The following is a 559,717-nucleotide window of genomic DNA, read 5'->3' on the forward strand; positions in this document are numbered from 1 at the left end:
TTACATGGGTAAATTGCATGTCTCAGGACTTTGGTGTACAGTTTATTTTGTCACTCAGATAATGAGCATAGTACCCGATAGGTGGGTTTTTGATCCTCACTCTCTTCCTGCTGTCCATCCTGAAAACTTTTAAAGTAAATTTAGTGTAGCCTAAGTGTACAGTGTTTATAAAGTCTACAGTAGTGTACAGTCACATCCTAGGCCTTCACATTCACTCACCACTCACTCGCTGACTCACTCAGAATAACTTCTAGTTCTGCAAGCTTTGTTCATGGTAAGTACCCTATACAGGTGGACAGTTTTGAGCTTTCATGCCATATTTTTACTGTAGCTTTTCTGTTTTCATGTTTAGATCCATAAATATTTACCACTATGTTGCAGTTGCCTACAGTATTCAGGACGGTCACATGCTGTACAGGTTTGGTAGCTAGGAGCAATAGGCTACACCATATAGCTTGGGCGTGTAGTTGGCTATACTAGCTAGGTTTGTGTAACTTACACTCCATGTTGCTTGCACAAGGATGAAATCCCCTAATGATGCGTTTCTCAGAAGAGTATCCTGGTGGTTAAGCAACACATGACTGTATATGTAACCTGAAGCTCTCAGAGCTTCCCTGTCTTCATCTATCAGCCCAGGGAGAGGAATCAGTGGTTTTCCAAAAGCTGTACCTCTTTCCATAAATACAAGGATGAAGGGCTGAGATGATGGCAGTTAGAATTATATTGAGAAATGGTAGCGGGATCTGAGAAAGCAAGGCCATGAGTTGAAAGCAGAGAGAAGGCGGTTCGAGTGGAGCCCTGATGAAGTTCATGCTCATGGTTGCCCAGCCATTAACACGGGCTCATCACATCTGTTTCCAGATTGCTTCTAGAACTTAGCTACCCTCGTTCTATAAGATGGAATGAAAATGCGTACTACATACAGATCATGAAAAGACGCAAAGAAAATGCATCTTCACATTGCAGGTACTCAATTAGATTTATTTCTAATACTCAGCGCCACCCACAATTGGAAGGAAAGAAGGGCTAGAACATTAAAGTTTCTATTTGTGCTGAGACTGCAACTTAGCTATTTAGAAGTTATTTTAACAGACTTCCCTCCAGTGGAAAAACAAAACAGGGATAACTAGTTTGACTTGGTCTTTTTTATCTCTTTCCATTTAAACACAGATATCCTGTTGTGATAACCTTTGACACTTTATTACATGGCCGCAGTAAATAATAACTGCCCTTATTTTGTAATGTTAGCCCTGGTTACACAGCACCATTAATTACTGAACATAAAAGTTGAAGTTTTTGTGAATAGAAGGAAATGTTATTTGAATTCCTTTGCTGGGTTCACTAAGTTTATCTGAGGGCTTGGGTGGTATAAATGGCGAAGAGAGAATCATTGAGTTGTGTGTTTGTCACAGAGAAGTGCCCCCGCACCAAAAATAAGAACCAGCCAATCTGGGGCCAGTGGGAAAATGTTGACAGACTTGCAGAACTTCACTGGAAATCTGAGTTTGAGTCACGATGAAATTAAGAAATCAACTTCCAAACACCCTCAAGTTACCTTAATTGCTTAGAGAATGTATCTTTAGTTACCTTTCTCACTATAAAACAGTACTTTTTGTTATTGAAATAGCGTTTAAGGACTTGCAAAGGAATGACTTAAAAATCACTAAAAATCATGTCCATGTCTTTGGAAAAAGTCTTGGAAATGTTTTGCCATCAATTTCCATATTGATCAGGACACTGAGTTGGAGATTTTGTCACTTTTCTTCTTTGACAGTTGTCATCCTTTGTCAATATTTCTTTTCTTTCCTTTATTTTTTTTTTTATTTTTTGAGACGGAGTTTTGTTCTTGTCACCCAGGCTGTAGTGCAATGGCGTGATCTCGACTCACTGCAACTTCTGCCTCCCAGGTTCAAGCGATTCTCCTGCCTCAGCCTCCCGAGTAGCTGGGATTATAGGCACCTACCACAATGTCGGGCTAATTTTTGTATTTTTAGTACAGACGGGGTTTCACCATGTTGGTCAGGCTGGTCTCGAACTCCTGACCCCAGGTGATCCAGCCACTTTGGCCTCGCAAAGAGCTGGGATTACAGGAGTGAGCCACCATGCCCGGCCTGTCAATATTTCTTAAATAAGGAAAAGCCTGGTTTTATAAAGTTCAAATTTTACTGAAAATTGTTTTTAATTTTGTTTTTGTATTATCAACTTTTAATTAACTTACATTTGAATTTCAGAAATGTTTTTAACTTTGTTTCAGGGCGATTTTCAATTTACTCCTAATCTTTCTGAAACTTAGCTTTAGTAAAATATAAACATTGTAATACGTTACATGCTCAAATCCTACAGTTGTAGAATTTGAAGCGGCCTTAAAGTTCATGTATTCCATCTCTCCAATTAGTTAATCACAGTATTACAGAATCATTAATGTTGGCAATATTTTAATGTGAACAATTGTTAATTGTGAACAATTGGCTGGGTACAGTGGCTCATGCCTGTATTCTAAGCACTTTGGGAGGCCAAGGCAGGTAGATTGCTTGAGCTCACGAGTTTGAGACCAGACTGGGCAACAAAGTGAGACCTATTCTTTACCAAAAATAAAAAATTAGGTGGGCATGGTGGCATGTACTTGTAATCTCAGCTACTTGGGAGGCTAAAGTGGGAGGATCTCTCTTGAGCCTGGGAGGTTGAGGCTTCAGTGAGCCCTGATGGCACCACTGCACTCCAGCCTGGGTAACAGAGCAAAACCCTGTCTCAATAAAAAAATAAAGTAAAAAGGTAAGTTTTACAGATCCAGTCTTAACATAAGTATAAGGCAAAATTTAAGACTTTGGAATAAATAAAAGAGATATTCTTTTGGAATATTCACATTGGATATTCTTTCAATGAAATACCTGTCTTTAGAGACCACGTAATCCTACAGGGATATACATCTTGGTCTTTGGCTAAGCTATTTTACAAGTCTGTTGAGATAGAAGTTAACTTGAAAAGTGTTTTACTATAGATTTCTGTATTGATCACAACAATTCAGAAATTGATGATAAAACTAATAGTAATGCAAATATTTCTTGTTCATAATCATGCAAGGAAATTCTGTCCTGCGGACAGTCAACTGATTTTCCTCTCTTATTGTGGAAATAAACAGTTTTGTGTCTACTTGCAAATTTATTTCAGTGTTCCCATCTATATATGTATCTGCTGTTGGACTTCTCCTTTGAATGAATGATAACATTTCGGTGGTTCACTCATTAGTAATGAGTTAAATAAAATGTATTCCAGATGTTCATTTTATGTCTATATGATAGTCATGATTTTACCTTTTTGGGAAAATTATCCTTTAACCTAAGATACACAAATGGCCAGTTTATAATTAAAAACTACTTATCACTCTCCATTGGCCTATAGATGAAGACATTGAAGTTTGGAGAAAAACAGGGTGAGCATGTAATAAATAGCTTAGCTGGATTTGAATCCATGTCTATTTCATTTCTAAAATGGTATTCTAACTCATTGCACTGTCTCGTCACTAAGAAATAACATTTTTGTATTTTAAAAGATGGCTTTTAGTTTCATGTTCCAGTTGATGCTTATATTTCCAAAACAATCATGGTAGTGAAATTTGATTTATACATTCTTTCACCTAAGCTCTGGCTTTCAGCCGCTAGGTTTCTCTCTTCTGCTTTGACTGGGATATTTCTCTTGGCTTTGCATCAAGTAGTACTGTGTTTTCAAAGCCTCCATGTCATTTACAGTATGCATTAAATTGTATACAAAGCTTTTCCCTTTCAGGACTTGTTAAGACCTTCTGTTTATTTCAAGAAGAAAGCCTCAGTGAGGTGCTATGTCCCTCTCATACTTGCTAGTCTCCCTTTCATAACAAAGAGAGAGCTTAACAAAGAGAGTTGGAGCTTCCTCAACAATAGTATATAAATTTTTGTTTTTATTTTGCTTACTTTATGGTTATCTCTTATTTATTGAAAATAATTCTGATTTGCATTTATGATAATAGCACAAAGCTTCTTTTAAAATAAAGTTCAGTTAAAAATCAGTTGAGATAAAGGAAATCATTAATTAAATAGCTTGACTAATAGATGTGAGCTCTTTCCTGCCACCTTTTCCACCATGTGAGGATGCCATGAGAAATCACCATCTATGGAACAGACCTTCACCAAACACCAAATCTACCTATGCTGTGATTTTCTTTCTTTTTTTTTTTTTTTTTTTTGAGATGGAGTTTTGCTCTTGTCGCCCGAGCTGGAGTGCAATGGCGCGATCTCAAACTCTGCTCACTGCAACCTCTGCCTCCCAGGTTCAAGCAATTCTTCTGCCTCAGCCTCCCGAGTAGCTGGGATTACAGGGGCCTGCCACCAGGCCTGGGTAATTTCTTGTATTTTTAGTAGAGACAGGGTTTCACCATGTTGGCCAAGATGGTCTCAAACTCCTGACCACAGGGGATCCACCATCCTTGGCCTCCCAAAGTGCTGGGATTACAGGCATGAACAACCACACCCAGCCCCACACTATGATCTTGAACATCCCAACCTGCAGAACTGTGAGAAAAAAAATTCTATAGTTTATGAATTACCTAGTTGGTGGTATTTTGTGAGACCAGCAGGAATGGCCTAAGACACTCATAGAGTCATTGTGAGAAGGGAATAAGATGCTCTGTGTGACTGTGAGCTTCCTGAGGTCAGAGTGTGTCTAACTCATCTTGTTATCCCCCAACTCCTAATACAGTTCCTAGCACCTAGGACTCCATAAGAGCTTGTTTTCTTCTTTCCTTTGCAAAGCTAGTTAGTATAGTCACATGAACATTTTCTTTTTTCTTTTTTTTGTTTTTTGAGACAGTGTCGCTCTGTCACCCAGGCTGGAGTGCAGTAGCCCAATCTTGGCTCTCTGCCACCTCTGCCTCCCAGGTTCAAGCGATTCTCCCACCTCAGCCTCCAGAGCAGCTGGGATTACAGGCGTGCATTACCACACCCAGCTAATTTTTGTATTTTTAGTAGAGACGGGGTTTCACTATGTTGGCCAGGTTGGTCTCGAACTCCTGACCTCAAGTGATCCACCCGCCTCAGCCTCCCAAAGTGCTGGGATTACAGGCATGAGCCACCATGATCGGCCCACATGAACATTTTCTATGGCATTATTAAACAGAGAGTATTGCATGTGAACACGTAAAATAAACATGGGCATTTATAATGTTTTATTTTTCCTATGGTGATCAAAGCTGTTCAATGTATACATCGTATACAATGTATACATCTGAAGTATGGAAATATGCAATGAAGGAAGAAAAAAATCATCCCACAAATCTCACCCCCCTTCAGACACATCACACTCCAGGGCAACCATTCTTAATTTGATAAATTTCTCTTTTTTTCTATAATTAAAAATATTATACACTTGAGATCCTAGTACACATGCAATTTTGCAACCTGTTATTTTCTCCTAAGGTTAGATTTTGCTTGGCACTCAAAATCCATCCAGCATGATTTTTATTGTTTGACCTACATTGGGGCCTTTCTTTCCCATCTGTCATGGGGTTGGCCAACAGAATGTCAACCTGTGAATTCTCTGGTAAAATGTTTCCAAATGACAAATCAGACAATTTGGTGGGAGGATTGATGCAGGGGGAGGGGGGGTAGGGATGTATTGGGGTAGGGGAAGAGGGAGATGAAGGGAAGCAGTTAAGGAAGGAGGCATGGGAGAGAGCCAGAGGTTCCTCTTCACAAACCGTATTGGGAGGTCCTGGATACGGGCATCGGTTCCTTGGCAAAGCTTGGAAGCCACCCATTAATCTTGTACTCCCTCTGCTGGCTTTGCTGAGCACAGCCACTGTGTGATTAATGTGAATAGTAATGGTCCTGAGTCCACTGAAATCCCCCGTGATGAACAGGAAAGACAAACAGTCATTCTTTTTGAGATTCTTTTTTATAAGATCCAAGTTCACACTAACAGGAGTAGATTGATTGATTACTTATTCAGTTGAAACGAATTCAAATTGCTGCCCCACCCCTCCTGTCCTCCTCCCCTCCCCATCCTCTTTTCCTCTGCCCCAGGAGAATGAAATTCTAAAGTTCTCAGCTTTTCCTTTCAAGATTCTTATGATTCTCCTGATGATCTCACTTCTCTTTACTGTATTTTGCTGTTGCTTTTCTCTGTTTCACCTTCTGTGCCACCCCGCCCACCTCCTTGATAGTGCCATTTGTGAATAAAAAAGGAATGGTGAAACCCTGCCTTTGCTTTGCAAAGCAGGGTTGCATTAGCTTCTCTAATTCTGCAGCCTCTTATTTCTCCATTTTTGCTTAATTCAAAGTTGTTAAAAGCTTTTCAAAATAGGTGTATGCTCTACTTGACAGTTGTGAGAAAACAATGCCTCCAATAAAAAGAAAGCAAGATACATTTGCAATTTCCTTTTCCATAATTTATAGTGATTTAGCTCCCCCCTATCAGGAGATAAAAATTTCTTTGGGAACAAGTTTCTTTTAATAGCATCATCTGAAGCAGCACACATTTCTTTCGCGGTCATTAGAGCTCCTAGCCTACAAAACAGTGACTGAAGATTGAATTAGATTTAGAGGGAGGCTGCCTGTATCACATAAATAAACAGGGCCCTGGCCATTTCATTACAGAACTTAGATAAGCAGTACAGATGGTCGGCTGCAGTGTTACACATGCATAACCTATTTAAAAGATGACATTATAGGGTCAGAAGCATTAATGTACTCACAGTGTCATTTGTTTACTCTACTTGAGTTACTTCTTTCACACTAAGCGCTAAAGCCGTGGGTCAGGCAAATTATTGCAGGCAGTAATGCAGACTAGATGAAAAGATAAGGGAATTATTGAATGATGAGAGCATAAACACTAAATTAGTTTAAGGATTTATGGCCCCAAGCTTAACCTAATAGATGTTATTTGCTATTGATCCTTCTCAAGGTGTTGTAGGTGACAAAAAACCCAAAAACCTCATTCGTTTAAGCACATCAAGAAAGGTAATTAACTTACTAACTTACTGGCTCATGGAACTGAGAGATCAGAGCTTCAGGTATGGCTGGTTCTAGTGCTCAGAATGGCTGTCAGGTCTGTTCTCTTTCATGGTGGCTTCATTTGCAGGATGCTCTCATTACTGGTGTTCAGATGCTCCATGCCTATGTATTAACACTTGCAAGTACAATGGAAAGAGGTTCTTTGTTATTCTAGCAAAAGATCAGGAATTACATCTCTTGACCAATTTTGGATATGCGCCTTTTCTGAACCAATGATTAGAGGTGGAAGAATGGAATGTGTATTCCGTTGAGTCATGTGCTCATCCTGTGAGCCCTGAGTTTAGGGCAGGGGTTGGTGGAGTTTGTGGATAGCATCACCAAGACAGCTAGACTAGGAGAGGGTGGCTCCTCAAAGAAAAAATCCACATGCTACTAACACAGGAAGGTGGTGTGGAAGCCAGGTAGGCAAAATGGGATTTCTAATCCTTCAACCAGTGCACTTCAGAAAGGATCATTCACTAGAACCTTCGAATGAATTCAACTAACATACAGGATGCACGCTGAGGTAAAAACTAGAAAATGTCCGTAAATCTGTTCATTCACCTGAGGTTTCTGTTCCAAGTTAAATCTATTAGCAGGCAGGACTAGCAAATATTCTTCATAAGTAAAACTACCTTATCGGCACCTGTCTTTTTAATGCTACCACTCTATGTTTACACTTTCAAATTTCCCAGTTTCTCAGATGACAGAAGGAATTCTTACTGTATCACATCCCTCCATCTGTTGAATTAAACAAAATGCATGCCAGCCCTTTTAACAACTGCAGTACTAAAAGGGTCAAGTGAATGTCAAAGGCATGATTGAACTAACAGGTTCCGGACTGCCAAGTCCCTTGCAAGACTTTAGAAATGTTTCTTGCTTTTAACTTCTGCTCTGGGTCACTTACTTGTGGTTACTGTGGTGGTGCCACCAGCTCTCTGAAATTTCTTACTAGTCAACAGACTACAGTACTGAAAGGAGCTATTGTTACACTTCAGTATAGAAACAGGACACACACACACACACACACACGCAAATGAGCACGTGTAAAACAGTGAAATCCAAATGAGGTAGACAGATTGTATTTATGTCAATTTCTTTGTTGCCATAGTATTCTATAGTGTTGCAAGTTGTTAGCATTGGGGGAAACAGGGTGAAGGGCACACGAGATCTCTCTGTATAATTCTTTATAATTACATGTACATCTTCAATAATTACCAAATATTTTTTTCTAATTTTCTCGAGCTGGGGTCTTGCTGCATATGTGGTCTGGCCTCGAGGGCTCAAGAAATATGTCTGCCTCAGCCTCCCAAGTAACTGCGACTACAGCCATGTACCACCACACTCAACTCCTACCAAAGAAAGTTTTCAAATAATTGCATAAGACAAAAAACTAATAGAAATAGGATTGTCATGAGGATGATAATGATGTCCTGTGTCATCTTGATGAAAGCAAATCTTTGAAATAGTGTGAATTTTTTTTTTTTTTTGAGACAGAGTCTTATTCTGTCACCCAGGCTACAGTGCAGTGGCATGATCTTGGCTCCCTGCAGCCTCCACTTCCTGGGTTCAAGTGATTCTCCTACGTCAGCCACCCGAGTAGCTGGGATTACAGGCATATGCCACCACACCCAGCTGATTTTTGTATTTTTTATTAGAGACAGGGTTTCACCATGTTGGCCAGGCTGGTTTCGAACTCCCGACCTCAACTTGATCTGCCTACCTTGGCCTCCCAAAGTACTGGATTACAGGCGTGGGCCACTGCGCCGGTCTTGAATGTATTCTTTTCTTCCTGCAGACTCAAAGCTGTGGATGGAAGTTGTTGAAGCCCTAGGCTGGATTAAGAATACTTTAGATTTAGTCATGGCAGAGAGTTCTGAAACAAGTTCTATCAATATGTAGTTCAACAAATATTTATTTATTTTCACTTTCCTTTATTTAAATTGAGATGAAACTTGCATAACACAAATTAACCATTTCAAAGTGAACAAGTCAGTGGCATTTGGTGCATTTACAATATTGTGCAGCCACTGTCTTCAATTCTGAAACATTTTCATCACTCCAAAATTAAACCCCATACCTATTTGGCAGTTACTCCCCAACCCCACTCCAGCCTCTGGGTGACTCCCAATCTGCTTTCTGCTTCTCTAGATTTACCTATTCTGCACACTTCATGTAAATAAAATCATGGAAGATATGATCTTTTGTGTCTGGCTTCTTTCACTTAGTGTAATGTTTTTGAGGTTCATCCAGGCCATCGCATGTATCAGTATCAGTACTTCATTCTGATGGTGTTCAGGACCCACTACCCTAAAATATGGCACCTTGGCATTTGAGAACACTGCAGAAGCAGGAAGTTCTCTCTGACCTTCCTCCCACCCTTCACCTTTGAAGTAGACTATAAAAGAATTTTTTTTTATCTTCTCCTGAAGTAGGGCATAAGGCCCTCATTCCAGAGATGGCCACACTATACTCAGAGAAAAATGCCCTGTCTCTAAGGACACAGGAACTCGGAGAAGAACCTGAACAAACAGGCCTTGCTAAATTCTCCCTAGTTGATTACTATCAGTTTACACCCCTTTTGTCCAATGGTACTGCTGCCTGACTATCCATTTGTCATCAAACCTAAGCACAAAAATGCATAGGTTTCCCTGTTTTTTTGGTTTTTCATTTAAAAAGTCTCCCATATCACATAAAATTTGTATGCTATTCTCTTGTTAAGCTGTTTTTTCTCTTTTTTTGAGACAGGGTCTGCCTCTGTCACCCAGGCTGGAGTACAGTGGTGTGATCTTAGCTTGCTGTAACCCCAAATTCCTGGGCTCAAGCAGTCCTCCCACCTCAGCCTCCTGAGTAGCTGGGATTACAGGCAGCACCACTATGCCTGGCCAATCTTTCTTTTTATTTTTTGTAGAGATGGGATCTCACTATGTTGACCAGGCCAGTCATGAACTCCTGGCCTCAGGCGATCTTCCTGCCTCAGCCTCCCAAAGTGCTGAGATTAAGATGTGAGCCACTGTGCCCAGCCTAAGCTGTCTTTTATTGCAAGCGCCTCAGCTATGAACCTAGCAATGGGTTAGAAAATAAATCTCTCCTCTCCTACAATTTTCTTTCATGGCTGAATAATAAAAAAAAAAAAATTGCCATTATCCATTATATCCATTGTATGAACATAACACAATTTGTCTATCTATTCATTTGTTGATGGACATTTAAGTTGTTTCTACCTTTTGGCTATCGTGAATAGTGCTGGTATAACATTTGTGTACAGGTATGGTTTTCACCACCTGTTTCCAATTATTTTGGGTATATACCTATGAGCAAAATTGCTGGGTCATGTGACAATTCTGTTGAACTTAACAAATACTTACTGAGCAACTGCAGTGTTCCCTGTAGTGCTCTACGTGCTGGCAACACAATTATTGAGCCAAAAGTTCAGATCCCTCCTTTTCTGGAACTTAATTTCTAATATCAAAGAGAAAGGCAATAAACAATAAGCAGGAATGGTACCTAATTTGTGATGCAAAATGCAAATGAGGTCCCTCGTTTAAAAAAAAAATTATTGGCTGGGAACAGTGGTTCACGCCTGTAATCCCAGGACTTTGGGAGGCCAAGGTGGGTAGATTGCTTGAGACCAGGAGTTCGAGACCAGTCTGGACAACATAGCAAAACTTCATGTCTACAAAAAATACAAAAATTAGCTGGGGGTGGTGGTACACACCTGTAGTCCCAGCTATTCAGGCTGAGATAGGAGGGTTGCTTGAGCTTGGGAGGCAGAGGCTGCAGTGAGCTGAGATCGTGCCAGTGCACTCCAGCCTGGGCAACAGAGTAAGACCCTGTCTCAAAAACAAAATTAATAACTTTAAGATGAGAACAGCAAAGCCTTAAACCAAGTGGGGAGTCCTTCTAAGTAGGCACAGTGTCCTGAGAGACTGCACACTTTGTTGGCCTGTGAAGCTAACACTGACAATAAGAAAATACAGTAATTTCAGATGTTAATCACACATGAATACACAAAGTGGGGTAATATGATAGAGAACAAATATAAGTGGGTGAGCTACTTTCAATAGTTAGGAAAGGCCTCTATGAGAAGCTCATATTCAAGCTGAGACCTGAATGATAACAAGGAACCAACTGTATCAAGATCTCTGGGCAGCGTATCCAAGCAGAGGGAAGAGACTGAGCCAAGACTGCAAGCCTGCAAGTTCAGGAACCAAAACAATGTCACTGTGGCTGGAACTGGGTTATCTTTAGCCTGAGTGTAAGTACAGTTTCTAACACCACAATCCTGGAGGAAGATTTGGGCCTCTTTTTTGGAATAAAGACAGTGAAAATCAGTCTTGGTAACATCAAACTCTAGACCCGTGGTTGTCAGTGAGCATGATATAGCACACTGGTGTTCCCCAAGCACTTCTCAGTTAGGGCCTAGATTTTGCCCACTGGGTACAATTTATTTTGCATCAACTGAGAACACAGAGTATCTGTCAGAATGCTGAGCTGAGGATTAGCTGGTTGTGGTGTGTGTGGAGTACAATTTGGTACTAACGAGTGGTAAGAAGCATACCATAATGCCAAAGATTGTCTACTGGGATGTATGCAGAATGTGAGGTTTCTGAGAGCCAAGTCCTGGAAGTAAAGGAGGTTGCACCGAGGCTGAGAAAATAGAGTGATCATTGTGCACACGTTCATGGACCCCACCAGATGTTAGACTGACTGGAGTAGACAGTGCATTGCAATCATTGCTAACTCATTGAGTGTCTTTTTATTTCTTTAAGCATGACTTCAAAACTCTAATAATCATAAAGTTCTGAGAAAATGTGGAGATCATGACTCTAGACAACATTTACAAGAACTGCATAGGTGAAAGAGTCAGATGTCTGGCTGACCTAGCAGTTCTCTTTGCAACTGAGGAAGGCCACGCCAAAGAAGTAAGGTTTACATCCAGGCTGAGACTTTTTCAGAGCCACGAGGGAGTGGTGGGTGAGTCAGAGAAATGATGCATGCCAGAAGAAATCCCTTAAGAATTACTGTAAAATCAATGGATTGGAAAACTGAATTAATGGGGCTGGGGACTGTTTATTAACAATGAAAAAAAAATCTATATTTCCCCTGTCTTCTCTGAGCAATATTAGAAGCTATGAGAGAGGAGCAATGAATATCATGTGAAAGGAGAAAGTGAAGACACCAGATCACATAAATGATTACATGGAGTCTGAACGGCTCATAAGGTTTGCATGAGTGAATGTTCCCAGTCGTTCTGGTGGATAAACACTTTGTTATCCTAGATCACTCTGAATAACTTGGGCCAATAAAGGCAGTCATACTTATTTCAAAGGACACCATATCAGGTTCTAAAGTGGCCTTCAAATTTATTGCATTTGTGGAAGTACCAACTGGTGAGAATAGCATTTGTGATTGGTTTCAGCCATGCAAGGGAGTCTAGTTACAAGATAATTCTTGATAGGGGACAGGGTCCCAAATCCTTCTGCTTTGTTTAAAAAGCATTGCTGAATCAGCATTTGATTCAGAGTGTACAATATATAACTTTTGTTTTTTTTTAAATACTAATCAGTATTGGCAACTTTTTAAAGTTATAAAAAGTGAAGTGCCTAGGAAAAATTTTGTATTCTCATTTAAAGCTAAATAAACAGATGGAAATAGAAATTAGAAGGTGTTCCATCTTATTTCAATTTTCTTTTTTCCCCACTATTATGACAGTTAAAGAAAATCGCTGAAAACTAGTCAAATCCAAAAATATTCCTCACATTTATTTTTCCTCGCCTGAGTAAAATTTCAGAGTGTTTTGTTTACAAATGAAAACTTTAAAAGTAATTATTTTGTAATTGTTTTGAAAAAAAGCAAATAACTAATAATAACGTTCTACAAACATAAAGTTAACTTTTGTGTGATTAAAGTTTAATCTAAAAACATTAACTTTCTATTACCTGTTTAACATGAAAGTAGACCGTTTTTACACATATTTTATTTTTGAGAATTTTCCGTTTAAAAATCTAATAATTGGCTGGGCGCAGTGGCTCACACCTGTAATCCCAGCACTTTGGGAGGCTGAGGCTGGTGGATCACCTGAGGTCAGGAGTTCAAGACCAGCCTGGCCAAAATAGTGAAACCCTGTCTTTACCAAAAATACAAAAATTAGCCGGGTGTGGTGGCAGGCACCTGTAACCTCAGCTACTTGGGAGGCTAAGGCAGGAGAATCGCTTGAACCCGGGAGACAGAGGTTGCAGTGAGCCAAGGTCACTCCACTGCACTCCAGCCTGGGTGACAGAGCGAGATTCAGTCTCAAAAAAAAAAAAAAGATAAAAATCTAATAATTATTCCACTTTTGCTATATAAAAAAACCTGTGTGTATATGTATTTACACACAAAGAATATAATATGGAAAGTTATATCCCAAAATGTGAGTAATCATCACATCTAGGTGGTAAGATTCTGCTTTTTTTATATTTTCATATTTTTTCTATATGAATATGTATTATTTGTACATATGGGGGGAAGAGAAAACTAATATAAGCAAAGCATTAGTTTTCTAATGTAACTGTAATGACATTAATTCAAATTCTAATAAATTACATTAGTTCTAATTAATGGGTCAAAGTCTTGGCTATAAACAGATGGCACATTCAGGATTTTTTTAAAAATTTCAATAGCTTTGGGGTTGTAATGGTTTTTGGTTACATGGACGAATTTTGTAGTGGCGAATTCTGAGATTTTAATGCACTCATCACCCAAGCAGTGTACATTGTACTCACTATGTAGTCTTTTATCCCTCACTCACCTCCCACTCTCCCCACTATAGTCCATTACATCAGTCTTATGCTTTTGCGGCCTAGTAGCTTAGCTCCCACTTATAAGTGAGAACATACAGTATTTGGTTTTCCATTCCTGAGTCACTTCACTTAGAATAATGGCTTCCAGCTCCATCCAAGTTGCTGCAAATGACATTGTTTCATTCCCTTTTATGGCTGAGAAGTATTCCACGATGTATCTTCCCTTCCCTTCCCTTCCCTCCCCTTCCCTTCCCTCCCCTCCCCTCCCCTCCCCTCCCCTCCCCTCCCCTCCCCTCCCCTCCCTTCCCCTGCCCTCCCCGTCCCTCTTTTCTTTTCTTTTCTCTTTTCTTTTTTTCAGAACAGAGTCTTGCTCTGTCTCCCAGGCTAGAGTACAGTGGCATGATGTCAGCTCACTGCAACCTCAACCTCCTGGGTTCAAGCGATCCTCCCGCCTCATCCTCCCAAGTAGCTGGGACTACAGGCACTCACCACCACGTCCAGATAATTTTTTATTTTTTGTAGAGATGGGGTTTTACCATGTTGGCCAGGCTGGTCTCGAACTCCTGGCTTCGAGTGATCCACTCACCTCAGCCTCCCAAAGTGCTGGGATTACAGGTGTGAGGCACCATGCTCAACCCACATTTTCTTTATTCACTCGTTGGTTGATGGACACTCAGGTTGGTTTTATATCTTTGCACTTGTGGACTGTGCGGCTATAAATGTGTGTGCATGTGTCCTTTTAAATATAATGATATCTTTTTCATTTGAGTAGATACCTAGTAGTGGGATTGCTGGATCGAATGATAGATCTACTTTTAGTTCTTTGAGGAATCTCCATACTGTTTTTCACAGAGGTTGTACTAATTTACATTCCCACCAGCAATGTAAAAGCCTTCCCTTTGCACCACATACACACTAACATCTATTGTTTTTTGACTTTTTCTTTTTTTTGAGACAGAGCCTTGCTCTGTCACCCAGGCTGGAGTACAGTGGCACGATCTCAGTTCACTGCAACCTCCGCCTCCTGGGTTCAAGCCATTTTCCTGCCTCAGCCTCCCCAGTAGCTGGGATTACAGGCGTGTACCACCATGCCCAGCTAATTTTTGTATTTTTAGTAGAGATGGGGTTTCACCCTGTCGGCCAGGCTGGTCTGGAACTCCTGACCTCGTGATCCGCCCACCTCAGCCTCCCAAAGTGTTGGGATTATAGGCGTGAGCCACCATGCCCGGCTGTTTTTTGACTTTTAAATTATGGCCATTCTTGCAGGACTGAGGTGGTATGTCACTGTGGTTTTAACTTCCATTTCTCTGATGATTAATGATGTTGAGCATTTTTTCATATGTTTGTTCTTCATTTGTATATCTTCTTTTGAGAAATGTCTATTCATTTCCTTTGCCCACTTTTTGATGGGGACACTCAAGATTTTTAAAAAAGGAGAGTCAAATGGAATTTAACATTTGTGGAGAGAAGTGAGCAGGGTTAAGGAACCACCAGGGCATGATAAAGCACCCAGGGGCTAGGAACTGGGAAGCTGTTACCACCCGTAGACACAAAGGCAAAAGGAATGGGAACATGTTTCCAGAGCCTGGGGAAAGCTTGGGGCTGACAGGACCATGGCGAGGATGGAGGGCTGAGGACAGAGGGGAAGCACCCTAGCTTTCCTTTCTCCCTCCTAGTCTCAACCCAGTGAAAGCCTTAGGCCCTCCTAAGAGGCTGGCCTTGACTCACTGGGCATGGTGAAGAGCAAAGGACAATGAATGTGTTGGATAAATGGAGAATAAGCTGTGCTGACAGCACATTGTGAAGATACATTCTCAGCTGTGAGTTACCTCTCATACCTTTCTACCATATTGAAAAAGGAATTAGTTTCCTTTTATTCCTTCATTTTCTTCTTCCTGGTTCTTTATAGAATTGATCTTCTAAAATGTAGAGATGTTGCCCAGGCTGGTCTCGAACTCCTGGGCTTAAGTGATCTTCCTGTGTCAGTCTCACAAAGTGTTAGGATTACAAGCATGAGCCACTGTGCCTGGACAAAATAAACTTTACGTGTCTACCAGAGACCACTTTCTCAACATAGGAGCATTAGGGTTTGAATGCATCTTAACAATCATTTGTCAAGGACAGACATGGTAGCCATCTGTTAGTTTTTAAAAATCTATCCTTTATTCCTTCTGGGGAACCTTCTCTCCCCAACACTGTAGGATGTAATCAAGAGCACCTGCTTCCTTTGCTGTGGGGTGCGGTGTGACTCAGGCTGGATAAACAACATGCCCCATCTCTGTGGACATGGGGATAAGTGGGTCCATGACCCATTGGGGCCACTCAGAGTTTTTTTTCCAAGGAGTGACATGGACTCTAGAAAATAAAGTATCTCTTTATTTATCAGGAACTGTCAGGATTATGTTAAGTCTGGAGCTTTCAGGAGCTGGAGTTAGGCAGCTTAGGAGTGCCTAACTTTTTCACCCTGGACAGCCTTTTGGTGAATATTGCCAGCATGGAGGGAAAAAGAACTGAAAGATGGAAGAAAAACACAGGTTAGGGATGACATAATTCAAGCACCTGACCCTAGCAGCCAGAAGCTAGCAAAACCCCAGACATCTGTTTTATGTGCCAACAAATTTTCTTTGCCTCATATGTTACTTTGAGGTATATTTCTCACAATTGAAACTGACAGTCCTGACTAATAGAACCTCCCATGTGGAGGCTGAGGGTAATAGCAGTTAGAGTTCATTGTGCTCTTACGTGTTTTGTTTTCATTTATTCCTATAATAACCCTTAGAAGAAAATAACATATGATTATTGCCATTGTCCAGGTAAACAAACTGAGGTACAGAGAGGTCAAGTAATGACACTAAGGGACTAAATTGTCATTCAAATCAAACCTTTGCTCAACTGTAAAATGTGTGCTCCTAATAAGATAACTATATAATTTATCCTCTAGATTGGGGCAATTTGATAATGACACCAGGATAACAGGCACAGTCTTGGACTGTCTGAGGCACACTGCAAGTCACTTAGCTCTTCACCATTCCACCATGACTCTTGTGATCCTTGTTTTCCTGTTGAGGAAACTGAGATATGGACAGGTTAAGTAATTTATCCAAGGTCATATGACAGAGTCCATGGGTGGGGAGGAGAAAGATTAGGGAAGGTGCTGCTTGGCCAACCTATGTTTATTCTGTGACCAAACGTGGGGCTTTTCAAGGTTCATAGGCTCCTAATGCATGGATCAATACAAAGACACAGAAGATGGAAATTCTGGCCATGTCAAAGTCCTGTCTCAAAGCTCCCAAACCAGAAGATCTAAAGGTACAAAGGTGACTTTATTAAAAGGTAGTGATTGAGCCACTAGAACAACAAAAGTATTAACTTTAAAAAATATATAACATAGGCCGGGCATGGTGGCACACACCTTTAATCCCAGTACTTTGGGAGGCCAAGGAGGGCAGATCTCATGAGGTCAGGAGTTCAAGACCAGCCTGGCCAACATGATGAAATCCTGTCTTTACTAAAAATACAAAAATTAGCTGGGCATGCTGGTGGGCACCTGTAATCCCAGCTACTCAGGAGGCTGAGGCATGAGAATGGCTTGAACCTGGGAGGCGGAGGTTGCAGTGAGCTGAGATTACCCCAGTGCACTCTAGCCTGGGCAACAGAGCAAGACTCTATCTCAAGACAAAAAAATATATATATATAATGATATATATATATATATATATAAAATATATATAATGATATATATAAAAATATATATATCATGATATATATATGTAATGAGATATATATATATATATATATATATATATATATATATATATATATATATATATCATGGCACTTGGAGGAGCAGTAATTAACAGGATGAGTTTGGGCTGTATTAGAAGCTATGAGATAATAGTAAATGAAGTAGCTTGTCCCCTGGACTGGCTGGACATTAGAAGTATAAGAAGTAGTAAATGAAGACATCTCTTCATCCATTCACAAAATCATCTGGATTTTTCAGGACTTATTGGATATTTGATAGACCCTCTGTTTTAGATTGCAGAGGCTGGTAGTGGGAACCCAGCTGCTCCTACTGTCTTTCCTTTGGGGTCCCTTTTGGGTGTCTGTGCCTGTATGGAATGGGGGACACATGGGGCAGGTGCCTAGCACTGTGCTATGTACTTACATAGTCACGTTCTAATGCCACACCGGGAAGCAGGTACTGTCCTTATGCTATTCTACAGACAAGGAAGCTGAGCCTCACTAAAGTTAAGGAACCTAGGCTAGGCTATTCACCCAACACATATTTTTTCACATCCTTCTCTGGGCCAGGGAATGCTGTGGAGTGCTGAGTGCAGAGTGATGACGATGTTACATGTAGTTCCTGCCATTGTGGCACTCATAGCAAAGAAGGTATGTGCCAAGTCAGCCTTACTCCACTACTCCATTCTGCCTACCACCTCCAATAACAAGCGGGCTGTGGGCATGCTAAGCAAAGCTGGTCTACTCTGCTAGGTTACGAGGGAAGCAGGGGGCAGGGAGTGGGGGAGATAAGAACAAAAGGCATTGGGAGCCCAGCTCAGGTTGTGTCTCACTACCAAGAGACGAGCTGGGCCATGCTAGCAAGCAATGTATTTAAATGCATCACTTGCTTTCTATTAGTTTGCGGTTCAAGGGAAAAAAATAACTCTAACTTGGCTTGTAATGTGTTACACAGCCTGACCCTTAGCCACCCCTTTAAGCTCATCATGAAGTTCCATGCCCAACTCTCTGCACCCCATGCTCTCTGTTCTTGTGGCAGCTCACTGGGTTAATCCTGCTCCTTTCTCCATGGAGGGACTTACACATCATCCTCTCCTTCTGACTTGGGTACTTTCCTCTTTACCATCCCCATCCTTCCAACACACCCTTCTGGTCTTCCTGGGGTAACTGTGCCTGACCACCCTGATCAGGCCTCATGTACCTCTCCAGTGTAGTAGTTACATAATTGGCACTTAACATTTATTTATGTGAATAAGTGATAACTGTCTCCTCAAATAGACAGTGAGCTTTTTAAGAATAGGGACTATTCCCCTCTCTCTTTTTTTGCTCACTTTTAAATATTTTAAATTTTGTTAAATTTATAAATGTAGTGCTAAATATATCTTTGTAGAATGAGTGAAAGAATGAATGGATGGATGAAATAGAGGTGTTACTGAGTATGTAACAGGGCATCTAATCAAATTAGGGAAGCCAATAACGATGTCCAGCTTTTGCTTATCATTGTCTCCCTATCACCTAGCCCAGTGCTTGAGAGATCCGTTATCTAAGCAGGTACTTCTAAAATTTTGATGTTTGTACCAGTCCTCGAAAATCTTGTTACAATGCAGCTTCTGATTCAGTAGATCTGGAGAGGAGCCTGAGATTCTTCATTTTAAACTGCTACCATGTGATTTTGAGGCTGCTGGCCCAAGGGCTACACTTTGAGTAGCAAGACTCTTAGCAATATAACATAGTTGCAAGAGGATATTAGCTTCGAGCAATACATCAATGAGGATGCTTTTGGTTGCAAGTAAGGGAAACCCCAGATCAAAATGACTTACTTAAAAAATAAGGGTGATTTATTTTGCAAATGAAGAGGCCTGTGACAGATTGGAATTCAGACACAATTTCACCAAGTCTCCAGCTCTGTTTCTCTGTGATTCTCTTGGTGCTGCCCTCCTTGGAGTGTCCTTTTCATTTTTTGGCTGACTTCCTTGATGGTGGCAAAATGATATCAGCTTTTCCAGCTGTCACATCTCCATATGGTATCATCTAGTGGAAATAAAATCATCTATTCCCCCAGCCGTCAAGAAAAGGTCTAGTCTTAACTACAATTTGACTAACTTAGGTTATATCTGGGGTAGGGTGGGAGGGAATTTGTAATTTATTTGGCTGACGTTGTCTATTTGCTAGCTTCAGAAGTGGTAGCTTATATTGTCCTAGCTGGGTCCTGATGGTACACAGGTGCTCAAGTAATCCCATCTTGTGCCTTGGGTGTTTGTACATTCCATGAAATCACAAACACATACATGGACCCTTGCCTTCAAGCATCCACCTAGGGCAGTGGTTCTCAACTCTGGCCGTTTAGAATTACCTGGGAAATTTTTACAAATATAGATGTCTAGATTTGTAAAATAAGTTTCCTGGGGCAGGACCCCAATGATCCAAGTTTTTAAAAGACCCTTGAGGGTTTCTAATGTGTAGTTAAGGCTAGGAGCCATTTACCTAAAACATACTTCTCACTCCCCAGAGGAGGGGATTTTCTGTTCCCCAGGGGCCATTTATCAATGCAATGCTTGGAGCTATTTTTGGTCGTCACGACCAAAAATTACTACTGATAACTTTTGGTGTTACTACTGATATCTAGTGGAATGGTGCTAAACATCTCATAATGCACAGAAAAATCTCTTTTCCCCTACACAAAGAATCACTGGGCTTAAAATGTTGATAGCATTGAGGTTGAGAACACTTGATCTAGAGGGACAAGATGTTAGAACCAGTTATTTATGTGCAATGTATTCGGGCATACTGATAGGAAAACACACAGTATAGAACCATGGTTTTCGAGCTTTATTGCCCTTAAGAATTAACAGGAGTGCCTGTTTAAAACGAAGTTTCCTGAAGCTTGACTCCCTGAAGTATAGATTCTTCCAGCCTGGAGTGGGGTCCAGTCATCTAGATGTTTAATCTGATAAAGTCGCTGCTGATGCAGGTGGCTCTGCAGACCGCGCTTTGAGAAACACAACCGCAGAATGCGCAGAATTTCTTTTAATGTGTGCTTTCAGGTGTGAACCCAGGCAAAGTCCAGAAATAGCATCACGAAAGGCAACATCTTGAGCCAGGAATGCAAGTCTCCTGGTGGAATTTCAGGCACCAGCAGTGGGTGTGGAGATATTTCGGGCTGCTAAAGCCCTGGCAGCTCTTCCCCTTGCTCCTTGCTGGGCTTGGTCTTGTAAAGCCAAATGAAAACCCCAGCTAGTTCACGATCTTGTCTTCTTCCGAGGAAAGATTTGTCTGAAGACAGTGTTACTGCTTCCAAAGCACCGAGGGAGCTCTGGGGGTTTTATTGACATTCGTTTTCACAGCTCTGAGAAGGTTATTTCTATCCTTTCTGTCCGTAATGTGAGATGATAGGGGAGGAAAATAAGATTCCGTCAGGAGTGCGTGGTTTAGCCGAGTCCTTTCACGTAATCGTGAGCTGTGATGAGCTTGGTTGATTCTGGTCTGAGCGTCTGGGAAGCTCTGTGACCAGGCTGTTTATCGTTTCACTGCAGTGCCTGAATATAAAACTCGGGCACCAGACCCTGGCTGTCTGGGCAATTTGGGTATGAGACCGCAGATCTCACAAACTTCAGCCATCCACCCTGTCTCCCTGCGAGACCCCGGGCATTTATACAGCACTGCAGATAGACCCGCTGAGACCCACACTGTAGTAGCTTCAGCAGAGGGAGCTGATTAAATTCCTCTTTCCTTTGCTGCTTGCATTGTTTTGGCAGAGATTATCCTAAAAATAGCACAGCCCAGTCCTGCCTGGATGCCTTCTGCCTCATTTCTGCAGGGTTGTACGATGTGTATTATTCTTCCACACTTACTGTCTCATGGAAGAGGCAATATTCTGTGGAGGAGGAAAATGAAAAACCCTGGGCTTTGGAGACAGAAGACTGCCTTTCAATTCTGGCTCTGCCTCTGTCCAACCTCGTTTTCTTTTTTTCTTTTTTTTTTTTTTTTTTGGTGACAGTCTTGTTCTGTCACCCAGACTGAGTGCAGTGACGCCATCACAGCTCACTGCATCCTCAACTACCCACACCATGCCTAGTTAATTTTTGTTATTTTTAGTAGAGATGGGGTTTCATCATGTTGCCCAGGCTCATCTCAAACTGCTGGCTCAAGCGATCCACCCGCCACGGCCTCCCAAAGTGCTGGGATTACAGGCATAAGCCACAGCGCCCGGCGGGCCTTGTTTACTTTGGATAAGTCACTTAACCCTGGCGAGGCCTAGTTTTACTAGCTTGCCTATAAAATGGGCATATTCTAAAACCAATCTCATGGAATCATTTTGAAGGTAAAATCAGATAAAGTATGTATCAGCTCTTCAATAAACAATATTATGAGTATTCCCTATTCTGAGCAGACCATGCTGTCCATCATCTCAATTATGGCTTAGGTGTCTTTGTTTAGCCCAACACCATTCCTGGTACATAGTAGGCAGCATGTGCTACAAAGTTAAATTCATTATGTCTCTTCTTGTCTTTATTTGATTAATAGCTGTCATTCCTGCTAGAATTCCACAAGGGCAGGACAGTGTCTAGTTTTTGCATATCTGTGTCCCTTTACCTTTTAGCCCAGAGACCAGCTCAATAAATACTTGCTAAATTAACAAATGAATGAGTGAAATATGTGGCCGGGCGTGGTGGCTCATGCCTGTAATCCCAATACTTTGGGAGGCCAAAGCAGGAGGATCACTTGAGCCCGGGAGTTCGAAACTAGCCTGGGCAATGTAGTGAGACCCTGTCTCTACATAAAAAAATAAAAAAATTAGCCAGATGTGGTGGTGTGTGCCTGTAGTCCCAGCTACTCAGGAGGCTGAGGCAGAAGGATCACTTGAGCCCAGGAGGTTGAGGCTACAGTGAGCCACTGTGATTGTGCCACTGCACTCCAGCCTGGGCGACTGAGCAAGACCCTGTCTCCAAAAAAAGGAAAGAAAGAAAAGGGAAGAAAAAAGAAAAATGCATTCAAGTCAGCAAATATTTTGAGGATGGCTCCTATGTGGTAGGATTTTGTCATTAGACATTATTTGTTTGCAAGAAATAGAAACCAACCAAACTAATGTGAATTGAAAGAAATAGCCAAGTCTGGAAGTATGTCTGGAAGAGTACAGCCAGGTCTCCAGGGACTAGGTGAAAAACTGAAAAACCAGCACACTCAAATCAGCAAGTTCACTTGCCCAGACTCTCTCGCTCTCTCCCTACTTCCCTCTTCTCCTCTCATCTCCTCACATCCTCTCTGCAGTTAGTTTTATTCTTCTCTTCAGTTGCATACAGGCTCCTCTGCTTTGATCATACATGAGACCAGACCACTCCACTCTCTCATTTTAAGCACTGACTTCGACTTAGGAACCAGAGTCTCTGAGTCCCAAACCCAAATTTCTAAAAAAATGATGAATGTCTTAGCATAGGGGAAGAGTCAATTCCAGGTACAAGTAGATGATGTTGGGGAGATAGGGAGGTCCTCTGATCTGCCCCTCACTGTTCAGGGGCTCCAGAAGCAGGGGCTCAGAGGGAAAGCCAGGATACAAATTCCAACAGGGAGGATTGGAGACTGAGAGGTGATCATTGGCAAAAGCCCATCAACAGCAAGGGCACAGTGCTGAGCACTGGGGTACCATTCATTTATTCCAGAAATGTTCACTGGGTGCCTACTGTGTAACAGGCACTGTTCCAGATGCTGGGGTTACAGCAGTAACAAGGAAGATGACAAGGATCCTGCCCTCCTGGAGCCCTTATTCTACAATGCAAACAAGTCAACATTCCAACAAACAAGTATATGAGCAACAGAGCTTCATTTCTCCAATGAAGAAGATTTTCTTCAAAGCGGAGAAATTAGCAACATGATATAGGGTGATAGGGCCAGGGGTGGGAAGGGTTATTTTGATTGCCACTTAGTGTCCTGTTCTGTCATACTGGCCAAAAGTACTAAAAACAGTGCCAAGATTTGGTTCTTCTGCTTATAAAGAAGGGCATAAGAGTAGAGTCCAGAATGTTCCTTGCAATTCTCCTTATGCTTGTCATGATGTAGGGGATAATTGGAGGCAAACTATCTATCTTGGGACTGGAGAAGAGACAACCAGGCTCTGGGGCCACCCTTTGTAACTCTTTTTTTGGAACCTATCAAAAAAGCTCTGAGTGGCTCAGAACATGCCACACTCCGAGATCCACCTGCCTCTGATTGGGCTGGGGCCTGCCTAACACAGGCTTTGGGGAAAGTAGAGGGAATGTAGTGGGTGAAGAGAGCTCACCTGTTCACTTCAACTTTAGGCCTCTTAGACTTTTCCCAACAGGCTTCCATGGAAAGGATGCAACTAACTTCAGGGCAGTTCCGTCACCATCCTCAGAAACAACAACTGGCCGGGCATGGTAGCTCACAGCTGTAATCCCAGCACTTTGGGATGCTGAGACAGGAAGGTCTCTTGAGCTCAGGAGTTCAAGACCAGCCTGGACAACATAGTGAGACCCCATCTCCACAAAAAATAAATAAAAATTAGCCAAGTGTGGTGGCATACAACTGCCGCCCCAGCTGCTTGGAGGCTGAGGTGGGAGGATCACTTGGGCCTGGGAGGTCGAGGCTTCAGTGAGCCATGATGGCCCCACTGCACTCCATTTTAGGTGACAGAGTGAGACCCTGTCTCAAAAGAGAAGAAAAGAAAAAACAACAACTAATGCTTAATATATGCTAGGCAATGTTCTAAAAGCTTTGCTTGCAGGCTGGGGGCAGTGGCTCATGCCTGTAATCCTAGCACTTTGGAAGGCCAGTGTGAGAGGATCACTTGAGCTCAAGAGTTCCAGACCAGTCTAGGCAACACAGTGAGACTCCATCTCTATTAAAAAAGGAAAAAGCAAAGCTTTGTATGCATTAATTCACTTAACTTCTACAATTATACTATGAGGTAGGTACTATTGTTATCCCCATTTTACAAGTGAAGAAATCACACATAAAGCTTCTATAACTTGCTCAAAGTCATGTGTAGAAGTGGACTTCAAATCTAGACATTTCAGCTCCAAAATCCATTTATTTTTTCTTATCAATAATGCCTTTTTCCAGGTGACTCTGAGCCCTATCTCTTGTACATAGAGGCTTCCAACAAAATTTTGAACAATTAAATGACTACATCACACTTACAAGTTTCATTGCATTTTCTACTACATGCCACATGCATATCTGGTATCCTTCATTTTAAACATTTATTTAAAAAAATTTTTTTGAGACAGGGTCTCGCTCTGTTGTCCAGGCTGGAGTGCAGTGGTGCAACATGTCTGATGTCTTTCAAACTTTCTATTCAAATTCAGAAAAGGAGAGTAAACAACCTCTGATTTCAGGTCAAATGCAGAATTTCTTTCTGTTTTTGTTTTTGTTTTTGCAACTCTTCCATCAAACCATTATAGTCTGACACCTATTGAAGGGAGAATGCGTTGTGTTATACTAGTCTTCATTTAGAGACAAGATTGGTTGCAGAGAGTACCCCTTGAATGTGGAAGGTGAGAGCAAACTATTAAACTACTTAGCCAAAAATCCAACTCCACAGTGGAATTTCAGGCATCAGAAAGTAGGTGGGAAGTATTTGAGAGTACGGCAGCCTTTTTGAGGCTTCAATATTGTTTGATGCACAATATGTGGCCTTTATGCCTGGCTTCTTTAACTTAGCATAATATGTTTAAGTTTCATCTATGTTGTAGCATGTATTATTCTTTTTTATAGCTTAATAATATTCCGTTGTATGCATATACACCATTTTATTTACCTGTTCATCAACTGATGGAAATTTGGGTTCTTTCATTTTTTGGCTATTATGAATAACGCTGTTATAAACATGTTGTACAAGTTTTAGTGTGGATGTTACGTTTTGAATTTTCTTGGGTATGTCTGCAGGAATTGAATTGCTGGGTCATACATTAACTCTATGTTGAATATTTTGAGAAACTGCCAACCTGTTTTCCGAAGTGGCTGCACCATTTTACATTTGCAGCAGTGTAGGAGAGTTCCAATTTCTCTATAGCCTCGCCAACACTTGCTATTGTCCCTCTTTTTGGTTATGGGCTGGTTATTCACGCAGGCATTGAGTTCATAGATTGTTATACAAAGTGGCTTTCGTTTTATTGGCTGAAGGAAAATAGGATTTATTAATCTGTTTGTTTGTAGAGGGGCAGAGGGAAGAAGGGAGATATGAGGACAATCATGAGTGTTGTCACCCAACCTTGTTTAAGGAATTGGTCTTGAGTCTCAGAGAAGAGAGGAGATATAGTAAAGCCCAAGAAGTTCCTGAAGCCTGCTAAGAGTCTGCACACAAGCAGGATGCACTGGGATCCAAGTGACCAGGTTCAACAGCGTAGGGGACCTTCCCCCATACTGTGGGACAGCATGCAGGGGGAGGTGCTGAGGGACATCAGCACATCAGGGACAGCATTGCCACATGCCCACAGAAGCATGGGGAGGATGTAGAGTCTGGGAGCCCTCATCAAATAGCTACTAGGCAGTGGCTTCCAAGAAGAGGCCATGATGCAAGAACACATGGCAACACGGTGGGCCCGTGTCCTGCTTTAGGAGCTGGGTCAGCAGGCGAGGGATGTGAACCTCTGACCCACAGGCCGGCAAACACTGGGACAGTGTACATAAGCCTTATCTTGAAGGCCCTGTGCAAACCAGTGTTTTAATGTTATTTGTTCCTTCTAGGGAATGCTAGGCCTGACAATTACATGGAATTTCAACCCTAATGAAGAAAGGGGTGATATACTCATCCATGACCTATTAAATCCTCATTTTCCCACCAAGCCTGGTGTTTTTCATTACTGTTTTACAGACTGGAAGAAAATAGATTTTGTGCCATGTAAATTATGTTGAGTTTATGGTCTCTTGTGGGAAAGCCAGGGCTGATTCCTCAGAGGATGTTTTATGCCAGTCCATTAGCATGAGGGCCTTATTGATGAACCAATAAAGCATGTCCTGCCACATTCTTGGAATGGAACCTCCTAATTCATCATTAATATTCAGGTAAAGCACCACTACATTCATCTGATTTTCCTCCCGTGGTAATTGCTGTTTAATTTCTATTTTATTAGCCAGATTAGTAAATCTTGGGAGATACTTGTTCCAGGCATGTACTCGAAAAGCCTGATAGATCTTTTGGTGTTTGTAAGCTAATGATAGCTTCCCGTGAACAGCAAAGCCTATAGTAACTTTTGGTGCATTTTGAACCCTAAGGAAAGCCCTGCCACTATCTCATTCAGGTCCCAGGCAACCCTGAAAGGTAGGACTAGGCAGCTGTCTTTCATGACACCCCACTGTAACTACATGAGGAAACTGAGGCTTGAGAAGGGTAGTAAGTGATGAAAAAATGGGTCTTGGCCCTGATTCGCTCAACTCTAAGAAAGACCTGCGCTGCATTAATAAAATACTAATAATGAATCTTTTTTTTTCTTTTTTGGGACAGTCTTGCTCTGTCACCCAGGCTGGAGTGCAGTGGTGCAATCTGGGCTCACTGCAACCTCTGCCTCTCAGGCTCAAGTGATTCTCATGCCTCAGCCTCCCAAGTAGCTGGGATTACAGTCATGCGCCACCACACCTGGTTAATTTTTTAATGGGGTTTCACCATATTGGACAGGCTGGTCTCGAGCACCTGACCTCAGGTGATCTGCCTGCCTCAGCATGCCAAAGTGCTGGGATTACAGGTGTGAGCCACCACACCCAGCCTAATAATGAATCTTGTCAGATGGCTTTATTGACTTGATTTGTCAAATCAGTTCTGTCCCCCATTTCACCACCACTCCAAACAGCCAGTGGGTAAAAATACTGCTTCAGAAGCTAATGTTCAGAGCCAAAACACTGTCAAGATGACTGATCAATTCCGTTAAAATAAAGTTCTGCTCAAGGAAAGCAGTTTTAAAAGTCAGATGTGAATGTGTGAAGGGGATGCATCTATTCCCAATACACCTGGCCTTTCCTCCCCTACAATATTGCAAAATGAATTATTCTATGTGCACAATAATGTGTGACAAAACTTTAATTGACATATTGGCTTAATACACAATTATGAAAATTACTAGTAATTAAAGGATCTGGGGATGATGGCTCATGCCTGTAATCCCAGCACTTTGGGAGGCTGAGGCAGGTGGATCACTGAATGTCAGGGGTTCGAGACCAGCCTGGCCAACATGATGAAACCCCGTCTCTACTAAAAACACAAAAATTAGCTGGATGTGGTGGTACACACCTGTAATCCCAGCTACTCGAGAGGCTGAGGCAGGAGAATTGCTTGAACCTGGTTGGCAGGGGTTGTAGTGAGCTGAGATCATACCACTGCACTCCAGCCTGGGCAACAGAGCAAGACTCTGTCTCAAAAAAAAAATGTAATTAAAGGGAACACTTAGCTGACAGAGTTTACAAAACTGAATGTATTCAAGAGCTCTTCATTTTCTTTCCCCTCCTAATTGTTCCCTCTGGCTGTCACAGCTTTTAATGGTTTGTTATCCATATATTAAATAAGCCGATTCAGTCTAGATATTATTGGGTGGTTGCAATTACCAAAAGGATAGAAAAGGATTCAATTTTTCGGTTGTTGTTGTAAAAAAAAAAAAAAAGAACTTCTTTAATCTTGGACTTGTTTCTTGAAACTGTCAATTTGCTCTATGACTGATGGTTGCCTGAAAAGTGGTGACCAACTTTTTCCCCATGGAATCAGCATAAACTGGATCTGGGCTGTAGCAGGAGAGCCAAGGTTAGATATCTGAAATTTTCCTGATTGCAGACTGCTACCTTATGTAAAGAATCTTCTTCCTTTTTTTCTTCCCTCTTTCCCTCTCACCAATCTTGACCCTGAGTCCCCTGGGAAATGTGATCCAGAAATGGTGAGCCACAGAAGCAAGAGAAATAATGGGAAACCCACTAGAAATGTTTCTCTGACTGCTAATGAATCCAGGGTCAAGTATGGGAAATGTTCGGAATCTGTGACTGCGTAGGTCTCATGAGGTGTAGATACTTCTATTCGAAGTTAGCGAGTTCAGGTAAACTAGGAAAATGCGACTCCAAATTCATGTCTTTTCTTCAGTGAGAGAGTTTTTGTTTGCCTGAATTATCTGGATGACTGACATAATATTTTTTCATTCATATCTATGCATTCATCTATGGGCAACATACATTTGCCTTTGATATCCCAGGTATTCAGGTAAATATTCATGGTGCAGAGAGACACACAGTCCCTGACTTCAGGACCTTCCATTGTTCACCCCTCAAGCCACCTCACCAACTCACACACTAAGATGAAGACAGACCCAGAAAGGAGACAATTCCATATGATAGCTGTTTTGAAAAGAAAAATGAACGATGGTGTGAGAGTGTCACAGCTGGTCTCGGGGAATTCATGGAAGACTTCCAGAGCATGTTAGTATGCTTGGGCTGCCATAACAAAGTACTGCAGACCTGGTGGCTTCAACAAGAGAAATTGATTTTCTCACAGTTCTGGAGCCTAGAAGTCGGAGATCAAGACATTGGCAGGACTGGTTTCTCCTAAGGCCTCTTACCTTGCCTTCCAGATGGCCATCTTCTCCCTGTGTCTTCACGTGGTCTTCCCTCTGTGAATGTCTGTGTTCATCCAAATCTCCTCTTATTATCAGGACATGAGTCACATGGGATTAGGGACCACACATATGACCTCATTTTACCTTACTTACCTCTTTAAAGGCCCCGTCTCCAAATAGAGTCACATTCTGAGGTCCTGGGGGAGAGGACTTCAACATGGATTTTTTTTTCTTTTTTTTTTTTTTTTGTGGTTGGGCGGGGGAGGGGGGTGCACAACTGAGCCAAAAACACAGGAGAAGTGACTTCTAAGCTGGGGCATCGAAAAAAAGCAGAATTTAGTGTTCCAAAGCACCCATGTATCAAGGCCTAGAAGTGAGAAAAAGTGGTCCATGCAGCAAACTGCAAGTATTTTGAAATGGCTAGAGTCTAGATGTGATGTAGAAAGCAAGAAGACTTGAGACTAGAGCTCTGGGAAGGGCTGAATCATGGAGGTCTTTGTCATCTGAGTTAAAGATGGGACAATAGGCACATGGAGGAATTTTAGGCAAGAGGATCATACTTAAATTAACATGATATCTAAAGACCACTGCTGGGCGCATGAATGCTTAGCATGAGTCCTGCAGATGCAGTCTCTTGGCTGTCATCACTCATACAGGGACATGAATTGTGGAGGTGGTGAGGATAATAAGATTCCCTGCACATGGAGGTGAAGTTATGAAAACTCTTTTGTATAGATGCTCCCATTTCATCCTCACAAATTAACTCCAGTTCACAGCTGAGAAAGCTTAGGCTCAGAGAGATAGAGGAACTTGCTTCATTAAGGCCACAGAGCGAGCAAAGGGTCAGCCTGGATTGGAACTCTGGCCTTATTTCACCTTTCACCCTGGCTCTTTCTAGGAAATCAGCCTCCTTTCTGAGGAGTGAACCGCATCTCTAGCTTGTCTTCCAAGAAGCCCTGCAGTGCATATTTCTTTGTGGTGTCCTCGACATCCTTGTTAAAATGTTCACTCTTTTAAAGAGGAAAAAAGCTGCTATTTGAGAGGCATTTACTGCCATAATTACAGCCATGATTTGGTGAAGTTGAATGAGAAAACCCCAGTGACTTAAAAGACAAACCACGTTCCATATGCCACAATCTGTCAGGGGCCAGCATTTGACGGGAAACAGTTTGATGGAAACTTTTCTGTTGTCGTTTCAAGAGATAGACGTGTTGCAGAGAACCACTCTGCAAGATTGATATATTTTTCTCATTATTGGGTTGTTTTTCCAACCACTTTCATGTGCTATCTTCTCATCTTTTTTCCCCGGTCCTTTGTCATAACCTTTCTCCCAAAGGGCTAGGGGCTGTCTGGACTCTGGATACCATTGACAAGATCACATTTATTTCATCTCTGTTGTCTGCACCTTTGCAGTCCCCAGAACTATTTTGTCTAAGACAGATCAAGAAATCATTCTCATTATGCTCTCATGACTTCTACATTTCAATTAGGACCAGAAGAGATGTTAGTGATTCTCTCTAGGCCTGGCCAGCCTGAGACAGAGCTCAGATTGCTACAGTGCCCGCCTCCTCTTCACTGTCTTTATAGTTCTGTCTCACTTCTCAACCCACTGTCTCCAAGTTCTCTCTGCCTTGACCAAAGTCTGATTGAGCCCCAAGATGAATCTGAAGTTTTGCATGACAATTTATGGTAGAAATTAATATCCTAATAATCATTTATTTAGACTAGTGGTTCTCACCTGGGGATGATTTTGTGCCCCAGGGGGATATTTGGAAGTCCCTGGAAACATTTTGTTTGTTACATCTGTGGGAAAGAGATGTTAGTAACATCTAGTGGGTAAAGGCCAGGGATGCTGCTAAACATCCTTTAATGTACAGGGAAGCCCCTATAGTAAAAAAGTTATCTGGCCCAAAATGTCAATAGTGTTGGGGTTGAGAAACTCTGATTTAAACAATTAATACTTAAAACTTCATTATATTCCAGGCCTATTGTAGAAATAGAAGATTTTGTAATCAACAGGACCTTTGCTCTCTAAAATTTTATTATCTAGAGGGAGCATATATCATTTAGAATTTTTCCAGCTGCAATTAACAAGATACTCAAAGAATTTCCTAAAGATACTTGAAATTTTCTCTTGTAACAAACATCTGGAAGTTATTTTAGGATTGTTTAATTGGACAACTCAACAAGGTCAGATATCTGGGTGAGCTTCCCCAGAATATTTTTTGCTTTTCCCTCATGGTTGCAAAATAGCTGCCATAGCTCCATTCTCACAAATAACTCCCAAAGCAGGATGGATGAAAGGCATAAGGGATCTCTTCTGATATATCAGTTTTTTTTTTAATGAGGGAGAAAAATCCTTTCCAGAAGCCCCCCAATGCCCAATAGGCTTTCTCTTATATCCTACAGGCCAGACTTGGGATACCTTCCCATTCTTAAACCATTAAGGGCAAGTTTAAAATAGGATTACCGTCAATGACTTGGACTAGGGATCAGCAAACATTTTCTGTAAAGGGCCACATAGCAAATATTTTAGGCCTTGTATGTAATATATGATCTGTGTTGCACATTCTTCTTCTGTCAATTTTTACAACCTTTAAAAATGTAAAATCTATTCTTAGCTAATGGGCTATGTAAAAACAGGCTGTGGGCCATAGTTTGCTGACCCCTGGAGAAAGGGCTTTCTAACACCTGCACAAAATCAGGGTTCTCTTCACAACCCAGTTATCATGGTGGTAACTGGATCTGCCACAGAAGGGTGCACAAGTGAATGGTAATTATAACGCAGTGGGACAAGTGCGATGACAAGGATGCATGGAAGAAGCTGTGGTAGCCAGCCTTCAAGATGCCCCCAATGATCCATGCCTCTAGCATTCATGCCTTTGAATCAGGTTGGTTTCTTGGACTAATAGAAGTGACAGTATGTGACCTCAGAGACTGTATCCTGAAAAACATTGCTACCTCTACCCCAGTCTTGAGGATTGCCCATTCTAGGGGAAGGTGGCTGTCATATTGTGATGACACTTAAGTGGCCTCTCCACAGGCGACACAGTGAGAAACTAAGGCTTTTCACCAACACCCACCTTCAACTTGCCAGTCATGCGAGTGAGCCGCCCTGGAAGTAGATTCTCTAGCCCTAGGCAAGCTTTCAGTTGACTGCAATGCTGGCTGATATCTTGACTGCAACCTCATGAGAAACTTTGAGCCTGAGCTACTCAGCTAAGCTGCTTTTGAATTCTTGACTCACAGGAACTATGAGATAATACAGATCTATTACATTAAGCTCCTTAGTTTTAAGGGTGATTTTTAATGCAGCCATAGATAATGAATACAGAGGTTTCTAAGAGAGTGGGAATGCCTTAGTTTCCAGGCTCTTAGAATGGCATCTTTAGATACTAGTAAGATGGTGAGGTCTAGGGGTGGGGGTGATGAGGGAAACAGCTGGCTAGGATTCGGGAAGCCTGGAACCTCTAGTTCATTTGTGAACGTGAAACAAACTAACTCACTTCTTTGGACATCATAAGCAAATCCTGGGAATGAGAGGATGAATAACTGTCAGAAAAATGAAAACTATCAAAAGCATATGGAATAACCTATATACTGTGATATAAGGCTCAATTCTTTGTTCTCTGAAGTAGTATATAATTTGCCTTTTCCCCCCATCAATCTTGAAAAACAAAATACGGAAAAAATCCATAGTGCCTGGAGAGGTTAGACAGGAGTCCAGGTGTCCAACATTAGGAAACACAACATGCAAGGAGTGGTAATTCAGGACCAAGGACAGCAACCTAATTCCCTACCCCCACCACCCCACCTCTCCCCACCACCCCCATCCCAACCCCACAGACAGTTTTGGGCTTGGTATACACTTTCTGGCATCCAGAAATATATTCTCTGATATATAAAATTAGAACAGTTGAATTTTATTGTATTTAAAACTCAGCTTTGATATTCTGTAAATTCTTGATTCTGGCTTATTTGCTCTGCTCTCAAATCTCTATCAAACGCCTTCAGTTTCTGCCAACGTGGAAGGTCAGTCCTATCTATCAGATGAACATAGAATTGAAGGTGACATACTGATCTGACATCAGTTTACTAGGAAAAGAAGACAAGCAAAGGGTGCTAATTTATTTCTTTTTATTTGGCTCCCTTTATTGCTGTGTGCTATCATTTGCCAAGCCCTGCAGGAGATAAAGAAGAGGAAGTAGCAGATTTTTCCTTCAGAAAGTTTGCAGCCTAGAGAAAGAATGACAAAGACTCAAACAACTCTCCTTGCTGCATTTCTTTTTCCTCCTTTAGTTAGACACTGTATTTGTCCCCTAAATAAGACAGACTCTCAGAGAAGGATCTTGTAACAGATAGTTTTACTTCGATGTGAATTTAATTCATTGTGTTACTGTACAATTTACACCTTATCTGTCTTTTGGAATGGAAGGCTTAATCTTCGGGTAGAGATTTGAGGCATTAACAGATAATTTTTAATTTGGTTAAGTTCACCATTAAAGTTTCTTCATCTGCAAAATAGGGCTAACCATATTGGCACTGTCTATTTGTAGCTTTTGTCAGCTTAGCACTCCCTTTTCCATTGCTGAGTGAGTACCCCCAACCCTAATTCCATATGGCTGTGGTTGGACTGTCAATCATATCCAGTGCCTGGCCACTGGAATGGCCACAGACATGAGCCTCGTCAATGATGATATAGTTTGGCTCTATCTCCACCCAAAACTCATCTTGAATGGTAGCTCCCACAATTCCCACGTGTTGTGGGAGGGACCCAGTTGTGGGAGGTAATTGAATCATGGGGGCGGGTATTTCCTGTGCTGTTCTCATGATATTGAATAAGTCTCACGAGATCTGATGGTTTTATAAAGGTGAGTTTCCCTACACAGGTTCTCTTCTCTTGTCTGCCACCATGTGAGATGTGCCTTTCACCTTCCACCATGATTGTGAGGCCTCCCCAGCCACGTGGAGCTGTGACTCCATTAAATCTCTTTTTCCTTATAAATTACTCAGGCTCGGGTATTAGTCCATTTATCACCAGTGTGAAAATGGACTAATACAGATGGTAAAGGGTTCCATTGTTCATAGAGATTGGTTCGAGGAAAGGGTACATGGCCAAAGTAGGGCCACTTAGACTTTCCACACGATCTGACGTCCACTTCATCTGGACTTGCAATCTGCAAGGATGATGTAAGCTTTAGCTGCCTGTGGGAAATAATCTGCAACAGGAGAAAATGACACTAACATGTTAAATTTAACAGAAAAAATGAAGCCAAGACATAGGGAAAGGAACAATAGAGAATGAGAGAGAATAGTAAGAGAGGTAGTTTGGCTTCTGGATCTAGCCAGACCTGAATGCATCACACTTTATATAAGCCAATAAATTCCCTTTTATGCTTATGCAGGTTTAAGACATGCTTCTTTGACTTACAACCACAAAGACTAATATGATAACTATAATAGTTATTATAAGGGCCAAGTAAAATAAAATTTTTGAAAGCCCTACACAAAAGATGCAGTAATGTTCTCTGGGAGCTAACACTTTAATCTTTCAACATGTCTCTAAGTGCTTAATAAATATTATTTCATTCAATTCTGTCCTGCAGGCTTAATGCCCTGATGATGGGGAAAACCTTCCATTTTCTTTCCCTTGACATTAAGCTAATGCATTTCATCTAGTAAATTTCTCAATAAACTAGATAATAAACGGAAAGATCTCTGTGTTATTTCAATATGGGTTAAAAATATATAGCTACTCTGGCTGGGTGCAGTGGCTCATGCCTGTAATCCCAGCACTTTGGGAGGCCGAGGCGGGCGGATCACCTGAGGTTGGGAGTTCGAGGCCAGCCTGACCAACATGGAGAAAGCCCGTCTCTACTAAAAATACAAAATTAGCCAGGCATGGTGGCACATGCCTGTAATCCCAGCTACTCATGAGGCCGAGGCAGGAAAATAGCTTGAACCCGGGAGAGAGAGGTTGCAGTGAGCTAAGATCGTGCCATCGCACTCCAGACTGGGCAACAAGAGCAAAACTCAGTCTCAAAAAAAATATATATATATATATGTGTGTGTGTATATATATATATATACACACACACACACACATATATATCTACTCAAAGTTGAATGCCACCAGCTTTTTACATTACTTTATAGGAAGAATCTTCAGGGAACCACTACTTTGGTGATGTTTTGTTAAATGGCAGTGAAATGGCTGCTGTTGCGGGTGATAGAAAACTCTATTGCTGTCCTCGACTTCATCTGCACTAAGATGAATCCATTATAGCAGCATTCCTGAAATTCTGAGGCAGGATAAAAACTTTTGCAGTTTTTAAATTAATGTTTTCCTTCTTTTTTGGTTCTTTAGAAAGTCTTGCCTTTGTAAGGCATTTTTAGAAAGTCTTGGAGTTTTGACTTATGGTCAGAACTGTAATTACTTTTATTTTTTTCCCCAAACTTGAAATATGCCTACTAGAAACATGAGACTTTGTCTTTCTTCCAAAAATAAGCTTGTGTTTGGAATATAATTTAGAGATGTTGAAGATTTACTGCTTTAAGTAAAAGCAGGGACTGAGGCAGGATCTAAAAGATGGGTGCATGTAAGCTTCCAGCTCATAGAGGTAGTTTGGGGCTGTCCCCCAAGGAAGAATTTAGTTCAGCAATTTCTTAAAAATTGATCGATAGCCATGCAGGTTTTCCTGATAGGGTATTTGATAATTGAAAAAATGGCCAGATATGGTGGCTCACGCCTGTAATCCCAGCCCTTTGGAAGGCCAAGGAGGGAGGATGGCTTGAGCCTAGGAGTTCAAGACCCGATTGAGCAACATAGCAAGACCTGGTCTATACAAAACATTTTTTAAAAATTAGCTTGGCATGGTGGTGTGTGCCTGTAGTCCCAACTACTTGGGAGGCTGAGGCAGGAAGATTACTTGAGCCCAGGTGTTCGAGGCTGCAGTGAGCTATGATCGCATTACTGCTATCCATCCTGGGTGACAGAGCAAGACCCTGTGTCTAAAAGAAAAGAAAATCCTCGTTCTTTCTTGACATCTTTTGGCTTCCTAGATTTTCATTATTATGCAGGACCAGAGTGTTCTTAAAAATCTATTAAGTACTTACTAAGTAGTTATTAGTACTTGCTCAAATTAAATATCCAGAAACTGAACTTAGTGCAGTATTAGATTTACTGAAGCCTTAAATTCAGTATTAATTTACTACACTGGTCCTGCCTCGGTTTCTCAGTTAGACCAATCCCTTACCTGTTAGGGCTTTGCACTTGCCATTTCCTCTGCCTTGAAGTGCCGTTTCTGAGTGCTTCACACTGTTGACTCCGTCCCCTCACTTAGGTATCAGCTCAGCTGACTCTCCAGGGATGCCTTCCTTGTCCCACCCCATCTAAAATAGCCACCAGCCATTCTTGGTTACCTTACCCTGTTTTATTTCGTATGTTGCTTTTTCATGTTTATTGTAGGTTTCGCCCTTAGAATTTCAGCTCCATGACAAGGGCCTGGTTTATCTTGTTCATATCTATGTCACCAGTGCCTAGAAACAATGTCAAATGTATACTAGGCACTCGATAAATATTTGTTGGATGAAAAAATCTGGCTTCTATGCAACTTCACATACTAGCATGCAGATATTAGTTTTTTACTGAACATTAGGAGGAACTATGGTGTGATGCTGAATCAAAAAATGATTGCAGATTTAAAAAACTATTTTAGAGTCACTAATCAAGAAGAGGGGATATTCACTTGGAATTTACAGATATCTTTACATGTCCATGAACCCTCTGAAATTATATGTATATTTTTCTGGGGAGAAGAGCAATAATTTTCCTCATACTTCCAGTGGGATGGGTGGCACTGGCTGAGGCTGACTTGCTGCTAATCTAGACTGACTCTAACCCGATTCTGCTCCATAAAATCACACACTTGGGCAACCAGTATTTTTGCTTTGCAAGCTCGGGCACCCTGCATTCAGGTTCTAAGCAAGTTCCAAATTAAGCACTTGTATTGCCTTTGTGGTTTTACTAATAATCTATTAAAGAAATACTTGAAACTACTTAGGTATCTAAGCAGTTTGTGTAAGATATGCAAAAATGGAGCAGGAAATATATTTTGAAAATTGTGCTAATTTCTCTGTTGTCCAAAACTGTGCACGGCTTTACACCTCAGGTATGACTGAGGCACTTCAACATAATTTGCTTCTAATGTCAATCCTGTAGATGCCTAAGATTTCAGAGTATGGAATCAGATAGATTTCTATTTGAATCTAGGACCAACCACTTTGTGTTACTATGCACAGGACACTAATGCTCACTGGACCTTAGTTTCAGCATCATAAAATGTCACACCACACTTATAGAATTGTGATGAAGAGCGCATGGTACTATATGCCAAGCACTGTTGTAGCTACTTTATATATACTAACTCAATTTTAATACAATCCTCCTAAGAATGTATGAGGTATGTCATCTAAGAATCATTGCCATTTTATAAATTGAGAAACTGAGGTACTGAGGAGTTCAGTCACTTAACTAAAGACACACACCTGTTAAATATCCCTGCAGAACTCTGCTATTCCATCCATCTATAATCCCACAGTGCCTGACACACATAGTGCCGGACACATGTAGTGCCTGAAGCCCAGCACACAGCAAACATTTAATAGATGTGATTATTGTTTTTTTTTTTTTTTTTTTTTTTTTTTTTTGAGACGGAGTCTCGCTCTGTCGCCCAGGCTGGAGTGCAGTGGCGGGATCTCGGCTCACTGCAAGCTCCGCCTCCCGGGTTCACGCCATTCTCCTGCCTCAGCCTCCCAAGTAGCTGGGACTACAGGCGCCCGCCACTACGCCCGGCTAATTTTTTGTATTTTTAGTAGAGACGGGGTTTCACCGTTTTAGCCGGGATGGTCTCGATCTCCTGACCTCGTGATCCGCCCGCCTCGGCCTCCCAAAGTGCTGGGATTACAGGCGTGAGCCACCGCGCCCGGCCGTGATTATTGTTTCATTGAAAACATTACTTTGTGTTAGAAGAGTTGGCAGCAGAGCTATCCCCAACATGGTCTAATCCCTGAAGACATTATGAATATTTTACATTTGTGGACCAGAATGTAGCATGGGTAAACTGAGATTGGAATGCAATGTTTTTGTAAAAAATTTCTCTTAGTCCTTGGTAACAGTGACAAATGTGAGTGGAGTCCTCACATCTGGTTTTGTGGCATGATTTTGGTTATGATGCTGGCTGCTCGTTCTAGTCGGGTTCTCCAGCCATCCCTAGCAGTTATTTGGTCTCTTCAACAATAACCTTTTAATAAACCTTCCCCTACTTTTTTTGTTCTCTTAAACATGTTCTATTGCTTGCAATGAAGGACCCTGAGATTTTTCTTTTCTTTTTTTTTGAGCAGAGTCTTGCTCTATCACCCAGGATGTGGTGCAGTGGTGCAATCTTTGCTCACTGCAACCTCGGCCTCTCAGGCTTAAGTATTTCTCATGCCTCAGCCTCCCAAGTAGCTGGGACTACAGGCACACATCACCATGCCTGGCTACTTTCTGTATTTTTAGTAGAGATGGGGTTTCACCATGTTGCTCAGGCTGGTCTCAAACTCCTGGCCTCAAGTGAGCTGCCTGCCTTAGCCTCCCAAAGTGCTGGGATTACAGGCGTGAGCCACTGCACCCGGCCCTGAGATGTTCATTTCAATTGTTCTTTAAATGTTTGTAGAGCAGCTTACTATGTGCCAGGAACTGGAAATACAGAAAGGAATCACACAGAAGACATCCCTTCTCTCATGGAGCTTATGTGAAGATGGTGCTACTCTTCCTTACCCCCTTTCCTGTAAAGTTGTCTTTTTGCTGGTTAAATATTCCCAGCTCCCTCAACCTTTCCTAGGTGACACAGTCTTATTCCATCAACATCCTGCGCTCCCCTCCTCTGATGCTTGTAGGTTAATGGAGTATTTGTGAGGAATCTTATGTAGCAAATGCTAGAAACTCAATCAAATTGGATTAAGTTTTAAAAAAATGTCAGGCACAGCAGTTCACACCTGTAATCTTAGCACTTTAGAAGGTGGAGGCAGGAGGATCACTTGAGCCCAGAAGTTCAAGACCAGCCTGAGCAACACGGCAAAACCCTGTCTCTACAAAAAATACAAAAATTAGCCAGGTATGGTGTCATGCACCTGAAGTCCCAGCTATTCAAGAGGCTGAGGTGGAAGGATTGCTTGGGCCCAGGAGGCTGAGGCTGCAGTGAGCCATGTTTGCACCATTGTACTCCAGCCTGGGCCAGAGAGTGATACCTGTAAAGAAAAAAAAAAAAAAAAAAAAGGAAAAGAAAGAGGGAGAAAGAGAGAAAGAAAGAAAAAAATAAATTTTCAGTTCAGGAAACTAAAAATTCTAGGGTAAGCCTCCTTCAGGCAAGACTGGTCGGGGCTGTATATTAGTGTGCTGGGGCTGTCATAGCAAAGTGCCATAGCCACAGCCTGGCTGGTTTAAACAACAGAAATATATTGTCTCAAAGTTCTAGAGTCCAGAGATCAAGTGTCACCAGGGTTGGTTTCTTTTGAAGCTGTGAGGGATAATCTGTTTTTGCTTCTCTTCCTGGCTTCTGGTAGTTTGCTGACAATTTTTGTTCTGGTAGTTTGCTGGCAATTTTTGGTGTTCCCTCACATGCAGCATCCTCCAAGTTCTGCCTTCATGTTCACATGGTGCTCTTCCTGGATGCATGTCTCTGTGTCCAAATTTCCCCTTTTTATGAGGACACCAGTCATAATGGATGAGGGGCCCACCCTAGGCACCTCATCTTAACTAATTACATCTACAAGGAACCGATTTCCAAATAAGGTCACATTCTGAGGAACAGAAGGTTAGGGCTTCAACATATGAATTTGGAGGCGGACACATTTCAACCCCAACAGGCTTCAACAGTGTTTTCAGAAATCTTTCTCTCCATCTGTTGGCCCTGCTCTCTGTGTTTACTTCATTATTGTTCAGGCGCTTTCCAAATTGTGATAAGCTACCAGGAGCTCCATAATCGGAAAGATGCATTTTTTGTCCAGTTGTAAGAAAAAGTCTTAGAATTGTCTGTGGTTGTCCTGACTTGGATCACATACCTGTCACCAACCCGATGCCTGTCTGGGGATTGGAAGATTCAGATTTGCCATTCCTGGGTCACATGCTTTCCCCGGGAGCTAGAGTTTAGGTCAGCTCTAATGGTATAATGCAGATTGAGAGTAGAGGTAGGGTGAGGGTCCACAGAAGAAAAATAGGGTACTGGTACCAGCAGAGGCCTCACATAAGTGGACAAGACCTGACCACTACAGTCTTGTAGGTAATGCTGTTCTGCTAGCTTGGTGCCATCCAGGTTCATAAGCCGGGAGTGGATGTTTAAGCTTGCTAGGCTTCCTTTGTCTTCACTTACTTGAACTTACATCATCTGTAAGGTGCCTTGCAGATGTGGAATTTTCTGATTCTCTTTGATGACTTACTTAAACTTCCTTTCCCCTCCTTGAGTAGCATTTGATCCAAATAAAGACCAATTATATAAAAGAACATAATTGCCTTTGGTTAAAATGGAGTGAGTTTTACTGGGGTTTGATTTGCATTCCTCATAGTGACACAGTGTCTGCCACCTGGCACTGTGTGTTGATTAGAATAACATGAAAGCTGGCTGGGTGCAGTGGCTCACACCTGTAATCCCTGCACTTTGGGAGGCCAAGGTGGGTGGATCACAAGGTCAGGAATTCGAGACCAGCCTGGCCAATATGGTGTAACCCTGTCTCTACTAAAAACACAAAAAAATTAGCTGGGCGTGGTGGCGCATGCCTGTAATCCCAGCTACTTGGGAGGCTGAGGCAGGAGAATCATTTGAACCCAGGAGATGGAGGTTGCAGTGAGCCGAGATCGTGCCACTGCGCTCCAGCCTAGGTGACAGAGCAAGATTCCGTCTCAAAAAAGAAAAAAAAAAAACATGAAAGTCTAACAAAACCATTGGTAGAATGGGCTTGCTTTAAAATATTAAGTAGCAGAAAACAGATAGGATGCTCCTGTTCAGTATTCCTCCAAACAAGACTTATTTAATTCTTCTATGACAGATAGTTCCTGAACAGCTCTCTCCAGAAAATTCAGAGTTCCCTCCAACTCCTTACCAGAGATAAGCAGTAGCTTGGGAAGTTGTACCTAAGTTTACAGAGCTTAGAACACCCATATCCCCCCACTTTTGCATTTATATGCACATTTCCATTTTGCACCAAACTTTCTAGAAGCTCACTTACTCATTTGACAAGGCTCTCATGAGAAAAGAGACATTGTGCCTTAAGCACTTATTAATACTCATCATTATTTCTAAATGAAGGCCAAAATGAAATGATGTCAGGCTTATGAAAATGCTCTATGAGGCTAGGCGTGGTGGCTCAGGCCTGTAATCCCAGCACTTCGGGAGGCCGAGGTGGGCGGATCACGAGGTCAGGAAATCGAGACCATCCTGGCTAACACGGTGAAACCCCGTCTCTACTTAAAAAAAACACAGAAAAAATTAGCTGGGCATGGTGGCGGGCGCCTGTAGTCCCACCTACTCGGGAGGCTGAGGCAGGAGAATGACGTGAACCCGGGAGGTGGAGCTTGCAGTGAGCCGAGATCGCGCCACTGCACTCCAGCCTGGGCTACAAAGCAAGACTCCGAGACTCCGTCTCAAAAAGAAAAAAAAAAAAAGAAAAAAAAAATGCGCTATGAAAAGTCACAAAATATTGCTATGCAGAGGATGCCACTTGAAGCTCTAGAGATGTAGTCAGTACAGCTTGGTCCAGCTGGCACCACACCTTCATTAATCCAGAAAATGAGTAGAATTGCATGTGGACTTACATGTTAAATGAAGCCCAACTGGTACACTGGGCATAATGGTGGTTTGCAAACTTGACTTTTAGATTCCTGCTGTATTAGGGATTGGTCAGGATTCTCCAGAGATACAGAACCAACAGGACATTATATGTATATGTATATGTGTGTGTGTATATATATATATATATATATATATATATATACACACACACACACACACACATTATATGTATATATACACATACATATATATACACACACACACAGATTTACTATATAAAGGTTTATTTATTTATTTACTTTTGAGATGGAGTCTTGCTGTGTCACCTAGGCTGAACTGTTGTGGCATGATCTTGGCTCATTGAAACCTCCATCTCCCAGGTTCAAGTGATTCTCCTGCCTCAGCCTCCTGAGTAGCTGGGATTACAAGTGCATGCCACCATGCCCAGCTAATTTTTGTATTTTTGGTAGAGACACAGTTTCGCCATGTTGCCCGGGCTCGTCTCAAACTCCTGACCTCAGGTGATTCACCCGCCTCGGCCTCCCAAAGTGCTGGGATTACAGGCATGAGCCACCACACCCAGCTATAAAGGTTTATTATTAAAAAATGGCACATGTGATTATGGAAATGGGAAGTCCGAAGATCTGCAGGGTGTGTCAGCAAGCTGGAGAATTAGGAAAGCCAATGTTGTAAGTTGTAGTCTGCAGGCTGGCAGGCTTGAGACCTAGGAAACACTGACATTTTCACTGAAGTCCAAAGGCAGGAAAAAACCCAGTGTCTCAGATAAAAGGCAGCGAGGCAGAAGGAATTCTCTCTTACTCTAGGGAGGGCTAACCTTCTGTTCTATTCAGGCCTTCAACTGATTGCATGAGGCCCACACACATTAGGGCGGACTATCTGTTTCACTCAGTGCACTGGTTTAAATGTTAACCTCATCTGAGAATACTGTTTGACCAAATATCTGGGCATCCATGGCCCTGCCAAGTTGACACATAAAATTAATTATCACCCATACAGACATGGCATAATATCTATCAACAGGAACCACTCAGCAAAACAGTAATGGTTGTTAAATTAAAAAAAAAATTTCCTTTAATAATTAGAAAACCATCAATGCACTTGATCCTTTTGCTTGAACATGATGTTTGGAAAAATGGAATCTTTGAAAAAACACACCTGGCTAATGCTTTTAATCTTGAAATTGGTACCCTACCCAGTTGTTAGGGTAGTGTTTCATTGTATGTTTGGTATGGAGTACAAGAATAAGCTACATCTCTAATTAATTGTTTTGAAAAGCCATCTATGCATATCTATAGCACAGAGTTCTTTAAGAAAAAAATATTCTGGTGTCTTCCATCGAAACTAAGAAAGTGTTGAGATGTTATATAAGCATAAAGAACTAGGAATGATGAACGCTCTTGTAGCCAGAAGGGGGAAAACACAGAGGAAGTGTGTGGATGGTGGCATCCTTTAGAAGTGACAGTCCTTGCTTCCTATAATGCTCAGCTCTAATATAAATGCAGTGTATGCCTCGCAGCCTAGTAAATCAAAAATACATTTGAACCTTATTGATTAACTAAAAAAAATCAAATCAGTCTTCTAAAACCTATTTGCAGTTACAGGATATTACCTAAAAATTGAGACTATTGAGGGGAAAAAACGGTAGCCAGAAAACAGGGTGTTAGAGTTTAGCAAGTCTCAGACTTTTGTGTTTACTTGACTCATGGTTTGAAAGTCTAACATCAGATCATACCTAACCAATAACATAAAAGGTATTATTTGTGGATGGGACGCAAAAGACACCTCATATTGTTATTTCTCCTAAGGGTCCTCTCCTGATTTGTAGAATCCGATGAGTGTTTTATTTTTGGTTGCCTTAATTGGGGAAGGGGTGAAAGGTGGTGAGATGAAAAGGGAAGGCCCTGGGAAATCGACCTTCTTCCCAGAGACAGCATGAAAGGGTAGAGGGATCTAGTCTCTATTTCTAACAGATAATTAAGCCTGTTATCCTGATGATAAATAACCTTCGTAGGTCTTTTTCTGGCCCTATAGAGTAAAGTCTCCCTCTAGCTACAAAGGCAATTAAGGTAAACAAAATCACACTTAGGCAAAAGTGAGATTATGGCTGGAGTCTTCCAGAAAATAACTATCATCCTCTGTCTCCCTTTGGCATTGGAAGCCTCATATGTTTAATCAAAAGAAAGGCCATCTGGGTTGAGGGAATGGGCAGTTAACTGGGTTCACTGAGAACTGCAAATACGCTGGGCACCACAGTGAAGTCAGCTGACATGTTCTCTGCCCTGCAGAATGTTGGCAATGCTGACATAGTTGGACTGAACACAATAGATTATCATGTAAGTTTAAGCAATCTGAGTGACAATGACAAGTAACAAGAAGGCTCTGAATATAGAAATTATTCCAGAGAGATGACTGGAAAGAATGGAGTTTTGCACATAAAGAGAATCACAGCAGACTCCTAGCAATTGTGAAGATACGGAAAGTTTTCATCAGCAACAACCCACAACACTTCCTAGTTTCTCCCACTCACCCTTTGAGCTACTGACCTCTTCCTTACCAACTCCTTGTTCCCCCTCCACCTCACATTAAATCCCCACTGTTGCCTTTTGCCCTATGTAGAGCCTATGCTGTGGGTCCCTTTATTTCTCACAACACACCCATCGTCTGTCCTGTGACTGCCCAGGGGATGGGAAGGAGTGAGATAAATAAGGGACCTGAACACTGTATGAAACCACCTTAGGTTGTGGACTCATCCTTTGAAGAGTAATGCAAAGTAAAGCTGACTTTTTAGATATGAAGTAGGAGTCAACACTTTACCGTAAATTTACTGAGCATCTACTATGCGCTGGAATTTTAGAAATACATGTGGCTCATTCCCTTGAACTGTAATCTGGTATAGGCCACCCAGAAAGGTGTTGACTTTTTCATGCTGCTGGGCAGCTGCTCTTTTATTCTACATACAGAAAAGAATGTGGAAAGATGAATGGCGTAAATAGCATTGATATTGTGTGTGTGTTTGTTTGGGGCTGTAAGAGATGGGTGACTTCAAAGATGGCGACCCCTTGTTTGGAATTTTCTAACTGAGACAGCTCGTGGGAATTGGAAAACTTACTCTCCCCATCATTCGTTGAATTTCAGGAAGCAGGGCAGCACTACTCCATATAGTCAAGTCAGATTCATGTGTAAGGAAGACAGAGGCCTGCTACTAGCTGTTGTCCAGCTTCAATGGTCCTAGCTGGAGGCCAGGTTCAGATGGCCCAACAGTTCTAGGTGGGTGACTGAGCCCCAGGGAAGTGTGCACTGTGTTTCTTTCCTGTTTTCCTTCAGCACCTGTTCTGAAGCCTTCCTGGCTCATGGAAGGGATAGTCTGAAGTGTGGGGAAGTCAGTGCCCTGAGGCCATCTTCAACCAATGGGGAAGAGGAGCTGGCAGATGAAGGTTCCATCCCCGCCTCCTGGGGCAGCGTTTCTGGGCAGCGTTTGGTGCACTTTTCGTGAGGTACTGACAGACGTTGTCCCTTGTTGTCCAAGCTCAGTAGCAGTTTCAGTAATGTACATTTATATTGGCTTCCACTGCCCACCGCCCCACTTCCCTCACTCTTACTTTCTGGGTTCTCCTGATAGACTAAGAGCATACAAGTCCTTATCTTAGGGAGTCCCAAACTGAGACATCGAGGGAGTAGCATTCCCTGATAACATTCTGTAAGGTGTTGAGATTCTAGATGTCTCTCAGTTACTTTGATTTGTTAACGTTATGAATCATCTTGTCCTGCTAATTAAAGAGATGGAAATTGTTTTAAAAATTAAAAATTTTTAAACGCCAGCAAGTAACATAGAAAGAAAACCTTCAAGAAAGTATAATGCAGAAGGAAAAATTAAGTTGAAGAATGATACCGTCAGGTATGTATATAATTGTTTAAAGACACACAAAGCAATATCTTACGTTATCAATGGCTGCTCATATTTGTGGTCAAAGGATGTTTTCCAAATTCCTGGTGGTGGTGGCTTTGGGGAGGCAGACAGGAACATGAGGCTTGCAAGCAGCATAGAGAGGATTTCAGCTTTATCTGTACGTTTTGTCATATATTTGAAAGCAAAGATTGAAAGGACAGCTGAAAAAATTGTTAACATTAGCTTGTTTTAGTTGGGAGATACAAGAACATTTGTCATATTTTTCTCTCTTACGCGTTTTAAAGTTTTCCCAAATTAGATAAAAAGTTAAAGCAGCTTTAAATGTTTTTAAATGAAATTTGGCAAGTTCAAAGCTTTGAAAAAAATTAAGATGACCTATAAATGTAGCATCAAGCTCCAAGCAAAATTGCCGATTTGATATTGATATGTTTCTCCAGATGTTTTTTCTAATTTAATGTGTGTTGATTTGAAATGCAACTATGCGTTAGTCTTGCTGTATCTTCAGACACTCAGAAGTCTCCTTGTTGACTATGGCAACATTATGAAACGTTTCCCCCTCAAATTCATAAGGCAATGTAAGTCCAGCTAACAGAGAAATTTAAAGAGTATATCTAATTTATTTTCCGAAAATGTAAGATTAGCACTGTGAGAGTAAATATGGGATATGACTTAGTTCACAGTCACATAGATAAGGTTCTCAAAGTAAAGAATTTCTGTTCTTTCCAATGCAGAATTTTTACTGGGAATAAATCAAGTTCAACTATACTTCTATATTTCCTCTATCGTCCCTCTATAGAACTATAACATATACGCTTTAGTTTATCTTCCATAAGAACTTCTTGTTACTGGGCTTTTTTTTTTCTTGTTATGATTACAAATAGCCTTCATTACATTTGCAAACTAAATCCAGAGTTTGGAGTCTTGTGCATGGCTGCAACTTGGTATTATTTAGTATTATTGTTATTAATATACATGCTGGGAGACAAGAGAACATTTTGATAAATATTCATAAAATGTGCCAGATTGATGCATAGTTACAGTATCTATTTGCACAAAGCAATGCCATGAACATATGACTCACAAGTTCTGAAGTCTGATACTGTTAGATAGATTGATGCTGGTAATTTATCATGTGCCGCCAGGAATAGGGAGATGCATTGCAAAACCCTTTACTGGCTTCTGGCATCCAGGCAACAAACTCCTCTTGCCTTTCTCTCTTTGCCCTCAGATTCATCAGCATCTCTGTGAAGTAGGATTCAAGGATGAAGTCAACCTAAAACTTTTTCTCTAGGTTTCCAGGAACAGACTGGGAGGCGTAGTTATGAGCAGACCTAAACAGAAAACACTACGGGGATACAACCACAATTTATTTTCCTCTGAGGCTTTTTTAAAAAAAAGAACCCACACTTTTGCATGCTGCAAATCTTTCTTTCTCTGTCTCCCTTTGACCCCAACCCCTACCACATGGGAACCAGAAATAATAAGTTTCTAATGGCCTAGGAGAAGCCAATGCAGGGGCAGGGAACATGCCGCAGAGCAACGGAAGTGATTTCAAAACTCTTGACTCCTTCAGACCCACCAGCATCAGAAACTATAAATAGGAATGGCTGGCAAGAGGGAAAGGTGGGACAGATCTTTCCACTTCTTCAGAATGCTCTTGAGCAGGAGGCAGAGAACAGAAACATGTTCAATGTTTTGCACAAAACTTGCTTCGTTCCTTCACAGCAGAGCTGCTTGGCATTATGGGAGAGCAAGTTATCTGGGCAGAAGTCAGAGCTGAAAAATTTTGCTGCAGTGCCTGTTGTTGACCTGATGAGATTTTTTTAAAAAATCCTTCACTGGGGGCGGGGTGGGGGACAGAGAGGGGAAGTAGACAAACTTTTTATTTTTTGGAGTATTTATCTATTGCTTGTCTGTTATGGAATGAAACGTGTCCCCCTCAGATTCATGTGTTGAAGCCCTAACCCCCAGTGTGACTGTATTTGGAGACAGGGCCATAAGGATGTAATTAAGGTTTAATGAGCTTGCAAGAGTGGGGACCTAATCCAATAGGACTGGTGTCCTTATAAGAAGAGAAAGAGACACCAGGAGTGTACATACACAGGAAAAAGGCCATGGGAGGACACAAGGAGAGGGCAGCTGTCTGCAAGCCAGGAAGAGAGCCTTCACCAGAAACCAACCCTGCTGGTACCTTGATCTTGGACTTGCAGCCTTCAGTACTGTGAAAAAATAAATTTCTGTTCTTTAAGCTGCTTGGTCTGTGGTATTCTGTTTGGCAGTTCTAGGCAACTAATACAATGTCTTTTAACACTGAAAGGCAGATTGAAGTTCACTTGTGTATGTGACAAGGCATTGGATACATATTAAGGCCTAGCAGGTAGTGGAGTGGTTAAAAGAATTGGCTGCTGGACTAAGGTAGGCCTGGTTCAAATCCCAGTTGATCACTTACTAGTAGTGTGACCTCCAGCAAATTACTTTGTGTCTTTATGTTTCCTCATCTGTAGGAGAGTAACAATAACAGCTTATATCTGCAAGATTGTTGTGAGGTTAAATACTTTAATGTATACAGAGCATGTCGTAGTTACTGGCAAACGGCACCCTAAAAAATGCTAGCTACGACACTGAGCACCTCATTTGTTTATAGTAGTTTCAGTTTACAAAGTACTTCCATAGCTATTATTTCATTTGATTTTTACAGCAATCTTATGAGATTAGTTGGGAAGGAAATCTTACACCCACTCAAGGGAGGAAGAAACCAAAATTCAGAGAGGAAAGGAACTTGTCCAAGCTCAAATTTCTAAGAAAAGTAGAGCCAGGCTTCAAATCCAGATCCCCTGACTCCAACTTCAGTGCTTTCCTCACTAAATTTGCAGTCCCTCTGAATTCCTCCTTCCCTGATCCCCTCCCCTTGTCTTTTTTTTTTTTTTTTTTTTTTTCACCAAACATGTATTGAGTTTCTATCACATTCCAGGCATTTCCTCTTCTTTCCCTGGACCTGCGTGTCTTTTCTCTTGTTCGTTTGGACCTGGATGTTGTGTGTGTGTGCATGAGCAAGCCTGCCTGGGAGCGTGCCCGTGTGCCCACATTTGGGCATTGAGGGCTCTCATTCTCCCTAAGGGTGGCCTTGCCTTGTTTTAGCTCAAAGACAGCACTTGGCTTTCAAGGATATATTATAAATAGAGCCTTGACAGCACTCTCTTTTCTTATCTGAAAACTGACACGAAGCACAGGCAACTAGGACAAAAAGAAAGAGAACAGGGTCCGTGGTGGAGCAGATAATCAATATCTTTAAATGATTCGAGAGCAGAAATTCCCAAATGGGAGGTGAGAAGAGACCTGAAAATGACAGCCTGAGGAAGTTTGTTGGGCTCTCCTAGGGAGTGAGTGGTAGGGCGCGGTGTTTGAAAAAGCAGATTTCATATTGCAATTTGTTATTTAGAAAAATGTCCCCCAAAAGCTGTTATTCTCATAGTACAAACTATAGAAATTAAAGCTGTCCAGAACCTTTTTGACCTTTGGGATTATGTAAGAGTTATGGCAATTCCCAATGAAACGGGAGGCGGCCTCTGAATTGTGAGAGCTGAGATCATCACCGTGTATTTTTAGCCATTAGGGATTTGAATCTAAAAAGCTGGAAAACACTGTTTCATAGAGTCTTCAGAAAAGAAGCAAGGCCTAAAAGTTGCAAGGAGTCAATGCTTGAAAGGTTCCCATAGAGTTTGAAAAGGCCATAAAACCTAACTCCCCTATTTTACAGATGAGGCAACAAGAGAAGTCGCTGGCACAAGATCTAATGCTTATAACAGGATTGGCTGAGCCCAGCATCGGCCTCAACCTGCAGTGGGCGGCGGGGGGGGGGGGTGGGGTATCAGTAGAAAAGACCAGGGAATCTCTGACAAGTCGTCCTCTGCTCCTAATAAAGAGAATTAAAATGTGCCTTTAGGAGGCTGGGACCAACCCCAGGTCACTAGCTCAATGAGCCTGAAGGATGCAACTGGGGAGGCATTTGGAACACAAAAGCAGATACTCCTGCTGTTCTAGATGGCTTCCTAAGAGCCAGGGTTCTTCAGGTCGGTCTTTCCAAGGACCTAAAGTAGTAGGTTGGACAGCAGGGGATGCGGAGGATCAATGAAGCAGCTGTTGGCTTTCGGTGCATATAAATAATGCACCTCTAAGGCCTAGGGTGTGTTTTGGTTATTCTATACAACAAATACCCAAAAAGTGTTGGTGACCCTTGGCCTTGCATTTCCCCAGACTCTGACCCACACCCTGACCTTGACCTGACCCTCAGCCTGAAGCTGACCCTGAACCTAATCCTTTCGCTGACCCTGACCCTGATTTTGAGCCTCCTGTTGAACCATAGCCTCAGCCTGGCCTGCCATTCACTCTGACACAGGACATGACCTTGTCCTTCATCCTGTTTCTCACACTACCATGACTCTCAGCTATGCTCACCCAGACTCTGACCCTGACATGGACTCAGATTCTCACCCTCACAATGAACTTGTCTATAGGCAGACTCTAACTCTGAGGCTAACCCTATGCTCACCCTGAATCTGATCCTAATCTTGAACCTGACTCTCACCGTGTCCCCGAACATATGGCCCTCACGCTGACTCTGACCCTCACACTTACCCTCTCAATTTAACCCTACCCCTTACCCTGATGCTGACATTGACCTTTATCGTGATGTTGACCCTGGACATATACCTCACACTCCTTCTGAATCTGACCTTAATCCTCACCATGACATTCACAATTACTCAGATCCTGAATCTGACCTTCATCACGATCTTGACCCTGACCTTGATCTAGATACTCACATGACTCTCTTCCTGACTGAACTCTGACCCTTAACCTGAACCTCACACTGATTCTCACCATGACCTGAGCTTGACACTGAACGTGATGCTAAATAAGCACCTGACCCTGAACTTGGCTCTTACCCTGATTCTACCTTCATCCTCACCCTCACCCTGAGCTTTGTCTGACCCTTACCTTAATTTTTTCCCAAACCTTAATTTGAACCTGACACTTATCTAATGTTGACTCTGACCCTTACCCCTAACCTACTAGACACTCAGTCTGACACTAATTTTCATTCTCACACTGGTGTTGACCCATACTCTTACCCTTACCCTTTCACACTCACCTTGAACCTGACCATAAATCTGGCCCTGTCTCTGAACCCCACCCTAAACTTTAACCTTCAGAAGACCCTGCTCCACACCCTCCCCGTGACTGAGACCCTGAATCTGCCACTGTCTCTCAATTTCTCATCCTCACTCTTACCACAGCTCTAATACTTATTCTGACCCTTACCCTCACTCTGAATTTGTCCCTAACCCAAAACCTGTCTCTGACACTGACTTTCACCCTGAACCTCACCATAACTCTGACCCTTGGACTTTCCCACCCTCATCATGACCCTGATGAAGCTATGACCCTGACTGTAGCCCTTACCCTCACCCTGATATGAACAGTGACTCAATCCCGACCCTGACCCAGACCATCACCCTATCATACTGGTCTTAAATTCATCCTCACCCTGAACCTGACCCAAATTCTGACCCTTATCCTTGTCCTGATCATCACTATGACCTTGAAAAGACCCTGACACTCACAGTGACCATCAAATGATTCTACTTCACCACTACCCTAACACTTTAGCTGGGCCAGACACTCATCCTCATCAGGACCGTTATGTTCACCTGACTCTGCTCACCTTGAGTTTACTATGTATTACATGCTCAACCAAATCCTCACTCTAAACCTGACCCTGACCTTTATTCTGATGTTCACCCTAAAATTGGCCCTCATCTGGCCCTCCCTCTTGCTCTCATCTTGTGTCCATGATCCTGCCCCTAAAAGTATCTCTGACTCTGATATCATGCTGACATTGACTCTAACCATCCCACCCCTCTAAAGTTACCCTAAACTTAAATTTCAACCTGTCCCTGGTCGTGACCCTGACCAACAACTCAACTTTGACCCTGATCCTGACCGTCAACCTGACACTGACTCTCACCAAGACTCTGACATTCACACTGATCATCAAACTGACTATACTGAGTCTGGCTTTAAAAAGTTGTGGTAAAATAAATGTAATATAAAATTTACCATCTTAAACATTTTAAAGTATACAGTTCAGTGGCACTAAGTACATTCACGTTGTTGTGCAACCAATCTCCAGAACTCTTTTCATCTCACAAAACTGAAACTCTGTACCCGTTAAATAACAACTCCCTCTTTTTTCCTTTCCCAGACCCTGGCAACCACCATCATAGTTTCTGTCTCTATAATTTTGAGTAATCTAAGTATATAGGTGGAATCATACAGTATTTGTCCTTTGGTGACTGGATCATTTCACTTAGTATAATAACCTTGAGATTCATCCATGTAGTAGCATGTGTCAGAATTCCCTTCCTTTTTAAGGCTGAATAATATTCGGTATATACCACATTTTATTTATCCATTCATCTGTCCATGGACACTTGGGTTGCTTCTACCTTTTGCCTGTTGTGAATAATGCTTCTATAAACATGAGCGTTCAAGTATCTCTTTGAGACCCTACTTTCAATTCTTCTGTATATATACCTAGAAGTAGAATTGCTGGATCATCTAGTAATTTTTAATTTTTTGAGGAACCAACCATATTGTTTTCCATAGCGGCTGTGACCCTATCTTTTATGCTGAACTTTACCTGACCCTGTCCTACATCCTGACCTTAACAATGACCTTCTACCTGATTTTTAACCTGAACTTCACCCTGAATGTGACTATCATGCTGACCCTAACCATGGCACTGTCTTGACTTTTACCATGTCCTTACACTGTGCTAGAGCCTGACCGTGGCCCATACTATTAACCTCACACTGACCCTGACTCTGTATTTTATACATATACTTACATTCACCCTGACTCTCACCTCTCTTTGACCATGACTTAGACCCTGAAATTAACCCCTACCCTGTATCTAAATTTGAACTAGACTTTTACTTTGATCTTTTTCAGACCTTTACCATGAATCAGACCTCAACTTAACCCTTACCTCACCATGATTTTACCTTCACATTCACCCTGATGTCAAGACTAAAGCTGACCCTTATCCTCACACAGAACATGACCCTGACCCTCACCATGACCCTGTCCATGATTCTGACCCTGACACGCATCCTGACACCGATTCTGATTCTCACCCTCACAATAAGCCTGATACTAACCAAGACCCTGATGCATACCTGACCCTATTCTTCATTCTGGCCACCCGATACTTACTCTGATCCTTAACCTAAACCCGCGTGATATTGACCCTCTATCTTGTCCCTTATCCTAAACATGACCCTCACACTGACCCTGATTTCCACCCTTATGAAGACCCTGACCCTCAACCTTTCATACTGACTGTCATCATCATGATATTATCTCACTCTGACCCTGACCCTAAACTGGACTCTGAATCTGACCCTCAACTTGTTCCTGACCATTATCTTCCCTTTCTCCATTGACCTTAAATGAAATCTGACCATGATGACACCTTGAAACTGACTGACCTCCCTGCTGCTGAACTTGACCTTTATCTTATYCCTCAACCTCACCTTAATCATCACTCTGACCCTGACCAGCACTCTGACATTGATCCTGAACCTTACCTGACCCTAACCTTTACCCTGACACTGACCCTTAACCTGATCCTTATCCTAAACCTGACCATAAATTTGAACTTGACCATCAATCTGACCCAGATCATAAATATGAAAACAATTGGGACCCTCACCATATCCCCAAACCTGAGCTGACTGAACTTGATACTGACCATAACCCTGACCACCTTCATCCTTACTCTTACCCTGAGTCATATCATGACTCTCACTCTTACCCTGACCCTGACCTTCACACTGAACTGACACTCAACCTGACTTTGAGTCTCACCATGGCCCTGAGCCTGACTTTGACTTTATCCATGACACTCAGCAAGACTCTGATATTCACTCTAACCTTAACCCTGACCTGACCATGTCCCTGAGCTTGCTTGTGAACTTTAACCTCTACCTGATCCTCACCCTCTACTTGGCCCTAACCTTATCATGATCCTGGCCCTGATTATCACCCTGACCTGACCAACATCTTGACCTGATTCTGACACTCAAGCTGACCATGATATGGATACTATTCTCACATCAGCCCTGATCCTCAACTTCACCCAGAGCCTTGGCCAACTCCAATCTTAATCTTGACCCTGACCCTGATCCTCAACCAGATACTTTTCTGACCTTACCCTGAACTGTTTTGCATCTTGACCTTGACCCTGACCCTCACCATGACACCATCCATGATCCTTATCATGTCGCTGAACCTGATCTTGAGTGTGATCTTCACCTTCACCTTGACCTTCACACACAGCCTTACCCTTCCCCTGACCCTCACCTGAAAGTGATTCTGACCTTGGATCAAATCGTATACTCACCCAGGCCTCATCCAGAATTGGACCTTTATGATGACTCTTATTCTCACTCTGAACCTGACTTGCACCTAACTCTCATCTTTACCCTTACTCGGATTTGGCCATCACCCTGCATATGACCCACATCTTGAAACTTACCCTTATCCTTATAGTAATCCTCACTCTGATAGTGACTCACACAAAGACCCTGATATTCATGCTATCACCCTGACTCTACCCTTACCCTGGCCCTGAACTTTACCCTGAACCTTAACTGACCCTGACAGTCAACCTAATCTTTCCTCTGAAACCCTCATGCAAACCTTGACCCTAACTGTACCAATGACATTCTCATCAATCCTTCTATTTCCATATAACTTGACCCTGACCATAACCCCTACACTCACACACACCCACACCCTGACCAACACCTTGACTATGAACTGGACCTTGTCCCTGAGACTCATCCTGATCATGGCCCTTATGCTGACCCTCACAATGACCCTGACCCTCACTTTGACCCTCAATCTAATATTAACCCTTATCTTGAGAATGAAAAGACTCTGAAGCTGAAGCTTACCCTGAACATCGTCATGACGCAACCCAGACTCTAACTTTTATTCTCACCCTGAACCTATCCCTCACCACATACCTGATATTGGCTGCCATGCTGACTATGACCCTCCTCACTATTACCATGTCTCTGACCTTGACTTAGAACCCTATCCTCATGATCATCTTGACCCTGAGACTCAGCTAACACTGAACGTCACTCTAATCCTCTCACTCACTGTAATCTTGATACAAACCCTAACCTGAACCCTCAAATGTATCATGACCTCACCATGTCCTTGATCCCGTGCTTGACCTTGTCCCTACCTTCATCCTGACTTTACTCCTCACCATGATCCTGATGCTGATCTTCACCTGCAACCCCAAACTTTCTCTGACCCAGACCCTTATATTTATCAAGTTTCTGACTACAATGATTTGAAAGTTTGTCTCCTCCAAACCTCATTTTGAAATTTGATCCTCAGTGTTGGAGGTGGGGTCTAGTGTAGGTTGTTTTGGTCATGGGGGTAAATCCCTCATGAACAGATTAATGCCCTTCCTGGAGTATGCAGAGGGAAGGAGGGGAATGAGTGAGTTCTTGCTCTATTAGTTCCCATGAGATCTGGTTGTTAAAAGGAGCCCGGTACCTCCCCTTCTACTCTCCCTCACTCCCTCTCTCTCCATGTGATCTCTGCACATGTGACTCCCCTTTGCCTTCTTCTATGAGTGGAGGCAGCCTGAGGCTCTTGCCAGAAGCAGATGCTAGTGCCATGTTTTTTGTATAGTCTGCGGAACTGTGAGCCAATTAAACCCCTTTTCTTTATAAATTACCCAGCCCTCAGGTTTTCGTTTATAACAACACAAAATGGACTAAGACACTGACCTGGTACTTAGCCCCACCCCCACCACGATTAACACCCTGGCACTGTATCTGACTCCCTTACTCTTCAAACATTACTGTCCTTGATAATCAACCTGACCAGACCCTGTTCGTCACGCTGAACCTGATGCCCTAGCCTTGACCTTTACACCACCCTTACCTTGAACCTGACCCTCACCCTATTGTGATGCCTGATCCTTACAATGACCCTAATCTTTAATTCTTACCTCACAACGATGCTGAACCTGATTGGATTCCTCATCCCAACTCACATCTGGATACTCCTCATCTAGATACACACATCATTTCTCCCCTGAACAATGACTGTGCCTGTGCCTCATCTTCACTTTCACCTTGATCCTGATCCTAAACCTCACCTGGCCTTGAACTTCATTCATACACTGACCCTTATTTGACCTCATTCTTACTCCAACCCTCATACTGACCCTTATGTTGACCCTGACCCTGACCTTAACCATCACCCTGACACTGACTCTGAAATATACACCCACTCTCACTCTGACCCTGTACCAGACCCTCTGCACCTCACCCTATCACTAACCCCCTCACTGACCCTGACCCCCAACTTGATCCCCAAATACACCCTCAGATGCTGATCCTAATACTGATTGTGATACTGCTCCTGACACTTACCATATCCTAAAGCTCACCATCATCATGACATTTACGCTTAACCTCTCCCTGTCTGTGACCCCCTCTCTCTGACCCTTATTGTCACCCTGACCCTTATAATGATTCTGACTCTAATAATGACCTAACCATCACCAAGTTGAGTTTGAACATGAAATCTTATACACTCACACTCTAGTTTCTTTTGGATTTCTTACTGTTCTCAATAAGAATGTGCTTTTGAGAACTAATTCTCAACTTGTTTACACATGTACTGTGTGCTTTCTTTTCTTTTCTCTTTTCTTTTCAGACAGGATCTTGCTCTGTTGCCCAAGTGGGAGTGCATTGGTATGATCATGGCTCACTGCAGCCTCAACCTCCTGGGCTCAAGCGACTTTCCCTCCTCAGCCTCCTGAGTGGCTGGGACTACAGGCATGCACCACCACTCCTAGGTAATTAATTTTTTTTTTTAAATAGAGACAAGGTCTTACCATGTTGCCCAGGCTGGTCTGGAACTCCTCAGTTCAAGTGATCCTCTCACCTCAGCTTCTCAAAGTACTGGGATTACAGGAGTGAGCCACTGCACCCAGCCTACTGTATTTTTCAAATATGCTGCTTTGATATGTGGTCTCCCTCAAAGTAAGAAACTACAGTTGAGGCTGGGTGCAGTGGCTCAGGCCTGGAATCCCGGCACTTTGGGAGGCCGAGGCAGGTGGATTGCTTGAGTCCAGAAGTTTGAGACCAGGCTGGGCAACATGGTGAAAAGCCATCTACAAAAACTAATTTTAAAAAATTAGCCAAATATGGCGGCATAAACCTGTAGTTCCAGCTACTTGGGAGGCTGAAGTGGGAGGATAGATTGAGCTTGGGAGGTAAAGGTTGCAGTGAGCTGAGATTGCACCACTGCACTCCAGCCTGGACAACAGAGTGAAACCCTGTCAAAAAAAAAAAAAGAAAAAAAGAAAAGAAAGAAACTGCAGTTGAGAAAAATGTGTAGTTCTTATTGATTTGCCTCAGGTAAAGCATAGGTTAATGCTAACAGTTAAGAATTTTATCTATTTTATTTATTTTTTTGAGATGGAGTATCACTCCGTCACCCAGGCTAGAGTGCAGTGGCACAGTCTCGGCTCACTACAACCTCTGCCTCCTGGGTTCCAGTGATTTTCCTGCCTCAGCCTCCCAAGTAGCTGGGATTACAGGTGTGCACACCCGCACCTGGTTAATTTTTGTATTTTTAGTAGAGATGGGGTTTCACCATGTTGGCCAGGCTGGTCTCAAACTCCTGGCCTCAGGTGATTGACCCGCCTCAGCCTCCCAAAATGCTGGGATTACAGGCATGAGCCACTGTGCCTGACCAGAATTTTCTTTAGAGACAAGTGTCTGATTTTTTCTTTAATGCTAGTCTGTTCACATAAATACAATTTTCAATGATATCTGCTTTAACTCGCAAGAAATTACTGTTGAGGACAGTGTGTAAATATGAACTCATTTTCACATATATAGCATAGGTTCCTCTTATCTTGTTCTGATTCACAGGAAGAAATTGTAATCAAGATGAATATGAGTTTCTGAGTTTTTTGGAGTCAAATAAATCTTAAATACATCTTGGTTTAGGCAAACAGAGGTAGCATTGAAAACAATCTGTATTAGTGCATATAAGCTCAGTTTCAGACATTCCTCTCAAAAGAAACTTTATTGCTTCTTAGGGTAAACTGAGATGGACATAAGCACATATGAGTATGTGTCATTCATTGCAAAGGCACAGCCCTACTGTAAGGGACAATAATAAGGACGAGTCTAAGCAGAAGTACTGAAAAGAATCCACTGGCCTGGGCAATGTGGCGAAACYCCATCTCTACAAAAATACAAAAAACTAGCCAGGTATGGTAACACACACCTGTAGTTCCAGCTACTCAGGAGTCTGAGGCGGGAGTATTGACTGAATCCAGGAGGTTGAGGCTGCAGTGAGCTGTGACTGTGCCACTGCACTCCAGCCTGGGTGACAGAATGAGTCCCTGACACACACAGACACACACGCACACAGAATCTGTATTAGCATCAGCAAACTCAGTTTTAGACATTCCTCTCAAAAATATCTCCTTATTGTTTCCTGCAGTAAACTAAGATGAATGTAAGAAGAACAACACATATCCATCTAAAAGGTGTATTCTTTTTTTTCAAGGTAGGTATAGACTGAATGTTTGTGTTCCCCCCAAATTTGTAAGTTAAAATCCTGGCTGGCTGCAGTACCTCATGCCTGTAATCCCAGCACTTTGGGAGGGTGAGGTGGGTGGATCATTTGAGGTCAGGAGTTCAAGACCAGACTGGCCAACATGGTGAAACTCCATCTCTACTAAAAATACAGAAATTAGCCAGGCAGTAGTGGCACGTGCCTGTAATCCTAGCTACTTGGGAGGCTGAGGCAAGATAATTGCTTGAGCCCAGGAGGTGGAGGTTGCGGTGAGCGGAGGTTGTGGTGAGCCAAGATTGTGCTACTGCACTCCAGCCTGGGTGACAGAGCAAGACTCTGTCTCAAATAATAAAAAAAAAAAGTTAAAATTCTAACCCCCAATCTGATGGTATTAGGAAATGGGGCCTCTAGGTCCTGAAAGTGGAGCCTTCCTGAATGGGTTTAGTGCCTTTATAAAAAGAGATTCCAATAGGCCAGGTGCAATGGCTCACGCCTGTAATCCCAGCACTTTGAGAGGCCGAGGCAGGCAGATCACGAGGTCAGGAGTTCGAGACCAGCATGTCCAGTAATGGTTAAACCCCATCTCTACTAAAAATACAAAAATTAGCTGGGTGTGGTGGTGGGTGCCTGTAATCCCAGCTACTCAGGAGGCTGAGGCAGGAGAATCGCTTGCACCTGGGAGGCGGAGGTTGCAGTGAGCCGAGATTGCACCACTGCACTCCAGCCTAGGCAACAGAGCAAGACTCCATGTCACAAAAAAAAAAAAAAAAAAGAGAGAGAAATTGCAGAATTTGCTCCCTCTCTCGACCCTCCAGCATGCGAGGGTATGAGAAGACAGTTACCTGTAAGCAAGGTAGAGGGCTTTCTCCAGATACGGGATCTGCTGGTGCATTGATTTTGGACTTCCCAGCCTCCAGAACTGTGAGAAATAAATGTCTGTTGTTTCAGCCACTCAGTCTACGGTATTCTGTTATAGCAGCCCAATTGACTAACGCAACAGAGCAAAGGAGAATGAATCTAAGTAGTAGTATTAAAAAGAATTTGTAGTAGTACAATCAGGCTCGGCCTCAGACATTCCTATTAGAAGTCCTTATTGCTTCTCAGAGTAAAGCAAGATAAATGATAAGACAGTAAAATACATATCAAAGGCACATTCTTACTAGAAAGAAAAAAGATAAAAATACACTGTTTATTAAACCTCATTTTAATTGTCTCTTCCTTCTTAAAATGTCAGTGGGTTAACAAAATATGTAAATGCCTTTGGATAATAAGACATATTTGTGTATATTTGCCTTCTCAAAGCTTTTAATTAACATGAGATAAATGCTCATGAAAAATTACCTAGGCAGTTTTTTACTTTCTATCCTGTAGATGTCTCCTATGTCTGGAGGAAAAAAAAAGAAAGAAAAGAAATATTCCCTTAATTAGAGATAGTAATTAACAAAGACAGTTCGTTATACTAGGTACAAGGATTGCAGAGAGATACAGGTATGTATATATAGGATTTTCTGTTTGTATATTTTTAAAAGTTGTGTAGTTCACTCATATAATAAATTTAATATAATACATACTGCTTTATTTAGTATACTGACAATTATGCTTTAAAGCTATAGTTTAAAACTTTAAATTATTACCTATTTATATTTGTATGTCTTGATGCATACAAAAAGGGAATATATCCTTTACTACAATTTGTTATATAAATAATATACCAAAAGAATAAAATTAGAATTTAGGTCTTTTGCATGAGGTGACTTATTTTATGCCCAGGTCAACAGAGGTTCCTTTTTTTGTCAACAAATTGTTCTACTGCTTTTGTATTCTCTACAACTATCATCAGAGATTCCCTTGGATAACCTTGACCTAATTTTATTTGATCAAAGTTAAAATGCTATCATGGAGTGAAATTCACCCTTAAAACATAGACAACTTCCAGAAATTAAATCAGTTCAGATAACTAACATCATTGTCCTTATCTGGGCTTGGCAGCTCACAAATAAATAAATAAGCAATTATTTATGCTGATAGTAAATGTGTTTTGGGGGTAGTCCACAAATTCAGAATTGTTTAGAAACAGAGATGTTTCTAACCTTGAAAAAAAAAACTTACACCAATTAAATGACAAATTAAAGAACTTTTAGATGCTTTGCTATTACCTAAGAAAACAGCTATCATAAAAACACAGTCATTGAAAAGACAAGACCTAGAAACTCATGGTAATGCTTTGGCTGGCCCCTATGCTAAACAAACAATATTAACCTAGATAAACAGTCCTATCATCACACGGACAAGAAAAGTCTTGGAGAAATTCAGAGAGGCTGTTCCTAACTGTCAGAAACAAGTCTCTAATTCAATTTAGGATGATCATTAGATGATCACCAGGATGGTCAACTGAGCGTGCCTCAACACTTGAAAATGGAGCTTAACGAAAATTCTTCATGATGTAACCATAAAGGAACGATAAGTTGACAACAATATTAGACCAACACTGGTGGCTTAATTTTAGATGTAGCTGCCAAGGATGTGTTTGAAAATGTGTCTTATCTGCCAGTGACACATCCTGATAAACTGCCAAGGTGGGCTCATGGACAGGAATCAAAGCCTCTATGCCCCTTTAAATACCTCCAAATGGACTTCATACAAATACCTTTTACAATGAATTATAAATATGTTTTGCTCATTGTGTATTTATTCTCAGGGTGGACTGAAGTTTTTCCTTGCTGGAAAGCTATTCCATGCTGGGTTGGGGGTTGAAAGGGTTCAGGGGATGGCTTGGTTTTGTTTTCCCACCTGGGGAATTCCCATTTATCTCTCCAATGACAGAGGTGCTCATTTTACTAGAACTGCACTGAAGTACTTTTACACAGAAACTTCACTGTCCTTATCATCTGTAGTCCTCAAGATGAACAGAGAGAACGAATGGAATTTTATAACTAAAATTAGCAAAGCTCTCAAAACCTCTTAAACTCCCATGGCAGAAAGCATTACTATTAGCTTTCATATCTAAAATCAACCCTCTCTAGGGTCCTTATTCTGCAAGGATGAAAACTCTTTTTTTGAGACGGAGTTACGCTCTTGTCGCCCAGGCTGGAGTGCAATGGCACGATCTCGGCTCATCGCAACCTCCGCGCCCGTTCAAGTGATTCTCCTGAGTCAGCCTCCCGCATAGCTGGGATTACAGGCATGCGCCACCACGCCCAGCTAATTTTGTATTTTTAGTAGAGACGGGGTTTCTTCGTGTTGGCCAGGCTGGTCTCGGACTCCCGACCCCAGGTGATCCGCCCTCCTCGGCCTCCCAAAGTGCTGGGATTACAGGCGTGAGACACCGCGCCGGGCCCAAAACTTGCTTAAAGGAACGGGTGGTTGGACCCTGTGGTCTACCTGGGGTCCCCACCCAGCCACTCACCCACTCCTCCCCTTGGTGGGGAAGGGAGGGAGGTGAAACAGAGCTGTCTGCCCACCCCAATCCCACCTCCTTTACCAGTGACCCAGTCACGGATTTCAAGTTTAATGCACCCGGAATCCTGCAATTTAGTTCTTTTGGCATAAGTCACCTTCCCACTGCTCCCCAACGCATGCTCGCAATTATGCTGTACTGCCACTCTTGGCAAAGTTTTCAGAGAGTAGCCTCCGCCCCATACCCCCTACCCAGAATCTGCAGTGGGCAGGACTCACCGTTGCTAGGAAACACCCGCTGTAATCCCTTTGACCCTGTCCTGTGCTGATCTTTGGGGGAAAAGCCCCCTGCCCAACTATTGAGCATGCACAGACTATTCCAGGTGCAGCTGCTGCCAAATTGCTGTTCTCCAGGAACCCGCGGTAGGGAGCCATCCGCAGCCCCGGGAGTGCCTGCTGCAACGGCCTGACAAGGATTAGGGATTAACGGGGAGATCTGCTGCATCCTCTTCTTTCCTCAGTAGGAAGAACGACACAGGAGGCAGGGTTGGAGGCTCAGCTAAAAACCAGATTCCCACCACCTGTTCCTTCAAGCAAGTGCGCTTGCGCCGGGCAGGCCCTCGGGCTAGCGTCTGGCTGATGGGTGGTGCTGCCGAGCGAGGAGCGCACGCGCTCGGCGTCTCCATCTTCTGGTTGTGTGGTCCGTATTTTAGGGGTGTATTACAGTAGGTGCCGGCATTTTAAAATATGAACAAATAAAATTAGGTCAACACTATCCAAAGGAGTCTCAAAAGAATGGTTGAAGAATATGCAAAAAGCATTGAGAATTAACAGAATAATTTGGTGACAAAAGAAACCTCTATTGATCTGGGGATAAAAATATTTGGTAAATTTACATGGAAGACCTAAATTCTAATTATTCACTTGGCAAATTATTTATGTAACAAATTGTAGTAAAGGAACTATTGATATTGCTTGTCCGCCTTTTGGCTAAGATCAAGCGTAGGAGCTATTGATATACATTTATTTGTATGAATTTAGGCAGACACACGTGTACAAACATAAAAATAGGTTTCTGACTATTGAAAATACATTTATCCTCTGCATAGACTTTTATCTCTGCAATCTTTATACTCAGTTTAATCAATATCTACATTAATTACTATCTTTAAGTAAGTAATCAGTCTGTTTTTTTTCTCTAGACATAAGGAAAACCCAGGGGACAGAAAGTTTAAAACCATCCAACTTATTTGTTCATAAGAATTTATCTTCCAGTATTTTAAAATTTTGAAAAGGCAAAAACAAGGGATCCAGCCCTGGTCATGCTGACTTCGCAGCTTCTGTGCGTATCTATGCACTCAACTTGTCAGTGTCCTTGTGTCAAAGACCCCCTAGGCACATACCTGAGATGAATAAATTGGGCTTATTATGGCTTGCATTGGGGGAGAATGCACACCACTGGGAACTACAGGGTGTCTCAGTAAAAAGGCGTCAGAAAGTACCTGTTATAGAATGTAATCTTTTGTTGGGTGACTTGGGGAAGGGTCTAAGGAAGTGAGGGTTTTGCTCTAGATTTGGTATTGTTAGAAAGTGGAGCTAATTCTAGATTAGCTATTTTGTGGATATACAACACATTATTAAATAATAAAGTGTTTAACTATAGCCTTAAAATAGAATTTATCAGTATATTAAATAAAACAATCTATATCAAATTAAATTATTATGTGAATTAACTGCAATAACTTTAAAAAAACTAATAAGAAATCAATTAGAAACTCTTTCTGTAATTCTTATACCCTATATAATCAACCATCTACATTAATTATTATCTTGAATTAATCAGCCTTTTCTTTCTTTTTCTGTAGACATAAGAGACACCTAGAGGACAGAAAGTTAAAAACCATCTGGGTCATTTTTTAATAAGCATTATCTTATATTAATTAAAAGTTTTGAGAAGGCAAATACAAGCATATATGTATTATCATCCAAGGCATATTTTGTTAATTCACTGATAATTTAATAAATAAGGGTCAGTTAAAATATGGCTTATATGTGGTCTTTTGTATATTTTTTTATTTTAGTAAGAATGCGCCTTTGAAAGTAGTATGTTTTGCTGTCCTTATGTTTATGTCAGTTTACTCTAAAAAGCAATAAGAAGTTTCATTTGAGAGTAATGTGTAAGAAGGCTGAGCTGGTTTGCCCCAATATGAATTTTTTTCAATATTACTTCTGTTTGCCAACCTAAACTCAGATATATATATATACATTGTGTACCTGACCTTACACAATGAGTATCGGTCAGATTCAGGGTGAAGGTCAGTGTCAGAGTCTGTATGAGGATAGGCATCAGGGACATAGTGACGGATAAGTTCAGGGTAAGGGTGAGTGTCAAGGTTGGGTCATGGTGAAATTCAGAGTAAGTTTCAATATAAGGATCAGCATCAAGTGGAGTGTTACAATGAAAGGATCAGGATAAGTCTCAGGCTCAGCTTCAAGGTCAGATCAACATCAGGTGAGGGTCAGTATCAACATTAGAAAAGATCAGGGATGGGGTCAGGGTCAGGGTTAGGTTAAGGATAAGGATGAGGATTGAAATAATTGTCAGGCTAAGTAAGCAAGGGTCAAGGTCAATGTGAGAATAGGATGAGTGGTAATGTCAAATGCAGGGTGAACTTGAGTGTCTGGTTTAGAGAAAGAGTAGGAATTAGGGGTCAGAGGTGGGTGAGTTTGCGTGTCAGGTTCATGGTCAGAAGTAAAGTCAGTGTGAGGCTGAAGGTCAAGGTCAGAGTCAGGTGCAAGACAGGGTTATTGTGAGATGAGAGGGAGATTCTGAGTCAGTATATGTGTAAGGGTAAGGCTCACAGTTATAAAAATGGTGAATCTGACAATAAAATTCAGGGAGAAAATCAGGGTTAGATTCAGGGTAAAGTCAGCTCAGAGTCAGCATGAGGATCAGAGGAAGGGCCAAGGACAAGTGATGGTCATAGACAGGATCAGGGTCAGAGAGCATCAGGATAAGCATAAGGATAAGGTTAAGGGTGAGTGTATATGTCAGAGAAAGTGTCAGCTTGATAGTCAGGGTCAGCGTCAGGCTGACGGTCAAGGTCAGCCAGCATCATGGTGAAGGTCAGAGTGAAGGTTAGGGTCAGGAAAAGTCCAGAGTCAAGTGCAGGATTAGGGTCAGTGTAAGAGTATTATCTGGGTCAGAGTCAGCTTCAGGATCACTGTCTAGGTCAGGGTGTTTTCAGAACAGGATGATAATTGAGGTTCTGGGCACAGTCAGGGTCAAGTTGACCCCTCAAACTTAACCTGACACTCAGCCTGACACTGAGCCTGAAACTCATGTCTGTTAACATGACTCTTGCCCTAATGGTAGCTCTCATCCTCACCAAGACACTGCAGTTCATGAACGGAGTGAATGTCAGGGACATAGTGGTCATATGTCCATTTACTCTTGACCCTCATGTGCGTCTGACCTTCATAGTGACCCTCACTAGGACCTTGCCTTGACCTAGAATTTTGCCCTCATGCTGTCCATCCTGACCCTGCACCTGACCCTGATGCTCACCCACACCAAGACTCTATTCCCCACCATGACCCTGAGGCTGATCCCACCCACACCCTCTACATTACTCTCACCCAGACACTCACCCTCACCATGTCCCTGACACCTCACTTGACCTCAACCCACATCCTAACTCCGGCACTCACTGTGACACTCACCCTGACACTGAATCCGACCCGCATCTTCACCTTAACCTTAACCTGTCCTTTACCCTCATCTTTACCATCAGCCTAACCCTGATCCTCATCCTCACACTAACTCTTACCCTCACGTTCCCAGTGGCACACTTTGACCCTGACCCTTACCTTGACTCTCTTCTCACTCTGACCTTCACACGCGTTTTGACCCTGACCCATTCCCTGACTGATCTTGACCTTGATCTGTATCTTGACCCTCACCCTGACCCTGATCTTGACCTTGACCTGACTTGGCACTGACCCTCCATGTGACCCCAACCCTAACCATGGCCGTGACTCTGACCTTTGTTCTGAGATCTTGAGCCTGACCCTTACTCTGATCTTGATACTCATCCTCCCCCTTCTCATGATCCTTACCCTCAAATCTGACTCAAACCTGATGTCACCCTGACACTGTCTCTCATCCCCCAACCCTTGTACCTTACTTGACCCTGCCCTACCTCTGACCATCACCCTGACTTTGATCCTGATGCTGACTCTGACCCTGACACTACCCCTACCCTGAACCTGACTCTCACCCTACCTTTACCCTGACCATGACCTTGACTGTGATCTAAATCACACATGGACTCTTACCTCATGTTGACACTGAAACTGACTCTGACCCTCATCCTGACTTGGACTCTCACCCCTACCCTTCCCTGAACAATGACTCTTATCCTAAACCTCACTGTCACTCTCATGTTGACTATGATCCTAACCCTTATCCTGGCCCTGACACTGACTTTCAGCCTCCTTTGAACGTTGACTCTTACTTGTCCCCATTGACCATGACCCTGACAGTGACCTCAATCCTCAACCTGACCCTGTCCCTGGCACTGACAACTATACTAAAACTGACCCTGAAATGTACACTGGCCTTCATCTTGACTCTGACCTTAACCCTCTGATACTGATCCTGAATCTGTACCTGACCCTTCTTTACCTTCATTGTGACACTAAACCCTTCACTGGCCTCAACTTCATCCTGACCCTCATCATGAAATTGAAGCTTACTCTCACCATGATATTGATCCTGACCCCCAGCTGCACCCTGTCATGACCCTTTCCCTGACCCTCATCATGACCCTGAGTTGAATCTTACTTTTACCCTACACCTGACACCTGATCCTTATGCAGAGTTGATCCTAACCCTGACCAGAGCTGCATTGACTCTGATTGTGACCTTCAACTACACCCTAACCATGACATGCACCCTCATCACTAAGCTGAGTATGACCATGATCTATGCACACACATTCTAGTTTCATCTAGATCTTTTGTAACTTGCAATATGAAAATAATTTTCAGAATTATGGACATTTACCAACTTGCCTAAACTTTTGCTGCTTATTTTCAAATATACTGCTTTGATTCATGTTAATATGATCTATTACAATGAGGTAAAAAATATAAACAAATATATAGTGGCTATTACTACTCTTTTTTGTTACTTTGGCAAATTATCCCTATGGCAGTCGATGAATTAGAGGGCTAAAAATGTAAACTTTCCCAGGATTCCAAACTGATTCTAGCACCCTAAAAGGGCCTCCTGGCTGGCCAAGGAGACTGCTGTTGTGCTTGGCTGCACCTACTGCCTCTCGTCTTTACTACCTTTTCCCTGGCAGGTGCCGGGTGGGGTAAGCCAGCTGGCTGCACAATCCAGGCAGTGAAGAATGGTGGGTGGCACAGCATACAGACCACAAGGATGTGGTCACAGTTCTTGGCTCATGGCTCACAGCTATGGATCCAAGTGTCATGGCCATCACAATGGATCCTTTTAGCATCATTTTCTTAAATAAAAGGTATTACAAAGACTATACACTGGTTACTGCTTATTGTGGTTGCTCTGCCAATGGATCTCCATAGAGAATGACCATACACATATTAGCCATACCTTATAAGAGCAAAAGAGATAAATGATCAGGGTACTTTCATGGTCTCCCACAGAAGAAAGCTAGCAAGCAAACCTGTACTTATGTTTTCAGTAGCTATTTTCATAAAAGCTATTTTTAGCAATTGGAAAATTGGTTTTATAGGCCACAGAGTTATGTATCTTATAAAATAGAAATCAAAATCAGAAATTACTTACAGAGGTGGTATAAACCTTTGAGAGTTCATGTTGGATAAGGTTTTCATTGGTAACTGCTTCCCGAGAAAATGCCACTGAACTAAACAAGCAACTGACTAAGTGGGGGAAATATCCCTAAGATTACAGAGTACTCCCTATGTGCCAGACACAGCCCCAGGGTGCTGTGGCACAAAGGAGTTAGTCTAGTACCGTATAATCACTATGAGAAAAAGACTGATATTTCTGCATGCAGCAATTCACAAGAAGAGGCAATGGTAAGGGTGGAAGAAAGACAATGGACTGACTGTTCTTTGTCATAATCATTGTTTCTTGACTGCACTCCTTTTTCCTCCTTACCAGGGGAAATGAGACCAGTAAGAAATGAGGCAAATAAGTTAAGAAATTAGGACAAAGGAAAAGAAATGGTAATGATTGTTTATATATATATTTTATATATACACTTCATATATAATATGTAGTTACATATAGTTATATATTATATTGTTATACATACCTTAACAAAATATATGTTGATATATATAAAGATTGTTTATATACATATGTGTGTATATATAATTTTTTTTAAAGACAGGGTCTGTCACCCAGGCTGGAGTGCAGTGGTGCAATAACATCTCACTACAGCCTCAGTCTCCCCAGGCTCAGGTGATCCTACCACCTCAGCCTCCCAAGTAGCTGTGACTATGGGCACGTGCCACTATACCTGGCTAATTTTTTATTTTTTTAAATAGAGATGGGGTTTCACCACGTTGTTCAGGCTGGTCTAAAACTCCTGGGCCCAATCGAGCTGTCCACTTCACCCTCCCAAAATCCTAAGGTTATAGGTGTAATGATTTGTTTTTAAAAGGAACCTTTTCTAGATAGATAGACTCTGTTTTAAACTTGTCAAGTGAGTTAACAATTTTTAATCCTTCACTACAAATACTGTGCCTGCATGTTGCATATAAGGAATTGATGTTGCTGAGACATTTCTGAGTTGGTTTTAAGCTCTATCATCAACAAAATAAATGACTATTTCTTTTGCAACCATAAGCACCATAGCTCTGAATGGGCAAGACAGAGAGTTTCACGATTAAACTACCAAAACCTAAGAAAGACAGATGCAATATAGAGTACTTTACGCTACATAGGACAAAAGAGTGAAAGCAGAAGTAAATGAAAACTGCTACAAAGCCATGAAATCAAGGAAGCTGCCAACAAAAGATCATTTAAGAAAGAAAAAAATGATATACCCAAAGGATTATAAATCATTCTACTATAAAGACACACACATGTATGTTTATTGCAGCACTATTTACAATAGCAAAGACTTGGAACCAACCCAAATGCCCCTCAGTGATAGACTGGATAAAGAAAATGTGGCATATATATACCTTGGAAACTGTGCAGCTATAAAAAAGAATGAATTCATGTCCTTTGCAGGGACATGGATAAAGCTGGAAGCCATCATTCTCAGTAAACTAACACAGGAACAGAAAACCAAACACCACATGTTCTCACTCATAAGTGGGAGTTGAACAATGAGAAGACATGCATATAGGGAGGGGTACATCACACACTGGGGCCTGTCATGGGGGTGCGGGTGCAAGGGGACGGATAGCATTAGAAGAAATACCAAATGCATGTGGGGCTTAAAACCTAGATGATGGCTTCATGGGTGCAGCAAATGACCACAGCATGTGTATACCTATGTAACAAACCTGCATATTCTACACATGTATCCGAGAACTTAAAGTAAAATGAAAAAAAAAAAAAAAAAGGAAAGAAAAAAATCTATTGGCAAAGTTGACCTTAACAAGGGTAGATGTCCCAAGCTTGCTTCGTTGTAAGAATTACTGGAGACACTTGTTCAACAGCGAGAACTCCCACACATCTTGGAATAATTCTAATTTCACTCCATATGTGATCTACACACATCAGCAGCTCTAAGAACTCCCATTTTAAAAAAAACATTTTAAAATGAAAAAAGAGACAAAAGAAGGAATTCTGCTAAGTTACACTGGGTTCACCACTTAAATAACTGGTGGCAAGTGTCTGAGTGTGAATCCTGAAGTTTGACATCACTCAGTCTTGAAAAATTAGTTTACCATAACAAAAGCTTGACACATTATTTTGCTTTGTTCAAGACCAAATTTAAAACGTAAAATTATACATGTATTACGTTGTTTTTAACTAAATGACATAGCAGTGGTTGTCTTCTTAAATGGTTAAGTTTTATAATATTTTATATTAATATAATTCGTAAAGATTTAATATATTAACTTAATTGTAATTTCTAGATTCGTAACTAACTTTTGAAACTTAGTTCTGGCTGGGTGCAGTGGCTAACACCTGTAATCCCAACACTTTGGGAGGCCGAGGCGGGAGGATCTCTTGAGCCCAGGAGTTTGAGACCAGTCTCAGCAACATGGCAAAACCTTGTTTCTATAAATAATTAAAAAATTAGCCAGGCATGGTGCCATGTGTCTGTAGTTCCAGCTACTTGGGAGGCTGAGGTGGGAGGATCACCTGAGCCCAGGAATTTGTGGCTGCAGTGAGTGGTGATCGTGCCACTGCACTCCAGCCTGGGTGATGAGAGTGAGACCCTGTCTCAAAAAAAGGAAAAAAAAAAACTTAAGCCCAATTCAATTAATAAATTACCCTTAAATGCTTGTAATTTCTAAAAGAAAAAATACAAAAACTGCTGACTAAATATAATTTTAACTTACCCTTATTAAAACATCAGTAGACTAATAAAATATAAAAATACCTTTGGGTGCTAATACATAGATGTTTGATTTTGCGTTTTTAAATTTTTAAAATAATGGGAGATAAATGCTCATTAAAAATTAGAGCATGGTTTTTAACTGTTTCCCCTTTGGGTGTCCCTTATGTCTAGAGAAAAAAAGAAAAGACTGCTTACTTTAAAGATGCTAATTATTTTGGTATAGTTCATAAAAGTAATCCATTACATCCAGAATATTTACTGCAACAATTCTACAATGAATTGATTACATTCTAGGGTCTGCTTGTTGAGCTGACACAGTGAGTTCAGGTCCTAGTACTCTATAGGATTACTTTGAGTTCATCTGCTTATGTTTCTACCTCCCTCATTACACTATGAGCCTCACAATGGCAGAGAATGAAATTATCTTTGTATTCCCTATTCCAAATTTAGCCCCGATACACAGTAGGCACTCAGTATTGTATAATGGAAAGAGGCAAAGAGAAGAATGGAATATTCTATGCAGTTTATTTACCTTCTTCCCCTAGGCATGAAGTTTTATTAATAATGAGATAATTGACCTAATGATGCAATGCTAGAATTGCTGGACTTACTTATAGGAGGAAACTTGCATGAAAATCACGAGAATGGGCCGGGCGCGGTGGCTCACGCCTGTAATCCCAGCACTTTGGGAGGCCGAGATGGGCGGATCACGAGGTCAGGAGATCGAGACCATCCTGGCTAACACGGTGAAACCCCGTCTCTGCTTAAAATACAAAAAAATTAGCCGGGCGTAGTGGCGGTCGCCTGTAGTCCCAGCTACTCGGGAGGCTGAGGCAGGAGAATGGAGTGAACCCGGGAGGCGGAGCTTGCAGTGAGCCGAGATCGCGCCACTGCACTCCAGCCTGGGCGACTGAGTGATACTCCGTCTCAAAAAAAAAAAAAAGAAAAAAAGAAAAAAGAAAGAAAAAGAAAAAAGAAAATAATGAGAATGGCTATTTGATAGAAGTATGAAATCTAAAATGCCAATATCATCAACTCCTGGAGGTTTATCCTTTCGGATTTTCAGTTTTCTGTTTTAAAAGCATTAATTAGAATGCTAGCACCCCAGAAAAAGCAAGAACATTGTCTATCTTGTTCATCTATATTCCTAGAGTCAGAACATTGACAGGAACATGTATAAGTTCGGCAAAGATTAGTTGAGAAATGACTTTGTTGCACCAATTCTGATTGCCGATGGAGGCTGGCAGCACTTTACCGAGTACAATATCATTTCAGTGATAGATTATCAATGTCTGCCGTGTGTACAGTAGGCAAAGTTAGGGTGCCTGTAACATGTTTGCCATGAATGTTAAACCACTCTTCTTGCCTTAGCTATCAGTCAACATTTTAAACAGCTGACTGCAAAGAAGACTATGGAACTAGCAGGTAGGGAAGGGTATTGACTGGGAGGGCTAATGGGGCTCTGAGATGGAAACGTGAATCTCGGAAAACAGATTCTGCTGATTCCATGTTTGGCTAAGAACATTGACTTTCTTATTTGTTAGTTATTTGTTTTATTTGGGTTTTCCTGATACTGAAAGATTAAGTTGTGCAACACAGCAGTGTTTTAACATTTCACTAATTGAATGAAGCCTGCAATGTGCAACAAAAAGATTTTTGTGTTTATTTATTGAGATTGTGCATGTACTATATTAATTTCACACTCCTTGAACATGCATTCTTCTTCCAATTAGAAAGAAAAAAGCGTGGTGGAGGCTCAGAGTTTATTCCTTTATGGAATGATTTTAAATAACAAATAAATGAATTAAAAATTTCCTGTCCCCAGAGTCTTACATCTTTCTCTGGTTAGGAAGCAGATGCACTCATAGGTGTAGCTATTGTTCCAAAGCTAGATTATCTTAAGTTTTTGAGTCTAGGATTGGAATGGGGGTGCTTGCAGGTAATTGACTAAAATAATGAAGATAATTTGAGATATGGAGGGAGATATTTTGCAGCATAAACGCAAGGGTCTTGTGTCTACCCGCACTCAGAATTGCAATATCAACTATGCCAGTGCTATATAAAATAGGATTCATTCATATTTGGACTGATGCATACTTTATTGCATAGCTGGGAGGCAGTTCAATTTTCTATCACTTTGTCACACATGCAGTTTGAAGTATGAGAACTCACAACTTAGCTCTTTTTGCCTCTCCTCTTCCTGATAAGTGGAGGCAGCCCCTTGACCCTGTGGAAGAATTATTTGTTTATTCAGTTAACAAATATCTAGCCATGGGCCAACATTCAAGCTTACATCCAACTAAGGCCATTTGTTCATAGGGCATCTGTCTTAATTTGGATCTCCTCTACCATGGACCCTGAGAGAAGGACTTGGGTGCAGGTAGCTTCTGCAGGGAGAAAATCCCTGGAAGCACAAATAAGAAAGTTAAAAAAGTGAGGCAGAAAAAGGGAAAAAATTGATAAAGTATGCGTAATAGAGCAGGTTAGTGCTGTAAGCAACTATGTCTCAATCTTCCTGGGAACCTCTGAGAAACTACTGGAAACATATACAAAATATCCCCATCAGAGGGAAGGCTGGGATATTTATGAGTATACACCCACATAGCTCAGTTGTGCCTGCAAACTTCCCATGGTGCAAGAGAGAGGGCTCAGGTAGAGAAAACAAGAGACACTAATTCCTATGTTGGGATGTTTTCAGTGTGCCAGGGACTGTCCGCCATAACTGTACGTCAATGCAGGCGAGCCAAGCAGATACGGGGCAGTGTATCTGCAACATCTACTAAAAAATCCTACTTTCTCTACCTCGAGGCAGGGTCCATTTTGGAACCAACAAACTTCATACTGAGGTAGATCCAGGGCTGCCACATATGGCTATTTAGGATTAGCCAGTTGTGCACCATTTAAGCCCAAAGACTGCCAAGTACATAGACTGTATTGTAATTATTACTGCCTGGAGCTGGGCAATGAAAAATCTGTAGCACATTCACAGGGATGTCTGTATAATTGGCATCCCTTGGAGCCATGTAATGCACAATCTGCAAGGCTGTACATACTGTTTCTTTTATAAGAAAATCCTCTTTTGAAGGGTAGGTATTATTTTTTGGGAGAGTAAGTAAATTATTATAAAGCATTAGACAGAGGACATTTCAGAATAAAGAAGATTTCAGTTAACATATTTGCATCGCTCAGCAAGCAGTACTTACAGGTTCTTTTTTTTTTTTTTTTAGACAGAGTCTTGCTGTATTGCATAGGCTGGGGTGTAGTGGCATGCACTCCAGTAGTCATTGTAACCTCCACCTCTTGGCCTCAAGCAATCCTCCCATCCTTCCACTTCAGCCTCTCAAGTAGCTGGGACTGCAGGCATGCACTACCACCCCTGGCTAATTTTTCTTTCTTTCTTTTTTTTTTTTTTTTTTTTTAACACGGAGTTTTGCCATGTTGCCTGGCGGGGGAGGTGCTGGTCTTGAACTCCTGGGCTCAAGTCATCTGTCTGCCTTGGCCTCCCACAGTGCTGGCATTACAGGTGTGAGTCACCTCACCTGGCCTAGTTACAGGTTCTATGTGGCGATCAGACTCAAAAGACTCGGTAGGCTTTAAAACCTAATACGATATTTTCTTAGCTTTTTAGATGGATACAGGACCACATGTATGGTATCTGTGCCTTGTTAGGAGACCCAAATGCTACCCAAGTACCCGCCTCACCTACGTAAGTCATGTCTAGCTGCCTCAAACAAGGTATGGTGTGTCACTTTAACACAGAGAAGCTACAGCCTCAGTTATCCCCCCCATCCTTTAGACCATACTAGTCCAGTTCATGGGTCTTCCACTCTTGGTGCAGTTCCAACAATTAGGGGTTTCACGGCAAACAAGCCAGGTATAACCATCCACATATATCTTAATCTCCATTTGATCATTGTATTATATATTAAGATAATCTTAATTTCCAATGAGACAGTATTATGGGAAGACAGACTCCAAACTTGTTTTAAAGGCAAGTCTTTGTTCAGCCCAGGCCTGATTGATTTTACTCACAACATTGTATATAAATTTGGATGAAAAAGAATACAATGCTTATGAAACAATGGACCTCATCTCTAAATTCCTGCCCAAAGTAACTGACAAATGCTATAAATTTTAATGTAAACAAATGCATAGTTAAAACTAAATTATTTTCTCATTACAAAGTAGTCTTAATTGTAGAATACTTGAGAGACAAGATAGGCACACAGTATATATTTTAGAAATGTATTTCTCAACTTTAAATCTTTCTTGTAACGCTTGTGCCAATTTTCTTGCCCATCTAATCTTTCTTTTACAGGAAATTGCAGAAATTAAGAAATAGAAGTGGAAAAGAAAGGTGGTATAATAGACAATGTACTATTGCTATTACCCAATTGTTGAGACAGTTTATCAGCAAGATAGAGGTAGCATTCTTGTGGGTTAAATATCCATTATACACTAGAACAAAGTAAACTGTGAGCACTTATGCAAGCACAGTGTTCTCTAAATACTAACTGATGGCAACTTATATATTGCATGGAAAAAGACTTTATATAGTTAAATTGCTACAGAAAAATGACTCCATTTCCAAGCGATTAGTCAATGGTATTCTCACGTTTTGGAAACTTTTATTTTTAATCATTCTCTCTTAAGCTTTACTAAAATAAAAATCTAGATTTTTTTTAAATCTTCCTATTTTACTTCTGCAAGCACCATAGAGTTTCATTGTTCATCATAATGACTTTTAAAAAGAGAGATGATTTTCTGCTCTTGTGAAATGGCCAATTTATTGCCAACTGGATCACAACAGAACTGATTTATCATTGCTCTAGTTGGAATCAGTTATGTCTCTGAGAGAACCTTTTTTTTTAAAGGAAATCATGGCAGGCCAATGTCAGTGAACTCGGGAAAAGGCCCTGATCAGGGAAATTAGGAAAGAGATTGCCACATGGATTTCACATGCCCTCTTGCCAGAAAAACATTCAAGTTGACATTCTTTGTGTTTTGTCTGTCAAAAATATAGGAGCAGGACAACCCACTTTTCCGGGACCCTCCCTGTAGCAGAGAGCTATTCTGCTTCTTTCGCCTATTTAATTTCTGCTCTAAACCTCAAAAAAAGTATATAGATATATATATAATATATATACACACACACCTTTATATGGGTATATATATATATATACACATTTATATGGGTATATATATATACACATTTATATGGGTATATATATATACACATTTATATGGGTGTATATATATATTTATATGGGTGTATATATATATATGGGTATATATATACACACCTTTACATGGGTATATATATATACCTTTATATGGGTGTACATATATATATATACCTTTATATGGGTGTGTGTATATATATATATATACACCTTTATATGGGTATATATATATAAATGTGTATATATACATACACATATATATACATTTATATATATATACCCATATAAAGGTGTGTATATATATATATATTTATGTACCCATATAAAGGTATATATATATATACACACCCATATAAAGGTGTATATATATATATATATATATATATACACACACACACCCATATAAAGATGTATATATATATATATATATATATACACAAAAAGATATATATACCTTTTATATATATATATACCTATACTTTTATAGGTATATAAAGATATATATATATATAACTTCTATATTTTGACAGACAAAACACAAAGAATATATAACGATATACCCATATAAAGGTGTATATATATGTGTGTATATATGTATGTATATATAATATATAGCTATATGTATGTATATATACATATATATCTATATGTATGTATATATACATATGTATATATATCTGTATGTATATATATACATATGTACATGTATCTATATGTATGTATATGTGTATATGTATATATATCTATATATAGTCACATAAAGATATATATATAAAGGTGTATATATATATAAAGGTGTATACATATACTTTTATATGGGTATATAGTTATATATTCTTTGTGTTTTGTCTATCAAAATATAGAAGGTATATATATATACCTTTTATATACGTATAAAAGTATAGGCATATATATATAAAAGGTATATATATACACACCTATATATCTATTTTATATATATATACCTTTTATAGATATATATAAATATATATATTTTATAGGTATATATAGGTATATATAAATATATAGATATATATATTTTATAGGTATATATTGGTATGGATATATATATACAACTTTTATAGGTATATCTATAAAGGTATATATATATATACACACCTATATAAAGGTGTATCTATACACACACACACACCTTATATATAGAGAGAGGTGTGTATACACACACATATATATATACTCCTCTCTCTCTCTCTCTATTTATATATATATATATATATATATATATATATATATATATATATATATATGCAGTAGTTTCCTGGGGGAAAGAGTACCCTGAAGATGTCTATAGCAATACCAATCCCCTAGCATAGGCTTTTAGGAGTTTCGGATGCCTATTGGACCTTCCTGATGCACATCAGCTTTGTTATGGAGCTAAAGATGCAACTATGTATGGCCTCCTTCACTTCCTCCTTCCTCCCTCCTTCTCCCTTTTCTATTCCAGCAATTGAGCCTATATGATGTATCTGGGACTGAGTATTCGGTGGCAAACTTGATAGACATTGTCTCTGTCTTCACACATTTTTATAATCTAGTGGTGGAGACAGATATTAATAACATCAGCCCACAAATCTAGAATTATAGATTGCAATAAGTTCTGGGGAAAAAATATGATGCTATGGGACAAAAGCTGGAGTGGGGTGATGTGAAGGAAAAGACAATCTCCCTTAGGAAGCCACATTAAGTTGAACTGGAAAAGACAGTCTCCCTTAGGAAACCACATTAAGTTGAACTGTCAGTGAAGGATAATGAGAAATGTGGGAGTGGGGGTTGGCATATGCAAATGTCCTGAGGCTGAAGGTATGGACAACTGTGACTCTTTTTTTTTTCTTGAGATGGGGGTCTCACTCTGTCACTAGGCTGGAGTGCAGTGGTGTGATCTTTGCTCACTGCAGCCTTGACCTCCAGCTCAAGCAATCCTCCTACCTCTGTCTCTCGAGTAGTTGGGGCTATAGAAGCAGGCCAACATGCGAGGCTAATTTTTGTATTTATTTGTAAAGATGGGCTTTTGCCATGTTTCCCAGGCTGGTCTTGAACTCTGGGGCTCAAGCAACCCTCCCACCTCAGCCTCCCAAAATGCTGGGATTACAAGCGCAAGCTACTGCGCCCGGCCTCGACTCATCTGAGTTAGCAAAAAGCTGAGTATCGCCAAAGGTTTGTCAGCAAGGAGACGTGACTGGCGAGCTATGAAGGTGAGGCAACAGTCAGGGGCCAGATCACTCAGGCTAAAAGCAAACATATGTCTACTGAGAAATAAAACATGTGAATAGCACAGAACTAAAAATTAATAGAGGCTGTGGCACTGCACCTGCATGGCACATTACTGGACAGCTGGTAACATGACCATGTCCTCTTGTAATTATTTGGGGAATGGTGGCTATTTTGCTATATCAGCACCATTGGATCTGAGAAATGACAAAACAAATGTATTCACTCATCTTTTACAAGAGATCCTTGAACTCTAAGAGGGGATTCACCTGGGGACAGTTCAAGAATATTGATGTTCGACCTGTAGCATTAAGCGGACTGTGTTCATTTAGGACACACAATGGTAGCTCAGAAGAATAGAGGGGTTGTGCCCTTTGGAGTGGAGGCCTGCTGTTTGTTTGACAGAAGGTAATAAACAAAAAGACCACAGTGCCCTGAAGCTCTTTGGAAGGTTTGCAATGAGAAAGGTAAAAAATGGCAAACAGCCTGAAAGTGGCACGTAATCGTGAGGGAGCCGGTGAATGGAAATTCAAATCCCTATTATTCTTTTAAACTTTTCCGTACTGGGAAATTACCTGGGGTCTTGCGGCTCTTAATATAGCTTGCACTTATTGCTGCCTCCCCCGGTCTTTCCATCCAGAAACTCTTACTTAACAAAACAAAATGGCATTGAAGGGGGAGGAGAGAGCTTTGATTATTGGTTGATTAAGGAATGTTGCTGTGATGTGACCAGTTGAGAGAAAAAATTAAAAATAGAAAAAAAGTAAGAACATTGCATATGTCAGCTTTTCTGTGAGACTGAGAAATTTCACAAATGTTTCACAAGCATTTCATTTTTGAAATCAAATATTTTAAATGCATTCCATCTCTTCTGAAGAAAAAGTATGTCTTTTATTGTTGTAAAATATAACATAAAAATGACCATTTTAACCATTTTTAAGCGTACAGTTCAGTAGCATTAAGTACATTTGCTGCTCAATGTACATGAGCAACCATCACTACTATAGATCTCAAGAATTTTTTCATCTTCCCCAACTGATACTCTGTAACAATCTCCCCTTATCTGCAGTTTCACTTTCTGTGATTTCAGTTACCGAGTGAACCGAACCGCAGTCCAAAAATGTTAGGGTATTTTTAGAGAGTGAGTGAGTGAGAGACTACATTCACATAACTTTTGTTACAGTATATTGTTATGATTGTCCTACTTATTGTTATTATTTTTTGGAGACTGGGTGTCCTGTTGTCCAGGCTGGAGTGCACTGGTGCAATCATAGTTAACCGCAGCCTGAAACTCCTGGGCTCAAGTGATCCTCCCACCTCAGCCTCCTGAGGAGCTGGGACTACAGGTGCACACCACCATGCCTGGTTAATAAATTTTTTTTTTTTTCATAGAGACAAGGCCTTGCTTTATTGCCCAAGCTGGCCTCAGACTCCTGGCTTGAAGTAGTCCTCCCATCTCGGCCTCCCAAAGTGCCAGGATTACAAATGCAAGCCAATGTGCCAATTCATATTTTATTATTCATTATTGTTGTGCCTAATTTATAAATTAAGCTTCATAATCAGTATATATGTATAGGAAAAAAACCTAGTATACATAGGGTTCAGTACTTTCTGAGGTTTCAGGCATCACCCACTGGGAATCTTGAAATGTATCCCCCATGGATAAGGGGGATATACTGTATCCATTGAACAATTCAATGAACAATTCAATACTGTATCCATTGAATTCTCCATTTCCCCCTCCCCTAAGCTCCTGGCAACCACCATGCTACTTTTATCTCTATAAATTTGACTACTCTGGACATCTCACCTAAATGGAATCATATAATATTGGTCTTTTTGTGACTGGCTTATTTTGCTTAGCATAATGTCTTCAAGTTTCATCCACATTGTAGCATGTGCCAGGATCTTCTTCCTTTTTAAGGGTAAACAATACTCTACCATATGTATAAATGTACATTCCATATTTTGTGTACCCATTCATTTGCCGATTGACATTCGGTTGTAGAAAAAGTATCTGTTAAACATGGAGCAGAGGGACACAATCTTTTCCTTTTCTTAAATCATCTTACTTTTATTTTTTCCTTTTACTGTCCTTTCCTTCTTTCCTTCTATCCTTTCCTTTCCTCTATCCTCCCTGGATAAAAGGAGGATAAAACGTGACTAAGGAATGTTACCATTGGGAATTTCAAGAACTAGGCCTGGCGCAGCCCAGGCGCGGTGGCTCACGCCTGTAATCCCAGCACTTTGGGAGGCCGAGGTGGGTGGATCACCTGAGGTCAGGAGTTCAAGACCAGCTTGGCCAACGTGGTGAAACCCCATCTCTACTAAAAATACAAAAATTAGCCAGGTGTGGTAGCCCATACCTGTAATCCCAGCTACTAGGGAGGCTGAGGCAGGAGAATCACTTGCACCCAGAAGGTGGAGGTGGCAATGAGCCAAGATCATGCCACTGCACTCCACCCTGGGAAACAGAGCAAGACTCTGTCTCAAAAAAAAAAAAAAAAAAAAAAAAAAAGCCTAGTAAAATGACTTTCTTTTAAAATATATATATTTAATGTAATTTTTTTTAGAGAAATTTTATAGTCACAGCAAAATTGAGCAGAAAGTACGGAGATTTCTCATATATCCTCTGCCCCCATACATGCACAGCCTATGACATTATCAATATTCTTTACCAGAGGGGTATATTTGTTACAATCAATGGACCTGCATTGAAACATCATTACCCCAAATCCACAGTTTACATTAGGTTAATCACTCTTGGTGTAGTACTTTCTATGGATTTGGACAAACATATAATAACATGTGTCCACCCTTATAGCATCATACAAAATAGTTTAACTGCCAAAAAATTCTCTGTGCTTCACCTGTTCATTGCTCCTACCCACAATATCTGTAGTCCTAACTATTTGGGAGGCTGAGGCAGGAGAATCACTTGAACCCAGGAGGCAGAGGTTGCAGTGAGCTGAGGTCTTAACGCTGCACTCCAATCTGGGTAACAGAGTGACACTCCATCTCAAAAAAAAGGTAATTATTCATTAAAAATGATCATCTGTCTCAAAAAAAAGTAATTATTCATTAAAAATGATCAGTAATGCAAAAATCCCCAGAAATGTCAGAGTTTACGGTTTGATATGGTCTGGATGTTTGTCCCTTCCCAATCTCATGTTGAAATGTGATTCCCAGTGTTGGAGGTTGAGCCTGGTGGGAGGTGTTTGGGTCATGGGGGTGGATCCCTCTTGAATGGCTTGGCCCCATCTCCACAGTAATGAGTTCACATGAGAGCTGGTTGTTAAAAAGAGCCTGGCAGCTATCTTTCTACCTCTCTCACCATGTGACATGCCTACCCCCACCCCACCTTCTGCCATGAATAAAAGCTTCCTGAGGTCTCACTAGAAGCCAAGCAGATGCTGGTGCCATACTTGTACAGCCTGCAGAACCGTGAGCCAAATAAACCTCTTTTCTTTATATGTTACACAACCTAAAGTATTCCTTTATAACGATGCAAAACTGACTCACATTAAGATTTTATTACATATGGCCACATTGCTCACCAGAAAAGTTGCTCCAACTCTCCCTCTAGAAAAAAATCCTTGCCTATTTAAAATGTTAAAAAATATGCTTTGTTGGTGTTTTAATTTTCATTTCGATGTTACTAATGAATTGAAAAATATTTTTTAACATGTTCATTATCTATTTGTATTTCTACTTTTGTGATCTTTACTCATTTTTTTCTATTGGTATTAGTGTTTTTCTGTTGAGTTATGGGAACTATTTACACTTAAAAATTTGATGTGATTATATACATTGCACATATTTTCCCTGTCAAATTTATTTTAATTTTAATTTTTAATAACAAAGCTATTAACTGAAATTTTTTTTTTGAGACATAGAAGATGTTTCTTTATCTCAAGAATAGAAAAATGTTTACCTTGGTCAGGCACGGTGGCTCATGCCTGTAATCCCAGCACTTTGGGAAGCTGAGGTGGGCGGATGGCTTGAGGCCTGGAGTTCCAGACCAGCCTGGCCAACGTGCTGAAATTCCATCTCTACTAAAAATACAAAAATTCGGGCATGGTGGCAGGTGCCTGTAATCCCAGCTACTTGGGAGGCTGAGGAAGGAGAATCACTTGAACCTGGGAGGCAGAGGTTGCAGTGAGCCTAGAGAGCGCCACTACATTCCCGCCTGGGTGAGAGATACTCTGTCTCAAAAACAAACAAACAAACAAAAAACAAAAACAAAAATGTAAAATGTTTACCTTTTTGTTCTATTATTATTATTAATTTTAAAATTTATTTTTATTTTTTGAGACAGGGTCTTGCTTTGTCACCCAGGCTGGAATGCAGTGTCATGAATACGGTTCACTACAGCCTTGACCTCTTATCTCAAATGATTGTCCTGCTTCAGCCTCCCGACTAGCTGGGACCACAGGCATGTGCCACTGTGCATGACTAATTATTTTATTTTTTGTAGAAACAAGGTCTCCCCATGTTGCCCAGGCTGGTCTTGAATTCCTGGACTCAAGTGATCCTCCTACCTCAGTCTCACACAGTTCTGTGATTCAGTACTATTTTAATAGTTTAATTATATCAATGAAAAAATATGTAACCGTTTTAGGAGGCAAAGCGTAAGATGGAGATCAAACATTATTTTCTTCTAAATGGTTAGCTGATAGTCCCAAAAGCATTTATTGAAAGAGTCATCTTTTTCTCTCTCACTAATTTTAAATGCAAACATAAAGCCATATGACTGGTACTCTGTTGATTCTATCACTTAAAGGAAAACTGACTTTTCAAACAGGCCTTTAAAATTTTTTCATTTGACTTTCTTTCCATTTTATATATTTACTACCCTTTGCAGATGGATTGAAATAGTTCCAGGAATATTTTTATTGAAAATGATTCTAACTGTTGTCTTAATCCATTTGTGCTGCTATAACAACATACCACTGACTAGTTAATTTGTAAAGAACAGAAATGTATTGCTCAAAATTCTGGAGGCTGGGAAGTCCAAGGTCAAGGTATTGGCAGATTCGGTGTCTGGGGAGGGCCCAGTTCCTGCTTCCAAGATGGTACTTTTGAACAGTATCCTTACGTGCTCAGGTGGCAAAAGGTGGAAGGGAAAAAAGGCTGATTGAATACTTTGTGAAGCTTCTTTTACGAAGACTTTAGTCATATTCACAAGGGAGGAGCCATCATGACCTAATTGCCTCCTAAAAGCCCCACCTCTTATCACACTGGCGATTAAGTTTCTACACATGAATTTTGGGGGACACATTCAGATCTTAACAAATACTATCGTATTTTTCAATAAAAATCAGTAACATGGAATGGGGCGCAGTGGCTCCCACTTATAATTCTAGGCTGAGGTGGGTGGATCGCTTGAGCTCAGGAGTTCAAGACAAGCTTGGGCAACATGGTGAAACCCCATCTCTACTAAAAATACAAAAATTAGCTAGGTGTTGTGGCATGCCTCTGTAGTCCCACCTACTTGAGGAGCTGAGGCAGGAAGATTGCTTGAACCCGGAGGTTGAGGCTGCAGTGAGTCGAGATGGCACCACTGCATTCCAGCCTGGGCAACAGGACAAGAACCTGTCTTAAAACAAACAAACAAATAAACAAAAAACAACAACAACAAACAAAACAGTAACGGGGCTTGGAACTTAAGCCTAGTCCTGGTTGAAGATTATGTCCTTGTTTTTTGTTTTTGTTTTTTTTTTTGTGCTAGGCTTAAATTATTTTTTGAGCTATGTCTTTGGTTTCTTGCTAATTTTTATAAATACTATTAAGATTTTAGAGCTTGTTTAAAAGAAAACTTGGCTTACAGTGATAGATTTAAGTGAGAAAGACAGGATTATTATAATATCACATGTGTAATGCAAATCAGTGCTTACCACATTGCCTGTATCTTTTAAAATGAAAGATTTGAGAACATATGCTGCCTGCAATGTGGTGATAATGATGATGCATTGAAATACTCCATTTAAAAAGCATGCACAAGTAGTAATGAGTCTTTCTGCTAGCATTTCATGAAAAGGAAGCCCTAGGTCATGTTTGTAATATCTGTATTTCCTAAAAGGATTCCAGTGGTATCATGAAATACCTGGTAAAGCCTTTACCTTGCATAAAAGGAGAGACTATGTATTTCTTCTTGATTCTGAAAGATACCTGATAAATTACATTTCCCTCCAAGTTACCAGAAAATGACATCAACACAATTTTTTCTTGCAAAGTTAAAGACAACCATTGCATTGAAGAGGAAAGGAATTTTTTTCTTAATTTTACTTCAAAGGATGTATTAAATCAAAATTAAAGGTATAAGTCTAGGTTAAATTTTCTCTTAGGGAAGGAATTACATCAAAAACTTCCAGGAACATTAGTAGCTAGAAATAAGATTTATTTTCACTTAGGAGGCTATAGTAGTATGTATCACAAAGTACTTATGCACCTTGATAACTTATCAGTCTCTCATTCATAATATTCAGAATCTCTAACTTAAATAGGAAAATACGGAATAAACCGAATATTTCTATATGACAAGCACTGGACTAAAACTTTCTGTGCATATATTATTTATTCCTCATCATCCTGCGAGATAGTAATATTTTAATCAACTTTATTGAGCTATAATTTACATATACTTTTTTTTTTTTTGAGATGGAGTCTTGCTCTTGTCACCCAGGCTGGAGTGCTGTGGCACAATCTCAGCTCACCGCAACCTCCACCGCTCGGGTTCAAGCGATTCTCCTGCCTCAGCCTTCTGAGTAGTTGGGACTCCAGGCGCGCATCACCACACTCAGCTAATTTTTTCTATTTTTAGTAGAGACAGGGCTTCACTGTGTTGGCCAGGCTGGTCTCAAACTTCTGACCTCAGGTGATCCGTCCACCTTGGCCTCCCAAAGTGCTGAGATTACAGGTATGAGCCACGGCGCCCAGCCTTATAGTTTATATATACTAAGTACAACCATTCTAATTGTGCAAGTCAATGCGTTTTAGTAAATGTACACACCCATGCGACTACTACCACAATAATAACAAGAGAATATCTTCATCATTGCAAACTATTGTTTTGTGCCCACTTCATAGTCAATACTTTGCCTCTACCTCCACCGCCTGGAAAGCATTTATATACTTTCTGTCACTATAATTTTGTCTTTTCCAGAATTTCACGTAAGTGGAATCACAATACATGTGGTCTTTTTTTTTTCACATAGCATAATGCTTTCAGATTAATCCATGTTGTTTCATATATCAGTAATTCATGTCCGTTTATTGTTGAGTGATGTTCCATTATAAAGATGTATCATAATATGTTTATACCACCAGTTGATAGACATTCAGGTTGTTTTCAGTTTTTGACTATTATGGATAAAGCTGCTTTGAAATATAATGTAAAAGTATTTGTATAAATGTTTAGTTCTCTCGGGTAAATACCTAAGTGTGGCATTGGATTTTATAATGGTTGTACCATATAAAATTCGAAACAGCAATGTATGAGATTTCCAGTTGCTTCTCATCCTTGTCAACACTTGGCTTTTTAATTTTAGCCACTCTAGTGAGTTCTAGTGTATTCATATCTCATTGTGGTGTTCACCGGCATTTCCCTGATGTGGTAACCAGTTTCCAAGATGGCACCCAGTGATCCTCATCTTCCGGTATTTAGGCTTTTGGGTAGTCCAGCCCCATAATAAATGTCGATTACCTGTGTAAACAATAGACTATTGCTGGAATGACAACTGAGTAATTTATGAGAACAGGTCATGAGAGACTTTGTAGTTTCTGTCTTGTTCTCTTTCAGACCACTTACTCTAGGAACAACCAGCTACTATATCATGAAGACACTCAAGCAGTACTATGGAGAGATGTATGCCATGAGGGATTAAGGCTACCTGCCAATAGCTAGCACTAATCTGCCAGTTATGGGAGTGAGCCATCTTGGAATTGGATCCTGCGGTCATGATCAAGTTTTATGATATGGCCCTGGCCACCATCTTGACTGTAGTGTCATGAAAATTTCTGAGTCTTAAACACCCAGCTAAATGACTCCTTGATTCTTGACGTATGAAAACTGTGTGAGGTAATAGAAGTTTATCGTTGCTTTAGTCTGTTAAATTTTGGGGGTAATTTGTTACGCAGAAATAGACAAATAATACAGATTTTGGTACTTGGAGGTGGGCGCTACTGTAATTCCTAAACTGTGGGAGTGCCATTGGCACCAGGCAGTAGGTGAAAGGTGGGAAGACTGTGAGGGAAATGTCAGTGAAAGCTTATTAATAGAAACTTGATGGCCTTTGAGGAGGCTGCCGGTGAGGGTTTATAGGAATGTGAAGTAGGCAGGATTCTAAGGTGGCCCTCAAGATTCCTGGCCCCTAATGTGTTTTGCATAATCACCCCACTGATTGTGAGCAGGACCTGTGAGTATGACAGAACATTACCACCATGATTATGTTGTCACGTATGGCAAAAGGAATTTTTCAGATATAATTAAGGTCTCTAATCAGTTGACTTTGAGTTAATAAAAATGGAGATTATCCTGGGTAGGCCTGACCAAAGCACATGAGACTTTGAAAGACATTAATAGCAGCAACAGAGATTCTTCTGCTGGCATTGACAAAGTGAACTAGCATGTTTTGAGAGGGCCTACAGGCAGCTTAGGGAAAGGTATTCTGGGTAGAGAGAACAACATGGGCAAAATTAGGAGGCTTGGAAGTGTATAGTCTGTCTGTGTGTAGTCCGGCTAGTGGGAAGAGTGACAGGAGACACCAGCTGAGAGGTGTATACCATGCTAGGGAGCTGGACTGTCTCCATTGGCAGCAGAGGGGAGTTGTAAGCAGGGAAATAACATTACCATCACCTTTAGAGAGTACTTTCTATGAGCCAGGAACTAGGCTAAGAACTTGAGTGCATTATCTCATTTAATCTATTAATATAATAGTACCGCATGACAAAGTGACTATCATTATCGCCACTTTACAGGGGAGAAAACTTAATCTTGGAAAACTTATCCCCAAACCCAGCAGGTGATAGAATTTGAATTCCATCTAACACCTAAAGCTATTCTGCGTATCATTTCTAGATCATTTTACCTAGAAGAGAATAAGAATAATTATAAGAATAATTCTAGCAGTGTTATAGAATAGGGATTGAAGAAAGGCCAGGCAAGGAGCCTGCTCAGGTTATTATAACGGTTTTGAGGAAAGATGATGAGGGCATTAAGTATATTTTCAGTGCTTGCTCTGCTGTGTTCTCTGTAGCCACATTGAGTCGGTTACTTGTTGGAGCATCAGGAGCCTCTGTAAAATGAGGACACTAGTGTTGCTGACATCATAGGGTTGGTGAAAGGATTAAATGAAAAAATGTCTGTCAATCACTTAGCACCACGTCTGAGATGTAGTTGGCCCTTAATATATACAGAAGTTTACAAGGTATTTGTTTGTTTAATAAAGACAGGTCCACTCCAAGAAATGTTATTAAGTACTTAATAACGTGTGCTTTGAGGTGTACACATGAGTACAACAGCGAACAACATGAGCAGGTAAATAACTGAACAAACAAATAATTTTAAATGCAGTAACTCTGTAAAGAGAAATGGAGGATGCTAATTTTTAACTCCGGTCAGGAAACTTCTGATGTATTTTTCTATATCTTTATTTAATAATCTTCTGATAATGAGTTAATTTAATATAAACTCAGATAAAATTTTTTGACAAAACTAAGAGATAAACCAAAATGAAATATCCGATTAGGATCCCGAATCGCGCCTCCCGAGGTTAGTACTACCCCTCACGACTCCTCCCTCCGCCACAGCCACGCCTCTTCTGGGTTTACAGTTCAGAATCACGCCGGCCTCATTCTACCGCTGCTCTCTCCTGGATCTCGGCCACGGATCTTTTGCTCGCGAAAGTTCCTCCGTCTAGCTGCACACAACGCTGCTGCAGGAAACCGAGGTAAGGGATTTGCCGAGACTTAGCTCCACCACACTCCCCGAGGCCCCGCCCCTCCTCTCTGGCCCTCCCCTAGGCCCAGGTGTCTCGCGTTGCACGTGCAGTTGTTGTGGTTCTACGTCACGTGGTCCCGGAAGTTCAAGACAGACCCGCCTCAAACATGGCGGCGCCCAGCGCGCGAGGACGTGATCCGCTTCTGCTCCGGCTTGGATTGTAGCCTTGACGAGGTCTGAGCGACCATGGACCGGCCGGGGTTCGTGGCAGCGCTGGTGGTGAGTGCGGGGCGGTGGGGTGGGTTGCTCAGAGTGCCGGCGTCCGGCATTGGAGCCCGCGGGCGTTCTCTGCACTGGTTTTCTTCCGGTTTTGCGGGCTGGACTGTCCTCGGGTTACTGGCAGCCAGGTCTGAGAGGGAGCACGAGGCTCCCAGGCCACCGGCGGGCCAGGTGTTAAGGCTATGTCTGTACTGCCAGGTCATAAGAGCCAGGTGGGGGAAGGAAGGTGAGTCATTGTCTTTTGCACCCTCATTTACTTAAAAAAGAGCTTCTATTATACACTGTTAACTACTCTTTCATTAAATAGTGTAACTACTCTAGAGATCTTGGGAATTAAAGAAATGTATGTAACACAACAACAAAAACCTTACTCACATCGCTCCCAGCCCTTCTATTCAATACTACGTTTCTCATTTTGCTGCATCTCTTTTCAGTCTTAGAAAATGACATGTCCTTCTGTTCATTCAATACATAATCTGCTATTTCTGCTCCAAGCCTAGGCTTTGGAGAAATATTGGTGAGCACACATAGCTCATCGGGAACGCTGCGGAGTCAATAAACAGGCTTAGTATTTAATTCCGTAGCAGAAAACTACGAGAATCAACATGAATTAACAGAAAAAAAAGTCCTTTACCAAATATTTTGGAGCGTCTGGTAGAGGATACTAGATACAGCAGTTAACAAAACAGAGTTTGGCTGCCTACGTTTTCATTGTGTGGAATGGGCAGAGACAGACAAATAATTTTTAAAATGATTTTCATAGGGAAAATGGAGGCCCACAGTGATTTAGTCACTTAATTATCGAATTTTGGTGTTGCAGGTGTTGAGGATAACATGGTGAACAAGATAGACCTGCTCCTAAGGGTCAGGTGTTAGAGACAAAATAGTAAAATGACTGTTGGGATAAATAACAGGTGGGCTAGGTTCAGGGTGTTAGGGGAATATATGGAAGTAGGGATGTCTTAGCCAGACTTGTAGGATGATAGCTTTAAATCTAGATTTGTTGAAACTTGTATAAGGTAGGTCTTAGAAATATAAAGAAATAATGTTACTGATTTTTTTTTTTTTTTTTGAGAAGGAGTCTCACTCTTCGCCCAGGCTGGAGTGTGGTGGCGCCATCTCGGCTCACTGCAGGCTCCACCTCTCGGGTTCACGCCATTCTCCTGCCTCAGCCTCCCGAGTAGCTGGGACTGCAGGTGCCCGCCACTACGCCCAGCTAATTTTTTGGGTTTTTAGTGGAGACGGGGTTTCACCGTGTTAGCCAGGATGGTCTCGATCTCCTGACCTCGTGATCCCGCCCGCCTCGGCCTCCCAAAGTGCTGGGACTACAGGCGTGAGCCACGGCGCCTGGCCAATGTTACCGCTTTTAAGGAGCTTTCCTGTCTAGCTGGTGACACAGCAGCAGTAGTTTGTCAGCTAACATTCCTGTGCCAGGAACTGGGGTAAGCTCTTTACATACATTATCCCATTTAATTCTCACAATAATTGAACTCTTATCCTAATTTTCCAAATGAGGGAAGTGGGATACCAAGAGATTAGATAACTAGTTCAAAATCACACAAGTGAGATCCATTTCGTCTGTGTAAGTATTGGAGCTCATATTCCAACCCAGGTGATGTCACCTGGGAGTCGTGCCCTTATCTGCTTCTTGATACTCTCCGAAGTCAGCAAAGGTTGCAATTGCTAAAACACAGGTGAGTGCTGCAGTTAACAAAAGAATGGATTTAGTATATACTTAATTAAAGTATGATACACATGCAGTAAAGTATACTTTTTTCCCAATGTATTTATAGAGGGTAAAATTAGAATCAATAGGTGGAAGTTTCAAGAAACTAGATTTCATTCCAGGTAAAGGAAAAACATTTTATTTATGCATTCAGCACACAATTTTTCTTCCATCTATTCTGCCCACTGGGTATTGTGGTAGGCTTTGTAGATACAGTGGCAGATAACCCCATTTCAAGTAGGGAAGAAAGGCCAGCAGATAAAACAGTTGCAATGAATAAGTGCTATGAAAGAAATGAACTGAAGATGCGACAGAGTAGGCAAATATTGGTGAACCTCTTAGATGGAGTGACCAAGGAAAGCCACGAAGTGGTAACATTTCAGCTAAGACCTAAAAGATAGGAAGGGGCTTGAATTTTTGATGATCAGAGTGGGAGGTTCAGTCATGGGGAATGGCTCAAGTGGAAAGAGCTTAGAGTTTTCAAGTGGTGAGGCCTAATGGGTAAGGATAGCATGGCAGGGGTTGGTATGGGAGGGGTAGGCAAAGCCAGCTGAGGTGGGGCTTTATGGGCTAGGGAAAATAATTTGGATTTCATTTGTAGTGTAATGGAAGCCATTGAAATGTTTTATTATCAGAGTAGTACGGAAATGGAGTGGCTACTTTTTAATGTCTTGGAGTGCGTTTGAGACACAGTGAACACTCCTGAGGGAGTTTGGTTTTGCTTACTACTCTTTTACCAGTACCTGGCACTAGGTAAGCACTCAGTACTACTTTGAATGAAAAGCCTAGATGATTGCTGAAGTCTTGAAACTTGGATTTGAAGAATTAAATGAGGTAACATTAAACACACAGAGCAGAGCCTGGCAAGTAGCAGACATTGAAATGCTCCCTTCCTAAAGCTTCATGAAGAGGATTGAATAAGTGGAGAGCCTCTGGGATGTTAGTTATCATTTGGAGCACAGAGTGGGGTATCCAGAAACAAAATCCTCAAAGAGTACATTGATCAGTGCATACTTTTAGGAAAGCAACTGGAACTATGTATTAGCAACCTAAAGATATTTATATAAATAACATTTAACTCAGTGAAGACAGTAAGAAGCTGCTAAAACATGGGACAGAGGGGAAGAATTAGACAAACAATGGGAAACCCATTTCTTGGACTAGTCTGCAGCCATAAAAAATAGTGCTTGTGAAGAGAATGTACTATAATTACATGGAAAATGCTTATGAGATAAAATTAAGAGAAAAACATTGCATGTATGTATATTTGCTTGTACCTAATTAAAGCTATGTTAAAACCTATTCCATTCATGGGGAAAAAAAGCCAGATTGAAATACTCCAAAATAGCACTAAGTATTTTTGGTGGTAGGATTACATCGTGTTAGTCTGTTCTCATGCTGCTAACAAAGATACCTGAGACTGGGTAATTTATAAAGGAAAGAGTCTTAATTGACTTACAGTTCCATTTGGCTGGGGAGGCCTCACAGTTGTGTGGAAGGCAAAGGAAGAGCAAGTCATGTCTTACATAGTGGCAGACAAGAGAGCATGTGCTGCAGGGGAACTCCCCTTTATAAAACCATCAGATCCTGTGAGACTTACTCACTATTACCAGAAGAGCAAGGGAAAGACCTGCCCCCATGATTCAGTTACCTTCTACCAGGTCCCTCCCACAACACATTGGAATTATGAGAGTTACAATTCAAGATGAGATTTGGGTGGGGACACAGAGCCAAACCATATCATTCCACCCCTGGCCTCTCCCAAATCTCCTATCCTCACATTTCAAAACCAATCATGCCTTCTCAACAGTCCCCAAAGTCTTAACTCATTTTAGCATTAATTCAAAAGTCCACAGTCCAAAGTCTTATCTGAGACAAAGCAAGTCCCTTCTGCCTATGAGCCTGTAAAATGAAAAGCAAGTTAATTACTTCCTAGATACAATGGGGTTACAGGTATTGGGTAAATACACCCATTGCAAATGGGAGAGATTGGCCAAAATGAAGGGGCTGTAGGCCCCATGCAAGTCTGAAATCCAACAGGGTAGTCACATCTTAAAGCTCTGAAATCATCTCCTTTGACTCCATGTCTTACATCCAGGTCACGCTGCTGTAAGAGGTGGGTTCCCATGGTGGCTTTGTGGGATACAGCTCCCCTCCTGGCTGTTTTCATGGGCTGGCATTCAGTGTCTGTAGCTTTTCCAGGCACAGGGTTCAAGCTGTCAGTGGATCTACCATTCTGGGGTCTGGAGGACAGTGGCCCTCTTCTCACAGCTCCACCAGGTGGTGACCTGGTGGGGACTCCTTACTGGGGCAGCCACATTTCCCTTCCACACTGCCCCAGTAGAGGTTCTCTAGGAGAGCCCCACCCCTGCAGCACACCTCGGCCTGGACATCCCGACGTTTCCGTACATCATCTGAAATCTAGGCAGAGGTTCCCAAAGCTCAGTTCTTGTCTTCTGCACACCCACAGTACCAACACCATGTGGAAGCTGCCAAGGCTTGGGGCTTGCATCCTTCGAAGCCATAGCCTGAGCTCTACCTTGGCCCCTTCTAGCCACGGCTGTAATGGCTGGGACACAGGGCACCAAGTCCTGAGGCTGCACACAGCAAGGGGGCCCTGGACCCAGTCCAGGAAATCATTTTTTCCCTCCTAGGCCTCCAGAGCCTGTGATGGGAGGGGCTGCCATGAAGGTCTCTGACATGCCCTGAAGACATTTTCCCCACTGTCTTGTCAGTTAACATTTGACTCCTGGTTATTTATGCAAATTTCTGCAGCCAGCTTGAATTTTTCTCCAGAAAATGGGTTTTTCTTTTTTACCGCATCATCAGGCTGCAAATTTTCCAAACTTTTATGCTTTGTCACCTCTAGGATGCTTTGCCACTTAGAAATTTCTTCTGTCGGATACTGTAAATCATCTCTCTCAAGTTCAAAATTTCACAGATCTCTAGGGCAGGGGCAAAATGCTGCCAGTCTCTTTGCATAGCAAGAGTGGCCTTTACTCCAGTTACCAAGAAGTTCCTCATCTCCATCTGAGTCCACTTCAGCCTGGATTTTATTGTCCATCTCACTGTCAGCATTTTGGTCAAAGCCATTCAACAAGTCTCTAGGAAGTTCCAAACTTTCCCACATCTTCCTGTCTTCTGAGCCCTTCAAACTGTTCCAACCCCTGCTTGTTACCCATTCTGAAGTCGCTTCCACATTTTCAGGTATCTTTATAGTAGCACCCTACTGTGGGTACCAATTTCCTGTATTAGTCTGTTCTCACACTGCTGATAAAGACATACCCAAGACTGGGTAATTTATAAAGGGAAGAGGTTTAATGGACTAACAGTTCCACATGGCTGGCAGAGGGGCCTCACAATCATGGTAGAAGGCAAAGGAGGAGCAAAGTCACGTCTTACATGGCTGCAGATGAGAGCGTATGCAGGAGAACTCCCCTTTATGAGATCATCAGATCTTGTGAGACTTATTCACTATCACCAGAACAGAATGGGAAAGACCTGCCACCATGATTCAATTACCTCCCACCAGGCCCCTCCCACAACATGTGGGAATTATGGGAGCTACAATTCAAGATGAGATTTGGTTGGGGACCCAGAGCCAAACCATTTCATGTGCGTTCTTTTCTTTTTTTTTTGAGACAAGGTCTTCCTCTGTTGCCCAGGCTGGAGTGCAGTGGTGCTGTCTCTGCTCAAGTGATCCTCCCACCTCAGCCTCCTGAGTAGCTGGGACTAGAGGCATGCACCAACCACGCCTGGCTAATTTTTTAATTAAAAATTTTCTTGTTTTGTAGAGACAGGGTCTTGCTGTGTTGCCAGGGCTGGTTTTGAAGTACTGGCCTCAAGCAATCCTCCTGACTCAGCTTCAAAGTGCTGAGATTACAGGCATGAGCCACTGAGCCCAGCCCATGTTGTTCTTACAGTTTTTAGAAAATTTTTTTTGTAGAAAGAGGTGTCACAGGTATGAGCCACCACACCTGGCCCACCCTAAGAATTTTTGTCAAAACATTAAAAACGCTTTGGTTGTAATATATAGGGGAAAAATTGCAAAGCTGATGTTTATTTAGTACACTGTAATTAAAAACATTAGAAACATTAATAACTTAATTTTTTGGACAAAACCTTATCAACAGTAGTTTGAACATTTGCTTGTGTTCTCATTATGTATTATAGAAGAAGCATCTTTTTATGCCTTGGCAAGTTGTCATACTGCTTTCTCAGTTTGGATCAACTTCTAACATTTTATTTTTTGTGCTTTCAATGTTGTGAGTTCGTTTAATGCGAAGACTTGCTGACATAACTTAGTCTGGGACATTTTCATCCTTTTCATCACAACTACTTTCCTTATTTATGTTAAATTTGCTCTCACTTATTTTTTCTAGTTACTTATCTAGATTAATGACAGCAGTGTGAATATTTCCATGGCCAGCTGTTTGTTCTCTAATACCATTTATGTCTGATTTTTGTTTAACTTTGTGTTACCACTTTTCATTTTTTTTGCATTTTCATCTTTGTTCATCAGTTTTCTGTCTATTTTTATAAAATGTCGTGTGCATTTATTACTGGGAGATGAGGTAACAACTATTTGCTGTCTGTGCGTAAACTGAGTAATAGGCAGTGATTTCTGTTAATTGTATTGTGATTTGTGGACTGAACAAGTGGTGAAGTTTACACTTTATCCAGTTACTCATAGTTAATATGCTGTGGTAACTGAAATTTGACCTGGGTCATTGGGAGATTCATGTTATTTAAGTAAATCATGGTAACTGAAATTCATGTATGTAGGTACCATGCAAAGTGAGGACCGCTTGTAGTTTTTGTTTTCCTGTTTTTAGTGAGGTGATTTTTGGCTGGTGCTGTCATCTGGGGAGCTTTTTCGTGATACTTGGGTGTCTTCTCACTGGACCTGCCCTTCTGCTGAGAACCACCTTACAGGCAGTAGGATACTTGAGGGGAACAATGTGGGTTATGATGGCAGGGGTTCTTGGGTGGAGTGAAGAAAGGTAATACGAATGAAGTATTGGGTATACTATTAAAAGAGGTTTTCTGTTTTGTTGTTTTTCTTGTTTTGCCTCTTATCTTTTCTGGATAGTGACCTCCTAGTTTTCAATTTGGAGTAAAGGGCATCTTTAAAGATTATCTCCAAATTTATAAAAAATTGAGAATTATGCTTCTCTTTCTCAGGACTTGTGTGACTTGTTTATTTTTGGCATTTACGTCAGAGTGAGCAGGTCTTCCCTTTTTGCTTGCTTTTGTGTTGAGCAAGAAATTATCTAAACACAAGTATATTCCAAATTTTGCTCAGCCCGTGGAGCATGCAAAGCACTGCTTGGAGAGCACCAATCATGCAAGGACCACAACTGATAACCACCACTGTGATGGAGGCATTTTTTTGTGCATCTCTACTACCCACAGATGGGACTACCTTTCTTTTTTCATTTTTCTTTCTGTTTAAGAAAGGCATACTTGGAAAGTTTTAGTATTTGATAACTTAGCTGTAAGTGACTTGTTAATGTGGTTTTGTTACCACTTCCAAACCCTACTACTACATGTTGAAAGTTGCTCTAAATATTAAATCTTTTGTAATACAGACAAAATTTGGGTAACATTAATTAAATTCCAAATAAAGGAAAGATAAAAGTTACACCCACAGTTATCTCACCTCCCCAAATCAGGTGTCTTTTACATGCTTAACCAGATACATTTGTTGGCCTTTGCTGTGTTATTTGGGGTTGAATGCCTGAAAAATATGGTCCCCCACCTTCAGGGATTTAGAGTCTAGTAGGAGGCAGATGCTAAACGAAACTTAATTATATAATTCCAAGTGGTGGTAACACTTAACTGTTTACTGAGCACTTTAAAAGTGCTTATGCAACTTTTTCATAGCTGAGGTCATATAGGTATAATTTTATATTCTACTTTAAAAAATTAACATGTAAGTTTGAATTCAAGAATCATAAAGCAATTTGAACACTTATATTTCTCTTTAAGTTTTTGAAGTTGATGCTGAATGTTCCTGTCATGCATCACATGATTTGGTTTCTGTTGAGTCAGTTCACTGGGGATTCTTGTCCAGAGAGCAGAATTTGAGAAGAGCTTTTAATTCATTATTGCTAGTGAAAAACTTGAATTTACAGATTTTAATATATGAATTTGTCAGTTGAGTTGAATATAGGAATGTCATCTTCAGTGTTTGGTAAAGTACTCTTTAGGCTTTTGCGTGGTTTTTAGTATTTGCATGTCAGTATTGGTACCAGCAAACTTTGAAGGATGTTTATAGTAATATAATTCTAAAAATAGTAGTTTATTGATAATTGATTAAGGCCTAGGCATTTTGCTAACCATATAACAGGTTCATCTGATTGTGTTTAGTTCTCATTTATTTTATTTAATTCTCAAAAACTCTATGAAGTATAGGTACTCTTTTCCCTGTTTCATGTGTCAAGAAACAAAGGCTTAGAGAGGTTAGTTTCCCTAAGAAGACTGATATGGTTTGGCTGGGTCCCCACCCAAAATTTCATCTTGAATTGTAATCCCCATAATCCCCATGTGTCAAGGACGAACCAAAGGTGGAGGTAATTGGATCGTGGGGACAGTTCCCCCATGCTGTTCTCCTGATGGTGAGTGAGTCTCATGAGATCTGATGGTTTTATAAGTGTCTCGCATTTCCCCTCTTGCACTCTCTGTGTCCTGCCGCCCTGTGAAGAAGGTGCCTGCTTCACCTTTGCCCTCTGGCATGATTGTAAGTTTCCTGAGGTCTCCCCAGCAGTGCGGAGCTGTGAGTCAACTAAACCTCTTTTCTTTATACATGACCCTGTCTCAGGTATTTCTTCATAGCTGTGTGAGAACAGACTAATACAAAGACCAAGTTGAAACCGAAGCTAAATCTGTTTGATGGCAAAGCTGTGTTCTTAGGCAATACTTAATTTGAAAGAATTCCTGGAGAAATGGAAGAATAATCGAGTCAGATTCTAGAACCATTATTATTGTATTCTTGAGAATAGCCTCACTAAAAAAAAAACTGAATGTACACAGTTCTTTCCATTAGGAGGTAATATTAAGCAGAGATTTCTGGAGAAGTCCCCCTGAGTATTCCACAAAGTGGTCATGGTGGCTGAGGAATGCTGCGAAGAATAGCAGCAGATAGCTGACCCTGACTTTTGATTGTCACACATGCTGTGGCAGACCAGAACAGGGACCACCAAGCAGTGCTTGACTGCAAGATTTTTTCTGAACATTTCCTCTTTTTACAAAGTGTTATCTCATCATCCCACGTTTCTATTTTAGCACCCCTGCTATATAAGAAACACTCGGTTAGATATTTAGGAAGGCAGGTGACTGATCTGGTTTCTACTCTGAAGGATCTAAACGTCAGACATGATGGTTAGTACCAAAAGGAAATATAAACAACATTATATACTAGAGTGATGGTTAGTACCAAAAGTGAAATATAAACAACATTATATACTAGAGTCAAGGACATAGCATTTAATTCTGACTGGAAAATTGGGAAAGGCTTTATGAGGAATGTGGCATTGGGTTGCAGCTTTAAGAACGGAGAGGATTTTGTCAGGGGTGTGTGTGTGCATGTATGTATGTAGGGGGGTGGAGGCGATGGTGGTTTGCTGGCTGCAATAGGCAGGAGACAAGGATAAGAAGGGAATTTTAGGCCGGGCGTGGTGGCTTATGCCTGTAATCCCAGCACTTTGGGAGGCTGAGGTGGGCGGATCACCTGAGGTTTGGAGTTCAAGACCAGCCTGATCAACATGGAGAAACCCTGTCTCTACTAAAAATACAAAAAATTAGCCGGGCATGGTGGCTCACGCCTGTAATCCCAGCTACTTGGTAGGCTGAGGCGGGAGAATCAATTGAACCTGGGAGGTGAAGGTTGCAGTGAGCCGAGATCGTGCCATTGTACTCCAGCCTGGGCAACAAGAGCAAAACTCTGTCTCAAAAAAAAAAAAAACAAAAAAAAACCAGAATTTTAGACTGAGAGAAAAACCTAAGCAGAAGCACAGGAATGAGAAGTTTTAGGAAACAACTGGGTGCAGTGGCTTATGCCTGTAATCCCAGCACTTTGGAAGGCCAAGGCTGGTGGATCACCTGAGGTCAGGAGTTCAAAACCAGCCTCGCCAACAGGGTGAAACTCTGCTTCTGCTAAAAATATAAAAATTAGCCAGTCATGGTGGCATGTGCCTGTAGTCTCAGCTACTCCGGAGGCTGAGTCAGGAGAATCGCTTGAACCTGGGAGGCAGAGGTTGCATTGAGCTGAGATTGTGCCACTGCACTCCAGATGGGGTGACAGAGTGAGACTCCATCTCAAAAAATAAATTGTTTCAGGACGTGTTTGAGATGTTCGAGTAGTCAGATTGGTTGAACACTCCAAGGTCTATAGAGGGTGAAGCTTCATGAAGCTGCAGAGGAGGTAGCTTAGGGTCAGTAGGTTGAGGTTCTTAGTTACCGTTTGCTGAGTGGCTTCTATATATCAAGTACAACCAGTAAATTAGAGATTTTTTTTTTCCCCAGGGGAAGCATGAATTTTGAATGGCTTAGCTTTTATATATTTGTAATATTCATTACAAAACTTGAGCAAATAAAAAATTAACAAGGTTGTTTAAAAAATTAATAATTCTTGTTATTTAAAATTGTTAAAAATTATTTAAAAATTAATTGTTAAAAAATTAACAAGAAATATTATTAACAGTAGTATTTCTCATCCTGAATCTCTTTCCACAGAGGCAATAATTTCTAGCAATTTACTGTTTATGTTCCAGACTTCTAATTATGCATATACAAATAGTTACACATTTTAAAAGATGGGATTATATAGCATATATTGTTTTATAGCTAATTTGATTAATTTAAGAATATAGTGTATGTTTCTGTGCCAATAAGTATGGGTTTACCTCATTTTTTTTTTTTTTTTGATTAGAGACAGGATCTTGCTCTGTTGCCCAAGCTAGAGTGCAGGGCAGTGGCGTGATCATAGCTTACTGCAACCTCAAACTCCTGGGCCCAAGTGAGCATCCCACCTCAGCCTCCCAGCAGCTAGGACTACAGACATGAGCCACTGCACCCAGCCTACCTTGTTGTTTTAAAGGCTATGTAGCAATTCATTATTTGTGTATAGCTTAATTTACTTAACAGGGCCCCAGTGGATGGACTTTTAGGTTGTTTTCAATTTTTTATTATTACAGAAATGCTGTAGTAGACATTCTTGTATATTTGTGCATTTATTTCTGTGGAAGAAATGCTTAGTAATAACTGGATCAAAGGTTTGATAATTTAAAATGTTCATTTTGCCAAATTGTCCTCCAGTAGATTATGGTAATGTTTTCGTTAACAGTGCCTGTACCCATTCTTCATATTTTTAATTTTTTTCTAATTGGGAAAACATTTTGTTTTTATTTGATAATGACAGAGAATCATATTTTCATATTTTTGTTAGTCATTTATATTTTTCTTTTGGGAATTGCCTGGTCCTGTCTTTTGCTATTTTTGAAAAAAATTCAGTGTACCTTTTTAAGGTTGATTTGTAGTGCCTTCTAAAATATAGATAGTAACCCTTTATTAGAGCCATTGAATGCCTCCTATTAATATGTGCTGGTGCTGGAAACATATTAGTAAACAAAACAGATATAGATCTTGTGGTTTAATTGGACTGGTACTGAACAAATGGTCAGAGGCAAAACTATGTAATTAAAATTGTGTTCAGTGCTTGGAAACAACAAGATCTAAACCTGAACTGGAGATTAGGGGGCATCTGTACAAACTCCTTGAAATGAGGAAGATCAGATGATTTAGAGGAAAAGATCCAGGTGGAAAGAAAGGACTGAACAAAGGGCACATAGTGCGAGTTTTGGGAGTTGGAGGGGCTCCAGAACCTCCAGAGCCTGGAAGGCTGTGCTAGGATTTTCTTCTTCATCCTCGGGGCTGTTGGAAAGTTTGGAAGATTTATAGGCTGGAGAGTGGCAAGATGAAATTTGGATTTTATGAAAATGATTAGTACAGAGAGGCAGCGAGCACTGCAGGGAGAATGAATGGGAAGTGGGGAAGACGACAGGTATGTCAGAAAGCAGAGGTGGCAGTTCTGCAGTGAGGAAGATGGTGGTTCAAGTCATGGGTGGCAACTTCATGGTGGAGGAAACCGAGACTGTCGGGAATGTTTCCCTTGAGAAGCCATGTTAATGTTATGGCTGGCTCTTCTTAGCTGTCGTTTAGGCCAGTGGCCTCTATTAATTTTGCTTAGTTACATTACACAGATGGTTTGGTTTTGCCCTAGAGGGGAGCAGCAATGCTGTTTTTATGGTGTGCCCTCCTCCTTTTGAGAAAAAAAGTTTTATAGCATGTAATTCTGACCTATAACTTCTCAGAGTAATTGCAGAGCACTAATTGGGCACTTCCTCTCTACAGTCTGCCAACACTTCATACGTTTATTAACTTAAGGTAGAGACATGTATTTTATCTATAAGATATTGAGGTCTCGATACATTGTGATGCTGTAGCAAGGTTTGCTGGTTATCTGGGTTATGTCCTATTTCTTTGGATTTTTTTCTAGTTAGAACTTTTCGGTATAAGCTACCATAAATTATGAAATGAATCACTTGCCTGATAACTTTCTGATAGATGATTATAGCAAAATAACATTTTCAGGCTAAAGAATAAAAGAGTTTGATGGAGTTCTTTATAATTAGGTTGTTACTGGCTTATATATTTTTTACATAATTACATACAAAACAATATTGATATAGGCATTCCTTAAGGATTTTGTTTAAATCTGAAATATGTGGTTGTGTGGATAAATATATAGGTATTCTTATTCTTCAGGTTCTCTGTTAGCTGTTTTTCTTTTTTTTCAGTCGCATGAATTTAAATGACATTTGAGTTATATAGAAGTTTGAAATCGATAGAAGCGTTTAGTAATCCTTGAGTGATGTTTTACCAGACAAGTAAATTGAATCTGGTCATTTTTTTCCTCAGAAGATAATAATTGTGATGAAAGAAGGGTTAGAGAATCAATACATGTAAGGTAGCCAACTAGATTGAAAGAGTAATTATTGATTAAAATTTAGCAGTAGATAGCACTTCTCTGAATTCTCTCCTAAGATTAAAGAGAAAATTAGAGTGAAGTGCAGCATGTTTTTAAATAATCTAGTCGCACGAGACATTTTCGCCAGGGTTCTATTCTCTCTGTATTTTGAGAAAACGAGGAGGCATGCAAAATATTTGCCTACCAAATTATTATTAGAGATGAGTCTCCCTGTGTTGCCCAGGCAGGAGCGTGGTGGCTATTCATGGGCATAATCATAGCTCACTGTAATCTCAAATTCCTGGGCTCAAGCGATCCTCCTGCCTCAGCCTCCCAGGTAGCTGGGATTACAGGTACATACCACCATGCCCGGCTCTACTTACTGAATTTTATAAAAATCCTGAAACAAGAATTAAGAAGAGTTTTGACAATTGGCCTTTTTACTTTCCTACATTACTTGTGAACTTTTTCCCATGACTTAGGGAAGGCCACCTTTATATCCAGAAAGAAATCCCACGTTATTGGATATTCTTTTGGTACTACTTGGTTTCTCTACTGGCACATCTCTGTGCCCTTTTGGGTGACGTCTTCTTAGGTAATTTGCAGATTAGAACTTCAGGGTCTTTGGGCTTCTTTAATGTCTTTGGGCTGATCATGAAGTATAGTATTACTATTTATAGTAATGTACTTGTCTAGTGTAAATTAATTTTTAATAATTAACCTGTGCTAGTTAATTTGAAAATAGGTATTGGATTTATCATTAAAGTATTTCATTTTTCAAGTTAACTCCTGGGATGGTTTTATGGTGAGCGGTAAGTAAAGCAGATAGTATTTGCTAGGTACCAAGCTTTGTAGCATTGCACATTTTGTAAACTCGAAGGATGGAAACAATCAGTTTGAAGTTCAATTGTATGTTTGAATAATACTGATGATCTTTTTTTCCTTTGTCATGAAATGTATAGTTTAAAAATGTGTATTTTTACTTTTTGAATAGGTAATGTATTTACATGGTTCTGATTTCAAAATATAGCAAAAAATAGCAATTTAGTTAAAAAATTACTATGTAGGAAAGTTTCCTCTTTATAATGCCTCTGCCTGCCTGCTGTAAACTGACTTTGACTCACATCTTTAAATGATGCCTTTAGATCTGGGTGATCTTTTCGTATCAGAACAAACGTTATGTTTTTGTCTTTTTCACTAGTAAGTAGTGCATCTGTATTGACATTTTTGAGACCCACATTTTGAAACAACTAATGATCCTTGTGAATCTAGATCTGTATTTTAATAATCACACATGTAAGGATTCATATGTATTAGCCTTTCTTTGATGCTCTTCGTGTTCATATTTTGTCAATTTCTGTTTTCTTTGACTAAGGTGTAACGAGTTTAAAAATATTCTACATATTTGTCACTATAATCATGAGGTACAGAGTTAGTTCTTAATCAGTTTTTTCCCCCCAAAATCCATTTAGCAGAAATTAATCAGTTTTTAAAGTACAGCTTCCCCAAAGCAACATGGTATCTCTTGGGAGATGACTAGTTTGGGCCAGATTTTAATTTCCTTTAGGAATTTAGCTCTTAAAAAAATCAATTTATTCACTTGATTTAAAAATTATCAAGGAATTTTCAAATACATTTAAAGCAAAGAGAATACTGTATGAGTCCTTAGATGTGTGATTATTAAAATACAGATCCAGATTCACAGAGATTATAAGCTGTTTCAAAATTCCAGTCTGAAAGGAGTCAATTCGGATTCACTGCTTATTAGTTAAGACAACAATATAACATTTGGTCTGACGTGAAAAGATAAATCGTTAAAAAAAGTACAGAATAGTGCATATTGTACATCATCTTTTCTTTTTAAAGAAAATGAGACTATATGTTCATACATGCTTATATATGTTTAAAGTAACTTTGGAAGGATACAGCAAGAAACCAATAAAAGTGGTTTACCTGAGTTATTAGGAACAAGATTGGAAGGAGACTTTGAGCTCTTTACCTTTTTTCTGAAGTTTATTTGTTGTTCTTGTTGGCTATTTATTTTTAAGAGACAGGGTCTTGCTCTGTCACCTGTGCTGGAGTGCAGTGGTGGGATCACATCTCACTGAACCCTTGAACTCCTAGGCTCAAGTTATCCTTGTTCCTCAGCCTTCCAAGTAGCTGGACCTACAGGCATGTGCCACCATGCCCAGCTTAATTTTTTATTTTTTGTAGTGATGATGTCTCACTGTGTTGCACAGGCTGGTATTGAACTCCTGGCCTCAAGTGATCCTCCCACCTCTGCCTCCCATACTGCTGGGAGGCATGAGCCACCACATCTGGACTTTTTTTTTTTTTTTTTTTTTTTTTTTGGCTTTTTGAACCATGTGAGTACTATATTAACAATGAATTTAAATTTTGTTTAAAAATTTTTTTATTAAAAATTGATTTAAAAAGAAAATATAAAATTTACAACTTAAAAATATAGCACAATAATGGCTATTTTCCCAGGAAAACTTGTAGATTTAGGCTGACGGTCCTTTGTGCCGCAGAAGTTGTGGACTGAAAGGAATGAGAAATGTGCTTTAAAGACTGTCTTCCTATCTTCGCCCCCAAGTGGCCGAGAGCTTATTTTGTTGTAACCTTTTTTTTTTCTTTTTCTTCCCTCTTTTTTTTTCAAAGGCTGGTGGGGTAGCAGGTGTTTCTGTTGACTTGATATTATTTCCTCTGGATACCATTAAAACCAGGCTGCAGAGTCCCCAAGGATTTAGTAAGGCTGGTGGTTTTCATGGAATATATGCTGGCGTTCCTTCTGCTGCTATTGGATCCTTTCCTAATGGTAAAAAATTATATTCTCACTTCTGTAAAGCCAAGATAAGATGGGATTTTCAGAATGGTGTGTGGTCTTACCCCCATAGAATTCCTTGTGTGTTGAAGCTTATCTTCTGAATTTCCTTCTTTAACCTGGTGTCATTATTATTTTTTATTTATTTTAGTCACGGTCTCACTTTGTCGCCCAGGTGGGAATGCAGTGGTGAGATAATAGCTAACTGCAACCTTGACCTCCTGGGCTCAAGAAATCCTCTTGCCTCAGCCCCCTAAGTAGCTGGGACTACAGGCGTGCACCACCATGCCCAGCTAATTTTTGTACTTTTTGTAGAGAATGGGTTTTGCCATGTTGTCTAGGCTGGTCTTGAACTCCTAGGCTCAAGCAATCTGCCCATCTTGGGCTCCCCAAAGTGCTGGGATTATAGTCGGCATGAGCCACTGTGCTGGGCCTAACCCATTATTTTTGAATCAGATAGTGTTATAGATTCCATTTCAATATATTTGTAGTAGGGAAAAAAAAAGCAATCTTTTAAAAATTGTTTCTGTTGTTAAAATTTCCAACTAGAATCCTTAAAGTGTTATTTTAATGCTGTGATTCTTCAGAACAATCATTCTCAACTTTGCCTGCACATTAGAATCTACTGGGAAGCCTTAAAAAATACTGATGTCCTGTGTCATCCTAGAAGTTTAATTGGTCTAGGCTTCGCCTGGGTATTAGGAGTTTTAATAACTTCCAAGGTGACTCCGCTGTGAAGCCAAGTTTGATAATAGCTGCTTTGGAGCATCTTAGAGAGCAGGTGAACCTAAGAGGCATTACACATTTCTATCCTAATTAAATTGCTCTTACATGATGCAAGTGTTTCTCACTAATGTTCTCCTGGATACTGTCCTTCCAATGTCTTTTGTTTTGGTTCTGAAGTCATGTGACTTATGACGCTCTTACTCTTTAGTCAATGTAATCTGTTTTGTTTAATCTGCTTCTTGGTATACTGTTTGCAGATACTTATTTTAATTGTTTACTGTTGGATGCCTCTAGTGGCATTTGAAAGTAAACTAAAGCAACAAAACAAAAAATCACCATATATAAGACACACCCACAAAACCACAGCTCTAGAAGATTCTTAAATTCTGGGGATTGCTTTTGTTTTTCGCAGGATGATTCATGAGAATTTTTTTCTCTTACGTTAACCTGACATTTAAATGTTCATTCTGTGAGCATAGCATTCACATAAAGGTTTGTAGTGCAAAGAGAAAAACAGTATTTCTGTTTCTTTTTTTCTCCTGCCCTTCCCCATCCCCCAGCCATCATTAGAATGGCAAACTGTTTTGGTCATCTTTCGATTTTTGTGTATGTTAATACTCTGAGTAATTGTAACAAGTTGTTAAGTGAGCATCCACTCCATGCCAAGCATAGTTTTAAGTACGTGAGAGGGGCATGGGTTCCCCAATTTGTCCACTTTGGAATCACCTGATTACTGAAGAGCTTAAACAAATACAGTTGACCCTCGAACAATTTGGCAGTTAGGGGTGTCGATCCCCTGTGCAGTCAAAAATCAGAATATAACTTTTGACTCCCCCAAAACTTAACTACTGATAGCCTGCTGCTGTCTTAATGATAGCATAAACAGTTGATTAACACATACTTTGTGTGTTAAGATATGTATTAACACATGTTTATGTGTTTTATTATTATTATTATTATTTTTTGAGATGGAGTCTTGCTGTGTCACCCCCCAGGCTGGAGTGCAGTGGCGCCATCTCTGGTCACTGCAGCCTCCACCTCCTGGGTTCAAGCAATTCTCCTGCTTCAGCCTCCTGAGTAGCTGGGATTACAGGCACACGCCACCACACCTGGCTAATTTTTTTATTTTTAGTAGAGACGGGGTTTCACCATGTTATCCCGACGTCACGTGATCTGCCTGCCTTGGCCTCCCAAAGTGCTGGGATTACAGGTGTGAGCCACTGCGCCTGGCAAATGTTTTATATACTGTATTCTTACAATCAGGTAAGCCAGAGAAAAAATACTAAGAAAATCATAAGGAAGAGAAAACGTATATTCAGTAAGTGGAAGTGGATCATCATAAGGTCTTCATGTTGAGTAGGCTGAGGAGGAGGAGGAAAAAGAGGACTTGGTTTTGGTGTCTCGGGTGGCAGAGGCAGAAGAAGTAGAGGAGGTGGAAGGGGAGGCAAGAGAAGCAGGCTCACATAGTGTAACTTTATGGAAATTTATCATAGTTTCTGTCTCACCTTTTTGCTGTTTCATTTCTCTAAAAATGATTCTTTATGGTACCAATCCTTTCACCATTTGCTTTAGTTTCAATGCCCATATTGTATAGAAGGGTCCTTGTCATAAAGGAAGTCAAAAGCAGTCTTTAATAATCAGAACCTTTCTGCTCGATTGTCTGATGTCATTTTCTTTTCTGGCATTCCTTCTTCTACATCTTCTCCCTTGTCATTTGACACTGGTTTGGAAGCACTCATCTCCACCAAGTTGTCTTCTGTTAATTCCTCTGGTGTGGTGTCTGTTAGCTCTTGAATTTAAGATCTATGTTTTGAAACCCTTCATCCCCAACCTTTTTTTTTTTTTGCCACATCCACAATCTCTTTTATGGTTTTCTTGATTGGCTCTGTCATGAATACTGTGAAGGATTTGCCTACTTCTCTTCTTACTGATAAATGTCCTTGGTGACATTTTTCTTTTCCCAGAACAGGGCACTCTCATCTACATTAGAAATCTATTCAGGCAGATGTCCTTTCTGCTCAATAATTTACTTAATGGCAGCTGGGAACTTGTTTACTGACTCATGGATGGCAGAAGCTGCTTCTCCTGTTATCTTGACATTTTAAAGCCAAATCTTTTTCTAAAATTATCAAACCATCCTTGGCTGGCATTAACTTCTTCAGCTTTAGATCTTTCACCTTCCTTTTGTTTGATCTTGTCATGAAATGACTTTGCTGTTTCTCAAATCATTTTAGAGACAGTAAGTATGCCTTTATTATAGCAACCCTTTACCCACATGAAAGCTGCATTTTCAAAACAAGAAAAAAGGTACTTTGCAGGAAGTGTGAAGTTTTCATGCCTGCTGGCATAGCTGCAGCGATGGGTTAATGAGTTTCCTTTCTTTCTTTTTTTTTTTTTTTTTTTTTTTTAACAGTGGATTAAGCTGGATTCATTCATCTTGAAATGGCTGGCAGCCACAGCTTCAGGTTTCAGTCTGTGGTACCTAACAAGCAATTTGACTCTCTCTTGTAATGTCATGACTCCTTTCTGCTTCTTAGGAGCTTTCTTGAAATGTCATCACTTCCAGCATCACTAGTGGCACTTCATCTGGGTCCTGTGGTGTTATTCAAAGTTTGTGGTATGGCACTAACCACGACAAAAAATACATAAGAACTGGGAGAGATCCTTTTGCTCTGTGATAGGCAATTTATTGCGGCCATGAACTGCTCCTGTGGAGATAATTAGTGTCACGTGGCATTTTAAGTGGATACTCCGCAACACCTGAACTCACTATAATAGCAAGAGGAGGTGGCAAAGAGGTTACTACAGTAGTATAGTATGTGCTACAGTTAATTTTGTGCAGTTATGATTTAACACTATACATTTTTTTCCCCCTGAGACCAGGTCTCACTCCGTTGCCCAGACTGGAGTGCAGTGGCATGACGTTGGCCCACTGCAACCTCAACCTCCCAGGCTCAGGTGATCCTCCCACCTCAGTCCCAAGTAGCTGGGATTACAGGTGTGGGCAACCACACCTGGCTAATTATTTATTTTTTTGTAGAGATGGACTTTCTCCATGTTGTCCAGTCTGGTCTTGAACTCCTGAGCTTAAGCCTCAGCCTCCCAAAGTGCTGGGATTACTGATGTGGGCCACTGTGCCTGGCCCATCTTTACATTTGTTTACATTTCTCTTAACTATGAATGATGTGCTATATGGTTTGTGTTTGTAAGTTTTGATGAATTTTAACTTTTTATATTTTATGTTAGTAAATGATAAAATAGGCTAGTATCTAAATATATTTTATGTATTCATGACAGGGCTAGCCTTTTCTTTTCTTTTTTTTTTTTTTTTGAGACAGAGTCTCACTCTTTCACCCAGGCTGGAGTGCAGTGGTGCGATCTTGGCTCACTGCAAGCTCCGCCTCCTGGGTTCATGCCATTCTCCTGCCTCAGCCTCCTGAGTAGCTGGGACTACAGGCACCCGCCACCACACCCGGCTAATTTTTTTGTATTTTTAGTAGAGACGGGGTTTCACTGTGTTAGCCAAGGATGGTCTCGATCTCCTGACCTCGTGATCCACCTGCCTCGTCCTCCCAAAGTGCTGGGAATACAGGCGTGAGCCACCGTACCTGGCCACCTTTTCTTAATTTTTTGGTATTTCTAGGCTATGTGGTTCATCTATAAGTTTGTTCAAATTATCACGAATCTCCAAAAATTTTTCCAGTATATTTATTGAAAAAAAGCCATGTGTAAGTGGACCTGTGCGTTTAAACCCGTGTTCAAGGATCACCTGTACTGCTGCTTGTCACCCAACCCTACACATTGTGACTTAATTGGTCTGAGGTGTGGATTGGGCATTGGATGTTATAAAAAAAATCCCAGGATGATTCTTAAATTCAGACAAGTTTGAGAACCTCTGAACTAGGGAATTGCAAAGAAACATGTCACAAAGTCCCTATCTTTTGGTCACCATTTTTTATGGTGTCTCTACACTCATTCTTCTAAAGATCCTTTTATCTTACATATTGCATAGAAAGATTATTTTGGGAAGATGTACAATTAGCTGTAGTGCGTAGGTTACATAGTGATGTCATTAAGATCACAGGTTTTACATTCTTCCCTCGGGAGTTTACATATATAATGTGGTTTTGAATTATTAGTATTATTTTTGCCATCCATGAAACTTCAGTGAATGGGAGATGCTAGGGAAAAGTCAGAGTACCAGGGTTCAAAAATAGCCTTGTTTTACTGCCAAGTTTGAAAGAATTGGACTTTTGTGTGTGGTGTCTTTTTTCTTTTGCTATTGGTTACGGTTTTAATCTAAGTACAGAACTTCACTGTAGTTGATCATCAGTGGATGTGGATGTTTTTGTAAACCTATGCTGCAGGAGTGAGGGGTTGGGGTGGGGCTAGAGGGAAACAAAGATGGAAAGAGGTGAAGAGAAGACCATGTTTAGGAGCCTTAGTCCCTATTTTGAAGGGAATGTAGAGAAAGCATAGCTTTTTTTTTTTTTAAAGAGCCAGAAGGAACTATAGGCATCAGCTAGCCCAGCCCCTATTCTTTGCTTTAACTTGTTCAGCCCCCAACTTGGAACCTGACTGTACTGACATTTGCAGTTAGTAGAGGCCTTCTTGGATGCCACCTGGAGGGTGGAGGGAGGTTTGGAACTTATATTCTTAAAGAACCTTTTATGTTACAAAAGAAGCCATAAAGTCAGATGAAGTTGAGGTGGTTAACCATGAAATGGAGGAAGTTTTACCACTGTCTCTCTCCCTTTTCTTGGGGGTTAGGAGGGTAGGATGTAGAGTGGCAGAACTTAACAGCTGAATGCAATTAGAGGTATTATAGCTGCACATTTATTAAGTGGGCTGAAGTGGGAAAAATCACATGAAGAAACACAAATGGGAATAGACTTGTGTTAACCAGGTAAAACTACCTGAACTGGTCATTATTCATTCATGGACAGAGTGCCTCTTCATTTAGCCTAGTGTATATTTGTTAGCACGTGAAGATCCTTTACAAGCTTTTGTTGACTTTGGAGAACTGATTTTCACCATCAAGCTGTTTTCCTTAGTGTTTCAGAGTTAGTGACATGTTCAGATGCCCTTCAGAAGATGAATTTGTCATTCCTTTATCTCTTGTGCCTTATCTTTTATCCAACTGATAAACATTTTTTGGTTAACAGTACATAGAAAGTTTTAAAGCCGTCATATGCAGCTATGATTAGTTCATTGTGATAGGGGTAGCTTTTTAGAGGTTTTTAGAGATTTTAATTAAATGGCTGATTGTTTTCTTGATGTAAAAGTGAATTCATGCAGTAAAAAATAGCCATGATTATTTTGAGTAACCAGTAATAAAACATTATAGAATAGACATTTTCTTTAAAGTATGTTTGCAATTTTAACCTGTTTATTCATCAATGTAGTTGATTGTTTTATGGCCATCCATAATGATATTTTGGATCACAGAAATTCATATCCTTTTCTAAAGTTGACTTTAAAAATGTATAAGTAATTTGTCAGTACAACACGGTAAGTGCTAGATTAGCACTTGTGCTCCTTCAGGGTAGGTGTTATATTTTCTGCATTTTTGTAAGTCTAAGATCAGGCATATACCATGGCGTCAGTAAACTCTGAAAGAGTGGGGGTAGGAAGAAAAGATATGTGCTTATCACCTTTTCTCTTATCTCATAATTTAATAATTATTGTCATACTTTTTGAGAAACATGTTTCTTAACAGTGTGAATATATGTTTAAACTTTGTGAAAGACTGGCTTGTTTTAAATTTCAGCTGCTGCATTTTTTATCACCTATGAATATGTGAAGTGGTTTTTGCATGCTGATTCATCTTCATATTTGACACCTATGAAACATATGTTGGCTGCCTCTGCTGGAGAAGTGGTAAGTAACAAGTTTTGTGTATAAAATACTTCAGAAATGCACATCATGCATATATTTTCAGTACATATTTATTTCATTTTTTAAAAATTATTTTTAAATTATGAAAGTCATAAATGGCAATAAATGTAAATGGATTAAATATGACAGTTCGAAGATAGAGCCTGACAACTAAAAGACAGAGCCTTATATAGGACAGAAGAAGAATTCTAGCTATGTGTAATTTACAAGAGACAGATGTAAAACATAATTATATGGAAAAAAGACAAAGAGTGGAAGAAAATATCCATTCGAATTGTGACAGCTTTGTATTGTGTCGGTACAACTGAGCTGGAACTACTTTTCCGAGAATTTCCTTTCCGAAATAGTTTCAGTTTGGGTCAGCCACAAGAGAAATTTGCATGTTCTTTGTAAGGTAGAAGTGAAGAGCTGTATTTCTGCTCAGAAGGTTGGTATATGGTCAGGCACTGTTGCAGCTCACACACCCTGTCACTGACTTGGCTGTATCACCATGTTGACGTTTGGCTTCCAGCTCCTCCAGCTCCCACTGGTTCTTTTCCATCAGCTTCTCCAAATTCTAGGTCAGATTTGTGGGCTCTGTCATGAAGGGTGCCAGCTTATACTGCAAATTCTCTGTCACAGATTGGTGAGAAATAAATGTGACTTCCAGTCTGTCCTTGTTCTTCCCCAACTTCACATCCATCTTTCCTTCCCTGTTGCCTGCCCTTTGATTTCTATCCCAACACTAGATGGAGAAGCAACAGCCCTATACAAACTGCTTAATTAGCTCCCATAATTACTGGTCAAATCTCTATAATCCTTATCACTCATAGTGGTTTTGCTTCTGTGATGAAACCCTAATACTAATTGAAAAATAGTTTGTGGAATAATATTAATATTAGGAAAAAATACGTAAGGCAAAAAACAAAGAGACCAGTGCACAATGATACTGGAACAGTTCTTTCAGGAGATGTAACAAGCCCGAACCTGCACTGAATAACATAGTCTCAAAACATATAAAGCAAAAACTGACAGAATTTTATGGAGAAATGAAGAAAACTGTAGTCTTAGTTGGAGATAGTCACATCTCTCTCTCGAAGTAGGCATAAACTTACTAAGGCCATAGAAGATTTGAACAACACAATGACAAGATTGGTCTGTTGATACATGTAAAACTTTGCACCCAACAAGTAAAGAAGATAGACTTTTTCAAGCATAATTGGAACTTAATAACAATAGCCCACAGGGCCAGTTTTAGTGAATACTGCAGAGACATTGTCATTACAGATCATTAGTTGTGTCATTATAATGAAGTAAAATTGGCAACAGTGACAAAAAATAGGCAGTCTGTTCCTACCATGTGTTTAAAAACCAAACTCTTGGCCGGGCACGGTGGCTCACGCCTGTAATCCCAGCACTTTGGGAGGTCAAGGTGGGTGGATCATGAGGTCAGGAGATCGAGAGCATCCTGGCTAACACCGTGAAACCCCGTCTCTACTGAAAATACAAAAAAAAAAATTAGCCGGGTGTGGTGGTGGGTGCCTGTAGTCCCAGCTACTTGGGAGGCTGAGGCAGGAGAATGGCATGAACCCGGGAGGCAGAGCTTGCAGTGAGCCGAGATCAAGCCGCTGCACTCCAGCCTAGGCGACAGAGCGAGACTCTGTCTCAAAAAAACAAAAAACAAACAAAAAACTCTTTTGTAAATAATTTCAGTCAAAGTAGAACACAGTACTGTAAGTGGTAAGTGTAAGTGATATTTATTTTTTGTTTCTATTTTTGAAGAGATGGGGGTCTCTTTATGTTTTCCAGACTGGTCTCGAACTCCTGGTCTCATGTAGTCCTCCTGACTCAGCCTCCCAAAGTACTGGGATCATAGGCATGACCCACTGTGCCTGGCCAAAATTGATATTTTAAACCGAAATCGTAAACACAGTTATGATTAAAAAAAAAAAAAAAAACAAAACCTCAAAACTAATGCAGAGGAGAAATGTATAATACAAATAAAAGTTTCTTCATTCCCCTCATTAACTTATCTTTCTCCCTACCCCTTCTGCACAATGCTGAGGGACAGCCTTTTATGTTGCTTATTAGTGTTATTTTCAAATCACACAGCCTGGTATTCATGCAGTCTTATTAAACCCCCATCCTTGTGATGGGCATAATAGAAATGGACAACACAGTGAAGATAAAGGTCTTAAGTTTGTAAGCCTTTTATCAAATCACACTTTTCTTTGTAATTAGAAAAGTAATGGCATATGTTTACATAGGAAACTTGGGAAATGAATTAACCTTTATAACATTTACATTAAAAATTGTGTTATATTGTGAATTTGTTTTTGATGCACTTTTTTTCTTTAGGAAGTTTGAACAAGAATCTACAAACTGTTTAGTAACCTAATATTCCTTGTTTAAGAATAAGTGAACTGGGGATATGGAAAGAGAGGTAACACAAAAGTAAAAGTTAACATGAAGAAGATTTTTTTTTAAAGAAACCAGCTTTATTGAGATACAGTTCACATACCATACAGTTCACCCCTTTAAAGTGTACAATTCAGTGGTTTACACCATATTCACAGAGTTGTACAACCTTTGCCAGCGTCCATTTTAAAACATCTCTCCCCAAAGGAAGCTCTTACCCATTGCAGTCACAATCCCCATTTCACCCCAACCCTCCCCACTCCTAGGCAACCACTGGTCTACTTTCTATCTCTATGAATTTGCCTATTTTGGACATTTGATATAAATGGAATCCTACAATATGTGGTCTTTTGTTACTGACTTTTTTCAGCTAGTGTAGTGTTTTCCAGGTTCATCCGTGTTGTAGCATCTGTTAGTAGTTGGTTTCTTTTTAAAATTAATTTAGGTGATTATGTCCTGACACACAGTCTCGTTACATGCAGTTAGTCTGGAGTATGTATACTTACATTTGTTGGTACATTGTTGAGAGCAAGCAACAAAAAAAGAACCTGGCCACTTCATTTCACCTGGGGCCATCTTGCCTGAAAGTTATTTTGCCATGTTGAAGGGCAGGCTTTCCTCAGTTTATAAACTTTCAGTCCAAAAAAATAGAAAGTGATATAATAGGTAGGGCATATAGTAGCTATTAGATTTCTCATGTTAATCATACATCTTTTTATTTGTAGAAAGTCGTTTATATTCTGATGCTCCTAGTATCTGTAACTAATATTTTTAAAAAATTGGAGCCTTGGAAAAGGCTCTAAGTTTCTAAGATTTACAAATATTATGTCATAACATTTGATATGTGGACTGTTAGGCATGGGAGGTGGGGTAGGTAGATTTTAGAATTAGGAAACAAGTATCCATGAGACTGGAGATACAACAGATAAGGACATTCTTACCTACATTGTGTCTTTTGGGGGTTCTGTGGTCCCTGAGCTGGTAAGGCCAATTATCAAACACCTATTTATAGTTGCTATGGAGCTGGGCTCTTGGTAATTTGCCCATGTTGGCTTCAGACTCTTGGCCTCAAGAGATCCTCAGTAGCTGAGACTACTGGTGTGCGCCACCAGGCCTGGCAATTCCTAGAGAATCTTTGTTTTTATTTTGTTTAAGACGGAGTCTTGCTCTTTCGCCCATGCTGGAGTGCAGTGGCGCGATCTCGGCTCACTGCAACCTCTGCCTCCCAGGTTCACGCCATTCTCTTGCCTCAGCCTCCCGAGTCGCTGGGACTACAGGCACCCGCCACCACACCCGGCTAATTTTTTTTTGTATTTTTAGTAGAGACGGGGTTTCACCATGTTAGCCAGGATGGTCTTGATCTCCTGACTTCGTGATCCGCCCACCTCAGCCTCCTAAAGTGCTGGGATTACAGGTGTCAGCCACCGCGCCAGGCCCCTAGAGAATCTTAAGAGGACAATTGGTCAGCAGTGGGTACATAGATTTAGGACTTTACACATGAAATACTTCTTGATGTTGGCTATTTAAATATAAATATAAATATATATATATATGCACACACACACACAAATGCACACACACATATTTACAAATGAATGAATGATGGGGTCTCACTCTGTCAACCAGGCTGAAGAGCAGTGATGTGGTCATAGCTGCTGTAGCCTGTAACTTCTGGGCTCACGTGATCCTCTCACTTTAGCCTCCTGAGTAGCTGGGACTGTAGGCAGGTGCCACTATGCCTGGCTAATTTTTTAAAACAATTTTGTAAAGATGGGGTCTTACTATGTTGCCCAGGCTAGTCTTGAACTCCTGGCTTCAAGCAGTTCTTCCACTGTGGCCTTCCAAAGTGCTGTAATCCAGACATGAGACACTGCACCCTGCCAATATTGACCTTAAATGGACTTTAAATTCAGTTATGGTTTAGTATGCTGAGAAGTTTGCCAAATTTATGAAGTTTGTGGAAATATTGGTTCTGATGCTCTAATAATCTTTGATCTTAAACTTCCTGAAGCCATTCAGTATGAATTTTCTCAATAAATGCTTATATACATATTACGCCTTTCTTTTTTTAGTAACCTGTTTTAGTCTCATAGAAGATAAACTTTTGATTTCAGATTCATGGAAGTATGGTTGCCAAGATTAAGAGAAACCAACAGGTGAATTTAGAGGACATAAATTTTCATTTGTAAAATAAAAAGAAATAGGAATAGAAAACATTTATAGCTGTCAATGGTCAGAAAGGTATAGTAACCTAGAGATTATAAGAAATACTTTAGTGCAATCATTATTCTGTAACACATTTGCTTTGATAGATTATTATGTTAGACAGATTGGTTAGAAACAATAACATATTTTGTTTGTGTTGAATATAGCCACAGTTACTTTCTTGTAGCAACTATTAAGGAAACTTAGAAACAAAAGAACAGTGCCAAAATAATAACCATTCCCTGTAGCAACAGCTTGATTAAAACTTAATGATGAATCAGTGAAACTATAATTACAACCTTCTACCTTATGTTTGCAATTTAGAATACAGTAAAATCAGTCAAATAAGATTTAACATGTAACAATAGCAAGAGGGGTCCTGCTTGTGCCGTTTTTATTAGGAAGATTGCTGTGCCAAATCTCTAAATCTCTACCTCAATAATTTTCCAGCTCAGTTTTCATCACACACAGAAAAAGCCCTTTGGGAAGTAGAATCTGTAATTAGATCAAAGGTTGGGGCAGGTTTACTTTAACGGTACATATGCTATAACATTCTAATGGTAGTGATTTTCTTTTCTTCAAAGGTTTTAAGATTTGACGTGTTGTATCTTATCCTACTTTTGTCTTTATTCATATTGTCAGAAATGAAAAAAACATTGAAATTTCTTCACCCTTGAAAGCAGCAACACTGTGAATGTAATGTATGTTCATAGGTGACATGTACATGTCCTCATACACTTAGATGCTGGTAGAGTGTCCTTTTCAAGTGTCCTTTATGGTCCTGTTCTGACTTGGGATTGAAAAAGCTAGGAAATAAATGATATCATGTTTTGTAAATGTTTTTCTGACAGCCTCTAACAGTACTTCCCCAAGAAGGCCCGATGAGCATCTCCCCATACTTCACCATCAGTTGCGTAGGTAGCTAGTTACAAATGGGGATTTTTGGAGATGACACTAGGGTTCCTGTATTTTAAACACAATCTCTAGATGATTGTGCAACTCACCAATATTTAATGCCACTGATCTAGGCACATAAAACATCTGAACTTACACCCCAGTAGTAAATATTTTTACTGAATTGGCTCAGTAATTCCCTACATAATATTTTAGTAGGTGCACAACACTGGGTGTGGTGTACCACTTGTAGATCAAATGTGTTATTCTTTCTGTTCTCCTCAAAATGACATATTTTAGACCTAAAAAGGCTAGTTTAATAAACTGGTTATTTTTGAGTGTGACAATGAACTCAGACATGTAGATTTGGATTTAACTGGAGTTAGAATGAGGTTTTCTCCAAGGCCCATGCTGTCATAGAGCCTCGTAGGCAAAGGCAGCTTGTTTTATGGTTTAGCTCCTTTAGTAACTGACAAGGCCGTTGGACCCCCTTTGTACCACAGTCCATTCCAGGGTCTCCTTTGGTATCAGCATATGGGGCAAACATGTTCTTATTCAGCTTTCCCACTGGTTAAAGGATTGGACGCATAGATGCTGTGTGGTGTTTTTCAGCTCCAGAGCATGGTGCACATTTTACTGAGTTTTTCCCTAGTTGTGGCTTAAGCTGTTTTGTTTATCTACTTAATATCATGCTTTAAAAATGAGTACGTAGTATTCTTCATGATCTTCACTGGCCTTTTCTAAGAAGAACCACTGAGCAAGATAATAGAAGAAAGGTTGACAACTTTTGAAATGTATTTTATCTTTTGAATTAATCATGCTTTTGAAATATTCATCGATCAATACAGATTATCTCTCCCTTGCAGCTGGAATATTTTGCCACATCTCTGCACAGTTGTATAAGTGAGTCGTGGGGGATAGGTGAAGTAGAAGATAACATGGCTGCCCTGAGCCACAGTGAAATGTAGCTGATGATGGCAATTGCTTGTATATAAAGATGAATGAAGGTTCATCAATAGTGTATGACTATTACCAGGAAACACAGAAGCTGAAACAGAACTGTCAGATACCTGAGTGCACTCAAACAAACACTTTTTTTGTGTGATGTGTCTAAGCACATCCATGTATTATGGGACCTTTCACCCTATTTTCCTGTCTGTTGACTTTTTCAAAGTGTGTCTGGGAGTCTTCCTTCAGGGCATTAAATACATAAGGCAGGCAGACTTTTAAATTCCTTCTTAGCAACCCTAAACCATAAGAATTACACAAAAAATTATCTCAACCATATAAAAAGCAGTTTGTTTTCCAGACTCCTTTTATTTTGTATTATTTCCTCACTTGTACATCTTTGATTCTTTTTTGTAATAGGTTGCTTTTGTTCAGCTCATCTTAGATTCCTTCACCACTTCTATGGTCCTTACCTAGTGATGTGGATTTAGATCTGAAGTTCCTAATACGTTCCAGGCATTGAGGATGAAATGACAGGATAAGATACTGCCTTTTAGAGGCTTGCTGTAAGTGCACTAAAGTGTTACAGGCATTTTTAAGAAAAGGAACTATAGACGGTCCGTGACTTACGATGGTTCTACTTAAATGACTTTACAATGGTGCAAGAGTGAGATGCATTCAGTAGAAACTGTATTTCAGATTTTGCATTTTGATCTTTTCCGGGCTAGTGATAGGTGATAAGATGCTCTCTGGCAATGGTGGGCAGTGCATGTCCCAGTCAGCTGTGCTGGTGTAAGTATTCTGAGCAATTTTAGGGAGGCAAGGCTAAAGCAATGATGTTCCGTAGGTTGGGGGGTATCACATGCGTTTTCAACTTATGATGGGTTTATTGGGACATAACCCTGTCATAAATTGAGGGTCATCTGTACAAGGTAGAGTGAGAGACTGAAGGGAAGGAGGGGTTGGTTTTCTCCGGACTGGGGTAGATGGATGGGTGTTAATTCAGAAAAAGCCTCACAGAATAGCCAGGCTTTAAGCTGCATTTAATTTAATTCATTAAAAAAATTGTGCATCTATTTAAGGTATCAACACAATGTGGGATACGTATAGATAGTAAAATGGTTGCCACAGTGAAGTAAGTCAACATATCCATCATTTAACATAATTAGTCTTTTTGTTTTGTGTTTGTGGCAGGGCAGCTAAAATCTGATTTAGCAGGAGTCTCAGTTATAGTACAATTTTATTATCTTGCATTTAGAATAGGATGGTTTGTTAGGTGGGTGGGTGCAAGGAGGGGTGTTAGAGTTCTGAAAAGACCTTGTTAGGTAGTTTTAAGTTCCATATGTTTGGAGCACAGTATGATAGGGTCACCCTGAGGCGAAGCAGGGGCTGAGAGCTATAGGGCCTTGCCTGCTATAGTAAGGAGTTGGGACTTTTTTGATCAGACTTGTAATTTTAAGAAAGTCCCCTGGCAGCTGTGTGGAGATAAGGAGACTATTAAAGGAATCCCCAGGAGAGAACCACAGCTGGGGCAGAGGGATGCAGAGGGAGAGAGTGAGTTCAAGAGATGTTAAAGAGGTAGAGCTGGTGGAAAGATGATCATTCTTTCAGGAGCCCTTCCAGCGACATCCTTCAGTGCGTTTTTCATCATGGATGCCTTTTAGTTTGTTGTGTCTATGTGTGTTGTGCACCTACTTGAATTCTCCAATGGAGTCTACCGAGCTAAGTTGAATAAGCATGCCCCATCTTGCCAGTGGGCCCAGCCATCTGAGTCTGAGCTAACACGCAGAGAGGGAAAGAAGACGAAAGAGAGAGAGGGTCAGAACGGGAGGGTCAGGGCTTCCCCTGGCTTGGCATTATCTGTGTGTGGTTATGACCTTGCTTGTAGTTATTCATCTATAGTACAGGCATGAATGTGCTGAAGAGATTTATCAGTGAGGCCTGTAGAAAGGAACATTGTACCCCATCTGCATCCTCACCCCCAGTTTCTCGATGAGTTCCTTTTCTAACATATTTCAGATTGTTTTCTGTTGTATGGATTTTCTTTTTCTAATATAGTATGCAGTGTTAGTTCAGATGGTATTGATTCATGACCTGGGAGAGTATATTTCATTGATTTTTTTATTTAGTTAGTGGACAAAAAGGAAGGGAAGCTCTGTTAACTTTTTATTTAAGAGCTGCATGAGTTTATAGAACACAATTAAGTTGAGCTTTATAGGCACAGTATGATTTTCATATAGGTTGATGAAGTTGAAGAAACGATTCTGAGCCACAGGAGTGTAACTTGGTCAGTTATTGCCACTGCATTGTAAATGGAAAGACTGAATACTACTCTCAAAGGACCAAAATACCAAAGGAGGTTAGGATTGGCCACTTCCAAGCGAGCCTGAACTCTGTCAGTGACAAACCTTTATTTCCTAAAATATTGCCTTGTTAAGATTAGGGTTCTTGAATTAAATGCAACTGTCACTTATTTGCTTTGGTTTGTGATTGTGTGCTTTTCAATATTTGAGTTGTATAGCTAATACTATTAATAGGTGCTAAGAGACACCGAATAAGAAATTTGATCCCCGTTTTTGAGGAGCATATAAGTAAGTTGGATCCATCTGTTAAATAACTAGGGAGTATTTGAGGATGTCTGTAGGGAGGTAGCAAGGTATGGACCATGGGCTGTCAAGTTACACAGATCGGGGTCAGATTTGTGACTTGTCCACTTATTTGTCTGTAGGCCATTTACTTGCCTTCACTGAAATGCTCTTTTCCTCATCTTGAAAAAATAGGATTAATGCCATCCCAGTCACAGTTCTTACAAGGATGAAATTATACAGCACTTAACAAAGTGTCCAGCCTAGCATCTGACACACAAAATATTGAATAAACATTGGGTCTAGCCCCATTTCACACAAGTTGCTGAATGCGGCACGTTTTTAGAATTTCCTAGTTTTGGGAAAGGTATCTATTCAGAAGGTGAAAAAATTGAAATTCAAAGAAGTTTAGTGATGTGCTCCAAGTTTCCCAGCTATTATTATTCCCAGCTAATAATAAAACACCACTGTAGAATAAGTAATTAGATAAATATTTCTCTGTATACTTCCAGGAGCACCTCTGTTTTCTTTTTCATGTAGTATTTAAAAAATGGCAGAAGTAGCGGTAAGTATACTACTTGTGCAGTAAGGATTCACATCACTGGTTTCTTAAAAGGTCAGGTTCCAAAATTTGCCGTTGGTTACTGTGATAGGCAAAATAATGCCCCCCCCCCCCCATAAATATGTCCTAGTCCCCAAATCTCTGAATGTGTTTCTTCACACGGGAAAGAGATTTGGCAGATAATATTAAGAATGTTGAGATGGGGGCCGGGCGCAGTGGCTCATGCCTGTAATCCCAGCACTTTGGGAGGCTAAGGCGGGCGGATCGTGAGGTCAGGAGATCAAGACCGTCCTGGCTAACACGGTGAAAGCTTGTCTCTAAAAAAAAAAGCAAAAAAAAGTTAGTCGGGCATGGTGGTGGACGCCTGTAGTCCCAGCTACTCGGGAGGCTGAGGCAGGAGAATGGGGTGAACTTGGGAGGTGGAGCTTGCAGATCGCGCCACTGCACTCCAGCCTGGGTGACAGAGTGAGACTCCATCTCAAAAAAAAAAAAAAAATGTTGAGGTGGAAAGAGTTTTCTGGATTATCCACGTGGGCCCAGTCTAATCAGTAGGGTCCTTAGGAGAGGGGAGCGGGGGTCAGAGAGCTGAAGATGGTATACTGCTGGTCCAAAGATAGAGCGAGGGGCCACAAACCAAGGAGTGCAGGGGAGCCCTAGAAAGCAGGAAGTCAACATTCCCTTGCAGCTTCCAGAAGGCATACTGCCTGACTGACATCTCTCGGTCTTAGCTCAGGAAGACCCATTTTGGAATTCATACCTTCAGAATTATAGATAATAAGCTTATGTTTTAAGCCACTAAATGTGTGGTGATTTGTCAGAGCAGCAGTAGGAAGCAAATACAGTCACCATTGCCACCTCCTCAACGTTCAGATTTTTGTATTGGTGGGAATCTATAAATCCATCCATGGGATGTTTGTCACCTCCTGTGAAATCATGGCTCATTTCTGTTATGGAAAAATACAAAAGCAAAAAAGCCATTTGAGGCTTATCTTTTGGGTTGTATAAAATTCTGTGAACAAATTGTAGACACAGGGACTAAGTGTTGATAGAGTTATTTTCTTTGAGAAGACTTCCTTGTGTAGTCTGTATTACCCGTGACAGCAGTCTTGTCAGGCGAGGGAAGACTAATACCTACAACGATTGAACTTATTTGCGTGATTGGAAAGAGTCTTATAAGGGGGAAAGGTTTGATGAACATAGGTCCCAATGCAAGTAGGTAAAAATTAAAATCTAAGGAGTGTAAGTTAGGATTTGTAAATTGGTTTTGTCAACAGCTGTAATTCCATTTATCAACAGAAGATGGCAGACTTGACACACAAATGAACTGTTGTAGAGGTTTTTGATTTTTTAAATGATGGTATAGAAAGAGATGTAAAATATTCTTAATTGGAAACCTGCTTTCTAAAGAGAATTTTGGGAATTACAAAGAGAATGTGGAAATGAAATACACGTAAGCAAATTGCATTTCAAAAATCTTCATAGTTTCCAGGGGTCTCTCCCTGACCCCCTGTCTTACTAATTTGCCACTTTGAGTTTGCTCTGGAAAGTCCAAAGCAGCTTTTGCTTTGAATACGATGAAGCTTTGAGTGGCTCTGTTCAGTGTATTGTTAAATTTCTGTTGAATTGGTTATAGAGTTGCCTGTTGAAACATGAAGCATTAGCTGAAATTAAACCTTGAACCTCTAAGTGCATTAGATGTGTGTAAGTATGACATCTTTATTGAAAAATAATTCTGGAGATGATAGTCAGAACACTTGGGTTTCACCCATGCTTCCTGAGCTAAGTAGCTCTCTGACCTTCAGCAACTTCTATGATCTCAGATTGATTTATATATAAAATGGTGACATAATTAGCTTCTAATATCAGAGGAATATTTGCAGGTAGTTGATGGAGTTTCTTGGAGAAAAATCTTAAATCAGAATTTTTTTTGTGAACTATGTTGAAATAGTTGCGAAGAAGATGTAATGTTAATAAAAGGTATTATTGGGGATACTTAGGGACTTTGAAGAGCATTTCCAGAACTAGAGGACAGGGTGCAGTTGTAAAACCCTGGTGGTGATGTGTTGAAGGAAGGGAACTTGGCTGTGGCAATGAAAGAACCAGGGGTTTTAGCAGCATCCATCTCTCTTTTCCTCCACTCAGTACCTAAAGTGAGGCCGAAGTTCACTGGAATTTTTTCCCTTTCAAATGTTTAGTTTTATGATTTGTAGTCTTGCATCTTGGGTTTTTGTTTTTGTTTAAAGAGACAGGATCTCATAGGTGGCCTAGGCTGGCTCCAAACTTGTGACCTCAAGTTATCCTCCTGTCTTCACCTCCCTGAGTAGCAGGGGCAGCATGCATGTGCACCTGGTTCTTGGTGTTTCATTTAATAAATATCAAAAGGAAACATTCAGTCCTTAGCTGCAGCAGTCAATTAAAAACAACAGAAAATATTTTATTTATGCCAAAGGAAGAAAAATCTTGGTAGCAGCATCATGATTTAATCAACATTTTAATCTAAGGTTTCATATTTTGGCATATTTAAGGAGGCCAGCATTGCATTTTGATTTTGATAAAGTATGGAGGGAGCATGTTTTTTTTTTTTTTCCTTTATGGAAAACCTTAGTAGTTCTTGTTTTTAGATAGAACTTTAACATTTAAAACATTCTTGGATTTAGTGAAAATGCCACCATTCCTGTGTCATGGATTCATACTGAACCTCAGATTTATAAGGAAAGAATGCTTTACAGAATGGATTTACCAAGAGACCCACAGATGACATTCTGTTTCCTTTCATAGAACCATAATACTGTAACATGTTTTTGTTCTTGTGCAGTGAAATACTTTGTTGTAGCTCAAATTCAAATCTAAGAAGGATCAGAGTTAATAGAAAACCAAATGGAAGGCTCCGGAGGTACTGGAGGAAGCAGAAGCATTACTTTGTAGCATCTCTCATGCCACAGTTGTCACCCAGCAGAAGTCAGGAAGCCATGCTGGGTGCTTTGTACCCCTCAGCTAGTTAGATTGATTTTTTATCGGAGAGGCTTTTCAAAGTTTTTCTTCTGCATCTGTATTTTTAAGAACTAAAAACACAATAGTAAGAACTTGGAGGGTTATGAAGCATGAAGTTCCATAAATATTTATACCAAACCACAGAAGTAGACAGTTCCTATTTTCTTCACATATTGGGGTCGGATTTCACTCTTGACCTCTTGAATTGAAAAATACAAGGAGTTAGTATACCCTTTTCTTTCTCTTATTTTTTCTTATTTATTTATTTTCAGTTCTTTAATGAGTTTTAGATGCTGGGAGCTGTCCTGTTAGGTTCATGTAGGTTTCGTTGGACTTATACCCAATTTTAGGCCTTACTGGTAAGCTGTTTAATCTGTTTTTGTGGATTTATTGCTACTAAATTTATAATATGTCCTTTTTATCAAGGCTGATAGGTTGCCATCTAAAAGCATATTTTAAATTAGCCCTTTTATTTTATTTTTCTTCCTCACTTAAAATCTTTGGTCCATAATAAATACTTTTTTCCTTTGAAATTATGTTAAAAACTTGTGAAATAATAATAAATGTGAATTGTAGAGAATTTAGAAAATATAGGTAGGTAGAAAAGAAACACCTGTAATTCTACTCTGTTTTTTCCCTACTCTTTACATAAGTATATGTATAGGCAATAAATATATGTAGAGGCAAAACAAAAAAAATTAGGCTGGACATGGTGGCTCTCGCTTGTAATTCCAGTGCTTTGGGAGGTTGAGGCAGGTGGATCATTTGAGGCCAGGAGTTTGGGACCAGCCTGGGCAACATAGCAAGATCCTTTCTCTACTAAAAGATGAAAAAATTAGCAGGGTGTGGTGGCACACCCGTAGTCCCAGCTCCGCAAGAGGCTGAGATGGGAGGATCACTTGGGCCCAGGACTGAGGCTGCAGTGAGCTTTGACCATGCCACCTTACTGTAGTCTGAGTGACAGAACGATACCCTGTTTCTATGTATATTTATATGTAAATTCTAAAGTATGGAGAAGTCATTTCTGTGGAATTGATGATTATTTTTTTGCTGATTCATTTCCTCCTGGCTAGTTTCATTTGTTTTCAACATAAAATAATACACCAGCTGATTAGTAAGTTTGGTGCATACCATCTTCTTGCTGTCAGGGTGCTTACAATTTAGTAGAAGAGGAAATATATTTCACAAACTATATGGTGTAAGCTAGTAAGTAAAAAACGTCAGATAAGAAAGCTTATTTGGGAATTAAGAATACAGAGGGAGGGAATCTTTTGAGGTTAGATAAGGTATAATTTTGGAAAATTAAGAATTATAGAAATAAGGACCTAAAAAGATACCATAAAGATTTCTGGTCCAAGTCAAGTAAGAAAAATTATACATATATGCATCTAATTGCATAAATATATACATTATTATTTGTCAATTTTCTTCATTTTAAAATGAATTAAAAAAAAAGAAAAGACTCTGGAAGGCCAGGGAAACACCTGGGAATTCACTTGCAGAACTGGGGCCACAGTCTAGGGCCGCAGACCCTCAGCCAGACCACTGCTCATTCCTCCCTGGAGTTGAGCCCTGAACCAAAGATCCAGGTTTGATGCAGGAGTGACCCCGAGGCTGAGGGATGGGCCTGGTAAAGGGAGGTAGTCATAGACGGAGAGTCATGGGCTCGGGCCTCTGACTCTACCTTTTTTCATTTCCTGTGGGGTCTTCATGTATTATTTCACTTCTTTGCTAGATTATCAGCCTTTCTCTTGCTGATAGCACTTTCCCCCATCGTATGTGCAAATATTGACTGTGTTAAAACCACACTATTCCTTGACCCTGTGGCCCTCTTAACTCTGAATCCATCTCCTAACACCTAGCCATCTTCACACGACGGTAGTGTACACTTGCTCATCTCCCTCAATCCCTTATGAATTGACCGTAATGGATCTCCCACCCCAGCCACTCTATGGAAGCAATACCGGTGAACTCTGTAAACCTTCATATGTGCGCTGCTCGAGACTCTTGATGCGTTGCTCTGCCAGTCTCCATTTGAGGCTTCTGGCCCCCTTGCACATCAAGTAGGGTGCTTGGTTGCTTGCCATCAACATTGATCCTGGCTAACTTATGGAATGAAGAATATTTTTTGGAAGATTGGCAGACACTGTTGCCTTCCACTTCTCCTTTGCCCACAGAATACTGATTTGGTTTGTGTCTCATGTTCCTAACGCTTTGCTAGATCTAGATATCCTCCACCTCCCTAACAAGGGGTGGCCATGTCACACAACTCTGGCCAACACATGCAAGGAGATGTCTGCGGGGGAAATCTGAGAAAAGGGAGGAGGCCTGTTCTCCTTGCCTTCAACTCTGTTGTGTGATAGGGTGGTGCTGGAGGACGTAAGAGCTGTCTTTTATCTGAGAGTCAGGATGCCCAGGATGAGAGGCCAGGAAGCTGGGTGGCTGGGTAGAAGGATAGGAAGAGCCTGGCATCTTGTTCACTTTGAAGTTCTGGACTAAAATTTGAACTGCCTGTCACCAAATAACTTAAGTGACTTAATGTCATTTGTAGTCATGGTCCTGGCACTTGCATCTAAAAAAGCAATTATTTCTGTAAATGAATGTTCAGCTCTCCCGCTTGCTCCAAACAGCACTGTTCAATGGAGATATAATGTAAGATGCAGGTGAAATTTTATATTTTCTAATAGCCACATTAAAAAAGGTGAAAACATCTGCTGGGATGAATTTTAATAACATATTTTATTAAACCACACACATCCATGGTATTTAGATTTCACTGTATAATTAATGTAAAATAATTATTAATTGGGCATGGTGGCACCACCTACTCAGGAGGCCAAGGTGGGAGAATTGCCTGAGCCCAGGAGTTCAGGGCTAGCCTGGGCAACATAGTGAGCCCTCATCTCTCTCTTTTTTCTTCTCTTTCCTTTTCTTTTTTTTTTTTTTTAATTATTAACAGGATATTTTACATTAATTTTTTATACCAAGTTTTCAAAATCTGTCATTTTAACACTTACAGAACATCTCAGTTGTACTAGCCACTTTTCAAGTGCTCCATAGCTGCATGGGCTAGTGGCCTGCATATTTGCCAGCATAGCTCTAGAATCAGACCCCTGGACGGGAGTGTTTGATTAGCCAGACCTAACTCACCTGATTGTGGTCCTCCTGCCAGGGTAGGAGGGGAGAGACTGACTCCCTTTGTTTTTCCTAACTGGGAAGCCCCCCACACGTGAGAGTCGGAAGCTGGGCTGCCAGAGAAGGCAGGTGTGCCCTGCAACATTATGTACCGCCTTCCAGTGTTGCTTGCTCTTTAGAAATTTATGTTCCCAGGGTTCCATTATTGGCTTTGATCTTCCTTTTTGGTTCTCTCTTTGGGTGTTACTATCTGGTTTTAGCGATCACCTGTATGCTGATGACTTCCATATCTGTATTCACATCCAAGAAAAAGTTACTTTCTAGTTTTATAGCCATATATTCATTTCTTGACTGGACATAGCCCCTTACCTGTCCCCCAGACTTCAACTCAGCCTTGCCTAGTCTGAACTTACCTCCCTTCTTCCCTGGACTGCTAATCTCATGTTTTGGGACCACCATATGCCTATTATCCAAACCAGAAACAGAAGCATCTTACTGTCTCCCTACTTCTTCACTCCTTAACCTCCTGTCAGTGACCAGGTCCGGTGCATTTTACTCCTTTTTCCTCAGATTTGACCTTCTCTGAGCCATATTCATTTCCAGATGTCTTTTATAGAACTGCTATAGCAGTCTCGTAACCCATCTTTTGCCTTCTGGCTCGTGGTCCCCCTTTGCTTCTTGCCTTCCTCCCCACCCTCCAGCTGTCCTGTGCATTGCAGCCAGAGTGATCTCCCTAAGCACACGTCATTCCTCTGCTTCAGCTTTTTCAAGTGTTCCCACTGACTATGGAATGAAGTTTCAGCCCCTTAGCATGGTATACAGGGCCTTGTCTGTCCAGTCTTACTTGTCATTACTCCTGACCTTGCACTTGCTGCTTTGGTAATACGGAATGGTGTGGGCAGCTGCCAGCTTTGGAATACTGTGTTGGTGGGACTGCCGCTGATTCCCCTGAACACCCTGCTTTTGTATTTATGTACTTCCTTTTATTGTTCATTCTTCCCACTGTGCCCTTTCCACCTTTCTTGCCAGCTCATTCCGGCTCATCCAGAAGGTTCTATAATGGTGTAATCTTGGGCAGTTTCTCTGAATCTGGGGGTTGGACTAAATACCCCTCCTCCACATTTCCCATAATCTTTGTCCATGCGCCCCACCCCCCTTTTGGCCATGTTTTATTGAAATTATTTATATGTATTTGCGGGTTCTTTGAAGCCAGGGCATCATCTTAGTCTTCTTTATCATGGAGTGGCTTGTGTGGTATCTGGCTCCATATGTATTTCTTGAACTGAATTAGATAAGTTTGAAGGGAGACTGGGTGGAAAAATATGTTGGCCCAAGTTACAGACAGCTTTATACATAAGAAGCATTCAAATGTTCAGTGAATGAAGAAATGGAAATCAGATGATATCGTTTTGTAAATCTTGTCAGTTTTGGTAGAAAAATAACTTCAGGTTATGAATCCTTTGTTAACATAACCATACCCTTTGTTGTAATGCATCGGTATGAAGCATTGTTACTTCTTAGCTTTAGAGGCAATATGCCCGTGTTAGCTGACTTCATGACATCTAAAATCACATCACATGGTGTCTTTGTCCCACTTGTCATGGGGTGCTCGGGCTTATATCTGTTCTGTGCCCAGTCTGCTCTTGCCAAGGCTAATTCCCTTGGAGTAGGAGTTGGCAAGCTGTCACCTGTTTTTGTAAATATAGTTTTATTGGAACATAGGCAAACTTTTAATTTATATATTATTATGTATAGATGCTTTTGTGCTAAAACAGCATAGTTGAACAATTGTGACAGAGACCATGTGGCTTGCAAACTGTAAAATATTTCCTATTTGGTCTTTTACATTATAAATTTGCTGTAGAGCCTTGCCTTAGAACCATTTAATTTTGGACAGGCAAAGCCTTATGTGATATCCAAATTGAGTACTGATCTCTGATTAGGAATCAGGAGAATACGGATCATAAAGGGCAAACCTCTTTGAGTTGTGTACTCTATTTGGTGGAATGGTTTTCTTACATTTCTTGCAGGCTGGTCTTGAACTCCAGGGCTCAAGCGACCTTCCTGTCTCGGCTTCCCGAGTGCCATAACTTTCATGTTCAAGGTTACATATGTGAAATCTAAGTTGCAGAAAAAGTTTGTATATTTGCAGACTGCTAGGTGCATAGCGGCTTAAATACAGGACTTTCATTAAAATGTTTAAAATATTTTTACACATCTCCCTCCCTGTACCTTGCCACCCCTTCTCCAACCTTGCCTTCTTTGCTTTTGTGGGCAGAGTTCCTTTGGGTTTGACTAATTCTTTATTGTTTCTATTTCTGAAAATAAGTAAATTACCTTAATATAGGGTAAGGTAAAATCCTGGCAGTGTGGATTTGAGATGACATATACCCGGCCTCAGCATGTCACCAAGGGTGATATTAGAATCATATATTGGCTGGTAGCTGTGAGGATGACTCAAGTCTGCTGGAATGCTGGAGGAGAGTGTATGAGAGTGCTGGGAGTCCCTTTTCAGTTGCTGCATGATCAAGAGGTCTAGGGGCTGGAGTTGGTGAAGGGTGGAAGGCTGGGTACCAGCTGATGGTCAGCTTGCCTCTACGGATGTATGCATTACTTCCAGTAAAGCAGAGGTTCCTCTGGTTCATTTTTCATCACACATGTTTGAAATGTCATGTGCCAGTTGCAGTTCTGGGCGTTGGGGATTCGAAATGAGTAAATGTGCTTCTTGCCGTTGGGAGGCTTGTAGACAGATGTTCTTGGAACATCTGGCGGGAGGTGGCAGGATCTATATAGGACAAGCCAGGAAAGGTTCTGGGCTGACAAAACAATGTACATGCTTTAAGGGTCCAAGAGTTTTAGGTTAAAAAAAAAAAAAGAAACTTTTTGACATCTTGCAGTAAGCCTACATATTATACCTTTTTACTACAATTTTTGCTTACCAAAAAATTTCAATTTTTATAGCAGTTATTTACTTTTTAGGATATAATCAAATTTGTCTTTTAGGTTGCCTGCCTGATTCGAGTTCCATCTGAAGTGGTTAAGCAGAGGGCACAGGTATCTGCTTCTACAAGAACATTTCAGATTTTCTCTAACATCTTATATGAAGAGGTGAGATGGGTTTTTTAAGCTCTTCTTTTCTTTATTAAGATTTTATAGTAGCTAATACGAACACTGTGGATTTCATCCTAAGAGCCTTAGAGAAAACTTTAGAGCTAAATTTAATGTCCAGTTATAGTAAATTTTTGCTAAGATTATCTTTGCCTTTTATTGGTTTTTGAATATTTTCATTTACATGTTTTTCAAATTTCTGAGCATAACATTGAGTGTCCTGAATTGTAATCTTCCTGCAGTTCTTCTGGAATCAGATGTGAAACAAATTTTAAATATGTAAAATGAAGAAAGATATTATATTAAAACATCAGTATAGTATTTTAGGTCCATGGAAGAGATTTAGTACTGGACTGATAACAGTGACCAATGTCATAACGTTTATACCAAAATGTAGCTTCTTTTACAGATGTATTTGAAGCTGTCAGTCAGAAATTATTCTTCCTGACCATGTGACTAGAGAGCATTTAGCTGCTTTCCTTTATAGTTTTTATGGAAGCCTTTTTTTAAAAAGACATGAGAATCAATCACATGGGAATTTTCAAAGAGTCTTGATTTTAGAAAAGTTATTTGTAATGGTGTGTTACATAGGTGAGGAGACATTGAATATCTAATTGTACAAATGAGATGAAGCTAGTATAACTTCCCCGTTGAACTATGTGGATGGTTAATCCAGGGTTGTCTGGAAATACTGACCACTAGTTTGAGAGATTATGAATGAATTTCTGATGTTTGAGGCTATAAATATAATTGTTTTTATACAAAAGGATAATTGGCATTTGTAGGCATTTGCTTTTGGAAATGTATTTAAAGCATCTCAAATGTTCTTTTCAAGAGAACACATGTTAGAGCAATTAAGTACTATATAATTAATATTTAGTAGAATAACAGCAACTAAAACTAAGTAAATATGTAGTCAGTTTTATTGTTAGAGATGTTCCTGTTTCAAAGAGAGCTAATCTGAGCTCCCTTAGGAGCTAGTTATAGAGGTATATAAGTTATATAAGGTATAGTTATGTACCTTAGGACAGTTTAGAATCATTAACCTCTTAGAGAAGTGTGGCAATTGTGAATGTTCTAGAACTCAAACAAGAGCAGGTAGATCTGCTGTATACAGAATGTCCTTCAGAAATCTCTGCCATTCTTTCTGAACTCTCGGCTGTGTGTTTGTTTCAGGGTATCCAAGGGTTGTATCGAGGCTATAAAAGCACAGTTTTAAGAGAGGTAAGTCACTTACTTTCCAATATTGAAGTACGAAAGAATGATGTCCTTTGTTCAGTAAATTTATACTACTTAACAATTAGAAATATATTTGGAGAAACTTGGTTTAAAAAATCAAAAAGGGAAATTATCGTCACTCTTCTGTTAAATTTTCTGAGTTTTTATATTTAAAAGAATGAGTAGAATGGGTTTGCCGGAAGAGCAATTTCAGTGGTCAGAATGACCCATGTTGTTACTGACTTGTTATTCTAGGGTGGCTAAATGTCTCTTATAGTTGAAGTATTTTTTGTTTGTTTTTTTGAAATGCAGTCTCGCTCTGTCACCCAGGCTGGCGTGCAGTGGCGCGATCTCGGCTCACTGCAACCTCCGCCTCCCAGGTTCACGCCATTCTCCTGCGTCAGCCTCCCGAGTAGCTGGGACCACGGGTGCCCACCAGCACGCCCAGTTGATTTTTTGTATTTTTAGTAGAGATGGGGTTTCACCATGTTAGCCAGGATGGTCTCAATCTCCTGACCTCATGATCCTCCCGCCTCGGCCTCCCAAAGTGCTGGGATTACAGGCGTGAGTCGCCGCGCCCGGCCTCCCGGCCTCTTATAGTTGAAGTATTAAGAAGTAACTTCGGGTCAGGCGTGGTAGCTCACGCCTGTAATCCCAACAGTTTGGGAGGCCGAGGCAGAAAGATCACCTGAGGCAAGTTCGAAACCAACCTGGCCAACATGACGAAACCTCGTCTCTACTAAAAATATAAAAATTAGCCAAGTGGTGGGCACCTGTAATCCCAGTTACTCGGGAGGCTGAGGCAGGAGAATTGCTTGAACTTGGGAGGTGGAGGTTGCAGTGAGCCAAGATCGTGCCACTGGATTCCAGCCTGGGCAACAGGGCAACAAGAGCGACTCTGTCTCCAAAAAAAAAGAAATAACTACTAAGGGTAAGATATCAAGTTTATTACTGAATTTTGAGGAACTAATGAAAAATTGGTAATGAAATAAGCCTTCTAAGACAGGGACCCCAACCCCAGGGCCGTGGACGTGTACTGGTCCGTGGCCTGGTACTAGTCTGTGGCCTGTTAGGAACTGAGCCACACAGCAGGAGGTGAGCAGCAGGTGAGTGAGCATTACCACCTGAGCTCTGCCTCCTGTCAGATCAGCAGCAGCATCAGATTCTCATAGGAACACGAACCCTATTATGAACTGCGCATGTGAGGGATTTAGGTTGTGTGTTCCTTATGAGAATCTAATGCATGATGATCGGAGGTGGAACATCTTAGGTGGAACAGTTTCATCCTGAAACCACCCACCCCACCACTGGTCCATGGAAAATTTTCTTCCACAAAACCTGTCCCTGGTGCCAAAAAGGTTGGGGACCGCTGGTTTAAGAGGTGGATGTCTCAGAAGTCTGTATCAGGCAGTGAGCCCTTGGCTTCTTGATAACAAAATATGAGCTGGGAAGTTCAGTCTGGACTGGAGTCCTGGCACTGCAGGTGATTCACAGAGCAGTGTATCCCAGGGGAAGCCACTTCACCTCTCTTTGCCTTCTAACTCTAAATTTCTGTGATTCAACACATGGGAAATTTTCTTTTGTTCTGTTTGGTTGAAAGAGCAAAAGTTTACCATCACTAAGTAGTTTCAGTATATTACTGCAAGAACATGGTATGGGCCAGGCATGGTGACTCAAGCCTGTAATCCCAGCATTTTGGTAGGTGGAGGTGGGTGGTTTGTTTGAGCCTAGGAGTTCAAGACCAGCCTGGGCAACATTGTGAGACCCTGTCTCTATAACATACGAAAACTAGCTGGGCATGGTGGTGCCTGTAATCCCAGCTACTTGGGAGGCCGAGGTGGGAGGACTGCTTGAGCCTGGGATGTCGAGGCTGCAGTGAGCTGTGATTGTGCCACTGCACTCCAGCCTGGGTGACAGAGAGACCCTGTCTCAAAAAAGAAAAAAAATAAAAATAAAAAGAAGCATGTTATAATCTTTGCTTCACATAGAAGAGACTATCTTGAAAAAGTTAGTTTTTTCTAAGTTCAAAAGTTCGTTTTCAGATAGGTGAGATATAAGAGAAGTCTGGTTTGGGACACAATTCTCTGTTAAAGAAAATACAAGTGAGAACCTGCATACATCTGCTCTGCATCTGCGTTTTCTATTTGGAGGTTCTGGTATACTGAAACATAATAGTTAAATATTGCCGTATTTGACCGAATACTGAAATTCATTGAAATCCCAAATTTTATTCTCAGGTAGTTTTTTGTTTTTAACTAGAGATAACAATCTTCTTTATGACATACCAACACTGTTACTTGTGACTTAAAGCTTTGGTTTTCATAGCAACCTAGTTGGTGTAGATCTTTGAAGAACTTCTTTTTAAGGCAAACTTAATGTTTCAAAATTAGTTAATTGTGTGGAGATGACTTGTGCCTTTCAGAAATAGCACCCATACTGTATATTCACTCTGTACTTAGTTTCTGACTCACTAAACATGTGTTCCTTACTCAGATTTCACCTGGGTGCAGGACAAAGAGAGGCAATAAGCCTTTTTTATTTTTCTGAGAGATGCTGAATAAATGAATATTTACATGCCGGAGAATACTGGTTTTACATACAAACAGATAAAACACATGGTCGCAACTGCTTTCTGTTCTTTAAAAAATTTGTTTTGACATATGTCCTGCTAGTAATTAATTTGTAGCCTGCAATCCTTGAAAGTAGTGTGACCTCACTGAGATGACTTTGTTTACTCAAAATGGCAGCGTTTTGTTGGAGATTTAATTGAGGTCTTCTGCATTATGCATATTTATTCAGAGTTGATTTTAGTTGAGGTATTGCTTTTGTACAGATTCTGTGATAGAATGAGAGAAGAATTATTGCCGAATGAAACATAGCTTCTTCTCAAAATGAGAAAAATAAGAAGTGATACATCTGCTTTAAGCAGAATTTTATGCATTATAAATAGTTTAGATTCTTACTTTATTCTGGCACCAATATAAAATCTTTTTGCCAAGAGCGTGTCTGTTGTTTCAATAAGAAAATACATCAAAATCTTAGTGAGAATCACCTGGAAACGTATACATTTATTCTGTATGCAATTTTTTCTTTAAACTGGTTTTATCTCCCTAGCAGTTGCCCATTAGAATGAGATTGAAGTTTGAGTCCATGCATTATAAGATAGATTCGGTGTTCTTTAGATTGTGTGAATGTTGTCACACTTTTTTTTTTTTTTTTTTTTTACTGCATTTGATGTTTGTGGAGATTGCATGCTTATCCCTTACATTCTCTGAAATTATTTTAGTTACTGTGAATTTTAGATGGAGTCTAAACAAGGTCAGCAGATTACACTACCTCATCCTTTTAGTGTTCATTTTTCTCATGATCTTTGCCAAATGAGATGTGGTCAAGCATGCTGGTGCAGTGATATTACTGCAGTAAGATGAAAGTGGGGAGCAAAATCATAGATGCTTTCATATCCAGGATGATTTGAGATGCTATTGGCCTGAAAATTTTATGGAGAGCAGCCTCATACTCTTGGATGTGAATTAGAAGGACTTTTTATAGAGGAAGAAAGCAGAGTAAAGCAGATTGTTTCAAAAGAAGTGGGAATTAGTTAAACTTAGCAGATGTCTTTTGTCCACAAATTTCACTCAGCTGTCCTTTCTGGAGTGCCTACTGGGTCTTGGGGCACTACAAGGAACATTTCTGCCCTGAAGCATTCACTTTCTGGCGGGGAAACAAACAGGGAAGTAGACACTTTACAGTGCAGTGTCATAAGCACTGTAATGATAAGTATATACAAGATGCAGGTGGGGTTACAGACGAAGCAATGCTTGAGTGGTGCTCAGTTAGCATAAAACGATTCTTAATTGTTGAAGGAGTGGCAGTTAGAAGTAGTTAAGGTTATAGGCAGATGGAACAGCAAGAGCAAAGCCATAAGGGTGTGAAAGTACATGTGTGTAGCTTGCTTATTGAAGCAGAATTGGGGTTTTCATGACCATAGAAGAGAGTGCAAGCCAAGGGAGGGCCTTCAAGAGAGCACGAAGTGGGGTGTTTGCCTGGAGGAGAAGTTGAACTTCTTGCCCTCAGCTGTTTGCCAGGGACTGGAGTGGAGAATTTGGGAAAAGCCCTTGAAAGAGCCTGACATGTGTCCCCTGGAGTCTGGAGGATAACTTGCTGGTATCTGACTCCTGTCTGCAGAAACCTGAAGGTGAGAAGCTGGTTGGAGCTGTCCCAATGGCAAGATGTAGCCATTTTAATAACAAATAACTCCTGGTTTCTTTTCGGTAGATGCTAGTAAAGAGATTTGAGATAGGTGAGGGTTATTCTCCCCACCCTAGTTTTGCTGTAAGCAGTCAACATGCCAAACAAGTAATTCAATCTGTTCAGTAAGTTCATTGAAGCCCCCAGTCTTTAGGTGCAAAAATCATCACTCTTAGTAGTTTATTCAAAAGTGGATATGGCAGCTTTTCAGACTTGTTTTCCCTTAATATCCATGTTAGGCAGTGGGGATTCCCCTAAATCCAGTGGCTGGAAACGGGAACCTTCAGCGATCAAGCGTCAAGGACTGCCCTCCAAAGTCTCCTTCCCAGTTCTGCTGTCTGCCTACTCAGTGCCTTTCCCCCGAACACTCATGTTATATAAGTCTCCTTAGTGTTTTTCCAGAGACACTCTATCCTAGATCTTCTGTATTTTTTGTTGCTGCTTTCTAACCTACTTTGTTTTGGAGATCATTTATATCACTTCATTAAGAGCACTATCTTTTATAATGATTGCATAGTAGTCCATTGTATAAACAAACCATTGTTTATTTAACATTTCCCAGTTGGTGGACATTACAGACATGCTGCAGTGAGTGATGCTGTTCCTGTGTTATTTTATACATGGTTGAATGTTTGCAGGTTACATACCACAAGTAGAATTACTTCGTGAAAAGTATCGGCATTTGTAATTTTGGTAGATAATGCCAAATTGCTCTTTAGGGAAGTACCAATTGACACTTGCCAACAATGTAGGAGCCTTCTGTTTTCCCCTGCCTCACCTATGGACTAGCAGTCTTAAAGACAAAACATGATGTCATTGTAGTTCTAATTTTAATTACAAGTAAGACTGGACATAATAACATATATCTGAGAACAGTTTTATTTACTTTCCTGTGAACTGATGATTTGAAACTTCCCCCAAATTCTTGTGAGGATTAAATGAGGGGATCCAGGCGAAGTGCCTTCTGTAATGCCTGTCACACAGTACGTGCTCAGGAAATGTTAACTAGGATGATTGGTACTCTGGTAACTGAAAGAGCTTTAACAGTGAAGGACACCTGATATGGTTTGGCTCTGTGTCCCCACCTAAATCTCATCTTGAATTGTAATCCCCACGTGGCAGGGGAGGGACCTGATGGGAGGTGATTGCATGGGTGGTTTCCCTCATGCTCTTGAGACTGAGAGAGTTCTCACAAGAGCTGATGGTTTTAAAAGTGTTTGCAGTTCCCCCTTTGTGCTCTCTCTCTCCTTCTGCCATGTAAGACGTGCCTTGCTTTCCCTTTGCCTTCTGCCATGATTGTAAGTTGCCTGAGGCTCCCCAGCCATGCAAACTGTGAGCCAAACCTCTTTCCTTTATAAATTACTCAGTCTCAGGTAGTATCTTTATAGCAGTGTGAGAATGGACTGATAAAACACCCAAGTGTGGAATGCAGCTCTGTCCCTTACCAGCCATCTGCTCCTGACAAGTTTACTTAATCTGAGTCCAGGTTTGCCCATTTGTGCTAGGAACTTTGCATAGACTCTTCTCGTTGATACCTTTATACCTTTACAGCAGTTCTAAAAGGCGGCTGTGATAGCAGTATAGCCTGCTAGGAGATTCGGAAATTAAACCTGCTTTTAGGTTGTTGGGTTCTTTAACAGGGCTGCAACCTTGATATGTCTGCATTCAGACATGTTGATGACTAACAATTGCTGTGTTTGAATGAGAGGCCAGACAACTGTTACTGCTTGTAAAGCTCTTCAGCTATAATGAGAGTGTTATATCCAGATGTCTTATTGAGAGACATCTTTATAATAGTAAAAAAATTGCAACCTGCAGTTGATTTTGTATTCACTGGCTACTTATGTAGGAAAAACAGCATATTGGTATAAAAAGTAAAGTTACCCTAATTGATGATTGAGCTGATCAAGATTCCTAATGGAAGTGTGTTGGGAAAATTCCATGATTGTTCATTTTTGGCTTATTCTTATGGAGATTGCACCAGTTGGATGTTTTCCACTGAAAAATGTTACCAAGCAACTATCGCCAGAACTTCTGTTGCATCTTTACTGTCCTTAAGGCTCTATATACTATTTCCTGCTTATCATGATTGTAAAAGAGAAAAAAAATAGTCCTAGCTCATAAGGGAGAATTTTCCCCCTTCTTGTATCAGTGCTGTGTATCTGTCTCTGTGTATGTTTGTGTGAAATTGTTTTCTTTGATTTACCTTGTTCTCTTTCAGTTTGTCCTTATAGTTGGGTTGTTCCTTATCTTTCCAGATAGCGTGTAAATCCTCTTGAAAACAGCCACTGGGTTTTTACCTCCTTGTAGGATGCCCAGGCTCTAGCATAATATCTTCTACACAGTGAGCACTCAGTGAATACTTGTCGTTTTTCACTGCTTTAAGTTTGACTTATTTTTGTTCAGATGCTGCCTGACGTCATGATCATTTCAGAAAGGTGAGGGAGCTCTAAGGGGGCTTGGAGTTATGTAGGGTAGTGAATCAGGCTTTTGATATACTACATTACTATGATCTTTGCATGAGACAGGTGATGAAATACCAAAGCGTATATACTTTTCTAAGATTTCAGTCTTCTTAAACCTTGAAAAAGTAGTTTTTATAAGTCTGGTTTTATTGGAAAAGCAGTAAGTGCTATAATTATTCATTTACTTTCTTCATCTTAGCACTTCTACTGAAAAGGAAAAAAAATGATTCAAAATCTTTCCAAACTTCTAATGTGAAATTGTTTTTCAGTTAAAATCCAATGCAAACATATTGAACCCTATTTTAATCCTACATAATTCATTTTATTAACTATGACCAAATAGAACATCTGTTAAAATTCCATAATGCTAGCTTCATGGGAAAAGAAAAAAATCCCTGTTTGCTCTTGGAAGTTGTCCATTGTTTTATTATTCAGGCTTTCAGTAAATGTGTAATGAGACATTCTTTTTGATGGAAATATTAAACAAATGAAAATGAAATTTCCTCTTTTATCATAGAGGTTTATAAAATGAGTCACTTAATTGCATTTACATTATTATAACTTTACCGTAGAGATGTTCTATGAAGAATGAATGCTGGTTCATTTGATTCATTCTTTAATTCAAGAACCTAAAATTATTACTCCTCAAACCTGGACTTTAGCCTTTAGTTTTTCATCATCTCTTAAATAAGCAAATATTTTTAGGAAGAACAATTGAGTAAAATTATCTTAATGTGGAAGTATTACTCTAGCCCTTCAGTGCATAGTTTCTCATGTTTCGTTTACATGAAACCAGCTGCTATTTACTTTTTTCATTCCTTGGACAAATTTCATTTACGCTGTGAAGTGACTTGAAAATGCTACATATTTCCATTGTTGCATGTTGGCCATGTTGTCCTGAAGGGGCACCAGTTCCTGTGTGTATGGTTTATGGGATGTAAATGCAATAATATGATGCTTCACTGTAAACACATTGGAAGCTATTGGATACAGGTGGAAATTATCTGTTAATTCTTTATTTAAACGTTGTGACCATAAACCATAGTGTTGAAGTAGCTCTTTGTTGTTGTTCCTTTGTGGTTTTCATCCCATGTGAAATGTCATCTTTCTTCGTCTTCGTGAGTCCATTTGGATTGCATTTAGGCTTCAAATAACAGAAAATTTGACTACAATGGTTTCACCAAAAAAGTTTTCTGTTTTTCCCTTTTGTAACAAGAAATCTGAAGATGATCATTCTAAGGCTGGTGTACTGGTTAGATGAGGGCAAGGAGAATCCAGTCTCTTTCATTTTGCCTGGCTAACTTTAATGCTCTGGCTAATTGACTCATGGTCACAAAATGGCTGTTCTGCTTTCAGGCATCATAGTTCTATTCCAGAACTATGAAGAAGGGGAAGGGCATGAGGCAGTACTAACTTTATCTGTCCTTTTGTTTATCTCGAAAACAAAAACTTTCCTGGGACAGATGGTATCTCAGGGCCTTTATGAGTTGCGTGGGGATTGGGAAGTTGAGTATGTAGCTTTTCACTGTAGTAGATGAAGTCAGGCAAAGGGTGGACTGGGGGCAGTGGTACTACCGTTACTGAGTCACCCCATAGGATCTGCCGTATTCTGTCCCTTCAAACCCTTCCAGCTAAAGTTTCATCTCTTCAGAAAGAAGACCATTTCATACATCTCTAGCTTCAGCCCACATGTGGGCATCCATCGTTGTTAAGATCCATGAGTAATTGTCTGTACCACTATTTTTTTTTTTGGTCATTCTCCTCTGTAAATGGAAATGTCTGTTCGTTTTCTTTTTCTGCCACCTTTGTTCTTTTGGGCACTAGTGTAGAAACTCATCTTTAAAAATTATTTGGTGGTCTCACTGAAATTGAAGACATGAATTTACTTCTGATTTATTTACTTTTATATGTAGTTTTGATTTTAAAGTTAAAATCTGAGAATACTTCTTATATTGATATATTCATATGTAAACACCTAAAAAATGTGTGTCATTTTAGATGGAAATAAACTGTTTACATTTACCAAGTACTTAAAATGTTCCAGTCACTGTGCTAAGTTGTTTACATACATTATTTCACATAATCCTCACAGCAGCCCAAAATGCGATCCCTACTTGACAGAAACTAAAGCTTGGTAAGTTTGTGGTTGGCCCAGGGTCTCATACCAGTAAGGGAGAGATCAGAGGACTCCAGAATCCATGAACTTAACCTTTATGGTGAGCTGTGTATTTTACATTTTATAAACAGATAAATTTTTTCTGGGGAGGAAAATATGTATTTAAAATGAGTAATCCATATTTATATCTGTAGTCTTTAAGCCTTTAGATAGGCGTTAGTGCCAGGAGTTTGGGGAAACTGGAAGTCTACATGATATTAAAAATAAATTAATTAGAGGAAATAAGCAAGTGTAAGGAATCTGTGTTGATGGAAGTGTTCATGAAGAACTGTGGCTTGTAAGTGCATATTATCACGTTTGCGTGATTTTCCTTTATCTAGGTGTTAGTTTACATGCCCCTTCTCTGAGGGACCTCCTGTGATCACTCCAGCTAAAATAGACCTACCCCATCCCTGATCACTCACCTGTTACCTTTGCATGCACTGATGTTTGAAATTACCTTCATTTCTTGTTCAAAAATTAATTACTGCTGCAAACAGGGACAATTTGACTTCCTCTCTTCCTATTTGAATACCCTTTATTTGTTTCTCTTGCCTAATTGCCCTGGCCAGAACTTCCAACACTGTGTTGAATAGGAGTGGTGAGAGAGGGCATCGCTGTCTTGTGCCAGTTTTCAAAGGGAGTGCTTCCAGTTTTTGCCCATTCAGTATGATATTGGCTGTGGGTTTGTCATAGATAGCTCTTATTATTTTGAGATAAGTCCCATCAATACCTAATTTATTGAGAGTTTTTAGCATGAAGGGTTTTTGAATCTTGTCAAAGGCCTTTTCTGCATCTGTTGAGATAACCATGTGGTTTTTGTCTTTGGTTCTGTTTATATGCTGGATTACATTTATTGATTTGTGTATATTGGAGCAGCCTTGCATCCCAGGGATGAAGCCCACTTGATCATGGTGGATAAGCTTTTTGGTGTGCTGCTGGATTCGGTTTGCCAGTATTTTATTGAGGATTTTTGCGTCAATGTGCATCAAGGATATTGGTCTAAAATTCTCTTTTCTGGTTGTATCTCTGCCTGGCTTTGGTATCAGGATGATGCTGGCCTCATAAAATGAGTTAGGGAGGATTCCCTTTTTCTATTGATTGGAATAGTTTCAGAAGGAATGGTACCAGTTCCTCCTTGTACCTCTGGTAGAATTCGGCTGTGAATCCATCTGGTCCTGGACTCTTTTTGGTTGGTAAGCTATTATTGCCACAATTTCAGATCCTGTTATTGGTCGACATGATTGTATATCTAGAAAACCCCATTGTCTCAGCCCAAAGTCTCCTTAAGCTGATAAGCAACTTCAGCAAAGTCTCAGGATACAAAATCAATGTACAAAAATCACAAGCATTCTTATACACCAATAATAGACAGAGAGCCAAATCATGAGTGAACTCCCATTCACAATTGCTTCAAAGAGAATAAAATACTTAGGAATCTAGCTTACAAGGGACGTGAAGGACCTCTTCAAGGAGAACTACAAAGCACTGCTCAATGAAATAAAAGAGGATACAAACGAATGGAAGAACATTCCATGCTCATGGATAGGAAGAATCAATATCGTGAAAATGGCCATACTGCCCAAGGTAATTTTTAGATTCAATGCCATCCCCATCAAGCTACCAATGACTTTCTTCACAGAATTGGAAAAAACTACTTTAAAGTTCATATGGAACCAAAAAAGAGCCCGCATCGCCAAGTCAGTCCTAAGCCAAAAGAACAAAGCTGGAGGCATCACACTACCTGACTTCAAACTATACTACAAGGCTTCAGTAACCAAAACAGCATGGTACTGGTACCAAAACAGAGATATAGATCAGTGGAACAGAACAGAGCCCTCAGAAATAAGGCCGCATATCTACAACTATCTGATCTTTGACAAACCTGAGAAAAACAAGCAATGGGGAAAGGATTCCCTATTTAATAAATGGTGCTGGGAAAACTGGCTAGCCATATGTAGAAAGCTGAAACTGGATCCCTTCCTTACACCTTATACAAAAATTAATTCAAGATGGGTTAAAGACTTAAACGTTAGACCTAAAACCATAAAAACCCTAGAAGAAAACCTAGGCAATACCATTCAGGACATAGGCATGGGCAAGGACTTCATGTCTAAAACACCAAAAGCAATGGCAACAAAAGCCAAAATTGACAAATGGGATCTAATTAAACTAAAGAGCTTCTGCACAGCAAAAGAAACTACCATCAGAGTGAACAGGCAACCTACAAAATGGGAGAAAATTGTTGCAACCTACTTATCTGACAAAGGGCTAATATCCGGAATCTACAATGAACTCAAACAAATTTACAAGAAAAAAACAAACAACCCCATCAAAAAGTAGGCAAAGGATATGAACAGACACTTCTCCAGAGAAGACATTTATGCAGCCAAAAGACACATGAAAAAATGCTCATCATCACTGGCCATCAGATAAATGCAAATCAAAACCACAATGAGATACCATCTCACACCAGTTAGAATGGCGATCATTAAAAAGTCAGGAAACAACAGGTGCTGGAGAGGATGTGGAGAAATAGGAACACTTTTACACTGTTGGTGGGGCTGTAAACTAGTTCAACCATTGTGGAAGTCAGTGTGGCGATTCCTCAGGGATCTAGAACTAGAAATACCATTTGACCCAGCCATCCCATTACTAGGTATATACCCAAAGGACTATAAATCATGCTGCTATAAAGACACATGCAAACGTATGTTTATTGCGGCACTATTCACAATAGCAAAGACTTGGAACCAAGCCAAATGTCCAACAATGATAGACTGGATTAAGAAAATGTGGCACATATACACCATGGAATACTACGCAGCCATAAAAAATGATGAGTTAATGTCCTTTGTAGGGACATGGATGAAATTGGAAATCATCATTCTCAGTAAACTATCGCAAGGACAAAAAACCAAACACGGCATGTTCTCACTCATAGATGGGAATTGAACAATGAGAACACATGGACACAGGAAGGGGAACATCACACTCTGGGGATGTTGTGGGGTGGGGGGCGGGAGGAGGGATAGCATTAGGAGATACATCTAATGCTAAATGATGAGTTAATGGTTGCAGCACACCAGCATGGCACATGTATACATATGTAACTAACCTGCACATTGTGCACATGTACCCTAAAACTTAAAGTATAATAATAGTAAAAAAAAAAATTAATTACTGCTGTCTTCCCTTCACTAGAATGTATGCATCAGGAGGGCAGATGCCTCCCGTTTTGTTCCCTACTATTAATCTAACACCTAGAAGAGTGTGGCACATAGCACACTCAGAAAATATTTAACAAACCAATGACTTAATCATACTTGCTTCTCAAAAGCAGACCAGTTTTAAGTACTTAGGTATTAAGATCTCCAGATACATTTAGCAAGAATTATGGAGTTCTCACTAAATTCCTAGGCAAGCTAATGGTTTTCTGCCAGATAAACTGTCTGTACTTCCATTGAGATTAATTTTCTTATCATATTTACTGCTGTCTACATATAGCTCTTATTTTAATTTTGTCTTTTCTAGTTACAGTTACTCCTGTAACTATTTCATATATTCAAAACAGTTTTTGAAGTGACACATGAAAATAATAAAACTTATGAAGAAGATCCTTCATTAGGTGTGTGCGAATTATCTCCAGTGAATACCGTGTGGGTCAAGAATTACCCTTGATGTTCTCATTACTGTATACTGTCTTATTGTCTGAATAAACACCATCTTATATGGAGTATTAAGAGACTATATATGTAAGAAAACTAAATTTGAAGGTCAAATGTAGTTTTTTAGATGTGTAATTAAAAAATAGCAATTGGAATCATTCAAAGGAAATTAAAATGTTTATCTGTGGGTTCGACTACCTGGCTACAGATTACTTTGGGATCACATAATGAAAATAGTTAAAATTTGAATACTAATTATGATTGTTAACTTTACATATATTTTCCTAATCCTTAAACTGTAAGACATCAGCCTGTTTGTACAGATCATAAGCAGAGGCTTAGAAAAATTAAGTAATACAACTAGGAGGTGGCAGGACTGGAATTGGAGGTCAAGTTTGTATAATTCCAAATCCTGTGATTCTTATTACACTTTGCTTCCTGTTTGTGTCTTGCAGATAAATTCACTGATAGAATTTTTCAGTAAATCCTAAGAAAATAATGTGATGGGGGATCTACAAGACTTGAACCAAATCTTGACCTGAGTGAGAGTGGAGCACAATTTCTGAGTGTTAGAGGATTCTAAAGGATAGAAATGGAACTGTTTGTATGGGCAGAACACAATGAGATGCTTCTAAAACAGCCATTAATATTGATTTCAGCATCCTTTTTCGTCTGGCCTTTGTGAGGGGTGCTTAAAAATGTTTTGACTGATTGTAGTCTGTCCTTTTTTGTTCCCTGTGCTGCATCATATGTTCTGAGAAACAGTAGAGTAGGTGGGAAAAGGTTGATAATCTTTGGCCTTGAAGTGGTTTTGGTATACATAGCCAAGTAACTAGCAGATAATTTATTGACTAGTGGAGAAGCAGAAATTTTTGTGAGGATTTTTTTTTTTCCCTTTTTGAATATACTCTGCTTTTTGTTATTCAACTTGTCAGTGCAAAACTGACATTATAGAAGAACGCACTAGAGGGCGCACAATGCCTGTATTTTAAATGTTGGTGGCAAAAACCTCAGCATGAACTTGGAAGCTGCTTCCTGGCACTGTTTGAAAAAAAAAAAAAAAGGTTCAAATTAGAAAATGTAAATTTAAGCATAATAGTGTTTTCCGATCAAGATACCTGAATGGATAAATTTGTGTTATCTTTTGATACATATGTACATGGAGTTGTATTTATTTGGGTTCTAATTTTTTAAAACTTTTACCATGGAAAAATTTAAAGACACACAAAAAAGATTACTAAAATGAATCCCTGTAGTCTCATCAATTACCAGCTCTTGAGCAGTATTGTTCCATCTATACCAAACCCTGCTTCCCACATGTCTGTATGATATTGAAGCAAATACCAGACATTCTGATTTCATCCAGAAATACGTCACTATGCATCTCTAAAAGATAACTGTAAATATGTATAATGTATCAAAAATGAGTGTCATAACAGAAAGACAAATATTGTATTATATGTGTAAACTAAGAAAGTAAAATTCATAGAAGCAGAGAGTAGAACCATGGTTCTCGGGTGTTAGGGGGTGGGTAAATGGGGAGATGTTGTTCAAAGGGTACAAATTGTCAGTTATAGGATCAGCAGGTTCTGGGTATTTAAGGTACAGCATGAAAAGTGATGGATGTGTTAATTAATTTGATTGTGGTAATCATTACACATTGTGTATCAAATCATCACATTGCTCACTTTAATATATATAATCTTTATTTGTCATTTATTTTAAAAAACGAATATCATAGTCTAGAAGTATTTCCCCAAAGCTATTTATCACTTACAAAGGGGAAAATAGTAATTTTACAGTTGGAAAGACTGGCAGTCACTATTTTATCCAAGTGATCAAGATTAGCATCACCAGTAATAAGATTATATTAACATCATACATCTCTAATATAATGCACCAAGAAGGACACAATGTCACTTCTTTGGTCTTCTTGCCAAAGATGCATAATCTCAGTGTGATCATGAGAAAACATCACACAAACCGAGATTGAGAGACATTGTACAGAATTGTCAAAGTTATGATAAAGAAAGATGAAAGAACTGCCACAAATAAGAGAAGACTAAGGAGACACAACAAGTAAATGCAGTGTAGGATCCTGGATTTGATCCTGGAACAGAAAAGATTTTGGGAAAAACTGGTAACATTCAAAATCTGTAATTTAGCTATTAGCATTGCAGCAAAACTGGTAGCTGGTTTTGATAAGTGTACTGTAGTTAATTTATTAACATTAGAGAAGCCAGCATATATGTGAACTCTGCTATTTATGCAACTTTTATGAGAGTTTGTTTTTAAAAAACAAACTAAAATGCCACATTTGGACATTGTATGAAGTACTTGTTTTTAGAGTCATCTTCTAAAATAATGACAAGTTAAATTTAAAATTTAATTTCTTTTATTGTTAACTTGTATTAAAATAATATATGCAATTAGTAACAACCCAAATAATGTAGAAGGACTTAAGATGAAAAACAACAGTCTCCTGCCCATCCCTCTCCATTCTGGTTCCACTCTCTAGAGGTAGCCTTTATTTTTTATTTTTTAAAATTTTAACTGTTTTATTTTTAGTTCTTATTTCATCGGTGCTTTCAGATAATATATTATTTAAATGTCTGTTTTAAAATTTGTCAGTAGATAAAGTTTGTTGAGTCTTTGGGATGGAAGATGTGATTAAGCTCACATTATGTTCTTCCCCAACCCTGTCTCATCCTAGCATTCCAGTTATATAAATTTCATTCCTCTGTTCATTTTAGAAACTTTAAGTTATATATTCGTTTCTTTATTTCTTATCCTACGAACTTTCTGCATCTTACAACTTTCTCTTGACATGATGAGGCTGTTGCTTTCTTTTTGCCACCTTGTCCTCCTTAACCTGCAAATTTCACTTTCTGGAAAGACTTCTCTCAACTATACTTTCATTGTACATTGTCAAGAGGGTTGACAATTTCATCCTGTCTTTTACCCTCAGTCACTTCTTTCATAGCTCTTCTGTATTGATTCTAAAAGTGGAGTACCGGTGAACTAGTGTTTGTATTATTGAGAAGACTTCATGAATGATCAGACCATGTAGTGTGCTAAGGCTGTATTTTTTTTTGTGTGTGGGACTTACACCCTGAGAGATGGTTTCAGCATCAGAATCAAATAGACCTTCTTGCACTCTATCAGTTGCTAAAATTTAATTTCCAACATTTGGGGCATGAGCTTGTCTTTTTTTCTTGGAGTTTCTAATTGCCTTTTCTGTATGAAAAAGGCATTATTTGCATTATTTTTAGGTATGACAACTTTGAAAACATACTGTCTTTTGTCCTGAGTCCCCTTTTACCCTGGGAATCTTGGAATCTTTCATTCTCCTGTTCTAATCCTGTGTTAATATTCACTGTGTTTGGGCTTCTATTCTTGGGTCAGATTTGCTGTTTCCTGAAGGCCGCATAGCATAGTGGTTCAGACCAGGGCTTTGTGGTCAGGCAGCCCAGGTTTTGCCAACAGCTCTGCCTCTGTTAAACTTACACCTGGTGCTACAGTGTCCTCATTGAATGAAAATGCTTTCAGATATGAAAAATATAAGAATTTAGTCCATTTGTTTGAAGGCTTTTATTTGATTCTGATTTTTTTGGGGAGGTGGGGTCAGGTAATTATCTTTCTCTAGTGCCTATTATTTTACAAATATCTCATTAAAGACAGCCGATGATAACCATTCTCATGATTCTTTGGCCTCAAATGTGTTTCACTGGTTTGTTTTTTATAGTAGGAAGGAATTATGTTAATGTTATGATTCTTAGAAAAGTATTTTGATCTTATTAGTTTAGTGTGTATCCTGATTATGTTTTGGAAATAAGTGGTTAAATTGATCTGTGGGAGTCTTACAAACTGATTACCAAGTTTCTGATACAGCTTGCCTGTGTCTTGATCCACGTATTGTAAGTCTTTCCTATTATCAGTGAATTTTTCCATACTTCTGTTTCAGAGAATGGAATGATGACTAAGTTAAAAATCACTTCGGGACAAAATTTATTATCCTTCACAGGGTAAATGACAAACATGTCATTTACCTGGTAGAGGATACCAATAGTATCTGTGTTCACAGTCAGCTATGCTATGTTTCATGTTGACTAACAAAGATCTTGTGATAATTAGACTCTGCTGATTTATCTTTTTGTTCACACAATGGTTTTCCAAGGTTTTCTCATCCTTTTAGACATTTAATATTAGTTTGAAAAAGTAGTGAGAACAACACATCTCAATCATTAAGTTTTGATGAAGTGAAGACACCAAAGGTCTGGTATATAGTTGCCTCTTGGTAAGTGATAAGTTCTTACCACATTATTTTTCTGTATTTGAAGGAGAAAGTAGGTTGAATTTATCCAGCATCTGCCATATGCCAGATGAGGTACTTTTCATATATATTTTTTTCATTTAATCTTCACAGTAATTCTCAATCATTATTGCCAACTGAGTAATTGGAAAGTAAGTACCTCTTGAATACCTTGTCATGATTCCCAGTCAATCTGTAATGTTCATCTACCTTGTAAACCATTTTATATGCTAACAGACATTTCTCTGTTTAATACCAGTGAGAAAGCTGACCTTTGGTGGTGTAACTTGATCTACATAAAGCACGAAACACTGTTAGTGGAAGGCAGAGTTGGTCTCTGAATTCTTTGAACTCTTAACGCTCGTCTAGTAACAGCATATTTATTTCCTTTCTACTCTTTGAGGTATGAGTGAGGAAGTTTGAAATGCATAGTAACACCACCTTTTTCTTTTTTTTCTGCCTTTCCAGCTTTTTTGAAAAATTACAATTTATAGAAAAGGTAAAACGTGTATTTTTTTTCCCCAGGATTCACCAGTTAACATTTTGCTTAATCTGCTCTGCTCCTCTTTCTTCCTCTTTTTTTTCCTGAAATATTTTAAGTAAGTAGCAGACAATTTGACACTTATCATTTAGTATTTCAGCATGTCTCCTAAGAATGGAGTCCTACTTCTCATAACTACAATGCCATTATCACACCCAAGAAATTTAATATTCACTAACTAATATTATCTAATATGTGGTCAATTTCCCTGATGTCCCAGTGATAAAAGCCTTACAGCTTCTTTCTCTACTCAGGATACAAGTGAACAAATACATTGCATTTGGTTGTCAGGGTCCCCAACCTTTTTTATTTCCTCCATGACATAGACTTTTGTAGAGTCCGAGATATTTATCCTGTAAACGGTCCCATAATCTGGATTATCTGAGTTCCTTATGATTAGACTCAGGTTAATTGGTTTTTTTATATGAATACCTAAGTATTTTGGGGTGTTTCTCATTGAGTTATACCAGGAGGCACAAAAAGTCTTACACTTGGTGAGTTTAATGGTTTGATTAAGTTGTTTTCGTTTGTTATACACTAAAGGTTCAATTATCCTTTGATGTTAAGAGGCAATCTATGCGGTAATATTTTGAGAACAAGTGATTATCCCATTCCCCAATAAATAGTTTTAACATCTGTGGATACTTCTTGTCTGAAGCATTTGTTACATTGGTGATTGCAAAATAATGATTTTCCTAATACTGTCATTTTTCTATGAATTTGTTAGCTGGCATTCTTCTGTAGGGAAGAGTTTCCTCCCTTGCCCTCCAGATCCTTTTTAAAAAATCCCCATGGACTCATGGATTTTAAAAAAATAGCCTAATTGAGTTAGAATTCATGTACCAGACAGTTTACTCGTTTAAAGTGACAGTTCAAGGGATTTTACTATATTCATAAGTGTGTGCAATCACCACCATAGTCATGGATTCTTTTTTTGTTCGGTAATTATAGTCTATTACCATTAGTATTATTCTTTTGATACTTAAACTGTCCCATATTTGTCCAGTGGGGAGCCTCTTCAGCCTACTTCTGTGTTCATGTGACATTTCCCCGTTAGTCCTTTTTTTTTTTTTTTTTTGAGATGGAGTGTCATTCTGTTGCCCAGGCTGGAGTACAGTGGCATGATCTCAGCTCACTGCAACCTCCGCCTCCCAGGTTCAAGCGATTTTCCTGCCTCAGCCTCCCGAGTAACTGGGATTACAGGCACGCACCACCACACCCAACTGATTTTGCATTTTTTTTTTTTTTTTTTTTTTTTTTGAGACGGAGTCTCGCTCTGTCGCCCAGGCCGGACTGCGGACTGCAGTGGCGCAATCTCGGCTCACTGCAAGCTCCGCTTCCCAGGTTCACGCCATTCTCCTGCCTCAGCCTCCCGAGTAGCTGGGACTACAGGCGCCTGCCACCGCGCCCGGCTAATTTTTTGTATTTTCAGTAGAGACGGGGTTTCACCTTGTTAGCCAGGATGGTCTCGATCTCCTGACCTCATGATCCACCCGCCTCGGCCTCCCAAAGTGCTGGGATTACAGGCGTGAGCCACCGCGCCCGGCCTGATTTTGCATTTTTAGTAGAGTTGGAGTTTCACCATGTTGGCTAGGCTAGTCTCGAACTCCCGACCTCAAGGGAGTCGCCCACCTTGGCCTCCCAAAGTGCTGAGATTACAGGCATGAGCCACTGTGCCAGGCCCCCATTAGTCTTTGAGAACCTCCTTGCTGGTGTAGCAAGGTATCTTAGTCTTACCTTGTACTCTCCCTGCCCCAGTCCTGTAATCAGCCCCTCCCCAAGGGGGCCTTGATTCCTTCTGGTGGGGAGTGGTATTTAGAAACTATAGGTGTATCATTGCATCTAGGCTCTTTTATTGGGCAGAAAAAAAAATTAAATTATTTCATCTTTCCCATTTCATATATTTACATCAGGCAAGAAGAACACAGAATTATGATTTATTTTAAGAATTATACTGTAAACTTCTTTCCGGTGTTCAGTGCTGTGAATTCAGCGTACGTATAGATTTGTATAGCCATCATCACAATCAAGATACAGAACATTTCCATCACCCCAAAGTCCCTTCTGCTAGCCGATGCATACCCATTTCCCTGCTTCCTACTGCTGGCAACTTTAGCGATCTGTTCTCCATCACTATAGTTTTTTCTGTTTGAGAATGTCATTTAAATGGCATTACAGAATATACAGCCTTTACAGATTGCCTTCTGTCACTCAGCGTAATGCCTTTGAGATTCATCCCAGTTATTGCATGTATCAATAGTTTCTTCCTTTTTATTGCAGGGTGGTATTCCATTGTTAGGACGTATAGTGGAATACAAAAATTATGGTTTATCCTTTGATCTATTGAAGGACATTTGACTTCTTTTGGTATCATTATTAAGAGAATTCCTGTTAATAGTCATGTATAAGTTTTTGTGTGAACATCATTTTCATTTTTCTAGGGTAGAAATGCAGGAATGGGTTTGCTGGGCCATGTGGTGAGTGTATATTTAGCTTTATTAGAAACTGTGAACTCTTTTCTTTTCTTTCTTTTTTCTTGAGACAAGGTCTCACTGTGTTAACCCAGGCTGAGTGCAGTGGCGCAGTCTTGGCTCACTGCAACCTGTTTCCCGGGCTCAAGTGATCCTCCTACCTCAGCTTCCTGAGAAGCTGGGACTATAGACATGTACCACCATACCTGGCTAATTTTTGTATTTTTTTGTAGAGATGGGGTTTCACCACGTTGCCCAGGCTGGTCTCAAACTCCTGGGCTCAAGCAGTCTGCCTACCTTGGCATCCCAAAGTGCTGGGGTTATTAGGCCACTGTGCCTGGCCCAAACTCTTTTCTGTAGTGGCTGTACAATTTTACATCCCCACCAGCAGTATATGGTTAGCACTTGATTACTGTCAGGATTTTTATTTTAGCCATTTTAGTAGGTGTGTAATAATACCCCATAATGGTTTTATTTATTATTGTTTTAATCTTAGTTGACTCTTGAATCACAAAAGTTAAATAGTCCAGAAAATAAATTTATTTGCAAAAAAGAACCACACATATTTATGAGAGAGAAACTTTCTATAAGACTCTAAGTTTAGAATATTGAGACTTCTATCTCTTGAACATGGTATCTCCATTTACTTTAATCTCCATTTTCTTTAATGTTTCGATAATACTTTATAAATTTGTTGACCGTTTTGAATTTTCTTAATTTATTCCTAGGTAATATTTTCTGATGCCACTGAAATGTTATCTGTGTCTTCACTTTTTTATGCTAAAATATTTTAAAGTCAATTAATATTACACACTTAAATATTTCGGGATAGACTGGGCATGGTGGCTCATGCCTGTTATCCCAGCACTTTGGGAGGCTGAGGCAAGAGGGTCACTTGAGCCCAGGAGTTTGAGACTAGCCTGGGCAACATAGTGAGACCATGTTCCTACAAAAAATTTTTAAAAAATTGCTGCCTGTGGTGGTGCACACCCATAGTCCCATTTACTTGGGAGGCTGAGGTGGGAGAATCACTTGAGCCCAGGAAGTGGAGGCTGCAATGAGCTTAGATTATGCCACTGTACTCCAGTCTGGGCAATAGAGCAATGTTAGAAAGAATGCTGAGTGCTGGAACTCTAATCCATTGCTATCAGAGAGGGAATAAAGTCCTTCTGAAAAAATAGTTTCATATGATACAGTAAAACTGAAGATCCATATAAGCTGATTTTCTCCACCACTGGCAGGTGTATACCTAACAGAAATGCACATGTGCACCAAGAGACACATGCAACAATATGCATATCAATATTGTTTATAACAGGAACAATTTGAGATAAATGTTTCTCAATATGAGAAAAAATAAACTATGATATGTAAGTGCATGGAATAATACACAGTAGTGTAAAAAGAACAAACTGCAGCTCTTGCAACAACATGGATCAATCTCAACAAATTTCATAACAAGAGATGCAAAGTCATATAGGGTAAGTGCTCATACACAGTTCAGAAGCAGTGCTTGCCACATTTTCAAATGGTGCAGCAAATATATATTTATATCCATCTATTGAGATATCAAGAAAACACGGCGAAAGGTTAATAATATTTGGGAATCTGGGTGAAGAATATGCAAAAATTCATTGAGCTATTTTGTTACCATTTTGTAGGTTTGAGATTTTTCAACATAAAAGGATAGGAAAGAGTTAAAAATCAGATTAAAGCTAATTTATATGGTTTTGGAGTACAAACATGGGTAGTAAAATGATAAGAAAATACCACAATTAAGGATAGTACCAACTCTGGGAAGAAGGATGAACTTTTGCTGAGGAAGAGCCTAGTAGGGGTCTTCTGGTGCTGGTCATTTCTTTACCTGAGTAAATGTGTGAGCTTTCCTTTATAATTATCTATTAAACAATCCATATGAATTATATGCATTTTTCATATACATATTTCACAGGAGAAGAAAGGTAAAAACAGTGTAATGAGGTATATAAAAATACTTTCAAAGAAAGATTGCTATCCACTTGTTAAACATTATTATTATTTTTTTTAAAAAACCCTGCATTTGCTTTGTAACAAGCGAAGTAAGGGGATTTTTGCTATGTGAGTTGTTTACCTGAGATAAATTTATCAAAGGCACTTACTGAGGACCAATTTTTGAGGCTACCAATATAATGTCATCTTACTTTTACATAAGGTAGTTCTTATACAGCTATCAATTCTGAATCTTGTTTAGTTTGGTAATACTAGGTAATAAATTCTTTTAAATAATCCCAGGCTGGAGTGCAGTGGTGTAGTCATGGCTCACTGCAACCTCTGCCTCCCGGGTTCAAGTGGTTCTCCAGCGTCAGCCTCCTGAGTAGCTGGGACTACAGGCACCCACCAGCACTCCTGGCTAATTTTTGTATTTTTAAATGAGATGGGGTTTTACCCTGTTAGCAAGGCTGATCTCCAACTCCTGACCTCAAGTGATCTACCTGCCTTGGCCTCCCAAAGTGCTGGGATTACAGGCATGAGCCACCACGCCTGGCCCAAAACTTGTTATATTTGAAGCCAGATGTATTCTGGTGTTTCTGAGGCCTGGAACGAACCACATTGCCCTTCTGGGAGCTAACCACAGAAACAAGCACCCTGCCCTTACTAGAGGGGAAATAATGCAGGGAAGACCAACAAACTACTCCCAGGAGTTGATGCTGTTTCTCATAGTGGTTTTAATTTTCAGTTCCCTAATGGCTAATGATGTTGAACATCTTTTCATATGCTTATTTGGCATCCTTGCATCTTTTTATCGTGAAGTATCTGTTCAGTCTTTTTCTCATTTTTAATTGTACGGTTTCTTTGGGAGTTTCGAAAGTTCTTTATATATTTGGAATGCTCATCCTTTGCCCTTAGGTGATTTGCAGTATTTTCTAATAATCTGTAACTTGTAATTTCTCTAAACAGTATTATTTGCAAAGTTAAAGTTTTAAATTTTGGTAAAGTTCAGTTCATTTTTTCTTTTATGAATTGTACTTTGGATGTCATCTCTAGGAACTCTGCCTAACTCTAAGTCATTAAGGTTTTCTCCCATGTTTTCTTCTAAAAGTTTTATAGCTCTATGTTTTACATTTACATCTATAATCCATTTTGAGTTGATTTTTATTTAAGGGGTGAGGTTTAGCTCAAAGTTTGTTTTTTGCATATATAGATGTCTAGTTATTCTAACAGCATTTGTTGAAAAGATTTTTTTTTTCCTCACTGAAATGCTTTTGCATCTTTTAAAAAAATCAGTTGGCCAGATTTGTATGGGTCTGTAGCTGGAAGAAATATATATATTAAGGAATCTGTATATATAGGTTCCAAGCAATGTCTTTATTTTTCTTTATTTAGGTGTTTGTTTTCATATTTTTGAATATCCCAGTCTTGAAAGATGATGTTTTGATTTTCTGAGACCTTTCCCTTCGTTTTTTAATTTAATTTTCTTTTTCTCGAGACAAGGGTGTTGCTCTGCCACCAAGGCTGGGGTGCAGTGGCGTGATCTCAGCTCACTGCAGCCTCCCTTCTGGATTCAAATGCCACCTGAGTAGCTGGGATTACAGGTGTGCACCACCATGCCCTGCTAATTTTTGTATTTTTAATAGAGGCGGGGTCTCACCATGTTGGCCAGTCTGGTGTTGAACCCCTGGCCTCATGTGATCTGCCCAACACAGCCTCCTGAAGTGCTGGGATTACAGGCATGAGCCACCGTGCCTGGCCTGTTTGTTTTTTTTAATTGATATGATGGCTATCTTAAAAAAGTCTCAAAGCAGGCTGGGTGCGGTGGCTCACGCCTGCAATCCCAGTGCTTTGAGAGGCTGAGGTGGGCAGATCACGAGGTCAGGAGATTGAGACCATCCTGGCTAACACGGAGAAACCCCATCTCTACTAAAAATACAAAAAATTAGCCAGGCGTGGTGGCAGGCGCCTGTAGTCCCAGCTACTCAGGAGGCTGAGGCAGGAGAATAGCGTGAACCTGGGAGGCGGAGCTTGCAGTTAGCCCAGATCACGCCATTGCACTCTAGCCTGGGCGACAGAGCGAGACTCCGTCTCAAAAAAAAAAAAAAAAAATCTCAAACTGTTTTCTGTCTTTTCTCTCCTAAAACATCTCTTTGTTCCTTTTTCTTTTTTAAGTGATAGAAAGGACTGACTTTTTAGTCACTGTTTTTACAGTTCAATAATTCGGTATCTTTCACTTTTTTTCTGTCTCTATTTTTCTGAACATGCCTATTTTCTCTTGCATTACTATACTGTTAATATGTAGACAGTGGATTAGAAGCTCAGTTCTTCCTCTTTTTTGATTCATAATATAGTTACTATTACTTCCTTATATAGATTGTGCCATTAGTTTTTAAAATTCTTGCTGTTGCATTATCATGTAGTAAAAATAATTTCAACATTCACCTACGGGAATGAGGAAAAGGTGCTGTGTATTTTGTTTTATCCAAGCACGAAGGATCTTTGCTTTGAGTTGTCTTCCTTACAATATCCTATAAAATACATAATCTGAAGTGAGTTGCTAAGATTACTGTTTACTTTGTGCTGAAATAAACCTAGAACCTAAATTATTTGCTTCTTATTGTAGCACTGCCTTCTTAGAATTGAAACTCTAAAAATCATGGAATTAATGTGAAGTTTTTAATGCAGAGGACAGATTATAGAAATTTTCTTTGTACACTATCACTCAAACGTTTGCTGTAGTTTTGAGAATAATATTGTTACTGAAGTGGTGACCCAGTAATTTTTAGTTCACCAGAAAACATTTATAGAGTAAGTGTAGGGTACAGAGGTGTAGAATTAGCCATGTGTGGATGGGACAGAGGAGAGAGATTCTGCCCCTAGACAGCTTCTCCTATTTGTGTGTGGAAATTCATGGATATTTGTAAAGCAGTTCATTAGTAGTTGAACACTCAGTAATTGGATATTTTAAAGTGTTGGAGTACTGACAAGATAAGAACAAATAGACAGTGAAGGAGTGAATCCCTGTCTCTGAATGAGTTGAATTCTGGGCAGTCCTTTTAGACAACTTAGAAAAAGGAAGGGTAGAGTAAAGGAATTGATATGTTGACATTGGAAAGCATTTTTTTTAAAAAAATTAAACTTTAAGTTCTGGGATACATGTGCAGAATGTGCAGGTTTGTTACATAGGTATACATGTGCCATGGTGGTTTGCTGCAACCATCAACCCGTCTTATACATTAAGTATTTATCCTGATGCTATCCCTCCTGTAGCCATCCCCTACCCCTCGACAGGCCCCAGTGTGTGATGTTCCCCTCCCTGTGTCAATGTGTTCTCATTGTTCAACTCCCACTTATGAGTGGGAACATGCAGTGTTTGGTTTTCTGTTCCTGTGTTACTTTGCTGAGAATGATGGGTTCCAACTTCATCCATGTCCCTGCAAAGGACATGAACTCATCCATTTTTATGGCTGCATAGTATTCAATGATGTATATGTGCCACATTTTCTTTATCCAGTCTATCATTGATGGGCATTTAGGTTGGTTCCAAGTCTTTGCTGTTGTGAATAGTGCCGCAATAAACATACTTGTGCATGTGTCTTTATAGTAGAATGATATATAATCTGTTGGGTATATACCCAGTAATGAGATTGCTGGGTCAAATGGTATTTCTGGTTCTAGATCCTTGAGGAATTGCCACACTGTCTTCCACAATGGTTGAACTAATTTACACTCCCACCAACAGTGTAAAAGCATTCCTATTTCTCCACATCCTCTCCAGCATCTGTTGTTTCCTGACTTTTTAATGATTGTCATTCTATCTGGCATGAGATGGTATCTCATTGTGGTTTTAATTTGCATTTCTCTAATGCCCATTGATGATGAGCATTTTTTCATATGTTTGTTGGCCACATAAATGTCTTTTTTTGAGAAGTGTCTGTTCATATCCTTTGCCCAGTTTTTGATGGGGTTGTTTGTTTTTTTCTTGTAAATTTAAGTTCCTTGTAGATTCTGGATATTAGCCCTTTGTCAGAGGGATAGATTACAAAAATTTTCTCCTATTCTGTAGGTTGCCTATTCACTCTGATGATAGTTTCTTTTGCTGTGCAGAAGCTCTTTAGTTTAATTAGATCCCCTTTGTCAATTTTGGCTTTGTTGCCATTGCTTTTGGTGTTTTAGTCATGAAGTCTTTGCCCATGCCTGTGTCCTGAATGGTATTGCCTAGGTTTTCTTCTATGGTTTTTATGGTTTTAGGTCTAACGTTTAAGTCTTTAACCCATCTTGAGTTAATTTTTGTATAAAGAGTAAAGAAGGGGTCCATTTTGAGTTTTCTGCTTATGGCTAGCCAGTTTTCCCAACACCATTTACTAAGTAGGGAATCCTTCCCCCATTGCTTTTTTCAGGTTTGTCAAAGATCAGATGGTTGTAGATGTGTGGCGTTATTTCTGAGGCCTCTGTTCTGTCCCTTGGGTTTGTATATGTGTTTTGGTACCAGTACCATGCTGTTTTGGTTTACTGTGCCTTGTAGTATAGTTTGAAGTCAGGTAGCGTGATGCCTCCAGCTTTGTTCTTTTGCTTAGGATTGACTAGGCTATGCAGGCTCTTTTTTGATTACGTATGAAATTTAAAGTAGTTTTTTCTAATTCTGTGAAGAAAGTCAATGGTAGCTTGATGGGAATAACATTGAATCTATAAATTACTTTGAGCAGTATGGCCATTTTCACGTTAATGATTCTTCTTATCCATGAGCATGGAATGTTTTTCCATTTATTTGTGTGGTCTCTTATTTCCTTGAGCAGTGGTTTGTAGTTCTCCTTGAAGAGGTCCTTCACATCTGTTGTAAGTTGTAGTCCTAGGTATTTTATTTCCTTTATAGCAATTGTGAATGGGAATTCACTCATTATTTGGCTGTTTATCTATTATTGGTGTATGGAAATGCTTGTGATTTTTGCACATTGGTTTTGTATCCTGAGATTTTGCTGAAGTTGCTTATCAGCTTAAGGAGATTTTGGGCAGAGTCGATGGGGTTTTCCAAATGTACAATTATGTCATCTGCAAACAGAGACAATTTGACTTCCTCTCTTCCTATTTGAATACCGTTTATTTGTTTCTCTTGCCTGATTGCCCTGGCCAGAACTTCCAATACTCTGTTGAATAGGAGTGGTGAGAGAGGGCATCTTTGTCTTATGTCAGTTTTCAAAGGGAATGCTTCCAGCTTTTGGTCATTCAATATGATACAGGCTGTGGTTTTGTCATAAACAGCTCATAATATTTTGAGATACGTCCCATCAATGCCTGGTTTATTGAGAGTTTTTAGCATGAAGAGATGTTGAATTTTATTGAAGGCCTTTTCTGCATCATTTGAGATAATCATGTGGTTTTTGTCATGGTTCTGTTTATGTAATGGATTACATTTGTTGATTTGCATATGTTGAACCAGCCTTGTATCCCAGGGATGAAGCTGACTTGATCATGGTGGATAAGCTTGTCGGTGTGCTGCTGGATTCGGTTTGCCAGTATATTATTGAGGATTTTCACATTCATGTTCATCGGGGTTATTGGCCTGAAATTTTCTTTTTTTGTTGTGTCTCTGCCAGGTTTTGGTATCAGGATGATGTTGGCCTCATAAAATGAATTACGGAGGAGCCCCTCTTTTTCTATTGTTTGGAATAGTTTCAGAAGGAATGGTACCAGCTCCTCTTTGTACCTCTGGTAGAATTCGGCTGTGAATCCGTCTGGTACTGGGCCTTTTTTGGTTTGTAGGCTATTAATTACTTCCTCAATTTCAGAGCCTGTTATTGGTCTATTCAGAGATTCACCTTCTTCCTGGTTTAGTCTTGGGAGGGTGTATGGGTCCAGGAATTTATCCATTTCCTCTACATTTTCTTGTTTATTTGCATAGAGGTGTTTATAGTATTCTCTGATAGTAGTTTGTATTTCTGTGGGTTCAGTGGTGATATCCCCTTTATCACTTTTTATTGTGTCTGTTTGATTCTTCTCTCTTTTCTTCTTTATTTGTCTGGCTAGTGGTCTATTTTGTTAACCTTTTCAAAACATCAGCTCCTAAATTAATTGTGTTTTTGGGGGGTTTTTTTGTGTCTCTTTCTCCTTCATTTCTGCTCGTAGTTATTTCTTGTCTTCTGCTAGCGTTTGAATTTGTTTGCTCTTCTCTAGTTCTTTTAATTGTGATGTTAGCATGTCTATTTTAGATCTTTCCTGCTTTCTCCTGTTGGCATTTAGTGCTATAAATATGCGTCTAAAACACTGCTTTAGCTGTGTCCCAGAGATTCCGGTACGTTGTGTATTTGCTTTCATCAGTTTCAAAGAACTTATTTATTTCTCCCTTAATTTCGTTTTGTAACCAGTAGTCATTCAGGAGCAGGTTGTTCAGTTTCCATGTAGTTGTGCGGTTTTGAATGAGTTTCTTAATCCTGAGTTCTAATTTGATTGCACTGTGATCTGAGAGACTATGATGATTTCCATTTTTTTACATTTGCTGAGGAGTGTTTTACTTCCAATTATGTGGTCAATTTTAGAATAAGTGCGATGTGTTGCTCAGAAGAATGTATATTCTTTTGATTTGGGGTGGAGAGTTCTGTAGATGTCTATTAGGTCCCCTTGGTCCAGAGCTGAGTTCAAGTCCTGAATATCCTTGTTAATTTTCTGTCTTGTTGATCTGTCTAATATTGACAGTTGGTGTTAAAGTCTCCCACTGTTGTTGTGTGGGCATCTAAGTCTGTTTGTAGGTCTCTAAGAACTTGCTTTATGAATCTGGGTGCTCCTGTATTGGGTGCATATGTATTTAGGATAGTTAGCTCTTCTTGTTGCGTTGATCCCTTTACCGCTACATAATGCCCTTCTTTGTCTTTTTTTATGTTTGTTGGTTTAAAGTCTGTTTCGTCAGAGACTAGGATTGCAACCGCTGATTTTTTTTGGTTTCCATTTGCTTGGTAAATATTCCTCCATCCTTTTATTTTGAGCCTATTTGTGTCTTTGCACATGAGATGGGCCTCCTGAATACAGCACACTGATGGGTCTTCACTCTTTATCCAGTGTGCCATTCTGTGTCTTTTAGTTGGGGTCATTTAGCCTGTTTACATTTAAGATTAATATTGTTATGTGTGAATGTGATCCTGTTGTTACGATGCTAGGCAAAATAACCTATTAATTGATGCAGTTTCTTCGTAGTGTTGACGGTCTTTACAATTTGGTATGTTTTTGCAGTGGCTGGTACCAGTTGTTCCTTTCCATATTTAGTGCTTCCTTCAGGAGCTCCCATAAGCCAGGCCTGGTGGTGACAAAGTCTCTCAGCATTTGCTTGTCCATAAAGGATTTTATTTCTCCTTTGCTTATGAAGCTTAGTTCGGCTGGATTTGAAATTCTGGGTTGAAAATTCTTTTAAGAATGTTGAATATTGGCCTCCACTCTCCTCTGGCTTGTAGGGTTTCTGCAGAGAGACCTGCTGTTAGTCTGATGGCTTCCCTTTGTGGGTAACCCGACCTTTCTCTCTGGCTGCCCTTAACATTTTTTCCTTCATTTCAACCTTTGTGAATCTTGACGATTATGTTGCTCTTTCTCGAGGAGTATCTTAGTGGTGTTCTCTGAATTTCCTGAATTTGAATGTTAGCCTCTCTTGCTAGGTTGGGGAAGTTCTCCTGGATAATATCCTGCAGAGTATTTTCCAACTTTGTTCCATTCTCCCCGTCACTTTGAGGTGTGCCAATCAAACGTAGGTTTGGTCTTTTCACATAGTCCTATATTTCTTGGAGGCTTTGTTTGTTCCTTTTCATTCTTTTTTTCTCTAATCTTGTCTTCACATTTTATTTCATTAAGTTGATCTTCAGTCTCTGATATCCTTTCTTCTGCTTGATCTATTTGGCTATTAATACTTGTGTATACTTTATGAAGTTCTAAAAATGTGGAAAGCTTCACGAATTTGCATGTCATCCTTGCACAGGGCCCATGCTAATCTTCTCTGTATTGTTCCAATTTTAGTGTATGTGCTGCTGGAGCCAACGCGGAAAGCGTTATTTTTAAAAAGTGTGCTTAACTGCCTTTAAGGAGTATTTTTTACTTGTACTTTGAATGGTACTAAAACATTGAGCCTGGGCTTTCTTCATGAAATCATATACACCAAACACCCCTTTGGGGTTGGGATTTTTGTTAATTCTTTTTTTTTAAAATTTAAATTTACTTTAGGTTCAGGGGTACATGTACTGGTTTGTTATGTAGGGAGACTTGTGTCATGGAGGTTTGTTGTACAGATTATTTTGCCACCCAGGTACTAAGTCTTGTGCCCATTAGTTTTTTTTTTTTTTCCTGATCCTCTCCCTCCTCCCAGCCTCCACCGTCCGATAGGCTGCAGTGTCTCTTATTCCCCTCCGTGGATCTATGTGTTCTCATCATTTAGCTCGCAATTATAAATGAGAACATGTGGTATTTGGTTTTCTCTTTCTGCATTAGTTTGCAAAGGATAATGGCCTCTAGCATCATCCATATTCCTGCAAAGGAAGTGATGTCGTTTTTTCTTACGGCTGTATAGTATTCATGGTATATATGTACCACATTTCCTTTATCCAGTGTTTTATTACGGGCATTTAGGTTGATTCCATGTCTTTGCTGTTGTGAATAGTGCTGCAGTGAACATACGTGTGCATGTGTCTTTATGATAGAAGGATTAATATTCCTTTGGGTATATACTCAGTAATGGAGTTGTAGCCCTGTAATAGAGCTTGAAGTCTGGTAGTGTGAGGCCTTTAAGTTTGTTCTTTTTGCTTAGGATTACCTTGGCTACCTGGGCTCTTTTTTTTTGTTCCATATGAATTTTAAAATAGTTTTTTTCTAGTTCCGTGAAGAATGTCAGTGGTAGTTTAATAGGCATAGGGTTGAATCTATTATATAAATTGCTTTGGGCAGTATGGCCGTTTTCACAATATTGATTCTTCCTACTCATAAGCATGGAGTGTTTTTTCATTTGCTTGTGTCATCTCTGATACCTCTGAGCAGTGTTTTCTAGTTCTCCTTGTAGTATCTTTCACCTCCTTGGTTAGCTGGATTTCTAGGTATTTTGTTCTTTTTGTGGCAGTTGTGAATGGGAGTTCATTCCTGATAGGTCTCTTGGCTTGCCGGTGTATAGGAATGCTAGTGATTTTTGTACGTTGATTTTGTATCCTGAGACTCTGCTGAAGTTGTTTATCAGCATAAGGAGCTTTTGGGCCGGGACTATGGGGTTTTCTAGATATATGATCATGTCATTTACTGAGTTTTTAACATGAAGTGGTGTTGAATTTTATTGAAAGCCTTTTCTGTGTCTATTGAGATAATCATGTAGTATTTGTTTATTTATTTATTTCATGCATAACTCCTCAAGTTAGAGGGAGAAAATAAAATTGCGAGTCAAGGTGGAATTTGTTTGGAAGGCTCTGTGTGATGTTCTCATATAAATTATAGAAATGAGTAGTCTTAGAATATCAGCATTAAATAGAACTTTTAAAAAAATTCATGTAGCAGTAGGACAAAAGAAAAAGGTGTAATTAGCTAGTTAACACTCTGTCTACTATGTAGTAACCTATTTACTATGGGTCATTTACTGATTACCACACGTAATTGTTAGGAAAGTCTTTGTAGCAAAAATGACCATGATGCTCCAGTTTGTGGACAGTAAAGAATCCACTTTGCTTTTGGCTCTTAGTTGTAGGATTACATTTAAAAGATCTCAAATGAATTTACTCTCATTGCAATTAAAAAATATAAACTGTTAACTTCTTATCAAAAACACTTTACTGCTGTTCTTTATATTAAAATAAAGTTAGACGTATGCTGAATCTCATAAAAACTGGTTGGATACAGAATAAAAAAAGTTGATTTATCTCATGCAAATCAAAAACCCCAAAACAGTTTACAACCTATTTTGTAACTCAGAGGATGTTAAACAGGCATCACTCATGTTTTGAGGCATCTTGAGGCATTATTCAGTATATATGATTTTGCCAACTTGGATGGCCTTTGCATTTTCTCAAATTTGCTTGTGTGTTTTTTTTGAGACGGAGTCCCGCACTTTTGGCTGGGCTGGAGTGCAGTGGCGCGATCTCAGCTCACTGCAAGCTCTGCCTCCCGGGTTCAAGCAATTCTCCTGCCTCAGCCTCCTGAGTAGCTGGGATTACAGGCGCATGCCACCATACCTGTCTAATTTTTTGTATTTTTGTTTTTTTTTTTTTTTTGAGATGGAGTCTCGCTCTGTTGCCCAGGCTGGAGAGCAGTGGTACGATCGGCTTACTGCAAGCTCCGCCTCCCGGGTTCACGCCATTCTTCTGCCTCAGCCTCCTGAGTAGCTGGGACTACAGGTGCCCACCACCAAGCCCAGCTAATTTTTTGTGTGTTTAGTAGAGACGGGGTTTCACCATGTTAGCTAGAATGCTCTTGATCTCCTGACTTCGTGATCCGCCCACCTCGGCCTCCCGAAGATTTTTTGTATTTTTAATAGAGACGAGGTTTCACCATGCTGGCCAGGCTGATCTTGAACTCCTGACCTCGTGATCCGCCTGCCTTGGCCTCCCAAAGTGCTGGGATTACAGGTGCAAGCCACCGTGCCCGGCCATGTGTGTGTTTTTAAAACTATTTTTTAAATTCCATTTCTTGTCTGGGCACGGTGGCTCACGCCTGTAATCCCAGCTTTGGGAAGCCGAGATGGGTGGATCACGAGGTCAGGAGTTCGAGACCAGCCTGACCAACATGGTGAAACCTCATCTTTAATAAAAATACAAAAATTAGCTGGGCATGGTGGCAGGCACCTGTAATCCCAGCTACTCAGGAGGCTGAGGCAGGAGAATAGCTTGAACCCGGGAGGCGGAGGTTGCAATGAGCCGTGATCGCACCATTGCACTGCAGCCTGGGTGGCAGAGCAAGACTCCGTCTTGGAAAATAAAAAAAAAATTTCTTAAAGAATTGGAGCCATCAAAGTTGGCAAGCATTAAGCATGCTAATTAGTTCAACATACTGACCAATTCTCTGAATTATTAGTTCAAAGAAGCATGTGGACAGGGATGAAATTAAATTTGGGAATTTTTCACTCTAGTTGTTTTAGGATACTCAGGTTTGCTTTGATCTGTAAATAACAGATGCTTTTCCATGCATGGTTTAGAGTACATCAAACATGTTCAAAACTTTATCTCAGATACTTAAAATCAAGTTATTTTATTTTCCTGATATACATGCATTTGCTTTATTTTTAAAAATAAACTGTCATAAAATAGTTGTAAGGCCATACATAAAATTTACTTTATTAATTGCTAAAATATATTGCTTATTTAAATAATCAGTTTTAAGAGTAAAAGCTTTGGCAACTATGAAAGCATAGGGAGTATGTGTTCATATGTGAATGTATTGTGTGTGTATGCATAGTATACTTTTAGGTATCTAAGTAGTGAAGATAAATGTCTGCTTTACTTTTATTAGCTAAATATTATATTTAACTTAATAATTATTTAATCACTAGAATGAAAATAAAACTTTGAACAGAAGCATTGTTTTTAACTTAAGTTTCATAGTTTACTACCTCTTTTGGCTCTTAACCATAATTTTAGTACTGGGAAGAATTTTTTTAACGAATGGCATAAAATGGATTGCAGATGGGATGAGAAAGGTGCAGGACCAAGAGGGTAAGAACTGAGAAGTCCTCGATTCTGTTTTCCACACTCCCTGAACAGAAGGCTTGACTGGCGTAGGCCCTGCTCCAACCTAGTGTAGGCTGCAGGAAGCCATGTGACAAGAGTCCAGATTGTTGTCCAATGGTGGAAGCCTCCCATTTATAAGTAATAATAAGAATAAGAATGTTTGGCATTGAGCGAGGTGCGGTGGCTCACGCCTGTAATCCCAGCACTTTGGGAGGCTGAGGCGGGTGGATCACCTGAGGTCAGAAGTTCAAAACCAGCCAGGCCAACATGATGAAACCCCTATCTCTATTAAAAATACAAAAAAAATAGCTGGGCATGGTTGTGGGTGCCTGTAATCCCAGCTATTCGGGAGGCTGAGGCAGGAGAATTGCTTGAATCCGGGAGGTGGAGGTTGCAGTGAGCCAAGATCGTGCCATTGCCCTCCAGCCTGGTCAACAACAGTGAAACTCCATCTCAAAAAAAAAAAAAAAAAAAAGAATGTCTGGCATTAATTCTAGAACTGAGATGCTCTTTTGCTTAGTAAAGTCATTTTTTCTTTTTGATCATTAAGCTACATGAGGTTTTGTAATGCATTCCATTTGTGGCTGTTCTTTATCAAAATATTACTATAACAGTAGCTTCCTTAGTACATCAGACATCAGGACACTGAAGGTCTAGTTGCAGTTTTGCCACTCGCTATCTTGTGCCTTTTGAAGTTGTTTAATCTCTCTGGGTATTGATTTCCTTTTTTAAAAAATAGTTGGTAAACTATGACCTGTGGGCCTAATCCAGATCACAGCCTGTTTTTGTAATAAAGCTTTATTGGCATGCAGCCACTTTCTTTCATTTATGTATTGTCTGTCTGCTTTCACACAACAGTGGCAGAGTTGAGTAGTTGTAACAGAGACTGTATGGACCATAAAGCCTAAGCTATTTATTATCTGACTCTTTACAGAAAAAGTTTTCTGAATCCTAGACTAGATCATCTTTGAGGGCTGTGCTGTGCCTTAGATTAGATTTCCTTTTTGTCAATTTCTCTTTAATTCTAAGTTCTCAAAAGATGTCTGTCTTTAAAGGATATAGCATATCATTTCCTCGTTATCAAATTTGCAAATTATGAAAAGAAGGAAAATACTGAGTAGATCATTGGTTCCCAAAGTACAGTCCCTCCACGAATAGCAGCTGCATTCCCTAGGAACTTGCTAGAAATGCAGAATCTAAGTCCCCACTTGAGATCTTCTGAATCAGAAACTTGGGGTGAGGCCCAGAATTTGTGTTATACACCCTCTGCATGATTCTGATGCATTCTGAAGTGTGAGAACCACTGGACTAGGTGATACAAAGTTCAGTTAACAGATTTTCTTCTGTTTTGAAAAAAAGAAGAGCTTAAATACCAAAACCATTTGATAGGTATATCAGGAGGAAAATGAAATGTTGGATATTATTACTAAGCTGGTGAAATTAATATTTTCTCTAGTAAAACTCCTTGTCATAAATTGTGGATAAGTTTTAATATAATGAGAAATTTCTGAGAGGTACATCTGTGTCACTTTCAGCATATTTTTAATGGACAGAAAAGTAAATATGATTTATTTCTTTGTGGGGTTTTCTTTTTTTGGTGGGAGATCACTTTGAATTATTTCAAAACTGATGATTTGTAATAAACAGTTTTCAGAATAAAAGAATTACATTAAGAATTAATTTGCTTGTGAAGAAAGTGTCTTAAGAAAAGAGCATTTAAGGGGCACAGCAGCCTCTGCTGTAGCTGGATTTCTTACCCATTTTAAGTGACATCAGTGTTGAATTGACTTTTTCCTCAGTGCTAAAAGCTGCTAGAAATGAGCACCAGTCACACTACTGATCTGTGTTAGGAAAGATCACAAACACAGTACTTTGTAATAAATGTCAGAGGAATAGCAAAATTGTACATGTCAAGAAAGCATTACAGGATGACGTTGCTATTTGGAGAATTGCTTTCATCTTTGAGATATCTCACACCTGCTTCATTTGGCATAGGTTGTTTCTATTTCATGAAAAACAGTCTTTTCCCTCCCCCAGATCCCAAGTTACATAGAAACAGTATGCTAACAAGGGAAAAATTTTAACATAAAAACTCACTTGAAGGTGCCATCTAAAAACTCAGTGTGTAAACTTAGTTAACTAACTTTATTTTGTTGAAAAGGGACCCTTGGTTTGTGTGTGTGTATGTGTGTGTACACATGAATACGTACCTATGTATACATTTGTTACTGTGTGTGTGTTTATATATGTATGTATACAGTTCATTTGATGTGCGTGTATATGCACCCATTTCCATGTATGTATTTAAAAGAATACATACAACAAACTTTTTTTTTGAGGCAAAGTTTCCCTCTGTCACCCAGGCTGGAGTGCAGTGGCACAGTCTCGACTCACTGCAACCTCCGCCTCCTGGGTTCCAAGCGATTCTCATGTCTCAGCCTCCCGAGTAGCTGGGACTACAGATGTGTGCCACCATGCCTGGCTAATTTTTGTGTTAGTAGAGACTGGGTTTTGCTGTGTTGGCCAGGCTGGTCTTGAAGTCCTGGCCTCAAGTGATCTGCTCACCTCAGCCTCCGAAAATGCTGGGATTATAAGTGTGAGCCGATGTGCTTGGCAAACAAACTTTTGTATATATAATCCTTTCATACTAATATTTAACTACTTGTAAAAACTATGTTAACCCCCAGTCACTAACACAGTTCCGTAGTCCATATTTATTATTGCTTCTTTCACTTTTCTCCTTTCTTCATGCATGAAAATATAATGTGATCCAAGGGGGTATGTGTGCATGAGGTGTGTGTTTATAGAGTAACAGTTAAATGTCTCGAAATAAACTGATTTGGATTTTTAGGTTATAGATGTTTTTGTTTTTTATTAAACGTCTTGATTGTTTGACTGTCATGGTTGTTTGTATAACTCCTTGAGAAACTTCCACATGCGGGTAGTTTTTGAAAAAGAAAATATTTATTTGCTTCAGTTTTTCAGGGGATGGTATCATACTGCTTTTTCACATTTTATGGGTGACATATTTGGCTATCTCTGGGCAAAAATCCAGTTAAAAATAATAGTATTTAATATTTAATAAACTACCAGGCTTTTGAGCCATCTGGAACTTTATTTTCTTTGCACGCAGCATCTGAGTTTCAGCTGTTAGCGTTTCTCCTTTGCTCTGGGAAGGGTCAATTGCTTTTAAAGTCTTTGAAGCTTGCTGTGTCAGCCCTTTTCATATTTTCAAAATGCCCGTGTAAAAGGGTTTTTCATCCATTCATGCTGATAAGTCTTTTGAACTTGAGGTTTGAACCAAGCTAATCAAATTTAATTATAGCTTAAATCCCGTTACAGTGAACTCCAGTGGACTTCTAGGCTAGGGTTTTTTTGTTTTGTTTTTTTTTTTTTTTTTGGTGTTATACTGGAATTTAGCCATTACCAATATTACTTGAAGTGAGCAGGCCATTGACTGCAGTTTGGGAGACCTTTTGTAATGGTCAGATTTTAGTTATAGTGACATTGGCAATATGATTTGAACTTTATTCTTTTCCAAAGGAAATAATTGAATTAGCCACAAGTAAAATTTCTTGTTCTTTGCATATATTTCAAATTACCTTTTCCTATTTGTCTTAAACAATTTTGAACAATTAAAATCTTAAAAGTACTTTCTTAAAGAGTCCTTTGGTGGTGGTGTCGCTGATGCTCGTTTTTTGTTTTTAAGATCCATAACAGAATAAGGATTTATATACATCCTCCTAGGGATAATGTCATGGTTTCTGCATATTTGCATAGCATTTTGAGAGAGACTTTTTCCTTTTTGCTTCATGAAAAAAAGTTTGAGCAGTATAATTTTCTAGAAAGAAGGAAATATAAATATTTTAGACTGTAGCATATACTAAAGGGAGGTGGACTAGTACTGATATTTTTAGTGCTTTCTTCAAAATGATTGCTAACACGTGTATTATATTTTAGTATCTTGTTGCATTCACTTGTTAATCTGTATTTATGCTTCTGTATATGCAGAGTTTTTTGTTTTTTCCAACACAATTTAAAATTCTACTTAAAAATTACTTGTTTGGATTTCTAAGCAGATTTGGGAATTACGGCATTGAAAATACTTTGTTGCTTTTTATGTCTCAATAAAGTCTATGCATTTTTATAATATTGGACCAGTGTTTGACCTGCCAGAATAAAATGATGATAGAACTCATTGTGTCCTCAAATAATTGGATTCTGAAATGGAAGATAGGGTTCATGAAGAATAAAAAATAGTAGATCTCATGTAAAGGTGAAAATTTACTTTTCTTTTTAGTATTCAACTCAAAATTGCCAGTTTCCCTGAATTTATTATAGCAATTTCTCTTGTTTTAAAATGAAGTGAAATGTGAAGTTAATTTACATACTAGCTGCTTTGAAGTGTAATTTTGCTTGCCAAGTTGTTACAGATTTTTATACAGACTTTTTAAGGAATTTAGTAATAATGCTGCCACAGTGTGTAGGACAAGTTCATGCCTTGCATCTTTGATGGGCGTTAGAATTGTTTGCCACAGTTCCCACTCTGGTTGGAGGGCACAACCAATTCGTCTATGCCTTTTGACTTCCATGCCGGAGAGTGTGACTTCTGCATCTGTTTGTTAGTATTTTTATGTAAGCAGAAGCCAAGAATGTCATTAGAAAGTAAAACTTTAACAAGAGGGACTGAATCCTACTAGGCCAACATAATTTATAGAGAGCAGGGGCTAACATTTTCATTTGGGAAAAATGCTTCCATTTCTATACGTGTTTAGACGGAGTACCTTAAGCATTGTTTTAGTCTTTTCCTATCTACATGTTACCATTCAGAACTTAGGTGGATGAAACACATTTTATATGTAGTTACAGAGAGATACAGAATTAAAAGCCTACAGATACAAGCATTAGAATTGTGACGGGGGTAATTAGAAACATGGAGTCTGAAGGTAGCCTATCTGGATTCAAATCCCAGCTCCAGTACTTAGCCATGTGGCCTTAGGCAAGTTATTTAAACTGACTTATTTTGTTCCTCTGTAAGATGAGAGTAACAATAATACCAACCTCATAAGGTTGTTGGGAAAATTACATGTGTTCCTGCATATGAAGTGCTTAGGACAGTGCCTGAAATACAGTCCTATATAAATGTTATAATTTATGATTATTGTTGTGATGATAATGATGATAATATCACTAGCAGCTCCTCTGAAACTTGTTGGCCTCATCCAAGGCCTATCACTTAGCTTTATCCCCAGTGTCTCTAATACTCCATCTGTTGTGCAGAAGTATATCCTGAACCTTCCTCCCTCTGAATTTGCCCACTTGGCACCTCTTCATTTGCTCTTACAATCTCTAGACCATAAATTTCAAAGACGTGGCCCAAAATGTTGGACTCAAGGTTTTTGCAAACTACAAGCTAACATGTTAAAATTGAGTGGTTTCATATACAACTCCAGTTATCCAAGTTTTCTTGGACAATCTGGGTATCTGGTCATAGTGGGCCTACATTTCTGCATGGCAGTAATTGTCTAGAACAGAGTAGCGGCTGCTTGTTTTGACAGAAACTGCTCTCCATGTCATCAGAGTCCCTGCCACTTCCTGTTGTTTTGACACTTTTCTCATTCTAGTCATCGATATCATTTTTTTGGGTCATGTAATACTTATTTGCTGCCAGCAGTTTAGAGTAAGCAGCGGTTCTCCACCATGTGTTCTGCACACTCATACTCCACTAGGCCTTTGCTGATAGGTCACCAGATTTTGATTCATGTGTAAAACATACATTAGTTAAAATCAAGTATGCATAATAGTGTTTTGGCTTTGTCTGTCAGAAGCAACATTGAGCTGGGCAGGTGTGCTTGTGTATTAGAGCTAGATACAACTTGGTGAAAAGGTTAGCCCATATTTAAGTTCAAACCAAAGAACAGTGATTAAAGCCCAAGCCAAAGAAAATTGAGATATGGGAGAGCTTTGCCTTCTGAGTGTGTAAGGGAGCACAGGTGGTGCACGCCATGTGTTCAGTGTCTCAGTGCTAGGGAGTCAGCAGGGATAAAGAAAGATAACTGATGCCTTAGAGCAGAGTTTAAGGGGCTGTGGATTGTGTCCATGGGGACCCCCCTTTGCATTCCAGGCTGTGTAGCAGCATCCCTGGCCTCTACCCACTAGATACCAGGAGCACCTCCCGTGAGTAGTGACAATTTAAATGTCCCCTGGGAGGTTGAAAGATGCAGAAGACATTATAATATAGTAGTTATCATGGTCTAGTCACTGTTGACATCTTTAATACTGCTTTTAGTCTTTGAATCCTTTGAAATATTGGCTTTGTACTCCACTTTTCTAAAGCATTCAGTATTTATTTTATGGCCATTTTACTACAGTATCAGAGAGGAGATATACTTCTCTCCCCCTCTCTAGTCAAGCACAACTGCAAGTATCTTTAAGGCGCAGCCACCTTTAAGGAAAGACTTCTGGGAACAGCTAACTGTGTTGGAGGAACTGGGCTGTGGCTCGTCCTCTGCTGCTCGTTAGCCCTGTGAACCTGGGGAGGCTAGCTCCCTCTCTTAGTCTTGGCTAAAAGTGAGGTGGCTGGATCAGATAATCAGCAAGATGCCTTCCAGGTAAGATTAGGCTGTAAGTCAGAAAATATTGTAGGACTTCTGAAACTTTAACTGCCAGTCAAGATCACTTAACTAGAATGTCCCACATTTTTCACTCCATTGAAATGAGTAACTTCAAGTGTCATGTAACATCAGGATCACTTAGGGGAATGTCTAGAGGTGCAGTAGATGATTGTTAGCTTTCTGTTGCTGTGTAATGAATTACCACAACTTTAGTGGTTTAAGGTGACATATATTGATGATCTCATGGGTCTCTACAGCAGCAGTCTGAGGACCGCGTGGCTGAGTTCTCCATTCACTGTTTCACACAGTGACAGTCAAGGTGTTGCAGGGACTGTGATCTCATCTGAGGCTAGGGTCCTCTTCCAAATGCACAGGGCGGTTGGCAGATGGCATTTCCTTGTGGCAGTATGACTGAGGATCCTGTTTCTTGTTAGCGATTGGATGGTGACCACACTTTACTTCCAGAGGCTGCTCTGAGGTCCTTGCCATGTGGCCCCCTCCATAGGCCCTTTTACAACATGAAATTTTATTTCTTCAGAGCCAGCAGGAGAATCTCTCACACTTCAGATCTTGTTAGGAAGGGGCTGGTTTTTCTAAGAACTCACCTTTGAAGTCAAGCCCATCCACGATAATTTCCCTCTTGATAAACTCAGAACCAACTGATGGGGGAACTTAATTAAATCTGCAGAATCCATTCATATTTCTGATTAAATGTAACTTCGTCACAGGACTTGTCTTTGTCCTGTTCACGGTCCCATCCACACTGGATGGGGGAGGATTATACAGGGCGGGTACATCAGGGAGTGGGAATCTTGGGGGCCTCCCACAATGCCTCTTGATTTAAAAAGATTCTGGAGCATACTTTTTCTTATGTCTCATATCTAAGCTAATATCTTCCCTTTTCTGTTCAGTTTCAGTTTTGTGTTCACATGTCTGTTGTCATATTTTTTCTTCTATTTTTGCAGGAGGAGGATTAGAGTCAAAGGTGTGGGGAGGCTTGTGAGCTTCTGTGAGTTGTTGTGTGTGGCTTGTATACATGCTGTTATACTGGTAAGCTCTGTAACAACCCCTGATTGCTGAACATGCTAACTGGGATATACGCTACATGGTTCACTGGTGCTTTCAGGAAACCATCGAGGTGTCAGGCATTGAGGATTCGTTGTTCACTAATACATTCTTTAAAATGCTTTTAGAATCATTATATCCAGTTTCCTTTCTCTCTGTACATGGGACTGATTAACCACCATGTGGGTGGAAATCTAATTTGTTGCTGGCTCAGAACTTTGCAATTTTCAATACTTTGCAGAATTATCCTGTTTACCAAATGAATTGTGATAAAAATTGATACATTAGTATTAAGAGGATGACTTATAACATGTACTATGATTTATAGGGCCAAAAAGACCTGATAAACTCACAACCATTTTACCCCATAATGTTAAGAAACTCAAAAGATTTTGTCACCAAAAAGTGTATCTTGTGATTTATTTTTTATGACACGGTAGTATCACTTGTTAGAGTTCTGAGATTCTTTATTAGCAACTGACAGTTTTCTAGGAACTGAATTTTTACACTTAGAGCTGCGAAAAGCCAAAAGCATTTCTAAATGATCTCCATCCCATTCCCCTCAAATAATAATGTACACGCTCATTATAGTTTGTTAGTTTCTCATGCCTTTCTTTGGTGTTCTCATGGTTGTGAGAAGTTGGGAGAAGCAGCGTCTAAATTTAGGAAATGGATTTCTTTTCTGTTACTAAGTACATTGCTATAATTTAAAGACAACAGGAGAACATGTCTTTTATCTCAAATGGGTCTGCTATTTTTCTTCTAAGGTGTTTCTCTAAGAGTAACATTATGTAATTTAATCAGTGTTATAAAAAATGGAATTCCTGGTTAGGATTTTAAAAGGTGATGTTAACAGATATCAAATTTTTTATATTAGGGATTGAAGGACTTTTATTTATTTATTTCATTTTAATTTTTAAGCTCCAGGATACATATGTAGGATATGCAGCTTTGTTACATAGGTAAATATGTGCTATGGTGGTTTGCTGCACCTGTCAACCCATCACCTTGGTATTAAGCCCAGCATGCATTAGCCATCTTTCCTAATGCTCCCCTTCCCCCCACCCCACCCTGTGAAAGGCCCCAGAGTGTGTTGTTTCCCTCCCTGTGTCCATGTGTTCTCATTGTTCACTTACAAGTGAGAGCATGTGGTATTTGGTTTGGGTTGATTCCTTGTCTTTGCTATTGTGAATAGTGCTGCAGTGAACATACATGTGCGTGTGTCTTTGTAATATAATGATTTATATTCCTTTGAGCATATACCCTGTAATGGGATTGCTGGGTCAAATGGTATTTCTGGTTCTTGCTCTTTGAGGAATTGCCACCCCATCTTCCACAATGGTTGAACTAATTTACATTTTCACCAATAGCGTAAAAGCATTCCTGTCTTTCCTCAACCTCGCCAGCATCTATTGTTTCTTTCTTTTTTTCTTTTTCTTTTCTTTTTTTTGAGATGGAGTCTCGCTCTGTTGCCTAGGCTGGAGTGCAGTGGCACTAACATGACTCACTTTAACCTCTGCCTGCCAATTTCAAGCAGTTCTCCTGCGTCAGCCTCCCGAGTAGCTGGGACTACAGGTGTGCACCACCATGCCCAGCTAATTTTTTGTTTAGTAGAAACAAGGTTTCACCATGCTGGCCAGGCTGGTTTCAAACTCCTGACCTCGTGATTCACCCACCTTGGCCTCCCAAAGTGCTAGGATTACAGGCGTAAGCCACTGCGCCTGGTCTGTTTCTTAACTTTGTAATAATTGCCATTGTGAATGGCGTGAGACGGTATCTCATTGTGGTTTTGATTTTCATTTCTCTAATCAGTGATGTTGAGCTTTTTTTTCTTATGTTTGTTGGCTGCATGAATGTCTTCTTTTGAGAAGTGTCTTTTCATGTCCTTTGCCCACTTTTTAATAGGGTTGTTTTTCTTTTTCTTGTCTCTCTCTTTTTTCTTTTCTTTTTTAATACTTTAAGTTCTGGGGATACATGTGCACAACGTGCAGGTTTGTTACATAGGTATACATGTGCCATGGTGGTTTGCTGCACCCATCAACCTGTCATCTAGATTTTAAGCCCCACATGCGTTAGGTATTTCTCCTAATGCTATCCATCCCCTTGCCCCCAGCCCCCAACAGGCCCCAGTGTGAGATGTTCCCCTCCCTGGGTCCATGTGTTCTCATTGTTCACCTCCCACTTATGAGCAAGAACATATGGTGTTTGGTTTTCTGTTCCTGTGTTAGTTTGCTGGGAATGATGGTTTTTAGCTTCATCCATGTCCCTGCAAAGGACATGAACTCATACTTTTTTATGGTTGCATAGTATTCCATGGTGTGTATGTGCCACATTTTCTTTATCCAGTCTATCATTGATGGGCATTTGGGTTGGTTCCAAGTCTTTGGTATTGTAAATAGTGCTGCAGTAAACATATGTGTGTGTGTGCCTTTATAGTAGAATGATTTGTAATCCTTTGGGTATATACCCAGTAATGGGATTGGTGGGTCAAATGCTATTTCTGGTTCTAGTTCCTTGAGGAATTGCTGCACTGTCTTCCATAATGGTTAAACTAATTTACACTCCCACCAACAGTGTGAAGGTGTCTGTTTCTCCACATCCTCTCCAGCATCTGTTGTTTCCTGACTCTTTAATGATCGTCATTGTAACTGGAGTGAGATGGTATCTCATTGTGGTTTTGATTTGCGTTTCTCTAATGAGCAGTGATGATGAGCTTTTTTTCATTTGTTTGTTGGCCGCATAAATGTCTTCTTTTGAGAAGTGTCTGTTAATATCCTTTGCCCACTTTCTGATGGGGTCGTTTGTTTTTTCTTGTAAATTTATTTAAGTTCCTTGTAGATTCTGGATATTAACCCTTTGTCAGATGGATAGATTGCAAAATTTTCTCCCATTCTGTAGGTTGCCTGTTCACTCTGATGATAGTTTCTTTTGCTGTGCAGAAGCTCTTTAGTTTAATTAGATCCCATTTGTCAATTTTGGCTGTTGTTGCCGTTGCTTTTGGTGTTTTAATCATGAAGTCTTTGCCCATGCCTACGTCCTGAATGGTATTACCTAGGTTTTCTTCTATGGTTTTTATGGTTTTAGGTCTTACGTTTAAGTCTTACATCTTGAGTTAATTTTTGTATTAGGTATAAGGAAGGGGTCCAGTTTGAGTTTTCTGCATATGGCTAGCCAGTTTTCCCAACACCATTTATTAAATAGGGAATCCTTTCCCCACTGCTTGTTTTTGTCAGGTTTGTCAAAGAGCAGATGGTTGTAGATGTGTGGTGTTATTTCTGAGGCCTCTGTTCTGTTCCATTGGTTTATGTATCTGTTCTGGTACCAGTACCCTGCTGTTTAGGGTTGCTGTAGCCTTGTAGTATAGTTTGAAGTCAGGTAGCATGATGCCTCCAGCTTTGTTCTTTTTGCTTAGGATTGTCTTGGCTATACGGGTCTTCTTTGGTTCCATATGAAATTTAAAGTAGTTTTTTTCTAATTCTGTGAAGAAAGTCAATGGTAGCTTGATGGGGGTAGCATTGAATCTATAAATTACTTTGGGCAGTATGGGCATTTTCATGATATTGATTCTTCCTATCCATGAGCATGGAGTGTTTTTCCATTTGTTTGGGTCCTCTCTTATTTTCTTGAGCAGTAATTTGTAGTTCTCCTTTAAGAGGTCCTTCACATCTCTTGTAAGTTGTATTCCTAGGTATTTTATTCTCTTTGTAGCAGTTGTGAATGGGCGTTCACTCATGATTTGGCTCTCTGATTGTCTGTTAATGGTATGTAGGAATGCTTGTGATTTTTGCGCATTGATTTTGTATCCTGAGACTTTGCTGAAGTTGCTTATCGGCTTAAGGAGATTTGGGGCTGCGATGATGGAGTTTTCAAAATATACAATCTTGTTAACTGCAAACGGAGAGAATTTGACTTCCTCTCTTCCTATTTGAATACCCTTTATTTCTTTCTCTTGCCTGATTGCCCTGGCCATAACTTCCAGTACTATGTTGAATAGGAGTGGTGAGAGAGGGCAGCCTTCTGCTGTGCCGGTTTTCAAAGTTAATGCTTCTAGCTTTTCCCCATTGAGTATGACACTGGCTATGAGTTTGTCATAACTATTCCATAACTATTCATAACTATTCCATAACTATTCCATATATTCCGTAACTGTTCCTGGTTTATTGGGTGTTTTTAGCATGAAGGGGTGGTTAGCATGAAGGTGAATTTTATTGAAAGCCTTTTCTGCATCTGTTGAGATAATCATGTGATTTTTGTCATTGGTTCTGTTTATGTGATGGATTATGTTTATTGATTTGTATATGTTGAACCAACCTTGCATCCCAGGGATGAAGCCTGCTTGATCATGGTGGATAAGCTTTTTGATGTGCTGCTGGATTCGGTTTGCCAGAATTTTATTGAGGATTTTCGCGTCCATGTTTATCAGGGATCTTGGCCTGAAATTTTCTTTTTTTGTTGTGTCTCTGTCAGGTTTTGGTTTCAGGAAGAAGCTGGCCTCATAAAGTGAGTTAGGGAGGAGTCCTTCTTTTTCTGTTGTTTGGAATAGTTTCAGAAGGAATGGTACCTCTGGTAGAATTCGGCTGTGAGCCATCTGGGCTCTTTTTGGTTGGTAGGCTATTAATTACTGCATCAATTTCAGAACTTGTTATTGGACTATTCAGGGATTCGACTTCTTCCTGGTTTAGTCTTGGGAGGGTGTATGTGTCCAGGAATTTATCCATTCCTTCTAGATTTTCTAGTTTATTTGCATAGAGGTGTTTATAGTATTCTCTGATGGTAGTTTGTATTTTTATGGGATTAGTGGTGATATCCACTTTATCATTTTTTATTGTGTCTATTTGATTCTTCTCTCTTCATTGGTCTGGCTAGTGGTCTATTTTGTTAATCTTTTCAAAAAACCAGCTCCTGGATTCATTGATTTTTTTTTTAAAGTGTTTTTCATGTCTCTATATCCTTCAATTCTGCTCTGATCTTAATTATTTCTTGTCTTCTGCTAGCTTTCGAATTTGTTTGCTCTTACTTCTCTAGTTCTTTTAATTGTGATGTTAGGGTGTCGGTTTTAGATCTTTCCCACTTTCGCCTGTGTGCATTAGTGCTGTAAATTTCCCTCTAAACACTGCTTTAAATGTGTCCCAGAGATTCTGGTATGTTGTGTCTTTGTTCTCATTGGTTTCGAAGAGCTTATTTGTTTCTGCCTTAATTTCGTTATTTATCTAATAGTCATTCAGGAGCAGGTTGTTTCCGTGTAGTTGCGTGGTTTTGAGTGAATTTCTTAATCCTGAGTTCTAATTTGATTGCACTGTGGTCTGAGAGACTGTTTGTTATGATTTCCATTATTTTGCATTTGCTGAGGAATGTTTTACTTCCATTTATGTGGTCGATTTTAGAATCAGTGCTGTGTGGTGCTGAGAAGAATGTATATTCTGTTGATTTGGGGTGGAGAGTTCTGTAGATGTCAGTCAGGTCCCCTCGGTCCGGAGCTGAGTCCAAGTCCTGAATATCCTTGTTAATTTTCTGTCTCGCTGATCTAGCTAATATTGACAGTGAGGTGTTAAAGTCTCCCACTATTATTGTGTGGAAGTCTAAGTTTCTTTGTAGGTCTCTAAGAACTTGCTTTATGAATCTGAGTGCTCCTGTATTGGGTGCATATATATTTAGGATAGTTAGCTTTTCTTGTTGAATTGACCCCTTTGCCGTTATGTAATGCCTTTCTTTGTCTTTTTTGATGTTTGTTGGTTTAAAGTCTGTTTTGTCAGAGACAAGGATTGCAACCCCTGCTTTTTTTTGCTTTCCATTGGCTTGGTAAATATTCCTCCATCCCTTTATTTTGAGCCTATTTGTGTCTTTGCATGTGATATGGGTCTCCTGAATACAGCACGCCAGTGGGTCTTAACTCTATCCAATTTGCCAGTCTGTTTCTTTTAACTGGGGCATCTAGCCCATTTACATTTAAGGTTAATATTGTTATGTGTGAATTCGATCTGTCATGATGCTAGCTGTTTATTTTGCACATTAGTTGATGCAGTTTCTTTGTGGTGTCAGTGGTCTTTACAATTTGTTGTTTTTGCAGTAGCTGGTATGGGATTTTCCTTTCCATATTTAGCACTTCCTTCAGGAGCTCTTGTAAGGCAGGCCCGGTGGTGACAAAATCTCTTAGCATTTGCTTGTCTGTAAAGGATTTTATTTCTTCTTTGCTTATGAAGCTTAGTTTGGCTGGATATGAAATTCTGGGTTGAAAGTTCTTTTCTTTAAGAATGTTGAATATTGGCCTTTACTCTCTTTTGGCTTGTAGCGTTTCTACAGAGAGATCTGCTGTTAGTCTGATGGGCTTCACCTTGTAGGTAGCCTGACCTTTCTCTCCGGCTGCCCTTAACATTTTTTCCTTCCTTTCAACCTTGGTGAATCTGATGATTATGTGTCTTGGGTTGATCTTCTCGAGGAGTATCTTAGTGGTGCTCTCTGTATTTCCTGAATTTGAATGTTGGCCTTTCTTGCTAGGTTGGAGAAGTTCTCCTGGGTAATATCCTCAAGTGTGTTTTCCAACGTGGTTCCATTCTCCCTGTCACTTTCGGGTACACCAATCAATCGTAGGTTTGGTCTTTTCACATAGTCCGATATTTCTTGGAGGCTTTGTTCGTTCCTTTTCATTATTTTTTCTCATCTTGTCGTCACACTTTATTTCATTAAGTTGATCTTCAGTCTCTGATAGCCTTTCTTCTGCTTGATCGATTCGGCTATTGATACTTGTGTATGCTTCACGAAATTCTCGTGCTGTGTTTTCCAGCTCCATCAGGTCATTTATGTTCGTGTCTAAACTGGTTATTCTAGTTAGCTGTTCCTGTAACCTTTTATCAAGGTTCTTAGCTTGCTTTCATTGGGTTAGAACATGCTCCTTTAGCTCCGAGGAGTTTGTTATTACCCACCTTCTGAAGTGTACTTCTGTCAGTTTTTCATACTCATTTTCTGCCCAGTTTTGTTCCCTTGCTGGTGAGGAGTTGTGATCGTTTGGAGAAGAGGTATTCTGGTTTTTGGAGTTTTCAGCCTTTTTTTGGTGGTTTTTCCTCATCTTCATGGATTTGTCTGCCTTTGATCTTTGACGCGGATGACTTTTGGATAGGGTTTTTGCGTGGGTGTCCTTTTTGTTTTTGTTGATGTTATTGCTTTATGTTTGTTAGTTTTCCTTCTAACAGTCAGGCCCCTCTGCTGCAGGTCTGCTGGAGTTTGCTGGACGTTCATTTCAGACCCTGTGTGCCTGGGTATCACCACCAGAGGCTGCAGAACAGCAAAGCTTGCTGCCTGCTCCTTCCTCTGAAAGCTTTGTCCCAGAGGGGCACATACCAGATGCCAGCTGGAGCTCTTTTTTATGAGGTGTCTGTTGAACCCTCCTGGGAGGTGTCTCCCCATCAGGAAGCATGGGGGTCAGGGACCCACTTGAGGAGGCAGTGTGTCCCTTAGCAGAGCTCAAGTGCTGTGCTGCGAGATCCACTCCTCTCTTCAGAGCTGGCAGACAGGAACAGTTAAGTCTGCTGAAGCTGTGCCCACAGCTGCCTGTTCCCCCAGGTGCCCTGTCTTATGGAGATGGGAGTTTTATCTATAAGCACCTGACTGGGGCTGCTGCCTTTCTGTCAGAGATGCCCTGCCCAGTGAGGCAGTCTAGAGAGGCAGTCTGGCTACTGTGGCTTTGCAGTGGGTTCTGCCCAGCCCGAACTTCGCCGCAGCTTTGTTTACACTGTGAGGGGAAAACCACCTACTCAAGCTTCAGTAATGGTGGATGCCCTTCCCCTAACCAAACCCAATCACCCCAGGTCGACTTCAGAATGCTTTGCTGGCAGCAAGAATTTCAAGCCAGTGGATCTTAGCTTGCTGGGCTCTGTGGGGGTGGAGCCTACTGGGCAAGATCACTTGGCTTCCTGGCTTCAGCCCCCTTTCCATGGGAGTAAACAGTTCTGTCTCACTGGGGTTCCAGGTGTCACTGGGTACGAAGAAAAAAAAGAAACAACAGAAAAAAAAAAACTCCTGCACCTAGCTCTGCCCAAACAGCCACCCAGTTTTGTGCTTGAAACCCAAGACCCTGGTGGCGTAGGCACTAGAGGGAATCTCCTCGTCTGTGGGTTGCGAAGACTGTGGGAAAAGCATAGTATTTGGGCTGGAATGCACCATTCCTCATGACACAGTCCCTCAAGGCTTCCCTTGTTTAGGGGAGGTAGTTCCCTGGCCCCTAGTGCTTCTCGGGTGAGGCAACACCCCACCCTGCATCTGCTTGCCCACTGTGGGCTGCACCCACTGTCTAACCAGTCCCATTGAGATGAACCGGGTACCTCAGTTGGAAATGCAGAAATCACCCACCTTCTGTTATGGCCTTGCTGGGAGCTACATATCGGAGCTGTTCCTATTCAGCCATCTTGCCAGATCCCCCTGTTTGTTTGTTTGTTTGTTTTTCATGTAAATATAAGGTCCTTGTAGACTCTGGATACTAGACCTTTGTCAGATGGATGGATAGCAAAAATTTTCTTCCACTCTGTAGGTTGCCTGTTTGCTCTGATGATAGTTTCTTTTGCTGTGCAGAAGCTCTTTAGTTTAATTAGATCCCATTTATCAATTTTTGCTTTTGTTACTATTGCTTTTGGCGATTTTGTGATGAAACTTTTGCCTGTGCCTGTGTCCTCAATGGTATTGCCTAGATTTTCTTCTAGAGTTTTTATGGTTCTGGGTTTTACAGTTAAGTCTTTGATCCATCTTGAGTTAATTTTTATATAAGGAAGGGGTCTAGTTTCAGTTTTCTTGATATGGCTTGCCAGTTCTCCCAGCACCGTTTATTAAATAGGGAATCCTTTCCCCATTGCTTGTTTTTGTCAGGTTTCTCAAAGATCAGATGGTTGTAGATGTGCCATCTTATTTCTGAGTTCTTTATTCTATTCCATTGGTCTATGTGTCTGTTTTTGTAGCAGTACCATGCTGTTTGGGTTATTGTAGCCTTGCGGTATATTTTGAAGTCCAGTAGCATGTTGCCTCCAGCTTTGTTCTTTTTGCTTAGGATTGTCTTGGCTGTATGAGCTCTTTTTTTATTCCATATGAATTTTAAAATAGTTTCTTCTGATTCTGTGAAGAATGTTAATGGTAGTTTAATGGAAATAGCATTGAATCTATAAATTACTTAGGGTGGTGTGGCCATTTTTGTAATACTGATTCTTCCTATCCATGAGCGTGGAATGTTTATCCATTTGTTTGTGTCCTCTCTGATTTCCTTGTGCAGTGGTTTGTAGTTCATCTTGAAGAGATCCTTCACGTCCCTTGCTAGCTGTATTCTTAGTTATTTTTTTCTCTTTGTAGCAATTGTGAATGGGAGTTCATTCATGATTTGGCTCTCTGCTTGCCTGTAGTTCGTGTATAGGAATGCTTGTGACTTTTGCATGTTGATTTTGTATCCTGAGACGTTGCTGAAATTGCTTAAAAGCTTAAGAAGCTTGTGGGCTGAGACAATGGGGTTTTCTAGAAGGAGTATCATGTCATCTGCAAACAGAGACAATTTGACTTCCTCTCTTCTTGTTTGAATCCTTTATTTCTTTCTCTTGCCTGATTGTCCTGGCCAGAACTTCCAATACTATGTTGAATAGGAGTGGTGAGCGAGGGCATCCTTCTCTTGTGCTGGTTTTCAAAGGGAATGCTTCCACCTTTTGCCCATTCAGTATGATACGGGCTGTGGGTTTGTCCTGTATAGCTCTTATTATTTTGAGGTATGATCCATCAATACCTAGTTTATTGAGACATAACATGAAAGGATGTTGAGTTTTACTGAAGGCCTTTTCTGTGTCTATTGAGATAATCATGTGGTTTTTGTTTTTGGATCTGTTTATGTGATGAATTATGTTTATTGATTTGCGTATGTTGAACCAGCCGTGCATCCTGGGGATGAAGCCGACTTGATCACGGTGGATAAGGTTTTTGATGTGCTGCTGTATTCGGCGTGCCTGTATTTTATTGAGAATTTTTACATTGATGTTCATCAGGGATATTGGACTGAAGTTTTGTTTTTTGTTGTTGTATGTCTGCCAGGTTTTGGTATCAGGATGATGCTGGCGTCATAGAATGAATTAGGGAGGAGCACTTCCTTTTCAGTTGTTTGGAATACTTTTAGAAGAAAGAGTATCAGCTCCTGTTTATATTTCTGGTAGAATTCAGCTGTAAAACCGTCTGGTTCTGGGCTTTTTTTTGTTTTTTTTTTTAGTTATTTATTACTGCCTCAATTTCAGAACAGGTTATTGGTCTAGTCAGAGATTCCAATTCCTTTTGGTTCATTCTTGGGAGGGTTTATGTGTCCAGGAATATATCCATTTCTTACAGATTTTCGAGTTTGTTTGCATTGAGGTGTTTATAGTATTCTCTGATCATTGTTTGTATTTCTGTGGGGTCGCCAGTGATATCCCCTTTATCACTTTTTATTGTGTCTATTTGATTCTTTTCTTCTTTATTAGTCTAGTTAGTAGTCTATTTTTATTAATATTTTTTAAAAACTAGCTCCTGGATTCTTTGATTTTTTTTTTTTTTTTTGAAGGGTTTTTCATGTTTATCTCCTTCAGTTCTGCTCTGATCTTGGTTATTTCTTGTCTTCTGCTAGCTTTGGGGTTTGTTTACTCTCAGTTCTCTAGTTCTTTTAGTTGTGATGTTAGGCTGTCAGTTTGAGATCTTTCTAACTTTTTGATGTAGGCATTTATTGCTATAAATTTCCCTCATAATGCTGCAAATCTGTGTCCCAGAGATTCTGATACGTTGTTTCTTTGTTCTTACTGATTTCAAATAACTTCTTGATTTCTGCCTTAATTTCATCATTTAGCCAGTAGTCTCAGAAGCAGGTTGTTCAATTTCCATATACCTTTGTGGTGTTGAGTGGGTTTCTTCATCTTAAGTTCTGATTTGATTGCATTGTGGTCTAAGAGACTGTTTGTTATGATTTCAGTTATTTTGCATTTGCTCACAAGTGATTTTCTTCCAATTGTGCGATCAGTTTTAGAGTGCCATGTGGCACCGAGAAGAATGCATATTCTGTTGTTTTTGGGGAGAGAGTTCTGTAGGTATCTGTCAGGTCCACTTGATCCAGAGCTGAGTTCAGGTCCTGAATATCTTTGTTAATTTTCTGTCTCAATGGTCTATCCTTGATAGTAGGGTATTAAAGTCTCCCACTATACTTGTGTGGGAGTGTAAATCTCTTTGTAGGTATCTAAGAACTTGTTTTATGAATCTAGGTGCTCCTGTATTGGGTCCATATATATTTAGGATAGTTAGCTCTTCTTCTTGATTTGAGCCCTTTACCATCATGTAATGCCCTTTTTTGTCTTTTTTAATGTTTGTTGGTTTAAAGTCTGTTTTGTCAGAGACTAGGATTGTAACACGTGCTTTTTTCTGTTTTCCATTTGCTTGGTAAATTTTCCTCCATCCTTTTCTTTTGAGCCTATGTGTGTCTTTGCATGTGAGATGGGTCTCTTGAATACAGCACAGCAATGGATCTTGACTCTTTACTCCAGTTTGCCATTCTGTGCCTTTTAATTGGGGGCATTTGCCCATTTACATTTAAGGTTACTATTGTTATTGTGTGAATTTGATTGTTTCATCATGATGCTGGCTGATTATTTTGCAGACTTGTTTATGTAGTTGCTTCATCATGTCACTGGCCTGTGTACTTCCATGTGGTTTCCTAGTGGTTGGTAATGGTTTTTCCTTTCCATATTTAGTGCTTCCTTCAGGAACTCTTGCAAGGCAGGCTTGGTGCTGATGAATTCCCTCAGCATTTGCTTGTCTGAAAAAGATTTTATTTCTCCTTTGCTTATGAGGCTTACTTTGGCCAGATACGAAATTCTAGGTTGGAAATTCTTTTGTTTAAGCATGTTGAATATCAGCCCCTAATGTCTTCTGGCTTGTAGGGTTTCTGCTGAGAGGTCTGCTCTTAGTCTAATGGGCCTCCCTGTAGAGATGAGCGGCCTTTCTCTCTGGCTGCCCTTAACATTTTTTTTTCTTCATTTCAACCTTGGAGGATCTGATGATTATATGTCTTGGGGTTGATATTCTCATGGAGTTATCTTCCTGGGGTTCTCTGGAGTTCCTGAATTTGAATGTTGGCTTATCTTGCTAGGTTGAGGAAGTTCTCCTGGATGATACCCTGAAGTGTGTTTTCCAACTTGGTTCCATTCTCCTTGTCTCTTTCAGGTACCCCATCAGCTGTAGGTTTGGTTTTTTAACATAATCCCATAGTTCTTGGAGGTTTTGTTCATTCCTTTTTTTCTAATCTTGTCTGCCTATTTCAGCAAGATGGTATTCAAGTTCTGATATCTTCTCTTCCACTTGGTCTATTCAGCTATTGATACTTGTGTTGGCATTGTGAAGGTCTCATGTTGTGTTTTTCAACTCCATCAGGTCATTTATGTTCATCTCTAAACTGGTTATTTTGGTTAACAGGTCCTGTAATGTTTTATCATGGTTCTTCACTTCTTTGCAGTGAGTTAGAACACACTCCTTTATCTCAGCAAAGTTCATTACTACCCATCTTCTGAAGCCTTCTTCTGTCAATTCACCCATCTCAAGCCTCGGCCCAGTTCTGTGCCCTTGCTGGAGACATGCTGTGATTATTTGGAGGAGAAGAGGCCCTCTGACTTTTTGAGTTTGCAGCATTTTTGCATTGATTCTTTATCATCTTCATGGGTTTATCTACCTTTGATTTTGAGGCTGCTGACCTTTGGATGGGGTTTGTGTGGGTCTTTTTTGTTGATGATGTTGTTGTTGTTGCTTTCGGTTTGTTTTTCTTTTAGCAGTCAGGCCCCTCTTCTGTAGGACTACTGCAGTGTGCTGGGGGTCCATTCTAGACCCTATTCTCCGGGGCCCCTCCCATCCCTGGAGGTATCACCAGGGGAGGCTGCAGACCAGCAAAGATGGCAGCCTGCTCCTTTCTCTGGGAGCTCTGTCCCAGAGAGGCACTGACCTGATGCTGGATAGAATGCCCTTGTATGAGGTGTCTGCAGGCTTTTGTCAGGAGGTCTCACCCAGTCAGGAGGAGCAGGATCAGGGACCCACTTAAATAAGCAGTCTGGCTGCCCGTTGGCAGAGTGGGTGTGCTGTGCTGTGGGGAATCCCCCTCATCCAGGCTGCCCTGACTCTCCAGAGCCAGCAGGCATAAAAGACTAAGATTGCTTATCCATGATACCACAGCCGCCCCTCCTCCTAGGGGCTCCTGTCAGGGATATCAGAGTTCTGTCCATAAACCCCTGGCTGGGGATGCTGAAATTCCCACAGGGAGGCACTACCCAGTGAGGAGGAGTGGATCGGGGTCCTGCTTAAAGAATCAGTCTGGCCAAGAACTGACCCAGCCGCTGTACTGTGATGTGGGGAGTTGCTTCTGGTCCAAACCACCCGGTCTTGCTGGCACTGGTGGCAGGGGAAAACAGCCAACTGGAGCTGCAGTGATGGCGGCTGCCCCTTTTCCTCAGGAACTCAGTTGTCTTAGGCAGTCTCAAGTCTGATGTGCTGGCTGGTGGGGATTCCAAGCCAGTGGATTTTAGCTCTTGGGGTTCTGTGGGAATGAGGTCACTTGGCTCCCTGGCTTTAGCCCCCTTCCCATGGGAGTGGACAGATGTCCTGCCTCGCTGGGGTTCCCAGAGCTGGAGTATGCAAATACTCCTATGTCTCAGTGTCTGCTCGAGACACCACCCTCCTGAGCAGCTGCCGTGATTCTGCACAGTTCTGTGCTTAGGACCCAAGGCCCTGGATGCATGGGCTCATGAGGGGGACCTGCTGATCTGTGGATTGCAAGAATCTGTGGGAAAAGCATGGCTTTCAGGGAGGGGTAGCACAATCCCTCACTGCCTGCCTTGACCAGGGGAGGGAGCCCCCTTTCCCCCTGCCGCCTTGTGAAGCTCCCGGGTGGGCCCTTGCTCCAGCCTGCCTTTCCTTGCTCTCCATGGGTCATGCCAACTGCCTCGTCAGTCCCAATGAGAGAACCTTGGTACCTCAGTTGAAGATGCAGAATTCACTCACCATTTTTGTCCTTCTCAGTGGAAGCCACAGAGCAGAGCTGTTTCTGTTCAGCCATCTTGGCTGCACCTGACTTTTATTTATTAAAAAAAAAATTTTTTTTTGTTTTTTTTGAGACAGGCTCGGAGACTCTGTCACCCAAGCTGGAGTGCACTGTCTCATCATAGCTCACTACAGCCTCGAAATCCTGGTCTCAAGTTACTCATGCTTCATATAGCTGGGACCATAGATATGCACCACCACATACAGCTATTTAAGTTTTATTATAGAGATGGTATCTCTCTTTGTTGCCCAGGCTGGTGTCTAACTCCTGGACTCAAGCGATCCTCCAACCTTGGCCTCCCAAAGTGCTGGGATTACAGACACGAACCACCACACCCAGCCTCAAAGGACTTTTAGATTGACAAATTTGAGTTACATTGCCCGTATTGTGACTTGCGCTATACTTACCAACTTTCACTTGACACTGATATTTTCTAAATGCTTAAGGCTATAGAACAAACAGTAAAGGCAAAGTCACAGCCATCCTTGAGAAACTTAGTTTTGAGGTGAGAAATCAGGAGTTAGCATCACTTAAATCAGGTTAGAGTTTGTAGAACCAAAGTTACTGAAGTAGAGAAGTGTATATGATGGCATAGCTCATTACACATTTCCTGTATATTAGGAGCCTCATTATATAATTGTTTTTTTTTCTGTCTTTTTAACGTACCCAAAGTATTGAAAGTCGAGGGAGTGCCAGAGACAAGTAAGATTATGTTCGTTGGGAAATTCATATTATGGCTACGAAAATAACTATAGGCAAAGATACCATACTAGTATATAATGCATCCTGCTGGTCTGTTTTATCCCATTAAAAAACTTCGCGCGCTTTTATTAGGAGGTTTATTTTTCTTATGACTGGGGGAAACAAAATTAGATAATTTACCTTTGAAACAGAGTTGCTTATCTAGCATTCTTATACCTTCCTTATCTGTTATTAGTGAGCTTGTTTACTGTGACTATTTCTGCCTTTCAAAGTTGATCTGATTAAATTTGGTTAAAATTATTGTCTAATCTTCCATTAGCTGTTTTTCTTTGTGAGCATGTAAATACTGTAGACAAAACAAAAAAAATGATACATCTTCATAACTTAAGGGGTCAGCTAAACTGAAATCAAAGTACTGTGACAGCAATTAAATCTTTTTTTTTTTTTTTTTTTTTTTTTTGAGATGAAGTTTCACTCTTGTTGCCCAGGCTGGAGTGCAATGGTGTGATCTCCGCTCACCGCAACCTCTACTTCCCAGGTTCAAACGATTCTCCTGCCTCAGCCTCCTGAGTAGCTGGGATTACAGGCACACACCACCACGCCTGGCTAATTTTTTAGTAGAGACGGAGTTTCTCCATGTTGGTCAGGCTGGTCTCAAACTCCCAACCTCAGGTGATCCGCTGCCTTAGCCTCCCAAAGTGCTGGAAAGCAATTTAATCTTTAGTGGGCTTTTAGACAAATAATTGAGACTAAACTTTGAATTAATTAAACTTGAGCTTTTTATGGTGGTATTTATTTAAAAATATATAAACTAAAATTTGCCGTTTTTTAACAATTTTAAGTGCCTAATAGCATTAATTACATTCAGTGTTGTGCAACCATGATCACTATTTCTAAAATGTTTTCATCACTCCAGATACAAACTCTGTAACCATTAAGCAATAACTCCCCACTCTCCCCTCACCCCAGCCCCTAGTAACTTCTAATCCACTTTATGTCTCTGTGATTTTGCCTGTTCTAGTTATTTCATATCAGTGGACCATGTGATATTTGTCCTTTGTGTTTGGCTTATTTCACTTAGCTCAGTGTTTTTAATGTTTATCCATGTTGTAGTTTGTGTCAGAACCCCATTCCCTCTTTGAATAATATTACATGGCATGGATATACTTCCTCTGTTAATGGTCACCCGGGTTGTTTCCATCTTTTGGCTATTGTGAATAAGGCTGCTGTGAACAATGGTATGCAAGGTTCTGTCTGAGTTCCTGCTTTTAATTCTTTTGGGTGTATACCTATAAGTGGAGTTGCTCAGTCATAAAGGAATTCTATTTTTAGCTGTTTGAGGAAGCCTCAAACTGTTTTCCACAGTGGCTGCACCATTTACACTCCCACCAGCAATGTATTAGGGTTCCAGTGTCTTGTCACCACTTGTTATTTTGTTTTTTCTCTTTAAATTATAGTCATACTAATAGGTGTGAAATGGTATGAACCAGTTGCATTTTTAAAAGTACGTTTAAGATAATTTGTTTATGAAATATTTAAACTTTGGTTAAAAGTGCCCTGAGTTCAACAGTTTTAAAAAATTGTCATATTTTAAAACATTTATATAATTGCTATGGTCTGAATATTTGTGTTCCCCCAAAATTCTTACATTGAAGTTCCAACTTTCAAGATGATGGTATTAGGAGGTGTATGGCCTTTGGAAGGTGAATTAGGTCATGGGGGTGGAGGCCCCATGATGGGATTAGCATCTTTATAAAAAACACCTGAGAGAGAAAGAGAGCACATGCCAGAGACCCCCACCTCTTTCATCACATAGTGTTACAGTGAAAAGACCAAGAGCATTATTAGCATAACCTGGGAACTTGATATTAATGCAAATTCTCAGGTCCTACCTAAATCGGAAGTCTGGTGCTAGGGCTTAGAATCTGTGTTTTAACAAGCGCTTGAAATGATTATGATGCATGCTAACGTTTAAACCGTTCTCTGTATTTAGAGTTCTTTTCTTGTCTTTTATAGCATGATGAGAATCTATGCATCTTGGCTCAGTTGCAGTGTTATCCCTTCTGGAAAGGCTCCCCCTGCCCCAGTCACCTCCTGCACTGGGCTCTCAGAGTGCGCTAGTATGGAGTGCTGATAGTTGGTTTGATGTTCCTTCCAGTTTGAGAAACCCTTCCGTGTAGGGATTTGTATCTCTTTTACTTCTTTATAAACCATCATGCTTAGCAAACTGTAGATGTCTTTTTAAAGTTTGTTCAGTTGAATTGTGTGTCCAGTGGGTGGGGGACAGGGTACATAAAGTAATTATAGGGAAGTACAGATGAAGCAGGTTGATACTTGATTCATGGGGTTGTGAAAACAATGGCAAAAGTTGAGTTAACATTTTTCAAAAGTTTTCTTGGGGGGTTGTATCATGCTTTCTTGTTATATAGCTTTCTGCCTACTTTTTTTTTTTTTTCTTATTTTGAGAGTGGTGTATGCTAGTTAGAATTCAGAATTATCAGGAGGAACTTTATCTTAGTCTGTTTTGTACTGCTATGACAGAATACCACAGACTGGGTAATTTATAATGAACAGAAATTACCTGTTCATTATCCTGGAGGCTAGGAAGTCCAAGACTGAGGGACCAAACTCGCCCTTTTATATGGAACTCTCTCCTCAGATAACAGCATTAAGCCATTCATGAGGGTGGTGCCCCCATGACCCAAGTACCTCCCATTCCATCCTGCCTCTCAACACTGCCACATTGGGGATCAAATTTCCAGCACATGAACTTTGGGGGACACATTCAAATCATAGCAAATTTGCTTTAAAATGCTTATAAGGTATGAAATGAACTTTGAAGATGAGTGTGGGGAGGTTCTGAGATGTTTTTGTTTTCACATTTAGGATACAGCAAAGTGTCTTTTAAGGAAGGAATCCTTTGTTATTAATTCACTAGTTTGATGCATGCTTTAGATTTTTAAAATATAGGACACTTTTACCCTGTGAAGTTTAAATATGTGACTAGTTAAAGATATTAAAGTTTTGGCACACATTTTCTCATTAAGCAATGAGATTCATATTTTCTAGTTTATGGGATAAAAATAAAAATTCGATCAGTGGTTGCTACAGTTTCAATCTCATTACAGCTGCAGTGGAGTTTTCTTATTAAGACAAACCTCTTTTCAACCACAGATACACTTTTTAGCTTAGGCTTCACAAAGCCTCATAACTGAGGTTGCATTGGCATTGAGTATCTTGCCTTTAACAGACTTTTAGGACTTTATTTGTTTCCCACAATTTTCTGCATGTTTGTCTCAAATGAACTATAAAATGATTCAGTGACAACATGTGGTTTTAATAACAAACAAGCATGGGCAAATGAATGTAGACTTAGAATTTGAAGTTTTGTACATATGCCATGGCTTCAACTTCTAACTGAATTTATAGCTCAGCACTCAGTCAGTGGTAAATTATCAGTTGCTAGATGGACTTTTTCATTCTAGACTTCAATTATTTTGAGTGCCTGATATTGAAGACCACAGATCATTGATATAAAGAATTTTCTGCAAGTTTTTAATAGTATATTTATAGTTAGGTTTTGTGATCAAGTGGGAGCAAATTTCCCCCAATCTGTTTTTTACCTTCTTGGTTTTTAATTATTACAGTTTATATTGCATCAAAATGTAAATTTCAAGATAAGTAAGGTATTATAAAACTCATTTCTTTACAAAGGTTTCTATTGAAAATGAGTCTTTTTGAAGTAGGAATGTACTATAGTAGCTGCTCTGAGCATTAGAAATAGGCATTGTGGAGATGCCTCTTTCCTCTCTGAGGTGGAAGAGCATGAGGCTACTAATGTGTGTAAATGCGGTCTTTCCCTCAGATTGGGTGGGGCAATGGAAGGGGTGATGGAAGAGAGAGGGTTAGTAGATGCCACATTGGTATTGAGTGTCTTGCCTTTAACAGGCTTTGACTGAACTAAAACCACATTTTCCAGTCAACCTTATAGTGATAAAAATAATACTCTGGTCTTAATTAATGTACTGTGTCTAAAATAATGTATTATATCAGTTATTGTAACCACCCAACAAGTTCTTGCCTGCTGCCCAGGCAGAGCCAATTTATCAAGACAAGGGAATTGCAATAGAGAAAGAGTTTAATACACATAGAGCTGGGTAAATGGGAGACTGGAGTTTTATATTACTCAGCCTCAGTGAAAATTCAGAGGCTGGGATTTTTTAAAGATAGTTTGTCTGTAATCCCAGCACTTTGAGAGGCCGAGGCAGGCGGATTGGTTGAGCCTTAGGAGTTTGAGACCAGCTTGGGCAATGTGGTGAGATGCTGTCTCTACAAAAAGAAAAAAATACAAAAATTAGCCGGGCCTAGTGGTGCGTGCCTGTAGTCCCAGCCATTTGGGGGGCTCTGGTGAGGGATGGCTTGAGCCTGGGAGGTCAGGGCTGCAGTGAACCTTGTTTGTGCCACTGCTCTGCAGCCTGAGTGACAAACTGAGGCCCTGTCTCAAAAAATAAGTAAATCAGTTAAAATAAAGATAGTTTTGACATACTGGGTGTGGTGGTGTGCGCCAGTTGTCCCAGCTACTTGGGAGGCTGAGACAGGAGGATCTGTTGAGCCCAGGAGGTCTGGGCTGTAGAGCAGTATGCCAATTGGGTGTCCACACTAAGTTCAGTATCAGTGTGATGACCTCCTGGAAGCAAGGACCACCATGTTGCCTAAGGAGGGGTGAACTGGCCCAGGTTGGAAACAGAGTAGGTCAAAACTCCCATGCTGATCAGTAGTGGGATAGTGCCTGTGAATAGCCGTTACACTCCAGCCTGGGCAATGAAAAAAAAGTGTGTCTTTAAGAAGACTCCCTGTTTGTTAAAAAGTGTGTGTGTGTGTGTGTGTGTGTGTGTGTGTGTGTGTGTGTGTGTGTGTGTAGTTTGACAGCAGGGGGCTAGGGAATGGGGAATGCTGTTTGGTTGAGTGAGGGATGTAATCCTAGTGGATTGAAGCTGGTTTTCTTGCTGTCTTCTGTTCCTGAGTGGGATTGCAAAACTAGTTGAGCCAGATTTTATTGGTCTGAGTGATACCAGCTGGTCTGTCAGAATGCAGAGTCTGAAAAATACCTTGAACACCAGTCTTAGGTCTTACAATAGTAATGTTATCCATGGGAGCAATTGGGGAGGTTAGGAATCTTGTGGCCTCTGGCTGCATGATTCCTGAGCCATAATTTCTAATCATGTGGCTAATTTGTTAGTTTTACAAAGGGTATCTGGTCCCTAAGCAAGGAGGGAGTTTGTTTCAGGAAGGGGCTGTTACCATCTTTATTTCAAAGTTAAACTCTGAACTAAATTCCTCCCAAAGTTAGTTTGGCCTACACCCAGGAATGAACAAGGGCAGCTTGGGAGGCTAGAAGCAAGATGGAGTTGGTTAGGTCAGATTTTTCTCACTGTCGTGATTTTTGCAAAGATGATTTCATTATTAAAGTTCTTTTGTAAGCACAGGTTTTTTTTTTTGGCTTTTTTTGCCTTATATTCTCTGTCTTTTGGGAGAAGGAAAAAATCTTTTTTCTTTACTCTCTTACATTTTATAGTTGGGGGCCTACAAATTATAGCGACAAAAGACAGAGTAGCAAGAGAAAAAATAGATTTGATGGTGTATATATGTACCCAGGAATTCACAAATAAATGTGACTCAAATAGTTCAAATTTTGGGCTTATATACTATCTTATTAGGGGGTGGAGAGGGTCCTTCTGAGAGAAATTCAGATTGGATTTTTCTTTATGTTGGAGGATTGACAACCCTTGCCTTATCTTGGTCTCCTTCAATGTTTCCACAATTCTAGTACAAGCATTTCCCTCAGAAGCCTTCATGCAGCTTCAGTTTATGGGAGACGTAAGGCATATATTCAGTGAAAAATAAAAGATAGCCAGAATAAAAATCAAATACAAATTAAAGAAAGGTGAGGTGATGCACACCTATCTTGTTTATATAGTAGCTTAATGAGGTTTTGTAGATTGATTGATGGATGGATAGGTGGTCAGCTCATGGATTCATTTACAAAGGCATATTCAATCTTTCATATGTACCAGGTACTATGCATAGGGGAAACATCTGTTAAGAAGATCAGTGTGGGCCTTGCTTTTGCCTCTTGCCTAGTTCACAGTCTGGTAAATGAAACCAACATTGTTTAATTAGAATGTAATGAGTGCTTTATAGGCGCTATGAGAATGTCTAAGTAGGACACCTGATCTAGTCTGGACCAGTTAATGGCATTTTCCTGAGGGTATGCTGTTGGGTCTGAGTTCTGATTTATGAATAGTAAGTAACTAGGTGATAAGGGGGTGCAGGGAAGGCCCAGCAGCCCAGGCAGAGGAATCATATGTAAGAAGGCCCCGGAGATAAGGCCAGTGTAGCGTAAAGCACCAAGGAGGGCCCGGTTATGGGAAATGAGCCAGCGCATGCAGGGCCTCCAAGACCATGGAAGGACATTTTCCTTCATCCTAAATGCAACAGAAAATCACTGAAGGTTTTATAAACAGAAGGTGATCAGTTTGGTCTGTTTTCTTAATGTTGCTTCTGGCTCTTCTGGAGAATGGATCGTGGTAGGGGAATAAAAAGAGGTTGAACAGAGATGAGTCGGGGTGTTGCAGTTGTCCAGGTGAAAAGTAATAGTAGCTTGGACTAGGAGTACATTAGGGAGAAATAGATTGAAGAAATATTTAGGAGATCAAATTCACAAGATAGGATTGGCTGCTAGCTTCTGAAGAGAAATGAGGTGCCAAGAAGGATCCACAGATTTCTGACACAACCACCTGGATGCATAGTGGCCATATTGGCTGAGCTCAGGAACCCAGGAGAAGGATAGGCTTTGGGGGTTGGGGCTTCAGCCTATGGGCTAGATTGCCGGACATACAGAGTGCCTGTGAAATAGCTATGTGGAGATAATGAGTATCTACCCAAATCGAAAGGATATTCCTAGCACAGGAAAAAGAGGCCAGAATCTGGAAGACATTACGAAAAAAATCAAAGGTGGAAAAGGGGGAAATGTCCCTGCAAAGTTCTGAGGAGATGCATCCTCCCAAAGTGGCTCTTCTTCCTGAGGAGGGGTTGCCTGCCCTGGTAGAGTCCGCTGCTCTCCTTGAAGGAGTTAATACGGTTGTGGTGACAGCTTCTGCCCCAGAGGCTTTGCTGGCCTCCTGGGCCAGAATTGCAGCCAGGGCAGGGATGCCAGAGGCAGTGAGTGGAATCTCCACAAGAGTGGTGTCAAGTGGCATGTGCTCCACGGGAGAAGTCTCCCTGCAGACACAGATGGTTGGGTTCACCTCCAGTTTCATGCTGGACAAGCCTGGGTTCCCGAGAAGCAGGAAGGGAGAGTGAGTGCACGCACGCCTCTTGCTTCCTGCCTCCAATTTTCCACCCCCACACCCTGCAGACAGTATGTTGAGCCCCAAATGTGTTCATAGGAACAAGATCTTCAGAAGCCTCCAGCGGAAAAAGAATACCAAGAAAAAGGACACATCTCTGGTAATTAATGGCAGAAAGCCCGGACAGTCGAGTCTGTGGTGCTGCTGACAGGTGAACTCTGGTCCTCTCCACACCTACTTATAGGCCATGCAGACTGGTGGGTTGCAGATGTTAGCCTAAGACCCTGGCAGTACCTGCTGCTTTGTGGTTTCAGGTAGAGACTCTCATGTTTAAAAATGGAAAAGCATTTTACAAATTACCATTTAATTCTAGTTAATACATAGAAAAAGTCATTCACACTACCCCCCTAAAATAGAATGACTTCTGCTCTTTTAGGTGGGAACTTCTTCAGCTGAGCATTGGCAACAGGTTGAGTGAAGAAACAGTAGTTTGTGTCTGTGCTCAATTTCCCTCCTCACAATACTGGTTATTTTAGGAGTTGCTCCATTCCAACTTGTATATTTCATAAATTGTAAAGTATTTTAAGTCAAAGAAAGGCCGTTAATATTCTCCCTCCCCAAAATGCATGATTTTTAATATTCAAAATAATGTTTTTCAAAGTTTTCTTAGTAACCTAAGATTTCTGTGGTTTGACTCCAGGATAAAAACACAAGGCACTTTGTCTGTATTATTTCCACTTATAATTGTTTTATATATTTCTGCTGTTAAAAATGTTTAAGATCGCTTCCCACTCATAAATATATAATACATTGAACTTAAAATATATTTGTTAACCAGTTCTCCAAAAATAAAAATGAAACGTGTATATAAAATAATTCATTTGTTATATTTAGGGAACTGTATTCATTGCAATGTAAATAATTGTTAGTGTTCTTCACTGAAAGGATTAATCCAAAAAGGATGATTTTTTTTTCATGATTCATTTGCTTATTTTTTTGTTTATTAGTTGGTGGTATGGGTTGGATCATTTGTTTTAAAACCACTTGTTATATGATTGACATACAAAAAGCTACACGTATTTAATGTATCAAATTGAGTTTAATTTGTAATTTTTTATGTACTTCCTAAATTTGTAGTCCTGTGAGTCTTAGGACAGATCTGTTTTTCACTTGTCCTGTGTTTTAATGTCTGTTTCCAACATTGCTTTATTATTACAAGTAGGGGATTTTTTTTTTTTGCCACTTTAATGAAGATACAAAAAATAATGCGCTGAAAGGAGTGGCGGAATTGGAAAATTTGTAACCATCATGATATGGAATTAATAGGTTTGGGAAAGAATCCTCAAAAATATTAAAGTGAAGGAGGAAAGTTTGTTAAGAAGCAAGATGGTTTTATGGTCTCAGTGTTAATAACCTCCCGCCTGCCATTGGTTGTTGGTGGTCAGAATTGTTCAGTGTAATAAACAATACACACATTTTTCCCTTAAAAAAGTTGTGCAGATTATTTTGTGTTTTGTTTAGTATTGTGATGATGATGCATTCTTTTGTAATGATATGAAAAGAGAATAAAAGTCCTATCAAGATGCAAATTCAAAGAACAGGTTATTTCATACAGAAGGTGTTTCTTTATAGTTAGACTTCAACTACTTTCCCCGATAACTTGATTTAATATGAAAGCTGGTTCTGTGAGGCACTCCTCACGTGAATCAGTGTTAGACCTTCATAGTCATAAACTCAGAACATGTGGTCCTAACACATTACCTACTAATAAATAGGAGATCAGCTGTGGACTCTAGATTTCCTCATCAGCTCACATATTTTTAAATGGTTTATTTTCATCCTCTTTCCTTTGAAGATAGGACTCTAAAAGGTCTGTCAGGTGATCCACTTCTGTTTCCTATTTAACAGTACCTCCATTCATCGACAGCTGCTAAAGTCATCTATATTAAAAGATCTTTAAAGTCTCTCAGCATTCAAGAAATAACTTAGGCATCTTTTTAGAAGTATTATACATTCTTAATCAATAAAGCCTGTGTGTCTTGAACATTTCCTAGTTAGCAGTAAAACACTTAGTTTCTCTTTATAAGATTTTTCTTTTAATAAAATTACTTGCATTTTGACTTATGCCCTTAAGTTTCTATTTGTTGTCTAAATGGCACCATTTAAAGTGTTTTAAGAAATTTAATATTTCTTTATTGGATTAGGAGAACATATCTTTAAGGAAAAATTACCCTCTTAGCAGGTGATTTACAGTATTATTTTCTCCTGGCCAACCTTTTTAAAAATCCAAAATATGTGCCACCTAGCTTTTTAAAAGTTTCATTAGAATTAGTTATGTATTATGACGTATTTGTGAAGTATGTAAAGTGCTTCAGACAGCACGTGGCACATTGTGATCACTAAGGGTTTGCCATTATTATTCTTACCTTGATTTTAAAGACGTGAAATATGGATATGTGACTTTTTTGGTTTTTACATTGGAATTTCATATTAAGTCGGTGGCCCTTTCAGTAAAATAAGAGCTTACTGTAAAGTTCTCTGCAAAAGATTTTCCATTTTCATATTTAATTTGCATGCATACCATAATTTTTATTTCTCTCCTCTTGGAGTCTCTCTGTAAATTTCTTTTTAATGTGTCATACTTAAGGACCTCTTCATTTTCTTAAAATTCTGCATCCTTCTGTTAACCAAACACATTTAGAAAGTCATTCAAATTTTATGCTTGTAAGTGGTACTGAATTGGAAAACCAAAGGATTGTTTACCCCAGGAGCAAGTTGGAGTGTGTGCCTGCTTAATAATGAAAAACATTGTGATCAGTTTGCTTTTAACTAGTTCTCCCTTTTTTTTCCCTATTTCCTTACCCCTAAGAATGAATATAAGTGTTAGACAACGTTGAGATCAGTTTCCATTAGAGTTTTAAAAGAAATTTTTCTATTATAAAGGAATTGGATATTTATTACATTTTTAAATGTAAGAAAATTGAAAGAAGAAAGGCACTAACAGACACGAAAAGACCATTAGTATTTTGTGACAGATTGTTCCAATTTTTTTCCTCCTACTTTATTCAATTTTACTTATTTGTTTATTTATGAGCTAGAGCCTTGCTCCATCACTGTTACCTCGAACTCCTGGCCTCAATCCATCCTCCTGCCTCAGACTCCCAATGTGCTGGGATTATAGGCATCAGTTTCTCCAATGCATTTTAATACTGATGTAGGTAGAGATTATAAATTAACTTCTAGATTTAAAAGCTATGGTATTGATCTTTATAACTGCTTTAGCATGTTTTTTGTAGGGATCTAATCCGTCAGTAAATAATCACAGAGAACCTCCTATGTGCCAGATGCTGTTCTAGGGGCTTTGATTCATTAGGACACCCTACTGTCACCCCATCCTTACCTTTATGCTTTCTGCTCATTTTTCAGTACACTCTTGACATCAGGAGCTTCCAGTAAGTTAGCCTGGCAGATAGGATGCAGTTTGTGTGAGAGAGCAAGCTGTCAAAAGTGACTCCAGGGTCTGCTTTGGCCTATACAACTGGGCCTATATAGTCATCTTTAAGATGGAGAAACTGTAGGTAGAGCAGGTTTGGGAGGAAGATTAGAAGTTGAGTTTGGACATGTTTAGTTTAACATATCTATTAGACAACCTAATGGAAACGCTGAGTAGACAGGGAAAAACACTGATGTTCCAATCAGATGTGACAACAGGTCAGCCAGAATTTTGCACAATTATCAGGATTATTTAAATGTTGTATATGTTATATATATGTGTGTGCGTGTTAAATGTTAGTGTACAACAGGAGTAGGATATATATAAAATATATTTCATGTGTGTCTGTTCATATCTGCATCTATATATTTCTGTGTATTCTACCTCTGTTGTAGGCAGTGTGCTTTATCCTAACTTGTGCCTTGAGATATTAGCTAACAATGATAATATCTATATAAGTGATCCTTAAGTAAATAGACAAATGGTGGGGTGGGGGGAGTGGGTAGGCATTTTTTTTTTGTCAGAATACACGAAGTTTGTAAACTGCTGAAACATCCACACAAACTTTTGCCCATTCAAAAAGTTAAATGAATGCCATGAATGATTCTGTCTATAAATTTTTTAAGTAACACTTCCTCAAATATGAAACTTTCTTATAAGAAAATTCTTTTGATACTGGAAGAACCACACTCATTTGCAAGGAATCAGATCCAAGATAAACTACCAGCCTATAGCTGTTTGTCCTTCAAGAACAGAATCCATGGGAAAATCTTGGTTACTCCTTTTCTTGGGTAGTGATTTGTGAGAGTTTGTATATCTCAGTCATTTTTTAAAACCTTAGATTTATTATTAATATAATTTAGATATTATTTACATATATGGAAACTATCTCTTCTTTTAAGAGAGCCTTATTTAAAGTGCTTATTAATTATTGTTTAGTTTTTATATCTATATATAACTCTGGTACTATGCTATATCTAAACTTCTGGGTTTTCTAGGGCAAAAGTAATTGTATGAGAGTAAGAAAAGTTTTTTCTTTCTCCCTTCCTCCCTTCCTTTTCCCGTGTTTCCACCAAGTTATTTTTTCTTTTACTGTATTCACCAGTACTCTTAAGGAATGTTGATTGATACTGCAAACAGTAGACATCCCTAGGTAGTTTGAATTTGTATTTCATTTAACTGCTGTATTTTAGTTTGAGTATTGGTTTGTGATATACTGTTTTCATAAAGCATGGCTTTTGTTGTTACTTAATACCCTTTAAAAAAATCCCATTTAGTCATTTTAACCTTTTAAATCTCATTTCCATGCCTATCCTTTTATTTCCAAGACTTCTTTATTTTGTTTTATGTGTGTGTGTTTTTTAAACAGAATATAGATAGGTCTTTTAATGGAATAATTTACTTTCTTCATGTGTCATATAGTTTTTTCTTGCTTTCTTTGCTGCATATTTTAACTTGCAGTTTGTTATATCTGGTTTTTGCTGGTTTGATCAATTTATTTTGGGTTTCTTTTTTAAAAAATGTCTTGTTACTTTGGAAATTCTACTGTATATTTCCATTCCATTAATGGTGATCTTTTCTTTCCCTGTACTCAGAAATGTTTATATGCCATTATTTAAAAATAAAACATGTGACTTTCCCCACCAACTTGTCTTTGCTATAATAACTTCTGTCTCCTGCTTACATCCCTCCTCAGTAAGGTGATAACTTTGGAATATTTTCACTTTCCTCTTGTTCAGCTTTCCCCACACCCAGCCAAAAAGTTTTTTGTTTTTTTTTGTTTGTTTGTTTGTTTTTGAGACAGAGTCTCGCTGTGTTGCCCAAGCTGGAGTGCAATGGCACGATCTTGGCTCGCTGCATCCCCCGCCTCCCAGGTTCAAGCAATTCTCCTGCCTCAGGCTCTTGAGTAGCTGGGATTACAGGTGCGCGACACCAAAAATTAGCCTGGCTAATTTTTGTATTTTTGGTAGAGATGGGGTTTCAGCATGTTGGCCAGGCTGATCTCGAACTCCTGACCTCAGGTGATCCACCTACCTCTGCCTCCCAAAGTGCTGAGATTACAGGCGTGAGCCACCACAGCCTGCCTCCAGCCAAGAGGTTTAGCATGCACCTACTCCTACTGTGTTTAGCCCTTCTTCCAATGCTTTGATATTCCTTTGACAGTTTCATACTTTCAATTCAGTCCTTAGCAGATAATACTTTGCCGTACATCTGTTTTGTTTCAAGTATTCTTATTTAGAATTTATTACATGTTGCTATAACAATTAATAGTACTCATTTAGATTGATTGTATATAACTACCATATTTCATAAAACTAAAGCACTTTTTTTTTGCATTTTAGCACCTCTGGAATTGAGATGTGCCTTACAATTGATGATTTTCTAGAATTAGACTTAGAAGTGTAATTTGGCAGCACTTGGATTTTCTTTTTTTATTTTTGTTGAGATGAGGTCTCACTGTGTTTCCCAGGCTGGTCTTGAACTCCTGAACTCAAGCCATCCGCCTGCCTTGGCCTCCTAAAGTGCTAGGATTACAGGCATGAGCCACTGTGCCCAGCCAGTGCTTGAACTTTAGTATCTATCTAGTGGAATAGATACAGATACATGAAACTGTGTATCTATAGAGAAAGCAGGTTCAGGCACAGACAGGGTTTACTTCTTGCTGCTCTTGTCTCTCCTGTCCTTCCCCAGAGGTCTCTAATTCATTTGTCCCTCAATCAGAGATCTTTTTCAGGTGTTTTTCTATATGACATATGTGGGTGGTGTATTTTCTGAGTATCCATACATACACTTTTTTTTCAGGACAAGTGACAGATGTTGTGTTTGGGGTTTGCTACTTTTCTCTTAGTATTTTGCTAGAGCCATTGCTATGGCTTCCATTGTCGCGGGTGAGAAGTCTGATGCCTCTGATTTTTTTTTCCTGAAGTACTATGTTCTACCTACCTGTAAGCTTGTAAAAATATTTTCTTACAGAGTCAGGAATTTAGTAGGATGTGTCAAGATCTGTGTGTAGAATAACATGAGCTCTTTTAATCGGCAGACCAAGGTCTTTCTTTGGCCCAAGCAAATATTCTTCTGCTTTATTACTGCCTCTCCTCCGTCTTTTCATCTTTCTTCAGCTGGTACTGCTGTTCATCTTATTAGATCTGTCCTCCAAGTCTCTTATCTTTTCTGTCGTCATTTCTATTTTGTTGCTTTGAGCTGTTTTTTCCATTTGACCTTCCAGACCACAAATTTGGATCTTCGTCATGAGCCATTCTTTCCTTCATTTAATCTACTATATGGTTTATTTGGAAAATCATGTTTTTAGATGTGGGAAAGCTTCTCTCTGCTGTAGTTAAATCTCCCCAGTGTCCCTTAATTTTTCCGACTCATACTGGCCTTTCTCTCTCCAAGCACCTCTGTTTGATTTGGGGTTTATTCCCTTCATCTTGACCCCTGTCTTTCTGGATGCTCAGCCTCTTTATGTGTTGTTGTGTTTTCTTGGTCAGCTTATTAGGACCCAGGTCTGATTTTGGCCTCTAATGATTCAAGGAGATGTAGATGTTCTGCCTTCCCTGTTCCCCACCCAAGGGTCATCAGATCTCTGTGGGCCAGGCTTTTCTTAGAACCGTTAGTTTATGGTCCTTGTTCTAGGGTTCAAAGAGGCTTGTCTCCAGATACTTGTCCAGAACCTAGAAAAACAAAAAACAAACAAAAAACACACACTCCAGTTCCCTCCTCTGTATTACAGAGAGTGCAAGTCTTCGCTTCCATTTAGCTGTCTGCAGGTCCCGGGGCTGTGTTCTGTTGCAGCAGACAGATTGAAAATGGTAATGGAGGTAAAGGGAGGTGAGTTTGTGTGTGACTCTTTCTGGAATCTTTTTGGGCCTAGATTTTTTATGTTTTCATTCCCTTAACAGTTGTGGATCTTTTGTCTAGACTTAACAATAGTAGGTAAAACAGCATTTGGCATGGAAACTAGAAGACCTATAGGAGTGATATATTATTCTCAACCTTTTGCTTCTTTCTCTCTGAGAAGATTGATGATACTTCCCTGTCTGTTGCAGTGTGATTTGATTTGTTGTGTCTCCCTGTCCCATAGTCAGACTTAATTTTGAGACTTAGCCAATGGAGTATGAGTGGATGTATATCAGTTCTGAACAGAAGCTTTGTTTGTTTCTTTGTTTTGTTTTGTTTTGAGACAGAGTCTTGCTCTGTCGCCCAGGCTGGAGTGCAGTGGCATGATCTCGGCTCAGTGCAGCCTCCATCTCCTGGGTTCCAGTGACTCTTGTGCCTCAGCCTCCCGAGTAGCTGGGATTACAGATGTGTGCCACCATGCCTGGCTAATTTTTTGTATTCTTAGTAGAGACAAGATTTTGCTATGTTGGCCAGGCTGGTCTCGAACTTTTGGCCTTAACTGATCCACCGGCCTCAGCCTCCCAAAGTGCTAGGATTATAGGTGTGAATTACTGCGCCGGGCCCTGAGTGGAAGCTTTAGGAGGTGTAGCAGGTTTCTGTCATCCCTCTTGCTTCTGCCTTTTGACTTGAGAATAGCATGTCCCAAATATGATCTGTTCTTCTGGATTGGATTCTGGGTAAGAAGACCCTCAGGGCAAAAGCCACAGCTTTGAGGGCAGCCATAGCTAACCCAGAGCTAACATGTAATGTGACTGGGAAATACACGTGTGATGTATGCCACCGAGATTTGAGGGTTGTGTTGTTACTGCAGCAAAGCTAACTGATAAAATCTGGTTTAATTTCTTGTTTCTCCTTTTATTAGCTGATACTTATTTTTCCTACCAACTTTAAAAATCTGTATCAGATCCTACATTCTATTTTCTATCTCTCCTGATTTATCTCTTAATTGGCTGATATAAATGAACTGTTGTAATTGGGGTCAAACACTGATTACTTGTGGTAGAGTGTTTACAAGTTATATAATAGGTTCCAACCTGTGTAACAACTGGGGAAAAAAACAGTAAATTGGGGGCAGTGTCTTGTGGCTGTTAATTGCCCATTTATTAAATGCCCTAAATTCTGCTCCAAATTATGGTTGTGAAGCATGGCTTTTCTTTAAATGTATAAAGCAGATTATTTGTAGATCTCAACATCTGGATGGTGGTGCTGTTTTCTATTATCATAAATAAGAATTAATTGGGAAAGCATTTATGGAGTGACTTTACAGAGTTGGGAATTCCTGGGATGTGTATCTGTGCATATTTATCTGGCCTGTTGGATTAACTGACGAATAAATGTAAAGAATGGGATTTATTTTTGTGTTTTATCCTTTTTGTATATAATTGATATTCACTTTTCTTTGGTCTTAGTATTCTGCTCTCAACACACTGTTCTAACAAATATTGTAAATCAGCAGTAGATGAGTAGAAACAGTAATATTATTCCTTGGACCATGAGCCACAAGACCCGGGTTCTCCCCTAACTCTTTTAGCCTTATCCCCTCCCTTTTCTTCATCCCTTTCTTTGCCTTTCCTCCATTCACTGATGTAAGAAATACGTATCGAGTGTCCTGTTAGGTGAGATGCTGGATGTGATGAGAAGTAAGCCAGACACCTCCCCTGCCTGCCTTATCAAGCTTACTGTCTTCTCTTCTATTCCTCAGCCCCTTCTGTCTTCCGACCATACAGCAGTATAAATTGGTCCATGCTGCATTACTACTAAGCCTCCTGGTTGCCATCTTTTGTTAACAGGGCTGCTTTCAAAGGTGCTTTTAATACTGGATTGTTATGGGAAAGTTGGTGGTGGTGGGGAGGGAAGGAGGGAGGAAGGAAGGAGAGTAGATGAGTAGGCAGGTGAGAAAGGAGGAAGCTATGGAGCTGTTCACAGGGCCTTAACCACCCAACAAGCTGCTTTTTATTAATGTTTTTCATGATTCTTTTCTAATTGTAATTTTGCGTAAATGCACAGAGGATGTATCTATACAAATGATTTGAATATTAGATGAGAACCTTTCTTGTTCCTGGCTAGGTTTTAAAATGTTATTTTTTAGAATTTGGGAAACCATCAATTAAAACATCTTTGGTACCAGAAAAATTGCTCAGAAATAGGGAAAGCCTGGATAAATAAGCATATGCCTTTGTTAACAAGGACATTTGATAGAATAATAAGTAAAATAAAATCTACCTTTTATTGTTGTGTTTCTTGACGCATTGGTCATTCATTTTTCCTCTCCCCTCTTTGTTATCTCAGTAAAGAGATGCTAAAATGTGCTGCTGAAAGGGAAGGAAAGTTGGGGGTGGGAAAGACAATGGAACTGTACACAGTGATGTCATTCTCAGCTGCAAGAAAAAAATCTTAAGGCAACCGGATTATATTTGATAAAAGATTAAAGTTGCATGCAAATTCTAACTAAAAACATCTGTTTCCTGACCCTGTGCGAGTTCTAACGTTTTGATAGGAATTCTGGTTTTGGAATTTCTGAGTCTTAAGTTTACCTTCCTCAACTACTGCCTGGCTATTTTCTTAAAGGACTGAAGTCAGTACTGCTTAACATACTGGAAATGACTGTGAATAACCAAAAATGAACTTCCTGGATTGCTTCTTACATACAAGAAGTTTTCAGGTTTCATGAACAAGAATCATCCTGATTGCCGAGTGACAACTTTAAAAATTGTGGTGTGATACAGAGTTCATTCCAGGAAGCCAATGAAAATAAGTGGAACATATGTATATGTGTGTGTGTGTAGAATTAGTAATAGATTTTTAAGAACTTTTCAAGTGTTCCTGCTTTTATTAAGAACCTCAACTAGCAAAAATTGTTCCTTTTTAAAACTTTATTTTTAGGTGAGGTACAACTTGTATCTACTGTGACATCGTATTTTATATTTTGCTAAATCAGACATGTGTTGGAAAATCTTGATACCATAATTGCACTGTATCAGTAATGCTTACAGACTCCTGGAAATAGGATGAAATCTAAAAGCAAATATTGAACATTAGCTAGGGGATCAGTTTAAATTGAATTTTGCATTACAGTCACTCACTTCAACTGTGAAAGCCAGTGTAATTTTGTGATTTTTCATTTTGATTGATTTGTTAAACTTGATACCCAACAGCAGCAGATTTCTTTGTGTTCTGATATACCCAGATGTTCACACTGGGCATTTTCTAAGGATGACTGTACTGTGAAAATGTTAACGCTTGGTCTTAGCCTACCATGTTAGTGTGAGGTATGTTGAGGAATATTTACAGACTGTATGATACAGCTAGAATGTCCTACACATTAGAAATGATTGATTAAACAAAAGTTGTGTTTTATGAGGAAGAAAAATAGAAATAAGCCATCAATGAGGGACAGTTAAATATTATGAAATTCTCTGCATTAGAAAGAATGATAGATCTATTAATATATTAATCAACATGGAAATATCTAAGATATTGTTTAGGGGGAAAAAATCAAATTTTGGAACACATGCTAATGTTTAAAACAAACCCCCAGAAATTAAAACCTAAAACTAAATGTGTTGAGATAAATCAGAAGATTTATTCCAAATTGTTAATGACAGTTAACTTTGGTTGAACTTCTGTATATTAATTTTAATAATGCAAATGTAGTCATGCTTTACACATACACTTATTTTTTATTATGGAAAATTTCAGATGTACAGAAAGTAAACAGAGTTTATAATATAATGAACCATGCAGTACCCATCACCAACCTGCAAAAGCTATCAATATTCTGCCATTTTTATTTCATTTATGTCTATGCTCATTCTTCACCTTGACTACTATTATATTTTTTACAGTACATTTTTAGGTAAAATTCATATATATTGAAATGCACAAATTATATATGTACACTTTTGACAAATGTATAGTCGTGTAATCCCCATATCCTTATGATATTGAATATTTCCCTATTCCCAGAAAGTTCTCTCATCTTCAGTCCCATTCTGCCTGCCCAGGTTATTTTTGCCTTTTCTGGAATTTTATATGAATAGAATCATATAGTCTGCACTCTTTTTGTTTCTTCTTTTGCTCAGTATAACCTGTGTAAGGGTTGTCCATGTTACAGCAATGTATCAATAATTTTTTTCATTGTATTACTAATATTCCTTTATATGAATACACCACAATTTGTTTAGCCCTTCTCTTATTGATGGACGTTAGCTGTTGTGATTAAAGCTGTTGTGACATTAATGTATAAATCTTTTTGTGGACATATATTGTCATTGCTCTTGGATAAATACCTAGGAGTAAAATTTCTCTTTCAAAAAACCACCTTTCAAAGTTGTACGTTCCCACTAGCAAAGTATGAAAGTTGTGGTTGCTCCATATCCTTTCAGTTGTTTGGTTTTCTCAGTCTTTTGATTTCTGCCATTTTAGTGGATAACAGCACCTCATTGCGGCTTCTAAAAAAAAATTTTTATATCGTGGTAAAATTGCCACTACCATAATCATAATATTTGCCATTTTAAACATTTAAAGTGTAAGATTCAGTATCATTAATTACATTCACAGTGTTGTGTAACAGTCATTACTATCTATTCCTAAAACCTTTTTATCACTTCAGACAGAAAGGTTGTATCATTAAGTACAGAGCTTCCTGCTTTCCCCTTCCCCTAGCCAAACTACAGCTTCTAACGCAGTTCCCACACAAACTACAACTTCTAATGTAGCTTCTATCTCTATGAATTTGCCTGTTCTAGATATTTCATATGATTATAATCATACATTAGTTGTTCTTTTATGTCTGGCTTATTTTACCTGGCATGGTGTTTTCAGAGTTTATCCATAGTGTGGCATGTATCGGAACTTTATTCCTTTTTATGGCTGAATAATACTCCATCCCGTTGTATGTATATACCATATTTTATTTATTCATTTATGTGTTAATGTACTTAGAATGTTCAGCTGTTGTGACTTATGCTGCAGGCTGGGATGCAAGTGTCTGTTTGAGTCTGTTTTCAGTTATTTTGGCTGTATACCCGGGAGCAAAATTGCTGGATCATAAGGTCATTCTGTGTTTAACTTTTTAAGGAACCATCAAATTGTTTTATCAGTGGATTTTATTCAGCATTTCCCTGATGACTAATGATGTTGAATCAGGTGCTTATGTTACTGATCTTCCTTTGTGAAGTGCTTCTTCAAGTCTTGTGCACATTTTAAAAATCAAGCTTTCTTTTTATTGTTGAGGTTTGAAAGTTCTTTTTATATTTTAAACGCAAGTCCTTTGTTAAATACACATTTTGCAAATATTCCACTCTGTGGCTTGCCTTTTTATTAGGTTTATACCTAGAAATGGAATTGCTGGATTTTATGGTAATTCTACCACTTAATTTTTTTGAAGAAGAGCCATACTGTTTTCAAGTGACTGCAGCCTTGCATATCCCTTGTTCACCAACAGTGAACAAGGGTTTCATTTTTTTCATATCCTTGCCAGCACTTGTTATTTTCTGTTTTTGTTGCTAGTAGCCCTCCTAAAGGGTGGGAGTTTGTATCTCATCATGGTTTTTATTTGCATTTCCCTAATGATAGTGATGATAAACATCTTTTTATATGCTTGTTGTCTATTTGTGCATCTTCTCTAGAATGATGTCTATTTAAATTCTTTGCTTTTTTAAAATCTGGTTGTTTTGTTGAATGCTTTATATATTCTGGATATTAACCCCTTATCAGATACATGATTTGCAAATATTTTCTCTTATTCCATAGGTTGTCTTTTTATGCTGTTAATTGCATTCATTGATGCACATATGTTTTTAATTTTGATGTAGTCCCATTTATTTCTTTTTGCTTTTGTTGCCTTGCTTTTTGTGTCATATCCAAGAAATCATTGCCAAATCTAATGTTATGAAGATTTTCCCTGTGTTTTCTTCTAGGGGTTTTGTGGTTTTAGGTCTTATGTTTAGTTCTTTCATCCACTTTAATTTTTATATAGGGTTATGAGGTAAGGGTCCAGGCTCATTCTTTTCCATCTGGACATCCATTTTTCCCAATATCGTTTGTTGAAAAGATTGTCCTTTCGCTGTTGAATGGTCTGGCACCCTTTTCGAAGATTGTTTAACCATATATGTGAAGTCTTATTTCTGGGCTGTTTTATTTCACTGGTCTATATGTCTGTCTTGATGCCACTACAACACAGTTTTGTTCATTGTAGCTACTTTTGAAATCAGAAAGTATGAGACCTCCAGCTTTCATTGGGGTACCTTGAGGTCCATATGAATTTTGGTGGTGGATTTTGGATTTTTCTATTTGTGCAGAATATTCCACTGGGATTTTTCTTAACAGTACCTTTCGATGAGCAGAAGTTTTAAAATTTGATGTAAATTAATTTTTCTAAAGTTTTTTTTCTTTTGTGGTTATTGCGTCTTGTGGTCCCAGAAATTTCCTCCTATCCACGGACCACCCGTTCTCACACGTTTTCTTTTAAAAGCTTTATGGATTGAGCTTTTATCTTTAGGTCTGTGATCCAGCTCTCATTAATTTTTGTGTAGGGTTTTGAGGTTGGGGTCAAGGCTTATTTTTATGCTGTGGATATTCAGTTGTTTCAGTGCCATTTATTGAAAATATTGTTTATGAACACTCTCCTCTGTTTCATTGTTTATCCTTACGCCTTGTTACTCTGATCACTGTTTTGATTATAGTAGTTTTAGAGTAAATCTTGAAATCAAATATTGTCAATACTCCACCTTTATTACATCTTTCAAGATTGTTTTGGTTATTCCACGTCCTTGTCATTTTTATGTAACTTTTTGACTCAGGTTTTGATAATATTGTAAATATAATTTTTTGTAAAAAAAAAGTCGTTTTTCATTTATTTGCTGCTACTATTTAGAAATTCTGTTGGAGAGAGAGAGAATGTGTGTGTGTGTGTTGATTCCTTAAGATTCTCAGCAAAAACAATCATGTCATTTGTAAATGGGGACAGTTTTACTTCTTTTCAGTCTTTGCTTTTTATTTCTTTTATATTTTTATTTGTTTTTCTTGCCTGATTGCATTGACTAGGACCTTCAACACAATGTTGAATAGAAGTGGTGAAAATAAACATCCTTACCTTATTCATGATCTTAAGGGGAAAGCATTCAGTCTGTCACCATTAAGAATGATATTAGCCATACATTGTTGGAGGTATATTTTATCAGATTGAGGAAGTTCCTTCCCATTCTTATTTTGATGAGCATTTTTATCATAAGTCAGTGTCAAATATTTAAATACTTCTTAAAAACAGTGAAACTTGTTTCCAGGGCTTTAGAAGTATAGTGAATTACAGACTAATTTGACATTGCCATTATCTTCATTACAAAATAGTGTTATTTAATTGGCACTCTAACATGTAAAGTGATACATTAGGAGCCACTTCCATCTACACAAAATTACTGTGATGATTCTGTAGAATGTGGAAAAAGAAAATCTAATCATTACCTTCAGTGATAGCATTTATGACTAATGTACTGAGTTGTGTTTGGAGATACTCCTAATGCCCCTGGCCTTGAAATCTGAAAGATTTACTTAACAGTCAAACTGTTCACACTCATCTGCTTTTCTCTGTTAGATTCTTTTACTCATGTGTTTATTTTATGTTTTCTTTGGAAAGATGCTTTAGGAATGTTAATATGTTTTTATTAACCTAAGGAGTAATTCACTTTCAATTTTCCTCCTTTTAGGTTAATTTCTTTTATTGGGTATATGCTCTTTTCTTTATGTACGGTGTAAATAAATGAACTGTAGTTGTTAAATTAAAAAAATCAGAATGTATTTACTATTGGAATTCTTTCCTGCTATGTTTAATACTAGCAGACTAGCTTTGAATGGTTCTTACTTTTGTTGTTGTTTTTTTAAGAATAATTATCACTATGGGACAAGGAATTTTTAGGTCTTCAACTTCATTTGTCCTTGGTTACCCCTGGGGTTGAATTGGAAAAGGTTCAGAGTATTTAAAAGAATGGTTTTGTTGTCGGTGGGACAGTAGAATGGAAAACTCTAAACCACTAGAATTTGGAAATCATCATGCAAGAAAAAGGAGACCCTTCTGTGAATCACCTGTAGATCTCTTGAAAATTGCAATGGGCCAGTCCTTGGATCCACTCTGCTATACATGGCAGGCCTACCAATTCCATGCTGTTCTTCAACTAGAGGTCTTGCACACGGTTTCTGTGTTTTTTAAACGTATTGCTAGAGAGTTCTGGGTTATTTCTGCCAATGACGAAAGCTTTTACAGCTTTTTAGATGGCCTTTCTTGGTCCTTAGGCTTCCTAGATCACCCGTGGTGGCATTATGTTCATTGCAGCTTACAGTCAAGTCTTACTTATTTTTAAAAAATATATTGGTATTGTAATGTAATTTTTTAATTGAAAATAGAATGTTAGGGCTAAATGATACCTTAGAAATAATATCTTCATATCTCTTCAGTTGTATTCTAAATCACTTTGCTGTTTATTGAAGGACCATTAGGTTACATTTATTTTAAGATTACAGGGATAGAAGCATTGATTGGCTTCAAAGATAATTCTAGTCCTACACTTTGTGATAGGTGAAGTGTGCTCATAATGTAATTTTGTTCTTTATTTCATTAGTGATGCCTAACATGCCCTTCCTGTTTACCACACCCAGATTTCATTTTATCCCTATTTCACCTCGAATCCTCACATGCACTCTTGTATAGAATTATTGCTCTGTTTATTACTAAGTGGAATCCATGTTGAATTTTGGCAGGCTTTTTCCCCCTCCATCTGTGTCTTTGATGGTAGCTGGGTTTACTGCCGCTCACTTATTAGTGCCCTGGGTCTTAACAACCTTATTCAAACAAAACATCTTAAATGGAGGCATTAAACAGGTCACAACAGTGAGCCATTTTGTAACTTTAGGTGCAATAAAATGGGTATGTTGTGTTTTGGAATATAAGAGCTCTGAGTGCAGCTATTCATTTTCTTCATCTATAAAACATTTTAGAATAACAGCCTACATCTGTTTGGGGGTATAAAATTCCACGTTTTGAAGAAACAATCACTGTTATGTAACTTCAAGCCAGACGCGGGGAGGGAGCTAGCTTTCTGACGGGCCCACGTTCTGTAGACGTTGGGAAAAGTGTTTGTTTTAGCTATGGAGCTGTATTTGCTGGCAGCCCATCTTTCACATGTGTGGAACACATTTTCATTATTGTTTGTTCATATTGTAAATGACAACATGTGTGTGATACAATTTTGACTTGAAGAATATTTGAAAAATTTTCACACAGGAATTTATGAGGGCTATTTCACTACTAGAAGTCAGAAGCAAATTTAATTATTTAGGCATTTATAGCATATTTAATTACTTTAGACTGTCAGTCTTGTTTTAGAGAGTAAAGCTGGGGTTTACTGTCGCTCCCTTTTTAAACTAAATACCCAGTGGAATAGTATGGCCATTCCAAATGTGTGATTTTAAAATTATTTCTTTAAACTGAAGGAGCAGCTCAATGAATAACTTTCATTAGAGGAAATGGGCAAAATGTTTAATGATAGAATTCAAAATCTAAAGTATTAAGTACCAAGTAAGAGCAGATAACATTCAGTGCAATTTGTAGGTGATTTTAATTGAGAAATGAATGATGCCAATGGGATTGTTAGAGTAAATTTTAAATCTTTTTTCATCTTATGAAATATTTACCTTCTTACTAATCCATAATCATACTGTCAGTCTTTTGGGGCATATTTTATTACATATTATAAAGTTTAAAACATTTAGAAAAGCTTTTAGAAACCTATTACACAGTCAAGTTATTGTTTTGATAATTAATTGGAAATATAATGCTTGAGTTTCAGAATGGATAATGTCAGATGCTTTTATGTTTTTGTGACAATAAAAAACTCTATTTAACTACTGTTATGGAACTTCGACATTCGGGGGGGCTGGCTGCCTGTTTATGATGATAACAAACTTCTCTGAGATTCTAGCTTGTCAAATTAGTCCAGGCTATTGACATTGATCTTTTCTTCTCATTGACATTTCCTTCCTGAATGGTAGACAGATTTTCTTTCTGTGGTCACTGTCTGTCAAACTTGGGGCCATCATTTGCTGTAGCTGAGTAAGACAGATGATGCTAATCTTTAAATTTCTGATTAAATATAAATATTTAGGAAATAACAATACCAGGCCAAGGTGGGCGGATCACCTGAGGTCAGGAGTTCGAGACCAGCCTGGCTAACATGGTGAAACCCCGTCTCTACTAAAAATACAAAAATTAGCCAGGCGTGGTGGCACATACCTGTAATCCCAACTACTCGGGAGGCTGAGACAGGAGAATTGCTTGAGCCCAGGAGATGGAGGTTGCAGTGAGCTGAGATCGTGCCACTGCACTCCCGCCTGACCGACAAAGCAAGACTCTGTCTCAAAAAAAAAAAAGACATAACAATGCCCTCAATTCACGTGAAGGTAAATACCCATTAATTCCTCTGAAACTGGGACATTTACACCCACCCACATGTAGTGATAATGATAATGTTCAAAGTCCACATTTACTTTTCCCTTGCAGCTGGGCTGCCTGTGCAGTGCCAGTACTGGGCCCGTGGCGTGTGCGTGTTCGTGGGCATCGCCACCACCAGCACTGGTCCCCTGGGCTGTGACTGGACATTACTTCAGCTGCTGGGTGGGGTCCACTGGTGTTAAGACATTTTTATCTTAGGAAATATGACATGGGTGTCTTAAGTTTGAATTTCAGAAAATTAATAACAGATTGTACTGTGGGTGAATTTATATGCAGATAATTTAGATGTCTCCTGGGGATAGTAGTAGTTAGACAAGACTCTAGAGTCAGATTGTCTGGGCTTCTTACCTCCTAACTGCCTTTAGGCGTTACACAGCGTCTTTGAACCTCAGTCTCATCAACTATAAAATGAAGGAAGTAATACTCCCTAACTGTCTCAGCATGTGTTGTGAGGATTCAGTGAAATAAAGCTTACAAAGTGCATATTTGCAGAGTACCTGGCACATGAGAAGTGTTGATAGTTCTAGCCCTTACTGTTAGACAGCTCATCGTAAATACCTAACTCTAAGTGTGGTGATTCTCTTGACCACTCATACTTCATTACTACGCATGACTCTCCTCCCTAGCTGTGCCTGGGACGTGATCAGTGCTCAGACCCACGTCCCCCTGTGTTTTGTTAGACCCTCTCCACTCCCCTAGCATTGACTGATTTGGTGATTCTTCCTTGAAGGGTGCGAGCTTCCCACTGGCTGCTCTGTTCCTGGAGACCTGTTTCTCAAGTTTGACTCTTGCAAGTAGCTCTGTCTGCTTCCTCTTTCTTCCTTGCCTCTTTTTTCCCTCCACCTGCCCTTGCCCTCTCTCCAGTCTCCTCCCTCCTCTTTTCTCCCTCTCCTTTCCTTCTCTGCCCCGTCTTCTGTCTTCTGTCCTCCTCCTCTCTGCCCCCCTACCCTCTACCTCCCTGCTTTCTTTCCCCTCCTTCCTGCTTCCTTTTTTACCCATCTCTTTTCCTCTCTCCACTTTCTTTCCTTTTCTTCCACTCCTTTCTCTCTCCCCTTCTCTTCCTGCTCCCTCTCTCTGCTCTGTTGTCTCCCCATTCCCCTAACACTTCTCTCCCACCACCCCTTACCTTCCTTCTCTCTCCTCTGTGTTTCTCCTTTAAATCCTAACACTGCCTGCTAAGGAGTAGACAGCCTTGGCTCTTAAGCACAGAAATGTCACGTCCTAAAGTGTTTTTATTATGCTGGGAAATATTTATTTTGTCATTTCAGTAGCCAGACTATTGTGCTTCTGTTTCCATTTCAAAGGGGATTCACAACATCATTTTATGTCCCTTGGGCTCAAAAACTCAGAAGATCACCAGGCTCAGTGGCTCACGCCTGTAATCCCAGCACTTTTGGAGGCCAAGTCAGGTGGATTGCTTGAGCCCTCAAGTTTGAGACCAACCTGGGCAACATGGTGAAACCCCATCTCTAAAGAAAATATACAAAAATTAGCTGGGTGTGGTGGCGTGTGCCTGTAGTCCCAGCTACTCTGATGGCTGAGGTGGGAAAATCTCGTGAGCCTGGGAGGTCGAGGGTGGTGATCTGTCAGCCTGAGTGACAGAGCGAGACTTCCTCCCAACAAAAAATGAAAATCTACAGGCCACAGTTTAACTCTTTTTCTAAACATTATGTCTACTATAACTGTGAATTTGTTTGATATTAGCTTTGTTATAAAGTTGAAATAATATTTACAGGCTCGTATAGTCATACAGGCAAACTTGGCTCTTTTTTGCCTAATTTATTTAATTTTTTTTTTCTCTCTTCAGATTCCTTTTTCTTTGGTCCAGTTTCCCTTATGGGAGTCCTTAAAAGTAAGTTTCTCAGTCTTCACATAAAATTTGTCTCTAATTATAACATACCTAATAGTTTGAGTGTGGAAGAGTAGAACATAATGTTGACTAGAAGTTCAGCAACTCAAACCTATTAGCAGTTGAAAATATATTTTATGTGTGATTTACATGCCATTTCAGCCTTTTAAACTTGTTCAGGTGGCTGTGCTCCTAGGAAATAGGCATAGCAGGTGGCACTGAAATCCACAGATAATAAGAAAAAACTTAGGTTTACTTTTTTCCATATTGCCATTCTTTCTCCACCGTTAAATTTCATTTTGCTGTGTGCGTGTGTGTGTGTGTGTGTGTGTGTGTGTGTGTGTGTGTGTGTGTGTTTAGAAGTTAAAGACTAACAGTGAGGGTAAATGGAAGAGGAAAAATGCAAAGCCTTGAATACTTGAAGACTGAGAAGGACCAGCTCCCCTAGCACCCTGTGTAAGGACCACTTGGATGGGGAGCAGCAGGGTCTTAGGGCTCTGACTGTCCCTTCCGTCTTGGTTGCTCACTCCAGCCAGGACTAGGAGCCTCCAGAGGGAAGGAGCAGAGTGTGGTGAGTTGTCAGACAACCTTGGGGAAGGTCAGTGAGCTATTTAAAAAAAAAACAACATGTTTTAACCATTAAGGACATGGACATGGGCAAATATTTCATGACGAAAACATCAAAAGCAATTGCAACAAAAGCCAAAATTGACAAATGGGATCTAATTAAACTAAAGAGCTTCTGCACAGCAAAAGAAACTATCATCAGAGCGTTCAGACTACCTACAGAACGGGAGGAAATTTTTGCAACCTATTCATCTGACAAAGGTCTAATATCCAGAGTCCACAAGGAACTGAAATGAATTTACAAGAAAAAAACAAAGAATCCCATTAAAAAGTGAGCGAAGGACATGAACAGACACTTCTCAAGAGAAGACTTTCATGCAGGCAACAAACATATGAGAAAAAGCTCAACATCACTGATTATTAGAGAAATGCAAATCAAAACCACAATGAGATACCGTCTCACACCAGTCACAATGGCGATTATTAAAAAGTCAAGAAACAACAGATGCTGGTGAGGCTTTGGAGAAAAAGGAACGCTTTTACACTGTTGGTGGGAATGTAAATTAGTTCAACCATTGTGGAAGACAGTGTGGCGATTTCTCAAAGACGTAGAACCAGAAATACCATTTGACCCAGCAATCCCATTACTGGGTATATACCCAAAGGAATATAAATCATTCTGTTATAAAGATACATACATACATATATTCATTGCAGCACTATTTATAATAGCAAAGACATGGAATCAACCCAAATGCCCATCAATGATAGACTGCATAAAGAAAATGTGGTACATACACACCACGGAATACTATGCAGCCATAAAAAGGAAATGAGATTATGTTCTTTGTAGGGACATGGATGGAGCTGGAAGCCATTATCCTCAGCAAACTAATGCAGGAACAGAAAAGCAAACACTGCATGTTCTCACTTATAAGTGGGAGCTGAGCAAGGAGAATACATGGACACAGAAGAACAACACACAATGACTGGGGCCTGTTGTGGGGTGCAGGGGGAAGGAGAGCATCAGGAAAAATAGCTAACACATGCTGGGCTTAATACTTAGCTGATGGGTTGATACATGCAACAAACCACCATGGGTCACATTTACCTGTGTAACAAACTTGCACATCCTGCACACATACCCTGGAACTTCAACAACAACAACAACAACAGCAAAAGACATTTTAAAAAGCCTACATTCAAAACATGCAGAGATGTTACATTGGTTTTTCACTTTCTGGTGCAGTGATACTGAAAACTGTGGGCCATGATATAAATTGTGTGGGTCTTTGTCAGCATTTTAAAGACCATAATCAAGAAGAATATAGTAGAGGGCATCTTACGTGGTAAGAGTAAGTCTTATTTTGTAAGACCTCAATGAATGTTATGCATGCGTGCACACACATATGTATCTAGGTTGCAATGTAAAATGTATTTCTCGCTGTGGATAATGGTCCAAAAACTTTGAAAGCCCTTGTTCTAGTGAAAATGGTTCATAAATGACCAGGCTATAAAATAATCTAGGTAGGCATTAGCTAATACAAAAATAAAGGAGTTACTCTCATAATTTTATAGATTGACTAGTCATGGAGTGCTCATACAAAATGCATTTTGAAGAGTATCATAAAAATTATTTGTACTTGGAAATAAATTGTTGAGGTATATACTAAAGGATACTAAATTGAGAAAAAACATTACTCATTAACAAAGTAAATTATGAGATGTTAAGTATCAAGAAGTATTTCTTATAAGTGATCTGATTTTAAGGCGTAGTATTGCTCATTTAATATAGTTTTTTGGCTCTTTTGTTGTCTTGTTTGTTTGTTTTACTGTTTCCTATGTGGTGCGTGGTGAAAATAGAGTTCTCTGGCAGTGTTTCAGGGCATGATGTAACAGCTATCCAATGAGAAGGTCACGTTCCATTAGTATAACAGCTCTCCTTTTTAGTGTGTGACAAAAGAACAATGAAGCCAACAGCTGTCCAGCAAACAAGACTTACTTTATTAGTGTCTCAATAACCAGCATTCACACAGTTTCTGCACACTCTAACATCCTTATGCCCTAATTCTGCAAAGGAATGTTTTGAGGCCTAAAGAAGGAAAAAGCATAGTGTTTATTTCTTTTCAATATTAAGGACATTTGTAGAATTCTAGCTAGTTAAGAAATGTCCAGAATTTTTCAGAGTAATCATAGATGACAATGCTAAGATTTAAAAATTCTCTTTGAGCAAATGTTAAGATGCTGCCATTTTTTTTTCTGTCAAGTCGTTTCTTGAGGAACGCTTTACATATGATAAAACTCACCCTTTATACCTGTACATTTTTGTGAGTTTCAATAAATGTTTATAACCACCACCAAATTTCCATCAACCCAGAAAGTTCCCTCATGCCGTCAGTGCCCTTTCTGTACCCACAGCCCCTGTGAGCCACTGTTCTGTAGTCTTCTCTTTTCCAGAACATCATAGAAATAGATACAGGGTACTATTATACCATCTTGTGCTTTGCTTTTTTTTTTACTTAATGTAATATTTTTGAGATGCTTTCCTGTTGTTGCTTGTACCAGTAGTTTGTTTTATTACTTTGTAGTATTCCATATGTGTATGGATATGCTACAATTTATTCACTAGTTTATATACATTGAGTTGTTTTCCAGTTTTTGATGATTATAAATAAAGCTGTCGTAAGTATTTGCATATAGTATTGGTATGGATGTAGGTTTTTACTTCTCTAGGGTCAGAGGCCAGGAGTAGCATCCCTGGGTCATACAGAAGGTGTATGTTTAATTTTATAAGAAACAAACTGTCAAGGTGTTTTCCAAAGTGGCTGTACCAGTTTGCATTCCCACCAACAGTGTATGAGAGTTCTAGTTGCTCTACATCCATGTCATTTCTTGTTACTATTAGGTTAAATTTTTTTTCCAGCCATTCTAGTACTTGTGAATTGGTGTCTCATTGGGGTTTTAATTTCTAGTTCCCTCATGACTAAATAATGTTGAGCATCTTTTCATATAATACTGTTTTTTAAACATCTGAACGTACAATCACAGTGCTTTTGTAGAAGTAGACAGTTTTTGGAACTTTTTTATTTTTGTGTTTACAATTTTATCTATTTAAACTTGAGTTTGCAGCTATAGAAGGAGATTGTATTATATGAAAGGATTTCTCCACTGTGTTTATTTGTGTTTATGTGGGAATACCATTCAGGAAAATTTTTCTTAGCCAAGACTAGCAGATTGCATCACATGGCACTGCAGGGAGTAAGGGGCTGGAGGTGGTGGTGGCCACTGTTACCTTAAATTCAACTCTGTCTAAAAGTCATCATCTTTCTTGTAAAATCATGTCTTCCTGCTGTCTCCCATTTCTGTTAATCAGTATTCTCCTGGCCACCTGGTCTCAAGTCTCAGATTAAAATTTGATTCCCTTCTTGCTCTTTCTCTATATCACATTACTCAACAAATTTTGTTGACTTCACTGTTGGGAATTTGTGGCCACATTTCACCTGATTCTTAGTACCTTATGTTTTCCCACATCCTAATAGGCTCTCTTCTTATCCATTCTACATTTTGGATGTGTCTGATCTTCCTTAAACTTTTCTTTCAGTAACACTTAGGTTCTCAGGAACATATAACTTTCTAAAACTCTAAAACATTAAGTTCTTGGCATTCAAGTTTCTCAACACCCTGTCCTTGACTGGTTTTTTCAGCTTCTGCCCTATACTCTGTGTGTGTGTGTGTGTGTGTGAGCGCGCGCGTGCGCGCACACCCACACGCACACACAAAATTCTTCCCCTCCAGCCAGAATAGCCTCCTTACTGCCTCTAAATATGTTCTCCCCTTCTCTGTTCTCTGACTCCTTTCTGAAGTATGCTTCCAAGGATCCAAAAGTGATGCATCACTCAAATCTCAATTCAGTGTTTGATCTCCTGCTTGAAGTCTTCTAATGAAGGCCTTGAAGAATTGCCCTTACCACAGATTTGTCTGTGTCACTGACTCGTATTTAATCACCCACCATATTGTGTTTAAAACATCTTATAGTGTTCAGATAAGGCCTTAACCCCTTCAATTTACAAGTAAATGATACCTGCTGTCATTGCAGCTCTGGTGCCTGTCTACTCTGAGCTGGATATGGTTGCATGTCACAAGAATGCAAAGATGAATAAGAAATGGCTTAATGCCCTTGAGGAGCTGAGAGTCCGTCAGAGTGGCACCCAACTCGTTGATAACTTAAATGTAATGTGTCTCTTATTGCAGAATACTTGCTCCCCAAATCCTGTTACTGTGCTACATCATTTCCTTTGTTTTTCTTTTCTTTATTATACATATGCTTACAAAAGTATGTTTTAGATGAAAGAGGACAAGACACCATAAAGAGATGGGGAAGCAAAAGCGGTAGATTATCATATCCAAAGTCTTAGAGAAGATAATTTTCCTTGAAGATTTATATTTACTTTGGAACTTTCTGGCAGCCCAACAAGAAGAGAAGCATGATAGATTTCATGGTTTTTATTATCTGACAAAGACCTGTAGCTTGCTATTCTATCTTATCCTTTGACTTTGGATACCATCTTTATACCAACTTGCATGTTTATAGCTCCATGGCAAGCCCCTTCCTCTGAGTGGCAGCCTCAGATCACCAGCTGCCTAGTTGACATCCTCACTCAGGATGTCTCTGAGTGGCTAGGTCAGAACAGAACTGTCAGTTTTTATTTGTCTTCTTCCCAATCTGTTCCTTCCTAGTTGGTCCACTTCTCAGTAAATAGCAAAGTTGTCTTATGCTTGCTCAAATAGAAACTTAAGAATGATTCCAGAGTTGTATTCTTTTATCCTTCATCATCTAGCCCATCAACAAGTTCACTGTTCTAGTTCAAGCCTCTAACACCCCTTGTTTGAATTGCTACACTGGCCTCTCCAGTGGTCTCCCTCATTTCACTCAGGCTTTCCCAAAATATCTTCTTCACACAGCAGCCAGAGTGATCTTTTAAAGAAATGAATTAGGTCAGGCACAGTGGCTCATGCCTGTAATCCCAGCACTTTGAGAGGCATAGGCTGGAAGATCACCTGAGCTCAGGAGTTTGAGACCAGCCTGGGCAACATAGACTCCATCTCTACAAAAATTAAAAAAAAAAATTATCTGGGATTGGTGGTGCATACCTGTAGTCCCAACTATGTGGGAGGCTGAGGTGGGAGACTTACTTGAGCTCACAACCTGGGCGACAGAGTGAGACCCTGTCTCTTAAAAAAATAAGAAAAAGAAATTAGACCATACTATTCCTTGCTAAAACCTGTCAGTGGCATCTCGTTAAAAGAAAAATAAACCCAGAGCTTAAGCTCTGGCTGGCAAGGCACTCTGTAATCTGGCCTCTGTCTGCCTCAGCCTTATCCCGTGCCACTCACCCGCTGTGCCCGGCCACGTTGCGCTGACTGTGCTGCTGCCTAGCGCCTCCCCTCGTTTTTTGTTTTTTGTTTTTTGTTTTTTTTTTTGAGATGTACCAAGGCCTTTACATTTGTAGATCTCCCTGCTAGAAATATTCTTTCTTCCTTCATTCTATATACATCATTTTTTATGTGTGATAATTTTTTTAATTTTGATTTTTTTCATATTTTTGAAAATTGACAAATAATATCTGTATATTTAAGGTGTGCAGCATGATGTTTTGAAATATATAAATAGTGTATATGTCATTACCGAGTGTCTATTACGTGCCAGGCATTTTCCAGGGTCTGGGGATACAGTGATGAAGAGGACTGACACAACTGACCCCATGGAGCATTCATTCCAGCTCTTTCCCTAGGCCTCTCTCCATCCCCCTTCCCCATACCTCTCTCATGTCTCCTCTTTCCCCATTACTCAGGCCTTAGATCACATGTCACCTCAGAGAGACGTTCCCGGTCTACCCCTCTCCAAAGTAGGACTTTCCCCTCCTCCCTCCTCTGTAATCATAACACCTATTTATTTCCGTACTGGTATTTTAATAAATTAGTTTATTTAGTTATGCACTTACATCATTGGAATAATTATTTACGACATCAGTGGTGTGATGAGCAGACACTGTGTGCCAGGCTCTGGGTTAAGCACGATGCATTTGTTACTGTCTTCTTCACACCACAGACAACCCAGAGAGGTGGGCCTTGTTGTTATCCCCACCTTAAAACCAGGGAAGCAGGGCTCAATAAGGTTGTCTTTCACCTAGTTGCCTGAGCACCTTTTACTGTGTGCTGCGTAGCAGACAGGTGACTCAGGTTACCAGGTGATTTTTTAGTGATGATAACAACCATAATAAAAGCAAGAACAGCCAACATTTTTCAAAGCTACAGTGTGCCAGGCACTGTAGTAACACTTCCCACACATCTCCTGTTCATCTTCATGACAGTCCTGTGAAGTAGGTGCTGGCCTGGTCTTTGTTCTGTAGATGTGAAAATGGAAGGAGAGTTTGAACGCCTTGCCCAAGGCCATGGGAGTACTAAGGAGTACAGCCAGGATTTGAACTCAGGTTCAGATCTAACTCCAGACTTGATATTCTTAATCACGTTACATGTAATTATGCACACCGCACATGATGTGTTTCATAACGTTTTTGTATTGTCGTATACTCAAAAGTTGATAAAAAGTTGAGGTCATATTTAGTCAGCTCATTGAAGGCATTTCTGTAAATTGCATTGATTCCTTAATGATGACATGTAGCTTAGGAAAGCCTGGCCAGCATATTTCTTAGACCACCTCTCCCCAGTATCCGTTGAATCTGCTGAGCTTGGGCAAGGATTAAACTGTGCTCACTTGAGTCAGTTCTCAGAGACCAACCCTGGAGAGCACAGATAAGTTCACAGTTAATGAGTTCAGCCAGAACCGAATTTTCCACGTGCTTGTGTTTAACTCCCCACAGGACGGTGCTTACTGGAGGAAGAAACTATGTCTTCTGTTTATTCTTTATGGTTCTGTCTTTTACACAGCAGGTGTTTATGTAACTATTTGCTAATTGTTTGAAGGTTAGCATTCTTTTTCAAGTTGAATGCAAAGTTGGATAACTGTATCTACGTTAACTGTTTTATTTGTACATTCTTTTAAAGGTATGTTCACAGCTATAAAGAGTTTTCCCTTTTTAACCATACAGATCTTTTCTTATCAAGCTTTAAGTCAAAAGTAAGCATATTATGAAAGGATATGATAAAATTTCCTGTGAGAATGCATTTTTTTTTTTTTCTATTTTCTTAGTGTGAGACATCAGTTTATATTGCAGTGTGGAGAACTGTTAAGAATACTGTCAGGTCCGAGTGGTTTTGCTTACAGCTACAGGGTGTTACAAAGCAATAGCTAGATGAGATGTAATCTTTAAGCTAAGCAGTATTTAAAGCAAAATGAAAATAAAATCAGTTTGGTTTTGTAAGACAGCAACATTATGCTAATACTTTTCTAAGATGAAATCATAGCTTTGTCATAGAAATCAGGGACCAATGCATTATCACTTCACTTATATCAATAGTTCAATGTATATAATAATTACTTAGATCTCTCTTTTATGTTTTATAAGTATTTTAAACGTGCAGTACTACATAAAAGCTATGTTTTCAAGTTCAAGAATAAATAGCATTTTTTCTTGTTGATTCTTGTTTTAATAGTAGTTAAAATGTCTACCACCACCCTACCCACAACAAATTTCTCTGATACTTTTAGTAATATAAACAAGAATTAGAAGAGGCTCAGTGCTCAGGGTCTGCAGTTATACCATTTCATGAGACTGGGAGAATCTGGTGTCGGGGAGGAACCCAGTGGGAGGGGATTGAATTATGGGGGCAGATCTTTCCAGCACTGTTCTCATGACAGTGAATGAGTCTCACAAGATCTGATAGCTTTAAAAAACAAGAGTTTGCCTGCACAAGGTCTCTCTCTGCCTGCCGCCATCCACATAAAATGTGACTTGCTCCTCCTTGCCTTCTGCCATAATTGTGAGGCCTCCCCAGCCATATGAAACTGTAAGTCCAATTAAACCTCTTTCTTTTGTACATTGCCCAGTCTTGAGTATGTCTTCATCAGCGATGTGAAAATGGACTAATACAACTAATAAGAACCACAGATAGAAAGCTCATAGAACCCCCAGTCAGAATAAATATCCCCCCACATATCTAAAATCTAGCCCAGTCAGTTCCAAAAATATCACTGTATAAACTCTAAAACCTAAATATTACTAAGCAAACCCAGCATTTTAGTCCATCTTGCTTTTGCTTAAGAATAATCAATGTCTTTGCCTGTAATTACCAGCACAATCATTAGTTCAAGATTTTCTTATAAATTCTTAATATCTTTACCGACTTATCTAGAATGCAAATATCTAAATATCTCAACCAGCCAACATATATTATTGCCCAAAACAAGGTACACATCAACGCATATAAAATTGATGCTGCTTGCACATCCCAGAACAGTTTCAGTCTAGCTGCCTTTATAACCCAAGTCAGCCTGTATACCATAAGGGATTCCTAATTATCAGTTAGGTATATCCATTTTTAATTATGAAAAGTAGTGCTATATGAAAAATTCATTTTAGCCTTTTAGCCACTAGCTCGTATTGCAAGAGCTATGGTGTGGCGGAATGAAAGCCAAATTGTGGTTCCCAGTTATGTTTGATACTGTTTTCAGTTTCAGAACTTGCTATCAGAAATCTCTTTTGTAGACATAGTAGTATGTGAGTACTTCACAGAGAGATGGTTCATCTGATTGAATGATAAAATTATAGGCAGCTGTTGCTTTGTTTTTAAAAATATATGTGCAAAAGCTACACAATAGCTTGATCAACTACAGTATGGAAAGTATGTGCACGAAAATCATTGTCTCCTGTCTTTAATCTGTTATAAACTTCTGGTGGTAAACTCACAGCAGTGAGACCTACCCAGAGGATGATATCAAGAGCAAGCCTAGGTTTGAAAAAACTAAGCATTATCCTTTCCATTATCTTAAATTTTGTCATGTGATGTTACTAATTTGGAATTGAGTAGATGATTCTGTGCACATACTTATTTTACTACATGTATAAAAAGCATATAGTAAAATATCATCATCTTGTAGGGTTGGAAGCCATATAACTGCTTTTGAATAGAGCAGCTAAAGAAGTCCCAAGTTGTAAGTATTTGTTCACTGGAGCCAAAACAGTTATTTTCAGTGTGTTATTCATAAGACAGTAGTGCTTATTTGGGTGGGTCTTTTAAAAGTGAAAAACAAAGCCTTCTCTTCAGGCTATACTTTAAATAGAAGACACTTGGTCTGGGGTTGGACTCCCAGCCACTTCATAGTATTGTGCCTGGTGTTGGCTTTCTGGCCTATGACTACTGGTGCTAATAGCTATTATCTTGGGGTGGGGGTCGGGGAGCCAAACTACTTCATGCTATTCTTCCTCTGATAGGCCTTTAGCATTAAGTGAAGAATCACTTGGGAAATTACAACCTGATTGTTTTTGTAGTGGTATCACTGAGTATCCTAAAGAATAATACAAATACTGTTAATGTAAAAAGTCAAGCTGATGTTTAAAAATTGCTTACTTTTAAACAATAGTTATTATGGTGAAACTCAACTAGGGTCTGTAGCTTAGTTAATAGTGTTGTACCAATCTCAGTCTTGTGCTTTGATCATTATACTATGGAAGCTGGGTGAAGGATATGTGGGAACTTTATTATTATTATTTTTTGAGATAGGGTCTTGCTCTGTCACCCAGGCTGGATTGCAGTGGTGTGATCGCTGATAACTGCAGCTTCAACCTCCCAGGCTCAAGCAATCCTGCTGCCTCAGCCTCCCTAGTAGCTGGGACTCAGGGGTGTGCCAACACGTCTGGCTAATTTTTAAATTTTTTTGTAGAGACAGGGTCTCCCTGTGTTGCTCAGGCTGGTCTCAAACTCCTGGGCTCAAGTGATCCTCCCACCTCAGACTCCAGCAAGTGCTAGGATTATAGGCACGAGCCGCTGCACTCGGTGGAATGTTCCTATTTTTGTAACTCTTCTGTAAATCTAAAATTATTTCAAAATAAGTGTCATACAACCTAGTAGACATGGTTTCTAATCAACCTGTATTAAGGAAGCTTTACTTAAGAAAAATTACCGAAGTGAAACTAAGAACATTTTTGACTTCTGTTCTCATTACTTAAACTTGATATTTCTCATTAATGTAACCATAGATTCATGTGAAAATTTCATTTATACTGTAATTCCAGCTACTTGGGAGGCTGGGGTGGGAGGATCACTTGAGATCAGGAGTTTGAGACTACCCTGGGCAAACATAGCAAGATGCTGCCTCAAAAAAATAAAATAAATTAGCCGGGCATGATGGCCCTTGCCCATAGTCCCAGTTACTCAGGAGGCTGAGGCGGGAAGATCGCTTGAGTGCAGAAGTTGGAGGCTGCAGTGGGCTGTGATCACTTCACTGCACTCCAGCCTGGGTAACAGAACAAGATCCTGTCTCTTAAGTTACTTACATTTGAACAGAAAAAGGAAATGGGACATTGAATTGGGATAAATAAGCAAACATCAGGGAAAATGTGGCCCCTTGCTTTTTAAATTCCTTATTGTTATTTTGGTATACAGCCTCCTCCGTGAGTTGAGACTCCAATACTGCTTCTTCACATTCGGGCCCCTTAATGCCCCTCTCCTCCCCTAATCATTTATCCGCCTTGACAGAAATGATCATTAGACCTCTGTGGCAATGAAATTACTTATTTAGGTTGAGAAATTATGGAAATTTAGAAAATTTTCGGCAGATTCTTAAAAAAAAAAAACTTTTGTAAACCCACATTATTTAAATTCATTGTATTAACTTCAAAATATTTAATAACGTGTGTATTATGATGTAGTTCGACTAGAAGTTGAGCTGTATATGATAGTGAGGAAACAGACTGCTATTTGCAGGACGAACCAGCCTCAGTTTTCCCATTTACTATCTATGTGACCTCAGGCAAATCTCCTAGAACTTGCCCCTCACCTGTTTTTGTGGAGAATAATATACTTCTCAACATTGAATGAGATTATACATGTAAAATCTTTAGCATAGTGCCTAGAGCATTGTAGGTAGTCAGTAAATCCCAACTAATATTGTCAATAGTAATAATTTATATTGTTACCTGTACTATATCCTACATTCCAGTCTAAAATTATGTGAATGTCATAATCAATACATAGTCTTCCTGTGAGTAATGTCTTCCAGCTAGAGTATTTTGTTTATTACAATTCTGTTGTCCCTCCAAATAGATGAGCAAATATGTAATTTCAAAATATTTCCATAATTTATGTATTTTTTACGAGTCACTTTCTGATTATTGTTGTTTTATGAGTTTAAGGTTGCACTCAAATGAATAATTTGTAAATAACACTCTTTTTAGATTGGTCTCAATATTACATTTCTGAAGTTCTGTATTCAGACAATTCCTCATTTAGAAAAATCATTTCAAACTCATTTAAGCAAGTTGTTGCAGACATTGACATAGTTTGTTCATTCACTTGGATATTTTAAGTCATTCCGGTAGAAATTGTGATTTGCGTGTGGAAGTAAAGTGTCTCATGAATGCTTATCTGTGTGTTACCAGGACAACTATATCCTATAGATCCAAACCCATGTGTTTTCATGCCCACACCAGAGTGTCCCATCCAGATCCCAGCTTTCCTACTCGCTGTTTAATCTGTGAGTTACTTAACATCTTTGAGCCTCATCTTTAGACAATTTTTTTCTTAGAGATGGGATCTCACTGTGTTAACTAGGCTAGTCTCAAACTCTTGGCCTCAAGTGATCCTCCCATCCGGGCCTCCCAAAGTGCTAGAATTACAGGCGTGAGCCACAATGTTTTTGTCTATAAAATGACAAGATAATAAAAATTACATGTAAGTCGGAAGATTCTGGAGAGAATTACATGAGCTGATGTATGTAAAGTGCTTCACACCTGGAATGTGGGAAGTTCTGTATGTTCTATGGAAGTGTGTATTGTGGTTGCTGTTACAGTCATTCTTTACGTCATGCTTTGTGTTTGCCACTGAAGTTTCTCACTTTAAACGTTTTGGGTCTTCTAGAGATTTTTTGTTTGTTTTAAGATATTTATTAGTATCCATGTCAAATACCAAATTATTTCTTTATGTGTTTTTTGTAGGCTCATTATTCTGGCCAGGTGATAGTGGAAAGTTAGACTTATCTGTGGAGATTCTGTTTTTAAATGTTGTCTTCAGCCATCTGAGTCTATTTGGATTGTGTTTTTTCGCCCCCTGGCAACCAATTTTTTTCTCCCTAGATTATAACAGGCACCTCTGTGAAGCTTTCTCTGTCACCTCACTTCTCTCTTGTATAATCCTCTTCTGCCCCCACCATACCTTCATCAAATATTAGACCTAGGGACTGTTACTTTTTCTTTTCTTGACTACAATACCTGACACCTAGTAAGTAGTTGTTGAATTTATGACTTGCATAACATTTTTGATTTCTTATCACATTCACATCTTACTGTTATTTACTTTTGCTTATAAACTCAGCATTATTACCAGCATTTCAAGTCTATTTGGAGTAGCCTTCTACTCTTTGGAACATTTAAAGATATAAGTAGATTAACTGAAAGTGACCTTTAGTCATCAACAGAAATCTAGTTTATATTTTGCATTGCTTTTCTACTAAGTTGGTGAAGTAAATGTTGGTGTTAAAACTGGCATTAGCCTGATAAAATACACCCTTTGCCACCTTAAAAGTAAAGAAAAAGCGATTCCATTGTCTTGTTTCTTATTCTTTCTGCAGTGCTTCTAGGAGCTCTGGAAAAAATAATGGTTTCTATTAAAGCATACAGATGTATTTGCAAACATTAGAGCATTTTCTGAAAATATACCAGATACTCTGTTTAATGGCAATATTATCTTTAGAAACCAGTCTCTAATAAGTCTTTTCTTTTTTAGCTTATCTGCTTTCACAAGTAAGGTGATAAATACCTATTTGATAGCTGCACTCTCAGTGCAGTAAATTGAATTAATACACTTTCAGAGAATCATTCACGTTAGTATGGATAGAGGGAAATGTTGGTCCTCAAACCACACGCTGTCACATATTTAATTTGTTAGATAGTTAACATAGTAGCTGTCTGACTTAAGAGAAGTTGTGAAAGTTGACAGAGTAAACAGAGTCTTGTACCTAATGAATTTCTATGGCATCTTCTTCATCCCCTCAGTGACCCTCACAACCTTCCAGAGATAGTTGTCAGTGGAGAAGCATTCAGAGTAGGAAATTAAAATGAACTTTGCTGTTCTTCTTTTAGTTGCTGTGTATTTGATTATCCCTAAAAATGTCAGACCACTCTCAGAAAGTCATTATACTTTTCTAACCATTTAAATTAATATATTAAAGAGGTCTTTTTTGTTAATATTTGTGGTCACTATTGCAATGCATACCATTATTCTGAAGGTCCTACTCAATTCAGTAAGGCAAAAATGAAAATAAACAATAAAAGTTACCTTAATTGGAGAGGAAGAAGTACAACTGTCTTTATTCACAGATGATACGGTCATCTATGTCGAAAATTTGATGAGCTTTATAAAAAAAAAGCTATGAGGTTGGTAACTTTAGCAAGGCTGCAGAATACAAGATCAGTGTACAAAAATCAATTGTGTTGATAACCAGTTTCAGTTTCTGCATATTAGCAATGAACAACCAGAGACTGAAATTTAAAAAACAGTGCGATTTGCAGTAGCATCAAAACATGTGAACTACTTAAGGATAAATTTGACAAAACCAGTGCAAGACCTGTATACTGAAAACTAAGACAGTGTGGAGAGAAACAAAAGAAGGCCTTAGTCAAATGGAGAGGGATGCCATGCCTGTGAGAAGAAAACCCCTCAACATTAACAACTGGTTCTCTCCAAAATAATCCATGGGTTTGGTGCCTCCCAATCACAGTCTTAGCAGGTTATTTCGTAGGAATTGATAATCAGATTGCAAAATTCATATGGAAATGCAAAATATTTAGAATAGGTAGAAGGACTTTGAAAAAGAATTTGGAAGACAAATACTACCTGGTTTCAAGATTCATTATAAAGTTACAGTAGTGAAGAAAGTATGGAATTGATATCAAGATAGGCCTATAGATGAGAACATAATAGAGAGTTCAGAAATAGACCCACACATATGTGGACAATTGATTTTTGACAAAAGCAAGAGGGCAGTTCATTGGAGAAATGATTATCTTTCCCAGTCACTGGAACAACTGAATATCCATATGTGAAAACAAAACCAAATAACTTCAATCTACATATTGTACCATATATAAAAATTAACTCAAAATGGATGATAGATACAAATGTAAAACCTGAAAGCATAAAATTTCTAGAAGAAAACACAGGATCAAAAAATCTTTGTGACTTTGAGTTAGGCAAAGATTTCTTAGATGTGACACCAAAAGCAAGATCTGTAAAAGAATAATTTGGACTTCATCAAAATTAAAAACTTCGGTTCTTTGAAAGATGCTGTTAAAAGAATGATGAAAGATGTTGTTAAAAGAATGAAAAGGCAAGACTAGAAGAAAACATCTGTAAGTGAGCTATGTCTAGAATATGTAAAGAACTCTTAAAATGCAGTCATTGAGATACGGTAACCCAGTACAAATGTGCAACATATTTGAACAGACACTTCACCAAAGACAGTATGTTGTGGATGGCAGATAAGTACATGAAAAGCAACTCAACATCATTAGGGAAATACAAATTAAAACCACAATGAAGGCACGGTGGCTCACACCTGTAATCCCAGCACTTTGAGAGGCTGAGGCGGGTGGATCGCTTGAGGTCAGGAGTTCGACACCAGCCTGGCCAACATGGTGAAACCCCGTGTCTAGGACTAAAAATACAAAAATTAGCCGGGCGTGTTGGCAGGCGCCTGTAGTCGCAGCTACTCAGGAGGCTGAGGCAGGAGAATCATATGAACCCAGGAGCTGGAGGTTGCAGTGAGCCAAGATTGCACCACTGTACTCCAGCACTCCAGCCTGGGTGACAGAGCGAGTCTGTCTCAAAAAAAAAGAAGAAAGAAAGAAAGAAATACTGCAACACACTTGCTAGAATGATTAAAATTTTAAAATGGTGATGATAACAAGTATTGGGAAAGATGTGGAGAAACCAGAACTCAAGGGAATGTAAAATGGTACAATCGCTTTGGAAAACAGTTTGGCAGTTCTTAAAAAGTTAAACATATAACTCCCATGTGATCTAGTGATTTCACCGCTAGGTATTTCCCCAAGAGAAATGAAAGCATGTATACATATAAAGACCTGTATACAAATGTTCATGGTGGCTTTATTTGTAATAGCCCCAAACTGGAAAAATCCCAAATGTCCATCAACAGGTAAATGCGTAAATCACGGTATATCCATACAACAGAATATTACTAATGAAGAAGAAGGCAACTGTTGATATCTGCATGACGTGGGTGAATCACGAAATAATTCTGAATAAAAGAAGTTGGATTTAAAAAAAATATGTGATTACAATGATATAACATTCTGGGAAAGGCATACTAATCTAGAATGACAGATCAGATTGCTTGGGGGATAGTGAGGAAGGACAGGAAGGAGGGGTTACATAGGGATACAAGAAAACTTGTGGGTCATGAGTCAGTTCACTATCTGAATTGTGGCGATGATGTTTTGTGTGCGTGCACACACACATATGTATTCTCTGAAAATTGTTTACTTTGAGCACTCTAATGTAGCTGTCACTCTCATTTCTGTGACTTATTTTAGAAAGCTGTTAAGTCTTTGGGAAAGTCACTTATGTCATCAGTAAAGAATGCCACCAAAATAGCTTCTCACTTAAGTTCCCATCCCCAGAGCTAACCCACAGGAGGTTCCGATAAATTCAAATATTTAATAACTTGTATTTTTCTTTCTCCTTAAACACAGGCCCTCTGGTCCTGGAGGCAGGATCATGTGGTGGATTCTTGGCAGTCAGCAGTCTGTGGAGCTTTTGCAGGTGCAAAGGATTATATTATACTGGGAAAGACCAAAGAGGGGGAAAAATGTGAAAATATTAACTATGCAAAAACAACATTCTTTAGACATTCCAGGTTGTTTAGATGAAGAGCGCTCCACTAGTTGTTTGAGAAAAGAACGTGTCTTAGAGGGGAAAAAAAAAAAAAAACTGCTAAAAAGGTGTCTGCCTGAAAGACAACCAATTTGTTTTTGACAAATTTTTCTTTTTCTTTTTATCTTTATTAAAGCCTTCACTCAGGCCCTGGAATTACCTTAAAGATGATTTATAAAGTCCTCTGTGGGAAGAGACTTGCTGTGGGTGCAGGGCTCACCATGCAGCTGTCTGCCTTGGGCAGTGCTTAGGGGGTTTAAGCGATTTCTGCAGAAGGCCATGATTCACGGTTTGTGTGACATGTTTGACAGCACTGTAGATTAACTAGTGTCAGGAGAGCAGAGGCTCCTCCATAACTTACTGAAGGGTAAACTGTTCTGTGTAGGAAGTATGGAGATCTACACATCTGGGCATTTTCGAGACATTAAAGCAAGAGCGAGGTGACAATATGCAATACCGTGTTATCCATCACTAAGTCATATGAATTTTCAAGTGAGGCTTTAACGAGAACTCAAATGCTTTAAAGAGCTTAATAAGTGATATGTTTAAAAGCCTAAGAGAGAAGTATATTTTGTTGTTACAACGTTAAATTAGAATTATAGTTGAAATACAATGGAAATTTGCCAGAAAAGGAAACTTTTAGTTGAGATGTGAAGCCAGTAGGGGAGGTTTAGGGTGTTAACTTTATTGGAAAATAATTATTTTGCAATTTGTTTAATGGTCATTTTTGTTGTTGTTGTCGTGATTGAGAAAACAAAATGTTCATTTTATAGTACTCTTTATTAATAGACTCATTTGACTTGTAGAATTGATAATCAACAATAAGAATTTTGCCTGTAGACATGAAACCAATCCAGATTGATTATGATGATGATCGTTTCCACATGACACATAGTCATTAGCTGTGTTAAATAAGTAGGTGGTCTTGATTCATTTTCCAGAGGTCAGGAGTCATTATTCCCCAGTCCCTAAGAGAGATGTGCATTTTTGTAGACACTCTCCTGGGCCCTGGGGACAAAATGAGCGCATTATGGAAATTAAGTCATCCTGGATAAGTAAGGCTACTTTTTAAAGTTAGCAATACTATAAAACTTCCATGTGTTGAAATAAGAACATATTCTCTGGTCCTATTCCTTGAATACCCAATTCAAAGATTTGCTTGCAGAGACATTGTTACTATTAAGGAAATTTGCATTAATTACAGTTTCCTTTTCAGAATAATACTCTGTAATAGACACTAAGCACTTGTACTGTCAGAAGGAGTGAGAGAAGGGAACTTCCTATCAGACATCCTCTATCTATGTGGTAGGATCCTACCATCCAGGCCCTTTCAGTTAAGGTGACTCACCTGGGGAGTGTGGCAGCACAGCCGGTGCTCCAGTGATGCTGGGGTATGGAGAAAGGGAGCGAGGTGCCCACGGCTACACATCTAGCACAGGCTGAGCTGTGTGACTTACAGGATTCTGAAGTCTCTTTTTGCTCCCCAACTCAGGAATGAGACTTTGGGACCCTCCTGAGTGCCAGTTTCCTTACCTGTAATGTAGAAGCAACAATTCCTACCTTAGGGGATTACTTCAGGGCTTGAGATAATGTATGGTCAGTACTCTGTACTCTGCAAAACCGAGTCGATGTAAGGAATTACTACTATTTCAATAAGAACAACTAACATCCAGAAAATGAAAACCTACTTTCACAGTAATTCATCTTCTTGATTGAGTGAAGGAATGTCATATCAATAAAGTTACTGTACACAACAGTCTCCTCTAATAGCTCGTAAATTTTAAAATGCCTCCAATATAAGCATCTTATTTTTTTCTGCTGAAGTTCTGATAAGTGAAGGAGTTTGTCCAAGGCCTGCAAAAAATCTGTTGTCAGTAGAACCACATATATTTAGCAAAAGATAAATAGATTGCTTATTTATATCCCTTATTTTGAAATTTTATTTGGTACAACTGTTGATCCAGAGGAGGTTACTATTTTAAGGCATTTCTGAAGGATAAACATCACTTGAAAATATTCCCATTTGTGAAAAAGTGAGATTCTGTAAGAGTTGCAACATGGTGCCTTACAGCATATAGAGATGAAGGATGTCTTGTGAAGTCCCTTTAAAATACACGCTGCACTTGCAGACTTTACCCTTACATGGCCATAAAAGCAGTGATGAAACTTGCCCTCAAATCAGAAATCAGATTTCTCATCCCCATGTGCTTTTCCAAGTTTAAATTGGCTAAATCATTGCAGATGAACCATTCTGTGTGCCATCCTTGGCACTCTTTCTTGTTCATGCTTGTTTTGTAAACTACTTGGCGCAAATATCCAAAAATGTCCCGTGATCTTGGAGGTGTTGATGGCTTGTCATGCACAGAAATTCCCTTGGCTTCTGGTCGGGGTGAAACTAGGGGGATAAAAGGACTTTGCAACTTCCTTGCTTCGAGTTAACTTCTAAACATAAACCATAATGCAGCCTAAGTAATTATGACATTTGCTACTATAGTGGTATTTGGTACTCTAGTATATTTTGATTAGTTTCTCATAATAAACACCTCTGTACATTCTCTAGGAGAGAAGAGGGTGGGGGAGAAAGAGGCAGGGAAAGAGACATTGATTGCGATCTCTCCATGGGTTTGAAATTCGAGAACAGGGTGAGGGATTATTTGGGTAACAAATGAGAAGGCCTGACACAATCTCTATTAAAATACAAACAAAAAACACTTTCCTTCTTGTTGATGGGGAAGTCTTCCACATCTGCACACTTCACTGGAGGTCACGCACATAAGAGGGGTATGGTGGTGCTCTTCTCCCTTCCAGACTAATCAGGGGCAACGTAGGGTCTGGAGGAGCAATGAATGGCAGCAAGGTTGCCCAGGGGTGGGTTCGGGCACTTCCCCACTGCTGCCCCCACATTCTCAGCCACTGCTTAGAGGTGACAGCTCCAGCCTTATTGTAGGAAGGTGGCTACTTTGTCTTTATGGGTGTTGGGGCAGGGGCAGTTAGGGAATCTGCATTTGTTCCCCAAGGAAATAGGAGATAATAGTTTTATCATAAAATTTTAGTTTCTCCTGAATCCTGTCCTCGAAAGCAGTTAGCCTAACATTCAGTACAAACCTAACTCCAGTGGAGACCATAGAAAACTGTTTCACAGATGCTTTGAACACAAAAGCAGCCTGTAATTGCTGTACCAAATAATTATTTCCTGTCTCATATGTTAGACTGTTCCTTGTATTTATTACCAGTAGCTTACAGTGCCCTTAAATAAAACGTAGAAAATAACTACATTTTAACTGAAAGTCCTGGCCCCCAGCCCTTCCCCGTTATGACCATTATTCTATTCTATTATCTTCACAAGTCCTCCTTACAGCCTTACAAAAGCATTGTGAGGTCTGTGAATTAGAGAAATCTTTGATAGTTGAAGACAGGCAAATTGGTCTATTAGTAACACATAAAATACAACTTCTCTCATGGTAGTAAAGTTAGGACCTATTGAAGCATACATGTTTCTGTCTGTAACTTTTCTTCATATTACTTTCATGAAACCTAAATCTCCAAGAGAATATTGGTAGGCATCCCCACTAAAGGAATGGTAAATCTTTGCTAATGGCCAAAATAAGTTTGATTTGCAGTAACTAAATTTATTAGATGTTCCTTATCAACCTTTAGGTCTTTTTAATTGGTTTAGGATCGTTTGTGAACATTTTCACATACGAAAGTGGGTTTAACAATTGGACAAATTTTAATTTGTCTTATATATCAAAGTCATTATGTAGTGGAACGAGCATTACTTTTGGAGTCATCATACATGTGACAGTCCCAGGTCCCGCACCAGCTGTGTGGCCTGGGCAAGTAAGTTGGTTGTAAAATGAGAATAGTAACACCTATGCAAATGAGATCAAATAATCAATGAAAGTGCCTAGTGCATTCCTGGCATGCCAGATACGAAGTAAGCACTGCAGATATTAGCTCCTACCTTTACCTTTCCCTGCCTTTTAGAGGATGAGTTGAAATTTTCAGTTTATAAAAACTATAGACCAGGGTACCGATTAAGCGTTTTCGAGTGCCTGCTGTGAGTGTGCTGGTCTAAAGATACGAAGAAAAAGCACTCATTAGCTCTGGCCACCAAGGAAAGAGTTAATTATTTTGTGATTACTGCTGTGAGCCAGATGCTGTTCCAAACATGTTGCGTAGGCCCATTTAATTCCTGTGTCATACTACTATCTGCATTTTACAGATCAGAAAACTGAGGCCACTAGGAGACCAGTGGGTAAGAGTCCCAGTTCCAGAGTCAGTACAGGCTTTAGATCCCGTCTCAGCTCTGCACTAAGTAAAATCTTCAAGTTTTTAGCCTCCATAAGCCTCAGTTTCCTCACCTGTAGCATGGGGATGTAAGAGTTCCTAGCTCATAAGGTACTTCAGCCACAGAATAAGTAATTACCTAAGGCTAGACACCTGGTAGAACTGGGATTTAAGCGTTGGTCTTTCCAACTCCAAAGAAGGGTTCTTTCAGGCTAGACCGTGCTGCTGGTAAGGGAAACAAAACCAAATCTGTTATTTTGGTGTATGGGAAGTTTGGGATAGTAAAGTTTGTTGCCTTTGTGTCTTGTGTCTTTTTTCCTTTTCTTCCTTTCTTGGGGGAGATAGATAGATAGACAGACAGACAGACAGACAGACACAGAGAGAGAGAGAGAGAGAGAGAGACAGATAGTGTTCATGGATCCTGTTATGTAACTAAAAGTATATTTACTTTTCCAGGGCAGAATATATGGTTAAAAGAGTAGGATTTCAAGACCAAGTCCACAAAAATTTAAAAGACACAAAGCTTAGCAAGTCTCTGAATTTCAGACAACCTCTGGATAGGAGATGAAGAGTTTTACATAGTCATAATTTGAAATGGCTAAACCCAAGGGGATTCAAATATTCATGTCAGTTGATAGTATTACCCCTAAGGTGTGTGACATTCAGGGGTAACCAGAAATGGACCATGAGGGCATAAATAGGTACACCTTTCAAAAAGTCAGTGTCATAATCAGTGTTACCATATGGAGGAGGCTTGGTATAATCTTATTTCAGCATCATAATTAGATATTTGGCAGAGATCAGATGACCTTCTTGTCCACAAGCCACAAAAGCGAGAAGGAAAGTAGTGCTATTTCTGGAGTATCCTTCACACACGGGTGTCCTGTTGCCCTTATAACACTGCCTCTTTACCCCTAGCTCATGGAAGCTGAATCTTTGTAATGCCTTTTAGGATTTTTATTATTTCTGTCTCTGTAGGGCCTCTTCGGATTTAGAATATATCTTTGTACTGCATTTTAAATGTAATATTGACACCATAAACTTGGTTTATGTTAAAACAGAAAGTCCTTCAAAAAGTCCAATCTGTGTACAGTTCAGCCATCACGACATTCAGATAACGCAAACATGAGAGAGAAGGTTAGGAAGGAAGCCATAATGTGGAATGTGTGCTGAAGCGAGACTCAGGCTAAGAAGATGTAGAAGAGAGCTTAGAAAGGTAACTTTGACTAGCCTGCTGTCAGGAGCCCGTGAAACACAAAAAGCTTTGCTCCTTTAATTCAAAGAATCCAGCCATGTATACCCAAAATCCCCACAATGTCACATGTGAGTCTGTTTGTCCATTTTGCTATATGCAAAACAGAAATGATAGACGCATTTTGGAGTCACTTTAAAGAACAGTGGTCCAGGCTGGGCGTGGTGGTTCATGCCTGTAATCCCAACACTTTGGGAGGCCGAGGCAGGAGGAGTGCTTGATGCAAGGAGTTCAAGACCAGGCTGGGCAACAGAGCAAGACCCTGTCTCTATAGAAAATTTAAAAATTAGCCAAGCATGGTGGTGCGCAGCTGTAGTCCCAGCTACTCAGGAGGAGGCTAAGGTGGAGAGATCACTTGAGCCTAGGAGGGTGAGGCTGCAGTGAGTTATGATCACACCACTGCACTCCAGTCTTGGTGAGACACAGTGAGACCCTGTCTTTTCAAAAAAAAAAAAAAAAAACAAAAACAAAAAAAAAAAACAAAAGACAGTGGCCTATAGAAAGTCATGAACCCTTTGAGAACCATTAGGAGCAGTGTGTCTCACATATTGAGAGTGGGCATCTGGCCACATACATGTATGTCATGTGTACACATTCATCATGTATGTAAACATACACACTCATTAGTTTGCTAGTTAATGAAAGAGCAAGATAAATTGTGGAGCCTTGTATTTTTCACCTGAGTGGGTAGAGCATTTTCTTCTCTCATGCAGTTCTGTATCGCTGCAAAAGAAATGAAGCGTGTGGATAAAGATTGTGCATGTGTGCATCCTGTTCTTCAATCAGCCAGGTGTACATAATGACGAAGTGATTTGGGCAGAGTCAGGAATTCTAAAAATTACAAAATTATACAGTAAACAGGATCTCACTTGGGTGTTGGGTATTATTTGTACAGGTGGATTTGCCGCTGCAGTCACCACCCCTCTAGACGTGGCAAAGACAAGAATTACGCTGGCAAAGGTAAGTGGTGAAATAATGTAATGGAGATACTTCAGATGCTCATATCTGTTAGCACTAGGACTACAGGTGTATAAAGTGAACACAAATGGCTACCATTTACCTGTAATAGCATCTTATGCTGCCTGTGCAACCTCTAACAAAACTGCCATTGATGGAACAATGTCCCCAGTGTCTACATAATATTGTACCATTTCACAGTCATTTTCACATAGGGCTGGTAGAGCCACTGCCTGGCAGTACCATCTTCAAATAAACTCTGTTTTTACTGGTGACAAACCTAAGGGTCAGAGAGGTTGACGAGCCTCCTGCTATGTGGCAGGTAAGTGACAGGCTTTGAACCTAGGGTCATGGTTGGCCTTAACTGGATGGGTTAAGACAGTTGTCAGAAATGTTGAAACCATTTTGTTTAAGAGAAAAATTGTTTTAAAAAACCCTGCTAGATAGAGAGTTGAAAGAATGCCATACGTATAACATACCTGAACTGAACCAAAACAAAAAAGTCCTATCTTTGTGGAAAAGTAGAACAAATAATGGGCCAAATTTTAGTATGGAGGTGGCAGGATCCAACCTAAGAATGTTAATCACGTTTTAAATGGAACATTTAAACGGCACTCTATTAAATATGCTTATTAGCTGCTTATGCAGGTTTCATAGTTGTACCATTTACACTAATGATTCCCCGCCCTCCTCACATTGCTTCATAGTGCTTCTGTCTTTCTGCTGTTAAATAGTTCATCAGTCATCTCGTGAGCTCTGATAAGCAGCCACCTGTGTGGCATGGGCCACATCCCTGCTTGCCTGCATATCGGAGTGTAAGCACTTCTGGGCGAGCGAGCCAGGTCCTGATTGCCAAGAAACTCCCTGGTATCTGACACTGTGTTCTAGATGAGGGTGACGGGGAGCTGTGTGTCTGAGGATATCTGAGAGGCAAGTGTGTGATTGGGAGCTTCAGAAGATAACGGGTTTCTCTTTGTCTGTTCACACAGGCTGGCTCCAGCACTGCTGATGGGAATGTGCTCTCTGTCCTGCATGGGGTCTGGCGGTCACAGGGGCTGGCAGGGTAAGACGAGGAATGCCCTCCTTCCTTTCTTCCTCTCCACCACTCCTCCTCCTTTAGCCTAACTTTGGATGAACACCTCTCCTTCCCTTCTGCTTATGTTCTGCTTTGAGTTTCTATTTATTGTGCAAAATATTATAGTTGATGTTGTATATATGAGATAACATAGCAAATCAAATTGACGGATTATTCCAGCCAGGCAGTTCTCAGCCTTGCCCATCTTGATGTTAGATGAAATTCACATGTGTGGCTCTCACCAGGGTCTGGGCTGCAGCAGTGATAAAATGGGCTTCTCAGAGGTTACACAGTGCAGAAATACAAGGGAGTGAAGGGAACATTGTTAGAAGAAAGCATTTGTGGTTTTGATGCTTTTAACTATTATTAGTAACAAATTACTTTGAACATACCATAGTGCAGGTGGGATGACTCCACTATTAGCATCAATTGAGAACCATTGTGCTACAGAAGTGCCTCAGACTTCTAGCTTCATGTCCTAAAAGCTCTCTCTGCAAGATTAAAACATTGCTTTGACACCATAAACTTGTGAAGCCGCCTGAATGTTGAGATCTTACAGGCATGTGAAATGATGATTTTTCTCTTAGGGACCATATACCAGGGATTTTCTTGCAAGAGCAAAGCAGTGGCCTCCCTTTGCAGAGGGTCGGTCGGCAGCTGCCTGGACTTCGGGCGTCTCAGCTGGCAGTGCCACCTCCTCATCCTGATGCCGAGTTGGATCACTTATGTGATTGTAGTTTTTGTGTACCTTTGGCAGTTTTAATCTCAGCTATTTGATGATCTGGAGGACATGAAGTAGGTGAGTCAGGACCCAGTTAAGGTTTTTATAGGAGAGCAGCACATCCTAGATTGAAATTTTCCAGTTGGAAGTTTGAAAAGTAGGTGATATTGGATGGTTTTGTTGAATGTGACAACTCTGAGGGATTGACGTTGGGGGTGTGAAGGGTGTCACGGTTTTGAAACAAGAACTGGGGCAAAGCCAGAGGAATAATTGGCTGTTGACGTCTAGTGAGAGCGTGGGAAGGGCCTAGTGGGGGGCATGTGTGCTGGGAGCCTGCCACTTAGGGCTGCCATATCGTGAGGGGTGCTTCTATCTGTGGCACATTAATTCTGCTGCCAGTTCCACAGCAAACAAAGGAATGGGGTGAGAAAAAATGAGTCCTGAAGCTACTTAGCCAGTAGCAGGTAAAAGGTGCTTAGGGGCCGGGTGCGGGGCTCACACCTGTAATCCCAGCACTTTGGGAGGCTGAAGCAGGAGGGTCGCTCGAAGTTAGGAGTTTGAGACCAGCCTGGGCAATATGGCAAGACTCTGTCTCTAAAAAATAAATAAATAAATTAGCCTGGTGTGGTCGCACGCACCTGTAGTCGCAGCTACTCAGGAGGCTGAGCAATCGCTTGAGCCCGGGAAGTCGAGGTTATAGTGAGTTACAACTGTGCCACTGCTCTCCAGCCTGGGTGACAGAGCAAGACCCTGTCTCAAAAAAACAACAACAAAAAAGTTCTTCTGTGTTTCAAATAGCAATTGGGCTACATACATGGAGAAGTCACATTCAGTGGCTTTTTTAGACTGTAAAACCAAACTGCCAAATTTCACTGTCCTACTGATTTCAGTGTAGTTCATGTTTGATTCTGTGGCAACTGTTGGGCAAACCACTTCAATTGACCTTAGCTTTGTGGAGCTGTGCAGAGCTGCAGCCCCTCAGCCTTTTCTGGAGACAGTGGTGGCAGGTGGGGATGGCATGATCGACTGGCAACCCCATGGCCCCAAAAGCTGGTAGGAGTTATGTTGAGTAGATGATTGAAGATAGTCTTCCCTGTCCTGGTTGTGGCATGTCTTATACTTGACGTTATAATACTAAGCAGTGCCAGAAATACAGGCAGAGGAGGGGTGTCTTCCTCAGGTCAAGGGCCTGTCCCTGTCCCCATTGTCAGCTCTGTAAAGGTCATGTGGAATTTTTTTTGCTTATCTATCTTCGGAAAGTCTCAGAAGTCATGGGCTCTAGTCAGTCTGTACAGTGTAGTCCCTAAGAGCATTACAGACAGCAGCGGTCGTCACTTAAGGGAGTTTTGATTAGCCACTTATTAATGATTAAAGACAATAAATAATTTGACTAAAAAACAGTCACAGAAAAACCTGGGTGGCTGTTGTGAACAGAGGTCCCAGGCACCCTCAGCCTGAAGGTATCTCTGCCAGCTTCCTCTGTGCTCCAAGCACACAGCGCTGCTGCCACCTCCTGTCTCCTCCCCGGGGCGTGCACTAAGTTTACTAGGTACTACTTGGGTTTTCCAGCAGACACCATCTCCTCACCTTAGGATGGAATGGTGCTGCCCTCTCGGGGTCAAGTCAAGTGGCGACCACTTTTATCTTTCCGTGTGGTCCACGCAGGTGAAGACCTTGTTCTGGCGCATATGGGAGTACACATATAAACAGAAATATATTACTAAACAAACACCGCGTGTTCATTCAGCCCCGTAGCCAAAGGCAGATGGGGAGCCTGCCCACCCCGGATGGCCCCTTTCTGGTTTTCTTCACTCATCAGCTGGCTTTCTGTTTTTGTTGACTGTGCCCTTTATGTAGTAGCTGCCACTGCCGCGAGCATCCCTTTCTGTCTGGCATTGTAAGTGCTTACGTTTGCTCTCATTTAATCTGTGGGCACTAGAACACGCTCCTGCTCAACTCAAAAGTCTTCACCTGCGAGACTGGCTGGGGCCCTCACTGTACAAATTACTCCACGTTAAGGCCGTAATTACGTTAATAGATTCAGTGGTCATCTGTTGAAACCATAAACTGCTTCCATCTGTGTCTTGCCAGGAGCAGCTGAGCTTGTGAGTGGCAGAAGCTGAACAAGACACTGGCGTTTAGAAATAAGTAAGGTAGTAAAGGTGGGAGAACTTTGTGGCCAGAGTGGTCTCCCACAGCTCGGCATCTGCTGGCCGCCTGTCTAGCACTCTTTCCTTCGTAAGGTAGGAGCAGGGAGGCTCATCTGTCTTTCAGGCAGGAAGGACATAGTGGTAATTTATAAGTTTCTGTCCTCACCACCCACCCTTTGCATGATGCTGATTTTTTTTTTTTTTTTAAGCAAGTGTAGTTTGGTTTTCAATACAATTTTCATGGTTATTTTTGGACAAGTAATCGTGGTCCTTAATTTTATGTGCAGTATTGTAATGATTTAAACCCATAGCTAGCTAACTAAAAAGGGCCCACAAAACTCTTCTTAAGTGTCTCATTTTCCTTAGAAGTGCCAAGTGCTGCAAACAGAGGGAGGCTGCTCAGCCTCCCCCAACAGCTCAAAGGTGTTGGGAGAAAGGATGCAGTCAGGTGCTGGGAGCAGCCTGCAGGGACCGTCTTCCTGCCATGTTTCTCTCCAGGCCACCAGCTTGCTTGTCATGGAGGCTTTTCCTGTATCTTAAAGGATGCATAGCTACTGTTGGCATACTTGACCATTTTCAGTTTTCTTCCATAGACCTGACCAGAAGTCTTTTCACTGGCATATGCACTAGTTTTGCCTTCATTAACTCTTTCTGCTTACAGAAGTAATACAGGCATATTTTGTTTAATTGCACTTCTCAGTGCACTTTTTTTCCAAATTGAAGGTTTGTGGCAACCCTGCGTTGAGCGAGTCTTGCAGAGCCCTTTTCCAATAGCACATGATGACTTTGTGTCTGTGTCACATTTTGGTAATTCTCACCTGTCAAATATTTTCATTATCATATCTGCTGTGGTGATCTGTGATCAGCCGTCTTCGATGTTACTGTAATTGTTTTGGGGCATCACCCACTGTGTCCACCGAAGACGGCAAACTTAATCGACAAATGTGGTGTGGGTTCGGGCTGTGTCTCCAACCAGCCATTCCCTCTCTCTCTCCCTTAGGCCTCTATTCTGTGAGACACAATATTGCAGTTAGGCCAATTAATAATCCTCCAGTGGCCTCTAAGTGTTGAAGTGAAAGGAAGAATCACACCTTTCTCATTTTAAATAAAAAACTCGGGCCGGGCATGGTGGCTCACACCTGTAATCCCAGGATTTTGGGGGGCCAAGGTGGCAGATGGCTTGAGCCCAAGAGTTCAAGACCAGCCTAGGCAACATGCCAAACCCTGTCTACAAAAAATACAAAAATTAGCTGGCCATGTTGGTGTGTGCCTGTAGTCCCAGCTACTTGGGAAGCTGAGGTGGGAGGGTCACCTGAGCTCAGCAGGTAGAGGTTGCTGTGGGCCACGATCGTGCCACTGCACTCCAGCCTGGGTAACAGCAAGACCCTATCTCAAAAAAAAAAATTAATTAATTAAAAATAAAAGCTGGAGATGATTAAATTTAGTGAGGAAGGCATGTGGAAAGCTGAGATAGGCCAGAATCTAGGCCTCTTGTGACAGTTAACCAAATTGTAAATGCAAAGGAAAAGTTCTTGAAGGAAATGAAAAGTGCTATCCAGTGAATACACAAATGATAAGTGTAACAGCCTCATTGCACATACGAAGAAAGTTTGGTCTGGATAGAAGATCAGACCGGCCACAACATCCCCTTAAGCCAAAACCTAATCCAGAGCAAGGCATTAACTCTCTTCCCTGAAGGCTGAGAGAGGTGAGGAAGCTGCAGGGTTTGAAGTTAGGAGAGGTTGATTCATGAAGTTTAAGGAAAGAAGTCATCTCTGTAACACAGAAGTGTAAGGTGAAGTGGCAAGTGCTGATGGAGAAGCTGCAGCAAGTTACCCAGATCTAGCTAAGATCATCGATGAAGGCACTAACACTAAACAACAGATTTTCAGGGTAGATGAAACAGCCTTCGATTAGAAGAAGATGCCATCTAGGACTTTCCTAGCTAGAGAGGAGACATCAATGCCTGGCCTCAAAGCTTCAAAGGACTGGCTGACTCTCTTGTTAGGGGCTAATGCAGCTGGTATCTTTAAGTTGAAGCCAATGCTCATTGACTCTTCTGAAAATCCTAGAGCCTTTAAGAATGGTGCTAAATCGACTCTGCCTCTGCTGTAGAAATGGAACAACAAAGCCTGAGCGACAGCACATCTCTTTACAGCATGCTTTCTTGAATATTTTAAGCCCACTGCTGGGACCTAGTGCTCAGAGGAAAAGATTCCTTTTAAAATATTTCCGCTCATTGACAGTGTACCTGGTCACCCTGGAGTTCTGCTGGAGATGAATGTTGTTCTCATGCCTACTATCAACATCCATTCCTTAGCCTGTGGATCAAGGAGTTACTTTAACTTTCAGGTTTTATTAAATTTCATAAGGCTACAGCTGCATCAACAGTGATTCCTTTGCTAGATGTGGGCAAAGTAAATTGGAAGCCTTCTAGAAAGGAGTCACCATTCTAGATACCAGTAAGAACATTAGTGGCTTCATAGGAGGTCAAAATATTGACCATGCTGGGACTTTGGAAGAAGTTGATTCCAATCCTCATGGCTGACTAGTGGAGGGAAACACATACTAGATGTACTGGAAATGGCAAGACCACCGTAGTCAGAAGTGGAGCCTGAAGATGTAAAGAATTGCCACAATCTCATGATCAAACTTGAACGGATGAGGAGTTGGTTCTTATGGGTGAGCAAAGAAAGTGATCTATTGAGATGAATCTACTCCTGGTGAAGATACGGTGAACACTGTTGAAATTACAATAAACGATTTAGAATATTTCATCAATTTAGTTGAGAAAACAGTGGCAGAGTTGAGACGGTTGACTCCAATTTTGAAAGAGGTCCTACTGTGGGCAAAATGTATTGTGTGCTACAGAGAAATCTTTCATGAAAAGAAGAGTCCATCAATGCAACAATTACTATTTTTAGAAATTTCCACAGCCACTCCAACCTTCAGCAGCCACTACCCTGGTCAGTTAGCAGCCATCATTCAAAGCAAGACCCTCTATCAGCCAGAAGATTACAATTTACTGCAGGCTCAGATGCTCATGAGCATTTTTTAGCAATAAAGCATTTTAAAATTAAGGTATGTACAATTTTTAGACATAATTGCTACTGCATACTTAATAGACTGTAGTAGAAACATAACTTTTCTGTGCCCTGGGAAACGAAGAAATTTGAATGGCTTGCTTTATTGCAATATTCACTATTATGGTGGCCAAACTTGGCCTGGGACCAAACTTGAAATATCTCTGAGTCATGCCTGTACTCTTGGTGAAAAGGTTCAAAGGTTATGGAAGCGTGGGCCAGGAATGTGTCCTATAATCCACAGGCAGCAGGCATTCAGTTTAGGGCTTAAGACACATCCCTGGCTTGCCTTTTAGATATGGAATCATAGTCCTTGGACTTAGTTTTTTAAACCTGTTTTGTAATTTTTTTATGTTGGCATCTGTAGATTTCCTCATCTTTATCAGCTACATAATCATCCACTGTATGTTTATACTGTGCCATAACTTATATCACCATCAGCAATGCCACAATGAAAATTTTTGAACAAATATCTGAGTAGGTATGGGGAGGGGGGGCAGTTTTAAAGAATGAATCCCCAATTTGTATCCTCGTGGCATTGTAGTTTTACTTTGCATTGCTCTGATTATTCTACATTGCACCTTGGCTGGTTAGCAGCACCTTCTGTGATACCAAGGGGACTGTGCAGGTGGAGGCATGCTGCCCCCTTCACAGCCACAGCCCATTTGCCTTTCATGCCTTTAGACAGAAAAGGAACACAGGGAATCCATGGAGGTTCAACTCGTTGTCGTGACGTCATGTTTTGGGGTCTCGAAGGACAAAATGCAACTGAGTCAGTGGGTGGAGCGGCAGCATTGCCCAAAAATCTCTTCACTGAGCAACCCCTGGAGATCACTTTAGAGGTGTGGGCTGGAAGTGCCTTCCAGCCTTACCTAGGATTCAGCTCTTTAACACCTTTTTAAAAAAAATCAATTTCATGTTTCAAAGGGAAAAATGGCATGAAAGTTTTAGAACTACTGTTGGGACACAGCTATTACTTGCCTTATTTGGGAGCGTTCACAAGCTGTTTGGTAGTTAGCCACTAATGAGCATGGTGTATTGAGCTGAGCAAGCTGTGGGTATTGGAATTTAACCTTTTTTTAAAATACGCACAACATTAAAAATCCTGTTTTTTCCCCTAGATTATTTGCAGGTGTCTTCCCTCGAATGGCAGCCATCAGTCTGGGAGGTTTCATCTTTCTGGGGGCTTATGACCGAACGCACAGCTTGCTGTTGGAAGTTGGCAGAAAGAGTCCTTGAAGCAGAGACAAGCCTCACCTCCACTTCTGTCAAGAGAGGGGCCTGCAGTGCAAACCCTCTTCCGCTGAGCAGCTGTCTGAACTATAGGCCCCAGTGCTGAAGACCAGTTGTGCTAAGATACCGGCATGGAGATTGTGCCATCCGTGGTATAGGCTGGCTGGTATGAAGTCATTGGCCTGTATGCCAGAGAGCTAAGAGAAGAAAACGGGGTCTGTGGCGGTACTCTGAACAATTTCCTCAGAACCTCTTAATAAATAAGTTTGGTAATGCTGAGGCCAGGCCTTTTAGAGCTTTCATTTGATCTGTATCTGATCTTTCATTTCCTGCCACCTGATGGTGGATTCAGCAGAAGGCAAGATGGTTATAATTCTAAAAGAATAGCTTGTTTGTTTGTTTGGGAAAAGGAGACTTGGGGAAGAGTTGTGTATGTGGGTGTTTCTCCCCCTAGTTAATTCCTGTTGTGTAAGGGTAGGCTTTGTTGAAAAAGAAAGAAAGATTGAACTACAGGTGCATAGCAAGCACTCTTTCTGGGTAACTAGGCTGCTGGTTTTAATTACCCTCAGATTTCACCCATAAAAACGCACAATTGTATTATTTTACAGAGATGTGTCCAGCGCCCCCTGTGGTGTGTGAGAGAAAGCAGCTGCAACTCAAGTGACTAGGTGGGCCCAGCTGGCTTCGTGCAGGAGGGCACGGTGGGTGAGCCATTCTCGCCATTCTCATGTCAGACTGAAAGGAGGGCCTGGGCCAGCTTTGAAAAGGCAGGATGAAATGGAAAGGTCACCACACTTAGGGATTTTAGACCTTGACTAACAAGCTCCAGGTGTAGAAAAATTCAAAACAAAATGTCAGGAATCTAGCAGTGTTGTCTGCCCTGGAGCAAACAAACAGTATGTGATTTTGCTTCGCCTATTTTTTTTTTCTTTTTTGGGGGAAGATAATTAAAGGCAGAATGACTGCGTTTGTAAAAGAAGGACCACCAACTATACTGACATTTATAAATGAACCTTTATTAAAGACACTTCAATGCCATTTGTTAGACACTTCAATATTTTACATGGTTTTCAATGTACACTGTACCAAAATTTCTATAAATAAATAACTTTGTACATAAAAGTAATACTCCCTCTTTCACATTGCCTCTCAGAAGCAGCAAATTCACATATTTTGTGGAAGTAAGATTAGTCAGTTAACTGTCAAGAACAAAATTCTAAATGTGCTTACCTTTTGAACAGTGATGACACCTGACAGTAATTGTTAACTATTTTCTCAGTAACTCCCTTCAGCTTTTGGCCAAAGGAACATTTGAAGGACCTTGTTTCTATTTAAGTTTTACTAAATGACACATTGGCACTCATAAGATGGTTAGCTACCAGTCTCAAAAGTGCAAATTATACCCAGAACCCAGGTCAAGGGCTGTCCTTTCCAGTCCCAGCTCAGTTTCATCTGTGCGAAGGAATGGCATGGACAGGCCTGCTCTGGGTCCTTAGTAGAAATAAGGTAGCCCTGAAAAGTCAGAACTTCCTCCTTTCTGTCCCCCAAGGCCAATGTAATACTCATTATATTGGCAAAACGAAAACATCAGTATAGAAAAATCCACAGGTACCAACACCAGCAGCCTTTACCTTAATTTAAAAGTCTCAAATAGCAATCGAATGATACTGAGAAGGCCACATTTGCTTTTATCATAAAATAAGAGGAGGAGGAAAGGCAGTGTTTAACTGTTCTGACCTTTTGCTTGTGATGGATTAACAACCCTCATTCTACGCCTTACAGACGGACAGATTCTACGCCTTACAGACAGACAGGACTTAAACCTAAAAGGAAAAGCCATTCACTGCAAGTGTGGATGGCACTTGCACCCCTGGCTCTACAGACAGGGAAGCCTGTTGCAGGGGCATCCACACATGAGCAGTGCTCACCTGAAGCTCCTTCCGGCGCATGTGGAGTCCCACCGCACAGCAGCCTAGGGGTCTATGAAGTGCAATATAAATCCAAGGCCTTCCATCCTTCCCACCCCGCACCAAAAACTCCTGTGAACAAATGTGGTTGTAGCCTCTATAAATTCCAGCCATGCGTTAAGGCACCAGAACTATTTCCCCACCCCCTCCAAAATTAAACAGCAACCTGATACGAAAAATAATATTGTCAAAATTGTATAATTTTTTTCTGTTAACCATGCACTAAAGATTAAAATAGCCTCTGTAAAAGATATATATGAAATCTCTGAAAACTCTTATGTACAATGATATCAAATACTTTTTTTGCCTTTTGTACACAAATCCCCTCTTGCGTTTACTGTGCTTCAGATCCAAGTCCTGTGAGCGACTGATACTCCACATGGGAGTTACAACTATGTACAGATGAGTGACGCTTGAACCCAAGCTTCCTCGCAGCCTCTCCTACCTCTCTTTCCCGTAGAGATTGGTATGACAAGAACTGAGGTAGACAAAACCTAGCTTTTTGGTGCCAACAGCAGTGGCACCCTCTGTTTCCCGGGGAGCTGTCCTGTCAGTGGCGTGGACTCGGGACTGGCGTCACATGCTTTGGGGAGGTGGCCATTGGAAACAAGCAAGTACTGGGCTTCCGCGCGCTCTGGACTGCCTGAAGTTAATGAAGATGCAGGCTGTAGCTCTGTGGAGTCCGGGTGATACAACCTTGCTAAAGTCCAGGAAGAATCCCCTACAAGGAAAGAACGAACCTGTCAGACCCCCACTTGACCGTTTAAGCAGCTCCCAACCCACCTGTTAGAAGACAGTCAAAAGTTACCTTTCCCATCTAGAGATGCCATTGGCTTTTTCTTCACAGCCGTCAGCATTCTATCGTGGTTACTGGGGTAGAGCGACCCTTGGCACTCGGGGCAGGACCCAGCGGCAGTCCTGCTGCACTGGTGATGTGGAGAATGCTCTTGGTCACTCCCACCCGGCTCCGGGCCATTTGGCGCACTTGGCTGTGCGCTGTCTCTGGACACAGGCTGGGGGTGGAAGGCTTGTCCCCTGGAGTAACAGTCCACTTCGGTGTTGCAGTCACTGCATACGACCCGGCCACCGTGTTCTGAAGGACAGCGCCAAAGATGGGTTAGAGTCACTGCTGTGGGAGTCTTCGTCCCCACACAGAGGACAGGCTGCTCAGCTCCACTGTGCAAGGTGAGAACCCTGACTGCAAACACTGTATGCATGCTTCCTCTTTTCCCCAACTATGTCCCCAGAGAAAGGACTGGGCAAACACCAAGTCACTCATGAACTGTGGGGTCTTTCGTGTTTACAGTGAATTTCATAGACAATGTAGTCTTACTGCTTCACGGGGGAAAAGCCATTAGCCTTAGGTACCATGCAGTGTTGGGTCTTTTCAACAATTAGAAATAAGCCTCAAAATAGCCCTGGTGAAAAAGTGCTGACTGAAACTCTATACTTCGTTTGTGCCTTGCCCCTTATTTAAGTTGCTTATACATCTAGAAAATTCATGCTCAGGCTTACCATGGCGTAGATTTATTTAGGAGAAACTATCCTGGAATTAAGAGAGCCAGGCCTGAGCTTCCCCTGTATATACTGAATACCAAATTTGGAGACAGCTGTGGACTAGGAATGTGTCTCCCCCTTTGATGTAGTGACTAGGTCAGCCCAAATTTCCATTTCAGAAAGAAACTACTTCCAATGGGAAGCATCTCATACCCATCTTATGTGGCCCAGGTGTCCCTTCAGCTTTCTCCATCGCTTTCCACGGCTCTTTGTGATACGCAGACCCAGCACAGAGCTTTGGCTGCCTGCAGGCAACGCTGTGAGTGTCGGGCTCTGGAAAGTGGCTTGCATCTCTTGGACACACACCTGCAAGTGGATTCCAACACGATTAGAAACTCTGGGCTTGGTATTTCACAGTAAGCCTTATGAAAGGAATGAGCAAGGCCGCTAGAACAGTCATTTTTTTTAAAAAGTTCTTCAGAGCGGTGGGGCTGCTGGTCTGGCAAGCAGCGTGTTTTCTGCTACTACTTCCCAGCAGGCAGGCTGGCCTTGTGAAATGAGCAGCTGTCTCAGGGTGAGCCTCTACAGTCTCAGGCAAGTGCTCAGAGGCCCCCACCGTTGGAAGTACCTCATCCTGGTGACAGCTTTCCAGTGTAAGACTGGATCACAGAGCAGACCTGGGCACGTTCCCCATGTAAGGAATGGGTTGGCTGGGTTCATGCACCGTAATGCCCTTTCCAGCTGCTACTCCAGGCAAGCCTACTTTATCCTGCCAGGGAGATGCTAAGCCCAATCCAGTGGCTTCCTGAGGGGACAGGACTTTAAAACCTTGCAGAACTCATGAAGACTGGGTCCAAAATAGCAGCCCTTAGTCATACCGCCTTCTACTTCACCAAGTTTGCCCCATCTAATGCCAGGTACCTGCCCTGTAAAGACCTGGAGGCCACCTCCAGCACCCAGAGACACAGTCACAGCAGAGCTCTGCTTCACAGTTACTGAGGCCTTACCATTGCTCTCAATGTGCCCATTGGCCTGAGGGCCACCCTCGGTCCTGACCACGGTTTCTTGTCGGTCAGAAAGGGTCCCCTGAGAAGAGAGGTAGCTTGGAACATCTGGTGGCACGACGGTTTCATCTGCAAGGAGACAGAACAAATAGAACACCAGGGTCTCAGTGACAAGAAATGCAGACACACGTTCACTGTCAAGCTCAGAAAGGGGATCCTCCCAGTGACGACCATCAGCGCTGTGCAGAGAGATGACATGGAGTCCATGTACGCAACAGGCCCTCCCAGAGCCTGCTCAGCTTTACTCTACACCCAGCGTGAAGAGCGCAGCCAGCAGATGCCAGACGCCACAAGAAGTGGAGACCAGTGATGGAAAGCCGGGGCTCACAGAAGTACCGCACTGTTTCAGGAACAACCTACTACGTGGCAGCAGGGCCTGTGCATAGGCGGCCTCTGAGTTAGCAAGGAGAGGGAAAACTGCATGGTGCGTCAGTTACTTGTATTTGTGAGTATTCCTGTTTAAGGTTAAATTTGAGAGTATTCCTGTTTAAGGTTAAGTTCCTCAAAGTTAAAATGGAATTAGTGGGACTAAACCCTCAGGAGTTCTGAACACAGTGCAATTCTTTCAAAAGCCACTGGAACCCGGCCCAGTTCCCCAGCATCACTGCCATTCCTCCCTCCTTGAAAGTCAGCTCCGCTGGCAGGGCCTGACCTGTGTTGGTGACACTGTACTCTTCACTCTTCTTCCTGGTCTGGTAGATGATGCACACCCAGACCAGTGACGTCAGGACGATGCTGCTCACGACAGCAATGGTGAAGATGCCTACCGTGGTCCCATCCTTCCTGCAGCCTGCTGCGGGCAGGACGCTCAGCTGGCTGTGAGCTCGCTCCGTGCCCAGGGTGTTGGACATCTCACAGGTATATCGGCCCGCATCCTCTGCCACCACGTTCTGAACCACCAGGAGCTGGTTGTCAGGGGTCAAGTGGTGCCGCTCAGTGAGGCTCAGCGGGCGGTCCCCCTTGAACCAGGTGATGCGGGGCGGAGGGTTCCCCGTGGCTTTGCATTGGAGGGCCACTGTTTCTCCCACAGATACCACACGGTCTTCCAAGGGGACCACCAAGGATGGGGTCTCTACAAGAGAGCAACAGAGATCTTAGTCATTCTCAGGGCCTCCGTTGCTCTGGCTCTGCCCGGTCTTCTGGACAACGGACAATCCAACATATCAATGAGATGCATCTGAGATTCTGTCTCAGAGTGGCAAGCTTTGGAGAAGACCCTTCAACTCATTGACTGAGTCATCTCCATGCTGGGAGTGGCTTCCACAGGGACAGTGAACCTCTGCTGACAAAAGCCCCTGCTATTCCCTAACTGTCCTGTGTCAGGCCTGTGTCCTTATTCTTGACCAAGCCCACATCCATCCTGTCCAATTCTTAAAATGTTCTGTAGCTCTTGACCAAGCCCACATCCATCCTGTCCAATTCTTAAAATGTTCTGTAGCTAAACCCTATGAAGACTCTTAATTCACCAGCTATCATTTCTTTTAAAGAGATAGAAACACTTGTTTAAGAAAAATTAACTCAACTCAAAAAGCAGCCCCAAATTTCAAACAGGGTCGAAAGGCCCACAACGCATACCACCCCTGGCCACACAGAGCATTTGAGAGTCTCTCTCTCTCGCTCACACACACACACACACACACACAGTAGAGCAATAGGCAAACCTAGGACAGTCAGGGTGGCATTAGCTGAAATAGAACCGGCTGAGTTCTGAGCAGTACAGCTGTAAACCCCTGCGTCATCTATTTTCACATCAGTGATGAAAAACACGTCGTCATCCGGCATGACATGCATGCGTCGCTCACGGGCAGCGGGGAAATCCGTGCCTCCATCCTTCTGCCAGGCAATCTGAGGGTTTGGGTGACCTGTGGCAGCACATTCGAGGCGGGCCATGGTGGTGGTCCGGATGGTTATGTCGTGGGGCGTTTTGGTGAATGATGGCAACACTGGAAAACATACGTATACAGGGTCGGGTTACGGGACAGCTAGATGCAAAACCAGGAAGTCCTCTGGCAAACACCTACCTGTCACTGTGCCCAGTGCCAGTTCACTTCTTTTCTCCCAATGTCTGCCCAGGACCACTCCTGCCACCTGTGAATCAGGAACCCCCAGCTTCTCCCACCACAGTTGGAACACTTCCATCCCATCAGCCTTGCATTGTACACCCTAGGCTGGCTATAGTCCCTTCAAAGCAAAGGCTTTTACTCTACATGGCAGTGCCTATACGGGAGTTGCAGGGGGTGCCCATCCACACTAGGTAGGCCTGATGCTTGCCTGCTTTACCCACCAAGAGAGAGGCTGTGGAGATGGAATTACAGAGGGAAGGTGGGCATGCCTCCACCTTGGGAGAGCAATGGGATGGCTCATCCGTTTGGATGGGTGTTCATGGGATGAATGGGATGGCTCATCCATTTGGATGGTTGTTCACCCAGGCTGTTCCTGCCCACTGCCGTATACCCAGGCAGGAAGCATTCAGCTTGCTAGCTTGCTCAGCCTAAAGATCGATGTCCTGACAGAGTGGGACGCATCCAGCCACGTGTCAGGCACCACCAGAGTTCCTGTCAACGTCAATTTTGGGGAGAGTCTAACAAACAGCTGAGTCTTTCGGAAGCTGTGAGGACTTGGAATAAGCCAAGACAACCCCACTACAGTGTGGTAAAGAAGGTGTTTCGCTGTGATCTGTGGGGGCTTAAAGAGCAAAGCAGATCCACCATTCTGATGATTCTCAAGCCAATTCTTTTTAACTAGAGAGTTAGTAATCAGGATAACCCCATTAGGTTACTGGGGTGGGACAGTAAACTCTTCAAGCTATCTACTCCCCACCCCCCTCCTCCAAACACACAATAACACATGGTCCCCTTGACAAGCTCCAAGGCTGGTTAATGAGTAAAAACCTGTCAACTGCCAGGACACTGTGTCTTTCAGGCCAGGGCTCACACCAGCCTTGCACTCCACAGTCTCTGGAGCAGTAGCTAGCCTCTGACTCCAATGCTGTGCCATCTACTCAAAGAACAGCAGCTTCCCCAGGCTAAGGGGTATTTGGAATTTGGAAGCCAGATCTCTTGGCTTATAGAGGATAAGAACTGGACAAAACAAGGCTTAGCTCTCCACAATTTGACTTAATAACTAGTTTTTGTTTTGTTTTTGAGACAGTCTCACTTTGACACCCAGGCTGGAATGCAGTGGAGTGATCTCGGCTCACTGCAACGTCCACCTCCTGGGTTCAAGCAATTCTTGTGCCTCAGCCTCCCAAGTAGCTGGGATTACAGGCATGTGCCACCACACCTGGCTAATTTTTGTATTTTTAGTAGAGACGGGGTTTCACTATGTTGGCCACACTAGTCTCGAACTCCTGGCTTCAAGTGATCTGCCCACCTCAGTCTCCCAACTGCTGGGATTACAGGCATGAGCCACAGCACCCGGCCAATAACTAGATTTTTAAAACTCACCAAAAACAAGTAACTCATTGTGAATAACCCTTGAAATCTGCAAAACTTGCTCTGGGGCAAACCCAGGCAACAATAGGATTTAACAGTGCCCCACAGAAGCATGTGTGTGTCCTGTCTCAGTCATCTCTACATGGAAAGCTGAAAGGGCAATCAGGAGTGTGCTTTGTAGGATTCTGGTACTATAACAAAGATGGTGTTTCCATACCATTCACGGTGAGCCTGGCCTTATGTGAATAGGTGGAGCCAAAGTGGTTGGTGATGACACATTGGTAGCGGCCCTCGTGCCCGAAAGTGACCTGACGGAGGTGCAGGATGGTGGTGTACTCCATCACTTCCCCGTCCTGCGCGTGGACGTGGACAAAGTTCTCCATGTCTGCATTGGTCAGGACTTCATTGTCTTTCTTCCAGGCAAAGGTCATGGGGGAGCTGCTGCTGCTGGCTGCTGAGCATGTAAACCGGATGTCCTTGCCCACCATAGCCATGGTGGTTTCTGGCTGGGTGATGATCTGTGGCTTCAGGAAGTCATCTGGGGAGAGAAGGGTCAACTGTAAAGCGCTGGGTTCTTGGTACACAGAGGAACCAGCTGCTGTTCATGCTAACAGAAACTGACACAGACACCAAGCAGGAACCAGAGCTTGAGGTCCCTGTGCATCCTCAGCCCCACCAACCAGATGCCGTAAGAGTTGCACCATGGACATCTGACCTCATCTAATTAGAAGTCTGTGAGTACTGATCACCTTTATGATCACACTCCTTGATTAGAAATTAACCCACCACTTCTCAGTTCTCAAACCAGCCAGCCGGCAGTTTCCTTAAGACAACTGGCTCTGCCTGCTGACTTTCACACAAAACAGTCAGGCACCACTGGTCATGACTGCAGAGATCTTACCCACAAACCTTACTCCAAAAGGAGGGGGTGTAAAACACTTCCAAAATGTCAGAATAAGGACCTCCAAAAATCTGCACCTCCATTAAAACAAGGAAAACACCTGGAAAAATGGTCAAAAGCAACTTTTTCAGAATTCTGGAAAACCAAAGGCTTACAACAATCCATGGATTGTTGATTCAAGCAAATAGCAACATCTCAGAAATGTGAGCTTTGTGGTATTTTAACTTATCCAAAGCCCCATTCTTCCCTCCCCAGCTCCATGGTAGCCTTGAAACCCAGCAGCCTAGCAACCACTCAAGGGTCAGAATGGGCTCCCCAAAAGCCCCATCCTCAGAACTGACACCATGTGGCCTATCTGGCAGCAACACGGAAAGCCCCATTCACAGGATTTGCATTGATTTGCCCTGATCTAGTTTGCCGAGCAGGAGAAGCCCTAGCCCCAGGGCACATGACTACAACAATCAGTAGCCACTGTTCAACAGCGCAGCTGTCTGAGGGGACAATACCCATGGGGCAAACAAGCAGCTGGCCAAAAAACTATAAAGGAAAATGTGGGGAATACAGTGTTAATGGTGGGCTTTGAAAAGGTCCAATACATTCCTGGGGATCTAGACAGCCACATGCAGGTGCAAGGCCATGTGCACACCCAGGAAAGACGTGAGGGGGTCCTCATTTGTCACCTGTGGCTGAGCATGACTGTCTACACAAATAGGAAGTGATGGCACACCCCAACACAAACACACAAGCCGTCGGTAAAGGATAGGAGACAGTGGTTGTGGTGACTTCTCTGTCCAACCATTAGCTAACCACTAAACTAAACAAGCAGGGACTTAAGGGGACGGACTTTATATAGCCTTTGTCCAGGAAAAGTCACTAGGCAAGCTGTAACAATAAACAGCAACAGCAGCAAATCCTGGGGGAGGAGAAAGGGAATATCCAATTTCCAGAGTTGCCACATTATTTTATTTTAAATGCCCAATTTTCAACAAAATATTATGAAACACTCAAACAGGAAAAAAAGCAGTCAACAGAAACTGTCTCTGAGGGAGCCCAGACTTAGATTCACTAAATAAACTTTTTAAATCGGCAATTATAGGCATATTCAAACACCTCAAGGAAACCATGTCTTAAAAAAAATATCGAAGGATAGTGGCCAGGTGGGGTGGCTCACGCCTATAATCCCAGCACTTTGGGAGGCTGAGGCAGGAGGATCATGAGGTCAGGAGATCAAGACCATCCTGGCTAACATGGGGAAACCCTGTCTCTACTAAAAATACAAAAAAAAAAAAAAAATTAGCCGGGTGTGGTGGCAGGTGCCTGTAGTCCCAGCTACTAGGGAGGCCGAGGCAGGAGAATGGCATGAACCCAGGAGGCGGAGCTTGCAGTGAGCCAAGATCACGCCACTGCCCTCCAGCCTGGGTGACAGAGCAAGACTCTGTCTCAAAAAAAAAAAAAAAAAAAAAAAAAAGGATAAAGTATGAGAAAATTTTATAGCAATAAAGAGAAATTATAGATATGAACCAAGTAGAAATTTTGAAACTTAGAAGTACAATAACTGAAATGAAAAATTCACTAGAGGGGCTTGACAGCAGAACTGAGCTGGCAGAAGGAGGGGGCAGGGAACTTGAGACAGTCAACTGAGATTATGTAGTCTGAGAAACAAAGAAAAAAGAATGAGGTAAAATGAAAAGAACCACAGAGACTTGTGGGACAGCATCAAGCACAACAACATACAAATCATGGGAGTCCAAGAAGGAGAAGAAAGAAAAAGGAAGAGAAAAAGTATCTGCAAAACAATGGCCCCAAATTTGATGAAAAATGTGCAGCCACACATCCAAGAATCTTAATGAACTCCAAGTAGAGTAAATTCAAAGATCCAAACGCAGATTCATCATAGTCAAGCTGTCAGGTGCCAAAGACAAAGAATCTTGAAAACGCAAAAGAGGAGCAACTCATCACATTCAAGGGATCTTCATTATTATTAACGGCTGATTTCTTACCAGAACCCACAGAGAACAGAAGGCAGTAGGAAGATATTCAAATTACTGAAAGAAAAACGTTCAACTATGAATTCTATGTATTAAAAAACCTATCCTTCAAAAATGAAGGGGAAATTAAAACATTCCGATGTTTTTATTTTAAACACACACAGAGCAAGTTGACTGTTATCAGGCCTGCCCCACAAGAAATCCAGGAGAGTATTTAGTATGGCTGAAATGAAAGGACATCATATAGCAACTCCAATCCACACCAAGAAATAAAAAATCCCATTAAAGGTAACTACACAGGTAATACAACACACAGGATACGTGTATTTTTGTAACTCGCGTCTCCTGATTTAAAAGACAACTACATAAACCAGTAATTATAAGGCTGTGTTGATGGGCTTAATGAAAATGTAATGTGTACGACAACAGTAACACAAAGGAATAAAACTGGATCTTAATAGGAACATAATTTTTGCATATTACTGAAGTTAATTTCATTATTTATTTGAACTAGATTGTTGTAAGATGTTAATTTTAATTCCTATGGGCAAAACTAAGAAAATAACTAAAAAATACCCGTGTATTTAAAAAACAGGGAATTAAAATAGTACAACAGAAAATATCTTTTCAATAAAAAAACTAGTCAGTATTGGAAAAACAATGAAACAAAAAGATAGGACACATAGAAGAAATAAGGGGCAAACTCTACCTTATTAGTAAATGCATTAAAGGAAAATGAATTAAACACTCCAATCAAAAGGCAAAGATTACCATAATGGATAAAAAAAACTATGATCCAGCTATAGCCTACAAGAGACACAGTGTGGATTCAAAGATACAAATAAGCAGTCACCAAAAGAGAACTAAAGTGTCCATACTACTAACAGACAAAATAGGCTTTAAGACAGGAGTTTTTACTACAGAGACAGAATAATATTTTATAATGTAAAAGGGTCAATGCATCAGAAACACGTAAAAATGATAAATACATATATACCTAATGGAGCGCCACAAAACATAAAATCTGACCAGATTAAAGGAAGAAATAGTGCAACAATAATAGTTTGTACACTTCAATACCCCACTTTCAACAACGGATAGAACTAGTCAGAAGATCAAGGAAACAGAAGACTTCAACAACACTATGAGGGGACTTCAAAAAGTTCATGGAAAACCGAATTATAAACTTTATTTCTCAACATAACCTCCATCAAGTTTGAAACTCTCCTGAGTGATGATACCAGCCATTTAGTCCATCCCTAAAGAACTGAGGGTCCTGGGACATATCAATGCAGTCTTTTTTACATTATTAATTGAAGAAAATTGGGTGCCCTTTAAAGATTTTTAAAGATAATAACTAAAAAGAAGTCAGATGGAGCCAAATTAGGACTTTTAGGTGGATGTCTCATGATTTCCCACCAAAACTCTCACAAATTCACTCTTCTTTGTATTAGAGCTTCTAGCCAGTGCAACAGGCTAGAGAAAGAAATGAAAGCCACCCAGACTGGAAATGAAGAAGTGAAACTACCTTTTTGCAAATGACATGATGATCACATATAAAGAAAATCCTAAGAAATTTACTGAAAAACTTAGAATAAATGATGTCAACATATATGCAGGATACAAGATCAAGATACAAAATTCAATTACATTTCTGTATACTTGCAATAAATATTTCATTTTTGAAAATCCAAAAGTGAAATTAAGGATTTCATTTACAATAGCAAAAAGAATAAAAACAGAAATACCTTTAACAGTAGTTGAAGATGTGTACACTGAAAGTGACAAAACATGACTGAAAGAAATTTTTAAGAAGCTAAGAAAAAAGGGTGGACAGCCCATCTTCATGGATTGGGAAGACTTAATACTGTTAAGATGGCAATACTTCTCACATTAGTCTATAGATTCAATGCAACCCACATCCCACTTTCCTTTACTGCAGAAATTGACAAGCTGATCCAAAAAATTGTAAGGAAATGGCAAGGGATCCATAATAGACAAAACAATTTTGAAAAAGAATAAAATCAAAGGGCTTTGTAACACTAAGGTTATAAAACTCTTAGAAGAAAATAAAGGAGGAAATCTTTGTGACCTTATCTCAGGCAAATAGTTTCTTTGATATGACATCAAAAGCATACGTAATAAAAGAAAAAATAGAGATATTGAACTTCACCAAAATTAAAAACTTTTGCATTTCAACTATCAAGAAAATGAAAAATAGCCCTCCCTCAGACTGGGAGAAAATATTGGCACAACATGTATCTTATGAAGGTCTCATATCCAGAATACATAAAGAACTTTACAACTAAACATTGAAAAGACAAATGAATACTGGCAAATGATTTAAATAGCTGTTTTTCCAAAGAAGATATATATATATATGTATGTCCAATAAGCAGGTGAAAACATGCCTAACATCATTAATCATTAGGGAAGTGCAAATCAAAACCACCATGAGACTCTATTTTACACTCACGAGTACATCCAAAATAAAAAAGACAGTTAATAACACATGCTAGCAAAAATGGGGAGAAATTGGAATTCTCATGCATTGGTGATGGGCATGTAAAATCATGAAGCCACTCTGGAAAACAGTTTGGCAGTCCCTCAAAAAAGCTGAGCACAGAGTTAGCGTATGACCCAGCAATTCCATTCCTAGGTTTGTACCCAAGAGAATCACACAAAACCCTGTATATGAATTTTCACAGCAGCATTATTCATAATAGCCAAAAAGTGGGGACAATCTAATGTCCATCATCTGATAAACGGATAAATAAAATGTAAACCCATTTATTCAGCCATGAAAAACAGGAATGAAGTACTGATACATGCTTAAAAATTATGCTAAGTGAGAAAAGCCAGTTACAAGAGACCGTATACTGTATGGTTCCATTTATATTAAATGCCCAGAATAGGCAAATGATGGAGACACAATGAGATTAGTGCTATCAAGGGCCTGGGGGCAGAGAATAGGGAGTGATTACTAATGGTATGGGGATCCTTCTAGTGGTGATAAAAATGTTCTAAAATTAGATAATAGTGATGGTTACACAGTTGTGACTATTATAACAACCATCAATTTATATATTTTAAAGGGGTAAATTTTTATGATATATAAATTATATTTCTTTTTAAAAGCAGCTTTATTGAGAATACTTCATCTACACTACAACTCACTCATCTAAAGTATACAATTCAATGGTTTTTAGTATACTCACCAATATGGGCAACCATCACTACAGTCAATTTTACAACATTTTCATCACTTCAAAAAGAAATGCTGTACATTTTAGCTATTACCCCTCTCTTTCCATCCCTCCCCATCCTTAAACTACTACTAACCTAATCTCTACCTCCACAGATTTCCCCATTCTGGACATTTCTATGAATGGAATCATATAATCTAATGGTCTTTTGTGGCTGACTTCTTCCACTTAGCATGACATTGTCAAAGTTCATTCATGTTGCAGGACTACTGATTGCTTTCACAGCCTAATGAATATTCCATTGTATGGCTATACCACCTTTTGTTTATCCAGTCATCCACTGATACCTGGGTTGTGCCCATATTTTGGCCATTATGAATAATGCTGCTATGAACATTCATGAAGAAGTTTCTGTGTGAACATATACATTCATTTCTCTTAGGTATACACCCAAGAGTGGAACTGCCAGGTCATGTCGTAACTGGATGTTGAACTGAGGAACTGCCGAGACTGTTTTCCAAAGTGGCTGCCCCAGTTTACACTCCCACCAGCAGTGTAGGAGGGTTCTCCCTATCCTCAGCAACACTTGTTATTATCTGAGTTTTGGATTCTAGCTGTCCTAGTGGATGTGGAGTGCTTATGTTTCCGTTTTTAAAAAAGGAGTGGGAGACTCCCATAAAGCCTGAAACCTTGATCTTCTGCCAAGTGTTTTCATGATTCCCATTAACACCTGACGTTTTTAGAGGGGGGGAAGCTTGAGCTAAAATGTGGGGGTGGGGATGACAGATGTGAAATAAACAACTCTTGCAATCCAGAATATGCCAGGGCCACAGGCTGGGGGCTAGGTGAACTTACCAAAGTCCTACCTGGCTCACCCAGAGGGAAAGCCTGCCCTATGGCAGGAAAGGGGAGGGAGCGATGGAAAGCTTTATTTGAGGGAGGTCTATAAACAATTTAAGGGTCAAGGACTTGATGACAATGGGCCAATGAACAATGGATTATACAGCCATTTTGTGCCTGGATAATGGAGCTGTGCGAGCATTAGATTCCACACAGAAGGCTCCATAAGACAGATCGGTATGAAAAGTCAGTTTGGAGAGCTGCTGCCATGTTCGCAGTGGGTTTAAGACGTGTCCCTGGTCTGGATCCAGAGGAAGTTCAGCAGGCCTGTTCTCAAAAGTGGTGATGGTGAAGGTAGGGGTGGATGCATGGAGAGGGCACACACATCTTGCCTCCAGCAGGCACACTGGCTACTCCAGCAGGCACAATGGCTATTGCTATGGCCAGAAAGTAGGAGACAGAAGTGGCCCACAAGGGTTGCCATATGGATGGGTGAGTTCCTGGTTAGGATCCTCACAGCAGGGATCTCAAGGCTCAAGGGAGACCAGTGAGCACAAAAGGCAGGAGGGACTTAACACCTGCCCAGCAGTTCCAGTCAGGCCTGGGAATCCCACTCTTGCTCCTGCTTAGAGCAAGCAAACAGGAAAAACTCAAAATTCATCTCATTTTTTGACCATGTCTTCCTGACCGTGAGCCTGTGTCAGTCCTGTCTGAGCTAGCCTGCGTGTGTGTTTTCAGCTGTTCAGCATTTTCTGTGCTCTCTGCAACCAAACTTGGATCCCGACTCCCAGTCAAAAAGATGGCAAGAGCTACGCTCCAGGAATCAGAAGGCAAAAAGAATGTAAAGCTGCAAGTGCAGATTTCAGTGGTTTGGAGAAACAGCAAGAGTACAAGTCAACATCAAGGAATTATTTTTACTACAGCAACTGTTCTCCTGAGACTTGTTCTTCCTGTATTTAACCTTTCATTCTTGGGGTCGGAAAGAAACACACATTAAAACGCCAGCCTCGTACGCGGAGTACATTCGCAGCTAAACCCGGGCACCAGAGCCCTTCTGAAACAACAGAACTATCTTCCTGTAACTGATTATTCTGATTTGTAACTGAACCAACTTATACTCCCTTCTGATTAAATGCATGTCCTCCAAGAACCACATAATGAGGCAACTCTACGGTAAATACTGTGTGTGGTTTCAGCAAGAAATAAATTGCATCCAGCAGCTGATCTGTAACCACGGGCTGGGGTTTACTCTGATCACAGGAATTACTCCCATAATGAAGAGTACCTCCTGGCTTCCTTGTCCTTCATGAAGGAGAGAAAAAGTTACAAAGACAGTCTTACCGCACACGAAACTCTCTGGTGGCACAGAGAAAATGCTCTGACCCTTCAGTGATTCTGGGTGGGCACAGGTGGCTGTCACAAAGGCCTGCAGCATCCTGCCAATTAGCCACGGGGGCAGCCACTTCAGCTGGCAGTCACACAGGAAGCTGTCGCTGCTGATATGGCTGAAAGAAACACAACAGTGGATGCTTCAGGTGCAGCCGCAAAGGAGGGACACTCCCTTCACACACACAATGATCAGTCGCCTCCAATCAGCTTCTCAAGTGAACATCAGCAAGCTGGAAGGGGGAAATGGTTTTTCTCACACTTCCTCTCCAATTTCCCAGGGCAGTGCATATAACCCACCTGGAGATTTTGAAAAAATGCAGTTGCTGATTGGGTGGGTCAGGAGTGGAACCCACGACTCTGCTAACAAGTTCACGTATCATGCTGGGGCTGCTGACCCAAGGACCGCAACTGGAGCAGCAGCAACGTGGAGCTTATCCATGCCATGTTCTGGGACAGACACTGTTCCTGTGTGACCCTGGGCTGCCTTCTGACCTCTCCTGACCTCTGATACATCCAACAGTGCTATGCTGCCACCATCCCCCCTCTGGTTTTTCCCACTTTCCTGATAAACTACTTGGAGCTTCCAAACTCGGCCTGAGACTTTGATCCAAATTCTGCAACAAGTTCCGAGGAGGGCTCTTTTGCCTCATGGCTGTTCCTTTTCCATTTGGCAAAGCTGCATGTTTTCTTACTTCCAAATGTAATAAGCCCCGTCACTGTGCCACCCTCTTGTTTGTGCCTTGATCTTTGCACCAGTATTCTTCAGGGGGCCGGCAGAATTCGGCTCTGCTCCCTAAATAGTGCTTGTTAGTTAATTGCCACTGCCCAGGGAGCATGAGAATGCACAACTTTAGCTTTGTGGGGCTCCAACCAAAACAGAGAATATTTTCTTTTTCATTTCTCAGCAACTAAGGATAAGCTTTTTAAACAGAAATCGGAATCGCCATCTCAGCGGACATTCCTTCCTGAGGAGTCACTTGAAGATAAGTCAACCAAGAGTCTAGCTGCCTTGTTCCTGGAAGACCTCAGAGCTGTGAGCTAAAGAATGATGGCTGGCCCACGATAAGGGAAGACTGGGAAAGAGAGCACACAGGCTTCCCTGCAATACACTGTCTCTGGTACATGGTGACAAACAGGAGGCACAGGTATGCGCAGAAATTCCAAAAACATCATGCAGGCCAAGAGCACGACTTTGGCTGCCTTCTCCACCCACCACTGTCCTCAGACATCAACAAAGCAACCAAATGGACTGGCCTTCCATTTTCTTCTGTTTCTCTCCAGATTTCTAATGAGCAGAGAAACTGTCACAGCAAGGAAGAATGAAGTGTAAGCAGATGACCCAAGGCTAAATTAAGTAAAATCCACTCTTCCTCATGTTCCCCATCACCCCTAGATGAGTTGGGCATCTTATTAAAATAATTATAATTTTGGAAAGTGCTTTTCCAAAAACAGAAATAACTTATCTCAAGGCCATTATAACTGGGATGCTGGCCCATATTAGATCTTAAAATCAGCATGAGAGTTTGCATTTTTATTTCACGGGCAGGTAGCGTTCTGCTGAGAGCCATCTGGAGGGCTGTCCTACTGTGGAGTCACTGCAGGTGGCGGAAGGGCTGTAACGGCCATCCCTGAGGAAATGGTCAATTCCCATGCAGTGTTTGGGGAGGGCAGCTCCCAGGAGTGCACCCTGCATGGGGGTCAGGGCTGGCTGCGCCAGGCATGGGGGGAACTCAGCCTGGATGGAGAACTCTCCGCTGTCAGAAGCACCTCCAGCTCCCCAGCAAGAGGGCACTTCCGTGCAGTCAGGCAGAACAGCCTGGGCACTGTTCACGAAAGCCTAGGAGAGAAGGCTGGGCCATCCCTGTGCGACGTTAAGCATTTGTGCAGGACACAAGGACATATTCCATTTGAACCACAGGAACAAACGGGAAAACAAATTTGACATTTATCTTTGATCAGACACATGTAGAAAGGGCTAAGCCTCATCCTACACACGCCCTGGACGTGTGGGGCTAACGCCTTTGAGGATTTCCTACTTCTTCCACCATGAAACCCACCTCAGACAGGAGGCCAGACTCCAGGAAGACAGTGGGTACTCAGGGTGGAGACAGCATGTTCCTAAACAGCAAGTTAGGACTGAGAGGATACATGGGGAGGGCCTGGGGCCAGGCAGTAGCGAGGATTCCAACCCCTAGGCTCTGCAGGCTCCTGCCGCCCTTCTTCCACCCGTGGAGAGCACAGCGCCATCGGCTCTACTGCCTTCTGCTGCCATCCCAGGGCTTTGCTGGCTCACATGGTGCATTTTCACGATTCCAACTCAAAGTGTGTTTCTAATCATCACTTGTGGAAATTTACCCAGAGGATGACTAAGTGCACAGTACAACCTGACTTGATCTGATGGAGAAAAAGACGACCAAGTGGAATTAACCATTTCTCTCATCTGAGGACTGGGCACAGGGCCGGCTCCAGCGAGGTATATGCAGCAACGATGGGAAACCCAGGCAGGAGACCGAGGCTGAGCCTCCAGAACCATGCAGAAGCACGCTGGAGGTCCAAGCTTCTGGAAGGGTCCAGTTCCTCCCAACTTCCCAAGGAAAATCTTATCCTCCTCCCTCCTTCTCTCAAAATACCTTCTTCCCGTTTAAATTGAATCAGGTATTTTTCAGTCCTGACATCATATCTGAAAGTTTCAAAGACAGAAAAGGTGAAAGAATTCCACAGTGAATGCTCCTGTGCCCCACCGCTTGTCTTCTACAACCAATGTTTCATTCCACTTGCTTTACTGCGAGTCCACCTCTGAGTCCAGCCTTCCCTTCCACGGTGGTCTGGAATCATCTCCTCCCCTGCTCTGGAAGGAGAGCCATGGAATCCTTTCTGTATGTTCCGTCTCACCCGACAGATGGAGGCAGAGCTGCTGAGGCTGGAAGAGGGAAGGCCCTGGGCACGGAGCAGCTGTCTGCAGAGCCCTGAGCTCCATGAACCCGTCACAGACACCCGCTCCAAGATCCAACCCTTGCAAGGACGGTATCTATTCAGCAGGCCTGAGGCTCACAGCATGCTGAACATCACAGGGCAAGTGCCCAGGCCACCTTCCCTCCTCACTCAGTCTGGTGTCACCCGGCCCGCTTCAGTTCCCAGCTATGGGGAATGCACCTCATTTCCCCAGTCCCAGCCTCCCTGCCCCAACTGAGGGTTCATCAAGAGTGGCCTCGGGGAATGGGGATGAGGTCAGGGCACAAAGATGACTGTCCTGTGGCATCTGCCATTCTGTCAGCACTTCTAGGAACCAAAAGTTACCCCTTCAGGGAACTGATATCATGGCTAGAACTTACTGGCTGTAGAATCAGATTCATGTCTAGCTAAAAAAAAAAAAAAAAAACCAGAAAGGAAAACTTGGGTGTTACACCTGAGGACCCAGACTAGCTCCCCTGCCAGAGTAGGATACAGGGAAGCTTTTCCAACCTTGTCACCCAAGAGCCCACAGTCCAAGTCCACAGTGGCAGCACCACCACCTGTGAACCGTGCCCAGAAAGCTTGGAAATGGTATGGGCAGACACCACTGCACCCCTAAGCATCCCATCCCCTCCAGAGCTCTGCCTTGCTCACAGCCCACCAGGCTCTGAAGTAGACCCTCTCAACACAGGCCTTTATCGTAAGCAAGCCCAAAAGATGAAAACTTGGCCCTGACATAATTGAAGGGGTGATTATCCACTTTATAGAGGAGAGTATATTTCACATTGCCTAGAATAGTGGTTAGCAAGCTTCAGCCTGCGGCCCGACTGCCTGCTTCTGTCAATGTGACTTTATGGGCACATAGCCACACCCACCTGCTTATGTAATGTCTATGGCTGCTTTCTGCTGCAATGATGCAATCAAGTAGTCATGACAGAGACTCTGTGGCCCACAAAATCCAAAATATGTACCATGTGAACTTTTAACAAGTGAGCATAATGCAATTGCAGAAGTTTCTTACTCTGAAAGTCTCCACTACCATTAATCAGACCCAGGGAATCCAGATACTTACAGCTCTTTAAGATTCTTCATCTTCACAAAGGCATCAAACTGGACAGATCTGATCGCATTCCCTCCAAGGTTCCTGAAACAGAACATACATTACTTATGCAAAGAAACCCTAGGTACACCTGAGGGGTTTTCAGGACAGTCCTGGTTTCACAGATGACCCACAGGGACTAGCCAGACCTGTGTCCTAACTACTATAAGTGGCTGTTGTTTCCCAAATCGCAACACAAGCCCATGGAATGACTCAGGAGCCAAGCCAGCCTTAGGGCACCATCAAAGCTGGGCTGAGGCCTGCTCAGCAAGGCAAAACCTTTCCCAACAGAGTTAGAGTCAAACTTGATTCAAAGAGGAAACAAACTAAGAATCACATACATGAGGCATCCTCCCCAGATGGCAACAGCATGACTGTCTCGGGTGGCTCTGTTCCCTTCCTCCCAGGGTCTCAGAAGCAACCACACCAAACTGGTTCAGCCCAGCACCTACTCTGCATTGTTAAGCTGCTTTAATGGAGGCAACAGGCTTGGCCAGGAGGAAGCGCGTTGGTGGAAGAGGCAATGAGGCCAGGGGTCCATGAAGGAGCCAGTGCAGGGGTTAGGCTGCGCAGCAGGAGGGGGGAGGGTATTTATCCAAATACCAACTGAATTAACTGGGAGCACATCCACTGGCCATATGTTCTGTAACTGTTCCTGGCATAGGCAACATAAAGGCCAAAGCTGAAGCTGACATAATGAGAAGGAAGCAGCTGGTGTTTCCAAATAGCCTGTTTCTCAGTTTACAAAGATGCGATTAAATTGCTAGCAGAACTCCCCGGCAGCCGCATTCAGCAGGCTGTGCCTCAGGGCAGGGCTGGTGAGATACTCACAGGTGCTCCAGGCCTTCCAGCCCCGAGAATGCTCTCTTAGCCACAGACTTGATCTTGTTTCCAAACAGAGTCCTGTAGTTTCCAAACATCCAGAAATTAAGGCCAGGGAAGGAAAGCGAAACAGGAAGGGTTGAGAGAAAGAAAAAGAAAAAGAAAACACACAATTAAGGTAGTGCTACCTGATAAGTCTGTCCAGTGAGGGGCAGGTGGAAAGCTGACCTGCGCTGAGATTACGGGTTTGAGGCACGCAGGCCTTCCCCTTTCTGAAATGAAATACTTTTATCTTTATTAGAATTTAATAGTGATGATAGGCTGGAATTGCATGTGCCGTCTGGCCTAAAAAAGGCCCCTCCCAGTGTTAGGCAGAAATCACCTTGTCTGGCCCAGTCTCTCTCCAAGGACCACCAACCCTTGGGTGGTGAAGTTTAGTGATGGAGAGATGAGACTGATTATGGTTTCAGTGAGAGGAAGCTGAGTCAAAAAAGGAAAGAAAAATCTTCGGAATTAAAACTGCTGACCATGACTGGGCATGGTGGCTCACACCTGTAATCCCAGCACTTTGGGAGGCTGAGGCAGGAGGATCACTTGAGCCCAAGAGTTTGAGACCTGGACAACATAGGGCAACCTTGTCTCTACAAAAACTAAAAAATTATCCGGGCATGGAGACACGCACCAGTAGTCGTAGCTACTTAGAAGGCTGAGGTGGGAGGATTGCTTGAGCCCAGGAGGTGGAGGCTGCAGTGAGCCATGATTGCGCCACTGCACTCCAGCCTGGGCAACATAGCGGGATGTTGTCTCAAACAAAAAACAAACAAAAACCCCCAAACTGCCACCCACTTCTGAAAAGTGCATTCTGGGAATAAAGCTTCCCAAAAGAGGCAAGAAGAGGACAGTAAAATAGGCATCCATCAAGCTGGCTCCACAGCTGTCTGCACCTGAGATGTCCTGGCAGCCAGCACACAGCCATGGTGAGCTGTGTCCCTGCCTACGAGAGGGACCCCTCAGGGCCTGCAGGAGATGCCCCAGTGCTTTGGCTCTTAAGCCAGACCCCAGACGTTACATGATGTCAGTGGGCCAACCTCCAACGTTATCGCTAGTGCCTGTCCCCTTCCTGGACTGCCTGCTCATAAAAAGGGGTTCCTGCCTCCAGGCAACTCTGATCCCAGCCTTAGCAGTAACTGTTAAGAGTTCTCCCAGAAACCAAAGTCTGCGCCCCTGCAGAACACATGGAAGAAATGAGTGCCTCCTCCACCACACTGTGTGATCTAAAGGGAAGCTTGTCTCTCTGCAGGGAAGCCCCTAGGGTGGACACTGGGAATGAAGAGAATCGAGTTTTCCCCTCCCCGTTATCATGTTCTCTGATGAGAACCCACCAAAGGCATTCCCTCTAATCCTGATGGCACAGGAGACTACCAGGGAACAACCAAAGGCAGTGCTGACCATCAGCTTCGTGGACTTGTCAATCTTAAGGTACACCAGGATCTAACAGGCTGGCTAAGAATACCGATTGCTGGGAGCCAACTCCTGGTGATTCTCAGCGTCAACAGGTCTGTCCAAGGCAATGGGGTGCAGGTGGGCAGGAGAGGAAGCCCCTGGAGAAAGCCCATCTGGCCCAGCCCCCTACTGGGAAGGGGACTCTTGGTCCAGGATCTCACCTAGCATCGGGGAAGAGACCGGACTAGAAGCCATCTCCACCTTCAGCCTGCATTAAGACTGGGACCCATAAGGGAAAACAAGAAGCCCCAGCCCCTTCCTGAAAGGAGGAAAAGAAAGGAAATATAAGCCCTGAAGCAAACCAAAGATGGCAGGGCAGCCTGGGACCTGCCCACCACACGGGCCGCTGCTTCTTCCTGACTGCAACAGGCCTCCTGGGAACCGCTTGGGCAGGTACCAGGAGGCTGCCTCCTGGAAACACAGGCTCACAGCAGAGCCAGAGGGAGGCACCACCAGTCCGTGTGGCCAGCTTCCAGGGCAGCCACTCCACAGGGGCTGCCTGACCCTCCGTTTCATCAGAAACAGACTCCCTCCCTGGGGGCCACCATTCAGGATGACCCCAGCACTAACTGCAAGCTCAGCCCTCAGACAAAGCCAGCTCTGTTTCCTGCCTCCGGACGGTGAAGGGGCAAACGGGCCAGAGACCCTCTGCGTTTTCTTTCTTTCAGGCCGTCTGCATGAATGTGAAAACAATCGCATTCTGAAAGCGTTTCCACACCTCTCTTCAGTCTGAAACTTTTATTTTAAAACAAATAAACCAAACACACAGAAAAGCTGATGGCCATGCTAACTTAGGCGCTTTAACCACAAAACTCGCCAGCAAGTAACAGCTCATGGGGCACTGCACCCCGAGCGCTTCAGAGAGCACTGCCAACTTCTACTCTTACTCAGATCCCCCCGCCCAGGCACTGTGTGCCCCAGGTCCCAGTAAAAACGCATTGAACTGTTTAGTGAAATCTCCTGTAAATGAGATCCAGGAAAAAGCTGCGCTTTATTTCATCCATTAAATATTAGTCACATTGACCTGTTTTACAATGAGGGCAGGCTGTTATTTTTAACGGTGACAATAGCAATAAAATAAATTCTCAAATTCTCAATTATGCAGGGGCTAATCATCTTGTTGGTAGATTAGGCAGGGTCCTTACCTTCCCCCAGCAGACATATGGGGCTGGGACGGGGAGCTGCAGCCAGCAGACTGGGATGGCTCTAATAAAAGGCTGCTGCCAGGAGAAAGGAGAGGCGGGATTATGGGCTGGGAGGACACTATTTCTGTACCACAGCCGGGCTCCCTTTCAGAAGGAACACCTGGCCTGACCTCCCCAGCACCAACCTGGAACAGAAAGCGACCTGCGGGAGTCACCTGTCAAACCTCCCATCCATCTCCTGGCCAACCCAGCCAACAGCTCCAAAGGCCTGGTTAGCGCTTGCCAAATCAAGTGGCAGGTACTGGGGGCAATGCTCACATGGGTCCTTGTACTCATGTCCTTGGAAGTAGCCGCGACATGTGCACTAGCCCCCGCTTCCCACCCACACACACAATGAGTTCCACTGCAGGCCCGGCCCCCACATAGGCAGGGATGGAGGCTGCGCTCACATCAGCTCTGCAAGATCCCCCAAACATGCCCCTTCCCATGTGCCCTGTGTGGGACTCTGCCCCTCCCTCCGAGGAATGCCATGGAGCCAGCTGGAACCACTGGGCAGGAAGTCGCATACCCAGGTCACTAACTGCTCCTCTCTGCCTGTAATTTGGGATCCAGAAATTCTCCCTTCCCTCCCGCGTACTGACTCTGTGCCATCGTGCAGGCCCCAGCCCGGGAACCGCACAACCATTTGGAAACAGGCCCTGGAGTGGGTCTACAGCAGAATCCCAGACCAGTTAGGAAGAAAGGCATGCGCTGGGGTCTAGGAACATTCCCACCCTGCTGGGAAGCTCCAGTGTGAGGAACTCTCCAACACAGCTGTGTGCGTAAGCTGGAAAAATTAAGGGCAGGTCAGCATCCACCCCAAATTCACAGAGAGGCCGTTTATGGCTCTGCTACTCACATCTCCCTTTCTTGGAAAACATTTTAATTTAGGTCTGACCTCTTGCATGGTGGGAAGGACCCAAGGTCCTTGAGTAACTCAGCGAAGGCAGGGGTCTCTACCTTCCCATCCTAGGGCAGACCCTGAACACAAGCTCCTTGAGCTCTCCAAAAACAAACCCACACCAAATGAAGGGACTCAGGCACTGGCTGCACTCCCCACAGGACGGATCAGCTGCTCTAGAGGGGCGGCTCTTCTCTGTGCTAACACGCACCCCACTTCTCAGTGGATCCTAACAGGCCGGCACTGGGCCACTCCCACAGAGCAACACAGTGCTGTCTGTGGTCACTTCTCTCAGCCAGGGCCACAGCGCAGAACTTTCCTGGAATGTTCTGAGTAGGCGGGTGGGGAGGGGACCAAAGAGGCACTGGGTTCTTCCTCTGTCCCTCCCTTCATTCAACAAACATCGACTCAACACCTGTGATAGGCCAAACACAGCAGTTTTTACATAGCCCTGTGTACCATGATCATATGAGAAGCATTTACTTCTCCGGTTCCCTTTCAATGTGGAAATTTGCACATACCATGCTAGGTAGACGGAGTAGTATCCTGAACCCCAAGTGCCCGTGACACAGTGCCAATCCTCCTCCGGTCGTGCCAATCTCACCTCATCTCTACCTCTAGCCACTGCCCGTTCTCAAACCCAGCAGGAGTTTATGGAATCCAAATCATAGGCATCATACCATTTTCTTTATCCAAGAAGAAAATGATTCATTTTTTTCTTTTGCCACATAACCATGATAGCATCACACTTAAATAAGTGATTGCATATATTTAATCATATTAAGGAATTCTTGTTTATTTATTGTCCCAGCTTCCCCACTTGGATGCATGTCTTTCTCTCTCACCCTTTTTCAAACATACACAGAGTCTCCAGCCCCAAGATGCTGACTCAGTGGCTGGGTGGGGTGAGGCTTCGATTTTAACAAGTTCCCAGGAGTCTCAGGACCAGCTCACTACAAACAACATTATGTGAGTGAGGAAAGCAGGGGCTTGGGCTGACCTCTTGGGGCTCAGGTGGAAGAGCTGAGCCTAGTCCAGCAGGGGGACAAAGGAGAAAGCACCAGGGCACAGAGGGCGGGCACTCAGGAAGGCAGTGGCGGACTCATGCAGCACTGGAAGCCCAGGCGACCCAGGGCCAGGCACACCTCACGGGCCTTCTGTATTGAGACAGAGCCTCCTGGAAGCCATGACACCCAGGAAACGGCTCCAGGTTCCTCCGGACTGACACGCCCCACGAGGAACCTGGCAGTGCTGCCCACTCTCACCACCCTCACCCTTCAATCGGTTATGGCCGAGGTCAGGGAGGCTTATGCTGAGTGGTGGCGCCAGTGCTGAACACCTCAGCAGCCACATCCCAGGCCTGGAGCTCTTCTTGCTAAGAAGGCCTCTGCCCCACCCCACTTGGTACTTCTGGCTCTTCCCAGGTTTGCCCCGTATGGGATAAAAAGGGGTCACGTATGGGTTAAAGGCTGGGGAAAATCAGCATTGTTTTAGGGACAATAAGGAGAAGAATCACTGATAAGCATCTCCGACATGCTGCTGGAGTACAGGACGCTCAAGAAGTACCTTCTTCAGACAGCCAACAGAGCTTATTCCTAAGCAGGACCCTTGTATATAAAAGGTGCAAAAAGCCACGCTTTTCAAAACAAATCAGAAGCATCTACTATATAAAAAGACTCTCCCTACCACAGGCTCTCCTCTATCATCGAGCTCCACTAGGGCTTTCCAAATATTTACTTGACACTCGCACTCTGCTGAGCTCCCCGTCACTGGGGACGGGCTGGGGGAATCGAGCGGCAGCCGTCCTCTCTGTCTTGCCCTCCTCCAGTCTTCCCTCCGAGCTGCTAGTAAACAGTAATAATGACTCTCGTCCCCTTCCTGCACGGTCCTTGGGTGGCATCTGCAGAAAGTGCTGGTTACACGCAGAGAAAACAGGGCGGGCCAAGGGGAAGGGAACGTGGGCTTTGGAGCCAAACAAGCAAATCCTGAGCCTGCCACTTGCCAGCCGTGTAGTTTTGGGCGAAATCCCCTCACTTCTCTTTCCTCAACTAATAAAGAGGTTGCCTAACAGAGCCTGCCCTCATGAGATCATTAGGTACAACACACACAGGTGCTTGGCAGATTAACTGGCAAAATCTAGGAGCTAGCTAGGAAAAAAAAGAAAAAGACCCCAAACCATACATTCAAAATAGCTGCTACTACGACCCTTGGAAATGACGTGGTTATTTGAGATGATGGTTAATGACGAAAGTACTGACAGGAGCCCCACCGCCCTCACACCTTACTGACCTTTACACAACTTTGAGAAACCCAGTAACAGGGCAAGACTCCTTTGTACAAAGGGCAACAGCAAATTCAGCAGTTTTCATGTGAGTTGTGAGTGAAGCCCAAGAGAAGCTCCACCAGCCGCCAAACGCCGGGTTGCCAGCCCCCAAGAACCCAACACCCAGGCCATCAAGGAGTGGGGTGTCCCCCACCCTCTTCTTCAAACTCTTCTCCACAAACAAAACAAGCTCTGCCCCAAACAAAAGCCAGCTCCTCTTCCGCCTGGGCCCAGAGCAGAGAGGCGCGGGGGGCGCCACAGAAACATCTCCCACCCAAGTGTGTCCCGCGCATTTGCCGGCGGAGCTCCGTGCGGCGGATACTCACAGCTTGCTGAGGCTGTCGAGCCCTGAGAAGGCGCCGCTCGTGTCCTCTATTGTGCCCGAAATCTCGTTATGGTCCAGATCCCTGGGGAGAGGACAGAAAGCAGCTCACCGAGCAGTCGGGGCGTGAAGGGAAAGCAAACTCTCACCCAGCCTGCTGCTCGGAAGCTGAAGTCCCCTGGGTGCATGCACCCTGGAGGCACAGCCGGGACGTAGGGTGAAGAGACACGTGGCCCTGGGAGGGAAGCCCTGTTTCTCAGCCTTCCAACCAAGATGACACATGCCTTAGACAAGAAACTTCCCTGGGCTCCACCTGCCTCCCTGTCTGCGGAGGCCACACTCAAGGGAAGGGAGGTGGTGCAGACAGCCCAGTCTGTATTCTGCCCCGAGAGAGCGGACATCTGGCCCCAGCACTGAGAATCAACCCAAAAGGTTCCTTAAGGCTCCCGTCTGCTCTCATACCAACCAGAGTCCCTTTTCTGGACATGACCGAGAAACTGCAGAAAGCACATGGAAGAAAGAGACCCGGCACAGGGCCGGCCCGTGGGCGCCTCCGTACCAGCCAGTGGGTCTGGAGCCCGGAGCCCATCTCCTCCCAAGGCCTGCAGGGCGCTGACTCTGAGCCAGGGAGGACATCTGGGTGCTGAGTCAGACTTGTGACCCACTCGCCAGGATCAGAGGGATGAGGCCAACTCAGCCCAGGCCCCTCCAACAATGCAAATCCCATGGCCGATGACTCAATGGCTTCCCAGCTTCCAGGAGCAGGTCACAGTGCCCAGGCGAGACATCACACCTGGAGACCAGGCCCCCATCCTGCCCTCTCCAACTTTCCACAAGGTTCTTGGTTCTTAAATTTTCCCCCCGAGCCCTTGCAGACACAGGCCAGGGAGAGAAAAGGAACTCTTGTCTCCTGTGAGAAGCTGCAGCAGGAATCAATGCTGCCAGCAGAGAGGGCAGCTCTGACTGAAGAGTGAAATGCTGGCGGTGACCTTTCTTGTCACAGCAGGAAGGTCAAATAGTGGAGATTCTGCTGCTGGAAGGGACTTCTCCTCTCAATGGGTTCCTTCCTATCATCTGCATACTGAAAAAACCAGGAACCAGGGACCCGGGGCTGTGGCTTTGTGTGCCTGTCTCTCTGCTCCTAGCCCTGGCTGCCAAAGTTTTTCTCTCCTTTCTGGCCCGCTCAGTCTGAATGTTCCCAGCCTTGTTATTTGGGCCTTGTATGGGCTCACAGGCTGACCTGGCCTGAATAGCTTGGCTCCGGCCTCTTTCACACTCCCTGGCAATGGCTCCACATTAAAGCCGGCTCTGCCAGGTGCAAGTGCAAAGGCCTCCCTCCCTGTCACACTGGAACAGATCCCTCTCTGTGCAGTGGATTACGCCTGAGAAGGAGACCCTAGAACCCGCCACCACTGTCCTCTGAAACCTGCATGCCCCTCTCTGGGGGTTTTATGCTGACAGCTGCTTGGAAGTTCTATGAAGCCAACCATGGAAAAGTTTTATACAAGCCTCAGAAAAGCATCCTGCAGCCACTTTTGCCAACCCCATCTAATTAGGGACTTCAAGGGAAATGGCATTAGCACCTCCACTTTGTTAACTGACCCCCGACGAGGTACAAGGAGAGACACAGGATTCCCTAAGTGCTGCTTTTGGAAAGGAGGCATCTTGGTACAGGTTATGCTGAAGAAGTTCAAATGCTCAGACGAGAGATGCACTGCAGTATTCCCATGGTTTAGAGAAAAAATATTCAGGACTTGGAAGTTGCAGCTGAAGACTCAAGATGGGAAAGACTGACCCACGGCTGCCGAACTGGAGGCTGCACCAGGCGCTCAGCGTGGGGAAGCTTTTTCCAACACTAGGAGCCAGCATCCTGTCCAGCACAACGTGGGCATCACTGCTTGAGAACAACTACTTTTTAGGAGCTGCCATCCCTCTCTAGGCACCATCCTGGGGAAATGAGAGATTTTTCTGCTTAACCAGTTCTTTTTCAGTTGATTACATAAAAGTTTGAGACTCTGCACATAGAGCAAGCCAGCTTTGGATCCAATTCTGACTCGAAGCCAACGCAAATGGAGTTCAACAAAGCAGATGGTTTGCTCTATTCTGCTCTCCCCACTGGGGACCCCTTTATCCTGTCAGTAGTGGGAGACGTACAAGACTCGCAGGCTCCTGAGTCCCTTGAAGGCACCCTCCGCAATGTGGCTGATGGAATTGTGGCTGAGACGCAGGACACTCAGGCTGCTCAGCTCGGCCAGGCTCTCCTCGTCCAGCCGTGTCAGGTTGTTGAAGGACAGGACCCTGAGGAAAGGGAGGGCAGCAATGTCACCATCTAGTGTGGTTGCCCCCCAACCCCACCCCACCGGAAATTGGGCCACAGTCAGCTGGGTTTCAGTGGGAAATGACACAGATGCACACGCACGCGCGTGCGTGCACACACACACCCACACCCACAGAATCCTGGGGGTAAAAGTGGCCATGCAGCTAGAAACTCATCAGTGCCCAACACACTAGTCTGACTCGTAGAATGGGTGCATAGGTCACAGGGGCCAGGGTGGCTGTTAAACTGTGAAGACTACACACGAGGTCATGACACACAACAACTCTCAAGCTCCAGCGCCTTCATGCTGTCCAAGGCAGCTCCTGATTCAGGCTACAAAAGACCTCTCTCATAGCAGAAGCCTGGGATTCTGGAGATGACCCCGCAGCAAGCCAGGGAGCCCCAGTCACACTCCCTGCATCTGCCAGCAGAGGGCACCACTAGCCCCTGCGTGGGACAACCACACCTGTGCCTCATGCCTTAGTGGGGCAACTCCCCCAGGGCAGGAGGCTCCTGCTCAGGCCTCCCTGCCCCCATCCACGTGGACCTCAGAGCATGATCCCCTACTGCAGGCGGTAAAAGCACATGCTTTGCCCGAACCTCAGAATCAAAGCTTCCTCCCAGCACTCCTGCACCTCTGGGTTGCTTACGTGACATATTGGTCATCTATCGTTGAAAAATTGGGGCTGGGGCAGGGATAGGAAGATGGAAAATAAACTCAGAGAAGATTAATGAGCTTTTAAAGGCAGCTAGGAGCAGCATTCTTTCCCTCCTGGACAAATAAGTCAGGGTGTCTGTCAGTTAAACAGACCTGGCAGGAGATCAAAATTATATCCTCACCTGCAATTAAAGAATTTAGCTTAAAGGAGGGGTGGGAAACACATGCTGGGAAGCAATCCCAAATCTGCCTCTGAGGTTACCTGGATATGGTGCAAACTGCTAGGACTGCTCAAGCGCACTTCTGTGATCTTTGCTGCCCCTTCTAGAGGGCATGGAAGAGGGCTTCATGCCTTCCACCAGCTAGAGAGGGGATCCCGGACCCCGCAGAAGACAGCATGCCATCCCTGGGGCCACGATACACTGGTGAGTCAGAGGATGGCCCCTCACTTTAAGAATTGGACTGGCTCAGGCTTCGGGGACTTAAAAGACCTCTCTTGCTTCCCACACCTCCCGGCCCTGACCAACAAAACCAGGAGTCCCCTGGTGGGGTCACAGCTTGACTACAGAGCCTGAAAGGAGCCATCCAGCACCACATGGAATGCACAACTGCAGGCCCTGAAGCGTAGGAAGCTGAAACCAAAGGGTTAACACTCACAGAATCCAAGAAAAGTTAGGAAAGAGGCAGGACCACTGTGTTTTGCATTAGATAATGATGGAGTCACCAAAATATAAACTCCAAGTCAGTGTGTGTGTGTGTGTGTGTGTGTGTGTGTGTGTGTGTGTGTGTGTGTGGTGGGGGGAGGGGGGGAGGAGGAGGGAAGGAAGGACAGGGAGAGAGAGGAGAACACAGAAGACCAGACACAAACACCAGCTGCAAGAATCCACATTAGATTCACGCATCCCCTTGAGTTTGCCTGGTGAGGTCAAGAGAGAGACAGGACAGACTGAGGCTTGGCACTCTTAACAATCATTCACTTCAGTGGGTGAATTTTTTCCAACAGCCAAGCCTAGAAAAGGAAGAAAAAAACAAAACAAAACAAAAAAACCCACCCAACTCTTGTGAAAAATAAAGAAACACAGTAGACTAAACTGGAGCATATCAAATGGAAAGAACAGTGAAAACACAAACTATAGACTTGTAAAGATGTTCTCTGAGTCCTTAGGAATGCTGCGTTCACTGTCCAGTAACCCCACCCTGACATGATGGGGTGGCCAGGGCCACTGCCCATCGCTACCCAGGCGACAGTCTGTCACTACTAATCTCAGAACTTTGGGCAAGACAAGCTCAGTTCTCAGTCTCAACCTGGGACCCCTGTCTGGAAATCTCCAAAAGGAGCAAGAGGACCACACCACACATCTCTGAACTAAGCACGCACACGACTGCACAGGAGCCTCTGCCAGCAGGCCACTGCGGTGCAAAACAGAGAAAGGGAAGGGGCCAAGAACCTGGGCAGCTCATCTACAGGAAGGAAGGTGGCGACTCCGAGGACACAAATTCATCCACAGTCAGCGTTTCACTGTCTCTGTTTGAGCCCAAATGACCCCCTCACTGAAGAAGCACATGCTATTTGGTGTGGCCATTAACACACAGTCACTCTCAAAATGGCTCCTGTGAGCACTCTGCCATAGCTGCCCTTCCCCAGGAACTTTCTACCCCTGGAACTGTCTCCAAACCCAACAGGACCTTGGGGGCCAAGGCTCCCTGCAGGGACCTAGCTGCTACTCCTGGAGCCCCTGCTAATCCAAATGCAGAGGAAGTGAAGGGGAGATGAGGAAGGGACTGGGGCTCAAATCGCTGAGGGTTCCACCCTGGGCCTGGCTGGTTTGGGAACAGGGCTACTGGCCTGTCTCTGAGCCCTCCCCGAGGCCACTGTGTGGTGGAACGAACCAGGCCTAGCACTTTCACCTCCAAGCAGTGTCTAAAAACACTGCCACAGCCCAGAGCCGAGGACACTTACAACTCATGCAGCTTCTGGCAGAAGCTCCAGCCCTTGCGGTGAATGCGAGCGATGGAATTGTTGCTGAGGTGGAGCTGATGCAGGGCCGTGAGGCCGTAGAGCGAGCCGCTGTTCACTTCTACCAGGCTGTTGTACTCCAGGTGCCTGCAATGACAGCCATGCACAGGATGAAGAGGAGCTTTCACTCCCTTCACTGGACAGACAGCAAATGAGCAGCCACGCTGTACCTGACACTGCGGTCACACCAAGGCTAGAACAGTGCACGACAGAACTGTGGAGTCTAGTCGCACACATGTGCATGTGAGTAGGGGCTGGGAGAAGACAGGCAAATCAAAATGGATGACAGCACATGCCAAGGCCGACTCGAGTGTTCATAGGGCAAGAGGGAGCTTCCTAGAAGTGACTTTTTTGGCTGAGTAAAAGTGAACCAGGGCTGGGTGTGGCGGCTTATGCCCATCCAGTACTTGGGGAGGCCGAAGAAGGAGGATCGCTTGAGCTCGGGAGTTCGAGACCAGCAAGGGCAATATAGCGAAACCCCATCTCTACCAAAAACAAAACAAAAAGTGACCCAGGCCAACAAACGGGCACAGGAGTTCCAGGCAAGGGCAAAGCCCATTAAAGGAATAGAAAGGAGAGCGAATAGGAGGCGGCTCTTATTATCACCCGCATCTCACACATGAGGAATGTGCTGCTGAGAGAAGCCAGGTAACCTGTCTAAGACTTTACACAGCTTAGCCAGTAGGGAAGGGGCTAGAATTAATTCAACCCTGGGTCTGCCTACCAAAGGCTGGACTCTGTGCCACTGTGCTAGGAGACCCGCTTTAGCTCTGGCGTCAGACTACCTGGATTTAAATCCTAATTTTGCAGCTTGCTGGCTGAATAAACCTGCACATCTACTAACATGGAGATATCCAAGAGCACTGACTCCATGGGGTCACTATAAGAAGGAAACAAGGGTACATCAGGATTCAGTGCAGCTCTAGGCCTGAGCTCTCAGGCCCACCGTGTAAGTGTGCTAGCACCCCGCTTCCCAACACAGCATGTGCCAGGAAGGACAGCGCCAGCCCAGGCAACCGCCTCTTCAACAAAAGTCCGTAACCCGAATTTTGCTCCGTGTTCAGTATTACAAGGGCTTTGGGTAACTGAGTTTTGCTTTTTTCCATCTTTCTTTCTGCTACTGCTCAAAAGGTAAGCACTTAATGTATAAATAACCTCTAAGGCAGCTCATCAGTCTCAATTTATACAAATCTGTTCAACATAAAAACCAAATGGTAGGTGCTAACTCCATTTTCCTCTGAGAATTCTCTTTTAACTTCAGTCCACCCAGCACATGACCACCTTGGACTTCCAAGTCCAAAATGACATGCCTAAGGAGGTCAAGTGAAACGTTTTTGAATATGTAAAACAAAGGGTGGAGAATGGGTAGAGCAAGAAGCCCAGCGGCAGGAAACATCCTCACTGTTCACAGAGTAGGGAGGGCTGGTCATGCAGAGACGGTTATCAGAGTGACACAGCACAACATGTGGATGGACCTGGGCCTAGCTCGTTTCCACTGCCAAGAAAACCAGTAAAGGACATTCGAGTCATGATATAATTTGCCCAGACTGGAAGAAGAAGGGGCGGACATGAGCAAGTTAAATCATTGACTCTCAAGGAGGAAATCGCAAGTGGATAAGTAAAGACAGTGGTGTCAGTCTATCAACTTGGAAGGAACAACCAGCAAAGCTAAAAACAGAAAAACGAAAAAGAGAAAGGCTTAGAAGTGCTTGCCTCTTGGGAGAAGAACTGGGGTGAAGAGAGAATGAGGGGGTGGTGGCGGGGGAGGCTGGGGTGGGCAGTGATGGCTTTTCTTTACTATCTGATTTTATTTAACTATACAGTCAAATTACTTTTGATTAAAAATAAATATTAACGTTTAAAAAGGCTTTCAACGTTTAAAAAGCCTTTTCTGTATGCTGCCCTGCTGTTTCACGTTACCGTGCAGGCAAGCCCCTTCTGCTGCTGTACACATCTGGCTGAAGAGACTGCTCCCTTGATAAAACTTAAACATCTGCACCCAGTGTCTTGATTAGCTCACAAGACAGAAATAAACCTCCTAAGATGAGCTCTACATTTTTGGCCCACCTGCACCTCAGGAAAGACTGTCAAACCCAGAAGGGGAGAGAAGGAACTTCCTGTGGTCAGGAGTGGAGAGGATGTGAGGAGGGGTCTGTTCCGCAGCCCCACGTTCACCGAAGAAGCAGGGGCGGGGGCAGTGGATGCAAGCTGTGGAAAGCAGTCCTGGCAGAATGGCCCCCAAACTCCATCTCCATCAACCAACTTATCTGACTCAATCCGCTGAAACTTCCCCCAAGTGGATTTCAGTGGATGTCCCAATCTGCTAGGAAAATACCCTCAGGTTTGGCCCGGTCCCCAAGACAATGAGTTGGGCCCAGGTGAAGCTGCAAAGGGAAGGGGGCTGGGTCCGGCTGAAGTCTTGAAGAATCCTTCAGGAGAGAGGGGCTGGGCACTGGTGCCCCACTCCATGCCCAGTGCACAGCTGAATGCTGGTGTGGGCGCGCACGTGCACACGCGCACGCACACACACCCCACACCACACAGCAATGCTGGTGTGGGCGCACACACCCAACACACAGCAACGTTGGTGTTGGTGCGCACATGCATGCGCACACACACACACGCCACATCACACCACACCGCACAGCAATCCTTAGCAATGCCAGTAACCTGGTCCGCACTTACAGCACATGCATCTTGGACAGTCCCCAGAAGGCCCCATCTGTCAGTTTGCTGATGTTGTTTCGCTGAAGCTTCAGCACCTCCAAGCTGTTGAGCCCCTGGAAGGTGAGGCCCTCTATCAGCCGAATCCTGTTCCGATTGAGGTCCCTAAAGAGATGAAGCCAGCAGGGTCAGAGTGTCTTATGTGCATATCCCACCCACAACCATTCTGAAGCAGTCCTGGCTAAGTTTCCAAGCCAGAGGAGAAATCCCAGTGCAGGGATCCCTGGGAAGCCAGGATGTGTAGGGGAGCCCACCATGTGTCTCGGCTGCCATGCAGGCACTGATGCTGCCACCTGACCACACCTAGTGCAGGCAAGAGGGGTGAGTGAGGCCAGCTCTCCACAGCCAGCTCCGAGGCTGGCCCACAGCTGCACAGAAGAGAACGCGTGTGTGCTCACGTCTCCTCCCCCAGTAGCACCAGTGCCATTTGTGACTCTGCAGTGAGGACGTGGGTATGACTCAAGGGGTGAATGTCTTATGTGAGGTATCTCTGAGCTCAGCAACAGAAATCCACACCACATGCCTCAACCCAGGAAAAACCAAACCACTATGTATCAAATGGCAATAACACTTTCCACTGGGGGCATTTCACAGCATCTCCACTATGGAGAGAAGTTACTGCACATGGGGGCAGGGGGAGATGGGGTAGAGACACCCCACAAGTCATATACACTTGGCTTCTAGCCCCAGTATGACAAAGCCTCAGTTCACCAAAAGATGTCAGGAATCTGGGTGGGCCAGATCCATTAGCACCCCTGCGGGAAGGGGAGGCAGAGCAGCCAGAAAGCCCTTGGTTTTCCCCAAATATTTCTGCAGTGTCTCATGATGCTGCCCCACACAAACCTTCTCAGGAATCACTGAGACCTTCTCCACAGACTGAAAATGGCAAAGTCTAGGACTCCCCACCCAGGGGAGGTGAAACCCAGGTAGGATGAGAGCCAGGCACACCCCGTCGTGCCGCCAACCTGGCCCTCGACAATTATTTTGTTTTGTTGAAACAAAATTTCCAATACTGTCTTATTTTCCTGAAATACATTCTTCTGCTAAAAAGAGGGCACAGGAAAAAAAAAAATCAGGGAAAAAAAGTCCTTCGTCAGGCTCTGGTTAACAGAGCTTTACTTGAATCTAAAACTCTGCCTTCTAGAAGGGTACTCAGCCTTCCATCAGTAAACTAAACAATTAAATTGTTTACAAAAATAATAAATCGGCCGGGTGCGGTGGCTCATGCCTGTAATCCCAGCACTTTGGGAGGCCAAGGCAGGCGGATCACGAGGTCAGGAGATCGAGACCATCCTGGGTAACAAGGTGAAACCCCATCTCTACTAAAAATACAAAAAATTAGCCAGGCATGGTGGTGGGTGCCTGTAGTCCCAGCTGCTCTGGAGGCTGAGGCAGGAGAATGGTGTGAACCCCGGGGGCGGAGCTTGCAGTGAGCTGAGATCACACCACTGCACCCCACCTGGGGGACAGAGCGAGACTGTCGCAAAAAAAAATAATAATAAATAAATAAATAATAATAATAATAAATCAACTACCTTGTAAGATTAAAGATATGAAGACAAAGGCTTGTCTTTTGCTTACTAACTCCAGCTACACTAACTTCCTCTCAAACTGTTCAAGAAGTGTCGGACACCACCATGTCCAAGGTACAGATTTTACGGGTATCTTAAAAAAATACAGAAAAACATCTAAGATAAATAAGAACCCAAACCCATGCAGCCTCAGCATTAGCCAGCATCAGCTAAGCAGCAGGACTCCTGATTCCATTTTGGAAAACATCAGGGAAGAAAAGCGACCTCAGTGGATGTCTTTCTCAGCAACCTGAAGCAGCCACAGCACCAGACCCAGCTCCGAATTTGCTTTTATGAGGTGCTGCCATTAATGGTAATTTATGGAGAGCTTTACCAAATGGAGCAAGGAAAGGGTGGCGTTTGGTACGAGGTCCTTGGGGAAATCTGGCCTCCATAAAGTTTGGCTAGCCTTAATTAAAGTGTAGGTTTCTGTACTCACAGTTGTGTCAGCCTGGGTAGCTTGAATGCTCTTACAGGAAGCTGGGTGATCCTGTTTTTGCTCAGGCGAAGAGTTAGCAGCGACCGTGACAGACCATCAAATGCTCCCAACTCCAGGGTGCCAATCCGATTGCCTGCCAGGTTGCTGGAATGATTCAGAAAAGAAAATGTGGTGGTTGGTCAAAGGCCTTCCTCATTTCATTATAGACACCAGACCTCTCTGGGTCTGAGTTGGGAAGATGAGTTAAGACACCAGAGGGACAGGTTTCCAGTGAGATGTTTATCAGCCACAGGCTTTGGATGGGGAGCTAGAGAGATGCAGGTGTTAGGACTGTGCACCTAAGCCCTGAGGGCAAGGCCGATTTAGTCGAAAGCATACTGTCCTTGAAGCTGCTGGGCCACCCCAAGAGGGTGGGAGTGAAAGTCAAACACCCCCATGCCCACTGACACACCAGCCCTGCGTCAGGAGCCACCTGCAGGACTCTTCTCACCACCCAGTGCCCAAGGTTGACGTGAAAACTCCTAGAAAGCAGAAAATCAACTGAAAGGCAAGGTCAGTGTTAATTTAATAATTTAGAGAAATAGCCTTTAGTTTTGAGGTGGGTCTTGCTATATGAACTACATAACACATATGTATAAACCAATTCATTTCTGTAATTGTAAATGCCTCAAAGAAACACTCTAGCTGAAGAGACCTGTGCAGAATCCCTTCGTAAAACAAGCAATATGTCATGGTACCTACACTTACAGCGTGATTAAGTCGGGGCATCTCCCGTGACAATACAAAAAGGCAGACACCGCTTCTCAAAAGGCACAGAAGTCTGCAGCTCAGATCTGTGCATCTTGCTGTATGCAAATTATATCAAGTAATAAAAAAGAAAAGAAAGTACAAGGAAGAACAATATGGCATTCCTGTGAGAAGTGGTTTCCAACACCTCTCCTCTGCCTTCCCCAAACAAATGCTGCTTTTTCTGGCCTAAGTGAAAAGGAGAAAGACCAGAGAGGATTTTCTGCCACAGAGGGTGGAAGGGAGCAAGGCACTTTTTGTCTCTCCAGCAGATAGTGGCCTAGGACAAGGCACATAAGGATTCTTTGCAAATGGGGCTGGACTGTTTGTTCTCAACACCTCAGATTAAAGAACAGCCTGTGTGATGAAGATATATCACCCAATAGCTGCCAAAATAGAAAGTCCCTCCCACTTTTGTGCAGGGAGAGGTCAGAGCAACTTAGTGTAGCAGTTATGGTTTCTCTGTCCCAAGCAAAGTGGTGTCACGTGGACACCTTTTGAGGGCCCACACTGGAGGCTTCACAAAAGCCAAGGCCTCCTGTTCCCAACTCTGGCGCCCTAATGCAGGCTAAGAAAGAAATCACTCTTCTTCTTGCAGTATTTACTTGGAAAATCCATGTGCCAAACCTCACCCTCCCTGAAAAGATGGGTCACAATGACCCCTAAACCAGCCTTGCGAATGCGTTCCAAAGTTAACTCTGGAACAGTAATGACACACGGAATGAAAACTCACCTGGAATTGGAAAACGTCTCTTTAGCCTGGGGTTGCAGTTTCTTTCCCAGAGTAACACTTTTCCTACCAACAAGTAGTTGATTAAGTAGGTTTTAACTTTTTTTCCTTCCTGTCTACCATCCATTGTGTGTGAGATGGGACATTAATATGGGTAAGAGAAACAGACAAATCTAAAAGGTGCTGAAAACCCACATAATAGAGTAACTGCCCTCCCCCAAACAAACCCAATGACTTGTTTTACAGTGCATGACACTAGAAAGATAAGCACTGATAAGCTAAGCCCTGTTAGACAGGCTTCCAATGTGAATCCTCTAACCATCCTCCCTGAATCTCCTCTGGAAGCATTTCTGAGAGGCAGCCAAGGAAATGGGAAAAAAAGCAGGCTTTGTGGTCAAGATCGATCTGTTCTTGAGTCCTAGACTCTCGTCTTGGAGTGCTGAGTCCTTCCTGCCTCTGTCCCTTGTCTGTCTGTAATGTCAGGATAATGCTGCAGGATCTGGACGTGCTCTATGCATGGGGCTCGCCCCTGCCCTGCTCAGGGAAGGTCTGAACCATCCCCACTGACTCGGCCCAGCCGTGGTTGAGAAGGGAAGGAAGCATCCCTCCTGCATCCAGAACTGGGTGCCGGTGAAGCTGTTAGCTGGCTGGACACAGCGGGCCAGCCACAGGTGGCAGAACAGAGGCACTTACAGCTCCTTTATAGGCGGTCCGTGTGGAAAGCAGGTGTTCCGCACTTCCGTGATGTTGTTCAAACTCAGATCTAACACTTCTAAGGAAAGGTAGGCCTTCAGCTGGCTCCCCTCCACGCTGCGAATCTTGTTGTGCTGCCTGAAACACAACAAGGGAGGTGACTTGAGCATCTCTTTTTGCAAAGTAACTACAAGAAACTAGTATTCCTGCACCCCACCCCCCACCAATATAACTACAATGCAGTGACGCTCTTAAAAATGAGATCTCCTGTTTCTTTTCCCATCAAGTTATTACCTGCTGGCCAGATGCTAGGAGAATATTGGATTTTCAATCTGGGACAAGTTTATCAAAGTTCTATCCCTAGGCTTCCCTCTCCAAGGGCAACAACACAGCAGTGACACTGAAGACCATGTGAGACCAGCATGACCTGACCAGAATCCACGGATGCACTCACCATAAAGGATGTGCCCTGTCCTGTGCAGCCAGACAGCTCCAGTCCAACTCTCACCCATCATCCTCAGACCTAGTCCAGCCTCATAACTTACAAGAGCCATAGGCACCACAGCCCAGAGTTCACTTTAATCCAGTTTAACACATCATTACACACCTCACATTTTACCAACACCTACCATATACCAGACACAGAGGATTTAAACAAAAAGAAAAAGAAAAAAAAAAAAAGATTACGACAAAATCCTGACAATGTAAAATGGGAAAGAGGAGCTCACTGCTGAGTCTAACTGAAATTGAGTTCCCTGAACCTCCCGACTCTACCATTAATATTAAGCATTGTGCCTCGGTTTTCTCATTTGGAAGATGGGGCCACAACCCATCACTTCAGGGATAGGGACGATCCAGCCTAAAACCACATAAAGCATGTGGCAAATCTGAAGGTAAATGTTTAGTGGTCACCACCTCCCAAGACAGGAATGTTCCACTGTAACTTGTGTTTTTTTTTTGTTTTGTTTTTGTTTTTGTTTTTGAGACAGAGTCTCGCTCTGTCGCCAGGCTGGAGTGCAGTGGCGCCATCTTGGCTCACTGCAACCTCCGCCTCCTGGGTTCAAGCGATTCTTCTGCCTCAGCCTCCCAGATCGCTGGGATTACAGGCACGTGCCACCACACCCAGCTAATTTTTTAATTTTTTTTAGTAGAGACAAGGTTTCACCGTGTTGGCCAGGATGGTCTCGATCTCCTGACCTCATGATCCACCCGCCTTGGCCTCCCAAAATGTTGGGATTACAGGCGTGAGCCACCACAGCTGGCCTGTGCGCACCTTTAATCTACTTTCTGTCAAACCCACTATATAAACAAGCAACAGTTATAAGTCAAGAGAAAGACGAATGCTAGCCAAGGCTAGAGGTAGCTAACCGCCCTGTTGTGGGTTTGGCGCCGCCTGGCAGAGTCAAACCACTGCAGCCCTCACTCCAATATTAGACACTTAGGAATCTGCTGGGTGGTGGCGCTGGGCCTCTAGGTTGCAGGCACTGGCACTCGAGCCAGTTCTGAATAAACAGTGTCAGCATCTCTGGCCAATCAAAGCATTCTTGAACACAACACAAGTAAGCCAGGCGTCGCTTACCAAGTGGCATCTCCTTTAAACAAACACTTGACCGAATCAGTTCCAACAGGCATAAACAAGGACCTCTTTCCCAGAAGCTCTGGGGCTTCTCGTGGACTCCTTTGTTTTTTTCATGCGTCTCCCAGGCCCTGAACTCGAAAGTCCATTTCCAAGGGTGCAACTCTGCACACAGAACCTCCCCGGCATGAAAGGACCCTTTCCCTTCCTCTCCTCCCCAGCCCCCAAAGCCACTTCCTTTGAGTTCTTTATTAAGTTCTTTAATAAAGATAGTCTCCTCAGTTTTCTGGCTCCAAAGGAAAAAAGAAAAGAAAACCTTTATTATGTAAAGTATGGGAAGAAAAGAAACAAGAAATAAAGGCGACAGAGCTGAGTCTTATCCGGGAACTGTGAATGTGGTATCAGGGCGCCAGGAAAAGGGTCTGTGCTGGACAGAAGGGCCGGGCGCCACCGGCCCAGAAAGGCACAAAGAGGGGGTGAGGCCTTACATTGCGAAGCCGTGGGACAGCTGCAGGCCCAACATCTCTCCCACGCCAGTTCTGTCCTCTCCCCACCTCCTCCTCTGTCTCCTCAGTCTTTGTCTGTGGTCCGGTACCTTTTGCTCCTTGTCAGTCTTTTCATTCGCTGAATCAAACACAATCCGGGCCCCACTCTGCATAAAGGACCCTGTGCAGAAGACAAGTCTCTTTCACCCGCTGGGAAAGTTCCCCATTTGGCAGAAGAGGCAGCCGTGGAGATGGGAGACAAGGGTGTGTGGGAGTGAGGGCCACAGTGGCAGGGTCTGTGAGAGGAGCAAGGGAGTGCACAAGGTGCCAGGGCGAATGTCTGAGGGTAGGATGCTGAGGCCAGGAGGAGACAGGTAGGCAGAAGCCAGGAGCTTGGATCAGATTGCAGAGCTAGTAGGGTGGGCAGGACCACAACAGCAAATGCCTCGCAGCCCAAGCTAACAAGTTGGGAATGGATGCCACAGTGGGCCAGGAGAGAGATGGCGGCAATACAGAGACAGGCACAAGAGACCCTCTGATTAGGTCCTACCCACCCTACCAGCTCCACCCTCTGATCAAAGCTGCTGGCCTCTCCCCACCTGTCTCCTCCCAACTTCAGCATCCTACCTTGAAACACCCTGCCCTGGTGGGGGCTGGAGATGACAACTAGGGGCATCAATAATGATTCAAAATGTTCTAGCTTGGAAATGGAAGATAACCATGCCCATGGGCTACTGACTAGACCTTCCCTTCCATCCTTGCCCACTTACAGTCTATTCCCAACCCAGCAGCCAGAGAGACCCGCTAAAAATAAGTCACTTCAGGCATCCCACGGAATAAGAGAAAATATATGCAAATCACATTTCTGATAAGGGGCTAATATCCAGATATAAAGAACCTCTACAACAACAACAAAAAACAACCAACCTGATTTTTAAAATGAGCCAAGAATTGAACATTGTTCCAAAGAAAACACACAAATGGCCAAGAAGCACATGAGAAGATGATCAACATCACCATTCATTAGGGAAATGTAAACCACAACCACAATGAGAAGTCACCTCACACCCACTAGGATGGCCACTATTAAAACAAAACAAAACAAAAAAACAAACAGAAAATAACAAGTGTGGGTGAGGATGTGGAGAGAGTGAAACCCTGTATGCCAGTGGTAGAAATGTAAAACGGTGGTGCACCTGCAGAAGAAGACATTATGGAGATTCCTCAAAAAATTAAACAGAGGCACACCATATGATCCCACAATTCCACTTCTGCATATCTAAATAACTGAAAGCAGACCTCAAAGAGACATGTGTATCCTCACATTCATAGAAGCATCACTCACCACAGCCAAAGGTGGAACAGCCCAAATGTCCATCAATGTTGTATATACATGCAATGAGATATTACTCAGCCTTAAAAAGAAAAGAAATTCTAACACGTGCTACTGAATGGATGAGCATTGCGGACATGATGCCAAGTGAAAGATGCCTGTCACAAAAAGACAAATGCTGTATGGTCCACTTATGTGAGGTAGCTAGAGTAGTCAGATCCACTGAAACAGAAAGTAGAATGGTGGTGTCCAGGGACCGGGGAGACCGCAGAAGGAAGATCTGTTGTTTAACGGTGTATTAGTCCATTTTCATGCTGCTGATAAAGACATACCTGAGACTGGGCAATTTATGAAAGAAAGAGGTTTAATTGGACTCACAGTTCCACGTGGCTGGGGAGGCCTCACAATCATGGCAGAAGGCAAAGAAGAGCAAGTATGTCTTACATGGATGGCAGCAGGCAAAAAAAAGGGCTTGTGCAGGGAAACTCCTGTTTTTAAAACCATCAGGTCTTATGAGACTCATTCACTATCATGAGAACAGCATAGGAAAAACCTGCCCCCATAACTCAATCACCTCCCACTGGGACCCTCCTATGACACATAGGAATTGTGGGAGTCAATTCAAGATGAGATTTGGGTGGGGACACAGCCAAACCATATCATTCTGCCCCTGGCCCCTCCCAAATCTCACATCCTCACATTTCAAAACCAATCATGCCTTCCCAACAGTCCCCCAAAGTCTTAACTCATTTCAGCATTAACTCAAAAGTCCACAGTCCAAAGTCTCTTCTGAGACAATGCAAGTCCCTCTGCCTATGAACCTGTAAAATCAAAAGCAAGCTAGTTACTTCATAGATACAATAGGGGTATCAGTATTGGGTAAATATAGCCATTCCAACTGGGAGAAATTGACCAAAACAAAGGGGCTACAGGCTCCATGCAAGTCCAAAATCCAGCGGGGCAGTCATGTCTCACATCCAGATCACGCTGATGCAAGACGTGGGTTCCCATGGTCTTGGGAAAGCTCCACCCCTATGGCTTTGCAGGGTATAGCCTCCCTCCCAGCTGCTTTCACAGGCTGGCGTTGAGTGTCTGCGGCTTTTCCAGGTGCCCGGTGCAAGCTGTCAGTGGATCTACCATTCTGGGGTCTAGAGGACAGTGGCCCTCTTCTCACAGCTTCCCTAGGCAGTGCCGCAGTAGGGACTCTGTGTGGGGGATCCCACACTGCCCTAGCAGACATTCTTCATGAGGGCCACACCATATTTCCCTTCCACACTGCCCTAGCAGAGGTTCTTCATGAGGGCCCCGCCCCTGCAGCAAACTTCTACCTGGGCATCCAGGCATTTCCATACATGCTCTGAAATCTAGGCAGAGGTTCCCAAACCTCAACTGTTGACTTCTGCATACCTGCAGGCTCAGCACCACATGGAAGCTGCCAAGACTTGGGGCTTCCACCCTTTGAAGCCATGGTCCGTGCTCTATGTTGCCCCTTTCAGCTACAGCTGGAGCAGCTGGAACACAGGACACCATGTCTCTAGGCTGCACACAGCACAGGGACCCTGAGCCTGCCCCACGAAACCACTTTTTCCTCCTAGGCCTCCAGGCCTGTGATGGGAGGGGCTGCCGCAAACATCTCTGACATGCCCTGGAGACATATTCCCCATTGTCTTGGTGATTAACATTCAGCTCCTCATTACTTATGCAAATTCCTGCAGCCAGCTTGAATTTCTCCTCAGAAAATGGGATTTTCTTTTCTATTGCATTGTCAGGCTGCAAATTTTCCAAACTTTTATGTTCTGTTTCCCTTTTGAAACTGAATGCCTTTAACAGCACCCAAGTCACATCTTTAATGCTTTACTGCTTAGAAATTTATTCCATCAGATACCCTAAATCATCTCTCTCAAGTTCAAAGTTCCACAAATCTCTAGGGCAGGGGCAAAATGCTGCCAGTCTCTTTGCTAAAGCATAACAAGAGTCACCTTTGCTCTAGTTCCCAACAATTCCTCATTTCCATCTGAGACCACCTCAGCCTGGACATTATTGTTCATGTCACTATCAGCATTCTTGTCAAAGCCATTCAACAAGTCTCTAGGAAGTTCCAAACTTTCCCACATCTTCCTGCCTTCTGAGCCCTCCAAAGTGCTCCAACCTCTGCCTGTTATCCAGTTCCAAAGTCACTTCCACATTTTCAGGTATGTTTTCAGCAATGTCCCACTCTACTGGTACCAATTTACTGTCTTAGTTATTTTTCACGCTGCTGATAAAGACACAAAGACTGGGCAATTTACAAAAGAAAGAGATTTAATTGGACACACAGTTCCACCTGGCTGGAGAGGCCTCACAATCATGGCAGAAGGCGAGGAGGAACAAATCACATCTTACATGGATGGCAGCAGGCAAAAAGAGAGTTTGTGCAGGGAAACTCCAGTTTTTAAAACCATCAGATCTTGTGAGACTCATTCACTATTATGAGAACAGCACAGGAAGGACCCACCCTCATAATTCAATCACCTGCCACTGGGTCCCTCCCATGACACATGGGAATTGTAGGAGTTACAATTCAAGATGAGATCTGGGTAGACATCATCCCAGCCAAACCATATCAAATAGGTATGAAGTTTTAGTTTTGCAAGATGGAAAAAAGTTCTGGAGACTGGTTGCACAACATAAATGCATTTAACACCATTGAACTCCACATTTTAAAAAATACTTCAGATGGTAAATTTTATGTTATGTGTACTTTACCACAATTTAAAATTAAAACAAGGCCAGGCACGGTGGCTCACGCCTGTAATCCCAGCACTTTAGGAGGCTGAGGTGGGCGGATCACCTTAGGTCAGGAGTTTTGAGACCAGCCTGACCAACATGGAGCAACCCTGTCTCTACTAAAAATAAAAAATTAGCCGGGCATGGTGGCGCATGCCTGTAATCCCAGCTACTCGGGAGGCTGAGGCAGGAGAATTGCTTGAACCTGGGAGGCAGAGGTTGTAGTGAGCCAAGATCACGCCACCGCACTCCAGCCTGGGCAACAAGAGCAAAACTCCATCTCAAAAGAAACAAATTAAAACAAAATGTGACTCAGTTCACAGCACTCCTCTGTCTAAATCTCAAATGATGATTCTTGTGTCTCCCAAGTAAGTCCTGTCCATGGTCTCCAAGGCACATGTGGAGTTCTTCCTGCTGTGGAACATGGCACAGCACTGTGGAACAATATGCCTTGAGTGTCTTCCTGCCCAGGTTCAAATCCCAGCTATCCCACTCACAGGTGTGAACCTCAGAAGAGCCCCTCTGTAAAGTGATGTGTGAAGTTCATATGCCCCATGGGCTGATATGACCTGACACGTAACAACTGCTCAATAAAATGAGTTCTTGTTTTTAGTAGTCATGCTTGTGTCATCAGAGCCAGGCTAAGGATCTAGTCTGTAGGAGGTGCTCTGGAAAAAAGAATAAAATTAATGACTGGTTCTTGTCTACTCTTCTGACATATTTCAGTGCAAACAAGCAGCTCTGGCTCCCCTCTCAGGAACGAAGGGCTGACTCAGAGCTCTCACTCTTAACTTCAAGCATAAAAGAAGCCTGCTCCAGCTGGAGAGTGTCAAACCCAGCCACTGGGAAGACCCCACGTTTCAAAGCAAATCCCAGACTGCAACTTCTGCAGGATTCAGGGTGGCTAGACATCTGACAGATTCCCCAGCATCTGGATGACACCCCCCACCCCCACTCCCACAGCAAGTGGAACTGAGGCCACGTCCCTGACCCAAGCCCACCAAACCCCACCAACCCCACCATTCCAGAGGTAGCCTGCTGGTCTAAGATACCCTCTCTAGGTCTCCCCCCCATGAAGGTTAGAGTAAACAGCTGGCATTCAAACCCCTGCAGGGAAGCCTTCCCACCTCCTGCCTGAGAGTTGATGCCATGGAAACGTGTCTGCTGCCCTCGCTCAACCCGGCATTCCACCTTCAGGAAACTATCCATGTTTTCAATTCCACATGCAAACCCAAGTGGTCATCATTTTCACTCCTTTAACATAACTAACTGCACAGTTCCCAAGAAGATCCATACCTCTTTTTATTGCCTCTCAACAGCTGACCAATTAATGAACACCTATTATATACACAGTAGATCCTGGGCAAAGCATCAATGCCATCACACAGCAATCTAACAAGGTAGGTACTATTATCTTTATAGGCAGCCCCTGACTTACGATGGTTCAGCTTAACGATTTCTGGACTTCACAATGGTGCAAAAGCTATACACATTCAATAGAAATTGTACTTCAAGTACCCATAAAACCATTCTGTTTTCCACTCAGTGTTCAATAAATTATAGGAGATATTCAAAACTTTATTATAAAATGGGCTTTGTGTTAGATGATTCTGCCCAACTGTGGACTAATATGAGTGTTCTGAGCACATTTAAGGTAGACTAGGCTAGGTTGTGGTATTCAGGAGGTTAGAGGTATTAAATGCATTTTTTGCTTAATGATATTTTCAACTTAGGATGGGTTTATCTGGACATAACTCCATTGTCAGTTGAGAAGCATCTATACTTAGGCAATTGAAGAAATTGAGGCTCAGAAGTCTGCTGGAGCTTGCCCAAGGTCACACAGCTGGGAAGCAAGAGGAGCCGGGATGCAAGCCCAGGGAAGCATGACCCTATCTAGCCCGTCCGAGAGGCTCTCCTGGCAGAACTTTAAGGGCACTGGCCCAGATTCCACCCATAAACTTCCAAAGCTTGGCTAAATCTGAACATTAGCTGGCCATTTCTCAGTCAACTCAGCCTGTTCTACGTAGCTTGGCCTCGGCCAGGTGGCCCAGCTCTCATACAAGCTTCCCAGAGTCCTGTGTGAGAAGCAAATGTGCACAGGACTTCATGTGACAGAATCTCAGCAAATAAGGCAGATAAAGCTCAAGTTTTTACTTTGAATGTTCTGGATGGAAAGAAAAGGGCAGTTTCTTTGAGATCTTGAAAGATCTGCCATCGAGGGAGGAAGGAGTATCTTTATTGTTAGGGAAGGTAAGCTGCAAAGGGATCCACTTAAGTTTACAAAAAAGGGTGAGGATGGTGCAAGGCAAGAGGACAGTGTTGTGCTAGGAACAGTTCTTATTGGCCTCATCAAAGGAACAGCGCAGCCTTTCTCTGCAACCAGACAAAACCAGTGATTCTGCACTTATGGGGACCGGGGGAAGTGTGTGGTGGCCAGGTCACGTGGCATTCGCCTCCATCCACAGTGTCAGTTTACCCCTTGGGCTGCCCTCTGGAGCGAGGAGAACTTAATACAGCAGAAGTCTATTAAACCAACACCTGTTAAAGGCTTCAAAAATAAAATCAGTCTTCAAAGGCGGAAAGCAGGCAAGATAAGCTCTCCCCAGTTGGCTACATTTTCAGAGCTGATGTTAAATTAGACAGTGAAACAGATGGAGGCATTTGAAACCAACATTTAAAACTTTTTCTCATAAGTGATTGTTCCACTACAGTTCTGTGAAAGCCTGGTTTACAAGGTATTCCCGTTAGTGGTGGAAAAGATCTCATGTCACAGATAACAGCCAGGAAGAAAGGGCAAGGAGATCAAAGGCAGTTGGGACAAGGTGGGTCAAGTGGGTAATTTCTGACCCCTGAAATTATGCACCTATTTTCTACACCAGGGGCCAGCAAACTTATTCTACATTGGGCCAGATGGTAAATTTTTAGGCTTTGTGGGTCATACTGTCTCTGTCATGACCACTCAGTTCTGCTGTTATAATGTAAAAGCAGCCAGACAATATGTAAATGAATGAGTGTGGCTATGTTCCAATAAAACTTTATTTACAAAAACAAGCAGTGGGCCAGGATTGGGACCACTGTCTGTGGTGTGCTGACCCTGTCAACCCTATGGCAACCAGTTTGTGTTTCTTGGGGTGCAGAGACCCAGACTCTAATTCTTGCTGTCATGCAATTTTGGAACCATGTATAAATCACTCTTTCTCTACCTCGTTTAACCACCTGCAAAATAAGGAAATACCTCTTAACTGCAGAGAGAAAACTTTCCCATTGTCCCTCCAGTGCCCATGTCAGACATCACTAATCACAGTCTTTTCTGCCAATGTCTTTTCTACCTCTTCAGAAAGTGAAATGGAACATAAGTCTCTCTACCACTGTTATGTTCCTCAAGAGATCAACCAGGTTCCTTACTGGAGCCAGTGAAGATAGATGGGCAAACAGGGTTACTTTACAGAAGACAGAAATCCACACTGTATATCCTATATCCTTCCTCGTTTCAGTTCCGCCAATTAGTCTGAAACATACTGAAGCTGGCCAGCTCTCCATCCCTAAGATCTAAGAAGCTGTGCCCTTCCGCCCTTCCAGACAATTACAGTGATTCACAAAGTCCACAGTCAACTATCTGAGTGTGGACTCTCACCGAAATGGCAAATCTACCACAGTTTTACTTCAAGATCAAATCTTAACACGTCTTACTTAATGAATAAGCGAAATCCACATAATAGCTCTTTGCTTCGCCTGAACCTCCGGTTAGAAAATAAGTTTCACATAATCTAGCCCTAGACTGGGGGGAAAAAAAATCTAACACCCCCGGCCCCCATTACCCCAACAAAGTGATCCTGGCAGACAGGTTTCATCAAACTCCACACCCTGCAGCACTCTGCCCATCATGGTGCTGCACTGGAATTCTTACCAAGGCTCTGCATCACACACTCACTGTCACCACCCACATACAGCACGCACTCAAAATAATCAAAATGAATGAAGGCGTGCACACATTCACATATGCCTTCTGAGGCTACAGTGTATCTTAACAACATATCACACCTGGAATCCACACAATGTGAGACTATCTGAGACCCTCATATTACTGACGGAAGATGAAACTTAGTACAGGGCACACCAGCCCTGATGCCTACCTAAGGAGGTGTACTTTATGACTGCAAATGCCAAAAAACATTAACCATTTCAAAAACACACATGAAGGTGATGATTTCTCCTTGTCAGAAGACACAGGCTGGGCACAGTGACTCTGGCCTGTAATCCCAACACTTTGGGAGCCAACAGTAGAAGGACTGCTTGCGGCCAGGAGTTCGAGACCAGCCTGGGCAACACAGTGAGACCCTCATCTCTTAAAAAAATTTTTTTTAAAATTGCAGCACTATCAGACAGGCCATATGGCCAAATGCTGGCAGTTGTTTTGTTTGTAAACATTTTTATTGAAATATAAAGGATTTTTACAAAATGTAGAGAAAAATTTCCGCACCCAGAAGCCTCCCTCCTCCTGTCTCCTGGTTGTTATTCCTCCCAAAGGAAACCTCTAATTTCTACCACCCACAATTAATTCTGCCTATTTCTGTGCTGTACAGACACAAAACTGTTCTGTACATACCCTTTTTTATTTGGCTACTTCCACTCAACATTGTTTATGAGATCCATCTGGGTTGCTGCATTAGCAGTAGTTAATTCTTTTCTATCACTGTACGATATTTCTATTGACAGAACATACAGCAATTTATTTTTTCTTTCTATTGTTGACGGACATTGAGTTATTTCCAATTCAGGCTATTGCAAAAATCACAGCTATGAACACGGACTTGTCTTCTGCACTTGCTTTCTGGTGCATGTCTGCATGCATTTTTGGCAGGCGTGCAATGTCCAGGCATGGAATTGCTACTCAGGTCATTGAGCTTGCATATGTCTGGCCTTAGCAGACACTGGTAGTTTTCTTTTAAATCAAGTCCCCCAGGGTTGAAATGAATCTGAAAACCATTAGCTCCAAGTGCCCTGTTTCATGCTGCTTCATTTGACCACATTCTCAGATGCCACTGCCCTCATATGTCCCCTTTCTGACCCCTCCCCAAAAAACACATTAGGAATATAGCCTGGGGCCACCGAACATGGCCAAGCTCAATCTAATCTTCTTCAGGTGTCCAGTAGAATTTTTTAAAATAAGTGAGGGCCTAATGATCACAAAAAAAAAAGAATAATTCTAAGTCTCAAAATTGGCAAGAAATAATGTTGATGCTAAAGTCCACAGCTTACGATAATGCACTTGTGCCAGGACCAATGCCCATACAGAACTTGAAAATTAAGATGAGACATTTTTCAAGAACAAGTGAATGCGGAAGAGCTTTCCTAATCCAACTTGAATAAAAGTCTCCCTTCTCAGAATGACAGTTGAAACCATTTCCCTCTAGCCTGCTTTACATCCATCTTCTTAAAAATTAAAATCAAAATCATTTGTTCTATTGCAGAAATTGATCATTTACTCAAAGAACTGCTGTCTCGTAAGAAACAGCCCAGCCTGGGTTATTTGCTGGACAGGAAATGAGAATCAGAATAAGCAGGTCTCTCTCTCTTGCTTGTTCCCTCTCTCTTCCCCTGCTGCTGGTGAATCACCAGTTCCCTGGGGAATTTTGGCAGATTCTCAGCCTGGCTGCAGATGACGTTCCAGATCTGTTTATTCAGGTGGAGACTGGATAAAAAACAAGAGCAGCCCAGTGGCGGGATAAACAGCCTCCGCCAGGCAGGGTCAACCTCTCCAAAGGCAGGACTGGGCTGTGTCAACCAACCTCCCAACCCGTTCACTTCCTTTAGGGTCACCCTCCCCTTTGGGTCTTCAACAAACAGCTTCCATTAACTCCTTGCAAAGACGACCCAATGTCCCATCCCCATGAGACTACCTAACCCCAGGGACCTTGCTACAGCAGATCCCATTTGGTTCTCCCACCCATCAACTTACACCCATTGAACTGAAAGCCCCGGATCCCTGAAACGAAAAAATCTAGGTACGATCAACAGCTGGCCACCACTGTTCTGTGAAGTCTAGAGTGACCCAACTCATGAATGACCCAGGACCCAATCCAAACTATCAGAATGTTCTGCATTTAAGATGCACAAATAAACAAGAGCAGCAGCAAAACTCCTAAGGAAATACACATTGTTGAGTAAAAGATGCCCATCTGAAAAGACTACCAATTGTATGATTCCAAATGTATGACATTCTGAGAAAGGCAAAACTATGGAGACAGTAACAATATTTAACTGCCAGAGGCTGGGTAGAGAGAGATGAGCAGGTTCAGCACAGGAGATTTTTAGGTCAGTGAAGCTATTCTGTATGACACTGTAATGGTGGGCACATGTGATTATACATTTGTCAGAACCAAGACTGAACTCTAATGTAAACTATAAACTTTAGTAATAATGGATCGATATTGACTCATCAGTTGTAACAAATGTACCACACTAATGCAAGATGTTAACAATAGGGGAAACAGGGTGGGTGTGTGTGTGTGTGTGTGTGTGAGGGGGAGAGAGAAGAGATGGCGGGGGCATATGGGAACTCTCCGTACTTTCCACTCCATTTCTGTAAACTTACAACTGCTATAAAAGTCCATTAATTAAAAACAAAACAAAACAAAACCTCCTAAAGTATTAAGTAGTCCTGCAGTCTCGACTGGGTAGAATATAAACCGCACACCGGCTAGGAATTTTTAGTCTATCGTATTGACTGCTATAGCCTTAGCCCCCAGAATAACGCTTAGAACTTAAAAGGTACTCAATCAATATTTGTTGAATAAACAAACAAATTACAACTTTAGTTCAATGTCTTACATTCACCACAACAAACCTGAACCAAGGAACATTACTCAGGAAAAACAAAACAAAACAACAACAACAACAACAAAAAAAAAACACTGAGGCAGGACCAACCATCCAATTAAAAACTTTTAAAAAGAAAAAAATTTAAGACACAACGTGGAGTTAACTTTTTTAAAAAAGGTAGGGAAGCTGACAGACCTATTTAAAAGCAAATGTCGAATACGATGGATTTTCGATTTTCAAATAGCACGGGGTGGGGGTTACTTACGCATTTCCCACATTCAATTGAACCCCAAACACTGGCCCTCACTGGCTTGCAATGTTGAGACAATTATGCTTATCCAAGGCTGGCCAACAATCTCTCCCTCACTCACTTCTAGCCACAGCTCGGCCCTGCCTGAGGTCCCCATCCACACGCCTCCCCTGGGAGTTCCACGTGGACACTGCTGACCCGAGGAAGCTGTACAAGCCACATATGGATCACATTCCCAGGGAGAAAGGCTATGCCATCCTAACATGGGCAGTGACTTCTAAGGGGCTTGAGGAGTTAGTTCCATGTCCACACGGAGGTCAGCTGTCTTGGCATCTGGGCATGGCAAAGCAGTACCAGGTTGGGCTAAGAGATGAAAAACCAGGCTCAAGTTGGGCCAGAGATGGACAATGAGCCACTTCCACCAGAATTCCCAGCCACATATGCCCACCTCTGGGTCAGAAGAGCCAAACGTATTTATCGCTTTTGCTCAGGGCCAACATAGACACTTGCTTCTCTCTCAGGGCTGTGTTTTCCCCCAAATGTATCAATACATCCCTATTTTCTTCCCCCTTTGTTTTCCTTTCCCTGGTGACCTGCTACCCCACACCCCAGCACACTGATGGTGTTCCCTCCACCACACCGAGACCCCGCCACAAGCTCTCAGCCCTCGTAGAGCACAGGCCCCACCCTGAAAGTTGGCAGAGCACCGGGCTATCAAGCTGTGTCATGTGGAGCCAGCAAGCCCGGCACAACCGTGGATCCCGGGTACGGCACAGCTGAACTGAACCCCTCTGATTTCCCTTTGAGAAGAAGGCTAAACATACTTCATTACAATTGTCAGGGCACATGTGTCCCTGCCTGTTCAGCTCTGCCCCTTGAGGGAAGGAGGTAAGAAAACCAGGACACAGAATGAGAGACATGGATTCAACCAGACTCCAGGGGCTGAGCAACTGTTTCTGGACAAGAAAAGCAGAAAAGGTGAGATGGCAACGATCAAGAATGAGGTGATGAGAGTGTCCCTTAAGGCCAGGGACTAACCCCAGAAATTTTAACCAAGAAGCGTCCGCACTACCCACGTTGGAGGGTATCAGGAGGCTGCCATGCATGGTTTTCTTCCAAAGAAGGCTCCGCCAACTAGGGTGAGGTGGGAAGTCCCGAGCCCAGGGGTGTGAAATGATGGAGATACTGCACTTCACACAGCAAGGACCTCCTCTGCCCAAGTTCCACAGGGACTGGTCAGCAACTGGGGGAGGGGGTCACCCAGGAGTCCAAGACCAATGAGCTCTGACATGAGCTATTGTGGTTTCTGTTCCTCTGACCTCACCAACTAGGACCTGAAAAAATGGAACCACTGTTGAGAAACATGCTGACCTCACGCCAAATTCCCAAAGGGAGCAGAATGAACCTCCTTCTCACAGCCACCCTTCCATCTCAGCCTTGGGCAAAGCGGTCTGCAGCACTCACACACCTGGAGACTGTCCATGCCACCATGCTAAACCAAAAGCAGGGCACACAGCCCACCAATTCACATGACTGTCCCTCTCTAGAAGATACACGTAGAAAAAAAGATAGGGAATACAGGATGTTGTTCTCACAGTACGATGATAATGGAATCCCCACCCCATTTTGCATACTGCCTGTCAATTATGTGACATTAAATTTATATTTACAAAGCAGTTAATGAAAACGTAGACAATGAACTTTGGGACCTAATCCTTAAGTGCAGAGCAGACTAAGAAGTGTGGTGGAGAGCTGTGTAGGGTTGGTACAGCCCAGGGTGGCCTGAGCATTCCACCACCAGTCCACCAGGCACAAAGGAGGGTTTTCCACACAGAACCTCCTCCTGAACCCCCTGCCCCCGACACTCTCATGGCACAAAAGCCTGCTCCAGGTGGTGCAAACTTCAAAGGGCCTTTGTAGCCGGAGTCTGGAATGGAGCCCTGGTGCTTCTGCGGCCTCCAGGAAGTGGTTCCAATGCTGCACAGGGCCATGGATGTCCAGGGAGCTTGCCCTTGATGCTTAGCTATGGAGGAGTCACACTGCATTTTCTTTCCAGTAGAAGGGGTGGCAGGAGTAGCCATAATGGCAGGAACAGTGGGAACAAATCTAACATTTTGTTAGTGCTTACCAGTAGCTAGGCGCTGGCTTCGCTCTTAACATCTTCCCTCATTTAATCTTCATGACAACCCCAGAGGCGGCCACTATTACCGTCCCCATTTTACAGATGGGGATGCTAAGGCACGGAAAGGTCAACTCACTTGCTGAAGGTTACACAGCAGTAAGCAGTGCAGTTGGGACTGGAGCCCGGAACAGGAATCCATATCCCACACTCCTAGTCAGGATGTGGAACTGCCTCACCAGGGAAGCGGGCAGAAGAAACCTGAGGAAGACAGCTTCTCTTGATAGCACCCCATACCTCCCACCTCTTCTCGGCATCCACCAGGGACAGGGATAACCCTACACTGGGGCCACACCATGTGACTGGAGCAGAGGCAGGACCTGACTCTGCAGATACAGAGGGAACAAGAAGGGGAATGTCCTGTCGCAAGCCACTGTTCATCCCCAGTCCTGCCAGGGGCCCACACCCACACGTAGGCTTCCAGGCCCTCAGCCCACAGCATGTCAACACAGCATTGCCAGAGGGCCCAGCCAGACCACCTCTATTTATATTTAGGATGACTGGAGTGGTCAGCGGCCATGTCCCCATCCTAAACAGGTGGGTGAGAGTGGCTCTTATTTCCTCAGGCAGTAAGTATAAAGGCACAGAACTGAGCACTCTCCAGGGAACAAAAGAAACTTGTTCGCTCATTGCTTACCACCACGCCAGAGAAGCCACCACCTACTCCAGAATCAGAGAGGTTAAGACCCTGGTATGAAGTCACCCAGCTAACCAAGATGCAAGCATAGGTATCCTCTGACTCCAGGCTGTGCCGCTCTCTGGAGTGACAGTGGCACAGTAAGCCAGACCAGACAGCCTGCGGCTATGAAGACAGAGAGGGGACTGTGGGTGCTGCAGCGCTAAAGCTCCCTCTGAGGTTACACATGGGCCCCTCACCTCTACTGGCCACTGGCACATTCCCTGAGATTCACATGCCAGCTTCCTGACAGCTCTGCAGTTCCAGGCAAAGGAGGAAGCTGTTTCAGCACTTGGCTGCAGCCTCTAAGACAAGATCCTCTCCTCCTCTGGGGAGGGATACCACTGATGTGCCTTTAAAAATAAAACCAGGCCTGCTTCCTGCCCCAACTGAAAGACTTTGATCTCCCAATCATACGATTTACAATATCTCTTACCACGCAATTTCTCAAGCCTTCAGCATATGACCTGACAGTGCTCCGGGAGGGTTAAGGATGGGTATGGGTGGGATTGAGGAGTTGGCCCTTTAACGCAGCCCTTCCTCACCCACCCCAAAAATGATTTGTTACAACACCAAAGTGGCACTGTCTGCAGCACCCCTTCTCTGTACCCCAGAACCATCTCAACCCGTGCCTTGTCCATGCTGGGGTCCTATGAGAAGCAATTCTTGCTGTTTCTTTTGTGGAACCACAAGCTTCAAGTTTCTTCCCTATTTCAGGCTTTTAAAAACATGTCATCATGAACTTACATGCAAAACATAAAACTACAGATCTTTTAAGAGAAAACACAAGAGAAAATCTTTGGGATCTACAGGTAAAATTCTTAGACCTGACGCTAAAAGCACAATCCATAAAAGGAAAACTTAACACTTATTAGGCTTTATCACAATTAAAAATGTTTGTTCAGTGAAAGACTCTGCTAAGATGAAAAGACAAGCTACAGATTGAGAGAAAGTATTTACAAATCACATATCTAACAAAGAACTGGTATCCAGAATATATATCCAGACTATACAAACATCTCACAAAACTCAAGAGCAAAACAACAACAAAAAACAACCAAAAAATCCAATTAGAAAATGGGCAAAAGGCATGAATGGACATTTTACCAAAAAGAATCTACAGGTGGCAAACAAGCAAATGAAAAGATGCTTAACATCATTGGTCATCATGCAAATAAAAATGAAAACCATAATGAGCTATCACTGCACACCTATCAGAATGGCTGAAATTAAAAAAATACAACACCACGGTCAGGCGCGGTAGCTCACACCTGTAATCCCAGTACTTTGGGAGGCTGAGGCGGGTGGATCATTTGAGGTCAGGAGTTCAAGACCAGCCTGACCAACATGGCGAAACCCTGTCTCTACTAAAAATACAAAAATTAGCCAGGCCTGGTGGCGTAAGCCTGCAATCCCAGCTTCTGGGGAGGCTGAGGCATAAGAATCACTTGAACCCAGGAGGCAGAGGTTGCAGTGAGCAGAAATCATGCCACTGCACTCCAGCCTGAGCAACAGAGCGAGACTCTGTCTCAAAAAAATTAAAAAAAAAAAAAAAAAAACACACCACCAAATGCTGGCCATAATGTGGAGAAACGGAATTGCCTATACACTGCCGGTAGAAATGTCAAATGGTATGGCCATTCTGGAAGAGTCTGACGGTTTCTTAAAAAAACTAAACATGCAACTCCCATATGACCTGTCAATTGCACTCCTGGGCATTTATCCCAGAGAAGTGAAAATTTATGTTCACACACACAAAAGAAACCCAAACACAAATGTTCATAGCAGTATTTTTTAAAAGCAGCCCCAAACTGGAAACATTCTAGATGTCCTTCATCGGGTGAATGGTTAAAGTACGGCACATCCATATTATGGAATACAACTCTGTGATTAAAAAGGAATGGAACGACACATACAATAACCTAGATGAACCTCCAGGGAATTACGCTGAGTGAAAAAAGCCAATCCCAAAAGGTTATCCATACTTTATTATTCCATTATATAAAACTCTAAATGAAAAAACTACAAATTTGGAGAACACATTAGAAGTCAACCAGGGGGGGCTAGGCATGGTGGGTCAAGCCTGTAATCCCAGCACTTTGGGAGGCCGAGGCAGGCAGATCACTTGAGGTCAGGAGTTTGAGACCAGCCTTCCCAACAGGGTGAAACCCCATCTCTACTAAAAACAAAAAACAAAAAACAAAAATACAAGAATTAGCCAGGTGTGGTGGTGCATACCTGTAATCCCAGGTATTTGGGAGGCTGAGGCAGAAGAATCACGTAAACCTGGAAGACTGAGGTTGCAGTGAGCCAAGGTCACACCACTGCACTCTAGCCTGGATGGCAGAGCAAGACTCTGTCTCAAAAAGAAAACAAAAGACAACCAAGGGTGTGAGGGCAAGAAGTAAATGACTGTGGCCATAAAGGGGAGAGATCCTTGCAATGATACAAATATTCTGCATTCTGACTGCATCGATGTCAATATCCTGGTTATGAAAAGCTGTACAAGATGTCACCATTGGGAGAAACTGGGTTTAAGGGTACGTGAGGGATCTCCCCATATTACTTTTTTTTTTTTTACAACTGCATGTGAATCAACAATTATCCCTAAGTATCATTAAAACAACAATACAAAAGTGTCATGGCATTCACGGTGGAATCAGATGGAAAGTCTGGGGGAGTTCCCAGTGGAATCAGCCTTCCTGCTACTTTACTAGTCTCCAGCCATCCTTCAAACCAGCAGAAACTTACACAGTATGACTGAGGTCTCAGAGCCAAGCACCAACTACCACTGGGCTCTGTGTGATTTCTGAAATGTAGGGATATGCATGAACTGTTTAATTACTTCCCATCATTTAGGAAAGGGCTGAGGGCTGGGACTCCTAGAGACAAGGGTGTTGCTGATAAAGCTGAGGACAGCTAGCGTGGCCCTTGCCTGGCATCAGGGGTTGTCATCCAGCCCTGTGTCTTCTTCCAGCACTACTTGGCCAAGGAAGACGTGCCAGACGTGCATGCCCAGAAAGTGGCAGACGCAGGTTGCCAGACACCACACTCCCAAAGCATCATCCTTCGTATACTGGCCTTGGGAGGTGTTCCATGGAAAGGGTGCTGGGTGCAGGCAAGCTCAGGAAGGGGCATTTCCTCCCCCGCCTCTTGCAGACTCCCTCAGCAGGTCAGCAAAGAAAAGCGGCTTAGGAGAGATGATAACAACACCTTTCACTCGGCTTGCTTTGGCATTTGCTAAACTTACATGACCACAAAATCCTTTTCATGAAACGACCATTAACATCCCACAGAACAAGTATTCCAGGTGGCTCACTACTCACTATCTGTGGGAAACACCACGTCTCTCCCCCTCATTTGAGGTCAAAAGACATACAACGCAGAGCCCGGGGGTCTGGTGCCAGCCTCCAAATGAAGCCAAACTGTGACAAGCCTGCACAGGAAGAACTGAAGAGGAGGGGGGAATATATGCCTGTGGTAGCGAAGTCTAAACTTCATGGATGTGCATTTAGAGACAGGGAAGCAGCACTCTCTACTGCCAGGGGAACGTGAGGAGTGGATTTTATCATTCTCTAGGTCAGCACCTCTCATGCTCCCAAAATCTCCCTTCCTACCTCTGAAAGAAAATGAAAACATAATAGAGCTATGATGAAATGATCTTAGGAAGATCTCTGCTTGTCCTTGGAGACTCAAAGGGAACATCAAGCACTAAAGGCTCTGAAATGTTCTGCAGGAAAGAAAGGTGCTCACCTTCAACTCTGGGTTTTCTGAACTTTCTGAACACAGAGCACTCTTTTCCCCCTCAATGCCATCTACTGGCACCTCTAGAATCCAGGCACTCCTTAATGTCATCTTTTACGCAGCCTGCTGCACCTCCCTCATTTTCCTTCCGTCTCTGCAGTGGGGAACGGGTGGCATCTCCCAGCATGGGCTGGACGCCTGCAGGGATCTGCAGTGACTCTCCACCTTCGCTTCACAGAAAGCCTTTCCCAAACCACCTGCTGGCCCCTCAAACAAGCGAGCAGAGACTGGGAGAGCCCTTTTTTGACACATCTGTGGTAAGGTAAGAGCAATTTCTCATCTAAGCAAACAGAGGCTTGAAAAGCTGCTGCTAGAACATGGCAGAACCAGGACTCAAACCCCAATAATGAGCCCTGGGGGCAAGCCCTGTCCACCTCTGGGCCAGGCGGCCTCTCACATGGCAGTTTCCACTAATACTTTTTCTCCCTTGACACCCTGCCTGCCTCTTCAGTAAATCCAGGCAAGCAAGACTTATCCCCTGGCTGGAGAGCCACGCCCTCCAGCACCCCTCAGCAGGCCACTTCTACTATAACGTGCCCAAGCCTGTCTCTCCACCTTGAATAAGTATCTAAAACAACCTAGTGTCTGCCCCATACCCCACAATCACTTATCCTTAAGATGACCCTTCCACTTGGTCCCTCAGAGTCATTCATCCATACATGGATGGGATGCCTGCTACATGCAGCTGCTGCAAGGAAAGACGGACGTGGCTACTGTGCCATCAGCCCCTCACCCCAGCCCCAGAGGAGACAGAGGGATGTCATAGGTGCAGTGGCAGAGGGGAACACAACATCATGGGGGGAGGAGGTCAGAAGAGGGGCGGCTATTCCAGATCAAGGTAGCAAAATGAAGCAGGTACAGGATCCAGAGACACACCCAGTGTGGGCTTTCCTTACGCACAATTTAGAGGTGGGAGAACAGGAAGAAATGGAGCCAGGGCCAACTCTGAAAGAGCTGGGACTTTGTCCCATAGAGGATGGGAAGCCACGAAGGGACCCTTCATTCATGTCTTCGTCAAATATTGATGAAGGTACTTCATTGGGTGGCTGGTGTGGAGTGGGGAGGGATGAGGGCTGCCTCAGAGCCACATCTGGATGCTTGGGAGCCAAGGCCTTGGGGAACCCCTGTAGAGATGAGATGCAGGGCCCAGATTTGGCACCGGACCCGAAGGGCCTGCTAGGGTGCTACCCCCTGTCCCACTCCACGCAGACTCTGCAACATAGAGCACACAGCTCAGCCGGCCTTCTCCACAGAATTCATAAACATGTGAGCCTGCCAGGAACCTGGGGCCCCAGAACTACAGGGTCACCCACAACAGCAGTTCTCAACTAGGGATGTGAGTCTGTTCCAAAGAACATACAGCCCAGGCCTCCAGTAGGGAAGCAGCCATGTGTGTTTTTAACCCTGGTTGAGTATGGTTGATACTGAACCAGCCCCTCTCCTTACAGGTGAGGGAACAGAAGTCACAAAGAGAAGTGTTTTGTGAAACGTCCTATAATGGATCCATAATGTCAGAGTAGGGACCACAAGCCAAGTGCCCTGACACTCGTTCCTCTGAACACTACTGGTGCTAACAAGGGGGAAAAGGCCCTGTACACTCCAGGAAGGGATGTTTCCTCCCAGTTCCCAAGAGTTGGAATGAGCCTTGGGTTACGTCCCGACAAGAGGACGGTGAGAGGGCTTCCCCTGCAGCAGAGATACCACTGCAGAAATTCCAGCACCCAACTGGAGGTGAGCAAAAATGGACCAATGCCCTCTACTGAAATGCCCACAAAGGGATGGCGCTGTGAGAGGCCACCTGGTCCTCACCACTATGCCAACAACTCACGCCTTTTGGCTTTCTCTTCCTAGAGGTGACCCATGAGGCCACCAAGGCAGGGAATGCACATCTCTGCCATATCACCATTTCCTTTGATGACGTATTGAATCTCTCAGGGACTACAGCTCTTTTCCAGGGAATGGGGGAAAGTGAAGACAGGCACTGGGCTCTTACTTGGAACCAAATAGTTGCTATAGCATCACCAAATCAGGGTTCTCGTTAACACACACTAGAGGAGAGGAAGACAGAGCAGGGGCCAGCCTAGCCCGTGAGGAAAGCCAGGTGGTGAAAGGGTTTATCACAGCTGTCTGCAAGGCCATGGGGAAGGGGAGCCCCTGGAAGAACTGCGCCAAGGCCTCCCCGGGCCCAGCCCACGAAGCCCATGCTGGCTTTCTCAACACGCCAGCTCTCATTCCGATTGAGAAGAACCCAACAATTACGAGGCAGAAAAACTTCACTATGCATGCTGATAACCACTGTTTTTCCCCTTATAAAAAGTACATTTGATTTGCAGAAAAGTCACATTCTAAAAAGTCCAAGGGGAATTTTTTTTCTCATTTCCAAAGTTCTACTCTTTGCAACTTAACCTAGCATCCAATTCCAAACACAACCTTCACAAAATCCCATTATACAATTATCCAACTCAATTTTAGCACCAGAACTTTGCTATATTACAATAAAGCTTTTGGGTGAGATCCTTCAGTTTCTATATCATCTATTTACTTTTTTTTTTTTTTAAAAAGAGCCAAGTCTTACTTTTGAAGTTATAAAGAAAAAGGTGTTTAAGGAGCTTAGAATAAGTCAGTTTTGCCTATTGTTTTACTATAAAGAGAGTTTTTTCCACCATCATGGTGGGACATTTCTGACATATAGGTAGAATGCAAATGACAGTTGGGTGGGCTATCAGAAGAAAGAATGACCCAGATAAGGGGCAAATCCACAGTTGAATTCTGTGATCTCCAAATAAGGTGGGCAGGTCTAATCAGACCAAACACCCTCACCCGCGCACCACCAAAGCAACTTCCTCATCACGCTGTGGCTAACTGCACAGTATCTTCAAATTAAATCAACAGTGAAAAGAGGTAAACTAAAACCTCTACTAGGGATCCCCAGAGTCCTAAGTACTAAAATGAAGGCCAGCCTCAATATTTATTTCCCCTCCACCTGGTGAGAAAGAAAGAGGGGGAAAAAAAGGAGTGGAGGGAGGTGGGGGAGCCTGGGTATTTTAAATGATAGTTATGAGAGGGGAGGAGACAAGAGGAGGAACAATGCCTTTCAGTTGCAATTATCCAGCTGTGGCTTATTAAAGCTTTTGGCTGCACACTGAAATGACCTGGAGAGCTTTTTTAAAAAACCACCACAACGCCTGGGCCCAACACTCACCCCCTCTGCTCCCCAGCCCACTAACTCGAGGTTTTGATTTAACTGCCCTGAGACGTAGACATCTAGATTTTTTTAAGCTCCCTAGGTCATTCTACTATGAGTGAGAGCCACCGCTTAAACATTTGCCTAGCACTTTGCTGCTTGCTGCACCTACCCCAGGTAGAGAAACAGAAGATGACAAGAGAGGAGAGAAAATAAACTCTGCTGCTGTCCTCAACAGCTCCCGTAAGAGGAATGAACAGATACATATACGAGGGTTTTCTGTAAGCTTCAACTGGTTTATAGGAGGGTGAGCCATGATGGATATCTGCAAGTAAGATCCATTTTTATGGGATGTAAATAGACCCCTCTCCAGTCTCCAATACCAGGCGGCCTCCAGGGTTCAGTGTAGACAGCAGCAATGCCCCTCAGAGCACAGCAGCAAAAGCAGGCTTGCCTTGCCCACAACCCCAAAGGTGCTCAGTACAAAGCTGTCAGAGATAGCAAGAGTGTCTAACACTCAGTGCACGTTCAGTATATACCAGACACTATACTGAGGACACATACTGTTTAGTTAATCCTAACCACCACCTTATCAGCAAATATCATTTTATGAGTGAGAAAACTGAGGCCTGAGAGAACCTGCCCAGGTGACATAGCAAAGGTGATGCAGGCAGGACTCAAACCCAGATCTGATGGATACAGAGCCTTCTCTTAACCACTGTGCAAAAATGCCCCCTCTCTATAAAGCCCACATGATGCCTGAATCAGCGTAAGGTGAAGAGATCCATTTGTACCTACCTTTGTCCTACCGCTACGTGGAAAAGGAGCCCTGCTATTTACAAACTAACGTCACAGCAGCTGTCCCCGAGGAAAAAAAGTATCAGAGCCCCCAAAGAGACTCTACAATAGGACAGCTAGTTGGGCAGAAGCCAGTGGCCCCTGAGAGGGCAGCCCATGAGTACCTCTGGGGCTGCACACTTCACAGCACACATTTCACCTCCTGGTTGATGAAGTTGGGAAGAAAAAAAACCACAAACTGGCACCTTTATTTCAGCTGTTTGGGTTTGAAAGGCATCCAGGAAGTGAGGAAACTGCAGAGGAATTTGCCTTGAAGTGATGTCTTCGGGGGCAGATAGCCACTATCCGAGAATCTACTGGCACAATCGAACACGTTTGGGCTCTGCCGAGACCTGACGACAAGAGTGTTTTTCCTCACTGTACCTTTCACAGATGGCCGGCATAATCAGCTCTGAATTGACATGAGAGAGAGAGACAGGGAAAGATAGTAGGGGGAAGGACCTTCTGTTACTTCGCATCAGTGAAAGAAAATCATACCAAGAGCTACCCAAAGCAAGTTCACCTCGGGTCAGAAAGAGGCTTTTAAAGCAAGGGCATTACAGAGGCACGCAGCACCACTTTGGGAGATGCATGCTGCATTTGCAGGGTAGGAGCCTCTGACTCCACACTCCAGAGTATCATCGAAGCCTCTGGGCCACAATACCAAGGCTTCCCACACCTAGTACAGTTTGAAATGTCAGCACTTAAAATGACAAGACCCTTCTAGGCACCCAGACCACATACTTCCAAGTGTACAGTGAGCATAAGCCCCAGAGATGGAGAGAAATAACAGGATCCAACTTTGATGCTTCCTTGCTCTGTGACGTTGAGCACGTTACTTGCCGTCTCTGTGCTTTAGGTGCCTCATCTGTAAATTGTGCTTAACAGATCCTGTGTCTCATAGGACTGCAGAGGTGACACAGTAAGACAGGTCCCGGGAAGTCCATAGAGCAACGCCTGCCAATATCAGTGTACCATATATGCTGACGGTCACTATTTTTTCTTCTCAAAAGGCTGAACAATACAAGATTGCTGATGTCTGACCACTACTGAACAAAACACAAACAGTGATTTCATGGGACTCAATATACTGAGTCAACTATTCTATCTTTAAAAACTCTTGCCTTTAAACAAGCAGGGGGAATCCAATATTCCCTATGTATGGCCCAACAATGACAGGCCTTATGAAGGAAAGGCCCGGCATAAACACAAACACATTTCTTCCACTTGGGCTATAAAAGCTGAAAATGGCTCCCAGGTGTGAGCAGACACAATAGGCCCTGCCTTCTCTGCAAGGTCACCACACAGGTCAAAGTCAAGCCAGCCATTTTCAGATTAGGTGCATATGCACATGAGGCTTCCCAGTGGTAACTGGATTACAGAAGCCACCTGCAGGAAGTGAGGAGGGGGAGGAGGAGGAGGAGGAGGAGGAGGAAATGGTCCCAGTTGGAATGAGACTGTTGATATGGGCTGGAGCCAACCCCTTTCACACGGGAGATTGTGCAATGACAGAGCAGCTCCGCTTCCCGGCTCCATTTCAAGCAGCCCTGGAGGGTTTTCAGCACTCACTGCTGGAAGAAGCAGCACTTCCCCTCCGAGACCATCCACTGCTTCTCCAACATTGGGGAGCAACCCGGGTCCCCAGTGGATCTTGGGCTATATTTAAAGCTTGCATGGTCATCAGGAAAAGGGAAAGAAAGAGAGAAAGAGGCGGGCGGGGTGGTGGAAAGGAAAAAAGCCCTACGCTCAACAAAAGCTACCGAGTTTCCAAAAGAGGCAGTGATCTCTGTGACCAAGCTCCTATTCCATGGGATCTCCCCTTCCTCGGCTCCCCCAACCCCACAGCTGGTGTTCCCTTCACTTTCTCAGCAAATGACTTGCAGATGTACCTCTCATCTGGCTGGCTCACCACCCCCACTCTCAAAGAAAGGAGAAAAAAGGAAAGAAAAGAGAGAAGGAAAATGACAAGTCATGACTGTGTAATTTGGCAGGCTGGCTGCGGAGGCCACAGCAGCTCTTTTCCCAGCGAAAGGCTTGCTTAGACTGGGGGCAAGTGGCAGTCTGCACTACGGAATCCCTGGGAAGTTTCCGGGACAGAGAGCTGCTTTCTTTGTAAATTGGGTGTTTAATTTTCTATTTTGAGGCTCCTTGGTGGTATCCAGCATCTGATGAGGCTGCAGTTCTAAGAACTGCAACAGCGGCCTGCTGGCTCTTCATAAAAGCCCGCCTGTTGAAAAAGAAAAAAGGCAGGGAAGGGAGGGTATGTGTTGGGGGCAGGGGATGAGTGAGGGGCGGGGGATGAGTGAGGGGGCGGGGGATGAGTGAGGGGGTGTGTGTGTGCACAAATTGGCCTAAAGATGGAATTAGCCATGTCCTTTTGGTATTCCTCTGAATGCTCCTCCAAGTACCCACTGTGTTGGCTGAACATTTAGGGTGTTACTTACACCTGTAACTTACACCTCTGTGTAGGGGAAGAGAAAGGAGGTTTGCAGAACAGGGAGCCTCAGCTAAAATGTCACTTCATCTGGGAAACTTCTCTGTCATGTGACCCATCAGTGACGGGCAGTGAGGTGCCCCTTAGACATTCCCCAGCCCCTGTATGACAACTGTCTGTTCACCCATCTTCCTCTGCAGCTAGACTGCCAGTTCCTTGAGGGCAGTAACTCCAGGCCCATAGGACCCGATCTGTTTGCTCACGAAAGGCCTTGAGTGGGGCATGTGCTGGCCAACTTCACAGCAGCCGTGCAGAGGAACCCACGGTCTCCACCATGAACCAGCTGAGACTTCCTCCACATTTTCATCTCTTTTGCCCACTGTTGACCTGACCACAGTTCCCAGGCTGGGAAAATGGGAGGAGAGTAATCTGGTCATAAACAATGCAGTGCTAGGAAAGGGCAATGGGGCAGGTGGGGACCCCAGTAGGGTGGGGGAAAAAATGCCCACCTTTCAGACACGCCTGTTAACTTCCATCTGGAAAAAGAGGTGGCATTCAAGTCTTAGCTGAGGATAAAGACTGATCAGATACGAGTGACTGATAATCAAAAGAAAGGTAAGTGTGCTAAAACTGACTCCTGCCGGGGGAGAGGGGATGCTCACCTGTAAGCAGAGCTGCCAGCACCCACCGGCTGAGAGAGTAACAGGGCTCCTGCCACGTTGGGCTGCTCACGAAGCGCTCTCCACCTCTACAGCAGCCGGTGAAGGTCTGCTGGGCAGACTTGAGTGGTCACCAACAAACAGCAAATTAAGCACAAGCAAATATGTAACAGTCATGGGCCTCCAACCCTGAGCCACCCAGGTCTGTTCTGTCCGTGGTACTGGAGCTCACTCTGCCCACTGCCCCAGAGCCTTTCTCAGAAGCCATTACCAGGGCCATAGAGCCCCACTGTCCCAAACAAATGCCTGCCACCACACTGGTGACATTAGGAGTGGAAATTTACTGTCCCCCAAGGCCTAAACAGCTTGGTCAGAACCGACACATGAGCCTTGGGGCTCCCCCCAGCCCCATATGAGCCCCAGGAGTGGTTCTCAAAGCCACCTGGCCAGCAGCAGTGGCATCATCACCTGGGAACTCATGAGCAAAGCAAATTCTCTTGTCCCATCCCAGACCCGTTGAACCAAGCCAGAAACGAGGGTAAGACCCAGTGACTTGTGTCTCAGCAAGCCCTACAGGTGGTCTACCAGTGAGCAGAGGCTGGCATCTCCCAAGGGAAAGGGCATGAGGTTTTATCCAGAAGAAACAATCAGTTCACATCAACAAAAATCTGTGCAAACAGGGAAGGAAGTGAACACATCTTTGAAAACTCAGAAGAGGACCAGAACTTTAGATAATTATATATATATATATATACACACACACATATCTGTATCTATCTATATACATATATATACATATATACACATATATATACGTGTGTATATGTATGTGTATATATATAATTCCTCCCTGTTGTGCTGGTTTTTTTTGACTAGGCCTGTATCTTCCCCCTTTAGCATCTGGGAACCAAAACAGCTTCGGACTACCCAAGGAACAAAAGGCATTCACTTGAACTCAGCCTGGGCCTTTTAAAACAGCTTTGCTCACATTTTCTTCCTAAAGTAGCTGGAGTCATTCACTCTTAACTCCACACTCTTAATGAGAATTCATTTTATTGCCAGAGCAATAAAATGCCTGTAGCCCAGGTAAGGTTTACTTTTACACTGACGGTTTACTTTTACCCAAATGGTAAAAGTAAGGTTTTTTTTTTTTAAAGTAAGGTTTACTTTTACCCAAACGGACTGGCCATCCTTCAATAGTAAAGCTAAATCAGGTTGCTACGCGGGGGAAGCCTGTCCAAAGTAGCATGGGGACCTATATACTTGTTTTCATATTTTCTAACACCCTTGATTAGGTCCACTCTTAATCTGGTGACTGGTGGAGGGACCAGCAGATAATTCCTCCGAAGGAAGGATGGGGCAACCCTTGGTCTTGGGGAGAATCTCTACGCCCACCTCGACTGTACACACACCTATGGTGCCCACAGGTCCAGCTAGGAATAAATGCACAAAGAGCTCCACCATCTGAGATTACCACTCAACTTTTAAAGACAAATTCTTATTTCATCCCTCCAAAGATAAACATCACATGGAAAAATGTTTCACATCAATTCTTTATTATGCCAGTGAAGGATGCCTTTCTTCAGGAGATGCAACATGGAGAAAGTTTTAAAGGCAGGCAGTGAAGAGAAGGACAAGACGTCTCAACCCAGCTCCTTAGATGGAGAATAAGTCTGCCCATCCCCACACACACATGCAGTGGGAATGCCAGCCGCTGCCTGTTCCTCAGTATAATCTCACCTGTGCTTCAAGCCTGATTATTAACAACCTTAGCTCAGATCATGAGGCCGAGCCTAATTTTCCGACGTTGCACTCCAGGTCACTTCCAGCTTGGGCCTTCTAAGGGACTCTCATTATTCCCCCCAGCCCTGAGCTGCAGCAGATCACAGCTGCCTCTCTCTAAGGCTCACTCTTTAATTACACTTTAATGCGAACTGATCTTTGCATTAACGAGCCTGTAAAGAAGATTGATTTCGCCCCTCTTTTTTTCCAGAGGGTTTGCTAGGTACTCAGAGAGTTAAGTATTCCTATTGACTTTACTTCACCAACAGATCCAGCCAAGAAGAGGGCTCAGGCCTTTGCTGCCTCAGATCCCTCCAACCCCACCCAGGGCTTCGTCCACTCTTCACTCACCCCCGGGGAAGGGGGAAGGTGACCACCTCCCCGCTTGGTCACAGGTAGGACACCGCGTTTCTTTCCTTCCAAGTTTTATTCTCCAGAAATTACAACAGAGGGCTGTTAAGTATCCTATCCTCTCCCGCCCACCCGCCTTTTTTTTTTTTTTTTTTTTGAGAAAGAGTTTGTTCTTCTCTCCCAGGCTAGAGTGCAATGGTGCGATCTTAGCTCACTGCAACCTCCGCCTCCCAGGTTCATGTGATTCTCCTGCTGCAGCCTCCTGAGTAGCTGGGATTACCTGCACCTCCCACCACTCCTGGCTGATTTTTGTATTTTTAGTAGAGATGGAGTTTCGCCATTTTGGCCAGGCTGGTCTCGAACTCCTGACCTCAGGTGATCCACCTGCCTCAGCCTCCCAAACTGCTGGGATTACAGGTGTGAGCCACCATGCCCGGCCTTCCTATCCCTTTCATTTAATCACTTCTCTTCAGCTAAGAGGTCACAGCAAAATATAGTTAAAGCCACCTCAGATATTTTATTAAGTTATTTATAAATGAAGTCTTCCAGGTTCATTTGTTAACATGAGAGAAAAATGCTTTCCTCAAAAAAAAAAAAATTAGTTTTCAAATAAGTGGTTACCAGGGGCTAGGGTGAGGGATATGAGAAGTGACTGTTGAAGGAGTATGGGGTTTTTTGGGGGGCGGGGTGGGTTGGGGGGTGATGAAAATGTTTTAGCATTCTGTAGTGGTGATGGTTGCACAACACTGAGAACGTACTACAAGTGGCTTTTAAATGGTGAGTTAATGGTAAGTTCATTTTTTTAAATTTTCTGATTTTTTTGTGAGTACATAGTAGGTGTATATATTTATGGTGTACAAGAGCTGTTTTGAAACAGGCATGCAGTGTATAAAAATCACATCATGGAGAATGGGGCATCCATGCCCTCAAGCATTTATCCTTTGTATTACAAACAATCCAATTACACTCTTAATTATTTTTAAATGTACAATTAAGTTATTATTGGCTATAGTCACCCTGTTATGCTATCAAATAGCAGGTCTTCATTCTATTTTTTTGTACCCATTGACCAGCCCCACACTGCCTCCCCATGTCCCTGGGTACATTTATCTTATCTCATTAAAAAAAATAGTTTTCAAAAACATTTTTTCAAGATTAGAAGTAAAAGGCATTTCAATGTGTTTTCAAATGCAACCTAAACCTAAGGAATTTTAATAGCAATATTACAAAGTCACAATTAATTGTGTGCCCCTAAGTTTTGCCTAGGTCTTCCTCCTGGTTGAGGACACAGGCTGTGGGAGAGCAAATGACAAGGCACCATAAAGGGATGAAGTCTAGAACAAACCAGCTGGAGAAGTTGTTAGGTAGACAAGGCCAACCCTATGGGTAATATGCTACAGTCCATGCACAGGAGACAAAAGCTAAGACCAACTATACCACATACATTTTTACTCCCAGGACTGAAAAATTCAACGATTTCCACTGTCACCAATCTTCTCGACAGTACAAGTGCAGCAACACCACCGGAAAAACAGAGATTTTTCCTCAACAGAAATGTCATTGATGCATCAGACAAAATTACTGTTGCTGTGGGAATCGTAACTTGAGTGTCCTGGATTTTAAATTAAAAAAGAAAGAAATCTCAAACGTGAAAATCCACTGGCAGCTTCTGCCCCCATTTAACAAAAGTCTGTTTCTTTTTCTCGGCACTATTTTATGAAATTAGCTCCCTCACCGGAACCCATTCTTATTAAGAGCTTTCCTTGAGTTCTATGCTTTCTGTTTATTAAGGACAAATGGCTCCGGCATTATCCTCAGAACACAATGCAAATAAATCTGTTCTTTGACAAATATGTTAACTGAATTAGATTCCTTTAATCAGAAAGTATTAACCAACTGAAATTTTGCTCTATGACTCCAGTTCCCAAAACTATGGAAGTCTCTTTTGAAGACCTGACAGAAAAAGCCAGGTGCAGAGCAATGCCTCTTCCCATGAGGCTCTCCCAATGGTGCCACCCAGCTTGGGAGGGCTCTGGTGTCTGGAAGTCGGCTCAATTCTGCATAAGCAAAATGAAACACAGAGAGAAAGGGCCAACTTCCAGAGGCAAAAGTCCATAATTATAGGTGTCCAAGCTGAAAATTAACAAACCCACTACTTCTGTGAAAAGACAGAAAGCAACAACAGTGGTTATTGGTCAGAGGGTAACTATGTCTTTTGTGACATTATTGCCCCTACTCTCAACTTTCGGGTCACAAAGAGAATACACAAGCTTCGAGGGTACTTCTACCATCTGCTTCAACTTCCTCATCTGAGAAAAAAAGTAACGTATGTATCCCAGGTCACAACTACATTAGAGACAGCAGGACCCACACCTAGCCCTGACTTTTCTGTGATGCATCTACCTATAAACTTGTCCCAAGAAAGTTGTCTGGGCTCCTGTCACTCACATGGCCTCAGCAGACATTTGCTCTATTCTCTCTGCATATTTTGATTATTTTTTTCTGATCCTCTGTCTGCCCACAAAAACGGAATAAGAATTTGAGGATTAAGGACTATAAGCATCTAACTATTAACTACCACATTTTCAGACGATGTGTTGAGGCTTCTGCTTCTCCCTGGGACAGCCTCTGGGCCACAACTGCAGGGACACAAAAAGTGCCTACTAAATATTTACAGAACACGTGACACCCTTCAGTTCACTAGTTCCGAAAAGTAAGAGACACATCAGCAAAACCTGCTGTTCAAAACCTGGATGACTGGAATCATCATGTGGATGGGGCTGCTAAGTCTTCTGCCTTCATTGATTAGGATGAGGAAGGTGGTTCTTTGGGCTGTAAAATGATGCTCATCCACTGCCTGCTCTGTTGTTTTCTCCCTTGTCCTTTGCACGGTCCACTTGGGAAATACAGAAAAGGCATGAAGCATTATCAATAATCCAGCTGCCCAGATGTCATGCTGCTAACCTAACTTGCCAGCACTGAATCCAGGCATCCAATCTAAGAATGGGGAACACAGGCACCTCAGAGAAAACCAAGATAAAGCCCCTTCGGTTTCTGTCATTTCAGAGAAATCACTGACCAAGTCAGATGGTGCCCAACTTCAGGCCAAAGAGCTGGCTGCCAGTGCTAACCTGCATTTTCCAAACTGAATCCAAACAGGGAGTAACTCTCTTTTTTTTCTCTCCTGCTTTACATACTTCAATGCTGTCTAATGGAATAGCAGGAACAAGGCCAAACAGCCCCACTTCTCTTGGCACTTGGGCCAAGGAACAGAAATGTATTTTTAGTCAGCAGAGCAAGGTGCAATTCTAAGTGCCACAGGCCCGTGGGGCAAACTGGGGGCCCTGCCTGCCTCTGGCACAGTGTGGTTCAGAGTCACCTGCCACGCTCCTGCCCCGAGTGCATGGGGTTAAAGGAGTGATGCAAAGGCGTTTGTGTCTGGTCTCAGTTCCACCTCTCACTTTTACAACTTATAAGACCTCCAGGGAGGCTCAGTTTCCTCTCTGACAACACAGAGATATTCTCTGTGGCCCTAGCTTCCTCACTATGTGAGGAACAAGAGCAGTTACATCAGCATTTCTCAAACTTGAACTCGTGGACAAACGGCCAGGGCCCTTGTTAAATGGAGCTTCTGATCCAGTAGTGTTGGCATTAAGCCTGAGGTTCTGCATTTCTAACAAGCTCGAAGCTAACTCAATACTGATGGTCCATGACCTGTGCTTTAAGCAGCAAGGAGCTCCTAGCATCTTCAAGTGCTTTGCTTTATGGACACACAACAGGTTATCACATCCCTATCAGCCTCACATAAGACGAACTCATTGATTAAGCCAAAAATTAAACACCTTCCAGATGCTGGGCCCACAAACCAAGTGGGTACAAAATAAAGTCAGACCTTTACCCATCAAGGGAACAAAGGGCCACAAACCTTCCTTCCAGCACTTCACAGAAACAGAGACTGACTCTTAAATCCTGCGGCCTTAAAGGTGAGATCCTGCCAAGATCCAAGGAGCTACGTGACAACTAGCCACCAGCCAATGACAGTAACCACCATTTGTCAAACACTCCCACAGAATGCTGGGAGCTTCATATACATTCCACTCCCCCGGGCCTCACTTTCCTCATGTATAAAATGGGTCAAAAATGCATTATGTAAATGAGGGAAACGAGGTTCAGAGAGACTAGGTCATCTGTCCAGGGCACAGAGTGAAGTGCAATTCTAACCCCCCACGCTCTCCTGCAATCCCACAATGCCATGAAAAGGGTTAAACCCAAGACCATGTTTCACAGGGACACAGCACCTCCTGAACACAGGGCATGCTGCCAGCCAAAGATCCGAGATCTGTAAGCTATGCCAGCACTCTTATTAATAGCACCTTCTTGCAAAGTTTCTCTGCTCAGCCTGCCGAGCCTCAGTATTGAGAAAAGATTCATATAGGTGAGCAAACTAATTATAAAACCAGCAAAATCAAAATAAAATTAAACTATGAAAGCCTGGAGTGGAAACAGGAAATTCAGTGTGAAGAGGGAGGTGCTCTGCTGGGGAAGCTGCCAATAAAATCTGGCAGAGAAAACTGTTGGACTCATGGCTGGTTTATCTGGAAAGTCTTCTGGGTGAGTTTAAAACAAGCAAGCTCCTCCACCTGACTGCTGAAGAAATAGGGGTAGGATCAGTGCTCAGTTCTCTAGCAAAGGTTTGTAACAGCACAAATGATAATATTCCCAATGGGTGCCTTCATGTCTTTTTAGCTAAGGCCCTTCATCTGCTTTTTCATTTCCAGTGTGCTGTCTAGAACAAATAGATCGCATCTTATCTAACACTTGACCATGACAACATAGTTTTACGTTGATTCCAGAGGCCTGGGGGCACTTTCTTTTTCTTAAAGCCACAAAAGTAAACTGAGTCACATTACCCAATTCACTGGCACAAAGATTAGCTTGCTGTCTTATAACTGACACAGCTTCCTTTAACTCCAGTTTTACTCAAAGTTGCAGCTTAACCAACCACAGAAGCAAGAAATCTAGTTCCATATACCTCTGCGCATTAAAAAAAAAAAAGACAAAAGACCTACTTTCTTGCAAATTAAAGATGAGGTAAAACTTCCAGCGTTTAATTCTGCAAATCCCAAAACAGCAAGCAAAGCGTTTGTCATGATCATGAGGGCCACATGAAGAAAGGTCTTTCTTCACCAGCGAGCACATGAACTCAAGTTATCCTGCCACCAGGTATCAGCAAGGCAACAAACACCATGGCCCCACCACACAGCCCAGAGTCCCCCAAACGGCACCACTTACAGAAAGAGAGAGACGACATGTGATGAAGCAGCGCCCAGGGATGGTACCGCTGTCAACTCATTATTATTGAGGTACCTGTAACAACAACAAGAAATTAATCATGTAAGGCATTTGAATTAGTCTGAAATCATACACATACAACAGAAATAAACAAACGCTGCTAAGTCTGCCACAGTAAACCTATATTCTAATGTTGGAGAAAAGAGAAAGAATTTAGCAGTGAGTTTTTAAAGGGAAAGAAGTCACATGAGATCACAAAAACTAGCCACTGATCACACCCATGGCTAGAAACAAACACTAAGGGGAAGCATCTCCTGTCTCCCATCAGCTTCCCATCAAACTCAGAAATCAAGACAAGGAACAGTGAGAACAAGCCAAGAGGCAGGTTCGGGACAAAAGCGCCCCTAAGACCATCGGTGAGAACACTCCCCGTGGGCCGAAATTTGCCCCTGTCAAAGGGCAACATGTGTGGAACAAGAGCCAGAGACTCACGCCCTGGCTCACATGGAGTTCTGAGGGGCTTGGGACACATGGGGCCAATTATTTCAGTGCCTCATCTGTGAAATAACAAGGGAACTGGACTCAGAGACTCTCTTCCATTTGAGGTTCCAGCTGGACTCTGATGAAGCCTCTGGATGCATCCCCCAGGAAAATGAACATATATACACACACTTTTGCGCATAGACACTTTGAAAATTCTCCACAGACGAGAGTTGCTCTCCAAGCTCCCTTCCTGCTAAAATAGTCCAAATATGTATTTCCATAGTTAATATCTCTTAACGGAAGGGGAAACCCACGAACCAAAGCACGGCTCGCCTGGTCTGCCCCCAGAGGCTGTGCAATCTGGCCTCCTTACATGGACATGTATTTCCAAATCTGGGAAGAGAATCCAAAATCAGACTTGCAAAGTGAGCCCAACAATCCTTAAGAAAACCAAAGCAAAGTGTTCAGGCTTTCTGCCAGGTGATGGGCTAGAAAGAAATTGTACTTGCGATGCAAAGTCAAGGGGATAAAACTGGGTTCTTATTCTCAGTTTTTTAAGGGAGGTACGTCTAACACAGAGCATCCTGTTTCTGTTTGAAGACAAAGCAACTGAAATCACAGCTGTACTCATACAAGTATACAGCTAGCATGTGCTTGAAGAGAATAATCTGGTTGTCTGCCATCTTTTATAGAAGTGAATAGGAGAAGGAAAAAAAAAAGGAAAGGCCTTGAATTATCCCATTTGCTTTCTTCAGTGCCAAAGCCAGTTAGGGATGAAGCTTGGCAATTACTGGGCTGTGGGACATAGAATGCCTGTTTCAATAGCTTCATGGCTGAAGCATCTGGCAGAGAGAAGGCAGATCCGTATCATGTGGCAAATCTTTTCTCCACTTAAAGGGCCCTTGTTTGTGTGTTGAAATAGACAATTAATTACTTTAACAGTCTCTTATCTGACTGCCCCCTAAATCAGATTGTTTCTGCTTCACCTTTTATCTCCTCCAACCCTGCTGTGATCCATTTCCCATCCTCACTCAGGGACACTGAAAACTCCCCATTAGTCTTAATCTCAGCTAATAAATTTTTCATAGTACCCATCAACGTACCTATTATTACAAGAGACCCCCAGGTTTTATCAGAGCAAGAAAAACTAAGGTCGGGGACCTGCTGTCAATCAGGCAGCTTGCCTAAGAACTCTTTCATTGCTTGCGATTTCTTCTCAAACACAGAGAATGTTAGTAACAAAAACAAAAGCAGGTAAATTAATGAAGGCTGACTATGTGCCAGGCACAGCTCTAAGAGCTTTTCAGTATATTAATGCATCTCTACAGCCCTCAGAAGTAGGTCTCAGGAACATTTCCACTGCACCAATGAGGAAACTGAAACACAGATGTTAAGTAATTTGACCAAGGTCACCAGCAATAAGTTGCAGTGGCCCAGGGTGCCTAGCCCCAAAGTCTAGGTTTTTCCTCATTACCTTCTATTTCTTTATTTCAGCAAAAACTCGACATGCCTCGTGCACTTTCACCATCACAACAACTTTGAATCAGGTACCAGGTTAACTACTACCATTCTCTACATTACCGGTAAGTTCTCTAGGCCAGTTTAAGTCACTCATCTAGGGTCATGCTACTAGAGAGGACATGGCCAAGACCTGAAAAAAGTATGACTACAAACCAGAGGAGAGCAGCGGGCTCAAAGGCCAGCTGGAAAGCTCATAATCCCTTAGGTAACAGCACAGTTGTTTTTCAGCCAGCTTAGGATCTCACTTGATTTTAAACCTGAAACAAAGCGTATGGACTTCTCTGCAGGGGGCTACGCCTGATGAGCCTGGTCTCAGGCCAGGCCTACTGTATCTGTGACAAACTGCTCCACCCAATTTCACAGAAATAAATGAACAAGGGAAGCGGGCATCATGATATTTCAAATTGTGACAGAACTGCTGGAAGTGGAGCATAGAGGGGTGGTGGACCAGTGCTGGAGCTTAACTGGGCCTTCTATGTCTAGATGAGCAGGCCCGAGTCAAGGGCTCAGTCAGAAACAGTGGGCTCTGGTGGCAACAGGGCTGCCTGACTTACAGGGAGGACACTCAAAGCCCCCAGGAGAGGCCCTGCACAGTGAGCTTACTTCCAGATCATTTCTACTGAAAAAAGAACCGCTATTCAGAGTAAGTCTGTTAGCTCCACCACTGCTGGCTCCCTTTTTGTTCACTCTGTCCCCTGTTGAAACAAGAATACTCTCCTCAGAAGGCAGCAGAGGCCCAGCTCACTCTGAGATGCAAAGAACTTCTTGCCAGACTGAAATAGAGACTGGTCAAAAATAGCACAGCTACAGCTTTGAGGGGAAAGGCACTCAGGAAGTTTAGCAGAGTCTCCATGAATAAAGAAATTTTAGGAAGTAAAGATTGTGCCTGATGAAATTTTTTTAAATATCTACGATTGTACAGTCTTCTCTCACCCCCTACCCGCCAATTTACTTCCCCTGCCGACGCCCATCTCTCCCCACAATTTACTTCCATCCAAGGCCCTAAAAATCTCTCTGAAACGTCTGGTCTCTATTTCTAAACCTTTTCTGATGATTCAGGATTAAGAAGTGCCTCAGATGCATCAGACCCATGAATCACGGCCAGACCCTGGGGCTAGAGAAGGTGTAGCTAAGGTAAAAGGATTCCGGACCCCAGGGCAGAACCTAGGGGTGGGTCCTTTCCCAATTCAATCCGTAAGGTCAGCTTGGACCTTCTGGTCCCTCACCTTTCTCCCAAAACTTCCATTTAATTGACTTAAGGGAAGTTTTACATTTTGTAAGCTACAAAATGTGATAAAGGCTATTTCATAGTACTACATCATCATCATCATCAATCTTAATCAAATTTGGCTTCAACAATGTCAAACCAATGCAGAAATTGTGCTTGTCTTTTTTCTGAGACGGAGTCTCGCTCTGTGGTGGCCCAGGCTGGAGTACATTGGCATGATCTCGGCTCACTGTAACCTCTGCCTCCTGGGTTCAAGCGATTCTCCTGCCTCAGCCTCCCGAGTAGCTGGGATTATAGGCACAGGCCACCACACTCAGCTAATTTTTTTATTTTTAGTAGACACGGGGTTTCGTCATGTTGGCCAGGCTGGTCTCGAACTCCTGACCTCAGGTGATCCGCCCTTCTCGGCCTCTCAATGTGCTGAGATTACAGGCGTGAGCCACCATGCCTGAATTTTTCTTGCTGTTATTTATTTACTCATTAAATAGCTGGTATAAGCACAGAGTAAAGTTTTCAAACCATTTCAAAAAAGAATACATAGTAAACATAAAGCTTCTTTGCAGTTCCATCCTCTGGTCTGCCTCCAAAGGGCAGCTCCTGCTGCTGGCTACTAGAGATGTGTATGTGTTTTTCTTTTGCACAAATGTACGTGTATTAAACAGACTGTTGTGTACCGCCATTTCTCTTTAGTAATATATCTTGGAGGTCTCCACTATTCGTTTAACTGGTGGCACAGTAGTCCTCTGCTGGTATGAATGGACCATAATTTATCTGGCCAATCCACTACTGGCAGACATAGTGGCTGTTTCTTTGGTTGCTCCCAAATACAGACAGAGCTGCAATTAATAGTAGTCAAAGTTGGGCAGTGCGTTGAAACTGTAGTTGGTTTTGTTTCTTAAAAGGGTGAAAGCCATCAGTATCACATAGGAATATGGGTTTCGGAAGCAGGGCCACTTAATAACTGTATTCTGCTTTAGTTACTAGAGAATAATGTATACTAACTAATTGATGTGGTGAGACTTTATGATACGTGGTTTCTACACAAGATAGCCAGATAAAATTATTTTAGCGTAGGATATAATTACTTTAACAAAATAAACAATAATAAAGGTGAACATCTACTATGTGCCAGACTCTGTCCTAAGTTTTCTATGTGCAATATCTCAGTGAATGACATGCTAACACTTTGAGGAAAGTACTAAATTATCACCTCTCCTTAAGAAAGGAAACTGAGGCACAGTTACAGAACAGGGATTATTAGGATGGGATTATATAGCTCAGATGTTTAAATCAGACATATCTTGGTTCACTCAACTCCAATTGCACCCTTTATCAATCCAATGCTAAGCATGTCACTCAGCCTTGCTGTCCCTTACTTCCCTCTTCTGAAGAATGTAAATAATACAAGTGCCAGCTTTGTAGGGTTTTGGGAGGATCCAGCTGAAATAATTAAACCTAAGATCTCAGGATATTGACAGATACACAGGATATGCTTAAGAGATGGCAGGAGGACCAGGCATGGTGGCTCACACCTGTATTCCAGCCCTTTGGGAGGCCAAGGCAGGAGGATCATTTAAGCCCAGTAGTTCGAGACTAGCCTGGGCAACATGACAAAACCCATCTCTACAAAAAATTAGCCAGGAGTGGTTGTGCACGCCTGTAGTTCCAGCTACTCAGGAGGCTGAGGTGCGAGGATCGCTTGAGCCTGGGAATTTGAGGCTGCAGTCAGCTATGACCATACCACTGCACTCTAGCCTGGGCAACAGAGTGAGATCCTGTCTTAAAAAAAAAAAAAAAAAAAAGTGATAGTAATTCACAGCCAAAAGGCAGTACCCCAAAACGACAACCCTCATTATTTTACCCTCTCCCTAAACATACTACCATCCCCCGCACCCCTGCTCACACACACCCACTGTGGGGAGCAGCAGCCTGACACAGTGCGATGAACCACAAATACCCAATAGCAGGCAGGGCACACTTGAGGCTTCCTTACCAGGTCAGTGGCCCTGGCAAGCACACGGCAACACCCACAGCAGGCACTCGCGGGCCAGGCGGCAGTACTGTGATCTGAAGGCAGTATCTACAGAGGACTGTATAAATAGCCCCTTTTATTAATAGAGGAGCCTGCTGGCCAGGACCCCAGCTGGAGGCACTCCCTGGTGGGCTTTCCTCAGGGCTGTGGGCAGTGAAGACCGTGTGGCTTGGACGCAGCTGCACAAGCGTCCTCATGTCCTCCAGGGGCCTCGCCTTCTCTCTCCAGCCGGCCCATGATGTCATGTGGTTCTGAGGCCTCCAGAATAAAACCACTGCTAAACCACTGCCTGCTGTTCTGCCAGCCTGTGGCTCCATTCTCAATGAGGGCTCCAGACTGAAGGCTCTATAAAGTTTGGGAGAGCTGACAGCGCCTGGGCAACACTGGAGACTGGTTAATTTTGAAGCAGTAGCATGTCAGCTACGATTTTTTTTCTTTTCTTCAATATCCTTCCCCACCTCCCCACCCCTCAACACCTAACAGCCTCTTTCTGTCTCCACGACTTTTTAGAATTCCCTTAGGGTAAGGCCTGGGTCTTTTATCAGTGAGAAGTTCTACTGTTCTAGGCAGCAGGGAATTCATCTCATCCATCTCACAGAACAGGGAGTGACACTAGGGATAGGAGGCACAATGGTAAGACATTCAACCAGTCAGCCTGCAAAGATTCATTTCTAAACAATGCACCCAGCTTGGAGGGCTGGGCAGTTCCAAACGTAGCAGGAGAGAAGAGGGATAATATTCAGTGAGCCTCTCGCATGTGCAAGGCCCTGTGCATCATCTTAATAACTACAGTAACACCAACAATGTGTTACGATGTCAATGTTACAGAAGAAAGAAAGCAAACGCTGAGGCACTAAGTAACTTGTCTAGGGTCTCAGGACCCTAGTAAGGGGCAGAACCAGAAATCAAACGTGAGTCTATTTGCTACCAAAATGAGAGTTTTTCCCACCACATCATATTGAATCCCTAAGATATGACCTCTGTCTTAACATCCCCCACACTCAGACGGTACTGTTGCCATAGATGGTGTGGACCAGGATTATACTGGAGAACATGGGTCAAGTTCTACCACTCACTAATCACGCAATTTCAGCCAAATCCCATGCCTCAGTTCCTCTTCATCTTCAGTTGACTGTGAGAGTTAAGATGAAGGATATAGGAATTTAAGGTAGTGCAGCCGCCAAGGTTAGCACAGGTTTTGAGTTCAACTCTCAGCTTTACCAACCATGTGACACTGTGCAAGTTTAACTTTTCTAAGTATCTGTTTCCTCTTCTGCAAAGCAGAGAAACTCCTTTTATTTTTATTACTTTTTTTCAGAGATGGGGTCTTGCTCTGTTGGGTGGAGTGCATGGTGCAAACATGGCACGCTGAAGCCTCAACCTCCTGGGCTCAAGCGATCTTGAGGCCTCAGCCTCCCAAGAACCTGGGACTACAGGCATGGGCCACTATGTCCAGCTAATTTTTTGTAGAGACAGGGTCTCACTTTGTTGCTCACGCTGGTCTCAAATTCCTGGGCTCAAGTGATCCTTCTGCACCCAGCTGAGAAAATGCTTACAAAGAAAATGTTTTAAGGGGCTGGGTGGAAAATGTTTTAAGGGGCTGGGTGTGGGGGCTCATACCTGTAATCCCAGCACACTGGGAGGCCAAGGCAGGCAGATCACATGAGGCCAGACTTCGAGACCAGCCTGGCCAACACGGCGAAATCCCATCTCTACTAAAAATACAAAAATTAGCTGGGCGTGGTGGTGCACATCTGTAATCCCAGCTACCTGGGAAACTGAGGCATGAGAATCACTTGAACCCAGGAGGTGGAGGCTGCAATGAGCTGAGGTCACGCCACTGCACTCCAGCCACGGTGACAGAGCAACACTCCATCTCAAAAAAAAGAAAGAAAGAAAATGTTTTATATCAGGCCAGGCGTGGTGGCTCATGCCTCTAATCCTAGCATTTTGGGAGGCCAAGGCGGGTGGATCACCTAATGTCAGGAGTTCAAGATCAGCCTGGCCAACATGGTGAAATCTCATCTCTATCTAAAATATAAAAATTAGCTGGGCACGGTTGCAGGCACCTGTAATCCCAGCTACCTGGGAGGCTAAGGCAGGGGAATCACTTGAACCGAAGAGGCGGAGGTTGCAGTGACCCAAGATTGCACTGCACTCCAGCCTGGGAGATAAGAGCGAAACTCCATCTCAAAAAAAAAAAAAAAAGATAATGTTTTATATCACAGAGTTGATGTTAGGGTTAAGTGATGTCGTATTCTCCAAAGGTTTATTAGCACACTGCTACAATTACTGTGACTGTTCCTAAGTGAGAAATATATTTTTGAGACTCATAACCAGTATCTCCAATGAAGGAAAGGTGGGAGTGCTCAGTTCTAGAGCTGGGTGGGACATAAACTCTAACAAGTGCTGAGTACAGGCTGCAGGTCACGGGAGCCAAATCAAATGAAAGGTAAAAGCCTGTCTAGGCAAGGAACAACAGGAACAGGGAGTTAGAACACCACTGAAAATGCTCACCAGAGCATGTACCATGCCTGCCCCTGATAGATAGGGGTCAGTGAGGGTTGAAACCATAAAAGGACCTGGCCTCTGGCCACGCACCCCTCCATCGTGCATGCCAGGCACAGTGGTCCTCAGCCTGTTCCCTTCTTGAGGCTCTGTACTTGCAGTGCTCCCTGTCCTCATCATTCACACCTGCTCACTCAGGACCTTCCTGATCACACTGTTTCCGTTATCAAGCCTCCAAAATTCTTCATACAAAAAATACTCCCACATTACTCTGTTCTATTTCCCCCATACCACTTATCTCCAATAAGTCTTACTGGTTTCCTTATTCAGTCCATGGCTTCCCTCAACTTAATGTAAACTCAGTGAGAGGAGAGGTTTGTCTGCAGGGCTGGAATTGGGTAGGGAGGGGCACAAAATTTAAGGGACAGCCAAAAACCCAGTCACGAGGACAAAGACTATATTAATGCAATATTTTTTAAATATGAAGATGAATGCAAAACAAAATTCATGATGAACAAAATATGAAAAGTTTAAATCAAGACAAAATCAGCAACAGCACCGTGTGAAGCCATCCTGGAACTGAAGGCAAAAGGAAAGAAATCAGTAATACTAATCCTATCTTGATCTAAGCTTTTTATATTTTACTCATCATTTTTTTTTTACATTCATTTTGACTTTCAAAATATTGTATCAAAATACCCTTTATCTTGACTGCTGAGTCTTTGGTGTCCCCATAAATTTTGCGCCTGTGTTGGGTGCCTCACTTGCCCCTCCCCAGTCCCAGCCCTATCTGTGTCCTGTTCACTCTTGTAGCCCCAGCACCCAGAATAGCTCCTGGACAGAGGAGATGCTCGAGTAAGTATTCAATGAAAGCTTGAATGATGCTAGAGGGAATTCTCCAATTTTGTCCAGTCCTAAAAGAAACCACTAAGTTTGGAGATGTACACAGAATTTGAATATATTCTAACCACAAGCATTAAAGACAGCTTGGATCAGGGAAAGCACTGGGTTACAAACCTAACAAGCTCCATGATGGCCTGGGTTTATCATCTTGGTGACTATGATGGGCTGAACTGTGTTCCCCTAGGGTCCATATGCTGAAGCTCTAACCCCTAGTACCTCAGCATGTGACTGCATTTGGAGATGGGGCCTTTGAAGAGGTGATGGGCCCTGATCCAATATGACTGGTGTCTTTATAAGAAGAGGAAATCTGGACACACACAGAGACACCATGAATGCACACAGAGGAGAGACCACGTGAGGGCACAGTGCAAGGCCTCGGAAGAAACCAAACCTGCCAGTACCTTGATCTTGGACTTCCTGCTTCCAGACTGTGAGAAGATGAATTTCTGCTGTTCAAGGCACCCAGCCTGTGCTATTTGTTTGTTATGGCAGCAGCCTTAGCAAACTAACACAGTGACCCACTTCAAACTTCCTTTCCCCTGCCATGGACTCACTGATCCTCTGGGAGAATGAGAGTCCTAGAGAAACCATTTCCAAGGCCCCTTCCTGTTCTGATGCTTCTTTAACTGTGGAAGCCTAAACCTTTTTTAAACAGAAGCAGAAATTATAAACGCCAATCTGGAGAATCTGGAGATGAGGGTTTGGAATGCAAGTATTTTGCAAATTGTACCAGCTGATGAAATTAAAATTTCTTTAGATATGTCATCAATAATGGAATCAAAGAATAACAAGTAAGCCTGGGTGCAATGGCTCACACCTATAACCCCAGCACTTTGGGAGGCCAAAGCAGGAGGATCACTTGAGGTCAGGAGTTCAAGACCAGCCTGACCAACATGGCGGAACACCATCTCTACTAAAAAAATTAGCTGGATGTGGTGGCACACACCTGTAGTCCCAGCTACTCACAAGGCTGGGGTGTGAAAATCACTTGAACCCGGGAGGCAGAGGTTACAGTGAGCTGAGATCACGCCACTGCACTCTAGCCTGGGCAACAGAGCGAGACCCTGTCTTAAACAAACAAACAAACAAACAAAAAACAACAAATAAGACTTTTATCAGTTACTCATAACAAAAATGGGTAAAAAACTTACCTAATAATGTCTAATAAAAATAATAATGAAGTACTGGGTAGGTAATATATGAAATATCCACGTATAGTAGTTTTACATAAAAGCTAAAACAGGACATTCAAAAACTTTTAATTTACATGATAAAGTATCTTATGTAAGGATAAGTAGGAAAGACTGATATAAAACCACAATGTACAGTTTGATCCTAAAATTACATATGTACATGTAATAGTTTTCACTAGGTGTTCACAATGGGTATGCCTGGGTGAGAATACTGGTGATTTTCATTCTTCACACGTTTCTGTAGTTGCCAATTTTTCTACAATATGTATACTACATATATGTGAAGGTTTCTATAAAGTCTCCATGAAACTAAAATTCCTGATAATCCTAACATCCACATCAAAAACAGAATGCATTAAAAAGAAGGAAAGACTGCAGCCTGATTTCCAAGACACTGCAAGGGACAGCAAGCCTAGAGCTCCAAAGGCAGTCATACCTAGCTCTGTTTGGAGGTGGAGAGGAACAGGTAAGCCTCTATAGTCCATCCTTCTATAACTTCACTTCCTGGGAAATACACGTTTGGTGGCTCACATGCCACTGTTGAGTGGGCTGATTAACCTGTAATCCCAGCACATTGGGAGGCCAAGGCGCGCAGATCACATGAGGCCAGAGTTCGAGACCAGCCTGGCCAACACGGCAAAATCTCATCTCTACTAAAAATACAAAAATTAGCTGGGCGTGGTGGTGCAGGAACTGTGAGAAAGTACCAGCCCAGGATGTGTCACTCCAGTTACAAGGCTTCCCACAATGGAGGGACTCTGCTATACACCCACCATGCGCCCAGGATTTCCAGGAGCTCTATGCCTACTGAATTGTAACACACCCTTCAAGAGCCTACAGTAAGGGAGAGATAAGCAGGAGTAGAATTCATCAACACAGTCCATACACAAATGTTCCTTCCTACAAGTTTACACTGCGGATCTAGGGGAGTGAGCGATGCTGCAATACAAGAGGATTTTCCCAAAGAGCTCTCCATCCTTCCATCCACCAGAGGTTTAGGGGGAGACTCACACTTCCTGTAGGTTCGGCAAGTCCTCAAAACCAGCAGGGTCAATCTCAGAGAGTTTGTTGTAACTCAGGTTTCTGGTAAAGACAGAGAGAGAAAAAAACGGAATCAACAACCTGGCATCATACCCAGAATTCAGAAATCTTCTCTTCTCCTGGCTCCCCCACCCTCAAATCCAAGCCCCCATCCCATGATCATGTATTAAGTAACCGTATTGATACTGAGATTTACAGACATACCCCCTCCCCACCTACATCCATAAATAAGGCACTCCAAGCAACTCTATGAAAACCCAAACGAATTTCTATCAGTATCATTTCACTATTTAACAACTTGGAAAGAAATTCTAAGGTAAACCAGCTCCCTACCTACATTAAGGTGTCCTGGTCCAAATGCTTTGCACCCTATCAAGTACAAGGCTATTCTTAACGGCATTTTTTTAAATTAATGTTTTAGTAGCATCAACATCAAGCAGCAGTAAAGGAGAAAAGGGAAAAAACCCCTTCATTGTCTAAACCAGTGGCTCTCAACCAGGGATGATTTTGCCCCCCAGAGGACACTTGGCAATGTCTGGAGACATTTTTGGTTGTCACAACTGGTGGCAGGGAGTGGGGGGTGTTACTGGCATCTGGTGGATACAAGCCAAAGATGCTGTTAAATATCTTACAATGCACAGGCAGCCCTGCACGACTGAGAACTGCGCGGCCCTAAATGTCAATCCTAGGATTCAGAGGTTGAAAAACCCTGGTCTACACAAGAGCTTAAGACTAAAAATTGCACAAATAGTCAAAGTTCAAGTGAGTGTTTAGAAAGTAAACACTGTAAGATCCTGAATCATAAGGCTACTTATGAACACAGTATTCCCACCTACACTGAATAAACCGGGAGGGACAGTCACACAGGAGAAAAGGGCCAGTTGCTGGAAATTCTTGTTCGTGTTAACCACAGGCAGGGAAAGCCTCACATGAGCAGCTTTCTCAAGATGATGGCGTCTGTGTCAATGGTTCAGAATTAAAACTCTCCCTGCTTCATAACCCAGCCATACCCTTAGAGGCGGACAAAGAGCAAGCTGGGCAACTATTCTGTTAGGGGACCACAATCTCAACCAGAGCAGCTTCATCTTTCAGGAACAGAAGCCACAAAGATGTGATCCAAATGGGCCCTAACTTTCTTTGCCAGAAAGTAATCTTTCCTTGCCTCCAAAGTCTACCCAGCCCCGTGTTTGCCAAAGAGGTTAACATTTTTCATCTCAGCTATTAATTCCACTCACACTACTGCCAATTAACAGTACGACTAATTTTGAGTTTAAAGTCTGTCTCAGAAAGTGTCACGTATTGTGGCAACAATCTTTTAAACTTACTCCAGAGACATTTCAATCAATACTAACCTAGAGCTGAGAGCCATTTCACTGTGAGCTCAGAGACGTTCATCTAAATAAAAGTCAAACTACACTTGAAACTAATGGCACTTCTGTATTCATGGGTACAGCCTGAATTAAAAGCAATTTGTCCAGAGATTATGTTACCATAAAGACTGAAGGTGGTAATGCTTTAAACCGCATATTGAACTCAAGTGTGAGCTTGTCTGTGCCTGGGGGTATTTGTTAATGGGTACCCAGAAATCCCAACTTAGACTTGAGAAAGAAAATCTAGAAATTGAGAGAATTCTCCCACATTAGAAAAAGGACTTAATAGACTGAGATTTTCTTCTATTTTGAGCAGATTATCATAAAAAGGGGGATGGAAATATTGTTTCTGGGTGTAAAGATACTGGGAGTTTACGATGACTGTAACTTTTGTATCATCATAGGTAACAGGAGTTGTGAAGCAGGAAGGGATATTAGAGAAATACTCAGAAACCACAAAGGCAAGAGCTTAGAGGACAAGCAAGTAAGAGAGGGCTGGTGAGCCTGCCCTGTGTGTAACAAGGCTGACACGGAAGTGCCTGCCGCACACCTAAAGGGGCATTTGCTTCTTGTCCCCCGAAACAAGGGCCAGTGCAGACCCGTCTTCTCAGAGGCTCACGATCTGAATTCATGTTTTGTTTGGCCCATTCAGGGTTGCTTTATTACTTAAAAAAAAAAAAAAAACTGAAAAGATTTCACATATCTGCAGGCCCCATTTGGCTTGAGGATCGCCAGTTTTTGCCTCTGATCTGGGCCACTGACTCTTGAGGCCATTAGGTTCAAAGGGAACATATGTTTCTGGCTTACACATGTGGCCTGGATAGAGCTAGGGCTCACCAGGTCTTACGCAATTAAACTGATGGCTCGGTTTGGGACTATCTGAAATGAGATAACTTCCCTCACTTCCCACCCAGCAAGTATCCAAAGTCTTCAGCAACTTGGTATAAAACCATTTAAGTCACAACACCCTTGGGTTTGTCTTTCCCTTAAAGAGCAGACAAAATGTATTCACATTTCAAAAATGTTATAAAAATTTTGCTTTTTAGGTAAGGCTACTTGAGCAAAGGGTCTTCCATTCCAGTACTATCTAGAAGCCTAGCAGTATCAGGACTTAACACTGAGATGCCAACAAGCAGCAACAGAGATGAACACACTTAGAAGTGGAAACGTTAAGTTTTCACGGGGTCAGCTGGAATTAACTAGAAAAGCCACCTATCAACATTCAAGTGTTAGGGTGCTACCCAGAAAGGGTAACTCTCCTCTCAGAGCACCTGTTGGCAAAAAAGAAGACAGCCACCAAGGCTCACGTCCCTTTCTGCTGTGGACAAGGGGCTGTTCTGGTTTTTAAGTCTGAGAAGCAAGTGGGCCTAAAGAGTGGAGCCAGCTGTAGATCCTCAATAGGTTTATTGGGAAATAAGGAAAATAGTTACCACATTCTCCCCAGGAACTACAATATGAAATAAAATCCTCAGAGACACTTTCTTGTTGGCCCAATTCAAGAAGACAAACTCTGAGCATAATTTTTTTTTTTTTTTTTTTTTTTTTGAGACGAGTCTTGCTCTGTCGCCCAGGCTGGAGTGTAGTGGCATGATCTTGGCCCACTGTGACCTCCACCTCTTGTTTTCAAGCAATTCTCCTACCTCAGCCTCCAGAGTAGCTGGGATTACAGGTGCCTGCCACCATGCCCGGCTAATTTTTTTGTATTTTTAGTAGAGACAGGGTTTCACCATGTTGGCCAGGCTGGTTTCAAACTCCTGACCTCAGGTGATCCACCTGCCTCAGCCTCCCAAAGTGCTAGGATTACAGGTGTGAGCCACCGTGCCCGGCCTGAGCATAATTTTTTTAATGTGGTAAAATACATATAACATAAAATTTGCCTTTGTAACCATTTTTAAGTGTACTCTTCAGTGGCACCGAGTACCTTCACACTGTTGTGCAACCATCACCACCGTCCATCTCCAGAACTTTAGAAGTTTCTCAACATCCCAAACTGAAAGTCTGTACTCACTGAACACTAGCTCCTCATTCCCCTCTGTCCTAGCCCCTGGCAACCACCATTCTACTTCTGTCTCTAAGAATCTGACTACTCTTAAGTACCTCATGTTGGTAGATTATAGAATATTTGTCCTTTTGTGAGTGGCTTAATTCACTTAACATAATGTCTTCAAGATTCATCCATGTTGTCACATGTGTCAGAATTTCATTTTTTTTAGAGACAGGGTCTCACTCTGTCACCCAGGCTGGAATGCAGTGGTGCAGTCATGGCTCACTGCAGCCTCAAACTCTTGGGCTCAAGTGATCCTCCTGTTTCAGCCTCCCAAGTAGCTGGGAGTACAGGCACACACACCACCACACCTGGCTAAATTTTACTTTTTTAGTAGACATGGTGGGGGGAGGGTCTCCCTATATTGCCCAGGCTAGTCTTGAACTCCTGGCCTGAAGCAATCCTCCCACCTCAGCCTCCCAAAGTGATAGGATTACCGGAGTAAGCCACTGCACCTGGCAGAATTTCATTTCTTTTTAAGGCTAACTAATATTCCCATGTATGTATATACCACATTTTGTGTATCCATTCATCACAGATGACATTTGGGTTGTTCCTCCTTTTGGCTATTGTGAATGATGTTGCTATCAACATTGCCATTTTTTTTCCAAATTTTTAAAATTACTTAGTTTTTTCAAGACTTTTCACTGCTTACTGATAACACGCATTTCTCAGTAATTAAGAAAATACACTTAGCCCAAGAGCTCTGCAGCAAGCAGCGTGAATTCCCATCTGAGATCCCAAGAACAATCAAAGAGTTAATCAGTGAAAATCTTTAATGAGGCCTTTCTTTCAGGTGGCAGCTGACATGCACACACATCTAAAGCATCTCACTTATTTCTATGAACACGATCGCCCTGTACCAGGCCTGACATCTGAATGTGTCTTCAGTTGAAGGTTTCAAATTCTCCTGTCAAAACAATTCATCTGTCAGTAGGAAAGATGCTGTCAAAAGCATTTCTGCACCTTTCAGTAGCAAAGAGGAGAGGAAAGAAACCTCGGAGAATTTAGTTACTGCCAATTGCAGCTTTAATTAAACATTCTGTCAGCCATTGTCATAACACAAATTTTCCCTGCTCTTGCACAAAGGGTGCGCAGATCTCTGAACAACTGAGCCCAGCAATAGATGTTCTTTCAGCTAATCTGCTGAAAGATGACCGTTCAGCCCACCGTTCGCTGAACACACAAGAGGCACCTCTGCAGAGGACAGCTCAAGTTTTATCCAGGCGTGTCTGAAAAGCAAACTGTTTACCAGTGCACAACAACAGTTTGCTCGCTGAGCACGTTTCCTAACAAGTCCCCTTGCCCCAACCCCAAGGAATCCGAAGAGCTAAAGTCCTTCAATAGCTGCAAAATCCCCACCACTATCTAAATCTGTGCTGTCCAATTTAGTAGCCACTGGCTATTTACATGTATATTTAAATGAAATTAAAATTACATAAAATTAAGAATTCAGTTCCTTGGCCACACTAGCTATTTTTTTTTTTTTTTTTTTTTGAGATGGAGTCTCGCTCTGTCGCCCAGGCTGGCGTGCAGCGGTGCATCTCCGCTCACTACAAGCTCCGTCTCCTGGGTTCACACCATTCTCCTGCCTCAGCCTCCCCAGTAGCTGGGACTACAGTCACCTGCCACCACGCCCAGCTAATTTTTTGTATTTTTTAAGTAGAGACAGGGTTTCACCGTGTTAGCCAGGATGGTCTTGATCTCCTGACCTCGTGATGTGCCCGCCTCGGCCTCCCAAAGTGCTGGGATTACAGGCGTGAGCCACCACGCCCAGCCCACATTAGCTATATTTCAAGTGTTCAACAGTACCACGTGGCTAGTGGCTATCAAAATGTACAATGCAGACAGAGGTTATTTCTATCAGCACTGAAATTTCTATTAAACTGTGCTGTGTCTGAATTACAAAATAACCAACGAATATATCTATATCATGAAATAATCCACAAACATTTCAAGTTAAATGTCACCTACAGAAGCAACTTGAATCTAAAACACAAATCTGAGCTACCCAATAACTCGAGAACTATGTAAAAGGCTGTGGTGAGGGATGGACACTGATATTAACACAAGTCCTTTGAGCACACAAAAAGTTCTGAACCATCTCAACAAGGGAAAGAGCCTTCAAAAACTGAAGTTATGAGGAAGACATTCTTAATAAAAACTGCCCTCAGAGTATAATTCTATAGGCTTAAACGGTATTTATCTAATCTGACAAGCACCTTCCTGGATTACAACCAGAACCACATATTACAAACTTGGCAAATGTTATTCAAAGCTGGTGAACAGTAATTCATTGACTCCTTGGAAGTTGAGGGATAAAAAGTTGTTTACTTTTGAGTAAGCTGTGGTGAGGAAACAACCCCACTTCGTTAGACAACAGAATTATCACTTCATCCCCAAAAGCAAGCATTGCTCACAGACCACTGACGAACACAGACAAAATCTCTCACTGTGAAGAGGAGCGCAACCCATGGCTCCATTTTTCAACATTAACAGAATAATTCAAAGTGGAAGGAATTGGTCCTAAATCCGTGACAAGCATTCCCTGAAGAATGAGGTTTTCATACTTGGTTTGGTTTCCAGGCTAGCCTATTTCCCATTACTCAATTCTGTCTGGACTCCTGAGCGCCACAGTATTTTGCATATTTTAAGCTTTCAGATGTTTGCTAAACTGCATTAATACAGCTGGAAAGTAAGTGTGAGGCAATCCAACAACCCAACTTCTGAGCACCAGTGGGCACCCAGCTCTGGCCTGGGAGCCGTGGGCTCTGGCGATTCATCTCTTTCTCAACCTCAGAACGTGCACTGTCAGCCACTCGTTAAAAAATTGCCTGCTTGGGACTCACCAGAAAAAGGTGGAAAAAGGTGATTCGTCCTTTCAAAATTTCAGCGGGTGCAAATAAGGAAGAACATGCAACAATGTTTAAGTTATTTAATCCTTTAAGCTTTTAAGACTGTTTCTGCTGCATTTTTACTTTCTGAGGAATTACATAGTACACATCAAGCTCCAATGAAATCACCACATTATGTTCCCATGTTGTAAGGTTTTATAAAAGAGAATAAGACTTCGTTCAAATCCCAGAATATTAGATGTTCTTACCTTTTTTTGTATTGTGATGCTTCCCCTTGTTAACCAAAAACCACAACTGAACAAGCGGATAATGCACATTAAAGGCTTATATTAAGATGACAAAATTGTATCTTGAACTGGAATCATTCCTCTAGTATCCTATCCAAGGATCTCCACTCAGGAGAAGGTTCTGTACTTGCTGCTACCTCTCTTCAGTAAGCTAAGCAGCCACATATTCCCTATGGCAAAAGAACATATTCTGCAAATAATCAAATGAAAAAAATCACTCAGATCTCAACATGATACAAATAGCTCATTTTGTAAGCTTTTGGGCAGTTGTATCTCACAAAGTCAGTAATGAGTCACCAGTTATTTCCATTTCTGAAAATTTTACATAGACCATTATCTATGCAAATAAGGGAAACCTACAGTGACTCAAAATAGGAGATACTATATACATACAGCTATATATGGACCCAGACTCATTGCCTATTTTTACTCCTTAAAAATCAGCTATAATAATCAGTGTGGGCCTCTGAAGTCTAACGCCCGTGACGTTAACTGAGAGAAGAAACTCATGCCTACCTCTGTGATCCCATAAGGTCTTACATGTGCTTCTCGGCCTTACTAGTTCACACATGTCATCCTGGTCTGTAGCTAATTTGAGTACAAGTCTACATCTTTTCCCTCTAGCACCCAACAAATGTCAAATTTGACAAATATTTATTGTCTACAAGGTATACTGCACTGTGATAAACTGATAACAAATTAGGATAAGATCTAGTCTGTGACTTGAAGTGGTTTACAACCCACTGGTCAAGTTAAGACTCCTGGCCGGGTGTGGTGGTTCACGCCTATAAATCTCAGCACTTTCGGAGGCTAAAGTCGGGGAATCACTTTAGGCCTGGAATTTGAGACCAGCCTGGGCAACATAGTGAGACCCTGTCCCTACCAAAAAAAAAAAAAAAAAAAGAATACTGACCAAATAACACAGCCAAAGGCTCTGACACTTGCAAGCATTCTGTAATGGTAGATCAGTAGCTACAAATTGGTAGTTTGTGGGTACAAAGCTGGGCTGCAGGGAAACTTGCTTGTTTCTGACTGAACAGTGTTGGTAGAAACCTAAAGTTTTCACCAAAAACTAAAGTTTCAGCTTTTCTTGAAAATAATCGGAGGGCCAGCATTCCTAACAGAAACAATCAACTACATGCATTTACCAAGCATTCCAATGACCACAGACCTCACCACTCCTTATTGTCTCACCCATGCCCTCTTTATTCACCGGCAGTATCTTCCCAGCCCGAGATCTGAGTTTGTCATCCCTAGCATGGATAACATGAATGAAGGCCAGATGGCGTCCAGAGCAGGAAAGATCAGCTGTAATGAGAAACGTTTATTGAAAATGCAAGATTTCAGCTAAGCCTAGAAGAAGAGCATGTTTTTTTGAAGAGGAGTCCTGGGAAACGAGGCCAGAAAAGTAAAATAAGGAATGGAGGGCATGGAGTAAAATAAGCAAACAAAAAGGCCAAGAAGTCAGGACCTCCTAGAAAGGAAAGGGCAAGACACAAATGGTTTTACAGCAAAGTTGAGAAGAATAGCCCCATGCTGCCAGACCCACAACCCACCAGGCGGTTAAGTCAAGGGTTATATAAACCTTAGCAAACCCCAGTGCCAGGTCCCTCACGAACATTAATCTATGGGGCCATTAAAGTTGATTTCCATAAGAACAGAGTATCGCCTTGTTCATTTACTTAAAAGTTCTGAACTAGATAATCAAGAGGCCCAATTTGTTTTCTCACCATCACTGAAGGCAGTTAGCATTTGCTTTCTATACTACCCCTTAAAATGGGAGATTCTAGGATCTTTCCTACCAAAAATCTTAGTTTGGCCAAAAAGAAACAAAATAATTAGCTATAATGGGTTTTGTTTTGTTTTACTTTAAGCAGTCTCATCTTTAGTGCAGTTTAGTACTGAGGAAAGCCCACAAATTTCCCATAATAGTCTCTTGTTAATATGGTATGTGCATCATTAACCCCTAAAGATTAATTAATTTAATTAAGAAGAGGCGCTCCAACACACCAGCTCTGCAGTTGGTGGGGACTTTACAAGCAAAAGGAATTTGGGCAGGGAATAGCTGCTGCCAGAGGCTGACCCTCCCACAGACCTGCCACAAAGGGAATATCACCATGGCCACCCCAGCAGGCAAGAGGTGCCTACAGCCACCATTTGGCTTTGCTATTAGAGAAGTGCTTTGCAGAGGCTTGGAAATGGGGAGCGGGAAGAGATGGGTCAGAAGTCTGGTCATTCAGGATCGCCTATTCTCTACTTTATCATCTCCAAAAAGAAACACTAATTCACTAACTTTCACATAGTCCTTAAGCTCTACAGGACTTGGCAAACTCATCACCTGCACAATAGCCCCCCTATCCTCACCCCATCCAGTAACAGAGCTGAATCTTTACCTCCTGGGAGCCCAGTCATTCTGCAGAACAGAGGGGGGTTGGAACCTTGGAGCCAGGTGCTCCCTGCTCCCACTGAACTCTTCCCCGAGGTGCCCTGACAGCCTAGGGCCCCAGCCGCTGCAGGGAGAGCAAAGGCTCATCCATCCCAACCAGCAGGGACGGAGGGCATGGCGGGGATGAAGGGCGGCCAGAGGTAAAACCCAGAGGTTCTCTCAGTTAAAGGATGGCAGAGGGTTCTCATAAATGAAAACCACGCTCTACTGCGGCAGAAAACGGAGACTTTTGCTTCTGGAGTACTGAAAACAAGTCAGGCAAAAGGGACAGGAAATATGGGATGGGTAAAACTGAGAAAAAGGACACATTAACCTGGTGGATACATTTGGAATCCCAGGTTCACCAAGTGCTTTGTAAAGTCCACCAAAGCTTCTCTGGTCACGGATTACTGTTTTCCTTTCCTAAAACTTCCACCTTTACCCCTCCACATCCGCCCCTGGCCCCTGCTAAATGTCCACTTTCAGGAGACTGATTAGCTTCCTATGAAACCACCAATGCAAAATCCAGGGTGTTTCTGAAAATGTGATGCAGCTTTAAAATTCACTAACTTCGGGCCAGGCGTGGTGGCTCATGCCTGTAATCCCAGCACTTTGGGAGGCCAAGGCAGGCAGACCATGAGGTCAGGAGATCAAGACCATCCTGGCTAACACGATGAAATCCCATCTCTACTAAAAATACAAAAAATTAGCCTGGCGTGGTGGTGGGCGCCTGTAGTCCCAGCTGCTGGGGAGGCTGAGGCAGGAGAATGGCGAGAACCCGGGAGGCGGAGCGTGCAGTGAGCCGAGATCACACTACTGCACTCCAGCCTGGGTGACAGAGCAAGACTCTGTCTCAAAAAAAAAAAAAAAAAAAAAAAAAAAAAACACTAACTTCGGATGGTCACAGGAAAGATGCAAACTAACAAGGAAAGCTTCTTCGACTGCCATGTGCCACACAACAGAATTGCGTAAACTTTGGCACAGTCACCACCCGTAAGTGATGCTGTGATGAATCTCCTGTTCCGATACACTGAAATGATTCACCACTTAACGGTGAGTGATTTTACACACTACACGCTCACACCTAAGGGCCCTGAGATGAACCCTGCTATCAAAGAGCAAAATACCTGTTTTAACACAGGCCCATAAAATTGCTCCTGGTCATGAGAGCAGGGTGGCCAAATTCCAAGCCTGCCTTTCCGGCAGAAGGTACAACCACGGATTTCACTGGGATAAAGTGATAAGAAAATTCTATAGCAGTGACTCTTGGTTCTTTAAGAATGAAACCTCCAATAATATATTACTTCCTCTGGGTGCGACAGACACAGATTAAAACATCAAAACAAAAAACCCCTTCCCTCCATCTGAGTCATTCATTACACACTATTCTAAACACTCTTGTCTAGGACTTTCCTAGGACCAGGAAAGGATCGGACATTTTGGGCCTTTTTAACTCTCATTTTGACAATTCACTCTCTAACATAATCCAATCAATGAAAATATTAGTACAAAAACCTCATGTTACAGAAATGTATGTCAGAAGATTAAAAAAAAAGCAAACTCAGTGGTGACTCACTTCTGGACGTGTAGTGATTAGGGGTTTTTGTTGTTTTTTAAAGAGACTGAGAAGGGCAATTTTAGGCAAATACCCTTCTGGGTTACAAAAGAGCAATGTATAGGTTTCCTATATGTCCTATTTGAAGAAGAAAATGAAAGTGGTTTGTTTTCAACAAATACATCTGCACAAACAACAGCTTACCTTAGTGCTACTGGCATCTCCTTCATTCCCCATCCACAAAAAATTTTAAGGGACAAATGACATAAGTGGGTGTAACTACCTTTCCAGGCTGGAGCTGCTTGTAAGAAAAACCCTTCCTGGGAAGCCAGAAGTTCCCCAGAGTACGGGAGTCCTCTATCAGCCTCCACTGGAACTTACACACGTCCTTTATTTTTCAACTGTGTGACATCACACCCACAGCTCACTAACATCTCTGTGAGGTCTCCTGGTGCCTGTGCAAAGCCCAAGCATCCAAAATCTATAAAGCTCATATAAAAATCCATGCTTACTTGCATTTGCCACAATGCTCGGCGTTACAAATGGATTAAGTACAAGGTTCCTTCCAATATTATTTTCTAGGTTTATCCTCTCTTTCTCAGCTGCCTCAAAACAATGCAGATCATACAAATACAGACAGCAGATCCCTGGTATTAAATCAGCCAAATTAGAAAAGCGAATTTACCCACAACTTTTCAAGAATACATCCGCTGTATTACAGGGAGGCACGCGACTATCTCTAGCTAAGTATTTTAAAGAAAACACACAGTTTTAAAAGGTCAGCCGTCTGGCCCACAGTGAAGTCACTGACTTTAATAGCTAGCTTATCGACTTGGGATCTCGTCCTGTTCACTTTTTCCACTGGGCTTCTTAAAGTTTACGTGTGTCATGAAATGCTTAGCTAAAGCCAAAAGGCTAAGTTTTTCTTTCTGCAGTACTAAGACGTCGTGAAACACTCTAAATTTAAAAGACCATCTACCACATCATTTTCCCTGTTTAGAGGCGTGGAGCAGTGATGATTTCCCTGGTTCTGGTTGTTGAAATGGCTGAGAAGACACGAAGTCAAGATTCAAAAACCACAAAGTATTTCAGCATGCATTATTGTACACAGACTATGCTGCTATTAAAACATGGAACTTCCTTTTCACTGAAATTACAAGCAGAAAATAGCAGATGCTGCATGCGACCTCCATCCTTGAACATACTAAAATTTTACTATGTCAAATGGAAAACTGGCTGTGAAAATGACTAGGCCACAACACACTTTTATTTCTTTTTTTTAAATCATTCGCCAAAGTCCCTAAAAACAATGCCTCACCTCTTCCACAAGGTCCATCTACGTTCTTTTTTTTTTTTTTTGAAATGGAGTTTCACTCTTGCCACACAGGCTGGAGTGCAATGGTGTGATCTCAGCTCACTGCAAACCCTGCCTCCCTGGTTCAAGTGATGCTCCTATCTCAGCCTCCTGAATAGCTGGGATTACAGGCGCCCGCCACTGCACCCAGCTAATTCTTGTATTTTTAGTAGAAACGGGGTTTCACCACATTGGCCAGGCTGGTCTTGAACTCCTGACCTCAGGTGATCCGCCCGCCTCGGCCTCCCAAAGTGCTGGGATTACAGGTGTCAGCCACAGCACCCGGCCCCATCTACATTCAATGTGGCTGGGTGCATCACCCCACCACACGCCTGTCCCCTCCCCAACCATCCCACTCCCATTTGCAGGTCCAGGTCATTTACTCACAAAGGATGTGTCTTACAGGGTGGACCCTAGCGGCAAATTCCACTTGCTAAACTGTATCTTAACCAAATAATGAATACTGGTACCTGTGGAATATGAGTTCTTTCTTTTAAAGCCAATCACCAGCAAAGGTGGTTAAGAGCCTTGTCAAAAGTCAATTATCAGTAAACTCTTTTTGGAGTTTCAGTTACAGGCAGAAATCTAAGAAACACCATGTGTACTTCTAGGTACTCCACAGCCTCTCTGTGCACTAGAGAGAGACAAGAGCCATTCAATTCACAGAGCATCTTCACATCCAAACAGAAAATCCAAGCCCACTGGTCATACCAAATTGAGACATCCACAAGATCAGCTACATTGAGGCAGCTGCCCTATGAAAACAGCTAGGACTTAGCCTAACACTTGCTATATAACGAACACACAATCTCCCAGGTTCTACCAATCACTCCTTTGACAAATCGAGGTTTGTCAAAGTCTCTGCCTAGCCTGTCCTAAATCAAGTGACTCCAACATGACTTCCCTCCAATAAACATGCTATCATTGGTAGGGAGGTAGAAGGGTGGAGAATGACTTGCGTCTGCATACTGCACACTAACAAAATTAAGTGGGTTTTGTTCTATGCCCTGAGATATAGGGAACCAAACAAAAGGTGGTGGTTGGGGGTGAGAGCAGTTTGCTGGAAAAGGCAGGCACTCAGCTATCAGATGCAACCTGTACTCCAGCTAAGTCTCCCCAAACTGGCTTTCCTTTCTCCTTACTCCCCACCACACTCAGTCCTGAAATATTATCAAAGTAAATAAAAGCTGTTCCAATCCCAGGTCTAGTCCGCATGGCTACACAAACATGACTCTGCGAAACTGTGCTGACAACTGCGTTTACTTGTGGCAAAGTGAACCAGGATCAATAAGCCAAAGTGGCTTTAGATTTGGTTAGGTTTAAGCTCACATAAGCACAGGGAGAAAACCATCCACTCTCAAAGAACTAGTGCAGAAAGCACCTGCACAAACTCGTCAGGATGGTTTATAAGGTCACAAGCACCTGAGAAAAGATCGTTTATTCCTAGGGGCATGAGACAAATGGTAGGCCTGCCCGTCACACTACTAGTGTCAATATTTATCTAAGGCCTGGGTATTCACGATGGTATAAACCAGGCACCTTTTCAATTCAGTTATTCACGTAATTCGCCACTACAAAGCCCCAAAACAGAGATTCTTTACAGCTTGATTTCTTTTCTTCCATTTCCATACACAGGGGGCTGGCTGCAGGACCCATGGTCTATGTCAGCAATAATCCCTGCAGCCTGGGAATAAAGCGTACAATGTATTTCAGAACTACCTATATCAAATGGCATTGCAACTGAGGACAATGAAGAGGTGGGGAAGGGAGACAGAGCACCTGCTTTCTTCCTTCCCATGGCAAGCATGTTTTCCTCACTCGAAATGCGCAGAGATTAAACCCTGTAGTAAAGTAAATGAACCCCAAGAGTCACACCTAGGCATGTCTAAGTGTGACTTACACTGCAGGATTAATTCAGCAACCAATACCCAAAGGTATGTGAAGCTCAAATAGCCCTGTCTGGCCAGTTCCAATTCTCTCCAACTCCTTAATCCTTCACCCCTTCCTCCCTTAGCCTCTCCTCTCCCCCAGATAAGGGCCTAATCACAATTCTCTTTCCCAGGTAAAAGTCAAAAGAAATAAGTAGTCCATTAGTATCAACTTTAAGAGGTCCAAGAGACCTCTGAAAAACAGCTGTGGAAACCAGGTTCACAAATGGATTTCTCCAAGTCTCTTCCTATCTCTCAAAGTCCTCAAATCCCCTTTTTCCAAGATGCCACACTGCAGTTCCTCAGTCAAATCTGCTGGCCTCTTCCTGCGAGACACACTGCTGTGTAAATCAAAGCACTAGAAAAAGATGGCTGTCTCTCCAGGGTCACATTAAAGAACCTGCCTCAAAACACTCTTTAAAAGTTGCTGGCTGAGTGACATTAAATGGATTTCTCAAGCCAGCTTTCTATAATTCACTAAACCTAGTTTTCTGATTCCATACGCAGGATTCTTCCCAACTACACTGGTATCTATACCAAAATCCTCATGAGGACTCTGGATCCTCTGTGCAGCCCGGTAGGGATCATCCTACTTATACATCCCAGCAGGCTGCAAAACACTTCCGTTCCCTTCAAAGTGAAATTGTGATGGCAACTGATGCACTGTGACGCACGACACACATGTGGTCTGTGAGGAGCAGGCATTCCTATCTCTGCTTTAAATACGTCTGTTGAGTGAGAGCAGGCAAGAACTGAGCCCAAAATGGTAGCAGCTGAGGGTGTGGTCAGTTTTATTTTTTTCTTACATAAAAATATACTTAAGCAGCCAGTATTTCCTCACACACGCTGAAGTTAATAATTCACAAACCAACTAACATTCATCAAGGATCAGAAAATTTAAAGGTTGTTTGCACAAACACTCCTGTTCTTGCTCTTACTTAACAGCTGGTTTTTTTAACTGATGGCTGCTGTTGCCATTAGGGCCAGGTGGCACTTCAAAATGTTATTTCTTGAGCCAGACACACCACGACCCGGGTCATTTGCCCTCTGGATTCCACGGTATCCAAACTCCTGTGCTTAATGTTGCTTCTCAGACAAAACAGGTAATTCTGGCAAGGCAAAAATACAGGACAAGATGATCCTAGTTTGCTGGTAAAACATTGCTGTAATCATGCTCTTCCTTTTCTAATCTGGCCCCTCCAAATGGACAATCCCCAAAGATGCCAAGGCACAATGGAGCAGTAGGTAGGGCTGGAATAACCTCATCCAAGAGGCAAACTGTCTGGACTTCAGACCAAGATGTCTTATTACAAGGAGAAGATAAGTTTTTATACTTCAGTCATCCTCAAAAAGGAGGGCCCAATCCCCTCTCGCCTCAAACCTTATCCTTTCCACCTTTCTTCCTTTATCTCACTTAAGTTCATTCTCTCATTTTTAAAGATGTTATCATCAGAGCCAGAAATGTAAAATCACGCATAGGTGTGCTGGAGACACACCTATGGGGGAGGAAGAGGGGAGAGGAGGGGAGGTGATCTAATAAAGCCTTCTCCAGCAACTATTTGAGTGATGCACTACAGGATAGGAGTGGCCTGCTGTAGGATAGGAGGATTACCAAACAGATGTTGGTTGTTGTTTCGACCAAAAAAAATTAAACCTTGGGGGTATGAGTTAGCTGCAAAGCCATGGACTTGCTACAAACACACGACACACAGCCTGAGTTTGTGGGCCTGCAATGGCTTCAAGGCCGCATCAACATCTACATAAGTCTTATGAAAGAGGTTACACATTAACCACAGCACATCTCAAGGAAAATCCTATCACCTCCACCATCTCCACACCGTTTATTTGCCGCCTTTGAAAAGGACTTTCTGCACGTTGCTACCATGGAATTGGAAATAAATGGAGATAAATCCAGTTTTTGGTTCTACGTTTTTGCTTTTAATACACAACTAATTTCAGTGCATGTAGGTGGTCCTGAAAAGGTAACCAGTTAACCCCAATGGGGCAGAAAATAACAGTTAACTTAAGGGCAGATGTGTAGGACAGCCAACCCATGGTTATCTCGACAGGTGTGCGCAGGCAGGAGTTTCAGGGACATGAGAAAGCAGTGTCCTGGATACTATCAAGAAAGAAAACCCAACGGTAACTCACAGTTGGTTTGGAAATAAGCACACAGGTGTTTATTAAGCACCTGCTGCGTGCCAGGAGGACCACACAGGTCAATAAGGTAGGCTGTGCCTTCAGGGAGTCTGCCCTCACATTTAAGACTCCAAAGCAATTTCCTCCAACAGCTGTTTACAATGCAGATTCCCAGGCCCTGGCACCATAAACTCTGACTAGAGGACTAACAGAGGCTACCATGTCATTATTATCTCACTTGTCTATAGGCAGTTCAGCCCGCTGACCATCTCCCTAACTCATGGATCTCCAAGGGTCTCCACTGTACGGGTCAGCTTTTTTTTCCAGTATGTCCCCGCAGGCCTTTTCTCAAGCTCACCACCACCCTCCTGTCAGTTCATCTAGAATGGGACTAAGGAGTAAGAAATTAAAAACAAAACTCAGAAAACCTGACCCTCTACCCCCAGAGGCCTGCAGAGATTTAGTACTAACTCCCTGAGTAGCTCAATGAGCCATTTTCCTTCTGGTTTCTTGCTCTAAAGGAAACCACTGCAGGCCTCGGCTCCCTTTCCCATTAAAAGCCACCGGGGCCATAGTTTTCAATTAGCTCTGTCAGCCCATCACCCTGCAGCCGCCCAAGTTCAATACGTCCTCCCTTCCCCCAGCTTCTGGTCTCCACCAAGCACTTCACACCTCCCTATTGTAAACCTGTCCAGAGCAATTACCCTGCCTGCACTTGGACAGCCTCAATACTGCACTTCTGTCTAATTTATAGCTGCAAAGCTCCGTCGGCAAAGGCAGACCTGCCTCGGAACAGAGGAAATGCAGAGAAAACGGTCAGGCTCTTCCATAAATGCATATGCACAGCCAATTTCCTTAGGTTACAGGAGAGCAAATTCTCCCATTCTCCTAGGGACACTATGTAATAAGCTCCCCTAGAGCGTCTGTAGTCTGGATTCACTGCAAGGAAAACCACTGCTCTTTCCTGCCACATTTTCTTTTTCCCTTGAGATTCCAAACAGACGGGCAAGTTATGAGGCATTACACTTCTACCTGTAGATCTTCAAAGTCTTAAAAATAAAAACTCTTCTCGCCTGAGGAAGATAGAGAAAAGCACACTACCAACCAGGGGAATACCCCAAGCTGCTTGAAATTGTACTTTCTAAACATGCTCTGCTTACCACTGAGCAATAAAAAGACAAAGGACTCAGTTAAAATACGGGCAAAGAAACTGAATAGACATTTCTCCAAAGAAGATATACACATGGTCAATAAGCATATGAAAAGATGCTCAGTGTCATTAGTCATTATGGAAATGCAAATCAAAACCACAACACAAGATACCACAACACACCCACTAGGATGGCTAAAATTTAAAAAGACAGATAATAGCAAGTGCTGGTGAGGTAGTGCAGAAATGGGAACCTTCATACCCTGCTGGTGGATGTGCCACGTGGTGCACACAGCTTCTCCAGGAAACAGTCTAGCAGTTCCTCAAAAAGTCAAACATAGAATTGCCATATGACCCAGTAATTCCACTCCTCGGTATATGCCCGAGGTATATACTCAAGTGAAAATATACATTCACCACAAAAACTTACGCACAAATGTTCACAGCAGCATTGTTCATTACAGCCAAAAAGTGGAAATAAACAAAGTGTCCACCAACTGATGAGTGGATAAAGAAAATACAGTCTCTCCTCATGATGGAAGCATTCTTCAGCCATAAAAATTAATGAAGTACTGATACCTGCCATAATATGGACGAATCATGACAACACTGTGCTAAGTAACTAAGTAAAAGAAAGGGCCATATATTGCATGATTCTATTTATATGAATTGTCCAGAACAGACAAATCTATAGAGACAGAAAGTAGATGTTGCCGGGGGATGGGAGGAAGGAAGGATAGGCAGGGAGTGCTAATGGGTACAGGGTTTTATTTTGGGGTGATGAAAATGTTCTAGATTAGTAGTTACGCAAATCTACGAATATACTAAAAACCCAGAATCCTATCATTGAAAAGGATGAGTTTTGTGGTATTTGAATCACATCTCAAAAAAGCTATTTAAAAAAAAAAAAAGTCCTGTTGCCCACCTTAGCAGGCTCTCAGAATTCCAGACTGAAAATGCCACCTAGCTACTTCCATACCACAGAAATGCAGAAAGAACTGCCCCTCTACGTGCCAGGAGATAAATGAACACCCAAAAGAACACCCAGAAAGAACATCAGCTTCTGTGTGCTTCCCAGATTGTCCTATACTCGCTCCCAAGCTCTGTCCATGAGTCCATCAGATGCAGAAAACCTCAGCTAGAGTTTACCCTCCCACAGAAAACACATTCTTGGCATTTTGAAAGAGCATTTCTTTTCTTCCTTTGAGAAATTATTTAGCAAGGCTGTGGAAAGCAGGGCTCCCAGTGGCCATTCAAAAATTAAGACCAAGCCAGAAGGCAGGAGGAAATGTCACCACAATGGGGAGAAAATAAATCAGTTAGATTAAGATTAAGATCTAACCCTTTTCTGTGGTTGGGGCAGGCGGATTTGAGAATAATAGCATGCTATTTCTGGAAAGTCCCTCCAGAGTAAAAGCTGGGAGGGTGGGGGTGTGAAACTATATGTTTCAGTGTTAGATTAAAATTTGTTGAAGTTGATTGAAAACAGATAGAAATGGCCAACGGTCCCCCTGCCCAGCACAGGTATGCCAGTCCTCTGTGGCTGAGGTCCCTCTATATTTCAGACCACACCTCAGCACTGCCCTCGCCAGCAAAGATGCAGTTAAACGGGAAGGCCCAAAGTCTAATGGGGCCAGGATGCTACACAACATCAAAGAGATTCCAGTTGCTCCCCTTGCGCCATAAACTCTTTCACCCAACATCATTCACACTTTCAGAGTGCAAAGTTCACTCTGATATTGGTGGCTTTCTCACTTTGTAGCTTTTTTGGCAAGTGCCCCTTGGCCTGGTTGTTCATTAATATATAATCAGAACATTAAAAGCATTGTTTCACCTTCTAGGGAGGCTGTGCCCAATTTAATAAAGCCGACATTGTCCCTAGGGTGGGGGGAACCACCTCGAAATTGGCAGAGAATTCAAAGATGCACAGACCGGAGGGTTTATGTACACACACACACACACACACGTGTATACACACACGCATGCACACAGAATTAAGTATTTCAAAAGATGTTTTTTATATTCCCCATGGCAAAGGAGCAAAATTAAAATGCTTCTCACCACAGAAACTGACCTGGCATTTCTTTCCCTTAATCCTTTCAATACCAAATTACTCCTTACCTTTAAAACCTTTACAGGAAGTAGTGATCTTTGTGGCAGGAAGACAAATAAACGAGAAGGGATGTCTAAAACTCTATCACAATTATCTATGAGAATGCTCGTTCAGTGCACTACTTTTACTTTTCAAAGCACATGCATACAATGACAACTCACTTTCGAGACCATGTTTACTTTGCTGAAAGCCACATTCTAAACATGGGCTCGCTTGCAGAAGGGAAGCAGCTTACAATTCAACCTTGTTTATGCTCCAAGTAGGTTTGACAGAAAAACCACATAAATTTGTTTTAAAATAATTTCCATTTGCTGGAAGCTGTTCCTGAAAGGTTCTCAGCCACGCTAATCTGCGCTGATTCCTACCAGCTGTAGGTACCAGGCACCCTGGCCACAGACCGGGCAGCCTGGGCACAGGCAGGCTGGCTCTGCAGAAGGCTGCAGCAGTACAGGATCAACAGAGCCACTGCAACAGTCCCCTCCGCAACACGCGTCCACATCTGTTTAAGAAGAACCCAAAGATGTCCTGGTTCAGAGTCAAAACATGTGACATGCCTGTTGAGAGCACAGTTTTCTATGCAATTACACCTGTGCTCTCTCAGAAACACAGCTTCCCTAGTACCAAAGAGATGTACTGTGCTCAAGCCCAAAGACCACAGTGGAGGACAGCAGATGATGTACTGGGCTGAGCATCAACAAAGGAAGGAAACTGAAAAAGGAAATATCTGGGAGTATCCTGTGTAAAGTCTTCAGCCTCAACATCCAAAGAAATGCAGATTAAAATAATCTGAGGCAATTTCCATCCATTAAACTGGTACATGATTACAGAAATAAACAGCATTTAATGTTTGTGAGGGTGTGGGACAAGCACAAGTTCACATGTAAGTTGGCAGCCTCTTTCTCAGAGGCAGTGGTACCGAAAATATTAAGAATCTGCATATCCAGCGCTATCTGAATTGGGTAACTCATCCTAAGGAAATAAATGGCTAAACATTTATGCATAAGGATGTCTATCAAAGCTTAGGAAAAAGCCTAAATGCCCAATATCAGAGAAACTTTACAAGTTTTATGTAAGTTGTGTAATAATTTATTATACAATAAATATTAAAGCACATTTTAAAAACTGCTTAAAGTCAGGGAAAATATTCAAGATATTGAGTCTTTAAAACATAACTGAAATAGGTATTCAGCCTCACACATTACTGGAAATTTATACACTATCCAGTGATAATATTTATCACCGAACAATGAAATCAGTTGTTTTTTCTTTTGTACTTTCTTCTTTATTCAATAAATGCCTAACATTTGTCACCAGAAAATCAAAAGTAATAAAGACATAGTAACTAGGCTAACAGATCAATAGCACCCCCTCCAGCACCCCCCGTAAGGCCACCAAGACAGTAATCTGCCTAGACTATTCCAGCTCACTGGGGACAAAAGGCTTCCCTACAGCATCACAGTCCAAGATCTCGATAGCCATTAAAAGAAACATGTGAGGCTGAGCTCATCAGGGAGAACACAGCTTCCCATTGCCCCTTGCTAGCATGCCTGGGAGACTGCCCAGAGAGGAGCTCTGCCAGCTGGGTTCGCAGTGCTCTCTCTGCCATGGATGGAGATCCTGCGTGTCTGAGGATGGGGGTGGGGGCCAATGTCTCACATCTGAAGTCCAAGCTAAAAAGGCCCAGATTTAGAAATGTATCTGCCTGAAGTCTCCTGCCATAGAAGCTTCTATCAATTTACATAGTTACTTGGGCTGGGTCCACAGAGGGCAGGGTAACCTGTCCTTAGTGTTCTCACAGCTCCCTCTGGTCAAGGAAAGCAGTCTTTCTCTCTGCCAGCAGCAAAGAGGGAGAAAAGCTACCTTGGCCTGGTCATCCTTTTTGTCAAAGCAGAGGCCTGAGCAAAGTAAGAGCTCAAGCAACCGAAACCAGCTGCCTGGCGAGGGCTCAGCATAAACTGAGCAGAATAACCACAAGGGGAAGGGTGTCTAGACAGCCTCGGTCTATGGAAGAAGCCACCCTCCCCTGCAGTGTCAACTCTGGAAAAGCAGGCTCCAAAACGCGGCTCCAGCAAAAGAGCAGATGAGAGACCATGTCAACAGCTGGGAAGGGCACCGCGGGCTCCCTCGCCAAACGCAACACAGAGGAGAGCGCCTGAGCCTGGCCCACCTGCCAAGGACAGCCACCAGCAATCCAGCAGGGACGAGGCGCCCGAGGACCTCATGTGGGGACAGTTCACATGCACTGCTTTAACTACAAAGCCACTTCAGTGACAATTCTTGCATATGGGACTTTTCCAAAATTCAGAGAGACCAAAAAGACCGCCAATTCTAAATGTGGCAGGTAAACAGCCTGTCATCTTTTCAACTTCGGTTCTATTTGTTTCTTCTTTCTTTCCATTCTTCTAAGTTTCTCAACACTTAAGAGACTTTGGTGGAGGGTGGTGAGGGGTATAGGAAGCTACTAAACAAGCAAGGTATATTCAGGAAATACACAGATGAAGCCTGGGAGGTCTGAATTATTCTATCTGGCAGAGGTATTTCCACAGGACATACAGGACTCTACAGAATGAATGCCACTATCTCTATCTACACTGGTATCTGTCACGAGCATTTAATGTGTCACAGGCTTCACACTAGATTCTGGGAATACAATGGTGGATTGGAAACAAAGCCAGTCACTGCATTCAGGGAGCTTACAGACTAATGGGGTAGTCAGAAACGAATCAAACATTCACACAAAACTTCTATACATAGCACTGCAGAATCCTCACGATGGGAATCTAACTTAAAGGGAACGTCAGCCATGGTTTCTATGGGGAGAAACGTTTAAGACAGATGAACAGAAATCTGCAAGGCGAAGAGGGAAGACCCATTCTCCAGACAGAGGAAATGGTGGGTGAGGGACATGGGACATGGTGGTATTTAAAAAGTCTTTTTAAAAAGCCCCACGTGGTGGCTGGGACAGGTGGGGCCAGGTAAGAAGCGCGATGAGGGGCAGGTGGACAGTAACAGCTTTAAACAATGGGATTCATGTGCTCCAATTTGCAACTCTGCAAAGACCCCTACAGCTGGGGGCAAGGGGTTGCAAACAGATGTGAGTAAAAAGCTCTCTCCTCCCTCTAAAGTCTGCATAACAAAGTGAAATAGTAATGACAAAAAAAATTTAAGATAAAATTTATACTACAGGCTAGGCATGGTGGCTCACACCTGTAATCCCAGCATTTTGGGAGGCCGAGGCCAGCGATTGCTTGAGCCCAGGTGTTCGAGACCAGCCTAGGCAACATGATGAAACCCTGTCTCTACCCCCAAAAAATACAAAAATTAGCCAGGCATGGTGGTGCACACCTGTAGCCTCAGCTGCTCAGGAGGCTGAGGTGGGAAAATTGCTTGAACCTGTGAGGCAAAGGTTGCAGTGAGTCAAGATCACACCACTGTACTCCAACCTGGGTGACAGATTAAGACCCTCTCAAAAAAAAAAAAAAAAGGAAAAATTATCATACAAAATTATTGATAAATTCCACCTTTCTCCTTCCATCTTGCTGCTACATTCCTTTTCTTTTGAATGAAGGGTGGGGGCAGTGGGTCACTGGCGGCCACAGCACTCTCCCAGGACTACGTACATCTTACAGAGCCACAAATCCAAGGCATGCCAAAGATTTCAGGCGGTGCATAAACTCCATCAGCAGGCTAAACTGTTTATATGTTCTTGAGTTAAAAATACACCACTCGGGTCAGCGTTAACACCAGGGCCTTATCACCAAGGCTGTCTGTGAGCTGGTTACACAAGGCTGGACCATGACTCGCCCATCTTTTAGATGTGTCTCAGTCTGCAAATTATCTAACGATTCATCAGTGAGATGATCATAAAGCCAACAAATATACACGCATTTGAGAAAAACACTTTCCAAACCCAAGGATACTTTACTGTTTATAAATAGTTTACTTTTTTTGATCCCCAAGCATATAATATTCGCAGTTGCTCCAGAAACCAAAGGAACATGGAACAGGAACACAAACCACAACCTAACAGAAACAATAAACAACAGATGGCAAAACATATGTGCATGTTACCACCCCCTTTACCAAACAGGCAAACCAAAAATGGATCTGACACACACGCCTACCAACAAAGAAACACGCTCTTCAAGATCACATTCAAGACACCATGTATAGAGCACCAGCTGTACAGCCAGAACTACACTAGGTGCTTCAAGCCACCAAAGACCAATCGGCCTCCAGGAATTCAGAGACGTCAAAGGGAGGCCAGAAAGAAGGCAGTGCTAGTCTTACCGTATTTTCTTCTAAACATGTACACGCAGGTCTGAATTCTAACTGGCAAGTGCTAGACTCTAAACAAGTCATTCAACTACTCTGGGCCTCATGTATACAACAGAGACAATATTTTTCATAGAGTTAAGATGGTGATGATCAGTTAACACAGATATATCCTGCTGCAGAAAGGTACACTATTATTGCGACAGTTATAATAATAACATTATAGCTACCCTTCCTCAAGCTTCTGCTTGTGTGTTAGGCCCTGTGTTAAATATTTCATTTTTTTCCTTATAACAAGCTTAAGGAAGTCGGCACTACAATTATCCCCATTTTACAGAAAAGGAAACTGAAGTGGAGTAAATTGCCAAGGTCACCCAGGCAGCCAGGCCCCAGAGCTGCCTCTTAACCACCGTGCGTCATGAACCGCACAGCTGCTGCATCCCCACAACCATGGCCCCTCATAACCAGATGCCTGGAATGCAGGACTCTGAGAAGACAAGGACACAACATTATCTTCCCCTGAAGACCCTGAAATACTGCACTGCTCTGGGCTTTTCACTGGTTAGCAAGGCACCTGAACTTAAAGAGCTCAAGACAAACGCTTAAATTCTGATTCTCAAGTCACAATCGACTCAACTAATGATTCTGAATAGCTGATGTTTATGACTTTTTAAAAATGTCTCAAAACAAACGAAAAGGGTCACAATAAGTAAGTGTGGCTATCGTATTGTTTTCCATGTATGGACATGTCTATTTTAGGTATCACAGACTCACGTCCAATCACTCTGCCAATTTCACCTCAATGCTAGTATTTTAAACTCTGACTAGAATTTTCCAACTACACTGTAACTTTACGCTTTTGTGTTTCTTCTACATTTAAAAAGAATGCCATTTCCCAATATATAACTCCCAGATGTAGAATTCACAGATGATTCATCTCACAGAACAAGTGTTCTGAGACATCAGCTCCAAATAGAGGAAAAACTTGGAATTCCCTTCGCCCTCAAAGTAAAAACTTGCCTAGATCTGCTTTGCTCAACAAAGTTTGCTTTCAATTATATTTCCAAATTCTTCTAACAATAACTCCACGGCGTCTGGCACCAACACATCTGATTCTTTGAAGTGGTTCTCAAGCAGAAAGTAGAAAATAAGGAGAAATGGGAAAGGAAGAGAGGACTATCCATAATTTTTGTTTTAGGTCAAATATTCTCTCTAAAAGTTCTGACATATAAAATCAGACAAACCACAAGCTATGACTTCTCATTGAGGGGCCACACTGCAAGAAGCAACAGCAATTGAAGAAAGCCTCTGCATTTAGCCGCTGGCTCCAGAGGGGAAAACAGACCCTCAGCACAAAGAAAATGGCCTTTTACTCCTGATATTTAAATTCTAAAAACACTCCTATGAAGTCCTCCACACAGGCCAATCAGGAAAAATTACACTTCAGGGGTAAACCTCAGAACCCCTTAGAGAAACAATGAAACTGGGGGATCCGTTCTGCCCTGAAAGAATGTACCAAGCTCCAAGACAAAGTGGTAAGGCAATAAACAAATAATTATCAAGGGACTCCTAGGTACATGAAATTGAATGATCCCTGCTGCTTTCAAGTCTAAGTGGAGAGAAACACACACACACACATACACACATACAGGGATGTGTGAAGAGTTACCTAATCAGATAGACTCAGAGATTCCTCCGGGAAAGGACGAGATGTCAACAATAAATTCACCAGAACGAGACCAAGTGAGTAACAGGGAGAGTGTGTGACACTGACACACGAGGCTCGAAGAAGGGTGGGAACATCATTTGGCCTGTTTTGAGCTCAGAAAGCACAATGGAAAAAGGTCATCTTTGGTTCTTAAAGGGAGAATTTTTTTTGTAAAGTCTAGTTTTTTGGACACTCTATTCCTAAAGTAGTCCCTAATTGTTGTTAAACTTCTGTCAAGAAGTTCCAGACCACTAACTGTTCCTCCAACTTCATTGCATTTTAGTTGTATCCCCAAACAAAACTCCAAATTCCAAGAATTTGTTCCGGAAAACAATAATAAAAATAAAAATAAATTTTAAATCCGGAAGTTTCGTTTTATGAAAATTTACACGATAAAGAATGAGTGGAAGGAAAAGAAAAGCCCAAGAATTTCCACTGAAGGCACTAACAAATTCCACGTCGAAGAAAAGTGGACATCCAGAACAAAGAAAATAAAAGCTTCTAGATTCTCCATGAAAAGTATTTTAAGGAGTCCAATTACTGTCATAATTTTCAAGATTTTCAAAAACAGTGTAACTAAGAGGTAACCAATGCAAACCTAGGTAGATGGGTAAATTTAATATGAATTTGGCCAAAAACAGAGTCAGACTTCAAAATTAGAAAAAGCCACAGCCGGGCGTGGTGGCTCACATCTGTAATCCTAGCACTTTGGGACGCTGAGGTGGATGGATCACTTGAGGTCAGTCATGAGTTCAAAACCAGCCTGGCCAACATGGTAAAACCCTGTCTCTACTAAAAAAAAACAAAAAAAAAAAAATTAGCCTGGCTTGGTGGCAGGCGCCTGTAATCCCAGCTCTTTGGGAGGCTGAGGCAAGAGAATCACTTGAGCCAGGAAGGCAGAGGTTGCAGTCAGCTGAGATCACACCACTGCACGCCAACCTGGGCGACAGAGTGAGACTCTGCCTCAAAAAAGAAAAAGGAAGCCACTAGGCTGTACATGTTAATTGGCTGAGTTTCTATCTTGAAAGGGATACACGAAAGATCTCCCTGGTAAAAGGGATGGCAAGCTGGCCCAGAAAGAACAGGCAGTGCAGTGAGTAGCTGCCCTTCCTGTGGCCATGACTATAGAATGTGACAGGTGGCCCATCCAGTCCTTAAAGGCAGTTTCTCAGCATCATTTACAACTTCACTTATGGCAAGTATTCACTGAAGGACTGCCTGAGAAAGATGCTGCCTGCAGTGGCCCTGAGAAAGGACCCTTTGGGAAAACATGCCTGTAATTTATTTTCCTGGTTTTTTTTCTTTAAATTTTTACCTAAGTTCTTAAAATTCTAAATCAAAGATCGAAAGTGGATCTGTACCAGCCTCCACAGTTTTCTTTGGGCCAGAGGGGAAAAGGAGGTAAAAATGAAGGAAAGCACCACTTTCTTTGTGGAGTATTCACTCCTCCTCAATAATATCTCAAGGCTCACAAAAGGGTCCCTCATTGAGACTCTGCATGCACATACCCTTTTTTCTCTTTGCTGCTTATGGTATCCATCTGAGAATTTCACTCAGAAGTAGCAAACATTGGCCTAGCATGGTAGCTCACATCTGTAACCCCAGCACTTTGGGAGGCCAAGGCAGGAGGATCACTTGAGCCCAGGAGATCAAGACCAGTCTGGGCAACACAGCAAGATCCCATCTTCACAAAAAATAAAAACTAGCCAGGTGTGGTGGCACATGCCTGTAGTCCTAGCTACTCAGTAGACTGAGGTAGGAGGATCACTTGAGCCTGGGAGGTCACGGCTATAGTGAGCCATGATTGCGCCACTGCACTCCAACCTGGGTGACAGAGTGGGACCCTTTGTGTGTATGTGTGTGTGTGTGTGTGTGTGTGTGTCTAACACACACACAGAGAGAGAGAGAATGTTTAAGTATCCTAGATACAGATCAATTTAATTCTTACCATCCAATGAAATATAAGTTTACTCCCTTTTTGCTTCAATTAGAATAGAATCATGAACCTAAAAATGAGGGGTCTTAGAAATTATACATCCCTTTACAGACAGGAAATGAAGTGACTAGCCCAAGGTTATGCTGCCAATCAGTGGCAGAGCTGGGACGAAACCCCAACGTCTCCTGAGGCCCAGCCATGAGCTAGTTTCCCATTCTACCACATCCTCACTTTCATGACTTTAAGAAAATTAATTTTTTCCTCTCAGGTGAATCATTTTTATGCCTCTTTGGGCAAGCACCCCTTTAAGAAACTCCATGAAAACGTGGTCTCCTTTCTGTCCAGAAAGACATTCTGAGCACCACGACTTCACATAAAGTTTCTCCCAAGTAAATAATAAGGTCAGCCAATCTTTATTTTAGGATAGTAATGAAATGAATATAATTTACTCATTTCTAAGTATTGTTTCAAATGACCTTGTGAAAGAACCCAAAAATCTCCATAGAAGAGTCTCTGATTTTTCCATTGGGTAAAGCATAGCCCTGGATAAGGCCAAACCACCCAAAGCAAAGAGTCCTACACAGACTCCAAATCTGAGAAAACAATCAGAGGAATTTGGGATGAGGCAGATCTTAATAACTACAGGGCATGTCAGCTTGTTTTCTGGATCTCCCCTCCTCCAAGATGGAAGGAAACCCTGCTCCCTTCGAGCTGCAGCCTCTGCATCCATCACTTCATTGCATCAACAATTCACTTCCTGGAAGCAACGAGCTCTTCTGACTGTTTATAAGTTTTGCAAGCACTGGGAGCTTGTGTGCCAGAAACTCACACCAGCCCAGGTGGAGGGAGGAAACCACAGACACAGAGAAAAATTCTTCTTAATTAAAAATAAAACGAAAACTAAGACGGAGGCATGATGCTGGGTCAAGGTACCACCACACTGCTAAAACCAGATGAAAGAATGGTGTTCTCCTAATTTGCAGAACAGCACTTAATTTCATAGAATCTCTCAATACTAAGCTTTTCTGCCCCATAATTTAAAAAAAAAAAATGCATTGGAGCGTGCTTCCACTTTTCTAAACAGAGAACCCACTGTAAATGGTGTATAATCGGTTATCATATAAATTTAATTAAGCTTCACAGATCCACCAGTTTAACCTGACCATGTTGGACAGCTTTTAAGGCCACCGAACACTCCATAATCTACCTGGAATTTGATTTTCACAGATAGAAGATGGAAGTCATTCCAAAAACTAGGATAAAGTGAATGGAATTTGGAGGACTAGTAATTCCCACTCAGATTCCTAAATGAAGCTGCAGCTAGCAAAAAATCCATTCTAAAGAAGCCCCCTCACCAACAAAGTACCGGACTGAGGAGAAATTAAACTATGGACTTTTATAAAATAAAACAAACCATGCAGCAGCTACTTGGAGAACACATTTTCAAATCTGTGTGAAGTTTAAATCAAGCACAGAGGGTTCCAGGAACCTAGTTCTTTGCTTTTTGAAGATTTTTCTTACAGGCTGCCTCTAACTCTATTTAAAGCAGCCTCAAGTAGCCACAGCTGGAGGGTCAGGCCTTACAAAGTAAACAATAGTTAACTCAATTCAGACTCATGACTTAACTACAACCAACGGCTAATTATCCCTCTACTAAACAACAGTATCTGAGACATCACTTTTTAAATGATCTATTCCATTTCTAATTATGTTTGTTCACTAATGGATTTTAATCAACAATTAATAGCTTGGTAGAAACCTCCCAAGTAAGAGCTATGTGGAGAAAGTGGAAGGTTAATCAGAATTGCACATTCTGGCAGAGGACTAGCACAAAAGAGCTTGCTAAACACCTCCTACAAAAGAAAAAAAATCTGTATTTTGAGAACATATAAACTAGGGTGCACACAGAATGTGCCCAATAAACATTCTGTAAATATATAGCTTACCAAAACGCCCTTTGGAAAAACACAGTTAAAATGAATGTCAATTTTTTCAAAACTTCCAATTTCTTAAAACCACCCTACAGTAAATAGTATGGTATATAAATTATATCTCAATAAAGCTGTTAACTTAAAAAAAACCTATACATTTGCAGATAAAATGATATGCCTTTGATTTATTTCCAAAGAAAAAATAAATAAATAACATGGAAGGGCAGCAGCATATTGGGAAATAGATCAAATAAGACAGCTGATGATTGTTGAAGATGGGTGACAGATACCTAGAGTTCATTACATTATTCTGTCCACTTGTGTAGATATTTACCTTTCTCCATATTCAAAAGGTAAGAAAAAACACTCCAGAGCAACAGAAGTGAGTTAGTTTATTTAAACTACCTGCCTGCATATCAACTGTTCCCTTAATTCAAAATTTTTTCTAAAAGCTATGTATTTCAGATCATCTCTCAAGAAAAAGAAGCTGTACCTGCAACAGCTTACTTTCTAATCAGTTGTAAGTTTTCTCTAAGCAGAGCCCAGCTTGTTAATTTCTTGTTATCCAGCCCAAAGTGCTAATGCTTGAGAGACAAATGCTTTCAAACAAAAGAGCACTGGAACTACAAGATTTGAAACAACAGCAAGATTATCTATCCTCCAGTTCAGAAGTGTTCAATCCTTCTCATTGCATTTAACAGGCTATCATCAAGTAGGTAATCCGGAAGAAAAGAAGTTCAGTGCAATGTATGCTTTGACCAAGATAAGCAGTAAAATATTTCAATGGCAAATTATAAATTGGTGGAAGGAGCAAAACAGGGAGGGGGAAGCTGTTAAATGCTGCATAAAGGAGTCTTAGAAAATAAAGTTGTGAGTTGTTTTTTTTCTAATCAGCTAAAAAAAAGAAGAAAAACCCTGCATTACGTTCATCGTGTTTCTCAAAGTCCAGCTAATTCTGCTTGTAAGAGAGACCTTCACTCATTTCCTTCATTTTCTTCCCAATAATGTGAGATCTTGAGAATGCAGATCATAAAAGATAAGAGATTAGAACTTTTGACCACAAAAGTTCAAAAACTAATCAACGCAAAACACTTAAAAAGAGGCCATGCTTTCTTTAAACCCTCTAAATGTCACCTTTTGCCAAAACAAACTGAACAAGCAGTAATTAGAACCTGCATCCTGGTTCATAAGGAAACCAAAATGTATTAGGACTTGCAGAAATGAACAGATTGGTTGTTCGCACAATGGGCCTTACCGGTTATGCTAGATTAAATAGTAATAAAGACGAAAACAATCGTGGCCGTTCACGTGGGCAAGGCTGTGAATCATGGCCATTCACTGGGGAAGGAACTCAGGTACAGGTGCACAAGGAGTGATAGCAAACAGTAAACAGCTTTTCAGGTGGCATCCTTGCCAGATTCCTCAAATGACCCTGTGTTCCCCGCCTGTGTCCCCTACAAAGTTACTATGCAATTCCAAACAGACCAAAACAAATGAAAAATGTTCTTTGCATACAACTCCACAATTGTCTCCTGTCCTCCCTCCTCCCTCCTCCCTCAAGGTTTTCCAAAGAGAAGCGGGTACAGTGAGGATTCAGTTAGCCCTAAAGTCTGTAACTTAACCCTGTTTGGAAGAGCACACCTGCATTTTTCCAAGCTATTGACTGAGAGGTGCTACTTGCACCTTGGTAGGGCTCAGTTTCAATGAAACCCTGGGAAATAATAGGATAAAATGATTAGTTTAAGGGCCTCTCACTTCCCTGCCACCTTCCCATACCTGCCTCCCTTCCAAAAGGATAGTGGTAAACAGACATAACTATTTGTACAACTGGAATAGATTTATAAAATACCTCAATAATTTTTGCTAATTATATAATCTGTTGCAACTGTTCATAGCTTCCTGCCTGTTTGGCTAAGATTTCCAAGGGTACATGAGGTTCACTTGTGGCACTTCATACATATCACCAAAAATCCATGGGAGAAGGCCGCTTCATACATATCACCAAAACTCACAGGAGAAGGCTGCCATCTTCCCATTCCAAAAGACTCCTTCACAGCAGAAAGGTAAACATTTCCCAGGAAAGCCTCTGTCACCAGCAATCTGGCTTGGAAGCTGGGTGTGGTAGCATGAGCCTTCTAGTCTCAGCTACTCAGGCAACTGAGATGGGAGGACTGCTTGAGCCCACGAGGCTGAGGCTGCAGTGAGTCTTGATTGCACCACTGCACTCCAGCGTGGGCAACAGAGTGAAACCCTGTCGAAAGAAAGAAAAGAAAGAAAGAAAGGAAAGAAAGAAAAAAAAGAGAGAGAGAGAGAAAGAGAAAGAAAGGAAGAAAGACGAAGGGAGGGAGGGAGGGAAAGAAGGAAAAAAAGAAAGAAGGGAGGAGAGAAAGAAAAAAGAAAAAGAAAACAGAGAAAGAAAGAAAGAAAAAGAAAAGAAAGAGAAAAAGAGAAAGAGGGAAGGGAAGGGAGTGGGGGAGGGAAGGGGAAGGGAAGAAGGAAGGAATCTGGCTTGGAGAGACTGGCTGTGAGACAGGATAATAAATTGGAGCTACTGAGGCCTTTAACCTTCAAATTGTGCTCCAGAATCATCATAAAGTAGATGGACCCAAGTTGAGGAACCTAGCTAAATATAGGCATCATCTAACTTTGTCCTCACAGCTTCTATAAGATAGAGCATTTTTCTGTCTTTTTAGACATGAAGAGGTTTGCCCAAAATCACACATGTAGCTGTAGACTGGAGGTGCCAGGGATGGACCACAGAATTAACTTTCAACCCCTTCACCGCCACTCCTTAATGACGAGTGTGAGTTGGGTGTGACCACCAGCGGCAAGAGCCCCTGCATATTTAACACAGTAAAGGTGAGGAAAGCTTTGTCCCTAGCCCATTCTCTCCCCCAGTCAATAACCCAAATGGAGACCAGGAGACAGCTGGGTAGCAAATGCCCATTTAGAAGATATAAAGAACTAAAGGCAGGAAATGAAAAGTATAAAACCCAGTGAAATGGAGAAACAGCTTAAAAAACTGAAGGACTTCTATGAACAGATTGAAGTTATAACTTGTGTTTCAAAAGACTATGCATAAAGTACTTAGGTAAAAACCATTGATAACAAATTATACAAAATATAAGAATATAAGAACATATAAAGCAAAAAGCCTTTGTATAAGAAAAGTTCACAAGCATACCCACCACCCCCTACAAAAAAGAGACACAAATTGCCGACTTTCAACTAGAAATTAGACCATCAATAAACTGCAAATTTTTTCTGCAATCTTTATTGATCCATTCATTTTGCTTAATAAGAATGGTCATGTATCAAGTATTTCAGCAAAAAACTTCTCAGTCCTAGTCATAATTGGACAATTAATTGGTCAGTCGGGACTGCTCTTCTAAACTGTGCAGCTATATCAAATTCTTTGAGCAAAACATAAATGCAGGTCCCAGAGGTAAACTATTATAAAAATGTTAACCACTGGTCTTCAAAGTGCTCTATTTCTTTCCAGAGGAGATAAGATCTGAGTTTCTTACCAATTTCCACACTTTAACTTGAAACAAAAGCACAAGATAACCACATAACTGACATACAAGAACTGAAGCCATGAGGTAGATAGAATGAACCCTAGTGGCTCAGTGTCATGCTTAAGTCATAAAAAATAACAGTAACGGTCCCTAAATTTCCCACAGGCTGGTAAACACTGGAGATTTTTAGATATTTGCCCTTCCCTGCCTGGGAATTTTTCCTCCACCCGTCCTCCCTCCTGTCTCAAGACAATGCCATCAGCCTTTGAAACTGCATCCATTGTAAACAGCTCTGAATATTAACACGGCCCAGAGTTCTGTTCGCTTTTAAAAGACCCCCAGGGTTTCAAATTGCAGTCACTGAGGAGGGGGAACGTACCCAGTGAGTAAATGTCACATAGCTCATTCAAAAGGAATTGAAAGTTAGGCTTGCTCGTGAAACTTAAAGTCCTTCTACCTATGGGGTAGGTCAGAGGAATCCCTTTTATGTTTTAAACAAACGAGGAAAAGAAGAAAGAAAGACTCTGATACAACCAACATCCTTTACTGCATATAACAACTTTCAATTCAATGAATCCCTCTTCTAGATTTCCCTCTCCTGTGCATGCCACTTTTTAAATAACTATAGGCTATTTTAAACAACCTCCACCCAGCCTTCCTATCTAACAGACCTTCAGGGCTTTAGCAGGTGCACAGCACTGGGCCAGGTGCATTGTTAAGTCACACAAAACCCCAGTGCTCTCTCCTGCATTCCTGTCCACCCTGAAAGAGAGGAGGCTGAAGACTTTGCACCAAGGAGACACCCCTGCAGAAGCGGGAGAGGCCCTTTCATTGTGATCATGGTGTCTGAGGGAGAGAAAGGTCAGCCAGAGGCCGTCCCAATGGACTCAGGGAAGCTGCAGGGAGAACCCAGGCAAAGTAATTAACACTGGAGGGAGGAAAGCTTTCAGCTAACGGTGCAGAGCTGGGGAGATGGGACATGAGGACATCCACTAGGAACCAGCTCTCATCACACTACACTTAATTTTTCTTCATCTTTCTGAAGATGGTTCCGAGAATTACTGCTGATAATATGTTCAAAAGTCCAAAGTCTGTAAAATCTAGTAACCAAATATAATTATGCAAAGAGACAATACACTACTTTTTAAAACAGTCCCTTGAAAAGCGGGGCAGGAACAGTTCTGACATGTCCTAAAGGCAAGAGGGACATTGTGTGCCAATACACAGTTAATTTACATGGGGCGCTGGGAATCTCTGGACACTTCCTACTTTAGCAGTACTCAAAGAATAGATATTACGGCCACAATTTCATATCAGCAAGACTTAAACAGTGTGCCTTTTTCTCACGACAACCAATATTATTTGCCAGAAATCTCACCTTACTCAAAAAAAGTTGTCAGAGAGCTATCAACAGACAAGTTATCCCCCAACAAGAGGGAAGACACTTGTTGCAAAAGAAAAGGACTCTGAGCTCAAGCTAAAGTTCCCTGAAACTCTAAGAGCACTTGCACCTTTCAGACTGTATTCTTGGCAATTAACCTGTGTTTAAAATGCTCCCTATTCCAAACAACCCAGGTTCTTCCCTGTCCCACAAATCGGAAGACTTTTGTTTCAAAGTCTGTTGAGTTTAAGTGATATGGAGAAGGAAATATTTCAGGACCATCCATACAACAATCTACTTTAAAAAAAAAACATGAATCTCAGTTTAGGTTCCAGAACAATTTGGTGATCTGCACTTTAAACTTAATTTGCATAAACAGGATGGAAAGTATTTTCCAAACCCTTAATTCACAACACCCTGCACACCTGGGCCTTCCAGCACAGCTGTAAAATTTGAAAGACAAAGGCCCTCTTTGCTTCCCAACCACAATGGCAACCACAGTTGGTGTTTATTTTCTAAGGTAATCATAAGTACCACTTCTTTGCCAAAACTGGCAAGGTTAGATTTAAGCTAACTGATCTGGTATTGCAAACACATAGTACAAAGAGATCAAAATCAATAAACTCATCTTAATGTGGCTTAGGATAACCACACTTGGTATACACTTTTGTGAATATCCTTGCTTTAGAATGCTCTGTCATCTTCACTCCACACTGAGAACAAAAATCAGGGTTTGTTCTTCCTCTAGGCCTGCCTTCCTAATCCTAATCCCAATCCCAATGGGCTACCATTCAGCTCTCAGGACATTTAAACTAGCAACATTTTGTGACTAAACACTGCTGAAATTTACGGCACAGGTAAGAGTCTAAGGTAAACTGTATTTAATACTTCTTAAATAGCTTCTGAAGCCATGCTCTCAAAAATAATTTCAAAGAAAGCAAATATCTGAGTTCTAAGAAGTTCAACTTCTTCTCAGGTTCTGGGAAGTTGGAATAAGGCTTGGCAGTGGCTTGGTGCTATTTATGAATGTGCTAGTTGGACCATGCCAATCTCACCTACGTAATGGGCTGGGAGACTTAAATTATGGCTTGACTACTACAACTGTAAGTTATTGTGCTGAAAAGTTATCCTCAGGCCCCAAAAATGAACCGATTATCATTATCCATTCTGTTTCTTCTATTCACACTGCATTTACATTCACTATTTAAAAGTTTTATTTTTCTTATATCAGGCCTAGAAGCAACTTCCACATCAGACGCACTGTTTACAAAAAAAAAAAAAAAAAAAAAAAAGGTCCCATAAAGCCACAGGTCCTCTGCTATCTCAAACCCACAGCCTGAAGTTGTTTGAACTAGCTGCAGTAAATCCAGTTCATGGGTTTATAAACTAGCTCAAAGCATTTTCTAGACACCGTGGGCTTAGAGCGTGTAAACTTGGTGAAACTACAAGATATTTCATTATATCATATACAGACACTTTCTCCCCTAAAGTCTTGCTGAATCTTAGCCAGGAATACAAACCATATAAATACTCTTATGGAAATTCCAGAATAAGACTCACGGAGACTAATGATTTAAATTCAGAAGTCTGAAGTCTAGAAAAAAAGAACACATTTGCTTGATTTGTCCTTAATCAGAAATAAGAAAACTTCACAAATATTTTTCAAAGGATAGCCATTTTGCACTGCATACTGTGTTGCTACATACTAACCAGAAATCATGCTGCTCATATCTTAAAATCGAATCAGTCAACACCATAATCAGTATACTAAAGTCTACTGATGCTCAAAATACCCACTTTGGTATTTCTCGATCATCAAATGTGTGAGTAAAAGAGAAGGACTTCAATTTTGAAGGTATTTATGCCATGTGAAATGTCACTCCTAGGCAACAGAAAGCCTAAAGAAATAACCAGTATGTTTTGCTCCAAAAATTAAAGGGCAAGGCAAAGTGGATCTTGTGACCATAGGAAAGTGCAAATAAGAGGACACCCTGCCCTCTCTGGGAAGTTACTTCTGTGGAACTAAGTGCTTTCCCCACAATGCCACTGACACATGGCATTGGGAGTCACTCTTCCAACAGGTGAACACTTAAGAAGTTAATCTGATTTTGCCCACATGATTCTATTTAAAAAAAAAAAAAAAAACTACCGTATGTAAGGGAAAAATCACAATACCCCAGACTAAATAAGAGACTACCTAAGGACAATACTGGGCTCTATCTCCCAGTACTTCACAAAAGCTCTGCCTCCACCCTACGACCACTGATTTTCACTAACTCAGTAAATTCCACAGAAGAAGTAGATATTGAAAACCTAACTGTAACTAAAGGGTTCCTGGTTGTCTTCAGAACTCTGTAGTACTTGTTCATGGAGCAGTGTCTCGGGCCAAGTTAAAGATTCGTGCCCCATTTTGAGAGGTACAGGATCTTTACATTTAAAAGGAATTAACTTTTCTTCCCTTCACGGTAGTCAGAACACAGGCCACATTTTCTTCGATCAAGCCACAGGTGCTGGTTACAACTTGTGACACCAGTTTTCTCTTTTTAAAACAGCCATAGTCATGCCTAAGGTTACTGCTGTGCCTTTCCTATGTTCTAGGAAAAATGTCCAATTATTCAACCGAAATGCGGACTATTTAAGCTAGGCCTTTTCTGGAAAGGTACTAATGGTTCTACAGAGATGCTAATTACCCATAACTGAACGGGATTTGACTCATGCACCAGATTTGTTAGAAGTAAAAGAAGACTATTCTATTCTACCATGTTTACACAGAAGTCTAATGCCTTTTTTTTCCTGTCAAATCTCCTGTAAGAAGTGTCCCACTAAGTCCTAATAAGCCCACATCCTGACAGCACAGAAAAGAACCTCTTTCGGGTGAAACAAACAGCTTAAATCAGCCAAGCCCCTGGCACCCTCTCCTGAAGCAGCACTTCTCCAAAACTCATTTGCACCATTTATGGAGGAGAGAGTCTTGAGGGTGGGCCCCACCCCACTGGATCATCAAGCCCAATGGGGCCCCAGGGAACACACAGGAAGGGTCTGGAACACAGTTCCGTAAAATGCCAAACAGGCGTAAAAGGACAAACTCCCAGCACTCACAGGTCGCCAGGAACTGTCAAAGCCCTCTAACTCAGGGGTCCTCGGGGGAAGACTGCCTTCTGCCCCGCACAGAGAGGCAAGTCAGGCCACCACGGTCTTCGGGGATCAGGAGACGGCTACACACACTATCAACTAATAAATAATGTAAACGAAAGACTGGACCCAACAGTCACCTTCATTCATTACCCACTGGAAGACCAAGGAGCTCAGACACCAAATAGTTGGATTACAGGAGAGGAAAAGGAAACGCACCCACATACCCCCACAGACTTCTTCACACTCTTCTCCAGACGTTTCCCACCCACCCACCCGCAAACACACTCAGCTCCAGACTCCCACTCACTCACCCCCAGATGGCCCGCACGACGCGTGCTGGCTAACCCCCAAATCTCTACGACCCACGCTCGCTCGTCTCCAGACCCCACGAGGCACGCTCTTCTTCTCCAGGCTCTCTCGCACGCCTACTCCCCCGGACCTCCACGCAGAATCTCCCTTCCGCCACTCCAACCTGACAGTCTTCCAACACGCACAAGCACGCACAACTCCACACACACAACCCAGTCCGCACCCCCTCCCTGAGTACGAACCCCCGCCGCTCCATCCCCAAGTGACAGAGCCCCGGGGCGCAGAGAGGGCGGAAAGGGCGGCACTCACAGGCTCCGCGTCCAGGAGGGCAGGTCCCCGGGCAACGCAGCCAGCCCGCGCCCACCGCAGTCCAGCGAGTCCCCAGCGCAAGTGCAGGCGGCCGCGCAGGGCGCCCGCGGGCCGGCCGCGGCGGTCACCGGCTCCAGCCGAAGCAAAAGCAGCCAGAGAAGGAGAAGGCAAGGCGAGCGGCGCGGGGCCCCGAGCCCTCCCCGGACCGGCCGCGCCATCTTGTCTGGAGCGCGCTGCGAACTCCGGGCGCGGGGACTGTGAGGACCCGAACGGCCGCAGACGCGGGCGGGCCCGCGGGGCGCTCCGCTCGGCTCTAGACTCCGCACCGGGGCATGGCCCCCGCCCCAAGTTCTCTCTGCGGCCGCGGCTCCGGCACTCAGCGTGCCCCCGGTGCCCGGGCCGCTCCGGAGCACCCGGCGGGGGCCGCAAACCCCGCGCCCATCCGGGCCGGCCGGCCCGCCCGCGCTAGCTGCGAACTCCGCCGATTCGGGCAAGGTGTACCCAGCCTGCGCTCTTCGTCCGCCCGGGGCACGCCGAGTGCCGCTACCGACACCGGCCGAGGGCAGTGCTGCCGCTGCGCCTGGAAGACAGGCGTTCAGCCCCGCAGCCCGAGCTCGGTGCCGGCAGGCATCTTCCTCTGGGCTCGGAGCGCAAAGCCGTAGACCTCGGGCTGGACGGCGCGGCCGGCCCCGCGCTGGGAGGCCCCAGTGCGCCTCGCTGTCCCCACGCCGCGGCCAGAGAGCGCGCGCGCGCGCGCAGCCTCGGGTTCCGCACGGCTCCTCCGCGCAGCAAGAGTCCCGCCGACCTCGCAGCCGAACAATCAGCCGCTTGCTGTTCGCCTCCCCGCGGCCCAGCCCCGGCCGGTCCCCCAAGCCCCGCCCCCGGCCGCTCGCCCGCACACACCCCCTAGGCTCCGCGCTCCGCGGCCGCCTGCTGGCCCACGTTGGATGCTTTGCAACAGCGCCCCGCCACGCCTCCCCGCCTGCTGCTCATTGGCTGCCGGAGTCCACCGTGGCCAGCCTCGAGGGCCATTGGAGCGCTCGCTGTGATCCCGCCCCTCCCGCTTCACCGGCTACCCCGCCCCCACACTCTTTTCCCACCCAAGGTGTGAAGGGCGGGAGACTGGGAGGAGAAAGGGAGGGACGGCCCCCGCCTCTTAAAGGAGACACGCAGGTTGTTGTTGGAGAACGGGAACGCGGGCTGGGGAAAGGAGGCGTGAAGATACGCCCTCTGCGTCAAGAAGGGGAGAGAAAGTTAAGAGGGTAAAACGCCCCCGTTTTGGGGCTGTCTGGCCCCAAGGCTTTTTACGTCCTCCTCAGGCTGCAAGCAGGACTGCAGATTAGAAGCAAACCCGCGTCCGTTTTCCAGGTTCCTTCCAAAAGCGAAGACACAGGTTTAAAACTTAACACATTTCTTCCTGACTGGGACATCCTTGGTTATTTCATTAGGCGTGGTCCCCTTCCTCCTCGAGCAGCCTGGAGCATCTGCTCCTGACTTGTTCTTCACGTCCTAAATCCAGCAATATGTCCTTGATTACTAAAATGAATGTGTGCTGCAGAAACCTAGTCTCAAAGGTGCACCCTCGGCCAGGAGTGGTGGCTCACGCCTGTAATCCCAGCAGTTTGGCAGGCCAAGGCGGGCGGATCACCTGAGGTCAGGAATTCGAGACCAGCCTGGCCAACATGGTAAAACCCCGTCTGTACTAAAAATGAAAAATAAAAAAATTAGCCAGGTGTGGTGGTGCACACCTGTAATACCAGCTACGGGAGGCTGGGACAGGAGAGCTGCTTGAACCCCGGAGGCGGAGGCTGCAATGAGCAGAGACTTGTCACTGAATTGTCACTGAATTCCAGCCTGGGTGACAGAGCGAAACTCCGTCTCAAAAAAAAAAAAAAGTGCACTCTCCTTCCCAGCTAGTGAGTTGAAGGGTACTTCTAGAAATGCTGCAGCCTTTGATAAAGGGGTTGCTTTGTTGTTGTCATTGGGTTTTTGTTTTAATCAGAGTCTTTTTAAGATAATTTTCAAGAAGCCATTGTGTATTCGTAAGAGACAGAGTTAAAGGAGAAATAATAGTTAACAAAGCTTCTAACTTTTGCTCTTAAAGATCAGACCATAGTAGTAGTGTGTTACGATAGTACGTGGTAACATTAAGCAGACATACACACATTGAGAAAAAAAGAAAAAGATTACCACTGTAACATATAGCTGCCCTCTGGGCGTTTTGGTTTGCTAGTGTCTCATATCCCTTCCCAAGAGTATGCAAATTACTAACATAACTGCGCACATTGTCAGGAAGATTAAGCAGGTCAAGTCTGTTGAAAAACATTTGCTCCAGAACATTAAATCTGAGTTGTGTTTTATGGAAGTGGGGTGGGGTGGGAGGTAAAGAGGAGAAGTTGAACCTTAGGGAAAAAAGGCAAAAAAAAAAAAAAAATTAAAGGGTTTATTCCATTTTCGACACAATCTAAGAGGTTTGCTTTAATTGAGATGCACTAAATGTGTTAAACTTTCCCTCAGCCATAAGATCACCTCTTTTCTTTAGCCAAAATGTGATCTTCCTATCCCTTCCTCCCCTTTTTCCTTCTTCCCCTTCTGAATTCATTGCGCCTCATTTTTTTCTTGTTTAATTTTGCATGATCTCAGCAGTGATGCCCAAAGCAGTGCTCAAATATGTGGGTAAATCAATTCAAATCTAATTCCCAAGAAATATTATCAGAAAAATGCTGCACCTGACCCATCCCACCCAGAGCTTTAACCAGCTTTTATGTTTCATATGTAATCCAAATAAACATACACCTTCCATCTGGACGAGAAGAAATATGTCCTTTTGTTCTATCCCTTTTGGTAAATATAATAATAATAAGCAGTGGGAATGGAATTAAAAAGACCCTAAATTTATGAAGTCCTCTCAGTCAGTGTTTAAGTTTTACACAAAGAACACAAAACAGTAATTTGATGCAGAATACCCACAGCCGTTTCCTGAAATGAAACTGTCAGATCCTCCCTGTCCCCACCCCACAATAAAACAGCATATGCAGCAAAAAATGAATTGAACTGATTGAACTACTTGAGATGCTGACCTAAAATTATCTTTCAGGTTTGTCTCATTTCTAGTACTATAAAAGTGGGTAATTCTTGTAAAATGTTTTTTCAAATGTGTATGGGTGTACTTGTGAGATGCCTTTTTGGAATCTTAGTTTTCTGGAGGATAGAATTTAAGAATCTGCAAGGTGAGGGAGTGCCCACAAATCTAAAGCATCCCTTGTGGTCTGGTTACCATGCAGCCAGAGAAAAGGATTCCAAAGCCGGGGCACACTTGGGGGGACAGGGCGCCTAAGCCTTGGCAGTTCCTCTCGTCTACAGCAAAGCATGAAGTCATGTCTGCTCCCCATACCATGTATGGAAGTTTGCCCACATACTAGCAACCTGCTTGTGATTGCAATGAGAGTGTGAACTTGGAGAGCAGTGATATCCAGCTCAGGGGGGAATTCATCTGCAGCCACCACCTAAGATGAAGGAGATCTCAACAACAACAACAGCAAATGTCTAAGGGAATCTATGTCTCTGCTCATAAAAGTGCAAGTCTTGGTCCATTCAGCACAGAGCAACAGTTGATTTGGGTGCTGTAGGTCCTTATTTTCCTCACACTGCAACTTTGATCTTTCTAAATGCTTATTCCTTAAATGAGTCATCCGGGGATTTTAGATTTTCCAGTTCATTTTCATCTACCCCAGGGATAGCATGGAATCAAACCCCAGTGAGAATCTCTGCAGGTCTCTCTTGACTCCAGAAGCCCTAGCAGTTAATCATCCTAAGTTAATCATGCTTGAGAGAGGAACCCAAAATCTAAATAGCCTGAAATCTATTGGGGAGAGAAGCAAATAACAAAATAACAAGAAAGAAGGTTAACCATAGGAATTTTTTTTTTTAACACAACTTCCTGGGGACTGAATTTGTGCCAGTTTGCTATAGTTCTAGGTGGTGGTCTTTAGTGGTTTTAAAGAATGCTGAGATTCAGAGGGGCTTTCTTAATGTTAGGTGAGATTTTACACTGTGTTCAATACATTAAAAAAGCACCAGGTCACCATTCAGGAGAGCTGGGTTCCAGCCAGGCCTTGTTATGGGTGAAACCTTTGACCAGTCATTTTCTGTCTTGGAGCCTCAGTTTTCTCAAATAGAAAACAAGGGGCTGGGCACGGTGGCTCACGCCTGTGATCCCAGCACTTTGGGAGGCCGAGGTGGGGGGATCACCTGAGATCAGGAGTTCAAGACCAGCCTGGCCAACATGGTGAAACCTCATCTCTACTAAAAATACAAAAATTAGCCGGGTATGGTGGCACACACCTATAGTCCCAGCTACTTGGGAGGCTAAGGCAGGAGAATCGCTTGAACCCGGGAGGCGGAGGTTGCAGTGAGTCGAGATCGCACCATTGCACTCCAGCCTGGGTGACAAGAGCAAAACTCCATCTCAAAAAAAATATATATATAAAAGAAAAATAGAAAACAAGGATAATGGTACTTGACCTGGGTGCTGAGTGAGTAAAGAAGGATCATTTTGATAAAGGACCAAAGGGGCATTATAAACTGTTTACATCTCATTGTTTTCAAGGTGTTATTGATTTGTTAACTCTGAAAAACTGAGAGCCCATATGTATAATGTAGATGGAAAATCTTAGCAGGTTGTTTCAGCAGGAAAGTTTCTTGTCCAGGAATGTGACAAAGGGTTAATAATTAGCTATGAAACCCCTGAAGACTTGCAGGGTGATGACAGCCCTGCTTTGAGCCTGTTTTCTATCTCTCTTCCAAGGAAAATAAAACTGTGTACTCATTAACTCCTTCGTCGCAATAATCTTGTCAAGGAGATGGATGGGTGGAGAAGGTAAGAGAGGAGGCTAATGAGTCTGGGAATAGAATATAAAAAGAGAAAGATTTTGAGATCTCCCCATCCCCCATTCCAACATTTGCCTTTGGTGGAGGTAGTTTTCTTGTGCAATCTCTGGCTATTGGAATATTGGTTAATGCCCAGACAGTGCCAAGCTGCAGCTGCTGCAGTTCCACAGCAAGAATGGTTGTTGCCTGCAGCTCAGCTGTGACCCTTCACAGGATCTGCCCTCCTCCACAGAGCACCATCGACAGGGGCCAAAAACCTTTAGAGTCCACTTTCTAACACAAACTAGAACCTTGACACTTGTCCTTGCCTTGTGAATGTGAAATGTTTACTGGTTCACTGAAAGGATGAAAAAAAATATGTCAAAGGTATGAGCATTTCATAATTCTGAGATTGAGATTCTGGAGTAATGGTCATTGTAGGAGGCAGTCCCTTACCTCTGACGGTGATGATGATGGGATGGACTAATTACATCATCACCAGAGACCGCACCTCTCACTCCCAATCTGCTGCCTTTGCAAATGTCACTCCGAGAAGTACATGAGGGCGAGTGCAGGGAGGATTCAAAGTTTATGCCTCACTGCCAACCACTCAGAACTAACACTGCAATGTATATAAAGAACAGCACATTGATCATAACATAATAATAATCTTATGAAGTCATATACCTTACATTTTTCAAAGCACTGTCACATCATAACAACAGCTATCATTTACGGAGCACTTTTTATATGTCTTTCATGTTGTTGAGTGCTTTATGTACTTTTTTCAGTGAGGTAGGAGCTAAGAAAAACGTTTAAGGCCACACAAGCTAATAAGTGACAGGGCCAAGATTCCAAACCAGTTCTGTGGACACCAAAGATCTATTTTGGGCTGGGCACGGTGGCTCAATTCCTGTAATCCCAGCACTTTGAAAGGCCAAGATGGGTGGATCACTTGAAGTCAGGAGTTCGAGACAAGCCTGACCAACATGGTGAAATCCCTTCTCTACTAAAAAGAAAAATATTAGCTGGGCATGGTGGTGCATGCCTGTAGTCCCAGCTACTCAGGAGTCTGAGGCAGGAGGATCACCTGAGCCCAGGAGGCAGAGGTTGCGGTGAGCCGAGATCGAGCCACTGCATTCCAGCCTGGGTGACAGAGCAAGACCCTGTCTCAAAAACAAAGAAACAAAAAACCCCAAAGATCTATTTTGACATTTGAGCCTCCTAAACTTTGAATATGAAAATTGTTATTGTTCCCACTTTACAGATGAGAAAGCTGAGGTTCAGTGATTGTCCCAAGGTCACGCGGCATCAGGAATAAATAGAATCTTAAATCACAAGTTTCATCACAACCACCAGCACACATATTTTATATTCAGTGAATGTCTTACGAAGTGTATCATGGAGCTTCTTTCTCAGGGATGCCATGAGAATGGATGTGATTTCTTTACTTTTTCATATTTACTAATAGATTTTCAAAGTTCCCTCTATGATTAATAAGTTAAAATTTTAAAGGATAAATATCTAGACTTTTCTCTCCCCCCATACCCAGCAGTACTTGTATAACAACAGTGGTTAACATTACTGATCACTTACTATGTGCTAGGCATTATTTCACATCATGGCTTAATTTCACTGAAGAATTCTATGAGATACCTTAGAGATTGTCATCTTACATATGAAGTTACTGAAACTCTGAAATCAATCCCCTTGCCCACATTATACCCTAATTAGGTGCTGAGCAGGAAGAGGCTCACAGCTAACCTACCCCAATCACACTCCCTCTCTTATCATTCTCACTTTTGATTATTTTTCCTGTTTATCTCTTCCTCCAGTCTAGTAGCTCAGTAAGTTAAAAGTAAGTTAAAAGACTGAGTCTAAATCCCTTCTTGGTATTCCTGTTGTCTAACACAATTCCAGGCACATGGTAGGCACAGAGACAATATTTGCTGAGTGAGTCCTGCCTGCCCTGCAAGGAGGGAGAATTATCAAGCCTCTTTCCTCCCCCATTTTATTTTATACATGCTTGCTATTCACATATGTGTGCTGACCACATCAATATTACCTGGAGCTTCTCAGAAATGTGAACCTTAAGGCTGGGCACAGTGGCTCATGCCTGTAATCCCAGCATTTTGGGAGGCCAAGGTGGGCGGATCACCTGAGGTCAGGAGTTCGAGACCAGCTTGGCCAACATGGTGAAACCCTGTCTGTACTAAAAATACAAAAATTAGCCGGGCATGGTGGCATGCGCCTGTAGTCCCATCTACTCGGGAGGCTGAGGCAGGAGAATCGCTTGAACCAGGGAGGCAGAGGTAGCAGTGAGCTGAGATCACACTATTACACTCCAGCCTTGGTGACAAAGTGAGATTCTGTCTCAAAAAAAAAAAAAAAAAGTAATTTCAAAAATAAAGACAAGCATGTGGCTGACATTATTGCACCTAAATTGAAGCGCATGCAAAACATCTGCTGCCCATGAGATTTTGGTAAAATCCTCTCGTGCCATTCAATTCTCTTTTCCTTCACCATGCATTCAGACTAATAAAAAGCATTTGCAAATTTTATAGCCTGTTATATTTGTTTCCAAAAGGACAGTTGGGTTTATGACACATTTCAAATTTATTATAAACCTACAGACAGACACATATTATATGCTTTTCACTGTCATTCTTATCCATGAGCTACATTCTTTAGATAATCATTTAAATATCCTTATTTCCCTGGGGGAGCTTGACACTCCTCTTGGATTTAGATGCTATAAATCAAAGAAAAGTCTTTGTCTTTTCCGCAACTCTTTCTTATTTGAAGTGCCTTGACTGGTTACTATTTGGAGAAGGCAGCTGTATAGAATAATTGTCTGCCGACGGCCACTAGCAGTTTCTCCCCTCAAGAGGCAAAGTCTATTTTCTCTCCCTCTTAAATCTGGATTGGCCTTGTGCCTCGCTCTGACTGATAGAATGCAGTGAGAGTGACGCTCTTACCAGTTCTGGGCCTGGCAGCTTTGTCTCTCACCCACTTCCTACCTGGAGCTGTCATGTAAGGAAGTCCAGGCTGCCCTCCTAGAAATAGAGGCCCTGGAGGAGAAGAGACCATGGAGAGAGAGAGGCAACGTGCAAGAAAACTGGGTGGCCCAGCCAACAGCCAGCATCATAACCCCAGACATGAGAGTGAACTCATTTTGGACCTTTTAGCACAGACCAGCTAAATGCAACTGCACAAATGAGCCTCGCCAACATCACATGAGCAGGGCTAAGCCATCCCCAAGGGTCTTTCCCAAATTCCTGACCCGCAAAATCATGACCAATAAAAAAAGCTCTTGTTTTAAGCCACTAAATTTTGGGGTGACTTGTTATGCAGCCATAGATAACTGAGATAACAAGTGTGGCTAAGTGAGCATGCAATAAAACGTGAGTGGATTTTGGGGGAGGAATAAAATCTAATCAAATAAACCCGTCATCAGGAGTGTCAAAAAAATTAGTGTTATCAGCTGACCTTCCTGACGTGTTTGTCAGGGCCCTTGATTGAACGCAACAGGCTAACTGGCTGATGCCATCGAACAAAACTTCTTAGATAATAAATATTCTGGTTCTTCAGCAGGCCACAAAACAGGTTCCCTTCCACTTCTCTTAGAAACAGGTATGAGAGAAATGCAGAGGATCTGCTTATTTATAAAAGGTATGTTCTCTTATGTAACCCCATGGCATCCAGGTAAAATAACTGATTGAGAGGATGAAATAATTGAAGATCTATTCTTCCCGAAAAGATCAGATAAGGCTTAACGTGTTTACTCCATTTTTCATATGGGACAAATAAATGAATATTTTAAAATGGAATCCTAGCCATAAAACTGACACTGAGATACAGAGTTTGGGGGTATGCTTTGGTAGCGGGTGACAGTGGTGGGGATTATATCTCTTAGCTGTGTGCTAACCTTTAAGTTCTGCAAAGCATAGCTTACTGCCTCCTTATATATTGTCTTGCACTCTTCTCCAGCTCTCATTTCTTAGAAGCCATCACTGTTAAGCAGTGCTGCTTACAAAATCAAGTTAGCTAAGTCCCTGCCATCAGAGAGTTTATAATCTGATGGTATTGTTGACTGCTAGGTCCCCAGGATCTAGAACAGTGCCTGACAAATAGCAGGCATTCAATACATATTACTGAACGAATACATGATCAAATGAATGAACGGTTTTCTGTATGCAAACCTCATTTTCCAGTCAAGGCTATAAGCAGCTCACAGGAAGCAGGCCCCAGAGCCACAGACTATTGGAAGACAAAGGGATTTCGTGTCTTTGAGTGCAGTAGGTCAGGGTGAAGCCTGCCGGATCATCAGATCTGCCAGGTCAGAAACTTCTAGTGACCAACCACCCAGGTTTGGAACTCAGGGGTTTCCCAGGTCATGGGACTTCAAGTGCTAAAATAGGAAAGTTCTGGAAAAATCAGGACAAATTGGCCACCCTAATTGTAATTCTAGTTTCTAAATGCACACTTAGAACCTTTTGCATGCCGTATAGCTAAGCTATATGAGAACCTACTACAGTATGCACCAGGGAATAACTTGAGTGGTTCAAATGCATCAACTCATTTGATCCTCCCTACAGCCCTATGAGGCAGAACTATTAAAATCTTTTCTTTCTATAAAATAGAACACTGAGGTGCAGAAGGAAGTAATCTGCTGAAGATCACACAGCTAGGAAATTAGACTCCAGAGCTCACACTTTATTATTATTATTGTTATTATTATTGAGACAGGGTCTTGCTCTGTATCCCAGGTTGGAGTGCAGTGGTGCAATGTCAGCCCACTGCAAACTCCACCTCCCAGGCTCAAGCAATCCTCCCATCTCAGCCTCCCGAGTAGCTGGACTACAGGTGTGTGCCACCATGCCCAGCTAAGTTTTTGTATTTTTAGTAGCAACATGGTTTCTCCATGTTAGCCAGGCTGGTCTCGAACTCCTGAGCTCATGCGATCTTCCAGCCTCAGCCTCCCAAAGTGCTGGAATTACAGGCATAAGCCACTGCACCTGGCCCAGAACTCACACTTTAAACCAGCACTCTCGTATACTTTATTATAGTAGATTCCCAGCTCCTTCTCAAAATTTGTTTTAAACCTCATTCTTTTATTTGTATTCATAACACCTTTCACAGTTTCCAGTTATTTTTAGATTTTGTCAGCCCATTTTGTATCTGACTCTTTCTAATAGTAGGGCTGGAGCCTGAGGCCAGGGACCTCCACTCTACCCCTCAGGGTCTCTCACAGCACCTGGCATGAGAAAGGCTCAGGACAGATATGCGGAATGAATGCAGTAGACATGAAACCTCTAGGTTGACTGAAGGACTGATTGAGGTAGATTTCTAGCTCAAAGGGAATCTAATATTAACCAACATCTACCATGTTTCAGCCATCATCCAGGTAAAAACGCTGGCCAAACTTGGGCTTCAAGGGGATTAATTTGGCCTGAAGTGTTTATTTTTAAAAATTTGAATTTGACCTGCCTTTAGGAGGTAGGCATCTGCTGTCTTAATTTATATTTCCTGCCTGCCCACCCCACCAGGCATTTGAGTTTGCAACTATGATCCCAGCCTTTCTCTAACACTCATTCATTTATCCTTTACAGCAAGCCTCTGTAGTAGGCATTTCCGTCGGCTGTTTATAAATAAGAAAACTGAAGCTTGGAAAGCATAGGTAACCTGGCCAAGGTCAAAAACTTATGAAATGGGGAATAGTACTCAACTCAGGGCTGACTCCTCTTGCTATATCCACTCCTTCACTCCTCAGCCACTAAGTTCCTCTAGCCAACACATGAATGAGAGACCTATTACTTCTCAGTCAACATATCTGTTTTACAAGAGTGTGGCTTCTACACAGAGTTTGACTCCACCTGCATTCAATACAGTCAATCCAAATGTGTCCCAGGGTCTCCTAAATGTTTCTCTCCCATGATTCACCACCTCTCCCATGCCCCCCAGTAGAACATGGTGTTCTGGAAGCTAAGTAGGAGGGATAGTTCACTGTGGGAAATGCTTTTGGAAGATCTAGGTGAAAACTAAGAACTGATCATTGGATTTAGCATCAGATTTATTGTAACCTTGACGATGGCTCTTTTGGTGAAGTAGAGAGAACGAAGGCAAGATTAGAGTATTAAAGAGAGAACTGAAGGTAATAATAATTTGGCACAATGATGACAGCCTTTTTGAGGAGTTGTGTTATCAAAGCTAACAGAGAAATGGGATGATCGCTGGAGAGGGAAGTGGAGTCAGGAGAGTTTGTTTTATTTTGAGATGAGAGAAATAACATGGCATTTTTAATGATGGAAATACATTTGTAGAGAACAGAAAAAAATCAATAATGTACTAAGGGAAGGGGAGAAATGTGAGAGCAATATTCTTGAAAAGCCAAGAGTGGACAAGGGGAGAGGATGATTTTACCTTGGACCAAAGAGTCTTAAAGAAGCTGGAAGGCAGATTACAGGCACACCTTGCATATATTTCAGGTTTGGTTCCATACCACTACAATAAAACAAATATTACAATAAACAGAGTCACAAATATGTTGGCTTCTCAGTGCATACAAAAGTTATATTTACATTGTTCCATAGTCTATTAAGCGTGCAATAGCGTATGTCTAAAATAAAAGTACATATCTTACTTTAAAGATGTTGTATTGCTAAAAAATGCCAATGATCATCTGAGCCTTCAGCAAGTTGTAATCTTTTTGCTGGTGGTGGGTCTTGCCTCAATGTTTGATGGCTGCTGACTTATGAGGGTGGTGGTTGCTAAGGCTGAGGTGATTGTGGCAATTTCTGAAAATAAGACAACAGTAAAGTTTGCTGCATAGACTGATTCCTCCTTTCGCAAGATTTCTCTGTAGCGTGTCATGCTATTTGATAGCATTTTACCCATGGTAGAACCTTTAAAATTGGAGTCAATCCTCTCAAATCCTGCCTCTGTTTTATCAACTAGGTTAATGTGAAATTCTAAATTCTTGGGCATTTCAACAGTGTTCAGAGCATCTTCACCAGAAGCACATACCATCTCAAGAAACCACTTTCTTTGTTTATCCATAAGAAGCAACTCTTCACCTGCCCATGTTTGAGCATGAGATTGCAGCAATTCAGTCACATCTTCAGGCTCCACTTCAAATTCCTGTTCTCTTACTATTTCCACTGCATCTCCAATTCCTTCCTCCACTGAAGTCTTGAACCCCTCAAAGTCATCCATGAGGGTTGAAATAAATTTCTTCCAAACTCCTGTTAATTTTGAAGAACATTCACGGCTTCTAAAATGGTGAACCATTTCAAGAAGATTTTAGATTTACTTTGCCCAGATCCAGTAGAGGAATCACTATCTATGGCAGCTGAAATACATTATGAAATATAGTTCTTAAATAATAAGACTTGAAAGTTGAAATTACTCCTTGATCCATGGGCTGCAGAATGGATGTTGTGTTAGCAGGCATGAGAACATTCATCTCCTTGTACATCTTCATCTGAACTCTTGGGTGACCAGGAGCATTGTCAATAAGCTGTGATATTTTGAAAGAAATCTTTTCCTCTGAGAAGTAGGTCTTAACAGTGGGCTTGAAATATTCAGGAAATCATGCTGTAAACAGATATGCTATCATCCAGGCTTTGTTGTTCCATTTCTAGATCAGAGGCAGAGTAGATTTAGCATCTTTTTTTTTTTTTTTTTTTTTTTTTTTTTAGTAGAGACGGGGTTTCACGTATTAGCCAGGATGGTCTTGATCTCCTGACCTCGTGATCCACCTGCCTTGGCCTCCCAAAGTGCTGAGATTACAGGTGTGAGCCACCGTGCCTGGCCAGCATCATTCTTAAAAACTCTAAGGTTATCAGAATGGTCAATGAGCAATGGTTTCAACTTAGAAAGTCATCAGCTTCATTGACCCTAACCAAAAAATCATCCCGTCCTTCAAAGCTTTAAAGCCAGGCATTGATGTTTCTTCTCTAGCTAAGAAAGTCCTAGATAGCATCTTCTTCCAATAGAATGCTGTTTCATCTACACTGAAAATCTATTGTTTAGTGTAGGCACTTTCAGCTATGATCTTAGTTAGATCTTCCTGGATAATTTGCTGCAGCTTCTCCATCAGCACTTGCTGTTTCACCTTGCACTTTTATGTCATAGAAATGGCTTTTTCCTTAAACCTCATGAACCAACCTCTTCTAGCTTCACACTTTTCTTCTGTAGCTTTATCACCTCTGTCAGCCTTCACAGAATTGAAGAGAGTTAGGGCCTTGCTCTGGATTGGGCTCTGGCTTAAGAGAATGTTGTGGCTGGTTTGATCTTCTCTCCAGACCACTTACACTTTCTCCATATCAGCAATAAGGCTGCTTAGCTTTTTTTTAATCATTCCTGTGTTCACTGGGGTAGAACTTTTTCTTTTTTTCTTTTTTCTTTCTTTCTTTCTTTTTTTTTTTTTTTTTTGAGAAGGGGTCTTACTCTGTCACCCACGCTGGAGTGCAGTGGCGTGATCTTGACTCACTGCAGTCTTTGCCTCCCAGGCTCAAGCGATCCTCCCACCTCAGCCTACTGAGTAGTTGAAACCACAGGCATGTCCCACCAAGCCCGGCTAATTTTTTGTATTTTTGGTAGAAACAGGGTTTCGCCATGTTCCCCAAGCTGGTCTTGAACTCCTGAGCTCAGGAAATCCACCCACCTCGGCCTCCCAAAGTGCTCGGATACAGGTGTAAGCCACTGCGCACGGCCTGGGATAGCACTTTTAATTTATTTCAAGAACTTTTCCTTTGCATTCACAACTTGGCTAACTGGTGTAAGAGGCCTGGCTTTCAGCCTATCTCAGCTTTCAACATACCTTCCTCACTAAACTTCTTATTTCTAGCTTTTGATTTAAAGTGAGAGATGTGTGACTCTTCCTTTCACTTCAACACATGGCGGCCAGTGGACAGTTATTCATTGGCCTAATTGCAATATTGTTGTGTCTCAGGAGATAGGAGGTCCAAGAAGAGGGAAAGAGACTGGGAAATTGTGGCTGCTGGAGCAGTCAGAACATACGCCACATTTATCTGTTAAGTTTACCATCTTCTATGGCATGGTTTGTGGCGTCTCCCCACAATAACAACAGTAATATCAAAGATTACTGATCACAGATCACTAAAACATACATAATAATAAAGAAACAGTTAAAAATATTGTGAGAATTACCAAAATGTAACAGAGACACAAAGTGAACACACGCTATTGGAGAAATGGCACTGACAGGCTTGCTTGATGCAGGATTGTCACAAACCTTCCATTTTTTTTTAAAGCATTATCTGCAAAGCATAATAAAATGAGGTGTACCTCATTATCCAGTGCAGGTAGCCATGGTGGTAGGAGTTTCCGGCTATTCTCTCTCTCTCTCTCTTTTTTTTTTGAAACGGAGTTTCACTCTTGTTGCCCAGGCTGGAGTGCAATGGCGTGAACTTGGATCACTAAAACCTCCACCTCCCTGGTTCAAGCAATTTTCATGCCTCAGCCTCCCAAGTAGCTGGGATTACAGACAACCACCACCACACCCAGCTAATTTTTTGTATTTTTTAGTGGAGATGGGGTTTTACCACGTTGGCCAGGCTGGTTTCGAACTGCTAATCTCAGGTGATCCGCCTGCCTCGGCCTCCCAAAGTGCTGGGATTACAGGTGTGAGCCACTGCATCCCGCCTTGCTATTCTCTTCTGATTGCTTCTATTTTCTTAATGAAATAGAAGGCAAGATCATTGGCTGAGAGGGAGAATAAGTGATGGAGGTTCAAGGAAACATGAGAAGGTAAAATAGAAGATGTGGCTGTAAAGAGGCATGCTTGATTGTAAAGGGGTTGCTATTATTAGCAAGGTAAGGTATGACTGTGGGAGCAAGAAGCTGAGAATAGAAGAGCAAGGTCAAGCACTCAATAAATGTTTGTCAAATGATGAATGAAAACAAAATCACTGGAGATGATGTGATTCAAAATGTGGGAGGCCAGGAGAGTGAAAAGATCATTTGCATGGTTATGAAAATTACCAAGAATTATGACAGAAAGATTACTGTGAGAGTGAAAGTGGGTCAAGAGTTAAAATCTTTTTGAGGGTCAGTAGATGAGTGCTACAAGGTACCAGAGGGTTTGGGGGGGTGTGGATGAGAGAATCTGAAGTCATAAGATTGAGCCAGGAACAGAGGGTCATGCCTGTAATCCCAGCACAGGAGGCTGAGTCAGGAGAATCCCTTGAGCCAAGGAGTTTGAGACCAGCCTGGGCTACTTAGTGAAACCGTGTCTCTACATTAAAAAATAAATAAATAAAATGTAAAAAACTTAGTTAGGCACTGTGGTGCATGCCTATAGTCCCAGCTACTCAGGAGGCTGAGGTGGGGGGAATCACCTGAGCCTGGGAGGTCAAGGCTGCAGTGAACCATGATTGCACCACTGCATTCTGGAGCCTGGGTGACAGGGTGAGACCCTTCTCAAAAAAAAAAAAAAAAAAAAAGAAAAAGAAAAAGAAAAAATATTATTTATTAAGAAAATTATAAAGAAGATAAAATATATTTACTACTTAAGTGCTAGTGGATCATCATAAAGGTCTGTATTCTTGTCTTCATACTGAGTAGGCTAGAAGGAGGATAGAGAGGAGGAGTTGGTCTTGCTGTCTCAGGGGCAGCAGGGGCAGAAGAAAACCCATGTATAAGTTGACCTGCGCTGTTCAAACTCATGTTATTCAAGGGTCAACTCCACTGTACTCCACCATTGTATCGCAAAAGCAGCCATAGGCAACATGAATATGAACTTATTCATTTAGAATATGTGTAAGTGCATTCCAATAAAACTTTATTTACAAAAACATACTGCAGGCCTGCAGGTGGAAATCTGCTTACTGCAGATCAATACTGCTGAAAAAGCCCAGCTAGGAGAAGGTCTAATGAACAAAAACAGAACATGCTTGTCTGAGGACCAAGAATAAGAAGGATATAAACTTAGGATCCTGGTTGCAAGCAGAGTGGCCATGTATAGTTGTGAAGTTTGTTCACTGCACAACCCCAGGGGGCACTAGTCACATAGATTCCAATGTCAGTGACTACCCTAGAAGCTGTGCAGGGCATAATCTTTATAGCCACATTTGACAGTCCTAGTTGCAAGCATAGTAACTTCAAGGATTTTATATAATGAAAGAGTTAATAGGAGCCTCAAGCCTGAGAAGATATCTCTACTCTTTCTAGAAAAACAATCATTGCTTTTATTGAGCACCTGGCTTAGGAATATATAAACATTATCTCATATAATACTCCTAGCATTGCTGTAAGTTATATTTTCCTCATTTTGCTTTAAGGTTCAGAAAGGCTGAGCAATTTGCCTAATGTACCCAGCTAGTAAATATCTAAACCAAGGTTTACCTGACTCCCAAGTCTGTATTCCTCCTATTCTCCTCTCCTTTCAAACTGGTTACAAGGTTCTTTAATGATGACCTAGTCAAACATATATTAAACATTTTCTTCTGGAAACCTAATTAAAGGTAATTATATACCTTACAAGACACTAAAAATATGGCAGGCACGCCAACAAAGCAGACAGTTCTTATTATATCAATGTCTTTATGGATTTGGATTCTGTTCAGAAAAGCTCAGGCTCAAAAGGTAATTGCTGGCAGCATGCAAACTCCATCAACCCATAATTAACATATGACAATTATTCTAATTGCCTCAAACAACATTTCTATGTTTTTAATTGTAGAGCAATTTGCCAATAGCATTGTTAATTGGCAATTTATATTTTAAACATGCAAAGGACAATGGGTCCTTATTTCCTCTGAGGCAACTGCATGCATTAATTGAATTTTAAAAATACGTTTTCTTCTTTTCTCTGACCCCAGGACCTCCTTCAGATGGTTCTCATTGCAGTTCCTTCTGGCCAAAGTGTGTTTTCTCTAGGTAACTTAATCTTCCTTTAGCACTTTAATACATTTTCCTAACAATTCACTTAGACCAGATCCTTGTTTCTCTCTAGACACCCTGAGCAGGGCTCCTGTTGACTTCAAAGGGAAAATAGTGGGTGCAGGGAAAACTAGGAATCTGGTTCCTGGTTCAAAAAACCTCCACACACTATAAAACCTCACTGGTGTCTTCCTGTGTGTTAAGGGCCAATTAATACATGTGATTGAAGCCTTTGTATGAAACCACCCTGGCAACTTGTGAACTTGCTGGGAAGCACAGCAGCCAATACAAAACAATGTTTCGTGGACCCAGTTCCCATATAGACCCCCCATTTACTCATAGGGAGGGAATGAGAAGAGTAGGAATTGCCTCAAAAGGCAGAAAAGCAATAAAGACAGCCATTGACTCTCTCTTTCACTGTCTCCTCCTCTATTCCTTCAACACACAATTATAAACCACTTTGAACCAAACACTTGGCTAAGTATCAAAGATTAAAATTAATTTATCACCCAAGTATCAACTCCCAGCCCCAACATTAAGGGTCACTTTCCTCTGTTTGGGAACGAGGTGGTATGCCTTAAAGCTACATGAGACAGCCTGGCACAGCTCCTCAATGTTACAGAATCTTCCCTTTGACCTGCTGGCTGTCACCTGGAACTTCCAAACTCAGCCCTGCCATGGGATGCTGCTTCTCGATGTGGACGTTAGTGGAGGGGAGCAGGATGGGCAAGGTACCTTTAGCTTGTCCCTTCTTGACCCCACTGAAACCAGGACCAGGACCAAGACCTCTACCTTGTAAAGTTGTTCTAGAATATGAGAATTTAGGGATGACCTAGAAGTGACTGTGATGGAAATTGAAAGACAAAACTTTTAATAATGTCAAACTCTTTTTAACTTAATATAACTGCTCTCCATAGACAAGGGGAAAGGAGAGAAAATCCAATACCTTAACAGAGATTTCTAGCCTGGCATTGTTTCTCAGACTTCTGGGCACCCTGGTCCCAAGACCATCTCCTGCAAATACAGTGGAGCTGAACTGTGAATCCATATTAACTGAGGAGCTCTACCTGGACCAATTAAATCAGAAAATCTGGATATGGGCCCTAGGCATCAGTATATATTTTTCTTTCCCCAGGTGATTTTAATATGCAGCTAGGATTGAGGCTCCTTGCCCTTGGATAGGTCCTGTCCCACCACCAGGCCATGGGGTAGAGTAGGGGTGGGTGTGTGGGGGGACAATGTCAGCATAGGTCCCAAAGCTGGAATTATTCAGTCTAGACCGGAGTTTGCACATTGAAAGCCCACCCACAGGCTGGATCCAGCCAGCAGATGTGTTTTGTTTGGCCCGCATGGGGTTTTAAAAAAATGAATTACTTGCCAACATTTATTAATGAGAAATATATTGCAGAAAAATCTGGATATCTGGCTTCTTTTGGAAAATAGGAATATCTGACTATTCTTGGTCTGAATTTCTGTGTGACAACAATTGGCTGGAGGGAAGGAGCCACAAGCCCTTTAAGTACAGCCTGTGCTCTTGGGTTCACCATAGCCCTCACCACTCTCTATTATCTCACACCAGTCCCACCCCACTCATTTACCTCCCTGACCCATGTAGCTCTACCTAATGGGGCACAGGGAAAGAGAGGAAGCCTTGTTTCCCTTTGTAATACCCTCCCCATGAAGTGCAATCCAAGGACTGACATCCACAGGATAAGAATGGAGATAAACACAAGAGATTAATGAGAATTACAGAACAGAACTATTTTTCTATATACAACTGAAACAGGAGAGTTCCCTGATTCCCCTCACAGGACATGCAACAAGGGTGTGGCTCAGCTGTTACCCCAACGGCTCAAACCCCTAGCGGAAACATGAGGATGGGCAGGTACAGAGGCTGGGGTGAGTGCTTTGGTCTCTCAGCTCTGTGGTATTGTCTAGGGGTGGGTGGGTGCCTGCACTCCAGTGTTACCAAGCTCTTTCAGCTTTGCCATCTGTAGACAGCTTGTGTGTTAATCAGCTCGATGGACCCTCTGCCTTACCGCAAGGGCAGAGGGCCAGTGTGACAGGCTTCTGTATCCTGAGCTCTTGCCCAGTGTCCCAAAAGAATCGGATCATATGTGGGCTAGAAGGATTAGTGCAAGGTTTTATTGAGTGATGGAGGTGGCTCTCAGTGAGATGGATGGGGAGCCAGAAGGGGGATGGAGTGGGAAGGCGGTCTTCCCCTGGAGTTTGGCCGCCCAGCAGCTGGACTACTCTCCTACTGTCCCCGGCCACACTCCCCTCAGCGTCCAGAAGTCCCTCTTCTCTCTCTGCTGTGTCATTCCTCTCTTTCTCTCTCTCATCGTTCTGCTGTTGCTGGTCTGTTGGTCTGCTGGTCTGCAGGTCTGCTCTGGAGCGTAGAGTTTGGGATTTATATGTGGGCAGGATAGGGGGTGTGGGGGGCCAAAAGGTAGCTTTTTGGGCACAAAACCAGAAATGCCTGTTCTCATTTAGGGCTATGGATATTCAGGCTTGAGGGTGGGGCCTTTGCCAGGGAACCACCCTCTTGTACCCAGTATTTCCCTGCCTGTTGTCCATATCCCAACTTAATCTGCCCAGGGCTCTGCCTACAATGGAGAATACTTAATATTGTCATCACAGAGTAGGATTGATTTGAGGCCCAACCCATTTCTATCCTTACCTCCACCTCCGTTCTTGCTCAACCTCAGGTTTGAGCTTGCATAGGAAAAAATCCCACCCCACACCCTTAGAGTATCTACCCACTCAATGATAGACAGTTACCGTTTATCAGTGCCTTAGGCTAGGTCAGGTTGCCAGACCAGATGGTCCCACACCTGTCTTCCTGGACCAGTATTTCTCAATGTGTGACTTCCACACCTCCTGGCAGATTTCTGTGTCCCACTCCAGATTTACTGAATCTAGATACCTAGAGGTGGGACCAGGCATCCACATTTAATGTGCCCAGTGAGTGTTCTGCTCAATAATAGCAATAGCAGCTGCACTTACTATGTGCTTTACATGTATTGCATCTTCACAAAATCCTTGAGTTGGGTAGTAGCAGCGCCACTTTGCAGGTGAGGAAAACTGCAGCACAGAGAAGTTGAATAACTTGCCCAAGTTCACACCGCTGTAAGTAGCAGAGCTGAGATGAGGCTCATCTGTTCTAGTTGGTAAACCTCTGCTCTAAGCAATAGGGTGGCAAGTGATGAATTCGTGAGCCCCCAGGCCAAGTCGTTCAAGGAAGATGGGGTAGAGTTTGTCAATTACAATGATAAAACATAGGCCTTGCTTTCTGTTACTAGAAATTATTTTGAGGTAGAGACTAGACAAAAGCATCTTACCCATAACATATGGTAGCATATGATGAGATGACAAAAAATATCCTGTGTCCCATAGGATCTGCTCTCTGCTTGTCTCTCAGACTTTAATTCCATCTTCCGTCTTTAATTCCAGCCTCTCTGCTGTCCTCCTGGTCCTTGTGCTGGGACTTAGCATGTGTTGTTCCCTCTATCTGAATTGATGGTGGGTGGGATCTGGTTGGGGGTCGTCATTTGCCACACTCTGCCTTGGATCTCACAGACAGCTCTTTCTTGTGCCTCCAGCTCTGCTCAGCTCGGCTCTTGGCTTCTCAGAGAGGCCTTTCCTGACTTCCCTGGCTAAAGTTGCCTCTTTCCTCCTCCTAGTCATCTCTTTCTCATCAGCTTAAAAAATGAATAGCGCTTATTATCTTAAGAGTTTCATATTCATACTTAGTTTCTTTGCATAGAGTGGGTCTTCCTGTGCTAGAATATAAGTTCCACAAGAGCAAGGAGGTTGTCTGTGCTGCTCTTTGCTCTTTCTTCCATGTCTAAACGGTAAATGGCACATCGTAGGGTGAGTAATTGAGTAAATGACTAGGCAAAGCTCTCCCATCTCCTGTAGTACAACTCACATTTCCTTACAATGCTAAGTTAAGGGACTACAAAGATAAAATATTACCCAACTACTGCCCACAGGAATTTTAAGTTGTAGGAAAAACACAAAACAAAGCCTGATTTCTCTTTTCTAGAATAGAATAGTTTCCTGTGTACAAAGGACATGAATAGGATATGAATTAGGATGGTGACAGGTGAATAATGTACATAATTCTTGGAGTTAGGCACTCTTTTTTTTTTTTTCAATGGAAGAAAAGAGCAGATTCATTGAAAGGAAAATACATTCCACATAGTGGGAGTGGGCTCAAGCAAGTGACTCAACAGCTTTTAGGCATACTCATTACTCAGAAAGTGAAATGTTCATCTTGGACAAAACTAAAGGTTTCTACATTTCCTTATGAAAAGCTTAAACAATCATTTTGAGACAGGGTCTTGCTCCATCACCCAGACTGGAATACAGTGGTGTGGTTATGGCTCACTACTGCCTCGACCTCCCATGCTCAAGCATTTCTCCCACCACAGCCTCTTGAGTAGCTGGGACTACAGGTGCATACCACCATGCCCAGCTACTTTTAGTATTTTGTTTTTTTGTAGAGACAGGGCTTCACTATGTTTCCCAGGCTGGTCTCGAACTCCTGGCCTCAAGCATTCCTCCCTCCTCTGTCTCCCATTGTATTGGGATTACAGGCGTGAGCCATTGCACCCGGCCATGAATTCTTTCTTATGTAAATAAATAAGACATTAAAACAGTTGTTAAATTTTGCCTAGTCAGAGTACGAAGAAAACAGTCTCCTTATACACTGGCACTAGCATGTACATGAGAGAACAAACTTAGGCTGTTAAAACTTTTGTGAGCAGGAGCCATGGGGGCCCCACGACGACCGGAGAAGCTTCTTCCAAGGCCCCCAGGGTCAGCCAAGCAGCACAGATGGGGCAAACCCTATGATGTTCATCTATCTGCTAGAAGTTTTCCTTAAACCATACTGAAAAGAGCAGCTCTCCGTTTCATTCCCACCGAGGACTTTTAAGAGGGGACTGTATTGGCCTATCTTCATATTGCTATGAAGAAATACCTGAGACTAGGTAATTTATAAAGGAAAGAGGTTTAATGGACTTACAGTTCCACATGGCTGGGGAGGCCTCACAGTCATGGCAGGAGGTGGAGGACGAAAGGCACGTCTTACACAGCGGCAGGCAAGACAGCGTGTGCAGTTTTCCATTATCACTGAAATCTGCCCTTTATAAAACCATCAGATCTCATGAGACTTATTCACTATCACGAGAACAGCATGGGAAAAACCCGCCCCCATGATTCAATTATCTCTACCTGATCCCTCCACGACACGTGGGGATTATGGCAACTCGAATTCAAGATGAGATTTGGGTGGGGACACAGCCAAACCATATCAGGGACTTCATCCCAATTGCAGATGGAATGTGGAATGGGAGTGGGAGTGGATGTCAGCATTTTAGGGAGTGCAGCTCTGACATATGACTGACTCCCCAAATGTCCACTGGGTCCCAGGTGGTGTTCGTCCCATGTGGACTTTACTACATGAACTCTCAGGCTGAAGGGAGTTTTGTTTAAAAAAAAAAATGACAGCAATGGTGCTGCCTAAGAGGCCTGTCACCTGAGGCCTGATGATGAATGCTGTGTCCTCTGCAATTCTATTTCAGCCAGCGAAGTCCCAAAGGGTGCCTTGAGAATTAAGGTGAAAGCAGCAATGTCTAAGTGTAGGATTCCAAAGTGAAGATCTGCTTGTTTCTCTGGCAGACAGCCCTGTTTTCCTTAATGCATTAACAATGCTTCTCTTATTACATTAATTATAAGTTGTTAAAATGACTCAAGGATCACGTTCTTGTTCCCCAGCACCCGGAGCTTTAATTGAGCTTTGATACACACTCACGCCATACAAAGTGACAGGCAGGCGGGCAGGGGGCACAGTGGAGGGGAGTACAAAGATGAAGACAGGAGGGTATCCCCATGCTGGGGCTCCCAATTGATCAGGAGGATGTGTGTGTTGGACAACGTATTTAGATACTAAGATACTGAGAAGGTGGGATTTTAAAATTTAAGTTTTTCCATTATCACTGAAAAAATACCAAGTAAGCTGCTCTTTCTGGCTACCAATGGTTACCACTCATTGCGCGCATAATTTGTGTCTTACCTAATTTAATTCTTAGAGGCAACCAGTGAAGTGGGTTCTATTATTGCCCTGTCTCATGGATGAGGCAACCAAGCATCAGAGATGTTAAAAGAAGCATGTGCCGGTTCATACAGCTGGTAAGTAGATAAGCTGGGAAACAGTTTGGAGCCTATTTAAAATCCATACACCTGGCCACTAAGCCCCTTCTGATGAAGCCCTTCTGGTCTGATTGACCCTTAGGTACAGGATGTGATTAGATCACTCTCTGTGATTAGAAGGGCCCTCCTATCCCTACTACCTCACATGCTTTGCTTCTGAGAGCTGTGATTTTACTATTAGAGATTCATTTCTTTGGGGGGAAATCTAGATCTCTTGGTAAATTACAAGTGCCCCTTCAGATGACTAACACATTATGCCTTCATCATTTATAAACTGCTCACTGTCATATTGTAAAGAGGGACCATGGAAAGGATGGTCCAGGAGGTTGGCATAGTTTAGACAGTGGTCCTCAGAGGAGTCCCTTGTGAAGCTTGCAGTTTGGGGGTCCTGGTACATCTGGCTGTAGGGCAGCGGAGCATGGACAGAGGAGATGGGCCTTCCTCTTCTCCACAATTTGGCTTCAGACCACCACTGATATGTGACCTCTTCTTGGGCACCTGGCTATGATACATGTCCCTGCCTCCCTTGGAACAGGTGTGGTCGCACTGAGTTCAGGCTGGTGAACTATGAGTAGAGGTGAAATGAGTCAAGAAAGAGAAGTAGGGATCCCTAAGTAGCCACTGCATGGAAACCCCACCCCTCCCCCACCCCACCCTCATCATGAACTATGATCTGAGTGAGGAGTAGACTTGGTGCACAAAGCCTCTGAATTGTGGGGAGTGTTTATTATGGCAGTAGTTACCCTGCTGCATGGCCTATGATTTCCCCACTGTTCTGCCCCCTTGACTCGCCAGCTCTCTGCCACTGTCCTCACAAGCCATGTGGGAATAGAGAACTGTTCATTTGGAGTTGGCTACAGCAAGGTGTACTGGGCTCGACAGTGTCCCCTCAAAATTCATGTCCTTCCCAGAATCTCCAAATGTGATCTTCTTTGGAATCAGTGTTTTTGCAGATGTAATTAGTGAACATGAGATTGTACTGGAGTAGGCTGGGCCCATAATCCATGGTGACTGGTGTCCTTATAAGACAGGATGGGACCCAGAGACAGAGGAAGAACATCATGTGATGATGGGGTGGGTATTGGAGCAATGCATCTACGAGCCAAGGAATGCTGATTGCCGGCAACACTACAAGCTAAGAGAAAGACAAGGGACAGATTGTCCCCTAGAGTCTTCAGAGAGACCACAATCCTGCTGACACTTTGACTTCAGACTTCTAGCCTCTAGAACTGTGAGAGAATAAAGTTCTGTTGTTTAAGCCACCAAACTTGTAACTTCTTATGGCAGCTCTGAGAAATGAATATACAAGGGAGTCAGCCACCATCGCTTGCATTTGGCAGAGACTCAAAGACTGCCAGGGGTGTCTTTATCGAGAGAATAAGGGAAGACTTCAGGTGTGCTCTGATTGGAAGTTGTAGGCAAGGGGCAGCTGGGGTCATGCCCATAAGAAGTGGGGTGTTTTATGTGATTGGTTTGAGAGCATATTTGGCTTTTTCTCGTTGGTCTTTTTTTTTTTTTTTTGAGATGGAGTTTTTGCTCTTGTTGCCCAGGCTGGAGTGCAATGGCATGATCTCGGCTCACCACAGCCTCCACCACCCAGATTCAAGTGATTCTCCTACCTCAGCCTCCTGAGTAGCTGGGATTACAGGCATGCACCTCCACCCCCGGCTAATTTTGTATTTTTAGTAGAGATGGGGTTTCTCCATGTTGGTCAGGCTGGGTCTCAAACTCCCAGCCTCAGGTGATCCGCCCGCCTCAGCCTCCCAAAGTGCTGGGATTACAGGCATGAGCCACCGCGCCTGGTTCTGGTTGGTCTTGAGTTGGAAGTGGTGGCAAAAAATAGAGAACTTGGCAGTCATTGACCGAGTCCTGACTGCATAGATTGTGGTTTGGTTTCCTGAAGTGGCTGCTGCAGAGGTTCGGTTTGGCTTGCCAAGGCAGTTGCTACAAAGATTATGGCTCAGGATTCTGTTGTCATGTATGGTCTCACCGCTGCCTGTTTATATATTCCCTTTCTCTATCAAACGATTCGGGGCCAACATCCTTTGAGAAGACGTCACTTATCCCCACCAATGCCCCCAGTGCATTTCCGCATACGTCCCTTACCCCTCCTGGCTCTTCTTTACCTGCCTTTCACAATTTTATGCATTCTTCCCCTTTATCCTCCCTTTCTCCTTCCTCCTCCTCCCCTTCTTTAGAGACAGTATCCTTACTAAGTAACCATTAATCAATAAAAATGATAATAGCTAACTCTTACTGAATACTCTCAACGTGCTAGAAATGTACATTGTCCTTTTAATCATTTCAACAACCCTGTGAGTTAGATATTAGTAGCTCTGTTTTGCAGATGAGGAAAAACTAGCTCGGAGTAATTAGGCAATTTTCTAAGAAGTAGAAGAGCTAGGATTTCAATTTAGGAGTCCTTTTTTTCAAGTTCATGCTTTTTTACTCTTCACATTACCTTTTAATCATTTTCTTTATATAAAACTAATAGCCTTATTATAATTATTGTATTACTATTGTTAAATGTATTTTTCATTTCTGCAAAACCTTTTCAATGTTCTTATTACAAGAAAGAAAGGTAGCATTTTTTTCCTGATATAATGATGATTAAAATTGGAAGAGCTGCGGCAAACGGCATTTCAGAAGGAACACTATATATTTAAACAAGGGTTGTAATTTCAAAAAGCTGATATTATGTAACCTCAGAGCAGAGAGCTGATAAAAACTAACTTAATGGCAAGAATTTTATTTTGTTATTACAGATTTAAATTTTGATTGACTCAGCAAAACAGACTATTAGGCAGCATTGAAAATCGATGTGAAAAGGGTTTCTGTGTAATATGCCCACTCATGAACTCAAGTTTGACAGAAAGCAGGTGCTTCATTGGAATCTAATTATAGAGATTGGTTCAATACAACTCCAAATTGATTACCCATAATTCACATTATAAAGACTATAGAATCATGCCTATAGTCTGCCCTCCAAAGAACATAGTCATCTATTTTCAAAATCTCTCCAGTGACCTCTAGCCCCCCAATTTTTTTTTTTACTCTGCAGAATTTAAAATTACGTGTGATTGCCTTTGGCTAGAAGAATCTATTAAACACATTTGTCCATTATTACAACAAAAATTACTGCACACCTGTTACAGGCAAAGCACTGCATTAGGCAACATGGGAGCTACAAAATAAATCATACACCAGAACTCACAGCCTTGGAGAAAAGATCAGGTATACATCTAAGTACCTAGGCAATGATTTCTGTTCTTTATGAGATGTCCTCAAATTATTTGATACCCTTCCTGTAGAACGGTGAGGGTCCACTTCTCCTTCCCTTGAAAGCTGGCATGTGACAGCTTTGGGAAGTAAAGTAAGGCAGAAATGATGCTATGTCAGCTCCAGGCTGCCTTTAAAAGGATTAGCAGCTTCCATTTTGGTCTATTGGAGCCTGGAGCTACCATGTACAAATGCCCACTACCCTGAGGATACCATGCTATGTGGAAGTACATGCTAGGCATGTGGAGAAGCTCTGGAAAGAGAATGGGCAAGAGGGATGCCCAGGTCCACTCAGCTGAGGCTCCAGAAATCATGGAGCAACGATAAACCAGCCCTGTTTTGTCCTGACCTAAGTTTTGACTCAGAATTATGAAATATAAAAATGATTAGTTATAGTTTTAGGCTACTACGTGTTGGTGTAATTTGTTCTAACAGATAACCAAATGTGCTTAGTGTCAACAAAAATGGACAGATGAGGGCCCTGAGAAATTAGAAGAAAAATGTATTTCTAGCCTTTAAGGTGGTGGGAGAAAACAGGGAAAGTTTCAAAGCAGTGGTGACATTTGAGTTGAGCGTGGAAAACTTTAGGATTTGGAAATGCAGACAGGAAAGGATAAGGATGCTCCAGGCAAAGAAAATAATGTTGACAAAAATACAGAAGTGAGAAAGTGTCTGATGCATTTGGAGTGTTACTGAGCACTGGGCTCGCTGGGTGATGCACACAGAAGCCAAGACTTATGGCACTGACTTTTGAGATAAGTAAAAGCTTTATTGAGAATTGACGAGCAAGGAGACAGAAGGCAATGCTCAAATGTGTCTTCTCTGTATGGGGTGGGGGGCGGGGGGGGGCCAAGCTTTTAAAGCATTTCTAAGTAGTCCCAGGTGATGCCAATGCAGCTGATCTGCCAGGCTGGTGGTGTTAACAATTAGTTTTCATTGCATGTGCCTGAGTGACATGACTTTCAGTTTTGGCTCTGTGCCATCTGTAACAGCTTAAGCAACGTTAATTGGTTTGAGCTGGTCACTTGGTTACAAGTGGTTCACTTTGACAAAAGAAAATAGTTTGCAAGAGTGAATTGTGATGATATGAGTGAAAGGAAGGCTGAAAGTATCACCAAAGGCCCAAAAGCCTTGAAGGCCAGAGTGAGGAGTTACATTCAATTACGTGGATGAGGAATAGCCACCCCATATTTTGAACAAAGAAGTGATATTGTTAATCTTGTGTTTTGGAGGAAGTTAATACACTTCCACGGGAATTAAGGAAGGAAGGAGTCCAGTTATGACAGCTGAGTAGTTAGTTGGAGAGCTGGGGGCCCAAACTGTTTCCTCTTTGGGGTAGAGGCAGAGTCCTGGAGGGACTGGGTTGATATGCAGAATAGTGGCCCCCAGAGATGCCCACGTCCTAGTCCCTGGAACCCATGGGCATGTAATGGCAAAAGGGACTTTGCAGATGTGATCAAGGTTAAGGCTATTGAGATTAGAAGTTTATCCTGAATTACCCAGAGGGGCCAAATTTAATCACGTGTCCTTAAAAGGGAGAAACCTTGGAAGCTGTGGTCAGAGGAAGGTAGGCCTCTGGAAGAAAAGTGGGAGAGATGCAGAATGACAAGGACTTGACCTGCCATTCCTAGCTTTGAAGATAGAAAATGGGGCTAAAAGCCAAGGAATGCAACCATCCCTAGAAGCTGGCAAGGACTCTCAGTTTACAGCCAGAAAAAAAAAAAATTTAAAACAAAACTAGGACCTCAGTTTTACAACTGTGAAGAACTGAAGTTTGCTAACAACCCAAATGAGCAAAGGATCCTCTCCCAGAACCTCCAGAAAGAATATAGCCCCACCAATACCTTATTGTAGCCCAGTGAGACCCATGTCCAACATCTGAACTCCAGAACTGTAGAATAATAAATATGTGTTGTTTAGCCACTACATCCGTGGTAATTTGTTACAGCAACAGGAAACAAGTACAGACCTCAATTAGCTAATGACATTCATTGGACACCACTGCACTAGAAACCAGGAGCTGACCGGCCTCTCTTGAGCTGCAGCTCCTTTTGGGCTATGGTTCTATTTTCAGGCTACATAGGAACATTGGCTTTTTGTCCCTGTGTGTTCTTGATGCAGCCAGGTGACCTTGATTAACTTACCTAAGCTCATTGAGCTTCAGTTTCATCATCTGTTCAATGAGGAGGTTGAGCAAAAACAGCTCCAAACTTTACTTTTTCTCACCATGACATGCTTGATAGAAAATGTTCCCATCTTCCACTCACTGACGGGCATAATCTAGGTTTGGGGAAATTTCCAGCACTCTAGAAATAACATTATTTCCTCTCCCCATCAAAAAATCAGGCCGGGTGCAGTGGCTCACACCTGTAGTCTCAGCACTTTGGGAAGCTTGGGTGGGTGGATCGCTTGAGCCCCGGAGTCCGAGCCAGCTTGGGCAACATGGGAAGACCTTGTCTCTACCAAAAACAAACAAACAAAATAGCCGGGCATGATGACATGTGCTTATAGTCCCAGCTACTCGGGAGGCTGAGGTAGGAGGATCACTTGAGCCCAGGAGGTCAAGGATGCAGTGAACCATGAATGTGCCACTACACTCCAGCCTGAGCAACAGAGTAAGACCCTGTCTCAAAAAAAGAAAGAAAAAAAGGAAAAAAGTATTCTCATTTGAGCTGGCTGCAGTGGCATGCACCACAGCCCCAGCTACTCGGAAGACTGAGGTGGGAGGATCACTTGAGCCCAGGAGGTCAAGGTTGCAGTGAGCTGTGAACGTGCCACTGCACTCCAGCCTGGGCAACAGAGTGAGACCCTGTCTCAAAAAAAAAAAAAAAAAAATCACGTCAGAATATAAGTGATAAGCGATGTTTTGACAGGGATAACCTTATATTTACTCTAATTTATTGAGCTTAGTTGCAGAATTTGGATATTTATGTATATATATCATAATATTTTACAAAAGTGGCACAGAATTACATTAATGTAATGCACAACAAGAAATCTATCATCGGCTGGGCATGGTAGCTCACACCTGTTATCCTAGCACTTTGAGAGGCTGAAGTGGGAGGATCATTTGAGCTCAGGAGTTTGAGACCAGCCTGGGTAACAGAAGGAGACCTCATCTCCAAAAAAAAAAAAAAAAAATTAGCCGAGTGTGTGGTGGCACACGCCTGTGGTCCCAGCTACTTAGAAAGCTAAGATGGGAGGATGGCTTGAGCCCAGGAGACTGAGGCAGCAGTGAACCATGATTGTACCACTGCACTCCACCCTGCTGACAGAGTGAGACCCTGTCTCAAAAACAGAAAACAAAACAAACAAAAAAACTCAACAACAACAAAACATTGTATATCATAAGCAATGAAGTTTTACTATTAATACCACAATACTAACAGTAGATGTGAGCACTGAGCTAGACATTGGTAATACTCTTCCTAGCGCTGAAATGGAATAGTTTTAGGAATTGAAGAGTGGCCTAAATTAGTTGAGGGGGAACCACTTGCAGCTGAAAGTGTGGAAGAAGGTGAAGGGGGAAAAAACATTTTCTAAAACCTTAAAAAAAAAAATCAGTTCCTCCCCCTGAGTCTCCACCCCTAACCAAACTGAGCAAACCCTTAATACAGCAATAGTATTAGACTTGTAATTATTTCATTAGGAAATGACACACAAAACTTCATCCTGAATTTGTGCAGGGAGCTAGGGCCAAGGGCCTTCTAGTAATTCCTAATGAGCTTCCTATTGAATAAGAAAGAACTAAAACAGGGTAGCAAGGAAACCAATCAATATCGACAGCAGGCCTGCCTGAGCTGCAGTCTATTTAGTGGCCCTGGAGCTGTTTCATGTTGAGCATCTGTGCCAGGAATAGTTCTAAATCTTAATATTTCAATATTTTCAAGGCAGTTCAATTTGAGTTAGGTGCCCAGACACAAAGCACATGAATTTCTTGAAAAAGGGATGACACGGTGTTGGGAAAGGAGTCCTTTACATGGTGTGGCTAAGACCTGGGCCCTGGGGGTCAGACATCCCAGTGTATGAATCCCAGTTCTATCACTAACTGTGAGTATGACATTAGGCAAGTTACTTCACCTCTCTTGACCTCAGTAGCCTTTTCTGTAAAGTGAAGAGAATCGTAATGCCTTCTTCATGTACTGAGGGCTTAGACAGATGCCTGGTGGGAAGTGAGGACTCAGTGTCAGCTCTCACCATTATTAAGACCACAGTTACCTCAAGGAAAAGCCTGCCGAGCGGGCTGGACTGCTTTCTTGTCATGCATTATATTAATGAAGTTCCTTGCCTGCTTTGTAAAATATATGGGCATTTATGCATAAAATTTCAAGTCCTTTATCTAAGCTGTTATGCACTTTTTGAAATCTTCCATAGTGTGGCTTTCATGGCATTCCCTTCTTTAGATGCTAATCTTTTTTTTTTTTTTTTTTTTTTTGAGACAGTCTTGCTCTGTTCCCCAGTCTAGAGTGCAGTGGTGCGATCTCGGCTCACTGCAGCCTCCGCCTCCTGGGTTCAAGCGATTCTTGTGCCTTGGCCTCCCAGGTAGCTGGGATTACAAGTGCGGCACCACCACACCCGGCTACTTTTTTTTTAGTATTTTTAGTAGAGACGGGGTTTCCCTAGTAGAGACGGGGTTTCCCCATGTTGTTCAGGCTGGTCCCGAACTCCTGGCCTGAAGTGATCCAGCCGCCTTGGCCTCCCAAAGTGCTGGGATTACAGGCATGAGCCACCGCGCCCGGCCTAGATGCTGATCTTTTTAATGTATGAATTGAACTAGACTTTTGTTGGGACCAGGATTATACTTCTGTTCTCCTGGCCCAGTTCTCAGAGCAAGGGATGCATCAGTTACTGGAAATCTGAAATCCAGTTAGAAGACCTTCCTTCCCACTCCATAGTGACTTGCAGGAGAGAATGAGGAACACAGATAAACAAACCAGAAGAGGTGCTTTTGTTTTTGTGCAAATGACACTGTTAGTTCTGAACAGATGACTGGACCATGAAATTATTAGAATAGCACAGCAGGTCCCTGGTAAGAGTGACTCAAAGTGGTTGCCTTGCTTTTTGTTAACACCAGTGAAATTTGAATTACACAGATGAGAATATGCATTGGAATGGGGAGTCAAGGGTAATGGATTCTAATTCGTCTTTTACCAGAAATAGTTATGTGACCCTGAGCAAGTCACTTGCCCTTTCTGGCTTTAAATTTGTCCTCCATAAAATGAAGAAGTTGAATTAGATCAATGCATCTCATTCTGGGACATGCAAAACATGAGTGCTGTGTGACATTATTCAGGTAATTTTGCTATGTACTTACTTTAACATGCACTTAAAGAATATACGAGGTAGCTGGGCATGGTGCCTCAACGCCTGTAATCCCAGCACTTTGGGAGGCCAAGGTGAGACTCTGTCTCAACAAAAAAATAGGAAAATGTACTAAGTATATCAGCCCCATGATTTCATGGATCTTATTGCTTAAAATGAAACTCAACGTATTTAAGTTTAGAAAGAAGAAGCAAAAACAGATGAAAACATTTTGTATTAGACACTGGTCTGATCTCCTGATATATATATCCCGGCTGATGACGTTGTCTGGTGTGTATTAATCATGTTTTTTATTTTGCACATTTTATGGCGCTTTGATATCTGGAGGCCTTTCTATTCCAGGAAGGGACTGCTTCTCTCAAGATTAGCTAATTCCTAGAGATAGCAAACAACTGCTTTAGAGCATGCCTTTCATATGCAAACCAACCAATCCTGTGTCCATACCTCCTACCCACCTTCTTTCATTAGGCTCCTGCAGTTTGGGACACTAGCCTCCTGCCCTAAATCACACTGGGCCAGGTACAGGACAATTAGAGACCACCCCCTATAGTTTTGAGCTCACTGAAATTATTCAAACTATTCAGTTCTAAATGTGACTACCCTGCCTTGCCCATTTCTTCCTGTAAAAACCATAATAAAGGCTCTGGCCCAAGCATTTGCTTCCCTCCTTCTCCCTCCTGATTGTCCCTGGTGCTTCTCGACCTGGCCCTGCATGACATACCCTGCCCCTCCTCTTGAGAACTGTGAATAACAAACTGTCTTTTCAATGGCAGCCAGTCTCCTGATCTGATGGCCTCACCATAGCTGGATTTTAAAATGGGGAAAGAATACCTTTGAGCTACTCTTATTAATTGTGAAGAACTTTTACCTCATCACCTGGCAGGCTTGCTTTTTCTCTGTTTTAAAAATTGTCTTGTTATAGAAAGTAGATTAGTTGCCAGGGGCTAGGAGGAGGAGAGAATGGGGAGTGACTCCTAATGCTATGGGATTCTTTTTGGGGTGATGAATGCTGGTTGTGGAATGAGATAGTGATGATGGTTGCACAATTTTGTAAATATACTAAAAACACTGAGCTGTACACTTTAAAAGGGTGATGTTTATGGTATGTGAGTTATATTTTAAGAAAAAATGGTCCTCTTGACCACTTTTCCTCTCCTCTAACTCATTTGCCCTGCAAAATTCAACTTCGATGTCATCTTGTCCCCCAAAGCCTTTGCATGCAATGCCTATGGTTATAATACTTCTCCTTGCTGTGTTTTCAGGGTTTTGTTTTTGTTTTTATAGAGACAGGGTCTTTCTCTATCACCTAGGCTGCAGTGCAGTAGTATGATCATAGCTCACTGCAGCCTTGAACTCCAGGACTCAGTAACTCAGTACTCAAGTAGCTGGGACTGCAGGTGCGCACCACCATGCCCGGCTAATTTTTTTTTTTTTTTTTTTTTTGAGACAGGGTCTCACTTTGCCACCAAGGCTGGAGTGCAGTGGTGCAATCTGGGCTCACTTCAGCCTCAACCTCCCAGGTTCAAGCGATCTTCGCACCTCAGCCCCGCTAGTAGCTGGGACTACAGGGATGCATCACCACACCCGGCTAATTTTTGTATGTTTTGTAGAGATGGGGTTTCACCACATTGCCCGGGCTGGTCTTGAACTCCTGACCTCAAGTGATCCACCAGCCTCAGCCTCCCAAAGTGCTAAGATTACAGGCGTGAGCCACTGTGCCTGGCCCCGACTGATTTTTTAAAATTTTTATTTTTGGCTGGGTGCGGTGGCTCACACCTGTAATCCCAGCACTTTGGGAGGCCGAGGCGGGCGGATCACAAGGCCAGAAGATAGAGACCATCCTGGCTAACACGGTGAAACCCCATCTCTACTAAAAATACAAAAAATTATTTGGGTGTGGTTGTGGGCACCTGTAGTCACCACTGCACTCCAGCTTGGGCGATAGAGCGAGACTCCTTCTCAAAAAAAAAAAAAAAAGAAAGAAAGAAAAAAATTTATTTTTGTAGAAATGAGGTCTCACCACCTGGCCCAGGCTGGTCTTGAACTCCTGGGCTCAAGGTATCCTCCCACCTCAGCTGCCCAGAGGGCTGGGATTACAAGCATGAGCCACTCCACCAGCCTCCTTGCTATGTTTTCCTTGCTGGTTTATGAGGGGTGGGCGTTAAGAAAAAGAAACACTTTCTCGTAGACCCTTCCGTTGTTGCTTGGGAAAGTTGCCATTTAACTCCAACCCACCACCACGACCCTACCCCACCACTTCTTTGATCCAAGAAGTTCCTAGCAAATCTCAGTTTCTATTTCAGTCAAACAGAATCTCAAATGTGTGATTTTCCGGTGTGACTTTTCCCACGCTTTTTCCTGGGGCTTCTAAATCAAAAAATGAGAGAGGGAACTTGTGTTTTCCATTTGGAGGCACTGCTTTTCAAAGATTTGGGGACAGATGAGTTAGCAGTCAAGCAAGGTCCAAGTCTTATACATTCTAGTAATTCATACTGGAAAAGATGACTTTTTCTCAGGAAAAGCCTATGACTTTGGGAAGAGCTCCAATCCACAAATGCCCATCAGAAGGGCCACACTGCATTGAAGCAGTTTCAGCAGATGTTGACTCTAAAAGATTAACTGCAAGCTTTGATAGCTGGTTTTGTCAGCTTGTAATTGGCTCCTGGGAAAGGGAAAACCAAATCCTTCTATGTATCTATCCATATCTTTTCTGTGCTAATTGTTTGCTTTTTCTTGAAAGAGTACAGCAAACCCGCTCATGACAGAGCCTCCTGATTAAATGCTGATGAACCGTAATAGTGCCTCTCAGATAAGACAGGACTCTCCCTAGCTGCCTTTGCTCCCATAAAGGAAGCCACAAGCCAAAGCACGAGCTCCTTGAAGAACGTTAGGGGAATGAAGGGAGGGTTGTTTAGTACTCGAATTGTGGGAATGGTGGGTGTAGTTTAAGGAGGTAAAGCAGTAGGCCAGAGCATTCACAACCTCTCCACCTACCACACTAGAGAGATTCTAGGGTTTCGCCAGCTGGAATGTGCACACAAAAATCACCTGGGCATCTTGTTAAAATGCAGGTTCTAGTTCAGTAAGGTGGAGTCTGAAATTCTGCATTTCTAACAAACTTCCAAGTGATGTTGGTGCTGCTGATCCTCAGACCACATTTTGAGTAGCAAGAAATATCTCTGATTTCCTACATATCTTTTGTTCTTCCTTTTTTCTTTTTTTGAGACAGGTTCTCACTCTGTCACGAAGGCTGGAGTGCAGTGGTGCAATCACAGCTCACTGCAACTTTGATCTCCTGGGCCCAAGGGATCCTCCTGCTTCATCCTCCCAAGTAGCTGGGACCACAGAGATGCGCTGCCGCTCCTGGCTAATTTTTAAAATTTTGTTTTAGAGATGGGGGTCTCCCTATGTTGCCCAGGCTCATCTTGAACTCCTGGGCTTCAGCGATCCTCCCACCTCGGCCCCCAAAATGCTAGGATTACAGACGTGAGCTATGTATCTTTAAAATCTAAATTGAAGGCCGGGCGCGGTGGCTCACGCCTGTAATCCCAACACTTTGGGAGGCCCAGGTGGGCGGATCATGAGATCAGGAGATTGAGGCCATCCTGGCTAACATAGTGAAACCCTGTCTCTACTAAAAATACAAAAAAATTAGCCGGGCGTGGTGGAGGACGCCTGTAATCCCAGCTATTGGGGAGGCTGAGGCAGGAGAATCGCTTGAACCCGGGAGGCAGAGGTTGCAGTGAGCTGAGATCATGGCACTGCCCTCCAGCCTGGGCAATAAGAGCGAGACTCCACCTCAAAAAAAAAAAAAATCTAGATTGAAAAGAACTTTCTGAAAGTTGACAATTGGGGGTTCTTTCTTGCCTGTCTCAGTTAAATATTAATGACAGCAATAATAATTAAAGTAACAACAATGACTGATATTTATGGAAGGCATAGTATGTACAGGGCTAGCCTAGCTTAACTATAACTGTTACCCGCCTATGAAAGGACTACCTGTGGTCTAGAGACAGTAAATAACTTCGCTAAGTTCTCATTGTCAGTAGTAAGTGGCAGAGCAGGAACTCAAAGACTATTTGACTCCACAAGTGCGCTCTAAATATTACTGTCTCTCATCTCCCTTTGTCTTATTTTAGGTTCAGTGAGGCTGAACTTATGAAGTGTGATCTTTGCTTTCAAAATGGAGCATTTTTGTGTGCTACAGGACTAAGCCAGTGGTGCAAAGTTATCCATGAAGTCAGATGGTAGGTGTGGACAGACAATGCATGATACACAGGCAAAAACTCAATGGAGAAACTCAATGACCTGCAGACTTAGTCTGCACTGATAGCAAAACGCTTTCCCCAATGATTTATTTTTCCCTTGCAAAGCAGACACTAGATTAGGAAGAGAGTGTTGTCACCATAATATGAGGCTTATCAAAAATTGGTGGAAAGGTAAGAAAACTGTATCTATTATATATTTTTAAGGCAAAATTATGTTGTCTTCCTTGAACATAAATTAAAAAGCTTAGACAGGACACCAAAAGCACAGAAAAAAGCACATAAAAGAAAAAAAAGGATGAATTGGACTTTATCAAAATTAAAAATTAATACACTTCAAATGACATTGTAAAGTGAAAAGATGACCCACACAGTGAAAGAAAATATTTGCAAATTATCTGTCTGATAAAGGGGTTGTGTCCTTACAACTCAATATTAACCCAATTAAATAATCACCAGGCCGGGCACGGTGGCTCATGCCTGTAATCCGAGCACTTTGGGAGGCCAAGGCGGGAGGATCACAAGGTCAGGAGATCGAGACCATCCTGGCTAACATGGTGAAACCCCATCTCTACTAAAAAATACAAAAAATTAGCTGGGCCTGGTGGCAGGCGCCTGTAGTCCCAGCTACTTGGGAGGCTGAGGCAGGAGGATGGCATGAACCCGGGGGGCAGAGCTTGCAGTGAGCCGAGATCGTGCCACTGCACTCCAGCCTGGGTGACAGAGCAAGACTATGTCTCAAAAATAAATAAATAAATGACCAAAAGATCTGAATAGATATTTCACCAAAGAAAATATACCGATGAGCAATAAGCAGTTGAAAAGGTGGTAATATCATTAGACTTTAGGAAAATGTAAATTAAAGTCACCATAAGATGCTACTTCATGCTCACTAGAGTGGCTGTAATAAAAAAGACACAATAACAAGTGCTGACAAGGATGTGGGGAAACTGGAACACCCATGCATTGCCTGTGGAAATGTGAAATAGCTCAGTTACTTTGGAAAATTCCAGTCATATAAAGGATTTTGTTTCCTCGATCTAGTTTCCTTGCATATTGGAATGCCTTTTTTGTGGTATGTTTCACATGTTGTTTTTTTGTGACCTAAAATTTTTTTTACATCAAAAATATCTTAAATCCTTTAAAAGATGAAGTAGCTAAACTTAGACCTTTTTGTTTTTGTTTTTGTTGTAACTTCTTTTAATCAAATTTATCGCAAGCAGCAGTTTATACCCAGAGCGGTGGATAATTAAATTTAAAATTCAGCTTTATTTAAATAATTTGATTTAAAATTTTGATAGGTGTCAGTTTTAATTTATATTTTGCCTTTTAAATTTAAGAGATAATTTAAAACATTTTAGAATAGAAACCATTTAAAATATTTTAATATTTTATATTTACTTACATACATATATTAAATAGAATGCATGCATATTTACGTGTGTTTGTGTTTGTTGATTTCCCTTCTCCTTCTTCCCCACACTATTTTTATATAGGGTGTGTTATTGTGGTTAAGTTTACAGTTGAGTCCACAGGGCTTATAATGTTGAGATGGGATCCAAAAGAATTAGAAAAATGGTCCTCATGCAGAAATCCCAGACTTCAGGTTGGATACAGGAACCAAAGAAATTTTGTGTTGCCTTCTTCTGGGAAGTGGATGAGATCGAGATGAGATTTCATGGCAAAATGTTAACTGGAAACTTTAAAAAAATATATACCTATGGAAAGGTATGTTGAGCAGCCAAAGGAACGAACTGTATTTATTTAGCAGCTAACTCTTGTTCTAATTTGGGAGGAGTCACCGATTGCATGTGCTCCCTCTCTTATTACAAAAGTCAGAGGGAGATGATAGGTTGTTACTCTTCATTCTGCCTGGACGCCAGGGTGGGAGCACATGAACCCGAGCTCTGCTACTTCTGTGCAGGGCTTTGAATTCTGATTGAGTGACACAGAGGAATATTATCACGGTTCACTCCGGACCGCAGCCTGTTTTTGTCTTAGGACCTTGGTCATAGTACTGCTCCCCCTGCCTGGAGCTTTTTGCCCCAAATCTCCTGTGGCAGCTCTGTTACTTCTTTCAGGTCTCGGCTCCAACGTCACTCCCCTGGCCATCTAAAACAGCCACCTCTTCTCATCATTCTCTGTTCTCTAACTGGGCTTTATTTTTCCATATGGCACATATACAGAATTATATATTTATTTTACATTGCTTTTTTTTGGTACTACAATGTACTGTATTCTCGTCAAGAATACAAACACTGTTTTGTTCACCACTTCATCTCCGGGGTGAGAACAGTGCCTAGCACAAGTAAGTGCTCAATACATTTTTGTGAAAAGTGAATCAATAAATGAAAGCTAGCCCAGTGCTTGGCAGGCCAATAAATACCTGTGAAACAGAACTGTATTAGTATTAGTTCTATATCAGGCTCACTTGGGCAGAAATTGAATCTGGTGAGTGACACAAAGATGAACACATAATAGAGTTTACTTCCAGCAGCAATTTGTTTCTTTTGTTAAGTTATGAAGCATGAAAACTTGGCCTAATTTAAAATGGCAACTGCTTGCAGGCCCTGACACAGTATCTGCCAACTTCCACTCAAATACTTAATGAGAACTAAGAAAAATATAGAAACCAGCCCTGACAGACAATCAGATGTAGAGCATCAGAAGAATTTTCACTAAGTCAAATGGTGCAGTATTAGGAAAGCAACTTGCAGTTCTCATGAAACAGTGAAGCCTGTTCCCTCAAAAGAAATTAAAACACACTTTCTTTGCTAGTAAGTGACACTAGTTAAAAGACAAGAAACAAAATATAGCATGTTGGTTACAAAATGCACCCCTACCCCCCAAGGAAATTAAAAAGAAAAGATTAGACTTAAAAGAATGAGTAAGATTTTTCTGGCAAATGCAAATGAAAAGAACACAGAGGTGGGAAAATTATTCTCTGACAGTGTAGAATCTGAGGCAAAAAAAGCATTAATGAGACAAAAGAGGAAATTTTATACTGATATAAGTTAAAATTCACACCAAAGGTAGAATAGTCAGTAATGTACATGCATTGTTTATCAAAGAGCCAGAAAAAAAGGAAGAATGGATAAAAGGTAATTGTGAGAGCTTCTGAAACATTTTTCATTTACTTTTACAAATCTGGTAGTTAAAAAATACACGTAGAGGAGAAAATCTGAACAATAAATTAAGATTTAATAGTATATTTGTATCCAGAAACTATATCCTCTTCTTGGGCACCCATTAATTTTTATAAAAATTGACTATAGGTTAGCATAGTGAGAAAATAACTTCCCCAAATGAAAATACAGATCAAATGTCCTGAAGATAGTGCAATAAAATTAGAAGTGAATAACAAAAGTGTAAGAAAGAAATTTTAGGCCAGGCGCAGTGGCTCATGCCTGTAGTCCCAGCAGTTTAGGAGGCCAAGGTGGGAGAACTGCTTGAGCTCAGGAGTGAGACCAGCCTGAGCAACATAGTGAAACTCTAGCTCTAAATTAAACAAACAAGCAAAAAAAAAACCAGCCACATTTTGTGGTGTGTGCCTGTAATCCCAGCTACTTGGGAGGCTGAGGCGGGAGGATTGTTTGAGTGCAAGAGGTCAAAGCTGCAGTGAGCTATGACCACACCACTGCATTCTAGCCTTCGTGACAGAGTGAGACCCTGGCTCAAAAGAAAGAAAGAAAGAGAGAGACAGAGAGAGAGAGGCAGACAGAAAGGAAGGAAGGAAGGAAGGAAGGAAGGAAGGAAGGAAGGAAGGAAGGAAGGAAGGAAGGAAGGAAGGAAGGAATTTTAGAAATAAATAAAAATAGGTCCAAGTGTGATGGGGCTCATAACAGTAATCCCAGCACTTTGGGAGGACAAGTCAGTGGATCGCTTGAGCTTAGGAGTTTGAGACCAGCCTGGGGAACATGGTGAAACCCTGTCTCTACCAAAAATACAAAAAATTAGCCAGTCTTGGGTCCGCCTGTGGTCCTAGCTACTTGAGAGGCTGAGGTGGGAGGATCGCTTCAGCCAGGGAAGTGGAGGTTGCAATGAGCCGAGATCACATCACTGCACTCCACCTGGGTGACAGAGTGAGACCTCATCTCAAAACAAACAAACAAACAAACAAATTTTCCCCAAAAATACTGAGTCAAAAGAGAAATAAAAAGTATGATTTCTGATGATTTAGAAATCAATGTAAAAAGAATATTTTCAGAAAACCAGCAAAACCAAACTCTGAGCAAAATCATTGGCTTAAGGAAGTACAAAAATAAATGAAGTGAATGTTCAACACAGAACTTATCAAAGTGATAAAACATAGGCATTGAAAATAGAAGGAAAAATAATATTGAGCAAATGTTAGTGGATTTGAAAAGAAGAACAATTTAATTGATAAATAATTAGATAAGTTTTAAAAGAAAAATAGTAAAATAGACAAATCGTGAGATTTGTCTGGGTAAAATTTTTACCCAGAAAAAGAGGGAAAACAGAATAAAAGAAATTTCAAATGAAAAACAGCAATGAAAAACAGATGTCCTCTGTCTATTAATACGTTTGAGGATTTGAAAGACATGGATGATATTTTGTGAGAACATAAAACTACCAAATAATCATGGATGAAAATTGAACTATTTGTTAAAAAATTATCTCTAAAGTAGATTTAAGGCCAAGCCAATGAGGTCTCAGACCATCACAAAATAAATAATTCCTATCTTGACTACATAAACTTTTTCAGAGTAAGATAAGTTCAGACATTATCAAACAAAATTTAACGTTATGTTATAATAATCATTTTTGATAACCAAGTACAGATTATATTAGTATTTCAAAGAAGTTTTATACATGTGATACTTCAGAAGGTTTAATATAAAAATTAATGTTTAATAAATGTAGAAAAGCCACCTAATATTATCAAGTTCATATCTAATAAAAATTTCTTAGAAAAAATATGGAGAATAGTCTATTTCCTCAGTGTGCGAAGAACATTTATCCCATATCAGCAGCAAACAATGTTAAATAGCAAAACGTATTCCCATTAAAATTAGATTTACGATTGTTCTGGATGCTCTGGCCAATGCCAATAATATATGAAATAAAAATATGAGAAATAGTATTGGAAAGAATGAGAAGAAGTTCTTACTAACCTATAAGATAGGTTAGTAAATTCCTGGGATATGATGTAAATAAAAATTGGTAGCATTTTGAATACCAGCAATAACTAGCTAGAAAATACAGTGGATAAAGTAGATTTCATTCCAAATAAAAGTAACAACGATAAAAAATGAACTACAATCAATTTCAATAAGAAATGTATGTCTCATATATATTATAAAACTAAAAAAGAGCCTTTGAAATTATTTATGATGCAATGTTATTTTTAAATGGCAGGACATAAATATATATTACAAGTTTAATGTTATATTACATGTCATATATATGCTTAGAAAAATATGGAAAGGAAATATAAGTAAATGTCAACAGCAGTAAAATAATAGGTAAGAGTTTTGCAGTCAGCAGAACAGGGTTGAATCCTCTCCACCTCTTGCAGAGACCCACTGAGGGTTAAGGCTTCAACCTGTGAATTTTGGGGAAATACAATTGAGTCCACAACAGATGCATTTGTGGAGGAAGGAGAAATCTGAAATTTACATTGATGTCTTTCAGAGTGCGCACAGGTATGTTAATATCATTCATTCATGGCAGTAACAATAAATATCCTTAATATTTTGCAGCTTATAAAGCCAGCTGACATATTTTTCTCAAATCACGGAAATGCCACCTCATCACTGAGGTCTTCTCTGAATAGCACCCCATGTATCATGTGGCATTATGTGTATATAATACTGTCCCCAGCCATTGTTCTCTTACCTAGCTTTACTTTTCATTTATCATCTTATCATCATCCAATATATTTGTTTTTTCAGCTTTATTAAGACATAAATGACAAAAATGGCATATATTCAAGTATACAATGTGATGATTTGATATACATATACATTGTGGGATGATTAGTCCAATTAAGTGAATGAACACATTCATCACCATGCAAGTTACCATCTTTTGTGTGTTTGTGTGTGATGAGGATACTTAAGATGTGCTCTCCCAGCAAATTTCAAGTAAATAATACAGTATTATTAAACATTATTATTAACTACAGTAAGCAAGCTATACATTAGACCCTCAGAACTTATTCATCTTATAACTGAAAGTTTGAACTCTTTGGCCAACATCTCCCCATTTTCATCCCCTTTCAGCCCCTGACAATCACAGTTCTATTCTCCACTTCCGAGTTTGACTTTTTTTTTTTTTTTTTAAAGAGACAGTGTCTCATTCTGTCACCCAGGCTGGAGTGCAGCGGCATTTTCATAGCCCACTGTAACCTTGATCTTCTGGGCCCAAGTGATCCTCCTGCCTTAGTCCCCTGAGTAGCTAGGACTACAGGCATGCACCACCATGGCCAGCTAATTAAAAAAAAAAAAAAAGTAGAGATGGAGTCTTGCTATGTTACCCAGGCTGATCTTGAACTCTTGGCCTCAAGCAATCCTTCCTCCTTGGCCTCCCAAAGTGCTGGGGTTACAGACATGATCCACTGTGCCCGGCCTATGAGCCTGACTTTCTAAAGATTCCACATAAAAGTGCGATCATACAGTATTTGTCTTTCTGTGTCTTATTTCACTTAACATAATGTCCTCCAAGTTAATCTACAGTGTTGCAAATGGCAGGGTTTCCTTTTTTAAGGCTGAGTAATATTCCATTGTGTATATATACCACATTTTTATTATCCATTCATCTTTCAGTGGATGCTTAGATTTTTTCTGTATCTTGGCTACTATAAATAATGCTGCAATAAACACAAAGGTGCAGGTGTCTCTTTGATATATTGATTTCATTTCCTTTGATTATATACCCAGTAGTGAAATTGCTGGATCATATGGTAGTTCTGTTTTTAATATTTTGAGGAACTTCATACTGTTTTCCATAATGGCTGTATCAATTTACATTCCCATCAACAGTGTACAGAGTTCTCTTTTCTCCACGCCTTTGCCAATACTTATTTCTTATTTTTGTTTGACAACAGTCACCCTAACAGGTATGATGTGATATTTCATTGTGGTTTTGATTTGCCTTTCCCTGATTATTAGTGATGTTGAACATTTTTTTTTCATATATCTATTAGTCCATTTGTATGTCTTCCTTGGAAAAGTACCTATTCAGTTGCCCACTGTTTAAATGGGTGGTTTTTTTTTTTTTTTTTTTTTTTTTGCTATTGAGTTGTGTAAGTTCCTGGATATATTTTGGATATTAACCCCTTATCTGATATGTGGTTTGCAAATATTATCGCTCACTTTGTAGGCTGCCTCTTCATTTTGTTGATTGATTGCTTTGCTGTGTAGAAGCTTTTGGGTTTCATGTAGTCCCACTTGTTTATTTTTTCTTTTGTTGCCTGTGCTTTTGGTGTCATACCCAAAAAAATCATTGCAAGTATTGGTTTAGTTATTTTTTGCCCATTGCTGATACTAGGAAAGACTTCCTGAGAGCATAATATACATTTGTTTTGTTCACTATTGTGTCCACATCCCAGCACCCAGAACAATGCCTGGTGCACAGTAGGTGACCAATACATTTTTACTTGAAAGATTAAGTTATTATGTGATCATCCCAAGTAACTGTGTGGTTAAGTAGGTAGTGTAGGTACTGTTTATAGATAAGGGACAAGTAGCTCATATTGTGTCTGGAATTGGTGGGTTTTTGGTCTCACTGACTTCAAGAAAGAAGCCGCAGACCCTCGCGGTGAGTGTTACAGTTCTTAAAGGCGGCGTGTCCGGAGTTTGCTCTTTCTGATGTTTGGATGTGTTTGGAGTTTTATTCCTTCTGGTGGGTTCGTGGTCTCGCTCGCTCAGGAGTGAAGCTGCAGACCTTCGCGGTGAGTGTTAAAGCTCATAAAGGCAGTGCGGACCGAAAAAGCAAGATTTATTGCAAAGAGCAAAAGAACAAAGCTTCCACAGTGTGGAAAGGGACCTGAGCAGGTTACCAGGGCTGCCTGGGACAGCCTGCTTTTATTCCCTTGTCTGGCCACACCCACATCCTGCTGACTGGTCCATTTTACAGAGAGCTGATTGGTCTGTTTTGACAGGGCGCTGATTGGTGTGTTTACAATCCCTGAGGTAGACACACAAGTTCTCCAAGTCCCCACTAGATTAGCTAGACACAGAGCACTGATTGCTGCATTCACAAACCCTGAGCTAGACACAAGGTGCTGATTGGTGCATTTACAAACCTTGAGCTAGACACAGAGTGCTGATTGGTGCATTCACAATCCCTTAGCTAGACATAAAGGTTCTCCAAGTCCCCACTAGATTAGCTAGACACAGAGCACTGATTGGTGCACTTACAAACCTTGAGCTAGATACATTGTGCTGATTGGTACATTTACAAACCTTGAGCTAGACACAGAGTGCCAATTGGTGTATTTACAATCCCTTAGCTGGACATAAAGGTTCTACAAGTCCCCACTAGACTCAGGAGACCAGCTGGCTTCACCTAGTGGATCACGCACCAGGGCTGCAGGTGGAGCTGCCCGCCAGTTCCGAGCCGTGAGCCTGCACTCCTCAGCCCTTGGGCGGTGGATGGGACCAGGCGCCGCAGAGCAGGGGGCGGCGCTCCTTGGGGAGGCGCTCCTTGGGGAGGCTCGGGCCACACAGGAGCCCACAGCGGGGGAAGGCTCAGGCATGGCGGGCTGCAGGTCCTGAGCCCCGCCCCGCAGGGAGGCAGCTGAGGCCAGGCGAGAATTCGAGCACAGTGCCGTTGGGCAAGTACTGCTGGGGGACCCGGCGCACCCTCCGCAGCTGCTGGCCTGGGTGCTAAGCCCCTCACTGCCTGGCCGGTGTTGCCGGCTGCCGCTCCGAGTGCGGAGCCCGTGGAGCCCATGCCCACCCGGAACTCGCACTGGCCGGCAAGCGCCGTGCGCATCCCGGGTTCCCACCCATGCCTCTCCCTCCACACCTCCCCACAAGCCGAGGGAGCCGGCTCTGGCCTCAGCCAGCTCAGAGAGGGGCTCCCACGGTGCAGTGGCAGGCTGAAGGTCCCCTCAAGCGCTGCCAGAGTGGGCGCGGAGGAGGTGCCCACAGCGAGCGAGGGCTGCGCGTGCTGCCAGCACACTGTCACCTCTCAATGTGGTCACAAGGATTCTGATTTCCTGTCTCATAGGCTTTCTATTACCAGTACATTCTGTTATCAGTCTTCATGACTCATGATCTTGTCTTAGATTATTAGATAAATATATGGGTTCTTTTTGAAAAGCTTTGTTGAGATATAATTCATGTATCATATAATTCACCCACTTAAAGAAAACAATCAAATGGTTTGTAGTATATTCACAGAGTTGTGCAATCATTATTACATGATTTTTATAACAATATCATCACCTCCAAAAGAATTGCCCTATCCTTTAGGCAGCACCCCCCCAATTCCTCCATCACTCCCAGCCCCAGGTGACTATTAATCTGTCTGAAGTCCTTATAGATTTGCCTTATAGCTCACTGAAACCTCGAGCCCTTGGGCTCAAGCCACCCTCCTGCCTCAGCCTCCTGAGCAGCTAGGACTACAGGTGTGCACCACCAAGACTGGCTACTTACTAAAAATTTTTTTATAGAGATGGAGTCTCGCTATATTGCCCAGGCTGGTCTTGAACTCTGGTCGCATGCAATCCTCCCATTTTAAGTATATATACAGCTTCTATACATTGCTTGTTAGAATTATTTCTAGATGGTTTAGGTTTTTGTTATTATTTTGAATGAATTGAGTGTTCTAGAGCTGTGCTGTCCAATGTAGTAGCTGCTTGACATATGCAGCTATTGAGCACATGAAATATGGTTGGTCCTGTTTCTTTTTAAAGTCGCTACTAGCACATTTAAAATGACGTACGTGACAAATTATATTTCTGTGGAATGGTCATGTTCCTGACAGAACAAATTTATCAGATGAATATAAAAATATGTATTTCATTTTGTATTTTGTAGCCAAAATACTACAAGCTCTCAAGGAAAACTGAGATTTGCTGTGAGGGTAAAATACACACCAGAATTTTTTTTTTTTTTTTTTTTTTTTTGAGACGGAGTCTTGCTCTGTTACCCAGGCTGGAGTGCGGTGGTGCAATCTCGGCTCAATGCAGCCTCTGTCCCCTGGGTTCCAGCAATTCTCCTATTCTCCTGGCTCAGCCTCTTGGGTAGCTGGGATTACAGGTGCACGCCACCACGCCCGGCTAATTTTTGTGTTTTTAGTAGAGATGGGGTTTCGCCATGTTGGCCAGGCTGGTCTTGAACTCCTGACCTCAGGTGATCCCCCCCACCTTGGTCTCCCAAAGTGCTGGGATTGCAGGCTTGAGCCACTGCGCCCGGCCTACACGCCGGAATTTTAAAGCTCGGTATGAAAAAAAGAATGTAAATATTTCATTACTAATTTTAAGTGTTAATTACATATTGAAGTGATACTACTTTGGGTCATATATTTAAGTAATATTTAACGATAAAATATGTTATTAAAATTAATTTCACCTGTATCTTTTAACTTGTTTAATGTCACGAATAGAACATTTAAAGTTGCATATGTGACTTGTGGTATATTAATATTGGATAGTGATGGTCTAGACATAAAATTTATCAGGTAAGTTTAAAATGTGTATTCCACTTTGTATTTTGTAGCCAAAATCTTAAAATCCCTCAGAAAGAAACATATTTTGAAAGGTAGTAGAGGAAGATCCCATGATCAGAAAAGACTGAAGATATACCATGAAAATAGTGTTTGGCTCTATATCCAAATATATCACAAATTTGATGACTAGGCATGGGCTGCCCACATCTATCCCAGTCTGGGCCTTCACAATAGCCTCTCAATGGGATGTCCCTCTTCTGTTCTTGCCCTCTCCCTGGGAATAATCCCCACACCAGTCAGAGGGCTGTTTCCATGATGCTGGTCAGGTTCCACCACTTCCTGCCTCAGCACCCGTCAATGGCTTCCCAAAGCCTTACGTGATCTGGGCTTCCTCTCCCATCTCTCTTTCCAGTCTAGGCTTCGCCCATCAGCTCTGGCTACACCATCACCTCTCCTTGTTCCCTTTCTCTTGGGATACTCTCCTGGCCTGGTCTTGTCAGGGCTGGCTCCTACCTGTCATTCATATCTCAGCTTCCTTTGCAGTGGGTTTTCAGAGCGTCTCATGAAGAGTAAAGACTATGAAGCTATCCTGCCTGAGTAGCTGTGTGACTCTGGGAGAGTTTACTTTTCTTTTCTTTTTTTCTTGTTTTTTTTGTTTGTTTGTTTGTTTTTTGAGATGGACTGTCACTCTGTCGCCCAGGCTGGAGTGCAGCGGCACGATCTTGGCTCACTGCAAGCTCCAACTCCTGGGTTCGTGCCATTCTTCTGCCTCAGCCTCCTGAGTAGCTGGGACTACAGGTGCCCGCCACCACGCCCAGCTAATTTTTTGTATTTTTAGTAGAAATGGGGTTTCACCGTGTTAACCAGAATGGTTTTAATCTCCTGACCTCGTGATCCGCCCGCCTAGGCCTCCCAAAGTGCTGGGATTACAGGCGTGAGCCACCGTGCCCAGCGGGAGAGTTTACTTTTCTATTCCAGTCTGCTCATCTGCAAAAGGGTATAATTATGGCGTCCTCAGAAGATTAAATGAGTGATTACATGAACAATGCTTACAACAGTGTCTGGCATATAGTAAGTACCATGTTTATATCATCATCATCACTACCACCACCATCATCATTGTCACTATTAAATGTTTGGCAATCCCAGCACTTTGGGAGGCTGAGGCAGGTGGATTGCTTGAGCTCAGGAATTCAAAACCAGCCTGGGTAACATCGTAAAACCCCATCTCTACTAAAAATACAAAAAAATAGCCAGGTTGGTGGCATGTGACTGTTGTCCAAGCCACTCGGGAGGCTGAGGTGGGAGGTTGAGGCTGCAGTGAGTCCTCATTGCGCCACCATACTTGAGCCTGGGCAACAGAGTGAGACCTTATCTCAAAACAAAACAAAACAAAAAACTTGGCAACATGTATCAAGGAACTTAAGAAAGGGTCTCACCACTGATCCAACAATTCAGTTGAAGGAATTTATCCCAAGTAAATGTTTACTTAGACAAGAGTATATGGATTTGCATACCTCATGGGATTTAAAAAATTATTTTAAAACAATTACAATTATCTATTATAAAATAATTACAATAATATATTTTAAAATAGGAATGATAAATTGGAAATAGCCTACGTATTGATTAAATACCAACAACAGTGAAATAACAGACAGTCATGAAAAATTACCTAGATTGGAAATTCTTAACGTTTTCTTGTTCCATGGACCCCTTTGGCAATCTGGATAAATGTAATCAATATCTTCTCAGAATAATGTTTTTAATGGTGTAAAACTGAATACATAGGAATGTGAAGAAAACAGATACATGGAAATAAAATAATCAGAATACTAAATTTTTTTTGTAATGTATTAATAAATGTGATTTTTTTTTTTTTTTTGAGACAGGATCTGACTGGAGTGCAGTGGTGCAATCACGGCTCACTACAGCCTCAACCTCCCAGGCTCAAGCCATCCTCCCACCTCAGCGTCCCGAGTAGCTGGAATTACAGGCGCACATCACCACACCTGGCTAATTTTTGTATTTTTGGTAGAGATGAGGTTTCACCATATTGCCCAGGCTGGTCTTGAACTCCTGGTATCAAGTGATCCTCCTGCACTTTTGGCCTCCCAAAGTGTTGGGATTACGGTCGCGCGCCATGGTGCCCAGCTGATTCTTCTTTTTAAAGGCATAACATAAAAAGATCTAGTAATAGGTCTAATAATTATATTTTTCAAGTAGTGGTAAACATAAATACATCAAGATACCTGTGACAAACTCTCCGTGGTATATTAATACTTATGGTTTTTAGTGGAGACAAATTCACAGGTGCTGCTAACACAACTGTGATTTATTGTCTATACCAAGAATTTGAAAGATATGTTAAATTGCAGCTAGAATTGATAAAAATAAAGATGTAGTCTCCCCGCCAACCCAAATTCATAAACCCTCAGGTTTAAAATCCGTGATCTCGCTTATAGGTCCCCAGGCTTTTTCTATAAAGGGCCACATAATAAAAATTTAGACTTATGGGCCATATGGTCTCAGTCACAACTACTGAGTTCCCTGTTTGTAATGTGAAAGCAGTCACAGACAACATGCAAAAAAATGAGCATGGTCGTGTTCTGATAAAACTTTATTTACTAAAGAAGGCAGAGGGCCTGATTTGGCTTGTGGAGTATACTTTACTGTTCCCAGTCTAGAATAAAAGTTTCTAACTTGGAAAAATGTTCCCAAACTGCTAAATGAAACAGAGCAGGTTGCAAATAATTATGAAGTGTTCCCTTTTGGTGGAAAAAGTATATCTCTATGTATGTCCCGTGCATATGAACAGATGTATAAAAATACACAAGTTTGGAAGGGCTTACTAAAATGTCAATGGTGATTGTTTCTGGGTGATGGGAATATGAACACTCTATACTTTTCTATATTCTCTCATTGTTTTTCAATCAGGGTACATTAATTTTATAGTTAGAAAAGTAAGAATTAGTTGAGCACAGTGGCTCCCGCCTGTAATCCCAGCACTTTGGGAGGCTGAGGAGGGCGGATCGCTTGAGATCAAGAGATCCAGACCAGCCTGGGTGACACGGCGAAACCCCATTTCTACTAAAAATATTAATACAAAAAAAATAGCTGGGTGTGGTGGTGCATACCTGTGGTCCCAGCTACTTGGGAGGCTGAGGTGGGAGGATCACTTGAGCCCGGGAGGCAGAGGTTGCAGTGAGCCAAGATCGTGCCACTGCACTGCAGCCTGGGTGACGAAGTGAGGCCCTGTTTCAATTAAAAAAAAAAAAAGGAAAGAAAAATAAGAATTAAAACAAATAAACTGGAGGGGCTTTTAAAGGTCCAAACTCATACGAACCTTGAATCCCTCTTGAATCCCTCCAACCTTCTTCCTAAGTCCTCGGTGAGAAAAAACTCACCTGTATCCTTTCACTATACTGATATTCTGTTTTATGCAGTTAAAACATTATTCTAATATGGGATCCAGCAGACTTCTCCAGGCTACCAAAGGGGTCTGTGGAACAAGAAAAAGTGAATGTAGTATCTGCCCGCTCCCTGGTCATAACCCTCCAGGAGTCAAATGACGCAAGCCTTAGTCTTTCACTGTAGTGCTCTCAGAATTAAAAGCAAAATTCATATGAAGAATCCAGCAAAGGATGGGTAACTGGAGATCCTCAGTAAGTGTTCATTCTGTTCTCCTTTCCTTCTGTAGGCTGGTGCCACCAACATTTGGAATTAGCTATCAGTTCTCTTATCTGAAATCGTATTGCTTCCAGAATGGGTACCTCTAGTTGTTTTACCAATTCGTCACTTGCATCAGACAGAGCCAAGTGTCACCCTCTGTGTTCCTCTCAAGCCCTCTGCTTTATTCCTTGCTGGCAGGACCCTAATGATGTCAGGTATTAATTTTGCTATGTGTTTTGGGAAGGTTATCCTTCCCCATCTCCAGGGAGGATTAAGTGCTGATTAGTATAAATTAGTGGTTTTCAACTGGGGCCATTCTGCCCTATCAGGGATACTAGACAATATCGGAGACTTTTTTATTATCACTTTTTATTATCAAAAGGGTTGCCACTGGCATCTAGTGGATAGAGGCCAGGGATGCTTCATATAATGCATAAGGCACTCCCCACAATAAAGAATAACCTTGTCCAAAATGTCAATAGTACCATGTTTTAGACACCTTCACCTAACCAATCATGGTAATTCCATTTCTTTTTCCAGGTGGTGAAACTGTGGCCAGTGAGCTCAAGAGAAATCCTGGGAGGAAAAAAACCCTTTTATCCCTGATATAAAAAATGCATGAGGAGAAACTGCCCTTCCTTACGGCCTTTCGATATTCCTGGGGAAAAATGTGATGGTTGCAGCTGCAGTAGGTTTTTGTCATTAATACAAAAGATGGCAGAGACAAGACAGGAAAAACACCGACCTCCTCAGTGACATTGCTGAGTCTGGGAAACAATCCTGCAACCTCCTTACTGCTCTGGACTTCTTATTGGTAAAATAGTTTGGGTTTTTTTTTCTTTTTACATTGAGACAGGGTCTTGTTCTGTCTCCCAGGCTGGGGTGCAGTGGCGTGATCTCAGCTCACTGCAACCTCTGCCTTCTGGGCTCAGATGATCCTCCCCTCTCGGCCTCCTGAGTAGCTGGGACCACAGGCATGTGCCATCATGCCCAGCTAACTTTTGTATTTTTTTTGTAGCAACAGGATTTTCCCATGTTACCCGGGCTGGTCTTGGATTCCTGGGCCCAAGTGATCCACCCACCATGGCTTCCCAAAGTGCTGGGATCACAGGAGTGAGCTGCTGTGCCTGGCCTAAAACAGTTTCTTTTAAAAATTTACTATTGTCCCGGCGTGGTGGCTCATACCTGTAATCCCAGCACTTTGGGAGGCTGAGGTGGGTGAATCACGAGGTCAGGAGTTTGAGACCAGCCTGGCCAACACAGTGAAACCCCATCTCTACTAAAAATACAAAAAATTAGCTGTGTGTAGTGGTGGGCACCTGTAATCCCAGCTACTTGAGAGGCTGAGGCAGGAGAATCACTTGAACCTGGGAGATGAAGGTTGCAGTGAGCTGAGATCATGCCACTGCAGTCCAGCCTGGGTGACAGAGTGAGACTTTGTCTCAGAAACAAAATAAATAAATAATAAATAAATAAATAAATAAATAAATAAAATAAAAATGTAAAAAAATGCTATTTGTTCTTTTTGTGTTATATGTAGCCTTTTAAAAATGTTAATGCTAGAGTTTATACAGGGTCCCTCCCCCATTCCATGGTTGTAGAAATTGAGACCTAAATGGTTTAGGGGACTTGCTTATGGTCACACAGCTTTTTAAGCAATGCAGATGGGACCAGAAAGTCAGCTGATACGATTGAGCCCTTAGTGTATTTACAATATTGTGCCTGTGCCTGGGGAAGTTCCCAGAAAATTAAGTATGAGTAAATTCAGAGGCTCTTTGGATAAAGATCTTACACTGGATCAACAATAATGACAATGAGCTGAGCACCTACTATGTGACAGCCACTTTATATATATTTATCTTGAATCTTCACAATCACCCTGAGTGGTTGGTATTATTTTTCTCATTTTGTAGGCAATGAAAATTGAAACATGGAGTTTCAATGGCTCACCCAAGGCTACACAGCAAGATGTTCATGAAATCAAACCTATGTCAGATCTTAGAATCCACTCTAATTCCACTATACCACATGACCTCCCTTCCTAAGCATCAAAGCCTACTAGACTCATGACAGCGCAAGCTCCAAAGTGGGTGCATCTGAAGGAAGATTTTGTCTTAATATATTTTACCCAGTGGATGATGCTTCTTAACAGTGACTTCAAGAGCAAACTAAAGAGTAATACTGAGGAAGAGAGTTCAGATAAAACACCCATCACCTACAGTTAAAGAGCAGTGAGGTTTGGGTAGGGTTGAGGGGTACGGCATACAGATGAAGATCTTGCTTCAAGATCGGACTCCCTGGGGAGCTACTCAGTTCTTCTCCTCGTTGTACTGCCAACCTCTGGCAAGCCAGCCATCAACACTGTGATATTAAGAGCACAATAGTGATCATTTCTTATGTGGTTGCCAGTCAGTACTGTGCTGTTCTTCCTAATAAGGATGAATAAACTAACTAACTTAGCATACATCGTTTCCTTTAGTCCTCTCAAAACCTAGGGAGGGATTTACCTTAAAAGCGACCCAACAAACCAACTGTGTTGCCCTTTGCCCAAGGCAACACAGCCAGCAACTGTAAGGAGACTCAGTTCCCACTATACCTCTGAGCCTCTGTCTTGTGCGTCTCCCCCTCAGACCTGCCTATTTCTCATTCCTTGTCTTTGCTGCAGCTGAGCCCCTGTTTGGAATGCTATCGCCCTCCCCCTCTTCCCGGTCATGTGTCACAGCTCAGGTGAAATCCTGCATCCTTGGGGGAAATGTGTCTGTGACCACTTTAGTCCACAGAGCTTTTCCCTTACTGATACCTCAAAAAAAGAAAAAAATTCGCTGAACTTTATTATGAACATCTTGTTGCACCTATCTTGATTTATTTCAGTTGATACTTAACATAAAAAAAGCACACATACGATTTAAAAATATTTCTCCAAATAGCCCTCTGCGTTAGGAAATAGAAAACCGCCACTTACTAGTTATGCCACTTTGTTCAATCACTCTTGAAACCTCAATTTCCTCAGCCCCTAAATGGGCATAATCTTACTAGGCCTCGGAGAACCTGCAGGGTTCTTGTGAGGACAGAACATTTTCCTACAGGAAAATGTTTAAAAAATGTAATTCCCTAGACCAGGAACTAGAAAGCCAAATGCCCACAAGAATCAAGCAGCGAATGAGGGAAGGAGGCCAGGGTAAGACAACAGGAATTAGTGGGGGTCTGGTGCCCTGGAGACCACATGTCCCATCTGAGGAGACAGCTGTTGCTCAGCTCCAGCCAATTACTGCCATTCAGGAATGAGGACCCAGTGTTGCGAGAGCTTAATTTTTCAAGAGACACAAAAAAACAAAGACTTAAAGTGACATCATTTGATTTTTGTAACATCGCTGGGTGCGGTGTTTCATGCCTGTTATCCCAGCACTTTGGGATGCCAAGGCAGGTGGATCGCTTCAGCCCAGGAGTTTGAGACCAGCCTGAGCAAAGCCCCATCTCTACAAATATAGAAAAATTAGTCAGGCATGGTGTCATGCGCCTATAGTTCCAGCTACTTGGGGAGGGGGCAGGGGCGGGTGCTGCAGTGGATGCATAGCTTGAGCCTGGGAGGTTGAAGCTTCAGTGAACTGATTGCTCCGCCGCACTCCAGCCTGGGTGACGGAGTAAGACCTACTCTCAAAAAAAACCAAACCAAAACAAAAAACAAACAAAACCCCCCATTATTTATGCCAAACTAAACGAAACATAATGAGTGTCTTTCCTATAGGAAGCTACTTTGCAACTTTGTTCTATATATGTGTATATTGCTCTAGACAAGAATATTTGGATTGGCTCTCTGAGTTATTTTGTGTAAAATGTTTTCTTCAATATATACTTAGTAAGTCTAAGTTTCGCTTTCTCAATAAGACTGTAAGGGTTTTTGGACACAATTTATACCTCCTGTATTGATGTGTAAGCCAAGCCTGATTAACAATCTTGGTAAATGGTAACTTACTTGTTTGTCTATTTGTGTGGTCCTTAAATGTCAGCATGAGTCAGCATTTCCTGAGTTGCTTGTTAAAAATGATGATTTCCCCCAGCAATTCCATCCCTAGAAATAGAACAGTGTACATTTATTCATCAAAAGACATGTACTAGGATGATCATAGCAGCACTATTCACAATAGCTGCAAACTGAAATCTATCCAATTGCCCATTAGCAGTCTTAGAATAAATTTAAAAATTGCATTACATTCACAATGAAAAATCTATGCAGCACTGAAAAAGAATAAACTGTAACTGCAGGCAGCAACATAGATGAATTTCACAAATACAAGGTCAAGCAAAATAAGTCAGACACCAAAGGGTGTACAATATATATTTCCATTTCTATAAATACAGAAATTGGTAAAACCTAATGCATGGGTTATAAATTAGAATAATAGTAACTGTTGGGGTCGGGCGCGGTGGCTCACGCCTGTAATCCCAGCACTTTGGAAGGCCAAGGTGGGCGGATCATGAGGTCAGGAGATTGAGACCATCCTGGCCAACATGGTGAAATCCTGTCTCTACTAAAAATACAAAAATTAGCTGGGTATGGTAGCACGCACCTGTAATCCCAGTTACTCGGGAGGCTGAGGCAGGAGAATCGCTTGAACCGGGAGGTAGAGGCTGCAGTGAGTGGAGATCGCGCCGTGCCACTGCACTCCAGCCTGGGTGACAGAGTGAGACTCCGTCTCAAAAAAAAAAAAAAACAAAACTACAAAAACAAACAAAAAAAGCAAAACAGTAACTGTTGGAGAGAAGTAGTGATAAAGGGAAAAAAAGAGACTTCTAGGGTGCTGGCAGTGTTCTTTCTTGATCTGGGTTCTGGTTGCATGGGTGTGAAAATTAATTGAGGTGTCTACTTTTTGTACTTTTCTGTACATTAATATTGCAATGAAATGTTAAAATGCTAATTCCAGGGCCCTAGCCCAGACTGATAGAATCACCCTCTCTTGAGTGCAGGTGTGTGGGTGTGTCTGTGCATGTGTGTGGTCAACAGGGTCCCCAGGCATTTCTATGCACATCATTAGGGTAACATCCTTTGAAAATTACACCGCACTTGAATGACACACATATTTCCTTCTTCAAGGGGTTTCTGCAAGCACTCTTGGCTAACTCAGCAGCATCTGCCTTTCCTAGTTTCTTTTGTTGTATATGCCCATGTTTTACCAGAAGCCAAGAGGGACATAACGTTAAGAGGTCTTATGGGTACTTTCAAACAGTGGCACTTGGGGCAACAGAGAGAGACAGCTCTGATAATGTGCCAGCTTATAAAATATAGCTAAATATAATTAAATGTTTATGGGGTGACTAATACGCCATATCCCTAGGGGAATAAGTCAAGTGCTCACCGTTGCTGAATTTCCACTGAATCCTGGCTTCTCTAGAGAAGGATTGCTGGGTGGAAGCCAGAAGGAGCTGGGGCTTTTCCTTCTGCCCATATGCCCAATACATGCCCAGTTTAGTGTTCAGGGCTCACTGTGCTCAATAGATATGTTTGTTGCTGTCTTTTCCATCTGGAAGGGACTGTAAAGATCATCTGGTTCAGAGGCTGTCACAGATCTACCTAGAGAGGTGCAGCAGCATCTGCTGAGATGTGGTAAATATACAGATTCCCAGGCCAACAGCAAACCCGCTGAGTCTTAATTCCATTGCTTTGGAGCTTCATTTCAATGAATAACAATTTAAAGTGAGTGTATCAATAGAGCAGAATAGGCTGGGCACAGTGGCTCATGCCTATAATTCCAGCACTTTAAGAGGCTGAGATGGGTGGATCACTTGAGGTCAGGAGTTAGAGACCAGCCTGGCCAACATGGTGAAACCCAACCTTTACTAAAAATACAGAAAAAAAAAAATTAGCTGGGTGTGGAGGTATAATTCTAGCTACTTGGGAGGCTGAGGCAGGTGAATCACTTGAACCCGGGAGGCAGAGGTTGCAGTGAGTCGAGATTGTGCCACCATATTCCAGGCTGGGCCACAGTGCAAAACTCCATTTCATTAAAAAAAAAAAAAAAAAAAAAAAAGAGCGAGTAGCAGAGTCGAAGGCAGCTCTGATACAATAACTGAGCAAGTTGCTTCACTGTCTTTGAGCCTCACTTTCCTCATCTGTGAAGTGAGAATAATACTATCTACCATGGAGGGTTGTGAGGAGGGTGCTTACAAAGCCCTGCCAGCTCTACCTGGAACATCCCCAGCATTCCATCGATGTTGGCTACTAAGAAAGGTACTTCAGATTACATTGTTGTTACTGGAATTAACTCACAATAAAAAAAGAAAATTCAGCAATGTTTGGTGGCTCATGCCTGTAATCCCAGTGCTTTGGGAGGCTAAGCAGGGAGGACTTCTTGAGGCTAGAAGTTTGAGACCAGCCCAGGCAACATGGCAAGACCCCATCTCTACAAAAAAAAAAAAAAAAGAATAAAAAATTAGCTGGGTATGGTGGCACACACCTGTAGTTCCAGCTACTTGGGAGGCTGAGGTGGGGAGATCACTTGAGCCCAGGAGGTCGAGGCTGCAGTGAGCCCTGATTGTGCCACTGCACTTCAGCCTGGGTGACAGAGCAAGATCTCATCTCTAAAAAGAAAAAGAAAAAAAAAGAAAAGAAAACTCATCTGTATCACTATAATTATTTTTTTCACCTTTAAAAATCTGAAATGTAGTAAAAGGAACTTCTTACTGAAAAGGTTATCTAGGTACCATCCAAAGTCCTCCTGCATGCTCCACTTTTCGGGGCCACATGGATAATATATTTGGAGAAACAATGAAAAGAGCACAGGCCGATGGAAAGGAATGGTTTCAAGATCGCACTTCTTGCTAACATTTTTGTCAAGACTAGGGGAAGTGTGCAGCCTGTTGCCTGAGATTGAGAGTGGGTAGATGGGGAAAAGGGTTGATTTCTTCCAGGAAGGGTGAAAATAGACATGTTGGTGCCAAGCTCTTGAACATTACACAAGACAGGACACCTCATTGCGCATTGGACTACTTTTGCCTAGGGAGACCTGGACGTTAAAGTGGTTGTCAAGCTGTCCGGTGTGGAGTCTACAAAAAAGAACAGATCCGCAGTTTAAGATTTATGCTCCAGGACGGTAGGATCACCACTCCGAATACACAACTCACGTAGGTTCTTGGCTGACTCCCTTTGGGTCTCTGTTGCTTTTTCCCTGCCTTCTTGGGTTTAAATATTACTCAGGTATTTATGAAAAGGGAGCATAAAATTTGGCTGAGGACCAGTGCAGTTCAGTGCAATCCACTTGCACGAAGCCCTGAAATGTGCTGGAACACTGATTTTATTACTAAATAACTGAATAGGAATGGAAGAGAACCAGACAGAATTTGATTCTAGAGGCTGGGTATGGTGGCTTACAGCTGTAATCTCAACACTTTGTAATCTCTACTAAAAATATAAAAATTAGTCAGGAATGGTTGTGCATGCCTGTAATCCCAGCTACTCAGGAGGCTGAGGCAGGAGAATCACTTAAAACTGGGAGGCAGAGGTTGCAGTGAGCCAAGATCCTGACACTGCACTGCAGCCTGGGCGACAGAGTAAGACTCCGTCTCAAAAAAAAAAAAAAAAAAGAATTTGATTCTATAAAAGAAGGCTGCATTTTAAGGATGAGGAAATGTAGTGACATGAAGTAACTCACCTGGGTCCCACTGGATATTTAGCTTCAGAAATCAACTCAAATCCCCAAATGCCTCATGTCAAAGCTGCATACAGATGTTCAGACAACAGATGAGGTTTTAAAGACAAAGAGGAAGACGGCAGTCTCTGAGGAAGACTTCTCTACCCAGTGAATATGTGGACACTGAGAGCTTCATGGTATCTTTCCTGGTATTGGTTTGACAAAGTTAAGAACTAATGTGAAGCAGAGGCATACAGGATGCTAGACCGACCATCTGGATCCACACATAACCATGTGAAGAAATCATGAATACCGGAAGACTGGAGGCATGTTTCTTACAAAATTAGCTCCTCTACCAGTGACACACCTACAGTGGGCCTGCTGGCATCATGCCACTGTTGTTCTGGGAAAAATGAGTTCAAGCCACCTGGTTATGTCCCTAAACAATGGTGGAATTTGGTAAGAATGGATAAAGGGAGTATTGCTAGTTCATTCCCCTATCACTAGCTCACATAAAATGCCCACTCAGCTATTGCTATCACCTCTGAAGGATGGTCAGGTGTTCGGGTAAGATTTAGATATTAAAATTGTTTGGCCAGGCATGGTGGCTCATGCCTGTAATCCTAGCACTTTAGGAAGCCAAGGCAGGAGAATCACTTGAGGTCATGAGTTCAAGACCAGCCTGGTCAACATGGCAAGACCCTATTTCTACAAAAAGATTTTTAAAAAATTGTTCAGCAGACACTTGGCATTCTCAGATGTAATACTTAGTAATAACAATGACAATTATAATATGAACATAGTGCTTAATATGTGTGAGACGCTGTGTTAAGCATTTTTCATGTGACAACTCATTGACCTGTGACGACACCATTTGTGTTAGTCCCTTGTCATGCTGTTGATAAAGACATAACTGAGACTGGGAAGAAAAAGAAGTTTAACTGGACTTACAGTTCCACATTCTTAGGCTGGGGAGGCCTCAGAATCATGGCAGAAGGTGAAAGGCACTTCTTACAAGTCGACAGCAAGAGAAAATGAGGAGGAAGCAAAAACAGAAACCTCTGACAAACCCATCAGATCTCGTGAGACTTATTCACTATCACAAGAACAGCACGGGAAAGACTGGCCCCCATGATTCAATTACCTCCCTCTGGGTCCCTCCCACAACACGTGGGAATTCTGGGAGATACAATTCAAGTTAAGATTTGAATGGGGACACAGCCAAGCCATATCATTCTGCCCCGGCCCCTCCAAATCTCATGTCCTCACATTTCAAAACCAATCATGCCTTCCTAACAGTCCCCCAAAGTCTTAACTCATTTCAGCATTAACCCAAAAGTCCACAGTACAAAGTCTCATCTGAGATGAGGCAAGTCCCTCCTGCCTATGAGCCTGTAAAGTCAAAAGCAAGCTAGTTACTTCCTAGATACAATGGGAGTACAGGTACTGGGAAATACAGCCATTTCAAATGAGAGAATTTGGCCAAAACAAAGGAATTACAGGGCCCATGCAAGTCCGAAATCCAATGGGGCAGTCAAATTTTAAAGCTCCAAAGTGATCTTCTTTGACTCCAGGTCTCACACCCAGGTCACACTGATACTAGAGGAGGGTTCCCATAATTGTGGGCAGCTCTGCCCCTGTGGCTTTGCAGGGTACAGCCTTCCTCCTGGCTGCTTTCACGGGCTGGCATTGAGTGTCTGTGGCTTTTCCAGGCTCACAGTGCAGGCTGTCGGTGGATCTACCATTCTGGGGTCTGGAGGACAGAGGCCCTCCTCTCACAGCTCCACTAGGCAGTGGCCTAGTAGGGACTCTGTGTGGGGGCTCCCACCCTACATTTGCCTTCTGCACTGCCCTAGCAGAGGTTCTCCATGAGGGCCCTGCCCCTGCAGCAAACTTTTGCCTGGGCATCCAGGCATTTCCATACATCTTCTGAAATCTAGGTGGAGGTTCCCAAACCTCAGTTCTTGACTTCTGTGCACCTGCAGGCTCAACATCTCGTGGAAGCTAACAAGGCCTGGGGCTTGTACTCTCTGAAGCCACAGCCTGAGCCTAGGGCTAGTGCCCTAGGCTGCACAGGCTGCACACAGCACGGGGACCCTGGGCCCAGCCTACGAAACCACTTTTTCCTCCTGGGCCTCCAGGCCTGTGATGGGAGGGGCTGCCATGAAGGTCTCTGACATGGCCTGGAGACATTTGGTCTTGTGGTCTTGTGGATTAACATTAGGCTTCTTGCTACTCATGCAAATTTCTGCAGCTGGCTTGAATTTCTCCCCAGAAAATGGGTTTTCTTTTCCACTACATCGTCAGGCTGCAAATTTTCTGAACTTCTATGCTTAGCTTCCCTTTTTAAATGTAGTGCTTTTAACAGCACCCAAGTCACATTTCGAATGCTTTGTTGCTTAGAAATTTCTTCCACCAGATAACCGAAATCATCTCTCTCAAGTTCAAAGTTCCACAAATCTCTGGGGCAGGAGCAAAATCCCGCCAGTTTCTTTGCTAAAACATAACAAGAGTCACCTTTGCTCCTGTTCCCAACAAGTTTCTCATCTCCATCTGAGACCACCTCAGCCTGGACTTTATTGTTCATATCACTATCAACATTTTTGTCAAAGCCATCAACAAGTATCTTGGAGGTTCCAAACTTTCCCACATTTTCCTGTCTTCTTCTGAGCCCTCCAAACTGTTCCAACCTCTGCCCGTTACACAGTTCCAAAGTCGCTTCCACATTTTTGGGTATCTTTTCAGCAACACCCCACTCTACTGGTACCAATTTGCTGTATTAGTTCGTTTTCATGCTGCTGATAAAGACATACCTGAGACTGGGAAGAAAAAGAGGTTTAATTGGATTTACAGTTCCACATGGCTGGGGAAGCCTCAGAATTATAGGGGAAGGCCAAAGGCACTTCTTACATGACAGCAGCAAGAGAAAATGAGGAGGAAGCAAAAGCGGCAACCCCTGATAAACCCATCAGATCCCATCAGATAGTGAGACTTATTCACTATCATGAGAATAGCAAGGGAAAGACTGGCCCTCATGATTCAATTACGTCCCTCTGGGTCTCTCCCACATGTGGGAATTCTGGGAGACACATTCAAGTTGAAGGCCGGTGTGGTGGCTCATGCCTGTAATCCCAGCACTTCGGGAGACCAAGGTAGGCAAATCACCTGAGGTCAGGACTTCAAGACCAGCCTGACCAACAGGATGAAACCCTGTCTCTACTTAAAAAAAAAAAAAAAAAAAAAAAAATTCAGCCCCGTGTGGTGTCGGGTGCCTGTAATGACAGCAACTTGGGAGGCTGAGGGAGGAGAATTGCTTGAACCCGGGAGGTGAAGGTTGCAGTGAGCTGAGACCTTGCTATTGCACTCCAGCCTGGGTGACAAAAGTGAAACTCAATCTCAAAAAAAAAAAAAAAAAAAAATTAGTTGAGATTTGAATGGAGACACAGCCAAACCATATCACCATTATTATCTCCATTTTATAGATAAAGAAACTGAAGCAGAGCAGTAAATTCACCCAGGATCACATAACTGTGAGGTGTCATAGCTTGGATTTAAACTAGGACAGGATGGCTTCACAACTTTCAGTCTTCATGAGTCACTCTGAAGACCCATATATAGTAATTTGTCATTCTTCAGAAGCAGGGATTGAATTCACTTGTTATGAAAGGGCTTTGTGCAAGAAGAAAGTCACTTAGCTAGTGACTGAGCCCAGCCCATTGAACAACATCTGAATCTCAGAAAAGTTTTTCTGTTTTCTGGTCAACCTAATGTGGACCTTTTGCAAGAAAATTATATGCCACAGTAGATGGCATATAATTTAGTTAGATGTAATAATTATGATGCTTTTGACAATAGGTAACAAAAATGCCAACTAACAAGCATTTTAAAAGTAAAGACAATTAACTTTCTAATGCAACAAGAAGTCTGGAGAGAGGTGGTTTTAGGTTGGTGCAGCAGCTCAAAGATCCTCAGCATGTTGGTGTTGACTTCCCTCGTGTCCCAAGGTGGCTGCAGTAGTTCCAAGCATCACATCTTCATTCTCTGGTATCCAAGAAGAAAAGAGGGAGGGAAGGCAAAAACATTTCCTCTTTTTAAGGAGGAAAAATACTTTCTGGAAGTTCCCCCTACCTCTTTTCTGTCACATTTCATTGCCCAGAACTATGTTACATGTCAACCCCTAAGCTGAGGTTTCTCCACCTCAGCCTTATTGACGTTTTGGCCCAGGTGATTATTTGTTGTGTGAGGCTTAGCAGCATCCCTGGCCTCCACTCATTAGATGCGGGGAATACAGTCCCAGTTAGGACAACCAAAAATGTTTCCAGACACTGTCAAATGTGTGTGTGTGTGTCTGTAAAATTGCCTGAGGTTGAGAACTATTGTCTTAGACCAATGACTGGCAAAAAGAAATGGGAAAGTCATAACTGACTTAGACGAATCAGTTTATCCTCTGGGGCTGGGCACACTGATGCCTGAAGAGTCCTGTTTAAGGGAGGAGGGGTAATGGCTGTGGTTTTACAATCATGCCCACATTGCTTTGTGTTTTTGTTTTTTGTCTCTTTAAAATAGAGAAATAGGGTCTTGGCTATGTTGACAATTGTCTATGTTGCCAATAGAGTCTTGTATATGTGGCCCAGGCTGGTCTTGAACTCCTGGGCTCAAGCGATCCTCCCACCTTGGCCTCCCAAAGTGTTGGGGTTCCCGGTGTGAGCCACTGGGCCTGGCCTCCATGTTGCTTTGTTGTTCAAACAAATGCTTTTATTGGAAATCCAAGGGGAGAATTGAAAAGGAGGTGTTCTGTCTTCTCATGTCCAAGAAATCATTCCTGTGGTACGCTGGGAAGCATTAGGTCTTAGAAATAGGTGTCTCAAGATAACGAATTTTTCAGCTTTGGTGGCCACAGGAAAACAACAGGGAGTCAGGGTAGCCAATCTTCTTTTTATTTAGAAAATCTACACCAAGATGCCTTTTTTGGGGCATTTTTTTTTCTCCACCTCCCTTTTTTTTTTTTTAAAGACAAACTTGTATTTGTCCGTGGATACTTGGTAAATAAGGACTGCAAAAGGAAAATTCCTAAATGTATTCCTCCATTACATGCCTTGGACATTTAACTTCAGAAATTAAGATTATGGTTGTAAAACTTTTCAAATTGGTTGTTTGAAAACCATTGGTAAACACCATTAGGTTGGCTGCCCAAGGTCATTTCAGTCTTATGATATTTATTTTCAAAATTTCAATCAGTCAGGAGGTATACAAGGTGGGATTCAGAACTTTCAGCTAGAAAACAATACTTGGATTTAAAGGGTTACAAGGTGTGATTTTTCTGGCTTTCAAAGAGCTGTGTTTCAGATCATGGTTTTCATCAAAGTCATTTTCTACATTTTTGTAAACATGTTTAATAAGAAAAAATTTAAATAGCCAAAACAAAATGAAAAATTGCTCTAAATATGGAAACATTGGAATGAGTGCTATGTTGTAAAGGCTCTCCCTTATGAAAACACTATAAAGCTAGCACTGTATATCTTAGGGAAGGGGGACATTTTGTTATTGCTTTCTAAAAGAACTTTTTTACTCTATCCTTTAGCAGTGAGATTGAAAGAATATTGAGAATTCCCTGATGGGAACCCAGCTTTCATTATTAAAAGGAAGGCCCTGAGTAAATATGAAATTACTTACATTAGGGCTACAGACACCAATGAAGGCTGAACGCCCAATTATAATAAATGAAAATTGTTAGTTGAATTTCCCCCCAAAACCACAGAGGCATAAATACTTCAGGAATTGATTTTCTTTTACTCAGATACCTTATAATGATTCAGCAAAACAAAATTATAAATACTTCAGCTCTGAGTAATATTAAATTGGGAGCAGATTGGATCCTACTCCCCACAGTCCACTTACCTCAGACAGGTCGGCAGTACCAGGATGTGCTTCAGTGGAAAAGTTTATCCTAAATTGATTGGAGCAGAAAAAACAAAATCTGATATATGTATTTTTAAACTCCCACCCCTCATCATGTGCTCAGTGCATTTTTTCCCCCTCATCGCAATTTTGTAAAGGTCTGATTCAAAATATTTAATTAGAAAATTAGCTTAATCAGATTTGAGGGAACTAAAAATAGAACAACCCTAAGGTGAGTGTATATATACATACACACACACACATATATACAGGTTCTCTGTTGTCAGATAGCAATTAAGAAAAAGATTACCACTAAGAAAAAAATATATATCTATTTTATGTACACATATACCCACACATACTTGTAGTCAATTATATTATTCATGGTAGCTATGTTCTTTAAAGTTGTAACAAATACTGAATTAGTAAATAGCAAATCATTGACCCTAGGGGAAACTTAGGGTTAAGTTCCTGCAAACCTGTGGTCACAACATGATTATTCACTGATCAACACATAACCTTGTTTTATGTATGTTTTTGTTTAAAGACACCTTATTTAATACACAGTGCTGATTCATTTTTAACATTGAACTCACAAACACCATAACTCACATCTGCACAAAATTTATCTAACACACGTATTTTCTCTGTAAGGCACATCACAGCCTTCTTACGCTTAGGAACACAAGAGAACTATGGTTGGGGGCTGTTTTAAACAGCAAAATCACCAACTAAAAGCACACAAATGTGAAAAACCTGGTGCTAGATAGACCTCGAAAAGGACCCCTGTTTATAGGCTGAGGGGTGAAACAAGTATTCGACCTGGGAACATGCACATTAGGTGACTCAAATTTCCCCCCTCTTTCCGCAGGTCTGAATAATCACAGAAGTGCTACAGTATTGATTTTGGGGGTTACAAACATGTATATATACACATACATATGTACATACACACACATATGTACATATATACACACACACACATATATCTTGTTTGTTGGTGCAAAAAATTGGTTCTCTGTTCACTACACGTATGTGAAAGGAAGTATTCTCTCTACCAGGCCTTCCTATAAGACCCTCAAGCTGGGAGTAGGTAAAGTTTTTTAGTAAGTGAATGGCTTTGAGGCTGTGGAAGATAAAAAGATGGATCAACTGCCTAAGATATGGGGTCCTTAGAGAGTGGCAAATAGAAATCCCCACCCTGCCCATTTCTCAGGCACATCTAACGCTCCCCAGTCACAGAGCTACGTACTAGATGTGTAAACTTGGGCCAAGCAGGTAACTGCTTTGTACCTCAGTTTCCTCAAGTATAAAATGGGATAAATTTTAGAACATACTGTCATGGGGCCAGCATTGCATGGGCGATAAGAATAATTTATTTACCAAGACAGTCGCAGTTAAAGAAAGGCAGATTAGAGAAAGTATGAAAATATGTTGCAAGGAAGCAATGGGCAGGTCAGCAAAAGAAGAGCCGACTGCAAAGAGACAAAGGCTTGCTAGGGCTTTTATAGGATGTTGTGCTATGTGCTGAAGAGGGCTCTGTGCAGTACTGATAATGCCAAGGTTGCAGTGAGCTAACTTGCATTTTTCTTTCAGCCAAGGGTCTGGTGATAGCTGGGCTCAGGAAGATTGTGAGTCATTTGTGCAGGAGGGGCTATGTGTCTTGGACCATGAAGAAAGATAGACTTATAGTTTATCTGCTTTCTCTTTTTGCTTTCCCTCGTTTCTGGCAGTCCAACTCCCTGTCCCTAATTAGGACTCCACACGTATCTCTTTGAGTTGCTGTGAGGATTAAATGAGATAATGCTTGTAACAATGAAAAAGCACAAGTCTTTTCTTGGTACGACCAGACCTTAGATAACTCCTGACGAGATGCAATATGTGAAACATACAACCCAAGTATGACATATTATTGTCAAAAACAGTGAAGCCTAATCAAGCCTCCGGAGCCAACCAGGAGGGAGAGTTAACTAGTCAAACAGTTTCATGCTTTGCAAACAATCAGATAAATTCAGGAGGTAAGACAGCTGACTTTGTGTGTGTATGCGTGTGTGTGTGGGGGTGTGTGTGTGTGTGTGTGTGTGTGGCAACAAGTTAATAGCATGAAAAAAAGAAAGGGAAGGGGGAACTTTCATGAGATGAAAGAGAAATAATCATCAAGTGCAATATGTGCACAATTAAGTTGTACAAAGACACCTTTGGGACAGTTGGGGACATTTGAATATAACTGGCTAGCTGGTATTAAATAATTAAAATAATTACCTCTATTGTTAATAGAGGTAATAGAGAATGGTACTGCAGTTTTATAGGAAAATGTCCTTATACTTTAGAGGTTTATACAGAAGTGTTAAAGGGTAAATGACATGTTGCCAGGGATTTAAAAAAAATATTATGGGAAGGGAAAGAAAAAAAAGGGAAAGATTAGGAAAAAACACTGCTAATTAGTTGCTTGACTAAAGTTAGTAGTAAATTATTTCTTTTTCTTTGTTTTTGTTTTTGTTTTTGTTTTTGTTTTTTTCTGAGATGGGGTCTGGCTCTGTCGCCTAGACTGGGATGCAGTAATGTGATCATAGCCCACTGCAGCCTCAAACTCCTGGGCTTAAGTGATACTCCTGCCTCAGCCTCCTGAATAGCTGGAACTATAGATGCACGCCATCATGCCTGGCTAATTTTTAAAATTTTTGGTAGAGATGGGGGTCTCACTATGTTGCCCAGGCTGGTAATGAACTCCTGACATTGAGTGAAGCTCCCATCTCAGGCTCCCAAAAGTGCTGTGATTACAGGTGTGAGACATTGCACCCAGTCAACAGTAAATTCTTTTGAAGTGGTTAGAAGTCTGCTGCCTACAGTACTTTTGGAGTTATGGAAGGGTTTAGCTCAATTCTATGTAGTTGTTATTACTTAAAGAGTGAACTTTTGGCAGGGCGCAGTGGCTCACGCCTGTAATCTCAGCACTTTGGGAGGCCGAGGCAGGCGGATCACGAGGTCAAGAGTTCGAGACCAGCCTGACCAACTTGGTGAAACCCCGTCTCTGCTAAAAATACAAAAATTAGCCGGGCGTGCTGGCGTGCGCCTGTAATCCCAGCTACTCAGGAGGCTGAGGCAGAAGAATCACTTGAACCCGGGAAGCAGAGGTTGCACCGAGCTGAGATCGCGCCTCTGCACTCCAGCCTGGGCGACAGAGTGAGACTTCATCTCAAAAAAAAAAAAAAAAAAAAAAAAAAGAGAGTGAACTTTTAGTTGCAGTGAGAGAGAAGAGAGAAACATAAGAAATGGTTGCTAAGTAATAGCTTAGTCAGCAGAGGTCTGGAATCTCTGGGGTCTCTGAGATCTTTCATGTGATTCATGAGTTCCAAAACTGTTTTTATAAGAATGCTAAGGAGCTGAAGCTGAGACCTAAAAGCTAAGCAGGAGTGCTCTGGGCAGAGGGAATGGTACGTGCAAAGGCTCTACAGAGCACTCTGCATATGGAAGTCTGACTCAAAGTGCTTCTGTGTAATTGGAATGTACAGTTCACAGCACATACATAGCTGATGGAGCGGTTTGTGGGAGGATTCCTTTGCCTTACATTTGTTCATTGGCATGGGACTGAAGCCTTGGCATTGAGTGCCACACTTCTTGCAGTGAGGTAGGAACCTGTCAAAGCTTGGAAGGCCATCTTAAAGGTATCCAATTCTGAACATTTTCTCTCTTGTTTTCTGTATACTTAAGAATACTACCTTTGGCCAGGTGCGGTGACTCACACCTGTAATCCCAGCACTTTGGGAGGCTGAGGCAGGCAGATCACGAGGTCAGGAGACCGAGGCCATCCTGACGAACACAGTGAAACCCCGTCTCTACTAAAAATACAAAAAATTAGCCAGGAGTGGTGGAGGGCGCCTGTAGTCCTAGCTACTCGGGAGGCTGAGGCAGGAGAATGGATTGAACCCGGGAAGTGGAGCTTGCAGTGAGCCGAGACTGCGCCACTGCACTCCAGCCTGGGCAACAGAGCGAGACTCCTTCTCGAAAAAAAAAAATGCTACTCTTAAAGATACCCAGGTTTGGCAAAGTAATTGTAATCACCCCAGTCCATCCTATAGGGCACTTGTGAGTTTATAAAGCTCTTCCTTATGGGCATTTCTGCATTTGGATTTTGAGCCAATAGGGTAGACACAGTGGGCATTATTATCCCCAATTTACAGAGTGGGAAAATAAGGCTCTAAAACATCAAGTTTCTTGACCTGTGTTACCCAGTTAATGAGTAGCCAAGCCAGGACTTGAAGCTTGGTCTTTAGCCACCAAATCATTAATAAACTAATCAATTCATTAAAATGCTCATTGATTCCATATGATTCCGTCATAGGTGATGGCTGAGGATGCAAGATGAATGAGACAAGTCCTTACTCTCACATACTTGTCCCCTGTGTTTCTCCACATGTCTCTCCAGTCCCCTGTGTCTCTCCAGTGTCTATTCTTCCTGATGCTCTCCCTTCCCCCAACCCCCGACAGGCCCCAGTGTGTTGCTTCCCTCCCTGTCTCCATGTGTTCTCATCATTCAGATCCCACTTACAAGTGAGAACATGTGGTGTTTGGTTTTCTGTTCCTGTGTTAGTTTGCTGAAAATAATGGCTTCCAGCTCCATCCATGTCCCTGCAAAGGACATGATCTCATTCCTTTAAATGGCTGCATAGTATTCTATGGTGTATATTTACCACATTTTCTTAGTCCATTATGTTATTGATGAACATTTGGGTTAATTTCATCTCTTTGCTATTGTGAATAGTGCTGTAACGAACATACGCATGCATGTATCTTTATATTAGAATGATACATATTCCTTTGGGTATATGCCCAATAATGGGATTGCTCGGTCACATGGTATTTCTGTCTCTTGGTATTTGAGGAATTGCCACAATGTCTTCCACATGGTTGAACTAATGTACACTTCCACCAACAGTATAAAAGCCTTCCTTTTTCTCTGCAACCTCGCCAGCATCTGTTGTTTCCTGACTTTTTAATAATTGCCATTCTGACTGTGAGATGGTATCTCATTGTGGTTTTGATTTGCATTTCTCTAATGATCAGTGATGCTCAGCTTTTTTTCATGTTTGTTGGCTGCGTGAATGCCTTCTTCTGAGCAGTGTCCATTCGTGTCCTTTGCCCACTCTTTTTTTTTCTTCTTGTAAATTTGTTTAAGTTCTTTGTAAACTCTGGATACTAGACCTTTGTCAGATGGATAGATTGCAAATATTTTCTCCCATTCTGTAGGCTGCCTATTCACTCTGATGATAGTTTCTTTTGCTGAGCAGAAGCTCTTTAGTTTAATTAGATTCCATTTATCAATATTTGCTTTTGTCGCTATTGCTTTTGGCATTTTTGTCTTGAAATCTTTGCCTGTGCCTATGTTCTGAATGTTATTGCCTAGATTTTCTTCTAGGGTTTTTATAGTTTTGACGTTTACGTTTAAGTTCTTACTTTCTAAGGCAGAAGTGGCAACATGGTAACCTATAGGCCAAATCTGGCCCTCAGGTTAAATCAGGCTCACGGACACAGTATTGGGGCCTTCCCCTTGCTGGTTATTCTCTGTGTTTTAAATTTGAATTAATCACCAATGTTTCCCTTGAGGGAGAGTTGTACATAGGGATCTGGATTCTGACCTCTCTTAAACAATGGAAAGATCTGGCAATACGAGTACTGACTCAAGTGCACTCCAGTTTGCCACAGTCCCCATGGTCTTCTCTTGTCCCTGGGATAGTGCATTAATTCACAGCATCTGCCTGGTCTGGGCCAGGCCTAAAGGATCAAAGACTGCTTCTTTAGTGCTACATCCATGGCCCTCCATGATTTGGCCTCAACTTGCCTCTTTTGCTTCATCTCCATCCCATTTGGAACTTTATGCTCTGGTAATAAGGAGATGATTGTAGTTCCCAGAATAGAGTATGTCTGTGGTTCCTTTAAATGACCTGTACCTTTTTCTCAGTTCTACTGAACCATATGTTCCTTCAAGACCCAGATTAGATATCATCTTCTCCAGGAGGCCTTCCCTGACCCTTGAGGATCTCTTTGTGTTCCCCTAGTTTCTTGTGCCCTCTCTAACTATGATACTGAAATGATCTGCTTATCCAGTAGCCCCCCCATTGGGAACTTCTCTCACCTGCCTACATTCACTTTTGTAGCCCAGCACCTAGTGCAGTGTCAGGCATACCTAGGGGCAGGTGTCATAAGAACTCAGACTCCAAATGCTTCCATTAGAGAAGGCCTGGGAATCCAGAGAGGGGAATTTTATTGGAGACCAAATCCCTTTCTGCAGCCTTTTGCCTTCTTTTCTCTATGTGTCCGTTCCAGGAGCCCCTGTGCATGAAAAAAAATTTACTAATTTGGTTTTACTGGGCACATTGGGCTTTAGATAGGAGATAGTTTAAATAATCAAGTCTTTCTGGCTTCTTGCCTTTGCACGCCTGGATGAGCCAGAAGTGAAAATGTAGGTGAGTCACTGAGTTGCCTCTCGGCCCCACTGCAGTGCAAGGCTTAGGAGACCCCTCCTCAAGAATGGTGCTCCTGGCAATTTGGGAGAGGGAACTGATTCTGAGAAGCCAGCCTAGGCTAGGATGGCTTAATCACTATAATTACTCATTGCAGCTATTAATAATCGCTAGTTATTTAGATATGAAGTAATTAATTCACCACTATTAAATAGAGGTACTTAGTGAGGAATTAAATACTTTGCCTAAAGCTATCCTTAGAAGAAAGGCAGGGAGGCCAGGTAGTATGGTGGCTTCTGCCTGTAACCTCAGCACTTTGGGAGGCCAAGGCAGGAAGATTTCTTGAGGCCAGGAGTTCAAGACCAGCCCAGGCAATATAGTGAGACACTGCCTCTACCAAATAATAATAATAATAATAATAATAATAATGGGGAACATGGTAATCTAATTTAGAGCCTGCTCTATTCCAAACCAACTCCAGGAAACTCACCTCGATGACAGGATCTGGTTGAGGATGTTATTCCTTACATTGCAGAATGTCCTCCTGCTCCTCTGTATCAGGAAAAGCCATGTTGTTCCTGGACAGTGTGAGTTAGATAGCCTGTCCTGATTCCCTTTCTGTGTTAATTGCTGGAAAGCTCAGAGTCAAATTTGTGACTTGCTTATTTAGGTTTGTATGGTGTTCACTTTTGGAATAAGCCTCATTCTTAGCTTTCTACTTGTATTTTTCTTTCTTTTGGCCTACCTACTTAAAAAAAATAAACGTCCCTACCCTGCCTTTACTAAAGAATGATACTTTGTGCAAACGAAATCTTTAAAAATGTATAGAACACAGAAAAGCAAACACAAAATGAGTAAAAATCACCTAGTCATACCCAGAGAGAACACCATTTATATTTTGGTATATTTTCTCCCTACCCCCACCTAACCCACAGTCTATACATATATTTTAGGTTGGTGCAAAGGTAATTGCGGTTATCGCCATACTTTTTTTTTTTCTTATGAGACAGAGTCTTGCTCTGTCACCCAGACTGGAGTGCACTAGTGTCATCTTGGCCCACTGAAAACTCTGCCCCCCAGATTCAAGTGATTCTCCTGCCTCAGCCTCCTAAGTAGCTGGAATTACAGTTGTGCACCACCATGCCTGGCTAATTTTTGTATTTTTAGTAGAGACGGGGTTTCACCAAGTTGGCAGGGCTGGTCTGAACCCCTGACCTCAAGTGATCCACCTGCCTCGGCCTCCCAAAATGCTGGGATTACAGGCGTGAGCCACTGTGCCTTGCCTATTATTGCCATTACTTTTAGTGGCAAAAACCACAATTACCTTTGCACCAACCTAATACAAAATGAGATTATATCATATATAGTGTTTTATAACTGTCCTTCCCTTCACCCCACTTACTACACCATGCACATCTTTCTATGTGATTAGGTGTCTTCTGTCTTGTAGATGTTCCATAATATATTCAATCAATATAAGATTGTTGAATGTTAGGCTGTTTCTAAATGTTTCCTTTTATAAAACAACCAAAAAAATGTAATAAACACTCGTATCAAAATCTTCATGCATAGATTGATCTTTTGGTGACAATTCTTAGACGTTTTCATTGCCTTTTAACTTATGTTGCTTCATTTAATGTATCCTGTCAAGCACCCTTAAATACTTTCTGGAACAAGCTGAGATAGGACTAATCTGTTGCTCAGCATCACCACCCATCAATTACCTGGGAAAAATTTTCTCGGAAGACTCAAGATACAAAGAATGATAAGAGGTGATCTCTGTGTCCTCCCGGGGTTTAAATTCGACTAGGCGAAAACAGATGACCTATAAAAATGTGCACTAAGTGACCAAATACAAGGTTAGAGAAAAGTTTATATATAAGGTGGCATCTGAAAGCTGCCAGAGGCAACAATTCATAAGGACAGGTTGGTACATTCAGCAAATATTTACCGTACCAAGTGTTTTGTGCACCCCGTGCTGAGGATACAATGGAGATTAAGACCCAGTCTTTGTCCCTAAGGAGCTCAAGGTCCATAGGGGGTGAATGAGTGAAGGGGAGGGTCTCAGAGTACTTACACAGATTATTGCAAAACAACCTGGCAAGTGTTCTTAGAGACACACAGGATTTTCTGGAAGCTTGAAGTCTGGAAGAGGGGGGCCAAAAAAGGCTTCCTGGAGTTGAGCCTAAAGGATGAAGAGAAAGCCAAACAAAAGAGCAAAAAGACCTTTTGCAGAGAGCAGTAGACAAACTTTTTGACTTTGCCCCACAGTGAGAAATTCATTTTAAATCTTGATCTAGTATAGGTACATTTTTGTACATAAGTGAAACAAAAGTTTCATGAATTGATTGTCTAATACGTGCAAAATAATTTTACTTTCTATTTTAATTCATTAAAAAATAGTATGGTCGCAATCTACTAAATTGTTTTGATGACCCATTCATGAGTACTTACGTGCTGATTGAACATTATAAGCCTAAACTGAGGATGGGTTTAGTGCTTGACAAAGCGAGAGTTAAATCCAAGTAGTGGCTAAAAGTCTCTGGAGTAGAACAGCCAGGTCAGGAAAAGGTCCTTGAAAAGCCCCTCTTACTTGCAAAATGAAGCATAAACATGCTCCAATTGTCATAATAAAAAGAATGAAGAACACCTTTTTGTTCTTTTGAGTGGTTTACCAAAAGCTCCCTCACCCTTTGTTATGTAGAGCTGGTACCTGGGGAGAGCTGGTACCTCTGTTTGTGGAAATTGCCTCAAATCTCTTTCCCCCAACATTCTGAGTCTTTCAGAATGGCGAGACAGGGTGACGAAGTACCTAAGATAAAATTACCCTGAGGACAGCCTTACTAACGATTAGGTTCAACTCAAAGGGCTGAGAATTCACAAGGGTGGGCTGGTTTGGGCGCAGTGTGCGTATGATGGTCTGAACTTCCAGGTTCAGATGTGCTTTGGTAAGAAATGGCTGAGTACGTGCTTACCAAAGCACAGTGGATGAGAAATGTGCTTACCAAAGCACAGTGGATGTGCTTTGGTAAGAAATGGCTGAGTATGAGAGTGTAAACGGGGAAAAAAAGCTGTAACGCTAAAGGCCATAATGAGACTTCAATGAGCTTCAGCTGGTGCCCGGATCAGTGAGGACAACTCAGTAACCAACGCTCCATCCACAAGCAGTGGTGCGGAGCCAGTCTTCAGCAGCGCCCCCGGTGTTAGTGGGAAGCAATAGCAGTAGTAACTGATGAGCGCAGTTTCTCTGGCCTGGGGAAGAGGTGTGGTAAAATCCTTATGGACTCAGTAAGACTCTAGGAGGGTTCTTGGTCAGTTTTGTGTGTGGGGAGAGGTCTTAAAGGAATGATACAGAACATCCTGCCATTAAAGCACAGACTAGTTTAAAACGTGTAATCAGATTTGAAGTCTGAGTTTGTAGAGCAGGTATGTATGCCAGCACCATGTGGAATTTAGCCTAGGTTCATCGAATGGAGCCCATATTCTTAAGCATGCCACCAGTGGTTTTTCAAGTGTGGTTTCCTGACCAGAAGCATCAGCATCTCCCAGGAACTTGTTAGAAACGCACATTCTCAGACTTCCTTCAAGACCTGCTGAATCAGAAACTCTGAGAGTGGGGCCCTGCAAGCTGGTTTCACAAGCCCCCCAGATGAGGAAACTGAGGCTTGGAGAAGGTCCCACAGCTAGCCAGCAATAACCTGGATTCAAATTCAGGCACCAGCTCCCAGGGCCCATGCTCTAAACCACTAGCACAGCGTTTCTCAAACTTTTTTGGACTAAGCCTCAGAGTTGGAAATGCAAATTATTCTTATTTTAATTTTAATTTTTAGTTCTGGGGTACATGTGCAGGATGTGCAGGTTTGTTACATAGGCAAACGTGTGCCATGGTGGTTTGCTGCACCAATCAACCCATCACCTGGGTATTAAGCCTGGCATGCATTAGCTGGAAATGTAAATTATCTCATGGCCCAGGACACACATATAAAAGTGTTAGGAAACAATATACATTTTTTTTCCTATTCTATTTTCTTCTATGCTCTTCTATTTCAGCTAAAAAAAGTTTTTAGCTATGGCTCACCAAATTGGTTTCACATCCCACTAATGACTGGGTTATAACCCATAGTTTGAAAACCCCTGCATGAGAACATACTATTTTACACCAAAAAAGCCAACCAGTGTGAAATAGCAAGAATGTAAGACATGGGAGATGTCATTTAAGTATGTTATTGTTAGGTACAGGTGACAAGTATTACGGTCAAACATTTGAGAGAGAGAAAAAGAGATATTGAAATAGGGGAGGTAAGAGAACTGAGGCTTCCATGGAGAGGCAGGATACAGAGTTCTAAGCCTTGAGAATGAAATAGAATTCAGAGGGAAAAAATCAGGGAAGGACACTCTAACAATCCCTAGGCCTTAAGGGATTAAAGTGGGAACTACTAAATGTCAGTATTATCATCTGTAAAATGGGGTAATAATTGTCCCTATCTAAAGGGTTTACTGTGAGGGTAGAAGAAAATAATGCATGTTGGCCGGACCCAGTGGCTCACGCCTGTAATCCCAGACTTTTGGGAGGCCAAGGCAAAAGGATCACTTGAGGCCACGAGTTTGAGATCAACCTGGCCAATATAGTGAAACCCCGTCTCTACAAAAATATAAAAATTAGCCAGGCGTGGTGGCACGTGCCTGTAATTCCAGCTACTTGGGAGGCTGAAGAAGGAAAATTGCTTGCGCCTGGGAGGCGGAGGTTGCAGTGAGCCGAGATTGCACCACTGTACTCCAGGCTAGGAGACAGAGAAAGACTCTGCTCAGGAAAAGAAAAAGAAAAAGAAAAAAGAAACCAATAATGCATGTGCCATGCTTTGCACTTAGTCACTGTTCACGGGCAAAATGATGAGAACCACATAAGTAAGCATTTCTGGTAGTCATATTAAAAAAGAAAAGAGTAAACGGATGAAATTAATTTTAATAATATAGGCCCGGTGCGGTGGCTCACGCCTGTAATCCCAGCACCTTGGGAGGCCGAGGCGGGCAGATCACAAGGTCAGGAGATTGAGACCATCCTGGCTAACACGGTGAAACCCCGTCTCTACTAAAATTACAAAAAAATTAGCCGGGCGTGGTGGCGGGCGCCTATAGTCTCAGCTACTCGGGAGGCTGAGGCAGGAGAATGGCATGAACTCGGGAGGTGGAGCTTGTAGTGAGCCAAGATTGTACCACTGCATTCCATCCTGGGCAACAGAGTGAGACTCTGTCTCAAAAAAATATAATAATAATAATATATATTACCTAACCCAACATATTCAAAATATTATTTTGACACGCAATCCATAAAAAAATTATTAAGATATTGCATGTATCTTTTTCATAGTGTATCTGTGGAATCCAGTGTATATTTTACACTTGTAACTTGTCTTGATTTTGATGATCCACATTTCAAGTGTTCACTTGCTACATGTGGCTCGTGGCTGGTGTGGTGGGCAAAGTGGGCCTAGCACAGAAGTGCTCTGTAATTATTACTGTTGTTATAATTATCATCATTGTTGTTATTCAGTGTTGAGCAATGGAGTCAAGGACTTTTTGTGGGTGTGGGGTGGTGGTTGTGTGGAGTAGAGCAGCGGAACACCCTATTTGCCTGACTTCCAGAATGCCAGCTTGCTGGGATTTCAGTGCAGCTGAGGCCTCAAGCCAGTTAAGCCTATGGGTCCCAGACTCACTGGCCAGTTGGTGCCCTTCGTGCGATCCACAGACTGTTCAAGTATCCATGTTTATCATATGGTCATGTTTATACTTTTGTTTCTGGTAGGAATTAATAATTTACTTATGATACTTAATAAAAACCAGACATCACCTCATCGGTGTTTAAACAAAAACAGTGCAATTTATCTTATTAATTCTGGTGAGGTCGTCTGTCTTCTGCTGTTGGATTTGGAGGGTGGTGTGGGCAGGCATTCTATGGGGTCTTAAGCCAAATGGTCCTTGGTCCTCAAAGTGTAAGCTTTTGGTTCATGTGGGTATGTAGTGGGTCACTGTGGGAGGTAGGATGATGGAGTGAGGCTGTGGAACCAGGACCATTGCTGGGTCGAGAGAGCTAGAATGCTCACGCAGGCAGTTGGCCTGCATACCCAAGGAAGCCAGTGCCGGCATGTAGCTCCAAGTGAGAGCGTTGCACACTTTATAAGCATGATCTCCTCTATTCCCTCCAACTCCTCTCCGAGGTACCCATTCTACAGAGGAGAAAACTGCAGCTCAGAGAAGTTAGGTAGCTTGCCTAGCTCCATGATGGTCAAACCTGGCCTCTCCCCCAGGGTGTGTGACTCCACGGTCTCTGCTCTTAACCACTTTGCCACACCGGAACTTCCTCCCCAGACCTTCCTCACTGGAGCCACCCTCTCCTTGGCATGGTTTTTTTCCTGATTTGGAAGCTGACTACTAAGTCTGGTCAAGCTCTTTCCTCGCTTGTGAAGGAAAAGTACTTTCCCAAGGAAGTTGAACAGGTCCGCGTGCAGCAGTGGATACAGGTTTCCCAGCTCTCAGAAAAGAGTGGGTGGAAGGCTAGGTTTCAGCTTTTCCTTATCCTGCCAGAGGCCGGTGGCCTCCCTGTGTGGACAAAGGAGCCAGCAAGTGCTATCATATTCCACTTTAAGGATGTGGATGCCACATCACCTGCTATGCTCCAGCCGCGTTCTTCTCCCTATAGTTTCTTGAATTTGCCAAGCTCTTCCCTGTCTCTTGGCCTTTGAGCTAGCTCTCTTTTCCCAGGATTCAGCTGAAGCTGAGAATATCACCTTCTCAGAGTTGCCTTCCTGACCACTACATATAAGCAGCTCTCTATCACAACAATTTGTTTCCTTCTGGCCATTGATTATATACTTGTTCACTGGTTTACTCATCAACTGTCTGATTCCCCAGTAGAATGTTTATTTTTACAAGGGCAGAGAACACATCTGTTTGATTTACTAATGAATTTCTCACACCTAGTACACTGCCTGGCCCCAAATAGGATATCAGTTAAATATTTCTTGCACAAATGAACAAATCAAGACGGAGATTCCCCAAGATTCATGGCCACTGTGTGAACCTGGAAAAGTTCCTTCCTTCTCTGGGGCTCAGTTTTTGCATCTGTAAAACGGCCTTGAGATGACCTCTAAGCTTCTTTCCAGCTCTGAAATTCCACAGCTCTCTGATCTGACATTGGAAACTGCTGAGCCCCACCCCATTCAGTTATTTTGCCTTTATCGCCCAAGTATTTCTTTAGAAAAGGGGGTGGGGATGTTCTAAAGTAGACCCTTAGTTCCTTTTTGAGCATCTGGGCAATTTTCCAATGCTTATAATTGCATTAGAAACCAGCAAAGTTAACCTAGTTATTGATTCTGGAGTTTCGAGTCTCCATTGGCAAGACCAAACCCACAAGTTGGCAGCTTGGTATTCTTTTTTCTTTTCTTTCTTTCTTTTCTTTTTTTTTTTTTTTTATGGTAATGTTATGAGATTACAGGTTCTGTAATCTGGATCAACAACTCTTTCACTTCATAATAAAGTTGTATTTTTAAATTTTGCTTTTGACTTTAATTGCAGCCAGGCATGAAACGAGAGAATGAGGGTGCCTTTCCAGATGAGTGCACATTCAAAATCATTCAAACTCTACTTGGAAGAGGAGAGGAAAATTAATAATGAGAACAAACAGGCCTTTGGAACCAGGCTCCCCCTCCTCCCTTCTTCATAAAATGAAATCCTTCTCCTCACAGAGTAAATGGAAAAAACACCAGAGCAAACAAACTGGGGAGGTGCTAGCACAATCGGTTCTTTTCGTCTTCACAGACCTTAATCAAGTGAAGACCCAACAGAACTACGTACAGGACAAAACCAGATAATTCGACATTCATTCATTCATCCCACAAATGTTTAGTGATCATTTATTCTGTGTCAGACTTTGAGCTGGGTGTGGGGATAAAACAGTGAATAAGACAGAAAAAATTCCTATCCTAATACAATAATACTATTCATGACAATAATAATAATTGTTGTTCACATTTGCTATGTGCTTAGCACAGTGAAAGAGCTCTTAGTGAATTTTCTCCCTTAGTGCCCACAACATTTTTATGAAGTAGGCACCTTTATGAGTTCTATTTACTGATGAGGAAACTGAGGCACAGGGGAATGGAGTGATTGTTCAGGATCATGTGGCTGGCCAGGGCAGCAGCAAAGATGGCTCTGGGGGCAGAGCTCTGCTACCACAGAGTTGAGTCCAACAGAGCAGGTTGGTGAGCTCATAGGCAATTCTAATATGGTTTGAGAAGTGATACGATGGGGACACAGAGAAAGGACAGGCTGGAGAGGCTGAGGAAGAACTTGTGAAAGATGTTTTGCCTACACTGTGATCTGAAGAATGAGAAAGAATAGCTAGGCAAAGATTGTGGGGCATCTGGAAGGGCTAAAAATGTTTCAGATGGGAGAGAAGTGAAGGAGCAGGCCAAAAGGGGAAGAGAGATGAGTCTGGCAGATAGACAGGAGGCCAGATCATGAAGGGTCCAGGAAGCCAGGCTAAGACCTTTGCAACCTGGTGGTGATGGGAAGGCCCTGAAGTAGCACCATGTATTAGTCTGTTCTCATGCTGCTGATAAAGACATACCCAAGACTGGGCAATTTATAAAAGAAAGATGTTTAATGGACTTACATTTCCACATGGCTGGGGAGGCCTCACAATTATGGAGGAAGGCAAGGAGGAGCCAGTCACATCTTACATGGATGGCAGCAGGCAAAGAGAGAGAACTTGTGCCGGGGAACTACTCTTTATAGAACCATCAGATCTCATGAGACTTATTCACTTTCATGAGAACAGCACAGGAAAGACTTGCCCCGATGATTCAATTGCCTCCCACCAGGTCCCTCCCACGATATGTGGGAATTCAAGATGAGACTTGGGTAGGGATACAGCCAAACCATATCACACCATGAACTTCATGCCTTGGAAGGGTTATGTCTAATGGCTATGTAGACAGAATGGGCTGGACGGTTGGAGGTAGAGAGATGAATTAGATCCAGAGGTATGGTGGTCCAACTCAAGGCTGGGGGCAGTGGTGAAGAACAGTGGTATATAGATCTGAGACAATTTGGGATGTAAAAATGATAGGACTTTGTGACAATGCAAATGTCCACTGTTGAAATCAGGCAAGTGACTTAAATGAACAACTTTGGCTGTCTGTGGTACCTGATAACTCTTGGCTTTATTTTGTGCTGTATGGACAGGGTCACATATCGGAAAAGTAGGCAACTCTCTACCCTGAGGGGTCATCTTCTCACAAGGGCCTAACCAAATGTCCCTGTGAAGAACACCCCAGCATTGATGTAACAAAGTAGCCTTTTAAGTGGTTGTTCTTTACACTGTTTTAGTCCCTCATATGAATTCCTCTGCTAATTTATAAGTAGGATAGAGTGTTTTCCCTTGTAACCACTGCTTGAAAGTGATTTGGCTGGGTGTGGTGGCTCACACCTGTAATGACAGCGCTTTGGGAGGACAAGACAGACAGATTGCTTGAGCTCAAGAGTTCAAAACCAGGCTGGGCAACATGGTGAAACCCCGTCTCTACAAAAAAAAAAAAAAAAAATACAAAATACAAAAATTAGCTGGGCATGGTGATGGATGACTGTCGTCCCAGCTACTCTGGAGGCTGAGGTGTGAGGATCATCTGAGCCTGGGAGTTTGAGGCTTCAGTGAGCTGTGATTGCACCACTGCATTCCAACCTGGGCAACAGAGTGAGACCCTGTCTCAAAAAAAAAAAAAAAAAAAAAAGAAATTGATTTAATCAGGTATGTTGTACTTTTGCCTTGGTTATCAAGAAGTTTAGCATGAATTTTTATTCACACACCTATATTGCTTTGGAGGGTATGTACCTATTAGTAATCTACAGTTTATTGAATGTAGTATCTGCTACTTAGGGTATAGGACTTTGAAGAGATGGGAAATAGGAAAGGGAAGTGTTGATGGAGACTTGCAGGTTAGGAACACTTTGGAAGCTGGAGCTGTGTGATGGATAAGTAGGCTTGAAACAAACCTGACTGGGGGCCATGGAAGGTCTGGCCAAGTCATCATAAAAGAGCACCAGAGTCATTGGTAGGAGAGAAAGTAGAAAGCCACTGGTCGGAGGAAAGTGGGCTAGAATGTGGCCACCCAGCCTTGTTTTCTGCCCTTGTGTTAACACAGGCAACAAAGCCACAGTTTTGAAAGACTTGAACAGCAAATTCAACATACCATGATTAGGTGAATGTCCACATGGAATGATGTTCAGGAGGCTTAGAAAGACATTCCTAGTTTCGGCCAGGTGCAGTGGCTCATGCCTGTAATCCCAGTACTTTGGGAGGCCGAGGCAGGTGGATCACGAGGTTAGGAGATTGAGACCATCCTGGCTAACACGGTGAAACCCTGTCTCTACTAAAAATACAAAAAATTAGCCGGGTGTGGTGGCGGGCGCCTGTAGTCCCAGCTACTTGGGAGGCTGAGGTAGGAGAATGGCATGAACCCGGGAGGTGGAGCTTGCAGTGAGCCGAGATCGCACCAATGCATTCCAGCCTTGGTGACAGAGCGGGACTCCCTGTCAAAAAAAAAAAAAAAAAAGAAAGAGATTCCTGGTTTCCTTTATGCAAATATCCTTATTACATTTTGGCTGTTGGTGGCTCATTCATTGCATCAAATTATTGCCATCCCAGAAAGTCTCTGTGAAAATGTGAGTGCCCCTGAGTAGTGTCATGTAATAAGGAACAAATCATAGCAACTCAGACCTTTGAGCTGAAAGAGGCCTGTGGGATAATTGATGGCAACCCTCATATTATGGATGGGGAAACTAAGCCACAAGGAGGTTAACCAAATGAGACTAAAGTCTCAAAGCCAGTTAGTGGCAAAACTTGGATTACAATGCAGATCTCTGGCTTCTAATAGAAGATATTTCCACATCACATGATTAGAGGCCAGTTCGTGTACTATTCCTTTCTAAAGTAACAGCCGAAAAAAGGGAATGAGATCCAGGGTGAACAGGTTTTGACAGGAAGGGAGATGAGAGTCAGTCAGGGGGACAAAAGTCCTTCCACTCCAGCCTTGTGTGTAGAGGAGAGGCCACTAAGCCTAGCCGTTCATAGTTCTCCACACCCATGTTTATTGATATTGACTCAAGCAAGCAGTGGGTTCTGGATCCAAGTGGATCCAATCAGAGTCCCTCCAAAACGGGACGTATGGAAGTCTCACTTCCTCTGTAAAGACTATTTGACCTATTTGACAGAGACTGCCTGCGTGTGAAGGCAACACAGAAAAAAGCAGAGCCCAAACAAGAAAGAATGAGGAAGGTAGAGTGAGGAGGAGGGCAGGAGCAAGAAACAGATGAGAGAGTGAGAGGGAGATCAAGAGATTGAGAGAGAAAATGCAAGAGCAAGCAAGCATCTGGAAGAAATAATTTGAGTAACTGGATCCAGCTATGCCTGAAGCCAGATGCACTCTAAGACTTTTCAATTTATGGGAGCCAATAAGTACCTTTTATTTTTTCTGTTTAAACAAGTTCAAGTTGAAGTTGTCTTACTTTTAACTGTAAAGATCCCATTTATAATAAGCTTTTCATATAAATCTACTTGATATTTGCAGGCACCTTGTGAGATAGATATTATTATAATCACCATGTTATGAATGTGAAAACTGAGGCTCAGAGATGTTTAGTGATTGGCTTAAGATTATAGAGCTTTGTGAAATCAGTCTGTGCTATTCTTCATAACACGGGTGTCCCAATCTTTTGGCTTCCGTGGGCCACATTGGAAGAAGAATTGTCTTGGGCCACACATAAAATACAATAACACTAACGATAGCTGATGAGCTAAAAAAAAACAAAAATCACAAAAAAGCTCATAATGTTTTAAGAAAGTTTATAAATTTGTGTTGTGCTGCATTCAAAGCCATGGACTGCAGGGTTGGACAAACTAGCTTTACATGATCCTTCCTTTTTTTTATTTACTAAGGCCTCGCTGTTCAAAGCGCAATCTGTAGACCGGCAGCATTGGCATTACCTGGGGGTGTAGACAGGAATGTAGTATCTGAGGCCTCATCCCCAAAACGATTGAATCTGAATCTGCTTGTGAACAAGCCCCTCGGGTGATTGGAATACATAATGCACTTTGAGAAACACTGCATTACGATCAGGGCTGACTTCAGGGTGGTGGGGTATTGAGGGTGGGTGGACATACCTGAGCAGTCTGGACACAGCTCTGTCCTTTCACGGCATGGTCAGGGGCCAGCCGCCCTCTTAATGCTGTTCTTCCTAGCATGGTGTGTTAATATATCGTTAGCTGCTAGGATCATGCTAAGCAGATAATCTGCTAGATAACTACACTGGTCACATGAAGTGGATGATTGGACTCTCTGAGTCTGAGCCTGGGACGCTTACTCGATGGAGAGAGAGGCAGGCTCGTCTCCAGCTTTGTGTGGGCAGATGCTGTGCCAGCGCCCAGGCCGCGGCCTCAGGACCACAGCAAGTCTCGGCGGGAAGCCCACACGTGAGCAAGTCTCCTTTGAGGTCTGCATGTGCTGCAAGCGGAAGCCTGTGGTCAGCATGTGGCAGCTCAAATAATACGCTCCACTAGTGTGAGAAAGCCACAACACAGCACGGAGGGAACCATTCACCAGAACCTTCTATCGCGTGTCTGCCGGGCAAGGTGGCCGCTGCAGCTGGGATTGGAGCAAAGCCTCCGAGTTCACCAGTCCATACGCCCTGGAGAATCGTGTGAAAAGACAGGTGGACCATGACGAAGGAGAGCTCCTATAAACACAAGCTTAAAAAAGGCTGAAGTCTGCCTGCCTGGTTTATTTCTGCCAGCACTGGGGCTGGGTGAGAACACAGACACATCCTTCTACTTCTCCGGCTCCCTGAGAGAACATGCCAAGTTCTGAATGTCTCTAATGGAGATACCTGGCCATGCGGGGGGTTGACAGACAGAACTGTTTTGGGGACCAGTTCCAATTCCTTGGATGACTTGGTGCGTCCACCTCAGCTTTTCTTCCATGTTCCTGGAGAAGGACCATTCATTCCTCTGAGCCCCGTGGTCCAGCACCACAGGAAGAAAAGTCTGGGAGTCACCACTCCTCTGACTTGGGAGCACATTTCGCCTCTGATGTCTTTTTCCTGAATGCATTTCAGCTTTACTCTTCTGATTCTTTCTCTCCCATCTGGTTTCTATCTGACCCAAGCAGCTGTTTTTTCCATTGAAAAGAACACATTTACCTCTTTCTTCTTCACATGCCATGTTTTCAGTTTTGAAATGCTTTTTCATATGGACTGAAACAGTCTGGATTTTCTTTTTTTTCTTTTCTTCAGGAAAAGGGAGTACCCGTATTTTGATTTGGGTATGTGCAAAGTCTTTAAGCAGACCCACAGAACAATGGCAGTGAATGTCTTCACTCCCCTAATGGCTAGGAAGCCATTCTGTTTATTCATGATCACCATGCTCCATGCACAGAAAGACTCTCAGCCATGACTAATATTAGCACAGCACAGTATATATAACATGTTCAGTCATGTATCATAAATATTTATAAAGACCACAGGAGCTTTTCTCATAATGCAAAGAGATGTGCCCGAGAAGAGTTGAGCAGTATGTGTTGGGTGTTTTTGGAAAATGAATAGATGCCCTTTTTTCCAAATGACAAAATAACCTCCCCCGCTGACCTCCCCGCCGCACTGAATTTAAAGATAGTTGGAAGGCAAAGCTCTGGAATTTTCTCTGTTGATTGAAGTGTGGGCAGAACACTTTACCATTGGTGATGGAAGAATTTATTCCCATTTTAAGTAATGTTTACCTATCCAGCCACGCCATAGGAAAGGGGATCCAGGGAGAATTTGAAAGAGTGAGGTTTGACATTCAAGACAGCGGCCTTATAAAGGAGAGGTGCTGGGACCAAAAAGTGAGTGAAATCTCAGCTCCACCATTGTCAGCTATGTAACCTCTTTGTACTCGCAGATTTCCCTTCCTTCTCAAGGTCTTCGGACATGCTGTTACCTCTATGTGCAACACCCTTCCCCCGTTTCGTGTGGTGGTTCCTTTAGGTCTCTGCTTCAATGTCACCTCTCATAGAGGCCTTCCCTGACCACCCTCCACCAATGCAGGCACAGTCATTTGCCTTGTTTGTTTGTTTCCTTAATTACATATCTCTTGTTATATCTTTGTTTCCTTGTTTTGAATCTACCTCACCCTCTATAAGTCTTCATAATGGTAGGTAGGGACTGTGGTTCCCCCACTTCTCATTTATCTTTTTTTAAGTTGATAGACTTTATATTTTGGAACAATTTTAGGCTTACAGAAACATTGAGTAGAAAGTACAGAATTCCCATATATTTCCTCCCCCCAGCTTCTCCTGTTACTAATATCTTGAGTTAGTGTGGTACATTTGTTATGATTGATGAGCCACTATTGATGTCTTATTATCATTAACTAAAGGTCATAGTTTACTTTAGGGCTCACTTGTACATTCTATGGCCCTTGTCAAAGGTTTAATGTCATGCACCCAACATGATAGCATCATACGGAATAGTTTCACTGCCCTAAGAATAGGCTACACCTATTCATCCCTTCTTCCCTGTCCCAAACACCTGACAACCGCTGATTTTTACTGCCTCCATAGGTTTGCCTTTTCCAGAATGTCATATGCTTGGAATCATACAATAGGTACCCTTTTCAGATAGGCTTCTTTCACTTAGCAATCCACACCTCCTCCATTTTTAACGACTGTATTCTAGAGTTCCTGACATAAGAAGTGCCCAGTGAATATTTATGGAATGAACAAATGAAAGAGCTTTATGTTGTCCTAATTTGCAAATTGAGTCTACTGTACAGAGTTGTGAGGATTTGAAGAGTAACATATAAGAAGGACTTTTACAGTGTCTAGCCCCTGGTAAAACCTCATAACGGTTGTTACTTTTTATATTCTGGGGTTGTTTCTGGATCTTGATGATGCTGGTATAGGCCTGGGAAGTGTTTAAGGTCTGATAGTGTGTTTATGAAACTCAGACTTTTTTGAAAGCTTTCGCTGGTAAAGCTACAATTTCTCAGTCAGCCTCTGTATCTCCGGATGGCCGCTCCCTAAAATTATGGGGCCTTTGGGAAATCTTGGTGAACCACTGATAGGATGTCTCTGGTCCTCGTTTTTCAGTACAAAATATTTTCACTATTTGCAATTTTTTAGAGTGATTCCTCTTTCAAAATGATCTTAGGGCTCTATATTTGAAATGTGCTTACTTCTTTTCTCTTACATTCTGTTTAGTAACCCCACCTTTTCTTGAAGAAAATCTTCACACTGTTTCCAGTTCCACTTCCTTTTGCTGTGGAGTGGAAATTCTGATCCCTTTCCTGGTGGGAACTTGATGAGACTGGCCTAGTTGTAAAAGAGTGGCTGGCCCAGGTGAAGTTTTCATATCCTTTAACTCTCCAGTCTTCTGAAAAACCCAGGTTGCTGAAAGAACTTCTGAAATGTAAAACGTGAAAAGTGTTTCACAATAGCTTCCATCCCTGGATTGTGTAAAATGCTTTTAAGAAGTAGAACATTTCTGTGGCCCTTTTAGGTCAAGATAGAAGTTGTGTCTTCAGTTCCTATGTTTTGTCTATCTAATGTCACACATCTGGGTATTTGGAAATAACTAGGTGACTGGCCACATGAGTGTGCTGGCATTTTGTAGAGTTTTAGGATCATCTTTTAGAACAATAAAGGGTAATTTTTTTTTAGATTTTAAAATGATTTATACCAGAATTGGTTAAAAATATATGACTTTGTCATTTTCAATAGGAAAAATAATCTGTTTTTTTCCTCTGGGAAGAAGAAAGTGCCACGACTTAATTAACAAAGTTGAAAAACTGTAAAAGAAATTTCTTTCATGGAATAACCTTAATCTTCATAGGCTACTAGTTCTAATAGTTTAAAATACCAGTTGTAATTTTGCATCTTTAGATATAAATTTGATTCCTTCTTGGAACCTGACCTACTTGTCTGATGGTCAGATGAAATCCAAAGATGAGACTGGGTTAGGGCAGGGGTTGTTAAGAGCTATTGTACATGGGGGTCATATGGACACTTGGTGCTTATTAAAAATGCAGATCCTGGGCCAAGTGCAGTGTCTCCCGCCTGTAATCCCAGCACTTTGGGAGGCCAAGGTGGGTGGATCACTTGAGGCCAGGAGTTCAAGACCAGCCTGGGCAACATGGCAAAACCCTGTCTCTACTAAAAATACTAAAAATTAGCCAGGTGTGGTGACACATACCTGTAATCCTTGCTACTCAGGAGGCTGAGGCATGAGCATTGTTTAAACCTCAGAGGCGGAGGTGGCACTGAGCCAAGATGGTGCCACTGTACTTCGGCCTGGGTAACAGAGTAAGACTCTGTCTCAAAAAAAATCAGATCCCACTTGCCACCAAGATTCTGACTTAGTTGCCTGGGATATGAGATGAGGCCCAAAGTCTTCATGCATGTGCACCCCAGAAATGTACTACATCAGTGTTGCTTAAACTAATATTTACAGAGCAGTGTTCTAAGTGATTTACATTTATTAACTTATTTAATCCTTCCATCACCATAGGAGGCAGGTATCATTATTATCTTCATTTCATAGGAGATGAAGTTACATAGGAATTGTGCAGCTCACTGTCATGAGGACACACAGACTCAGCTGGTTAGAGCAGAACTGGAGTTCAAATTCCAACGGTCTGGTGCCAGAAGCTGAGCTTTCAGCCACTTGGCTACCCTCTCCCTCATGGATTATCATTCTTTTCTTACTTTGAATGTGGATGATAAATTTTTTTTTTCAGTTTTTGCATGAATGAAAATTTGCATCTATATGTGCAACTACTTCAGCCATATTGAATAGAATGGTCAGGCGATTACGTCAACAGGACCAGGTATACAGACATAAGACCACTTAAAAAGAAATGGGCACACCCATTAGCATGGGTGTTATCCAAAAAATGGAAAATAACAGTGTTGGTGGGATATAGATAAATTGGAACCCTGGTGCATTGCTTGTGGGAATGTAAAATGGTGCAGCTGCTATGAAAACAATTTGGCAATTCCTCAAAAAGTTAAACATAGATTTACCACATGAGCCAGTGATTCCACTCCTAGGTATATACTCAAAAGAACTGAAAGCAGGAACTCCAATGGATTCTTGTACTGCCATATTCATAGCAGCATTATTCACAATAGCAAAAAGGTGGACATAACCCAAATGCCCACCGACTGATGAGTAGATAAACAAAATATAGTTTCCATACAGTGGAATACTATTCAGCCACAAGAATAAATGGAATTCAGACGCACACTATGACATGGATGAATCTTGAAAATATATGCCAAGTGAAATAAGCCAGACACAGAAAGACAAATATTGTATGATTCCATGTATCTGAAGGGCCCAGAATAGGCAAATTCATAGAGACAGAAAGCCAGGTGCTAACAGGAGGAGGGAGTGGGGAAGAAGGGAATTGTTTAATGGGTACAGAGTTTCTGGATGGGATGATAAAAAATTCTAGAAATAGGTAACGGTGATGGTTGTACAACATTCTGAATGTACTTAATGCCATAGACTATATATTTAAAAATGGTTAAAATGATAAATTTTATGTTATTTATATTTTGCCACCAGTGAAAAAGACAAAAAAAAAGAGAAGTAAGTGGCAAAGAGAGACCACCAGCCAAGTGAGAAGAGACAGTGAAGCAGTGACTTTGCATCCAATTCAGATTCTTATCTCAGCTCTTGGCATTTTATCCAGACAATTGTCTTCATGAGTACCCATTTCAGTGTGTGCATAGACACAACTGGGATAATTTAAGAGAGACATCACTAAAATCCATCAAATGTTCACCTTCCAGTAGAGAATCAATGTGTTATTAATGTTAAAAAATGTTAAAAATATTTTAAAATATTAAAATATTCTAACAAGTCCTGAGCAATACACTAAGATGAAGAAAGTCCTTCTGATTCTGGTTACGGGGGTGACCCCCGTGTTGCTCTGACTGCAGTGGGTGTTGCAATAGCTCATTCATAAATACAGGCACCCCAGTTATTGGCTCATCACAGGCACGTGTTATTGGAAACAGAATATGCAACTTTGACCTCCAAATAATGAGTTGTTGCCAACTCAACTGAAAGCAACTTGTAGACTCTATCCAGCTAAGGGCTGTGGTTTGAGCAAAGACAAATAATACATAAAGCAGAGTTTGTTGTTCAGCTCTGCTGAGGATGAGTACAGGTCACAAGAGCTCAGTTCAACATGTGCAATCAGATATAGACAGCAAAGAATTCATATGGACCAGGCAACAGAATGTTCCTGTGCATGGGAGATCAAATTCATTGTGAGCCATGATGTTTAGAAGACAGACTTCATGACTCAGGGATGAAGGAGTGGCCTCTGACTGATAAAGGAAATGATTGTGTTGAGAAAGATTAAATATACATCCTGGTAGGGCTAATGCTAGGGATAATAAAGCTTATGATGAATTCTGATGAACACTTGGTAGTTAAATAAACCCACAGTGTCTCTCTCAACTCATATAGGGCTCTTGGAGAGTCTTTTTAAACAATTCAATGGAAGGAGCGATGTGCTAATCTTTATGACTTCTTAGTGCTAATGTCAACACCTAGACAGCTAGTAATTGCCAGTCAACAGTATTGATGAGAACAGCTAATGGGAATAATTTAGGAAACTCTTTTCCCTAGAAAAACAGTCTATGTAGGTAGGTGTGAATTACTTCATTTGGTTGACCAAATGGACAACCTGAAAACTGTTATTTGCTTTTGTTCTGTGGTTGTGCCTATCGTCTCTCTGTTCAGGGATATAGGGAGAGTGGAATAATATTAATTTCTCAAATCTCTCAAACCAGTTAATATCTCTAGAACCACTGCCCTAGCTCTAGCCACTCAACTTTTGCTGGTGCTACTGGAGCAGCCTCCTAGCTGGTCTCCTTTACCTAGGCTTGCGACCCTCAACCCAGTCTCCAGTCCTCTGTCTGAATGAGCTCTTTAAAATGTAGATTGCATAATTTCACTTCCCTACTTAAAACCCTCAAATGGCATCCCATTCATTATTCTTGTAAAACTTTGTATATTTTTTTTGCTTATCCACCCACACTTTTCTCTTTTTAAATCTTTTTCAATTGATATGTCATATTTGTACATTTTTTATGGGGTACATGTGGTATTTTGTTACATGTACAGAATGTGTAATGATCAAGTCAGGATATCTGGAGTATCCATTACCCCAAGTATTTATCCTTTCTATGTTTTGGGAACATTTCAAGCCTACTCTTCTAGCTATTTTGAAATACACAATACATTGTTGTTAACTACAGTCACCCTACTCTGCTATCAAACATTGAAACTTACTCCTTCTATCTAACTGTATGTTTGTACCCATTAACCAAACTCTCTTCATTTACCTCCCCCAACCCACACACCCTTCCCAGCCTCTTATATCTATCATTCTACTCTCAACTCTTGGACTCAAGCAATCCACCCATCTCGGCCTCCCAAAGTGTTGAGATTACGGGCGTGAGCCACCACGCCTGGCTCATTCTGCTCTCTTTCTCTGTAAGATCAACTTTTTTAGCTCACACATATGAGAACATGCCATATTTGTCTTTCTGTGCCCGGCTGATTTTGCTTAACATCATGACCTCCAGTTCCATCCATCTTGCTACAAAAGACAAAATTTCCTTCTTTTTAATTGTTGGGTAGTATTTCATTGTGTGCACATACCACATTTTCTTTATCCATTCGTCCATTGAGGGACACTTAGGTTGATTCCATATCTTTGCTATTGTGAATAGTGCTGCAATAAACATAGGGGTGCAGGTGTCCCTTTGATACACTGACTTCTTTCCTTTGGATAAATACCCAACAGTGGGACTGCTGGAAGTTCTATTTTTAGTTTTTTGAGAAATCTCCATATTTTCCCATAATGGCTGTACTAATTTACATTCCCACCAGCAGTGTATAAGAGTTCCTGTTTCTCTGTATCTTTGCCAGCATATATTGTTTTTTGTTTTTTTAATAATAGCCTTTCTAACTGGGGTAAGATGATATCTCATTGTGGTTTTGATTTGTATTTCCCTGATGATTAATGATATTGAGCATTTTTTTCATATACCTGTTGGCCATTTGTATGTCTTCTTTTGAGAAATGTCTCTTCATTGTTCTTGCAAAGCTTTAATAAATGTTTATGCAGGCCAGCTGGCTAGGCCTTGCTAGATTTAGTCCCTTCCTGGCATTCCAGTACCTGCTCATGCCTCTGGCCCTGTGCCTTACCCCCCATTCTGCTTGCAATGGGCACACCAACCTTCTTTCAATTCTGTGAACTAACCTAACGCTTTCCAGCTGCACAGCCTTTGCCAGTGCTAGTCCCTCTGCCTGGAATATCCTTGCCATTAGTTGTGATGTGGCTATGTCTTACTTCAGACCCCAATTGCTATGTCACTTCCTCAGAGAGGCCTTTCTGGGACACCACATCAAAATTAGAAACTCTGCGTGCTCTCTTTCTTTCAGATCCCTTTCTTCCATAGCACTTATTATAGTTGGTAACTATATTTGTATCTGAGTGATTATATATTTAACGCCAGCCTTCTACTGCACTATAAGCATAAAAAGTATAATGCATATCTTATTTATTAATGCATCTTCAGGATCTAGCAAGTAAACTGGTACACTAAAAGTTGCTCAATAAATACTTGCTGAAAGAAACATATTTAACCATAAGATGCTCACTGTGGTCAGAAATAAGATGTAGGTGGAGACGTCTTCTAAACAAACCACCAGCATTCTTTAGGACTCTGAGTTAGTTTTATTACTGTCTGGGTACCTTGTTAAATTCTGAAATCAAGATGATGGGGAAAAATTTGACTGATCATTTAACCTTCATTTATATTTAACATGACTTTCCCAAACAGATGGGGGGCTATGCCAGCCTTGTAAGTGGATGTACAAAATATGTATGGTCAAAATGCACACAAAGCAATTCCATCAATTCCCTTCTTTTCTGTGATTATTCCTCAACTTATTGTGACCAAGAATCAGTCCAGTATTTGGCAACAAGAGGGGTGAAAATGAACCGAAGACATGAGCAACAATTGACATGGAATCCCTAGGTGCTCCCAGCAGACCCACATTCTCAAGAAAGCCAATGCAAGAGGTGGGGCAAAGAGGGGCAGAGGATAAGAAATTTATTTTCTGACCCCTACTTAATGGTTTTAGGTCCACTTTGACCAGGGAAGAAAGAACTGTTTTTAAAAATGACTCACTTTATTCTTAAATGTCTCTAAGAGAAAGAGGTGCTACAATCTCCACAGGGAGGAGGTAAAAATTAAATCAGATAATCCTGGGAAATGATTTTGCAAAGTGGCTGTCCTATAGCCAGTGCTCAATCACACTGAGTGTTCAGCAATGCTGGGAGAGCCTCTTTCAAATCTTTAGTCTTGGAATCAATACTGATCATCTTAGAACTCTAACTCTTATGGCCAAAAGGTTTTTGATAACTCAAACTTAGATTTTCTTCCCTGTCGCTTCACAGTGTTTTGTAGCCTTTAATATTTCCTCTACCTTTCTTAAAATGTGAAATTTGAAAGTAATAAGTATTTCATGTTGATGATGTCTTAGAGAGTTGGGGTGAATTGTTGGGTCCTAGCAATTAGCCAAATAGCCAAGCCTAGATTTTTTCCTTTCCTTTCTTTCCCGGCCCTCATTATTTGGGTAATTGCATCAATTCTACAATTGGTTTTACATGTATTGCCAGAGTCTAAGCTGTGCAAAAAGGGATGTCCTTTAATGATTTCCTTTGAATGGCTTTCCATCTAGGGAGGAAGAGGGCCCCTCTTGTTCAAAAACAAAGGAATCATCCATCCCACCAAGACCTTTCTTCTCTATTAAGTATCTCTTGAATTTCAAAGGCGGACTTGGAATTTCTCAGTCCCAATCTTAACGGCAGTTCCAGACTGCAGTTTATTTTCTTTGTCCCTTTAAGACCAGAAAACATTACAGCAATGCAATAACTGTTCTTATTTTTCTTGGGTTCAAAACAAGACCAGATTCCAATCTGCTAAAGCTTACCATTTCACAGTAACCAAGCAGTTCATGATTATCAGCTCAAGCATACATTTTCCTTCCAAACAAGGATATGGCTACTAGCGGCAACAGCTGTATTTTGCTAGTCAATCCTTATGTTAAAGATTTACAGTTTTAAATTCTGTCACTTGGTTTGCCAACTGTTCTTCTTCCTGGAGCTGCCCAGTTGTTTCTGAGGGGACTTGAAGTGGTTTCCTAGCTGTTTCAACGCCCTGAATGACAATGCATCCTCAGAGTCAGACTGGAGAATGGAATTCCCTGTTTATATCCACAAGACTTCTCTCGCTCTCCTTCTTTTTTTTTTTTTTTTTTTTGAGAGGGAGCCTTACTGTGTCACCTAGGCTGGAGTGCAGTGGCGCGATCTCTGCTCACAGCAACCTCCGCCTCCCGGGTTCAAGTGATTCTTCTGCCTCAGCCTCCCAAGTAGCTGGGACTACAGGCATGCGCTATCACGGCTGGCTATTTTTTTTTTTGTATTTTTAGTAGAGACGGGATTTCACCACATTGACCAGGCAAATCTCAAACTCCTGAGCTCAACTGATCCGCCCGCTTTGGCCTCCCAAAGTGCTGGGATTACAGTTGTGAGCCACTGCACCCGGCCTCTCCTTCTTTTAAACATATGCAGACTCACCGCAGAAACTGGAAACAGATTAAAAGAAATGCTGGCTTTTAAGGCGAGTTTGAAAAACGTAAAGCTGGGAGCCGGCTTCCCGCTCTCCCTGGTTCCCTTTTTGTGTTCTCTTCTGTGATTCATCTGCTCTAATCCATCACCGATTCATCATGCTCATCCATCAGACCCTTCAAAGCAAACCCTACAGCTGCTTTTGCCATTTATCAGTGGGAAATAAAAGGGAAAGGGGGAAAAGTAAGGAAAATATCACGACCTTTCTGGGCCTGGGATAATGGGTGTGAAAAAAGGGTGGAGGGAAAGCTTATCTAATGAAACCCAGAGCCTTTCTGGGATGTGAGTTCTTGAACAAAGGATTATGACTGAGAGCAAGACCAGCAGCCAGTCTGCAGTAAAGTTTCAGGGATAAAGTCTGCCAGAAACAAAAGGTTTAGTGGGAAACTAGAGGAATGTGGACAAAATGATATCCACTCCAGAGGAGTTTAAAACCTACCAATATTCATAGAAATTTGTTGTCTGTGACCAGTCTCTCAGCTTTCAGCTGTGTAATAGAACATGGGCATTCAGGTTGAGAGGCAAACATTTGACTTCAGTGCCCTTCCTTGCAAACTGGGAAATGACTGATATTGTAATTCACCGTTCTCATTTTCATAAGATGCCTTGCAAGTCCTCTGCCATTTAAACACAACTGATGTGCCTTAATTTTGAATTTGTCATGCACCAGATTTTTATTTTTTATTTTTAAATTTTTATTTATTTATTTAAAAAATAGAGACGAGGTCTCACTATGTTGTACAGGCTGGTCTTGAACTCCTGAGCTCAAGTGATCCTCCCGTCCCGGTCTCCCAAAGTGCTAGGATTACAGGTGTGAGCCACTATGCCTGGCCTCATGCACCAGTTTTGCTCTCAAATTTGAGAATCAAAAAATAAGGACTGACTCAGTGATTCCACTTCTAGTAATTCAGCCTATATACGTGTAATCCATGTAGGAGGTTACTCTCTTTGTCATCATAGAAGGTAGAAACAGCCCAAAGTTTCATCATCAATGTCATGTAGCTTTTAGAAAGAATGAGGAAGGTAAACAAACTGTGGACACTATGGAATTCTATGACTCACCAATAAAAGGGAATAACTACAAATGCATGCAATGAGGTGGATGGACCTCAAAAGCAAGAGAGAACTTACTGTATGATTTCATTTACAGGACATTCTAGAGTGGGCAAAGCTATTTTATGGTAGAAAAAGAACAAGAGCTGCCTCTGAGGGTACAAAGGTGGGGACTGATGGGTAAAGGGCATGAAGGACGTTTCTGGGGGTGATGTTGATACCTTGTATCTTGATAGGGGTTTGGGTTACACAAAAGTATTTATTATCCAAACTCAGTGAATTTTGCACCTAAGATTTATATGTTTATCAAAGCTTAGAGAATATTTACTTAAAATTTGTGCATTTTATTATAGGTATTTTTTTTAAGTAAAAAGTTATAAACCAGTAATGAAATTCTGACTAAGAATATGCTTGCTCGAGTATTTGGATAAAAGTCTATTTATGTTTTCTATTTACTTTGAAATGCATCCCAAATAATATGGATTGCTGGATGGATAGAAAGATGACTGATGGGTGAATATTTGATAAAGCAAGCACAGTAAAGTGTTAATGGTAAAACCTAACTGGTGGGTATTCACAGGCATTCCTGGTAAAACTACTTAAATTTCACTCTATTTTGAATTTGTGTGTGTGTGTGTTTGTTTTTTGGGTTGGTTTTTTTTTTTTTTTTTTTTTTTTTTTTTCCTGAGATGAAGTCTCGCTCTGTTGCCCAGGCTGGAGTGCAGTGGCACAGGCTTGGCTCACTGCAATCTCTGTGTCCTGGGTTCAAGCGATTCTCCTGCCTCAGACTCCCAAATAGCTGGGATTTCCGGTGCATGCCACCATGCCAGCTGATTTTTGTTATTTTTAGTAGAGATGGAGTTTTGCCATGTTGGCCAGGCTGGTCTCAAACTCCTGATCTCAAGTGATCTGCCCGCCTCAGCCTCCCAAAGTGCTGGGATTGCAGGCATGAGCTACTGTGCCTAGCCAATTTTGAATATTTTAATAAAGTTTTGGGAAACAAAAAAAAAGAATGAGGAAGCTTTTTATATCCTCATATAGACTTTTTTCCAGTTTTATTGTTAGGTGAAAAAAGTTGCAGGCCACGCACGGTGGCTCACGCCTGTAATCCCAGCACTTTGGGAGGCCAAGGCGGGTGGATCACAAGGTCAGGAGTTCAAGACCAGTCTGGCCAACATGGTGAAAACCCATTTCTATTAAAAATACAAAAATTAGCTGGGTGTGGTGGCATGTGCCTGTAATCTCAGCTACTCAGGAGGATGAGGCAGGAGAATCACTTGAACCCAGAAGGTGGAGGTTTCAGTGAGCTGAGACTGTGCCACTGCACTCCAGCCTGGGCAACAGAGTGAGACTCTGTCTCAAAAGAAAAAAAGTTGATCGGCCGCGGTGGCTCATGCCTGTAATCCCAGCACTTTGGGAGGCCGAGGTTGGGGGATCACGAGGTCAGGAGATCAAGATCATCCTGGCTAATGTGGTGAAACCCCGTCTCTACTATAACACAAAAAAATTAGCCGGGTGTAGTGGTGGGCACCTGTAGTCCCAGCTATATGGGAGGCTGAGGCAGGAGAATGGCGTGAACCCGGGAGGCGGAGCTTGCCGTGAGCTGAGACTGCGCCACTGCACTCCAGCCTGGGTGACAGAGCGAGACTCTGTCTGAAAAAAAAAAAAAAAAAAAAAAAGGTGCAGTATTCACAGTATGCTGCCAATTGCAGAAAGAAAGAAGGAACTCATATGCGTATCTGAGTCTATGTGCCGATATCATCTCTTGAGGGAGACCCTAGAAATGGATTACCGTAGAGGAAATAACACTAGAAATGGTTACTTTAGAGGAGGGAAAATGGGTGCCTGGAGGGGAGGTGGGAAGGAGAGAGCATATTTTAAATCATTATGATGATTTAAAGGGTAAATTATTGTATACTTTTGGATTTTGTATAGGTGAAAGTATTACCAATTCAAATAAAAAAAATCAAAAGCAATAGTATATGCTAGAGTCATCTCAAATGTCTACAATGGGCTCCCTTTGCATGGCTGACATTTGGAATTTATTCTCCTAGCATCCATTCAATTCATCTGATGTTCCCTAATCTCTTATGTGCCAGGCATGGTGCCAGACTTTGTGGATAGGGTAGGGAATTGGGGGCAGCTGTGTCCTTGCCCTCACTGAGCTTACTGATCTAATGAAAGGATGGGTACACATTTGGAATGGATGTAAGTTCTGATCTAACCTAGTCTGGGGTGTGGGTGGGGTCAGGAGGCATTTTTATACAAGGAAAAACTGAGCTAATAAAGAAAGGATCCCCAAACTAGGGTGGGGAGAACAGCATGTACAAAGCTTCTGCTGGGGATGGAGCAGGGTGGTTTAAGTCCCTGAAAGAAGGCCAGGGTGGCGGATCACGAAGAACACAGAGGACGGACAGAGGAGATGAGGAGATACCAGAGACCACATTCAGGATATTGATCTTTATCCTGTTGTTTAATATCATAATGTACTTTCTGAACATCCTTTGTATGTCAAGAAACATTTTTCTCTCTGTAGTGGGGTTTTTGCCCCCACAGGTTCTAAGAGAAAATGGGAGCAGAGCTTGTTACATCCCTTCTTAGGAGAAATGAAGCACCTCACTAAATCTCCTGACATATCAGGCACTCATATCTTCTTTTCAAGGATCAGAGCCTGCATTTCTTGCCTGAGGGCTTTCTTTGGCTGCTGGGGTCTTCTCTGCCCCGTGAAGCAGGCAAATGGTATCCTAGAGAGTTAATGCCCCCCGAGAACAGCCCTTAACCAATTGATAGAGGAGGTAGAAAGAAATTATTTAGGCAGATAGTGAGGGCAAAAGAGCCCTTGGCAGAATTTCTTTTCTAACAAAAAGCAGCCCCCAAAGTCATTCCTTTTCTAATAAAGAGCAGCATGAAAAATCTAGCTGCAAACATAGATAAAGCTGGAAGCTTGCACGGGGAAATGCTAGTAGCTCCACCAACAGAAAAGGGCTACCTGGGGGCCAGGCATGTCCAACATGGAGACTCCATCTTCCCTTTTTTTGTTGTTGTTACCACGTGTACAGTAATAAAGAAATGGGCAACATGGCTCAACTCAGGCAGAGAACCCACCTGCATAATAAAAGATTAGGGTGGAAGCTACCAGAGATTCTCTCCCTATAGAAATGGCACACCTGTTCTAACCAGTCTTTCATGGTGTATGTAAATCAGATACCACCTCCTCACCAGCTCATCTATAAAACCCCCTGCTCGTAAACTCACTCTTTGTGTGTCTGCGTCCTTGTTCTCCATGGGACAACAAACCTCATGTTGCCGTGAGACGACAAACCTCAGCTGTTACTCCAGACAACAAGGCCATTTCACAATGACTGATGGGAGTTGGCCTATTCATACCCCAGCTCATCTACATTGGGCTTCCACAGGCCTTTTTGTGTTTTTTTCAGTGGCAACTGGGGAGAGAGTTGGCTTTGATGAGTTCAGTTGCAGAGTTTGGACTTGGTTAAGATCCTAGGTGTTTTGACCTTTCTGAACCCAGCCAGTATTTTTTTGATCTTTAATCTCACTAAATATAATTGCAGAATATACACTCATTTAAGAATTATATTGGCTTCCATTTTCTATAAAAATGTCTAACTCATATGCTAGCGTATGGTCACTTTACACTCTTTTATGGGATTCCTAGATGGGCCAGTATCAATATTCTCCTTGAAATTATCAAGAACCAAATAAACAGATGCCAGATAGTCTGATTGGAACGAAAATCTTACTTCATTTGACAATTTTTTTCTGAAGGACTGTTACCTTTAAACCTTTAAACTAGTCCACATACGTGGTACAGCTAATTCTCTACATCCCATCTTTCACATTTTTCACTTGTTACTTTTGAAAAATTAGTGGAATTTTTCACGGAGATCAGATGTGAAGAAATCTATGGCAGGGTGAAATTTTCTAGTCTAGAGGCTGCCTTTCTATGAAGGTCTCATTTCCCTTCCTTTTTAAAAAAATTAGGCTGTTTTAGGGCGGGTCTCTGTGGGTGACTCAAATTAAAACCTTTTTAGTTTGGGAAGCTGAAGCACCAAGATATTTTCACGCTGGGATTACTTGTCCAGATGGTTTGAGCACAATTTTCTTGGCATGCTCGTAAGAACACAGGAATTTTCAGGGGAAACCAGAGAACATAGTAGTGGGGAGGGTAGGTGGGGGAGGGCAAGTCAGGGCTGAGAAGGCAGAAATAAGGTTTGGATTCCACCAAATGGCACTGACCAGCTGAATTGGAATCAGTCCTAGTTATAGTTGGCACGGGTACCCCTCTCTCCGCTCCAAGATCACGGACTTTCCCTCTTCATAATGGGAATTACCTGGCTTTCCTAACAGAGAACGGAGGGGGGAAGAACTATAGGGAAATTCATGGAGCTGATGAAGATAACGATTGAGGTGCAGCCCCCAAACCTCACCATCAGGAAAGCATTGGTCAACTCCTGTATGCATGCATGGGACACCGAGCAAGGTGGGGAAGGAGGGGTGTGAAGGGCAGTGTTAGGCCTGGAAACACAGCATGGGCAGGCAACTCTCTTTGATAGCGTCAGCAACCACTGCTTAAAAACACAGAAATTAAAAATGGCAGGCAGAATTCTGAGATGGCTCCCAAGATTTCCAGGACCTGATGCACACATACTTTCCGTGTATGTGAATCATGTACAGTCCAACGTGATTCCAGGTACTGCTGTGAAAGATGTACGCAGATGTCATTAAGGCCCCAGATTAGTTGATTTTAGGATAGGGTGATTATCCAGGTGGGCCTGAACTCATCACATGAGACCTTTCAAAGGAGAAGGTGGCAGAGGTGGAACTCAGAGAGCTGGGTCTCTGTTGACCTGGGAGAAAGCAGACACCCAGGTTTGTGAAAGCCTGTGGAGGATGTGGTGATGGACTGGGGTAGCCTATAGGAGCTGACAGTGGTACCTGGCTGACAGTTGGCAGAAAAATGACCTGCATACTTAGAAGAGCACCCAAAGCCCCAAATGAGAACCACAGCCCTGGTTAATATCTTGATTTCAACCCAGTGAAGCTCTGAACAGAGACTCCAGCTAAGTCCCATGAACAGGCCTCTCACCTACAGAGCTGGAAAGATAATATATTTGTGTTGTTCCAACCTGCTAAATTTGTGGTAATTTGTTCCACAGCAAAAGAATGATGAAATGTTATGACAATGGATAGGTGAATAGTGAGAGAGGCAGTGCAGCATGGAATCAAGAAAATGAGCTCTTTCTTGGCTTTTTTTTTTTTTCTTTTTTGAGACGGAGCCTCGCTCTGTCACCAGGCTGGAGTGCAGTGGCGCGATCTCTGCTCACTGCAAGCTCCGCCTCCCGGGTTCAAGCGATTCCCCTGCCTCAGCCTCCCGAGTAGCTGGGATTACAGGCACATGCCACCACGCCCGGCTAATTTGTTTGTATTTTAGTAGAGATGGGGTTTCACCATGTTGGCCAGGATGGTCTCGATCTCCTGACCTCTTTATCCACCCGCCTTGGCCTCCCAAAGTGCTGGGATTACAGGCGTGAGCCACCATGCCCGGCTGAAAATGAGCTCTTTCTTTAAACTTCTCTGATGAAAATCCTGGCTCTGCCACTTCATAGCTGTGTGATTTTTAAACAGGTGATCTAACCTTGCTATATGTATTTCCTCATGTGTAAAAAAAGATTTAAATAGTAAGATTAAAAGAACATTATGAAGATCAAATGAAATAATATGTATCAAGCCCTAAGTCATGTGTAAAAGCCACGATGTATGTTAACTTAATGAGTGCTCAAAAAATAAGAGTTATCATCAGCAGCCATAATCTGTGGATCATATAGCACGTGTCTGGTGCTGCACAAGGGGCCTTAAAGAAATTAATCTTCAAAGAAACCCTGTGAGATTGGATTCCCCATTTTACAGATGGGGAAACTGCAACTCAGAGAGGTTCAATAACATGCCCAATATTATGCAACTAGTCAGTAGAGGAGCCAGGACGAAAACTACAGGGCTCTTTGATCCTAAACCCCATCCTGTGAACTGCTATTTTAAGTCCTATGCACAGTGAAGAGGTTGTAACTCTCCAGGTTGTTGTCCTGAGGAGACCCAGGGCACCAAGATTGGGATTCCCAAACTGCCAGGTCTCTCAAAATGGAGCCCAAATGATCCCAGAACTTTGGGAGGCTGAAGCAAGAGGATTGCTTGAACCCAGGAGTTCAAGCCCATCCTGGGCAACACAGGGAGATCCCGTCCCCATAAAAAATTAAAAAAGGAGCTGGGCATGGTGGCACATGCTTGTCATCCCAGCTACTTAGGAGGCTGAAGTGGGAGGATCCTTTGAGCCCAGGAGGTCGAGGCTGAAGTGAGCTGTGACTGTACCACTGCACTCTAGCCTGGGAGACAGAGCGAGACCCTGTCTTGAAAACGGAAAAAGATCCCCAATTCTCCAGCACTGTTCTCCACTCCATGGGATTCTCTCTGCTTTGTCCCTGTCTTGTATAGTTCCCTCCTGTTCACCCCTCAGATCTCCTGACCTCATAGATTAGACCAAGTCCACTTCAGTGCACTCTCCTAAAGTCCTTCTTTGTAGCAGTTCTTGCATTTTATCATTATGTGCTAGACCAGTGGTTCTCATCTGTGGGCAATTTTTCCCATGTTTGTCATTGTCTGGAGGCACATTTGGTTGTCACAATGGAAGCAGGTGCTCTTGGCCTATAGCGAGTGGAGGTCAGGGATGCTACTGAACATCCTACAGTGCAGTGCCCAGAAACAAAGGATAATCCAGCCCTCCATGTTAACAGTGCTGAGTCTGAGCAACTCTGTGCTGTGCCGTAGGCTCCACAGGGCTGGGGTTGCATCTGTATTTCCCCAGTCCCTAGGATGACCCTCTCAAGAGAAGTTTATTGAAGGAATGAAAGGAAGATAAACGGTGAATCTCAGGTCAGCCTTGTTGCTAGCTCTGCTCCACTTTCTGTAGTTTCAAAAAACTGACCTCAGTGGCAGAGAGTAACTTTGAAACTTATGTATGTCCTTGGAAAAGGGGAAAATAAATGGGCAAAATAAGTCCTTGGTAAAGGAGTTAGAGTTCTTTCTTCTTCGCCCTCAGTGGTCCTGCCCTCTTCAGCTTTTCCTAAAATTTTAACTGATTTTTTTTCCCAAAATAATCTATGTTTGATGAAGAAAACTAGAAATGCAGATGGCCCAAAGAAAATATAAATAATCCATAATCCTATTATCTAAATATAAAAGCTGTTAATATCCTAGGGCATATCCTTCCAGTTCTATATCTATATATATATTTAAAACAAAAGTGAGATTATGCTGCACATATAAATGCAAAGTTTTTGTAAGTTAAGAGTAATTCCTGAACATTCATTTATTCATTTACCAAATATTTCTAGTTTCCTTCTAGTGCGCAGGTACATATAGGAGAAAAAAAATCATTTCATGCCATTATATAGTTTTTCTTTCTCTTTCTTCCTTCTTCCTTTCCTTTCCTTTCCTTTCCTTCCCTCCCCCTGCTCCTCCCCCTCCCCCCCTTCCTTCCTTTCTTTCTCTCTTTCTTTTTTTGAGACAGGATCTCCCTCTGTTGCCCAGGCTGGAGTGCAGTGCTGCGATCACAGCTCACTGGAGCCTTCTCCTGGGCTCAAGTGATCCTCCCACTTCAGCCTCCCAAGCAGCTGGGACTACAGGCATGTGCCACCATGCCTGGCTAATTTTTTAGATTTTTTGTAGAGACCGGGTCTCCCTATGTTACCCAGGCTGATCTGGAATTCCTGGGCTCAAGCGATCCTCTTGACTCAGCCTCCCAGAGTGCTAGGATTACAGGCCTCCATCATACAGCTTTCCATAGCATCAGTTTTCATGACTGCATGTTATTAACATCAAATGGCTACCCCATAATTTATTCAGCCAATACTCTATTATCAGACATTTAGATGGCCTCCTCCTCTCTTTTTTTCTTCTCTTCCTATACCCTTTCCCCTTCCCTCCCTCCCTCCCTCCTTCCCTCCCTCCATTTCCTCCTTCCCTCCATCCATTTCCTCCCTCATTCCCTCGATCCATTCCTTTCTTCCTACCTTCTCTCTTCCTCCTCCTCCTCCTCCTTTCTACTATAAATGCTGCCATCATGAACATCTTTGTGGCTTAACATTTACACATGTCCCTGATGACTTCTACAGAATCAATTTGCCTCTCACTGCTTTGGAAACCACTCGCTGTCACAGAATTTAACCAAGACCACAGGTCCAGCAGCAAACACACAGACATTTCAAGTGGAAAAATGCGTTTTACTCCTTCTAGTAACACCGGTGGGAGAGTAAGGTTGTAGGAGAAGCAAGGCAGGATAGCCAATTCTCACTTGAGATGTGGTTTTCACATTGTCTAAACCTGTTTGGGCACATCAGCCTTTAGCAGGGAGCAACTTTATTGTCTCTTCTGCCAGAGGCTTCCCAAAATTCTCAACTTCTTTTTTAGTTCCCAGTGAAGAGTCTTGACATTTACAGAGAGTTAAAGAAGAAAACGATGTGCTTGTGGACAAATTAAAATAGACAATGCCAACTGGCCGGGAGTCATCATTTCTGTATATGAGAGGTGGGGAGCCCGATCAAAGCCCTGAGTAAACAGCTTACAGACACAAAAGACAAAGTGTTTTGTTTTCTGAGCACTGGAAATTCAGGAACAACCTGTGTCAGATTTTGCAACCTTTGCAAGAGTTTGGGTATCATAACATAGCGATCTTACTCTTGGAGCCATTACAGAGCCAATCACCAAACTAACCAGGTTCTTTAACCTGGAAGCTAAAGATGGCTATGGAACCGGCCCCCCCACATCAGATATACATTTGGGGCACTGGGGAGCAAGTGGGGTTGGAATGAAGGTGTTGGTGACAACATGGTATATTTGCAAAACTACCAAAGTCATTCCCTCTCTCACCTTTGACAATTGCTGACTGTATACTGACATTTTGAACTTGAAGCATTCTCCAGGTGAGCAAAGGACAAAGGGAGAAAAGATATGCTCTAGTCAAAGAAGGAACACACCTTGTAAATGTGGGAGGTGACTTCTGGCATTGTATTCTCAAGACATAAGGGGCTGAGCTGCAGGAAGAAGCCACCCAACCCCAAAGCATTTAAGGTTGTGTGGTTTTCCTGGGTATAAAGCACAGGAAAGAGTCCAGGGGAAGGGAGGAATGCTTTGTTCATAAAATACAAAGCTAAGCAAACAGTGCAGGTTGGAAAGGAATTGTAATGTTTTAATATTGTGTAAAAGAATAGATGATAAATCCACTTAGAATTGACGGGAGCAGCCGTGTGAATAATCCAAAAAGCATTGCTCCAAGTCTCGAGAATGAATAATGGGATCGCTTGCCCCAGCATATTTCTCTTTCTAAGTATGTTTCCTGTAGTTTATTGTTAAAATTAATGAGCACTCCCTGAGTGGCTGGGGAAAGGTGACCTGTATGTTGGGTGACATGAAGAAACCTCCCTGAGGCCAAAACATTCCTGCAGATAATATATGCGTGATCAATGAGAGTTCACTGGGTGTATTAATTTTGATTAAAAAAACCCTTGAATCCATTCCTGTTCATTGATAGTTTTAATGTGGTGATTCCAGTGTCCTGCACACGACTAATCACTAAAGTCATATCCTCTGACCTACCATATATTCACTGTCTCTTATGACCCTGTTTTATTTTCTTATTTTATTACCACCGGATGAAATTATCTTGTGTTATTATTTTTTAAACTTCGACCAGAATATAAGCTGCAAGAGGTTGAGGAATCCCGCTGTCCTGTTCACTACAGTATTCTCTATGCCTAATACAGTACCTGGCACATAGTAGGTGCTCAGTAAATATTTGCAGAGGAAATCAACACGTTTCCATCCAACACACTTTCTAGGAAGAAAGCTAGTGCTCTGTGAAGATTCAGTGTCAGCTGAGCTTCCTAAAAGATCTTCCACTCTCATCTCTTCTTTCTTTTTTTCTATTTAAAAAATTAAGCTATAAGTTACAAACAGTAAAGTACATCCTCCTTAGTGTGCAGGTCTGAAAGTTTTGATAAATGCATACAGTCACGCAACCACCATAATCAAGGTATGGAATAGATCCATCATTCCCACAGTTCCCCTCGCTACCCCTGGTAACCATTGATCTGATTTCTGTCCTTATAGTATGAACCATTTAAATCTGGCTTCTTTCACTTAGCATAATGCATTTGAGATTCATCTATGTTGTATGTATCATTAATTAGTTCCTTTCAATTGCCATGTAGTATTCCATTATATGGATATAGCACAGTTTGTTCATCTACTCTCCACTGGAGGGGCATGTTCTCATCTCTTCTTATATGAAAATGCTGTGCACTCACAGGGGCTAAGAGCAGAATTTTTAGGATCAGAAATAGGATTGGATTCTTGGCCTGTCACCGCTTAGCTGTATGACCTTTGGACAAGTCAGTGAAATGCTCTATGACTCAGTTTTCTCAAAAAGAGAAGTGAGGATAACTTACATAATTTATTTAGCACAAAGTCTGGCAAATAATAAGTGCACCATAAATAGTAACTCTAATCATTTTTTGGGGGGAGTTGGGAAAGGTCCTGCTTGAATTTCCCTTGCTCTGATCACCTCACCAATGTTTAATCATTCAGTCTTGCTATTTAACTGGTCTGAATCTTATTTTTTTCACCTGAAAAATGAGGGTAATAATACCAGCTTCACATAATTGCTAGCAGACTAAATGGGCTAATAGGCATAACTATCCTAATGTAGTGTGTTGGCCCAGAAGAAAGGATGGTTAGAATATGGGCACTTGGTGAATATGACTCATATACCATCTTTAAGGCTTGCAGGAATTAGAAGGAAGCAGAGTTGTATAGATGGGAGATGGAGGAAGGCTCTGGGGTCAAACTGCCTGGGTCCCATTCCCAGCTCTCTGCCTTCCTACCTGAGTGAAACTGGACAAATTACTTCACCTCTCTATGTCTGTTTTTTCATCTGACACATGGGGATAATAATAATACCTACCTGAAGGGTTGTTCTGGAGATTACAAAAGATAATGCATGTCAGGTGCTTGGGCACACAGACTTCATAAATGACAGCAGGGAAGATGGTTAGATATTGAACATGCCTGACTCCTTTAGATGGCCTAAGCTTTAGTTATCTTTGTATTATAATATTATATTAGCACACTTTCAAGAACAATGTAGGAGCTCACTGCATGTTTGTTGACCTGAATTAATCTAAAGAACACATTTCCCTTTGGGTCACATTACGATCTCACATGTTATCATGTATTTTGATATCCAATGTAAACAAATTTTTCAAAGGATATGTTGCAAAACTGCCAACAGTGAGATTCAGAAAAGCAGTTGAGGATGTACATTATTCTTAAAAGAAGGCTTTCATTAGGATGGTTGCATGAAATTTTTCATATTGGCCACTTCTTTAGGAGAAATCACCCTTGATTCTTCTGAAAGAGACCTTTGACATTTCACTTGTATTTTCCTTCATAGATGAACACATTGAGTTTCTGTGATGGCCTGGTAGCCTTTGGACATCAGACTTGTCTGTTTTCTGCTCTAGAATTGGCCTGCTCTGTGACTTCAGGTAAAGTGACTGCCTCCTCTGTGCCATAGGCGCTCCATTAGCCACCTGTGTGCATTGCAGTGTTAAATCAACAATTCTTTAAAAGCTGCATGATATCCACAAAGATGGTGGGTGTGTGTTGGGGTGGTGGAAGACACTATAGAAGTTATTCTCATTCATTATAAAGAAGTGAGGGGGTTTGGACATTATTTGGTAAGAAGATAGCCTTGTGTAGACTATACTACTCATGCATGTCAAGTTACTAAGTCCTCATTAAGATCTATTTATGTATTCATTCATTTATTTTAGAATTGTCAACCACTTATGTTGCCCAGCTGTCAAAAGACAGCCACCCTTGGTGGAGGGCATGTGATTGCATAAGGAAGGTTTTGCATCACATTCTTTTGGCCACTGAAAATGTCAAGGGTCTTTAGGATCAAAACTGGTCCAACTGGAGTGAATCTCTAAACTGAGGTGGGAACTACCAGAAAAGAGGCTCATTGTTTCCTCCTGGATTTGACATCAGGAGCAGCTGCTGTTGACTGTCCTGACACTCCAGGAGACACTTCCCAAGAACAGGAGAAGCTGGGCTCAGGAACATAGAGAGAAATGAGATCCTAATGACGGGGTCAGAGGCCTGACTCCAAATGTGCCTGAAAGCCAATCTATTGATGGCTTTTTCAGTTTTGTAAGCCAGTTAGTCTGCTCTCTCATACCTGCTTTCTGGCCTGTGCTGGCTTGGGTTGGGTTGTCTTTGGCTTGTAATAGAAAGAGTCCTATTTAATATTAAAACCAGTTATTTATGAGATCTTGGGGGTAACTTAGCAACTCTGAGCTTCAATTTTCTCATCTGTAAAATGGGGATAACTAATTTTTTTTAATTTATTTATTTTGTTTTTGTTTTTCAAGTTTTCTCTTTTTTTAATAAAAAGGGGGATAATTTATAATGTGTAGTTTTATTGTGATAATTAGAAATAATACTAGTATATAGTAATACGTGAAGAAAACCAAATGCTTTTCAAATGTCATCTTCCTAGAGAGGGATCCCCGACCCTCCTATTTAAAATTTCTAAGCCTCAACCCTCTCCATCTCCATAAGCCTGCTTTATGCTTGTAGCATTTATTTTCTATCTGTGGCAAAGTGATTTCTTTAATGGTCCCAACTAATGGCTTCCCTGTAACTGCATCTTTTGTCCTGTAACTTTATAGACTATTGCCTCTCTGGAGCTGGACTCCATCATGTGACTTTCTTTGGCCAATGAGATGTTAGCAACCATGATGTAAGCAAACACTTGAAAAGCATGTGTACATTTCCGTTTGCCTTCTTGCAGGATTGGGTTGTTTGCCTTTGTCCCTGTCTGACCATGGGAACATGACTGGGCTAGCTGGCTGGAGGGATAGGAGAGAGACATGGACCAGAATGGCCTAGTTTTGTCTAGCTGACCCCAGATGTATGAGCCCTCAGTTGCAACTTTGCCAGCTGCCTTCCAGACCTGGGAGCAAACCCAGCTGAGACCAGAAGAACTGTCCAGCCTAAATCACTGATTTACAGAATCAGGAGCTAAATAAATGATTATTGTTTTAAGCCACTGAAATTTGGGGTGGTTCGCTATATAGCACAGGCTACCTGATATGCTAACATACCATCTAATTTACTTACTTGTTACGTGTAGTCTCTCTCTCCCCCATCTAGACTGTGAGTCCCAAGAGGGTTGAGATTTTTGCCTGTGTTATTCAGAGCCATGCCCAGTGCCTAGAACAGAGCCTTACACACAGTAGGTACTTGATAAATACTTCTTGAATATTAAATGAATAACATATAAAGTACCCTACAAAATGGCACTTGGGTTGATGTTTAACAAATAGTGGCTAATATAATCATAAGGTTAAACATTTTTATGCCAGAACCAACATTTTTTTTTTTTTCATCAGGGTCTTCTGTTATTTTGCCCAAGGACATTGTTCAAAACATGGGAAAAATACAAGTGACCCTCTCTTGGATACATGTTGGTAGATGGGGGTTGGCAATAATGTCAGATAAGAAACTTAATTATTTTTCTTTCTAAATTGACTTGGGACTGTGGGCATTGTGGAGACATAGCCTCAGTCTCTTCATTTATTGGTTCTCTATGTACCTCCCTAGCAGCCCCAGTGGGTGCAGCAGGGCTGATATTTATGTGTGTACATAGAGCAAAAGAGAGATTATTTCCGCTAAGAGGCCACATATATAGCATATATATTATAGCATATATAATTTTCTTTCAAAATCATCATCACATTTGAAGTAATTAATTAGTTACCAGGTTATCTGTTTTATTTCTGTCTTCTGAACCAGGCTATATGCTCCATAAAGGAAGGGATCACTTCTATTTTACTCATTATTATACCCTCATCATCCAGCACGGTGCAAGTGTTCAAATATATTTGTTGAATAAATGAACCATGCCCCTGTTCATTTTAAGAATGTAACCTACTTGAACTGAAGGGCTATGTCTTTCTATGAACATGGTGTGAACTTGGCATTGTGGTAGCAGTTCACGTGTGTGCAATCGCTCTCATTTTTAGGCAAATAACAAGTACATTTTATTGAACCCTTACTACATGCCAGATACTGTTCTAAGCACACGGTGTACTAACTCACTGTGGAGGTAAATATTGTAATAAGTGCCATTTTACAGAAGAGGAATTTAAAACACAGTGCACCCCTCTTGGAATATTGTGTTGTACCTTGGGTAAGTCATGCTCCCTCTAAACGTCTGTCCCTCATCTATAAAATAAGAAGGTCAGGTTGGTTAGAGTAACTTTTTCTTCTATGTGTTCTAAGAAGAGCTATAATTCTGATATGTTCTGGGAAAATAAAGGCTTTTGTGGTGAGAAGAATTGTGTTCCATACCACATCCCTCTGGTTTACATTATTTCAGTGTAGCCATGTGGAAAGTTCCATGCATGTTCCCAGAGTTCTTTGTCAAATGCTTCTTTTGGCATCTCTTTGCTGCCTCAGAGCTTTCTCCAAAGACATGGAGAGCAGCTCCACCAGTGTCTTAGCCTGTTTTCTGCTGCTATAACAGAATACCATAGACTGGGTAATTTATGAAGGATATAAATTTCTTTGCCTCATGGTTCTGAAGGCTGGGAAGTCCAAGAGCATGGGACTGGCAAATGGTGAGGGCCTCTGTGCTGCATTACCTCATGGCAGAAGGCAGAAAGGCGAACAAGTGCATGAGATATCGGAAGGAAGACAAACTAATTCTTTAATCAGGAACCCACTCCTGTAATAACTCACTCACTTCTGCAATAATGGCATTAATCCATTAATGAGGGTATAGCCCTCATGACCTAATCACCTCTTAAAACTTTAAAATAGCAATTAAATTCCAACACGAGTTTGGGAGGGGACACTCAAACCATAGCATGTAGCTGTAACCCAGGAAGTGCAGGGCACTTAACTTCTTAGGGGCAACCTATAACCAACAGAGAATGTAAGCCCTGGTTGCTTCGCCTTTTAGTGGCACAATTTTTACGTATTTTTTATATGGTCCTTCTTAGATTTTCCAGCAATACTGATTTCTACTTGATCACCGTGGAAACCAGCCCATTATGCACTTTTATTGCCTTTTGCTTTTTCTTTTCATACTTTCCACCCCCTCATTTCTGATCACTGGAATCAACTCCCAAATAAACTACACTTGATACCAAGCTTTTGTCTCTGCTTTTGGGAGAATCTAAATTAAGTTACAATGTCAAATAATTTGGGGAAACACTATATGCTTGTTCTTCTCTCAGACATTCACGATACACACCAACACAGTCAAGGCTCTCAGTAGTCCTGTTGCAAACTAACCTGTCCATCCAGCTTTCTTCAGCTCAGGCTTTCCCAGACTTCACTGCCCGCGAACATTTTTTTATCCCTAACATCTTTCAAGGTACCCTGGAGTAGGTGTTCCATGAAATATGCTTTGAGAAATGTTGGCTGGTGTAGTCTCAAGGGTCTTGTCCCTTATTATTATTCTGGATGGATCCAGTAGCTTTAGCTGCCATTCCCTGGCATGGAGCCAACAGCCAAATAGAACTCTCTGGATGGGAGATTTCTCAGTGCCAGGGAGCAGGACCTTCAGACAAGGCCTCTCCAAAAGTGGGAAACCTTTTTTTTTTTTTTGAAAACCTTTTTTGAAAACCTTTTCTCTTAGAAAAAGGGCTCTTCCCCTTTTCTTCATGAGATGATCAGCCTCTGCGGGGGGCCAGGAATGTTTGGCTGGCTGGGCTGGGAGTGCAGCTGTGGGCATCCTGAGAAAAAGCTTCACTTTTGGATGACGCAGGAGCCTGGATGAGATGAACAGGAAATGTTTGCCAACCAGCCTGCCTGCCCGCACTCTCTTGCTAACAAGCAACCATGGGAGAATTTAACTGGCATGTGTCCAGGGAGGATAATTATTTCCTACAGTAGTATACAGAAGGGCACCTGGGAGACCCAGTGATTACAGGGGCAGGAGGATGTGCATGGAAGCCTGGGGCTTGGGGTCTGTGGCCTCCCAGTGGGGGCTGGTTGGTGGGAGTGAAGAGGGGTGACCAGCAGCCCATCCATCTTCCTTTCCCCCTCAAAGTCTCAAATTGAAGGAACAGTATTGGGGAGCTTGGATTTGGGGCATCGGGTTACACTTGAGGGAAATGCTTGAAAATGACATCGTTTTTAAAGAATGAAACCAGTGAAAATTATAACAATAATAATGGCGGTATCAATTTCTGAATTCTTTGTTGAAGAATGTACGCATACAGCCTTTTATCAAGTCTTTTATATTTGATGATTAGTCTGTGTTGGGACTTCTCAACCTCAGCACTTTTGACATTTTAGGCAGGATGAGTCTCTGCTGTGAGGGGCTGAACTCCGCACAGCAGGCCGCTTAGCAGCATCTCTGCTCTCTCCCCACCAAATGCCATTAGCACCTCTTTCCCCTCAATTGTGACAACCAAAAATATCTTCAGACATGACCAAATGTTCCTTGGGGGTGCAACACTGGTCACGGATGGGAGCCACTGGTCTATAATAAAGGGCAGTAGATTATAACGGTTAAAGCCTAGGTTTTGAGCCAGGTTTTTTGTTTTGTTTTGTTTTGTTTTGTTTTTTTGAGACGAAGTCTCACTGTTGCCCAGGCAGGAGTGCAGTGGCACAATCTTGGCTTACTGCAACCTCTGCCCCCTGGGTTCAAGTGATCCTCCAGCCTCAGCCTCCTCCCTGGTAGCTGGGACTACAGGCGTGCACCACCACACCCAGCTAAGTTTTGTATTTTTAGTAGAGACGGGGTTTCACTGTGTTGGGCTGGTCTCAAACTCCTCAGGCCTCCTTTGGGAGGCCACCTGCCTTGGCCTCCTGAAGTGTTGGGATTACAGGTGTGAGCCACCGCACCTGGCTTGAGTCAGGCTGTTTTGTCCAAATTCTGGTTCTACCACTTTTGTTGTGTGACCTTAGTCACACTATTTAACCTCTCTTGTGCCTCAGTTTTCTTACCTGTACAATGGAGATAATAATAGTATCTGCCTGATGGGGTTATGGTGAAGATTAAAAAGTTTAACATATATGTAAATAAATATTTTAAAGCGTTTAACACAGTCTGGCATATAGCAAGCTTTCAGTAGTGTAAACTCTTATTATTATCATAATCATCATGATTTTTTGTTTACTCTTTGCTCCTAGACTGTAAGCTCTCTGAGTGTAAAGACTAAGTCTTTTTATTTTTTAAACTATAATGTCTAGGCCAGGCGGGGTGGTTCATGCTTATAATCCCAGCGTTTGAGAGGCCAAGGCGGTCAGATAACTTGTGGTCAGGAGTTTGAGACCAGCCTGGCCAACATAGTGAAACCCCATCTCTACTGAAAATACAAAAATTAGCTGGGCGTGGTGGTGCACGCCTATAATCCCAGCTACTCAGGAGGCTGAGGCAGGAGAATTGCTTGAATCTGGGAGGCAGAGGTTGCAGTGAGTTGAGATTGTGCCACTGCACTCCAGCCTGGGCGACAGAGTGAGACTCTGTCTTAAAACAAAACAAAACAAAACAATAATGTCTAGCAGAGGTACTTAATAAACATTGAATTCAAGAAGAGAGGAAGGAAAGTAGGAAGAAAGGAAGAAGCTTAGCAATGGAACTTCCAGTGTCCAGATATGAGAGAGAAAGATTAAGAACCTTTCCCAGATTGCTGGCCTATGCACTGCAGTCTGAATCTAGGGCTCTCCCGGTTTCAGTCCACAACCTCAGGTGGAAGAGGGGGCAGGGGAGAGAAGCCACGCAAAACCCCAGGGGATGTGTAAAGGGGCCTAAATGCAAAACTTTAAGTAGGCATCCAGATGCATGGAGACGAGCTTGAAATTTCTTGGAGCTGGAGGTTGCAGGTGGGCTCTGTGCTAAGTAGAAATGATTGCTACAGCCTGGAAGAAGCAAGAAGCTAAGTAGGAACGTATGCTGTCTGCTTGTGCGCCAAGAAGGACTGAAGTATGGCTAAGAGTGTATTATTTACTCCTCCATTTACAAAACCCGTGAAGACCATCCATGAGCTTGGGGTAGAAGCCTTTAGATGGAGGGCTGAAGCAATGCAGTTGAAGGAGATAAGGCTTCAACTGACCACTCAGAGCAGGGTGGATCTTTAAGTGCTAGGATGCGGGAAGGCTCTAGAGCAGCATTGCCCAGTTGAACTTTCTGCAATAATGGAAATGTCTTGTATCTGTGTTGTCCAATATGGTAGCCACTAGCCACATGTAGCTACCAAGTATTTGAATTGTGGCTAGTGTGAAGGACTGAATTTTAAATTAAATTAAAGTAAAATTTAAATAGCTCACATGTGCCTAGTGACTACTGTATTGAACAACACAGGTCTAAAAGAAGCCATATGCCTTTAGGTCCCAGGCTCTCCAAGGACACACTGAGAGATGGTGGGCTCACTGCTCTCCTGGAAAATGATTAGGCATGAATCCCTATTACTTCTCACCCATATTCACGTGCCAGACAGGCTAACTGGTGCCCTGTTCCAGACCAACCGACCTACCTTCCTTCCTTCCTTCTTTTCTTTCTTTCTCTTTCTTTCCTTCCTTCCTTTCTCTCTTTCCTTCCTTCCTTTTCTTTCTTTCTCTTTCTCTTTCTTTCCTTCCTTTCTCTCTTTCTCTTTCCTTCCTTCCTTTTCTCTCTCTTTCTCTTTCTTTCCTTCCTTCCTTTCTCTCTCTCTTTCCTTCCTTCCTCCCTCCCTCCCTCTCTCCCTCCCTCTCTCCCTCCCTCTCTCTCTCTCCTTCCTTCCTTTCTTTCTTTCTTTCTTTCTTTCTTTCTTTCTTTCTTTCTTTCTTTCTTTCTTTCTTTCAGGGTCTCACTTTGTTGCCCAGGCTGGAGTGCAGTAGCATGATCATGGCTCACTGCAACCTCAACCTCCCAGTCTCCTGCCTCAGCCTGTCAAGTAGCTGGGACTACAGGCATATGCCACCATGCCTGGCTAACTTTAGTTTTTGTAGACACGGGGTCTCCCTATGTTTCCCAGGCTGGTCTTGAACTCCTGGGCTCAAGCAATCCTCCCACCTTGGCCTCCCAAAGCACCAGGATTACAGGCATGAGCCACTGAAACTGGCCCCATTCTACTTTCTTAGGCCACTAGTAACCTAGTGTGAGGGGAGGGTAAGAGAGAAACAGAGGCAACAACAACGATGATGGCAATTACTACATTACTGTTACTGACTACAATCAACAGCATTTGAGGAGAACTGAGTATGTGCCAAGTACTAAGCATTTCACATGGACCGTCACTCATTGGCTAAGTCCAGTCATTATTCTTGTCTTCAGACAGAGAAACTGAAGTACCCAGCCATTAAGAAATATGTGCAACAGTGCACTGTCAAGCTAGGATGCTACGTAATTAGAAATGAGGACTCTGGAATTAGGCTAACAACATTAGTGACTTAGAATCTTTTTGGAGAAGGGATCTATAAGAAAGTGTTAACACTGGCTACTTTTGCAAAGAAGGCCTAGGAGTTGACATGGGGGGTAGAAGAAATTTTTCCTTTTTCTGTATTTAAATCTTTCTGTATTATACGAAGCAAAAAAAAAAAAAAAAAAAAAAAAAAAAAAAAAAAAAGACCAGTGTGTACATAATATTTTAGTAAACGAAAAACTTATCAGGGCTCATCTTGTCATTGAGGGTATAGGCCTTTTAATTTTTATTGTTTTCTGTATTAGAGCAGCCAAATTAAGATGGAGAGAGCTCACTTTGTGCGTTTGGCCACAGTGGATCATGCTCAGTGCTCCTGGTGACTTTGTGGGTTTGCATTTTTTCCCTCTGAAGATGAGGCTCAGCGAGGAACCCAGGGCAGACAATCCCATTTATACCACAGCAGGTTCCTAGATGTTTTGACGTTGGATACAAGGTGATAAACTATCCTGGTTTGCCCAGGACTGACAGGTTTTCTAGGACATGACACTTCCAGTGCCCAAACTGGGAAAGTCCTGGGCAAACCTGGCGGAATTGCTGGTGCTGCTTGGAATGGGAAAAGGTGACACTCGATGGAGACTCCAACCCACACAGCTCCAGTAGCAAAAGAGCAGAGTCCTAGTAGGCTAGTACTCAGGTGGACAAGGGGATTGCCAAACCAAGGACATGCCTTATCTCCTCGGCATTGCTTGTTTTATACTTAGACTCTCAAAGACAGAGCAGACTGAGGAAATACCATCAACACCAGGCAGGGCTGCATGTGACTTTCAAGGGCCCAAGGACCTCACGTCTTCATAAGCCCCTTCCTTTATTTAAAAAAAAACTTAAAAATTACACTGAAGACTGCATTTGTATAAAGAGGAATATAATCCAGTCTGAATTTATTATTATAGATCTATTATTATTATGTTCATTTTTCTTCCTTTTTTTTTTTGAGACGAGGCCTCACTCGGTTATCCAGGCTGGAGTGCAGTAGTGTGATCATGGCTCACTGCAGCCTGAACCACCTGGACTCAGGTGATCCTCCTACCTCAGCCTCCCGAGTAGCTGGGACCACAAGTGCATGCCACCACACCCAGTTAATTTTTGAATTTTTTGGTAGAGATGGGGTTTCACTATGTTTCCCAGGCTGGTCTCAAACTCCTGGGCTCAAGCAATCTGCCCGCCTTGGCCTCCCGAAGTGCTAGGATTACAGGTGTGAGCTACCACACCCGGTCATTCTTCCAGTTTTAAAAGAAATTAAAATGAAAATGCTTTCATAAGCCTTTAAAAGTATCATGGGCCCTGGGCATTGTGTCTGCTGTACCTATAATGGGCAAGCTGGCTCTGGTTCCAAAGCTCGAAAGAGAGGCTGGGGAAAGAGGAAGTTTGGAAGCATCAAGGTTGGGGGTTCCTAACTTAGATAAACTTGCATGGGAAAAATGTTCTCAATTTTCTACAATCTCTAACTAGAATTAAACATTTCATTCCATTATGACTGTAGGCAAAAAAACCATAACTGCATTGACAGCACATGCTACTCGGTCACCAGTAGAAATGACTGGTATTTTCAGATCAGAGTGGTACATGTCTAAAACAGCATTTTTTCTCATCCTTTCTTCAAAATTATGGTAGTTATTAGACTGGCTGCTAGATCATGCTATAGGATGTATTACCAAAGAAGTTCATATGTTATTATAATTATGATTTTAAAATTTAAATACTGTGCTTTAATATAATTTTTTCTTTTATAGTTCTGTATATGTTGTTTTATGCATTTCAAAAGCTTCAAGGTTTTGAACTGAGAAGGGGTCCCCAGGCTTCAGCAGACTGGTGAAAAGTTCACACCCAGGAAATGGTGGAGAAAACCACACTAAGTGTCTAGAGTTCATAAATGGGGCCCTTCCCTTATTTTCATCCCTCCAAATGGTAAGGAGGAGATTCTTACACAGCTCTGCCCATCTGCAAGAAAAGCCCAGGATAGGGTTAAAGAATTGCTGGTAGAGCTTAAAGTTTCACCCCAGGTGTGCAGCCTAATAAGGTGCTAATTGGAAACCAGGTGAGCAGAGGGTGGAAGCCCAGATGCTTGCCTTGGGTGTTTTTTTCCTTGAGGCTTGGTTGTTGTCAGAACAGTATCAACCCTCTTCCGGGCGGAAACAGGCTGAGTGCCTCCCTCTGCCATGCTTCTTTGCAGAAAATTCCACTGTTGTGGTCCTAGGGTAGGCCTGGATTTTTAGTTTAATATGTCTCATTTACTTACATTTGTTCTTGAGCACTGAGCACTTCCTGTGTGCCACGCAGTTTGCTCAGTGCTTTAATGCATTATCTCATTCAGGCCTCACAACCACTCCACGGGGAAGGTATTCTTGTTATTTCTATATTTATATATGAGGCAATAGAGGGAGGCTCAATGCAACAAGTGATTTGCCTAAATCCACACAGGCAGCAAGTGGTGCGTTGGGATCTGAACTTGATCTCATTCTTCCAAAAGTCTCTTTCCCTTAAACTTTTGGTTTGCTTGTTGTTTTGTTTTCCTTTAACAGAACTTTTTTTTCTTGTAGTTTTAGTTGACATGTAATAATTGTACATCGTTAATGAGAAACTGAGTGACATTTTGACACATGTATACCATGTGTAATGATCAAATCAGTGTAGTTAGCAAATCCACCTCCTCAGTCATTTATCATTTCTCTGTGTTGTGAACATTCAGAATCCCCTCTCAGCTGGGCATGGTGGCTCACACCTGTAATCCCAGCACTTTGGGAGGCTGAGGCAGAAGGATCACTTGAGTCCAGGAGTTTGAGACCAGCCTGAGCAACATGGCGAAACCTCATCTCTGCCAAAAATACAAAAAATTACCTGGGTGTGGTGGCGTGCACCTGTAGTCCCAGCTACTCAGGAGACTGAGGTGGGAGGATTGCTTGAGCCTGGGAGGTCAAGGCTGCAGCGAGCCATGATCATGCCACTGCACTGCAGCCTGGGTGACAGAGTGAGACCCTTCTCAAACAAACAACCCCCCCATCCCCTCTTTTAGCTATTTGAGAATATACAGTAAATTATAGTTAACCACATTCACTCTATAGTGCTGTAGGACACCAGGACTCATTTCTCCTTCTAGTTGTAATTTTGTATCTGTTAACCCACCCTTCAACAGAACTCTTAATTTTAAGGATGTAGCACATCTCAGACACTTCAGCTGATAGGCAGTTATCACGAGCTTATAAAGAAGGGGCTTAATAGAAGATAAAATGTGACTACACCAACATGGTGGGGCCCTAGAATTCCAAGCCTCCTGGAGTGGAGGACGGTCTTCCTCCTCATACTCAAGCTTTGTTGCTCTGTGATAATCATAAAGGCTGACATTAAGCAGGTCTTATGTGTGTTTTGGTGGGGTGCTGAGGTGAAGAGAAAAAAACTATCCTCTTGAGGTAAAGGTCATGAAACTCCAACACATATATCCTTGAATTTTTAATTAAAAAGTTAAGAGAAAAAAAGTCACTTCTCTTTTCCCTGTTACTGCTTGGTTACATTCCAGTCTTCCACTTATGGAACTTTGAGAGAAGTAGCTGGTTTTAATGTGGGACACCATAGGTTGGGTGGGTTTGCCATCAGAATTGCTCTATGCTGGGTCTGGGGTCAGCTTCTCTCCATCTTATCTTCAACCACCCAGAAAGGTCAATGCTCAGATGCAACGACTCCTCAAGACACCTACCCTTTGTCACCATCTGTTTATATCCCAAGGAAAGATTTGATGTTGCAAAATCCTGAAATTTAGAGCAAGCAGAGCAAGGAACAATCCATTCCTTGTTTTAAATCAAGTTGTCATAATCCAAAGGCAAGCTCCAACTTTAATAACAAACACCCAGTGTTATGACATTTTACCTTTTCCAACTATTTATGTAGGCCCAAATATTGTGTTTAAATTTCAAACTATACAGTTAACATAAAACAGTCCACTTTCTTAAATACAGTAAAAATAAAGCTAGTGATGCCAATTTCGTTTCCCTTTTAGGCCTCATTCTTTAAATAGATCATTCATTCAACGAATGTCTGTTGAATGCTCAGTGTCAGACACCGTGCTTGGCACAGCATACCCCCAAATTAACCAGCATTAGTTCTTGTGCTCTGAGCACCATAGAGAAACAGGAAGAAAACAATGGCAGCCGCTCTTCAAATGACCTACGCTTTTCCATCTCCAATGTCCAAAGAAGTATCAGAGATGATCTGCATTTCCTTTTCAGTCCTCTCCAAGCCCTGTCCTCCCAAACCAAGTCATAATGAGATCTAAAAGCTGCAGGGTCTCAAACATCACGAGAGTAAAGCCCAAATCACATTTGGAGTATGGTTTTTCAGCAGTTTTATGAACTCAGGCTGTGAAATGCAGGAATGAAAGTGGTGGAGAAAACAGTATTTTTCAGTGACCCAAAGAAAGATGAAACGTATGATGCTCTGTGGACTTGGCATCCCTACTCCTCATCCCACTCTCAGATGGCAATTGGATTTTAACAAGGAGTAGGGTTTGTGGTTTGAGAAATACAGCATTTTTACTGCCTTGGGTCATATTTCAAATATTTGCAGCCGTTTAAAATAGCGTAATGTTATTTTTTCCCTTGTCTTCAAAACAAACCCAGCAAGCTTTTCTAAGTCATAATAACAAGCATAAAATTGGGACACTGGAAAACCCATGGGCAGGGCTTTGGAAAATCCATTCTCCCTCAGGACGGGTGTTTAGATTTGGTTGCAAAGGATCATTAGCTTCCTGGAGGCCCACCTGACCTTGAATGACTTTGGGACCCTGAAGGAAGGAGTAAGGACTCCACAGGCCACAGAATTGGGATGTCCCACCCAACTGCTCTTCAGTGCAATGATAGAAGTGTGCACAGAGGCTTTGGGACTTTCCTTTTAGCTAAGATGTCCTGTTCTGGAAATTGCTTTGAAAAAAAATCCAGAGACTCATATTTATTTAAGTGAGCAATTCCCAATACCCATTGGTTTGGAGTTCTGTCCTGTGAGCCACGCTATATGGGGCTTATCCCTGCCAAAGGGCCTCAGGTGGGGTCAAACATTGAAACAAAGAAGTGAACTGGCCTCAGATGCAAGGGTTCCCAGCTTTCCCTTTATTAGAAAAATGAAAGATAATCAATCTTTGCCGAGAAAGAAATACACACACACACACACACACACCCGTGTGTGTGTGTGTGTGTGTGTGTGTGTGTGTATATATATATATATATATATATATGTATATGCACACTTACGTACCAGACAATGATGTTTGGTCAACATGGACCACATGTATGGTGGTGGTCCCATAAGATTATAACACCATAATTTTGGTGTACCGTTTCTGTATTTAGATATATTCAGATACACAAATGCTTACCATTGTGTTACAGTTGCTTATAGTATTCAAGACAGTAGCATGATCTACAGGTTTGTAGCTAGGAGCAGTAGGCTATGCCATATAGCTTCAGTGTGTAGCAGGCTATACCGTCCAGGTTGGTGCCGTAAGTGCATCCTAGAATGTTCACACAATAGCAAAACTGCTTTGACCAAGACATATCCCTGTTGTTAAGCAATGCATGGATGTACATTAATCCGTGCATTAATATACAGTAAATATATAGTAATATAGTACACATAAAAGTTAATATTTCTTGAGCATCTCCTAGTCCATACCCCAATTAATCCTCATAACAATCCTATCAAATGTGTACTATTAGTATTCCAATTTCTTGATGGAGAAAACCGATGTGTAGGGGGATAAAGCAACTTGCCCAAGGTCACACAGCCAGGAGGCAGGGGAGCTGGGGTTTCCATCCTGGCAGCTGCCTGCGGAGAAGGAGAGAGTTCTACTGTGTGTTACCATTACGCACCCTGGCTTGTGAGGTCCAGATTTAGATACATTCATATTTCAGGTATCAGAACTTCTAAAAACCTGATGACGAAAGAAAGTGTTTGAGGACTTTCCTTTTGATTCTTATTATTAAAGAAAAGATAAATGCAATTCTCCAATTATATGGAAGATATGAGAAAACAAATCAAAGTGAATTAAAACACATTTTCCCAGGCCAGGCATGGGGGCTTCCACCTGTAATCCCAGCACTTTGGGAGGCTGAGGCTGGCGGATCACTTCAGGCCAGGAGTTCAAGACCAGCCTGGCCAATATGGCGAAAACCTGTTTCTACTAAATATTTTTAAAAAATAATAATAATTAGCTGGGCTTGGTGGCACATGCCTGTAATCCCAGCTACTAGGGAAGTGGAGGCACGAGAATCACTTGAACCCGGGAGGTGACGTTGCAGTGAGCCAAGATCGTGCTACTTGCACTCCAGCCTGGGCGACAGAACCACACTCTGTCTCAAAACAAAACAGAACAAAAACAAACACAAACAAAAATTCCAACACATTTTCCCTATTTTAACACCTCTATATCCTCTCCCAAAGAGCAAAAGAATAAAGAAAAAGAAGAAGAAAAGTCCTTTATTTGTTTCTACTTTTTGAAATTACCTTTTCCAATTTTTAAATTCCTGGTTTGAAGAATGTAAGAAAAAGAAACGACAAAAACTTCTTCTGAAGCCGAGGAGGAAGCCACTGCGCTCAGCAGGCCTGGAACTGATGGGGGCCAATCTGTCCGGGTCTGGGCTGGAGTGTGGGAGAATCCTCTTTGCAGGGAGGACACGGGAACGCTTTCAGCGTTCTGGGATAAAAGACTTCAGAAGAAAGGCGCCTCTCAATGAATGGTGCTCAAAATGGGCTGGAAAACAGGGGAAACGGGCCCTCTCAATGAAAAGCCGAAAAAGTGCCTTTTTTGTTGCTTCCCTCACTGTGAGGCACTGCTCTTCCCCCATCATCCTCCCTGACCCCTTCCCCAGCTCATCTCATTGGGTCCAGAGAAAAGGCCTCTTGTTGTAACCCCATCTGCCTGCCACTCATCCACATTCTTTTATCTCTGCCCAGGGCCTGGCAGTTGGGCTGAGGTTTCAGCTGCCAAAAATTTTGGGTTTCACATAGAATATTCCCAAGATGGGCATCTGAGAAATGTCAGTTTACATCAAAATTGCCTTGTCCAACGAATAGCCAGAAAGCTTTCTTTCCCTAGCAAGGTCGGGAAATAATTCTCCTTCCAAGATCATGCCAGTACAAACTCAGATCCACTCTCTGCAAGGCCTGACTTAAAGGGACAGGAAACCACCTTGGTTTTACACTAAAAAAAAGGATTGAAATTTAAAGTTGGATTAAAGATGGAAAATTAGTCATGTTTCCTTTTTTGACGGTGCTTTGCGCAACAATGAATATCGCACTATAACAAATTCTTGAGAACAGGAGCTGTAGACAAGGTCACAGAGGAAAGTTTTGGGGATGTTAAAAAAATCACCAATCCGGCCGGGTGCGGTGGCTCACGCCTGTAATCCCAGCACTTTGGGAGGCCGAGGCGGGCGGATCACGAGGTCAGAAGATCGAGACCATCCTGGCTAACACGGCGAAACCCCCGTCTCTACTAAAAATACAAAAAATTAGCCGGGCGCGGTGGCGGGCGCCTATAGTCCCACCTACTCGGGAGGCTGAGGCAGGAGAATGGCGTGAACCCAGGAGGCGGAGCTTGCAGTGAGCCCAGATAGCGCCACTGCAGTCCGGCCTGGGAGAAAGAGCGAGACTCCGTCTGAAAAACAAAAACAAAAACAAATACAAAACAAAACAAAAATCACCAATCCATAACAACTTGTGTAGTTGGCAAAATCAAATGGATGGTGGGGTGAGGATGAAGATAAAAGGATAAAGAAGAGAAAGCAGAATTTCTTAGAGACATTTTACTGATCCATAGGAAGTTCTGTAACAAAGGGAGCAGAGCATTCTTTGAAGTGGAAGATTGGGCCACTCGACTGAGTTGGTTAGAATGTACAGGAGGGAAACTGCGAGAAAGTCTGGTTTTCTAACCCTGCAGGGAATCTCTGCTCATAATGATCATTTCAAGCATTGGTACATTCATCCCAAAGATAACACTAGATTCTAACTGCTATGCAGAGGAAAATTCAAGCATAAGGATGGGTGGAGGGGTGTCCAGATAGAAGACTGACAGGCTTTTTAGCCCCAGGTCTGAATAGGAGCAAGTCAGCAGAAGCAATAAAGGATAGAAACCCTGTTTTCTACTCACCCCCTTCCAGGGTTGTCCTTTGTTAGGCTGATTGTTATGAGAGTGGAAGTGGGAGGTGGCAGGGTAGGAGTTGGGAGAGGTGGGGTTGGGATGTGGGAAGGTAGGGGGCTGCCAGAGGGTTTGGGGTTGGGGTAGAGTTTGGCCCATAGATTCCCACAGGTGGTGAAGGCCTGGCAGCCTCTCTCCATCCCTTACCCACCTCACCCCCCCTTTTTTTCCTCTCCCTGTGGAGAATAAGCAAGTATCTTCTGGTCAGCTTATTTTCCCTTTCAGCAGTAGCTCTAACCCCGGAGGCAGAGAGGTCTTTCTAAAGTAAAAATGAGAACCTAACAGTCTAGCTGAAGATCCTGCAATGCTGCCCATCATCCCAAGGTAACCTACATTCCTCCCCATGGCCCAAATGTGGGGTGACTCTTGAAACGATCAACCAAAGGACTTTTTTAAAATTTTTTTAAAAATTACTTTATTGAAGTATGGTTAAAGGACATATTTGAAAGTGAAGATGGGTGCAGGGAAATCATGCTAGGGCAACATCACTGACCCAAAAGGCCCTTGGAGACCTGGCCCCTGCCTCTCTCCTCAGCCTCTTCTGATCTCCCACTTTCCTCTGCTCTCTCTGTGGCTTTGATGCTGGATTCCTTTTGTCTCTCGTGCCCTGTCCCACTTCAGGGCCTTCACGCACTCCAGTCTCTCTGCCTGGCTTACTCCCCTTTATCCATCTCTCCTGGCTACTGTCTGTGGGTCTCTCCTAGAGTCCCTGCTCTATCTGGGGAAGCCCTCTGTGTTGTGTTTTGTTTATTTTATTTTATTTTGCTAACAGAAAGAAAGCAGGGATCAGATTTTAATATCAGACAAAAATGAATGGAAGGCCTAAAGCACACAGGCTATGGCTTGCTGTGAGAATGTCTTTGCCTCCACTGCATCTTCACCAACTTGTTCTTGTTCTTCCTATCTCTTCCCTAAGTCTTTCCAACTCATCTGCTCTTATCATTTCTCCAGGATCCAAATGCCTAAAGGGAGCATCCTCTTTAAATCCCCAGCCAGGCCCAGTCAGCCTTCGTCTGGGGTTTCCTTCTGCTTCCTGGCTTATACCTTTTTAGGAGGGCTGAGACTTCTTTCTGCCTCCTGGGGGACACCTTTCCAAGGATGGACTCCCTCAGCCTTTGGCATGTTCTGTGGATTTTCTTCATTTTCTTCACAAGTCTTGTGCATTTTGAGTATTTTTTATTATTTCCTTTTTAGAATAAATTGATCTTGAAAGGATCCAGGTCACTTTTATCCTTCCCCAGCAATAGGGAGTGGCTACAGGGAAATAGGCCCTGGACCATAAACCCTGTGTGTTTTATGGTCTCAAGGACCAGGGGTGATAGTCCAAAGATGCAGTCACTGCTGCGTAATATGAACAAATAAATGAATGAGCAAATGGATGAATGAAAGAGCAATAATTTCCCTTTGGCTTGGTCAGCTTGGGCTGCCATATAGGCTGTGTGGCTTAAGCAACAGACATTTTTTCTCTCATAGTTCTAAAGACTGGAGTCTGAGATCCAGCACCAGCATAGTTGGATTCTGGTGAGGGCCGTCTTGATATATCCTCACATGACAAAGAGAAAGAGAGAGGAAGGAGAGGGAATATCTCTGGTGTCTCTTCTTGTAAGGGCACTAATTCCATCACAAGGGCCCAATCCTCCTGACCTCATCTGAACCCAATTACCTCCCAAAGGCCCTATCTCCAAATACTGTCATACTTGGGGCTAGGGCTTCAATGTATGAAGTTTTGGGAGGACACAATTCTGTCTAGAGCACCCTTTAATTCTAAATAAATGAAACAATATGTGGAACAAATCTGCTTACTGAGTAATATATTGCAGCATAAATTGTTCATCAGGTCATTCCCATAATTTCCAAATTACTTTTTAAAACTATTTTAAAATTTCCATATATTTTAAAACTGTTTAAAACTACCTTGAAAACTATTTATTTATTTATTTATTTATTTATTTTTGAGACGGAGTCTTGCTCTGTCACCCAGGCTGGAGTGCAGTGGCGTGATCTCGGCTCATTGCAACTTCCGCCTCCCAGGTTCAAGCAATTCTCTGCTTCAGCCTCCCCAGTAGCTGAGATTACAGGTGCCTACCACCATGCCCGGCTAATATTTTGTATTTTTACTAGAAACGGGGTTTCACCATCTTGGCTAGGTTGGTCTTGAACCCCTGACCTCAGGTGATCCACCCATCTCGGCCTCTCAAAGTGCTGGGATTACAGGCATGAGCCACCGTGCCCAGCAAAACTATTTATTTTAAAATAATTACTGATTCACAGCAAGTTGCAAAAATAAAACAGAGGCCCTGTGTACCCATCACCTAGTTTCCTCCAGTGGAAACATTTTACAAAACTACTGTTCGATATGAAACCAGGACAGCAGTATTGGTATAATCCACAGACCTTATTTGGATTTTGGCAGTTTTACATGCACTTTACATTTGTATATTGTGTGTGTGCATGTACTTCTATGCAATTATACAATATGTGTAGATTTGTGCATCCAGCACCACAATCAAGACACAGGACTGCTCTGTCACCACAAAGATCTGTTGTGCAACTCTTTTTTTTTTTGAGATGGAGTATCTCTGTCGCCCAGGCTGGAATGCAATGGCACGATCTTAGCTCACTGCAACCTCGGCCTCCCAAGTTCAAGAGATTCTCCTGCCTCAGCCTCCCGAGTAGTTGGAATTACAGGCATCCACCAGCATGCCCTACTAATTTTTGTGTTTTTAGTAGAGACAGGGTTTTACCATGTTGGCCAGGCTGATCTCAACCTCCTGACCTCAAGTGAGCCGCCTGCCTCAGCCTCCCAAAGTTTTGGGATTATAGGCATGAGCCACTGCACCTGGTCTATCCAGTCTACTACTGATGGGCTTTTAGGCTGATTCCATGTCTTTGCTATTGTGAATAGTGCTGCAATAAACATATGTGTGGGTGTGTCTTTACGGTAGAACTATTTAGTAAATTTTTTCTTTTAAACATGTATCAGCATGTGCCTTTATGATAGAACTATTTAATAACATTTTTCTTTTAAATATGTATCACATTTAAAGTGGTGTTCAGGCCAGGCATGGTGGCTCATGCCTGTAATCCCAGCACTTTGGGAGGCCAGGGTAGGAGGATTGCTTGAGGCCAGGAGTTTGAGATTAGCCTGAGCAACATAGTGAGATCCTGTCTCTACAAAAATTAAAAAAAATATATATATATATATAGCCAGTGTGGCAGCGCATGCCTGTAGTCCTAAATACTCATGAGGGTGAGGTGGGAAGATTGCTTGAGTCCAGGAGATCGAGGCTGCAGGGAGGTCTGATTGTGCCACTGCACTCTAGCCTGGGTGACAGACTGAGACCTGCCTAAAAGAGTAAAAATAAAGAAAGTGGTGTTCAATTTCTGTCCTTTAATCTCCTTGCAGTCAGGGCCCTTCCTGTACTTGTCCTTTCTCCAGCACCTAGCTCAGTGCCAGCACAGAGTAGGCACTCAAAGCACTTTTGCTGGATGAAGGAGTAAGTGGGATCCTGTTTTGTGGATGGCTTGTTGGACCTAAACTGATTTCTCTTAAGAAGAAACTATTCATTCCTTTCCTAAATGATGCATTTCCCCTCAGGTTCTAATGGATTTTTATTTTTTAATCAAGGAAGAAGGGAATGAATGTGCTAGCAGCTGCTAGTCTAAGCAGCCGCTAGCCTAAGCAGCCTGATTATGGTGTTCACAGTGTCTCCTCCCCCCTTACTATTTTGAAGTAAGCACAGGAAATTACATAAATTGGCAATAAGAGTCCAGCAGTTGGGATCGGGGAGGTATGCATATTTGCATATCCAGTTTTCTGGTCCCCTACCAAGAGAACACATGGAGCTTTGACCTTCCATATGTTTTTAATGCGTGTTGGAGATAAGTGTTCCAACAAGTTGGAAGCAACAGGTTGAGTTTTCTGCATCCCCCCTTCTTCCATCTGAAGCTGCTTCAAGCAGGCTGTGCATGTGTGGGAGAGACAAAACAACCTCCCATGGCACTAGGCCTTCTCAGAATGTTGTGGACTCCTACCCTCTTGAATTGTTTAATCTGGAAATCTTCCCTGACTTGCAGGGCTGGATTAGGTACAACCTCTTGCCCCTAGCACCCTGTGTTTATCTTGCAAGGCACAGACGATGCTGTCCTGGAATTGACTGTGTTCTGGTCTGTCACCCACATTAGACTGTAAACCTGGGAAGATTAGGGCCCTGTCTTTCTTCTCTACCTTGTTCCCGGTGCCTGGCATCATGCCTGACCCAGAGTTGGGGCTGAGGACGTATTTGTTAGATGAATGAAGACATGACTAGAAGGGAAATATGAGCATTAATCAGAGCTTTCTGACAGTCAACAAGTCATCCAGACTTCTGACACCCATACATTCTGGTTCTTATTGCAAGAATCACCAAAGACTATGGTTGTTCATCCTATAATTCAGTGGTTCTCAAATTTGAACACTCACTGGAATCACCTGGAGGACTTGCTAAACTATAAATCGATGGGACTTATTCCCAGAGTTTCTGATTCAGCTTATCTGGGCTGGGGCTCTAGATCTGCATTTCTTTTTTTTTTTTTTTTTTTTTTGAGATGGAGTTTTGTTCTTTCACCCAGGCTGGAGTGCAGTGGCACGATCTTGGCTCATTGCAACCTCTGCCTTCTGATTTCAAGCAATTCTCCTGCCTCAGCCTCCCGAATAGCTGGGATTAGAGGCACCTGCCACCATGTCTGGCTAATTTTTGCATTTTTAGTAGAGACGGGGTTTCACCATGTTGGCCAGGCTGGTCTCGAACTCCTGACCTCAAGTGATCCACCCACCTCGGCCTCCCAAAGTGCTGGGATTACAGGCGTCAGCCACTGCACCTGGCCTTAGAGCTGCATTTCTAACATGTTTATTGGTAATACCGATGCTGCTCTTCTGGGACCACCATTCGAGAACGACTTTAATAATAAATAGAGAAATTATGCTCAAATTACATTTCCTTCAACACTGAAATCTGCATCGCATAATTTAAAAAAAATGGCAACATCACCGCTTATGATGTAAAATTAGCATTATTAATTTAAATGTGATTTAAAGAGCACAGGAATCTGTAACTTTGACTTTGTGATAGATGACTATGCTGGGCTTTTCATCCACGTGAATTCCATATTTAAAAGGCAAGTGGCCATTCCCGGTGGCTCACGCCTGTAATCCCAGCACTTTGGGAGGCCAAGGTGGGCAGATCACTTGAAGCCAGGAGTTTGAGACCATCCTGGCCAACATGGTGAAACCCCATCACTACTAAAAATACAAAAGTTAGCTGAGTGGGGTGGTGCACACCTATAATCGCAGCTACTCGGGAGGCTGAGGCATGAGAATTGCTTGAACCTGGTGGGTGGAGGTTGTAGTGAGCTGAGATTGCGCCACTGCACTCTAGTCTGGGTTACAGAGCGAGACTGTCTCAAAAAATAAAAAATAAGAATAAAAAAATAAAAGGCATGTGGAAGAAAGATCATGGGGTTTGGAGCCAGCAAGACCTGGCTTTGATTCTCACGTTACCACTTACTGCCCAGGAGACCTTGGGCAAGTTACTTGCTTACTTAGGGTATCAGAATCTTCATCTATAAGATGAGCATAGTAAAAGACTCTTTTCAGTTGCTAGAAGAAACAGGAAAAACAAACAAGTATCCCTTCCTAGCCAAAGACAAATTGGATCTTGAGACTAAAAACATTAAGTTTGTCTAGCAAGGAATATAGTGTTTTCTGAAGCTATTCAGCTCCTGAGTTTAGATAATGAGAATTATTTTGGAAAATTCATCTCAACTTACTGGGTTACTCAGTGTGCATAGTAAGAATTTGGAAACAGGGATGTTTACATAAGTAAAATGACTTTTTTTTTTTAACAGAGTAGATGCTCAATAAATGATAGATATAACAGAAAAACTGAATGCCAGAGAATAATGTATGCATAAAATAGATGGATAAATTATACAGGGAAGATCTTCATTACCTGAGAATTTGTTATTTGAGAGCCTATAGGTACCCAGTTGTGGAGGGAAGCTAAGATTACAGTAACACAGGAAATATTCACCAATGATATGATCACCAAAAATTGGTTCCTACTCAAATTCTTCCTGGCTCAGCATCTTTTTTGCTCATTATGTTACAGTTTTAGTTGTTTCTCCTCTCTTGTTGCCCATTGGATGTCCACCGAGCAAACAGGCAAACCCAATAAAAAGCTTCTTGAAAGTGAACAGCAAATCTTACAAATGCACAAGATTTCCTAAAGTCGATGAAAAGATGTTAGAGAATTACGCAGAGTTACGTAGAAACAGGGTTCTAGCAGAAGAGCAGCTTACAACTGAAGAACAGAAAATCCAGAAGGATGATGTTATAATGGCTTCAAAAGATAATTATTTGACTATCCAAGGATTGACAGAGACCTTGAGAAAAGCAATAAGGCCCTCAAATAGTTTTTCACAATTGGTTCTCTTTTGATAAAACTACAGGTGTCAATAGGAAGGGATTATGTTATATTATGTTATCATGATTGTAAACACACAAAATGTTATCATATATTTTGTCAGACATATTATGTTAAAACTACATGATTCTTGCTTCTCCTAACAATTGGTATAAATTACATTATAATCTAAATAAGCAGTTAGCAAACTACAGCTTGAGGGCCAAATCTGGCCACCATCTGCTTTTATAAATAAATCTTTATTGGAACACAGCTATGCCCATTCGTTTACTTATTATTTGAGGCTGCTTATATACCACAATGACAGACTTGAGTAGTTGCAGCAGAGGCCTCATGGCCCACAAAGTGAAAAATATTTGCTATCTGGCCCTTCCAGAAAAAGTTTGGTGACAGTTATTCTATCTAGCCCTTCCAGTAAAGTTTGCTGAAAATTGACCTAAGATTCTTTTTTTAAATAAGCTTTTTCTATTTTTACTTTTATTTTAAAAGATACAGTTCTAATAAAAATAATTCCTTCCACTTTTACATTGACGTTTTAATTTCCATTTTAAGTGGATTTATTTTAGGTGGATACCTTTATTTTACCACTCCCCAAATTATGTTTAGCTGATGAGGCCTCCTTATAATTGAGGACAAAACATGACTATTCATAATGATAAATTATTGCTGACCCCCAATTTAGAAGTGCAAGACTTTCAAATCAGACTGACTATGTTTGAATCCTGATACTGCTTGCTACTTACTAGCTGGGAGTATCCATGCATGGCATCTAATCTTTCTGGATCTCAGTTTTCTCCTCCCTCATGTGGGGATAGTAGCATGAACTCTGTTCAGTTAGTGAACTAAAACAAGATAATGAAGGTCAGGCTCTTACCCCAATCCCTGGCACACCGTATACACACTCAGTGGCAGCTGTTGTCATGTCTATCTGCCTGGAGTGGTTTGGAATTGCCATTTACACACCCTGGGATCTGAGTGCTGTGTTTCTCCAGGCTTTTTGTGAATTGTTTGATGTAAGGCAACACTACAGTTTGGAAGGCACTGCTGGGAGTGGAGGCAAATCCTTCACCAAATCAACTAGTCCACTTTGTTTAAAAAAGTAAAGGACCAGTTCAGAATTTATCTTCACGTTTAAAGATGTTTCCTTTAGTCAGTGCATGTCAGAAATTGCTGCAGCAGCAGCAGCGGGGAGGAAGCCTCTCACAACAATCCGACTCCAGCAGGGAGAGTCAGCCCAACACGTCTTGCATCTAAATATTCCCAGATGCTGTAACTGCAAGAGGGAGGCATTTTGTTTTTAGGAGAAGTGGACAAAAATGACAGCCACAAGGCAGTGATGGTAATGAGGGTGGTAGCCAGCAGGCCAGGGGAGAGCAAGGTGATTTCCTGGCTGGGTCACGCTGAGGAACAATACAGGCTTTATTCCTCCCGGCCTTGTCCTGGTTTGCAAAATACTTGCAGGAGCAGCCCCCGTTAAGCTTCCAAGTTGCTCCCCAATGATCCCATCTTTTTGTATTTATGCCTTTGTGTATGCCCTGTCCCTGAGTATGGGCTGGTCCTAGCAACTTGCTTCTAACCAACAGAAATGGTAAAGGTGATAAGATATGATTTCTCTAACTAGGTTATAAAAATCTTTAACCTCCATCTTGCTAGCAGACACTCTCTATTGCCTTCTCAGCTTGCACATTTTATGAAACAAATTGCTATGTGGGAGACAACCACATGCCAAGGAACTGAGGGTGGCTGTGGGCCAATAGCCAACAAGGAACTGAGGGCCTCAATGAACTGGATCCTACCAACTGTCATGTGAGTGAGTACAGAAGAAGATCCTTCCCCAGTGGAGCCTTCAGGTGAAACCCCAGTCCTGACTGACATCTTGATTATAGCCTGTGAGAGACCATGGAGCAGAGGACCCAGCTAAGCTGTGCCCAGAGTCCTGACCCACAGAAACTGACCTAATAAATGTGTGTTGTTTTAAGCCACTAAGTTTTGGGATAAGTTGTTGTGCAGCAATAGAGAGCTAATATAGATTTCTCCCTTAAAATTAAAAAGCAGACAAAAGACCTACATTTCTGCTGAGGGTTGATGGGTGGACTGTCACTTATTTGGGTTTATTTCAGTCATTCTTCATCTAACATGGCGTGGTATTAAGAACAGCACACTGCCGACAATGCTGATAGATTCATTTGGCTAAGCCACACCTCTGATATCACCCTTCCCCAATTTAAAAACTTTCATTGGTTCCCACTGACTGAATGAAAGAAGCTCAACTTTTTTGCCCTCTATAAACTGTTAAAATGATCATCCTAAAATATCAGTTAGCCTGTTACTCTTGTGCTTATAAAAGTCTGTTCAATTCTGGCTGCCAACTAGGTTAAATCTGTGTTCCACAACATCAAGTCCTGCCATGACCTGGCCCCTCATACCTTTCTGTCTTACATTTTTCTTTTTCTTTTCTTTTCTTTTTTTTTTTTTTTTGAGACAAGGTCTTGCTCTGTCGCTCAGGCTACAGTGTAGTGGCATGATCATGGCTCACTGCAACCTCAAACTCCTGGGCTCAAGCGATACTCTCATCTCAGCCTCCTGAGTGGCTGAGGCCACAGGTATATGCCACTATATCTGGCTAAGTTTTAAAATATTTTGTAGAGATGGGGTCTTGTTATGTTGCCCAGGGGTCTTGAATTCCTAGGCTCAAATCCTCCTGCCTTGGCCTCCAAAAGTGCTGAGATTACAGGCATGATCCACTGTGCCTGGCCTCTGCTTCATGCTTAGTGTCTCAGCAACACAGGACAGCTTGTCATATGCTCCCCAACACACATATTGTGCCATCTCCTGCCCTCCCCACTTCCCATCTTTACGACATCTTTCCCTTTGCCTCAACTGCTATTCTATTCTTTTCATTCTCCATATTCCCTTCTCTGGAAAATTCATTCTTAAAGTTCAGCTCTGATCATCTGAGTAATAATTAGAAAACATACTCATCTGCTTGGATCTGCATAGACTGTCTCCAGAAGAATCCAGAACAACTCGGTGACATTGGTTATCTCTGGGGAGGGAGTATTGAGTAGGCCTGAGGGATACACTTTAAGAGAGGGAAACTTTACTGTAAACCATTTTGTGCCTGTTAAATTTTGTAGCATATGAATATATTTCTCTGTTCAATTAAATATTAAATGAAGCATTTATAATGAAGGAAAAAGTTAATTTCTAAATTTACCTTTGCTGGGAAGCCTTCCCTGACTTTCTCTTACCGAGTTGATTGTGTGAAGTCCTGTTCATGTATCTGTCACCCCCTCCAGTCTCTACTGTCCTAGAATTCAGGGATTGCTCCTTATTCCTCCCTTATCCTTGTCCCTAGTGGTCTAGCACAGTGCCTGCTACTTCATAAGCCCTCAAAATAGCTGAGGAATAAAACAACTACACTTGCAAATGTATTTCCCACCACCTCTCAGACTCCTCTATGGTCACTGGCCATTTCTGCCTCTGGGGCTAGCTCCTACTGTCCCCTCTCCTTGGATTTCCCTTTCCCCCATTATTTTGTTTTTGAAGTCTCCTCATTTTTCAAGACTCAACTCAGCTTTCACCCCAGGAAGTCATCTTCTCCCTGTCTGCTTTCCCATACACTCCTGAAGAATTTTTTTTTGAGACGGAGTTTCAGTATTGTTGCCCAGGCTGGAGTGCAATGGCACAATCTCGACTCACTGCAGCCTCCACTTCCCAGGTTCCAGCGATTCTCCTGCCTCAGCCTCCCGTGTAGTTGGGACTGCAGGCGCCTGCCACCACACCTGGCTAATTTTTTTTTTTTTTTTTTAAGTAGAGATGGGGTTTCACCATGTTGGCCAGGCTGGTCTCGAACTCCTGGCCTCAGGTGATCCGCCTGCCTTGGGCTCCCAAAGTGCTGGGACTACAGGTGTAAGCCACCACGCCCAGCCACTCCTGAAGACTTTTCTTTATCCTTTATATAAGGGGCTGGTGAACTATGGCCCGTGGCCAAATCTGATCCATTGCCTGTCTCTGTAGATGAAGACAACTTTTATTTATTTATTTATTTATTCATTTATTTATAGATAGATAGGGTCTCACTCCGATGCCCAGACTGGAGTGTAGTGGTGCAATCTCTGTCCACTGCAGCCTTGACTTCCTGGGCTCAGGCGATCCTCCCACATCAGCCGCTCAAGTAGCTGGGGCTACAGATGTGCACCACCACTTCCAGCTAATCTTTTGTATTTTTAGTAGAGGCAGGTTTCACCATGTTGCCTAGGTTGGTCATGAACTCCTGGACTCAAGCGATACCTGCCTCGGTCTCCCAAAGTGCTAAGATTACAGGCGTGAGTCACTGTGCCCAGCCGACACCCATTCTTTCACACATCATCTATGGCTGCCTTCTCCTTCCAATGGCAGAGTTGAGCATTGCAATGGAGACCCTCAGGCCTGCAAAGCCAAATGTATTATTTATCTGGATTGTTACAGAAAAAGTTTGCTCTCTCCTGATTTATATCATAATTATACCTATTTACTATTCTGCTCATTAAGATACAAACTTGGACTCAAACTCTGTGTTGAATCCAGTCAAAGTCACTATCCTGGCAAAAGAAGCTGCCCACCCCTCCTGAGAACCTCCGAATGCCACCACACAGAGCATCTTCCCATTCCCAGAGCCATTCGCATCCTTTCCTGCTTCAGCTTTGAGCTTGCGGTCTGTCTCCGCCTGAACTCAGCTCTCTCAGGATGGTTTTTTCTTGTCCTCCTAGTCACACCCCAACTCCCCAACCTAGAGAGGCATTCCCTGACCCCCTTACCTATTTAGGTACTGGTGCTAGTTTCTGTTCTGACACCTGTGTATCCCTGCATGACACATACTACAAGCTGTAATTATTTTTATTTATCTGTTTGGCTCTCTCTCTCTTACTAGACCGTGAGTTCCTTGAAGGCAGGAACGTTATCTATCTAGTTTCCTACTGTATTTGCAGTGTCTTTTTTTTTTTTTTTTTTTTTTTGAGACAGGGTCTTGCTCTGTCACCCAAACTGTAGTGCAGTGGTGCCATCACAGCTCTTGATTTGCAGTGTCTCTCACAGTGTCTGTCACAAAGAGGGTAAATACTATAGGAAATACTATTTACTGACTAAACAGATGACAGACTGACTAAATCTTTGTCTCCATCAGAGTGACTAGCTGAGTGTCTAACAGGCACTCAACACTATTTGTTGAATGAATGAATAATGTAAGAGGGGACACTTAATCATGACAATACTGATAAATGAAAGTAACTCATTGCAGAGTTCTCTCCACCCTTTAATATCAAGCTCATGGAAAAGAATAGCCTCCTTCAGCTCCATTTAAATTATTCAGGACAAAGGAAAGGAAGTAGGCTCTCAAGGGAGATGCTAGAATATCCTCTGATTGTGTGTGTGTGTCTATGTGTGTGTGTGAGTGTGTGAGACAGAAAGAGAGAGAGCCAGAGAGAGAGAGAGACAGACAGAGAGAGAGAGAGAGAGAGAGAGAGAAATATGTATTAGCCTGCAGGTCGGGCTGCTGTCCATGGACTTGGGGAATAAGGGAATGCACTAGTTCTATGGGGCTTTGCACAAATACGCTGCCAGTGGACTGTGAAATCTGTTTTTCCTTAGAATCAGCAGTTCAGAAGTTGGAATATCTACTTAATGTGTTTTTTAAAGCAATACTGTTTTGGATTATAAAATTGATGAACGCATTGCAAAGAATTTAAAAACTAAAGAAAATATAAATAAGAAAATAAAAATTACCCTTAATTTCACCGGGTATTTTGTCTTACCTATACGTATTTTAGATTTTCTTCCTCTCTCCTTCCCTCTCCCTTCCCCTCCCTCCTTTTCTCCCTCCCTCTCTTCCTTCATTCATTTCTTCTTTTTTTCCGATACATTTGAGACCTATTTAGCATTATATCCTGAACATTATCTCATAACATTAATTTTTTTCAACAATAACATTTTAAAGAACTATATAATATTCCAGAAATTTACTCCAGGAAATTTATTCAATCCCCCATATGAGTTGTTTTCTATTTTTTGGTGTTATCACTCTATAATTAACTAATGCACAGTTCTACAGTGGACAGATTTGGTAGTTTTGCCTTTCTTTTAACTAGATTTATAGAAGTAGAATTATTGGCTAAAAATATAAAATTTTACATTATTGTTTACAGGTATGGCCAAATTAATTCTGTGGGACTGATATAGATCCACAGTCCTAGCCTCATGCCTATTTTACCATAGACTTTCTTCAATATTATTACATTGCTATTGATACAGAAGGGGGACAGAGAAGTGCTGGGTAGAGGAGGACATGGTCCCTGGCTAGGGCTACACCCGCAAGCCTATGCCCATGGATCTAGGTGAAGACAGGCATTTTTGTTTCCCTGCTCAAATGTTTCATTTCTCAAGACCACCCTGGCCTGCCATGCCCCCATCCTGGGCCTATAGAAACCCTGAGACCCTAGCAGGCAGATACACAGGTGGCTGGACGTTGAGAGGATCAGAAGAGTGGAGGAACAGGGATGGGGGTTGGCTGGATGTTGAGAGGAACACACCAGCGTAGGAGCACACGGGCACGCCAGCAGGTCATCAACGGGTGGAAGGAGGCAAAGTTTGGCCAGGGCAGTTAGAGGAGAGCCCAGACTGCTGAGTGGCCTGACTCCAGGGGAAAACCATCTCCCTTCTGGCTCCCCGATCTGGTGAGAGCTACCTCCACTCAATAAAACCTTGCACTCATTCTCCAAGCCCATGTGTGATCCGATTCTTCTGGTACACCAAGACAAGAACCCTGGGATACAGAAAGCCCTCTGTCCTTGTGATAAGGCAGGGGTCTAATTGAGCTAACTAACACAAACTGCCTATGGACAGCTAAACTACAAGAGCTCCCTGTAACACACGCCCTGGGGCTTCAGCTATAAACATTCACCCCTAGACACTGCCGAGGGGTCGGAGACCCACAGCCTGCCCATCTGTATGCTCCCCTAGAGGTTTGAGCAGGAGGGGCATTGAAGAAGCAAGCCACACCCCCATCACATGCCGTGTGAGGGGGACAAGGGAAACTTTCCAGTTTCACTATCACATAATACTTATTTTTAATGAGAAAGCATCAGTTAAAATGTTTATTATTAAATCTCTTTTCCTATAAACCTATTTTCCCTATCCACATTCTTCTTTGGAGCTTAAGTACTTTAAAATTCAATCAAACTTAAATAATAATTGATATCTTCTAGGTGGTTGATTATGCTTCCAACTAAAAGTAATATTTAAGTATAGTATTTAGAGTCATTTGATATAATAACAGCTCGCTTAACCATGAGCCAATTTACTGACTCTTTTTTAACTTTTCAGAATACTAAATACCAGAGAGAAATAGAAAGAAATGCATTTTTAAAGGCTAAATCATGGTCAAAGATCAGCTAAATGTATGGTACATGGACAAATCCCAACAAAATCATCTGGCAGGGGTTGTGCTTTGGGTGTTCATTAAAAGCACCTCTTCCTGGGCCTTACCCAACACCCACCAAGTCAGAATACCTTGTTGTCAAGGTATAGGAATCTGCATTTAAAAAATTTTTTTATTTCAATTGGTTTTTGTGGAACAGGTGGTGTTTGGTTACATGGATAAGTTCTTTAGTGGTGATTTGTGAGATTTTGTTGCACTCACAACCCAGGCCGTGTACACTGTACCCAACATGTAGTCTTTCATCCCTCACCCCATCCTACCCTTTCCCCTGAGTCCCCAAAGTCCATTGTATCATTCTTATGCCTTTGCATCCTCATATCTTAGCTCCCACTTATGAGTGAGAACACATGATGTTTGGTTTTTCATTCCTGAGTTACTTCAGTTAGAATAATGGTCTCCAATTCCATCCAGGTTGCTGTGAATGCCATTATTTTGTTCCTTTTTAAGGCTGAGTAGTAAGGAATCTGCATTTTACTAAGGCTTGTGGAATTCAGAAATCACTGCTGACTTTCCTCTTCATGCTGAGTCTATTTATTCTTGCTTTACCCAGAATCTACTGGGCCTCGATAAGGTGTGCATATCCCTAACCAGATGGCCCTCATTCAAACAGAATTATGGTGAAGGGGACTTGCCACTAGGGCATATTTTCCCTCTTTGGACGTGAGATCTTGACTATCATCAGAGAGGGGCCATGTGTTCTAGGAATCTAAGTGTAATAAATATGATACCCAAAGGACGATCTTTACCTTGATAATTTATGAAGATGATCCTGATTCCTTTACTGCCAGTGGGCAAGGCTGGTCTTCGCCTTGGGGGATGAAGTGACACTGAGGATAGGGCAGAGGAGACCCTGGATGGCAAGCAAAGGTCTGCTGTAGAAAACAGAAGGTACCCACAGAAATTCTGTGAAGTAATGCATACAAAAGAAAAGTATCTGCCAGGCACAGTGGCTCACGCCTGTAATCACAGCACTTTGGGAGGCCAAGGCAGGCAGATCACTTGAGGTCAGGAGTTGGAGACCAGCCTGGCCAACATGGAGAAACCCCGTTTCTACTAAAAATACAAAAATTAGCTGGGCATGGTGGCAAGTGCCTGTAATCACAGCTGCTCGGGAGGCGGAGGCACAAGAATCGCTTGAACCCGAGAGGTGGAGGTTGCAGTAGGCCAAGATCATGCCACTGCACTCCAGCCTGGGTGACAGAGTGAGACTGTGTCTCAAAAAAAAAGCCTTCCTTTTGGCTGGAACCACCATCTTCCAGTAATTCGCCAAAATGATGAACACAAAGAGAAAGAGAAGAGGCACTGATATATGTTCTCCAGGCCTTTTAGAGAACATGGAATTGTTCCTTTGGCCACATAGATGTGAATCTATAAGAAAGATGATATTGTAGACACCAAAGGAATGGGTACTGTTCAAAAAGGAATGCCCCATAAGTGTTACCATGGCAAAACCGGAAGAGTCTACAATGTTACCCAGAATGCTGTTGGCATTGTTGTAAATAAACAAGTTAAGGGGAAGATTCTTGCCAAGAAAAAGAGAGAAGCCAAAGAGAAAGTACCTGGGTTCAACTGTGCCTGCCTGCTCCACCTAGAGAAGCATGCTTTGTAAAAACCATTGGGAAGGAGCCTGAGCTGCTGGCACCTAGTCCCTATGAATTGATGGCACGATAGGTGTTAAAATAAAAGACCTCTGGACTGTAAAAAATGTGTCTCTTTTTTTCAGTAGAGTGTGGTGTCCCGTCCCCCAAAGAAATTTTTAAAGCAAAAAAAAAAAAAAAAAAGGTATCTTTTTAAAGCAATGTTCTTCAAATGTTGTTCATTGCCCTTAAAATGTTTTTGAAAAATTATTTACTCCTTACATATTTTAAAGTTGAGAACTAAAATATTTCATCATAAGGTTAACAAGTTGTATAAAAGCTGGATAATTTCTAGCAAACTTTGATGCTGTAAAATGAAAATGGTTTGATTAACTCTTTTAGCTTCAACTAGTGGAAATTAAATATCCTAGGGATTTGATATGTCAGTCCTTTTCCTGTTTCCATTCTACTTCCTGCACAGACTTTACTATAGTATATTTTAATGCTTGAAAGGTTTCTTATTGGTCACTGTCACACTTGCCTGAATCAAGATATTATAAAGTTAATATTTAAATTTTTAATATTTTCTGTGAGTTTGCTATTCTAGATGTTAAAAATTTCTTCTCTGTTACCATTACAACTATTATTTGTACTAATTTGCTGAAAACAACAAATGTATTATTTGTAGATAATTGTGAAACTAGACTATAATAAAACTTTATTGGAAGTGCATATCTTTTTTTTTTTTTTTTAATAGGCATGGGGTCTCACTATGTTGCCCAGGCTGGTCTTGAACACCTGGGTTCAAGTGATCCTCCCCCCCTTGGCCTCCTACAGTGCTGGGATTATAGGTGTGAGCCACCAACGCCAGGCTGTAATTGCATATCTTAAATGAGATGGATGGGGCTTTTCCCTCCCTTCCCATTAACTTCTAAATATGTTTTACTTTCCAAAAGAGACAGGGTTCAGCATCAATTTTATTTCTTTTCTTTGCTTTTAATCATAGCTGTAAGGACTGAAAAATTTTGTCCACATTAGTAGATGGGAATGGAAAGAGATTTATTATAGCAACATCACTCAATTCTTTCAAATTATTTGCCAAAAATTATGTGGTGATCTATCATCAAAAATATTTTTAATGCTCTACCAGCTGACAACTCCATCAGATCCTCATTCAATTTTGTTGAAAGCAAAGAATTGAAAACCGGTTGACTTACAAAAGGATTTGTAACCCAATCATTAGAATGTTTCACTTTCTCAACACTGAAACAGCTAGATTTTGAATCACTCCTTTGTTGGGAGACCTGTTTTTTTTTTTTTTTTTCTTTTTCCTGGGGCAATACACCACAACGAGATTCAGGATGAGTTAGAGGTGGGCGTTTCTTTTGTAAAAGGGGAAAAGGTAGTTGTGAAAGGGGAAGTGGCAGAGGACCCGCTGAAGCCTACCACACAACCGAAGGATCATCATCTTTAATGTTGTGTCTCTGCATGTCCTGAAGGAGGTGCTCAGGCCCCTTGAGGCCTTGGAAGGAGAACTCGCATGTCGCAGTCATGCTCTCAGACATAGCAGTTTTAGGAGTACCTAAAGAGGAGCTGATAATCTGGAAATTATTCCTTTAAACCATTCATGCCAAAGTCACTCTTAAAAATCTTGGCAGCAACTATCAAAGAAATAACAGATTCAGGTGAGAATCATCAACAAGGGCTAGAACTCTAATGAGGAATAAGATAATTACAGAGCCTCAAATTATCTCCCCACAAAATATTAGTGAATTACCCATTAAGTACTAAGTAAAAAATACTTAGAAATAAACTTTACATTGAAGAACACACACATACATATAGAAGAAGTATATATATATATATATCAGGAAATCCCCCAATCTGAGACAGAGATAAAACAGAAACAAAAAGACAGTCCATGGTGTCTGATATCCATCTCCAGTATTTTTCATTGAGTAAAACATTGATGACTCTTGTTCAGTGTAGCCAAGGGAATAATCTCTGTCCTGGTCAGGACTGGATTCTTCTTGCATATCTTCAACCATAATATGATCTGGTTTCTCTTGTATTCTGTGATGTGCATTTCCTGATTCATGGCCTTTACTGTAAAATATTTGTCTTTATCAATTGATTTCTGCTGCAGACTTTGCTTTGCTCCCATTGACTTGGAAAATGATGGATATAGTTGTACCATGCTGTAGTTCTGTTTTCAACTAGAGTCCTCTGTTTCTGTCCAGATTCCTTACCTAAATGTTTTCCCTATGGCAATGATTTGGAATTGTTACTGTTTAAATAAAAGAAGGCAAATTGGTTTTATATCACCAACTGATCAGTAACAGACCTCTTGGGGTCCTCTGCTAGGTAAGATTTTGATGCCCTTTCTGGGCTTAATGGGAAAGAGTGCCATGATTGTTTAGTGATGTTTGCTACAGCCTCTAGAAGAAAGACAATGATACATGCTTGGTGTGTGGAGTAAGCAGCCTCTGCAATGGTTCACAGTGATCTCCTTCCTAGTATTCATCTCCATGGGGGCGGGCCATAATGACTTGCTTGGAATAAAAAAATGTGGCAAAGGTGATGGAATGTCACTTCTGTGGTTAGGTTACAAAAGATTGTGACTTCCATCTTGCTGCAGATGTTCTTTCTGCTGGCTTTGATGAAGAAAGCTGCCATGCTGAAGAGGCTCATGTAACAAGGAACTGAGAGTGGCCTCCAGGCAACAGCCAGCAAAGAACTGAAGCTCTCCACCCAACAGCCCTTGAGGAATGGTATCCTGCCTTCAGGCGAGACTCTAGCACTTCATTGCACACAGCCATGTCAGAGACCAAAGACCCTAAGGTAGAGCTTCCAACAAAGTGCGCTGGATTTCTGTGGATTCCTGATGCACAGAAACTGTGCAAAAATAATTATGCATTGTTTTAAGCTGATAAGTTTTGGAGGTAATTTGTTAATGCAGCAGTGGGTAACTAATACGTCATGTATTTACCAATTTTAGTTTAATCACTTTATGTACTTTATTGTGTAGCCGAAAAATAGTAGGAGCAGCATCATACACATAGCAAGCAGCAAGAATATAGCTGAATTTAAAAGAAATAATCCACAAATTACCAAGATCAATCACAAGGATGCAAGACACGGCAATCAGAGGTTATTTAGTGGAGAGGCAAACCGTTTTGGAGAACTCAAACAACTTTGAATTCAACTGTTTTGCCATTCAGTTCAATGTAGCTCATAATAGTCTCTACTTCTCTTATCCTAGCACTTAGTTCAGTGGGATTCCTTGTTTAATTATCTCTCTTCTTCACCAGAACACAGGTTTAATAAGGACAGGGTCTCTGTCTCTTTCAATCACCATTATAGTGCTCATACCTGGCATAGTTCTTGGCACATATTAGCCTTCCACTAAGCATTTGTTGAATGAATAGACGTTAGTGTTTCAGTGAATGTCAATAAGTCACAAAATATTGCTATACATTTTAGAAAAATAAGCACAAGAAATAGTTATAATAAATATTTTCTTAGCGCTTACAGGAAGTAAGTCTTAGTATCTGGCCAGTTCACTCATTTAGGGCATCTAATTCCCTGACAATGCCAGTTAAATGGAACATTACTGTAATAGGTACCATTAATTATTCATTGCAAACACAGTGTGCAAGGTCAAATGAAATCTGATGGAAAATCTCACCATTGTGGAAAAATCACTTGCTGATTATTATCACAACTTTTACTGCTGCAGAATAGAGCTTATCTCCTTCCAGTGTGTTCTATGGGGACCATAGCCACTAAGTTCATCTCAAGGAAAGTAAGGCAATTTTATTTTATCTGATTGCACATTTCTCTGCTGCTAGGAATTTCTTTAATCTTGTAAATTATATACATAATATATATGCTTTATAAGATTACAGAAATTTAATCTTTATGTTATATATTACATATATTTTTTACAAGATTAAGGAAATTTTATGAGTAAGGAAATCTAATATATAATTTACATATTATATATATGTTAGGATTAAAGAAATTTAATAAATTTCCTTTATATATATAATTTATAAGATTAAGGAAGTTTATAAGATTAAGGACTTATATACATATGAACTATTATAAACAGAGAGAAGGAAATAAGTTATGGTAAGACAGAAGCAGAATAAATGAAAAACAGATTATTTGTGAAAGAGAAATAGAACGCCGGTGTCACCAAATTTTAGAGGTCTACCCCTGAACTGCCTAGAGTAAGCTAACCAACATAAAACCCAGAACCTACATCAAGGGGATGAGTTTAGCATTTGTTTGATGGCAAAATGGGAAATGGTGGTGACGTCTTTATTCAGTGAGAATGAGAAACGGTATTTAGGTTTCTCTTGTTGCTCTGTGTCGAGAAGGATTCTGAGGCCCAGTGGAGGATCATTATGATTGATTAAAGATGGCACCGAGTAATGGAGCAGATGTACTAATCAGTGCATTTGTGAGTCTTAGATTTCTCTGATATAATACAATTAGTTTCAGGGTAAATTGCGACTCAGTGAAATCCAATTACGATTTATTTTCCTTATTGCAATAATATGAACAGACCTGTTTCTAGATTCAAGGATTTTATTTTTTTAAACCTCTGCACTTCTAGCCTAGGCTTGGCTTATATTTACTTTCAACAGGTTATTTCAGCTTAGGGAAGGATTTCAGGCTCTGAAATGTTATCAAGTTTCCCAATAGTGAAAAACAAAGCTCATAAAAATGAATCATTTTTCAAAGGTGACAGAAACCACTGATGCCTCTGGCTTATGTGTTTGCATTTCACCATAAAGCAATAACTATATGTCCACTGGTGATTTGCTTTAATCTTAAGATAAATAAAACCTGTTGGAGCGGAAACTGAGAATAGGGTGGTCAAAGGGTAAACGGTATCGCTAGTACTTTGTTCTGACATTGCTCATGATTTCTTGGGGCGTTTAGCCATTCACTAACCTAAACTAGTGCACTAAGCCTTTTAAAAAATAAAAATGTATATTAAGAGACACAACTGATCTGGAAACACTTTACAAAATGAATATTAAACTTGTAACATGCAGATGACATTGCATAGAGATGGTGAGTATTTTTAGATATCCTCAGCCTTTTCAGGCTTTTTCAATCCATTTTCCTCACTCCTTTGTGAAACTTGAGCTGGCCTGACACCCTGAGAGTGCGGACCATAGGTTCCTTCCATTTGGCAACTCCACGGATGGCTTGGACTTCAGTTTCCTCCACAGTTCACACTAATTACACTGACTGGGCAGAGCCCCTGCTCCTTCCTTTCGAATGTAAGATGTGTAATAAATACCTTCTCCAAGGACCTGCCTTCTCTTTATCACTATGTACCAAGTCCTTCCACTCCTTCAACTGTCATTCCATAATTTACATCTTAATTTAATAAAAATGTATTGAGTGGCTGGTAACGCTAGGTAGGTGCTAAAGATAACAGTGGTAAAGATTGTAGATGAAGGAGGTAAAAATATAGAACATTTAAACAACATGATTAGCAAGAATAATCTAGTGGACATGTATATAACACTATTACTAATAACTGAAATAAACTTTTTTGTGCATACACACAATGTGCATAAAATTTGAACACATACTGGAGTATAAAGCAAGCGTCAAACAAATTTTAAGCATTTGGTACCACGCTGGCAAATGGTATGCTAGTAAACTACCTCTGTGGGAAAGAGAAATAAAAAAGCCTTGATTTGCAGCGATTCCCTATTCATGGTATTAATGGTATTACCATTAATGTAATACTTAATTACCATTAAGTATTCATGGTATTAATACTTCCACCACAGCTGATTTCAAGCTACCAATGGCTTAACGATGGGTTTGCAAAATTCCTGAATCTTTAACAATCATATATTGTGAGTCAACATGAATTGGTTGTAGTACTTTCTGACTATAAAAATAAGGCTAGCCATGAATTTAAAAAGTTTAACTGGCCCTCCCCCTCATTTGTTTGGATATTAAAAGCATACTTCTCTAGCTCATATGTCAAATAAACTATAATGGGTTTTCAAACTGAATGATAGTGAACACACTGTATAGGAAAACTCATGGGATGCAACAAAAATATTCTTCAAGGAAATTTTTTTTTTTTTTTAAGGCAGAATTTCACTCTTTGTCACCCAGGCTGGAGTACAATAGTGTAATCTCGGCTCACTGCAACCTCCACTTCCCGGGTTCAGGCGATTCTCCTGCCTCAGCCTCCTCAGTAGCTGGGATTACAGGTGTGCACCACCACGCCCAGCTAATTTTTGTATTTTTAGTAGAGATGGGGTTTCACTATGTTGGACAAGCTGGTCTCGAACTCCCGACCTCAGGTGATCCACCTGCCTTGGCCTCCTAAAGTGTTAGGATTACAGGTGTTAGCCACTGCGCCTGGCCTACTTCAAGGGAAATTTGCATCCTTAAATGATTACATTTAAAAATAGAAAAAGTAGAAAACAAATTAACTAAGATTCAACTGAAATAAAATAACACAAATAAATAATAGGCTAAAAAAGCTGAAGAAAATAAAACGAGGGACATAATAATGGAAAGGGCAGACTTCAACGAAAGATAACACAATGCATAATAGAGACCCTCCCCATCAACAGATAGTAGTTGGTTTACTAAAGTGATATAATTAAACTTCCTATAAGGTCGATCAAGTAAAAAGAAAACCCAAGCAAAATAATTAGAAAGGGGCATTATAGATGCATCAGAAATTAAAAAATACAAGATAAGATTAGTATGAATGATTTTATGCCAATAACTTTAAATAATTCAGATGAAATAGATACATTTTTGGACAAGTACAAGTTACCCAAAGTGATTCAAGAATCAGAAAATATAGATGGTCCTATGCGTTAGCTATCTATTGCCGTTTAACTACCAACCTGCCAGTCGATGACTTAAAATGACAAATATTTATTATTGCTCAGAAATCCACAGGTCAGTTGGATTGTTTCTCTGTCTCAGTGAGGCTGACTAGCAGACTGCAGATTAGGTAGGTGGCTCTGCGGATCGAAGTTGGGCTCACTCTCAAATATGCTTCAAGGAAAGTTGGCTATAGGACAGCAGTAAAGTGTGGCCTCAGTTGAGACAAACTGCTTGACCACTAGATGGTCTTTCATCCTCCAACAGGCTAGGTAGGGCTTGTTCTTGCTGGTGGCAGGGTTCTAACATAATGAGCAGAAGCACAAAAGGCCTCTTGTGAAACAGGGACAGTGGAAGAACTGCATTCTATTGGCTAAGAAATTCACAAGGCTAGTCCAGATTCAAAAAAATGAGGAAATAGATACTTTCTCTTTAGTGAGAGGGCATGGATATAGAGAAGAATGGAGAACTGCAACCATTCTTGTAATCTACCACATCCTAAAATAATCAAAGATGTTGATTCAGCAGTTAGAAAGTCTTCTCACCAAGAAAACACCAGGCCAGATGCTTCTTACTGGCAAGTTCTACCAAATGTTCAAGGAACAGACAAATCCAATCATATGAAATATCTTCAAAAATAGAAAAAGGACCATGTCATAATTCATTTTTATGAGGCTATTAAAGCCCAGACACCAAAACTAGACAAGAACAGTGTAAAAGAAGAAAATAATGGCCCAAATGTATTAAAGATAATAAACACAGAATTCAAAGCACAAATTAAAGAAACTAAATCTGTCAAAGTATAAAGAAAGAGGATGCACAATAGCCAAGAGTTTATTTTAGGAAAGCAAGGTTGGTTCAACCTTGGACAAATCTATTAATTGGCTATATTAATAAAATATAGGAAATAAACTCCACTAGATTAAAAAAAGGACTAAATAAAATTCAGCAAACATTTATGATTAAAAAATATGGTAAATATTAAGAATAGGCTTGAGGCTAGTCGTCTGAGACCAGCCTGAGCAACACTGAGACTCTGCCTCTAAAAAAAATATAAACATTTATTTTAAATTAGGAAAAAAAGAACAGAAAGGAAACTTCTTAATACAAACCAAAACAGTATCTACCAAAACCTATAACCAAACATCAGTCTTCATGTTGAAATGTTAAAAGCATTTATTTTAAAACCAGAATAAAAAACTGACAGTTATTTTATTAAACATTGTTTTGGAGGTCCTAGCTTATGCAATAAAATAAGAAAAGTAAATAAACATATAAATATTAGAAAGGAAGAAACCAAACTCTCATTATCTACAGATGATATTATATGTCTATGCAGAAAGCAAACTTACAAAAAACCCATAATTAGATATAAGAATTTAGCAAGTTTGTGGAATATTATATCTATATACAGTTAATTTACATTTCTCTACAATAGCAATAAACAAAAAATGTAAGCAAAGTCCTGATTATCATAGCAAGGTATCTTCTAACTATCTACATATTTTAGCAACAAACATAATTAAATATATATAAGATCTGATGGAGAAAATTATAAATTGAAAGCATTAAAAGCATTGAATGAGGTGGTGGTGGTGGGGAGTTAAGAAATGTTGATCTAAGGGTGCAAACTTTCAGTCTTAAGATGAATGAATTCTGTGATCTAATGTCCAGCAGGATGACTATAGTTAATAATACTGTATTGCTTACTTGAAATTTGCTAAGAGTAGATCTTAAGTGTCTACACACACACACACACACGATAACTAAGTGTGATGATGGATATGTTAATTAATTTGATCATCATTCCACAATGTATACATATATCAAATCATCACATTGTATATACACCTTGCACGTACAATTCTTATTTGTCAATAAAGCTGTCGGGAAAATGCATGAGACAACCTAAATAAATACAGAGTTAGTTCCTATTTATGCATACACTCAATATTTTAAAGATGGTAATTCTTCCTAAATTAATATGTAGATACAAAGTAATTCCAATGAAAATGTCCAAGCAGGTTTATTTTTATGTTTTATTTATTTTTAGTGGAATTTGACAGGCTGTTTCAGAAACTTACCTAGAATAGCAAAGGCCAAGAATTAGCAAGACATTACTTAAGAAACAAATTAGTGAAGGGGACTTGCCACAACACATATCAAGACTATATGAAATAAGGCCAGGCACGGTGGCTCACATCTGTAATCCCAGCATTTTGGGAGGCCAAGGCGTTTGAGGCCAGGAGTTTGAGACCAGCCTGGCCACCATGGCAAAGCCCTGTCTCTACTAAAAATACAAAAATTAGCTGGGAATGGTGGCACACACCTGTAATCCCAGCTACTTGGGAGGCTGAGGCACGAGAATCACTTGAACCTGGGAGGCAGAGGTTGCAGTGAGCTGAGACTGTGCCACTGCACTCCAGCCTGGGCAACAGACTAAGAATCTGTTTCAAAAAAACAAAACAAACAAACACTATGAAATAAGACAGTGTATTATTGAACCAGGGATTGGCCAGCAGACCACAGAAATGTACCAGACAGCATCCATGTGGGGCCAATGGCAGAGAAATGGGCTATTTAGTAATTGATGTTAGGACATTTATTCATATGGAAAGAGAAAGAAATTGCATGCCTACCTCACAACTTGCATCAAAGTCAATTCCAGATGCACTGGGGACTTAAATGTGAAGGGCAAAACTTTAATAATTTTAGGAAGAAGTAAAAAAAGTGTATCTCCACGACCCATGGAGGTAGGGAATGATTTCTTAAGCAAGAAACAAAAAGCACAAAATATACAGAAAAAGATTGCTCAATCTGACTCATTAAAATCAGAATTGTGCTCATTTTAATGAGCAACAAGGAGGTGAAAAGCCAAGCCGAAAAGCTGGAAGAAGATATTTGCAATACCCAGAACCAAGAAGGGGTTAATATGCAAAATATAGAACGCAAACCCAGGAGAACTTATGTTGATAAGTTAATCACAGAAGCCCTCTTTGAGGAGTGACATGGAAGCAGAGATCACAAGAATGAGATGGAAAAGAAGGGAGGAAGAGCACTCCAGTTGGAGAAAAAATTAAATTCAAAGGCTTGAGGTGGAGACCAGAGATCAGAGACTAGCGTGACTGGAAGACAGAAAGTGAGGGAGAGGAAGGACATGGGCTTGGAGAGGTAGACAAAGGCCACAGCCAGCAGGATGGTACAATGAGAAGCCAATAAAGGGTGTAATGGAGCACACCTGGCTGCTATGTAAAGCATGGACGAGGGGCTGAGGTTACAAACAGGGAGACCGTGGAACCTCTAGAATCGAGTACAGGAGCTTTCACAGAATCTCAGAGCGGCAGATGCAGAGTCTTCATTAAGGGCATGAACTCTGGAGCTAGATTGCCTGGATTCCTATCCTTGCTCCGCTTTTTACAAGCTCTTTGACCTTGGGCAAATGACTTTGGCTTTCTGTGCCTCACAGAAAGGAGGTAATAATAGTGCCCACTAAGTGTTCTTAATCATTTTTATGCCTCAAATCCCTTGGCAGTCTGCTGAAGCCTTCTCAGAAAAAAAAAATTTTTAATGCATAAAATAAAATACATAGGATTCCAAAAAAACCCAAATATATCTCAATATAGTTATCAGCCAGGCATGGTGGTTGTAATCCCAGTGCTTTGGGAGGCCAAGGTGAGAGGAGCACTAGAGGCCAAGAGTTTGAGACCAACCTGGGCAACATAGTGAGAATCCATCTCTTTCTATTAAAAAAAAACTACCATAATTTTGAAGTTGTGATGTGAAAAAGATGATATTTCAAGGCATCTACAACAACTGTAATGTAATACCAAAAAAAATTAACTTCTCCAGGTTATAAAGTCTCAGGTACCACTAATTCAATGGTGTGGTTTGTTGCATACATTCTTAACGGAAGGAAATGTTAGATTTCAGTGAGAGGTTACTGAAAATAAAGATGTGTTTCTACCTCCCATTCAAGTTGAAGGACGCTCTGAATTCTAACCACCAACCCATTGGACATCCATGGATCCCAGGGTAAAAACCCCTGTTTCTAGACAAAAGTTCTTCTAATAACAGCTGGCATAAAGCCACTTTAGTTATTGTTGTTGCCATGGTCATTGTCATCATTTTAGGAGGTGGCACGGATAATCATGAAGTTTTTCTACTACTTTAGGGCAGATGGCTTTGCCACATACTGGCACTGTGACCTGGGCAAGGCAGGTGCCTCCTTGAGCTTGGTGCCCTCATGGTGCTTCTCCTGGAGACCCTGACAGGAGAGCTATGGAAGGGAAGAGCCAGGAGAAAAGGAGGAGACCATTTCTGGACACATCCTGCCAGTTATCATTCCAGCCTGATGCAGATCATTATTTATAAACTATAACTACTCATTCTCTGGATTTTATTGCTTGTTAAGAGCTGAGTGTAACATCTTTAATTAGAGTCAGGAGTTGGATGCATAAGAGAGAGAGACAGAAAACATCTGAAATTCTGAATCTAAAATAAAACTCTTTAAATGGATTATTTTTCTAAGAAAAAAATCTTTAGATACTGATTGGGGAAAAATCTTTGTTGTCTTTTTTTTGGTTGAATTTTGAGCCTGTGAAGTTTGTCCTGAATCCAACGGTTCCATAATTCAGGGTTTGTCTGCTTCCTTGCAAAAAGCAGCCTTCCTGAGTTCTGCAAGGTATTTGTATTTATACTCTTGACATTTAAAATATTTTCATATCTCCTATCTCTACTTCTCCCCAAAGGACTTACGGGGTTGATGTGGTCAACTTTTGCTTGAGTTAGCCAGAGAAGGTGCATTTTGCTTGTAATGTACATTTCTTTGCTGCAGGACTTCTCAGAGCCTCTGTATGGTAATATGAATTGGGAAGTCCAGCCAGGGGACAAAGTAGTCAACACTTCTCAAACTTGTGTGACCTGCTTTTTTATCTATAGAATTTCTCATAGGGCTAGTGAGAAAATGCTACCTTAGATAAACACTTTAAAGAGAAACATTTTTCTTAGGAAGTGTTTACAGTCACTGTAATTATCAAACAACAAAAAAACAGGGAAAGTAGGGGGTATGACAGGCTGAATCTAGAATGGGGACAGAGCTGCCCTAGGGGGATTCCACGGATTAAAAAAAAAAATCATCTTACCTGCCTTATTGAACTTGGGATTGTTTATAAAGGTTAAATAACATTCCCAGGTGGCCTGCTGTGGTTTCAGAGCCACTTGTTAGGCCCTGGGTCCTCTGGAACCACTCAGGACTGTGGCCCCACCTCTGAGGTTGGCCTCTATAGCTATACTGAATGGCCTATACATATCAGCTCTCTCGTCTTCCTCCCACATTTCTTCAAGGCCCACCCTGCCCCCTCCCACAGAGGTGCTATTTGCTGAGACTGTTTTTCTAAAGCAGATGGTCTAGAAAAAGCCGGCCACTTGGAGCACAGAAGGCAAGGTTAACGCAAGTGATGTGGGCTGTAGCATCTGGGCTGTCCCAAACCCAAGGCTCTATCTCCACCCAACATGAAATGAAGCGGTGGCAGAACCTTTCCCAGATGGGGCCTGGGCCAGGAGGATGACACAGTGGATTAAAAGGAGTTTTTGGTTTCCCTTAAGCATAGTTGTAAACTTGCATCTTACTTGCTAGAAGCAAGAAGTCAGTATTTTGAGGGGCATGTATTCATCCATCAAACCAACTTTAACTTACCATCTAGACCAGCGGTTCTCAACTGAGGATGATGTTGCCAGCTTCCCACAGGGGACATTGGGCAATGTCTGCAGACATTTTATTCATACGTTGTCACAATACAGGGAGGTTCTACTGGCATGTGACAGGTAGAGCCCAGGGATGCTGCCAAACACCTGCAATGCCCAGCACAGCCTCCACAGCAAAGCGTCATCTAGCCCCAAAAGTCAGGAGAGCCTATATAAAGCACTTAAAATGATGCAACTTTACTATTATTGCTCCGTAAAAGGTGCTTGAATTTGCCCCTGAAAGACAGGAAGTTGACAGATGCACATAGACCTGGACATGCCAGGCAGTGCAGTTATGTATGGCCAATGGTTGGGAGAGTTTGTCAAAGAGACAGAGTATAAAGATGTGGCCTTTCGTCTTGTACGGAGTCTAGAACTGTGCTGTCCAGTAGGACTTTCTGTAACCATAGAGAAGTTCCGTATCTACTGTCCAATAGGGTAGCCCCACACATGGTTACTGAGCACTTGAAATGTGGCTAGTGTGACCAAGGAACTGAATTTTAATTACAAAAATTGTATGGGGTACATGTACAATTTTGTTATATGCAAAGATTGCATAGTGATTAAGTCAGGGCTTTTAGGGTATCCATCATCTGAATAATGTACACTGTATCCATTAACTAATTTCTCATCATCCATCCCCCTCTTACCTCATTACCCTTTCAAGTCTCCACTGTCCATAATTCCACTATGTCCATGTGTACACATTTTTTAGCACCTAGTTATGAGTGATTTTCTGTGCCTGGCTTGTTCCACTTAAGATAATGACCTCCAGTTCTATCCGTGTTGCTGCAAAGATACAATTTCATTCTTTTTATGGCTGAATAGTATTCCATTATGTATGTATATCACCTTTTCTTGATCCACTCATAGTATTTTAAATTTTATTTAATTTTAATGAATTAAAATTAAGATACTGCACATGGTTAGTGGCTACGATATTGGACAGAGCAGGTTTAGAAGAGGAGATGGTGTTGATGCAGATGAAATATTGACAACACATGACATTGGACCAGCGGGGATGGCGGGGGGGGGGGTGTCCCAGTTGGGGTACAGGAAATGAGGGGAGGAAGACATCACTTCTGACCAGGCACTTCATGGAAGAGACACTGGGAAAGCTTAGCCCAAGGTGAGTAGGTTTTTGATAGCAGAAAATGGGACCAGTAAGGGAGAGCAAATTCCAGGCAGGGGAAGCCATGTGGTCAAAGACATAGGCAGGGACATAGGGAGACAGCAGGCCTGTCTGCATGGATGAAGGACAGGTCATAAGACAACAATACCAGACCATACAACAACTGTCATTCTGAGAGATGACAGCGTGCTGGCAGTCCACACAGCCCTCGCTCCTTCTCGGCGCCTCCTCTGCCTGGGCTCCCACTTTGGCGGCACTTGAGGAGCCCTTCAGCCCCCCGCTGCACTGTGGGAGCCCCTTTCTGGGCTGGCCAAGGCCAAAGCCGGCTCCCTCAGCTTGTGGGGGGGTGTGGAGGGAGAGGCGCGGGCGGGAACCGGGGCTGCCCATGGCGCTTGCGGGCCAGCGCGAGTTCCGGGTGGGCGTGGGCTCGGCGGACCCCGCACTCCGAGCAGCCGGCTGGCCCCACCGGCCCGGGCAGTGAGGGGCTTAGCACCTGGGCCAGCAGCTGCTGTGCTCAGTTTCTCGCCGGGCCTTAGCTGCCTTCCCGCGGGGCAGCGCTCGGGACCTGCAGCCCACCATGCCTGGGCCTCCCCCAACCTCCATGTGCTCCTGTGCGGCCCGAGCCACCCTGACGAGCACCGCCCCCTGCTCCACGGCACCCAGTCCCATCCACCACCCAAGGGCTGAGGAGTGTGGGCACAGGGCCCGGGACTGGCAGGCAGCTCCACCTGCAGCCCCGGTGCAGGATCCACTGGGTGAAGGCAGCTGGGCTGTTGAGTCTGGTGGGGCCTTGGAGAACCTTTATGTCTAGCTCAGGGATTGTAAATACACCAATCGGCACTCTGCATCTACCTCAAGGTTTGTAAACACACCAATCAGCACCCTGTGTCTAGCTCAGGGTTTGTGAATGCACCAATCGACACTCTGTATCTAGCTACTCTGGTGGGGACTTGGAGAACCTTTGTGTTGACACTCTGTATCTAGCTAATCTGGTGGGGAGGTGGAGAACCTTTGTGTCCAGCTCAGGGATTGTAAACACACCAATCAGCGCCCTGTGAAAACAGACCACTAGGCTCTACCAATCAGCAGGATGTGGGTGGCGCCAGATAAGAGAATAACAGCAGGCTGCCCCAGCCAGCAGTGGCAACTTGCTCAGGTCCCCTTCCACACTGTGGAAACTTTGTTCTTTCGCTCTTTGCAATAAATCTTGCTACTGCTCACTCTTTGGGTCCACACTGCCTTTATGAGCTGTAACACTCACTGTGAAGGTCTGCAGCTTCACTCTTGAGGCCAGCGAGACCACGAACCCACCGGGAGGAAGGAGCAACTCCAGACGTGCCGCCTAAAGAGCTGTAACACCGCGAAGGTCCGCAGCTTCACTCCTGAGCCAGCGAGACCACGAACCCACCAAAAAGAACAAACTCCGAACACATCCGAACATCAGAAGGAACAAACTCCAGACACGCCACTTTTAAGAACTGTAACACTCACTGTGAGGGTCCGCAGCTTCATTCTTGAAGTCAGTGAGACCAAGAACCCACCAATTCCGGACACAATTCCAACTAGGCAATGTCAAAACTAGTTACTCTTGGGAGTCCGAGGCAGGTGGATCATGAGGTTAAGAGTTCAAGACCAGCCTGGCAAAGATGGTGAAACCCCGTATCTACTAAAAATACAAAAATTAGCCAGGTATGGTGGTGGGCGCCTGTAATCCCAGCTACTCGGGAGGCTGAGGCAGAGAATTGCTTAAAGCTGGGAGGCAGAGGTTGCAGTGAGCCGAGATCGTGCCACTGCACTCTAGCCTGGGCGACAGAAGGAGACTCTGTCTCAAAAACAAACAAACAAACAAAAAACCTAGTTACTCGACAACATACCTGCTGTAAGCCCTGGACACTCAGACATGAAGTGGAGAGAAGTGACTTGGAAAATTTAAAAAGTGCTATTTTATGGGACAAATTCTTACTGAATCCACCAGAAAGTGGTAGATGTGGGTCTTGAACTCAGGTCTGTGTGACTTGAAGCACAGTGTTTTCCACTGTACCCCATGAAGGCACCAAGTCTGTGTGTGGGCACAGAAGTTGTAGAATCTACTATGAGAAGTTGGAAAAGCACTAAATACAAATTTTGACAATTTGACAATTTGCCTCAGGCTGCTCTGGTTTCTGGAAACCAGTTAATGATGGGATGATGTGGTAGAAAATATTAATGAGGATAACTGGTACTACAAAACTCCCACAGACACTCAGACATTGCCTCAAACTTTCCCTAGAAATCTACAAATTATTGTGACTATACGAAGCAGTACTTATTTATTAGCTGCTGAGGCTGGACTAACGGTGGCAATTGCTTTGGGGATTTCACTACCAGGAGACAGAGAATCTCCACATAGGAAACCTGAGGTTTGCAATGGGGTTTGCTGCTGGAGCAAGAAACATTTATCTTCTAACATGAGGAACATCTGCAAGGTATGCCAAATTGCAGTGTTCACTGAAGACACGTAGAGGACGGTCAATAAGGTGAAAATTTCTCATGACAAAAGGAAATCATCTTGTGCAAACCAAAAGTTTCTCAGTTTTGGTTACTGGCTAGAATCCAGGATTCTTATGTAACTCTGGGAAACAACAATGGACCCCCAAACAGGTAGATTTTTGAAGCTGTGTATCTTAGAATGTTTAGCAACATTTTAATTGTTTCCATTTTATTTATCGAAGAGAGATTCCCTCTTCGATAACTAAGATGGAAACAAAAATTTGATAGTCTCTGGGCTATTAATCTTGAAAGGAAGAAAAAAATCACGAGATGTCTCAAAGTAAATATTTGGATGTTAAAAAAGAGAAAGAGATACAAACTTTGAATACATCTTTGAAAACTGAGCACACTGCTCCTGAAAGTTATCCCATAGAAGAGTTAAAAAACCAGAAAAACAGGAGCTTTCAATGGCATAATCAATCTGTGGATAGCTTAATTCATGATTTTAGTCATGTGATATTAATACAAAATTTCATAACTTAAAGGAAAATTTCAAAGTTAGCTTGTAGGTCTCCACTCCTTTAGGACTTAAGGTCTGTAGAGTTTTACTCTAACTAGAACCTACGGCAAGAACGCTAGGTAACAAGGTGGTCATTTTTTTACCTCCCCGGTTTGTAAAACCCTCAGTCCCTTTCATTTCTCAGACACTTTGGATTAAACAAGATGTGTTTTCAAACTACTTTGTCTCTTAATTTTTAAACCCTTGTTTATTTTAACTTAAATTTAATCCACATGTTTCTGATTCATTTACACTTAACTCATCAAAATGCTGTTTCATAAAAAGCTCTTTGATGTTCAAGTTGCCTTTGCAGCTATTTTTAATAAGGTTTTTTTTTTTTTTAAAGCTTCCCTACTTAGAAACAGAAAGTTCCATTTCATTGCTATTTAATAACTAGGGGTCCACAGTGTTGGGTTCAGTTCATTATTTAAATAAAATAATGTATGTAAAACGCTTCATAAATTCTAAAGCAATTGCTGCCTGTTAGTGATTACAGCTGCTATTGTTATTGCAACCATGCAGAGGGGCATACGGAGGATCGAGGTTTCTTCTTCCCTAAGTTCGCTGAACTAGAACATCTTGTAGCTCTGTTTCCTTTATAACATTTTCTTATTCTAGGACTTTCTCATTCTTAGTAACAAGTACAATAAACACATCAAATGACTGGTAAAATAATAAAAAAATTATGTCAGCTTGAGAGCCACCCACACACAAATTGAACCCCTTTTAGTTGAGGTCTCACTTGGACCTATAGGCTGACCCTCAGTGGGGCTGCGTGTCCAGTTGCCTGTCATTGACTTCGGGGTCAGGGGCTTCTCAGTGTATTATTTGCATGAATTGATAGACTTTGACAGAAAAATGATTCACTCAAAGGGAAGCTTTGTAAGCAGGCACTGGGGCAGGAGTTGGGGGTGGATAAGCAGGCAAGGTGGGGTCTGTTCCTCAGCCCCATGTATGCATTCCAAGTCTTGTGGAGAGCTGCATGGAAAAGCTGCAGCTGTTTGCAAGGGGGGCTCTGGGAGATGTGGGCACATAAGGCGCTGCTTAGGATCATCAGGCAGTGTGAGGTAGTAGAACATTCTGCTAGTTCTGGGTAGAACTCAGCCCTGCCCTGGCCTTACAGGAATCCCTATACGTTGATGAGAGTGTCTGGTGGAATAGTGGGGCAAGGGTGGCTGAGATTCTGTTTCCTGGCAGGACATGGCAGAGAAGTTTTGGCAATATCCTCTTTTGGCAATAACCAATTGCCTGTATGATTATCACCCAGTTAAAGCTGGTTTAAGTGCATATGAGCCTCCCTGGGGTTCCCAGAAACACTTTGGGATATATGTGTGTGTGTGTGTGTGTGTGCGCGTGTATGTGTATGTGTGCACACGCACGCATATGAAGAGGAGGGGTTCCCATGTGTCTCTCTGACCCCATTCCTCACTGGAATGTGCTGAGGCCCGAGGCCATTCAGGTTACATGTGAACATAGCAAAACGGCCATTCTGTTGCTCTGTGCTCACAGTTGTGCGGAAGGCCTCCGTTGCTCTCACACAAGTGAACAGGAGTGCTTTGTCTCCTGGAAGCCGACCCTGATCCTGTGTGTGAAGCATAGACTTTCAGCTTTTGCATGCTCTCCCCATGGCCCGGACTGCCACACACCAGGCTGCCTTGAGGAATTTGGAACCAAACATGAAAAGTCTTTCTCAACAATAGAGGGAACATTGCTTTGCCCTTTCACACATCAGTCTTTCCTGGTGAATGGCTTCCCGGCCTTCTGATTCTTGCCGTATGGAACAATTGGCCTGTTCAGTTAACTTGCCAGCAGTAATCAGTTATTTTCTCCTCGCCATATATTTCAACCATTCTTTTTGGAGGAGAAAGAAATTAAAGAAACAAAGGGAAGTGGCTATAAAGAACAGAACTGTCAGAATAGCAAGTGTTTGAGTAATTTGTTGGGTCCTTGGTTTAGGGTTGATTGATTTTAGCACTAATTTTGGTTTGGAGTATTTCTTGGGACAAAGAAACCCTATTTTAAACTGCATCTCCATTGAAGATTGTGATTACCAGAGGGGAAATGCTGTGTAACGGAGGTCTTGTTATAATTCCATAACCTAATTGATTATTTTCCCTTCTTTTTTTAGAATTCAGATGTCTGTTTGGCTATCTCTCTTTTCATGAAATAAGCCAGATCTTTGACAACACCCACTGAACTCAGTCCATGACAGATATTGCCCAAAAAACCACCTGGTCCAGCAAAACTGTAATAACTGCTCTGCGGCTCAGTCCACTGGGTCTCTTTCGAAAAAGGGGGAAGAAGTCCCCAAATGACTGATGTTCTTAGGTCCAGCCACAGTTTTTCATTGTTCTCAAAGCACCTGGTATAACCTGCTTGCTTTCAATTCTTCTGAGAGCCTGAGGATTTGAAATGAAAAGAGAAAATAGAATCCCCTAAGTCCACGGGCAAGGCAATATGCTCTTATAAAGAAAACACGGAACATTTCCGAACATGTGGTCCGCTCAGCTGCCCTCGTCAGGGTCAGATTTATGTATTTGCTCTGCAATCAAGATTTTTGTACACCAGGCACAATACCTTGGGGTATTTACAGTGTAAGCTATTTTGCTAAAGCAAACAGCTGCACCGAGGCTCAGTAAACCCCCCTGTCCCCAGACACAGGAGCCAGAACCTTCTCGGGTTAGCAGGTGTGTGTCCTAACTAGGAGGAGGTGAAATTTCTTTGGGCCTGACTCCCCGAATGTCTGAACATTTTCCCTTTCTCCAGGATGTGATCTGATGACTTCCGAAAGCATTTGAAAAGGAGATTCTTTGCTTATTTTCCCCTTGATAAGAACAACCAAAAAGGGTACAGTTATTACAATCTGAGGGGAAGGGCTGGGTTGCTTTAAGAGGAAGCTGTAGATAAAGTCTGAGCTGTGACAAAGGCACTTTATCATCATCTTCTTTTTCTGTTTTTTAGTTCCCTCCCTCTTTTCTGGCAGAGAGGGTGGAGGCCATGGTCACGAGCAGGAATTTAAAAGGGAAACGGAAGGCAAAAAGCAGGAGACTGCTTTTACCCCATGGAATCTCAATGGTCATTTTTGCTTGTGAGAGACTCCTTGCTGGCTTCCATCAGTGGGAAGGACAAAATCACCCGCATATCTACAGACAGGACTTTAAAAAACAGAGGTGGAATAAGAGGGTGGAGTGATGTATCTATTTATTCATCCAACAAATATATATTAAGTGCCCACTGGTTTTGGGGCTGAGATTACTGTGGTAATGGGGTTGGACATCATCTCTGCAAGAGACCAAAGATGTCTCCCTCACTAGCTAACTGCAAAATTTCCACAATTTCAACCATTTTTTACCCTGGTCTGTCCTCCTGCCTTATTCTTCAAAGCTAGCAGTGTAGTATCTTCAAATCATTCTCTGCTTTTAAAAACTTTTATTTTTTGTAGAGATGGCGTTTCACTATGTTGCCCAGGCTGGTCTCAAACTCCAGGCCTCAAGCAATCCTCCCACCTCATCCTCCCCAAAAAGCTCGGATTACCAGCATGACCTACCTGCACCAGCCTCCTACATCCCTCTAATAAGGACTCTTGTGATGACATTAGGTCCATCCACATAATCTGGGACAATCTCCTCATCTCAAGATTCTTGATAATATTTGCAAAATCTCTTTTACCATTTAAGATAACATATTCACAGGTTCTGGGAATATGACATATGCATCTTGGAAGCCACTCCTCAGGTCACCAAAATTCCATTTTGAGATATTTACCAAGTGGATCCTTAATATATAAACAAAACAGGCCAGGTGCAGTGGCTCATGCCTGTAATCCCAGCACTTTGGGAGGCCCAGGAGGGTGGATAGCTTGAGGTCAGGAATTCGAGACCAGCCTGACCAACATGGCAAAACCCCGTCTCTACTAATAATACAAAAATTAGCCAGATGTGGTGATGTGTGCCTATAAACTCAGTTACTCAGGAGGCTGAGGCACGAGAATCGCTTGAACCCAGGAGGTGAGGCTGCAGTGAGCCGAGATCGCACCCTACACTCCAGCCTGGGTGACAGAGAGAAACTCTGTTTCAAAAAAAAAAAAGCCAACAAAACAAAACATGACTATTAAAATTTATAAGAGTATATATTAAGTTGAATGCAGATATATCTTTTTTACTCATTTCATCAACAAATATTCCTAAATATCTATATGCAAAGCTTTGCCCAATCTTTCCATTGTCAGCTCAAGAAGAGCTCTTCCTTGATGTTATTTTCTCTACCTTCCTCACAAGGATTGATTCCCCCTTCTCAGCATCTATATAGAGTCTGGCCCAGAGCTGGAACTCCGTAACTGTTGACTGACATTATTTCAATGACATTTCCATGTTTTTTCTACCAGCCTCTAAGCCACCATTCCTTAAAGCACGTTTCACAAAACACTTGTCTCATGAGATTACATCACATACAAACAGTTCTATGGTCAAAACATTTCAGGAAACACTACATATTTTACTCTCTCTATTGGAGATTTGCAGTAGTGTGCATTAGCTTATTAAAGACTCTGACAAGTCCTGTGTGTGGCATGGGGTAGGAGTGGGGAGAGGTAATTTAACATGGCATTTTCCAGATTTACTTGCCAGTGGAATTCCTTTTCCTATAAAATCAATTAACATCACGTTTTGAAAAATATTGCTCTAGGGTCCTTGGGGCAAGAACCAAATTGTGTCCTTCTTTGTATCTTTTGTGGCTGGCGTGTCCCTGGGATACTGTAGGTGCTTCATAAACACATGTTGAATGAATGCATTAAACAAGAGGAAAACCAAGTTGATAAGGCAAGGTTACTTCTCTCAAGTTGCTAAAAATGAATAAGACATATGTGTAAATAATTATTTATACTACTAGATAAATTACAAAGTGATCTAAGCTAGGATTGTTAATAAGGAGAAAATCAAATCCAAATGCTGAAAACCAACCTAAGAATTAAACAGAACTAGGCCAGGTTACTCAAGCCACCCTTTGAACTTTGTGGACTGCCCTCTTTCAGAAAGGAACAAAGAAAATTAGATCTGTGTAGCACAGAGCAGAACAGAAAGGAATAGCTGTCTTCAGATAAAAAATGAAAATTGTTATAGAAAAGATTAAGCTAGGATTAAAACTCCAAGTCAGGTCTCTACTGCACCCCGAGTGATGGCTGAGAACCCAGTACTCATGTCCAATTGTGTCTGTGAACCGCAGGCAGTCAGTTTGAGGGAGTGAACCCATAGCTGGCTGCCAAATGTTGGGCATGAATTTTCCAATCCAAGCCACCATTATTTATCAGAAATGAAGGTTCTCTTGACACAGGAAGCAGGAATGGTCTTGCTTTGAGATGGCGCCAAAGGCCAGGGCAATCATGGATGAACCAGCCATTCCAGCAGCTGCTCCACGCTTTGCTGGGTTCCCCTGTTGGTTGAATCTAAGAGCTAATTCATCCCAGGTCATGAAGTGGCAGCAGGCAATCTTTCCTATGTGTTCTGCCAAAGTCACTAGTTCAAGCAAGAAGAGAAAAAAGCTGGTATAGCTCCATTGAAGAGGCAAAAGATTTGGGGACCACCAGAAAGATTTGGATTTGAATACTGGCTTTGTCATCCGTGACTGTATGCAAGTTACTTAACTTCTATGAGCCCATGCCTTCAGTTGAGAAATTTGAATATACCTCTGCATAGGGTTGTTTTAAGTCCTAGAAGTAAAGTTTACAAAGCGTATGAAGTGTATGTAGTAGTTATTCAATAAACAATAGTAGGATAGCATTTATAATTAATAATGCTTATCAGTAATATAAAATATGATATTAACATAAAATGTTATAATAAAATATGAGTAAAGGATACATTTATAATAAATAATATTTATCAGTAAAAAAATGGCAGAATAAAATTTGAGTAATTTTGTTTTCTTATACCTCTTTCAGGATTTCTTTTTATTTTATAATTTTGCTCAGTATTTGGGAAGTTGTTCATTCTGGGCTTATTGCCTCAGGGAATAGATGAAGTAGCAGGAAAGCAAAGAAGAAAGAACCTCTTTCGGACTTTGAGTTTCAAAAGTCAGACAATGAAGGAATAAAAAGGAAGACTCATGATATAGACTTGGACTGCCCAACATGGTAGCCACCAGCTAGCTATGGCCATTGAGTGCCTGAAATATGGTTAGTCTGTGTGCTGTAGGTATAAAACACACACCAGATTTCAAAGACTTAGTGCAAAAGAGAATGTAAAGCACTTAATTACCGGTATAGCTGAATGTTCGAGTCCCCCCCAAAATTCACTTGTTGAAACCTAACCCCCAGTGTGATGGTATTAGGAGGTGGGCCTTTGGGAGGTGATTAGGTCATCAGGATGGAGCTCTCATGTATGGGATTAGTATCTTTGTTAAAGAAATTCCAGAGAGTTTCTGTGCCCTTCTGCCACTTATGAACCAAGAATCTGTCCCTCACCAGATACCCCTGCCAGTGCCTTGATCTTAGACTTCCAGCCTACGGAGCTATCAGAAATAAATTTTTGTGATTCATAAGCCACCTGCGTTATGCCATTTAGTTATAGGAGCCTGAATGAGTTAAAATAATTATTAATTTTTAAAACTGATTACACATTGAAATGAAAATATTTTGAGTTAAGTAAAATGTATTATTACAATTAATTTTATCTGCTTGCTTTCTTCTAAATGTAGCTACAGAGAATAAACATATGTAGTTTACGACTATAGCCACATTATATCTCTTTGGAACATCACTGGCCAAGACAATGAAGGAATAGAAAAGACTTACGGTATAGACAATTAATCTAGCTGAAAACATAGTCAGTCTGAGCAAGGTTTCTTGCTCCTAAAATTAGAAAAGAACTCCTGGACTGGGTGAGGAGGGTCAAAGGCATAACGTGAGAGCTAAGACGCAGGTTCATTCTTGTGACCTGCATGACCCTTAACTCTCTAGCCTTATCCCTGGAGAGGAGATGGCGTTTTCCCCAGATAAGGTTTTGGGATCAGAGGGAAAGGTACTTGTGCCTCCTGTGCCAGGCAGAGTTCTGATGAGGCAGCAAGATTCCAGAAGAGAGGACTGTATGGTCATCCCAGCAAACCAGGCCTTAACAGCGTCATTACATTTCCCACGCTGCAGGAGAAGAATTTCTACACATCCCCAGAGTGGCACAGACATAGCAGAGCAACTACTAGATTTATAGAAGCTTTGGCTGGGCATGGTGGCTCATGCCCGTAATCCCAGCACTTTGGGAGGCCGAGGCGGGCGGATCACCTGAGGTCAGGAGTTCAAGACCAGCCTGACCAACATGGAGAAACCCCGTCTCTACTAAAAATACAAAATTAGCTGGGCATGGTGGCACATGCCTGTAATCCTAGCTACTCTGGAGGCTGAGGCAGGAGAATCACTGGAACCTGGGAGGCCGAGGTTGCGGTGAGCCAAGATTGAGCCATTGCACTCCAGCCTGGGCAACAAGAGCAAAACTCCACCTCAAAAAAAAAAAAAAAAAAGAAGCTTCGCAGATAGGATCAGGGGCTGACTCAGCAGAAATCTGAACAGACTGACAACCTAAGAAGATAAAGGATGATGGGAGTCTCTGTGCAAATTGCCTTAGGTCAAATTCCCTAGAAACAGAGCCCAAGATGGGGATTCTTGTGAAAGTGACTGCTTGAGGTAGTGTACGCAGGAGAAACCTGAAAGAGAGGAAAGCAAACAGAATAGGGCAGGGGAAGAAATTAGGCAGAGACATGGCTTCAGGAGTAAAGCAGCCTCTGCCTGATCCCATGGAGAACCCTGCAGTGTGAAGTTGCATCACAGAATTTGTTCCATCTTGAGGCACGAAGGCCGAGCTTTAATGCTGCTCCGTCCATCATTAGTTACAGAGGGACCTGAAGGGGCCTTTTTCATCATCTTCCAGGCTTTTCTAAGAGAAGTGGCTCCACTCAGCGGAGGACAATACTCCTGAGAATGATGCAGACCTTCAGCAGCCAGGGGATGAGAGCAGGAGTCTGGGGAAAGAGGACTGTGCTGAGCACCCACAGCATCTGCCACATGGAGAGGATTCAGCGGGAGAGTACATGAACCCCCTTCCATTGCCTTGGCACAACGGAAGTCTCATCCTTGGCATTGAGCAACAACTCTCGGGAAAGAGGGAAGATCCTAAGTCAGTAGAAATTAATTTTTTCCCATCTTTGTTGATAGGAGACTTGATATAGTACTTAAGGCAAAGAATTGAAAAATAAAATTTTATTTCTTACATACCTGAATTATAGATTGAGATTCACTCTTTATTATACAGCAAGCTAAATAAAGTTGGGTACAAGATGTATATGAGAAAAAAAGAATGTCCAATGGCAAATATATATGATTTTCTTATAAAGTAAAAACACACTGGGCACAGTGGCCCATGCCTGTAATCCCAGTGCCTTGGGAAGCTGAGAAGGAAGTGTGGCTTGAGGCTAGGAGTTCGAGACCAGCCTGGGCAACACAGTGAGATCCTATCTCTAAAAAAAAAAATTGTAAAAATTAGCCAGTTGTGGTGGCATGTGCGTTTAGTCCCAGCTACTTGGGAGGCTGAGGCAGGAGGATTGCTTGAGCCCAGTAGTTCAAGGTTGCAGTGAACTATGATCACGCCACTGCACTCTAGCCTGGGTGACAGAGAGAGACCCTGTCTCGAAAAAAAAAGAAAAGAAAATTTAAAAAAAGTGAAAACAAAAAGAACAAGATTTATAAATCTTTTCCAGTATGGGCTATTGGTAATTCTGGTGAGAAATATTTACACATTCTAGTGGTTACATGATGCAATGTCCAGGTGGATATTAAATGGACTGTGACGAACCTGGAATGATGGTACTGACACTGTAAATATCTCATTAACAGATTGCCCCAACCTGTAAAAAAGAAAGCTTTTACTGACTTATTCATGTGGTCACCGTATTTGCTAGAGAATTTTACACACATTTAGATGTGTTTAATTCAAGGGAAAAGCAATCATCCGGACTAGAGGAAGTTGCCAATAGCTCACGGGACTAAAATTTTTCATGTGTGTCGTTTAACATGGGTCCACGTAACAGGTTTTTCCTATCTGTATTTGACAGATTAATTAAATCAATTCCAGTTTACATTTTTTATCCTATTCTAATTTAGAAACCATCAGCTAAGACTTAGAAAGCTCAAAAAAAAAATCAAAAACAATAAAAGGCCAAACTCCTAAGTGTATGTAAAGAAAATACAAATTTGGCAGGGCGTGGTGGCTCAAGCCTGTAATCCCAGCACTTTGGGAGGCCGAGGTGGGCAGCTCACAAGGTCAGGAGTTTGAGACCAGCCTGACTAACATGGTAAAACCCAGCCTCTACTAAAAACATACAAAAATTAGCCAGGCATGGTGGCGTGCGCCTGTAATCCCAGCTACTCGGGAGGCTGAGGTAGGAGAATTGCTTGAATCCAGGAGGTGGAGTTTGCAGTGAGCTGAGATCACGCCACTGCACTTCAGCCTGGGCAACAGAGCAAGACTCCGTCTCAAAATAAACAAACAAACAAACAAATTTGCCAAATGTTTGCCAGCACCAAGGGTACTGGTAAGTTCTTCTTTCCATTTCCCTTCCAAATGCTGCTGCTCATTATACTACTTTTCCCTTAATTTGATTTAGAACTCATATGCAGTCTGTACTATGATGTTCTTGACTACTTGCTGTACAATTTATCTTATTCTATCAGGTCATTCGCTTACTTAACTCAATGAATATCTCTTGGGTATCTACCACATGCCAGGTGCTGTGCTAGGCAGCAAGGATCCAATGGTGTACAAAACAGGTCCTGCTCTGGTCTTCATGAAACTTATAATAGGTACTTGGTCATCAACTGGGCTAACAGAAGACATCAGATCTATATATTTAACCTGGTTTCTTTCTGTCTGTGTGTGTGTGTGTGTGTGGTTTTTTCTGAGACAGCATCTCTCTCTGTTGTCCAGGCTGGAGTGTAGTGGCATGGCCATGGCCCACTGTAGCCTCAACTTCCTGGGCTCAAGTGATCCTCCCACCTTAGTACCCTGAGTAGTTGCGCACCACCATGCCTGGTAATTTAATTTTTTTTTTTTTTTTTGTAGAGACAGGGTCTCACTATGTTGCCCAGGTTGTTCTCAAACTCCTGGTCTCAAGTGATGCTCCTGCCTCAGCCTCCCAAACTGTGGGCATTACAAGCATGAGCCATCATGCCTGGCCTCTGGTGGTTTTTGTTCAAAGTAATATTTGTAGCTAGTCACAGAAACATTGACTAATATCTACTGTTCATCAAGGGAAGGTACGTAGGGCTGTAAAGATGTCCTCACCATTTCATCCTCATAATAACCCACTTATTCCCAGTACACAGAGGAGGGAATTTGACTCCAAGCCCACACAGCAGACCAGGCCCTAACTTCTCTCTCTTTTTTTTTTTTTTTTTGTTTTTTTTTGCTTTTCCCCTTGAAATTATTTAGTGGATTGTGCGTATTATCACATCAGTCCTATTCCTTCTGGTTTAAAATCTCCTCTGTTTCTTGGTGGTAATTTTCACCATCTGCTCCGACATCCCCTTGATCTTGATGTCACATTGGAAGAGAACTGATAAATCAGTGCCTGCAAGGACCTATGATGGTACCAAACAGAGAGAGAGTAGAGTCTGTCAATGAAAATCTTTCAGAACTAAAAGTCTGCATCTCTGACAAAGGGCTTTCAGGTGCTGCAGCAAAGATGGTTTTTCGTAAGTAAATTTGCTCCTTCTTCCTTAGCAATGGAACACTCATTCTTTAGCTGAGATCATGACCCTCATGGATGACATCTCTTAGTTTCCTTTGCAGCTAAGGTGACCATGTGATTAAGGTTTGGCTAACGGTATGCAAGAAGAGCGGTCTGTGCAACCGCCAGGAACTATGCCCTGAAAGAAAGGTGATGTGTCTTTTTATAGCTGTTCCTTTTGGCTAGAACACAGACATGAAGGCTGGGGCTCAAGCGGCCAGATTGGAAGTAGTGTGCTGATGATAGTGGAGCAGGAACTTGGAAGGAGATTGTATCTGATGATCAGGGAGCACCTTACCGGCCCTGGACTGCTTACCTTTGGACTTTGTGTAAGAGAGAAATCAACTTCAATCTAGGTTTTGTGACTTTAGGTTTTGTATTACTAGCAGCCTAATTTAATCCTAATGAAACAGGCACTATAACAGGAAATAAGAATATCAGCCAGTGACTTTCCTGGTATACTTGAGTCAGGGAATTACTGGTTCTGCCTGCTTATGATGCTTATCCATATACTGTCCTTAAGCCAGAATGAAACTTGACTAGGAAACTGGGCTTATGAATGATCAGAATGTATTCCAGCAATTGTATTTCAGGTGGCAAAACCCCTGCTTCTGGAAAGTCCTGGGAGAGTCACCTGCCCCTCAGTCTGGCCTTGGTATAACTTTCCCCTTGGGAAGCACATGTCTGTGAAAGCAGCTATTGCCTCTATCACCCCAGCCTCTAGAGTCACTTACCTAGCCCGGAGGAGTTACAAACTACCGTAATTGTCTCATATACAAAATGACTTTGTAAAAAGAAGCCCAGAAAACAGAGAACAAAGAACAGGATCAGAGCTTCAGTTTGAAAATATTGCTACAGAATGGATTTGGGCTGGGGGTGGAAAATTGGGAGCAGGGAGAAAAATTAGGAAGGTAATGAGATAATCCAGGAGACAAATGTTGAGTGCTGGAGCTAACGCATTGGGAGTAGAAATGTAAAGGAAGCAACAGCTTAATTAGAATTGTTGTGGGCATGAGATTACATAGTGATTATTCATAAAGGGAAAAGAGGGCAAAAAAATGAGAGCCAGTAAAAGAGATGGAGAAGGTAAAACTATAGGGGTAGGAGGAAAAGCAAGAGGGTGGGCATCACAGAACAGGGTACGTTTTAAAGAAGGGAGTGGTCAACAGAGTCCAAAGTACTAAAGAGGTCAAGAAGGATAAGGAGAAATTATATCAACTGGCTTCTATTGGTTTTGGCAATATGGTGGCCATTGGAAACTCCATCCTGAGCAGATCTGCTAAACTAATGTGCATGGAAGCCAGATTGCAGTTGACTGAGGGATTAAGACCTTTCTCCATCCTAGAATAAAGGAAGGAGTGGGATGAAGGGTCATTTCTTTGGGATTACAGGAACTGCTAACACAGACATCAGGTGAAAGCAATTCTTACAAGAATCTTGGTTTGATATCTTAGAACACTTTCAATTCATACTGATGTTGTCTTTGGCTCACTGGAAATGGTATGAATAAAAAAACTTCAGCATTTTGACTGACCTCAACTTTTTGGATGTTTTGACTACTACCCAGTCAGTTGGGCCAAAATCAACTAAGAAATTATGCACATGGGTGTGATAGTTAAATACAAAATGTTTACTGTCTGTCCCAAGAGATAGTAAGGAAAAGTTCTGTTAATTAGGTCCTGTGTACATTTCCATTATCATGGCTAATTACCTGTTTTATTCAATGATATACTTTGTTAATTACCACTAGTGCTCTTGGTTCTCAGCCTATTTTAAACATCTTACAATGCTTTCTTTATCTTCTAGGTGTAATTACCAGCCTAGCTTTTGTTTGTATTAAGAAGGCAAGATACATGGAACACGATGTGCAAATTACAGAAGCTACCCCGTCTTTGCGCTTTAAATTGAGAAATGTGGTCAGAAACTGGTCACATTTTAGAGTTAGAGGTGAAGTTATTAAGGTTATTTTGTGCAGCAGTTCTCACCCCAGGAGCAGACAAAAGATTTCTTGGTGGAACATGGGAATTTTATTCTATAAGACAGAATCAGATGTTACTATCAAATACATTTCTATACTACTACTACAGTTTTGATCCTCAAAACTTTTCATGTGTGGCCACTATGACAACAAAATGTCTATAACATTGTGTTTCTCAGAAAAAAGTAGACTTTTGATTTCTATCACAAGTTCCAGGTTGTTGAAAGAGTGATTGATGGTTTATGAGATATTTGAGGCATTATCTGCATTTTACAAGGGGAAAAACTAAAGTCCATCTGGAGGACAAAGGACCTTCACAGAACTGCCAGTTGTGGAAACAGCAAAGTTAGAACTGAAATTCCTCCCTTTTCTTTCCACTAACCTGAACCCCACACAGTCCATGCTGAAAAGGGAGGATAGGTGAGGTTCTGGGGTCACACAGACCTTGCTTTGAAGCCTGGGTCCCTCCCCTCTAAATCTCACTTGCCTCATCTGGAGAATGGGAAGGACAGTAGTTGCCACAGTACTGGGATTGTTTTGATGATTAAATGAAAAAACGTATGGGCAGTTCTCACCTTGTGCTTGGCACATGGTGATTTCCCAACAAACATCAGCTGGCTTTAACAACACAGACCCAGAGCTGGCTGTGGCTTTGCTGGGTGCCCCAACTCCAGAAAAAAGTCTAGCATCCCTGTAAATGGAAATGTGATCAGTCTTCACCAGATTGGCATCTATTTGCTCTTTAGACACTTGCTGATGGTCAGTTTCAATTTAGACCCAGCAATGGCAATATTCAAACATCAAAAGCATGTGGGTAAAAACATACTCCTTTTTTGTTGTTTTCCACATATGTGTATCTAAATAAATTAATTGGTTGGCCACCACCATATAGGGTCCTATGACTATCTGAGGCCAAATCTATTGAGGCCAGAGGGTAGAGCAATAAGGAGTATTGAACTTCCATCATATTTCCTGAATACTCTGTGATCTACTAGAACTTTGGGAAAATTACTTGACTTCTCTGTGCCTTTGCTTCCTCATCTATACAGTGGAGGTAAAAGAGTACCTACCTCTTGGGTTATTGTGAGAATAAAATAAGATGCTGCACATAAAGTGCATAGCCAAAGACAGCACATCGTATGTCCTCAATTACTGAGCCATTAGCATTGTTTCTGTCTCCTCTGCAACCACGACCATCTCATTGTAGAGCTTGGTTCTAATCAGGATCAGGATATACAAATGTCATATGCAATTTGTAGAATGCTGCGGGTTTGATATTTGCATTGTTAGTTGTGTGTTTGAATTCTGTCCTCCAGATATGGTCTTACAAATTTTATTTATCCAAAAAATATGCAGTGATGATCTTTATTGAGCCTTTGAAATCTACTTTAAATGCTGCTGTATACTATATACAGCAGTCCTAAACTTCCAAAAGTAAAATACATCTTCTTGACAATGGGCAATGCCTTATGATTAGTATCAAAACCACAAACATGTAAGATTTATTTATTATGTGTCACATGACTTTGATAGACATTATCTCAGAAGGCCTCAGGCCTTATGAGAGAGTGTCATAGTCATTAGGGCTGTTCACACAATTTCCTGCCTCTTTCAAGTGTGGTAATGAGGTAGGAGGTGGGACTTGACTTTAGAGGCGGAGCTTAGACACTGGACCAAACTGAGGACTAGCTAAAACAGGGACAGAGCAGAAGCAGCTTTCCATAATACATGCCCACCAGTGTGCCATGTGAGTTACCACGGCCATGGCAACACCAAAACTTACCACCTCTTTCCATGAAATTTCTGCATAACCTGTCCCTTAATTTGCAGGTAATTAAAAGTGTGTATAAATATGACTTCAGAACTGTCTTTGAGCTGCTACTCTGGACACACTGCCTATAGGGTAGCCCTGCTCTGCATGGAGCAGTACCTTTGCTGCTGCTGTACACTGCTGCTTCAATAAAAGTTGCCGTCTAACACCACTGGCTCACCCTTGAATTCTTTCCTGGGAAAAGCCAAGAACCCTCCCAGGCTAAGTCCTAATTTTGGGGCTCGACTGCCCTGCATCAGTAGGACTGCACTTTTTGGTTTCTTTGAAGTTAGGTGGGGACATGTGACTTATTTGGCCAATGAGATAAGAGTGTTAGTAATGTGGGTCACTTCCAGGGGAAGCAGTGAATTGCCAGTGTGAGACAACACAGTGCTCTCTGGTCCTCTTCTACAGCGACTATGGAAGCACAGAGATTGAACTTCTGTTGGGCAGGGGCCGTGAGTGATGATAACAAGGAATACAGCCTATTACTGATGTGTGAGGGGCATGAAGTGTGGGTGAGAAATAAACTTTTTTGTGTGCTAAGTCACTGATTTTGTGAGGTTATTATGGAAATAACATAGCCTATCTTGACAAGTATAAGGAGAGACTATTATTATTCCCATGTTACAGAAGAGGAATGGGAGGCACAGAGCAGTTAAGAAATTTATCCAAGGTCACACAGGCAGGAAGGTGGAATCAACATTCAAACCTAGATGTTTCTCACTATTAAATGATGCCTTTAACAACTACGCTGTTCTTCACTTCCTTCCAGTTAGTTGTGGGAATTTATAGTTTCAACGGAAAATGTTTGTACTTGTCATTTTTATTTTTATTTTTATTTTTTTTGAGATGGAGTCTTGCTCTGTGGTCCAGGCTGGAGTGCAGTGAAGCGATCTTGGCTCACCACAACCTCTGCCTCCCGGGTTCAAGCAATTCTCCTGCCTCAGCCTCCCGAGTAGCTGGGATTACAGGCATGCACCACCATGCCTAGCTAATTTTTGTATTTTTAGTAGAGACAGGGTTTCACTATCTTGAACCCCTGACTTCATGATCCGCCCACCTCAGCCTCCCAAACTGCTGGGATTACAGGCGTGAGCCACCGTGCCCGGCCTGTACTTGTCATTTTTAAAGCTATCTTCTTGAAAAATTCTTACCTTCTCTATGAAGGAATCATTGCGCAAAGTGATTTGATAGGTTTCCAAAACACGAATGACTTTTTTGGGGCAGGGGTCCCCACAAGCCAGTGCCTATGGTTCTGCAGGCCTCTTTTCAGTAAGAGACCAGCCTTCCCAGTTTCCCAGCTTCTTCTGTCTCTCTTTAACTGATAAGATCCAGTGTCTGGTGTTGGGACCCAGGTCTGAAACCTGCGCCTACACCTTCTCAGATTCCCATGTCCTTAGCTCAAGGACTTACCACTCTGCCTTTAAATATTCTCTTCATTTCTGACTTTATCAAGCCCCAAATGAAAGACCTTTTTGTTAAGTGTAGTTGATTCCTAGATACTACACATGCTACAGGAAATAGAAATACTGTGTAAAATGTAACAAAAATAGCAAAGGACATGACCGTTCATAAAATAAATAGGATTTAAATGGTTTAAGATATCAAAAACTATAGTGAAAATAGGAAATTATGAAAAAAGAAACTGCAGGCTTAAAAAACATGGAAATAAGTCTTTTATCAATGAAAATTATCATTACATTAAAAATACAATGAATAGATTAAATAGCAGGTGGGATATAATTGAGGAAAAAATGAGTAAACTGTAAAGTAGATTTAAGAACATTAACTAGAAAAGGACTTAAGAGATATACAGGAAAAAGTGATAAGTTCTCATTTTAGGTTGTTAGAAGGATAGATTAGAAAGAATGATGGGAATGGCCGGGTGTGGTGGCTCACACCTGTAATCCCAGCACTTTGGGAGGCTGAGGTGGGCAGATCACTTGAGGTCAGGAGTTCGAGACCTCCCTGCCTATATGGTGAAACCTCATTTCTACTAAAAATACAAAAAATTAGCTGGATATGGTAGCACACGACTGTAGTCCCAGCTACTTGGGGGACTGAGGCAGGAGAATAGCTTGAACCTGGGAGGGAGGCGGAGGTTGTAGTGAGCAGACATCGTGCCACTGCACTCCAGCCTGGGTGACAGAGTGAGACTCTATCTCAAAAAAAAAAAAAAGAAAGAAAGAAAGAATGGAAGGGAGTGGGAAAGTTGAAGAGATTATATCTGAGAATGTATCGAAAATTATAGAAGTATTTTTTATTTTATTTTTATTTTAAAGAGGATTCCTTGGCCAGATTTATGATTGAAAATAAGCCACTGGTACCCAAAGAGTAAAACAAATAAGCTGCTCATTTGCAAATTCTGCCTTGATGAGGATTATTTTTATAATTATGAGTCTACTTTATTGAAGTCCAGTAGTATTATTTATGAAACAGAATAAAATAGCTGTACTCAGGCATAAAGATTATGAGAACGAGGAAGTCATATATGTAAAGCTATTGTTCCAACCTATATTATGCACAGAGATCACAAGATGAACTACTAAAAATGCAGATGGCTATCTCTTATTCCAAAATCACTATATTCAGTCAGTCTGCCCCAGCAATTTGCGCCTTTTCTAAGCACCAGCCCAGTTTATTTGATGCAGGATCATCCTTGAACTTCACTGTAAGAAACATGGTTCTAGCCCATGCTTGCATTCAATGTTGTATTGCTTTGAATCTGGTTGCTTAGGTATGAAAATATTGGCTCTGTTGCACAGGGACTGCCCATCCTCTCAAAGCCAAGTCATTTCCTGAGATAGGCTTTAATATAAAAAAACCTTTGAAGTCCATTGTTTGATAACTTTACCTTTTTAACCAAAAGAGGAAATAAAAATAAACCCCACAGCATTTGGAAAAAAGAAGGTAGGTTTAGTAAAACAGTAAAAAGAAATCTTGATGACAAACTTACTGATTTGTTCACTTGACAAAAACAAAGGTTTTCATAATCCACTGGCCAATTTATAGTGGGGTTTTAGAATTGATTTAGAATTAAATTTAAACTTGACTTCTACCATGTAGACAAAACTCCTGAAGGATGGAGGTAGCCTGGTATAACAGAATGAACACAGATATTCCCGTCAGAAGACCTGGGTTTGAATCTTGGTTCTGTCAATCCAGCCATGTGACATTAACCCCTAGTAATAATGTACATTATCCTATCTTGGAGATATTTCTTTTTGTCAGCCAGGACATAATTCAACCTATCTTGCATGAAATAATTAACTTCCATCAGTACTAATATGCCAACCAATGCGGGATTTCCACCCAGCCGTCATTGACACTCCCTAAATAGCCCCTTAGGAAAGGACTGTCACCATTATAATGGTGATAATATATCACTGCTAGCGATAATGTACCTAACTTGCTTAGCCCAGTTATTAGCATTATTTATAATCATTACTATTGTTATTCATCTTCTCTTCCCCTTAATCAATACGATGGAGAACATGATGTTGTTCTCCCTTAAATTTGTTGTGAGGATTTTTAAATTAGATAATTAATAGGCTACACATTTGGTGCTTATGATGTGCTAGGCATAGTCTAAGTATCTTACATGCATTAACTTATTTGATCTTCACAACACCCTGTGAGGTTCTCCCCATTTGACAGATGAGGAAGCTGAGGCTCAGAGATGAAAAGCACATTACCCAAGGTCACACAGCTATTAAGGGGTGAAACTGGACTATTGTAGGTGAAGAGCTCAGTCTGGTACCTGGCAGACAGTAGATCTTAATCATGGACAGCATTCATGGTGTTTTGTGTAGAGAGAACCTTTCCTAAGGGGCTGTCTTGGGAGTGTCAATGATGGCTGGGTGGAAACCCACATTGGTAGGCACATTTGTACTGATGGAAGTTAATTCTTTCATGGAAGGTGGGTTGAGTGATGTCCTGGCTGACAAAAAATAAAAAAAATCTCCAAGCTATCAGCTGCAAATGAGGGTGGACATATATTTAAATAGGCGTTGGACCCAATTCATCCCATGTGGTCCCCAAATTAATAAGATCTATACATAATTGTCATACTTAGAAATGTTTCCTTTTAGTCCTGAGAGAATGATTATGCTGCAAAGATGCAGTTCTTGAGACTGGGTGGAAAAAAAAACCCTTCTCTTATATATAGTTATATTCTGATGGGCCAGCAGTAGATGCAATAAAGGCAGTGATATTTAAGTTGATCAGGGACAGATGTTTAACATATTTTATGTAAGAATTGTAGACAAAGTTAACTGCCAAAACAGACTGTTTTCTTGAAACATTGGACAGATGGAACCAACAAGATATACTCCTGAGGAGTCTGAACTCTTCAAAGTGACCCTAATTTAAAAATAATAATAATTAGTCTTGATCAAAGCACTTCAGTGATGTTCAATTCTTTTGTCTCTGTACTTTGTTCACTTTGTCATCGCTACAAAGGTATTTGGGATGTAAAATCTCTTTCTCTCTCTCTGTATGTGTATGTGTCACACATGTGTGAGTATTCCTGGTTTCAAAAACATACTTTGTTTTATTTTCTGTCATTCACTGTGGGAAATAGTGTGCTGTGCACATTGTCGGCTCTCGCCCCCGCGTCTGCGTCTGCTCCCCTCCCCTCTTTCCAACAGCCGTTCATTTCTATTTGGGGATCTGTGGTCGAGGGAGGCTGATTCCACGCCCAGCTCCATATCTTGTCACTACTGTGATACAAGGCCTCCTCTTGTTCCCTTTCCTATTAAGAGTGAAACGGCAAAGTTTCCACTGGGCTGTGAGGCCCAACACCATCTGGTCCTATACTGCCCTGACCTTGTCTCCTACAGCTTTCCCTACTCTCTCACTCTGCTCCTTTAAACTGATGACCCCCTTGCTGTTTCTCAAATATGCCAGGCAGGCTCCCATCTCTTCCCTTCTCTAGATCTTTTAGGGTAGGGGTCCCCAAACCCCAGAGCCACTGACCAATATAGGTCTGGCACATGCGAGGGATCTAGGTTGCACACTCCTTATGAGAATCTAATACCTGATGATCTGTCACTGTCTCCCATAACAGCCAGATGCACCCCTCTAGTTGCAGGAAAACTAGCTCAGGGTTCTCACTGATTCTACATTACGGTGAGTTGTATGTATAAATATACAATTATTTCATTATATATTACAATGTAATAATAATAGAAATAAAGTGCACAATAAATGCAATGCGCTTGAATCATCCGGAAACGATCCCTCACCCCGGTCTGTGGAAAAATTGTCTTCCATGAAACTAGTCCCTAATGCCAATAAGGGTGGGGACGGCAGAGTTAGGGAACATTTCACTGAATCGTACAAGTGAAGACCTTGATTGAATTGAACAGTTTTGCCCAAATCCCTCACTTTCACATCACAAACATTCCAGTAAAACCAGATTAATTTTAAGCATTCATCATTTAGTGTTTCAAGAGGAGTTTGCACCAACATTCTGCCCTGACAAGAATTTTAGAAGATGTGTATGAAGTCTTTCTTCTTGTGTTCATATAGAACAATGTGCAATTCAGTCGTGGGGTGAACGCTTTGTTGAAAGGAACTGAGAGAGTTATTGACTGGGAGGGATTTCAATCTTGTTGCTATTCTGCTGATAATCACTTAATGAAAACTTAAAAATAAAAACATCTGGAAAGTATGCCAACCAATGCCTGCTTTACCAGTTTTACTTTCTGGCTTGCCTCAAGTAATTTTAATAAAGTATGTTAACTCAACTAGGGTCTTGAAAGAATTCACGTTCTATAATCTGTCCCTGTCCACTGCTACAAGAGTTTTGGGAATAGGCCCATGAATTTAATAAAATACTTAAAATAATACTACAGGAGACTTAAATCTTGATAATTATGCAAAGAGTTGTACTTCGGATATATTATATGCTTCTAAAAGGATGCATTTTGCCTAGAATTCTGATGGTTGTACTTTAAAAGAGCCGTGGTTAACGGGATCAAATTTAAATAGTTTCGATTCACAGATGACCCAAAATGAAATTCATGCAACTAACAGTTGGGAGGGATGGTGCTACCACTCTCTTGAGTTTGCCTTATAATGACTCTGTTTAATTTCCTGTTTTAAAGAAAGAACTTGAATGGAATTTCTTCTTAAGGGATTGTTTGGTTTAAACCTGATCCTCTCGAATCCTTTCCTAAATCCCTCCTTTGAGGATTTGGACTCTGGACTCACCTGAAGGTATCATTTCAGTTCTTGGATGAGAGACACACTCTTCATCATTCCAAAGCAATCCGAGAAAGTTCTTCTCAGCCACAAATGGCACCAGCAAGTGTACAAAGCACACTTTGTTCTGTGGAAAATGAAAATTGTTTTCTTAACAGTGCATCCTTGGGCTGAAATAGGAAGACCTTCCACCTGGACATTAATGCAAGTCAGAATCATTAACGTTCATAACAGTCCACATTGCTGTTTATGCATTTGATGTTCAATGTATCTGGGTCTCATTTCATTCAATAACTTAATACCTGCTTTCATTAGCAACTCCAGTTTGGACTTCTTGCTATTCAATTCGGCTAGGAAAATGTGTATTCAAACCAGAGTGTCTAAACTCAAGGCCTTCATACTTCTTTTGCCATGGCAGTTTGTGGAGCAAAAGACCTCCCAGCCTATCCACCCAAGCTCTCTCCACTTTCCAGTGGAAAAATATTTCAGAGATAACAATAAAGATTCAGTGTCTGAGCAAATTCTTTTGGGATTATGTGTACATCTGTTTTAGCAATACAGGTAAGGATGACCCATTTAGAGTCACAACACGTGAGATATGTGCAAGTTTAGTTATTGGAAAGTTATAGGCTAGACATACTGCTCATATGAATAGGAATTTCTTAACTGTAAAGTTAAGCAAACAATCCCAACAAACTTAATAATTGTGAAGCTAAACCAAGATTAATTTCAGGTAAAAACAAAACAGAACAAAAGAAACCACACTAGGAGACAATGAAAATTGCAATCCAGTAAGATAGCAAAGTACGATGTATACCACCCCCAGAAGTGATTCCAATGATCAGTTGAGCCTACATACACAGTAAGAGCTTCACAGCTCTGTGGAAATCTGCCTGGCAGACAGCCTTCTTAGTAGAATTCAGAATTAAGAGCCAAAGTAATCTTTTAGTTTCAATTAATGAATAGCAAGTTTTAGGAATTCTAAATAACTCACTTAAGAGGTTACTATTACGTAGCCCTTAATCATATATAAAAGTTCATGGAATTACAAGTCACAGGTTACTATTATGTAGCCCTTAATCATATATAAAAGTTCATGGAATTACAAGTCATTCGTGCAGAAGACATAAAAGGAATAAAATGCATTTTAAGAAATTTAATGATTTATTTTTAAATAATTGTAGATTCACATGCAGCTATAAGAAGTAGTACAGAGAGGTTCAGTGTACCCTGTACCCAATTTCCTTCAATGGTACTCTCTTGCAAAATTTTACTATTATATCACAACTATGATACTGACATTGGTACAGTCAAGGTACAGAACATTTCCACCAACTCAAGAATTCCTTATGCTGTCTTTTTACAGCCATATTCACTTCTCTCTTGTCCCTATCCTCTCCTTATCTACGGGCAACTAGAAATCTGATTTTCATTTTTATAATATTCTCATCTCAAGAATATTAAATAAGTGGAATGATACACTTTCGGAAAAGTGCCAGATTGTTTTCCAGAGTGACAGTACCATTTTACATTCCCACCAGTAATGTATACATCTTTTTCTGTCTTTTGCCCATTTTCTAATTGGCTTGTTTGCTTTTTCTATTTGGGTTTTGATAATTCTTTTATAGTCTAGATACTAGACCTTTGTTAGATAGGTGCTTTGCAAATATTTTCCCTCAGTCTATTGCTTATCTTTTACAGGTATTTTGCGGAGTAAAAGTTTTTAATTTTGGTGAAGTCCAATTTATCTTTATTTAAAAAATTCATGGATCATAATTTTGGTGTCAAGTCTAAGAATTCTTTTTCTAGCCCTAGATCCCAAAGATTTTCTCCTCTTTTTGAAGTATTACTTTATAGCTCAACATTTAAGTCTGTGATCCATTTCAAGTTAGTTTTTGTAGAAGGTACAGAGTTTAGGTTGAAGGTCAGTTTTTTGCCTATGGATGTCCACCTCCTCCAGCACCACTTGTTGAAAAGTTCATCTTTTTTTTTTTTTTTTTTTTTTTTGAGACAGGATCTCACTCTGTAGCCTAGGCTGAAGCGCAGTGGTGTGAACACGACTCAGTGTAGCCTTCACCTACTGGGCTCAAGTGATCCTTTCACCTCAGCCTCCCAAGTAGCTGGAGTCACAGGTGTGTGCCATCATGCCCAGCTAATTTATTTTTATTTTTGTTTTTTGTAGAGACAAAGTCTCCTTGTGTTGACCAGGCTGGTCTCCAACTCCTGGGCTCAAGTGATCCTCCCACCTTAGCCTCCAAAGTGCTGGGATTATAGGAGTGAGCCACTGTGCCTGGCTCCATCTTTTCTCCACGGAATTGTTTTTATGCCTTTGTCAAAATCAGTTTGGTGTATCTGTGTGGATTTATTTCTGGGTTCAGTATTCTGTCCCATTGATTTATATGTTTATTCCTTAGCCAGTACTGCTCAGTATTGATTACTGTAGCTATTTAATACGTTTTGAAATTGGGCAGATTGATTATTCTTACCTATTCTCTTTCAAAATTAGTTTAGCTATTCTAGTTTCTTTGTTTCCACATACAAATTTTAGAATAATCTTGTCTATATCTACAAAACCTACGCTGAGGTTTTTATTTTTTTGAGACAGGATCTTGCTCTGTTGCCCAGGCTGGAGTTCAGTGGTGCAATCATTGGTCATGGCTTACTGCAGCTTTAGCTCCCCAGGCTGAAACGATCCTCCTAACTCAAACTTCTGAGTAGCTAGGACTACAGGCAAGTGCCATTACACCTGGCTTATTAAAAAGTTTTTTTCCTTTTAGAGACACGGTCTTACCATGTTGCCCAGGCTGGCCTTGAACTCTTGGGCTCAAGCAACCCCCTAGCTTTGGCCTCTCAATGTGTTGGGATTACAGGCATGAGCCACTGTGCCTGGCCTGGGCTGGGATTTTGATAGGAATTGCATTAAACCTGTATAATATTTGGGAAGAACTGGCATATTTACTATGTTGAGTCTTTCATCCATGAATATAGTATGTCTCTTCATTTATTTAGATCTTTGGTTTATTTCATCAGCATTTGTACTGTCAGCATATAAGTCCTATACATATTTTATACACTCTTTTTATTTTTTGTCATTATAAGTGTTATTATATTTTTAATTTCAGTATTCATGTGTTCACTGCTAGTATACAGAAATGCAATTTTTTTGTATGTTTATCTTCTCTTCTGTGACCTTGCTAAACTCACTTCTTAGTGATAGAAGTGTTTTGGTAGATTCCTTGAGATTTTCTGTTTCTTTGTTTTTGTTTTTGTTTTTGTTTGAGATGGAGTCTTGCTCTATTGCCCAGGCTGGAGTGCAGTTGTGTGGTCTCAATTCACTGCAACTTCTGCCTCCTGGGTTCAAGTGATTCTCCTGCATCAGTCTCCCAAGTAGCTGGGACTACAGGCATGTGCCACCATGCCCAGCTAGTTTTTGTATTTTTGGTAGAGACAGGGTTTTGCCTTGTTGGCCAGGCTGGTCTTGAACTCCTGACCTTAGGTGATCTGCCTGCCTTGGCCTCCCAAAGGGCTAGGATTATAGGCATGAGCCATTGTGCCTGGCCTCCTTGAGATTTTCTATGTAGACAATCATGTCATCAGCATATAGAGACAGCTGTATTTCTTCCTTTCTAATCTTTATTCCTTTCCTCCCATTATTGTACTGGCTAGAAGTTAACAGTACCATGTTGAATAAGGGTGATGAGAATAAGCATCCTTGTCTTGTTCTCAATCTTAGGGAGAAAATATTCAGTCTTTCTCCATTAAGTATAATGACGGCTGTAGGTTTTTTTGTGGATGCTCTTTATCAAATTAAGAAGGTTCCTTCTATTCCTATTTTTCTGAGAATTTTTCTCATGATACATGTCGAAATTTGTCAAATCAAAGTATGTTCTTCAGTTTCCAAGTTTTGGAGATTTCCCCATGACCTTTCCTTTATTGATTTCTAGTTTCATTTCATTGTGGTCATAGACTTCAATTCTTTTAATTGCTGGTGTTTGTTTTATAGCCCAGGGTATACTACATCTTGGTATATGTTCTGTGGGCACTTTTGTCAGATTCCTTTTCTGCATCAATTGATATGATCATGTAATTTTTCTTCTTTAGCCTATTAATATTTCAGATTACAATGACTGATTTTTGAATATTGAACCAGCCTTGTATCTTGGGAATAAACCCCAACTTGGTAGTCACATATGTTTTCTGAAACTTTTCCATTACAAATTCAATTCCTTTAAATTTTGGGGCTATTCAACTGATCTATTTCATATTGAGTGAGTTGTGATAGTTTGTGTTTCTTGAGGAATGGGTCCATTTTATCTAAGTTGTCAAATTCGTGTGTGTAGAGTTGTTTGTAGTATTTACTTATTATTTTGATGTCTGCAAAATCTGTAGTGATATCCCCTTTCATTCCTGGTATTGGTAATTTGTATCTTCTCAAGTCTTGCTCAAGGTTTGTCAGTTTTATTAATCTTAAAAAAAGCTCTTTTTTTGTTGATTTTTCTCACATAATTGTTTTTCTGTTTTCGATTTTATTGACTCCTGCTGTTATCTTTATTATTTTCTTCCTTCTGCTTGCTTTGGGTTTATTTCGCTCTTTTTCTAGGTTCTTTAGGTAGGAACTTAGATTGTTTATTTGAGAAGTTTCTTCTTTATATACATGTAGTGCTCTAAATTCTCTTAGTATTGCTTTAGCTGTATCTAACAAATTTTGATATGTTATATTTTTCATTTTCATTCCATTGTCTGCATTTTAAAATTTCTCGAGACTCCCACTTTGACATTAGATTATTTAAAAGTATGTTCCTTAGTTTCCAAGTTTTGGAGATTTCCCTATTACCTTTCTTTTACTGATTTCTAGTTTGATTTCATTGTGGTCAAAGAACATACTTTGTATTATTTTAATTATTTTAATTGTTGGTGTTTGTTTTATGGCCCAAGTATACTACATCTTGGTATATGTTCTGTAGGCACTTGACAAAATGTTTACTCTGCTGGTAATGGGTGCATTGTTCTGTAAAAGTCAGTAACATCATACTGATTGATGGCGTTGTTGAGTTTCTTTTGTATCTTTGCTGACTTTCTGTCCATTTGTCCTATTTGTTATTCAGGGAGGAATGTTGAAATCTCACAATACGATTTTAGATTTATTGGTTTCTCCTTCAGTTCTGTAAGTTTTTGCTCCTGCATTTTGCAGTTCTGTTGTTTGGTGCATACACACTTAGGATTGCTGTGTCTTTTTGGTGGATTTACCATTTTATTACTATATAACATTTTTCTGTGTCTCTGTAATTTTCTTTCACCTGAAGTCTCTTCTTTCTTTTGATTAATGTTTTCATATCTTTATCCATCCTTGTACTTTAAACTTGCCTTAGATCATTGTATAGATAGCATATAGTTGGACCATTTTAAATGAAAATCCTTGCTGTAAATCTTTTTATTGTATATAGACCATTTACATTTAATGTGATTATTTATATCTTAGAGCTTAAGTCTTATTTTATGTTTTGTTCTGTTTGTTCCCGCTGTTTTTCACATCTTTTCCCCTGCCATTTATGGGTTACTCTAACTTTTTTTTAGAATTTCATGTTGATTTGATAGCTATTTTAGCTGTTTCTCTAGGTATTAAATTATATATACATAACTTCTCAGTCTACTGGTATCATTATCCAGTTCTAGTGAAGTGTTGCAAACTTATCTGTCTTCATGTTTGATTAGACTTTCTCACTTATAATATAGTTGTCTTTAAATAGTTCCTCTTTACACATTTAGAATTACAGAAGACAATGTTATAACTTTTTTTTGCTTCCATCAAGTATAATTTAGAAAACTCAAAAAAGAGTGAAAGTCTGTTTTATTTTTGCCATATTTTTGCCTATAGTTTTCTACCTTCCTCCCTTCTATATATTTCTGTTTAGAAAACATTAGCCATTCTTTTAGTGACAAATTTTCTTTGTTTTCCTAAGAGAATTGTCTTGATGATCCGTTTATCGCTGAATAGATATTGGGATTCTCAGTTGACAGTTCTTTTCTTTCAGTGCTTCAAAAATATTGTTCCACTTCCTTCTTGCCTCCCTGGTTTCTGATGAGAGATACACTGTCATTTGAATTGTTTTCCTTTTATAGGTAGGGTGCCACTTCTCTCTTGCTGGCTTCTTGATTTTTTTTTTTTATGTTTAGTTTTCAGAAGTTTGATCATAATGTGCCTTATGGATTTTTTTAGGTTTATGCTGTTTGCAATTTTCCCAGGTTCTCAATTCCAGAAATTTATGTGTTTTGTCAATTTGGGAAATTTTCAGTCATTAATTCTTCAGAGACTTTTCAGCCCTGTCTTTTTTCTCCTCACTTTCTAGGACTTTGATGACATGAATGTTGTAGTCCCATAGATTCCTGAGGCTCTGTTTATATTTTTTCAGTCTATTTTTTTTCTGATGTATTCTATTTGCTAATATTTTGTTGAAATTTTTTGCACTCATGTTCTTGACCTTGGTCTGTAGTTTTCTGGTTTTTTGTTTATTTATTTATTTTTTAGAATTGCCTGTTTGATGTTGGTATCAGGCTAATGCTAGTCTAATTAAATGAATGAGGAAGTGTTCTCTCCTCTTCCATGTCCTGAAAGAAATTGTGTAGAATTGGTGGCATCTTTTTCAAATTTTTGGTCAAACTGGGCCTGGAGATTTCGTTTGTGGAAGATTTTTAAAAAACACAGATTCAATTTCTTCAATAGTTTTAGCACTATTCATATTATGTATTTCATCTTGGGTGAGTTTTATTAGTTTCCAGTTTTCAAGGAACTGGTCTATTTCTTCTAAGCTGTTGAATGTATATGTATGTGTGGAATTGTGTGTGTGTGTTTGTGTGTGTTTTTCTTTTGTAGCATTCCTTGTTATCCTTTAAATATTTGTGGAATCTGTAATGATATTCCCCCCTCTCATTCCTGATATTGCTAATTTGTTCTATTTTTTTCCTTTGTCAGTCTTGCTAGAGAATTATTAAGTTTATCACTTTTTTGAAAGAACCAACTTTTGGTTTTACTGATTTTCTCTACTGCTTTTCTGTTTTCAATTTCATTGATTTCTGCTACTTATTTCTTTCCTTTGCTGTAAATGTGTTTTGCCTTTTTTTGGTTTATTAAGGTAGAAACTGAGTTAACTGATTTGAGACCTTTTTTCTTTCCTAATGTAAGTATTTTATGCTACAAACTGCTACAAATTTTCCTCTAAGGACTACTTTAACTGCATCCCATAAATTTTCTATGTTTTACCTTCCTTTTCTTTCATTTCAAAATATTTTCTGACTTCTCTTGAGACTTCCTTTTTTACCTATGGATTGCGTAGAAGTGGGTTGTTTAATTTCTGAATGTTTGAAGACTTTTTGTTATCATTTATTGATTTCTAGTTTAATTTGATCATTGTTCAAGAACAAACTTTATATTTCAGTTCCTTTTATTAAAGTTGTTCAGCTTTGGCTTATGAGTCAGAGTACAGCTTATCTTGGTGAAGGTTCACTGTGTTGTTGAAAATAATGTGTATCTTGATGTGGCTGGGTGGAATGTTCTACAAAATTCAATTCGAAGTAGTTGGTTGAAGGTGTTGTTGAGTTCTGCTGTATCCTTAGGAATTTTTTTGTTTCCTAGATCTACCTATTACTGAAAGAAGTTTGTTGAAGACTTCAACTATAATTGTGCATATGCCTATACCTATTTCTCCTTTCAGTTCTGTCAGTGTCGGTTTCAAGAATTTTGAAACTATGTTACAAGGTGCATAAACATTTAAGATTATTACGTCTTCTTGATGATTTGAATATTTTATTAATATTCAATATCCCTCTTTACCTCTGATTGTATATTCTTTTAGAGCAGGCCTGCTGGCAGTAGATTCTTTCAGTTTTCCTTCACTGAGAATATCTTTATTTCACCTTCATTTCTGTGGAGTTTTTCACTGGATATAGAATTATGCATTAACAGTTCTTTAATTTCAGCACTGAAAGCATGTTGTGCTACTTCCTCTGGCTGCCATGGTATTCTGATGAGAAATCTACAGTTACTTAAATCATTATTTTCCTCTAAAAATACATCGTGTTTCTCTTGCTGTTTTCAAGAAGTTTTTTATAGCTTTTAGTTCAGTAATTTTGTTATGTTTGATGATGTGACTCTTTTGGTTTATCCAGCTTGAGTTTGCCAAGCTTCTTGAATCTGTAGATAAGTGTCTTTTGCCAAATTTGAGAAGTTTACAGCCATTGTTTCTTCAACTATTTATTCAGCATTATACTCCTTCTTCTCTTTTTCTGGAACTCTGATGACATGAATGTTAGGCCTTTTCTTAGTGTTCTGTATGCCCCTGAGGCTTTGTTCATTAAAAACATATATATTTTTCTCTTTACTAGGCATATTAATTTCTATTGATCTATTTTTAAGTTATCTAACTCTTTCTTCTGTCATCTCCAATCTGCTATTGATCCCATACAATGAGTTATTAACTTTGGTTATTGTATTTTTCAGTTCTAAAATTACTATTTGGTTCTGTTTCATACTTTCTATTTAATTACCAAGATATTCTATTTTTTCATTTATTCCAAATGTGTTTGTGATGCTTACTGGAGCATTTGTATATAGCTACTGTAAAGCCTTTGTCAGATAACTTCAGTATCTATGTCATTGTAGTGTTGATGTCAGTTGACTGCTTTTCGAGGCAATTTGAGATTTTTCTCATTCTTTGTGTGCCCAGTAATTTGGATTATGTTCTGAGCATTTTGAGTGTTATAAAACTCTGCGTCTTTTTTAAATTTGATGAAAGTTGTTAAAATTTTTGCTGGAGCAGGCAATCAAACTGTTAGGTTAAGACCACAAATTCCAACCTCTACCTGTGGGAACTGTTGCAAATGTAGTTTCCATTTCTTTTCTTTTCCTCCTCCTCCCCCTCCTTCTTCCTCCTCCTCCCTCCTCCTCCTCCTTTTTCTTTCTTCTTCCTCTTCCCTCACCTCTTCTTTTTCTTCTTCTCCTTCTTTCTCCCTTCCTCCTCCTCTTTTCTTCTTCTTCTTCTTCTTCTTCCTCTTCTTCTCCTTCCCCCCTCCTCTTTTTCTTCTTCTCTTTCTTTCTCCCTTCCTCCTCCTCCTCTTCTTCTTCCTCTTCTTCTCCTTCTTTCCCTCCTCCTCCCTCTCCTCCTCTTCCCCCTCCTTCTCCTTCTTCTACTTCTTTTCCTCCTTAACATTTATCAGTTTATTATAAGGAATATTGCAAAGGATAGATAAAGATGAAGAGATACATAGGGCAAGATATGGGAGGAGGGGCGCAGAGCTTCCATCCACCCTGTGGGAACCTTCACATGTTCAGCTATCTGGAAGCTCCTCATTTCCATTTTTAAAGCCTTTGCAGTGCAATTCTGATGTGTCCCATATGTGTCCCTCAGTGGTTAGTTAGAGACCTTGCCCACGGTCTATGTGTTCATTCAATTCTCAAAGTCTTTGGTTTGCTGATTAGGATCAGACTCATGCATGCGGAGCTTGCAGTGAGCCCAAGTGTTCATAAATAGCTATGGGGTTGCTTTCCTGAGATCCCCCTCTGAACTCTTCCTGGTACTTTCAGTTTCCTAGTGTTTCTCTTGTTGGCCTTCTGGCCTGATAGCTGGGGCTTTAGTTACTTTTGCCATGCATATCTGTAACTGCACAAATGTCCAGGCCCACGTGGCAGGAGGACAGAAAAAGAATAAGATGCAGTGGACGGGTTGTCCCACTCTCTTGGGATCACCACCCTATTGATTGGAGAGGAAGATGTCCTTCCCTTAGAGTTTTGGCTCCTGCTAGCTCCAGCTGCAGCCTCTGTCACTGCTTACCTTGGATTGCTCAGGGGACAGGATGAGAGAAAACAGAGAGAAGGAAATAAAAAAAAAAAAGAAAGTGGGATTTCCATACTGTGTTCTGAGTGTCAGAGGCTCCCTTTCCTCTCTTCCCAAGCCAGTAGTACGAGGCTTCTTCTGGAGTACTGTTTATACCCCAGTGCTCCTGTTTGAGTTTCAGGGTGTGTTGTATTCAGGCCAGGGGATACAGGAAGGGAAAAAGTGATAAACTCACTACCATTTTGGTGGCACTTCAAAGTCTAGTCTTCCTCAATCCATCTGCTACTATTTATTTTTCAGGGTCCTCAAACAACTGCTCTATGCATCCTATGTAGATTTTATAGTGTGTTCAATGGGCGATCCAGAGTAGAGTGTGCCTCCTCCATCTTACCTGGATGGGGACCTCAAAACATGCATTTAAAATTCACTAACACCTATCACCCATCATAAAAAGGCTTAGACCATACTCTGAGAATTACTGGTCAAAAGCAGTGTGTCTCAATCTCCCATTTTTTTCTAATACAGGAACAATTATATGTTTATCAGCCTTTTAGTCATAACACAGTGCCATTAATTAAATATTGTGACTTAAGGTCTTAGATTCTCTCAGCATCCTTAAAAAGTTATATAGCTGGATATTACTTTAGCTCTTGGTTAAAATGTAATCAAGACAGTGATTAAAGACAGACTCTGGTTTTTATCCAAAGTTGAGAAAAGAAAAAGTACTGCTTTGGAAGACATTGTCCATTTTGTTCAGCATTGTTTAAATAAAACATTCCCCTTTGAATTTCATGTAAAGAAAAGGTTCATCACTTCCTATGGACTCTCATGTTTCTTACATGACTTAGGTTCTCTTTTCTGGCTTCCAGAAATCTCAGATCCTCATATATTCTTGGTTCAATTACACTGGATCTCCTTAGCTAGGTCTCCTGAAATAACTGTTTTTCTTCTACTATGTTACATGGATTTTTCTATTTTATACTTATTATATTGATAGACACCAAGTCATAAATGAATTTGATGCAATGGTGGGATTATTAGTTTCCTGTCTTTGATTCTTTGCCATTTTTGGTATTTCCAAAAATCATGCTGATTTTTAAAAATATGAAACTTAAATGAAATAATTACGTTGAACCTGAGTGATGAGCACTTGTGATTTTAGAATGACTATTGATTTTGTATATACTTGAAATTCTCCATAATAGAAAGTTAAAAGTTTTTGGTTTTTTTTGTTTGTTTTTGTTTTTGTTTTTTTTTTTAGAAATGATTACACAGTGCAGCTCTGGTATAATAATAAAAGGGCAATAATTGAAATAGAATGACTAGTCCTGTAATATTAATAGAATAGCTAGTCCTGAAATAGAATAGCTAGTCCTGAAGCTAGAACTAGCACATTAAATTCTGATGTATATGTTGAAGATGCAATAATAAATTAGCAGGAAAAGGAAAGATTTTCAATAGATATCTTGTAATGGGTTAACTATTTGTGCAGAAAAAAAGTTCACTTTCACTGAATACAAAATCTCAAAATTAATTCTAGTTATGTCTAAAAATTAAGTGGAAAAAAATTGAAGAAAAAATATAAAAACTAAGTGATTTTTTATTGACCTCTCTATTTGAGGAAGAACTTCTTAAGGTAAAAACAAAAGATAACAATCACAAAAGGTCAAAGATTTTATCACACAAATATTTCACACTTTGTATTTTGAAAATAAAAAAAGCCACAATAATCCAAAAACAAACTAGGAATATTATTTGCAACAAATATCCCTGGTAAAGAGTAAGCAGTCTACATCTGTGCTAAACTTATGTAAATGAATAAAATGAACAGTAAGACTCAAGCGGATAAACAGTCAAATGTCTTGATAATTTACAAAATAAGAAATGGCTAACAAACATGCAAAAGAAGTATGTTCTTCATTAATAACCTATTAAGGGAAATTAGACCTATTAGATATTACTTATCTGCCAAATGTGACAGTTTTATGAAAAGTGCAGTAAAATAGTTTTTTAAAATAATGATAAAGATTTAATCAAGCTATTTTGTCAAGAGCTTTAAAGCTTTAAAATACCAAGCATTTGATCCAATAATTCTCCTCAGGGAGTTTATCTTAAGGATAAACTTTATATCCTTAAGTTAATGACATATATCCTTAATTCTAAACATACTCATATATAAAATATATAATTATATATTATATGTGTATGTATATATACACACATATACATATATATGTGTCTGTATATACATACACATAAGGTCAAAGATTTTACCTTTGCCATTTTTGGTATTTCCAAAAATCATGCTGTTTTTTAAAAATATAAAACTTAAATGAAATAATTACGTTGAACCTGAGTGATGAGTACATGTGATTTTAGAATGGCTAGTGATCATGTATGTATGTATACAGACACATATATATACATAGATACATGTATATATATACATATAATACATAATTATATATTTTATATGAATGTTTAGAATTCTGTAATAAAAACTTTACTGCAACTACTATATGAATGATCCAACAAACAATTGCACATACATTTGAAACAAATGAAAAAAGGAGATTTCAGCATAAAAATAGAAGATATAAAGAAGAACCAAATAGAAACACACAGACACACACACACAGACAAACACACACTCACAGATGTTTGCTGTAGCCTTAGGAAAAAAAAAATCTAAGACAACTTAATTGTCCAAAGTTATAATGACAGTTCAGTAAATAATTGTATATTTGTATAAGGAATATTTTGCAGGCAATTTGAAATGATATTATTTTTCTCCAGGGGCTTGGGATATGGGAAAAACATGGTGTCATTGTTGAATGGACACAGAGTTTCTGTTTGAAATGATGAAAAAGTTCTAGAAATAGTGGTGACAGTTACACAACATTTTTGAACATTCTTAATGCCTCTAAGCTGTATGCTTAAAAGGGTTAAAACGGTAAATTTTTATGTTATGTGTATTTTACCACAATATAAAAATAATTATTTTGTTGTAGGAAAACACATAATAAAAAAGATCCTATGTTAAAAATGAAAATGTTTATATATATGTTAAAGGGAATCCACTGCTATTTTTTTCCATTAGAATATACTAATTCATGGCCAGGTGCAGTGGTTCACGCCTGTAATCCCAGCACTTTGGGAGACCAAGGCGGGTGGATCACCAGATGAAGAGATCGAGACCATCCTGGCTAACATGGTGAAACCCTGTCTCTACCAAAAATACAAAAAATTAGCCGGGCATGGTGGCGGGTGCCTGTAGCCCCAACTACTTGGGAGGCTGAGGCAGGAGAATGGCGTGAATCTGGGAGGCAGAGCTTGCAGTGAGCCTAGATAGTGCCACTGCACTCCAGCCTGGGCGACAGAGCGAGACTGTCTCAAAAAAAAAAAAAAAAAAGAGAATATACTGATTCACAACTGAGGATGCATATTAAAATCATGAGAAGAGCTTTAAAATATCTAAAAATTCTCAAGATCCACCTCGTATTTATTGAACTATCATTTCCAGGGGAAGGCTTGTTCTATTTTAGTTTTAAGTTATTTTAAAAAATAAAATCTATAATTGATTATAATATATGTCCCATATTAAGAACTATTCTTCTAGATTATTAGAGGCTGAGAGGAAGCAGAACAATTATAGTACAACACCAAATGTATCAAGATTAAAGGAAAATAGTCATACATACCAAACATACACAGAGATTTACTAAAAAGTTATCAGCAGATATATTTGTCAGAATAAAAGATACCTGATATTTCATTGTTTATAGTGTGTGTGTGTGTGTGTGTGTGTGTGTGTGTATGTGATTTCAAATTTTCCACAAAGGGCATTAGATATATAATCAGCAAAAATTTTTAAGAGAGAAGCAGTAAGTAAATCAGTGAACATGTTCCTTTTGAAGAGAGGTTTCCCATTTTAAAACTAGAGATTACCAAAAATCTCAACTTCTACTAAACTGAATGTTCTTGACATTACAGCCAAGCATGTTGTTTGTATTCAGTCAATTGAAATATGTGAAAAAAAAGAACTTATTCTGTTAGGGTTACAATATGGCAAAGGACCAAGTCCTCCCCATCTTTTCCTTTTCTAACCTTGCTCATTAAAAGCACTGAATCTATGGGCTGTTTTGGTTTCTCAGGGTCTTATCATGCTTACAAACAAAGATGCAGCTGTATAGGTCCTTAGTGCTGCTTCTGTTGGGGCTGCTTCTTTATTCATATTTAACACCTTCCTTACCTTAAGGACTTGCAATAATCAGGCAGAGCTTCAAAAAATCAGATCCTGGGAGTAAGACATTTTGACCAACACTTCAGTTTCTGTGAAATACATTTTTCCTCTTGTTCACCTTAAAATACCATGCCCACCTCCATCAGACTTTGGAAAGGAAGAGGACTTTGTGGGTTAGTGAGCACATTAGCTTTTAGGAGGGCAGAACTTGAAGGGCAACAGGTTGATTATGCTCCCTTCCAAAACACCACCCAAGATTAGGAGCTGGATCGTCAGTTACTGAGGAAAGGCTCTGAGACCCAAACCAAATGGTGTTTTAGTGTTGGATATTTTCCTTTTGCCCCTCCAGATCCACTCTCCATAATTCCTTACCAGCTCTGGGCATAGACTCCATCAGCGGGCTCCCTCGCCCTCTGACTTTCCATTAAATGCAGTCAATTAGAGGCATTGTCAAGAAATGTGAGAGCGACGCCCGCAGTGCTCATTTCCCTTGCTCCTTCCTCTGCAGTTTGGTGGTGTCTTTCTCCTGAAGGCCACAACTCCTGTGAGGCAGCCCTCAAGTACAGCTAGAGCTATCCTCTCCAGTTCCAGGAACTTCCTGGTTTCGTCCCCTTTCCCCTTCGAGCTTGGGGTGATACAGCCCTTCTGTAGCTAAGCACAACGTTCCGACCCACCTATTGCTGGTTTCCCTTAACCCAACCCACATTTTTATAAACAACTCTACACTTTTGTGAAATTCTCCTCAACTGTACCATGGAAAGGAGCCATGTGTACCCTGCCAAGACTTTAGGCCACACTTCTCTTGATGTTCAGTAATTTTTTTCTCGTTATGCCTTCCCTAAAGAGCTAAGTATAACGTCTGCTAGCCGAATGGCAGTGATGGCTTCAAGATGAGGCCTCTTTACGTGATCTTGTGGGATGAGGAAAGCTTCATGGCAAAAGAAACACATGTGAGGCCAGATGTGCTCATTGAAATCAATCAACATTCATCAAAGGCATGATGCCAGGATTCACCCTCAACCTTCAGAGATTTTCTGATCTAAGTAAGTGCAGCCTTAAAACACTGGCCATTGACAGTCTCTATCTAAAGCTCACACCAACAATCCAATCAACTCAACAAATGCCTTAAGAGTACAGTGAGGAGTGTTGGTTTAGGTAACCAACATATAGTAGATGTTCACTATTTGTGACACACCCTGCTACTCGCTCTGCAAACCTACCACATTTCACTTTAGTCTTCCCAACTCCCCACACAGCACATATTATTACCACCTTACTGATGAGGAAAGCAAGGCACAGAAAGGTCAGGTAACTCGCCTGGGACGCACAATGAGCAGAATACCCAGCATTCTGATGTAGGTCTGCGGGACTCCAGCCAGGCAGGCTCTGAAGGTTTAGAGAACGTTCTCAGAGAAACAGCATTGCAGATGATAGCCTTGTATATAAGTCCAGGCTCTCCTGGCCTGGGTGAATTACTTTGAACACCTTACCTAACTTTTCTTTTCTTTTTTTTTTTTTTTGAGGCAGAGTCTCACTCTGTCACCCAGGCTGGAGTGCAGTGGTGCAGTCTCAGCTCACTGCAACCTCCGCCTCCCAGGCCTAAGTGATTCTCCTGCTTTGCCTCCTGAGTAGCTGGTACTACAGGCATGCACCACAATGCCTGGCTAATTTTTGTATTTTTAGTAGAGATGGGGTTTCGCCATGTTGGCCAGGCTGGTCTCAAACTCCTGACCTCAAGTGATCCACCTGTCTCGGCCTCCCAAAGTGCTGGGATTACAGGTGTGCAACACCGTGCTTGGCCTGAAGACCTTACCTAACTTTTCTGATTCTTACTTTTCTTAACCATAAAGAAGACAAAACAGTTTCTACATTCCAAGTTAATTTTGACTATTAAAGAAATAATATGGAGGAAGGATTTTTAAATTTTTAACGGTTGTAAAAATACGATTTATTCCTTTGGTTTTCTTTTCCCAATCCCCTAGTACCTTGGAGGTAGCGAATCTGATTCCAGTTTCCATTTCCATGAGATAACCGACAATAGACCAGATGAGCTCTGACTTTCTCAGTAGCAATGTTAACAGTCATAACGATGCCAGTAAAAACAATAATAATTATGCTTCTATGAACAACTCACATTCACTGACCACTAATATGTGCCAGTCACTTTCCTTGGATTAACTGATTTAATCCTCACATCCCCTCTGTGGGTAGACATCATTATCATTTTTTGGATGAGAAGACCAAGGTTCAGAGAGCTTAAGTAACTTGTCCAAGGTCACACTACTATGAAGAAGCCCCATTGGGGTTTGAATTTACCTCTACCCCTGGAGTTGCGCTATTGAATACAGTAGTCACTGATTATGTGTCATACAGCACCTTAAATGTGATTGGTTGGGATGCGCTGGATTTTGAATACTTAATATTTTAAAAATGAAAACATTTCATTAATCATGGTATACTGATTACATATTTTGGATATACTGGTTTAAATAAAATATATTATTAACATAAATGACAATTTTTCCTTTACTTTTTAAAACACAGCTACTAAAAAAATTGAAAACTACATCTGTGGCTTGCATTATACACCCATTGGACAGCACTGGAGTGGAGCAAGAGCTCTGAGGCCCTGCCCCAGCCTTCACTGGGCCTAATTCTAAAACTGCACCATGTACAGTAGCAACAGAGAACAGCAGACATTTGCTTTTTCTCTTTTTTTTTTTTTGAGACGGAGTCTCACTCTGTTGCCCAGGCTGAAGTACGGAGGCCCAATCTCGGCTCACCACAACCTCTGCCTCCTGGGTTCAAGCGATTCCCCTGCCTCAGCCTCCTGAGTAGCTGGGATTACAGGCACACACTACCATGCCTGGATAATTTTTGTATTTTTAGTAGAGATGGGGTTTCACCATGTTGGCCAGGCTGGTCTTAAATTCCTGACCTCGTGATCTGCCGGCCTCAGCCTCCCAAAGTGCTGAGATTACAGGCGTGAACTACCGCGCCCAGCCAGACATTTGCTTTCCATAACATTTATGGGGAGCAGGGGTGGAGGAAGGGACCAAATCCATATTTGTGTGGCTTCCAGAAAGCTACAGCTTTGCAGATTTATCTTCACCAAGAGAGGGATCTGCTTCTTGGGGCTATGACATGTGTGTCTCTAAATATCCTGGTGGTTGAATCCAGTCTGAAAGCAAACATTTCAAAGCCTTTGGCAGAAGCTGTTTAGAGACAGGCTTTCAAGCCATCAGGCCAGCAGATGATGTTTACTTCTTATGACAAAATAGTGAAGTCAAAATTGTATTTCATAGCAGTTACTTTTATGTCCTGAGAATAGAAAAATCCCTTCCAATGACCAAAACACCCCTGCACAACCTCAAATCCCATTAAATAAGTCTGTGGCTTTGCCACTTTGTGGAAAACAGTGCTTCATCTTTCCAGTCCAGACAGGTCCTTAACCTCCTGAGATACTTCTTGCATTAGCAGAAGGTGAGTGTGTGTGTATGTGTGTGTGTGTGTGTGTGTGTGTGTGTATTTCTCTAAACAGACTGATTACGGCCAGGTTCAAAGGTGCACCACCATGTTCAGAAGGGCAATTTGGAAGGCACAATGTTTTCCTGCAAAATGGTTGGCTGGCAACAAAGACTGGAAGAAACAATGAG

General features: G+C 41.8%; 2 protein-coding genes, 2 long non-coding RNA genes and 5 pseudogenes across 39 annotated transcripts, besides 31 other annotated features; 5 read left to right on the top strand and 4 right to left on the bottom strand.

The window, feature by feature from the left end:
• On the top strand, positions 592-245,909 carry SLC25A26 (solute carrier family 25 member 26). 26 transcript variants are annotated; one of them, NR_174575.1, is made up of 12 exons: positions 87,983-88,109; positions 98,768-98,854; positions 103,526-103,682; positions 110,185-110,294; positions 129,033-129,137; positions 130,314-130,361; positions 213,346-213,390; positions 229,842-229,911; positions 236,460-236,524; positions 237,511-237,584; positions 244,672-244,949; positions 245,392-245,905. NR_174575.1 is itself a non-coding variant. In NM_173471.4 (11 exons), the coding sequence occupies exons 2-11, from the start codon at positions 88,077-88,079 to the stop codon at positions 244,787-244,789; spliced, it is 825 nt and encodes a 274-aa protein (NP_775742.4). In that variant the 5' UTR covers positions 592-966; positions 87,724-88,076; the 3' UTR covers positions 244,790-245,905. The 26 variants fall into 26 exon arrangements, 10 of the variants coding, with proteins under 10 accessions (NP_775742.4, NP_001337922.1, NP_001158268.1 ...); NM_173471.4 differs by lacking the exon at positions 98,768-98,854 and adding an exon at positions 592-966 and having other exon boundaries at positions 87,724-88,109; positions 244,672-245,905; NM_001350993.1 differs by having other exon boundaries at positions 87,724-88,109; positions 244,672-245,909.
• On the bottom strand, positions 44,083-62,477 carry LOC107986095 (uncharacterized). Of its 2 annotated transcripts, XR_001740742.2 has the most exons (4): positions 62,221-62,477; positions 59,887-59,929; positions 45,881-46,049; positions 44,083-45,709 (listed from the first exon to the last, which is right to left on the bottom strand). It is a non-coding gene; the product is annotated as an uncharacterized LOC107986095 (long non-coding RNA). The 2 variants fall into 2 exon arrangements; XR_007095953.1 differs by lacking the exon at positions 59,887-59,929.
• Positions 87,596-87,755: an enhancer, noted in NCBI's record as "active region_20037". NCBI's record gives its function as "activates an Ori minimal core promoter by ATAC-STARR-seq in GM12878 lymphoblastoid cells {active_cell/tissue: GM12878}" and the evidence as "EXISTENCE:reporter gene assay evidence [ECO:0000049][PMID:35858748]".
• Positions 87,926-87,985: an enhancer, noted in NCBI's record as "active region_20038". NCBI's record gives its function as "activates an Ori minimal core promoter by ATAC-STARR-seq in GM12878 lymphoblastoid cells {active_cell/tissue: GM12878}" and the evidence as "EXISTENCE:reporter gene assay evidence [ECO:0000049][PMID:35858748]".
• Positions 88,107-88,606: an enhancer, noted in NCBI's record as "H3K27ac hESC enhancer chr3:66271551-66272050 (GRCh37/hg19 assembly coordinates)". NCBI's record gives its function as "activates a minimal SCP1, AML or CMV promoter by ChIP-STARR-seq in primed H9 embryonic stem cells {active_cell/tissue: H9 hESC(primed)}" and the evidence as "EXISTENCE:reporter gene assay evidence [ECO:0000049][PMID:30033119]".
• On the bottom strand, positions 160,096-160,202 carry RNU6-787P (RNA, U6 small nuclear 787, pseudogene; annotated as a pseudogene).
• RN7SL482P (RNA, 7SL, cytoplasmic 482, pseudogene) lies at positions 190,837-191,134 on the top strand (annotated as a pseudogene).
• DPPA4P1 (developmental pluripotency associated 4 pseudogene 1) lies at positions 193,230-193,965 on the top strand (annotated as a pseudogene).
• On the bottom strand, positions 245,779-368,103 carry LRIG1 (leucine rich repeats and immunoglobulin like domains 1). Of its 10 annotated transcripts, none has more exons than NM_001377345.1 (19): positions 368,075-368,103; positions 329,420-329,491; positions 318,541-318,615; positions 284,111-284,248; positions 281,902-282,045; positions 279,853-279,996; positions 277,111-277,254; positions 274,330-274,473; positions 272,180-272,260; positions 265,952-266,023; positions 265,094-265,165; positions 261,022-261,185; positions 252,963-253,283; positions 250,973-251,254; positions 249,964-250,383; positions 249,255-249,380; positions 248,461-248,613; positions 247,559-247,843; positions 245,779-247,471 (listed from the first exon to the last, which is right to left on the bottom strand). In NM_001377345.1, the coding sequence occupies exons 6-19, from the start codon at positions 279,861-279,863 to the stop codon at positions 247,245-247,247; spliced, it is 2,502 nt and encodes an 833-aa protein (NP_001364274.1). In that variant the 5' UTR covers positions 279,864-279,996; positions 281,902-282,045; positions 284,111-284,248; positions 318,541-318,615; positions 329,420-329,491; positions 368,075-368,103; the 3' UTR covers positions 245,779-247,244. The 10 variants fall into 10 exon arrangements, with proteins under 10 accessions (NP_001364274.1, NP_056356.2, NP_001364275.1 ...); NM_015541.3 differs by lacking the exon at positions 368,075-368,103 and adding an exon at positions 367,172-368,004; NM_001377346.1 differs by lacking the exon at positions 368,075-368,103 and adding an exon at positions 366,865-367,036.
• Positions 249,677-250,178: an enhancer, noted in NCBI's record as "H3K4me1 hESC enhancer chr3:66433119-66433620 (GRCh37/hg19 assembly coordinates)". NCBI's record gives its function as "activates a minimal SCP1, AML or CMV promoter by ChIP-STARR-seq in naive and primed H9 embryonic stem cells {active_cell/tissue: H9 hESC(naive and primed)}" and the evidence as "EXISTENCE:reporter gene assay evidence [ECO:0000049][PMID:30033119]".
• Positions 250,179-250,678: an enhancer, noted in NCBI's record as "H3K4me1 hESC enhancer chr3:66433621-66434120 (GRCh37/hg19 assembly coordinates)". NCBI's record gives its function as "activates a minimal SCP1, AML or CMV promoter by ChIP-STARR-seq in naive and primed H9 embryonic stem cells {active_cell/tissue: H9 hESC(naive and primed)}" and the evidence as "EXISTENCE:reporter gene assay evidence [ECO:0000049][PMID:30033119]".
• Positions 253,125-253,224: an enhancer, noted in NCBI's record as "active region_20039". NCBI's record gives its function as "activates an Ori minimal core promoter by ATAC-STARR-seq in GM12878 lymphoblastoid cells {active_cell/tissue: GM12878}" and the evidence as "EXISTENCE:reporter gene assay evidence [ECO:0000049][PMID:35858748]".
• Positions 253,685-253,854: an enhancer, noted in NCBI's record as "active region_20040". NCBI's record gives its function as "activates an Ori minimal core promoter by ATAC-STARR-seq in GM12878 lymphoblastoid cells {active_cell/tissue: GM12878}" and the evidence as "EXISTENCE:reporter gene assay evidence [ECO:0000049][PMID:35858748]".
• Positions 253,865-253,944: an enhancer, noted in NCBI's record as "active region_20041". NCBI's record gives its function as "activates an Ori minimal core promoter by ATAC-STARR-seq in GM12878 lymphoblastoid cells {active_cell/tissue: GM12878}" and the evidence as "EXISTENCE:reporter gene assay evidence [ECO:0000049][PMID:35858748]".
• Positions 253,975-254,034: an enhancer, noted in NCBI's record as "active region_20042". NCBI's record gives its function as "activates an Ori minimal core promoter by ATAC-STARR-seq in GM12878 lymphoblastoid cells {active_cell/tissue: GM12878}" and the evidence as "EXISTENCE:reporter gene assay evidence [ECO:0000049][PMID:35858748]".
• Positions 260,590-260,639: an enhancer, noted in NCBI's record as "active region_20043". NCBI's record gives its function as "activates an Ori minimal core promoter by ATAC-STARR-seq in GM12878 lymphoblastoid cells {active_cell/tissue: GM12878}" and the evidence as "EXISTENCE:reporter gene assay evidence [ECO:0000049][PMID:35858748]".
• Positions 288,939-289,464: an enhancer, noted in NCBI's record as "NANOG hESC enhancer chr3:66472381-66472906 (GRCh37/hg19 assembly coordinates)". NCBI's record gives its function as "activates a minimal SCP1, AML or CMV promoter by ChIP-STARR-seq in naive H9 embryonic stem cells {active_cell/tissue: H9 hESC(naive)}" and the evidence as "EXISTENCE:reporter gene assay evidence [ECO:0000049][PMID:30033119]".
• Positions 302,697-303,287: an enhancer, noted in NCBI's record as "H3K27ac-H3K4me1 hESC enhancer chr3:66486139-66486729 (GRCh37/hg19 assembly coordinates)". NCBI's record gives its function as "activates a minimal SCP1, AML or CMV promoter by ChIP-STARR-seq in naive H9 embryonic stem cells {active_cell/tissue: H9 hESC(naive)}" and the evidence as "EXISTENCE:reporter gene assay evidence [ECO:0000049][PMID:30033119]".
• Positions 303,288-303,877: an enhancer, noted in NCBI's record as "H3K27ac-H3K4me1 hESC enhancer chr3:66486730-66487319 (GRCh37/hg19 assembly coordinates)". NCBI's record gives its function as "activates a minimal SCP1, AML or CMV promoter by ChIP-STARR-seq in naive H9 embryonic stem cells {active_cell/tissue: H9 hESC(naive)}" and the evidence as "EXISTENCE:reporter gene assay evidence [ECO:0000049][PMID:30033119]".
• Positions 308,185-308,932: an enhancer, noted in NCBI's record as "H3K27ac-H3K4me1 hESC enhancer chr3:66491627-66492374 (GRCh37/hg19 assembly coordinates)". NCBI's record gives its function as "activates a minimal SCP1, AML or CMV promoter by ChIP-STARR-seq in primed H9 embryonic stem cells {active_cell/tissue: H9 hESC(primed)}" and the evidence as "EXISTENCE:reporter gene assay evidence [ECO:0000049][PMID:30033119]".
• Positions 330,131-330,275: an enhancer, noted in NCBI's record as "145 bp enhancer 188 fragment used in the MPRA reporter construct; PK_construct_2243". NCBI's record gives its function as "activates an SV40 promoter by MPRA in HepG2 cells {active_cell/tissue: HepG2}" and the evidence as "EXISTENCE:reporter gene assay evidence [ECO:0000049][PMID:23512712]".
• Positions 330,197-330,210: a transcriptional cis regulatory region, noted in NCBI's record as "HNF4 motif; enhancer activity is reduced when this motif is scrambled". NCBI's record gives its function as "necessary for full MPRA enhancer 188 activity {active_cell/tissue: HepG2}" and the evidence as "EXISTENCE:site-directed mutagenesis evidence [ECO:0005528][PMID:23512712]".
• Positions 339,463-339,512: a silencer, noted in NCBI's record as "silent region_14504". NCBI's record gives its function as "represses an Ori minimal core promoter by ATAC-STARR-seq in GM12878 lymphoblastoid cells {active_cell/tissue: GM12878}" and the evidence as "EXISTENCE:reporter gene assay evidence [ECO:0000049][PMID:35858748]".
• Positions 362,687-362,981: a silencer, noted in NCBI's record as "tiled region #8313; HepG2 Repressive DNase unmatched - State 4:PromP, and K562 Repressive non-DNase unmatched - State 24:Quies". NCBI's record gives its function as "represses a minimal TATA promoter and a strong SV40 promoter by Sharpr-MPRA in HepG2 and K562 cells {active_cell/tissue: HepG2 | K562}" and the evidence as "EXISTENCE:reporter gene assay evidence [ECO:0000049][PMID:27701403]".
• Positions 367,100-367,600: an enhancer, noted in NCBI's record as "H3K27ac hESC enhancer chr3:66550542-66551042 (GRCh37/hg19 assembly coordinates)". NCBI's record gives its function as "activates a minimal SCP1, AML or CMV promoter by ChIP-STARR-seq in primed H9 embryonic stem cells {active_cell/tissue: H9 hESC(primed)}" and the evidence as "EXISTENCE:reporter gene assay evidence [ECO:0000049][PMID:30033119]".
• Positions 367,204-367,413: a silencer, noted in NCBI's record as "silent region_14505". NCBI's record gives its function as "represses an Ori minimal core promoter by ATAC-STARR-seq in GM12878 lymphoblastoid cells {active_cell/tissue: GM12878}" and the evidence as "EXISTENCE:reporter gene assay evidence [ECO:0000049][PMID:35858748]".
• Positions 367,434-367,513: a silencer, noted in NCBI's record as "silent region_14506". NCBI's record gives its function as "represses an Ori minimal core promoter by ATAC-STARR-seq in GM12878 lymphoblastoid cells {active_cell/tissue: GM12878}" and the evidence as "EXISTENCE:reporter gene assay evidence [ECO:0000049][PMID:35858748]".
• Positions 367,554-367,693: a silencer, noted in NCBI's record as "silent region_14507". NCBI's record gives its function as "represses an Ori minimal core promoter by ATAC-STARR-seq in GM12878 lymphoblastoid cells {active_cell/tissue: GM12878}" and the evidence as "EXISTENCE:reporter gene assay evidence [ECO:0000049][PMID:35858748]".
• Positions 367,554-368,373: a biological region, named in NCBI's record as "H3K27ac hESC enhancer GRCh37_chr3:66551043-66551543".
• Positions 367,601-368,101: an enhancer, noted in NCBI's record as "H3K27ac hESC enhancer chr3:66551043-66551543 (GRCh37/hg19 assembly coordinates)". NCBI's record gives its function as "activates a minimal SCP1, AML or CMV promoter by ChIP-STARR-seq in primed H9 embryonic stem cells {active_cell/tissue: H9 hESC(primed)}" and the evidence as "EXISTENCE:reporter gene assay evidence [ECO:0000049][PMID:30033119]".
• Positions 367,714-368,373: a silencer, noted in NCBI's record as "silent region_14508". NCBI's record gives its function as "represses an Ori minimal core promoter by ATAC-STARR-seq in GM12878 lymphoblastoid cells {active_cell/tissue: GM12878}" and the evidence as "EXISTENCE:reporter gene assay evidence [ECO:0000049][PMID:35858748]".
• Positions 398,943-399,768: an enhancer, noted in NCBI's record as "OCT4-NANOG hESC enhancer chr3:66582385-66583210 (GRCh37/hg19 assembly coordinates)". NCBI's record gives its function as "activates a minimal SCP1, AML or CMV promoter by ChIP-STARR-seq in naive and primed H9 embryonic stem cells {active_cell/tissue: H9 hESC(naive and primed)}" and the evidence as "EXISTENCE:reporter gene assay evidence [ECO:0000049][PMID:30033119]".
• Positions 419,867-420,161: a silencer, noted in NCBI's record as "tiled region #1089; HepG2 Repressive non-DNase unmatched - State 24:Quies, and K562 Repressive non-DNase unmatched - State 24:Quies". NCBI's record gives its function as "represses a minimal TATA promoter and a strong SV40 promoter by Sharpr-MPRA in HepG2 and K562 cells {active_cell/tissue: HepG2 | K562}" and the evidence as "EXISTENCE:reporter gene assay evidence [ECO:0000049][PMID:27701403]".
• Positions 420,690-421,889: an enhancer, noted in NCBI's record as "MED14-independent group 3 enhancer chr3:66604132-66605331 (GRCh37/hg19 assembly coordinates)". NCBI's record gives its function as "activates an origin of replication core promoter dependent on BRD2, BRD4, P300/CBP and CDK7 cofactors, and independent of MED14, by STARR-seq in HCT116 cells {active_cell/tissue: HCT116}" and the evidence as "EXISTENCE:reporter gene assay evidence [ECO:0000049][PMID:35650434]".
• Positions 434,227-474,228, top strand: LOC105377141 (uncharacterized). The gene is made up of 3 exons (XR_940934.2): positions 434,227-434,302; positions 472,711-472,804; positions 474,115-474,228. It is a non-coding gene; the product is annotated as an uncharacterized LOC105377141 (long non-coding RNA).
• Positions 439,019-439,933: an enhancer, noted in NCBI's record as "OCT4-NANOG-H3K27ac hESC enhancer chr3:66622461-66623375 (GRCh37/hg19 assembly coordinates)". NCBI's record gives its function as "activates a minimal SCP1, AML or CMV promoter by ChIP-STARR-seq in naive and primed H9 embryonic stem cells {active_cell/tissue: H9 hESC(naive and primed)}" and the evidence as "EXISTENCE:reporter gene assay evidence [ECO:0000049][PMID:30033119]".
• Positions 439,934-440,847: an enhancer, noted in NCBI's record as "OCT4-NANOG-H3K27ac hESC enhancer chr3:66623376-66624289 (GRCh37/hg19 assembly coordinates)". NCBI's record gives its function as "activates a minimal SCP1, AML or CMV promoter by ChIP-STARR-seq in naive and primed H9 embryonic stem cells {active_cell/tissue: H9 hESC(naive and primed)}" and the evidence as "EXISTENCE:reporter gene assay evidence [ECO:0000049][PMID:30033119]".
• Positions 480,265-480,478: a silencer, noted in NCBI's record as "fragment chr3:66663707-66663920 (GRCh37/hg19 assembly coordinates)". NCBI's record gives its function as "represses an EF-1alpha promoter that drives an FKBP-Casp9 reporter gene in an ReSE screen in phorbol 12-myristate 13-acetate-treated (for megakaryocytic differentiation) K562 erythroleukemia cells {active_cell/tissue: K562(+PMA)}" and the evidence as "EXISTENCE:reporter gene assay evidence [ECO:0000049][PMID:32094911]".
• Positions 489,737-490,085, bottom strand: TCEAL8P1 (TCEAL8 pseudogene 1; annotated as a pseudogene).
• Positions 504,131-504,524, top strand: RPL21P41 (ribosomal protein L21 pseudogene 41; annotated as a pseudogene).

This window comes from Homo sapiens, chromosome 3 (assembly GCF_000001405.40).
Source record: "Homo sapiens chromosome 3, GRCh38.p14 Primary Assembly".
Lineage (NCBI taxonomy): Eukaryota > Metazoa > Chordata > Mammalia > Primates > Hominidae > Homo > Homo sapiens.

Bases quoted from the DNA above. Each gene is read 5' to 3' on its own strand.
- LRIG1 (NM_015541.3), bottom strand. From the start codon at position 367,389: ATGGCGCGGCCGGTCCGGGGAGGGCTCGGGGCCCCGCGCCGCTCGCCT. The intron at 318,616-329,419 runs GTGAGTCTCCCC...TTGTTGTTACAG, and splicing joins TTGCCGAACCTACAGGAAGT to GTACCTCAATAATAATGAGT. The intron at 272,261-274,329 runs GTACGTCTCCCA...TCCTCTCCCCAG, and splicing joins CTCAGGAGCCTGCGAGTCTT to GGATCTGGACCATAACGAGA.
- SLC25A26 (NM_001400705.1), top strand. From the start codon at position 88,077: ATGGACCGGCCGGGGTTCGTGGCAGCGCTGGTG. The intron at 129,138-130,313 runs GTGAGATGGGTT...TGTTTGTTTCAG, and splicing joins CTAACATCTTATATGAAGAG to GGTATCCAAGGGTTGTATCG. The intron at 237,585-238,183 runs GTAAGACGAGGA...TTTTTCTCTTAG, and splicing joins CGGTCACAGGGGCTGGCAGG to GGACCATATACCAGGGATTT.